Source organism: Hypanus sabinus, chromosome 22 (genome assembly GCF_030144855.1).
Source record: "Hypanus sabinus isolate sHypSab1 chromosome 22, sHypSab1.hap1, whole genome shotgun sequence".
Lineage (NCBI taxonomy): Eukaryota > Metazoa > Chordata > Chondrichthyes > Myliobatiformes > Dasyatidae > Hypanus > Hypanus sabinus.
This window is the reverse complement of record NC_082727.1, coordinates 38,327,097-38,903,812: the sequence shown is the minus strand read 5'-3', so window position 1 is coordinate 38,903,812 and position 576,716 is coordinate 38,327,097. Positions and strand designations below refer to the sequence as shown.

Here is a 576,716-nt window from a genome sequence, read left to right as displayed (position 1 = left end):
CACCACTTAATGTTATATTAATATTATACATTGTATTAGGTGATGTTCCACAGTGTTTTAGAAGGGATAATCAGAAAAGAAACAAACTTTGAGCCAATGGAGGAGATAGTAGGCTGAATCTTATTTGCCTCTAGTCAGTAGTTCCAGGCCTTCATGCTGAAACACAGAAGTCAGAGGCCAGCTGGAGATCAGATTCCAGCACATCCTCCGCTATCAAACTGTTGCTGAGTTGGGGATGGGGGCAAGTCCACTCCAAAGCCAGGCCCCAGATTTACACCATATATAACCATATAACAATTGCAGCACGGAAACAGGCCATCTCGGCCCTTCTAGTCTGTGCCAAACGTTTACTCTCACCAAGTCCCACCAACCTGTTCTCAGCCCATAACCCTCCATTCCTTTCCTGTCCATATACCTATCCAATTTTATTTTAAATGACAATATCGAACCTGCCTCTACCATTTCTACTGGAAGCTCGTTCCTCACAACTACCACTCTCTGAGTAAAGAAGTTTCCCCTCGTGTCACCCCTAAACTTTTGCCCCTTAACTCTCAACTCACGTCCTCTTATTTGAATCTCCCCTACTCTCAATGGAAAAAGCCTATCCATGCCAACTCTGTCTATCCCCCTCAGAATTTTAAATACCTCTATCAAGTCCCCCCTCAACCTTCTACGCTCCAAAGCATAAAGACCTAACTTGTTCAACCTTTCTCTGTAACTTAGGTGCTGAATCCTAGGTAGCATTCTAGTAAATCTCCTCTGTACTCTATTTTGTTGACATCTTTCCTATAATTCAGGACCAGAACTATACACAATACTCCAAATTTGGCCTCACCAATGCCTTGTACAATTTTAATATTACATCCCAACTCCTATACTCAAAGCTCTGATTTATAAAGGCCAGCATATCAAAAGCTTTCTTCACCACCCGATCCACATGAGATTCCAACCATACCAGCCATAAAGATGTTGGAAATACAGAGAACCACACAAAATGCTGAAGGAACTCTGCAGGTTTAGAGGTGTCAATGGAAAATGGTTAAATAGTCACCACTTTGGGATGGAAAGGAAGGAGAAAGAAGCCAGAACTAAGAAGGTGGGGGGGGGGGGGAGGGGAGCGTGTGTAAGCTGGAAGGTGAGAGGTGAGGGGCAAGATGGTTAGTGGGGGAGGTTGGATGAGTGAGAAGATTGGAGATGATGGGTAGAAAAGGTCAAGGGCTGAAGAAGAAGAAGAAATCTGATGAGAGAGGAGAGTGGACTATGGGAGAAAGAGAGGGAGGTGATAGGCAGATGATCACAATGGGGAATGGAAAAGTGGGCACGGGAGAAATTTCAAGAGGTTACATAAATCAATGTTCATGGTGACAGGTTGGAGGCCACCCAGAGGTGTTGTTCCTCCACCCTAAGAGTGACAGCATCATGGCAGTAGAGCACGCCACAGATCAGCAGGATCTCCTGTGTTCAGACCAACCATGGCTGGCATTATGTTCCCACTTTTTAAATGTGATTGCCAACCTTGCAAGAAAGTTACATCCATGTAGTTAATTTTTCTCCATTTAACTATCTTGAATTCTTCTACTCATTTATATTATTCATTGATATTTAAAAAGTCACTTAAGACTGTTTGAACTGCTCTTGGGTGGTGCAGATTACTGGTTCAAAAGACCCATGGAGCATTCAGTATTAAGAGGGACTGTCAAAGGGGTATTAGAGTGTTGTGGCGTCAGGACCTCAGCCTTCACTGCCTGAGGCTTAATTGCGGTTTATAACCTGTTCTGATTTACAGCAGGACTCCCAGTATAGATTAGCCAAGTCCTTTAGAAATCAATGTGGGAGGGTGCCAAACCAATCGAGTTTGATTCTGTCCTTTAGGCGTGGCAATTAAGGACTTAAGTAAAGCAAGACAACCTTTAGATGAATAAAATACAAGGAAAGAAGTGGAGTTGTTTATGTTTTCGAGTGATCCAGGCACTGCCAACAGAGGTGGGATAAAGGCAGAGAGGATATAGAAGAGGATGTTCCTCTGAAATGCTGTTTCAGGATTGGGGATGGAGTTCTAGAGATAGAAGGAGCTAATGATTGTAGAAAAAGGGGGGGGGGGAGTTTTAGACTTGTAGCACTATGGAACAGTGGCCAATATGGCACCCTGTGAAGTGTGCTTAAAATGAGCATGATTCATTGTAAGAGAGGATACAGGGTTTAGAATGAGCTTAATGCTTACAGAAGATGGACCAGGAGAGGCTGGCCAGGAAAACACAGAAGTAGTCATGAATATGGACAGGCAAAATATAGATGAGGATCTCAATAGTAGTAGATATGATCTATCTATGAGACAGAGTACAGATAGGAATAAAAGTAACACAGAGCCTCAAAGTTTGAGAGCTCCAGAAGTAATGACATGATCTGGGAAAAGAACTGAAGAAGACTAGGCCATGGTCAATAGGTAAAGGGAACAGTCAGAGTCCCACAGTTAAAGATTAAAGATAAAGATGAGCTGTATTTATCACACATACATTAAAACATAGAGTGAAATATGTTGTTTGCATCAAATCAAATCAGTGAGGATTCAGCTGGGGGCAGCCCACAAGTGTTGATGTAGCATGTCCACAGTTCACTTACCCTAACACTGAACATGCGGCCCTGGAATGTGGGAGGTAACCAGAGCAGTCCAAGGACCACACATTCATGGAGAGAGCGTACAAACTCCTTAGAGAGACAGCGTCAGGAATCAAGCCTGGATTGGTGACCACGGGCATTGTAAAGCAATTGTGCTAACTGCTGCACTACTGTGTTGACCATCTACAGTGCTGCCCATCAAGGTGCCTATGAATCAAAAAGCCCAGCCAGAAAGCCCATAGTCTTTGTCAAAGGTGGAAACCAAACACAGAGTCAGCCCAGATCAACACCAGGGTTGCTCACTATGGTGTCTGCCTGGCAATTGAAGGTCAATCTTGGCAAGCAGTTAAAGCTCCCTGACTTCATCGCATCATCATCTCTGAGGCCTGACATGGTCACTTTGATAAAAACCTTGAAGCAAGTGGTGATGATAGAGCTGACAGTGTCTTGGGAAGACCAGATTGAGGAGGTGTTCGAGAACAAGAAAGCCACATATCAGGAGCTGGTAGAGCAGTGCCAGAGAGAGGGGTGGATGGCATGATGGGAGCTTATAGGGGTGGGGTGTGGAGGTTTTGCTGGCTGTTCATTCTGCAGTACCTACTGTCCCCTCGGTATTATAGGGTCTGTAAAGAGAAGAGCCTTTAGGACTGTCACAGATGCTGCTGAGCAGACCTCCAGATCAAGAGGTGTGACCTGTGAACCAGGGCTGTTGGGACACAAGCCGGGGTCTGATCAACCCTGGATGGGTTGTCTGGGAGAGAGTCTTATTCTGAAAGAACTGAAGCACCTGATGACCCCAGATTACATCATCACTGATGACATGTCCCAGCGCATCCCAGGATGTACCTTAGCATAATTTGTGCATCAAAGCCTTTTTTACAAAATCAGTTAAAATAAAGAAAAATCCAATTTCCTTTCACAATTTTTTTGGCTGAACAGAGCTGCATTAAACATAACAGGATCAGGCACAATGGATGTTGACCCAGTCAAAGGTAACTTTCCCTGTGCATCTTCTTTACAAGCTCTGCTTAACATAGTCAACTCCAACACTTCAGTAGAGGCTCACATGAATGAAGGCTGCTGCAGAATGCACCTTGGTGTATGCAGGTGTGGATTCTTACTGAGCAGTATTTATTGCAGATCACACTTGCCTGTAAGATTACTGTATCTTGCTCTGACCACAGATCATTCTAATTCACCTGTAATACATTATGATGAAAAGGAGAATGTGCTTTGGTTTCTCGTTCAACTTGTGCCAGAATATTACTGATGAGTTGGCTTGTTTACCCATCTTCTCTTTTGTTCTGCGTTCTGCTGTCTCATTTGTATGCATTTACAAACTATACATGAATATGCATGCACTTATTTTAATACTCTATGATTTTAAACCTGTGGAATAGCTATAAATCGAAATAAAATGCAACATAATTATCAAGTTACTAAAAACAAGTCTCCAGTTTTGTCGATGGGAGTCCGGCTCTCTAGACCACAGCGTCCTCCTTCTTTGACACTCCTGTGTCTGCTTTCTGACACACCGCACAACATTGATAGGCAGGGTATTATCTTGGCTGGGTAACCAGGGCAACAATGATGGCTGAATGGATATAAAGAACTACTTTACCAAGTGTAAACCTGCTTAATAAATATTCATTTCAAGTGAGTTTGGCTGAGATGAGGAAATGTCTCCAGCCTCCCGTATATTGGCAGCAGCTTTGAACTTGATTTATTCTCCAAAGCTTCTCTTATTTACTTAGCATTTCTCCAGTGAGCACATTTGGATTTCCTGCCTGCTTCTTGTTTGTAGACTGGTGGAGTGGTGTCTCAGTATTCCTCACTGGAAACTATTGAAGTCCTTTCATTATTCCTCCGTTCTCCATATGTAAACATCCCTTTTACCTCTCAATTATCTGCTGGACCAGCAAATTAACTAATTTCTTTGAATTAACCTTGGAAGTTTAGGATTTCATTTTATTATTAATTTGGTTTAAAATTTTTGATAAGACCATAAGACATAAGACATAGGAGCAGAATTAGGCCGTGTGCCCCATCGAGTCTGCTCTGCCATTCAAGCATCAACTTTGAGGATGCTATTTTTTAAATGTAATAGATTTACTCTCAACATCACACGTTGTAACAATTTTTTTAAAAAATAAAAACTTTTTCAGTGTTTTCCCTTTTTCCCACTGGCTGTTGGAACTGCTTCGTGGTTATTGATTGATAGCTGGTCCCGTTTGGTTACCGTGTGAAAACCGTCCCAGTGACAACAATTACAAAGAAGGTATCTGTGCTCAGTTGTATGGGTCTGGTTTTTAACTGATGGACCTGGTCCCCACCACCCACTGCTGCTGAACTTTTTTGTTTGAGGTATTTGAAAAGCAGCTGGAAAATAAATATCTTTTGTGTCTTGTTATTCAGGCTTCAAACTAAGAGCTTAATTGACAACTTGGTGGTGGATTCAACTGATCAACACCTTATGTGTGCAAGGCTCATGTAGTTATGAAAAAGTATGGGAGAAACTTTTAATACTGTAATGAAATAATTCACTTAAAGGCTCTTAGATTAATACTGCTCAAAAATTTAAAGAAGAACACCTATACGGTTCTTTAGAAATAATTTGCAAAATCAAATTTAAAATCATTCAGATCTGTTGGAAATAACCCGAGTCTCTACCCATGCAGATCAAGAGGGGCACAAATTCGACTGGACATCAGTGAAAGTCATGGTGCAAGCAAACACGCAGCATACAAGAGAGTCCTGAGAAGCTTGTTTTTCTGCAAACAATTCTATGAACAGACATGGAGACCTTGATCCCATTTATAAGTCAATGCAGGCAGAATTCTAGACAACGTACAGAGTTCACCAGCAACCAGTCAGTGCCAAGACCCTCTCTCTACGTCACATTTAATTTTCCGTAATGATGACCAAACAACTGTTTGATAAGTATATAAAGGCCAAGCATTTGGAGGACACAGCACAAGTGAACAACACACTGATGATGTCTCCTCATATGGAGATGAAACGTTTGCAAATGGTTTGCCAAGATTGGAGAACAACTCAACCCATCCTTCAGATCTAGTTGCACACATTCATTTAAATATTGTTTGATTTATATCACAGAAAACCCAGCACTAAGGTGATTATTCTCACATTATTATTATTATTCCATTTTATTTTTCTATGGTAAAACAAATTATATTTTGAAAATTTTTGACAAACAAACCTATTGATGATTTTTTGGAAGTGGAAGATATATATAATAACAATCATTTAAAGTGACAGAGCAGATAATGGAGAGATAAAGAGAGGCATAAGGTGAGAGAGAGGGAAAGGAAGGGACAGAGCGAGAGTGGGGAATGCAGAGAAGGAGACAGCAGATAATGGGAAAATAATCAAGATGTGGTGAGGGTGAGAAAATCAGACAGGGAGAATAAAAGAGAAAACAAAGTGAGAAATAGAGAGGGGAAACTAGCCAGAGAGAAGACAAACAACTGCAAGAAGTTGTTAACGAGCCACATAAGGACGAAGGGACTCACTACAGAGATACAATATGCCCAATCAAAACTTTTCAATCTATTCTTCAAAGTGACACTGTCATAGATGGTGTGTCAGGCAACACTAGCTCATTAACATTGTAGCTGCTAACACTCAGTTTGCTAAACGTTTGTGACTGTTCACTAGAGTTATGGTCTATATATGGACCAGAATATTGTGTTGTATAAATTAGAATCAGATTTAATATCACTGGTATATGTCGTGGAATTTGTTGTTATGTTGCAGCAGTACATTGCAATACATAACAATAAAAACTGTAAATTACAGTAAGAAGTGTGTGTGTGTATATATAGATATAGATAGAGAGATATATGTTAAATAAATAGTACAATAAGAGAAAGAAAAAATAAGTAGTGAGGTAGAGTTCATGGGTTCAATATCCATTAAGAAATCTGTTGGTGGGGGGGGGGGGGGGGAAGCTAATCTTGAATCATTGAGTGTGTGCCTTCAGGCTCCTGTACCTCTGCCCTGATAGTAGCAATGAGAAGAGAGCAGATGGGAGTCCTTACTGATGGATGCTGCCTTTTTAAGGTATTACTCCTTGAAAGTGTCCTGGATGCAGAGGAGGCCAAAGCCCGTGATGGAGTTTACAAACTTCTGCAGCTTATTTCGATCCTGTGCAGTAACCATCCTCCCCATACCAGATGGTGATGCAGCCAGTTAAACTGCTCCTCATGGTATATCTATAGAAATTTGCAAGTGTCTTCAGTGACATACCAAATCTCCTCCAACTCCTAACTCCTAAGGCCACTTTTGTGCCTTCTCTGTAACTGCATTGATATGTTGGGCCCAGGATAGATCCTCAGAGATACTGACTCCCAGGAACTTGAATTTACTCACCCTTTCCACTTCTGATCCCTTGATGAGGACTGGTGTGTGTTCCCTTGTCTTACCCTTTCTGAAGTGTAGGTCTTACTGAGGTTAGGTGCAAGGTTGTTGCTGCGACACCTCTCAACTAGCTGATCTATCTTGCTCCTATACGCCCTTTTGTCACCATCTGAAATTCTGCTAACAATAGTTGTGTCATCCGCAAATTTATAGGTGGCGTTTGAGCTGCGCTTAGCCACACAGTCATGGGTGTAGACAAAACAGAGCACACATCCTTGAGGTATGCCAATGCTGATTATCAGCGAGGTGGAGATGTTATTTCCAATTAGCACAGACTGTTGTTTTCCAGGGAGGAACTTGAGGATCCAGTTGCGGAGGGAGGTACAGAGGCCAAGGTTTTGGAACTTCTTGATCAGAACTGTTAAATGCTGAGCTGGAGTCAATAAACAGCAGCCTGATGTACTGTAGGTATTAGTATAATCCAGATGATCCAAGGCTGTGTGAAGAGCCAATAAGATGGCATCTGTTGTAGATCTATTGTGGAGTTAAGCAAATTGCAGTGGGTTCACATCCTTGCTGAAGCAGGAGTTGATTCTAGCCATGAACAACCTCACAAAGTGTTTCATCTCCGAAGATGTGAGTACAACTGGACGATAGTTATTTAGGCAGCTCATCCTGCTCTTCTTAGGCACTGGTATGATTGTTGTCCCTTTGAAGTCAGTGGGCACTTCTGACTGTAGCAGTGAGAGGTTGAAAATGAAGAAGTAATCACAATTCATGTTTTGTGATAATTGCCCATGGCTCAACCCAAACTGTTAATTTTCCACACTGCACTCTTTCACCTCAGCTGTCCAGAACATCTGCTTCACAAACAGAACCAATTTAACTTCTGTTAAATTGGCTTGAAATGCAGTCTTGGATTGAGTTAAAATTTGATGATAAAATTTAAAACTTTGGCCTAGAATTAGTGGGATTTTCAGAACAGTGGAAAGGGGATGTTTCTCCCTGTCTGGGGGGAAGGTATGCCACTCCATAGGATATTGGGAATATGTGGTGAGAGTTCACCATTTTCCTGCTGTTGACAGGCCTTATTTAAGAGGGGATCCCAGGTATATCAGCAAATACAATGTTGACTAGTTAAATGAATTAATTACTGCAAATTGGAAACCAGAAAACATTTTAACTAACTTTTGAAACAAAGATCAAAAGTTACACTTCTTAAACAAGTTGAGATATCATTAATGATCCTCTTTAAAAATAGAGAATGCTATTTTATTGGAACTATAGGAGAGGTGCGTGCACACATCCCGTAGAGCCTTTGGTCAGTGTGCATGAGGTAGGCCAAAGAGAGAATGCTATTTTTTTTGGAAATATAGGGGAATTACGTGCACATATCTCATAGCGACTTTGGTCAGCATGCATGAGATGGGCTGAAGAACATGTTTCTCTACTGTATGACTTTATGACTTTTAAATTATTATTTTTAGGGCCAGATACATTTATAAGAAGTGAATCTTTATTAGAGCACAATTAAAAATCTCTAGGACTGAATGAATTGAGCTTAACAATTTCAGGATATTTCATAGCAAGATTAATTTGTAAATGCCTTGATTGACAGATTTTCAGGTTGATTAAGATGAAGACGCTGCAAACAGCAAAGCTTGTTAAAGGACGTTGGACCATGTTGGGATTTCCATGTTGGCAACTCCACTATTCCTGTCAGCTCTAATCACGATGTAGGACATTTCACTCTCATTTTGACCATAATTTTGGCCCTTTAAAAGAACTAACAAGAGTATATTATTAAAACAGCTTCAATTACATAGTAAGATAGAATGGATTCATCAATTAGTAGATTACCAGTAAGTCCCTGGGCATGATGTGCCAATCTATCTGAAGGATTTTATTACTTGTTGCCGTACAGGTCATGAAGAATGGTTGAGGGATATTAAATGCAGCCTGAATGAATATCTGAAACAGTTCATTTAAATACATGAAATATTTGATTTAAATGTCACAAATAATCAATATCCAAGTTGCTGTGTAATCAACCAATGGAATGGCTTGTAATTTGAATACATTTTCAATTGCTAATATTGAGACTGGCAGTCATGGGACCTGACATACGTATGTGTGGCTACATTCAAAAAGGAAATAGGAATTCCTAGTTGTCAATTAGATCACTGTTAACAATCTCAATTGTGATTGGCAGGCTGAGTAACCTTAATAAGCCTTGTCTTTGTTATTTTAATTAAGTATATTTGGAATATCTATTTTAGAATAATTGCTCTGATTATGCTTTTCTGTTGTAAATTTCAGTGATTATACATAATCTACACCCATTGGCACTATTATTGTTAGCTTCTGCATACGTTCACTTATGTCAGAATGCAGTTTCTGGATTTCAGTTCAGCTTTGAACACTACTGCCCCACAGACTTTGGTGAACAATCTCCTACTCCCTGGTCTAAATACACCACTGAGCAACTGGGGGTTTGACTTCCAGACAAGCAGGCTTCGGATCATCAGGATGCACAACTACTGCTCCCTCTCCACAGATGTCCCCCAGGACATGTGCCGAGCTCTCTGGCGTACAGTCTGCTCACACACAACTGCACAGCCAATCATCCAAGCAATCACATTGTCAAGTTCGCTGATGACATGAGGGCAGTAGGGCTCATCACCAACGACGATGAGACAGCCTACAGAGAGGCAGTGGAAGACCCAGAGGCCTGATGCCAGGCAAATAACTTCTTCCACGATGTCAACAAGACAAAGGAGATTTCAGGAAAACCCACACCAGTCACACCCCTCTTTACATTGGCAGCACAGCAGTGGAAACTGCAAGCAGTTTTAAATTCCCAATAGTATACAATCTCTCATGGCCTCAGCACGCATTCCACACGATCAGGAAAGCTCACCAACACTTCTGCTTTCTGAGGAGGCTGAAGAGAGATGGACTCTGCGCATCAATACTCACAAACTTCTACAGATGCGCATTTGAGAGCATCCCAGCATGCTACGTAACAGCAAATGCTAATACAGAAACTGCATGAAGGAAGACAGGAGGGTTCTACAGAGGGTAGTTAAAAGTGCCCAATCCGTCACCGGCACCAGAGGTAGTGGAAAGTGTGTAAAACCCAAAGTTCCTTGGAGTTATGCTGTCAAAGCAGCTGACATGGATCACCAACACCTCACTGACATGGACCACCAACACCTCACTGACATGGACCACCAACACCTCGCTGACATGGACCACCAACACCTCGCTGACATGGACCACCAACACCTTGCTGACATGGACCACCAACACCTCACTGACATGGACCAACAACACCTCCCTGCTTGTAAAAAAGGCACAACAAAGACTCTTCTGCCTCAGAAAGCTGAAACAGGCCAAACTCCCACAAAAGCTGTTGCTTAACTTCTACAGAAGCACAATTGAAACCATCCTGACCAACTGCGCCACGGTGTGGTGTGCCAGCTGCGCCACGGTGTGGTGTGCCAGCTACACAGCCACTGGGCGACAAGACCTGCATCGCATGCATGGTGAAGACGGCCCAGCGAACTGTCAGGATGGAGCTCCCAGGACTGGACAACATCTATTCCAGCAGACTTAGGAGGAAAGCAATCAGCATAACCAGAGACACGACACACCCCAGCCACTCCATTTGACCCGCTGCCGTCCAGCAAAAGGTTTAGGACACTAAAAGCCAGAACAAATAGACTGAGGAACAGCTTCTACCCCAGAGCTGTGGCCTCCATCACACCACTCCCACAGAGCAATGACTGAAACTGTGAGTACACACAAGGACTCAAATACTTGCACTAACAGCACTTTGTGCATTACTGTGATGTTCTGGTGCTGCTGCAACTTATTTTCTGCTACTTACCTATTTAATACTGTTTTTCTATTACTGTCTTGTTTTTATCTTCAACTTTGATTGCCTGAGAGGAAGCCAAACAGAGTTTCATTGTATCCATGTATAATGACAATAAAGTTCATTCATTCATTCATTCGACATACCCACCATCTGTCAGTCGCCCTATGTACAGATACTCCTGTACCTAAAGTAATTTATATACATACAATCAGTCTACATATGGAAGTTAATCTTTTATTTTTATATTTATTGTGCATTATTGTCATGTTCTTTATGCTTATTGTGTTTTTTCTGCTGCATTGGATCCGGTGTAACAATTAGCTTGTTTTCCTTTACACTTGTGTACTGATGAAAGACAGTGATCAATCTTGAATCTTCTGCATGCTTCTGTAATCCATAGAATGGACTGGCACTTTGAGTACCCAATTTTAAAATAGAATTCTATATTTTAAAATAAATTATGCATTAAGATAAACCTGGGGGAAATGTACAGTTGAAATTTATGTTATAATAAGCATAAGGTCTTCCAAGAGGACCACAACATTGTCATTGGGTTTGGAGGCTTGCGAGTCTCGGTGACGCAGAGAGCTGAGTTGGCTGGAGTCAGGGCGTTATGCTTTAGCTCTTGGTAGAGACGTCCATGCAAAGCATGTCAAAAGGTAAAGGCCAGACTGAGAGTTGTGGTCCACCCCAAGTTCAGGGGTTCAGCTCTGGGCTAACATCCCTGACTGGTCAAACCAAACTGTAATGGAAACAGCAATGTTCCATTCTACATCTGTGTGCATGTTCAGGGACAGAACACCAGAGGCATAATGGGCAATAAAGAAAGCATAGAGAGATCCTTAACATTACTTATGTGATAATATGATACAATATTTAACTTTATCTTAAATTATACAAATTGCTTAACTCAGTACCACAGTTTTAATCTCAGTGTCAAAAAAGCCCATTCCGATAGTATTAACACTTCAAAAAATAAATGCCACCTGGTCTGCTGCAGGATATTGGCAGACAAATTCATCAACTAGCCGGGCGGTGCTGTAGTGGTATCAGCACCGGGCTTTAAGGCAAGTGGTCCTGGATTTGAATCCGGCCAGCTCCTTGCTCGCTTTCCTCCTATGCTGAGTTGGGTGTTCATCTAGCAACTCGGCCTCGTGGAAAACAGACAAAATGCTACAGAAACGGTAAGGTGCAGAGAGGAATAACAACAAATAACAGTTCGTCAAATGCAGAAAATTATCGAAGTGAGTCAAGTATAGATAGATAGATAAATAATAGAGTCAAACTAGGATAAATAATGGCTATCATTTCCTGGAAGAATTCGTGACATTTTCACTACTTGGTTGTTTAACTGCGGGGGTTCAATTTTTCACTGTTAAAAGTAAAATTCTAAGTCTTATAAAATCACCATTTTATATTTCAGCAGGTTGCATCAGTGAGAATTATATTAGTTTTAGATCCTGTAAGGCTGAATGTTATTTTGAGATGCAAGAATAGGAAGATTTATATATTCATGTAGTGAAGCTGAAACTTTTTATTTCCCACAATAGATTTATGAAATAGAGGGAATTGCCTGATTGCTGTGGTGTATTTATAGCCAATGAGATTCTCTTCCCTCTCTCCTCCCAAATGCAAATTGACTATGAGCCCTCCAATCACACGAGCTGAAAATACTAACACAAAATCTGTAATTTTTGTTAATCAGAACAACCGCATTGAGTCCATTACTCTCACTATTATTTCACGTAATTAATGACATTGGCTAATGTCACTGTATGAATGTATTAATATTCTATATATTATTACAGCCCAGTAAGGATAAGCTAACTCTATTTGTGTCTGTATGTATCTGAGGGAGAGAGAGAAATGTGATAGTACTGTTGTGTTTACATGTACTGACTTTACCATGAATAGTATATTTTCCTTGAAAATGTGTAAAAACTTTTTGTCATGACAAATGCAGGAAGTGATTGGGAATAGCATGCAGATTAAACACATTTTGAATGCATGCAATTAATCCAAAATCAGCACTCAGAAGAACAAGTAAATATATTCAGTACATGACATGGCCTGAGAGAAATCAGCCACTTCATGTTTCTGAAGCTGTCTGCGCCTTTATTCACAGTCCGGTGCATTATCTCTAGTCTTTCATTTTTGTTCCAACTCATTCCTTTGTAGGTGTGGAGGAAAAGTTTTAGGTTTGTATTCAATACATAAAGGGATAACACTGAACGCTGACTAGCTTAGGTTGCTGCAGCTAATATGGTATGTACAGAAAATTCTGTTCTTGGTCATAAATGCAATGTAGCTGAAAGATATAAAAGGAACAACTTGATGCATAACTGATGGAGTTAGCATCCCACTGTTAGCGGAGCTACTCCCCAAGATATCACGAATAAAGGCCTTCTCTCTACTTCAAAGCCTGTCTCCAGTTGATTGAGTTAATTTACATCCCTGACAGATCTGGCATAGTCGGCAGGATCCATATTGAAGGGGATCGATTGGATTGTGGAGAACATTTGGCCAGAAATTGCTGTGAGTCTCTGGGGGAAATGAGACCAGTGGGGTAAGATCAGTGCAGAGAAGGGCCCCACCTGTCTGGGGATCATCCCAGAGCCCCACAGGACGAGGCAGTAGATGGAAGAAGGGGCCCCTGATAAATTAAAAGACTGACTGGGGCTTTGAAAATTGAGAATGAAGAGATCTCATTATAGTCCAAATGGGTAAGATATTGTTTCATAGGAAGATTGTCTGTGACTAAATTTGTTTATCCCACAGATACAGAAAAGTTAATAAGGTAGGCTATGGTTAACACAGGAAGTAAGAACTCCTGACTGAAGGAGCCAGATCAGACAGGAAATCAAAAAAAAGAGAGGGCACCTCTTGAACTCTTGGGAGCAATGAGAAAGAAAATCGAGAAGAAATTTGAACAGGAAAAAAAATTGGGTGAGCCATTGGTATAAATGAGCTCTCCCGCCAATAGGGTATGGTAAGAAACTGGAGATAGCAGGTATGTTATTACATTTACAAGTGATTTATATGGATGGTCTCAAAGTGTCTGGTTCTATGGGGACTTCTTTGATTAAAAAACAGATACAGTACTGGAAGAGTAAGAGGGAGGGAGGCAGGCGATGGTGATCCCGCCTGGGATTATAATTACTTGACCTGATGTTTTGATAAGTAGATGTAGGTGGTGTAAAGAAACCAGCCACCCAAAACAAAGCCTAATAAACAGGAAATTAAAACAATAAGAGGAGAAAATGGAAAACTAAAAAGAACTCCTCCTAACTGAAGAAGACTCTAAAGGAAAAAATACGGGCGTTCCTGTATCAATTATGTGATTGCACTCTAACACCAGTCAACACCTTATGATGGACCCCAGGACGTAACGTGTCCCCCTGTTGTAGCAGGACTTACAGCCCTTCCCTATGCAGCCTCCAACCCTGGTCAAGGGGTAATAGTCCTACCATAATATACAAGGGTCATATGGAGTCAAAAGGAACAACCAAAAGTTCAGGAAAGCCAGCGGAGATGAAGAGTCAGACAGTATTTAAATTACAGGCTCCCTGGATAATAATGGGAGATGTGCCAATCCTCAAGTTATAGACTCCAACTGAGGTTAGGATCAACGAAGCAATGAACCTGATTAGGAAGCCCACAACGTTCCATAATAGGCTGGTGCAGACTTGTGAAATCTTTAACCCCCTGCCAGAAGATGCACAGGCCCTCTTACGAGTGGCATATGGTTGTGCTTGGCCGACAGTGAGACAATTTGCAGTACGCAGGGAATGATTGGGTGCAAGACAATAATGAACGAGGTAGAGGTAACCCTAATTGGGGTACATGGTTGGGACTGGTTAGGGATGTAATCCGAGCCAGAGCTAGACAACATAATGACTATGGGGAGGTTACCAGATGCCAACAGAAAAAGGGTGAATCTGTAACAGACTTCATTTCCCAATTCTGAGACACCTGGGAGAGTTGTGCTGGGATAGGATTGGAACTGAATGGACCTTTGGCGTGCAGGCTTTTTTAAATTGCCCAAAGCTGGAGCCACGCACTGGTACTAACTGGCCAATTTACAGTGGCAAAATCAAATGTTGGTTATAACGGCTCTTGGTATTTTCTAGAAATACTGTTTGGGAGAACCGAGCGGACAGTATTGTGCAACAGGTTAGGGGAAAGTATGATACAGGAGGTTACCGAAAAGGAAACAACGGAAATAGTAGAGAAGGAAACCAGGGGGATAGGCGTACGATGTGGCAGAATATTACATTAGACAGGAGATTGCCGTGCAAGGATGGCAAATGTGGAAAGAATAGATATTAAGGTGGTGTCCAAGGAACATATTGCCCCCTTTACTATAAATAGTCCATTCCCTAGCCCACAATAGGTGGGCCACGGGGGACCAGTGATACAGGCATTTTGGTAGGTCAAATTTGAAGACAGAATATAATATTAATTGTAAGACATGACAGTGTGGAGGATCAGAGTGATTTTGGAGTCCGTATCATACCAATAGAACAGATGAGGTTTCCTGCAGCAAAGCCACTGCTGACGCAGCCCCTAGGACTGGCGCCATGTCTACTGAAAGCCAACAGACCATACACTTCCTTAACAACACTGTCAACTTGCGCATCAGCTTTGAGTGTCCTATGGTTACTGACCCCAAAAATCGCTGTGATCCTCCACACTGTCATGTCTTACAGTTTGTATTATACTCTGTCTTCAAATTTGACCTACCAAAATGAACCACTTTATACTTACTTGGTTGAACTCAATCTGCCACTTCTCAGCCCGATTCTGCATCCTGCTGATGTCCTGCTGTAGGCTCTGACAACCCTCCAGACTGTCCATAACATCCCCAACCTTTGCGTCATCAGCGAACTTACTAAGCCACCCTTCTACTTCCTCATCCCAGAACAGGTCCTCGCAGAACATTACCAGTCACCAACCTCCATGCAGAATACAAACAATCTACAACCACCCTTTGCCTTCTGTGGGCAAGCCAATTCTGGATCCACAAAGCAAGGTCTCATTGGATCACATGCCTCCTTACTTTCTGAATGAGCCTTGTATGGGGAATCTTATCAAGTGCCTTACTGAAGTCCAAATACACTACATTCAGGCTCGTAAGGTACGACCTACCCCTGACAAAGCCATGCTGACTATCCATAATCAGATTATGTCTCTCCAAATGCTCATAAATTCTGCCTCTCAGAATCTTCTCCAACATCTTGCCCAGCACTGAAGTAAGATTCTGTCAGTACCTCCAGTTGAACTGTCTTTTTGTGTGTTTTCCCCCAGCTGTCAGTCTGTGGTTTTGTATTGCCATGTGCTCCTGCTCCACTCCAGCCCCTGTATCACTGAGTACTCCGTCTCTCACCTGTTTCTCATTATTACCTGTATTGCTGCCACCTGTGTCTCATTGAGCTCCACCTATCATCTGCCTCTCTGTTTATTGCTCAGTGTATTTCAGTCCTGTGTTGTCACCTGTTTTTTTTTTTGCAGAGTGTGCCAGTGAATATTCATGAGCCTTTCCTGTATTTGTATCTATACTCTGCCCTTCTGAATATTGACTCTGCCTGTTTCCCAATTCTGATTTTTGGATTTCTCTGGATATTTTGATCTCTGCCTGAACTTTGACACTGACTTTGTTTGCACCTTGGGATTTGTTACTCAATTAATATAACTCTGTGCACAGTACTGGGTCTGCAATTGGATCCCTGCTCCAGTGTCCTGACAGACTCGCTGGTCTATAATTTCCTGGGTTATCTCTACTCCCTTTGAACAAGGGAACAACATTCGCAACCCTCCAATCCTCTGGTACTTCTCTTGTCCCTATTGATGATGTAAAGATCATTGCCAGAAGCTCCGCAATCTCCTCCCTCACTTCCCACAGTAGCCTGGGGTATATCTTGTCCAGTCCCAGTGACTTACCTAACTTAATGCTTTTCAAAAGCTCCAGCACTTCCTCTTTCTTAATGTCTATATGCTCAAGCATTAAAGTCCACTGTAAGTCATCCCCACAATTGCCTTTTTTCCTGGTGAAGCAAAGTATTCATAAAGTACCTCTGCTACCTCCTCTGATTCCATGCATGTTTCCACTATTGCACCTGATTGGTCCTATTCTCACACTGTTCATCCTCTTGCTCTTCAAATACTTGTAGAATGCCTTTGGGTTTTCTTTAATTGTGCTCACCAAGACCTTCTCGTGGCCCCTTCTAGCTCTCCTAATTTCATTCTTAGGGTCCTTCCTGGCAACCTTGTAATTTTCTAGAATTCCATCATCACCTAGTTTCTTGAACCTTTCGTAAGCTTTTCATTTCTTCTTAACTAGATTTTCCACATCCTTTGTACACCATGGTTCTTTTATGCTACCATCCATTCCCTGCCTCAACGGAACATACCTATGCAGAATGCCATGCAAATGTTCCCTGAACATTTGCCATACTTCTGCTGTGCATTCCCCTGAGAACATCTGTTCCCAATTTATGCTCCCAAGTTTCTGCCTAATAGCATAATATTTCCTCCTACCTCAATTAAATGTTTTCCCAAATTGTCTGCTCCTATCCCTCTCCAGTGCTATAGTGAAGGAGATAGAGTTGTGGTCACTACCTCCAAAATGCTCTCCCACCGAGAGTTCTGACATCTGACCAGGTTCATTTTCCAATACCAGATCAAGTACAGCCTCTCCTCTGGTTGGCTTATCTACATATTGAGTCAGGATATCTTCCTGAACAGCCTAACAAATTCCACCCCATTTAAACACCTTGCTCAAAGGAGATGCCAGTCAATATTAGGAAAGTTAAAATCTCCCATTACAACAACCCTTTTATTGCACCATTCCAGAATCTGCCTCTGTATCTGCTTCTCGGTCGCTGTTAGTGGTGGGGGTGGAGGTGGTGGGGGGGGGGGGGGGTCTCCAAAAACACCCAGTAGAGTTATTGCTCTTTGAGGAAATCTGCAGATGCTGGAAATTCAAACAACAACACACACAAAATGCTGGTGGAACGCAGCAGGCCAGGCAGCATCTATAGGGAGAAGCGCTGTCGACGTTTCGGGCCGAGACCCTTTGTCAGGACGAAGCATTTGTGTGTGTTGTTGAGTTATTGCCCTTTCCTGTTTCTGACTTCCACCTGCACTGACTCTGCAAAGTCCTCCTGACTTCTTCCTTTTCTGCAGCCGTGAGACTATCTCTGATCAGCAGTGCCACGCACCCACCTCTTTTGCCTCTCTCCCTGTCCTTTTTGAAATATCTAATTCCTGGCACACTCATCAGCCATTTCTGCCCAAGTCATTCGTGTCTCTGTAATGGCCACATCATAGTCCCATGTACTGATCCACACTCTAAGCTCATCCGCCTTGTTTATGACACTCCTTGCATTAAAATAGACTTATCTCGAACCAACAGGCTGAGTGCATCTTCGCTCTATCATCTGCCTGTCCTTCCTCACAAACACCCTACAAGCTGTCGCTACCTGTGCGCCAACCACCACATCCTCTGCCTCTTCACTTTGGTACCCAACACCCTGAAAATCTAGTTTAAAACCTCTCCAAAAGCATCAGCAAATCCCCGCCAGAATATTGGTGCCCCTCAGATTCAAGTGCAATCCATCCTTTTTGTACAGGCCACATCTGCCCTAGAAGAGCCCTCAATGATCCAGAAATCTGAATCCCTGCTCCTTGCTCCAATCCTTCAGCCATGCATTTATCTGCTACCTCATTTTATTCCTATGTTCACTGTTGCGTTGCATAGGCAGCAATCAGAATCAGGTTTAATATCACCGACATGTGATGTGAAATTTGTTAACCTAGCAGCAGCAGTTCAATGCAATATATAATATAGAAGAAAATAATAATAAATATGTAAATCAATTACAGTATATGTATATTGAATAGATTTAAAAACATGCAAAAACAGAAATACTGTATATTAAAAAATGTGAGGTAGTATTCATGGGTTCAATGTCCATTTAGGAATCGGATAGCAGAGGGAAAGAAGCTGTTCCTGAATTGATGAGCTGACTGTGTGCCTTCGGGCTACTGTACCTCATACCTGTTGGTAACAGTGAGAAAAGGGCATGCCCTGGGGGTCCTTAATAATGGACGCTGCCTTTCTGAGACACTGCTCCCTAAAGATGTCCTGTCCTGGGTACTTTGTAGGCTAGTGCCCAAGATGGAGCTGATGAGAATTACAACCTTCTGCAGCTTCTTTCGGTCCTGTGCAGTAGCTGCTCCAGTTACTACCCTTGAGGTCCTGCTTCTCAACTTCTTTCCTAACTACCTGCATTCTGCTTTCAGGACCACCTACCTTTTTCTGCCTATGTTGTTGGTACCAATATGTACCACGATCTCTGGCTGCTCACACTCCCATTTCAGGATATTGTGGATGCGATCAGAAACATCATGATCCCTGGCACCCGGGAGGCAAACTACCATTTGTGTTTCTTTATTGCATCCACAGAATCGTCTATTTGTCCCCCTAACTATAGAGTCCCTATTATTGCTGCCATCCTCTTCTGTTCCCTACCCTTCTGAGCCACAGGGCCAGACTCAGCACCAGAGACACGGCCATTATTGCTTCCCCCAGGTAGGTCATCTCCCGCAACAGTACTCAAAATGGAGTACTTATTGCTAAGGAGGATGGTCACAGGGGTGCTCTCCACTACCTGACGCTCTCCCTTCCCTCTCCTGACGGTCACCCATTTATCTGTCTCCGGTAGCCCCAGTGTGACTACCTGCCTATAGATCCTATGGATCACATCCTCATTTTCCCTAACAAGTCAAAGGTCACCCTATAAGAAACAAGGTTAGTGAACTTGTATCACAGATTAGTCCCAAGGCATATGATTTAGTGGCCATTACAGAAACCTGGTTGCGAGGTGGAGATGACTGGAAACTAAATATCCAAGGGCATCAGGTAATACGGAAAGATAGGCAGGAAGGCAGAGGAAGTAGGGTTGTGCTCTTGATTAGGGATGAGATCAGGGTGATTGTGCAAGATGATGTAAGATCTACGGAGCAGAATGTTGAGTCTGTCTGGGTAGAGATTAAGAATAGTAAAGGAAAAAAAATCACTGGTGGGTGTTGTCTATAGGTCACCTAATAAAATTATTGCAGTGGCAGAGGTGATTAACCAAGAAATAATTGAGGCTTGTAAGAACGAAACGGTGGTTGTCATGGGGGATTTTAACTTCCACATAAATTGGGTGAATCAGGTTGGTCAAGGAAGTCTCGAGGAGGACTTCATAGAATGCATCCGTGATGGCTTTCTTGAGCAGCATATTAATAAACCTACAAGGGAAAATACTATCTTAGATCTAGTCTTGTGCAATGAGACAGGTAAGATTAACGATCTTGTAGTCAGAGATACCCTTGGAAAGAGTGATCTTAGTATGATTGAATTTAGCATTCAGATGGAGGATAAAATAGTTAGATCTAAAACTAGTGTATCATGCTTGAACAAGGGAGACTACAACGGGATGAGGGAGGAGTTGGCTGATGTGGATTGGGAGCACAGGCCATTTGGTAGGACAGTTGAGGAACAATGGAATACTTTCAAAGAGATTTTTTACAGTGCTCAACAGAAGTATATTCCAGTCAAAAGTAAGGACAATGTGTGGGGAGGGCCAGCCTTGGATAACTAAGAAAATAAAAGATAGTATCAAATTAAAAGCCCATGTGTACAAAATTGCAAAGAGTAGTGGGAGACTGGAGGATTGGGAAAACTTTAAAAGCCACAGAGACAACAGAAACAAGAAACAAGGAAAGGGAAGATAGAGTATGAAATTAAATTAGCACAAAATATAAAAACAGATAGCAAAAGTTTTTATAAATATATAAAGCAAAAGAGGGTGGCTAAAGTCAAATTAGGTCCCTTGGAAGATGAGACGGGGAAATTGATATTGGGTGATAAGGAAATGACTGAGGGATTAAATGACTATTTTGTGTCAGTCTTCATGGTGGAGGACACGTCTAATATGCCAAAGAAGGATGTTATGGAGGAAATGGGAGATGAGGATCTCGAAAAAATCACTGTCACTAAAGAGATAGTGATGAGCTAACTAGAGGGCCTGAAGGTAGATAAACCCCCTGGTCCTGGTGGGATGCATCCTAGAGTGCTAAAGGAATTGGCGGAGGTTATAGTAGACACATTAGAAATTACTTATCAAAACTCTCTAGAGTCTGGACAGGTCCTGGCAGATTGGAAGACAGCAAATGTCACGCCACTTTTTTAAAAAGGATGTAGGCAAAAGACGGCAACTATAGGCCAGTTAGCTTAACATCTGTAGTCAGGAAATTGCTTGAAGCTGTCATTAAGGAAGAAATAGCGAAACATTTAGAAAGGAATGGTTCCATTAGACAGACGCAGCATGGATTCAGAAAGGGCAGGTCCTGTTTGACAAACTTACTGGAGTTCTTTGAGGACATAATGAGTGCAGTGGATAGAGGGGAACAGGTGGATGTCGTATACTTGGATTTCCAGAAGGCATTCAACAAGGTGCCGCACAAGAGACTTATACGTAAGATAAGGATGCATGGAGTCAGAGGAAGTGTATTGGCATGGATAGAGGATTGGTTAACCGATAGAAGGCAGAGAGTTGGTATAAATGGGTGTTTCTCTGGTTGGCAGTCAGTGGTGAGTGGGGTGTCACAGGGGTTGGTGCTGGGCCCGCAGCTATTTACCATTTATGTTGATGATTTGGAAGAGGGGACTGAGTGTAGAGTAGCAAAATTTGCTGATGACTCTAAACTGAATGGAAAAGCAAATTGTACAAAGGATGTGGAAATTCTGCAGAGGGATATAGATAGGTTAAGTGAGTGGGCCAAGGTCTGAAAGATGGAATACAACTTTGGTAAATGTGAGATCATCCACTTTGGAAGGAATAATAGAAAAGCAGATTATTATTTAAATGGTGAAAGATTGCAGCATTCTGTTGTGCAGAGGGACTTGGGAGTGCTTGTACATGGATCGCAAAAAGTTGGCCTGCAGGTACAACAGGTTATTAAGAAGGCAAATGGAACGTTGGCCTTCATTGCTAGAGGGATTGAATTCAAGAGCAGGGAGGTCATGCTGCAACTATACAGGGTACTGGTGAGGTCGCACCTGGAGTACTGTGTGCAGTTTTGGTCTCCTTACTTGAGGAAGGATATACTGGCTTTGGAGGCAGTGCAGAGGAGGTTCACCAGGTTGATTCCAGGGATGAAGGGGTTAACCTATTAGGAGAGATTGAGTCACCTGGGACTATACTCTCTGGAGTTCAGAAGAATGAGAGGGGATCTTATAGAAACATACAAAATGTCTTAAGGGATAGATAAGATAGAAGTCGGAAGTTGTTTCCATTGGTAGGTGAGACTAGAACTGGGGACATTGTCTTAAGATTCAGGGCAGAAGATTTAGGATGGAGATGAAGAGAAACTGTTTTTCCCAGAGAGTGGTGAATCTGTGGAATTCTCTGCCCAGGGAAGCAGTTGAGGCTTCTTCACTAAATATATTTAAGAAACAGGTAGATAGGTTTTTACATAGTAGGGGAATGAAGGGTTATGGGGAAAAGGCAGGTAGATGGAGCTGAGTTTACGGACAGATCAGCCATGATCTTATTAAATGGCGGGGCAGGCTTGATGGGCCGAATGGCCTAATCTTGCTCCTATTTCTTATATTCTTATCGAGCTACAGCTCCAGTTCCCTAACTCAGTCTCTAAGAAGCCCTAGCTCGATGCACCTGGAGCAGATGTGGCCATCAGGGAGGTTGGAATCTCGCAGATATCACACATCTGACATCCAGAGTGGAAAATTGGTCTTGCAGTCATACCCACTATTTTTAAGTTATAGGAAAAAAGAGATATGAAAGTAACTTACCTCCCTAACTTGCCTAGGCCCGTCCTTGCTGAAGCCCCAATGAGCCAAAGCCCTACTACTCTGACTCACGCTAATCCGATGACCACTTCGCTAGGCCTCCCTTTTATCCCGGAACCTCCTTAGCGGCCTTGCGCGATGATGAGCTACTGTGTCTGGACACTTCATCAATTGATCTCCTGCTGAAAGAAATTCCTTGGTTTTTAAATCTGCTTAGCAGCATTGTGTGATGACGAGCTACTGCATTTGTGCTCTTCTCCCAATTGAATCGAATTGAGGAAAAACACCTGCTGGATTTGATCATTTGCTCATCCCATCAGTCCCATTCGTGAACTTACAGATAGATTTTTGTCCATATGTCATCTTGAGAGGAGACTTTGTAGAGTTGTATAAAATGATGAATGATCTAGATAATTAGGAGATACTTATTCATGTAGAGAATCCAAGATCAGGTGACAATGAAAGTAAATTGATGTTTTTTTTTCCATCCATCCAGAAGTTGGGATCTAGACTCATTACCAGAAATGCTGGTGGAGCAAAATCCTGGATGTGCACTTGTAGAGCCATAACAGATAATGGCACTTCAAGAGCCAGGACAATGGAATGCTGGTGAGCCTTAATTGGCTTAAATATGATAAACCAAATGACTGCATGTATCAGAAATCACAGAGGATTCAATTCTATCTTTTATAATTCAATCTGTAACTTCCAGCAAAGATATAGTACTTCATTTTGGAGCACTTTGACAGCTTCTGCTCAGGACAACATGGTATGAATAAGTTATTTGCTGAAGATGGAGTTGACAGCAGTCATGTAGGCAAATGATAACATTCACAACAGGACGATTAAAAGATAATCAGTGAATATAGTAAGATACAGCTAATATATATTTACATTCAATAATACTAAAAGGTTTTTACGGGCAGATGAAAATTCATGGCATTAATAGAAATACATACAGGGAGACTGGTATCAAAGTTCAATGTAACTTTATTATCAAAGTACATATATTTCACCATTTACTACCCTGAGATTCACTTTCTTGTGGATATTCACAATGAATACAAAGAAACACAAAAGCATCAATGAAGAAAATGCATCCAAAGGTGGACAAATAACCTATGTGCAAAAGACAACAAATTGTGCTATTACTTAAAAAAACTAAACTCACTGACTAACTGCATAGAGAGATAGATAGATAAATATTGAGAACACAAGTTGTAGAGCTTTGAAAGTAAGTCCAAAAGTTGTGAATCAGTTTGGTGTCGGGTTGAGTGAAGTTATCCACTTTGGTTCAGGAATAATAACTGGTTGAGGGATAATAACTATTCCTGAACCTGGTGGCATGGGACCTAAGGCTTCTGAACCTCCTTCCTGATGACAGCAGTGAGGAGAGAGCATGGCCTGGATGGTGAGGGTCCTTGATGATAGATGCTACTTTCCTGTGAGTGCTCCAGTAAATGCGCTCAGTGGTGCAGAGGGTTTTACTTGTGATGGTCTGGGCTATATCTGTTACTTTTTAAAGGCTTTTCCATTCAAGGGAATTGGTGTTTGCATACCAGGCCATGATGCAACCAGTCAGTATACACTGCGCACCTATAAAGTTAGTCACAGTTTTTGATGATATACCAATCTTCACAAATTTCTAAGCAGCAGAGCAAACCTTTTGCAATGGCACTTAAGTGCTGGATCCAGGACAGAGCCTCTGAAATGATAACACCTAAGTATTTAAAGTTACTGACCCTCTCGACTTCTGATCCCCTGATCAGGAGTGGCTCATGGATCTCTGGTTTCCTCTTCCTGTAGTCAATAATCAGCACTTTGTTTCTGCTGTCATTGGGTGAGAGTTTGTTGTGGCACCATTCAGCCAGATTTTTCAGGGGACTAAGTATAAAGCAAGCAGAGCAGGGGGCCAAACATGCAGAGCTTTGTGGTTCTATTGGTGACTGGAGGCGATTTGTTGCCAGTCAAAACTGATTGGGGTCAAGGTATGATCTCCACAAAGTCATCTCACATATGAAATGGCAATTTTTTGCTTGCTTTGACCGACAGAACATGGAGGTACCTACACAATCTCCCACAGGCCTTGACAACCCTGGGGTATCAGTCTCTTAGGATAATGTGAGAGCATCCTTCAGGAGGGTGACACCATGGAAAGCACCTGGCCCAAACAGTGTACTGAGCCCTTAGGTCCTCTAGACAAGTCACCTGGACCAGGTGGACTACAGCCCAGGGTTCTGAAAGAGGAAGTGCAAGAGATTTTGGAGGCATAAGCAGTTAATTGTCAAGAATCACTAGATTCTGGAATGGTTCCAGCAGACTGGAAAATTGAATATTGCAAATGTCACTTCACTCTTAAAGAAGGAAGGCAGAAGAAAATTATAGGCCAGCTAGTCTGATTTCAGAGGATGAAAAGATGAAGGTGGACAAGGATTCCAGGTACTTGGAGGCATATGACAAAATAGGCCATAGTCAGCATGGTTTCTCAAGGGGAAATCTTGTCTGACAGATCTGTTGGATTTCTTGAAGGAAACAGCAGGCAGGATAGACAAAGGAGAGTCAGAGGATGTTGTTTACTTGGATTTTCAGAAGGCCTTTGACAAGGTACCATTTGAGGCTGCTTAACAGGTAAGAGCCCATAGTATTACAGGAAAGGTATTAGCATGGTTAAAAGATTGGCTGACTGGCAGGAGGCTAGGAGTGGGATTAAAGGGGGCCTTTTCTGGTTGGTTGCAGGTGTCAGTGTTGGGACCTCTTCTTTTCACATTATACATCAATGATTTGGATGAAAGAACTGATGCTTTTAGGTCCATTTGTGGATTATACAAAGATAGATGGAGGGGCAAGTAGTACTGGGGAAGCAGGGTGTCTGCAGGATTTGAACAGAATGGGGGAAATGGGAAAATAGTTGGCAGATGGAATATAGTATAAGGAAGTGCATGATTGTGCACTTAGTCCACACATTTATTTCTTTATTCTTCTAAGTGAGGAGAAAATTCAAAAACCAGAAGTGCAAGAAGACTTAATTGGGTATGTTTAAGAAGGTTGCTAGGTTCCTGATTAATCAAGGCATCAAAGGTCACAGGGAGAAGGCGGGAGAATGGGATTCAAAAGGGATAATAAATCAGCCATGATGGAATGGTGGAGCAGACTCAGACGTAACGAGACAAATGAGCTAATTCTGCTCAACATCTTATGGATTGTATTAGCTAACAAGATACCAAGAAGAGGCAATTTCATACTCCAGTGCTTTAAGCTTGAAATTATAGGATGCAGATTGGAATGACAGTAATGCGGAAGTATATTAAGTTTTATGAGCTGCCCACAAAACTTCACTGTGTATTGCCAACACAAATGCTCAAGGAGGCATTAGTACAAGAGTGACAAAGGAGAAACGTGTTGATATTTAAAGAGTTGTGAGACCCAGTTCTCTACGGCTTTCAGATTTCTTGCACCATGGGATACACAAGAGTAGATAATGGAAAACTTTTCCCCCCATGATGAAGCTATCTAAAAATTAAAAGGCACAGCTTTAACTAAGACAGAGGGGATCAGAATCAAAAATCATCTGTAGAGAAAGGCTGGAACACATTGCCTGAGAAGATGGTGGGGTTAGGTACTCTTGACAATTTTCAGTAAATATTTGAATGAGTATTTATATTTATTAAGGCACAGTTCAAATGCTGGTAAATGGGATTAGCATAAATGGCTTCTTAATGATTGGTATGCACCAAATGAACTGCGAGAAGACTGGATAGAATTGACACCTCAGAGGTGCCTTATCAAAAAAATGTAGAGAAGCTGTGCTCAGTACTGGAACTCAATATTTTTTTGGAACTACGTTACTTTTCAATTAATGGCAAGTTGATTTATTTAATTTTTAAGAGAGGCACATGGACAGATTGAGCTGTCTCAGATCTATTCTGATCTGAGGGCCCATGTCCTATTAAACAATGAGAAACTTGGAGAATTCTAAGGATTATTTGCACACACAGTAGTGGCTTGAAAAAAAAACAAATCACTGAAGCAGTATTGATTAGACTAAAAGAAAGGACAACCACTGGAAACTATAATAATTTGGTGATAACCAATTTGCGCATTTAAAAGAAACTGGGGAATCAAGATCTACCATTAAAAGAAGAAAATGAGAATTAGTATCTGACAATGTGCCAGCCACCTTGCAGATTAAAAACAGCAGAAAAATAATGTAGATATAAATTTCAGAAGCTGTCAGAATGACTGAAAAAGGCATTGTTGGCACATCTTCAACAAGATGGATGACATGGTTGCACAGCAGTTAGCATGGCGTTATTACAGTGCCAGTGATCTTGATTCAATTCCACAATTCTTTGTGAGGAGTTTGTACATTCTTGCTGAGACCGCATGGCTTTCCTTTGAGTGCTGAAGCTTCTTCCCACATTCCAAAGATGCACGGGTTGGTAGGTTAATTGGTCACATGTCTATAATTGGACAGTGTTGGCTCGTTGGACTGGGAGGGCCAGTTATCGTGTTGCATCTCTAAATAAAAAGACTTCTTGTACAAAGATGTCAGAAGCAATTCAGGCAGGCTTAGCTGAGTTACAGATCTTACAAGTATAATTAGTTTCCACTTAAGCACTTTTTTCAAGAAGCAGCCTCGGAAAATGTTCTGGTTTGAAGAACAATGCAGTTGTAACAATAAAACAATCGTAATGTCATATTAGATGCAAAATTTTTAATGAATAGGTTTCACTTGCAATACAATAACTTTGTAAAATTATTAGAAATATTACTTAAAATGCATTGCAAGTTACAAATACTGTAAAAGCACTGCAGATTTCTCAACACTACGGAGAGGACAATGACTTTCATGCATTTTAATCAACTCAAAAATATATAATATGTACACAGAATCCATGAAAAGACTTTACTTCAGCATGCCATTTAGAATACAAGTAGCCAGCTCAATATACAATTTTTAATATCAACCCTTGCATAGCATTTACACTTTTAATTTTGGTTTTCAATGGCTACTCATAAAACTTTGCTTCCTGCATGGTAAGATCTTCAACACAATAAATCTTAATGATAGGCACCACTGCCCTTGCAAGTCTGCATTGTGAGCATAGCACATGCATGTAATGCAAGCAGTGTAAATAAATTAATAAATCAATACAAAAAATCTTTCTTATTTACAATTGTTTTTACAATGAGAACATCTTATGGTGCTTTAATGTGAAGTGTGTAATTGTAAAATTTATGGAAAATCAAGATGGGTCACAGAAGTACAAAAAAAAGTTCTCAATTTTATCAGTACAATTACTTCAAGTAACTACAAAATTTCTCCAGGAGCAGATAGATTTTTTTGGAATGGTTCTATTAAAGTGCTGAAATATGGGAAGGCAAATACATAGAAAAGTTATTTTGTACAGTATTAAAGCCACTTGGATTTCACAATTAAAATGTTTTTGGTTTTAAAAATGCATTATTTTCACCTACAAAACTAATACATAAATAAAGTTGGAGTGCATTGGACGTGTTCTGTGGCTTCTTGTACATGTACCAAACCCCATCTGTATATGCACATCTATCAATCAGTTGCATTTTCTGGCTTCATAATTTGATAAGTTATCAAATACTCTGGGTAAGCCTGGTAAGAGAAAAGAACACTGAAATCAGGTGTGCCACAGATTTAACTGTAACTAAACACTTAGTGCCTCAACAGTTTGAAATTCCTGTTAAATTAACTTCACAAAAATCAAATTGATTCAGAAGCAAAATAAATGGTACTTTAAAAATCCACCTACAGCAGAAAAGTTCTGAATTTACATCAACACACAAAAAATGCTGGAGTAAATCAGCAGGTCAGGCAGCATTTATGGAAATGAATAAACAATCAACAAGCTGAGAACCTTCTTCAGAACTGGAAAGGAAGTGGGAAGGCACCAAAATAAAAAGGTGGGGGAGAGGAAGGATCCAGGGGTGTAGGAAAGACAAAGGGCTGAAGAGGAAGGAATTTGATAGGAGAGGAAAGTGGACCAGAGGAGAAAGGAAAAAGGGATCCAGGGGGAGGTGACAGGTGGGTGAGAAGAGTAAAAGGGTCAGAGTGGGGAAATCAATGTTCATGTCATCAGGTTGGAGGCTACCCAAATGGAATACAAGGTATTGAGGCCATGCCTCAGCTTGGTACAAGAGGATGCCATTGACCAAAATATCAGAATGGGAATCAGAACTAAAAAATTTAAAAATTCTAAATTTATAATTGAAATAAAGCATGTTAAAAATGTGGTTCAGATAATTCTGCCAAGTTTGAAATACACATTAATTTGGAGGAAAATATCTTAAATTGTATTGTGCTTACTTCTTAAAGATGCAATTTTTCTTTCATGTCAACTAAGTAGTAGCTTTAGTTTCATACACATTATCAAAGTATGTTTATGTACAGAGTGATGGGGAAGCAAAAGTGTAGATTGAATCTTGGGATCCGAGCCAAATTATGATACCCTATCATAAGCGTTATTTTAATTTCTTGGTGGTAGGCGAATGATTTAGTCATTTGAATTAATGTGTTTTTTTTAAAAACGATTTGTAAATGAAACATTTACAAAATGGATTTAATTTTTTTTTACAACTTCAATGCGAGAAAATACACTTCCTACAAGTACCTGTTCACCTCTATAAATGACATATTCCGCCAATGCCAATCCATTTACGCTAGGACGACCAGTGACGGAATGATGACCAGGGGGTGCGTGAGCCATTTTCATTGCACTGAATTGCAAAAAGGATTTGCCCAGTGTGACACGGCAGAACACCATTTGCCTGTTAAACAGAGAAAAGGGAGACTGAAAATAGAGATTATCAATAATGTCCAGTCATAAGGTGAAACAATCAATAGTTCAAGACCAAGTGGATTTGCTGAGTTTGCATGAAATTCACTTGTATCGCCCATTTTTATAATCAGTTCAAATAATAAATAATTAGGATACAAAGGACTAAGACCAAGCTTTGCTACTTTTAGTGCTTATGTGTTAAGTCATAATATTTCTAAAGCTACATTTCAGAAAGCTTGACTTTAGAAAGAATAATTTGCAAAAGTTTTACTAGCCAAGCTATTTCTAATCCCTCCATAAGCTGATTGCAAATATTTCCTTGATCATAAAACCAAGAAAGGAATTGCAAATGTGAATTGTATCTTAACAGAATGATGGCCAATTTGGTGCATACATTTTGTTACTGATATAGCATTATTTTCCAACAGTAGAAGTGCTTGGAATGTTGGTTACAAATCATGTCGTTTCAATATAAGAGCCAAAAGATCAAATTACTAATGGAAGCAGTATCAAAATAATATTATTTTTAAAAATGAATATCAATGTACTCAAGGGTTGTGCAGTGAACTAAAGGCATATTTAAGTACAACAGTAAACTTCCTGCTATGGAGAAAACACACAAGAATAGACATTACCTATGACAAATGTAACAGGACCTATCTTTATGTATTGGACACCCAGTGCCACCACCAATTCCATAGACATACTGGTTACTTTTGGATGAATTTTCAGCAAAATATATGCCGGCTCCAAACATTCCTCCAATATAAGCATGTCTTTCATCAAAACCCTTATGAATAATGGCATTTACAAAGGGAGAACCTGGAGGAGAAGATATATTTTCAATATAGGTCAAATTGATATAAACTCCACACAAATGAGGCAATTATGCTCTGCATTAGCACTTTTGAAAGCGAATTGAAGCCAAGGAAACCCTTATCACTTCAATTTTTGTTTATTGATAAATACAGTGCCTTGAAAAAGTATACAGCGCCCATAAGTATCTTTTGCATTTTACTGTCTCATTTTCTAAATTTAAAATATATTGAAGTGGTATTTTTGAGCCACTCCACGAACATAATGCATCATGCCAAATCAAAAAAAAATTCCAAAACCTGCCCAACGAAGCAGTGGAGAATACCCAAGTAAATATATTTAAGACAAGGCCGGATAGATTTTTGCTTAGTAGGGGAATTGAGGGTTATGGGGAAAAGGCAGGTAGGTGGAGATCAGTCCATGGTTTTTGCAGCCATGATCTTATTGAATGGCAGAGCAAACTCGATGGGCCAGATGATCTACTTCTGCACCCATTTCTTATGTTCTTTTAGACAAAACATGTGACACTGTAAAGTATTCATCCTCTTTGTAATTACAAGAACTTTCGTCAGATGCAATACTATATATTACCTTACCAACTCACCCAACTTGATATAGTAAACTGAAGCATCACCTATTTTTAATGAATTCATAAGAATAAATACCCCCTTTCTCTGTAAGGTGTCTTATAGATTTTCAACACACTAAACCAAAAGGAAGACAAAAGAAGGTTCAAGTCAGGGAAATAAGAAAAACACAAATCTGTTGAAGGATACAAGTTAATCTCAAAGAAACTGAACATACCTCTGATATCAGTGCAATCCTTCATGAAAAAGTGGAAAAAATATGAAACCATAGCCACACTGTCTAGATCAGGCCACCCATCTAAATTTAGTTGCCAGAGAAGCATGACACTTGTAAGAGAGGCTACTGTGACATCAACAGTCACTCTGAGTGAGCAGCAGGGTGCAACTGGAGATGAAATTCCTGGCTCCACAATCTCTAAGGCCTTGCACAAAAAAAGGTATTAATGAAAGAGTGGCAGGGAAGAAGTCCTGGGTTTAAAAGAAAACAATATCCTTGCCCATAAAGACTTTGCAAAGTGTCACTTAGAAGATATTGTAAAGATGTGGAAGAAGCTCATGGTTGGATGAGACTAAAGTAGAATCAAACAGTACATGTGGTGCCAATCTAATAGTGCTCATCAGCAAGGTAACACCATCCCACTGTAAAGTATGGCAGAGGTAGCAGCATGCTATGGGGATGCTTTTCAGCAGCAGGGATTGCGAATATGGTTAGGATTGATGGTAAGATGAATGCTGCTAAATACAGAGAGATCCTGGATAAAAACCTCCTAGCCTCTGTCAGAAAGCTTAAATCGAGGAGGAAGTTAGTCTTTCAACAGGACAACGACCCAAAGCACACTGTCAGAGCAATAATGGAATAGTTCAAAATGAAGAAAATTGATGTCTTTGAGTGGCCCAAACATCTCTGGCCAGACCTCAAGATTGCTGTCCACTGCCACTCCCCAACTAACCTGACACAGTTTAAGCAACTTTGCGAGGAGGAATGGGGCACATCTTGCTCCATCATGTTGTGCAAAGCTAATAGACTTATCCAAAAAGACTACTGGCTATAAAAGCTGTAAGAAATGGTTCAACTAAATACTGAGCAAAAGGGGAGATGAATACTTTTGAACTGCTGACATTTCAGTTTTTGAACTTTTAGTTTTTCATGCTTAACAATTTTCCTTGTTTATTCTCCTCTACTCTGAGAAAAGGAGCATGTAATTCACAAATATAAACTCTTGGTTATATCGATCAAAATCCCTGGATGTAATACTCAATTATGTGAATAAAAGGTTGAAGGCTGAATACTTTGACAAGGCACAGCACATTTTCATATCAATAATTTTAACTTAGATTTTAACATTATACTAGTAGGTAATGTGCAATGACTGAAGTAAACAAGTTGCCTGCAAATAAAGTTTATTACAGGGTATAACTTGTAGTCTACAAATTAAATGAGTAGCAGAAATTCCACACCCATATCCACTGAGAATAAAAGAGGTAAGTACAAGTTAATGTATTGTGGCCAAGGAGATAAAGTAAATACCCTAATGGTAAACTCTTTAAACCATCTCAAAACTGCTTGGCTTTTAAATTGGGGATGGAGTTCAGAGGATGCATGCAAAAAAAGTCATTGATGTCTGAAGTGTATGCAAGATCTACAGAGTTGGCTTTACAGAGAGATCTTTAAGGTTTAACAATTAAGTGGAGTGATATCAATAACTACATAACTACTATTATTTCTTAGCGAAAATCAAGCCCAAATAAAATCTGAGAATTGAAATTTGGAGAGAGAGTGCCATATATTTATAGAGAATATCACACACTGACTTTCATGTGGAGTAGAAAGACTAATGAGGTAGATGAGTTTTCAAAGGTTTATTTATTATCAAAATATACTCTGAAATTCTTCAGTTCTCTGAGTAGCCATGAAACCAAGAAAGCAAAGAAAGGCAGCACGATTATCAACCCCTGAATCCCACCTCCCCACACTAAAAAAAAACGGAACAGGCTCATTAACCCTCAAATCCCTCCTCCTGCACAAGCAAAATAGATCAGGCACATTGATCCCTAAATCCCTCCTGCACAGTAAACTGAGGAGGAGGAAGGAGAGCTCAAACAAACAAAAAAAAAATCAATGTAGGCTTTCAGTGCTTGATGCTTACCATGAAACAACATTCTCTCATTTGAGTGATTGTGATTTTCTTCAGAAACCTCTTTTCTTCGATGTGTATATCGCTCCCAAAGTCTTTTATTGCACACCCTTTGAATCTGAAATAATTTTATGGAGAGTTATTAACACTAATAGTAGTGGACAACTAATAGTGACAGAATATCAAAACTGATAATAACATACCTTCAAAAAGTTATATTTATTAAAGATTCCACCTGCATGGCCACCATCACGATGCTCTCTCACTGTACTCTGCATCTGTAAAGTGTTCAAAAGTAATTAAATGGCCAAAGACACAGCAAAATAAAGCATGCTGCATATATTAAGTACCACAAAAAATATGATCACCTCTTCCTCTACAGACTGGAACTCCTTGTCCTCTGGTAATAAATCAATCAGAATTGTACCACTGCTGGAAGTGTTTAAAGTTAGATATGGGTTGATGCCTATATTTCAAAGAAAAGGAATCAATTATTTTTAATGTTTTGTGACGTCAACTTTTGACTCCAAACTGCACTACCTTTAGCATTACAGTCTACTTTTCCAAACTCAACATTAACTATCCGAATTGGTTTTGTACCTTTCCTGCTTTGCCGAATTTATCACACTGTTCAAAGTACTGAATTATTTTCAGTTCCCTTGCATATCAGTGATGTGTGACCCATATTCAAATTAGATGGTGGTAAAAGGCAAGACTGCAAAGCCTAAACAAAGGAAAAGAGCATTGCCCAAACATTTAAAAATAAATCCAATTAAATATATCGATCATTGCCTGTCACCAGTTAAGCCAGTAGCTAATGGAGACTGGTGTACATGGAAGTCTTTCCTTTATCTAGGTCCTACCACCCAGGTCATCCCCTCTTCTCATTGTTACTGTCAGGAAGGAGATTCAGAAACCTGAAAGCACACACTCAGCAATTCAGGAACAGCTTCTTCCCCTCTGCTATATGATTTCTAAGCAGACACTGAACTCACAACCACCACCTCACTTGCATTTTTAAAAATGTATTTCTGTTTTTTGCACTACTTTTTTTAACATAACTAATTAATATACATAAATATATACTTACTGTAATTCAGTTTTTTCTATATTTATCATGTATTGATTTGTACTGCTGCCACAAGGTTAACACATTTCACGACATAGCTGGAGATATTAAACCTGATTCTTCATGGAAGTTAAGTCAGGACGAGGCTGGCAGATTGAGGAACCTGGGAAAGAATTAGCTCTCAGCTGCTGGGGAATATGAAGGCGGTGAGGGATTACTGCATGGGTTGGTGGTGAGGGAGGAATGGAGGGATCAGGGCAGTGCACTACACTACAGGGTGGTCAGCAGCCAGAAGCTTTAGGGTTTGGGCAAAGCCAAAATCTGGCAGAGGAGGGTGTGGGCACAGGGGAAAAAGCAGACAGGGATGTCATGTCACGCTTGAAGGAGAGCTGGCCAAGCACACAATTCAATGGACTCACCCAAACTGGTTTTGAGATGCCATACTCTGTACAATGGAACATATTGGAGACAGTCCCATTTATGTAACATTGAGGCAGGAATCAAATGCTCTGAAGGCTTGATTCCACAATAGTTGCCTATAAATGGTACAGGCCATGCATAGATAGACAGAATTTGGTTAGTAGCTGCACATTTCCTACCTTAGTACATCAGATGCATGGATGAACAAGAAAAACAAACTATTTAAAGCTGGGAGCAAAATTCCCATTTTCCACTATCTTTTGTCTCTATGAACTAGACTGCATTCCTCACTAACTGTAGCACAAAGTAATGCATTTTTTTTTCAGTTCTATATACAACTGTCATGTTCAGATACAGGAAGTACAATTAACATACATTTAAGCTTAATTAATGACCAAGTATTCACAGCTGGTCTATAAACAAATGGCTTACCTTGCTGTCCAGCTATAAGACGTTCAACACCTTTGATGATTTTATGTCTGTGTCCATAAGCATTTATTCCAATTTCTTTTAGTTCCTTATGCCCCATTTCAACCAATACATCCAACGTGATCTGGAGAATATGTTGGAATCACAAATAGTTAGCTCTGATCAGTATTAAACGTCAAGGCTATCCAAATTGGCATAATCTTCCACTGCAAGGAAGAGTATCAAGTTGACTGAGAAGTACAATTCTATCATTGCAAATATGTTTAAGGCTCCACCTTCTATGGCAAAAGGAAAATTAAAATAATAAGACATCCATGGGATACAGGAGCAGAATTAGGCCATTTGGCCCATCAAGTCTGCTCTGCCATTTCATCATGGCTGATCCAATTTTCCTCTCAGTCCCAATCTCCTGCCTTCTTCCAGTATCCCTTCATGCCCTGACCAATCAAGAATCTATCAACCCCTGCCTTAAATATAAATACAGATTTGGCCTCCAGAGCTGTCAACGACAACAAATTCCAGATTCACTCTCTGGCTAAAGAAATTCCTCATTTCCTTTCTAAAAGGTTGCCCCTCCATTCTAGGGCTGCCCCCTCTGGTCTTAGATTCTGCTACCATGGAAAACATCCTCTCGATATCCACTCTACCAAGACATTTCACCAATTGATGGGTTTCAATGAAATCACCCCTCATTCTTCTGAATTCCAGTGAATATAGGCCCAGAGCCATCAAATGCTCTTCATATGACAAGTTGTTCAAGCCTGGAATCATTTTCGTGAATCTCCTTTGAACACACCCCAGTTTCAGCACATACTTTCTAAGGGGCCCAAAACTGCTCACGATACTCCAAGTGAGGCCTCACCAGTCTCAACATTACATCCTTGCTTTTATATTCTAATCCCCTTGTAGGGCATGTTATAATCGTATCTGCCTTCCTCACTGCAGACTCAACCTGCAAATTAACCTTTAGCGAATCCTACACAAGCACCAAGTCCCTTTTTGCCCCACATTTTTGTATTTTCTCTCCATTTAAAAATAGTCACCCCTTTAATTTCTTCTACCAAAGTGCATGGCCATATACTTCCGGACACTGTATTTCATCTGCCACTTCTTTGCCCATTCTCCTAATTTGACCAAGTCCTTGTGTAGCTTCTCTACTTTCTCAAAAGTACCTGCTCTTCCACCCATCTTCATTCTAACACAGACCCCTGTGGAACACCTCTAGTCACAAGCATCCAACCAGAAAAGGCCCCCCCTTATTCCCACTCTTTACCTCCTGCCAGTTAGTGCTGCTTTATCCACACTAGAATCTTCCCCCTAATACTATGCGGTCATAGCTTGTTAAGCAGCCTCATGTATGGCACCTTATCAAAGGCCTTCTGGAAGTCCAAGTACACAACATCAACCAATTCTTTGTCCACACTGCTTGTTATTTCTTCAAAGAATTCCAACAGATTTGTCAGGCAAGATTTACCCCTCAGGAAATCATGCTGATTATGGCCTATTTTACCAAGTGCCTCCATGTACCCTGAAGCCACATTCTCAACATAGACTCCAACATCTTCCCAACTGCTGAGGTCAGACTAGCCTATAATTTCCTTTCTTCTGCCTCTCCCATCTTGAAGAGTGGAGTGACATTTGAATATTTCCAATCTTCAATTGATTCTTGAAAGATCATTACTAATGCCTCCATCTCTTCAGCCACCTCTTTCAGAACTCTAGGTGTACACCTTCAGGTCCAGGTGACTTATTTACCTTCAGACCTTTCAACTTCCAAAGAGCTTTCTCCCTAGTAATGGTAATTTCACACACTTTATGACCCTTGGCATCAGGAACTTGCACCATACTGTTAGTGTCTTCCACAGTGAAGACCGATGCAAAATACTTACTGTTTGAAGTCATTTCCTTGTTCCCCATTACTACCTCTCCAGCATTGTTTTCCAGCAGTCCGATATCCATTCTTGCATCTCTGACACACTATGTATCTGAAGAAACTTTTAGTATCCTCTTTAATATTTTTGGCTTGCTTATGCCCTCTTTGGTTTTTATGCTGACTTTGACTTCTCTTGTTAGCCAAGGCTGTATCATCCTGGCTTTGGAATACTTCTTTCTCTTTGGGATGTGTATATCCCATGCCTTCTGAATTGTTTCCAGAAATTCCAGCCATTGCTGCTCTGCTGTCATCCCTGCCAGTGGCCAACTTGTCTCTCATGCACCTGTAATTCCCTTTATTCCACTATAATACTGATCCATCTGACTTTGGCATCTCCTTCTCAAACTTCAGGGTGAATTCGATCATATTATGATCACTTGTCCCAAAGCATTTACCTTAAGCTCTCTAATCACTATCAGTTCATTACCAATCACATCCAATCCAGAATAGCTGATCCCCAAGTGGGCTTAACCACTAGCTGCTCCAAAAAGCCATCTCACAGTTTTCTCGAAATTCCACCTCTTGGAAACAAGCACCAACCTGATTTTCCCAATTTACCTGCATATTGAAATGCCCCATGACTATTGTATCACTGCCCTGATGACTTGCATTCTCTATCTTCCATTGTAATTTGTAGACCATGTCCTTACTACTGTTTGGGGGTTTGTATACAACTCCCACCAGTGTCTTTTACCCCTTGCAGTGCCTTTGCTTTATTCACAATGATTCAACACCTTTCAACCCCATGTCAACTCTTCCTAACCATATTGTGTTTTTTTAACAAGTAGAGCAATGCCACCCCCCCGCCTATCCTTTTGATACCAATGTGTATCCTTGGACATTAAGCTCCCAGCTATAAGCTTCTTTATAGACATGATTCAATGATGCCTATAACATATGTGCCAATCTGTAACTGTGCTACAAATTCATCTACCTTATTCCGTATGCTGCGTGTATTCAAATTTAATACCTGCAGTCCTGTATTTACCCTTTTTTGATTTTGTCCACCTTTTATGTTGCAACGCTCCTTGCTAGGAGTCTCACTACACACTGTCTGTTTGTAGAGCAATTACTTCATCCTCAGCACTATCACTCCCATTCCATCCCCCTGCTAAATTAGTTTAAACTATCCCAAACAACTCCAGCTAACCTACCCACAAAGATATTAGACCTCCTCGGGTTCAGGCATAACCTGTCCCTTTTGTACGGGTCACACCTGCCCCAGAAGAGATCCCAATGATTCATAGATCTCAGCCCCTGCCCCCTCCACCAGTTCCTCGGCCACATTCACTTGCCAAATCACTCTATCCGCATTCTCACTGACACAAGCAGTAATCCAGGGATTACTACCCCAGAGATCCTGTTTTTCAGCTTTCTACCTACCTCCCTAAAATCTCTCTTCTGGAGCTCCTCACCTTATCTATGTTATTGATGTCAATAGGCACCAGAACTTCTGGCTGCTCATCCTTGTCCTTCAGAATGCCATGGACCTGATCTGAGATAGCCCTGATCCTGGCACCAGGGAGGTAACATACCATCCAGATGTGTCCATTGCGCCCACAGAACCTCATCTCTTGTTCCTCTGACTAAAGAACCCCCATCAACACTGTAGTCCTCTTCACCTCTCTGCTCTTCTGAGCAACAGCACCAGACCCAGTCACTGTGGCTCCTCTAAGTGGTCATCCCACTCAATAGTGCAAAAAATTATATACTTACTATTGAGGGGAACAATCACAGGTGTACTCTGCACTGGTTGTGCATTTACCCTCCTCCTCCTGACAGTCACCCAGTTACCTGTCTCCTGCAATCTAGGGGTGAAAACGTCCCAGTAGCTCCTGTCTTTCACTTCTTCACCACCCCCACCTCCCTGTATGAGTCAAAAGTCATTGTGCTGCAGTTCCAGTTCCTTAATACATTCTCTCAGGAGCTGCAGTTTGGTGCACCTGGTGCAAATGTTTATGCACCAGACTTGCTGCATCCCAGAGTACAAAACATGCCACAAAAGCTATTGTCACTACGCCCTAACAGATGAGGAAGGATCAAATGACAGAGAGAAAGACTTAACTTACAAGACCATGTACCTCACCCAAACCTTATGTCACCCAAGTCTGATGAACCAAAGCCACTCTAAACACTGACACACTCCAAATGAATGGCCACTCTGCTTGCAGTGTTATTAATTGGCTCTTTCTAATGAATCCTGCTTGCTGATTGGTCACTCCTCAACTCTAGAGTTTTGAGGCTGTTTTCCTGCCTTCAAAATCTTGACTGCTGCTCTGATTAAAAAAAACAGTAGCTGTTTTAGAGCTTCCCTGGTGTGGACTGTCCTACTCAGAAAACTGGCTAGAAGCTGTTTAAAATCGTGAACGCAGATCAGACTAAAATGTAGCACTTTTTACACACTGCCGCTTGCTGACTGGTTGCTCCTCAACTGAGAAAAACTGCTGTGAAACTCTGCCTTCAAAATCTTGATCGTCACTCTGATTAAAAAATAACTCTAATCTACAGTTTAATTTCAGTTATCAGTAGAAATGGTGAAAAAATAGATCTTTGAAAAAAAATAACCAGCTTTAAATTGGCCTTGTTGCTCAAGTGGACCACCACTTAAGAAAAACAAGGCCAAAAGGTTCCTTGTTCCTGCTCTCTTTTGATATCTTGGTTGAATAGCTCCCTTGTTCCACCGTCCTACTGAATACCCCTAAGCCTCTATTTCTCACTAATCTAGAATTCAAGAAACCCATTCTAAAATTTACCAGAGAGCAACACTCATTCTATTTCTGGTGTTCCCACAACTGATGGTCTCACTTTAAGCACTCTTTACCTTATAATTTCATGCTCTTCTTATTTATTGCTATTTATCTATATTTGCATTTGCAGTTTGTTCATTGATCCTGTTTACAGTTACTGTTCTATAGATTTGCTAAGTATGCCATGTACTCTGACAATATATTTTACTCTGAACTTTGAAAATTGAACACCCACAGGCCTATGCAAAAAGTTCAAGGAATAGAGCAATTTCTTTCTTCTGTATTAAGTGGCTAAACTTTAATCAGTGACAAATCCCCTATCTGTAGATTCTTAAAACCTAAAGAAAGCTTCTTATCATCTATTCTGTCACTATATAAATGCACAAGATTTTGACAGAACATTTCTAAATACAAATAGGTCAGTACTACTCATTCTTTAAAGGACGCACCGCCCCTATCCCAGGGATCAATTCAGTGATTTTCTGTGAAAAATTGTACTCCTGTTTGTTTCCAAAATTGTGATTCCACAGCAATACAAATGTTTACTTTACACCACTTTGCTTTCACAAAAGACCTACATTAATAACATGTTTTTGCATTACAAAGAGGATTTTTGCTTTTATGAAGATTTTCCCCATATAGATTAATGGTTCTTTCCTTTACGCCATTTCGGCTTAAGAAAGAGCGTTCCTATGAAACCTATTATTTGAGCTATGTTTACTAGTCACCATCTACAAGAATGACAATTTCTTTTAACGCCTGCACGTTTGCTCTTAGAATTTTACAAACCAATAGATGAAATCCTGGTTCGAACTACCAAAGTTCTGATGCAACATGATCAATCATGAATATTAACTTTGCCAGAAGGATAAAATAAAAATGACTTATTTCTAAAAGTCTAAAATAAAATTAGAAAATAAAGTACTTAATACTGAAAACACACCTGTTCTTTTTCAAAAATGTCACATAGATGTTCCAGGCCCAAATTCCTCAAAAACTGATTAATAGTCATATGTATTCCAGGAACTTTAATATAAAGAAAAACACACAAAAAATTAATGAATTATTGAAGTAACACATTCATAAATATAACATGATTTATGAAATGACATGATGTAGATAATAATCATGAACATAAATGGAGCATTTCTCATTGCCATCCTTGGAAAGTCAGTTTGTATTTAATGTATATAACTTCTTACATTTATATTAAAAATATTTGCTCATTTTCAACTGATAATACTTAAATACATAAATTTAAGAATTAAATTTATTGATAATCATTTTAATGAAAGATTGAGTACACATTTTTAAAAAGCCGTAGTTTGCCTTAGATCTGTTTAAATCAATAATTTTCTTTTCAATAGATGCCCATTATTTCTCGTGTCACAAAATATTTTCTAGAGAAATATATTAAGTATTTTCCAATTCCAGTTGGCACATTTGCAGGATTCAAAGCTTTGTCAACATGAACCACAATAAGTCAAGGCAAAACGAAAATATAACGTGAATTATACTGATCATTTCATACACTAAAGTTTAAAATACAAAACAGATTAGGCATACTGCCTGTACAGAACTGGCAGCTTAAAGTTATTCAAACAATTATCCAATATGTTACAAAGTTGAATTCATTATTTACACAGATTAACATTAAAATCTCTTTACCTTTTTTCTCTAAGCTACTGATTCCTTCTGTACCACACAAGCTACCACTGGAAGTGAGCTCACAGAAACTAGTTGAAAGGTTCTCTAGACTACATGCAACAGATGGACTTCCTGTATTTGATGGAATAGAAGGCAGAGAAGAGGCTGTAGGTCCTGTTGTTTGTGAAGCATTGATGACAACAGCTTGGGGCTTATAGCAAGATGGCAATGCAGAAGGAGGCATTGCTGCAATTAGCAAAGCTCTGACATCATCTGCCTGTGTGAAAATTGTAATATTTATAAAATAACTTCAGACTATTACTCAATTAAAACTTTTGTTGTCTTAAACTAAAATCTCAGGGTTTAATTTTATTAGAAGGCACAGTACATTTTATTAATCTGATATTCACCAATACAAACTTCAGCACTATAGAAGTGCTACACTGTAGCTGTTTTAATGTCAAAAATATATTCCCAGGAATTGACCATATTTCTATCAGTATTTAGTGACAGCAATTCAAGACTTGTTTTATAAAAGTTTAAAGTTTCTTTTTTTGTTCAATGTACTAGTAAGACACTGCTTTTTAAATATTTGCTCAAGAGAAAACAATGAATATTTAAATCTTTTTAAAACCAATAAATTATTGATATAAAGGATTTCCTTAGGTTCTTCCCCCAAAATCTTGATACAAGATTAAGGGTTGTCAAAAGTAGCACTGGTAACTTGAATTACATTCAATCAGCCATTACATTGCAAAAATATATTCAACCTAATTTTGCAATGCAAAAAAGAAATGCTCTGCAATCACTACATTTTAAGCAATTTTTAAACTGAAACAAAGGTCACAATTCTAAAATGGGCAATATCTAGTAATCCATTTTGATAGGATACCTACATTGACTAGGTCTAATGGCGTTTGTCCTTCCTGGTTTCTCATAGTGGGGTCAGCTCCATGGGCTAACAATAACGCACATAACTGTGTCCTCCCTTTTTGTGCTGCTTCATGAAGGGGAGTGAAAGCCCATTTGTCGGTCGCATTTACACATGCATTATATCTTATCAACAATGCTGCTACATCCACATGCTAGAATAAAATACACAAATGTAAATTAGTGAACTGTTCAAAATTAAAATTCTGTACTTGGATGATATTCTTGGCAGGCAACAGTAAACAAAGAGCCTGGATTTTTAACACAACGCTATGCTATAATAAATTCAGTGCAATTAGTTTCCCTTCACTTCTATAGTTTTAATTAAAGTAAAATGCAGTATTTTTCATACAAAAAGGCTACTTAAAATATGTATTGTGTGGCTTATTAACAAAGATAGGTTAGTGATATTGGGGAACAGGAATAACTTGGAACTCAGTTTTAATAGTTACTGTACAGAAATTAATCTATATGCACTGTAAACATTTCAATGTCAGCCCAAGAATTTCAAACAACATTTATTGCTGTCAAATTTACCAAATAATAATTACCTGAGAATTCTGAAGTACCATAACTCAAAAGCTTCTCAAGCCAATGCTAAATGCTTGATTCCTGTCCTTTGAAAATGAAACCTGTTGCTATAAAATTCATTGGCTAAAGGAAACACCTTTTCCAGTTACCTTGTGATTTTTTCCCCCCATTTCAGTGAAATATTTTTACAGTTTAATGTCATGTAAGAATTACTGGAGCAGTTGTTCTGCCAGCCACTGATGCTTCTAAAGGACATAACCATATTTTGCCAATACCAACAAACAGTGCCTACTTAAGCTAGCTGGTACTGCCCTCGCTCACCTCTACAGAGTCTAAGGAGGAGACTCCAATTTAATTACATTTCTATAAGAAGTTAATGTTGGTTCATGTCATTTTAAATGTTTGATAATGTCAAGATTTGCTAGCTGGAATTTGAATTTCTGCACTTGAACAAGCTTGAACTTCCTTGCATTTATGGTGCTGAATACCTTCAATCTGCAGTTTTCTCATAACTATTTTTGCGAATTCCTCATCTATTTGACAATCAACCTCAGCCAATAGCAACAATTTTTGTAACCTTCTGATTTGGAACCTTGGGAATGCTAATTCTTTTCTTTCTACCTCGAACATCTTCTCCACCAGGCAATTATTATTGATTTCTATCGATCATTATTTGTTCAGTTCTTTGATTTAAAGCCAGCAATGTCATCACTGCTGATCATCCAGTTCAATACTGTACTTCTACTCCCCCCCCCCCCCACAAACACAAAACTCGGATACATTTTGTCTCCAGAAATCTTAAACATATTCAGTGTTTTGGCCTCCACAGTTATGTGGAAGACAATTCCATAGGATCAACACCCCCTGAATGAAAAAAAATCTATTTATTTTGACACTGATCCCTGGTTCTAGAATCTCTAGCCAGGGAAAGCATTTTCCATCTGGCCCTTCAGTCTCAATTTGATTGAAATCTACTAAATTCTATTACATTTTAGTGAATGTAGTCAACAATTCCTCTCAGATAACAGTACTGCCCTCCCCGTAGGGTAAAGTTCTGTTGAATTCCTATCTGTTCTTTCATAGGTAAGAATATGATCTAAAGCTGCATCTAAAACAGTAGCCCTTATTCAAAGTGATAACAAAGAGTCTGTTTAATCCAAATTTAATAAGCATTAGTAAGAGATCAATGGAACCAGAGGAGCCACGCTACAGATCTACTCATCATTTCTATTATAATCATTCTCCTCTTAAATCTAACATCTACAATTGTAAGATGGACCTGCACCCACTTTGCCTGTAACTGTAACACTTTCTTCTGCACTTTCATTCATTTCCCTTGTACTGCCTCAATGCACTTGATTTTTCATTCTAACTTGGTACATGTGACAATAATAAATCAATTTACCAATACTTACTGAAATCTGCCCAGAGTACCCCAGCTGTGGTCTTATTGACTCTATTTGATGCCCTATCCTATGAAGGAAAGCACACCAAATACCTTCTACACTACCCTATCCACCTTTGTTGCTCATTTCAGGAGTAATGGGCTTTTACCTCCAAGGTCCCTCTACACATCAAAGGACTGATTGATCCAAAGATACTGCCATGTACAGTATGTACGATCAGAATGACTTCCTAAAGGTGTATTACTTCACTCTTTCCTAGATTAAACTCCATCACTGCTCCACCTAACTTTCCAGCTGATCCATGTCCCATACTCTTAGACAACTTTCTTCACTACCTACAACTCTATAATGTTATTGTTATCTGCAATTTTACTAATAGGTTATCTTTAGCAGTGTTTCTATGCCTGTTCACCATCCCCCTAAGAAAAATAGCAACTTCAATAAAACAAAGGACAGATAAACCCATCATGGGTCTTATGACATAGGATATACATTGGAAACTACATAGTCCCACTTGAGTTAAACCACACTTCTGAAACACTTTTGGAAAAACCTGATCTAAATAGTATAGATAAAAATCAGAGATAATAAAAATGTGGATAATCCTACCTTATAAGTAACTTTACACCACACTAGCAGATATTCTGCTCCTTCTGAAGCACGGACAGCAATTTATTCAACAGAAACATTTTCTGCTATCTACTGGGTTTAGTACTGCATTATATTTCACCTTACCCCATATGAAGCTGCATTATGTAAAGGTATCAATCCTCCTTTGTCTTGAGCATTCACATCAGCACCATGTTGCAGCAGATATTCTGCAACTTCCAGATTGTTATAACCAGCTGTTAAGACAAGTCACAATGAAAAGATATATTCATCACAATAAAATTACATTACCCATTTGATATCTGCAAGTTAGGTTGAACAGCTTCAAATAAAAATCAGAAAATCCAGATATTCTGCAGCAGCTTTGATTGGCACAATTGATCTGTGACTAAACATAGGATTGATTTTTCTAAAATTTGCAACATTTGTATCTTCTGGGAGTAAAAATTTCACACTAGCATTTACATTCATTTGAATATGGAAGTAAACTAAATATATCATTAGCCTTGCTAAGAAAACAATACATTTGCTAGAAGCCAAATTTAGAAATAGCAGCATTTCAATCCAAGTTTAATTGCCAAATGAAAGAGTGTTACTCCGGGCCAAAGTGCAAAACACAGCACCAACAGCCATCAAAGAACAAGGCACATGTAGAACCATAGAACATTACAGCACAGAAACAGGCCTTTTGGCCCTTCTTGGCTGTGCTGAACCATTTTTCTGCCTAGTCCCACTGACCTGCACCTGGACCATATCCCTCCATACACCTGTCATCCATGTACCTGTCCAAGTTTTTCTTAAATGTTAAAAGTGAGCCCGCATTTACACATTTATAGTGCATACAAGACAGCTAGATCACACGGTATCAGGTATCAGTAAAATCCAGTCACAAACAAAAAAAAGTCCCAAGATCCCGAATCCATGAACATTGTAGCAGTCTGCAGTTGAACACAATACACTCTTCTGCCGAGCAAACATTGAACTCCAGCCTGGACGCTGTAGCACACCAGCCCGGCACTTAACAAATGCCCGATACTACAAATAAAGCTTAGAATTTTGAACGTGCACTCTAATTCATTAGGAATGTACTGCTGTTGGGCTTGGAACTACCTGAAAATTCTTATAGGAATAGCAACCTCTATCTACATGGCTTTGTTTTTATTTGACAATAATTCTACGTCAGGAAACAAGAGGGTGGACAGCGAAAGCTTGGCCAAAAATTCGGCTCCAAGGAACATCTTAAAGGTACGAGATGTAGAAAGGTTTCGAGCATGATTCCTTGCAGTTACAACCTTAGCAACTAAAGATATTGCTAGCAATTGCAGGTTAATTAAATTGTCAAAGATAAATATCACATTGAAATTCTGAAAGACAAAAATCTTGCATTGTAGTGGCTTGTATCTCAAAAAAAGATAAATCGGGGAAGGAGACAGAGCGCAGTGGTATGGTAACATGACAACCTTTCTTTGAATATCAGCAAAATAAAAGAGCGGGAGTGCACATAATCATGTTTACATCAATGGTGCTGAGGTCAAGAGGGTGTTTCAAGTTCCTAGGAGTGAATATTGCCATCCTGGTCTCAATAGACTTTATAAGACACTAGTCAGCCCACACTTGGAGCACTGTCAACAGTTGTGGGCCCCATATCTCAGAAAGGAATTTTTGCTGTTATTGGAGAGAGTTCAGAAGAGGTTCATGAGGATCATTCTGGGAATGAAGGGGTTAACATATGAGGAGTGTTTGGCAGCTTTGCCTGTACTCACTGGAATTTAGAAAAATGCGGGGGGGGGGGGGGGAGGGGGGGGGAGAGATCTCATTGAAGCCTACCAAATGTTGAAAGGGCTAGATAGTGGAGAGGATATGGTGAAGGTATCCAGAACTAGAGGGCACAACCTCAAAATTGAGGGGAGACCTTTCTGGAACAGAGGTAAGGAAGAATTTTTTTTTAAGCCAGTGAATCTGTGGAACACTTTGCCACAGACTGCGGTGGAAGCCAAGTCTGTGCGAATATTTAAGGCGCAAGTTGATCGGTTCGTGATTGGTCAGGACATCAAAGGATATGGCGAGAAGGTTGGTGTGTGAGGTTGAGTGGGATCCTGGATCAGCCATGATGGAATGGCAGAGCAGACCTGATGGGCTGAATGGCCTAATTCTGACCTTATGTCTTATGACAGAAGCAATCACTCACAGTATTATGGGAAACCCTACCCTCATAATCCAATTCCAAATGAAACATTTTAATTATTCACCAATAACATGCAAAAAGAACTCAGAAAATGCTGAAGGAACTCAGCAGGTTAGACAGCATCTATGGAAATGAATAAACAGTCGATGTTTTGGGCCAAGGCCCTTCTTCAGGACCAATCCTGAAGTAGGGTCTCCACCTGGGTCAACTGTTTATTCATTTCCATAGATGCTGCCTGATCCGCTCAAGTTCCTTCGGCATTTTGTAGGAGTTGCCGTGGCTTTCCAGCATCTGCAAAATTTCTCGTGTTTATGATTTGCAAGAAGAAATTAAGTCTTCATTTTCAAAACTTTTGTCTGAAGTTGTTCTAAAACACCTCAAAGGTCAATAAAAAGTTATGAGAAATGTGGTATGAGAAAAAAATTTAACAAACTCTAGAAAAGTTTAATGAGTTAATCCTTCTCCAAATTTAAACAAGATGCTCAGAAACTTAAATTTTAAAGTTACTGACACCTCATGTAAAAAAGGTATGAAATTTCAACGTCTAATCACTCAACTTACACAGCAGTTCTGTAATATTTAATATGCACACAGAACAAATTTAACAAAAGCAGACCTGCTAAATGCAAAGGTGTCGAATGTCTGCCTTGAGTATCTCTGCAGTTAACATTCTCTATTATGCACAACTTCTTCACTCTGGCCATGCAACCCTTTTTTGCAGCATCAAGCAAAGCAGCATCGCCACTCAAGAGATCTTGAATGTCTGTGTCTCCATCCTTAATTAAATCCAAAGCTGTATTTCCATCTCTGTTCTTCTTGGTTGGATCAGCACCATGCTAGAATTTAATGAGGATATACAATGAACACAAAGAAGAAAGTTTTATTCCCCCTCCCCTCGCCCCACTCTCACTGATTTTCTTTGTACATCACACCATGGTATTGAAATCCTGCTGGACTAAGGTTCTGGAGGTGCAAGCAGTTTTTCCTAGCATCTTGGCAAAGTAACTCTTTTTGGAGATGCTAACTGGCTATTTAGTTCCGAGGGAAACATCACAATAAAACACAATCTTGTAATATTAATGTGTATAGAATCTGGGCTGGCATTATCAATCTGGATCCTGGTACCAGACCCTGGTTTGCTTAGTAAGGTGAGTGATAAAACATCTGGTAACTTCACTGCAGTTCAGGCATTGAACCTGGGTGTTAGTTCAGTCCAGAACACTGTTCCAACACAGAAAATTCAATCCAGATTACAGTGAATGGGTGATATATTGGTTGAGATGGAACTTTTTGGATGAGTTGTTAAAATATTTTGCTTGCACAAATGCAAGAAACAACTTTGATTATGGCAGAGTTGCATGCTATCAATACCAGCTTATTTCATTAAGGGTACTTTAAAGTGTGTAGATTATTCTGCACTGTCTACAAAAGCCACCATCAACCAATTTGCTTGGAACTGCAATATTCAATGGAAGAGGTATAGATTTAAGATGAGGCTAAAGAGCTTTGGAGATTTGAAGGGAAATTTTTCTTTAGTACAAATAGTTGGTACTCACATAATGGTGGATTCAGATAAAAATCACTATATTTAAGGAACATTTATCCAGGCTGTTAAGTTGGCAAGGTAATACAGATATGATCTATTTTGGGCAAAAACCATTAGTGCAGATGGGCAAAAGGTTGACTTGAACATAGTGACCAAAATAGTCCATTTCTGGGCCATACAACTCTGTGACACTAAAAATTAATTGAAGTTTAAATGTTTTGCTTCTGATATGGTTATATTTTAAGTTTATACACAGCACCACAGATCATCATGCCTTCAATGTGTACAAACCAGAACTTCCTGCCAGCAGCTAGCATTTGTCCCTCTTGTACTCAAACACAAGCTTAATTTTTATCACCCTTAGACGCCAACTTGCAATCAAACCTTCACCACATATGGCAGGTGTAGTCCTGATTCTAAGTGATGAGACTCTGAGTTAGCACGATGTTATTACCGCTTGGGGGCTGTGGAGTGCAATTCTGGCACTGTAAGGAATTTGCATGTTTTCCCTGTGACTGTGTGGGTTTTTTTTTGGGTGCTCTGGTTTCCTCCCACAGTCCAAAGACGTACAGGTTAGTGGGTTAATTGGTCATTGCAAATTGTGGTTAGGGCAGGGTTGAATTGGTGGGTTGCTGAGCTGCGCTGCTCACTGGGCTGGAAGGACCTGTTCTGCACTATCTGTAAACAAGAAAATAAATATGATGGGCAAGAACAAATCCCACCACAAAATGACTCCGATTTAAACTGATAGCTGGCAAAGCCATATTCCAGATTTGGTTGATTTTCATGGATTTGATGCTGCTAAAATGTCTGACACAGAAACATTAAAAACAATTAAAACCAAATTTTAGTAATAAAAAACTTACAAGTTTTTGAACAGAAATTTATACTTTTAAGATCTGAAATAGTGCAGTACCCACAAAAAGGGTGCTGGAACCTGTGTGTGTAGCACAAGCAACTGAATATATTTACTGAAAGCACAATTTAAACAGTAAATGTTACTCAAACCATCTATGAAAAGATAAAGTAGATGTGAAGTACAATACACCCCAAAATCTCCAATATTCATTAAAACCTAAATGATTAAGACCCTGCATTTATCATTTAAAATAGTTTGAGTTCAAAAGGGAAATCTTACTTATTTCTCAATTTAGTGACTATATGACTGCAAGTACTTTAATCACTTAACTGAATCTCCAATTTCAGCAAGATATTGCTGTAGCCCATTAGCTGGAAGAGCAAGTGTTATCAGGCTGTAATTTCCTGTGCATGTAGAATTGGCAAAAGTTGTCAGACTTTATAACAAGATCTCAAGTGATATATCAGGCCACTTACAATTAATAAAAGTTTACAAATTTCATATTTTCCTTTTGCAGCAGCTTCATGTAAAGGAGTAAACTTCCACAGATCAGCAACATTAACCACTGCGCCATGTTTAACAAGCAGCTCTGCCACTTCATAATGTCCATAGGAACACGCATTATGCAATGGAACCAAACCACTGAAAGAAATAAAAAAACAAAACAGTGATGAGAAAAATAGTATCTGAATTTATAAAGAATTAGTATCACTCTCAGAGAAGTTAATACACCTTGAGCAACTTCAAACTAGCTGCAAACATTATGAATTCACAATATAGCTACTGTAGTGGTTCCTTCTTTAATTAAATTAACAGAAATTTAAAATGATTCTGAATAGAGGGGCATAATATCACTTCACAATTACACTTTAATATCTTACACGAAAATCATCCCCTTTGTCAATGATTACACATTTTCAAGTCCAACTAACCATCAAGACAGATTAATGAACAGTGCACAATTGTTAAGAGGAACCATTTGTTTTATAGGTATTAGAGCAAATCCCAAAAGCAATTACAATCATTACTGCTCATTTCAATTAATAATTAAAATTCCTTTCAACCTAAATGGCAAGCAATTTAATTAGAGTTCAGTGCTGATTACTTGGGAAACAATTTAGAACATAAAATAGAGCAGCACAGGGACATAATGTCTGTGTTAACCATATGTCAGCTGAAGCTGCACATAAGTATATAACTTGTCACATAAATCTAGAGAAAACTATCAAGAGTTTGTCCACTTCTAAAACAGAAAAGCCTTAGAAATATTACCCTTTGTCCTTGGCATGAACATCGGCACCATTTTCCAACAAATATTCCACCACAGACACTCTGTTGTAACCAGCTGCAAAGTGAAGTGGGGTAGACTGGCGGCCTTCTACATCTCTGCAGTTTACATTCTGAAGAGTGCAGAGCTTCTGTAATGAGAAGTTTCATTTATTTTTTCAGGGTTTTGGTTCCCCAATAATAGTGTGCAAAGGCAAGAAAACTCAAATGGCACTCTACAAATGCTAGAAGCCTATAATGTGGAGGGGACACTAATTGGAAGAGCACATTTGCATGCATTTATGGCTGTGAAACTTGTGCGATGGCAACTCAAGTCAATCCCAGTCTATCATCTTTCTACAAAATTGTAAAAAACTGCCTGAAAAATGGATGAAGTGATTTTACTATTGATGGTCTTTCCTCTTAAGCTTTCTGATTATTAACAGCAGTCAGAAAACATTCCAACACAGTACAGGCCCTTGGGCCCATGATGTTGTGGGTAATGATGATGCTGCAATATTGATAAAACAATAGGCCCTGCTATCTTAAATATTTCACAATTTACTTGATGGTGAGCAACTTTGTGAATGTGCTTCATAATTTTTTTTTAAAATCAGCTGCCTTATTTGGAAAAAAACTCCACATTCTCTGTAAACCTTTTAGTGATTAACACTTTTCTCTAGATGGCCAGCATTTCTGAACTACCACATTACATCAATGAATTTTAAACATTTCTCATATTCCTTACAATTTGCTTTCAGCGATGACAATGAAGGATTCAGTTTTGACCTTTGTACGTTTATAAACAGTAACCTCCAAATCTTTCTCTATGAATAAATTGAATCATTATCCAAAATAGAACATATTCATCTTTGTACTTCCTTTCTTTATTACATTTAATAAATTCATATTGAGAGGCATCTGCCACCAAGACTCCGGTCTTTTACTGCAGTAGCAATAAAGGGATTCGATTTTTTGAAATAATATTTGTTACCTTGACTACATCCAAGTCTCCAGTTTTAGCTGCTTCTAACAGCTGCCGGTCAGTATCACAATTTCCAACCACAGCACCTATTTACAATTGATTTGGAAAAACATGCAGAGAAAAGAATGGTGTAACAAAGCACTGAACAAAATACTGCCAATTGTTAATAGCCTTCTTCCCCCACCAGGCTATTAATTCATAGTGATAAATACGTGGAACATAGAATACTACAGCACAGTACAGGCCATTTGGACTATGATGCTATGCAACATTTTAATCCACTCCAAGATCAATATGACTCTCGCCCTCCCACTTAACCCACCATTTTTCTTTTATCAATGTGTGTATTACTAGTACCAATGATGGAGCTGGGCTGGGGTAAGGGAATGAAGTGTACAGTAGACTAGGGTTGATAATCCAGATTGTTGTACTAAGATATTTATGAAATCTAATATAAAGCAGGAGAAACCATTCACTTCTTGCTATCACCACCTCACCATCATCCCAGCATACATTAAAAAAGCTAATTGCACACTTAAAGATAACATTGTCTACATTAGAGTTAGATTGAACACGGAGCAACTACAAAAGGAATCCCCTTTCTGAAATCTGGGCATAAATTAAATGACAGATGAGAAAATCTGCAGATACTAAAAATTCAAGCAACACACACAAAATGCTGAAGGAATTCAGCTGGCTGGGCAGCATCTATGGCAATGAATAAGCAGTCGACATTTTGGGCCGAGACACTTAATTGTGACTGGAGAAAAAAAGATGAGAAGTCACTGTAAGAAGTTGTGGGGGAAGATGGAAGAAATACAAGGTAGTAGTGATAGGTGAAACCAGGAGGGGGTGGGGGAGGGGTGAAGTAAAGAACTAGGAAGTCGATGGTGAAAGAGATAAAGGGCTGGAGAAAGGGAAATCTGATAGGAGAGGGCAAAAGGCCTTGCAAGAAAGAAGGGGAAGAGCATCAGATGGAGGTGATGGGCAGGTAACAAGATAAAGTGAGAGAAGAAAATGGAAATGGAAAATGGTGAAAAAGGAGGAGGGGGCCACTACCGGAAGTTTAAAAAATCAATGCTCATGCCATCAGGTTGGAGGCTACCCATACATAATACAAGGTGTTGCTCCTCCAACCAGAGTATGGCCTCATCGTGGCACAGAGGGAATGACATGTCTGAATGGGAATGGGAATGGGAATTAGATTTAAAATGGGTGGCCACTGAGAGATCCCACTCTTTCTGCTGGATGGAGTGGTCCCCCAATCTACTTCAGGCCTCACTGAAGTACAGGAGGCCACATTCGGAACAATGGATACAGTAGATGACTCCAACAGAGTCTCTGGCGAAATGTCACCTCACCTGAAAGGATTGTTTGGGGTCTTGAATGGGAGTGAGGGAAGAGATATAGGGGCAGGTGTAGCACTTGCTCCACTTGCAAGGATAAGTGCCAGGAGGGAGATCAGTGGGGAGCGATGCATGGACAAGGGAGTCTGGTAGGGAGTGATCCCTGTGGAAAGCAAAAAGTGGGGGTGGGGGAGGGAAAGATGTGCTTGGTGGTGGGATCTTGTTGGAGATGACGGAAGTTAGAGAGAATTACGTGCTGTACATGGAGGCTGGTGGCGTAGTGGGTGAGGACAAGAGGAACTCTACCCTAGTTGGGTGGCGAGAGGATGCGGTGAGGGCAGGCATGTGAGAAATGAAAGAGATGTGGGTGAGGGCTGCATTGATGGTGGAGGAAGGCAAGCCCCTTTCTTCATAGGAAGCCATCTTATTAGATCTAGAATGAAAAGTCTCACCCTGAGAGCAGATGCAGCGTAGATGAGAGAAGGGAATACCATTTTTATTTTTACAAGTCACAGGGTAGGAAGAGGTATAACTTAGGTAGCTGTGAGAATCAGTGGGTTTATAAAAGATTTCAGTAGATAAGCTGTCTCCAGAGATAGAGACAGAGAGAGACTGAGAAAGGGAAGGGAGGCCCATACCAGGTAAATTTGAAGGCAGGGCGGAAGTTAGAGGCAAAGTTGATGAAGTCAATGAGCTCAGCATGGATGTAGGCAGCAGCACCAATGCAGTCATCAATGTAGCATAGGAAAAGTTGGGGAGCAATACTGGTGTAGGCTTGGAACATAGACAGTTCCACAATGCCAACAAATAGGTAGGCATAGCTGGGACCCGTGTGAGTGCCCATGGCTACACCTTTTGTTTGAAGGAGGTGGGAGGAGCCAAAGGAGAAACTATTGAGAGTGAGAACCAGCTCTGCCAGACGGTGGGGTGTGGTGGTGGAGGGGAGTCTGCTATCCAGAAAGCAGTGGAGAGCTTTGAGGCCTTTCTCATGTGGGATGGAGGTGTACATGGACAGGACATCCATAGTGAAAATATGATTGGGGCCAGGGAACTTGAAATCATTGAAAAGATCAAAAGTGTGTGAAGTATCACAGATGTAGGTTGAAAGAGAGAGGATAAAACTGAGTCGAGGTATGCAGATAAGTTTGGTAGGGCAGGGACAAGCAGGAACAATGGGTGAACGTGGACACGAAGGTTTGTAGACCTTAATAAATTAAACTGTATTTGACAAAACAGATAAACAAATCAATTAGGATATGGAACTGAGCCAATTAACTAAATCTGCATACCTTGTAGAACCTGCTGCACACTTTCATTGCCCATCTCTGATGCAGTGAAACCCTGAAGAGATACTATAGATGAATCAGTTCCGGAAGCCAGCAAAAGGCGACACGTGTGATGATGACCAGAACGTGCAGCCCTGTGTAAAGGTGTCTGACCAAGACTGTCCAAGGCATTCACCTATCAATCATAATGTGTTATAAGGTAATTCTGAACAATTTCTGACATTGTCTGCTTAGACTAAGTGGCAAATCATGTTATACTAAATACTGTTGGAGTAGGAGAAAGGACATACCTTTGCATCATTTTTTACAAGTACTTCAATCATATCATTATGGGCCTTTTCTGATGCCACATGCAGGGGTGTTAAGAGGCTAAATGATAAAAGGTCAGAAATAGGTTGAAGAACATCTAAATAAATAATCTTACAACATGTAAAATGTATCAAAATGACTATTTACAAATCATCTTACTCTTTTGTCTTTTCATCAACATTAGCTCCTTTTCTTAATAAAAGCTCAGCTACCTGTTTTCGTTTTGGATATGGAGAAGCAGCAGCAAAATGCTGTAAAATTAGAAGATTTTAGATGTTTTATTATATAGAATTGTGTATATTCTAAACAGGCAAAGTACAGAGCAGTACGTGAAGTTTTACTTGTAGATTTGACAAATATGGAGTACAAATTAATCAGCTACAATATGATTTACAAATAACTTTAATAATTAAATGCAGACATCATACCAAATAGTGAAAGTAAAAGAATTTAAAGATCAAACACCATGCAATAAGTAGCAATTAACATTTTTTCTCACTATAAATACTATTAAAATTCAAACAGAGTAGAGTTTGCAAATTTTTAATGGGCTCTAAGGTTTTGATTAAAAAAAAATGACACAAGCTTGTATTTGTATAGAAGTTTCAGGGGATTCAATTGCTCCAAACCTACAAGTTGAATACATATTAATTGAATTAAACAGTTGCTTCAAAGCAGGTTTAATTCTGCTAACCAGAAAAAACAGTATTCTTGAACATAAAGCTGCTTGGCTTACTTTTATGGTTTCATGGTTTTGTTGCGATCTCAGATTTGTTCATTAATTCGAAAGAAAGCAGCTTTAAGATATTGATGCTTTAAATAAAGCTTACAGATTAGCTTCCCAGTACACTTGTAGTAACCACTATTTCCTGGTTGCTACAAAAACACGTCTGAATCTTTATACTATGAAATTAGTTGAAAAGCTTTTAGTGATTTCATTTAAAACTAAAGAAAAATTAGGGCAGAGGAAGCCAACAATGAATTAGTACACAGCTTTCTTTTCTTACCAGAGCAGTTTCATGAGTTTGAAGATGTTTGAAATTCACATTCTCTAAAGAAAGATGTTTTTTCACACCAGCAACATCAGCTTCTTTAGCAGCTTGTAACAACGAATGTCCTTTGAACTCATCTAGAATAGTGGCAAATGGCAACTTGCTATGCTTAAGTTTTTAAACAGCGAAACACATGCATTTTAACTAAATTTAATTTCCCATGTTTCAAAGCAGTATTTGTAAAAGCATCACGTAAAAGGGAACAATCAAAGACCAGTTGGTTCAACATAAATTGCTGGCTGAAATACAGGATGTAATATGGAATATAGTAACAGGGCATTTAGTAATTCTTCAGCATGTTTGTACAGAATTAAATCACATTGATGAAAGACATTTTCCAGTTTGACTTTAATTCTGTTTTTCCTCACCATAACTGTTTGGCCGGCAAAGCATTTCCAGCGTTCTCTATTTTTAATTAGAGGGCCAATTCTGTTTCACAAATCAGAGTATCTAGAGTTCATACGACGGTAGGCATATTTTCTCCAAGTTTTACATCTTGCTTCCAATGTGTGCATAATCTGATTTCTTTTGATAGAGGCCTTTGTTGCTTTTCAACTGACTTACAGGTCCTGACTTCTTCTGGATCAGGGTGTGCCACAAAGTTCGAGACGTAAAACAAAAAGCATAGAAAAACCTATCAAGCAGCTCAAGGGGAAAATCAGACGACCAAATAAACACTGCCATTTGGTTGCAGAGATGCAAAAAAATAAAGTCTTCAGCAATTAGGAAGTGCAAAGCTGATCAAAAGAAATCAGATATGCACACCTTGGAAGCAAGATGTAAAACTTGGAGAAAATATGCTGGTCATAAACTCTGCACTGGACCAAAACTCCCAAACATTTCAAATTACTTTTAAGTTGATAATACAAATGAGAAAATGACTTACAAGCCAAGCGTTCTTTTAGCTGGGGTGTAGGGGCCAAATCAATAGCACTCTTGTAATGACAGTTCAGTAATGTTGGATCAGCACCATAGCTTAGCAAAAGGGAGCATACTTCTACTCTGTTCTTGGAGGCAGCTTCGTGCAAAGGAGTAAACTGCCAGAGGTCCATAGCATTCACACAGGCACCATGCTGCAAATAGTTATAACATTCAAAAATAAGGTAAAATATAAGAAATGATTTCATTATCATATTCATTGTCCAGTTAGCAACAAAAAGAGTCAAATTCAAATTCTAAAAGAATACCATCTAGAAATGAAGGAATGTCAATTTAAATATTTGCATTGGGTAACTTGCACTTGGACTCTGGGTTTAAGTTTCATGGCAGAGGAAGAAAAGCAAAAATAAGGTATTACATTTTAAAACAATTTGACAATTTTGAAGTATTCAAATGCTTATCAAATTATATACTTTTAAATACAAACCTTTTCATCTGCAGCTGACAAGGCTTATGGTTAAAAGCTAAACTGAGAGTTGTGTTTGAAGTTGAATCTGAACTCTCAGCTTCAGCTACTTCCGGAGCTTCAGTCCTTCACAATTTCCTACATAACAAAAGTGCGTATACAGTACTGAAATTCAGAGCGTCAATGATTAAGTATCAACTTTAATTAAATACTAACCTTAATTAAAAGCTCCGTTACTTCATAATGACCATAGGAACAGGCATTGTGAAGAGGTACTAAATCTCTAAAAATAAAAAAGGTAGCATTTATTGGAGTAATATACACAGTAATTCCAAACCCAACTTTAGTAAGACCTGCCAATGACTTGTTTGTAAACGTAATTCTTCATGAGATCTAATGCAGCACATTTGGTCTAAGCCAGTGGCCTAGCAGAGCAATCCCATTTACACTCATTTTATTCTATAGCTTTGCAACTTATTCTCTCATGTGCCCACAAACTTGCTCTTTTGATTCCTTTGACATCTTATACTGAGGGACAATTTTAAAGAAGCTCTGAGAGCTGATGGGATTGTTAGAGCCAGCACAGAGTCAACCACCAGGTTGAAATAGATTCTGCCTATACTACAGTACAAGGAAAGAGGGGGAAAAAACCAAAGCTCATGCTGTATTTTACTGTATAAATAGCTGAAAACATTCATATTTTGACGTAGCTTTCTACCACTTGCACTTAGCTTCTTTACATTTTACTGACACACTGTATGCACACAACTTCCTCCTGTTTTGTAGGAGCCAGAACATTAAAATGCTAATATTGATGACATATTTCCAAAATTCTTTTTTTCTTCATTTGCAGCTCATGGTATCATGTGATATGATTTATGGCTCATTCTAGCTATTGCAACCCTTGTATACGCTTCAGTAGGTAGTAGGAGTACCCACAAATCAAAGCTCAAGGACAGAGAGTATTCTAAAAATGAAACTAGGCATACTTAGAGAAACAAGATCTGGTTTCTAAAGAACAAACTTTTTCAAAATACATCGATATTGTATTTTAGCATTCAGTAAATTTAGTAATTTTCCTTTAATGTCCTTACAAGTGTTTGAGACGATTCATTTAAAAGATCATATTATGGCAGCTGGGAAGCAATGAAAGTAATTGGGCACGTGATCATTGCTTTGTTGCATTTTAGTAAATACAGAATTATGAATTAACAATTTCTTTTGTTTCAATAGCAAGTTTCCCTTATTCTGAACAAGATGATGTTGAATATCAGGAAGTGTTTCTCACTATATTCCGATTTCTGATCCCGTTTCTAATGCACTGAATGCTCTCGATCCAACAGCGACATTTAGATGGCAAATCTGCAGAATCACTTGCTACGTTATTCGCAGCAAAACAGAGGACACATTTTACAAGGACCAGTGTGCATGATATTATGTACTATTTAAAAACTAAGGTGCACAGAAATTACTATAATTTTGCTAAGGGTAGGTTATGCTGAACAAATCTAATGTAGGTGAAGTATACACACTTTACAAGGGATTTAATAAACACTCTTACAAAGAAGGGAGTTTACCAAATGCCCTGTAAAGTCTACACTTCACCTCCATTATAAGGAAGTTCACACTCATGGAATAGAAATAACTTAATGACCTGACTCAAAGGACAAGCTACAGAGGAGAGTGAGCAGGGATGTTGAAAGAGTTTAGCAGGATTTGCAGCAATTCAAGACTACAGAGGATAGGAGAGCTCTTTCCCGTCATGTCAAAGTTTACTCAAAGTAGGCAGCACAAGGCTGCATAGGTAGAAGAAATAAATTACAAAGATAATAATAAATTAAGCAAAGAACTGTGATGCAGATGAATGTGTACCTATTCACCTTTAACCCAAAAGGAAGACCAGAGTGGTTTGCTGCTGAAAAACCAAAGACTTTGTTTACAGGGCAGGGGAGAAGGGTTAACAGGTGTTGAAAATGATGTACGTTAGACCTGATCAACAGAATATAATCAAACTGGCTAATGAAATGTTGGCCAGTTTTATATCCAAAAGACTCAGTCTTCGCAAAGATATCAGAGATATGTAAACCCCGTAAAATCCACGTGGAATACCCAAGAGCACTTTTGCTCAACACGTCTTAGCCTTTGAAAGAATCCAACATGTACATAACAGGATGATACTGGAACTTCAAGGATTGCAGCGTTAGGAGAGATCCGAGAAATGGGAATCAGTTTCCCTGAAATTTAAAAGGTAGTGAGGTGATATTTCAAGATACTAAGAGAACTGGTATGATAAAATTGTTCCTGCTGGTGTTGGAATTTAAAGCTCTGGTTCAGCCAGGTCTTTGTGATGCTAGGAAATATTTCTGCATTAAAGGCAAGAAATCTGAAATTCCTCCAAAAATTATAATTGTGGGCATACTGTTACTTAACAAAAAATAATAATTATATATTTACTTATTTGTTAACCAAAGGAACACAGAAATAGATATGAAGTTAGGGATTGATTAATTACAATCTCATTGAACAAACAAGCTAAGGGCCCAACAATGGCCCCTTACTTCACATCCTTTTTTACCATGTGCTTCCATTAAATATCAGAATACACTAGTAATTAAGGCTAGGCATAAGCACAATGTCAAGCTGCCAGTATCTGGCTAGCATTATGCTGACCAATATATTTCACTCTATTGTCCCTCCCATCATGTCCAATCCTCCCCATCTCATGCTGTTTGTACTGTGTACACCAAAATAGTTACCCTTTATCCTTAGCATGAACATCTGCACCATGTTGCAATAATAGCTGTACGATATTAACACGGTTATATCCTGCTGCTAAATGCAATGGTGTGGACTGTGAAGAGAAAAAAAAGTTTTATTACATCCAAAAAGTGATAGTTTGATTCAAGACTATTACAATACTGCTCCAAATCATATTTCTATAGAGCAATGAAATACACTACTGACATTGTTCATTATTTGCTAAAATACAGTTTTAAAGTGTTAACATACCCTTTCCAACTAGTTTGGCTTGATCCAGCCTATTCCCTGCACTTTTCCCCATACGCACACATTTCTTTTGTAACTTCAGGTGATTAATCCATCTGGAGGCACAGCAAGCTTCAAGCAAAGGCAAGTCTACTCCACCACATCCTGATGCTCTAACCACCAAATTCTCTGCTGGCTTTTCGACAGCTCACCCAGTCAAAGTACTTGGTAGGTTATAAATGCCTTTTATTGTTAGAGATACTTAAAGAAAGTTAAACCGATTTAAAAATATTAAAAGTCTTAAAATTACCATAAACTAAAGAAATGTAGGAAAAATAAACTACCAATCTAAATTCATTATCTTAATGAAGAGCAGGGCTTGCATTAAGAAGCCAGATGTGAAGAGAGCATCTGGCCCTTAAAAGCAAGAAATTAATGGCATTGGTATTCAGTACCAACATGGGAAACCATAGCTGCATTTGACTTCCAGCTCATCCCGATTTCTATATTTCACTGGTAATGAGTGAAATGAGTAATGAGCAGCTTCTTTAACATTCTCTACAGAACTGGCTGAAGATCTGCATATCCATCATAGTTAGAAAAATTGCTGTAATACCAGCACGATTTGACTAATAAAAAAAGCACCTTCGTAACAACATCAGCAGGTTTGATGGTGCACGCAGAATTAGTGCGATAGTAGATATCCAAGGAAGAATGTGCTGCCATTGGAGAAGGTCCAGAGGTTTACAAGAATGATCCCAGCAATGAAAGATTTTATTTTTTTTTCATAATGAAGTGGAAGTATGCACATTTGGTGAAGAATAATGCAATCCTTACCTTTCTACCATCACTAGCATGGCAGTTTACATTCAATGGTGTAAGTAGGGACATCAGCTTTTCTTCATTTCCATTCCTATAAACAAAGACAAATTACACAATTCTCTATGCTAGTTAAGTGAATATATTTTAGTAAACACACAAGTTCAAAAATTACTGATTGGCTATTAATTATATTTGCAAAATTATAGCTATTTTTCTTCCGTTTAACTGGCTCACACACTGAAATTTATAAATCAGGGCTAAATTTTTTAGTCTGCTTGTAGAGACAACATGTAGAATGCTCAAGTCCAAATTGTAAATAAAGACCTCCAGAAAAGTATGCAACTTAAAATATTCGCTGTTCCTTCATATTATTGTGATCTGATGACACCATGTGGTGAAGTACCACATAACATTATTTTTAGGCAGAGATGTTTTTCACTTTAACAGAACTGGGTATTAAGCTAAAAGTGCGATGAAATTGCCACATTTATACAGAGGAAAATTATCTTCTTTTGGAATACTTTTATCAGTTTAACCCTCATAAAGAATGAGAAATGGATTAAAACATATGGAGCCTCCTAAGCAGAGGTGCTGGTGAGATTTCTTGGCCATGGCATCATTCATGTTATTGTGGGTGGACCAGGAAGGTTATTGGTGATGTTCACTCCGAGGAACTTGAAGTTGTCAACCCTCTCAGACTCACTGTTGATATAAACAAGAATGCATGCATCTCCCTCACTTCCTGAAGTCAATGACCAAGCTCCTTTGTTTTGCTGACATTGAGGAACAAGTTGTCTTCACACCACATCACTAGGCTCCCTATCGCCTTTCTGAATTCATATTCCACATTATTGGAGGTACAGCTCACTATGGTTGTATCACCTGCAAACTCTTAGATGCATTTAGAGCACAATCTGGCCACAAATTCAAGACTGTATAGGGAGCAGGGGCTGAGGGCATAGCCTGATGGGCACCTATTTTGAGAATAATTGCGGCAGAGATGTTGCTGCCTACATTACCTATTGCAGATCTGTTGGTCAGGCAGCCAAGGATACAGCTGCAAAGGGGGGTGTTCAGTTTGATCCAAGAGTTTGGCGATGAGTTTGCATAGAATTATTGTGCTAAGGCGAAGCAATAATCAACTAACAATAGTCTAATGTAAGTGTCCTTATTGTCCAGATGCTCCAAGAGATGAGCAGCAGGGAGATGGTGTCTCCCACAGACCTGTTTTGGTGGTAGGTGCATCACAATGGGTTGAGCTTGTCTGGGATACTGGAGTTAATCTGTGCCACGTCCAGTGTCTTGAAGCACTTCATGAGGGTGGATGACAGAGCCATGCCAGTGGGTAGCAGTCATTCAGGAATGTTACCAGGTTTCTCTTTAGGTACCACCATTACAGATTCAAGCAGGGAGAGAAAAAATACATAGAAACACAGGAAACCTACAGCACAATACAGGCCCTTTGGCCTACAAAGATGTACAAACATGTCCCTAGCTTAGAAATTACTAGTTACCCATGGCCCTCTATTTTTATAACCTCCATGTACCTATCCAAAAGTCTCTTAAAAGACCCTATCATATCTGCCTCCACCACCGTTGCCAGCAGCCCATTCCACGCACTCACCACTGAGTAAAAAACACCCCTGACATCTCCTCTGTACCTACTCCCACGCATCTTAAACCTGTACCCTTTTATGGCAACCGTTTCAGCCCTGGGAAAAAGCCTCTGACTATTCATACTATCAATGCCTCTCATCATCTCATACACCTCTATCAGGTCACCTCTCATCTTCCATTGCTCCCAGGAGAAAAGGCCAAGTTCACTCAACCTATTCTCCCCAATCCAGGCAACATTCTTGTAAATCTCCTCAGCACCCTATCTATGGCTTGCACATCCTTCCTGCAGTGAGGCAACCAGAACTGAGCACAGTACCTCAAGTGGGGTCTGACCAGGGTCCTAGATAGCTGCAACATCACCTCTCAGCGCCTAAATTGAATTCCATGATTGATGAAGGCCAATACCTTCATAATACCTTAAGAAGGCCATGCCTTCTTAACCACTGAGTCAACCTGCGCAGCTGCTTTGAGCGTCCTATGGACTTGGACCCCAAGATCCCTCTGATCCTCCACGCTGCCAAGAGTCTTACAATTAATACTATGTTCTGCCATCATATTTGACCAACCAAAATGAACCACTTCACACATTTGGGTTGAACTCCATCTGCCACTTCTCAGCCCAGTTTTGCATCCTATCAATGTCCCGCTGTAACCTCTAACAGCCCTCCACACTATCCACAACACACCCAACCTTTGTGTCATCAGCAAATTTACTAACCCATCCCTCCACTTCCTCATCCAGGTCATTTATAAAAATCACGAAGAGTAGGGATCCCAGAACAGATCTCTGAGGCACTCCACTGGTGACCGACCTCCATGCAGAATATGACCTGTCTACAACCACTCTTTGCCTTCTGTGGGCAAACCAGTTCTGGATCCACAAAGCAATGTCCCCTCGGATCCTATGCCTCCTTACTTTCTCAGTAAGCCTCGCATGGGGTACCTTATCAAATGGTTAAAAAAATGTCTGTAAAAACTCCCACCAGCTGATCTGTGCAGGATCCAAGGACACGGCCAGCAACACCATCTCAGCCAAATGCTTTTTGTGGATTCACTCTCTGAAAGACTGATCTTATACCTGCAACAGTGTTTGTGGGTTTAGATGTATTGGAGGCTGTTGTTGGGGGCAGGTGGTGACATTTCAATCACCTTCTGTTCAAAGCATGCACAGAATGTGTTATGCTCATTGGTAAGTCTTCCTGACTTCCTTTTGTAGCTCGTTGTGGTGAACTACATATACCTGTCTGGACATGCCCCCCCCCCCCCCCCCGCTGACTGCTCCTGTGGCTCCTCCCACAGACCCCGGTATAAAGGCGATTGGGGCCTGAGCCCTGCCTCTCAGTCTCCAGGATGTAGCATGGTGGTCAATTGCTGCTTGTTCTTTCTTCCAGTCAATAAAAGCTGATATCTCCCCTCACGTCTCAGAGAGATATTGATGGTGCATCACCCGTATACGCATGCAAAACCCTGCCACAATTGCCAGCTGGTCTGGGACTAGATTTTGGATGGGTATGATCTCTTAATATTTCTGATTACTTTACAGATTTGTATCTCAATTTCTTGTAAAGGTCAGGATTACTTGTTTTGAATGCCATAGAGCTAGACCTCAGTAGGGATTGCATCATATGGTTTTCGGTTTGGAAACATGTGGATCACCCTCTCTGGTGCACTATACTCACACTTGTTGATAAAGTCTGTGATGGTGATGACATACTCATTTAGTCCAGCTGACTTATCTTTGAACATGGACCAATTGACTGACTCAAAGCATTTGCATAGAAGCTTATCCATGCCTCACCTCCAGAGACATTTTCTGATCCAATTACTTTCTTGATCAACTTCTTAATTCAATTACAATTTGCACTGACCCATATTCACAAGAAATATAGTTGTGCTCGTAACTTATGCTGAAACCCAACTATCTTAAAACACAGTTAAGCATATTAGTATCTATATAAATTTCCATAATTTTCACCTATACATTTTCAATGTGTCTTTGTTGTTCAAGAAGGTTACATAATTCACTGATTAAATGCTGCACTCCTTCAATCTGTCACTACCAATTTAATCATTAATTATGGTTGCATGTATGATGTCAATGCTTTGTGATGCCAAATGCAACAATGACAGTTTAAACAGATGAATATTCTAGAAGGCTTCCGCAAAGAATGTAGCAGTCCCTTTCAATCGATGGAAGGTCACTAATTTAAATGTCATATTTTTAAAGTAATTATATTAATTTTATGATGTCCTTTTACATCTATTCAATACTCAGCTGTTCCAACATGGTCTAGATTTAAGCACATACTCCAAGTCTGATTTAATCAAAATTGAACATAAATTTAATTATTTCTGAGAACACAGGAGCAAATGAAACAAAATAGAACAAAAGCTGATCAATTGTCCACTGATTGAATGGGAAAGCACTATGCCCATACCTTGCAGTTTCTAGGAGCTCATCTTTTTTGTATTCACCTGTAAAAATTTAAGCAGTTAAACGTTTAACGAAGTTCACATCATGAGAATTCATCATTTCTAGTGCTTTACCAGTTCCTCCCCACCCTCCCCCCACCCATTTATAAATCTGGTAGTATCCCCTTTATTTCAAGTTGCACTGTAAACTGTTTTGCTATTTTCATTTATTTTCCATTTCAATCTATTATTATACAGCTTGGACTAAGTGAAGATGGCGGCGCGTGCAGTCACTCCAGGAATGAATATCTGTTATTTGTTAAGTAGGAGGCCGTGCACAATCCTGATTTGATGGGGACAGACGTGAGAAGCACGGAGGAACATCTGGTGAAACTTCTGACGTGCCTGTTTTGCGGCCGCTGCTACTGTGCGATCGAGAAATCTCCGGAGAGGAAGGGCCCGAATCCTCGGCTTTGCCTATTGCCTGGCGGTCGGGGCCGGGGTCAAAGCGCTTGGCAAAGATGGTGCTCGGTGTCGGAGGGCTGGTCGGAGGCTTGAAGTTTTCAGACGGACTCAGAGTTGGCTGTGGCCGGATGCTTCCAGAGGCTGCATTGGAAAGTTTTGTGGCGCTGGAGGTTCATGGCAGGAAGAGTTGTTCTTCCTTTTACCATCTGCGTGAGATGATGGGCCGTCGGGGACTTTGAGATTTTTTATTACCGTGTCCATGGTCTGCCCTTTTCAAATTACGGCAATGATTTGCACTGTTGTAACTATATGTTATAATTATGTGGTTTTTGTCATTTAGTCTTGGTCTGTCTTATGTTTTTGTGATATCATTCCAGAGGAACATTGTATCATTTCTTAATGCATGCATTACTAAATGACAATAAACGAGGACTGAGTGTCCTCATAATCTAATGCATTCCTTCTACTTTGGTGCCCATTACACCTCAGCTACAGCTTGTCTTCAGAAGTTCACCAGGAGTCATGCCAGAGCCAATTAGCAAAGTGTTTACCTCATGCATACAATTTCACTCAGGGTACTGAAATACCCCATCTCCTCCCCACCCCCCCACTTCAGTTCTATAGCTGCAGCAAATCCATTAGGGAGACCTAAAATTAACTCACCTGTCAAGAGCATTTTAGCAGATGGGTCTGCTAGGTCTAATGCTGTTCTTCCATCTGTATTACGAATGTGAAGGTCAGCTCCATGTTGGAGTAAAACTACAATCAAATTGATCGAGGCAAAAATGAGATGCACATGAAGTGGAAAACTGTCCTTCTGGTAATAACCTACTCCACTAAAAAAGGATCAAATACTGCATTTCAAAATTCAATGATTATGCCCAGAATAACAAAGACATATAGACATTATTTTGATGGGAAATTTTCAATATTAATCCTTGAAATGATATTGCAGACAGCAGCAATGCTCCAGAAATAAACATGTACTAGAATAGCACAGACAGATATCTCACATGTTGGCAAAATTAATTTTCTCTTCAAATTTCAAATAATGAACTTGCATCCCAACTCCACTATTCCAATTTCTGGAAAGTACAATTTTTCTATTGTTCTTACAATTACTCCATGATTTCAGCTAGGATATTTTTGTTTAGAAGATAAAGCTACTTATATTGACAGACCAAGCTTATAAATATTATTTTCATGATAAAACAATATTGGCTGCTTTAAGTAGCTCATTTATTGAAATCCTCCAAAGTACTTATTAATACATCAGCAATACTGCTTTCCAAAACACTTGATAATTATTGATTCTAACATAGAATCTAATGTGTATCACTAACCTCAGCACAACAATGCTTGAACTTTTAAAGCTCTTTCTTACTCACTATTCCCAAAACAAAATTACTTTAGGTGATCTTTAGTTGCAATTTTCAACATCAAGTTCATAATCTACAGTTCTAGCTAGGAAGACCAGTTGCTGATTTACACAAGCACCTCCCTGGCTTCAGGACGCAATAGTATAGCTGTGGCACTGAGACAATATATGTCAGAGTACCCTTAATGATGGGTGGTGTCATGGCCTGTTTACTGAAGCATAACAGATGCTGAAAGTTTTCCAGATCTCTAATGACATTACTGGTAAATGCACAGTACAAGACAACCACAAACATTATCAAAAGCAAATGAGAGAGATCTGAGCTGAGCTGATATAAGTAGATAGAATGCAGCTCCTCTCAAAATATTAATGTTTTACACAACATTTCACACTGCCACAAGGATTACATCAGATTAAAATAGCAATAAAATTTTCATCCAGATTTTAAATCATTCTGTATTGTTGAAATATTCATTTATTCCTCACCCATGGTTATTCTTTAAAAAGACAGTTATAACTGAATGATTTCCAGAATGAGAACATTAAAACAAACTGGTGTTGAACTGGAGCTAAGAAATGCAGATTACCTTCCTTAAAGAATATTAGTGAACCAATGTTTACACAAATTCAATAGTCTCATGACCACTACTACTTATCTGGAAATCTTCACAAGACTAGAAAAAGAAATTCAAATATCTGAATGCCATTGTAAAATGTGGATTTGTTAGACAATGTCTCTGGATTACCTGTCAAGTTAAAGCCATGACCCAACTGTATACTTCTTAAACTAACAGATGCTTTCAAACTTCCATCAGTATTAACACATGGAATATATGGGTAACAAAAATGTACTTCTGATAGATAAATATGAGAAAATAAACACTGGAGGAGGATAACCTTAATATAAGTGCTGTCATAGATGAGGTGAAGTGTCTTGGTGTTGCAAAAATGTAATTGGAAGGTTTCTTCCATGAAAAGCAGCAACTGCAGCTGTGTCAGGAATGAAATCTTGTTACTGTCAATCACAGACTCATTCCAATCCAGAGCACTATAACGCAAATCAAAAAAAAAAAATACTATTTTCAAAACTTATCCCCTTGCCAACAAAAAAAACTGATGAGAGATCTTTTCTGATAGCAGGCTAAGTTGGCAGAACCAGTGAGACAAAACGTGCTGATAATAAGGAATTTAATAATAGTTTGGGCAGGCTAGTAAATGTCCATGTAGAACAGAAAAACGATTTAGAGGAATACAAAAGAATAATAAAATACATTAATAACCTAAAAGCACTGTAATCGGGTTTAAAATAAGTAAACTTTATGCATAAATCATGTTTCCAAATTTTCTCAGGTTAGCTTAAAAATATTGTGTGAATTGATAAAATCCATCCATAGTATTAGAGCTTTTAGTAATTGTATTTGTTTACAGGCATTCAAAGAGGCTTTAGATATTGAGCTGGTTCCTAGCGATAAGATTCCTATAGGTATTGAGAGAAATGATTCTTAAGGAGTCCATTTAGAATGTGCTGACACAGAAAGAACGTGCAAAGCAACTTGCAGGGCAACGTATAAACCAATTTGCAAAATCAGGATGAAACAATAGCTTGCTGATTAAAGAAGCGATACGGGTAACGGGAAGACATGCTTAACGGTTGAACAATAACGGTGTTAATGCGCTGAGGCTGATAAGTGGGCCAAAGGGTTATCACATTTGTAATTTTGTAATGAGATTAAGGAAGAATGTCTGCACCTCACATGGGTGCAACTCACAAAGTCGTAAACAAGTAGGTATAAAAAACTGTGCAAAGTGTAATTCGGCACTCAATCTAGCAGGAGCTGGTTGGGTCCGACTCTGCAGACTCGAAAAATAAAGTTTACCGTTCTGCAAATTGCTGAGACTCAGTGTGTTTCTGACAACGTGGGGGCTCGTCCAGGATCCACACTCCGGCCGCGGTGGACACGAGGAAGGACATCGGAGACGGTGCACCCCGCCGAGTTTGGCGGTCCCTGACTCCTTGCTTGTCGCTCCAACGCGGCTTGAGCGAGTGATATCCGGACAGCGCAGAGCGGTAAACGGGGAGAAGGGGACAGTACCTGGTACTGGAAGTCCCCAGGACGCACCGGGTAAGTGCCTACTATTATAGTAGAAGGGTGCGGGAATAAGTAAGGACGGAGAAGACCGGGATCGCTACCCGGGGGTCCTCCTGATAAAAGTCCTTGGGACGCACCGGGTAAAGTGCCTACTGTTGCAGTAGAAGGGTGCGGGATTAAGTAAGAGCGGAATAAGATGGGAGGGGGTGGCTCTAAAAAGAAAGAGGAAACGGAAAGACCGGGACCATACCCGGGGGTTCCTCCTGATAGCCCCCTCGGTAGAATGTTTGAGAATTGGGGATGTGGAAGACTAAAAGGGAAACAAAAGAAAAAAAATGATACAGTACTGTTTAATTTGGTCGAAACAGCCAATAGAAAAACCTGCGGTCTGGTGGCCGCGGCTTGGGTCTGAGGAGGATTGGGTACGACAAGCCTTAAACATTTACGTTAATTCAAAACCAAATGTAAAACCGGAAGAAATTGCTTATGCTTTTTGTTGGGCTCCCTGGCCAGGAGTAACAACAAAGAGTTTTAAATTGGGCATTAAAGGGGAGCGGAAGTGGGACCCACTCGATCATTTACCCCCTCCCTATGTCCAGCCTTCTGCGCCCCTTGCGGGAGCAGAGGGAGGACGTGAAGAAAGTGAAAAAACAGAAGAAATAGACCCGGAGAGGGAAGAGAGGGATGTTAGGGAAAAAGCAAAAGCAAGGATCGAAACAAGGAGTGTGACAGGAGCAGATAAGAAAAAGAAAGACGAATTAAAAAAGGAAGAGGTACAGCTGTGTCCCCTTCGAGAGGTTCCAATGGGAGGAGAACGGGGAGGAACAGGATTTGTAAACGTCCCTCTGACAAGTACCGAAGTACGAGGATTTAAGAAAGATATGAAAACTTTATTAGAAGATCCAATGGGACTGGCAGAACAGTTGGATCAATTCTTAGGACCTAATGTTTACACTTGGGAAGAAATGCATGCGATTATGGGAACGCTATTTTCTGCACAAGAGAGGCAAATGATACGACAAGCTGCAATATCAATTTGGGGAAGGGAACAGCCAAATGAGTTACCGGGGGACCAGAAATTTCCAGCAAACGACCCACAGTGGGACAAACAAGCAGAAGAGAGGAGACGGCAATATCCAATGCCATGGAAGGGAGGAGGGGATTACAACCTGTAATTGAGACATTAGTATCAGATGGACTCCTGGAAGAATGTATGTCACCCTTTAATACCCCCATCCTACCGGTCCGAAAGCCCGACGGCACGTATCGAATGGTTCAAGATCTGAGAGGCTTAAATGCGGTAGTCCAAACACGATACCCGGTAGTGCCTAACCCCTATACATTAATGAGCAAAATACCTCCTGAACATGAATGGTTCAGTGTGATAGATCTAAAAGATGCCTTTTGGAGTTGCCCGTTGGAGGAAGGTAGCCGAGATATGTTCGCATTTGAATGGGAAAATCCCTTCACTGGGCGGAAGAAGCAACTCCGGTGGACCGTCTTGCCCCAAGGGTTCACGGAGTCCCCAAACCTATTCGAACAGGTACTGGAGCAAGTATTGGCTGGATTCCATTGTACCGAAAAGAACCAACTATTACAGTATGTCGATGACCTACTACTATCGGGACCAGCAGAGGAGGTAGTGCGAGACGATACTATAAGACTCCTGAATTACCTAGTAGAAAAAGGATTGCGGGTGTCCAAGAAGAAACTGCAATTTGTCGAGAAGGAAATAACATATCTCGGACACAGAGTCAGTAAAGGGCACCGCCAAATAACCCCAGAAAGAATAGCGGGAATAACTAAAAATACCGCTTCCCAGGACAAAGAAGGAAATAAGACAATTTCTGGGCTTAGTGGGCTATTGCCGGATTTGGATAGAGAATTATACCCCCCTGGTGAAGTTTATGTACGACAAATTGGCAAAGGAAGACCGGGGAATAATCAGCTGGACCGAAGAAGAAGAACAGAAGTTCAGGAAAATAAAAGGGCAACTAATTCGGGCCCCGGTATTAACACTGCCAGCACTGGAAAAGCCCTTTCAGCTGTATGCAACAAACAATGAAGGAACTGCGTTAGGAGTACTAACCCAAGAAAAAGGAGGAAAGCGGCAACCTGTGGCCTTTTTATCAAAAATGTTAGACCCGGTATCCCGGGGATGGCCGACGTGCATACAAGCCGTAGCGGCAGCAGCCGTACTAGTAGAAGAAGCACGGAAATTAACCTTTGGGGGAAGAATGACGGTGTATACCCAGCACTCCGTTAGCACCCTCTTAGCCCAAAAAGCTCAGCGGTGGTTGACGGACTCTCGCATACTGAAATACGAAACCATTCTGATGGTCGGGGATGATGTAAGCTTTGAAAGGAACAATAGTTGTAACCCGGCACAGTTCTTATACGGGGAATCAACAGGGGAGCCCGACAAACATCAGAAGGCGAGTGGAAGACCCCCGACGGACGGCAAGTACTGAATAAGGAAGTAACTCGTCATATACTGCAACAACTACACCAACAAAGCCATTGGGGAGTGCAAGCTATGTGCGACACTATCCTAAGGGACTATGTTTGTAAAGGGATATTCACACTAGCTCAACAGGAGGTGTGGGGCTGTTACCTGCCAAAAGGTAAACAAGAAAATGATGCGTGCCACCCATAAGGGGGGACAAACACTAGCCGTCCGACCGTTCCATCGGATCCAAATAGACTTTACGGAACTACCACAAGTTCAGAGATGGAAGTACCTGTTAGTAATTGTGGATCACTTCACTCGGTGGGTGGAAGCATTCCCAACCACTAAAGCGGACGCCCCTACAGTGGCACGGATCCTGTTAGAAAATATAGTCCCGAGATATGGAATAATGGGGTCTATTGATTCAGATAGGGGAACACACTTTGCCTCAAAAACACACCAGCTAATCTATGACGCCTTAGGAATCCAGTGGAAGCTGCACACCCCCTGGCACCCTCAGAGCTCAGGAAGAGTTGAGAGGATGAACAGTACTTTGAAGACGCAATTGACAAAACTAATGATGGAAACCAAGCTACCCTGGACCAAGTGTCTACCCCTGGCCCTACTAAGAATCCGCACGGCTCCTCGAAAAGATATAGGAGTATCCCCTTATGAAATGTTGTTTGGCCTTCCATATTGGAACAAGGTGGAGGGCTATCCTTCCCTGCAAGGGAGAGATGTCTTTGTAAGGGACTATTTACAGGCACTGTCTCGTTCTTTTGCAGAATTGCGCAGGAAGGGGTTACTCGCACAAACCCCACCTCTGGACTTCGCACTCCACCGAACTCAGCCCGGTGACTGGGTCCTGATTAAGACTTGGAAGCCAGAGAAGTTACAGCCGCAGTGGGAAGGCCCATTCCAGGTGCTACTGACCACCGAAGCCGCAGTAAGGACAAAAGAAAAAGGGTGGACCCACGCCGCGAGAATCAAGGGACCCGTAAAGCCCGAAGAAGGTGCAGAATGGACTTGCGTCCAGGGAGAAGACCCGATGGTGCTAAAGCTCAAAAGACGGACAGAATGAACTTTGGGACTGTAATGTATATACTGCTATTGTTGAGAAGCGCTGAAGAGGGATGTGATAAGTGCAGGACGATGGTAAGGGTGGGCATGACGGTTTTTTTCCAGGGTCCTTTGTGTCACACTCGCATGTAAATGAGAAATGTTATGACTACAACAAAAAGGAGGAGTATGTGGAAAGTTTAATCTAACCAACTGCTGCTTAAAGATAGATGACAACGGAAAGGTGGTTCAAAAAAAATATCAGATAAAATAAGGAAACTGGCCCACGTGCCGGTACAGACCTGGAAGCCGCTGGGGTATTGGGACTGGCTGGACGGATGGTTGAAAGGAGGCTGGTGGCGAACCGCTTTAGGGGTTATAGGAGGGGGATTGATGGTCCTCCTTCTGCTACCATGTCTGATCCCCTGCTTGCGGGAGCTAGTAGCTCGGGTGGCAAGACAAGTCATGCAACCAGGGGCCCCAGCTGATCCTGTTCAGGTACTCCTACAAAGGGAAATAGAGCTAGAGTAAGAAGCCTATGTAAACCCGTGGCAAAAGCCCAACTGATAGCACATTCTAAAAAGAAAAAGGGTGGATTGAGAGAAATGATTCTTAAGGAGTCCATTTAGAATGTGCTGACACAGAAAGAACGTGCAAAGCAACTTGCAGGGCAACGTATAAACCAATTTGCAAAATCAGGATGAAACAATAGCTTGCTGATTAAAGAAGCGATACGGGTAACGGGAAGACATGCTTAACGGTTGAACAATAACGGTGTTAATGCGCTGAGGCTGATAAGTGGGCCAAAGGGTTATCACATTTGTAATTTTGTAATGAGATTAAGGAAGAATGTCTGCACCTCACATGGGTGCAACTCACAAAGTCGTAAACAAGTAGGGTATAAAAAACTGTGCAAAGTGTAATTCGGCACTCAATCTAGCAGGAGCTGGTTGGGTCCGACTCTGCAGACTCGAAAAATAAAGTTTACCGTTCTGCAAATTGCTGAGACTCAGTGTGTTTCTGACAGGTATCTTTTAAAAGTTGTTAAGATTTTTTTTGAATTCACTTAAACTGGACTTAGGTTTCGTAACTAGTAAGTGGTTCCATTTACTTCTTGAAACCAAGTTTAAAAAAGTGGGTACATAATCCCACACTCTGCAAAAAGCCATTTAGTTCACCTCACACAGCAGCTCAACTCTCCACTAATTTTCCCTGTGATCTATTCTCCCCACTGTTCCATTCTATTAGGGGCAATTTACAATGATCAGTTAATCTACCAACCTTTGTGTTTAGCATGAGAATGAAAACCACAGCACACAATGGAATCAGAGGTGGTCAAAAGAAGAATATGCAAGTTCTACTTAACAGCATCAGAAGCTGGGTTGCTGGTGCTGCAAGGCAGCAGCTTCACCGGCTGCACCAATGTACTGACTGAAAATATTCTTCTGGCCTTTCCAGAATTGGCACTGGCAGCTTATCTTCCCTGCTTCCCTGACCACAGCACTCACATTACTGTCTCAGACAGTCTGGAGCCAAGTTCAAAGCTTTAAATGACAGCATGGCTTTAATGGACTTAACTGAAAAGACCAGAAAAGCCCAACCTACAAAACACACTGGGAACCCTCTGACAGCCAGCAAAGCCCCAGGACCTGTTTTGCCAGCTGACAAGCCTTTTCCTATGTAGTTATCACTGACAATAAAATTATGCAAAACACTTCAGACAACTTAAAGAAATATAACTTACCTCATGATTACTTTTCTTTCCTGAATCCCTAAAGCCCAGTCAAATGAAACCCCATTAGTGTAATAAACCCATTTTTAGCCATATTCATTTAAACTACACTTTGTTAACGTACCAAAATGCTTTAAAGCACAATTTCTTTAAAATTTTGCACATTACTTTGAACAAGAAAAAAGAAAAATAATGTTGCATGCCATTTGTGCTCCTCACCCAAACCTGGAAATGTCTGAAGCACATTAAATCTTTAACAAAAATTGAGCTGAACCACCAACCCAAGGACATTTGTACTTGTAATTGCATTCTCCTTCAAAGCTTTTAAATCACTGACTGGGGGGGGGGGGGTAGCAGGGGTAAGAATTTCTTCTTTACTAAAATGCACCATAAAATAGTTAAATAGTTTAGAGTCACTAATATATTACTATAGGTATAACTGGCATAAATTATGAAAATTAAACTGGAATGAATCAAGTATCTTACTTTCAGGGAAAACTAGCTAACATAACAATCACATTTTTTCCCTTTTGTTTTTACACACAGACACAGCATCATTGGTGTAATGAAAGCCAAAAAAAAAGCACAAGTTTTTTGTACAAAGCTAGCCTAATTGCAACTTTCTACAACTGTATATGCAGTTAAATGGGAAATCTGTTGTCCATGACAACTCTATTCTTTGCTGCTGCATATACAGAAGCAATCAACACTGAATCAGTGATTATACAGAATTTTCACACTATTCCTAGTGGAAAGATTGCTGAAAACATTAAAGCTTGCAGAATGAGATGGAAGCAAGCCTTTAAAGTCTATCATAATTATGACTAAACCACTTAATTGGGCTGACTGTGGACTGCCATTCCTTCTACACTACACTAATAACAATATTCAGTTTCAATTTCTTTTTAAACTGTTTGCTTATATTTTATCTTGTACCTTAATCCCACGTGAATGTCCCAATCTTTATTTCGCTTTCTGTAAGAGAGTAAAAAATTAATTAACAACCTGTGGGTTTTATTTCTTGGCTTGCCAATTGTGAAGATTTATCATTGTGATTGGCTGTTGAAACTTATCGAATATTGAAAGACCTAGATAGAGTGGATGTGGAAAGGATGTTTCCTATGGTAGGGGGAAGAGTCATTCTGAAGAGTGAATTCTAGAATTTAGCCCAGCAACTATGAAGAATGGCAATATAATGCCACATCAGGAAAGTCTGGTAGAAAGAAGGGAAACGAGAGGTGCTGATTTTTCTATTCAACAAAACTTTTGTTCTCTGGGTGGGAAAATGGATTAGTGAGGTGCTGTCAGAACAAGTCCAGTGCTTTTTGCATATGGAACATATCACATCAGTTAAAGAGAATGAACTTGTGGTGGAAGATGGAAGAAAAACAAATCAAGTGGACAATCAAATTTCAAGTGCAACTAGAGCTGCATTAATTCTAGTTAATGGACATATTGCATCAACTTATGACTTAGTGGAAGGCAGCATTGCAGCCAATGTATTTGTGTAATTAGTCTAACTACAGCTTCCAAGGATATAGGAGGAGATGTTAGGTTTGATCCTCATTAACTGTTCAACAAATATGTGCACTAATGTTACTTGTTGCTCATCAGTACATGACTAGGCCTTGTTGCATGTAGATGCAAACTATTTTATTTTCTGACTCATGATATACTGTTGTACTGTGCAATTATTTTTCACACTGGCTCACTCTACAGCTTCCAAAGTGCAAATCCAGTAGAATCTTTACACGACCAAACTGCTTGGTGACTGACGGACACTGAAATCCCTCATCCAGTGATATCCTGTGTCCTTGTGCTTCTTCCAAGCATTGTTCAACATAAGCCAGGTAATGAGAAAAGGTCCTTGCCTACAGTTGCCCAGATACCATGAGATCATGCGATGTAGAGTCTTGCCGGGGACCTGCCTGCCTGTACACTGGCAGCCATCTCTGATGGGCTGTCCTGTCAATGAACAGAGCAGGAAGGACTCTGGCATATTGCCCGATGACTCTCTGACCTTAACCATAATTGAAAAACCCCAGAGATGAATTCAATTCAGTGGGAGCTTTCCTATCCAAATCTGGTGCCCAAGTTAATGCCAAATGGACTATTTGTTTTTTTTTCAGTACTTCAAAGTAATGCTTGATAATCTGAGTAAACCAGAACTGTTAGTGAAGTGTTTTCCAGGACAATGTTTCAATAGCCCCCCACCCCCCCCCCCCCACCACTGAGTTGCAGATTATTAACTGGATACAAAAATGCATAGCTTCTATTGTTGGATTTGAACTCAGGTGGCTGAATTACTGATATGATAATGTAATTATTGCTTCACCACTGCACTCATATGTGGCTTTTGTGCCTCAGTGGCCCGGAGAGCTATGCCGGCTGCAATCAGGGCTTTATAGTAGGGTCATCTAGGCCAAACACAAAGAGTAGAGGCCAGATTAAGAGTGGTCTATCGGTCCTGCAGGTTCGGGGTTCAGCTCAGGGCTAACAACCCTGACTGGCCAAACAAAACTGCCTTGGAAACAGTAATGAAAATGCTGTCCTAGACATCAGCAGGCGTAACAGGCAGTAAGTACTGCACTTGCAAGTCATCACATTTGATGTGCAAGGCAGGAAAACATATTGCCCAGAGTTTTTCAGATGATTTCTTACTACAGACATAATCTTATAGGACAGCCCCGCTCCAAATACTCTTTGTAACTCATTTCTGTACTACTTCAAATTACCAAAATGTTTTAATTCTGAGCAATTGCTTCCCCAAAAATACAAGCTGTGCAAAGCATTGGAGGAAATATCACATACAGAACCTCGTGCTTTAAACATTAAATAAGCCACCCGTGTTGTGGCAAGGAGCCCCATATCAAATGCTTCAATGACCAATCTTTTGATTTAAAAGCATTCAGAAAGCAGACTCTTAAGATCACCCAAAACATTGGGAACCTCTTCTTTGACCTTCACACATCAGAAGTTATAACTCAACAGGTACAATGGTGGTGGTACAGGAGGCAAATTACCAGGCTGTAATCCAGAACTTCCCTGCACCTGCCAACGTCTCTGAATTTGCATCCCACCCTGACAATCAACATTCAGTTAATAATCGACATATTTTGCAAGCAACCTATAGGCACAAATGTTTTGTGCACGAGTACAATGCACGACAATGGTCCATCACAAAGCAGCTCATGGAACTGCACTGCAAGTTGAAGGATTTGAGTCTTATGCAGTACATTTGCTTCGGTTCTTAAACACATTGTGTGTGGTGTGGAGTGTACCTGTAGTCAAGCAGATACATGAAATCATCAACTGGGCTAATTTAATGGTGTCTTTCACATCTCAAAGACTGGGGTACAATGGAATAAAAGCTACTGCTACAAAACCATGGCAAAACCTCTTCTGAAGTGTTAAGAACTGTTTGAGCACTAAACCCTTTGAAGAATATTTGGCCTTGGAGGGGAGAAGTACTGTTGCCAGAATGACACTAAAAAACTTTGAGTTAAATTGCAAGGTGAAAGAATCAGATTAATACAGCACAGAAACAGGCCCTGAACACAACTGGTCCATGTGGACTGCAGCATCTACTATTTGAATCCCAGTTTCCCGTGTTCAGCCTACAACCTTCTAAGCCCCTCCCTTCCAAATGCCCATATTAAATGTTGCAATCATATCCACCTTGACCATTTCCTCTGGCAGCTGATTCCAGGTATTCACTACCCCGTGCAGAGAAATTAACTCTCGGATCTCTTAAATCTCTCCATCTTGTATTTGTGCCCTCTATATCTGGATCCCCCAACTCTGGGAAAAGACTATGACTGTATTTTTCAAGATTTTATAAAATTCCATGAGATCCCCTCCCATTCCGCTATGTTTCAAGGAATAACAATCCAGTGTGGCCAACCTCTCCCTATAATTTAGGCCCTGTAGTCCAAGCAGCATCTTTGTAAATCTCTTCTGCTCCCTCTCCAGTTGACTATGTCTCCTATAACAAAGTGAGCAAAACTATACATAATACTCCAACTGCGGTCTCACCAATGAGTTAAGTAACTGCGCATAACATCCCTACTCAACTTGATGCACTAATGAAGCCCAGCAGGTTAAATTCCTACTTCACCATCCTGCTAACTTACACATCCATTTTCAATGAACTATACATCTATTCTCCTGAGTCCCTCTCAGTGCCCTGCCATTCACTATATAGGTCCCAAACTGGTTTGAATGTCTAAAATACCTCACACTTACCCACATTTTCAAATAGGTTACAGAAGGAAAAAAAATTGTCAACCCTTCCCCCCCAAACATATCCCTATAGAAAAAAAGAGAAGAAAAAAAAGAAAGAAAGAATGCCTGGATATCAGAAGATCCCCAAATATGGAATTCATAATAGCTTTAATATGTATATTTAATTCTTTCCCCAGATAACCAATAATTTTATCTTTGGAGCTCCTATATATTTAATCCTATCTTTTGTAAATAAGGGTGCCAAATTTTCAGAAATATTTCATATTTATCTCTTAAATTATAAGTAATTTTTTTCAAGTGGAATGCAGCTAAAAATTTCATTCTTCCAACAATCCGAAATCTTAAGTATGAATCCGATTTCCAAGTAACTGCAATAACCTTTTTGACTACTGCCAATGCAATTTTTATGAATTCTTTGATATTTATTCAATTTGGATTTCGTTTTTATCCCTTCAATATTGCCTAGTAAAAATAATGTTGGATTATGTGGAAGTTGTACTCCAATAATTTGTTCCAGTAAAACTCTTAAATTTGTCCAAAAAGGTTGAATTTTAAAACAAGACCAAGTAGAGTGTAAAAAAGTACCAATTTCTTGATTACATCGAAAACATTGATCAGATAAATTTGACTTTAATCTATTTTTTGTGGTGTAATATATATTTGATGTAAAAAGTTATATTGTACTAATCTTAGTCAAACATTTATTGTATTTGTCATACTGTCAAGACATAACCTTGACAAACTTGTTTCATCAATTTTAATATTCAAATCAGTTTCCCATTTTTGTTTTGACTTATGAATTCCTTGTTTAATTGCCTGTTTTTGAATCAAATTATACATACCAGAAATAAATTTTAAATTTTTCCTTTATGAATTAAAGTTTCTATTTCATTAGGTTTCGGCAATAACATTGTTTGACCCAGTTTATCTCTTAAATCAGCCCTCAACTGGAAATAACAGAAGAGAGTGTTAATTGATATTTTATATTTATTCTTTAATTGGTCAAATGACATTAATATACCTCTTTCAAAACAGTCTCCAGTATATCTAATCCCTTTGTGAAACCAGTTATATAAAAGTTGATTATCCATTGTAAAAGGGTTAAGTTTATTTTGAATTAAAGGTCTCTTTGCTAATAAAGATTTCTTTATCTCATCATCAACATTCATCTTATTCCATAAGAGAGACACTGGGGCTTGTCAGTCATTGAACACTTATCCACATTGAAAAACATTTGACATTCCTCAGCCCATCCTTTTAATCATGATCTCTTTGTAATTCGTTGCAACCTACTGCATTCCCAACAGTAATTTAGAATCAGCAGTAAACTTGCTGATCATTTCACACAAATCATTTACGTCAATATTGAGCAGCAGCGGTCCTAATATTGACCCCTGGGGCACCCTTCTAGTCAAAGGCCTCTAGTCAGAGAATTGAACTTCAACCAGCACCATCTATTTCCTATCAAGTCCATTCGGTTTCCTTCTCGCTAGCCTCCCCACCCCCACCAAACTCCATGCAATCTAACCTTCCAGAATAGCCAGCCATGCTGTATTTTGGCAAAGGACTTGCTAAAGTTGATATAGCTTGACCTTCAACAATCCTATTTGCTTTTCTCTTTAGAAAACTTCCAAAATATATTAGACGTGACCTCCCATCAAAAAAAACCCATACCGACTATCTGAGTAGACCTTGTCATTAAGAATTCCCTCCAGCAATTCAACTACAACTGAAGTCAGGCTCACCAGCCTGCAATTCCATGGCCTGTTTTGTTACTCTTCTTGAACAATGGAACAACATTAGCCACTCTCCCGTTTTCTGCAACTTCACCAGTGGCTAACGGTGAAGCAAGTACCTCTAAAAGGGTCTCCACAATTTCTTCCCTGAGGTCCAGGGGTGTACTTGACAGGCCCTGGGGATTTACCCACCTTAATGTGCTTCAAGGCTGCAAATATGTCCTTCCTGGTGATAGCCACACACTCTAAGACCTTATTATATATTAATACAGACTCTGCTCCCCAATTCCTGTTCAGTATTGGGTGGTCTATAACATTGCCCTCTGAAAGTGACAATCCTCTTATTTCTAAGATCTACTAGAATGGCCTTGTTAAATGATCCCTCAAGAATAACATCAAGTAGCACAGCGTGCAGCTAATAGTGCCACTGTCTCACAGCATCAGAGACCTGGCTGCAATTCAGTGTTTGAGTGCTGCCTATATGCAGCTTACATATTCTTCCTATGACCATGTCGGTTGCTCCTAGTGGGGATAGAGTCAGAGGGAAGTACAGCACAGAAATAGGCCCTTTGGCCCATCTAGTCTATGCCAAAGCCATATCAGCTGCTTACTCCCATCAACCTGCACTGAGACCATAACCTGTTGAAATTGAGCTCGCATTCAGCACTTGTGCTGGCAGCTCTCATGAAATATGCTTTATACTCAGATGATTTAGAATTCCCTCTCCCACCAACACTCCCACATAAACTGGTTTAATTTTATTTATCATGTTTCCTTTTTGATTAAAGGCGCTATGCTTCAACTTATTAGACAGCAAAAAAAAATTAAACTGTATTACACAGCTTAATGACAGCTACACCTGCCTTTTCGTTAGCTATGTGAGACAGTCCTTGTTCCAAACCTACACTGTTGACGCTCCACAACTCTATGTTGTATTAATGACTGCATTGGTTCTGCTTCCTACACCCATGCTGAGCATATCGATTTCATTAACTTCCACCCTGCCCTCAAATTTACTTGGACTGTTGATATTCTCCCTTGCTCCATCTTTGAAAAAGACCATCCTCATTTATCTTTTATAAACCAACTGACTCTCACAGCTATCTGGACTATACCTTTTCTTGGCTCCTCTGTCTTTGCCACATATATTCTCAGGATGAGGCTTTCCACTACAGAACATCAGAGCTGTACTCGTTCTTCAAAGGATGAATTTCCATTCCACTACCAATGCTGGCCTCACTTGTGTTTCCTGCACATCGACCCTCACCCATCCTCCCACCTCCATAACATGGATGTCTTTATCTACCATCTCATGAGTCTCCACAAATTTTATAATTTTTCCACAAGTTCCATTATCTACAATGGGATCCCACTACAAAGTACATCTTTCCCTCATCTCTCCCACTCTGCTTTCAGCAAGGGTTGCTCTCTACGTGACTCCCTTGTCCACTCGTCTCTCCCCACTGACCTCCCTCTCTCACCGCCTCTGAGTGAGACTGTCTGGGTCATCTATTATATCCAGTGCTCCCAGAGCTGTCTCCTCTACATTGGAGAGACCCGAGATTGATTAGTGGACTGCTTCATCAGGCAGCTTCATTCCATCCACCAGCAGTCACCCATTTCAATTCGACTTCACATTCCCATTCTGGCACGTCGATTATGGCCTCCTATATTACCACAAGGCCACATTCAGGTTGGAGCAGCAACACTTCATATTCCATCTGGGTAGCCTCCTACCTGATGGCATTAACACTCCTTTCTCTAACTTCCAGAAATGTTCCCCTCCTCCTCTTCCCTCCCACCCCATTCTGTCCCCTCCTTAAACCCCTTCTCCTCATTTAGCCCCCCCCCCCATGGTCCACTCTCCTCTCCCATCAGATTACTTCTTCAGCTTTTTATTTCTTCCACCTATCATCTTCCAGCTTCTTACTTCATTCCTCCTGTTCTGCACACCCACTTTACCCTCACCTGGTTTCACCTATCATCTACCAGCTTTTAGTCCTCTCTCTCTTCCCCTACTTTATTCTGACTCTTTCCCCCTTCCTTGCCTGTCCTGTTGAAGGGTCTCAGCCTGAAATATTGACTGTTTATTCCTCACCATAGTTGCTGCCTGGCCTGCTGAGTCCTCCAGCATTTTTGTGCGCGTTGCTCTTTCAAGTGGTCTTTGTAGTCCAGCATTCAACAACTTAAATTTAATGCTTTAATCAGTTTATAAAAAATACCTCTTCAAGCACGCTTTTAAAAAAAGCCTGTACATGCAAAAAGGTGTTTCCTCAACATCAAATAATAATTTAAAAGTGAAGAATACTTCAAATTTAAATTTCTGACATTAATAGAGACAACTACTCAGCAAAAAAAATACATGGTATTAACTTAATGCTAATAACCAAAAATCCAAGTTTTAAAAAATATATTTTGTTGAGGTTGCAAATTATAATTATCACTTAACAGAGAATTAACATTGCTAAAGATTGTGTTAAGATTAACTACAACTGTCCTATATTGCTGATAATGAATATTATTATACTTTCAAATTTACGAAGGGGAAAAAGCAATACAGATAGTCTCATTTAACCAAATCACAGAAAAGCCTACCTATGCATACGTCAATTTTGCCTTTGATGGCAGCTTCATGGAGAGGCGTGTAGTTCCAGTTATCACGAGCATTAGAATCAGCACCATGACACAGCAGCAGATTAACAACTTCTGCATGACCAAATGAACAGGCATTATGAAGAGGAATAAGGCCTCCATCGTCTCTTGCATGGACATTAGCACCACTCTGAAGCAAAAATTCAACTACATCCTTCCGTCCAAAGCCTAGAGGGATTGATGTAGAACCGTAAGTTATCGCAGAAATCATACATCATCTCCAAATAACCATCTTCAGTCATGTTGAAGTTTTTCGTTTAAGTAATACCCATTTATCCTTCTGCTTATCTTACATTCCAAAATAAATTTCTCACCATATTGTGCAAGTAATTTCAGAAACTAAAACATTTGCCAAAATTCACACATTCACAAATGTAATAATAAATGGTAGTGAATTGGGTTTCTTGCAATATTTTTAACTTCAAATTGCTATCAAAGTAAAATTAAATACCAAAATTGCAGGCATGATAAACTTGGTTAAAGGAAGCAGGAAAGCTTACAGACTACTCTCAGAAGCAGGACACTTTTCTTGTTCATTAGTGGAACCTGGGCATCATTATCTCAGCAAGCACCCAAGCAGTTATTCACTATCGCCATACTTTCAAAGTAAATTTCATATCGCAGTACATATTCTTCACCATATACTACCTCAAGATTCATTTTCTTGCAGGCATTCAGAATAGAAGAAATACAGTGAATTCTAGTTAATTGGGGCACACTGGAACCAGTACATTTTGGCCCAATTGAGCGGTTGTCCCAATTAGTTAAAGTGTCATGGAAATAGATAAAAGGTATATTAAAAAAAAGGACAAAATTGGGATGATTCACCATCAGGACATTGTATGAGGTACACAAATTGACATTTTCATCTAGGTCTATTGATTTCATTGTTAACCCATGTTCTCAAATGTTGCTATAGCTCAGGAGCAGTACAATGTTGTATTAAGGTCTTGCTGCAAAAATATATCAGTGGTCAAATTACTGGTAAGGGAATGCTGGATGATAACAATGATAATAATTACACTAGATTGATAAGAGTGGTAAATGGCCTGAGTGCATGTATTGTGTAAATAGGACATCCTGTATATATATAGGCAATTTCTCATGTTATTGGATATATATCAGGGTTGTGACTGGATCAGCATGACTAGCTAATCTATAATCCATCAGCCATTACTGCCTGGTTTAGTGCAGCACCCTCTCACAAGAAACCAACTACAGCAAACTGTCAGCTCAGGAGAAAAGGTCACTGGCCACAGTCTACTATCACTGCAGGACTTGTATGTGTCCAGGACAAAAAAGCAGGTAGGAAAAATTATTGCAGACACTAACCCTACAAAATGCCTTTTCCAAAAGCTTCCTTCTGGTATTCTCGTTAGCTACCTCTATTATCCCCATCACAGCTCTATAAATACGTTAAACCTTTATTTTTATAATGCTGTTTACATTGTAAATACATGCCGGCATTTGTGTATTTATGCACATTTTAAATCACAACCACACTTTTAACTTCTAACTTTATTTTTATATAATTCTTTCTAATTGCTGTGTTTTATACTTACATGAGCCCTGACCAACACATCACAGCAAATTCCTAATATATGGCAAAGCATAAGGCAAATAAAGCCGATCTTTGATCCTAGAGGCAAGTACACATTTTCAGTATTGCAGCTGGGATGAAGTGAATCAAATTCACGTTGACTGATACAATCTCTGGTGGAGACCTCAGTTGGAAAATAATCAAGAATGGTTGGGTAAAAAAAAAGAAAGAAAGAAAGAATGAATGAATGGATGGTTGGGTAGTACAAATATTGATGAAGCCGAAGGACTAATTGAATCAGCACAAACAATATCTTTTCTTGACTTCATGTTTTCCCATCCATCTGTTGCACATGATCCATTCTAGTAACTACCACTTGGAGCGTTAACAACCCTTGCAGGGACAAAGCCCCATCTTAACAACGAAGATACATAACAGTCTCTCAAGCTCGTTCCTATCATAAGGTCAGTGTATTTGGACCTCAAGTCCACTTTCCTGCCTCAGTTCTGGGTTTCCCCACAACCAGAATCATCCTCGGAGCCTTTATTCATTTCATTTTTTTTTAAACTTCAATGACTGTTAAGCCCAAACCTCTCAACCTTCCTTCATTTCGAGAGACAACTCAGAACTGCCTCCGATGCAAGAATGGCCTCTCGTAAGGAGATCAAAATGGTGCAGTGTTCCATTAACACTTGGCTTCTCTACTTTTATACTCCAGTTGCAAAGACCAACATCTCATTTGCTTTCCCAATTTCTCACCACACCTGCTTACTAATTTTGTATTTCATGTAGCGACACCTTCAACTGAACACCAACATTTATTGATCATTATACAGTACATTTCAACAATTCACTTTCTATTCTTCCTACTAAAAGGTAGGAAATCTCATTTCCTCACATTATACTCCACCTGTCAAATTTCTGTCCACTCCTGCAACCCATCTATGTCGATTCACAAAGCATGTAGGCCATAGGTCCAGGGGACTGCCAACCTTGAGCTGAATCAGTTTACCTAGGAATTCTTCCTCTTGATAATGACTGTTCTCTATTTTTACTTTCAGTCTTTCATAATGTGAAACCATACTCAAATCTCTGCAATTTACATACCTATTAGCCAGTTTTATCCTCTAGAGACCAACATTAACTTTCAATACTTGCTTTCCTTTCTGTAAAAACTTTTAAAAGTCCTTGATATTTGTGCTTCTAGTTCCCATTAGCTTAATTCCAAACTATTTTACTCTTGAAAGTCACCCTTGGCTAGATTCTGAAGCTTTCTGTAATCCTGTTCTGCAATTAAGCATAAAAATACAAAATACTTCAATTTGAAACAATCCTTAATGTCCTTAGTTATAGATGTCCCATCCTCCTTCTCAATCCTTTACTATTTTTCAATGGAATACACATTTTCTACTGGCATGGTAGCGAAACACATTACAGTGCCAGTGACTGAAAGATCAAGATTCAATTCCCACCATTGTCTGCAAGGACCTCCTCCCCATGACCTCATGATTGTTCTCACTTTCCAAAGACATACAAATAAGTTGTAGGCATGCTACACTGGTGCTAGAAACATGGTGACACTTGCAGGCTGCCCTCAAACTGTGTTGGTCCTTGGTGCATTTCACTGTGCGCTTCAGTGGACACATGACAAATTAAGATAATTTTTATTTTGACAAGAATTATGAAATGGCTTTTAAAATGTCTGTGACTGCTGATGTACGGCCTCTTATCTAGTTTCCTAGACAACTCTAAGCCAACCAGGCTCAAGCTGCAGGCTTGCCTGCTGCTACATTGTAGGAGAGGAGCCAGAGAAGCGAGGCACCCATGCTCGGTTGGAGGTTGCATCTCCTGTTGGTGCTGCTCTCCAGCGTTCGAGCGGTGAAATAACAGACTGGAGTGCAGTGGCTGCCCACTGCCGAGAACTGAGCCATCAATCTGCAGGACATGTCGCTCAGGGACTTGGGCAATGTGTTTTTTGCGTGACTTTTTTGCTTGCTATTTTGATCATGTGCTGTGTATGTTTTGCACCTTGGCCCCAGAGGAATGCTGTTTCGTTTGGCTGTATTCATGTACAGTTGAATAATTAAACTGGAATTTGATTTGATTCTTTTGTAATTGTCTTTAATTAAATTGAAGTCACTAGTTTCAGGCAAGCTATGTACTGACAGCATACTAAATTATACAGATCCATATTAGAATTCACAAACTACCATTCACAGGACAGTACTGAGCTATCAGCAAAACTGATGCACAAGCACACAGACCTAGCCAAATGCACTGTGCAACAACAATACAGCCATCTGGTAAACAATCTGAAATACTTCCAATGTGCAAATTGTGCAAAGTGCAGGACAATTCAATGTGAGACATGACTGGGCGATAATTAGCCAGTCAACCTGATCACAGTGCCAGTACTGTAACACTTCTCCACTAATAACCTATTCCTTAATGTTCAATTTTACACCATCATAGTGTACTGGTAGAGTTGCTGCCTGACATAACGAGGTTCCTGCTTGACCTCCAGTTCTGTGTGTGGAGTTTTCTGGCATGTGCTACTTTTCTGCCCCTTGCTAAGGTTAAATGGCTGGTCACTATAAAATGCCCCAAGAATTCAAGGAGGAAAGCTGATGGAATGTGGGGAAAACAGGTTACATGGAAATTACCATGAGCCACCTTGGACTCAAGGAACAAAATGGCTCTCTATGTCAAATGGAAACATATGGAAAATTGTGACTAATCAGAACCACTGGACTCAGACCATTTTAGAACCATGGACAAAATAGCCTAACTTCAGATAAGAGATTCGACTTCTGAGAACTAAAGTAGCATTTGACTAAATGTGACATGGAGGCCTAATAAAATTAAGGTCAGTGGGGCTGGAGTCATATCTATGACAAAGAGTATTGTTAATTGGACTCCAATGCTAGCCCAAGATATCAATGTACAAACTCAAGAAATTTCTGGAACTGTTTCCAACTCCATGACATGATCTTTTCTTTATAATACCAGAAATAGGGATGGCAATTACTGATTGAATAGTTTATTCAATTTGCAATTCAAAATAGTGAAGGAGACTGATTGAATAGACACCAATTACTTCCTCCAAGATTATAACCACATTTTCGTTATGTACAATGACTGCCACTACAGTAGAAACATTCTGGAGATCCCTTTTTAAGGAAGAAATAGTAAGACATCTGGATAGAAGTGGTCCCATCAGACAAAGCATGGACTCATGAAGGGAAGGTCCTGCTTGACAATCTTACCGGAGTTCTTCAAGGATATTAGTGGATGTTGTAAACTTGGATTTCCAGAAGGTATTCAATAAGGTGCAGCATTAAAGACTTATCCATAAGGATACATGGATTTGGGGGTAATATATTAGAATGGATAGAGAATTGGTTTTTCAAGAAGGCTGAGAGCTGGAGAAAAAAAATGTTTCTCTGGTTGGCAGTCAGTAGTGAGCAGAGTGCTGTCGGAGTCTGTGCCCACAACTATTCATGTTATATATAATGATTTGGAAGAACAGAACCATAGTGTATCTGTTTGCTGATGAGACTAAGTTGGGTGGAAAAGCAAATCGTTTAGGGAATGCAGGGAATTCGTAGAAAGGTATAGATAGGTTAAGCGAGTGGGCAAGGGTTTGGCAGAGTGTTGGTAATTGATGTCATCCACTTTGGAAGGAAAAAAATTAAAGATCATACTATTATTTAAATGCTGAAAGATTGCAGCATGCTGTTGCCTCACAGGAACCAGGAAGTCTTTATACATGAATCGCAAAAGGTTGGTTTGCTGGTGCAACTCGTTATCATGAAGGCAAATGGAATGTTGGCGTTCATTGCTCAAGGAACTGAACTTCAGAACAGGGAAGTTATAGTGGTATTGGGTGCTGCTGAAGCCACACCTGGAATTCCATGTGCCCTTCCAGTCCCCTTGCTCATGGAAAAATATACTGGCTTTAGAGGTGGTGCAGAAGAGGTTCACCAGGTTGATGAAGTTGTAGCCTGTAAGAAGAGATTGAGTTGGCTTAGACTATCTCGCTGGAATTCAGAAGAACGGGAGGGGATTTTATAGAAACTGATAAAATTATCGTTAAGACAGAGGCAGGGAAGTTGTTTTCCCCAGTGCCAAGTGAGAGTTGAACTAAGGAATGTAGCCTCAAGATTTGGGGGAATATACTTGCATGGAGAGGAGGATAAACTGCTTTTCCCAGATAGCAGCGAATGTGTGGGAAGAAAAGTTACTTCATTAAATAGACTTAACACTGTTAGATAGATTTTTGCGTAGCAGGGGAATTAAGGACTATGGAGAAATGCAGGTAGGTAGAGCTGAGTCTGTGGGCAGGTCAGCCATGATTGTAATAAATGGTGGAGCAGGTTCGACGGGCCACATGGACTACTGCTCCTATTTCTTACGTTAATCAGAAATAGCCGAGTCAACATATAATGGCCAAATTGAACCAATCCAAGCCTACACCTTGCAGTCATCACCCACACAATCCTGACAGTTAGATTAAGTATTTTGACAAGAGCACCTCTCACAATGCACTGACAGTGTCGTTACTGCACTCATTCCTCACAAGTCACAAAAAAGTGACACTTGGGATCTTGACAGCTCATTCTTACAAGGCTATTTCAGTTTCCAAATATCATGGTAGCAGATCAGTTACTGTTCTTCCTCTCCGAGTCTTCTGTCCATTGCCGTTTCCTTAGCACTCTTTTTTTTAAAGAAAAGGCCGAGTTGCTAGCTCCACACTCAACTCAGCACAGATGGAAAGCATACAAGGATTCAAACCTGGGCAAGGAGCTGGCTGGAGTAAACCCCAGGACCATTCGCCTCAAAGTCCAGTGTGTATGCCACTACACCGCTGACTGGCAGTGGATCGTTAGCATAATGCTATTACAATGCCAGTGACTTGGCATTAATTCCACTGTCTGTAAGGAGTGTGCATGTTCTCTCCATTACCACGTGGGCTTCCTCTGGGTGCTCCAGTTATCTCGCATATTCCCAAGACATAAAAGTTAGTGGGTTAATTGGTTACATGGGTATAATTGGCAGTGGGTGGTGCAGGCTTGTTGGACCAGAAGAGTGGGTTCCCATGCTAAATCTCTAGATAAATCATCAGAATCAGTATATGATTAAAAATCTTGACACTTAGGTGAACATACAGAAAATTAGTAACTCGGGTGGCCAGGAGTTCAAGGAAATTCTAGTGAAGATTTTTTTTGAACAAGTGAGAATAAACTGTCCTTGGCAAAGGTTAGATGATCAATCAGTACAATATCAAAGTAAAGAACTAGAACAATTGTGTGGCAAGCTATTTACTTAGAAATATAGGCAATTTTCAACAATATTGGAAAGCTGAGGTTTGCAGGAAAGAACAGATATTTAATAACAAATAATGTGAATATGACCTGCTCAACATCTGTTTTTATAACATCTGTTCTGAGTAGCTTCCAACCTGATAGCATGAACATCAATTTCTCCTTCCTGTAATGCCCCCCTCATTTTCCATTCTGGCCTCTCTTCTTTTACTCACTTGCCTATCACCTTGCCCTGGAGCTCCTCCTCCTTCCCTTTCTCCCATAGTCCACTCTCCTATCAAGATTCCTTCTTCTCCAGTCCCTTGCCTTTTCTACCTATCAACTTCTATCCAAGTACTTCAAACCCACCCCTACTCAGCTGCCTCCACTTACCACCTTCTAGCTTGTTCTCCTTCCCCCACCCACCCCACCCCCTTCCCCCAAAACCTTTTCATTCTGGCATTTTCCTCCTTCCTTTCCAAACTTGATGAAGGGTCAGTCCAAAACATCAGCAGTTTATTCATTTTCATAGACCCTGCCTGACCTGCTGTGTGTATTGCTCCTGCACTTTCAGTGTAGGTTTCATAGAAAACAGACACCAGACTGCTATTTTTGCATTTCTCACTATTTTTGCTTCTTTTCAATCCTGTTGTTCCAATATCATTTACTGTTTTTCAAGACCCTACAACTTCCACAGCCATCCTAAACTTAGAACCAACTCGGTGATCTACTTCATATTCCCTGCAATTTGTCATTCATATAATCCCTCTTCCCTTTTATTGACATCCAACCAAGTTGCAAACTGATAACCAACAAACCCTGCCCTGGATCTGCAGCTCTCCTGCCTTTCCACTTCCAGACAAGTTTAAACCAAATTGAGAAAATAACACTGCCCCTTTGACATACAAAATTATATTTGTTGCTCAAGTGCTCTCCACAACAAAAACTAATTTTAAATCATGACTTTTATGATTAAAAGTTTTTCAATTTTCATTCAGGAATTAATCTACTTCATATGATCTATTTAAGCATGAAGGCTAATTGGGTTGGTGATCCTTTAAACATTATTACACAAATGATTCAAAAGATATACCCGGTACTACATAGGAGCTGATATTTGCAATCTGGTATTAGAGACTACTATCCATTTAAATAACAACATCTACAGACTTAATCTATAAGTAATTTGCAGAATGGTAGTCTTTTGCTATTGAAGAATGCTGAGGGTAGCAAATCTAACTGTGATTGAATCGGGTAAATCTGCCAGTACGAAATTTTCTCTAGCTAGCAAGTTTCAATTAATCAACATCGATTTAAAAGGACTATTTCATTAAAATGTCATGCAAACTAATCACGGTGAATAGCTATCCATAACTTTTGAGTTCCAGGAGGGAAGAGACTTTGACAGTGGCAGAGGTTCAACTGCAAATGTGCAAAACTCTATTGTTAATACAACAAGCTTTCGGCAACTTTTACTGACTGCTATAGGACTGGCTTAGAGTCAGTTCATTATAGTCAACTGCCTTCTCTCTCTTCAATTTCTAGACATACAGCTACCATCCAAATACAAAAGGCTGAAAATAAATCAGACACACTTTAATCAACTTTTCCTTGTTAATAACAGCTCTGGTTTCACCCATTTAGAGGTAACCGTCTGGGGGCTTAATCTCAATGACCTCTTGAATGCTTACTCAGCAAATCACATTTTTTTGCTGAATAAAATGATTGACTGTTCATTAGTGGATTGTTATGTCTATTATGTTGGCCTTCACTAAAATGTTTGTACTAAAATAATTGGTTCATATTGTAAAATGCTGATCCTATTCTGTGCAGACTGTAATTCTGAAGCATATTCTTTGTAAATAATGTAAATGCCAAGTTCAATACTATTCATTTATGACCAAACAGTACATTCACATGATAAATAGAGGCTCAAGGACAAGAAATTTAAACATTGTTTCAAGAAATGCCCTTTTCTTCATCCCTTCAGTTTTTCCACTGGCTCGACTTGGCGTATGAGTTAATTGTTAATCTTTTCTGTTTTTTAGTATCTCATTAAGGTCTTATACCATTTAAAAATAAACTAGTAAAATATACCCTTTCTATACTGGTTCCCTCATCAACTACAGAAGTGTTCAGTAACTCTTGTTAATTATAGGCTACAAGTTCCAGAAGACACTCCATTCCCCTTTCCTGATCTATTATTCCCTAGGGTTTTTTTTCCTCCTATAGTAGAATGACCTGCACAGCCTTTTCAATTTAAAGTTCTTCAATCAAGAGATTTGGCAGATTAACAAGTCAGGTCAAGTGCATTTTTTAAACCCTATATATGAAACCAAATGGCTCCAGAGATTTGCCACTATTCCATTCCATTAGTTCCCATATTTCCTTATGGCTCATTTCCTCTAGGACACTGGCTGGTGTAACTGTCCTACAATTTCAGGGGCCCAAACTTGATCTCAATTCTGGGCCGGGGAGGGGTACGGAGGAAACTGAAGGCAAGAGAGGAAAATGAGACTGCTGGTAATCTGAGAGTCATTATAGGCTCAATTAATTGAATGGTCCATGCGCTGTTGTGAGCAAATATACAAGTCTGAGTCATTTCAGCATGCTCCCATTCCCAGTTTCTTAGTAACCTGTCCTAGAATATCGCCCATTATCACCTACACTTGGGTGGTGGTGGTGGGGGGGGGGGGGGGGGGGAGAGAATGGAATGATAATATACAGTAACCAACCCTCAACAATCTGCAGGACTTTTAGAAGAGGAAGATTACTTCCATTTGAGATTAAACTTCTCAAGAACATTTCATTATAGATTTCATACACAATGAAGGTATTGGTATAACATTTATAAAGAAACAATAGCACCCAAACCTCCCAGAGGACCACATCCTTGTAATGGTTTGAGGCTCGTGACCCTCAACAACCCAGAGAGGGTGACTGGAATCAGGGCTTTATGCTTTGGGTTTTGGTAGTCACCCATGTCAAACAGGTCAAATGGTAAAGGTCAGACTAAAACTGTTCCATCGGTTCTCTATGTTGGAGAGTTCAGCCCAGGAATAACAATCCTGACTGGTGAAAACAAAACTGCTTTATAAACACCAAAAAAGAACTTCTGCATCTGTGTGTGAGGGTATTCCCGAGTCTCCACCCGGAACCTGCAGGGCCAACAGCAGTGAAAAACGAGCTCCTGATACAATGAAGGAAGCCCTGAACACCACAGTGATGCCCTAAATGTCAGTGGTGTACTGGACAGCAGTAGCAGTAATAGCACCCAGAGGAGTTGATCTTAAATTTCTTCCAAAATCTGAAAGCAGTCATATGTGGAATATGTTGTCAGAAATTTTAAGAGCAAATCTTAAATTCAGAACCTGAACCAAAAAGTATATTTTATGTCAAAGATGTCACACTGATCTGCACTTTGAATTGTCATTGACCAGAATCCAGCACAGAAGCTTTGTTTGGAATGCTGATCAAGGCCCTGAGCACAAATAGCTTGTCGTCCATTAAAATGAACGCTAATAGCTGTTTTTGTTTTCCTTTACACGTTTTTTTTAAAAAAAGTTCACTTCAAGTTTAGTTGCCTTTAAAGTATTTCTGAATGTCAACAAACAAATTAAAACCAAAGCTTCAGAAAATGAAACCCCACCCTTCTTTCAGAGACCGTCAGTACATTCTGGGGAAATTCCTTCTGTAGTGAATGTCTCGTGTTCAAAAGCATTACAAATTAAACAATTTTAAGTGCTCAAAAGTAACAGCGAAACCCATTAAAATGAACAAAAAATTTGATCTTTTAAATGGCCATTCTCCTTTCGCCTACATGCAAATAAATGGAACCGATAGTTGAGTGCCCGGTACATGCGCAATAGGCACATTTCCCAGCGTAACTACGAGTTTACATGAAGTCAGGACTCCGCGCAGTGAACCCGTCAGCAGCTCTGAGAAAAGTCGAAACATTCACGTTTGTCTCGCTCGTACGACATCCATTAAAGTTCATAGAGATAATTGTTAACACTAACTCTAGAAACCACCTGTTTTATAAATGGAAGATTCAGGTAACAAGTTACAGAAACATCGACACCTTATGCACATTGCCCTTTTAAGCTCCCGCCTACCCGAAGCATTTCCCAGGCAACATGGAAAAGACTGCAACTGGTGCAGTGAGCTCACTAGATCATGTCGACATAGAATCAGCCGCATAGACTGACAACCTATTTAAACAAATCATACTGGTTTTTTTTTCCAAACTCAAAGTTACAGTATTCTTGTTGCATTGGCAAGGCACAGCAGGTGCATTCCTTCCTTCCAAAACACCCTGCCCTTTCTTACATTGCACATCGCAGCCTTCGTGACTTAAGATCTAAATCCACGAATCTTTGCCAAAGCACTCCGCAACATGCCTCTTCTCTCGAAAAACTCCAAGCAAAAAGAGCCTATCTCTGTAGCAATAAATGCCAACCCGCATATATTAAAGCGAAATAAAAAGCGCTCCCTTTTAGCAGCTGTAACGAGAAGGCACAGGGACGGTGCAATTCTTGCTGGGCGTGCCCAGCAGGAAGAATTCAATTTGCGAAGGAAATCAGCGCGGTAGGGAAGGGGAAGCGGACAGTGTCTGGGAACGGCGGCGGCCGCGTTTGTTTTCCTCTTACCTGCGGCGAAGTGCAACGGGGTGGATTTGCGACCCGCCGTGTCTCTAGCGTTGACGTTGTCCGCCTTCAGCAGCTTCTTCACCCGGGCCACGTCCCCGTTGCGGCAGCCCTCGAAGAGCTCCCTGGCCGGGTCTGGGTGCGCAGGCGGGGGGACTGGCGAGTGCTCGCCCGCACTCGAGCCTGCCGCCCCGGGACACCGCCGAGACGCCATCGGCCCCCCTCGGATACCCCGTCGCGCGGCGCGGCGCGGCGAGACGGGTCGAGCTCGTGCACGCGCCCCACGCCCCAGCCGCCGAACAAAGCCAGCCAGCCCCGGGCGCCACGTGACCCGGGCGCGTGGGCGCGCCTGCGCCGGACCTGCTGCTGTCCAACTTGCCTCGGCGCGGGGCAGCCCAGACCCCGGCGTGTTTCCGCTCGGGGGCACCACTTACTGTGCGCACGTAGACTATTTGGGGATGTTTTATTAAAATAGAGCAAATGTGCATTACTGTCAACACCAAGCAAATCATTACGTAGTGCATCTAGATAGTACAAGGTAACAAAAAAAAACAGCAACAAAGTGCCGTGCACGCAGACAATGGGGTGCAAGGTCATACGAAGTAGATTATGAGGTCGAGTTCATCTTACCCACCAGGGAACCATTCGATAGTGTTACAGCAATGGGTTACAAGCTGTCCTTGACTTGTGCCTGATGGAAGAGAGGAGATGAGAGAATGTCTAGAATAGGTGGGCACTTGGATTATGCTGGTAACTTTACTGAGGCTGCGAGAAGAGTAGACAGTCCACGGAGTGAAGTCTGGATTCCATGGTGTCCACAACTCTGCAGTTTTTTGCAGTCATATGCAGAGCAGCTTGCCATGCTAAGCTGTGATAGATCCGGATAAAATGCTTTTCATAGTAAAAATTGGTAAGGGTCGACAGGCACATGCCAAATGTCTTCCGCCTTCTGAGGAATTAGAGGTGTTGTTTAACTTTCTTGGCTGGGGTGTCAGCCTGGTTGGACCTGAACAAGCAACTGGTGATGTTCATTCCTAGGAACTTGAAACTCTCAACCCTCTGAAGTCAATGGCCAACTCTTGTTTTGCTGATATTGAGGGAAATATTGTGGTCATAACATCATGTTTAGCAATTTTGCCATCTCCTTTGTATACTCTGACTCATCATCATTTGAGTTACAGCACATTATGGTGAAAATATCTTCTTTTGTGAAGTAGAATGAGCATTAAATGCAAACCATACTGCATCCAAAGACTCAACACGAGGCATAAATCAATAATATTTTAAGAGCCTCAAGTTATTTAGAGATATATTAAGTTGCTACCAATACATACTGTACATAAAAGCTACGGATGTCAGAACAGCTGCATGCCTGGATAGTGACAGGAAGGAAGGTGTAAAATGAATTAAAGTTTTAAATGGATGACTGTCCATTGATTAACATGAAAGGTTAGCTGTTTCTTGTCTTGGCAAATACTCTCTGGCTAGTAATAATTTTGAAAATTTTCTGTTTTACTATAGATTTCCTGATGCAGTGTTTTGCGTTTTGAAGCAAAAGGATTATTAAACAAAATTGGGGCACATGGTGTGGATGTAATATACTAGAATTATTAATGAACAGAAATAGAGAGTAGGGATAAACAGATTATTTTCAGGATGCCAGCTAATGGGAGCTGCCAGTATGGATGGTGGAGCCCCAAACATCCACAATTTATACGAATATTTCAAACATGGAACAGTACAACACAGGAACATGTCCTTCAGACCATAATGCTGTGCTGAGCTAATTAACCCAGTAACACCCAACTAAACTAGTCCCTTCTGTCTGCACATGGTCCATATCCCTCCATTGTCCGCATGCTCATTAGATGGGGGAAATTAGTTGCAACATATTCAGTTTTGCTAATGTTACAATGTTAAGTGGCCGACAAGAATAAATGATTATGGCTCAAGTGCAGAGAGAGATACTGAAGCAGATCAACAGTCCACTTAACTTTTAATGTGAACTGTACAGAAATAAAGGAAAAACAGCAAACAGTAGGCCAACAGGGCCATTAATTAGAACTTTCAAACTAAACCTAGCATTGATACAGCAGCAGTAGTTTAATACGAAACAAATATAGTACTGCTCCTGAACAGCATTAGTCTGAATGGTAGTCTTCTTCCCCTGGAACCAAGACGAGGGAGTGTTGATATTGGTGTGCTTTTGGTCAAGTCTTGACAAGACTGGAGCAAGGAGCTAAATACCACCACAGTGAAACACTAAGTGGGTGGAACATGCATACTCATGAGTGTGATTTCTAAAGCTTGCCTGCGAGGGAGCGCAGACCCCAGGGTCTGTGGTTTTGACAGTAGCCATGTAGGAGGTGAATCGAGTGCAGAGTGGGTTCAGAGACACAAGTTAGTAAATGGAATACATTTTGGAAAAATGGTAAGATCATCCTCTTAGATGGGAAAAATATGAGGATGTATAGTGTATTTTATATAGTGAGATTTGAAAATAATGTGCAAGTCTTGTGTTCTGCAGGGGCGGTGTTAGGACTGCTTCTTTTAATGTTGCATGACAATGATATGGATGATGGATTTGCTGGCTTTATGGCCACATTTGTGGACATAATGATGATAGATGGAGGAAAAGGTAGTCTTGAGGAAGCATAGGGGCTACAGAAGGTCTGGACATAATGATGATAGATGGAGGAGAAGGTAGTCTTGAGGAAGCATAGGGGCTACAGAAGGTCTGGACATAATGATGATAGATGGAGGAGAAGGTAGTCTTGAAGAAGCATAGGGGCTACAGAAGGTCTGGACATAATGATGATAGATGGAGGAGAAGGTAGTCTTGAAGAAGCATAGGGGCTACAGAAGGTCTGGACATGATAGATGGAGGAGAAGGTAGTCTTGAGGAAGCATAGGGGCTACAGAAGGTCTGGACATAATGATGATAAATGGAGGAGAAGGTAGTCTTGAGGAAGCATAGGGGCTACAGGTCTGGACATAATGATGATAAATGGAGGAGAAGGCAGTCTTGAGGAAGCATAGGGGCTACAGAAGGTCTTAGACAGATTTGGAGAATGGGCAAAGAAGTGGCAGATGGAATACAGTATTGGGAAGTGAATGTTCATGCACTTTGGTAGAAGGAATGAAAGCAAAGACTATTTTCTAAATGGGGAGAAAATTCAAAAATCAAAGGTGCAGAGGGACTTAAGAGTTCTCATGCAGGTTTCCCTAAAGGTTAACTTGCAGGTTGAATAGGCATTGAGGTAGGCAAATGCAGTGTTAGCATTCACTTTGAGAGGACTAGAATATAAAAACTAGGATATAATACTGAGGCTTTATAAGGAACTGATGAGGCCTCACCTGGAGTATTGTCAGCAGTTTTGGGCTCCATATCTAAGAAAATATGTGCTGACATTGGAGAGGGCTCAAAGGATGTTCACAAAAATGATTCTGGGTATGATAGGCTTGTCATATGAGGAGCATTTGATGGCTCTGGGCCTGTATTCACTGAATTTAGAATAATGAGTGGGGATCTCATTGAAACCTATCGAATATCGAAAGGCCTAGGTAGAGTGGATGCAGAGAGGATGCTTTCTACACTGGGTGAATCTAAGACCAGAGGCACAACCTCAGAATAGAGGGGCATCCATTTGGAATGGAGATGAGGAGAAATTTCATTAGCTAGAGGGTGGTGAATCCATGGAATTCTTTGCCACAGGTGGGTGTGGAGGTCAGGTCTTTGGGTGTATTTAAGGAGGAGGTTGATAGATTTTTGAAAACTCAGGACGTGAAAGGTTATGGGAAGACAGCCTGAGGCAGGTTGAGAGGGAAGTGGATTAGCCATGATCAGATAGCAGAGCAGAACTCGATGGGCCGAATTGCCTAATTCTTCTCCTGTGTTTTATGATCTAACCTGGGTGACATTGTATGTCGTTGGCTGAACATTTACATACAGTTGTAAAAAGCTTTTTGGAAGCCAAATTTTGGCATTTGTTGAAAGAGGATTTTAGCAAAAATAGCAGAGGATGAACTCTGGGCTCTGTTGAGACTGGAATATTGTTTTTGAATCTGGTTACCATACTTAATGAAGAATACACTTGTAATAGACAAAGTGTGATGAAGATAAACTATGCTGATCTTCGGGTTTTTGAGTTTTATATTGTTTGAGGAGAAAAATAACATCACAGAAACAGGCCCTACATCCCACTGCTTCAGGACTGACCATCAGCCACCAGTTTACAATAATTCAGCATTAATCCCAATTTGTTTTATTCTCCCCAAATTCCCTCCCAGACTCTAACACTCGCCTACACACAAGTGGCAATTTACAGGGGGCAATTAATCTACCAGTTCACGTGTCTTTGGGATGTGGGAGGAAATTGGAGCACTTAGAGGAAACCCATGTAATCCAGGGACAATATGCACATTCTGCCTAGATGCACCCAGAGCTCAGGATTGTACTTGGGCATTGTGAGGCAGTGGTTCACCAAACTGCTCCACAATGCTGCCCCGGATTAATCATAACTCGCTACACTTTAAAAGAATGAGGGATATTCTCACTGAAGCATAAACACGCAATATAACTAGTATTACAGACTTGTGCTCCTGAATACCCAAGCCTCCAGTCAAGATCTTTCAAGACTGGCTCAATACACCTGACAACGTGGTAAGATGGTCAACTATGTACTGTCTATAAAAAGCAGATCTAAGTCATCAGCACAAATACCACCCCCTCCCCAATTTACTTAATCAGAATCACCAGCATTGTGATGATGGATTTAATTGACTGTGCATTCGAGAGTCATCTTCCCATCAAAAACCTGCAAGCAAAAGCCCCATTGTAGGTTTTGCCAGGACCTCATAGTTCCAGACCTCTTTGCAGCCTGGGTATAAAAATGGACCAAAAAAACTGAAATCTGGAGAAAAAGAAAGTGATATCAAGAATTTGAATGTGTCAAGAAGTGAAGTTAATGGCGGGAAACACTTCTGAAGTTACAAATGGATTTGACATATGCTACGGATTAAGGATTTATGCAGATTCCCTGAATGTGTAGAATCTCTTACCTACGCATGAGCTGTACTTCAAGGATGAGATAGCGTACAGTGATATGGAGCTATAGGTTCTAAATGAGCTAAAACATGTCTTGGTTGCAGTCAATCTTTCCTAGATCATTCAAGCTTTAATGACCTGGCTCATAGAAAAGTTATCAAATTTTTCCTTTGAATTTGACCAATTCTGTAAAGCATCTGTCAACAGGATCTTTAGATATGTCCATCTTTCATTCCTCCCTTAGGGATCCCCTATATAGCAGTACTGCCTCTGACCCACTATCCTGTAGCTCCAGCTCGTGCAGCATGCCCAGGAGAACCACTTGTGAGATACTTTGACCTGTATCAAATAACTATTAGGTGTAGTTTGTAGTCTTCTGCTACCGTAGCCCATCCACTCCAAGATTTGACATGCTGTGCTTTCAGAGATGCTCTTCTACACACCATCATTGTAATGTGTGGTTATTTGAGTTGGTGTTGTCTTCCTGTTAGCTTGTATCATTCTCCTCTGACCTCCCTCATTAACAATGTGGGCAGAGCTAAAATGGTGCCCGAGGGTGACTTCTCCCAGCTTATCAGCAAACCAGTTAAATTCTTCCTATTCTAATGTCTCTATTTTCATTTTCAGGGTGGCTGGGATCCTATTGGGATTTTTGATCTATAGCAACACTGAAAAATAGCGATTCTGCATAACGGTGTGTTCTTGTGCTTGGAGCTTGCCGATCAGCTGCGATTTGACATGTCCAGGTTTGGCCTGAGCCTGCGTGGCCCTGTGGACACAAATTCTTGCCGGGGTCATGTACTGAAGCACAGTGGGAGCCGGAACATCAAAGACAGCAAGGGTGGCTGTCCGAGTGCTCTGCATTCGGAAATCGATTTGCTGATTCTCGAGTTGGGGAATTCAAAATAAAAAATCAATGCTTCAGACTGACTGTAACATTGAAATAACAACTGTAGAAGGAGCGATATTTGACAATCCCTTGTGTGTGTCAGAGAGAGAGAGAGAGAGAGAGAGAGAGTGAGACTGGGGTGTTGAAATATTGGAGTGAACAGTTAGTTTATGATGGACTGTAGACTATGGTCTCTCTTTGGGGGCTTTGCTGTAGCTTGCATGGTGGGTGGAGGGAATGATGATGCTTTATGATTGAATAATTTTGGGGAGGGGAGGGGGATACTGCTTGTGCGTGAGAGGGGCAGGGTGCTTTGGGGTTCTTATGTCTTTTTTCAGTTTCGAGGATGACTGTGGAGAGTGAGAATTTCAGGTTGCATATTGTATACATTCTCTGATATTAAATGGAACTATTGAACCGAGCAGTTTCTCTCACAGAACTGCCGCGCACTTGATACTTTTGTTTTTTTCATCATCATTCTCTGTCAGCCCTATAGGCTGTTGTGCATGAAAATCCCAGGAGATCAGCACTTTCTGAGACACTCAGACCACCAACAATCATTTCACCGTCCACAGAGATACACTCTGTGGCCACTTTATTAGGTACCTCCAATCTCAGTCAAGACCAATGTCAAATAAGGCTTCTTCATTTCTTCAGTTTCCTTGTTTTTCTTGCCATATTGTTTCACATCACTTCCAACAAGTTTCCCATAAATTAGAGCTAATTTTCAAACTTGATGAGAAACTGTTCATTCTGTAAAAAGTACATTCCTAAACCGTAGTCAAACTGGAGTATTCAGCCAACCCTTGCATTTGCTCACATTCAGAAGTCATTCCCAGACATTGTTAATGTATTTATCTAAGCACATGAGAGGATGTATCTCACGCTGAGCATCCACAACATCAAAGTGCTTCAACAAACTGTCTCTGCTGCACCACACTGGTCTTCAGCAACAAAGGTTCACAATGAGGTTTTGAAGATCATGACCTATTGCCCAAAGAGAGTTTCAGAGCACAGAAACAAGTCCTTTTCCCAATGTATCCATGCCAAACAAGATGCCAACTAGGCTAGTCCTGTTTGCCCATATTTGTCCTATATCCCTCTTCATTCATCTTTATCAATCATTTTATTAATTAAAGAAGTGCATATATATAAACAAGAGGACAATTATCTCAAATATCTATATCCATAACAATTCATATAAAAGGTAAAATAAACAAGATCATACATAGTATTAATCTAATAGTATATAATAAAAAATAAGATAATCTTATCATTCCATGAAATGAAGAAAAAAGATAAAGAAACTTTTACAATTTTTAATATACATTTAAAAAAAACCCACTAAACAAAAAAAAAACACAAAAAAGTGACTGGGCAGCCCATACTGAGAGTAAAAGCAAAAAAAAGAGAAACTTTCTGATCAAATCCAAAGTTTCGAGAAAGTAACTGGAAGAGCAATAAACCATTTCAGCATATGTGGCTGAATTGAAGAAGTTGTCCGAGCATTATCAGTTTAGTAACGGGCTTAATGATACATTGAAATATCATTTAGTTTGTGAAATCTTAAAAAGAAAGTATTCAAAAATGGCTCCTAATTGTAGCATAGCTTACATTTAAAAGATTGGTGGAAATCGCTGTTTCAATGGAAACTGCAGAGACGCATCTGAGTTACAGTCAGGAATGAAAGTGAGTATGAATGAAATTGCAGCGGCTAATCAGAAACCAGTCTGGCAAAACAAATTGTGTTATCCTTGTGGCAGGGGCTCACATATGCCAAATAAAAGCAGATTTAAGGGCAAAACTTGCAGAAAGTGCACCAAAGTAGGACACATACAAAGAACATGTCGGCAGATGAAAATAAGTGGCCTGCACAGGGAGGAGAAAACACTAAAAAGTCAAGTTGCAGTTTCAAAAAGAGCACTAATATGCATGCTGTTGATGAAAAGTCTGATAATGATGAGAGTTTCCCAGGAGTGGGTAGCCTTGAGACTTACAACGTAAACACTAAAAGGGGACAAGCAGTATGGCCTACACAAGAAGAAAAATTACAAATTAATTAAACTGGAATTGGGCAGTGGTTCGGCTGTTTTAGTCATTCCACAAAATGAGTTTGAATGGCATTTCAAAGATACGAAACTGAAAACTGCAAATATTCAACTAAGAACTTACACTGGAGAAAAGTTAACTTCTGTGAGAAGGACATTCATAACAGTGAAATACACAGCCACCAAGCCACATTGAGCTTATATGTGGTAAAAACAGAAGGAACAGCACTACGTGGGTGTGATTGACTGAAACAGCTGCAACTTTGATTAGAGATTCATCCACTATTTGCATACCACATCCTCTACAATAAAGTCAACTGAAAGCGAAGTAAGAAAGGTTCTGGATGATGCCATAACCGTCTCCATGCCAAACACTATGAATTGCTGCCCAACAGCCATTGATGCCAACCTCTGTGCCTCTGGTTGGAAAGCATATTGGACCAAAGAAAGACCATGCTGCTCAGAGAAATTGTGAAAGTAATGAAAGCAGTGGTCTGCCTACAACAGCTTTTGTGGGTGACATATCTGAGAAAGCTTCTAATATGTTAATCAGGCAGCTGCTTTCACAATGTGGCTTGATGTTAAGCTGGAAGAGAATTTAAGGAGCTTAAGGAAAGTTGCATGCATTCGGCTTTTGGAAGTATAAAGAACCAAAATCTATTCTGTATGCATTAAGCTTATTGCATACATATTGCATATATTCAAGCGGGAGACCACAAGCTGCTTGTAAAAGTAGATGCAAAGGCCCAAGCCCAGCTTGATGAATGGAAGGCCAAAAAGAAAGGAGTCAATGGAGACACGCAAAAAGAGGATTCGTCAGAAGATGTTCTGATAAGGAAACCAAGAGGAGAGATCAGATCATAAAGGGAGCAACAGAAGAATTAATAAGAAAATACTCCAATGAACTAAATGCACCTTCCAAACATCAAGAAGCACAAACTAGAAGAAGGAAAAGGAAGAAAGTGACCACTGCTATCAGAACCACTTCCTGCAGTCTCAGGTTCAACTTCTGCAATCAGGACCTGAGATTGTTTTCACAACCACACGTTTCATCTGCCAAGCAGAGTGATCCCTCTTGTCAGGAAAGATGTTATCCCGTAACAGAAAGAAACTCTCAACAGTGATTAAGTCTTTAATCCTGAATGGGATAATTTAAAATTGACTGTGCTGTGGATGTTTGTATATAGTGGTAGCATTATATAATATACTGTGTATACAGTTATATGCATTCTCTTTTCAGTTGGAGTTTATAGCTAAGCATGGAGGAGTTCTGTATTTCATAGTTTAGTAATATTTGAGTAATCTTGTACATGTATTGTTTAATTAAGCATTCTTATTTATTTAAATAATTAATTCTGGGTTATATGTAAAATATGTTAATTGTTGTGTCATCACACTACTCATGAATAGTATATGCCTCTCTTAAAGCAAATTCAAAATACAGACCCACATTTCGGACTCCCAGTGTTTTTCTTTGAATTACTTTAATGTTTTGAAGTTACAAAACATAACAGTAAATATCAATGAAGGTCACCATTGCTGTTATGCCCTAGCAGAGCCTTTGGTCCATTGAGGAAAAGGGTATTTCAAAATTAACACCCTGGATCCAACACAAAACTCATGGCTAACCTGGCCGTGGTGATCCCTCCCTTCTTGTATGTTTTAGAGACCCGCATTACCTGCATTAGACACCTCAAGACACTGGAAGTACATCACCAAAACTCTCTCTGCCAAATCTTGTAAATTCTCTGGAACCAGTGGGACTTTCCTTAAAAAACCTGAGCTATTTATCTGCCAAAACTTCAGCTGAGATTGGTGCAATAAATAATGTCCTTGCAGTGCACATCTTACATACTAAAATCATGTAAAATTTTGCAAACTGCACAATTTGTAAATAATAACAGTGTTTCTGCGGTTTATGCATAAAATATTGAAATTCAGTCAGGCAGCTCACAAACGCATTGCCAGCAATTCAATTTCTGGGGATTTTTATTGCTACACTAACTGCTTCCAATGGAGGAAGTCCTTGTGTTATGAATTGTGCTCTATAAACAAATATAGAAACAGTAGAAGTTGATGTTACATCGACATTTCCCAAAAGAGAGCAAGGGGGCAGCAGTAGGTATAGAAGCTGTATTCTGTGTATGTGCTCCCAAGCAAGAGTTTCATTTGCTGAAAACTCATTAAAATTTTGTACATCATATGATTTTTCTGATCACTTAATATTCTGGATTGTGTTTGCTGATTGTTCATTGTTGCTTTTTAAACATATGAACTTTGTTTTAGAAAAAGTCAAAGTTGAACATAATTTTAACACCCACTCTGATAGTGTTAAAAATCCAGTCTCGAGCCCTGACAAAATACAGTATATGACAGAAAAGAGTTTATTACATCTGACCCCATTTCCTCATGCCTGTTTCCTCTTTTCACCAGGGAGGACCAGACTTGCCTGTCATCCAGTAAGCTTGTGAATCTTGGCTGATTATTGGATGGGAAATCTGTTGAGATACTTTAGCATAGCTTCTCTAAGTAAGGGTTCCAGGACTCAGATCTCCCGTCTACAAATCCAGTCCAGATGAAAGGTCTTGACCTGAAACATCAGCCTGTCCATTTCCTTCAATGGACACCTCCTGACCTGTGAGTTCCTCTAGCTTTTTGCTGCAATCTACAAATCCACATAATGACTTTCCACTCAGCTCCAAGTTATTTGGCATTTTTATTAGGTTGTTACATAGTGGATGTCACACTTCAGCATTTTTGATTGGTTCTACTTTTAGGAAAATTTGCATTAAGTGTACTTTTGTTTAATTAAGAAGCAAAATGATTTTTAAACTTTAATCACCTTAACGATGTCTTTCAAATTTTCTTCTGGAATAACTTGTAATTTTCTCATTGACCACTTGGGTGCAGTTTTGTACTGGACATTTGTGTTTCTGGAATCAAAACTGACTACAGCCAGTGTTAACTTGCATAAGTGATCTCTATCATTATCAGCTGAAATATTATTTCTTCCAAAAGACATTTTCTTTGCATTCTGGGTTTGCTTCAACTGTCTTACCTTTGTGTTAAGCTCTTTTAGAGAGGTTTGTCTTATTTTAAGCTAATTTGGAGAAGTCAAACTAACCAAGCAAGCAGCTTTTTAGGCGTAATTCCGTATGATATTTCAATTACTAAAATAAACAAAGAGAAAATTATTTTCTGTACTAATTTCCAATATGCACTTAAGGTGTGCAAAACTCCCACCAAAAGCAAGAATTTGGAAGAAACTCTTGTGATGGCAGACAAGGTAGACTTTAAAAACTGCAGGCAATCAGCATAAAATGTTCAATAATACTCTGTTCAAACAATACAAAATGGTAGAGGTTACAAATAATGGACATTTTTCCTGATGTTCAGACTTGGTTTCTTGCACAAAGCTCCTAGTCTGCGAGTTCCAAATACCAAGGAATTCAACTGTATAGTAACCTTTGTACAGATTGTGATGCAAACATTATATGATATTTACCAAGCTGAATTGAGGAGTAATTCAATCTTTGTGCAAAATTGACTTTTCCTTGCTCTACAAATTTAGATCATCATTTGGAGTCAACATAATACATGATTTTGCATAAAAACCCCAGTCTGAACAGAAAGAAGAATCTCCATCATTTACACTATTTAAGGTGGTTCTTAAATGGTTACAGGGTAAAAAATGAAGAAGAAATCTTCTATTGAATGGGGCAAAACATTATTAATGGACACCTTAGAGCAACTAAGATGGAAGTTCCCTTTTGTTATTTGAAATATAGGAGTCTTAACAGTGCTGAATCTCCTCCGTAGCAAGAAGGAAGAGAAAGGACAAAATCAAGGTCTCCATGCCCAAGGGGACAAAAAGGCAGAGGCATGGGTGGTGTTGTTATGATCTGGTGAATGACCTTTGAGTTCTAAAATACAAACTTCAATTCAAGGATAAATTCACAAAACTCTCTCTGGACAAAGAACCCAGAACAGTTACCAAGCCCGTTTCTTCAGGAGACCTTCTCTCCAAGCGTTCCAGCCTTGTTGCCTCCCAACCCCACTGAACTCTTCACTCTCCTGCCCAAGATGCACAAACAGGGCTAAGCTGACAGACTCATTGTTTCAACCTGATCTTGTCCCACCAAAATTACTTCTTCTAACCTCGTCTCTATCCTTTCTTCCCTGATTCAACCTTTCTCACTTACAGCCATGACAGCTCAGATGCCCTCCACCACTTTGGCAGTTTCCAATTCCCTGGTGCCACCTACGGATGTACAATCCCTCTACCCCATCATCTCACCAGGATAGACTGAGAAAAGCTATCTGCTTTTCTTTAAACAGAGGGCCAACTCCATCGACATACTCATTCTCTTGTTCTCATATGAAGCAACTTTGTAAATTCCACTCGCATTTTCCAGATGAAATACTGTATGTAGTCATGACTAGTTCCATAGTCTCAAGCTACACATCTGCCTTTTTTCTGACATGTGGCACAGACTTTATTCTAGTCGTACTCCGAAACCTTCCTTAAAATCGTTTTTCCAGTTGGTGTTGCTTTCTCTGCTCATACAGTTTCCACCGTGTTCTCAACTTCACATTGGTAATCGCTGACTCCTTCCTTCCTTTTCTGGGTCTCTCTGCCTCTATCTCAGGAGACAGGATAAATACAAAGATCAACTACAGACTCCCACAGCTATTTCAACGATGTTTTATCTTACCACGTCTTCCGTTAGGACTCCATTCCATTTTCTCACCTTTTACTTCTTCTCTTCCCACCATCCAGGCACCCAAAGAGTCCTTCCAGATAAAGTAGCTATTAACTCACACTTCTTTTACTTCATCATACTCCATTTAGTGTTCATGTAGTCTGCAAATTGAAGAAACCAAACCCAGATTGGATGACTGATTTGTGGAGCATCTACATTCAGTCTGTAGGTATGACGTAGAGCTCCAATGGAACAAAAAGTACCTGAGGAGCAACCACTCATCATCCAGCTGGGCAGATTGTAGCCTTTTTGACTCAGTAAGGGATTTTATAACTTTAAATAACATGCTTTCTCTGTTTGTAGCATCCTGGCCATTTCTCCTATCAATTATCCTTCTGTGATATTGACTCATCTTGTTAGCACTATTTGTCTGTAGGACATATGCAACTTATGTTTTATTGTTTTTGAAAAATTTCTGACTGTCCTCATCGCATTACTTTGGTTCATATTCTCTAGTTCCCTCTCTCACTGTCTCTATTAGCTCATCGATGGCATAACTTTTACAACTTGTTTCCAAGGCTCATCCAATCAATTTACATTCCCTTGGCACTTTCCATTCTCCTCCACTTTCTTTATAAATTAAAACTAAGTTATTTTCTCCCTTTTCCTCATCCGAAGGATGGTTTTTGAGTTAAAACATTAACCTTATTTCCCTTACCTTGGAAGCTGCCTGACCTATTATTTTCATTATCAGAATCAGAAACAGGTTTATGATCACTAATGTATATCATGAAATTTGTTGTTCTGCAGTGCAACGCATAAAATGTACTATAAACATGTTTTCATTTATCTTATATGATATGAAAAAAAGGTGCTCTCTCTAGCTGTGTGTTACATCTAAATGACTTCCAAGAGCAGGGCTTCTATCTATCTCTCTATGTGGAGGAATATATTTGGAAGCTAATACTTTCACAAGAAGTGGCCACTGCAAGTTGAGTTCCATTGATGACCCTGGATATGGACCACTGTTTAGTTACAGATACAGCAGGCCAAAAGTATTTAATACCTTGATTTTTATATTTGGTGGTATTTAATATTTACCATGTTCTGTGCTTCACAGCTGTATTTGTCACATCACAATGGCTCTCTGCTCAAGAATTCCTCACTGTCTGCTTGAGTGGAGAGCACCATACCCATTGATTTGCTCAGATATGAACGTGCAAAAGACTCAGCTATTGATAGATGACACATTCTCTCTGAGCATGCAAATAGAATGCAAAATTCTTCTTAGTGTTAATGTTATGCACTGTGGAGCTTGTATATTCATTTTGTAAAGCTCATTCATGAACCCACCGTATCCAATCCATTATGCAAAATCAATGGATAACTGTTCTTGGACCTTCTGAAACTATGGCTCATCAATGTGCTGTAAGCTCTGAATGTGCCATCAAGTTTTCTGAAAACGAGAGGCATGAGATCATCATGGAAGTAGTATTCTGGGTCCTCAAACAGGGATTTAGATGGCTTGGGGTGTCCTGCAGTTTATTCTGGAGCATTCTTTTTATTTTCTTAGGATGTGTGTCTTATCAAAACCAATATTTGCTCAAAGCAGGATGGTATTTCTGAGCCACAGCGACGTGTTGTGGGCTGTTTACAAAACTTATAAATATTCCTCTTCTGCAGACTGCAGCCCATAATTTCCCTTTAAGCAATCTACTGATTTCATGATCTTCTGAAGGACTCGGCAAACTTGGCTCTCAAGTATGCAGGTACAACACCTTTAAGTGGATGGAGGTACTTTGCCATAGCCAGAAGAGAGGGAGGAAGGGAGGACTCCAAGACAGGCTGAGATGCAGAGGAAGAACAGTCCCTCTACCCAACATCTTGATAGCAAATGTACAGTCGCCGGAGAACAGGACTGAGAACTTAAGGGCAAGGTAGCTGCATTGGAGGGAAATGAGGAATTGCAGTGTTTTGTGTTGCATGGAGACATGGCTTACTCCAGACTCACCATATATATTGGTAGGACCCAAAGGCTTCTCGGTACACAGAACTGCTGATTTGGAGAAGTCAAGACGTGGGGATTTCTGTTTCATAAGAAGTTTCTTGTGATGCTGGGACATAGTGGTTTTGTCATACTGATGTTCCCCTGACCTGGAACATCTAATGATTAAAGTGCTGACCATTCTACTTACCAACAAAGTGATCCTGACTGTAGTTTACATACCACCAAAAACCAACATTAATCAGGCACTTGACATATTGAATGCTGCCATTTTTAAACAAGAAACAGCCCACATTGATGCATCTCATAGTTGAGGACTTCAGTTAGGCTTGTTTGAAGAAATCTCTGCCCAATTATCATCAGCATATAATCTGCAGCACCAAGAGTCCCAAGTCACTGGACCACTGCTATACTATGAAAAGTAATGTCTACTGTTCCATGTCTGGATCACATTTCAGGAAATATGATCACTCGGCTGTCCTTCTCCTACCTGCATATAGGTAGAGGCTAAAGAGAAGGGCTCCAAAGATAAAGGCAACAAAGACATGGTCATGGGAGCTGAGGAGTAGCTACAAGATTGCTTCAAGTCGGTGACCTGGGCTGCATTCAAGGACTCACCAGAGGATCTCCTCACGATAGTATAAAACTATTGAGAGGCGTTGATCGTGTGGATAGTCAGAGGCTTTTTCCCAGGGCTGAAATGGTTGCCACAAGAGGATGCAGGTTTAAGATGCTGGGGAGTAGATACAGAAGAGATGTCAGGGAAAACTTTTTTACTCAGAAAATGGAGAGTGCGTAGAATGGGTTACTGGCAAAGATGGTGGAGGCGGATACGATAAGGTCTTTTAAGAGACTTTTAGATAGGTACATGGAGCTTAGTAAAATAAGAGGCCTATAGGTAAGCCTAGTAATTTCTAAGGTAGGGACATGTTCGGCACAGCCTTGTGGGTCAAAGGGCCTGTATTGTGCTGTAGGTTTTCTAAAACCGTTGTAGATTAGAGTGTCCCCACAAAATCATTCAGAGTCTTCCCCAATCATATTCCCTTGATGAACCATAAGATCTGCAGTCTGTTGTGGGACAGATCAATGCAGCATTGAGGTTTGAGCAAGACCTCTGGAATGCCATTTCACTTGCAAAATGGTATTTCTGAACCAAACCTGAATCACTGAAGGATACTCAACAGCTGTGTTAGGGCTTGAATGCTATTACTTCTTACAAAGTGAAGCTAAGCAACACAGGTAGCAACAAGGCTTAGCTCCCAGATGAGCTCAATATGCTCACTTTGTCCACCTAATCAACAAGGATCCTTCAGGAACTCTTACAGCCCCAATGACCATGTGGTTTCAGTCTCTGAAGCCGACTTGAGAACATCTCTCAAAAGGGTGAACCCAGGGAAAGCGTCCACTGAGATGAATTGCTTTGAGAGGTCGATGATGAAACACATCAACTCCTGTCTGAGAAGCTCCAGTTTGACTGCCAGCACAACAGGTCCACAGTAGATGCCATCTCATTGCCTCCTCACTTACCCCTGAAACATCTGGACAGCAAAGGTGTATACACCAGAATGCCCTTACCAACTGCAGCTCAGCATTCAATACCATCATCCCCTAAAAGTAATCAAAAAGCTTCAAAATTGTGACACAATACCTTCTTGTGCAATTGGATCCTGATTTCTTCATTTACAGAGCCCATCATTTTGGATTGACAACAACATTTCCTCCACAGTCTCCATCAGCTTGTTTCCAGGGCTCACCCCATCAATTTACGTTCCCTTGGCAGTATGGAAACACAAATGCTCTTGAACGGAAAATCCTACAAAAATTAGTCCATCACTGGTAAAGCCTTCCCCATCATTGAGCAAATTTGCATGGAGTGCTGTTGCAAGAAAGCAACATCCATTATCAAGGACCTCCAGAACTCAGGCCATGCTCTCTTCTCGCTGCTGCCATAAGGAGGAAAGTACAGAGGCACACCACCAGGTTCAGGAACATTTATTACCCTCAGGCTCTTGAAACAGAGGGGATAACCTTACTCAGCTTCATTTGCCACATTGCTGAACTGTTCTTAAAACTTATGGACTCACTTTCAAGGACACTTTCAACTCTTGCTCTCAATATTTATTGCTTATTTATTTAATAATCATTAAAAGATTATTAAATAAATTTATTATTAAAAGTCTCAAAAAAAAGATTTTCCCCCTTTCCTGCCTCAGAGAATACAATTCCAACCACATTGAAAATAATTTCCTGTTTGATAAACACAAAATTACATTGAATAAACTTTGATGCAACCTGATTGGCCACAATGTTCCCTAAAGAAACAATAAGCACTTCATTTTAAGACGCAGGTCCTGCCCAGATTATTACAGAGTTCCATTCCTGTGAATGATTTGTAACTTGAGCAGTTTGCAAATCGTTATCAGGGCTATGGACCGAGTTTCCACATGGCAGAAGCAGCCTGTAGCTTCATAGCGGATGGCAAATCCATTCTGTCAGTCTCCCAAATGTTCATTTGTATGCGTGGGTTCATTTGTAGGTACACTGGGGAGTGGGTGTGTGTGTGTGTGTGTGTGTGTGTGTGTGTGTGTGTGTGTGTGTGTGTGTGTGTATTTCTATTCCAAATAATTTTATAATTTCTTACAGCATTATTTTGCAAGAATCAGTGTAAAAAAAATTTTATGCCTTGTAAATTAAACTGCATGGGATTTTGAATTACACCAGTTTAAACAGTTTACACCAGTTAGATACATAATCTTTGCATTTGGTAAACTGGTTTATTATTGCCACACATCCTGCTGTACCATAAACTGCTTTGCATGCCATTCATACAGTTAATTTCATCACATCAGTATGTAGAAGAAAAGTAATAATGAATATAGAATCAAGTGTTATGCTTACAGGGAAAGTGCAGTGCTGTCAGACAAGGCCATGGCATTGCACATTGTGAGGTCAAGAGTCGATCTTATCTTAAAAGCGAAAAGACCATTCAATAGCCTTATATTATCAAGTTAGAAGCTGTTCCTGAGACTGGTAGTATGTCTTTTCAGGCTTTTGTATCTTCTGTCTGATGAGAGTGGGGGGGTAGATGAGAAAATTTCCATAAATCCAGAAGGCTGTTTCTTACAGTGATTGTCACAACCACGGACTACTCCACGGAGTCGGGGCACCTTCAGAGGCGGGCAGCTGAAGGGAGTAGGCAATCACACTTGTGAGAATGCACATTCCAGCCAATTAGGGATTCTTTGTGGTTGTTGTTAACTCCTTTCCTTTTGTTTCAGTCTTCCGAGTCTTGTCCAAAGCACAACAAAGACAACACTCCCTGCTTACCTTAGTCCATGTTCCAGGAAAGAAGACTGTGTAGGAGTGTTGACAAAAATTGACTCGAGTTTAATTACTTCTAATGTACACTTTATTGAACCCGCCAACAAATGGTGATATTGTGCATATAAAAGAAAAAAACCCACCCCAAAATGTAACAAAGTAACATCCATAGGTGAACTTAACCCATAACAAACTGGGTGAATTAAGGAGTCCCTACACATGCCCCTCAGATTTCACCATGGCAGACAAAGTCAAATGAGCAAGGGCCCTCAAAACTCGGTCGAACCTATTCCTGCTTTCATGGGCAGGTGCCGGGGAGAAAGAACAGTCAATGTCAGAAGGTCTGGAAGTGGGAGGCTGGTCCCTCCACGGGGACTATGCCACTTCCACTGGAGAGTCTAGGTCCAAATGGGCAGGCTTGAGATGATCCATAGAAACACTGTCCGGGATACCTCCAAAGTCCAGCGTAAAAAAATGTCCCCCGCTTCCAACACGCAGAACGGGCCGTCACAAGGACCCCGACATCCATCATGACACACGAACACATACTTCGTCTCAGGCAGACCCGACAGCAGGTGCGACCGTGGCAGGCCAAGCTGTGTAGTGGAAGTTTTGGCGCTGTCCATAAAGGCCAACCACTGCTGTGAAGCTGACCATGGGATTGTGGATGCTGGGGGAAGCTCACCAGTCACCTGCAACGATTGCCTGAAGGTCCGCCTTAGGGCCTGTCTTCAGGCCCAACATGACTCACAGCAGTCTGTCCGCCCACCAACCTTCACTGAGGTATGCATGGAGAGCGGCTCTCATTGAATAGTGGAACCACTCACACAGACCAAAGGCCTGAGGGTGATAAGCTGTGGTCCAATGCTGTTTAACCCCCAGATCATGGGCAACCACACACCAAAGCTTGGGTGTAAACTGTGTTCCTCAGTATGAAAGGTTATCCGACAGGATGCTGAACCAAGCGATTCATGAGTCAACAAATGCTCGCAGCATCTCCAAGGCTGAAATGGACGACAGCGACACTGCTTCTGGCCAACGTGTGGTCCCATCAACGATGGTGAGGAGGTGAGTAAGTCCGTGGGACAGGGCAACGGGCCGACCAAATCCTCATTCATGTGGTCCAAATGCAGCTCAGGGACTGCAAAAAGAGCCAAAAGAGCGTGTTGATGCACCTTCACGCATTGATATGCCAAACAAGCTCTAGCCTGGTCCCTGATGTCCTTCTTAAGCCCGTGCCACACAAACTTTTCTGTCACCAGTTTCTGCAATGCCCTCAGGCCCGGGTGAGAAAGCCCGTGGACCACATTGAAAACGTGCCTCCACCAGCTCGCTGGCATAACTGGCCCTGGGTCGTCCGTTGACACATCACACAGAAGTGAAACGCTGCTGTCATCGAAAGCAAGGCCACCAATTTCAGCCCTGTGTCTGCCGAACACAGTGCCTGCATGCTTGGGTCTGGAACCTGGCCTGCCGCCAACTAAGTGTAGGACACACCCAAATGGACAGCACCACTGAAGGGCCAGGAATAGCAGCCAGCCATGAGGTTACACTTCTCCTGCGATATGCTGTATGTTCGGAGTGATCTCTGAAATAAAAGAAAGATGGTGCTGCTGTCGAGCAGACCAATGTTCAGAAACCTTAGCCACAGTGAATGTTAGCGGCTTATGATCAATACAAGCCGTAAGTGGACAGACCTCCAGGAGAAAATGAAAATGCTGCACTGCCAAGTACAGGCCGAGAAGCTCACAGTCGAGTGTGCTGTACTTACGTTCACAGGGGAAGCTGACAGCTAACAAAGGTGAAAGGCTGCCAAACACCGTTGACCAACTGCTCATGCTGTGCAATCTGACGCATCCATGGTGAGAGCAATCGGCACATCTGCAAGGGGGTGCGCCAGCAGCATTGCATTATACAATGGCTTCTTAGTGTCCGAGAGTGTCTTGGGCATTTCCTCTGTCCAGTCCACAATGTGCTTGGCCGCTTTGCCCTGAAGGGCCGCGTAGAAGGGGTGCATGAACTGAGCTGCTTTCAGGACAAAACGGTGATAAAAGTTGACCATGCCCAAAAACTCTTGAAGGGCCTTAACGGTGAATGGCCAAGGGAAACTCTTAATGGCCTCAACTTTAGCTGGCAGGGGAACTGCGCCCGCTGTATTGATGCAGTGTCCGAGGAAATTGACCACGGACAGTCCAAACTGGCACTTCGCCGGGTTGACGATAAGACTGTGCTGACTAAGGTGTTAAAAAAAAGTTTCTCAAGTGTAAGAGATGTTCGTCCCTAGAAGTGCTGGCTACCAAAATGTCATCTAGGTAAACAAACAGGAATGGCTTGAGAATGCGAAAAGGGCTGGGCCATGTTCTTTAGCCCCAATGGCTTTCAAAGGAACTCAACCAAACCAAAGTTGTAATAACAGCGATTTTAGGAATGTCACTTGGGTTGACAGGGACCTGATGATAACCGCAAATGAAGTCCACCTTTGAGAAAATAATTTTCTGCCAAGCTGTCAGACAGATCTTGGATGTGTGGGATCAGGTATCCGTCAGGGTTTGTGGTGTCATTGAGAGGGTGGTAATCGCCACATGGACCCCACCCGCCCTCTTGGTTTTCGCACGATGTGGAGAAGGGAAGTCCATGGACTGCTGGACGGCCTGACAATGCCCTGGTGCTCCAAACATCAAACAGCCTTGGCAACGGCTAGCTTCTCCGGGTCGAGGCGCTCAGTGTGACCGGTGGTGCGGATGTGGTGTTTCACCTCATCTTTAGCAGTGGAGGAGGAGAAGGTGGGCTCGGTCTGGGCCTGAAACTCAATGAGGAGGCAGGCGAAGTCGTCGGAGGCGGATAGGGTGCTGGACAACTTTGAAGTGCCGGAGAGGGAGGTGTTGATGAGCCACCCGTTCTGGACATTAACGAGAAGGCTACTGGCACAGAGGAAGTTGGCTCTCAGCCGGGGTGCAGACGCCGTCGCCAACACAAAATTCCAGTAGAGCTGCTGCCTGCTGAAGCACAATGCCATCTCACGTTTACCAAAAGTCCGGATGGCACTGCCATTCGCTGCCTCAAGAGACGGTCCACATTCCCCAGTTTGTACGCTCACCTGAGTGCCCATGTCACAGGGGAAATGACGCCGGGAAGCAGAGTCTGCAATGAATAACAAACCGCCTGAGCTGCAGATAGTGGGCGCCGGCAGTTCTGTTTCCCGACTTCTTGAACCCACAGGGTAGGTGGCACTTCTTAGCTCTTTACCCAGACCTCGCGTGATAGAAACACAGGGTAGGAGACTGCCATTGAGCCCCGGCGATTGTCTCATGTTCAGGTGGCGGCAAGGCAGCGAAGATGTCCAGCCGCGTGGTCACACGGGCCCTCTTGGTGATGGAAAACACCTTTCAGGGGAGAGCCAGCCAGAACTGATAGCGCCCCGTCTGGTAGTTATTGCAGAAAAAGCTCACTGAAGATGAAGCACAGCTGATGTCACCAAGGAGGGACAACGTGTGGCCCATCAACTCCGGCGGCTTGGAGTCGCCTAAGCCGGGCAGTGAGAGGAGCCGACAGGCGCGCTTAGATTTGGAAAGCTCAAAAATCACTAGAATGAGTTGCTTAAGAGTCCCGTACCTGCCGACTTCTGGGGGATGCTGTACGATGCTCATCACGCTGGCTGTCTAACGCTGTGACAACGAGGTAATATTTCGTGTCGGCTTGTGAGATTCCCTGCACTGTGAACTGAGCCTCTGCTTCAGCGAACCAAATGGCGGAATGTTCCTGCCAGAATCCAGGGAGCTTGGGAGCAACGGCATTTGTAGTCATGATCGTAGAACAAGTGAAATCACTCCGGAATCATTCGGAGAAGGTCAGGATAACCAGTATAGGAGTGTCGACAAAAGTCAGCACGAGTGTAATTACTTCTAACATACACTTTATTGAGCCCGCCAACAAATGACGATGTCGTATATATGTAAGAGGAAAAACCTGCCCCCAAAACATAATAGTGTACAATGTAACACATAACATACACAGAGAAGTTAGCCCTTAACAGCTGGGTGAATTCTGCCTAATGAAATTAAGGAGTCCCGCCAACTACAATTTACATTGACACCGGAAAGGTGCAGTTTTAATTTAGTATTAAGTTACTGCTTCTGAGCTGCAGTGTTGGCTTTATATTTTTCACTGTTGGTCTAGAGTTGAGTATTTTCCTTTTGCTCTGTGCAGTTCTTATTAAAATTCAGTGAGCTGTTCATTCTGCTTCAGTGTCTCTCCCCCTGCACTTGGGCCATCACCACCCACCGTGTCAGTCTCAGGCCATAGCAGATAGTGGTGCATCCAGATAGGGTACTTTTCTGTACCGCATCTATAAAAATTGGTGAGAGTCAAAGGGACGTGTAGAATTTCTTTAGCTTCTGGAGGTGTTGGCCATAGTATGCTTATGTGGTTGGACCAAGGCAGGTTGCTGGTGATGTTCACACCTAGGAATTTGAAGCTCTCAACACTATCGACCTCAACACCGCTGATGCAAAAGGACCAAGTTTTCCGTCCCCCTCCTGAAGTGAATGAACAGTTCTTTTATTTTGCTGACATTGAGGGGAATGTTGTTGTTATGACATCAGACTACAGTACTCGGCTCTCTATCTCTTTCCTGGACTGCAAATCATTACGTAAGATACAGTACTACAGTGGTGTCATCTGCAAACTAGTGGTTGGAGTAGAATCCGGCCTCACAGTCATGAGTGTACAGGGAGTAGAGTAGGGAACCAATGGTACTGCCTTGAGGGACCCCAGTGTTGAAGAAAGACCTGGTGTAGGTGTTGCTTCCTCTCCTTACCGATTGCAATCTATTGGGAGGAAGTCAAAGACCTGGTTGTAAGGAGAGGTGTTGAGTCCCGGCTTTAAGAGTTTGGGACGGAATTTGCTTGGAATTATAGTATTGAAGGCATAGCTGTTGTCAATAAACAATGGTCTAACATGGGTGTCTTTACTGTTCAGATGCTCCAGACATTAATGTAGGTCCAGGGAGAATTTGTCCACCGTAGATTTGTTTTGGCCAAGTTTGTCTGGGAGGCTGGAGTTAATCTGAGCCATGACTGGCCTCTCGAAGCATTTCAAGATGGGGGATGTTAGACCCACTAGGTTATTAAGGCATGTTAACTTATTTCAGTGGCCTTCTTAAAACAGATGTGAAGAGGTTAAAAATATCAGCAAATATCCTGCCAGCTGATCTTCACAGGATCTAAGGACACAGCATTTTTGTAACTAGCTCAGAATTCCTAATTCACTTTTGTAAACTATGTTATAAAAGAAATTTCAGCCATTTTAGTAACTATGGAAATAATGCTTTCTTAAAATTAGATCTTTAGAAGTACTGAGAAACCATTGCAGCCCCTTACACAGCTGTCACACAGTAAAATGAAGCAAAATGGCAAAATATAATTGAATTGCAAAGACAAAATCAAAAAATGAAAAATCATTTTATAGCTAAATATTATTATGTAGTAGAGGAAAACAAGGCTGTTGACAACCAAAGATTTGACTAAAAAAAAATCACAAAAAAACTGAATTACGTAAAAAATAGGGGCTCAACAAAAATTCATTGAATTGCAAAAGTAATTGAAAGTAAAAAAGTTTGTATGAATTATTTCGCACTCATCTGATGCAGAAACAGCTTTGGCATCTTAAATAGAACCAACCCTTCACAGTGGCCTATGAACAACAATTGTGAATATTGAGATAGAGTGGACATGTAGAGAATATTCCCTATACTGGGAGATTATAGCACCAGAGGGCAAATCCTGACTGCAGAAGGACATGCTTTTAGAACAGAGATGAGAAGGAATTTCTTAAGCCAGAGGGTGGTGAATCTATGGAATTTATTGCCACAGGTGGCTGTGAAGGCCAAATCAATGGGTATATTTAAAGCAGAGGTTGATAGGTTCTTTGTTAGTAAGGACATCAAAGGTTATGGGCAGAAACAGGAGAGTGAGATTGAAAGGGATAATAAATCAGCCAAGATGACATGGCAGAGCAGGCTTGATGAACTGAATGGCCTAATTCTGCTCTATGTCTTTTGGTCTTATGGGAATGGTAAAAGACAGAAGGAAGACCCAGAATGATAGCTGTGGGCAAAATGGCCTCTGCCGAATGCCAGGGTGCATATGTAGGAATATTTTGCGTGGTATTACAAATGGTGTCAAGATGCATCTATTAAGACAAAAATGCTGAATCACTTTTTCATGATGATGCCATTTAAAATGTATAATGAGGACCAGATGGGGGAATGAAGGGCGTGTAGTACGTGAGGAGAAAGCTCAGCTGGATTCAATTCAAGTAAGTTTTATCCGTTCCAGGAAAGAAAAAGTATTTTATCAGGCAGCAGCAGACCAGAATTACTGGTAATTACTTGAACCGCCTGTGATTGCCTTGTCTGCGTACTTTCAGAAAATATATTATTAGAACTTTAGCTGTTCAAATTGTTTTCCATATATAGAATCCAATAAGTACACAGCTAGCTACCATATATAGACTGCACCATTCACACAACTATTTACTATTTTTCTTAGTGATGTTTTAACAATTGTTCAAAGTGCTAATTAGTAAAATAAAAACAGCCCAGGATGGTAACTCATATATATCAATAATTGGTCATTGTCCAAGATGTTCTTTATTTATTAATTTAGTCACACCAGAAACTGAAGCATTAATACAGGAACACACACAAAATGCTGGAGGAACTCAGCAGGACCAGCAGCTATGGAAGAGAGTATAGTTGCCGCTTTGGGGAAAAAGCAGGAACTCTCAGTGGCCACCCATTTTTATTCCATTTCTCATTCCCATTCTGACATGTTAGCCCATGGCCTCCTCTATTGTCGTGATGAGGACACACTCAGGTTGGAGGAACAACATCTTGTATTCTGCCTCCAAACTGATGTCATGAACATTGATTCCTCAAACTTTTGGTAATGCCCCATTTTACCATTCCCTTTTCCCTCTCATCTTCTTACCTCCCGATCACCTCCCTCTGGTGTTTCTCCTCATTTTCTTTCTTCCATGGCCTTCTGTCCTCTCCTATCAGCTTCCCCCTTCTCCAGGCTGTATATCTTTCACCAATCAGCTTCCCAGCTCTTTACTTTACCCTCCCCGACCCCCAGTTTCACCCATCACCTTGTGTTTCTTCTTCCCCTCCCCCACCTCCTAACTCTGCCTCCTCATCTTTTTTACCTCCAGTCCTGATGAAGGGTCTTGGTCTGAAATGCCAACTTACTATTTTCCATAGATGCTGCCTGGCCTGCTGAGTTCCTCCAGCATTTTGTGTGTGTTGCTTGGATTTCCAGCATCCCCAGATTGTTTATTAATATGGGACGTTGTTTGATCTAGCCCCCAACCATGTAGTTGTCGAAGTATTATTTCTAAAGTATATAATTTATAATTGCTTAACTTAATACCAATCAAAAGTCCTTTTTACATGGAAATGTGTTAAAGTTGCTCATCCTCACTATCTCTGATCCTCCAGTGAGGACTGTCTCGTGGACTTCTGGTTTCCTTCTCCTGAAGTCAATAATCAGCTCCTTGTTTTGACTGACATTGAGTAAGAGGTCATTGTTGTGGCACTGCTCAGCTAGATTTTCGATCTCTCTCTTATACGTTGATTCATCACCATCTTTGATTCAGCCTACGTTAGTGGTGTTGTCTGCAAACTTGAATATGGCATTGGAGCTGTGCTTGGCCACATAGTCGTAATTATCAAGCAAGTAGAGCAGGGGTCTAAGCACACAGCCTTGTAGTGCATCAATGCTGATGGAGATCATGGGGGCAATGAAGTCAGGAACTCAAATTTTGTTCTGAGTGATTCCCAACAGAAAATGTTAATGTGTTATAATTGAAAAGCAAGAAACTGCAGGTGTTGAAATAAAGCAGAAAATGCTAGAAATATTTGGCAGGTTGGCAATATCTGTAGGTAGAGAAATGGAGTTAATGCTTCAGATTGAAAACGTGTAACAGAATTTCATGTTACCTTTCTTCCCAGCCAGGAACTATGTGTTGTGCAGCATCTGTAGAATCCCTTGTGTCTTAACCTTACCTTTAACTTAAAATCTGTGCCAGGGTTCTTTCTTGCTTCTGCATCAGTGAAATACTCAATTGTTCTCCCAAGGGAGCATCATCCTGTTTAAATTTTTAACCATTACCATACCAAAATGTTTTGATGAGACATTTTCCAGGTTTATCATGATTTTTAAAGGGTAAAAAGTAGATTTCATTCCAGTTATGTTTTGTACACTTTCAAGGACACTTCCACACTGGATCAGGTCATAGTGGGACCCATGCTTTTTATTTTTCTGTGTACTTGCCTTATGCTAACCAGTTCCCATGTGGTATCAACGTAGCCAGCAATGCCACATTAGTATCTTCCAGGCAAAGGAAATGTAATGGGATCTTCCATGTGAGGCACACTATAAAGTTGTGCTACCTGTTGTGTTTTTGCACTTAATGTCATATATTAAGACATTTTGTTGAATACAGGCTCATTGGTATACATTATATTGATAATTCCTCCAAGATGACCACAACTTTGTTGTGGATTGGAGACTTGCGTGCCTCAATGACCCAGAGAGCTATGCTGGCTGTAGTTGGGGCTTTATGCTTTGGCTGTTGGCAGGGTCACTCAAACAGGTCAAAGGGTAGAGGACAGATTAAGCGTGGTCCACCAGTCCTCCAGGTTGCAGGGTTCAGCTCAGGGCTGACTGTTAAAACGAAACTGTTACAGAAACAGCAATGAAGAACTGAGTATGATGGAGTGTCCACCTGGAACTTGCATGACTGTCAGTAGTGGAAACGAAGAGGAAGCTACTGACACGATGAAGGAAGCTCTAAATCGGGGGTCGGCAACCCGCGGCTCCGGAGCCACATGTGGCTCTTTTACGTCTGTGCTGCGGCTCCCTGTTGCTTTGGGAAATAATTGGTTGTGGCGACCCTTTTCCTGGCACATCCGAACCGACTCACAATAAGATAGCCTACGGGGGTTTGCGAGCACAGAGCTTTGGAGCCTCTGCGCCATGGGGGGGGGGGGGGCAGGTTGAGGGAGGCTTAAAAGTGAGGCTGAAGATTTCGAATAAAGTTTTTTTCCTTCGACTGCAGTTACCGACTCCGTGTCGTAATTTTAGCGCTGCGTGTAGTACACCGCTACATGGTCAGTATTTAATTAATATGTAATTTATGTTAGTTTGTTAGTTTTTGAAATGTAAATCTAAATTTGAAGATTATGGTGATCTTGTACAATCTAAATAAGACGTTGTGGCGACGCATTTCCTGACACATCCGAACCGGCTCACAATTAGCCAGCGTTCAGGCTAAGGGAGATAGCCTACGGGGGTTTGTGAGTACGTGTCTTTTGCAGCATCCGCGCCCATGGGGGGCGGGTTGAGGGAGGCTTAAAAGCAAGGCTGTTTAGTTCGAATAAAGCTATCTTTGACTGCAGTTTACTGACTGCGTGTAGCAACCGCTACAACGTGTTTTTATCGCTGGCTGTCCAGAGGGGAGGTGCTGAAACGCTTTGTCGCGCGTCTGGAAGAAGTGAAAACTTTCCTGGGCAGCAAAGGGCTCAACTTTCCTGAGCTGGAACAGCCAGAGTGGCTGGAAAAGCTACACTTCATGGTAGACATGACAGCGCACCTGAACACGCTGAACACAGCTCTTCAGGGGAAAGGACGTACAGCCCTGCACATGTTGGAGGATGTTTTGCATTCGAGCGCAAGTTGACGTTGCTTGCCAGAGATTTACAGAAAGGCACATTGTCTCACTTGCCCAATTTGAGAGAGTTCAAACAATGTCACGACATGATAAATTCGGAGTATTTACATTCTGCAATCATCGCAATGCAAACATCGTTTGGGAAACGCTTCTGTGAGTTCAGAGAGGAAAAAAACACATTATCCTTCCCGGTCACTCCCCTAAGCATCGATCCATCCCTACTGAATACGACTGCATTGTCAGGTGTGAGTCAACCTGAAGAAGTATGATAAATATTTTAATTGCGTATTATTTTACGTATATTCATATGTTTTCATTGTTCAGTGAAATAGTCCTTTTATTTTTCAGGTTGACAGCTGGCTGACGTTATTTTTGGTTTGCTGCTGGCGGCAAATTTAAGTTTGGCGTTTTTCATAAATACAAGAAGGACTCAAATAGACGTTGAGTATTTTACTTAAAAGTAACCTTCAACCCAACGTCTTTTTTTCGGAGTTCAAAATGTTTTTGTTGCATGCAGAAATGTAATTTCGTTTTCTCTGCAGGAGTTCATCAATTTCATAAATGCAACACATTATAGTTTATTTATACATAGCATAAAGGCAAAACAAAACGTTGTATGCAGTGTTATTTCATTTTAAATGTCAAACGGGTTTTGCGGCTCCCAGTGTTTTCTTTTCTGTGGGAAACGGGTCCAAGTGGCTCTTTCAGTGGTAAAGGTTGCTGACCCCTGCTCTAAATACTGCCAGAGATGGGGGACCTCCATTGCTACCATAAATGCCAGCAGCGTAACAGGCGGCACACACCCACACACATCGATAATTGCAGTATCAACTGCAGCAAACTATTGTTTAGTCAAACTTTAGGAAGATAACATCAGCAGCAACTTTTGAGTTCACGCCACCCATAAATTAATTACCTCTGATATTTAAGGTTTGCAGAGTCACTGTGTTTGTATTTTGGCTGCACCAGTCCACTGGATGTGTATACAAAAAAACTACTTGGTGAACAAATATAATCTTTTCTGCATTGTTTCTGTGGTTTGAAATGTCCTGCTTTTTAAGGTATGTTATCTTTCATACCAATAACAACCAAAAAAATCTTATATGCTGGCATAACTATTCTCTTTTATTTGCTGTCACATCATTTCCAACATACTTATAGATACATACTCCTTCCCCACTAATCTCCCACATTTATATTTCTAATAAAATTGTCTCAACCAACAAGTTACAATGTGGCATCATTATAGATCCCAGGTTTTTAATTCCCAAGCACTCAAGTTTAGTGGTAGAAAATGTGTCTTCATTTCTACATTTCCCTATGCTTTCTTAACTGATAACAACAAATAATAGTGGGTCAAAGTTTGCAGTCATCAGCCAGCTGCTGGCACCCAGACTACCGATTTACAAGCGATGCTTCAATTTGATTGCGTGATTTGGCTACTCAAGTTGAAGAGTCAGTTCAACATCTTATTGCTTTGCTTGCTAAATTACAGATTGGTGAGGGCCCAAAGCAATGCGTGCTTACAAAAAAATAGTGACACCGTTTGGAACTCGTTATCATGAGAAAATGCCAAAATTTCTCACAGTTTAATTAGTAATTTAATTGGTTTATTATACCACATTTACTGGGATACGGTGAAGAACGTTGTTTTACATGCCATAGAAGGCATGTAAACATTAACATGTCGACATTAAGAATGCAGAAGTGCTGGAACATTTGAAAAATATTAAGGTAAATACACTAAGTTCCTGAGAGTATCCCTCCAGATCACCAGCCAGAGCCCCAGTTCTGTTCCCAGATCCACATCAAGCTGTAGGACCTTCAGCGGCAATGCCTCAAGAGCCCATGAAGTTAGGGAGAGCTCTCGCGGAGAAACAACTTGTGAACTTACTGTGGAGCAGCTGATCACCCGCGCATTAAATACTGTGTCTGGGCAAGAGGCACCACCAGAGTCGGGAGGCCTTCTACCTGGCAAGCAGTGATTGGCCCCTCTTTCCAACACTGTAGCCTGACTCACTCTCTCTGTCCTCCTCCCCATCCCGTAGGCCCTAAGCACTCTGGAGGCTCTGGTGGATTACAAAGCAGCAGGCAAGTTTCTGGACTGGATTTTGTGTGTGTAGCTTGGGCTTCCCACTGAACCCAACTCTCACCCTTTCTGCATGGCAGCCATTGACAGATGTCCCTTGGGGCCTGGGATAGCCAAAGCATGCACACAGCCTGTGCACATGAGCATCAGAGAGCACCACGAGTCCATCCAGTTCCTCCTGATTGACCACACAACACTCCTCTCATCTTGGCTCTCCACTCATGACCCTCAGGGCAACTGGTCATCCTGTTCACGCCAAGTCGGGGACCCACCCGTCTGTAACCTCTGTTAACTACATATCTTTTAAACTGATTTTATTGATAATACTATAATATTGACATAATATACATATTGTACAGATTCAAACTACCAGAGCGGGTTATGTCCCCACCAGCTTTATGATCAATATCTGGGGGAGTGCACCACTTTCAGCTGTTCTGATCTTATGGCCTGGTCCACAGTCATGTCCCCATTGGTGATCTTTGTCAGAAGTTTCTCCACCTTCATAGCGCAGGCCTTGTCCTCCTGTGGATAACCCTGGGTGCTTATGCTGCAATCCAAATCTGGTGCCATGTGATGCTGAATCATCTTTATGGAATCCCTGGAGGCAGGAGTAGATGTCATTGCGTGGAGTGCCCATCTGCCTCCTGATTAAGAGGGGAATACCAGACTGACGTTTGGGTGGTCATGGTCGCCTTGCAGAGTCCTCCTCTGCATCTTGCTGCAAGCATTCCTGGCAGATCTTGTTGTCCTCCAGGTGAGCGGGCGTCTCCACTACTGCTGGCTTCAGGTGCAGAGGGTCCTCATCATTACCACAGGTCGGCCACACTTGAGTGACAGTCTGCTCCACCCAGAGCTGAGCAGTTCCATCCCATGGATGGCCCACCACCCTGAGTCACTTCCGGAGTCCTACTTTATTCTGAAGGAGACTTGCTTATCCAGAGAGTCCCATTGCAGAGGGACAGGTGTGTCACCTTGAAGCTGGGGAACATGTTTGGAGACTACTTCATCCGGAGAGGCCCGTGTGAGGTAGTAGTACAGGCTTGGAATTAACTCAGTGTTCTTGCTAATAGCCCATAGGCCCAGACTCTTGCAAAGCCTCTTCATCCATGTCAGATCATCACAGTTACCAGCCACATCAGCACAGCTCACACCCCAAACACTGACCACCTGCCTCTGGTTTGGGCGAAGCCATGAGGCAATCAATCTGACTCAAACCACACCAACTTCACCCAATAAGTCCACGGAGATGGCGGAAACCCTTGACCTCACCAAACTCCCACTACAGTAGCATGACTTAGACATTGCTTTCAGTAAAAGGGAAGCTAGCACCCTGCCACCTCATATCCCACATGACTGTGCGATCGACCTCCTCCAAAGCTCCACCCCTCCCTGAGAGCATCTGTTCTCTCACTCCTCTCCTAAGACCCAAGCCGTGAGTAACTGCATTGCCGAAGCATTACATCTGACCTTCCCAGTCTCAGCTGGTGCAGGATTCTACTTTGTCAGGAAGAAAGGCGGAGATTTCTGTCCCTGTATCGACCACTGTTGGTTCAACAAAATCACCATCATGAACCAGTACCCTGTCCCCTTCGTGGATAGTGCATTTGAAACAATCTGTGGAGAGCATGCAACTTGATCAACATCCGCCACGGGCATAAGTGGTTAGTGTTCAAAACACTGGCCTCAACAAGTACTTGCTGATGGCTTTCAGATGATCCGACAATCCAGCCATTTTCCAAGCCTTCATTCATGAGATCCTCCAAGACATACTAAACAAGTACTGTATGTCTTCCTCCACCCTAACAACATCTTCTCCAAGGACCCGCAAGACCACATCCGTGACGTCCTTTCAGTCCTTTAGCGTTTTCTGAAAAATCAATTGTACTGCAAGTTAGAGAAATGTCAGTTCCACATCCCAGTCATTTCCTTCTTGGGTTATGTCCTTTCGCTACCAAGGCAAGACTGTGGACCCAGAAAAATTGTGTGCTGTCATTGAATGGACTTGACCGTGCTTTCTCAAACAGTTCCTTGTTTCCTGGGCTTCTCTCCAACTTCGACCACCATTTCATTAGGAAATACAGCCAAATCGCTGCTCCTCTCATCTCCCTCACCAAATCACCTTCCTTCCAGACGACCTGGTTTGTTGCCGCTGACTACACTTTCAATGAACTAAAGAGATGATTCACCACCACTCTGATTCTCCGTCACCTGAACCCCTCTGGACTTTTTGTGGTGGAGGTGAACACATCTGATGTGGGTGTTGGGGCCATCAGCTCCCAGCGAGGACCAGACGGAAAGACATATCCTTGTGCCTTCTTCTGACTCAAGTTCAAGTCTACACAGTGTCATTAAGGAGTAGGTGACAGGGAGCTACTTGCCATTAAATGAGCCTTGGAGGAATGGATACATTGGCTGAAGGGGAACACTGGGTCCTTCCTGATCTGGACTGACCACCAGAACCTCATTTCCATTCAGTAGTCCAGCCAACTCATCCCATGTCAGACTTGCTGGGTCCTCTTCTTTGAGCAATTCAAGTTCACTATCTCCTACTGACCTGTCTCCAAGAAAACTAAGGAAAATGCCCCATCATGAGAGTTTGAGCTAGCTGAAATGGAGAACATCCCTCAGCCCATCATTCCATCCTCGCAGATCATCGCCCTGATTGTCTGAGATCTCGAGAACCAGATCCTCAGCACAAGCCTGCTCTGGACAACACACATGACAACCTCACATACGTGTCAGTGGCCGTGCACTTTGTGGCAGTCAGTGGGCCCACTCCTCACCCTTCTCCAGCCAACCATAAACGTGACGGATGCGGTATTTTCTGCGACACTGCTTCTGGTGGCCAACTATGATTGCAGACGTACATCAGTTCATCGCTGCTTGCCCAGTCCAACTTGCCCAACCAGCATCCCTGGATTTCTGAGGTCGAGAGAGTGGAACTTCACCAGTGCAATGGCTTTTCTACTGTAAGCGCTCTCCCACACTGGTTTCCTGTCATCGTTGGACACTATGGACAACTGCCATTCATTCCATTCAGTATTGACTTTGTACTGTAATTTGAAAGCACAAGATATAAAGACGATGGACAGGGTAGAGGAGAATCTGGTAAAATATAAATATTTAAAGGAATGGAGCTACAAGTGTGCATGAAAGATCTATGCCAGGCAGCCTGAAAGCAGATGCAGGGATTATGATAACTGATTATCTCATATCTGTTGATTGTAGTGCTGGCAGCACACCTGTGTCAGGCTGATTGCCAGCATCAACCTCATTGTCTGGGTAAGCCCCAGTTAATAGTTAGCCCAGTTAGTGCTGGTCTGCATCACTTCAAAGGAAAATGACCTGTTGGAGGAGCATTTTCTGGCAGCTGAACATCTCCCTGGAGGCTTTGAGAATGGACAGAAAGGAATCAAAGAGATGTTCCATACCAGCAGAAGGTCCTTGAGACATCCACTCAAAAGACACTAGGAGTATTCTATAGCCTTGCCTTCCAGATTTGGAGATACATGAGATCATCCTCCAAGAGCATCTATAATCTCCCCAATGAGAGTTGGTACCCTATCTTCAACTATTCTGTAGCAAAAAGGATAAGAGTGCAATGGAATACCAGATTAGACATATGCACAAATGGTCTGTTCAAAGATTCTAAGTTGGCTATGGAATCTGGTGTGGGAGGATTTCATTAGTAAAGTTGTAAGTACAGTATTTGTTCTCTGGCATTTTTTATTTTGCTGTGCGGCCAAGCCAACATAATGATGGTCATGGACAGAGAGAACATGACTTTTGGAACGATTGGGAAAAGGAAACTTGGGGTTCTGGTTACTGATTTCACATTTTGGAAAATTGTTCATGAATAGTGAGGGCAGAAATATTTAAGTTGCCTGACCCTTCTTCGTGCTGCTGTCTGTCAGAGAGCTTGTGGCAAGGGTATGCAAAATTTAACAGGAAACAATACAGCACTGGACAGGCTATTCAGTTTATCTTGTCAATTCAGACTATATGTCCCCTTCCTGAGTATCATCCATATCCCTCCATTCCCTTTACATTCATGCGTCTATCCAAAAGCCTCTCAAACTCCACAAACTGTCGATGTACACTGCTACATCTGGAAACCCTTTCCAGGCAGCTACTGCTCTGCTTAAAATAAAACTTGGTCGTCACATTCCATTTAAACAATCCCCATTTAAATTTAAAAGCATGACCCCTGGTTTTTAACATTTCTACACTGGGGAAAAGATTCTGACTATGCCTCACATAATTTAAAAAAAAACACTGTCATGTCTCCCATCATTCTCCAACACTCTAGGGAGAACAACCCAAGTTTGTTCAATATTTCTTATAGCTCAGATCTTCTAATCCAAACAGCATACTGCCAAACCTCTTCTGCATCCTTTCCACAGCCTCCACATTCTTTTGATAGTGGGACGATCAGAAGTACACACTATTATTCAAGCGTGGTCTCTCAGATGTTTTGTATATTTGCAGCATGACTTGCTTAATTTTGTACATAATATTCCTAGCAATTAAGGTAAGCTTGCCGTTCACCTTCTTCACCTCCTTTCATTGAAGGACCTTGATGTCCAAGTCTATGATTCACTGAAGCTAGCTATGCTTATCCATCTGCATAGCCAGCTTCAGTGAATCATAGACTTGGACATCAAGGTCCTTCAATGTGATTAGGCCCTACCATTAACTGTAGGCTTTCTCCTTCCATTTGACCTCCCAAAATATGACACCTTATTCTTGTCTAGATTAAATTCCATCTGCTACTTCCCTGTCCATATCTGTAGCTGATCTATGTCCTACTATATTCTTTGATAGTCCTTCATACATTTCATAAATCCACCAATCTTGGTATCATCCACAAACTTGCTAATCCACTCATCTGCATTTTCATCCAAATAATTGATATATATCTCAGACAACAGAGATCCCAGCAGTTGTCTTTGCTACTAGAAAGATAAGAGCAACTGGAACCATCATTGTGAGAATAGGCCAGTAAAGGAGCCCATTCTGAGTGCTTTGGCTCAAGAGACTACAGCAAGGAGTTGCACATGAAGAGTGGGTAAGGATTTTATTTTCCTGTTAACTGTGATCTTTGACAAAATGGCAGTCAGGGTAATGGACTGCTCCTCCTGCAACATGAGGGTAATCAGGGAATGTCATAGTCTCCCTGCTGACTACATCTGTGGGAAGTGCACCCTACTGAAAATCTTCACTGACTGGATACCAGAACTGGAGATGCGACTGAATGTTCTCAGGATCATTTAGGATGCATAAGACATCATAGTTGAGAGCTTTACTGAAGTGGTCACACCTAAGGTGCAGCTGGCCGACTACCTGGAGAAGTAAGGGGAATAAAGAAACAGTGCAGAGTTCCCCTACAGCCATTCCCTTTACTAACAGGTATAACAGTAAGGATACTGTTTGGGGGAAAGCCTTGCAAAGGTCATCATCAGTAGCTGTGTCAGTGTCACCGTGCCCAGCTCTGAGGCAAAGAAGGAAAGGGGGAAATAACGGAGAGTGTTAGTGATAGGGTATTTGATCGTAAGGGGCACAGAAAGGTGTTTCTGTGGCCACAATCCACACTCCAGAATGGTGTGTTGGCTCCCTAGTGCCAGGGTCAAGGATGTCTCATAACAGGTACTGAACATTTTGAGAGGGAAATTCGAGAAGACAGCTGTCATGTTTGAGATGGTATTAGATGGGACCCAGACCCTCAATGTCTAGTGACGGCAGCCCAAGACTATGGTCCTTCATCACAAAGCTGTTAATTGGTTGCTCTGAGCACTTCCTTTGCTGAAAGTTCAAAGTCCATTTATTATCAAAGTACATATACAGTGTGCCTTGATAAAGTATTCAGGCCTCGCAATTTTTTTTGCATTTTTACGGTCTTATTTTCTAGACTTTAAAATGTATTGAAGTAGGATTTTTTGAGCTTATCTACAAAACATTGGTGCGTCATGTCGATTCAAAAGAAAAACCCTGAAACCTGTCAACAAAGTACTAAAAGATGAAAACCAAAATTTTGAGGCTGAAGAAGTGGTTTCAGTAGGTACATTTAATGTCAGTGAAATGTACACAATATACGTCCTGAAATTCTTTTTATTCACAGACATCCACAAAAACAGAGGAGTACCCCAAAGAATGACTGACAGTTAAATATTAGAACCCCAAAGCCCCCCCCAGCTCCCACTCCCACGCACAAGCAGCAGCAAGGCAATGACCCCCCCCCCCACCCCACCAGCAAAAAAAAGTATCATGCCCCCCCACCAAACACTCGAGTGTTCAGCAAAGCATCAATAAAGACACAGACTTGTAGTACCCCAAATATGACACTACATTGATTGGCCTAATCTCAAATAATAATGAGGCAGCCTACTGAGAAGAAGTCATCACCCTGACACAGTGGTGTCCAGAAAACAAGCTCTCCCTCAATGTCACAAACACAAAGGAGCTGACCGTGGACTACAGAAGGAATGGAGACAGGCTAACACTATTGACATCAATGAATCTGGGGTTGGGAGGGTGAACAACTTTAATTTTCTCAGCATACACATCACTGAGGATCTCACGTGGTGTGTACATATTGGCTGTGTGGTGAAAAAAGCACAACAGCGTCTCTTTCACCTCAGGCGGTTGAAAAAGTTTGGTATGAGTCCCCAAATCCTAAGAACTTTCTACAGGGGCACAATTGAGAGCATCCTGATTGGCTGCATCACTGCCTGGTATGGGAATTGTACTTCCCTCAATCACAGGACTCTGCAGAGAGTGGTGCAAACAGCCCAGCAAATCTGTGGATATGAACTTCATGCTATTCAGGACATTTACAAAGACAGGTGTGTAAAAAGGGCCCGAAGGATCATTGGAGACACGAGTCACCCCAAACACAAACTGCTCCAGCTGCTACTATCCAGAAAGTGGTACCACAGCATAAAAACCAGGACCAACAGGCTCCGGGACAGCTTCTTCCACTAGGCCAACAAACTGATTAATTCATGCTGGTACAATTGTATTTCTATATTATATTGACTGGTACATACTATTTATTACAAATTACTATAAATTTCACATTGCACATTTAGATGGAGATGAAATGTGAAGATTTTTACTCCTCATGTATATCAAGGATGTAAATAATAAAGTCAGTTCAATTCAATACTCATTCACCCAGTAATTTGACATACCACAGGCTCTCTCTGTCCCTAATAAGGGAAAATGAAGTGTCTCCATTTCACAGCGAGAGGAGAGACATAACAACTCACTGATTTACGATGTTAAAAGTCTGTTGCGTCACTTTTTCCGAGCTCTCCGCCCAGAGAGTTGGCCCAGTGCTCGGATCTCTGGACACAAAACCCCTGGCAGCTAACCTGCTGCTCCTGATGTTCCATGTTCTCCCTCGATGCTATATAAAAAAACATATACTTGCCCATAAAGACCTCGCAAAGTGTGGCTCAGGAGATACTGTAAAGATGTGGAAGAAGGTCTTGTGGTCAGCTGAGACTAAAGTGGAACTTTCTGGTCTCAGCACCAAGCGGTGTGTGTGGCGTAAACCTACTGCTGCACATCAGCCAGGTGACACCAACCTTACTGTAAAGTATGTTGATGAGAGGATGAATGCTGCTAAATACAGACAGATCTTGGATAAGAACCTAATGTCTTCTGGAAGAAAGCTTAAAATGGGGAGGAAGTAGACCTTTCAGCAGAACAATGACCCGAAGCACACTGCCAGAGCAACCATGGAGTGGCTTCAAATGAAAAAAAATTAATGTCCTTGAGTGGCCCAGTCAGAGTCCTGAACTTAACCCAATCAAACATCTCTGGCAAGGCCTCAAGATTCCTGAACACTGCTGCCCGCCAACTAATCTGGCACAGCTTGAGCAATTTTGCAAAGAGAAATGGGCAATTCTTGCTCCATCATGTTGTGCAAAGCTAACAGATACGTATCCAAAAAGATTACTGGTTGTAATAGCTGTGAGAGGAGGTTCAACTAAGTACAGAGCAAAGGAGGATCATTACCTTCATACTGCTGACATTTCAGTTTTTGAATCTTTAGTTTTTCATGGTTTACAATTTTCCCCTTTTTTTGGCTCTACTGTAGAAAAAGGAGCATGTGATTCATAGATAAAAATTTTCAGTTAGATTGACCAAAGTCCCTGGTTATAATACTCATCTATGCGAACAAAGTGTTGGAGGCTGAATATTTTACAAGGCACTGTATGTCACCATAAACAACCCTAAGATTCATTTCCTTGCGGACATACACAGTAAGTCCAAGAAACATGATAGACAACATCTAACAGGACAAACAACTAATGTGCAAAACACAACAAACTGCAAATACAATAATAATAATAATAATAATAATAATAATAATAATAATAATAATACTGAATCAATAAGCAATAAATATTGAGAACATAAGATAAAGAGTCCTGAAAGTGAGTCCATACATTGTGGGAAGAGTTCAGTGATGAGGTGAATGGAGTTGAGTGAAATTAACCCCTCTGTTTCAAGAGCCTAATGGTTGAGGGGTAATATCTGTTCCTGAGTCTGGTGGAGTGCATCCTGAGGCTCCTGTGAATTGGTAGCTGCAAGAAGAGACTATGGCCTAGATCAGGGGTTCCCAACCCAGTGTCCACAGGCTCTCAGTTAATGGTAGGAGTTGATGGCATAAAAATGGTTGGGAACCTCTGGCCAAGGGGGTGAAGGCCTTGGTAATAGATGCTGTTTTCCTGCTACAGCACTCCGTGTAGATGTATTCAGTGGTGGGGAGGGCATTACTCATGATGGACTGGGCTGTTTCCTCTACTTCCCTTAGGATTTTCCATTCTAGGACATTGGTGTTTTTATATCAGGATATGATGCAACCAGTCAGTATACTTTCCATCACACAACTGTTGAAGTTCATCAAAGATTTAGATATCATGCCTAATCTTTGCAAACTTCTAAGGAAATAGAGGCGCTGCCATGCTTTCTTCGTAATGGCACTTACATGCTGGACTCAGGACATATCCTCTGAAATGTTAACACCAAGGAATTTAAAGTTGCTGATCCTCTCCATCACTCATCCCTCAATGAGCATTGGCTCATAGACCTCTGGGTTCCACCTCCTGAAATTAATAATCAGCTTCTTGGTCTTTATGACATTGAGTGAGACATTGTTATGGCACCACTCAGTCAGGTTTTCAATCTTCCTCCCATTTGCTGATTCATCACCCATTTTGATTCAGACAATGATAGTGGGGTCATCAGCGATTTTATATATGGCATTGGAGCTGCACTTACCCTTACAGTCATACGTAGGGCAGGGGCACCTGAGTAACACCTGTGCTGATAGTAATATGAGGAAATGTTGTTGCCAATACAAACTGACTGGTGTAAGCAATTGAGGAAGTCCAGGATCCTATTGCACAAGGAGGTGCTGAGGCCAAGGACATGAAGCTTATTGATTATTGGTATTGGATGCCGAGCTGTAGCTGATAAAGAACAGCCTGAAGCATGCATCTTTACTGTCCAGATGTTCTAGTGTTAAGTGAGGAGCCAATGAAATGGCATCTACTGTGGACCTGTTGTGCTGGCAGGCAAACTGGCGCAGATTCATGTTGCTTCTCAGACAGGAGTTGATGTGTTTCGTCACCAACCTCTCAAAGCACTTCATCACCATGGATGTAAGTTGATCAGCACAGATCTTTAGTACCTGGCCAGGGCTTGATGCTTTTCGTGGTTGCACCCTCTTGAAGGATGCCCTCACATCAGCCTCAAGGACTGAAATCATAGGGTCATTGAGAGCTGTGAGAGTTTGTGAAGGTTTCTCCTTGTTTTTATCGTTAAAGTAAGCATAGAAGGTGCTGAGCTAATTTGGGAGCAAAGCTTTCTTGTCACCTATGTCATTTGATTTCACTTTGCATGTAAGTGCTACTTGACACCAGTCATTGAAGCAGGTTACCATGTTCTTCTCAGGCAATGGCATAACTAAAGCCTGCTTGAAGTAGATGGGTACCTCAGACTGCCAAAGCGAGAGGTTAAAGATATTGATGAACAATCCAGCCAGTTGATCATTGAGCTTAATGGAAACATTAACGCCTTCCATTTAATGGAATTTCTTTGGATCTTGGCCATAAAATTTGACTATTGTGAAAACTAGTTTCCACTTTTGAAATCACTATCATTTTTTCTTGCTAATCTCGGGATTCTTATCTGAGAAATTACATGCTGGCATTGGCGAGAGTCCAGAGCAGGTTTATGAGAATGGTTCCAGAAGTGAAAGGACTTCATATGAGAAGCATTTGATGGCTCTGGGCCTGTACTCGCAGGAGTTTAGAAGAATGAAGGCGAATCTAATTGAAGCCGGTTAATTAGTGAAAGGCCTAGAAAGACCTAGATAGAGTGGATGTGGAGAGAATGTTTCCTATAGTAGGAGAATCTTAAGACCAGAGAACATTGTTACATACCCCGTGGGTATCTTGTGACTATCTCATGACAATGATGTAATTGAGTATCTGGTGAGTGTGATGTAATGGTCTTGCAATGGTGGGGTGATGTATTTTCCCACCAGTGTGAGGTCACATGATGTAATTTTCCTCCCAGTGTTCCCAGTGTGAGGTCATGTGATGGCTGGTTCTCAGCAGGTGTATAACGGGGACAGCCTGCTGTGACGCAGGAGTTTTTGTTGGGATGTCATTTAAGTCATACGTTACTCTGTTATACTGTGTATTTGGTTTCATGACGTAGTTTTGTTTTAAAGTGGAGTTTTAATTCTTACTGTAAGGTACATTGTCGCTGTGCCGGCAGTTTTGAAAAACAATGCCAGTTATGTTTGATGTAGCTTCGATTTAATTTTAAAGTCTAAGTCTAAGATTTACCGAAGTACAGAAACCCGAAGGATCGAGTAAAGTTGGTGTCGTCGGCGGTAATATAAGATCGACCTATTGGCTCTTCGTTCCAGAAATAGTAACCTGCATCCGAGATAGCCCTGCATTGTAAAAGCAGAAAAGGTTGGGCGCAGCGTTATTCACCAAGGAAAAGGTCAGTTCCTTCAAATTATTTTTATTTCCTTCATCGTGAATCCTTCAGGCGAGACGTATTTCAGCTGGTATCAGCAGTAATGTCACGTCGTCGAGGAATTTGTTACTTCAGGAAAGTCTCTCCTAATTGACTATATAAATCATTTGGACTTTTGCATTTATCACTTTAAGAACTGCGTTCGCATTTATCACTTTAAGAACTGTTCGAGTTGCCATATAGCAGTTAACTTCTGGTTCAGTTAGTCATTTATTTACTTTTTATTTTTATTGAGCAGAGTTTAAATAAATGTATATTTGTTTAAAAAAAAACCTGTCTCCATTCTATAAAAACACAAAATGCTGGCAGAACTCGGCAGCCAAATAGCATCTATGGGAGGAGGGGTTTGGGCCCGAAACATTATCACTACCTCCTCCCATAGATGCTGTCTGTCCTGCTGAGTTCTGCCAGCATTTTGTGTTTTTATTTATTTCCAGCATCTGCAGATTCACTCGTGTTGTATCCATTCTATATTCATTGCTGCCGTATCGTAACAGCATAAAATCAGAATAGAGGCTTGTCTATTTAGAGCAGAGGAGTGGAGGAATTTCTTCAACCAGATTGTAGCGAATCTGTAGAATTCATTGCTACAGATGGCTGTGGAGCCCAAATCATTGAATATATTTAAAGCAGAGGTTGATAAGTTCTTTATTATTCAGGGCATCTATGGTTACAGGGAGAAGGCAGGAAAATGGAGTTGAGAGGGATAATAAATCCTCCTTGATGGAATGGCAGAGCAGACTTAATGGTCCAAATGGCCTAATTCTGCTCCAATGTCTTATAGTCTTAAATAATTTATAACATCTGATAAAACTGAAGCAGTTAATGAGTATCCTGGCACTTCGACCTTCTCAGCTTTACAATTCTATTCTTTTTGCTTTGTACATAAGAATAAGCACATTCGAATATTACCATTAATAAATTATTGAAATTGATTAACTACTTACAATACTCTTCTTAAAATATTGATGAAAGATTTTTCTGCCTTTCATTACTGAAGCACAAATGGATAAAGCGCTGCTGTGCATTAGGAATTATGCCGATATGGATACACATTGTAGTTTAGTCTGAGCACAGTTGGTAGAATTTTTCACTACAAAGTAAAAATGTTAACGCACATTTATGCAATACACAGGGAATAATCTGTCACAGGAATGGAATATCTATCCAGCAATTATTAATCAGCAAGCAAATCAAGCTTTATCATAGTTTACCCACATTACTATTGTGTGGTATAATTGGTAGAGTGGGTCATAGAGGAAGAGACCTGGAAACTGGTTACTCCCTGCGCAAGATAGAACTTGATATATTTCAGGTTATTATAAATGATTTATGATAGCTGGGCTAGAGTTATAACTTCTTACCTTTTTATATTTATTATTTTTAGAAAACAAAAGGAAACTGCTGTTCTAGTCACATACATAATTAAGTGGTTGGAAATATGAAACATGAACAGAAAACGCAAACACGAGAGAGTCAGCAGATGCTGCAAATTCAAAGCAAAACACAAAAATTGCTGGAGTAACTCAGCAGGACAGGCAGCATCAATGGAAATGAATGAACAGTGGACGTTTCAGGCCAAGGCCCTTCTTTAGGACTGAGAAGGAAGGAGGAAGATGCCAGAATGGGGGAAGGGGAAGGAGGCTAGGTGGAAGTTGGTGGGTGAAGCCAGGTGGGTGGGCAAAGTGAAGGGCTGCAAAACAAAGCATCTGATATGAGAGAAGAGTGGATAATGGAAGAAAGGGAAGGAGGAAGAGACTCAGGGGAAAGTAATATGCTGGTGAAAAGTGCAAGGTCAGAGTTGTGAATAGATGGTGGGTACTTCTGTCCACCGGAAGAAGAGGCCATGGATCAGCACGTCAATATGGAAATGGGAATCAGAATTAACATGTTTGGTCACCAGGAAGTCACACTTGTGGTGGTTGGTGAGGAGGTGCTCAATGAAGTGGTCCCCAATTTTCGACCTGTCTTACCAATGTAGAGGAGGTTTCACCAGGAGCACTGGCCACAATAAATGACCACAGCAGATTCACCAGTGAAGTATTGCCTCAATTGGAAGAACTGTTTGGGGCCCAAATATCAAAATGAGGAGCAATACAATCAAAATGACTTTGGCTGTGGAATAATTGTTGCTGCCAGGCGGAGTAATGTGGGTATCTCAGAAACTGCTGATCTGGGATTTTCACACCCAACAGTCTCTAGAGCAGGATTCCCAATCTGGGGTCCACAGACCCCTCAGATAATGCTAAGGGTCCATGGCATAAATATTGTTGGGAACCCCTGCTCTAAAATTTACAGAGAATGGTACTTACAGTGAGTGGCAGTTCTGTGAGCAAACATGTATTGTTAATAAGAGAGGTCAGTGGAGAATGGCCAGACTGGTTCAAGCTGACAGGAAGGTGACAATAACTCAAATAACCATGTGTTACAACAGTGGTAAAACAAAATTGTTACGGAAGCAGCAATGAAGAACCCTTCTACATCTGAGTGTGACAGTGTTCCTGAATCTCCATTGGAACTTGCATGATTGACAGCTGAGTAAACTGATCTACTGACATGATGAAGGAAATCCAGGACACACCAGAGATGGAGAGCCTTCATTGCTGCCCTAAATGCCAGAGATGTAATGAGCAATAGAGAGACAACAGTGGCATGCAGAGGAAGATCTCTAAACACACAACACGTCAAATCTCGAAGTGGATGGGCTACAGCAGCAATGACCACAAAGATGATCAGTGGCTACTTTAATGGGTAAAGGAAGTACCTAATAAAGAGACAATTGAGTGTATCATTTACAATTTATTTTTCAAGCGAGATTATTCCACTTTGTTGTTACTGTTTGCTCTGTCCTTTAAATAAAGGTCATTTGGTAAATTTGGCTCATTCCTGGCTAAGAAGAGACAAGCAGGGTAGGCAAAGGAGATGTAATAGGCATGGTGTACTTGGATTTTCAGAAGGCCTTTGACAAGGTTCCGCACATGAGGCTGCTTAGCAAGTTAAGAGCCCATGGAATTACAGGAGAGTTAATAGCATGGGTGGAGCATTGGCTGATCGGCAGAAAACAGAGAGTGGGAATAAAATGATCCTATTCTGGCTGGCTACCAGTTACCGGTGGAGTTCCACAGGGGTTGGTGTTGGGACCACTGCTTTTTACAATGTATGGCAATGATTTGGACTATGGGATTAATGGATTTGTGGCTAAATTTGCCAATGATATAAAGGTAGGCGGAGGAGTGGGTAGTGCTGAGGAAACAGAGAGCCTGCAGAGAGATTTAGAGAGCTTAGAGCAATGGCAAAGAAGTGGCAAATTAAATATAATGCTGGAAAGTGTATGGTTATGCACTTTGGTGGAAGAAATAAACAGGCAGACTATTATTTAGATGCAAAGGGACTTGGGAGACCTTGTGTAGGATACCCTAAATCTTATCCTCCAGGTTGAGTCAATGGTGCAGATGGCAAATGCATTGTTGGCATTCATTTCTAGAGGTATAGAATATAAGAGCAGGAATGAGAAGCTCTATAAGGCACTCATAAGACCACACGGAGTATTGTGTGCAGTTTTGGGCTCCTTATTTTAGAAAGGATATAGTGACATTGGAGAGGGTTCAGAGAAGACTCACTAGAATGAAAGGATTACCATATGAGGAACATCTGTCAGCTCTTGCGCTGTATTCCCTGGAGTTCAGGAGAATGAGGAGGAATCTCATTGAAACATTCTGAATGTTGAAAGGCCTGAACAGATTAGATATGGCAAAGTTATTTCCCATGGTAGGGGAGTCTAGGACAAGAGGGCACAACTTCAGGTTTTAAGGATGTCCATTTAGAACAGAAATGCAAAGAAATTCCTTTAATCAGAGGGTGGTTAATCTGTAGAATTTGTTGGATGCATCAGCAAGGGAGATGAGGCTGAGTACAGGGTGTGAGCAGAATCATCTGCAGCTTAATGTGAAAAAGACTAAGGAGCTGGTGGTAGACCTGAGGAGGGCTAAGGCACCAGTGACCCCTGTCTCCATCCAAGGGGTCAGTGTGGACATGGTGGAGGATTACAAGTACCTGGGGTTACAAATTAACAATAAACTGGACTGGTCAAAGAACACAGAGGCTGTCTACAAGAAGGGTCAGAGCCTTCTCTTTTTCCTGAGGAGACTGAGATCCTTTAACATCTGCCAGACAATGCTGAGGATGTTCTACGAATCTGTGGTGGCCAGTGCTATCATGTTTGCTGTTGTGTGCTGGGGCAGCAGGCTGAGGGTAACAGACACCAACAGAATCAACAAACTCATTCGTAAGGCCAGTGATGTTGTGGGGGTGGAACTGGACTCTCTGACGGTGGTGTCTGAAAAGAGGATGCTGTCCAAGTTGCATACCATCTTGCACAATGTCTCCCATCCACTCCATAAGGTTAAGCAGAGGAGTACGCTCATCCAGAGACTCATTCCACAATGATGTAACACTGAGCGTCATAGGAAGTCATTCCTGCCTGTGGCCATCAAACTTTACAACTCCTCCCTCGGAGTGTCAGATATCCTGAGCCAATAGGCTGGTCCTGGACTAATTTCCACTTGGCATTGTTTACTTATTATTATTTAATTATTTATGGTTTTATATTGCTATATTTCTAGACTATTCTTTGTTGGTGCGACTGTAACGAAACCCAATTTCCCTCGGGATCAATAAAGTATGTCTGTCTGTCTGTCTGCCATATTAAATGATGTGAGAAATAACATTAGGAATTGGGCAAAGGTAAAGCACTGTTTGTTGAGCCAAAATTAATTTTCCTCTATTAATCCTAAATTTTCCTGTCTTCCCAACATCTGTGTTTTGTAGCCAGTAATTCTGGGAGTTTTCTGTTACACTTACTTCATCTTTGCATCTTAAAATCTGCCAAATTATTGTACAAAGAATATAATTATTTAGAAGTATTACATAGAGTTTTGTATGCAATAATGTCTGGGTTTCACATAAGCCTTCGTCCACTCCATCGAAAACACACTACCATTCCTTTATCTGTCATATATTTATTTAATTTTTCCTTAAACACATCCAAGTCAGTTGTCCGAACAAATCCATGTGTATAAGTGATTAATTTTGTTGCTGCCTCTCTAATATACTGTATATTTAGGTGAAAAGCTCAGAAAGGGACCAATACTATATTTCTGGAAGGAAGTCTTTATCAAATCCCATCCTGATTCTTACAGGATATGATCTTTTACCAAAGGGGCCATAAAATAAAAATGCAAATACCATGCAGCAATTTAAAGGAACAAATCCATCACAACTGAAGGTCAATTGATATACTTTAAGGTAAGAATTCCTGATTTCTTTGCCACCAGTGTCCCAAGTTTGTTGGTTGTTGATCATATCCATCAATGACAGAAGACTTGTGCTGGAAAGTTGTTGAAGTGGAAAAGTTTTTGCACTGGGGCAGTTCCATTCTCTTGACCTTGGAAGTCTGGGTCCAGTGATACGAGTAGTCATCACAAACTGGGGTCTTACTTTGTTGGATCAGCTGACCATGACCTCTCCTGGCACAAACAAGAGTATATCTGCAGATGCTGGAAATCCTGGCAGAACACACAAAATGCAGGAGGAACTCAGCAGGCCAGGCAGCGTCTATGAAAAAGAGTATAGTTGATGTTTCGGGCCGAGACCCTTCACCAGGACTAGGGAAAAAGATATCATCTTGTGGCTCTTCCTCCTGCCACCTACTTTCTTACTCTGACTCTTCATCTTTTTTTCCCAGTCGTGATGAAGGGTCTCAGCCAGAAACATCAACTGAACTCTTTTCCATGGATGCTGCCTGACCTGCTGAGGTCTTCTAGCATTTTGTATGCATTACTATGACTTCCTCTGTGACTTGTTATGCCATTCACTCCCAATGAAGTGTTGCAGAGCCACCTTCCTAGCCATTGAATCTTACTGTTGATCTCATCTGCTGCAGCTGACTTCACATGCTAGGACCAGCATGTCTCTATCTCACTGGAGTATGAGCCCTACTGGCTACCCTCACCTCACCTTGGGAAAGAGTAGGGATCCATGGCATAAAAAAGTTTCAGAGCCCCTGCATTAGAAGCAATGGTTTGATGACAGAACCATTATATGTATAATTACAGAGGGAACCTCTCTGTACTTAGCACAACTGGAAACATTTTGCTGCATATAAAAGGCATAAGGATGCAAGTCCATAATACACCCTTTCCTTGATAGCCAGAAACCAACAACACACATAACGGATACCATGGCAGTGTGAAGAGCTATGAGAGACAGGGTGAGAAACCTCCAGGGACATGAAAGTGCTGGTCAGAGATAGAAGCCCAGGCAGAGGCACGGGGGGCAGGAGACCTGCCAGATCTGCCGTTCAGAGAGCAGAAAAAGAGGAGGCTATTGTGACTGAACCGAGGACTGAGAATCCCCATATAATGAAATAAGACTGGAAGGTATTTTGTGCTCTCACAAGATAAGTCCAGTTGAACGTTAACCAGTAAAAAATGTCTTTGTTCATTTGAACACAACTACACAGACATCTCCAATCAAGTCAAGTGAATTGTTGTGTACATAGCAGTGTGATTCCGGTATAGATAACACACAAAATATAAATTGTACAGCAATTGTACAAGACCGTGAAGAGAAAGAGGAATATAAGACTGTGTGAAAACAAGGCTTTAATGCAACAGAGACTCAGTCAATCAAAGCCAAGACTATGGCTGTGCAAGAGGTGGCTTGTATTGCTCCATTGTGGAGGCCAGTTCAAGAATCTGATGATTATAGGAAAGTAGCTATTGCTGAGCATGGTGATGTAGGATTTCAGGCTTCTATACATCTCACCTGATGGTGGCAGCAAGAGGGCATCACCTAGATGGTGTGGACCCCTGATGATGGATTCTACTGTTGTTGAAGAAGTGCCTCGTGTTCGTGCTTCCCATGGCGGGGTGTCTGCTTCTGTGACGGACCAAGCTCTGCCACTGCCCTCTGAAGCCTCTTGCATTCCTGTGCATTGGTAATGTCATGGTAGGCTACCATGCAACTAGTCAGGATTCTTTCAACAGTACATCTGTAGAGGTTTGTAAAAGTACTTGAAGACATGCCAAATCTCCTGAAAGTTTTAAGAAATCAAAGGCACTGGCACACCTTCTTTATGCTTGCATCCGTGTGCTGGCACAGGACACATCATCTGAGATGTTAATACCCAGGAATTTAAAACTGCAAACGTTCTCCAACTTTTACCCCACAATGAAAAATAGTTGATAGTCTCCTGGCTTCCTCTGTCAGAAGTTAATGATGATCTCTTTGGTTTTCATGAGCCTGCATGGGAGGATATTATTGTAGCGCCACTCAGCCAAATGCCCTACCTCACTCCTTATGCCTATTGTTCAACCAACAACAATGGTATCATTTGACAGATTTATAGATTAGGTGAAGTTGTGCTTAGCCATATGGTTTTGAGTGTAAAGTGAGTAGAGCAGAGGGCAAAGCATGTAGCTTTGTGATGAGAAAGAGATGTTGTTGTTACCTACTGATTGAGGTATGCCAAATAGGAAGTCAAGTATCCAATTGCAAAGGGTGATACAGAGGCCCACTTGAAGCTTTGTGATAGGTTATGAGGCGATGATAGTGTTGAATGCCTAGCTGTCATCCACAGACAGTACTCTGATGTATGTGTTCTCATTGTCCAGATGGCCAAGAGCAGAGTGAAGAGCCATCTCTTCTGGTAAGATGGCAGCACATACAAACGCAGCGGCCTCTCGGGGGACCAACCAAATGTGCACTTCTTTTTTTCTGAATTTTTTTTATGACTGTAAGACTTTCCTGGACTCCAAGAACTACATGTCTACTGCATCAGTGAGCTACTTGTTGTTTGGACCAGCCGGCTGGGGTGTCAATGGAGCCAACAAACGGATTGGAGAACAAGATGTCAGTGGTCTGGTCAAAGAAGGAGAAGCTGGCAGATGGCCGGGAGAAGGAGAAACCAGTGGACTGGCTGGAGAAGGTTTGGAGGAGCAAACCAGGGTGCAGACCTTGCTGCTGCCAGCTACTTGAAGGCATCGGAGTTGGTGCACAAAAGCAGAAAGCAGCGTAATGTTTCTCTTGTTGTCACAAGACCCTGTTGGACATTGATAATGTAAAATGCTTCAGGCCTGTTTCCCTTGTTTGGTGGTGTGACAGGCAACGAGGCAGAAGCATGGCCTCAGTTGTAGTGAGGATTAGGCCTCAAGCTGTGGGCTTTCCTGTTTCTGCAGTCCAGGTAAGGAGACACCAGAGGTGGTGTAGTGTGGTGTCTGTGCTCAGTCAGAGACTGGCCTGTCCTGTCAGTGTTGCCCTCCATTGTTTGACCAGTGAAATGACAGATTGCTGGAAACTGTACTATCAATTTCCATGTCGCTCAGAGTCTTGGACTATCCATTTTTTTTATTTGTAATGAAGTTTGTGCTTTTTCTTGCCATTTTGAATGTATGTTATGCACCTTGACCTTAGAAGAATGCTGTCTCATTTGACTATATCCATGTATGGTCTGAATGATAATTAAACTTGATTTGATCTGAAGTAACAACTTCAGTTTACCTATTGTTGTGATAAGCAAATTTAATAGGATCCAGATCTTATCTGAAGTTGGAGATGATTTGTGTCATAACCTCTCAAAGTGTTTCATTGTGGTGTGATTGGATGGTAGTGATTGATGGCAGGTTACACAGATCTTCTTAGGCACTGGTATTGGAGATGCTCTTTTGAAGAAGGTGGAACCTCAGCATGAAGAAGTGAGCGATTGAGAGTGCCCTTAATACACCTGCCATTTGGTCTACACAGTTCTTCGGCACTCAGTACATTGTGTGGGCCCAATGCTTTTCATGGGTTCACCCACTTGAAGGATGTCTGCAGACTGTCTCAGAGACTAAGATTATAGGAACAACAGGAGCAGTGTGGGCTCATGTGGGAGTGTCATTATTCTCCCTTTCAAAACAAGCATAAAAGATGTTGAGCTCATCCAGAAATGCATCATTTCTACTTATGCTACCTGTTCATGTCTTGTAGGAAGTGGAAGTGTATCATCTGTGCCATTGCTGTAAATTACTGCAGATTAGTTTGGAATTGTCGCTTTGCACTTCCATTAGCTTCCAGAGGTTGAACCTGGACCTCTTGTATTACTCTAGATTGTCTGCCCTAAATGCCACATATCTATCCTTCAGCAGATTGTGAATTTCCTGACACATATGTACTCACACTGCTACACCTATATGACACGATACCCCATTCATCACTACAAACAGAGATTATGCCTCTGAATGCAGGATAATGAAAAGACTTCCATTTAGGCAAAAATAGCCAGGAACAGGTAAGAGGCCACCCACAATAGGAGGGTAAGCTGTCATGAGCATAATGCTTCACCCAATTGGAGGAGATTGTCTATTTTATATTATCTTCTATGTTATTAGTGATTCCAAACACTAGCACTGTTGAAACATGTCTTCATCTTTATTAATTAACCTATTTATTTAGAGCAGTGTTTCTCAAAGCAGGTGATGTCGTTCCCCTGGGGGCAGTGCATGTTTCTAAGCAGTTGATAAAGGAGATGGTGGAGAGGGGACGCTTGGTAGCAAGGGGGCAGCTGAAGGCTTAATTTAAGAAATGAATTACTTGTTATAAGCATTTTATCCTCAGTGTTGGCCCTGCCCATGAATTATTGCCATTCAGCTCTGTAGCACGGAGTCAGCTAGTATGATTCCCATACTTCAATCATTCAGCTACACAATTCCTGTGAACTAGGCTATGGTATTCAGTGGGATAAAGTTTAGAATATGCCCTTTTGAATGGTCCTGGCAGCATTTGAAGCCTCTTTGAACATTTGAAGAGAATACATTTGGATAAAATAAACAAAAACCTAGCATGTTTTCAGTCACTTCGTAAAAACCTTCAGAAATGGAAAAACCTTCAAAACATATTTGCCCACAATTCACAATAAAATAGTAACATTTTGGGTGCTTCATACACCATTTGATTGCTCATTGCTAAGTCTGAGAAGCCCATTGGAGAAGAACTGATTCTGCTAGCAGTAAGGGAGATTCCGAGTATTGTTTTTCATAAGTCATCAGACCAAATAATTAAAGCGATTCCACTCAACGGCAACTCTGTTTAAAGATAAATAGATGAAATTTCTGACGATGCGGAAGGCACATTGTGCAAGTTAGAGGAACAGAATTTGCTCTGCAGTTGGATGAGTCAATTTTGATAGGCAGCAAATCTTTGCTTCTTCATTATGTTCACTGCATAAAAGGTAAAAGCATGGTTGAAGAGGACTAGAAACAGTTAAGAAAGGGGAATCCATATTTTGGATTCTTGAGAAACTTTTTGAAGAGAAGGACATTCTGCTCACCAGCATTCTTATTTGTGCAACAGATGGGGCACCAACATTGACAAAACACCACTGTGAGGTAATTACTTTCTTGAAAAAGGCTGTGCCTAATGTATTTACCATTCACTGTGTAATTCACAGCAAACATCTTGACGCAAAACACCTAAATGATCTGCTAACAAATCATTAAATACTATTATCACAGCGGTAAATAAATTCTCTACTATTTTGAGAGCTTTGTATTGAGAAAGATGAACAGTTTAAATGCATGCTATTGTACTGAGAAGTCAGATGGGTCTCAAAAGGAAATTGCATGAGAAGCTTTAATGCACTTTTTGAAACAGTGATAAAATTCTTTGAAGATTCAAATGCTTCATTCAGAAATCATCTCAAAAATATTAAACGTGACATTGCTTATTTGTCAAAATTATTTGCAAAGTTTAATGAAATCAAAATTCAGTTGCAAGGGAATGATGTAAATCTTATCAACGTCAAGTCAGTTGTCTCTACATCTCTGTCCAAGTTAATCCTATTTAAGTGCAACACTGGCCATTATGACCTTTTCCAATTTCCAAGCCCTTTTGAGTTGGAAGAGAATAGAAAGAATATCGGATGATGATCTTCAAGTATACTGCGCCCACCTGGGTCAACTGAATAAAGCCAAGTCAAAGAGATTTCAGGATTTTCTCTTGATCTAAATTTCATATTGGGCAATAAATCCATTCCTGAACATTTGTAATGAGGAAGTAACAGGAAGGATGAGGGAAGAATGATCTCACTACAAAATGACTGACCTGGAGCCAAGGTTCAAAAAATTCGTATCAAGGTTTTTGAATGCAGAAAGAAGTTTGTGAATACTATCTTGCACTGTGGGAAAAAAGTCAAGATGTTCTTTATTGCCTTGCCAACATCATATTTAGTCCTGATGAAGGGTCTCGACCCGATATGTCGAATGTACTTTTTTCCATAGATGCTGCCTGGCCTGCCGAGCTCTTCCAGCATTTTGTCTGTGTTGCTTGGATTCCAGCATCTGCAGATTTTCTCTTGTTCATATTTAGTAGAGTACAGTTTCAACACAGTTCCCCAACTTCTTTCAAAGCAACAAAACAGATTGTGAATTACTGAACGTGGGGATCTGAGACTCCTTCTGATTGACATTCAGCCTGATGTTGAGAAACTGATATCACGGCACCAAGCCCATCCGTCTCGTTGAAGGGTGAAAAAGCAATGAAGTAGTTACTAGTTGGACTGCTAACGTTCACTCTAAAATTGCTAATGAAAATTATTGTTACTGTAATTAAGTAAAGGAATTATTTTATTTGTAGCTTTAAATAGATATGAATTTTTTTTGCAATTATTTATCTCTACTTTGAATTTACATTTCCTATTTTTTCACTGTACATTGTAAATCAAAATTCTTTATAATTTTTTTTGCAATGACCAGAAAGGGAAAGGGGTGTGCTTGGGATGTGGTCTGAGAGCCAAGGGTACAAACTCTAGCAACCACTGATTTGGAGATGCAGTGTGAAACAGGCCCTTCTGACTTAACAAGCTGCATCTCCCAGCAACCCACCCGTTTAACCCTAGCCTAATCACAGGCCAATTTACAATGAGCAATTCATCTACTAAGCTGTACGTCTTCAGACTGTGAGAGGAAACCAGAGCATCAGGAGGAAACCCATGTGCTCACAGGAAGAACGAACAAACTTCTTACAGAGGACGCTGGAATTGAACTCCAAACTCCGAAACCTCAAACTGTAATAGCGTCATGCTAATCACTACAGTACTGTGGCACCCCAACATCTGCCTTTGTACAGAAAGATTTGACATTAGTGTTACAGCCACTGGCAGTGCTGACAATCCTACCATGCTTTAGCTACAAAGCTGCTATTGAAACACAGCTGGAATGAGTATGTTTGCAACTAAGTGCTAAAACAAATCCATCCCTACTTCTAACAAATAATCCCTGTACCTTGCCTTGAAATGTAATACTTTGCATTTAATATGTTTGACAAATGAGTGCATCTTTTTTTTATTTCAGTGGTGAGCACTCCGGACTAACATTTTTATGCAGCAAAGTTTAGTTTGGCTTTCTTTCAACACAAACTTGGACTCGCTCCATAATGCTCTATTAATGTGAGTCAGCTGTGTGATTTTCCCACTGCTTTAGACAACAAACCATTCACTCACCAACAAACTAATTCTCCTATACCCAGTGAAGGTACCTAACCATCCAAAAGGATGCCTGAGAAGGCAGGCACTCAAAAGGGACACATTGCTTGACACTGAAGCCGGGGAACCAGGACCAAAGTCACCTTTCACAATCTCACGTGTTGCCTGGTCCTCAGCATCCTGTTCTTCCTCTTCATCATCGATACTATGCTTGAAGGCGATGAATATTTATACCCTGCTGTTCCCCCAATTTATTAATTTTTCCTTTCCTTGCCCTATTTTTGCTTTTGAGAATATTAACAAATTACCTTTTTAGGACCCACAGGATGGACAGTGGAATGGATGGTGATGGTTACACCTTTTTCACAGAGTTACTAGTGTTTTTTTATATATAGTTTCCATTGATATAACTCTGATAAAATAGTGCCAAGTTTCATGAAAATGGCAGAAAATCCATGACCATCTCCTTATAAACCTGTTAATAGTTGAGGATGTAGACATTTCTTCCATTATCCTGTTTCTGATAAGCATTTTGCACATTTCCTTTACAATGTAACTGAGAAAGCTAGATGAAATTCAGTGTGGAACTTATACCATGTGATATTAGATGCTGGAATAAGATATGCTAGATATCAACGCGTTACTGTCGATCTGAGAGTTTTCTATTCAAAGATGTGCTGCAAAAGGATTTAAATGATCATGCTATTAAATGGAGTAACATGGTAATGTAGTGGTTACCATGACACAATTACAGCTCTGGAGACCTGTCTGTAAGGAGTTTGTTCATTCTCCCTGTAACTGCATGTGTTTCCTCCTGGTGCACCAGTTTCCTGCAATATTCCAAGGACATATGGGTTAGTAGGTTAATTGATCATATAGATGAAATTGGGTGGCATGGGCTTATGGGCCTGTTACTGTGCTGTATCTCTAAATAAAAATAAAATTAATTTGATGGTGTGGATAGTCAGAGGTCTTTTCCCAGGGCTGAAATGGTTGCCACAAGAGGACACAGGTTTAAGGTGCTGGGGAGTAGGTACAGAGGAGATGGCAGGGGTAAGTTTTTTACGCAGAGAGGGGTGAGTGCATGTAACAGGCTGCCGGCAACAGTGGTGGAGATGGATACAATAGGGTCTTTTAAGAGGCTTTTGGATAGGTACATGGAGCTTAGTAAAATAGATGGCTATAGGTAAGCCTAGTAATTTCTAAGGTAGAGACATGTTTGGCACAACCTTGTGGGCTGAAAGGCCTGTATTGTGCTGTAGGTTTTCTATGTTTCTATGTTTAATAAATAAAACTGTGTGGCCACTTCAATAAGGGCATATGTTACAAGGTCATTTTTACAGCTGCTACCTCTGAGGGATGAAGAGAATATTGATGCCCAAGCTGCTTTAGAAAAAGAGGATTGGCTGATTTCAAAGTTCTAAGTAAATATACTTTCAAAAAATTCATAAATGTTACCATATTCAACCCTGAGATTAATTTTCTCACAGGCATACTCAATAAATGCATAACAGAATGATAACCATAATGGAGTCAATGTAAGTCCGCATCGACTTGTCTATTCAAACGGTGTGCTGAAGATAACAAACACTGCAAATACAAAAGATGAGAGAAATAATAATAAGCAATAAATGTTGAGAACATCAGATGAAAGTGAGTCCATAGGTTGTGGGAGCATTTCAATGATGGGGCAAGTGAAGTTTATTACCTGATTTGTTGGAATCAAGTCTTGTGAGCATTTTATGCTCCTTTGTAGAAGTGTCTAGTACAGGAGAACCAAACAAGTAGAAAATAAGATAAAGAAGAAAATGCCAAAATTCCACTGTTTAAGCTCTGTACTCACCCTGATAAGGTAGAGCAAAGGAGAACTTGCTTCTTGTTGTAGCAAGAAACCTACCAAGAGGGTCACTCTGACCATGTAAGTGGTGATTTTGCAACCACCCCTCCTTCCTGTTGCTGTAGATCACTGCCACAGAAGAAACACTGTCTATGCTTGGTTCTTCTGCACTGTACATTTTTTGTAAGTGATCAATAAAAATGTTGACAAGTCAGCCAGTTAAGCCAGCTGGCAATTGACCAATTGAACTGTTTCCCCTTACCATCTGCTGTAACATTTACTGAGGTTTATGGTAGTGTGGGACCACTTTCATTCTCTTCTAGATCTTAAGGAAATACAAAAAGCAAAGGTGCAGGAAATCTGAAATAGAAGCAGCAATTGTGGGAAATGCTCGGCAGGTTAGGGAGCAGCAATATGTCTGTTTTCAGAATTTACTGTTTTTATTTATGATCATTATGGTGCATTTTTCAGATGGGATTTGTTTATCATAAATAAACATATTAAAAAATATTCCCACTGTACGTGTGGGAACGACTTTAGGCACCACATGAACCAAGGATTCTCTGTTCATAGTTTTCTCTTAGGAATTGTTTTCAGTTACATGTGTGCCACTTAAGATACAGAAATATATTACTGCAATTATCTTCCCATTTCCTCACTCGGTTCAGGCAGTTTACAGCAATAAAGGCCAGACAGGCTCTGTTCCCATTATTTAAATGCTGATACTTGAAGTTCAGGTCAATGTGAAATCTCATAGCACTAATGCAATTTTCAATTACTCTGAGTTTCACAACTTCCATGAACATGATTATCAATGTGCATTCTTAATATTTGGGTCATATCTCAATTTTTAATCAGTACATTGCAGGATAAACTTACCACAGTGTTCTTTTGACTCCTGGCTGGGACACACAAAGGAAATTGTGCCCACCAAGTCTGTGATTTTCTTTTCATGAATACTAAAGCACAGAAATTCATTGGTGTTGATCAGGTATGTCAGGCCAGTGCCAAGACCCATTGGTAGGGAGTAGGGAATTACCATTATGGCTGATTGTACGTCAGTTTATATTGTATGACGTACAATTTAAAACACAGGTAGCTTGCTTAGTACTGAGTGCATGCTTTGAAATGAGAGTGCTGGCAGAATCAAGTTTGAAAGGGACCATTTATAGCATTGTGTGTATGAAGGTGCCTGTGCGCGCGCACACACACACACACACACACACACCAACATCTATGTAAAGTAATTAAGAGATGATATTTCTGGCCAAGACCTTGCTGAACTGCTGAGTTCTTCCATCATTTTGTATGCGTTACTCTGGATTTCCCGCATCTGCAGAATCTTGTGTTTATATACGGAGATGATGCACTCCTATGTTGTGAATATGATGGGAACCCCAATCCTCCACTTGTTGTCCCGACAACATGTTGGGTGGTTCAACCCTCCATCGGTGCTCCCACAGCAATGAGGTGGTTAAAGTTGTCTCTTCATCTCGACGCAGTGTGGGGTGCAGAGCTGTACCCTGGCTGGAGCAGAGGGTACAAGGATCTAGCTGCTGTTGCCCCATGCGCCAGCAGACTGCCTAACTCCAATGCTCCCTCTCACCATCTCTTTGGTGTGGTGGAAGCTACTGTCTCCCTGTCTCTTTGCTGGGTTTGTTCTGCCAGCTAAAGGTACATATAGGAAAAAGCAGCTTCCATCACAGGAGGTAATGGAGAGAAAAATCTGAGCAATAGAACAGTAAATGATTAAGGGATGACAGACCCAGGCAATGGCCCACCCTCATTGTACCTGCCAAGGTGCAAGACTTGGCCTGGAATCTCAACACAGATTTGCTGTACCACACACCCCAATCTACTCATCAAACACTTAAATGCATCGTTTTTGTGGGTTACAAGACAAATGACCATGAAATCAATGTTTCATTACTGTCATGTTCTGTCTTTAACATATCTATGCCTATGTATCTTGCTCTTGTATATCTTCTCATTGCCATCTGACATTTTACCAACAGGAGTGTCATCTGTAAGTTTATAGATGGTGTTTGAGCTGTACTAAGCCTCGCAGTCATGAGTGTAGAGAGCAGAGCAGTGGGCTAAGAATACATCTTTGATGTGGCTCTGCATTCATGGTCAGCAATGATGAGATGTTATTACTGACTGTAGTCTCCTGATAAGCTAGTCAAGGATCCAGTTGCAGAGAGAGCTGGAGAGGCCCATGTTCTGAAGCTGGATGATCAATACTGAGGGGATTATGGAATTGAACACTAAGCTGTAATCAATAAAATAGCAGCCTGTCTAGTTGCTCCAGAGCAGGTGGGAGTGACAGTGAAACTCTATCGCTGTTGCAGCGACAGGCGAACTGCAGTGAGTCCAGGTCCTTGTTCAGGCAGCAGTTAATTCTAGCTATAGCCAACCTCCTGAAGTACTTGATTATGGTGGTTGTGAATGCTACTCGGTGATAAATGTTGAGGCATAGGTGCTGGCATGACTGCGGCTTTTTATAGCAGGTAGCAACCTCAAACCACAGTAGTGAGAGGTTGAAAATGTATTCCTAAATATTGCACAGCAAGGTTATTAATAAGGTAATTGACTATAATTTTTTTGACTGGTATTTTATTGATATGCATTGGATATAATGCATATCAAATTTCAAAGTAACCCTGTTATCAAAGTACATATATGTCACCATATACAACCCTGAGATTCATTTTCTTTCAGGCAATTTCAATAAAAGCAAGCAACACAATAGAATCAATGAAAGACCACACCCAACAGGACAGATAACAATAAATGGAAGAAACCAATACACTGTGCAAATGCACAAAGATAGAGATGAAAAAAGTAATAATAAAAAAAAAACAATAAGCGCTAAATATCGAGAGCATGAGATGAAAAGTTCTTGAAGGTGAGTCCATTGGTTGTTGGAACAGTTCAGTAATGGGGCAAGTGAAGTTATCCCCTCTGGTTCAAGGCCCTGATTTTTGAGGGGTAATTAATAGCTGTTTATGAACCTGGTGGTGTGGGTCCTGAGGCTCCTGTATCTTCTTCCTGATGCAGTGAGAAGATTGTCTGGCCTGGATGGTGGGGGTCCTTGATGATGGATGTTGCTTTCCTGAAATAGCACTCTGGATGTGCTCATTGGTGGGGAGAGCTTTACCTATGATAGACTGGGCTTTATCCACTACTTTTTGTAGGCTTTTCCATACAAGCGGATTGGTGTTTCTATACCAGGCTGTGATGCAAGCAGTCAATATACTCTCCATCACACATCTATAGAAGTCTGTCAAACTTTTCAATGACACGCCAAATCTTTGCAAACTTCTAAGAAAGTAGGGGTACTGCCACGCTGCCTTCCTGATCAGTAAAATATTGATGTTGTCAAAATGCTGATTCATTGTTGTTTTACCTGTAACCTTACTTTCAAAGACGTGCAACTGCTATTCAGACATCATTATGTTCTTCCAATGTTTTGAGAGATTTACTGATCTAAGTGATTTCAAGTTAGAACGTTTGGCTTCACAAAATTGAAATCTGGGTCCATATATCTGAAGGCATAGACATTAAAGTATAACTTAAGAATATACTAGCAGTGCTCCTGGGGCTCACTTATCCTCTTGTGTAAGCTTCAGTGACTGCCAAGGCCATGAACCGCAATCTTGCTCCTCAACTGCCCCACCACTGTTGAAATTACAGTGCACTTTCTCTCCAATGACATTGCCAGTTCTAAGTTAGGCAATAGATGCCACATCCATGGTACAATAGTGCAGGACACCTACTTTTCATATGGTGTAAACTGATTTAACCACCTAAAGCTATTGATTGGATTGCTCTATAAAGAAAATAGTGAAAACCAATAAATAATAATTTTGAAAAGAAAGTGGATAAATAGTTGAATAGTTTAAAATAGTATAAAGAAAGGGAAAGTGAACTCTTTTTAGAGATACAGTGAGTAATAGGCCCTTCAGCTATGCTACCAGCAAACCACCAATTTATCCCTAGCCTAATTACGGGACAATTAACCTACTAACAGGTACATCTTTGGACTGTGGGAGGAAACTGGACCACCCAGAGGAAATCCACGTATTTGCAGGGAGGACGTACAAACTCCTTTAAGGTGATGTCAGAATTGAACTCTGAACCATGATGCCCTGAACTCTAAAAGCATTGTGCTAACCACTGCGCTACCATAGAACTGATGAAGGAGGTGTTTGTACGGGGTTCAATGACTGAACGTTTCTTATCTATAAGATTCTATTCTTCAACAAATTCACATTCAAGTTTTATCACTGTTAAAGCTCATGCTTGTTTCTAGTTTCCTCAGTCCAGTTTTTTTGTCAGGTCCTTGTTAATACATTTAAAGTAAACAATTAACAGCTGTCCAAAATACTGCATGAACAAATATAGCAGACAAACATTTATATGTAAACTTTACAGATGAGAAAATGTTCTGAGAAAAGTGCTATTCTTAGTGTTACTATGTTCCACCGACAGCAAGTGCATCCAGGAAAGTTTATTGCTTATAACTTTTATTTTGGAAATTACCATTATCATAAGCTTTTAAGTTATTGAACCATTGAAAGAAGGATTGCTGAAATATGAACTGTTGCTCAGTGAACTAATGCAGTGAACCAGTACTTCCAACTCCTGGAAACTTGGTACAACAAATGGGGCAACAGTTACTTACTCTTGAGCCAAGTGAATGGTGGCATCTTCTGCGTTATCAAGTGGGCGGCCTCTTTCTTCAGTGTTTCGCTGATAGGCCCACGACACCTCCAGAGGGTTCAGCAGTGAATCCCGGCATCCTGGGCTCACCTCCTAGGTGCCATTCACTAGATGGAAACCTTTCTCTTCATCCAGAGCCACTGACTACCCTTTTCAGCAGCTCTGGAGAGGTCTTTGACTGCTTGTCGGTGTGTCTCCCTTCGCACTCCCAACTCCCGGAGTAGCCTTGATGTTGATGTGGCTACAAATCCTCTGCAGCCTACTTCGACTGGTCGCACCCTTGCTTTCCAGCCATGTTGCTGCACATCAGCTGCAAGTTCAGCGTACCTCAGCTTCTTGCACTCGTAAGCCTCTGCCACTGCAACATCCCAGGGCACTGTCAGCTCGATGATGTAAACGAGATTGAGTGAGGCCGACCATAGCACAAGGTCTGATCTGAGATTGGATTCTGCGATTTCAGTTGGGAAGCAGAGCCTCTGGCCTAAGTCTGCTACCATCTTCCAATCACGTGCCTGCCTAGCCGCCCGGTGTCTGGTCTCGATGTATCAAGTCTGGCTTGATCCTCACCTTCCCGGACAAATGCTGTTAGCGGCCACCGGGATGAACAGGGAGGAAGAGCGTTGACGCTCATCTGCCGACTTTCCAGCACTACTGCAAGACACCGTAGCACCTGGTTGTGCCGCCAGGTGTATCGGCCTTGAGTGAGGCAGGTCTTGCAGCCCAGCAGAATGTGTTTTAGTGTTGCTGAAGTTGGGCAGAGAGAGCATGTGGGATCCTCTCCATACCACTGGCTGAGATTCATGGGAGACGGCAAGCCATCGTAGGCAGCCCTGATGGTGAATCTCGCTCTGAATGTCTCCATGTCCCACAGCTCTGAAAGAATATGATAACAATGTCTTCTACAGTGCACAGCATTTCCATTTTACATTTGTGTGCATTTATGCCATATCAGAGATACAATGGATTTCTGGTAATTAAGTTTTTATTAATTATATAGTCATCCAAAAGAATATTAAACTGCTAATAATTCTCATTAGGATGCATTTTTATTTCAAAAAGAGTTTATTTTGTTTGCTGTATCAGACTAATCCTCAGTGATCAGGAACTCTTCACAATCTAACCTAAGTAAAGCGTTCAGACTTTGTCCAGAGTGAAGTAATGATTTCGCCTTCAGCCTGGTTTTGCACTCTAGAAAATGGTTTCAATGGAAATAATCTGCTGTTACTTGTATGTAATTGAAAATTTATCTTTATTAATAATTTATGCTTTATACATGAAGAAAACATGGTTTGGGTTTTGATCCCTGTAGTGTTCTCGCTCGGCATGTAAGATAACGCTGAGCTAAACACCGAGTTAAACCTTTGTCAATGACAACAGGATCCCAGTAAGATTAACCATTTACTGTTCACTCTTCCACATTAACGTATGGTGAAAACTGTTGAAAACAATACAAGATTTGTACAGCAGTTGTTTCCTTCTTAATATTACATTTACATCATAAGTACTTGCAAAAGTAAAACGACAACAACTACGTTACATTAAAGTGCAGCATACAGTCAGAATCTACCTACGCCATTGACTGCTTTAAATACACTTCAACGCAAACTATCCGCAACTCTTTAACTAACGAAAACATAAACATTATCGACCATCGTTACTTTTAACAGGATCGGCGTTAACATTTTAATTCAACATATCGATTATCTCATAACTCACAGCATTGCTTTCACAATGTTTCTGGTGCGTAGAGAGAAAACGTTGCTGCTGCTTGCGCTCGCACATGTCTCGACCCCCACCTTCCCGTTTCTCCAAACCGGTATTTTCCCACAGGACGCGGTGAAACCGGATGTGATGTAATCGCATGCCGCAATATCTCACAGACAACTTTAAACAATCCTAACTTTAACTAGAACACTAACAAACAAATTACTAAGCGAAAATATTATAAACTAAATAACTGCCATAAAGGCAACACACTCCCCGCTTGACCTTCGTAAGGTCACAATGAATAGAATACAAAACTTAGTCTCTAAATCAGTCCTTAGGTACAAGTAGAATGACTTCTGTAACAGGCCTTTGGTAAATTTTCACATTGCCTTGGTCAGTAGTTTTCAACTCAACCTTCCTGACATGTCCGTCCCTGCTAGGGAATGTAGTGAGACCAGAACCGATTTGCCAGAGCCTGGACCTGTCTCCATTGCTTTGTGTACAAATCCTTGTCTGAGAAGTCTCCTGGTGGAGGGGGAGCTCCTGCCTTCTGCGTAAGGAGCATTGATGGCGAGAGTATGAAGGGGTTTTCCAGGTCAGAAGACACGGGTAGGAGTGGTTGTGCATTTATAATGGCTGTGACCTCTGCCATTAGCGCGCACAGTACCTCGTGGGTCAATCGGGTGCGTTGCTGCATCTCAGGTTTCGCTTTCAGGGTTTTTTGCAAGAGCGTGAACCGCTTGACTGCCTGCCCTTTGTTGTTTGGCAAGCACTGGTGTGGTTCTCTGAAAGGCAGTGGGGCGACCCCATTATTTGCTTCATCTCTGAAGACCTTGGTGTCCTTTGTTTTTAAGAAAATGGCATCTTGAGCCGATTGAGCAAGTTTATTATCATGCTCAGTTTGAACGAAGACTGACTGACCCAGCGTCTCGTCAGTTACTTTACGTTTGTTAAAGCTTTGTCGTGCTTCCTTAATACACGTGACACTTGTGCGGGGTTGAAAAATTGAATGGCGGCCACTCTCTAGCACATTGGTCTTGAGTGTGCTAACCGTTGGTTTGTGTACCTTGCCAAGGCACACCTCTTCTATCACCACCCAACCTAGATCCAGGCGTTGCGCAAAGGGGGCGTCATGTGGTCCATTGACCTGCTGCCTAACCTTGTGCACCCGGAGAACATCTCTTCCTAATAGCAGGAGTATTTCTGCTGTTGGATCCAGTTCTGGGATGTGTCTGGCGATGTGGCAGAGATGTGACTGGTGTAGCACCGCGCTTGGCGTCAGGATCTCAGTGCGGTTATTCAAAATTTCATTGCACTCTAAGAGTGGAGGGAGACAGATGACGACTTTACCATCCAGGGACTCGAGCTGGAAGCCTTCTGCCTTCCTTCCATGAGTTTCCGCGTTGCCTGAGCAAGTTCTAAGGTAGTATGGGAACTGCTCACTCTTAATGTTGAACAATTTAAGGAACTCTGGACTGACTAGTGAGCGACTGCTCTGATCATCCAGAATTACATAGGCTTTGATGGCCTTGTCTTTGGCTCCTTTAGGGTACACCTTAGTGAGGCAGATCTTTGAACAAGAACGGTTTGACTGAGCTTGACCGCAAACTTCTGTACAGCTCGAGCTGACAACAGTTGTCCTGGAGAGAGCCTCTCCCTCCCCGCTGTCCTGTTGTGGGGGTGAAGGAGCGTTGTCGGTTTGCAGTAACGGGCCGGGATGCATGGCCCCATTATGATTAGTGCTATCACATTCCAGACACTTCACGGCGATCGTACACTCTCTAGCAAGGTGAGAGGTAGAGGAACAGCATTTAAAACATATTCTTTTCTCCTTGAGAAGTGCCATCCTCTCTTCAAAGGATTTTTCCCTAAACGTTCTGCATTTTCTGAGGGGGTGGGGTTTGTTATGCAATGTGCAATTCTTGCTAGGGTCATGGTTAGTTGTAAAGACTTCAGTCTTAAGCACTGAGACGGGTTTATCAATGTTGAAATTATTCAAAGAGGATTTATCTGGCTCGGTGTAAACTGTTCTGCTTCCTTGACCCATGAGGCTAGAGTTGTTTCACTTCTTCGCCTCCCTGCACACAAGCCTAGTGAAATACTCAAAGGGAGGAAATCGACCATTGTGGTCTTCTTTGTACTCTGAGGCAACAGACACCCACCTGTCCTGCAGCCCAAATGGAAGTTTGTCCACGATTTGTCTAATCCCGGATGGAGTATCTAGGAATACTAGACCAGTTGAGTAGCCATCTTCTCTGCCGCCTTGAATCTCCATGAGTAAATCTCCGAGCTCCCTTAACTTAATGCGATCTTTGGCTGACACCTTAGGAAAGTTTTCCAGACATCGGTATAGCGCTGCAGGATAAAACAATACAAGATTTGTACAACAGTTGTTTCCTTCTTAATATTACATTTACATCATAAATACTTGCAAGGTAAAACGACAACAACTACGTTACATTAAAGTGCAGCATACAGTCAGAATCTACCTACGCCATTGACTGCTTTAAATACACTTCAACGCAAACTATCCGCAACTCTTTAACTAACGAAAACATAAACATTATCGACCATCGTTACTTTTAACAGGATCGGCGTTAACATTTTAATTCAACGTATCAATTATCTCATAACTCACAGCGTTGCCTTCACAATGTTTCTGGTGCGTAGAGAGAAAACGTTGCTGCTGCTACTCTCGCACATGTCTCGACCCCACCTTCCCATTTCTCCAAACCGGTATTTTCCCACAGGACGCGGCGAAACCGGATGTGATGTCATCGCATGCCACGATATCTCACAGACAACTTTAAACAATCCTAACTTTAACTAGAACGCTAACAAACGAATTACTAAGCGAAAATATTATAAACTAAATAACTGCCATAAAGGCAACACATCCCTCATTCAATATTTATGGTGTTACTTTTATTAAGTGACGTAAGCTATGTCATAATTAATGCATCCATGCAAGGCCCTATCTACCACCTACTCTTTGGTCTCTAAAAGTTACTGTAATGCAAAGGCATGCACCGAAGTGTGGGCAGAACTGCTCAGACATTTGGAAGGAGCCAAGTGCTCAATAACACCCCAACAAACTTCTGTTCCAGATACTGGACTGATATTCATAATGGAGATGGTTAGAGATGAAATGTTTCATCTGTTTAAAGAGGATTTGTCCATTGCATTTGTCTGATCTCTCTTAAGATGGTAGTGGTGGTGAGGAGGTGAGTGTTTTGAGATAGGGTTTATGTGGTCTGGAACAAAACCAGAATGCTGGAAACATCCAGTGGATTATCAATGGAACCAGGAGATATAAGTCAATGCTTTGGGTCAGGTCTCTTTTATCTGCAACCTTCTCACCGGGCTCATATACAAACTTGGCTTGTCAGGTAGGTCTGTTAACAGCCAAGTGACACAATGGAGAGAAGGCTACTTTCATTGATGATATACATCTAATGTCTGTGTGATTTGGGGTTCAATCAAACCGGAACATTGTGATGTTCCAATGAAAGAAACCTTGATTTGAGTGAATGCTATGTAAATGTTATCCATACTGAATTGTCGGTTGGTCAGAAATAACAGATTGTACAACGCATAAAATTATGAAGAAAGTATATTTACCAATTTCAGCTTTATCAAACAGTTAATAGGAAAAAGAAAAAAAGAAGAAAATAAAAGGTCCCATTGCAGTTAAACAGTCTGATGGAGTATTGGCCCTTCCTCCTTGGAGCCATTCATCTGCACTTTGTGCATTGGGGACTCTCCTTCCAATGGCATTCTGCGGCAACTTCCCTTCTGTTCAGTGCCACAGCTCCCGCCAAAAGCCCCCGAACCAGCCTACTGTCCTTCTGAAAACTCTTCCCCACAATCCTGATTAGCTGACTCACATTCCTAAGTTCAACACCAAGGCGTCTTATCTTAACCGAAACCAACACGTTCTGCCAACGGGACACATTGCCTTAGCAGACAACTGCTGAAATGAAATACCTAAAGCATAACAGTAGAAATGTTAGCAAGGACATTACATGTCTTTGTACTACTGCTTCTGTTATGAATTATCTTCAATCCATGCTGGTTGTGAAGACGTTTTCCTTGCCAGCATCTGTAGTCTCTTATGTCTTATTATTTACTGCTCATTACACCACTGGCATTTAGGCAGCAATGAAGGTCCTACATTTCTGACTGTATAGAAGGATTCTTCGTTGCTCTTTCCATAACAGTTGTGTTTTGACCAGTCAGGGTTGTTAGCCCTGAGATGAACGTCTGAACCTGGATGACCAGTGCAGCACCCTTAGTCTGGCTTCTACCCTTTCACCTGTTTGGCCTGGGTGACCCTACAAAGAACAAGGCTCTGACTCCAGCCAACATGGCTCTCTGGGTCATTGAGGCATGCAAGCCTCCAAACCCTACAACAAGTTTGTGGTCTTCTCAGAGGTCTTGTGTCTCACATGTCCTGGCTTTTACACTGTGCGAATAAATACATTGTGTTAATTTGAATTATACTGTATTTGAAGTATTGTAACATGATGCAAGTACCTCTTAACAAGTAACTTCATCAGTCCAGTCTGAAATGTTCATCTTGTATTTCAATACTACCTTAGAAAACCACATGTCCGTAATGAATACCTAGGTCACATCTCATACAGTGGGGTGGTCTGTATAATGAACACAGTTTTCTTGTGCTAAACCTAGAGAGGGTAACTGCTGATATTTTATTCTGACTGATGGGCCCAGTGCACTTCCTTTATTGATCTTATTCTGCAACGAGGATATTAAAGATATTTGGGTCTCAATGGTGAAGAGATAGTATTTCTTGCCTCATGGTTTTGCTTTTCTCCTCCTGAGTCTCCTTTGCCTCGTGAAATCCTGAAAGGATGTTGCTGCACATCACTACTGGTGCCCGTGCTGATGTCATGTTAGTGTGCCACTGGGATAGGGTCATTCAGAGAACAGCCTGCCTTGAGGAGCAGGTCTATTGACAATGCCTGCTTCATGGCCAGCTGAATGAGGCATTCTGTGTCAAAAGGCTGGGGTCTGCCAAAGGGGTATTTGACCAGCTCACAGAGATCCTGAGAGAAGACCTCCAGCCAGGCTCAAAGTACTGACCTCCACCATGAAAGTTATAATTCTAATGTATTTCTATGTATTGGCTCCTTCCAGGCAACAACTGCTGATATACATCTCACAGAGTCCAGACGTCAATGGTCTTCTCTATAGGGCTTATGCTTTCTTCCCCGTGGATATTCTTACAGTCTACATGAAGGTTTCTGGATATTTCCTCAGCTATTGGACGGCACACAAGGGTCATTGAAAACTCCAGTCAGTGATCTTCTGAGATTTGAAATTCATTCTATTCCCAAATGTTGTGCGGGGTGATTGAATGTATCCTGTTTATGAATGCAGGTCACCGGGAAGCATACAAAATGCCTTAATGCTCTTCAGCAGTAACAAACCCAGCGTGATGCAGGAAGTATTGGATAGATCCTGGGTGATAAGGCTTAGCTGCTCAAGTCCTGCCTGCTAACACAGTTTCAGCTGATAATCATTCAGAGTTATGCAATACTGCCCAAGCCCAAGTGCAGCAGGTGCTGGAGAAAGCAATTGGGATCCTGAAGTCACTTTTCCTTTGCCTGAATAGGATCTGGTAGGGCATTGCATTAGAACTCTCCAACCATAGCGTGATTGTTATTGGTAGAGGTGTGCGTCATTACTGGAGTACTGAGCCAACAGATGAACAACATGGGGAGTCAATGTGTTTCCAGCAGCAATGTACGTGGATACCAAATGAAGAAATGGTAACAGCTTCAAGGGCAGTCAAGGGGAACACCTGTGGTGGTTGGGGAAAGGGCATTTCTTCAGTGCTGTGCTATCTGAGCGGGTGTTCCCAGTGACTGAGCAATGAAGTCATACGATGGTGGCAGATAATGTGGCTGTAAGTGGTCCTGGTATCATTAAGACTCCATGGTCACAGCCAGTCTGTACACTGATACTGGGTGAAATCCTGCTTTCGGCCATAAAGAAAACCTCATCTAATTCAGCATTCAAGAGCTTCCCGACTCCTGCACTGCACTGGGTTAGAGTGCATATACCACCTGGGTTGGGCCTCCCAGACACATCACAATCGTTCACAGTATCCAAGCCTAGTATTGTCCCCGGAGAGGTGTCCCAGCATGTATGGGTCCTGGGCTGTCACATTTCAGGAACTGAATAGCCATGGGACTGCTATCCTTCAGCATGCGCTCGCTGGCCTGAATTAGCCTGCTGCATGAACTTCATAGAACCATAGAACATTATAGCACAGAAACAGGCCTTTTGGCCCTTCTTGGCTGTGCCGAACCATTTTTCTGCCTAGTCCCACTGACCTGCACCTGTAGAACCATAGAACATTACAGCATAGAAACAGGCCTTTTGGCCCTCCTGTTCATGATGGCTATGCTTTGTCCTTGTCCACAGTAATGCTAATCTCATCATATGCATCCTCCCCATAACTGCAAATCTGCATGGACTCCCTGCTTTCATACTCAAATGCAGAAAGTTGGAGCCTTCTGCCTCCACAGCTCCCTCTCACTGTGCATCACTCACATGTAGACTAGTACCTAGTTGCTCCTCATGGTTCAGGCATGGCTCATTGCACACAAAGAGGTCACTGCTCAGCTTTGAGAACATCACGGAAAATTGCAAGGTTAATAAGAGGACGAACAGAAGTCCTCTTAGCACCATGCATACTCAGAGTATGCAGCCACGCATAACAAGCACAGGGAGTTGTACTCAAATGCCTTACCGGCACAATCATCACATGGCTGATGGCACACATGCCTTCTCATACCCCTATGTCACTGTGCCCTCCATTAGCAGTGCCAGTGTTGACACCAGCAAGATCAGGAACTATGTCCTCAACTGCCATGAGCACTTGAAAGTTTGTTACACCATGATAAAGGATCTAGTGCTTTCTTGGCATATATGATACATAAACTGTGCCCGGGACTTCCAGCCAAGTACAGGTTTCAATTCTAACCAGCGTTTTGGTGACAAACTCTGCCATCTTCATCAGGGATGATGCCTGGGCATGTCTAAATAACACTAGACTAAACATGCCCAGACATCATCCCTAATTAAGGCGGCAGAGCTTGTCATCGAAATGCTGGTTAACATCTACATCTGTACCTGGCTGGAAACCTCAAGAAGAGTTTATTCATCTGTTGCACCACCTTTCCCTGCACATCTGTGTACACAGTATGCCAATTTCACTTGATATATACTTCTAAAAATGCTAGATTCTTGAAGAGAACCCAGTACACAATGTTAAACTAAGCTTAAAGTGCATGGAAATATTTGACAATGCATTGCAAATGGTTATGTTATATCATGAATAACCCTGAACCACTGCAAACAGCCTGAAATGAAGATCTCACTTGCCATTTTTAGAAAGAGGATGTTAATGGATTCTGATCCTGGGACATATACACAAACGATCACATAGTGTTGCAACAGCCTGTGGCATGAGTATCTATTAGCAAGGAGTGCCACTGTAGCAAAGAGTGTTCGAACTAAGACAGCAGATGGGCAGTTATTAGGATGACAGTGCTTTATTCGAGCACCTTCTGCATTCCCAACATGGATAGAAGATTGGCTGACTGGCAGGAGGCAAAGAGTAGGAATAAAGTGGGCCTTTTCTGGTTGGCAGCTGGTGATCAATGACATACTGCAGGGGTTCTGTGATGGAACCGCTTCTTTTCATGTTATATGTCAATAATTTAGATGATGAATTTGATGGCTTTGTAGCCAAATTTCTGGATGATAAGAAGATAAGTGAAAGGGCAGGTAGTGTGAAGGAAGCAGGGAGTTTGCATATTGAGAGAATGAACAAAAAAAATGGAAGATGGAATATAATATAAGGAAGTGTATGGCCATGAACTTTGATAGAAGGCATACAAGTGTAGACTATTTTCTAAATGGGCAGAAAATTCAGATATCAAAGGTGCAGAGGGACTTGGATATTCCCATGCAGGTTCCCTCGAGGTTAACTTGCAGGTTGAGTCAATAGTAAGAAAGCAAAAAGCAAAGTTAGAATTTATTTCAAGGGGACTAGAATATAAAAGCAAGGGTGTAATGCTAAGGCTTTTGAAGGTATTGGTCAGACCACACTTGGAGTATTGTGAGCAATTTTGGGCCTCTTATCTAAGAAAGAATGTGCTGGAGTTGGAGAGGGTCTGAGATCCAATTGACTAGAATAATCCTAGCAATGAATGGGTTAATACATGAGGAACTTTTGATGGCCCTGCGCCCGAACTTACTGGAGTTTAGAACAATGAGGGAGAGCTCATTAAAACCAATCTAATATTGAAAAGCCTAGATAGAGTGGATGTGGAGATGATGTTTCCTATAGTGGGGAAGTCGAGGTCCAGAAGGCACAGCCTCAGAATTGAGGGATACACATTTAGAGAGATGAAGAGGATGGTGAATCTGTGGATATCATTGCAACAGACAGCTGTGAAGGCTATTTTTTTGGGTATATTTAAAACAGAGATTAATAGGCTCTTGATTAATAAGGGTGTCAAAATTTATGGGGAGAAAGCAGGAGAATGGAGTTGAGAGGGAAAATAAATCAGCCATGATTGAATGGTGGAGCAGACTCGAGAGGCCAAATGGCTTAATTCTGCTCCTCTGTCTTATGGTCTTATTATTGATATTAGAGCAACTGCTTTGAAACCTAATGTTTTTATTACCCTGTATCCTTAACTGTTTTAATTTATTAAGAGGATTCCAATCTGGAATCTAGATAACTGGTAAAATAATAACCTATGCATCCACTATATAGTGGACTGCAGAGGTGACTGACACCAACAAATATGGGTTAAGGGATAAGGGAGCAAGATCTAATGTTGAGCCCAAGATTGCATCAGCTATGATCTTACTGAATGGGGCAGCAGGCTGCAGAAGGCCATTTGACCTACTCCTGCTCTTGCTTCTTTTGTTTTTAACTACCCTCCTGTGAGTTAAGTACAACTTTCTCCTTCATTTCAGTTTACTTAGGGTCTTTGATGTGACAGTCGATTAGTTGCTGACTTGATGTCAAAAACATTCTCTCTAATGCTCACCAGCTCTGGAATTCAGACCATTTGTTGGTGCCTGGACCAAACTTCATTACTGAGAGGTTTTGGCAAAATCCAAACCAAACATCACCAAGCAGGTGAATGAGAGCAATGTCAACTACATCTTTCACAGCTTTGTTGATGATTGCAATTATACTGAAGTCATCTGACTGAATCTGCCCTTGTTCTGGTGAGGACATACTTGGGCAATTTTCCAAACTGTTGGATATTTGCCTGTGTTATATCTGTATTGGAACATTTTGTTATGGTCATGGTAAGTCTATAAATCTCCAGAAATAAGCGAGAACATTATCACATTTAGGGTGGTGGTATGGAGATACATCATTACCAAAGAAAGTATAAGGTACTCTTACCCTCTGCTAACTTGCAGGTCCCCCTTGGGCAAGGTTTAGCACCTGCTTAGTAAACTTTCCCCAATCCGATCAGGGTCACGTGAAGCCATGGGAGCAGGTGGTGGATTGTCGTATGTACTGCTGGTGCATATCACAAGTCCTGGTTATGTGATCACTGATGCCAGACAGACAATCTCTGAAGAGTATTGATAATAGCTGGTGTCACATGTCTTGTTAAGACTCTGCCCAGATGAAGGCAATGGCAAGCCACTTATAACCATATAACCATATAACAATTACAGCACGGAAACAGGCCATCTCGGCCCTTCTAGTCCCACCGACCTGCACTCAGCCCATAACCCTCCATTCCTTTCCTGTTCATATACCTATCCAATTTTTTTTTTAAATTACAATATCGAACCTGCCTCTACCACTTCTACTGGAAACTCGTTCCACACAGCTACCACTCTCTGAGTAAAGAAATTCCCTCTTGTGTCACCCCTAAACTTCTGCCCCCTAACTCTCAACTCATGTCTTGTTTGAATCTCCCCTACTCTGAATGGAAAAACCTATCCACGTTAACTCTATCTATCCCCCTCATTATTTTAAATGCCTCTATCAAGTCCCCCCTCAACCTTCTATGCTCCAAAGAATAAAGACCTAACTTGTTCAACCTTCCCCTGTAACTTAGGTGCTGAAACCCAGGTAACATTCTAGTAAATCTCCTCTGCACTCTCTCTATTTTGTTGACATCCTTCCTATAATTCGGTGACCAGAACTGTACACAATACTCCAAATGTGGCCTCACCAATGCCTTGTACAATTTCAACATTGCATCCCAACTCCTATACTCAATGCTCTGATTTATAAAGGCCAGTGTACCAAAAGCTTTCTTCACCACCCTATCCACATGAGATTCCACCTTCAGGGAACTGTGCACCATTATTCCTAGATCACTCTGTTCTACTGCATTCCTCGATGCCCTACCATTTACTATGTACGTCCTATTTTGATTATTCCTACCAAAATGTAGCACCTCACACTTATCAGCATTAAACTCCATCTGCTATCTTTCAGCCCACTCTTCTAACTGGCCTGAATCTCTCTGCAAACTTTGAAAACCTACTTCATTATCCACAACGCCACCTATCTTAGTATACTTCTATAGAGAATTTTGCCAAGAACAATCAAGGTCATGGGAAGACCATGATTGCTTACATCCGTACAACATGGCACATAATGAATGAATGAAAATCACATTCCATTGTTGTATTCATTGCTCCCAGTCACTTCATTATCTCACACAGAGTGCATTAAAATTGGTGAAGTTTGGTTTATGTGACCTCAGGAAAGGCACAAGATTGCTCAACCAATCAGCTGTTCTGGCTAAGGACATTCTGTGTGTTGGAGGATGGAGGCATTCACCTCCCATTATCATACTCAGCTGGATAAGTCAGAGTTACAATACTTTTCTCTGTCAATGACATGCTGTTGTCTATTGCTCAGCACAACTGCTGTCCTGTCAATAGCTTCAGCAGTTATATACTTTATTCTAGGCATACTAGGTGCTGATCCTTCAGTGCTCTTGCATGAATTGAACCAGGGTTAATCCACTATTTTGTTGACTGTGATAGAGTGAGGGTAACTCGGGGTCATGAATTAAAGATGATGATGCTGATTACCTCATGTACTTCATAGTTGTCCAGTTTTGACATGGTACATTTGTTCTAAACTAATCAGAATGGTGGTCGTTCTGCACAACCTAATAGAACGTCCTCATTGTGAAATTGTTGATGACAATGTTAAATAAGCTATTGTGTTGGCTCTCTTATCATTTGGTCTTATCAGTGAGTGCTCAAAACCAAGATGTATCAGGTACTCCAGGAATAATGGTAGATGAACCTATGACATTAACTCTCAATTTTGGCAAATCCCCCAGCCAGTGAGGAAGACTTTGGAGTGTCATACAGACCATGCGTGACTCTTTCATGTCTGCAATTGTCAAGTAGCTTACCCATGTACTCCTGATCATAGCATGGACATTCACAATACACTATGAAGTAAATCTTCCACCAATTGATAGTCCGCAGATTCAGTCCCACTTATGTATCTACAAACAATCACAGCTCTAATAGTTCACACCACAGGACATTAAGATTAAGCAAATGTCTCAGTGTTAACAAAATGCTTGGGATTTTGTTAACATTGAGCCTGACTTAATGAGAAGAAAATATAACCACTTAAAATCAAATATAGTTTTAATTATTAACAATATTAAAACTGTTCTTATTGAATGAACCAAAATTAGATTTCCACAACTGAGGATTTTTCTTTTATAGAGAGGAAATGCATTCCTTCTGCCTATTAGTATCAGATTAGATGGCTTTGTGCAACCAGTCATTTGGGCTGGCTTTGGTAGAAGCAACACATTATGGACACCATGCAGGAATGATTAAAGCAAACTGAAGGAGCAGTGGGCTGGAACGATGACTGCTGGGGTTAGAGTCAATGTTTAGCACTGTGATTAGAGAGTGAGGGGCATTGGTGTTTAAATCATTTTCTGAGAATGAAGGGACTACCCACACACTATTGTCAGGTGTGTTGATAGTACCATAGGCTTGCTACAGAAAACAGTTTAACAGGCAAATAGTGGCTGTGCAGAATAGTATAGAGGAAGGAATAGGTGTCAGATCCTGATGTAAAACAGATGAAACAAAGGCTCACTGTAAGCACTAAGTACAAATTTATAGACATTATCATGACCTGAAAGTACATATATGCACATCAGTACTTCCATTCAGATTGTTTTTGCATGAACAGTTAGAATATCAAATATCCAGAAACATTGAGTTAAGAATTGTTTCTAATGGTAATAATGCAACATTATCTATTGTTGGATCTTCAGGTAGCTGTAGGGGCAGCTCAGGGATCCACATATTAATCCACGATGTTAGGGTGGATTCCCTTAACAGAGAACACCTGTGCAAGACTTTGTTTAACATGGACAGCCAATCTGATATTGCTGGCAATACATCAAGAAAAACAGGAGGTGAATTGGGATACATTTTGAAGGATGATGTTGAAATCTTGCAAATGTATTGAATAAAATGCTCAGCAATTATCAATTCAGTATATTTCCATATCCTATTATTGGTGAATCAGTTGGCATGGCAGTGAAGGATATTCTTTACACTTGAATGAAATCTTGCTTTTCTCAGTGGTCCTTTGGGGTCCAGGTGTATTGATTTCACTCCAGGTTTGTGGATTTTGAAGTGACCAACGAGACTAGTTTTGGAACCAGAGACTCTTCCATAGATGGGGTAGGTTGGGTGAGCAGGTAGTTTGTGAGGTAGAGTGCTCTTTCTGCTTCTGTGTGTTCAAAATACTGTTGTATACCATTCTGAATGCTTCCCATCCATTTTGAAAAATCATGGGTTCCATGTATTTTAGCAATGCCAAAAGGAAATTTGTGAAGTAAATTAGCATTTGTTGGTTTGTTATGTGCCGGGTCTTATAACGTGGGTGGTCATGTCCATGTCCACGATTGCTTAGCAAATTTTTCTAAAGAAGTGATTTGCCATTGCCTTCTTCTGGGCAGCGCCTTTACAAGACGGGGAAAGGTGGGTTGAGGTGACCCCAGACATTGTAAATGCTCTTTAGAGATTGCCTGGTGTCAGGCGTCAGTGGTCACGTAACCAGGGTTTGAGATATGCGCCAGCTCCTCATAGAACCATCCAACACCTGTGATCATGATCAGCCGGCTAGCACACCTTGCCCAAGCCCGCAGAGGGAACCTCTTACACCGACGTAACTCCACCCCGCCGCCATTACTTCTCAAATTGCTTCTGATACAATCCGATCCTTCTGAACTGTTTAGAAGATAATATCCTGAACATTGCTAATTGTCAGGTTCTACAGGCAGAGTAAAGAAAGTATGGCAAGATTCAACTGTCTGCAGGATTTTGAGTGATAAGCAGCTTTTTCGACAAACTCATAATAGTATAGGATTTGTTTTTATAAATTTATGGTAAAACTAAAATCAGGGATTGATAGAGATCGGCAGCTAAAACTACAAATTTCAGGTCAAGAATACGTCTTCGGAAGTCGAGGAGTGAGGAAAAACAAGCGCGTTTTGAATTCCGGAGATGGGTGGACCCAGCGCAGCTTGTGACAGATAACAAGCCGCGGAACAACGTTGTTAAGGTAACGATTATTTTAAAAGCCCGCAGGTGAAGACAATATAGTTTTGTTTTATAAAATTGCAATGTTCCTCTATCTCAGTGTGATCCAAATTGAAGTCTTCTCATTCACCTTGTGGGGTGGGGAGAGAATCAGATTCAGGTGTATTATCGCCGGCATGTGACGCGAAATTTGTTAACTGAGCAGCAGCAACTCAATGCAATATATAACTTAGAAGAGAAAAAATAAATAAGTAAATCAATTAGAGTGTACGTATATTGAATAGATTAAAATCGTGCAAAACATAAATATATATTAAAAAAAGTGAGGTAGTGCCCAAGAATTCAGTGTCCATTTAGGAATCATATGACAGAGGGGAAGAAGCTGTTCCTGAATTGCTGAGTGTGTGCCTTCAGGCTTCTGTACCTCCTACCTGAGGGTAACATTGAGAAAAGGGCATGCTCTGGGTGCTGGAGGTTCTTAATAATAGACGCTGTCTTTGAGCCACTGCTCCTTGAAGATGTCCTGGGGACTTCGTAGGTTAGTGCCCAAGATGGAGCCGACTAAATTTACGACCCTCTGCAGCTTCTTTCAGTTCTGTGCAGTAGCCCCTCCATACCAGACAAGTGATGCAGCCTGTCAGAATGCTCTCCACGATACAACTATATAAGTTTTTGAGAGAAGAGGGCGGATATGATCCTATTTTCTATCACACCACGCCGAAATTAACTGTGCTAAATCTTGTGCGCTTCAACATGTTCAACATTATAGGTTACTGCATGTTTGGCTTCCCGTCATTCTCGCTTTAGGATTTTCCGTTGCTTCTGATATCACTGTATGTCTGTCACCTGGCTTTAGCTCGGCGCTACGCGAACTCAGTGCCACCTCTGCATCCTCCCAGTGGCACTTGAAAGCTGTCATAAAGCCAAGGCAAAGCGGCAATTTGATTGGTAACAGCTGATCAGGACCCGCCCTGCTATTGGCTATAATTTTCCACGTGACATCACGAAGGTGGAGCCGTAGTATAAGGGTCCCTGAACAACGGTTGTTTTGCTGAGTGACAGTGAAGACACGTGCTGGGAGGATTCGTACTTGACGTTAATAACTTTGCTATGATCTCGTTGTTAGTGAATATCTTTGAATCACGCTGATGAGCTGCACAAGGTAATAATAACGTTCATAGATTCTCGGGATTGTTGTCTTTACTCACACAAAAGGAGTGTTATTCCAACAGAATTCCACAGTAAATCATAAACTCAAAGAGATTCTGCAGATGCTGGAAATCCAAAACAACGCACGCAAAATGCTGGAGGAACTTAACGGGTCGGGCAGCTTTGGAGAGGAATAAGCAGTCGACCTTTCAGGCAGAGATCCTTCATCAGATCAGATAAGGGGTCTCGGCCCGAAATGCCCCTGTCCAGAGATGCTGTCTGGCCCGCCGGCTTCCTCCAATATTTTGCTCAGGATTTCGCTGTAACGGATCTAGGGAGTACAGATTCATTTGCTTGTTTTCTCCCCCGTAAGTTCTGGTAACTTCGGGCAGTGGGAAGCTGTTCATCAGGCTAGTCATGCTGTGCGCTGCTGTTAACTACATGCTATAAAAATTCAACTTCCACATATAGTTTGCGTGATATTTGGGTATCTTGTACACATGCATGAATAACTAAAATAAGTATCGTTTCCCAAGAATTCGACTCACATAACGTTTAAGAGTTTTTAAAGGGAACTTTTGACATTGTGTCTCTCCAAGGGCACAGTCAATCTCCGTAATGAACATAAACGTCCTTGTTCAAATAGCCGATATGTTACTCTAAATACCTTTTGAATATTTTTAATGCATCAGTTAATATCGTGCATGATACAGATTTGGCGTGTAGAGTGCCATATACTAGAAGCTCTCAAGCGATGTATGTTAATTATTTACTCCGGCTGTTAAGACTCAATAGTTTTATGAAGCAATCAACAAATTCTGACCATGTTGAACTTGGTGTTTCAGGGTTTATCATACTTTCGACAACAGATCGCTCCCAGACCTGTCTATTATGCCAGTCGATTTAGCCATGAGACTCTGCCTGGCACACTCCCCACCGATGAGGAATTTCCTCGGCCCCTACGAAGCCTGCAGAGGGTTAAACGCCGCCGGCAGGCTCAAGCCGCTGCGGCCCTGCATCAATGTGCGGACAGGCGCCGATCCTTGCAAAGGCGCATGGGGCCACCACGACCGAGGCAAGAGGAAGAAAACGGTGGCGTTTGCGGACGACAAGGGCTTCGCGCTTACTGCAGTTCACATTTTCTCCGAATTTGACGACTGTCTCACTGAACTACAATTTGAACTGACGGATCTCGACAACGAAGCCAGCGGACTGAACCACGAAGAAAGGAAGCCGCTGGTGCTGGACTTCCCGCAGCCATCCGCCGATTACCTGGAGTTCCGAAATCGCCTGCTTAAGAATTTTGTCTGTCTGGAGAACTGTATTCTTCAGGATAAATTAATCTCGGGCACCGTCGCTGTGAGGAATCTTAGTTATCATAAAGTCGTTCAAATCCGAATTACGTTCGACACTTGGAAGAGTTATAAGGATGTGGACTGTTCGTTTGCAAACAATGTTTATGGCTGTTCTGAAACGGACATCTTTTCTTTCGCTATTGAGCTGCCACCCTCCATGCTGCCACACGAGAGAATCGAGTTTTGCGTCTCCTTTAAGAGCGGAGACCGAACCTATTGGGACAACAACGATGGCAAGAATTACGGGATTGTTCACGCCGAATGGAAGTCGGATGGGATTCGGGTCCCGCTCGTCTTCGAAGACAAAGTGATAGCGAAGACCTCCGAGAAGATGCAGACTCTAGAATGCGACCAGTATGGAAGCCCCCGAGCATCGAGTGGCTCGGTTCCCGAATGGCACAACTGGAGCAAGATCGAGTCGGCGCTTCCGTACTGGTGACCGATTATAGCGATGCTGTAGTGTTTGCTGGAGAGTTGTCTCAATTTCCATATTAAAGTTATGAAAACCATGATGTGGATCTGTAAAATCCCTCTCCCCAATGAATAGCTTCCATCTGTTAATGTTTTTAATTTGCTTCCACGTACTGCAGGAATATTCTCAAAATAGATTAGTGGCTGATCACACTTTGCACTTAATGTATCTAGAGCACCAAATATGAGTAATGAGTGCATAAGATGAGAATTTCTATTGGATCCTGTGGTGATGGACTGTAATTCTGGTGTTCTCTCGCTCTTAATGTTTGATCGATTTGAAAACTGAACAATTCATCAAAGTGCAAATACAAATCGCAAAGGGGTGTGTGTAGCCCTTAAATAATGAATCGAGATAGACTGGGGACTGTCAAGCTAGTCCATGTTAGTGATGTAGGGAACTTGCCAGCAATGTTAGTAATCATATTTGTGTGATGAGCTATAGGCATTAACTAGAAACTCAATGCACTTTATAGAAAATTTGAGTGCCTTTTGTTCAGTGAGTAGCATTGCTAAATACAGAGATGCTTTTACCAAGTCAGATTTAAAGCAGAGATGGAAAAAAATGAGGGTTTTGGTCAAATCAACTGTCTTGGTTGAGTAGAGAAAATGGGCAGTAAGTTAATCCTTACAATGTTTAGGACTTGCTTTAAGTTTTTGCAATGGCAATCTCTTTAAAGTAAAATTTAAATTCTTTTTTCTCCATACCAAAAGACGATTTTACATTTGGCTCTCTAGATGATTGAAAGAAGCTCTACTAGGAGGAGGTCTGTGATATAGCAAAAATATTCTAACACATCTTTTGCTAGTTAACACAGAAGTATTGCTTCTCATGAACATTCAGGTTTTTTTGCTCTGCTCTGTGACCTCCCTCAAATTTAACCTAGGTTTTAGACGAGCGTTGCTTTGTGCTGGGAATCTGACAATTGGAGGTCTATTTCTAAATAACAATCTGCCCTTAGTAGCAATGCTTTTAAATAACCAAGATTGTAATCTTTTGCACTGTTTTCAAAATCCTGATGTGGCACTGTATATTTTTCTAATTGTATGTACACAAAGCTGTGGTCCTCTTGGAAGAAATGCTCCTTCATATTGAAGGTTAAAAGTTAAACTTGGTTACAAATGGGTGGATAACGAGAATAAGATGTTTTCTGGAGGCAGCAATCCTATTTTGATTTGTTCAGAATACTAACCCAAGGCATACTTCTTTCCCCCTATATCTTTTCCTCTTACTGGCATTAGTATTGCCAGTGTGTGGGGAAATGTCATTTAATGCCTGTAAACTTGTAGATTTAAAGTTTATTCTTTAAAGTTTAAGTCATTTCACCTTTTGATCAGTAATGTAACATGATACCATCTTGGATAAGGAAAAACTTTTGCCTCACCTTATCTAGATTATTTAGAAAAAGCTTGTAATTTCCTTCGTGAAAAGGGCATGAAGCACTCTTAAATATCCATGGTTTTTTTTTACTACTTTAATGGGGAGTATATTCTAACTGGTACTTGTTTTCTTCAGGCAAACTGAAATCTTACAGTACAAATTTTGTCGATTTGAATGCAGATCCTGTTTCCACAATTTTCACAATATTTACCTGAACAAATGCATCTTCCTAAATATTTGGTTGCGCCTGTAATACCTTTCAAGATCATTGCCTTCATATTTTGCAAGTGTTAAGCATTTTTGCTCAGTAGAATTATTTTTTTGCTGTCTCAGAGGCATGCATATATTCCTGAGTGGCTCTCTGTTCCTTGGCAATTGTGAGGTCCAATCTGTTTAGGTGCAGCGTTCTTTGTACTACCATGTGTGGTCAGGCATGTCAGTAATACCGGAAACTAATAATCCATGCACCAAATTGCATGCCATCTTGGTATATTCATCGCAATATAAATTCATCCACTGTCTGTTAAATGTACCAAATAGTTCTTTGTGCATGCTGACCTCCACTTCTGATAGTGGAACCAAATTTTTTGAAGGCAGATTTCAATGCTATGAGAATTCAGCTTTCCAATATCAAACTCCAGGCAATAAATTTAATTTAAGTTTACAAACTGTCATAATGGATTTTGAACCCTTGCCTCTCAATTTTAAGTACTACTTGGAAAGTTGTGTTCAGCCCCCAACCTTGTAAGTTGGAAACTTGTAAAACAAGCACCGAGGATAATGTTTTTTTATTTGCCTTGCGCATGTTTTCTCTTCATATTTTTCATGTACTTCTAACTTTATTTCATATCTTTTAGCCTTTGTCTTTCTGGATCAGATCCTTCATAATATATTCCTTTGATCAAATATCTTCATTGTTCACATTTACAACCTTGTAGAGACCGAAGTATTCTGATTAATGTCAGATTATAACCCATTTTGCTGTTTTGCACTTTATCCAACTAATATGCCCTTTGTATTCCTTGGTGACATCATTTCAATAATACTTGTACACAGTAATAGCTTGGGCTTTGTTTGAATCCAGTACCAGGCCTTTGAATTTAGTTGCCTATAGAAATTTCTCCCCAAATTCCTTTCTAGACCATGATGAGTGCTGATGACTGACCTGATACCATCAATACTTAAGTTGCATTTGACAAGAAGCACTTCAATATCTTTGGTTGCAGCCTTTGTCTCAATTATTTACTACTTTGCTAGTCAACGCGATTATGATATAATTTAAAATGTGAATGTAAACTGTCCCTGCTGAATTCTGTAGATTATCAGACGTGATGAAGTGACATGTGAAACTGTCTAGAGTGGTTGAAACGGGCTCTAGAGTTGTTGAAATATTTTTCTACTGGGGGTTTTGTTGGTGAAAAGTAAGATTATTTAATGGCAAGGGACAATTTGACAGGAATGTATATTTTTACTTGGTGCCCACTACTTTCCTGCACTATTTCGCCCCCCAGTGATGCTGCAGTCGATAGGTTAGAAGTTTAAACACACTGGTTTTCCATGGTATTTGATTAAATTTTCAAGATTAATCCCATAAAAGTGAATTTTTTGAGTAAAACATACACCCTTCAGACTATCCCTTTTAAGAAAATGTTGTATAAAGAAAAATAAATGCTTTATATTGTTCAACAACTTTGTCTCGGTGACATTTTGTGGGTAAAATATAATTCAGTGATTTTTATGGTATTTTAAAATCTGGCAGCTGCTCATTTCCTGTGATTTGGTTTGAAATTGGGACAGGGGAGAACTAATTTCACCAACTTTGGACTCAGATTGGCAAAATAGTTCATTGTTCAAAGCGCTGGAGCTGAAGTTCATTTGCAGAACATTATCCAGTAGCAGTCTTCGTATGCATGACTTAACAAAAGATACTGAGTTTCTGAAAAGTGTCAACAGTTTGGCCATATAAATAGATTTTTATTTTTATAACACTTGCTAAATGTAAAAAAAAGTGCAGGGTTCTGGAATTTGACTACACATTGACATGATTATTGGCCACACATGTATGGAGGTGATGGGTCTTGTATATGATTCAGTGTAGTGCATTTTTGGCAGTATCGGCAGTAATCTTTCAGATGGATTTGATTACAGAGTGAAAGGCAGCCCATGTCCAGTATACCATTGGGGAGGGGGTGGTGGAAGGAAAAGGAAACCATAGTTAATACTATGCATTTTGAAATCATAAGAGGGGTGCATATGCAAAACCTTAAAAGGACAGCAGCTTAAAGCTCTGTAAATATTACAAGAAATGGGAGCAAGAGTAGGCCATCTGGCCCATTGAGCCTGTTCTGCCATTTAATAAGATCATGGCTGATCTGGCTGTGGACTCATCTCCACCTACCTGCCTTTTTTCCCATTGCCCTCAATTCCCCCATTACACAAAAATCTATCCAACCTGAGGTTTGTCTGTAGAGAAGTGATTGAAAGCTGAACAATCTGATCTTGTTGCTATAGCTTGTTGGTCTGAGATTTTTAGTACATCTTGATGCTTCCCCCCCCCCCCCCCCCATTACATTTTCTGCTCGGACAGTTTCCTGTGAATAACTATGACTTGTAGTGTGCAATAGATTCATCCATGTGCACAAATGAGTCTGCACTTTCCCCAGATCAGTGCACAAAGTTGCCTAGTTTGTTTTCAAAATCAATTCCTGTTTGCATTTACAACTTTTAAATGTACTCTAGTCCAAATTCTATTCTTCTTGGTACAGTGGCCAGAGATTTTAAGAAGTACTCCATCTATTTAGAGATTTAATTTCTTAAGTTTCATCCTAATTTTTCCACTATTTTAGTTTGAATAAATTTGGCACTGAAGTATGTATTCCAGTTTACACTGGTATATAATTTGCATTTATGGACTTGTTTGTTAGTCTGTTTCCACCTCTTTTTTAACCTTGTAATATTATTCCTTTTGTCACTTTAAGTGTTGCTTTTTATTTTCCAGTCCCTTGCTTTTGTTAGCCTTTTAACTTATTAAATTGAAGAATTTAGAGAATCTACAGTTCCTTTCTGTGTTTGCACAAACTTCTGATTCCCCTTTAAATTGGAATGATGCTGAAATTGATTTCAAATTCCAGTACAGATTTACTAAAGTTCAAAGACCATAGCCAAGTGAAGTTATAGAACAACTCTTTGGGAATCTAGGATACTGAGGAAGATGGCCTTTTCTGGTAAGGTATGTAGTTTTTTCCTGGAATAAATGCTTAAGCTCATAAATATTGCACATTAGCTCATATAGCTTCTCTAACCAATTTTCTGCATGTTACTGATTGAGAACTTAAAATGCCTGACTGAATTGCTGTCTGACTTTCTGGTATTGAGCAGTTTCGCTTTGGAGACAGGAAAAGAGTAGAGAAGATAAGACATAGCATGTATACTCAAATTGCATCCCATCATGGCCAAAGAAGACCATTCACCTTTGGAGTTTGGGAAGAGAATTGACCAAATAAATTTGTCCCACTTTCTCTCCTTTCTCCCCCCCCCCCCCCCATAGCTCTTAAATCTGCAGGAAGAATTAAGGACATAATACACTGCATTATAGCAGAAACAACTGTTGGAATTGTGTACTTTATGCAATTGCTGGACAATCTGGGCACTGCCAAACATAATTTTATTAGAATTTCAGATTTTCTAGAAACAGCAATTACTAATCCAAATGAATGCCTGAAAATATGCAGTTTTTGAAGTAAAGGGAATGTAATGTTGAGTGAGGTCGAAGGGACATTAGTTAGTTCTATGAGAAAGTAACAGTAAAAAGTTGAATTGTTTTTTTTTTATTAATGCTGCTGTAAAAGCTACTCTCAAAACCAGGTTATGCAAATTCAGAAGTGTACATTTTACTGACTTAGCAATTAGATTTTAATTTCTGACCTGATTTATGCAGTACCAGCCAGTACTAATGCACATATTCAGCTGAAAGGTTGTGATCAACACAAGGGCTCTTTTACAAGTGGAAGGTAATGATCACAGAGCTCAAGGTTAGGAAATATCTTTGTGCACTAAAACAGCACAGATGGTTGGGGAATGTTGAATGAGACATTGACCTCTGTATGATATGCAAAATAATGCAGCTGCTAGAAATCTGTAAGGGTCTGGAAACATTAATCTATTTCTGTTTACAAAAATATTGGCTGACATGGTGTGTGATTCTAGAATCTTGACTTTCTTTGAGTGCTTTTTTGCCTTTTTTAATGAGCCTATTTATTCCTGCGCATGAGATTTGTATATTTACTGATGTACTAACTAATTTTACACCTGGTCTAAAGGAGAGAATTAATTTTAAGCGAGAAAAAGATTGTCAGATTTTCCCCTCTCTATCGTTGAGGAGGACTAATGCTGTTGACTTAATGTTTGCGTTCCATCATGTTTATAACATTTCAAATTGTTAGTTCTCGTGATTTGTTGTAGAGGTGCAAATGATTTATTAATGGTCATTGTGTTATTGTAAAACAGCACAATTTTTCAGTTAACCAAGGGATAATTTAAACATTGCTGTTTTCCCCCCACAGAACTGGGAGCTATGCCAATTACTGCAGGTAATTAGAATCGTATTGATGACAGCACCTTATTTACATTTGATAAGCAATTTTTTGTATATTTCCAGTGTTGATATGTTACTTCAAATAAATAGTCAATGGCCCATCTATTGACCTGATAATCTGATTTACTTAAACTATGACACATGAGGAGATTGGAAAAATTGAAGGTGAATAAAGAGAAAAGAGCTTTGGAAGACACAAAATGTTGCTTAATTGCCATTTACTTTATTAATAATGTTTGAAACTAGTAATTTGAAGTTGCTTGTTTAAGTCATTAATTCGGAGCCTTGTAGAGGGAATGAGGGATTGCAAAACTCAGGATTGCAAAACTCTATTGCAGAAAGGGAAATAATGGATTGATGTGGCTTGTTTTCATAACAAAATGCTATCGCAATATCTTAATCTGCACTGGGCAGAACTGTCTGGCAGATAGTTAAGTCTCTCTGACAGCTCAATGGCTTGCTAATGTTTAACAAAAAATAACCAAGTTATATTGCTTCAGTAACAATCCCTTCATTCTGCTATGTATGGGTGGAAAAGAAAAAAATTGGTGGTAAGGATTTAAGGTGATATTGTTCAACGTTTGCTATTCATTTCAACTGGAAGTACTTTAGACAGCAGGGAAATATTCTGGCATACAAAACTTGGTTGCAAATGTACCTGGGGACACTGGGTGCTTGTTTTCGTTCTGAAGTTTCAGGTTTAAAAAAAATATTATAACTAATAAGCTAATTTGTAACTTGAGCTTTTGGGACACTATTTTTGGAGCTTGAGAGAAGGAATGTCCAGCTAATTCAGCAGCAGCTACCAATAAAAGCAAAGTAGTCCCAAGTGGAGTGATCCAGTATAAGATTGAGACGTTACTTGGACCCTTAACCTTTACTCTTTAAACTACTCTGATTAAATTGCTTAGAAGGCTTGTAGTTAAAATTATTGACAACATAATTTTCTATCTTAAAAATTATGATTAACTAGGGTAGGGATGCAGGGTCATGTGATGTGTTGTGGCTGAATGATGTGTGAGTTGGTGGATGTCATTGTGGTTCCTGGTGATCAGATCTATAGCAAGCTGTTAGTTGTTAAAGAAACTTGGCTTCAAATTTGATGACCTGGAATCTGACATTTAAACACTAACATATCGGTGGGGGTGGGGGGGAAATTACTTGGATATATGCTTCTGGGGGCAGTCATACCTATGAAATGAATTGCCTCAAATTTGGCCTGTAGTCAGGGAGAAGTGGGTGTGATAGCAAATGAAGCTGTTGGGGGATCAAAGAGATCGTGCTGGAGGAGCCTCAGACATTGAACTTGTCCAACATGTCTGAGATTGGAATTTCCCGGGTGAATGTGAGTGGGGGGCCGCAGAAAAGATGTGCAGATTAACTGGCTGCTCATCTTTCCTGCAGCAATGGTTTAGGGACTTTTTTCAAAGGGGGGGTGAGACAGAAATGATGTAATTGGGGATGGAATAGTCAACAGACTAGACAATTCTCTACAATGATATCGAGAGTCGTGAAGGCAGTGTCACCTGCCTGGTACCTCAGTTTAGAATATCTAATTTAATCTGCAGAAGCTTATTGAGTGTGGGGGGGGGGGGGAATATCTGGTTGTCCACGTGGATACCAGTGATCTAAGCAGAACAAGGAATGAGGGCCTGCTGAGGGAATTTGAAAATCAAAAATGTAAAACCTGAGCCCCATGCATATTGGTGCAGGATCAATATGTTTAGGGGGTTATCACAAAGGTTAGTGTGGAGGAAGTGGGTTTTAATTAATGGGACATGGCATTAGTATTGTGGAAGGAGGGAGCTGTTCTGATGGGACAGGCTCTAATTAACCCCATGCTAAGACCAGGGTTCTGACGAATAGCATAACCAAGGCTGTGGATAGAACTTTAAATGGTAGCGGGTGAGGGGTGTGGGTACTCATTGGATAAGAATAAATAAAGGGAAGGAGAGCACAGGGGAGGTTAATGAAATCTACAAATATTTTAAAAAGTCAATTTAGAAAAGGTTATGAATTTATCTTAATGGGTAACATAGAGACAAACTTAAGAAGAGGGTGGTGAATGCAGGACTGAATGCCTACAGCAATGAAGGTAGATATGGCTTGGGACACATTTAAAAGATCAATGGCATTGGTTGTGGCTGAAAGATCACAGCTGGGAACTAAATATGCAAGTGTATATACCAATCAATAAAGCAGTTATGTGACAGAAGGGGTTTCTTTTTAAAAAAAAAAGAAATCAAATCCTTGGTGGGGGGGAAGAAAGTGACATCGGATCAGAAGATGTAGAATCCTTGTGGTTCAAGTTAACCTGTAGGGGTCTAAAGACCCTGATGGGAGTTGTACTCTGGCCTCCAAACAGTCACCAGGGGTGGGGGTACACATTACAGTAAGAGATTGCCTGTTACAAGCCCTTGCTATGGTATAACAGCCATAGGAGACTTCAATATGCAGGTCCACTAAACATCCAGTTGGCACTAGATCACAAGAGAAGGAATTTATAGATTTCCTATCAGATTTTTTAAAATATAAAAACAGTTTGTGGTCGAGCCCAGTAGGGTAACGGCATTTCTGGATTTGATGTTGTGCAATAAAATAAATTTGATTAGGGACCTTAAGGTAAATGACCCCCCCCCCCCACCCCAGAGGCAGTGATCCATATTATGATAAGAGTTGACCCTGCGATTTGAGAGGAGAAGCCAAAATTACATGAGGCTGCTAAACAAGATGTGAGCCCATAGTCTTACAGGAAAGGCACTAGCATGGATAGATGATTGGTTAATTGGGAATTACGCCTCATTGTATAGTCATAGATCGACTATAATGTTAAAACTCTCTAGGGCTTTGGAGGATCAAACACCATGCCGAGAGCATCAGATACTGCAGGAAATTGAGACAGGAAGGCAAGGTCACCTTTCAGGATGTTTCCCCCGCCTACCCTACCAGACTAGAGTCCACAGTATGCACCTGCTCTCTTAGACCCTGAGGCATCCTGAAACTATTAGTCAGCAAACTGCATTCCTTCAATGCAAGTTGACAGAGAGAGATGTTGCAACTGGGAGTTTGGGGCAGAGAGATTACATGTCTGCTTCACTAATTTTGCTTCTGATTCACAGTAAGCATCCAGGTGTGTGGTTTGAGGCCCCCAGGCAAATTTTAATTGCATGAAGCATTTATTCCACTGAAAACTTAAACAATTGGTGTCTTGTTGATTTAACACCACATTGTACCTCTTGCATTCCTTCCCATCTATTGCATAATTACAATTTCATTAGCTCTTTCATGAACCTGTTTGACCCAGCATTGTCCTGTGGCTGTGGAATAGGCGGGAAATCCAAATTGGGTAGATGCTTCCTTCTTTCCCTTTGCTTTGTATCTTATTTAAGCAAAGATTATTCACCTTTTGTACTTAACCTCTTGCTTGGGTTATTGGCATTTTGGGACTTGAATGCTTAAGTGAGAAGTTGGATCTTAATATATCAGTGCTTGAATTGCATTTTTTCTTCTGCTCTAAAATGCTGACTAATTGAGCAAGTGATTCAAAATGATCATTAAATAATCATTAAATATTTTCTCATGAGAAATGTATTGACTGAAATAAAATACACCAAGCATTGATTGCAGTATTTTTGCTGTTAAGTAACTTAAATATAAAACATTAGTTTGTTATAATTTTGATCATTCAATGCATGCAATTGTAGCGGTGTGCTACACGCAGCGCTAAAATTACGACACGGAGTCGGTAACTGCAGTCGAAGGAAAAACTTTATTCGAAAACTTCAGCCTCACTTTTAAGCCTCTGTCAACCGGCCCCCCATGGCGAAGAGGCTCCAAAGCTCTGTGCTCGCAAACCCCCGTAGGCTATCTAATTGTGAGTCGGTTCGGATACGCTAGGAAATGAGGCGCTACATAACCCCCCCCCCAGAACCGGCGATACACCCCCCAATGTCCACAGCCTGGGCCAGAACCTGCTTGGGAGGTCGGCCTCTGCGCCGAGGCGCCGGAAACTCGGCCGGTTGCGCCAGGTCCACATGGGCCGGCTTGAGGCGGTCCACCGTGAAAACCTCCTCCTTCCCCCCAACGTCCAGCACGAACGTGGACCCGTTGTTCCGGAGCACCGTAAACGGCCCCTCGTATGGCCGCTGCAGCGGTGGCCGATGCCCGCCCCTTCGTACAAACACAAACTTACAGTTCCGTAGGTCTTTGGGTACGCAGGTCGGGTGCCGCCCATGCTGTGAAGTGGGTATGGGGGCCAGGTTACCGAGCTTCTCGCGAAGTCTGCCCAGGACTGCAGCGGGTTCTTCCTCTTGCCCCCTCGGGGCTGGTAGGAACTCCCCGGGGACGGCCAGGGGCGCGCCGTATACCAACTCGGCCGACGAGGCGTGCAGGTCGTCCTTGGGCGCTGTGCGGATGCCGAGAAGGACCCAGGGAAGCTCGTCTGCCCAGTTGGCTCCTCGCAGGCGGGCCATGAGGGCCGACTTCAGGTGACGGTGGAAACGCTCCACTAGCCCGTTCGACTGTGGGTGGTAGGCAGTGGTGTGGTGCAGCTGAGTCCCCAAAAGGCTGGCCATAGCTGACCACAGGCTGGAGGTGAACTGGGCGCCTCTGTCGGAGGTAATGTGGGCTGGTACACCAAAGCGGGATATCCAGGTGGCGAGCAGGGCTCGGGCGCAAGATTCGGAGGTGGTGTCGGTGAGCGGGACCGCCTCTGGCCATCTTGTGAACCGGTCCACGATAGTCAGGAGGTAACGCGCTCCGCGCGACACTGGCAGGGGGCCTACGATATCCACATGAATGTGGTCGAAACGCCGGTGGGCGGGATGGAACTGCTGCGGTGGGGCTTTGGTGTGCCGCTGAACCTTGGCCGTCTGGCAGTGCATGCACGTTCTGGCCCATTCACTGACCTGTTTGCGGAGACCGTGCCAAACGAACCTGCTGGAAACCAGCCGGACAGTTGTCCGGATGGAGGGATGCGCCAAGTTATGAATGGAGTCGAAAACACGTCGCCGCCAGGCTGCGGGGACGACCGGACGGGGCTGGCCGGTGGCGACGTCACAGAGTAGGGTCCTCTCACCTGGGCCCACGGGGAGGTCCTGGAGCTGCAAACCAGAGACTGCAGTCCTGTAACTCGGAATCTCCTCATCTACCTGCTGTGCCTCTGCCAGTGCCTCAAAGTCTACCCCTTGGGAAAGGGCATGAACGGTAGGGCGAGAGAGCGCATCCGCCACGACATTGTCCTTACCCGAGACGTGCCGGACATCCGTTGTGTATTCAGAGATGTAGGACAGGTGGCGTTGCTGGCGGGATGACCAGGGGTCGGATGCTTTCGTAAACGCAAAGGTAAGCGGTTTGTGGTCCGTGAACGCGGTGAAGGGCCGACCTTCTAGGAAGTACCTGAAATGCCGGATTGCCAGGTAGAGCACCAACAGTTCCCGGTCAAAAGCACTGTACTTGAGCTCGGGTGGCCGCAGGTGTTTGCTGAAAAACGCCAGGGGTTGCCAGCGACCTGCGATGAGCTGCTCCAGCACCCCACCGACTGCCGTGTTTGATGCGTCCACTGTGAGGGCGGTAGGGGTGTCCATTCTGGGATGTACTAGCATTGCGGCGTCAGCCAAAGCTTCCTTTGTTTGAACGAAAGCGGCGGCGGACTCCTCGTCCCAGGTAATGTCCTTGCTCGGACCCGACATCAGGGCGAACAGGGGGCGCATGATCCGGGCAGCTGAAGGGAGGAAGCGGCGGTAGAAATTGACCATACCTACGAATTCCTGAAGGCCTTTGATCGTGGTGGGTCGGGGGAAGTGGCGGACCGCATCTACCTTAGCGGGCAGAGGGGTTGCCCCGTCTTTAGTAATCCTGTGGCCCAGGAAGTCAATGGTATCAAGTCCGAACTGGCATTTGGCAGGGTTGATTGTAAGACCGTACTCACTCAGTCGGGCGCAGAGTTGACGGAGGTGGGACAGATGCTCCTGACGACTGCCGCTGGCTATGAGGATGTCATCCAAATAGATGAACGCGAAGTCCAGGTCCCGTCCCACCGCGTCCATTAACCGCTGGAACGTCTGTGCGGCATTCTTCAGGCCGAACGGCATGCGGAGGAACTCGAAGAGGCCAAACGGGGTGATGAGAGCCGTTTTGGGGACGTCGTCAGGATGCATCGGGATTTGATGGTACCCTCGGACAAGGTCGACCTTGGAGAAGATCCGGGCGCCGTGCAGGTTTGCCGCAAAGTCCTGAATGTGCGGCACAGGGTAGCGGTCCGGTGTGGTAGCCTCGTTCAGCCTGCGGTAGTCGCCGCACGGTCTCCAGCCCCCCGTCGCTTTGGGCACCACGTGCAGGGGGGAAGCCCAGGGGCTGTCGGACCGCCGGATGATCCCCAATTCCTCCATTCTCTGGAACTCCTCCTTCGCCAGTTGGAGCTTGTCCGGGGGAAGCCGCCGAGCACGGGCATGGAGGGGTGGTCCCTGTGTCGGGATGTGGTGCTGTACGTCGTGCCTGGGCATGGCTGCTGTGAACTGCGGTGCCAGAACCGATGGGAACTCCGCCAGGACCCTGGTGAAGTCGTTGTCGGACAGCGTGATGGAGCCGAGGTGAGGGGCTGGCAACTGGGCCGCGCCCAGGGAGAACGTCTGAAAGGTCTCGGCGTGTACCAGTCTCTTCCTGGGCAGGTCAACCAGCAGGCTGTGAGCTCGCAAAAAATCCGCACCCAGAAGCGGTTGGGCTACGGCGGCCAGTGTGAAGTCCCACGTGAACTGGCTGGGGCCGAACAGTAGCTGCACCCGACGGGTGCCATAGGTCCTTACTGTGCTGCCATTCATGGCCCTCAGGGGGGGACCCGGTGCCCTGCTGCGGGTGTCGTAACTCGTCGGAGGTAAAACGCTGATCTCAGCCCCAGTATCGACCAAAAACCGGCGTCCCGACCTTCTATCCCACACATACAGGAGGCTATCCCGATGGCCAGCCGCCGTAGCCATCAGCGGCGTCTGGCCCTGGCGTTTCCCGGGAACTTGCAGGGCGGGCGGCAACGGCGGGCTTCTGCGCCCCACCGCTGGTGGTAGAAGCACCAGTGGTCATTGGGCCGGGGGTTAGTGGGCTCTGCGGCCGGGCCTGGACTGGTTTGCTGCCGGGAGCGTGGCTGGGAGATCTGTGCGATGGACGCCCCGCTCACCTTTTTGGCGTTCCACAGCAAGTCCGCCCGGGCTGCCACCTTCCGGGGGTCACTGAAATCCGCGTCGGACAGCAGCAGGCGTATGTCCTCGGGCAGCTGCTCCAGGAATGCCTGCTCAAACATGAGGCCTGTGTGTCCCTCGGCCAGAGACAACATCTCATTCATTAAAGCCGATGGAGGTCTGTCGCCCAAGCCATCCAGGTGCAGTAAACGGGCAGCCCGCTCGCGCCGTGAGAGTCCGAAAGTCCTGAGGAGCAGGGCTTTGAATTCCGTGTACTTGCCGTCTGCCGGGGGCGACTGTACGAACTCCGCGACCTGGGCAGCTGTGTCCTGGTCGAGGGAGCCCACCACGTAGTAGTAGCGGGTGTCTTCTGAGGTGATCCGGCGAACGTGGAATTGGGCTTCGGCTTGCTGGAACCATAGGTCCGGGCGCTGTGTCCAGAAACCCGGCAGTTTCAACGAAACCGCATGAACAGAGGCGGCGTCGGTCATTTCTGGTCCAAAAATCGTTTGGACCGTCGGGGTCACCAATTGTAGCGGTGTGCTACACGCAGCGCTAAAATTACGACACGGAGTCGGTAACTGCAGTCGAAGGAAAAACTTTATTCGAAAACTTCAGCCTCACTTTTAAGCCTCTGTCAACCGGTCCCCCATGGCGAAGAGGCTCCAAAGCTCTGTGCTCGCAAACCCCCGTAGGCTATCTAATTGTGAGTCGGTTCGGATACGCTAGGAAATGAGGCGCTACACAATGATATTTAAACATTTGGTCTGTATTGCAACTAATTCTCCTATGTTTTAACAAGTTTTGTTTAGATTTTGACATTTCAAACTATAAATAGCAGTTGTTTCCATTTCTCCAGATGCCATGAAGAGCCATTCCACAAATAGATTTTTAAAAATTCTACGTACAGGTTTAAAGAAACTAGTTTGTTAAATAATTTAATTATATATTCTTTACCATATATTTTATTTTCTATGTACCTGCCAGTGAAACTTTTAAACACATCTATCCAATCACATTAGGTCTACAGTGGATGAAATCTCACTGGTTCTCCACTTGACCTTGGATCACCTGGACAATGGTAACGTCTATGTCAGGCTGTTGTTTATTGATTACAACTGAGTGTTGAACACAATACCACCCTCGGTTTTAATCTACTATCTCCCTTTATCTCCTTCTGCAACTGGATCCTTGACTTCCTAACTGGGAGACTACAGTCTCTGCATATCAGAATATCATCTCTTCCTCAGTGACAATCCACATTGGTGCACCTCAAGTATGCATGCTTTGCCCACTGCTCTACTCTCTCTACACCCATGACAGTGTGGCTAGACACAGCTCAAAGAGTATCTATAAATTTGTGAACAACACAACTTCTAGCATCATTTCAGATGGTGACAAGGAGGCCTACAGAAGTGTAGTCAACATCAATATGACTGAGGAATTGATTGTGTAGTTGAGGGAACACAGACTAATCTTCAAAGGATCAGCAGTGGAAAGAGTGAGCAGTTTCAAGTTCCTGGGTGTCGACATCTCTGAAGATTTATCTTAGGCCCAACATATTGATGCAATTACAAAATGACAATATTTCATTAGGAGTTTGAGGAGGCTTGGTATGCCATCAAAGACGCTTGCAAATTTGTACAGATGCAGTGGAGAGCATTCTAACTGGTTGCATCACTGACTGATCTGGAGGGACACTGCACTGGATTGGAAAAAGCTGCAGGAAGTTGTAAACTCATAAGCACTGGTCTGCCCAGGATAGGGTACACCGTCAAAAGGCAATGCCTCTAAAAGGTAGCAAAACCCATCACCAGCATTTTGGACTTGCTGTTTTCTCATTGCTACCATCAAGCAGGAGGTACAAGAGCCTGGAGGCATACACTCAGTGTTTCAGGCAAAGCTTCTTCGCTATCAGAATTCTGAATGGACGATGAATCCATGAACACTATCTCAGTTTCTCCCCTCTTTTTGTACTTTTTTAAGTATATTTTTTATATACTTTAATGTTGTTTTGGGGCAGCAGGGCAGGCAATGCTAGTTTCACGACATATGCCAATGGTATGAAACCTGATTCTTATTGTGGAAACAATCAAAAGAAATACTGACACACACAAAATGCTGGTAGAACACAGCATGTTAGGTAGCATCTATAGGGAGAAGCACTGTCGACGTTTCAGGCCGAGACCCTTCGTCAGGACTAACCGAAAGGAAAGATGGTAAGAGATTTGAAAGTAGTGGGGGGAGGGGGAAATGCGAAATGATAGGAGAAGATCGGAGGGGGTGGGATGAAGCTGAGAGCTGGAAAGGTGATTGGCGAAAGTGATACAGAGCTGGAGAAGGGAAAGGATCATGGGACGGGAGGCCTCAGGAGAAAGAGAGGGGTGGGGGGGAGCACCAGAGGGAGATGGAGAACAGACAAACAACTAAATATGTCAGGGATGGGGTAAGAAGCGGAGGAAGGGCATTAACGGAAGTTGGAGAAGTCAATGTTCATGCCATCAGGTTGGAGGATACCCAGCCGGTATATAAGGTGTTGTTCCTCCAAACTGAGTTTGGATTCATTTTGACAATAGAGGAGGCCAAGGATACATTTTGACAATAGAGGATATGGTAAATCCAAACTCGGGTTGGAGGAGCAACACCTTATATACCGGCTGGGTAGCCTCCAACCTGATGGCATGAGCATTGACTTCCCTAACTTCTGTTAATGCCCCTCCTCCCCTTCTTACCCCATCCCTGACATATTTAGTTGTTTGCCTGTTCTCCATCTCCCTCTGGTGCTCCTCCCCTCCCTTACTTTCTCCCGAGGCCTCCCGTCCCATGATCCTTTCCCTTCTCCAGCTCTGTATCACTTTCGCCAATCACCTTTCCAGCTCTTAGCTTCAGCCCACCCCCTCTGGTCTTCTCTCATTTCGCATTTCCTCCTCCACTCCCCCCCCCCCACTACTTTCAAATCTCTTACTACCTTTCTGTTAGTCCTGATGAAGGGTCTCGGCCCGAAACGTCAACAGTGCTTCTCCCTATAGATGTTGCCTAGCCTGCTGTGTTCCACCAGCATCTTGTGTGTGTTGTTGTTTGAATTTCCAGCATCTGCAGATTTCCTTGAGTTTGCGCAGAAGAAATACTGTACATGTCTACCCATTCCCCTTCCAACATAGGTTTCCGGTTATTGAAGACCTGAGACTGCGTATGCCGCGATCTAGAGCAAACAAAATGGCTGGAGGAACTTGGCAGATTGCACAGCATTTGGTGAAGCAGACAGATGCCTGACATTTTTTTTTTGCATCATGACTCTGCATCTATAGACTAATTGAAGTACATTAAAATTTATGAATCTGCATATATAATAGGATACCTGTAATTAAATCTTCCCAAAGTGATTAATTTCTGCTTGTTGATCTTGACAGTCTTGTAGCATTTTCAACAGATTAAGTTCCCTCTGTAAAGGAAGTTAACGATAAACGTATAAATCAAATAATGGACATCAAAACCAAGAGTTAACAATTTCTGTGCAGAATGAGTGTTGTGTTTAAAGCTCTGTATTTGAACGTCCTTAGAGATGCCTTTTTGAAAAAATATTCTTCACATCAGCATAAACCTTGTTGAAAGCTTGCATTCTGTGGACTCAAATTTTGAAATAACTTGGATTAAAATCAATTTATCACCTATCATTGGTTTCCTTTCAAGGGCTGGTAATGAACCACCATCTTGTGCCACTGCATTCTTCTGTTGAAAGTACTCCCTCAGTTCAGAATTAGAATTTTGCAACATGGAGAGCTGATGACACTTCTGAGATTAGGATGATGCATGATGGTGGTTCATCAGTAATGTGAACTTAACCAAGTGGTTGAAATAGTTGGTAGGTTAGCCCGCTTTTTTGTAATTCTAGATGTTGCTGAGTGTTTACGGCATTTTGTTTTTAATTTGACTTTCTGGTAGTAGCAGTGTTTTGCTTTTGCATTTTAATTTCAATTCTGGGAATGGAAATAGCCAAATTCCGTTCAATTCTTCCTGTAAATCAAGACATTTCAAATATTTTTAATTCAACCAACTTTAATCTTTTACCTGTGAATCCTGGTGCCATTTGTAATCAAAAAGGATTGCCAAAAGTTGAAATTGTTTTAAAGCTATAGTAGTTTTGAGCTGCAATGTATTTTTTTTCAAGAAATACTTCGCTGTCCATTAAGTATTTTTTTACACTGAGTTATTGATTTGGTATCAGATTTCAGGAGAAGAGGAAACAAAAGTAGAAGGAAACCAGGAATACATTTAAAGTTTCACTCAATTGTAGGTCTAAATTTCAAAGTTTTAAAACTTGATTATTTTAAGAATTTTATTGTTTACTTTGTATCTATCATTGAGGAGCATGCATCATGAAAGTAACATGAGTACGTTTTATAGTTCAGGCAAGAGCATGATTGAAATCTGAGTGATGTTAGCAACACTTTAATGATTTTGAAGATATGGGAAATGTAACAAATTGAGTTTAAGGGAATTGGATCGCATTAAGTTAAATATTAAACTCCAGCTGAGGATAAAACATAATTTAATATCCCTAAACTACAGTAAACATTTCTGTATTTGGGACTTGAGCTGCATCAATACCAACTTTATGAAGCTTGCATAGGATGTGAACAGGTAAGGCCTGGTATTCCTCACTTCTAATTGATATCAGGCAGGTGGCAATGGGTTGAATTTTTAGCTGTATTGCTGCAAACACCCTGTGAATGTTGGCAATGTCAATACATTTCTTGTACATTATGAAACTCTTGTTGAATATTTGATTATGATAAGAGGTTGCCTTGTGTCAATGATCAAAGTTCTGTGCTAAATCAGATGGTATAAACTTGAGAGCAAGCATGAAGGGATGGCACTAGTTTATGAAAAGGAGGAGGAAATAAGTAACCATTGTTTCTCATCTCTAACTCCTACATGCTTAAATTTGCTATGAAGTTGACAGGAGAGAAAGGTTGTCTTGTGTACAGTGAAATAGCAAGGCTGAGCAAAGCAGGAAAGAGGAGTGTTTTCCCACAGTCTGGAAGAAATGGACTAGAATAATTTCAAATGACATTCAGAGATTTGCACTTGTTTATTAATTATAAGGAGGCTTCCAATTAAAATTCCTTCCTTTATTCATGGTGATATAATTTTGACCAATCAGTGCTATTACTGATTTAATCAGCTTTAGCACTGCTATTATTCTCTTAGTTGGTAAATATTTTCAACTTCTATTAAATGTATAAAATGTACTGAGTCCCCAAAGAGTACATTTACTGCCCAGTAAAGAATGGGTGCATTAGAATGCTGAGGACAATAGATGGATTAAGTGATGGGAAGATTCTTGAGATTCAGCATAGAATAGCCCTTTAGAGCCATGTCATTCAGTAATCCCTAATTTAGTCCTAGCCTAATCACAAAACAATTTACAATGCCCAATGAACCTACCAACCAGTATGTTTTTGAACTTGGGAGGAAAACGAAGCACCTGGAAGAACCCCACACAGCCACAGGGAGACCAAAACCCCTTACAGGCATCAACGGGAATTGAACCAGGGTTTCTGGCATTGTAAAGCATTGTGTTGACCACTACGCTGCTGTGCCAGTGAAGGGGATCGAGTGGAATTGGTAATTGGGGTCTGGGGAGGTGGTGCATGAGAATGAGATCAGCAAAATCATTCTGTCTGACCTCCATGCTAGCGCACATGTCATACCCACTACCAATAGATTTGTCCACAAGGGTTGATCATTATCATGTAATGGAATTGTCGTTAGATTATGTAATCAGGCATTCACTATTTATGTTGAAAGCAATTACGCTGCAAATTTCATGATTCAATTTAAAGTGGTATAACCTTCATTTTCTGGTTTTGCCCTGACATGGGTATACAGGATAGTTTCATCCCTGGAGCAACTAAGAAGTTTCCATTTAAAATAGAAATATTATTCAGTTGAAGGATTTTTTAAAAACTCATGCTGCATATTTTAGTATGAAGTTAATTTCATTTGTCTTTATGGTGTAACTTTGTCACATATGTCCTTGTTGCTCCCTCTGACACTCATGAGAATCCCTTGGAAAATTTGAAGATTGATGTTTTAAAGTTATCTCTGCATTTAGCAAGCTGCTGTTCAGATAATGTGGATTGTTTCTGAAACATTGCAAGTGCAGGTTATGCTGAAATGGCAGAGGAGGAAATAAAGAATGTAATGCAATCAGTCTGCACCCATCATGCTGTGAAATTAGCACAGGCAAGCATACCAGCTGATAGTACAAATCTAGTGACAAGTCATCATGGGCTTGTTTAGAAATGTGCTTCATCTGGTGCACTACTTGTACCACAGGCTCCATACTTTCTAGATTAGTCAAATTCCACACTTTTATTTGCCCATGCCTCCCTTGCATGTTGCGGAAGGTTATCTCCAATAATTGTTAAATATGCAGATTATACTTTTATCTAAGAAACAGCTGATATACAATTAAGCTTTTGCATTTTTGAAAATAGCCACAACAGTCTGAAATGTTATCAGATTTTATGCAATTGACTCATTTCTGAAGTATAGGAATTGTTACTTATCTCTGGCTTTGTCAGTATGTCTGTATAGAGATACAATGGTTTTCAGTAGAGGCTTTTTATGATGCAGGTCTGCCACTGATGTTGGCTGTACTTTCCCCAAGTGGAATATCGGTGTGCATACTCAATGAAAGAACTGCAAAGTAGTTTGAATGCATAGGACAGCATGTTGCATTGCAGTGCAGTTGCAATCTGGAATGTAAACAAAAAGCATGATAAATTTACTTTTAAGTTGAGCATTTGGGCAAGGTGGAACCCATGTGTACGTTTTGCCAGATCTTCTGTGTAGTAATAGATGATAATTATTAAGTTAACCCTTTAATTTCTTAATCAGCTCCTTCAATTTAACCGATTAGTTCATTTAATAAAATGTCTTTTTCAATGAAATGAAGTGAGTTGCAGGAGTTTAGGAAGGGACAGTAAGAGTCTTAACACTTCCACATCAACATTACTAGTAATCTGCAAGATGTGACTTGAGATTATTAAAATATATAGATTTGATTTCACTAAAAGCATTGGTCTCCATGCATATAATGTAACTGCAAACTTCTTGCTTGTCTGCCTTTACAACTTCAGTATTTTCTAATACCTGCAATGCAAACTCATGCCATCATAAACTTAAAATTGATGGTGGTACTTTCAGTTGGGCAGAATCTAGAGATGTGCACTAAATGTACTATACTCGACTAGAATTGCTATTTGCTGTTTGTGAAAGATATTGTAAAGCTGTTTGTATAATTTGATAAGACACATGCAGTGTGGAATCTATTGTAAAGATTATATTAGCTATTTTAAATATAATTTTGCACCTGTAGGTTACAATTTACAATTTGTTTTTTTTTGCCAAGATTATTGAACCTAATCCATTCTGGCTGGATTAAATTTATTCCGGAGTTGTATTTCATTATTAAGGTGCTGTATTAAGTTTCAGACTTGGGGAACTTAAATATAATATGCACTTCTTTGCGAGCTGCCTGTGTCCTTGGATTTAATTCTTCTACCATTACCCTATGATTGATTACGTCTACACATTCCTGAATATTTCCTTCCTTGTATTGTTTTGACTCTGTATGAATCAATCTGAGGTTGTGCTTTCAGTTGTGTACATACCAGGGAAGGTGAAACTGCATTGCCTCAGTGAAGTTTTGGATTAATATTTGAAATAGATTGTTAGGCAATTTCTGCTGTGGCAAATAGATACCAAGTTGAAGGGATGCTTAATTTGCTTATTCATTGACATGGGAACAGTTGGTAAAATTTGCCTATTAAGTCCATGCTGTGTTTAATTCAAGTTTACATTTCACCATTAACAAAGTTGAAAGCAGAGTTGTGGAGAGCTGAATACAGGCACTTGGTGTCAAGTGTATTTATAATTCAAAAACAATATTGCTGATTTTATACTTGAGTAACTTTGATCTGATTAGTAAATTCTCTTTGTATTTCAGGGTTTAAATTTTGTTTCAGGATTCTTTTCCTCTTTTTAGACTTTTTAACCAATATTCTTGTTGTGGCTCCTGTCTCATTTTGGTCTTGTTTATTATGCCTCTTGAAAATGGAAGAGGTTTAGAAAAGTACCCAGTTTGTTTTAATTCATTCAGTTAAAAATTTAATACTGAAATCTGAAGTTTACTCTCTTGCCCTTAACAGTTTATTTTGGCTATTGTGGGAATAATTGAATTTTCAAATTTGAAACTGTTTGCATTTTACATCCAAAGTAGTATTTTTAACATCAGTTTTGGAGCTGCTGCATTATTTCAATTATCCACCTTGAATACTATAAAGTTCAAATAAGACACATTTTTAAGTCTTTCCCCAAAAAAGTACCCCATCGCTACTGTACCAGTTTTAAATATTCCCAAGGCATGGTTTGGGGAAATCCCAGGGCTGTGTTTTTATTAAATTTTAACACTTTAATTCCCAAATATATATTGAATACTGTAAAACTTTTTCCTGTGTGAAACTAGTGGAAGAGATGTCATTTGTGTGAGTTAAGAATGATGGTGCTGGTTTGCTGGAAAATGGAAGGGTGTGTGTGGTGGCATTGAGAGGTGGGAGGGGCGAAATTCCCAGTTTGTGCTGGGAAATCCAAGAATTGAAAATGTATCCCGATTGTTAAATTGTGTTGCACTACAACTTTTGAACTTTAAGTCCAAGCCCAGAATTTTGATTGTCATGCTACTGGCAAGAACAAAAATGAGAATAGATAATAAAATTAAATTTTAACTTGTGCCCGAGGTAGTGAATAGAATTGAGTACTTGGTTCAATGGAATAAGACTCTGATGCCAAAAAGAGGATGAAAGCAATTGCGAAGTCCATTTCCTACTGCTTCTTAAATTTACTTGAATCTTATTTGCTATATAATTTAACTTTTATTTCATTTTAAATCATAGTGAGGCTTGCAGAAAAATAATGTGTGGAAATAGGGTGGTTTATGAAGAGAAATGTTAACACTACTGAAATCTGTTTTTTGCTGAAAGCATTGATCTGAAACGTTAACTGTGTCTCTGACATGCCAAGAATTTCTGGCATTTTTGCTCGTCCTTTCAGATACCCTGCATCTGCATCTTGTTTGTTCCATATTGTTTGTATTTACCTGTGCTTTACATCTAATTTTCTGTCTCATGAAATAACTTATGAAAAATTGTGTGCATACTTGGCAGCACCAGTCACATATTTAAGATACATATTTAAAAAATAACTTTCCTTGCTGGGGTGTGCCTCCATTTTGTGATTTAGCTCTTTAATAACTCAATACATTCCAAATCGATCGGCCTAGTTTTGCAGTTAGCGGTGAGTTGGCTTTGCTACCAATCGTTCGGAATGGCCGACTTGCTTTCAGCAATGCTATGTGTCGACTTAAACAGAATTTGTGTGCTTTCCCCTTCCAAGTCCTTTTGGCTACCAAAGTGATATCACATTGGGTGGTTGAGTCTTGAACTGTTAATAAGATTAGAAAGCAATTTGCTTTTAAGTTTTGCTAAAATGCTTACTGTTAAAGGTGTTACGAAACTTATTTTAGTATCTCCAATGGGTTCTATTTTTAGCTTCTATTTACAGTAGATTTTTTGTTGATTTGGACATATCAGGACCAGTACATTATGGCCCAATTTAGCAGCTGTCTGAATTAGCTGGTTTCATGGAAATATTCAAAAATGTAGCTATTTGGGCAAAATCTAAAATCTAGATTAGATATTTTTTAGAGTCATAGGAAAGTACAGCACAGTAACAGGTCCTTCAGCCCATTTCCTTATAATTTGTAATCTTTCATACTGACTCAGCTTCTCTGTTCCTGGCTCCGCCCTTGCAAATTTTCTCTGTATTTTTTCAACCTTATTTACATGTTTTGTGTAGGTGGGTGACCAAAACTGTACACAATACTCCAAATTAGGCCACACCAATGTCTTGTACAACTTCAATCTAACACCACATTTCCAGTACTCAGTACTTTGATTTTTGGCCAATGTCCCAAAAGCTTTCTTTGTGACCCCATCTACCTGTGCTGCCACTTTCAATGAATTCTGGACCTGTATTCCCAATTCCTTTGTTCTACTGTACTCTTCAGCACCCTACCATTCATTGTATAAGACCTAAACTAGTTGATCCTACTGAAGTGCAACAATTTACACTTTTCAGCATTAAATTCCATCTGCCATTTTTTCAGCTGGTCCAGGTCCAGCTGCAAGCTCAGAAAGAAAGGCTATCAGTCCACTACATCCCCAAATTTGGTGCCATCTGCAAATTTGCTGATCCAGTTAACTAGATGTCATCCAGATTGATTATAGATAGCAAACACCAATATTCTTAGCACCGATCCCTACTGTACTCCACTAGTCACAGGCCACCAGTTAGTAGACAGTTGCCTCTACTACTCTCTGGCTTCTTCCACAGAGCCAATGTCAATTCAATTTACTACCTCCTCTTCAATGCCAAACAACCAAACCTTCCTGACCAACCTCCCATGTGGGACTTTATCAAATGCTTTGCAAAAGATCATGTAGACAACATCCAACTTCTTGCCTTCAACAACTTTCCTGGTAACTTCCTCAAAGCTCTAAAATAGCTTTGATACGACCTACTCCACACAAAGCCATTCTGACTATCCCTAACAAGTCGCAGTCAATCCAAGTATTCATATCTGGCCCCTTAGGATATATTCCAATAACCCTCCCACTACTGCTATCAGGCCCACTGGTTTATAATTTCCTGAATTAATTTTAGAGCCTTTCTTAGACAACAGAAAAACATTAGCTCTCCTCCAATTCTGATACTTCAACTGTTGCTGCTAGGGCCACTGCCATTTCTGCACCTGCCTCTTACAGTGCCTATGGGAACACCTTGTCAGGCCATGGGTATATATCCACCATAATTTACCTCAAGATTACAAACTCCTCCTCCTCTGTAGTCTGTATAGGATCCATGCCCTCACTGCTGCTTTGCCTCATTTCTATAGAATTTCTGTGTGTCTTCTGAGTAAATACGGATACAGAAAATTCATTAAGAGCTCATCATCTCTTTGGCTCCACCTGTAGATTACCATTCTGATCTTCCAGAGGACCAATTTTGTTCCTTGTAGATTCCCTAAACCTGTTATCTTTACCTTTTTATTCTGTACTCTCAAAATTTCACTTTTAAAGGTCTCCCACTTACTAAGAACACATTTGCCAGAAAACAGCCTGTGCCAATTAGCACTTGCCAGATTCTTTCTGATACCATCAAATTTGGCTTTTCTTCAATTTTGAATCTCAACCTGTGAACCAGATCTATACTTTTCCATATTTACTTTGAAACTAATGACATTATGATTACTAAATGTAAAGTGTTTCCCTACACAAACTTGTATCACCTGCTCTGTCTCATTCCCTAAGAGCAGATCCAGCATCACACTCTCTTCCTTTGGAACTTCAATGTACCGATGAAGGAAACTTTCCTGAACACATTTGACAAACTCTATCTCATCTGCTCCTTTTATCATATGGAAGTCCCAGTCAATATGTAGAAAGTTTAAAATCACCTACTGTAACAATGTTGTGTTGCTTGCAGCTGTCTGTGATTTCTCTTAAATTTATTCCTTTTAAATCCCATGGACTGTTGGATGATCTATAATAATTAACATGGTAATGCCTTTCTTATTTCACCCATAATAACTCACTAGACGAGTTCTCCAGGCGGTCCTGGCTGAGCACAGCTATGACTTTTTCCCTGACTTTTAATACCAACCCTCCCCCTTTGATCTCTCTGTCACATCTAAAACAACAGAGCCCCAGAATACTGAGCTGCCAGTCCTGCCCGTCCTGCAACAAAGTCTCACTAATGGCTGCAATGTCACTATTCCATGTGTTGATCCATATCCTGAGCTCATCTGCCTTCCTACAATACTTCTTGCATTGAAATATATGTAGCTCAGAATATTAGTTGCATCATGCTCAACCTTTTTCAATCCTGACTTTGAGGTCTTAACAACATCCGTATTCACAACCTCTCCACAATCTGTTCTGGTACTCTGCAGCTCTGGTTTAAACACCCCTGTTGAGCACTAGCAAACTTTCCCACTAGGGCATTAGTCGCTCTCCAGTTCGGGTGCAAACACTCTCTTCTGTGCAAGTTCCACCTTCCCTGGAAGAGAGCCCAATCATCCGAAAATCTGAAGCCCTCCCTCCTAAACTATCTCCTTAGCTTCTTGTTGAACTGCATGATCTTTCTATTACTGGCCTCATTAGCACGCTGCATGGGCAACGCTTCTGATACCACAAACCTGGAGCACCAAACTCCCTGAGCTCACTTTGCGGAACCTATTTATGTCATTGGTACCGTTGTGCTGTCTTTACGACAGTTATTTAGTTTATAATATTTTCGCTTAGTAATTCATTCAATAGTATTTTCTAGTTAGAATTAGAAGTGTTTAAAGTATATTCATTGCATGTAAAATATATCGGCATGCGATGACGTCACATCCGGTTTCGCCGCGTCTTGTGGGAAAACACCGGTTTGAAATTAGCGCGAGGGTGGGGGCTCACCACGAGGCTCACCTGAGCACAAGCAGTTTTGCAGGCATGAGAAATCACAGTGAGAGCAACGCTGTAAGTTAATAGATAATCGATATATTGAACTAAGATGTTAATGCTGATCCTGTTAGAGGTAACGTCGGTAGATAATGTTTATGCTTTCGTTAGTTAAAGAGTCGCGGATAGTTTGCATGGAAGTGTATTTAAAGTAGTCAATGGAGCAGGTAAACTCTCCCTGTATACTGCACCTTAGTGTAATGTAGTTATAGTCACCTTTGCAAGTATTTACACTTGAAATGTGATATTAAGGAAGGAACAAATACTGTATCAATCTTGTATTGTTTTATCAACAGTTTTCACCATATGTTAATGTGAAGAGTGAACAGTAAATGGTTAATCTTACTGCGATCTGGTTCTTATTAACTGTGGTTTATCCGGACGTTAAATTCGGCGTTTCGTTACACCCGAAGGAGAACGTGACAACCGTAATATATTGTAATCTCAAACAGCAGCTATTTGGAAGTTGTGCGTAAATTTGTCCTGTGAAGTGATTTTTCCATTTCTCTAATTAAAGTGGTTATGATAATATGGCCAAAATTGGGCCTCATAATTGAAATGCCAATGCTGAGAGGAAGCAACATGTCTTGTTTCTGCTTGTTTGCAGCATTCAGAGGTATTGGAGAGCTTGACAGGCAAAGCCAAAGGAATTGCAAAATTTGGATTGAGGTACGGGTGGAATCTTGCCCACTTGTCTATTGCCGTTAATGTTGTGACTAATGTTGTCAAACATGATTTTAATTAAAAATGTGAATTATACAATGAGCTTAATTTTTTTTAAAACCTTGGAGTGATTCTGTAATGTTGGTGCACAGTACAATTGGATAATTGTGTAGTTTGCTGTAACTTGTAAGTACATCAAACCATCTTATTTTATTTAACATGGGCTTGTTTATAGGTTAGCCCCGGCTATTACAGCTCAGGGTGACAGTTCAATCCTGATTTCATCCTTACGAGGTCTGCACATCCTCCCTGTGGATTGTGTGGGATTTCTCAGTGCTCTGGTTTCCTTCCACGGTCCAAAGGTGTACCGGTTAGTAGGTTAATTGGTGGTTGTAAATTGTCCCCTAATTAGGCTAGGGTTAAGTTGTGAGTTGCCGGGGCACGTAGCTCAAAGGGCCTTTTCAGCCTTGTATCTCTAAATAAAAACTCCCACTGGATGCATCTACTTGCAGACATTTAGGCCTGGTTCACTTCTGCCAACGGTAATAGTAAAGTAGTAGATTAAGCACTTCAATGCTCTCATTTTAAAAAAAATCTCCATGCTCCTAGTACAGTTAATGCCCTTGCATTGATGCAGAAAAGGCCTAGCCACCTATGAGTACAACATCAATAAATCCCTTTTGAAGCACTGCATAGTTCAAAAGCTATTTCTGCATTTGTTGATCATACAGGTTTTGAACTGTTTTTAATTTTAAAACTTACATACAATGTGAAAGGAGGAGGCTGTTCAGGCTGGCTCTTCGCACCAGAGGTCAGAGTTGAACTGGTGGTGACCAGCAGTAGCATCACTAGCTGATGCACCACTGTAACTCTGTATTGAGGAAGTGGTCTGTTAGTAAGCGAGATTGGATGGACCCAAAACAGATAAAGCCTGGGAAAAGGCAATGGTGCCTGATGGATATCTCATTTTGTGAGGAAGCCAGTTCCTTACACCTGTGCATAATGAGGTCAATCTTTTGTGCTGTTTAGCCAGCTTAGCCACATTATCATGATCTTGGAAGAAAGAGCTCAGAAATTGAAAAGCATGGATATTGACAGTGAAATAAGCATTTTGTGTAGCCCAGTGTGCTTGAAGGAATAGTACTAATGTCATTCAAAATGCAATGCTTTTCTGAAATCATTTAAAGTGAATGTTCTGGGCGGATCCTTGGTTAAATAGACAATATTTCTCTTGATTAACTCAAGAAGAAAAGAGGACCAAGTAGAGTACTACGTTGAGCTATCTTATTTCTTTTATTCAAATTGAATTTATTATCAATGTGCATCTTACCATACACTATCTTGAGATTCACTTTTGTTCATTTACAGAAAAAGAAATGTAATAGAACTTGATAGCTTTGTGTTAGAGCATATTCTGGACTTGAGGTGTACAGCAGAACATTGACTTCAGCAACTAATTTCTGTCACCAAACTTCAGATCTGAATATGACTGAAGGTTAAATTTAAAACGCTGCTCTGGACAATGGGTTCCTAAGGGCTGTGAACCAGTTAATTGGAAGATCAGATGAAGCTGATTTAACAATCATTTGGATGTCTGTCATGTGGGTTTGAAGGAGGTGTGCAAGTTGTATATAGTTTAAAGGAAGCACTATAAATGCATTGTCAATATAGAATCCTCCTTTGATATTTAGCTTATCAAATGTCTTATAATGTTAGGTTGTGCAGGCCTCCACCTCCAAAAGGGCTTCAATATGCTGTGTCTCTTGTGAGTAAGAGTCTATTTCGTATCTACCACCTATTTCTCTCTGGTGACTTTGTTCACACAACAACCTGGACATGTATTTGCTGGAGTTTAGAAAATGGGGTGGGGGGGGGGTGAGGGGAATGGAATCTCACTAAAATCTAGCTATTTGCTTTTGAAAGGCTCAGTGAGAGCGGATGTGGAGAGAATGTTTCCAGTTGTGGGAGGGTCTAGTACCAGAGGACATTCTTTCATTAGGACATCTGTTTTGGAATAGGGATGAGGAGGTTTTTTTTTAGCTAGAGGGTGGTGCATCTGTGGAATTCACTGTCTCATGGCTGAGAACAACTATTTGGGTATATTTAAAGTGGAGTTTGAGTTCTGATTAGTAAGGCCATCAAAGGTCAGAGAGGAGGAGAATGGGTTTGTGTAGAAAAAATATTATCCAAGTGCTAGTGCAAACTTAATGGGCTGAATGGCTTGCTGATCCTCCTATGTCTTATGTTAAGTTTTTCATAAATTAGACCATAAGGACTGAAAAACAACCCATGTGCAAAAGGCAAACTGAAATTATAAAATAATACTGGGAACAGGAGTGGTAAAGAGTCTTTGAAAGTGAGTTGCAGAATCAGTTCAGAGTTTTGATTGAAGTTATCTGCACTGGTTCAGGATTATGTTTGATGCAGGTTTTCTTTTATTGTACTTGTATTCTTGTATTTAGGCTAACTATAATTTTTTTAAAAAAGGAATGATAAACCTCTCCTATACCTAATGAATAATCTGCCTTCGGGAAAATTTGATTTTTGCAATGCTGAGTAATCAACTTATGGTACTCTATGTTCGGGAACTTTTTTCTCTGAACTAAAGACCTTTATGTACAGCAACACAAATATCCATCTTGTATGGTGTTTTAAAGCTGGTTCCACCTGCTCATATTTGTAATACTTATTAGACAGGTGAGTCATGTATTGTGCTTTATGATAAGGTAACGTCAAATGTTCTGGATAGCGTAACAGTTCGTACCAACAGTTTAAAGAAACCTAAGTGTTCTGTCTAATTTTGGATATGCTCTGTCTTATTGTATTCAGGGGACATTAGAGCCAACTCTTGAGAAATACTACTGGAATACTTGTTGTGGTAACAGCCTAATAAGCAGGACAGTCAAATAGTAGAACTATCTGAGCACAGAGGAATGATGTTTCGTTTAGTTGTATACATGTGTATGGTTGAATGATAAACTTGAAAAACATAAATGCTATGATTTAAGCTGTACCACAAATTGTTGATCTTGACATTTTTCCTTGACAAATCCTGCTGTGTTTTGGCAATTCAACACTGAAGTGATGCGTGCGAAATTCAGCATTAAAGTCCACACCCCTCAATTAAAGTTGATGCACTGGGCCTCGTAACTGAGACAATTGTGGTTTTAACAATGATGTAAGTAATTACATTATTAGTAATAATGTTGTAATTAATTACAACAGGGACTTGTAAGGAAAATAAAGAAAATCCCTTGTAATTTGCAAACCGCTACCTCTTTTCCACTCTTTTTCCAAACCTCCCATTGTGATGCTACTCATTACTTCAAGGCATTTGTCTGAGGATGAGGCACACAAAGATGAAAGCAGAAAATGCCGGAAGCATTCAGTGCATCAGCCAGCACCTATTACGGGAATCAGATCTAATATCTTTTGGTAAAAGATTCAACATCTGAACTTGCAGATCTTGATCCCAGCAACATAATTTTGCCATGAAATGAGAATTACTTAACTTCGCAAAACACAAAAACTTTTAATCTTTATGTCTATTTGGATTTCTGGTGATGTAATTTTTAACAATCATAGTGTACCAAGTAAATTGAACATCAGTTTTTGCAGTGACTTCTTGTCATACTTACTCTTGTTAATGAATAGGGAATAGGAGGAAAAAAATCATAGCTCCAGGCTAGCTTCTTCAGCCAACCATACATAGAAATCCACTGGGGTACACTGAATAAACATCCTAATGCTTTCAATGGATTAAAATGACAACTGGGAGTATAACAGTATTGGCCTTAGAGGAATTGTAATGCCATTGTTTGTACAATACAAATTGGTGTAAATTCTATGTGGGGTGCTGGGGGAAAATGTGTCTTTGCATGTATTGTTGCATAAATTGTGATGAGAGAAACTTGTAGTTAGTACTGAATAATTGCCTATATTTTGTATCCTCTGGTGACAGTGCAGAGACCATGAGGTTATGTCAGGGTTTGTGGACAATTCTGTGCACTTTAGCATAGAGAAATAGTTTATTAGTTATCATGGAGCATGGAGTAGGGCCTAACGGCCCTTCAAGCCATGCCATCCAGCAATACTATCCTAGTTGCTGGACAATTTACAATGACCAATCAACCTACTGACCAGAAACAGGAGAAAATCTGTAGATGCTGGAAATCCGAGCAAAATACTGGGGGAACTCAGCAGTCCAGGCAGCATCTAGGAAGGGTTTAGGCATGAAACATCGTCTGTTGATTTCCTCCAGCATTGCTCAAACCTACTGACAGTCTTTGGTCTGTGAAGGAAACAGGAGCATTCGGAGGAAACAGGCACGGTCAAGGGGACAGTGTGCAATTTCCTTGCAGGCAGAGGGGTGGGAAATTGAACCCGGGTCACTTGTAATGTCAAGTGTTGTGCTGACACTATGCTACTGTGCCACCCCTGCATATGTTTATACAGGGTATACTTGCGTATGGATTCACTCTTCTCTGCCACATGTATTTATATATTTTTACTAACAAACTTAAAGTAAATGTTGATTCTCATAAAGTATGCAAAGTGAAAACATGTAGTTGTGGCAGAAGCACAGGGCATGTATAGACTGTTTGGACTGATTATGATAACTTGCGAAACAAAAACTGGTAAAGAGAACACTTCATTTATTACAGGCTGGAGGTTGCTTGTACCTTTTTCACTCAATTATAATTTGTGGAGGTTGTTATTTAAGCTTTTCTCTTTCATCAGATATTAAACAATTTCATTTTTAATGCTTTGCCCTCAGCGTTTCAGATGCCCTTTTGGTGCACAAGGTGAGATGTTGTGAAGAGATGCAGAAGCCTCAAGATATGCACTCAATGTTTCAGGAACAGTTCCTTCCCCTCTGCCATCAGATTTCTGAGTGGACAATGAATCCATGAACACTTGCTCACTATTATCCCACTTTTTGCATGACTTTTTATATATAAGATCATAATACATAGGAGCAGAATTAGGCCATCTGGTCCATTAAGTCCAGTCCTCCATTCAATCATGGCTAATCCTTTTATTTTCCTATTTCCTCCTCAATCCCAGTTCTCGGCCTTCTCCCTGTAAGCTTTGATGCTATGTCCAATCAAGAGCCTATCAATCTTTGCCTTAATATACCCAATGACCTGGCCTCCAGAGCTGCATGTGGCAACAAATCCCACAAATTCATCACCATTTGGCTAAAGAAATGAACCTCATCTTTATCCTGATGTTGTGCCCCTGTGTCTTAGACTCTCCCACTGTGGGGAAACGTCCTCTCCATATCTACTCTGTTATAGGCCTTTCAACATTCGAAAGGTTTCAATGAGGTTCTAGACACACACACACAGCACCCCCCCCCCCCCCCGAATTCTAGTAAGTACAGACCCAGAGCCATCAAATGTTCCTTGTTTTGATAATCCTTTCATTCCTGGAATCATCCTTGTGAACCTCCTCTGGACCCTCTCCAATGCCAGTGCATCTTTTCTAAGATGAGGGACCCAAAACTGTTCACAATACTCAAGGTGAGGCCTCAGCAGTGCCTTATAAAGCCTCAGCATCACATCCTACTCTCGTATTCTAAACCTCTTGAAATGAACGCTAACATGGCATTTGCCTTCCTCACCACTGACTCAACCTGCAAATTAACCTTCAGGGTGTTCTGTACAAGGACTCCCAAGTCCATTTGCATCTCAGATTTTTTGGATTTTCCCCCCGTTTAGAAAATAGTCCGCATGTTTATTTCTACTACCAAAGTGCATGACCATGCATTTTCCAATATTGTATTTAATTTGCCATTTTCTTGCCCATTCTAATCTGGCCAAGACCTTCTCCATCCTATCAGTTTCCTCAACTCTACCTGTCCCTCTACCAATCTTTGTATCATCTGCAAACTTGGCAACAAAGCCATCTATTCAATCATCTAAATCATTTTTATACAGCATAAAAAGAAATGTCCCAACACTGACACCTGTGGAACACCACTAGTCACTGGCAGCCAACCAGAGAAGGATCCTTTTATTCCCACTCGCTGCCTCCTACCAACCAGCCAATACTCTAGCCATGTTAGTAACTTTCCTGTAATACCACGGGCTCTTAACTTGGTAACGAGCCTCGTGTGGCACCTTGTCAAAGGCCTTCTGAAAGTCCACATATACAATATCCACTGCATCCCCTTTATCCGACTTAGTCTCTTCAAAGAACTCCGATAGGTTCATCAGGCAGGATTTTCCTTGAAGGAAACCATACTGACTTTGTACTGTCTTGTCCTGTGTCACCATCACCTCATCCTTAACAATTGACTGTAACATCTTCCCGACCACTGAGATCGGGCTGGCTAGTCTATAATTTCCTTTCTGCTGCCTTCCTCCTGTCTTAGAGTGGAGTAACATTTGCAATTTTCCAGTCCTCTGGCACTCTACCAGAGTCCAATGATTTTTGAAAGATCATTTCTAATGCCACCACAATTCCTTGCGTTATCTCTTTCAGAACCCTAGGGTGCAGTTCCTGTAGTCCGGGTGACTTATGTACCTTTAGGTCTTCCGGCTTTTTGAGCACCTTCTCCCTTGTAATAGTAACTGCACCCACTCCTCTTCCTTCACACACCACAACATCAGGCATATTGCAAGTGTCCTCCACAGTGAAGACTGATGCAAAATACTCATTTTACATCAGCAGCCATCTCCTTGTCCTTGGTTATTAATTCTGCCTGATTTTCCAGTGGTCCTATATCCAGTTTCATTTCTTTTATGTTTAACATGCTTGAAAAAACTTTTACTATCCACTTTGATATTATTTGCTAGTTTGCTCTCATTTTTCCTTAATGATTTTTTTTAGCTGCTCTCTGTAGCTTTTATAACAATATACTTACTGTAATTTAGTTTCGACTATTATGTGTTTTAATGCACTGCTGCCATAAAACAATAAATTTCATGAAATATGCCAAAGATATTAAACCTGACTCTGATTCTGAAATCCTTCATCTTTTTCCCCGAGGCTATTGGCAAGTGTTGACAGAAACTAAATTGAAAAATAACAATCTAGCAATTCTTTGGCATATAAATGTGATCGTACAGCCCAGAAATGGGTCCTTATGATCCATGTTGATCTCATTTACCCACATTGGGTCCTTATCATCCTGCTTTGCCTATTCAAGTGCTTGCCTAAATGTTTCAAAAAGTCTTTGTATCCGATTCCAATCACTTCTGGCAGTGAGTTTCAGATGTCAGCTACCCTCTTTAAACACTTGCCTCATTGCCTGTTTGGAATTCCTTCCTCTCACCTTTGTCTTTGATGCCTCTATCAAGGGTAGAGAGATTCTGTCTATCTACCCTACTTGTATATCCTATTTCACATGTCTCATCTCTGCCTCCTTTTGTTCCAAGATAAACAAGTGCATCCTATTTTCTCCCCATATCTAAAATCCATTCTAGAGAACATTGTAACTAATCTCCTTCGGCATTAGTGCTGACACATCTGACTGCATATCTCAGTCTTGTTGGATTTCTGCCACACTTTCATCAATGGATGTTTATGCATTTTAAATGTATAGTACCTCCTCGATGTTTCTTACTGCTTCAATATCAAATAGAAATCTCTCACTATGGTTTGAAGTACCACTGGTTCCTAAACTTGTGTCCTGGAAACTTGCGTTTGCAATAGATGGTCAGCTGCCCAGTGGGCCACACTCCCCTGGACTTTGGGGAGTGAGGGGGGAGGGGAAGGAGAACGGGTCTTTTTAGGTGAAGTGTAGATAATGTTTTACATCAGAGATGCAGCCTCCTACAGATGGCACAAATGAAGTCATATCAATTGCCATTGATATTTGCTATCCTCACAGCTGACCGAATCATCCTACCATCTTTCTGCTACCTTGTGCTCCTAGCATTCCCCACAGCTGTACTACTTACAGCTTCGTGCATGGTTTCCCTTCCATCCCCCCCCCCCCCCGCCCCCATAACCCTGGTTGACAAACTAGACTTGGGCAAGGAAGAAGAGGGCAACCATTTGCTTTGGCTTCTCCATGGACTAGTTTGGATTCAGTTTGTGGAATATACTGATGTTTTGCCCTGTCATGAGTTCTAAGACTCGAATGATGACACAAGCAAATGGGAACAAGGGTAGACCACTTGGCTCCTTTAGACCTGCCCCACCATTCAACATGATCATAGCTCACCTGCCCCAGTTCTTGAGCTTTTCCTGTGCCAGTTCCCAATAGCCTCATTTCATTAAATATTTGAGATTTTGTCTTTCTTTACCTCTAGCAATCTACCTTCTACAGCCCTGTCAGGTAGAGTACTCCAACACTTAGCTACACTGAAGACATTCTTAAGCATGTTGGTTTTAAGTGACCACCCCTTGCGACCATCCCCTTGTCTGATTTTCCTCTCTCACTGCTGCAATCACTTATCAGTAATGTAAGCATCTCATCATCTAGCCTTTCATTCTCATTGAACGCGTATTTCATTAAGATCACGTCATTCGTCTAAATGCCACAGAAAACTATAATTTCTTTTAGCCTTTTGTGAAAGACGACCCTTTCAACACTGGAGCTGGTGTTTTGAATCTTTCTGGAAACTTCTAAGAGCTTCCATTTAAGTTCTGCTCCAGAATGCTGGAGTACAACAGAATCAGAATCAGGTTATTATCACCGGCATGTAATGTGAAATTTGTTAACTTAGCAGCAGCAGTTCAATGCAGTGCATAATCTAGCGGAGAGAAAAGAATAATAATAAAATAAAACATAATGAATAAACAAGTAAATCAATTATGTATATAGAATAGATTATTAAAAGCAGCAATACTGTATATTAAAAAAAGTGGGGTAGTGTCCAAAGCTTCACTGTCCATTTAGAAATTGGACGGCAGAGGGGAAGAAGCTGTTCCTGAATCGCTGAGTGTGTGTCTTCAGGCTTCTGTATCTCATACCTGATGGTAACAGTGAGAAAAGGGCATGCCCAGAGTGCTGGAGGTCTTTAATAATGGACACTGCTCCCTAAAGATGTCCTGGGTACTTTGTAGGCAAATGCCCAAGATGGAGCTGACTAGATTTACAACCATCTGCAGCTTCTTTCGGTCCTGTGCAGTAGCCCCTCCATACCAGGCAGTGATGCAGCCTGTCAGAATGCTCTCCACGGTACAACTATAGATGTTTTTGAGCGTATTTGTTGACATGCCAAATCACCTCAAACTCCAAATTAAGTATAGCCACTGTCTTGCTTTCTTTATGACTACATCAGACCAGGTTAGATCCTCCGAGATCTTGACACCCAAGGTAATGTTAACAGAAAGGATAATGTTAATAGATTCAAAGTTGAGCATGCAGAACCTTGAATCTGGTTGGGAATTTGTGGGCATCTCCAAGCCAGCAAGCTCTTGTACAACAGTTAATGGTTGAAATTTCTGCTTCCAAGACACGCTGTTCAAGGCCACGCAAACCCATGTGTTGCAGTGGAAGCATCACATGTCTGCTTCACCCCAGTAGTTGCTAGTTGCTGCAATGGTGTTGCTGGTTTGGATTGACTGTAGTGTCAGTGGTATGATCTGGTTTCTGGGAATGTTGGTGAGCATGTAGTTCTCTGTCTGTGTCTCTGGTTCCAAGCTGGTTCTCCCGGGCACTTTAAAGAACAGGCATGATTGAGTGAAGGACTCTGCAAGATTGGATAATGTGAATGCATATGGAGAAGCAGGTTAAATGTTTTCATGAAAGTTTGTGCTGTAGTTTCTGATTGGCATATTTGGTGGAATTTTATTCAATGTCCAATTTAATGTCAGAGAAATGTATACGACATACGTCCTGAAATGCTTTTTCTTCACAAACATCCATGGAAACAGAGAAGAGCCCCCAAAGAATGAATGACAGATGAACATAAGGACCCCAAAGTCCCTCCCCCCGCATTTCCCCTCCCTCCCACGCGTAAACAACAGCGAGCAGCAATCCTCCTTCCCTCGCTGGCAAAATAAAGCAAGCATCAGTACCACCCCCGATATTCCGGTTGCTTTTCCAAAAATGTAGTGATCACATTGTTGTAACCAAAATTTTCGGATCAACTTTGAATCACGATAGGTTTTCAAATTCCATTTAACAATATTGTAGCTTAATGCATAAAACTTGTACTGAACATCTTGTATTTATTTAGTTTAATAAACTAGAAAAAGAGCTGCCAATACCCATTTGACTGTTATTAAAACAAGCTTTTAGTTTATTGCTGAATTTCCTGGCTTCCTCTTAAAATTCATCTCTTGCCTAAGAGTAGTGTCTGCATCAAATGCAATGCTTGTTTTTCAAAGAGTGAAAGACTGCTAAGATTCTGATACTTTTATCAACCACATTCTGATCTATGTAACAGTACAACACGTAAGAATTGAAATGAATGACTTCTCATGTTCAGTTTTGATGTAGATGCCCAGAGAATCTGCATCTGCTGTAGGGGAAGCTGCCTGCCTAGAGTAGACAACAGCTACACTAGACGAGCTACACTTTCCCCCCTCCACTATTCAGGGCCCCAAACAGGTGAGGCAACACTTCATGTGTGAGTCTGTTGGAATCATCTACCGTATTTGATACTCCTACATTGGTGAGACCTATTGTAGATTGGAAGGGCGGGTTCATTGAGGACCTTGAGTCTGTCCACCACAACAGGTGGAATTTTCAGGTGGTCTGTTACAATTTGACTTCCCTTTCCCATTCCAACATGTCGGGCCATGGCTGTTCTATTGCCACAATGAGGCCGCATGTGGGTCAGAGCAATATCTCGTAATCCATTGGGGTAGCCTCCAACCCACAGGCTTGAACATCAATTTCTCTAATGTCTGGTAATTTCTCCCCTCCCCCCTTTTTTCCATTCCCCCCTTCTGGTTTTCCTCTCACCCCTTATCTTCACCTGTTCATCATCTCCCTCAGGTGCCTCTTCACCCTTCTCTTTCTTCCATGGTCCACTGTCCTCTTCAATCAGATTCCTCCTTCAACACTTTACCTCTTCCACCTATCACCTTCCAGCTGCCTTCTTCACCCCCCTGCCTCTCACCTGCCAGCTTGTATGCCTTCTCCTTCCCTTTCCCCTCCACTTCTCATTCTTGCTTCTAGCCTCTTCCTTCCCAGTTCTGATGAAGAGTCTCAGTCTGAAACATTGATAGTTTATTTCTTTCCATAGATGCTGCCTGGCCTGCTGAGTTCCTCCTGCATTTTGTGTATGTCACTGCCTAGAGCAGAAATGCTGCCCTTTGTAATCCAGGTAAGAATAAAATAACTTTGCATGTTAATTACCTTCCCAGTATCTTGCAATGAATGAGAAACGTTTCCAGCCAGTTTTTGCACACGCTTACGTCAATTTTATGGAGAAGGGAGTTACTTTCCTGTTTTTAGCTTTTCTAGAAGGTACTCTTTTCTGTTTGAATACAGTAGTGAATAGAATTTACTGTGGTGTCAAGGAGGGTAAATGGGACTGGTTGAATTTCTTGAACACAACTTCTTTAAGGGTCCTTTGTATACACCCTCAGGAAAATACAGATACATGTGCTGTTAGTTTGCCCATTAAAGAAAGTAGCTGTCAAAATGAGGTTTTTTTTCTGTGCCAAAAATGTGAAATAATTAATTTTGTTTAAACTTTTAATAGCTTGACTGATGAAGCGACATTCCACACAACACAGATAAGAGCAAATTATTCCTTTGGAACAGAATATTTTTCTTCACCTTGGCTCTTAATAAAATGGATGACTTAAGTCTTGAATATTCTGCAGTAAAATTGTATATTCCTAAGGCTGCATACTAAACATTGCTTCAGACATTTATTCAAAAAGTGAAAATAAAGCCTCTTTCTTCTGTAAAAAGGCTGCTAATACCCAAAACTCGCCTTTTTCAAGTTAACCTGAAAACAGATCTAATACTTTTTGTTATGAAGTTTAATTGAATGTATGGTCAAGAAAGGAAATGTTAACATTGCTGGGAGAGAAGTAATTGAATGGTTCATTGTTTTCTTTTGCTGTGATTGATGTGGGTCAGGGTGCATGTTGTTGCCTGCACATCTCTTGCCAATAAACAATTCCTCCTTGTTCTCAACAATGTAAAATGGTAATGTTGATTATATAACCATGTTAATTGGGCACCCATTAAGTGCGGGGAAATGTTTTTAGTTTATGCATCTGTACTGTAACAATTGGCTACCCATCAATACTTTGAGCTATCATTGCAGAAATAGGGTCAGTTTTAATATGATCCAAGTAGAATGTCTGTTCCATCTGCTCAAAGCAATTGGAAGAAAGCCCAGTTGGAGGCTGTATCCCTGTCTAGTATTGGGGGGGGGGGGCGGGATGGGTGTGCTTCTGCACAGGATCAAAAGAAGCTATAGAAACTTGTAGAACTAGTTGGCTCCATCTTGAGTACTAGCCTTTGTAGTATTCAGGACACCTTCAAGGAGTGGTGCCTCAGAAAGGGGGTGTCTATTATTGAGGACCCTCATCGCCCAGTTCACTCCCTCTTCTCATTGTTACTGTTAGGAAGGAGGTACAAGAGCCTGAAGGCACACACTCAGTGATTCAGGAACAGCTTCTTCCCTCTACCATCCGATTTCTAAATGAACCCTTGAATGCTACTTCATTTTTAAAATTATTTTTGCACAATTTCTGCTTTTTCTATTTAGTATTCATATATATACTTTTTTCTATATTTATCATGTATTGCATTGTACTGCTGCCACAAAGTTGACCAATTTCACAATGTATGCTGGTGACTGGGGAGAAATAACTATTTGAAGTTGCATCATTGGTTAATCCAAGGTCTCTAAAATGTGAAGAATAGTGGTAGGTCAGGCTGAAGTGGGTGAGTCGCAGAAGGAACAAAGTGATTGTCCTCCAGTGGGTGAATTCATTGGCAACCACTGAATAAATTTGGGGAGGGGGTGTGGGGAAATAGAAGAATTATGGACATTGTTGGCTGCATAGGGGATTGACATTAATAGTTTCACCAGAATTTTATTGCAGTAGAGTCGTATTTTTAATCTCTTTTGCACTCTAAACAGTCAATGCTATACTATTCTGGCTCAGACCTTGGGCACTAATTCTCATCTCCCACTTATTATGCTGTTCTCAATAGGTGTGGCCGCTTCAGTGCATTGCTTTCTGTCACGGTGAAGACTTGATATTTGCCTCAATCATTTGCTGTATCCCAGCATGCCAATTTCTGTTGCTCCCCTATATCTTCCAAAACCTTCAAAAGGCCCCATGTGCAAACTCTTACTCTTGATGGAAAACCTGGTACATGATTGAAGAGGGATCCTAAATTGTGGTTTCCTTAGGAGAGGTGGTTGTCTACAGCACGAGCCATGGATATATGCACATACATGGAATTGTCCAGGTGTAACACTATGCTTAAAACTGGTTCTGTTTCATCTGTTATAATCCTGTGGAATAAAGATGATGAGTCACAGTCAAAGACTGTGGCTATGCTCTCAGCTTTAATTATAACTGTAGCCTAGTGAATGTAGTTCAGGAGCCCTATTCTTGTTTGATTGGATAAAATGGGTGTGAGAAAGTGTATCTGGAGACCAAGTGAGGGTTGCAATCTCTTCCCAATTGTTTCGGCTGTCCGAATGCTTCTATCTACCCTGTCCTCTTGTCCAGGTGCCAAGGCATGTCTACCAGAGCCAAGCAGAGATCAAGTCCCTGGTATTTCTAATACCCTGTCTTCACTCTCTTGACAGAAATATAAAGGAAATTGATCTCAAAGGTGAGCATTCCTACCTTGAGGAGCATGGATTTTTCAGTAGTTAAAAACAAAAGCCTAACAAATTAGCTCAGTGACCTTTCTGTGTCATATTGATTCACTCTATTTGTGGGGTGGAGGACATAATAAGCAATAATTAGTCTATCATTATTATAACTGTGTGTTGATACTTGGGTTGTGTTGGTTCTTAGTGCAAATGACACATTTCACTTCACTGCATGTTTCGTTGTACATGTGGTAAAATGAGCTGAATCAGGTTTTGGTTGCATTGAGTAGTGAGCAAAAGTTGTGCTGTTGTCACCACGAGTGAATCTGCAGATGCTGGAAATAAATAAAAACACAAAATGCTGGCAGAACTCAGCAGGCCAGACAGCATCTATGGTAGGAGGTAATAACGACGTTTTGGGCCGAAACCCTTCATCAGGAGTGAAGTAACATGGGTTGGTCAAGGGGGGGATAAGAAGTGGGGGGGAGGAATGAAGTAGAGAGCTGGGAAGTGATAGGCTGAAGGGAAATGGGCTAGGGGGAAGTTGGAGAATTATGGGAAATAAAGGAGCAAGAAAGATGGGGCTGAGGGGAGATTATCGTGAGGGGGGGAAAGACAGAAAGAGAACCAGACTAAAATTATAGATAGGGATAGGGTAAGGGGGGGGGGGGCAGGAGTATTTTCTGTAGTTTCTCTGCATATTCCCATGAGATTTATCACACCTTTCTTGGAACATTGTCTCCATATCTCTAAGGAGTGTCTTTTTTGTTCAGAATTCACTGGAAATCTGCCTGTAGTCATGCAAGAATTTGTTTGGACAATCAAGTTTTCTAAGTCATTCAAAATTTTTGCACCATGCAGGGACAAACACAAACACCTTTGTAACTTGTTTTAGCTCCTTTTTTTGTATTATTCTACTGGGTGGAGTATTCCACTGACTGAGTGAATGTTCCAAGTTCAAAGTACATTTGTTATCAAAGTATGTACACTATACACAACATTGAGATTTGTCGTCTTACAGGCAGCCACAAAACAAGAAACCCAATAGATCCCACTATTTTAAAACAAAACTGTAAAGTTTTCAGAACCATGAAAACCATGAAAACAAAGTAAACAAATAACGTTCAGAATTAAAAGTTCACAAAGGTGAATCCACAGCCACAAAATCAGTTTATTATTACATTTGATCCGGGAGCCCGTTGTTTGCAGGCTTTAGCCTCAGTTCAGCGTAGAGACAAGTAAACCTTACGGAGCAGTGAGCTGAACACCAGCCTGTCCCTTGCCTTTGACCTCAATATCCCGACCTTTACAATCTGGCCAGGCATTTAAATTGGCCAAACATTGGCTCATTCCTCACTCTCAGGCTACCTCAATTTGGCCTGTATATGCCACGTGGCAACCTTACTGCACCTTAGATATCGGTTCACACCACAAAAATGACAGGTCATACAGGCGGTTCAAAACAACAACTCTGAAAGAGAAGTTGCCAGCTATTGACTGAAATGATCATTATCCTGAAAAAGTGTGACTGATGGAGTAGTTAGTAGATTTGTTTGCTGCTAGAAAGATGTCACTGTCTCTCACCAGCACTACCTTAAACGTTTAGATAGTGCTTCTGAGGAAGCCAAACTACAATGGTGATCTTCAGTTCCTATTTCAATATATCTGATATATACTCTTAATTCTTTCACTTTGGAGAGTGGTATCGTGAGTAAAATCTGGCAATGTAAAATCTGCAGATCTGTCATGGCCAGTTTCTGCTACTTTGGAGATCAATTGCATCCTATCTCCTTGTGTCGGATTTGAAATGATTCATATTACATTGAAAGTTGCATTTCTGTATCAATTTAAACTACTATCAATGCAGATACTTGTGTTTGTAAAATGGACACTGATGTTTTAATGTTATCCTGATGTAAATTTCCTCTTCGGAGAATTGTGAAAGTGACCAGGAAGAATACAGTTGTTTAAGAAAAAAAGAGCTAGCCATGGTTAAAAATTACAGGAGCAAGGGTGGTTCCTTTGTTAGTCTGTCATCTGTCATCCTTTCTGCATCCAACTACCTAGTCTCCTTTTCCTTATTCTCATGACGAGAGAGCGAGAGAGAGAATGAACACCTATCTATCATTCTTTTAAGAACACAAATAGGAGCAGAGGTAATTGTTCTGGCCCATTTGAGCTTGCTCTGACACTCAATAAAATGATGGGTGATCTGGTTGACTCTGCTTCCCCGACCCTGCCTTTTCCCCATGGCCTTTATTCTCTTGCTGTCCAAAAATCCATCCCATTGTGTCTTAAATAAATTTGTTTTGATTCCCAGGGCAGAGAATTCTACAGGGTCACTACACTTCAGGAAAAAGTTTCCTCTCATCTCTGTCCTAAATCTATTTCCTTGAATATTGAGGGTAATGTTCCCCAGTTTTGGTCTCACTTACCATTAGAAACAGTCTCTACCTCATCTTTTTTCCTCCATGCTCCATTGTAATTTGCCTGACCATTAATACTTAAATTTATCTCAAGGAAATTGCCAAGAGACCTTAAATTCACTTCAGTGTTTTTCTCCTTTTCCACCTTTTGCGTTATAACTTGAAAGATGTTTGAATAAGACAATGGAGCAGAATTAGGCCATTTGGCCCATTGAGTCTGGTCCACTATTCCATCTTGATTGACTTATTATACCTCTCAATTCCGTTCTCCTGCCTTCTCCTTGTAACCTTTGCCCTTGCTAATCAACCTCTGCTTTAAATATGCCCAAATAATTTATCTCCTCAGCTGCCTGTGGCAGTGAACTCCACAGGTTCGTGACTCTCTGGTTCTGGAAGTTCCTCTTTATTTTTATTCTAGAGTGCCCTCTGGTCCTAGACTCCCCCTCTATAGGAAACAGACTCTCCACATCCACAGTATCTTGGCCTTTCGATATTTGATAGATTTCAATGAAACCCTCCCTCATTCTTCTAACAAGTGCACATTCAGAGCCATCAAATGCTCCTTGCGCTTTAACCCTTTCCTTCTTGGAAATATTCTCATGAATATCCTCTGGACCCTCTCCAATGGCATCATATCATTTCTTAGATGAGGGCCAAAAACTGCTCACATCACTTCAGGTGCGGTCTGACTAATGCCTGATAAAGCCTCAGCATGACATCTTTGCTTTTGTATTCCAGTTCTCTTGAAATGAATACTAACAATGCATTTGCATTCTTTACCACTGACTCAACCTACAAATTAAAATTTAAGGGAATCCTGGATGAGGGCACTCAAGCTCCTATGCAAGTCTGATTTCTTAATTATCTCCCCTTTTAAAAATACTTTAAGTCTTTATTTCTTTTACCAAAGTGCATGACCGTACATTTCCCTATACTTCTGTTTGCCACTTTGTGCATTCTTCTAATCTGTCCAAGAGCTTTTGCAGATTTGCTGCCTCCTCAACACTACCAGCCCTTCCACCTATCTTCACGTCATCTGGAACTTGGTGAGAAAGCCATCGATTCTGTCATCCAAGTCATTGATATGTAAGGAGAAGTGGTCCTAATACTGACAACTGTGGAGCACCACTAGTGTTTACTTAGTATTTCAGTAATACTTGAGAAATTTTGTAAATGTCTGATTAAGCATCCTTTGTTTAAATAATTCATTATGGGTTCTATATAAAAGTACGTGAATCACATACATCATTGTGCCATCAAGCCATACATGCTCACCTCACTTAAGGTAAAAATGAAGTTGACACACATCTCATCGATCCTTGATTTTTCTCTCAATTAGTTTTATATTTTGGAGTTACTACTTACCTTTTGAAGTGCAGTGGGATGTTCAGCTTTTTAAAAAAGTGTAGCAAGACATTCAAGTTTAAAAAAAATGCAGCACAGTTCATGTTTCTTCAGAAGGTGGAGAGGGGAGCTGTCAATTTTTTTTTAAAAAGGGCAGAAAATGTACAAATTCACATGTTTGTAAATAGTTCAAAAACAATTTTCCAGTGTTTCAGAAACATTTCAAGATCTAATGATTATGCTGTTTAATTGCAGGAAAGAGTCACACTTATAGCATGCCTTTCTTACCTGCAGTTTGCTTCCCAGCGTGTTTAACGGCTATTTTTATGGTTACTTTTGTAATTGGGGAAACAGTCTGCATACAGCATGCGGTAGAACTTAAGTAATCAATTGCAGTGTTGATTCAGAGAGAGAGATGTTGCTGTATATAACTGCACTGCCTTTTATTTCCTGAATAGTACCAAACAGTTTTTTTCATTTGCATGAAAGATTTAAGTGCTCCATGCTCCTTTGGCCCAGCAAGTCTATGAATTCCAAATTCTTTCACTCTCCTAAACAGTAGGCATTACTTCCAATGATCAATGATCCACAACAAGCATGTGAATACAGGAGGAAATCTGTGTAATCGCAGAGTAAATGTGGAAACTCCACACAGTATCACAGATCAAATTATACCTAATGTGCTGTATTGGTGAGGCAGCTTGGCTAACTGCACGATGGGGGTCAACTGTGTGAGTACTAGAATAAAGACTAAAACAGTAACATCTATGTTCTGTCGGAAGTGTAGAATAGATGATGTATCTGCACTTCTGAGATTGCCATTGTCATGACGCAGGCTTTATCTATTTTGTTTTAATTTACCACATGTATCGGACCTTAGATCCTGTAACATCTTAGCTAATTATTTCAGTACAGTAGCAAAATCGGCACTAATCTAGCAATGTGGAAAATTTCTTGACCTGTTCACAAGCAGGATCAACTGAATCTTGCTAATTGGCAATCAGTGCACTCGGTCACCAGGAAAATGATGGAAGCTATTGTTGACAATGCTATTAAATGGTACTTGTCAATAGCCTGCTTACTGATGTCCAGTTTGTGTTCTGCCAAAATAATTTGGTTATAAACCGCTACTTGAGCTGCATTCCATGGTTATGGTGACCAGTTTCCCTTGAGATGAAGGCAGCATATGACCTTGTGTGGCAGCAACACTTTGGTAAAACTGAAGTAAATGGATGTCCAGCAGAAAATACTCCAGTGGCTGAAGTTGTATGTTGCACAAAAGGTGGAAATCACTGCAGGACATAATCCTAAGCACAAATACTTCAGTTGCTTCAGCAATGGTCTTTCTTCCTTTGTGTGGTCAGAATCAGAAATTTTGTCTTTTTTTCAAATTGTGCAATGTTAATCCTAATAGCAAATGAAGCAGCCCCTACTTGCATGCAGTAAGACCTGGACAACATTCAGTCATGCAGTAAGTGGGAAGTTGGTTTCATGTCACCAAAACTGCCAAGCAATGGCTGTAAACATGAGGAAATTTACAGATGCTGGAAATTCAAGCAACGCACACACAAAATGCTGGTGGAACGCAGCAGGCCAGGCAGCACCTATAGGGAGAAGTACAGTCAAAGTTTTGGGCTGAGATGTTGACTGTATTTCTTCTTATAAATGCTGCCTGGCCTACTGTGTTCCACCAGCATTTTGTTTGAGGCAATGACTGTAATGTATTTTCATGTTTCAGTAATATTTGAGTAATATTGTAGATGCATTGTTTGACTATGGATTCCTTGGTTATATAATTCATTACCAGATATATGTAAAAGTACGTGAATAGCTAAGGTCATTACACCACCAAGTCATGTGTGAGTGCCTCACTAAAGTGAAACTAAGTACATGAGTATTCTTGGGCCACCATGTTTTACTTTTGATTAGTTGCAAGAGTTACAAAACATAGCAATGGTGATGAGATAATTTTAAACTGAACTGTGGTGAACTACATATAACTGTCTGGACACACCCGCGCCCCCCCCCCCCCCCCCCCCCACTGACTGCGCCTGTGGCTCCTCCCACAGACCCCTGTATAAAGGCGATTGGAGGCACTGCTCCTTACTCAGTCTCCAGGATGTTGTGTGGTGGGGTCTTGCTGCTGACGGTGCTTTCTTCCAGCTAATAAAAGCCTATCTCGACTCGCGTCTCCGAGAGTTATTGATGGTGGATCATGAACCCAGGATGACTACCTGTTGAATCACATCACTTTTTTCACAGCATGTGCTCCTTCGGAAGGGGACAGATGGTTGAGTCTTTTTTTTTTAAAAAAAAGGCTGAAAACAGACAAAATTCATGGGTTCATAAACAGTACTAGGTGATAATCATAAACAACAAAAAATAGCTGGCTACGTCAGGAAGATAGACATGTTTGTACGAAAGATAACTGGATGATGTATACTGAGCAAATTGAGCAGTATTTTGAAGCAAGTGAAAAGCCATTGAAAAACAAGTGCTAGTGTTACTGATGCAATAGGTGGAAAAGCATACAGTTTGCTTCGAAGTCTGACTGCTAAAACCAAGCCAGCTCAAATTAGTTTTGCTTGTATCATGAAAGTAATATAGGAATATTTAGAACTGAAAATATTGACTGATTCGTAAATGAAATCAAAGGAAGGGTAGTTCAGTTCAGCTTGCATGGCTCATTTGAAGAAATTGTCAGTACAATGATGGGCTTACTAATGCTCTGAGCGATCATTTAGTTTGTAGCATCTTATAAGACTCCATCAAAAAAGGCTTCTAATTGAAGCACAACTCATGCTTAAAAAGAACAGTTGATATCACAGTATCGATGGAAACAGCAGCCAGAAATGCAAGTGGATTGCAATCATGGATGAAAGTGAGTGTGAACAAATTTGCAAAAACTAAACAGAAACCTGCCTGAACAAACTTAATTACTATTGTGCCAGGGGCTCACATACTGTATACCATCGCAATGCAGGTTTTAAGACAATAAGATATAGGTGCCAAATTAAGCCATTTTGCCCATTGAGTCTGCTCTGCCATTTCATCATAGTTGATCCAATTTTCCTCTTTGACCCAATCTTCTACCTTCTCCCTGTATCCCAACATGCCCTGACCAATCAAGAATCTATCAACTTTTGCCTTAAGTGTACATAAAGTCTTGGCCTCCACAGCTGCCTCTCTCTGCCTTCAATACTCTGGCTAAAGAAATCCCTCCTCATCTCTGTTCTAAAAGGATGCCCCTCTATTCTGAGGCTATGTCCTCTGGTCATAGACTCTCCCATCATATGAAACCTCCTCTCCACATCTACTCCATCAAGGCCTTTCACCATTAGATAGGTTTCAATGAGGTCACCGCTCATTATGTATTCTAAATTCCAGTGAATACAGGCCCAGAGCTTTCAAACACTCTTCATGTATCAAGCCATTCAATCCTGGAGTTATTTTCGTGAGCCTCCTTTAAATCCTCTCTAGTTTCAGTGCATCCTTTTTTAAAATAAAAAGGGGCCAGACCTAATCAGAATCAGACTTTAATAACCATATAACAATCACAGCACGGAAACAGGCCACCTCGGCCCTCCTAGTCCGTGCCAAACTCTTAATCTCACCTAGTCCCACCTACCCGCACTCAGCCCATAACCCTCCACTCCTTTCCTGTCCATATACCTATCCAATTTTACCTTAAATGACACAACTGAACTGGCCTCTACTACTTCTACAGGAAGCTCATTCCACACAGCTATCACTCTCTGAGTAAAGAAATACCCCCTCGTGTTTCCCTTAAACTTCTGCCCCCTAACTCTCAAATCATGTCCTCTCGTTTGAATCTCCCCTACTCTCAATGGAAACAGCCTATTCACGTCAACTCTATCTATCCCTCTCAAAATTTTAAATATCAAATTCCCCCTCAACCTTCTACGCTCCAATGAATAGAGACCTAACTTGTTCAATCTTTCTCTGGAACTTAAGTGCTGAAACCCAGGTAACATCCTAGTAAATCGTCTCTGCACTCTCTCTAATTTATTGATATCTTTCCTATAATTCGGTGACCAGAACTGCACACAATATTCCAAATTTGGCCTTACCAATGCCTTGTACAATTTTAACATTACATTCCAACTTCTGTACTCAATGCTTTGATTTATAAAGGCCAGCGTTCCAAAAGCCTTCTTCACCACCCTATCTACATGAGACTCCACCTTCAGGGAACTATGCACTATTATTCCTAGATCTCTCTGTTCCTCTGCATTCCTCAATGCCCTACCATTTACCCTGTATGTTCTATTTGGATTATTCCTGCCAAAATGTAGAACCTCACACTTCACAGAACTCCATCTGCCAATGTTCAGCCCATTCTTCTAACCAGCATAAATCTCCCTGCAAGCTTTGAAAACCCACCTCATTATCCACAACACCTCCTACCTTAGTATCATCGGCATACTTACTAATCCAATTTACCACCCCATCATCCAGATCATTTATGTATATTACAAACAACATTGGGCCCAAAACAGATCCCTGAGGCACCCTGCTAGTCACCGGCCTCCATCCTGATAAACAATTATCCACCACTACACTCTGGCATCTCCCATCTAGCCACTATTGAATCCATTTTATTACTCCAGCATTAATACCTAAAGCCTGAAACTTCTTAACTAACCTTCCATGTGGAACTTTGTCAAAGGCTTTGCTGAAGTCTGTATAGACTACATCCACTGCCTTATCCTCGTCAACATTCCTCGTATCTTCTTCAAAGAATTCAATAAGGTTTGTCAAACATGACCTTCCACGCACAAATCCATGCTGGCTACTCCTAATCAGATCTAATCGCCAAGTACCTGTGCACATACAAGGAATTTACTTCCGGCAGATGTTGTCTCTCTGCTCATAACAATGATAATGATAAATATAAATGAAAATATAGATTATACATACAAGTAGTGCAATCCAAGTAATAGTTAGCCGACAGTTAACTGGCTTGAAGAGAGGCCTCGCTAATGCTTCATAAAGTTTCAACATTATATCCTTGCTTTTATATTCTAGTCCTCTTAAAATGAATGCTAACACTGCATTTGAGCCTTCACCACAGACTTTACCTACAATCGAATCTTTGGGAAATCCTGCACAAGGACTCCCAAGTCTCTATGTCCCTCAGTCCTTTGTATCTTCTCTCCATTTAGAGAAGATACAATCTTTTCATTTCATCGACCACAGTGCATGATCATATACTTCCAACGCTGAATTCCATCTACCATTTCTTGGCCCATTTTCCTAATCTAAGTCCTTCTTTAGCCTCTACTTCCTCAAAGCTACCTGGCCCTCCATCTATCTTCATATTATCTGCAAACTTTGTCAAGTCAAGTTGTCACTCTTATTGTCATTTCGACCATAACTGCTGGTACAGTACATAGTAAAAATGAAACAATGTTTTTCAGGACCATGATGTTACATGACACAGTACAAAAACTAGACTGAACTACGTAAAAAAAAAATCAGAAAGCTACACTAGACTACAGACCTACACAGGACTGCATAAAGTGCACAAAAACAGTGCAGGCATTACAATAAATAATAAACAGGACAATAGGGTATGGTGTCAGTACAGACTTTGTGTATTGAGGAGTCTGATAGCTTGGGGAAAGAAACTTTTACATAGTCTGGTCCTGAGAGCCCAAATGCTTTGGAGCCTTTTCCCAGACGGCAGGAGGGAGAAGAGATTGTATGAGGGGTGCATGGGGTCCTTCATAATGCTGTTTCCTTTGTGGATGCAGTGTGTAGTGTGTCATCAAAGCCATCAATTCTATCATCTAAAGCATTGACGTATAATATAAAAAGTATCAGTCCAAACACAGACCCTTGTGGAACACCACTAGTCACTGGCAGCCAACCAGAAAAGGTTCCCTTTATTTCCACTCTTTCATTGTGTTATCCATGTTAGAATTGTTTATGTAATACCATGGACTCATAGCTTGTTAAGCAGCCTCATGTGTGGCACCTTGTCAGAGGACTTCTGAAGATCCAAGTACACAACATCAATCAATTCTCCTTTGTCTATCCTTGTTATTTATTCAAAGAATTCCAACAGATTTTTAGGCAAGATTTTCCCTTCAGGAAACCATGTTGTCTATGGCCTATTTTGATCATGTGCCTGCAGGTACCCTGAAACCTCAACCTTAGTAATCAATTCCAACATCTTCCCTAGTACTGAGGTCATACTAAATGGCCTATAGTTTCCTTTCTTCTGCCTCTCTTCCTTCTTGAAGAGTGGAGTGACATTTACAACTTTCCCGTCTTCAGAAACCATTCCAGCATCCAGTGATTCCTGAAAGATCATTACTAATGTCTTCATGATCTCTTCAGCCACCTTTTCAGAAATCTGTAGTGAACACCATCTGGTTCAGGTGACATGTCTGCTTCAGACCTTTCAGCTTCACAAGAACCTTCTCTCTAGTTATGGTAACTTCACTCACTTCATGGCCCCTGACACCTGCAATTTCCACCATACTGCTCGTGTCTTCCACAGAAAAGACAGATGCCAAATACTTATTCAGTTCACCTGCCATTTCATTTTCTCCAGTGTCATTTTTCAACAGATTATCCACTCTCGCCTCTCTTTTACAGTTCATGTGTCTGAAAAACTTTCGGTGTCCTCTTTATGTTGAAGATGAAATTTGCAGAAAATGCAACAAAATAGGACACATGTAAAGAGTATGCTGGGCAGACAACAATAAATGGAACTGCACAGGGAAGAAAAAAATGATTTTAAAAAGCCAAGTTTCAGTTTCAAAAAGAGCACTAATCTGCATGTTGTTGAAAAGTCTGATAATGATGAGATGGCACTGGACTGGGTAGCCTTGAGATTTAAAATGTGAAAACTAACAATAGACCAGCAATATGACTTACACCAGAAGTGAACAGCAAATTAATTAAAATGGAATTGGACACTGGCACTGCTGTTTAAGTTATTCCACAAATGGCATTTTAAAGATACTGAACTGAAGCCCTGCAGATGTCCAGTTAAGAACTTGTACTGGAGAAAACTCATGTGGGAATGACATTTGTAACGGTGAAATACAACAAGCCACATTGAGGTTGCATGTAGTAAAAACAGAAGGGGCAGCATGTGGGGATGTGATTGGCTGAGACAACTGTAACTTGATTGGAGATCCACCCACTATTTGCATACCACATCCCCTGCAAGGGTCGTGCTGAAAGCAAATTAAGAAAAGTACAGGATGATCACACAGCAGTGTTCAAGGACAGCACTGGAAAACTCTAATGCATCAAAGGTAAAATAGTGTTAAATGAAAATGCCACATCCAAGTTTTACAAAGACTGTGTGATTCCTTATACTATCTATGATAAAGTGGGCAATGAGCTAGATCACATTTAGGCTGAAGGAATTTTTTCTAAGGTTGAGTGGAGCCCATGGGCAATGTCAGTAAACCCAGTAGCCAAGAAGAATGGGTCTATCAGGGTCTGTGGTGATTTTAAGGTCACCATCAACTCGGTACTAAAAGTAGATCAATATCCTCTGCCCAGGATAGAGGATATCTTTGCAAACCTTTCTGGAGACCTGCAGAAGGAGATTGAAGTTGAGTCCAAGGGCTTCTCATGAAGGGCTTTATCACTATTATAGATTAATTTTTGGAGTAGAATCAGCATCTGTACTCCAGCAGAAAGCTATGTTCCAGGTGCTGCAAGACTTAACACATATTCAGGTTACTTGGATGACATCTTTGTTACAGTATTTAAAAAAAATTAGGTTATGGGCTCAGAGCATGGTGCAACAAATGTGAATTATTTAAACCAAGCATCCATCACTTACTGTGGTTGCACCATTGACGCACAATGATTACACAAGTGTGTTGAGTAAATTGAAGCAGTGATGGATGCCCAAGGCCAAAGGGTGTGTCACTGTTGTGCTTTGTGAGATTTCTCAATTAGTATTAAAGGTTCCAGCCAAACCTGGCTACTGTGCTCTGCCTGTTGAACTCATTCCAACAGATCAGAAGAATTGGCAATGAACAACGTAGTGTGAGATGGCTTTCAAAAAGTGAAAGGAAATTATGCCAGACACTGTACTTGCATATTATAATCCACGTTGTACAGGGAAGGTTGCCTGTGATGCCACAGTTCATGGTATTGGTGCAGTCATGTCACAGGTTATGAAGGATGGAAGTGAACACCCCAGAGCCTATGCATCACGTTCTCTTACAGCTGCAGAGAAAAATTACGGATAGATTGACAGAGTGGCCTTGTGCCTGCTTAGGGATGTAAAACTTTTCAACCGATACCTGTGTGGGAAAGAGTTTGCACTCATTTCTGATCATTAGCTAGTGTTCAGTTTCAATCCGCAGGAGGGCATTCCACTAGCAGCAGCACGAGTGCAGAGATGGGCTCTCTGTTTCTTGGAGGACACAGTCACAGGATTGAATTCAAGAGCACAACTAATCATGGAACTACTGATTTGATTGTCCCATTTACCCTTGGGAAGGTACATATCTGAAAAACTTGCATGAGAGAACAATGCTCTTGACATATTTTCCAAAATGCAAATTGAAAGTCTCCCTATTACAACAAAGGAAAACTAGAAAAGACCCCATGCTGTCTTGGGTCTACAAGACAACCCAAAATAGCTGGAATGTGCAGCAGAAATACCAGTTTCCCACATTTTTACCAGTATTGGGATGAATTTGCCTTTGAAAGAGGTTGCTTTGTATGGGGATTGAGAATTGTTGTATCGTCCAAGCTGAGAGCTGAAGTGTTCGGGGAGCTATGTGTCAGTCATCTAGGTGTGATCAAAATGAAAGCATTGGCTCAAAGTTTTGTCTGGTGGCCTGTGACAGATCATCAGATTGAGCATCTTGCCATGCATTGTTTGGGATGCCAACACATCCAGAAGATGCAGGAGCAGCACCTCTCTATCTCTGTGAATGGCCTGCATTGCCCTGGCATATGATTCATGTGGATTTTGCTGGACCATTCATAGGTACAAATTAGTAGTGGATTTAGGTGCAAAGTGGCCAATATCCTCCACTACAGCCTTGCACACTGTTAATGTGTTGAGTAACCCCTTCTCAAGGACAAGTGTTCCAGAACACGTAGTCAGTGACAATGGACTGCAGTTTGGTTCATCCTTTGTGCTTGTGCTTTGATGTCCTCAAACCCAATCTTGAAAGGAGTTTACAGGATAAACAGCTGAGACAAATTGAAGGCTCCTCAAACAAGGAGGTTTGATGTTTCACTCCTGGACAAGCAGTTCTGAGGGACTGCAGAAGTGATCAAAAGTGGCTACCTGGAAAGATTAAGGACAGAACTTTCCTGCACAAGGGAGATTGTGTCATCTCCAGATGACATCAGATACATCGGTCAGTTGAGGAGAGCAGTCTCAATTGTTAGAGATGAAGGGTGTCCAGAGCTGTCAGAACCACTTCCAGCAGTCCCAAAGTCAACTCCTACAATTGTGTCCCTCTTGTCAGGAAAGACGTCATCCCCCAAGAGTGAGAAATCCTCAAGTGAATAAATGTTTAGGTCTGAATGGGACAATTCAAAATTTACTATGCTGTGCTTGTCTATATAGTAGTTGTATTTATATAGCGTACTGTGTATATCAGATGACTAGAGAGCAATATGATACATATTTGAACATAGAAATTTACAGCACATTACAGGCCCTTCGACGCACAATGTTGTGCCGATCATGTAACCTGCTCTAGAACCTGCCTAGAATTTCCCTACCACATAGCCCTCTATTTTTCCAAGCTCCATGTATCTATCTAAGAGGTTCTTAGAAGACCTTATTGTATCCTCTTCCACCACCGCCACCAGCAGTGTATTCCATGCACCCACCATTTTCTGTGCGGGAAAAACTTGCCCTTGACGTCCCCTCGGTATCTATTCCCAAGCACCTTAAAACTATGTCCCCTCATGTTAACCATTTCAGTCCTGGGAAAAAGCCTCTGATCATGTGGATAGACAATGTCCCTTATCATCCTATACACTTCGATCAGGTCATCTCTCATCCTCCGTTGCTTCAAGTAGAAAAGGCCAAGGACATAAAACCTATTCTCATAAGGTATGCCCTCTAATCCAGGCAACATCCCTGTAGATCTCCTCTTCACTCTCTCTATAGCATCCACATCCTTCCTGTACTGAGGTGACCAGAACTGAACACAGTGGGGTTTGACCATGGTCTTTATAGCTGTAGTATTACCTCATGGCTCTTGAACTCAATCCCACGGTTGATGAATGCCAACACATCATACGCCTTCATAACAACACTGTCAACCTGTGCAGCAGCTCTGAGTGTCCTATTGACACGGACCCCAAGATGTATCAGATCCTCCACACTGCCAAGAGTCTTTCTATTTATATTATATTCTGTCATCAAATTGGACCAACCAAAATGTACTATTTCACTATGTACTATTTAAGGGTTGAAGTCCATCTGCTACCTCTCGGCCCAGTTCTGCATCCTATCTATGTCCCACTGTAACCTCTGACAACCCTCTACACTATCCCCAACCTTTGTGACATCAGCAAACTTACTAACCACCCTTCTACTTCTTCATTAGGTCATTTATAAAAACCACAAAGAGGAGGGGTCCCTGCGGAATACCACCGGTCACTGACCTCCATGCTGAATGCGAACCATCTGCAACCACCTTCGTTTATTGCCTTCTGTGGGCAAGCCAATTCTGGATCCAGAACGCAAGGCCTCCTTGGATCCCATGCCTCCTTACTTCCTGAAGGAGCCTTGCATGGGGAACCTTATCAAAAACCTTACCGAAATCCATATACTCTACATCCACTGCTCTACCTTGATCAATGTGTTTTGTTACGGCCTCAAACAATTCAGTCAGGCTCTTAAGGCATGACCTGCCCTTGATAAAGCCATGCTGCCTATCCCTAATCAGATTGAGTCTGTCCAAATACTCATTAATCCTGCCCACCACTGAAGTTAGACTCATTGGTCTGTAATTTCCTGGGTTATCTCTAATTGTCAGTTGAGATACATACTTTATTGAATTTCACTGTGTACCTAAGCAGGGAGGAGTGTAGTGTATTTAATATATCAATATATTGTTTGATTAAGCATTCTTTGTTTATAATTCATTATGGGCTATGTGTAAATGTACATGAATTGTGAACATCATTATGCCACCATGTCAGTTTTGAGCACTTCACTGAAGTTCCTGGGCTCCCATGTTTCTCTTTCAAGTTTCTGGAGTTGTAAAGCATAATAGCAGTCTAACCACCTTCTCTTGATATTCGGTAGCATTACTAAGGTTGAGTTGCTTCACCCACCCTCCCCACCAGAATATTGACAAGAAACTCATCTGGATCAACTAGATAACTATTGCAATGGTAACATCAGTTCAGAGGCTGGGTATCCTGCTCCTCACTGCCATCCCAAAGCCTTTCCACATCTGGAGCCACTATTTGGGAATAATCTGGAAAGGTATCCCCTCACTTGGATGAGTACAGCTCTAACAAAGCAGCCTGGTGAATTAGAGTAAAAAATATAAGAGATTCTGCAGGTGCCAGAAATCGAAAGCAATGCACAATAATGCTGGAGGGACTCAGCAGGTCAGGCACCATCTACGGAAATTAATAAACAGTCATATACCTGTCTGAAAACGCCCCCCCTCCCCCCGCTGACTGCTCCTGTGGCTCCTTCCACTGACCGTGGCTCCTCCCACAGACCCCGGTATAAAGGCGATTGAGGCCTGAGCCCTGCCTCTCAGTCTCCAGGATGGAGCATGGTGGTCAATTGCTGCTTGTTCTTTCTTCCAGTCAATAAAAGCCAATATCTCGCCTCCCGACTCAGAGAGTTATTGATGGTGCATCAGACCCTTCATCAGGGACTCTTTTTCCCCTGCGCCCCCACTTCCATAGATGTTGCTTGACCTGTTGAGTTCCTCCCGCATTTTGTATATTACTCTGGCAGATTTGAGTGCCACCAGCTATTATAACTGAGCAACTTAATAAACTCTTTATTCTGTACTGAACTATCATATTTTAGTAAACAACAATTTCATTTTTAAGAGAGAAAATTACCTTTATCCCCATCTCCCCTCAAACCTATTATTAGCAGCTTAACTAACTTCCTGTTTCAATGTCTGTTATGAGCCAGAAGTTTAAAACAATTCAAGTACTGTTACATCAGTTAGCATTATAAAGCGAAAGAGATTGTCGACCACGTTTTGCTGATCGGCTTGATTTAACAGATTAATGACTTGTTTCACACTCCCTTTTTTCTCCCCACGATGAAGGCCACAATTTTGTAGGATGTATGGCAACAGATGGCAGTGTTATTGTGCAGAAGTCATTGAAGGTGATAGGCCAAGTTGAGTGAATGGCTAGTAAAATACATGGGATTTATAGAATAAGGCAGAGTACAAAAGCAGGAAAATTATGTTGAATGTTTATAAAACACTGGTTGGACTGCAACAGGAATGTTGTGCTCCACTATTTGTGACAAATTCTCATTCTTTCAGCACCATGTTGGGAGTAGACACCCTTCCCCTATAGATGTAGCTATCCGGCACAGGGCAGTGAGGGGGTAGGCCCACTCTATAGGGGGATTAGGTGTCCATTTAGTGAAGTAAGAGCATGATCAGAGAGAAATAGTGGGTGGGCGGGGGGGGGGAGTACAGTTCCTTCCGGACATTTTCTGAATGTAAATTTCACCTAAAACTGGTGCGAGTTGGAACTTCTGTCCAGGCATCATTGAAATGTCTTGCATGTAAAATCATTTGATTTAGTTGTCAGTTTGGATCAAGACTCAGTAAATGCATTCTGTTCCTCTCTGGAATTAATAATGATGTCAAAATTTCAGGTTGCACTTCCCAGATCGAACTTGTCACAAAATATTGTGTAGCCTTTTGTTGCATGCTTGTTCCTGTGAGTAACTGAAGTTCATTGAGCATAATCTGGTTGAGCAGTCAGTTGAAAAGAATGAAGTGACCTTGAACTCTCAAATGAGAGCCAGATGACAGACACTACTTGCCAACAGGCAAAGCTCATCTCTTTTTTTAAAAAAAAGGTCTCCAGAAGCACAGTCACTTTCCAATTTCTAACCCTTTGTTAGTTATTCACAAACACTGATGCTTATGTACTCATGCAAAAATAGTGCAGTGTTTAAAAGGTATTACTCTAATGAATATTGATGTAATTCCAGTCAACGGAATTTTAAAAAGTCTCGTGTGCTGATTTGGTGGTTTGTTCACTGCACAATACTGTTTATGGGTAGCAATACAGAGTTCTCATTCTCTTTTCCTGCTTGGGAGAAGCTGGTGATTGTGGGTTAGAAGTGAAGAAGCATTGGAGCTGGGCACTTGGAAGGGTGGGGCCGGACAGGGAATTGAGGGGTCATATTATAGGCTGGGGTTTTAGTAGCTGTGACTTGTCTCCTGAATTTATCCACTTACATCACTTAAAAATTCAGAATGATGAAATATTAATTATCTGTATGAGTAACCCTTGACACCTTCTGAAGCTCCGCAGTCACGTAGATTTGTATCCAGTTCTTCCCTTTTAAACGATTCACTTTCTGTCTTTGTACATAATAAGCACCAAACACAAAATTGCTACTCATCGAGGCTACTCCATTAGTATACTTCCCAAGTCCTCAAACTATAAACTGCAGAGAAGGGTAAAGACAGCAAGTACGTAGGAACACCAATTCCCTGTGAGTTCTCTACAGCATTCCCACCTGTGGATGAATCCTTCAGTAGTAAAAGGTCAAGATATTGAAACAACACACAAAAAGCTAGAGGAACTCAGCAGGCCAAGCAGCATCTATAGAAGAGAGTATAGTCAATGTTTTAGGCTGAGATCCTTCATCGGGATATTGAAACTCCTTCTCTAACAGCAACGTGGCACAAAGTCTTCAGCAGTTCAAGAAAGGAGCTGAACCTCGCTTTGTGGGTTTTTAGAGATGGCCAATGACATTCTATATTGCAAATGAGCAAAAAAAAGCAATGCTATTTATATTTGAACTTAGTTACATGAATCATTTTTTTGCAAAATAAGTGTGGGCACTCTTGTAAAATCATGTTAAATGTTTAATTTATGCTTGTGAATGTTGTATATCTGTTGCGATGTTCCTGTGATGCTGCCGAAGTAAGTTTTTCATTACATCTGTGTACAGATGCTCATGACAATAAATGTTGCTTACTAAGTGTACATTAAGTGTTATAACTATATAACCATATAACAATTACAGCATGGAAACAGGCCATCTTAGCCCTTCTAGTCCGTACCGAATGCTTACTCTCACCTAGTCCCACCCACCTACACTCAGCCCATAACCCTCCATTCCTTTTCTGTCTATATACCTATCCAAATTTTTTTTTAATGACAAAATCAAACCTGCCTCTACCACTTCTTCTGGAGCTTGTTCCACACAGCTACCACTCGCTCAGTAAAGAAGTTCCCCCTCATGTTACCCCTAAACTTTTGCCGCTTAACTCTCAACACATGCCCTCTTGTTTGAATCTCCCCTACTCTCAGTGGAAAAAGTCTATCCACATCAACTCTATCTATCCCCCGCATAATTTAAAAATTTTCTATCAAGTTCCCCCTCAACCTTCTACACTCCAAAGAATAAAGACCTAATTTGTTATGTTAATGTTATAACTTATTTTGAAAAATGTGATTGAGTCAGAGGCATCTGTCACCAGGTAATTGACTGATTTTGGCCTGAACGTTATTATGTTGATAACAGAAACTAGTCAAGACTAACCTGTTCACAAAATTTAAGATAAATCAAAACTGGTCAATGTTACCATGCCAGGCTACCCTCTCACCAGCACAGTCACTGCTCGTGCTATCAAGCAGCTCTTGCTCACCAATAATGGATTCATTGATGCCCAGTTTGGACTTTGGCAGGACCACCTGACCATCAGTCTGGATCCAAACATTGACTAAAGAATGGAACTGTTTAGTGATACCAATGAAGTGAGAGTGACGGCCTATGATTAAAACAGTAGAAATTGGCCCAATTTGATACCAGAGTAGTCTGATCACATTGGAAGTCCAAAAGTGAAAAAAAACACTCAAGGAGTTGGAGTTGTACCTGACGCAAAAAGAGATGATTGAAGTTGTCAGTGGTCAAACATTCCAACCTCATCCCCTGGAAAACTTTTCTTGTTTCAACCATTTGCAGTTCCTTCTTTGATACCCTTTATCATAAGGTCCAAGGTGAGAGTGTTTGCTGATGACTGCATCATGTTTATTCTCATTGGTGACTCACTGGTAAATGAATCAGCCAATCCCTGCTTGCAGATATTCTGAAACTACACCGAGAGGCATGGGATGACAAGTGGAAGGTAATATTTATACCAATGGTCTGCTGGGTAATAATTAACTTCAGTGAGAAAGAGTCTATGCCATTCCTACATTTTTTTGCTTTTATTTCAGATTTTCAGAAACTCTACTTTCTGTGATCTCAATTTGACCATATTCTCCTGATATTGAGGGGTTAGTGATGGCTATTTCCACCATCAATATTTTGGAGAGGGGGTCATTACTGACCAGAGACTCAATGAGCCTCATTAACATTGTGGTAACAAAATCAAGTGAGCAGCTAGGCATCCTGAAGTGAGTATTTCACCTCCTGGCACCCTTTTTTTCCATGTAGTGCAAGAATGTACGATTACATGATGTAGGAATACGCTGGAATATTCTGTTTCTGAAGATGACTGCTATACTAATAAAATCTTGAGGTTAGATGCCACAGTGAAAAGCAAGTCACTTAAATAGCTGTGTACCTACCACCTTAAACAGTTATTCCTTCCACCACCGGCACAACGTTTGTGCCATTTTACAGAACGCACTGGATTTACTTGCCCGGGAGACTCTGAAGTCTTTGCAGCTTTATGTCGGGGGAGCGGTGTCAGTGCCGGTGATGCAAAAAAAGACTAAATAAACTCATCAAAATGGCTGGCTCTGTCCTTGGCTACAACCTGGACTCTTGAGTTAATGGTGGAGAGGAGGTCGCTAAACCTGGCACATCCTCTCCATGACCAGCGGAGGACCCTTTTGAACAAGGATCGTTACAGCAAATCTTCCCTACCAAATGCAATAAGCATATACAACAGTTCATCTCTGTGTGACAGCAGAATAACATAAAATTGTACAATAGTCTGTTTTAATATTTCATACATTATTATTGCACATTGGTAAATCATTGTATATTATTCTGTACTTTATTAGTCAAGTCTACACACTGCTAACGTTGCTGCTGTAATTGAAGAATTTCCTATTCAGGATCAATAAAGTATTATTATTATTAAACCCACAGCTATTTATACCAAGAAAGACTAAGGCAGTAAGTGGTGGGAAACATTACTGCTCTGGGTTGAAAATTCGTCACTGGTTCTTCATTGTCATTTGGTTTAAACCCTGGAACACCACCCCAACAAAATTGTGAGAATGCTTTCAAAAGAGGGACTGATGCAGTTCAAGAAGGTTGTACACCAGTGCTAAAAGTGCTTGTTTTGTTAGGGGCATCCTCTTCCTTAAAACAAATCATATTATTCACTGCACTGATTTAGTGCACCGGATAGGTAGTTGGGAATACATACTGGGGCTGGTTGGAAGTTCTGCAGATAAAGAAGAGCATGATTTATTTAATATGCCTCTTAGTTTGCAAACCCTAAAAAGTTTGATGCACTCTTAATGATCTTAAATCAGCTAATCCATAAATCAATTAAGCAGTGTGGAGTTTTGTATATGCAATCATTTTGGTGATTTTTCTCTGGTGGATACATGAAAATATTTTCAAAAATATTTTGAAAGAACTTGGATACATTTTTCTATGTCTTGCCGTGAGTCCCACACACCTAATGCGCCATGTAAACATTCCTCATATTGTGGTGATAAGGACTGTACTTTGAAATTAATTTTTTTCTGGAGATATGAGAAAAGGCAATGCTGTAACCTCTCCAAGATTCTCTTCAGATGAGAAAGGCTGCTGCCAGAATTCTTCCAACATAAGCTTGACTATAGATTTTCAGAACAAACTAATGAAATTCAGAAAGGATCTCATGTAGTTACAGAACTAACAATGCTGCCTAGTTGTTACATTGGCAAATGCATGGCCCCATAATGATTGTCTTCTTCCATTGGCATTTTGCCATCGTGATATTGGGATTCATTTATTAAATAAGATGCATTCTTTCATAACAATGAACTCTTTTTACACACATCTTTTAGCACATAATCTAGGTCACAAAAACATTATTGCTGTGTTTGGACAAACAAGACAGAATCTTCTTTCAGTCCTAAATTAGTACATGTCTGTTTAAAGGGAAGGAAAGTTAAGGTCGAGGGCAAAAATGATATCATGAACATTACTGGATTTTTGTCCAAGAATGTTTTCAACTATTCAATGGTGTGAAATAGAAATCCAGAGGAAAGATTTATGTACTGTAGATTAAACATGATTCAGCTTTTTAACTAGACTGTGTCTGACTAAATGCCCTAAAGACATTCCAAATGAGCACAGAAGTTCTGTATCCTGCCATGTACAAGCTCAGCCGTGAACTAGTCTTTAATTTTGATCAATGCACATAGTCCTGTGATTACAGGGATTGAGCATAACACATGCCCTTTGGAGTAATCAATCTCCTAAGAGGCTTGTCAAAACACATTTGTTTAGCTTTTAACCAAAACCAATAATAATTTAAAACACAAATGCAAGGTCAATGGCTGCAACACTGCACACGTTGCACAATACCCTTGTGTCAGAGACCGCATTTGGTAAATTAAAACATTCTCGTGCTCTACTATTATGGTTATGAGGACCACCTACTGAAATAGAAACCAATTACATGCTAATATTCATCATTTGCATGAAGTCCGTCAAGCAACCCAATAAACAAAGCTCACGTTTTATCTTATGCCTTTGTAGTTTTCTTTAATACACGTGCAAGGTCAGCGTTATTACCCATTCCTAGCTGCCCTTGAAGATGGTGGTGATGGGTCATTGCAGTCCTTCTTGTGAGGCTACTCCTGATATGCGTCTGGGTAGAGAGTTGCACGATTTAGATTGAGTATTGATGAAGGATCAGTATTTTCCTTTGAAGTGATGTGTTCCATGGAAGTATGCTTGAAGGTGGTGTCATTCTGATGTGCCTGTAGATTCTTGTCTTTTTTAGTAGTTTAGCTCACACTTTGGAAAGTTCTGCTTGAGTGCACACTACGGATGCTGTGCAGCGTTGTTAGGGTAAATGAATGGTTAGGTCACAGCGTTGTCTAGCAATACAAGCAATATGTGATTATAAATGGCAGAGGCAGTCACCTGTTTGGCCCTTCAAGTGAGGATGCCTGTCCTGGGGCTGGCGGCCTGTATGTGTGTGTGAGAGTGTGCTGGGGGGGAGGATGGGAAAGGGGGCTTGTTTTACTGTTGTGTCTTGTTTTGGTTTGTTGTTGTTGCTTCTTGTATTGTCTTGCTGAATATTGTGGATATACTATGTTGACCCCGAAATGTGTGCCAACTCTTGCAGGCTGCCCCCAGCACATCCTCGGCTGTGTTGATTGTTAACACAGACGGTGTATATCACCCTATGTTTTGATGTACATGTGCTAAATCTGAAGCCTGCTCTATTCTCCAGTGAGCGCTCGGCTAATCGGATTGTAGAAGTGCCTTCTGGAAATCCAAGTATAGGTTGGTTTCCCACATCATGTTTTATTTCTTTGAAGGAATGCAATAAATTGATTAAACCTTGATTTCCCTTTCATTAAACCTTGTGGCTTCCTTGAATCATGCTGGATGGTGCCAAGGTGCAGTGAGCATTGCTGGCATTAGAAGGGGAGAGTAACCTATCGGAGTCCTGAAGTTTGCCTGAAAATTGGGGAAAAGCTTTCAGGTGTCAGGAGATAAATCATTTGCTGCAGGATAACCTTTGATTGTTTTTGTTCCCAGAGTATTCATGTGGCTTTCCAGCTAATTTTCTCATCTGTGGTGTTGATTGTGGGGATCTAGTTACTGTAACACCATTGAGTGTCAAAGGAATGTTGTTTATTCCAAATACAGTCAGCCTTCCTTATTTGCGGGTTCCGCAAGCGCAGATCGGGAAAACGCAGAAGTTGAGCATTGTTTGCCTCACGTCTTGTTCATTCGCTACTTGTCTTGTGAGCGAGAGAAAGGAGTTTAAGGCTAGTAAGGGATGGCTGGCTTGCTATGTAAAGCGCTACAGCCTCAAGAGCTTAAAGGTCACGGAAATATCAGGTGGCATCACCATTCCCAGAAGAGCTACGATGTTTGCATCTGTACTGAACATGTCATTATTTCCTAGTCAATACAGTATAACATCTATTTACATAGCATTTACATTGAATTAGGTATTATAAGTAATCTAGAGATGATTTAAAGTATATGGGAGGATGTGCGTAGATTATATGCAAATACTACGCCATTTTATATAAGGGACTTGAGCATCCACGTTTTTTGGTATCCGTGGGGGGTCCCGGAACCAGTCCCCCCGTGGATAAGGAGAGCGGACTGTATGTGAAAGTCTGCAGATGATGGGTATCCAAAACAAAACATACAAAATACTGGAAGAACTCAGCAGGTCAGGTAGCATCTATGGAAAAGAGTAAACAGTCAACGTTTTGGTCGAGACACTTCATCAGGAATGAAAAAAACGATGAGAAGTCAGGGTAAGAAGTTGGCGTGAAGAAAGGAAGAAGTACAAGGTGGTAGGTGATAGGTGAAACCCGGAGAGACAGAGGTGGTAAAGTAGAGCTAGGAAGTTGATTGATGAAAGAGATAAAGGGCTGGAGAAGATGGAATCTGAATCAAGAGGATAGAAGACATGGAAGGAGGAGAGCATTAGAGGGAGGTGATGGGTACAGAAGGAGATGAGATGAGAGACCTTGTTCTGTTTTATTGGGGATCATCATTGACTGGAACTTGTGTGACTTATTTTTCCTTTCTGATTTCTATCCAGGTCCAGGAATGAACTGCTTCATTGCTTGTTGTTAATGGAGATGAATATTCAAATATGAGGGAGCATCTCAACTTCTTGTACAAGGTGTAATTTAAACCTTTGAAATATATTTTCCATGATTCTCATTGTTTTAGTTTTATCAGGGCTCCTTGGTGACAGCCTCAGTCAAAAGCTTGCAGAGAGGAGGTGCAGCAGCTAACAGACTGGTGCAGAGCCAACAACCTGTCTCTGAATGTGAACAAAACAAAAGAGATGGTTGTTGACTTCAGGAGGGCACGGAGCGACCACTCCCCTCTGAACATCGACGGCTCCTCAGTAGAGATTGTTAAGAGCACCAGATTTCTTGGTGTTCACATGGCGGAGAATCTCACCTGGTCCCTCAACACCAGCTTCATAGCAAAGAAAGCCCAGCAGCATCTCTACTTTCTGCAAAGGCTGAGTAAAGTCCATCTCCCACCCTCCATCCTCATCACATTCTACAGGGGTTGTATTGAGAGCATTCTGACCAGCTGCATCACTGCCTGGTTTGGAAATTGCACTGTCTTGGATCAAAAGACCCTGCAGCAGATAGTGAGGTCAGCTGAGAAGGTCATTGGGGTCTCTCTTCCCGCCATCACGGACATTTACACTACATGCTGCATCTGCAAGGCAAACAGCATTATGAAGGACCCCACGCACCCCTCATACAAACTCTTCTCCCTCCTGCTGTCTTGGGAAAAGGCACCAAAGCATTGGAGCTCTCACAACCAAACTATGTAACAGTTCCTTCCCCTAAGCTATCAGACTCCTCAATACCCAGAGCCTGGACTGACTTTACTGCCCAATTGTCTTGTTTATTATTTATTGTAATGCCGGCACTGTTTTGTGAGCTTTATGCAGTCCTGGGTAGGTCCGTAGTCTAGTGTAGTATTTTTTCTGTGTTGTTTTTTTTACATAGTTCAGTCTAATTTTTGGAACACCATGCTCCTGAAAAACATTGTCTCATTGTTACTATGTATTGTACCAGCAGTTATGGTCAAAATGACAATAAAAAGTGACTTGACTTGACTTACTGTCAAGGGCAGACACTTCCATCACCACCCTCTGCTCTTTGGTCCATGTTTTGACAAGGCTGTAAAGAGGTTTGGAGTTGTTGACGTGGTCCTGGTGGAATCTAAGTTGAGCCCTGGCAACCGGATTTCCAACACAAAGCACAGCTTGACTGATTGTCAGCGATACCCAGCGTTGTTGATGATTGAGAATTGACTACTCAGTCATATTCTTTAGTGGGTGGCAAATAACATTACACCACAGTACGGGCCCTTCAGCCCGTGATGTCCTGCTGACTTTTTACATCTTGATAAATCAAACCTTTGCCTCCTACGTTCCCTTCTGGATGATAATGTGGTTAACTGGATCAGCAAACTTGCAGATGACGCCCAGAATGGGGCGTAGTAGACAGCAAGGAAGGCTATCATGGCTTATAGTGGGATCTGGACCACCTACAAAGATGGGCTGAAAAATAGTAGTTGGAATTTAATGTAGACGAGTGAGATGCATTGCACTTTGATAGGACCAACCAGGATAAGTCTTATCCAGTGAACAGTAGGGCAGTAGAACAAAGTGATCTGGGAATACAGGTCCATAATTCTTTGAAAGTGGCTTCACAGGTAGATGGGGTTGTAAAGAAAGCTTTTGGCATTTTAGCCTTCATAAATTAAGTTATTGAGTACAGGAGATGTTGTGTTATGTTGAAGTTGTATAAGACATTGATCATGCCTAATTTGGAGTATTGTGTGCAGTTTTGGTCACCTACCTACAGGAAAGGTGTAAATATGGTTGAAAGAATACAGAAGAAAGTTTACAAAGATGATTCTGAGACCGGAGGACCTGAGTTGTAAGGGTAGATTAAATAGGTTAGGATTTTATTCTTTGGGACATAAAAGATTGAGAGGAGATATGATAGAGGAATGCAAAATTCTAAGTGGTACAGATAGGGTAAATGCAAGCAGGCTTTTCCCACTGGGTTTGGGTGGGACTATAGCTAGAGATGATTGGTTATGGGTGAAAGGTGAAAAGTTTAATGGGAACATGTGGGGCTACTTCTTCACTCAGAGGGTCATGAGAATGTGGAATGAGTTACCAGTGCAAGTGGTGCATGCAAGCTCGATTTCAACGTACAAGAGAAGTTTGGATGGGCGCATGGATGGTAGGGATATGGAGGCTATCGTCCTGGTGCAGGTCAATGGGAGAAGGCAGTTTAAACGATTCAGCACAGACTAGATGGGCCAAAGGCCTTTTTCTGTGCTGTACTTTTTCATGACTCTATAACTCTCCATTTTTCTATCATCCAAGTCAAATCAAGTCACTTTTATTGTCATTTCGACCATAACTGCTGGTACAGTACACAGTAAAAATTAGGCAATGTTTTTCAGGACCGTGGTGTTACATGACACAGTACAAAAACTAGACTGAACTACCCGTGGAAAAAAAAACAACACAGAGAAAAGCTACATTAGACTACAGACCTACACAGGACTGCATAAAGTGCACAAAAACAGTGCAGGCATTACAATAAATAATAAACAGGACAATAGGGCAAGCTGTCAGTCCAGGCTCTGGGTATTGAGGAGTCTGATAGCTTGGAGGAAGAAACTGTTACATAGTCTGGTTGTGAGAACCCGAATGCTTCGGAGACTTTTCTCAGACAGCAGGAGGGAGAAAAGATTGTATGAGGGGTGCATGGGGTCTTTCATAATGCTGTTTCTTTTGTGGGTGCAGCATGTAGTGTAAATGTCCGTGATGGTGGGAAGAGAGACCCTGATGATCTTCTCAGCTGACCTCACTATCTGCTGCAGGGTCTTGTGATCCGAGATGGTGCAATTTCTGAACCAGACAGTGATGCAGCTGCTCAGGATGCTCTCAATACAACCCCTGTAGAATGTGATGAGGATGGGGGTGGGAGATGGACTTTCCTCAGCCTTCGCAGAAAGTAGAGACGCTGCTGGGTTTTCTTTGCTATGGAGCTGGTGTTGAGGGACCAGGTGAGATTCTCCGCCAAGTGAACACCAAGAAATCTGGTGCTCTTAACAATCTCTACGAGGAGCCGTCAATGTTCAGCGGGGAGTGGTCGCTCTGTGCCCTCCTGAAGTCAACAACTGTCTCTTTTGTTTTGTTCACATTCAGAGACAGGTTGTTGGCTCTGCACCAGTCTGTTAGCTGCTGCACCTCCTCTCTGTAAGCTGACTTGTCATTCTTGCTGATGAGACCCACCATGGTCGTGTCATCGAGGTGGGTCAGCAGAGTGAACAGCAGTGGACTGAGCACACAGCCCTGGGGGACCCCTGTGCTCAGTGTGATGGTATCGGAGATGCTGCTCCCGATCCAGACTGACTGAAGTCTCCCAGTCAGGAAGTCTAGGATTCAGTTGCAGAGGGAGCTGTTCAGGCCCAGTAGGCTCAGCTTTCCGTTCAGTTTCTGAGGGATGAATGTGTTGAATGCTGAACTGAAGTCTATGAACAGCGTCTGAATGTACGTGTCTTTTTTGTTCAGGTGAGATAGGGCCAGGTGGAGGGTGGTGGCAATGGCGTCATCTGTTGAGCGGTTGGGACAGTACGCAAACTGCAGGGGGTCCAGTGAGGGGGGCAGCAGGGTCTTGATATGCCCCATGACGAGCCTCTCGAAACACTTCATGATGATGGATGTGAGTGCAACTGGACGGTAGTCATTTAGGCAGGACACTAAAGACTTCTTCAGCATGGGGCCAATGGTCCTTATGCCTATCTAAGAGTTTCTGGCAGGTCAATCCTTGCACCCACCATTATCTGTGTAAAGGACTCACCTTTGACATTCTCTTATACTTTCTTCCAATCATCTTACAATTATACTCCCTTATATTAGCCTTTCCTGCCAAATTACCTGGGCAGGTTTCTGCTGAGTGTGTACTTGTAATGCACTAAAATATCATGACTAGAGAGGCTAGAAGTTCTGGAGCACTGTTACCATTGCCAGTTTGTTGTCTACTCTTAACCCTATGTCAGTATGTCTCATGAAGTAAATGTCTGTAAGCTGGCGTCTGTGAAGGGGGATATTTTGTTAGTAAGACATGATTCATCTGCTGGATATTTCTGGTTGAAAACAGTGGTGAATGCCTTTGGCACTCCTAAATGAGATTGCTCATCTTTAGTGGCATAACTTGGTGCATTAGTTCCCTAAAATTTGTACACGGTAAATTATGGAAGTACATAAAATATAAGGACCAGGAACACTTGGCTTCTCAATCCTGCCCCACTATGATCATCACTGATCTGTCCAAGAGTAACATGCACGAAATGCTGGAGAAACTCAACAGGTCAGGGAGCATTTACGGAGTGGAATGAAGAGTTACCATTTTGGGCTGAGACCCTCAATTTAGCCTCCACAATTCTACAGAAATTCACCACTCTGTGCGAGAAGATGCTCCTGTGCAATTCATCTTTAAGACCACCTTCCATTCCTGTAACTGCATGAAAATTCTCCCACTCAGTCCTGGGATTTCAATACAAAGTTTCTTTGCACAATTGAATGCTTTGGAGTGAACACCTCTTATGCTCAAATTAATATATCCCTTATCTGTAATCTTTCTTTCTCCTCAGCAGGAAAGGTGTTTCAACAATTGAGAGAAATGTTTAAGATATTGAACTGTTAAGAGTTATGTTACAAAACTGCAAACAACCCCGTGCTGTATAATTGTAAAGACAACTGGAAAAACAAGTCTTTCTGTTATCTGTTTCATTTGATTAGACCACTAATACTTTTATAAGCGAGTAGGAAACCTGGATATTACTTGAAGTGACCTTGAATGATGACTGAAACTTGATACATACGAGAAATTCTATTGCAGGCATCGTTAAGCTGGCCGCAATTTCAAGGAGATTATTTCAGTAAAATGTTTCACTTTGTAGAGCCAACAAAAATGAATGTGGTTTTTTTGACAGTCAAATTGATATGCTGCTAAGAAACTAATCTAATTATATCTTTGGCTTTCTACTGGTAGGATTCTTTCCTATGTTGGGACCTGACCTCAGTGTGGACAGAAAGTAAATGCAGTCCTGCTAGAATAGTTATGTATCAAGGACGACTAACAAAAACATCTTTTTAGCTTATCTGTTCCTATAATTGCAATTCATTTTTCACTTTGAGGTCTCTGATGTCAATCAGTAAATATTCACAGCAATACAAGTCATTTAGTCTTTAAAAGCATTAGATCTTACACTTGGTAGCATGCAAACAAAATTAGATAGACATAAGCTATGTTAATAAATCAGATTTCTCATACAGAACATGATCCATTTCATTCCTAACACAGTTATACATCACTCTATGCTGACAAATTCTGAAAAACCAGATCTTTTAGAAGCAACTTTAAGATTTTGTGGAATAGACAAAACCTTGGCGTTAAAAGCATCTCATGAGAATGATGTTTAAAGGTGTCACAGATCTTAATAATTTTATTCAAAGCTGAGGCTATTGTCATACACACAGATACATATATGCATAAGTATAACGAAAAGCTTACTTACAACAGTAGCAGAAGCATGGAGCCACAACATTCACAACAAAAGCATAAGTTATACACAATTTTTATAAGAAAGAACACAATTAAGGCAAAGTCATAGTATGCTATACTTAAGCAATGAATAGCATCATGTGGGTCAGTTCAAGAACTGAATGATTGATGGGAAGTAGCTATTCTTCAACCCGGTGGCGTGCAACTACAAGCTTCTGTACCTCCTGCCCGATGGTGGCTGTGGGACAATTGCATAGTCAGGATGGTCGGGATCTTTAATAACAGACATGACCTTTAACAGGCAGCACTTCTTTGTAGATACTGCCAACAGCAGGCAGGGAGCACTGAAGAGATACTGTTATTCATATGTACTGGACCTGTCCTAATCTAGAGAAATTTTGGAGAGATGTTTTCCTAACCTTATCCCATATTCTGAATTGCCACTTAGAACCCAACCCTCTGATTGCTCTTTTTGGTTCCTTGGGTGAGATGGACATACATTTGAGTCCGACTAAACGTCAAATATTATCTTTTGCTTCTCTTCTGACCAGACGTTTAATTCTTCTTAGGTGGAGAGACATTGCTTCACCCACGCATGCTCAATGGCTTAATGATATTATGTCCTGTTTAGACCTTGAAAAAAAATCACTACTCACTTCTCAATTATGAAAGTACATAAAAATTATGAGTGAACATAAAAGTTTCATAAGGTGTGGGGACCTTTTCTTGAATATTTTCATAACTTTTCTTTAGATTGTTTTTTTTTCAGTCCCTTACAGCTTTTTTTTGGTAGTAGCCATTATTATCTTTTGTTCTTATTTTCATGTACAGGTTTGGGGGTCTGAATGTTCTGATTTATATTTCCTACATTTTGCTGTGGTTGGTCTGGAGTTTTTTTTCTTGCGGGGGGGGGGGGTGGGTACTAACTTTACACGACTTTAGTTTGGGTGCTTTTTTATCATTATTTTGAAACATTATTATCATTGGATGTTTATCTTGCACTGTATTTATATCTTAATTTGGTCTTGGGGTTTTTTGTTGTTGTAGTGTTGTAGAAATGCATAAAAAACAATTAAAAAAAAAGATACTGTCTGTTAGACTCCACTACTCACTGCAACTACTTTTGTTCCTGTACATTCAAATTGCTGTACCTGGCAGTGATGCAACCAGCCAGTATACCGACTATTGAACCAGTCACTCCAAATACCTAGGTGGCTTCCATGCAAAATTGAGAGAGGCATGAACACTAGTAGTATGCCTGCTGTTGCAGTGTGTGAAGGAAGAGAAGTGGGTACAATTACTATGACAAGACAGAAGGTGCTCAAAAAGCAGAAAGACCTAAAGGTACATAAGTCACCCAGACCAGTTGAACTGTACCCTAGGGTTCTGAAAGAGATTATGGTGGCATTAAAAATGATCTTTCAAAAATCGTTGGACTCTGGCATGGTGCCAGAGGACTGAAAAATTGCGTATGTCACTCCAATCTTTAAGAAAGGAGGAAGGCAGCAGAAAGGAAATTATAGACTAGTTAGCCTGACCTCAGTGGTTGTGAAAATATTAGAGTCAATTGTTAAAGACGAGGTGATGGAGTACTGGGTGACACAGGACAAGATAGTTCAAAGTCAACATGGTTCCCTTCAGGAAAAATCCTGCCTGACGAACCTGTTGGAATTCTTTGAGGAGATTACTAGTAGGATAGATAAAGGGATGCAGTGGATGTTGTATATTTGGACTTTAAGAAGTCCTTTTACAAGGTGCCACACATGAGGCTGCTTACTAAGTTAAAAGCCCAAGGTATTACAGGAAAGGTAGAGCATTGGCTGATTGACAGGAAGCAGTGAGTGGGAATAAAAGGATCCTTTTCTGGTTGGCTGCCAGTGACTAGTGGTGTTCCACAGGGGTCGGTTTTGGGACCACTTCTTTTTATGTTGTATATAAATGATTTGGATGATGGTATAGATGGCTTTGTTGCCAAGTTTGCAGAAGATACGAAGATTGGTGGAGGGGCATTTAGCATGCAAAAGGACTTAGTTTAGGAGAATGAGCAAGAAAGTGGCAAATGAAATACAATGTTGGAAAATGCATATTCATGCACTTTGGTAGTAGAAATAAATGTGTGGACTATTTTCTAAACGGGAAATCCAAAAATCTGAGATTCAAGGGGACTTGGATCCTTGTGCAGAACTCCCTAAAGGTTAATTTTCAGGTCAAGTCAGTGGTGAGGAAGACAAATGCCATGTTAGCATTCATTTCAAGAGGTCTAGAGTACAAGGGCAAGGATGTGATGCTGAAGCTTTATAAGGAACTGGTGAGGCCTCACCTTGAGAATTGTGAACAGCTTTGCACCCCTCATCTTAGAAGAGCTGCGCTGGCATTGGAGAGGGTCCAGAGGAGGTTCACAAGCATGATTCCAGGAATGAAAGGGTTATCATACGAGGAACTGTACTCACTTGAATTCAGAAAGATGAAGGGGGATCTCATTTAAATCTTCTGAACGTTGAAAGGCCCAGACAGAATAGATGCGGAAAGGATATTTCTCATGGTGGGTAAGTCCAGGGCAAGAGGACACAGCCTCAGGATAGAGGGCGCCCTCTATCTGAACTCTCACTACTTGACAAAAAACCTGCACAGAACCAATCTGGTAATGAGATAAGAAGCTATTTTTCATTAGGTGTGCTTGATGTGTACCCACTCTGGTAGGACTGCATTTGTTGCCTACCTCATTGGGGTAGCATTCCAACATGGGAGGACAGCTGACTAAGGGAAAACTAAAGTTATAATTAGTTTTACTTCTTCGCAGCAGACTGTCACAAAGATCATCACATTGACTTGGGGGAATTTCTAACACTTTGGATTGTAGTTGTTTCCTTAGTGCAGTAATGCTTTTTCATGGAGCATATGCTGATGCTGTTTGTGGCATAAATGCTGACTGCAGTGCAGGTACAGTTGTCTAGATATATCCTCATGATTGTAGGTTTTCAAGTTGTATTCCTTACAAAAATCTTTATCTTTAATTTCATCTGAGACCTCTGTGGCAGCAGGGGAAGAGCCCTTGTACATTCCTTCCATCCTGTCCTAGATGGCTCCACGTGGGCCTGATTCTAAGGATTGCACAGTTTTTTTATCTGAGCTGGTGGCTGTAAGTGTGGACTCAAATAGCAATGCCCTAGACTTTATCATCTTTTCTTTTTTTTTGCCTTTGGCCAATGGCCTCAGCCCAGTTCCAGGTTGCCTTACAGGAAAAGGTAGGAGGTGGTTATTAAGGGAATTGCGGGACACAGGAGCTATTTCAGGAGAGTGACATTACAGTAAAAAATTGACTGTGATCTTAGTGAATAGCAGAGCAGCCATCAAGAGCAGAATGGACTCCTCCTGTTTCTATTTTGTATTTACTTATTTAGAAATACAGCACAGTAACAGACCCAAGGAGCCCACATCACCCCATTAGACCAACGTGAGCAACTAGCCTACTACCCTGTACGTCTTTGGAATGTGGACAGAAACCAGAGCTCCCAGAGAACACCCACATGGTCAGAGGGAAAACATACAAACTCCTTACCGACAGCAGCATGAATTGAACCAGAATCACTGTGCTATAATAGTGTCAAGCCAACTGCTATTCTACCATGCATAATGGCTCGTGTAATGCCATTGTGTTTGGATGGAGAAGGTTGTGTGAAACAGGATCAGTCAGGAAAGAACTTTTTCCTTTGTCGGTTTTAGGGTTGAGCTTGTCAGTGAATGTTCTGTTTATCTCCTTCAATTACTGTAAGAATGGACTTCTTCCACTATGGACACCCTCTGCCACTGGTGGTTTCAAACTGCCTTGTTTTGCAACATGAACAGAAGCTTGTCAGTACAATCATGCACTCTTTTTGGTGTTGGTCACATTATGATGTATAACTCCCACACTGCCTAAGCTGTAGACTGTAAGAGGACTGCGACAGTCTACAATGCATGGAGCAGGGGAACGTTAAGGGTGAGTGTCAGCTGATGCTGATTGTTTGTGGGGAGTCGCAGACGTGTGTAGTACTGGTGAAACTCAGGTGGGATTTAAGAGATCGGGGCATTTGCTAATGCTTTCACTGACTTTGATGACTGCTATGAAGTCACTGGTCTAACTATTGTATTTAGTTTATCAAGGTTATGCTGCTTCAAGTCTCTGCTCATACCAACAACTGGGCACCCTGGCCCCATGTAGAAACCAGACATCCCTTCTACTTCCCATCTCTCTGTCAACAGCCAGTGCAGTACTCGTATCCTCAATACCTACTTCCTCACCAGTGCTGAGCTTTAGTTTCAACAATAAGATTTATCCTTGGTTAAATGTAAATAGAAATGAGTAAATACAGCACAACCCTCTTTATGTTCTCAGTATCATTTGGTCAATGCATTCAGTAGAGTTAGCACATTTTTGTATGTAACACCATTGTCATTTCATCTCGTTATTTGAGTTGCTTCCCCACCAAATTCTGTCATGTAAATGTTCAATAGTGGAAGAACGTTGGACTGTGACCCTTCCCCACAGAGCATCAGCCTTCAATGCGTCCCGAGGCATGTACTCCTGAGGTCCAAATGTGTTAGACTGCAGCTTTCCCCTGCAGTGTTTCCCAACCTTTTTTATACCATGGACCCTTACTATTAACCGAGGGGTCCATGGAGGTACTTCACTGTGCTGGATGACTCACAGGATTCAGGCATCTTTCAGCGAGTTGATAATCTTCCAACGGCACTTGAAGTCCGTCTCTGCGTTTTTCCTGGGAATGAGTCATAGATAAGAATTTTCTCTATTATGCAGCTGCTTGGGATGAACCTTAACAAGGACCTTTGTATCATACGTCCACACCAGTATTGCACCTTGTTGCTGTTTGCTTGGCCAGGTTTGCTAGATCTGGTAGCATCTGCTCTAGTTAAAGCGCACCGCCCCTTTGAGAAATACAGAATAACATTAGCTAATGCAAGCTATTTTTAATTGGTCCCAGCCACTTCTGTAGTCGTCCTCCACTGCTGCTTCTTGCAACTTTCATAACGGCTTGTGTTGGCTGTATACTGGCATTGCTATAATGAGCAGGAGACAAAAAGTTGGCAGGCTATCTGCACATGATCAACAATGTGGGTTAACTGGACTTGAATACCCTATATCCATTTTTGTACACTTTTCAATTTAGTCCCTTTGAATTTTCAATCTGTTCCTGCATTAGTTTAACATAACACCATCCCACCATATCCTGATGAAGATTTTTGAGCCAAAACTTTGATTGTTTATTCCTTTCCATGGGTGTTGCTTGATGAAAGTTCCTTCAGCATTTTGCTCAGGATTTCCAGCGCCTGCAGAATCTCTTGTCTTTATGACGTTTGGTTGCCTGCAGAGTTGGATAAAAGTAATAAGGCTCAAGACTTAAAATATCTCAGGACCCTGTTCCAAGAATCCGTTCACTCGCCCGCAAGTATGTCATCACTTACAATACTGTACAAAAAGCCTTTGGCACATGTTAAAAACAAACATGAGGAAGTCTGCAGATGATGAAAGTCCAAAGCAACACAGAAAATGCTGGAGGAACTCAGCAGGTCAGGCAGCGTCTACGGAAATTAATAAATAGTCGACATTTCAGACCGGGACCCTTCTGGAAAGGAGAGGGGAAGACGTCAGAGTGAAAAGGTGATAGGAGAGGAGAGTGGACCATAGGAGAAAGGGAAGGAGTGTGAGACACAAGGGGAGGTGATAGACAGGTGTGAAGAAGTAAGAGGCCAGAATAGAAGAAGGGAGGGGAGAGGGAATTTTTTTTACCACAAGGAGAAATCGATATTCATGCCATCAGGTTGGAGGCTACCCAGAAGAAATATAAAGCGTTGTAAAAAAATTCTGTAAAATGAAGATGCTTTCAAAAATAATGAAACAACATTTTACAGAATTTTTTTACATGTGCCTAAGACTGTTTACACATACAGTATCCCAGCTGGTTCTGACTCTTGTTCCTTCCTGTCCCCCGCATCCCCCACCCCCACACTAGAGTTCAACTCATAGCTCTAAATTGCTAGGGCAAAGCTCTTGAGAGTAGTGAAATAATTGTTCTGCTCAAATTCTCCCATGATCCTCAACAAACTTACCATATCTGAACTGAAAAAACATTTAAAAATTCTTTAATATTCATCTTGAATAATGAATCTTTACTAACCATCTGTCAATAAGGACTGTTTTTCTCTTTAACTGCTCTGCTCTTTATTCAGAATGCCTGACCTTTTATATGGTAGTGCCTTTCGAAAATGGAATGTTTTCAAAGATGTTTGAACTACACTGGCTTCAAGCAAGTCTGTAGAGCTGTGGCAAAGTAGCCAGATACAGATGAGCTGTCAGAGTGGCAGAAATTCCCTTTAATTTTCTTCTCTAATATGTAAAATATGTAAAAATAAAAAGGTTGAAAATTGAAGTTCACTTCAGATGTACAGACACTCATAATATTGGCTCTTAGCAGAGTGCTTACTGAAGGGTCTGAAAATGTTTCAACACACCACTTTGACTCCATGGAGTAAAGAAGAATATTTTTATTCCTATTTTTGGTGGCAGTCAGTTTCTGTTATTTTTCTTAAAGTGAGCAGTACTTACACATCTAAATGGGTGAAAAAAACTCAAATGGTGAATAGGGAGATATTATCTGAGGTAAAACCAATGCATTTTCAAATTTTAAGGCAACACGAGTGAATCTGCAGATGCTGAAAATAAATAAAAACACAAAATGCTGGCAGAACTCAGCAGGCCAGACAGCATCTATGGGAGGAGGTAGTAACGACGTTTCGGGCCGAAACCCTTCATCAGGACAGAAGTAACATGGGATGGTCGAGGGGGGATAAGAAGTGGGGGGAGGGATGAAGTAGAGAGCTGGGAAGTGATATGCTGAAGGGAAATGGGCTAGGGGGAAGGTGGAGAATTATGGGAAATAAAGGAGAAAGAAAGGTAGGGCTGGGAGGAGATTATAGTGGGGGGGGAAAAAGAGAGAAAAAGAGAACCAGACTAAAATTATAGATAGGGATGAGGTAACGGGGGTCAGGGGTATCAACGTAGGTCAGTGAGTTGAATGTTCATGCTGCCACGTAGGAGGCTGCCTAGGCGGGAGATAAGGTATTGCTCCATCGACCTGCGTGTGGCCTCATCTTGACGGTAGAGGAGGCCACGGACAGACATGTTGGAGTGGGAGTGGTCTGTGGAATTGAAGTGTGTGGCCACAGGGAGATCCCGCCACTGCTGGAGGACCGAGTGCCGGTGTTCGGCAAAACGGTCTCCCAGTCTGCGGGGGGTCTGTGGAGCAATCTATGTTCCAAGCCTACATCGGTATCTGTCCTCTTTTCTTACGTTATATCGACGACTGCATCGGCGCTGCTTCCTGCACGCATGCTGAGCTCATCGACTTCATTAACTTCGCCTCCAACAACTTTCACCCTGCCCTCAAATTCACCTGGTCTATTTCCAAAACCTCACTCCGCTTTCTAGATTTTTCTGTTTCTATCTCTGGAAACAGCCTATCCACTGATGTCTACTACAAACCTACAGACTCTCACAGCTACCTAGACTATTCCTCCTCCCACCCTGTCTTCTGCAAAAATGCTCTCCCTTTCTCTCAATTCCTCCGCCTCTGCCGCATCTGCTCTCAGGATGAGGCTTTTCATTCCAGGACAAAGGAGATGTCTTCCTTTTTTAAAGAAAGGGGCTTCCCTTCGTCCACTATCAACTCTGCCCTCCATCGCATCTCCTGTATTTCACGCACCTCTGCCCCCACCCCATCCCCCCGCCAGGGATAGAGTCCCCCTGGTCCTCACCTATCACCCTACCAGGCTACAGATCCAACGCATAATCCTCCATAACTTCTGCCACTTCCTATGTAATCCCACCACCAACCACATCTTCCCCTCCCCCTCACTCTCGGCTTTCCGCAGGGATCGCTCCTTACGCGACTCCCTTGTCCATTCATCCCCCCCCATCCCTCCCCACGGACCTCCTTCCGGGCACTCATCCCTGCAAATGGAAGAAGTGCTACACCTGCCCCCACACTTCTTCCCTCACCACCATCCTAGGCCCCAGACAGTCCTTTCAGGTGAGGCACCACTTCACCTGCGAGTCAACTGGGGTAATATACTGTGAGTTTGCCAGTTGTTTCACCTTCCCCTTTTTCTGCATCTTAAACTCCGTTAATCTTTAATTTTCCCATATCTGATGACAGGTGATTGACTCGAAATGTTAATTCTACTTCCTTCTCCACAGATGCAGCCTGGTCTGCAGGGTATTTCCAGCAGCTTTTGCTCATCTTGTTTCACGCCAGTACATGTGAGCATGACTAAATAATAAGTCACAAACTCAAGAAAATCGGCAGATGCTGTAAATCCAGAATGCTGGAGGAACTCAGCAGGTCAGGCAGCATCTATGGAAAAGGGTAAACGGCCAACGCTCTGGTCTGAAACTCTTCATCAGGACTGGAAAGGAAGGGGAGAAGTCAGCTTATGAAGGTTGGGGGGAAGGGGAGAAAGAAGTACAAGGTGGCAGGTGATGGGTGAAACCGGTAGAAGGGGAGGGGTGAAGTAAAGAGCTGAGAAGTTGATTGATGAAAGAGGTAAAGGACTAGAGAAGGAGGGATCTGTTAGAAGAGGACATGGAAGAAAGGGAAGGGAGAGGAGCACTGGAGGAAGGTGACTGGAAGGTAAGAAGAGAAGGTGTGATAGGTAAATAAGAATGGGGAATGATGAAGGGGAGGAGAATGGCAATTATTGGAGGTTTGAGAAGTTGATATTCATGCCATCAGGCTACCCAGAAGCTCCTCCAACCTGGGAACAAAGGAGGCCATCGGCTGACATCTTAGAATGGGAATGGGAGGTAGAATTGAAATAGGCAGCTATGAAGTAGTCTCCCAATCTATGTCGGGCATTGTCAATATACAGGGGTCTCACTGGGAACACCCGTTACAGTAGATGACCCCAAAAGGCTCACAGGTGAAGTGTTGCCGTACTTGGAAGATGTTGTGAAGAATAATTTTTGTTTCAAAGCTGGCTTGAAAGTAGTATATGTGTCTCTTGCAATGGTGATTATGTAAAGAGCATCTCAAATGGTAGTCTTGTATATCAGAATACATTGGATGCTCCTGGATCACGAGTTGAGACGTTAAGGTTTCCAAAAGTTTGCTTTGAGGTTAGTATAACATTACCCAGTCTTCTAGTGCTGTCTTGTTTGCTTTTCTGTACCAAGTGGCAGCCAATAAACAGAAAAAAAAAACATTTGGAGGCTACTAGATCAATTTTAACAAGGATCAAAGATTTTATACAGTATTGCAATCTTGCAAAATCAATCCTGATCTTATGAGGACTTAAATCCAAGGGCTGGAATCAATGCCAATTTCACAGTGAACATGTCTATATAGAGATGAAACAGAATGATATCCAGCAGAAGCTCTCAGTGGTAATAAATCAGAAAGTGGAAGTCTGTTTCTAGGGCTCTGACTCAGCTGGTTATCTGGTTGTGCTGGACTGCACTGTGTGCTCACCATCAATCAACTAATATTGACAGCATACTGTATTACCTTTGGGAACAGTACAAAATTATCAACACAAGCGGCGCATTGACAATCCTTCTTTGGGAGTCTGTTATTTAAGGCACTTAAAATGTGTTTCTGTTTTTTCTCGACAAGACCAAGTATAATGCAGTCTGAAAGGGAGCTTTTCTTCTTTCCAGTGAGTGTATTATTGATGTTGAAGCGCTGCCAATGTTTCTCAATAAAGCTGTAGTCTATGCTTGTGTGCATTGTTTTGTAATAAATATGACAAGTTGCTGCTTTTACACATTGGGCAGCCTCCCAAACCAACACCTTTGATTTGTATCCACAGCAAAATGGGCAGGTCTAATAAGCAACTGACTGAACACAAATGTGTGCTCTTATACCTCCTTCTCCATAACTTGCTCCTTAACTATAATGCAGAGCATTGGACATTATGCAGGGTGTTCCTGAACCCCAAATAATTAGATATTACACCATTCGTTCAATGCACACAGTTTAAAACTAATTCATTCATTTACACAGGAGGGTATGCTGAAGAAAAATTGAACTCCAAAATAAAATCAACATATTAAGTATGTGCAATTTTTGTTTCAAAATGTACAAATAGATAGTGTGAAGCCATTGTAGTTCTTTTCAACAGTCTATGATGAAGAGTTTGTGCGGTGTCAGAATCAGAATCAGGTTTAATATCACTGACATATGTCATGAAATCTGTTAACTTTGTGGCAGCAGTATGAGAGGTAATGTTGCAGCTATATAGGACCCTGGTCAGACCTCACTTGGAGTACTGTGCTCAGTTCTGGTCGCCTCACTACAGGAAGGATGCAGAAGCCATAGAAAGGGTGCAGAGGAGATTTACAAGGATGTTGCCTGGATTGGGGAGAATGCCTTATGAGAATAGGTGGAGTGAACTTGGCCTTTCCTCCTATCGTGTTGATAGTCAGAGGCTTTTTCCCAGGGCTGAAGTGGTTGCCACAAGAAGACACAGGTTTAAGGTGCTGGGGAGTAGGTACAGAGGAGATGTCAGGGGTAAGTTTTTTACTCAGAGAGTGGTGAGTGCGTGGAATGGGCTGCCGGCAACAGTGGTGGAGGCGGATATGATAGGGTCTTTTAGGAGACTTTTAGATGGCACATGGAGCTTAGTAAAATAGAGGGCTATAGGTAAGCCTAGTAATTTCTAAGGTAGGGGCATGTTTGGCACAACTTTGTGGGCCCAAGGGCCTGTATTGTGCTGTAGGTTTTCTATTTTATCTTTATTTCAGTAAAATGTAATCCATGATAAATATCAAAAAAGCTAAATTACAGTAATTATATATGTATATTAAATAGTTAAGTTAAAATAAGTAGTGCAAAAAACAGAAATAAATATAAAAAGAAGCAGTGAGGTAGTATTCATGAGTTTGGTGTCTATTTAGAAATCAGATGTGACTTCTCTTTCTTTCTTTTTCAATCTTTTTATTATTATTAATAATATGAACAAAATACAATTGATATATAGGTAATGGGATTACAAACATACACATTTCTATTGCACATGAAAGAATACATAAGCAATGATTACAGTATAAATGAGTATTCCCAAATCATGAACGATACAGTATATATATATGAACAAGGTAAATCTAGATATATCATAATATATAATGTAAAAAAAACAGAAAAAAGAAAAAAAATATTATGCAAAAAAAACTAAACTAATAATCTAATAGCTAATAAAGAAAAAAAGCAAAAAAAGAAAAAGAGAGAAAGAAAAACTGGAAAAAGAAAAAAAAGGGCAGTTTATAATATCTCACAAGAATACATAAACATCAGTGTCGTCAACTCCGATCCTCTCAACATATATAAAATTAAAGCTGGAAAATCAAATAGGCTTTCTGACTATGTGACTTCTCTGTTAGTACTTCCAAGTGACTGAGGGAGGATGAGGGAAGGAACCATGTCTATTCATTTATGATATGACCATCTTTGCAATGATGGTAAAGGGTATTTTTTTCTGTTCAGTAATTTCGGCCACTGAAGAGATGAATTCCATCTGGCACATCAGGTAAGCTGAGCTTTTCACAGCTCAGAAATACTGAGATCAATTCAATTGATTGTCACATCTCTGGTGGTTTGTCCAGTTGCCACAGCCAGAGGAGCAGATGGGCGGAACCAGCACCTTTTTGAAAGTTGTTTTTCAGCTAAGAGCTTCTTTGTTTTTTTTCAGCATGTATAAAAAGGGAAGCAGAGTCTGATGGAGTGGCCATTTTGCAGTGACAATTTTTGGGAGTGACTGTGTTTGAGGTGCAAGTGCCAGGGTTGAGTGTAAAAGCTGAGGCTTTGATTCAGGAAGGTTTCGTGAATGGAGGCTGACCAGTTTGGTGCCTAGTGAGGATTTATTTTAGAACCTTGTTCCTATTAGAACAGGTGCAGTGCAAGTTAGGGCAGTGATATGCTCCTCTTGCAGGAATCAGAATCAGAATTAGGTTTATTGTCATTGACATACAGGGGGTGATTGATAAGTTTGTGGCCTAAGGTAGAAGGAATCAATTTTATAAAACCTAGCACATTTATTTTTCAGCATAGTCCCCTCCTACATTTACACACTTAGTCCAGCGGTCGTGGAGCATATGGATCTTGGACCTCCAGAAAGTGTCCACAGATGGGTGATTGATAAGTTTGTGGCCTAAGGTAGAAGGAGATGAATTATACAGCTCTCGTTACATGCAAATACAGTTCAACTCTTTGAGTGATTATGCAGAAAGTTTGAAGTTAATAACTCATCTCCTTCTACCTTAGGCCATGAACTTATCAGTCACCACTGATGAGTTATTAACTTCAAACTTTCTGCATAATCACTCAAAGAGTTGACCTGAGTGTGCATGTAACGAGAGCTGTATAACTCATCTCCTTCTACCTTCAGCCACAAACTTATCAGTCACCCCTCGTATGTTGACACATGTGTTGTTTTGTGGCAGCAGTTCAATGCAATATACAAACCACATTATAAATTACAATAAGAAATATTTATAAAACTTAAATAAGTAGTGTAAAAAGAGAGCAAAAGTAGTGAGGTAGTGATCATGGGTTCATTGTCCATTGAGAAATCTGGTGGCAGAGGGGAAGAAGCTGTTCCTGAAATATTGAGTGTAAATTTTCGGGCTCCTGCACCTTCTCTCTGATGGTAGTAATGACAGTAATGGTAGTATGTCCTGGGTGGACAAGGTCCTTAATGCTGAATGCTCTCTTTTAGAGGCATCACCTTTAGAAGGTGCCCTTGATGGTGAGAAGGCTCATGCCTATGATGTGGCTGGCTGAGTTTACAACCATTATCATTTATTTTTCTGATCCTGTTGAGTGGCCCCTCCATGCCAACCAGTGATGTGGGAGATCAGGGAGACTGTCTCTGATTTCACCTGTGGGGAATGCAGCAAGCTGAACTCCTGACTAATCGTATAAAGGAACTGGAGCTGCAGTTGGATGTCCCTAGGATGTTGAGATCATCATGGACAAGAGTTTTAGTGAGGTGGCTTGCACTTAAGGTACAGGATTCTGATAGTTAGGTGACCACCAGAAGATGTAAGAAGAAATCTGCAAGTGTAGGATTCCCCTGTAGCCATTCCTCTCAGAAACACTGATATGTTTGGTAACTCCAGAAACTTATCAGAAAGGAAAAAGCACGAGAGCCATGAAAACCTGTCTACTTAGTTTTACTTTTCCTTTTCTTCAGTAAGGTGTTCTCATATGATGTGGTGATGTAATGATGTCTACCATTCAGGTACTTCTTACATATAACCCATAAAGAATTAAGTACTGTAAACAAAGAATGCATCATATAATGAAATATTTACAATATTACTCAAATGTTACAGAAATATCAATTACACTCCTCCCTGCTTAGGTATAAACTCCAACTCAACATAGAATATGTCTCAACTCAAAAATGTAACATATTGCTCTCTAGTGATCTACATACAGTATATATACACAGTATACTATATAATAGAACTACTATATAGACATTGTCAGCCTGGTAAATTTTAAATGTTTCCATTCGGTTATAAAGATTTAATCACTGTGCAGGATTTCTTACTCTTGTGGGATAACTTCTTTCCTGATGGGGGGCGGGTCACTCTGCTTGACAGATGAGATGTCACTGTGAAACAATCTCAGCATCTGGGGCCTTCTTTGAGGTGGTTTTGGGAGTTGACTCTGCGACTGCAAGAAGTGGTTCTGACAGCTTTGGACACCTTTCTTCTCTGGTAATTGACTCTACTCTCCTCAACGGATCAATGTGCCATCTCCAGATGATATCAGGTGCAATTTCCATTGTAGCTGGTTTCTGGCTTAAGTTGGCACTACCAAAGATGTATGATGGCTTACTGGTAAATCATAAGGCAAGAGACTTGACTAAATACATTACATGTAACATCTTTCCTGAAGTAAATTGTGGTGAGCTGTTGCTGCAGACAGTGAGGAGTCAGGCAGAGACGAGGCTGGTTCGGGGGGTGGGGGGTGGTGGGATGAGCTGTGCTGGAGCAGTGCGAGAAGCAAAGTGTTTGAGCCAGGGTAGCAGACAAAGTTCGTATGCTGGCGCAGATGGGGTGATTGATTTGCTGAGGAGTCGATGAGGAAGAGTTTAGATGTCCATCTACCTAACCCAGCTGAGCTGATTGGTGAGCTCCAGAACAACATCAAGCTAGGCAGCCCAAGTGTATCAGGGCACCGGGATAGAGGTCTTAGAATGTGGCACTACCCAGTGCTAGGACAATTTACATGTTGGCAGATAGACTGGGAGCCCAAATATCGGGCAGATTTCATTTGCTCTCTCGTGAATGTTTATTCCTTTCTCTGCAGTACTGAGGCTGTGACTGATCCGGCTGCCATCCCTTTCTACCCCACTGGTGTGATGAACTGGGGACCAAGGCTTGGGCCTACTCCAGACCTGGGACTCAATCTGGTTTGGGATGTAATCGGCTTACTTCTTTCATTAGCATGATGTGTGTGTGTGCTTTTTTTCTCTCTCTTTCTCTGTGCAGCGGTTTTTGTTATGTTTATAATTGGGTTATTCAGGTTTCTTGCTTTGTGGCTGCCTATAAGCAGAGAAATTTCAAAGTGTATAATTTATACATTCTTTTATTATAAATGTGCTTTGAATCGTTAAAGTTTTGATGTGTAGGGGAGCGGTCCAGTTCTGTCCTTAAACTTCCCAGTACTCACTTCTGGTCATTTCCATAGTGTCTCGCCAGATCTGCTTGTCCAGGAGTGAAACAGCAAACCTTCTTGTTCGAGGAGCCTTCAATGTGTCTCAGCTGTTTGTCCTGCCTACTCCTTCTGAGATTGGGTTCAAGGAGATCCAAGTGTGAGCATCAGGGACAACCCAGGTACAGCAGAGCTGGTGAGTTGTTGGCCGTGGTGTGTGCTGCATTGCAATATGCAAAGAGGAAATTGATAAGCTTCTGATTCAGTGACAGTGTAGTGTGTTCTGCTGACATTGCTCGCAATGCATTCTTTAGACTCTGGACAAACCTTTCCACCAAGCCGTTTGTAGCTGGGTGACATGGTGCAGATGTAATACGTTTCTTCAGGAATGACTGAAACTGTTCTGTGGCCCATTGTCACTAAGTGGTCTGCAATGCCAGTCTTTGAGAAAAGGCTTCACAGTGTGTGAGGCTGTCGTGGAGGCTATTGGGAACACTTTTGGCCACTTTGTAGCTGCATCCACTGCTACCAAGAAACTTGTGCCCAAAATCCACACAAATCTTCTCCCAGGGCAATAGATAGATAGATAGATACTTTATTCATCCCCAAGGGGAAATTCAACATTTTTCCAGAGTCCCATACACTTATTGTAGCAAAACTAATTACATACAGTATTTAACTCAGTATAATATGATATGCATCTAAAATCACCCTCCCAAAAAGCATTAATAAATAGCTTTTAAAAAATTCTTAAATAGTTTACTAAAGTGCATTGAGTGGTAACTTAAGCTCAGTCCTAACCCCGGCACTTTAACATGTCTTGCCCCTGGTGGTTGAATTGTAGAGCCGAATGGCGTTGGGGAGTAATGATCTCTTCATCCTGTCTGAGGAGCATTGCATTGACAGCAACCTGCCGCTGAAGCTGCTTCTCTGTCTCTGGATGGTGCTGTGCAGAGGATGTTCAGGGTTTTCCATGATTGACCGTAGCCTACTCAGCGCCCTCCTCTCTGCCACCGATGTCATACTCTCCAGTTCTGTGCCCACAACAGAGCCCACCTTCCTTACCAGCTTATTAAGACGTGAGGCGTCCCTCTTCTTAATGCTGCCTCCCCAGCACGCCACCAGGGCATCTGTGTTGGCAGTCCAGTCTAGCTTCTCATCTAACTGCACTCCCAGATACTTGTAGGTCTTAACCTGCTCCACACATTCTCCATTAATGATCACTGGCTCCATATGAGGCCTAGGTCTCCTAAAGTCCACCACCATCTCCTTGGTCTTGGTGATATTGAGACGCAGGTAGTTTGAGTTGCACCATATCACAAAGTCCTGTATCAGTTTCCTATACTCTTCCTCCTGACCATTCCTGACACCCCCACTATGGCCGTGTCATCAGCGAACTTATGCATATGGCAGGACTCCCAGTTATATTGGAAGTCTGATGTGTACAGGGTGAACAGGACCAGAGAGAGCACGGTCCCCTGCGGCGCTCCTGTGCTGCTGACCACCGTGTCAGACCTACAGTCTCCCAACCGCACATACTGAGGTCTGTCTGTCAAGTAGTCCGTTATCCAAGCCACCATGTGTGAGTCTACTCCCATCTCCGTTAGTTTGTGCCTTAAGATCCTGGGCTGGATGGTGTTAAAGGCACTAGAGAAGTCCAGGAATGTAATCCTCACAGCACTACTGACCCTGTCCAGGTGAGAGAGGTCATTCCCAGAGATGGAAAGACACTGCTCTTGGCATCTTCTGGGCGTGTTGGCATCCTGAACAGTGCATGGCGAGCTGCTCAATCTGCTGATCTATCCAAAGCCACCAGTCAAAGCTTCAAGCCAACACTTTCATTTTGGCCATGCCTAGATGACCGGCATGTAAGTCCTCCAACACTTTAGCTCTCATCTTGGACAATACAATAATTCTCTGTCCCCACAGATAACCCATGTCAAGGACAAGTTTAAGTTCTATCTAGCACTGGTAAAAGTTGAGGAATTTCTGTTGCATATTCCATCCATTTTGTGTGGGCATGTAGATCTGAGTGTAGGGTCTTGCTTGGTTTCCCTTTGGATCATCTCCACCATAATAGTGAGACTTTGGATTTGCCTTAGGGGAGAAAAAGTCAAGTAGAGTGTCCTCTTTTGTAAATCTTTAAGGTATTTCTTTTACCAAGGGTAAATGGGATAATCCATCAGCATTTCAGTGATAAATTGTCCTTTTGAATTTGATCTTGTAATTGCGTCCTCAAAGAAGCAGAGCGCATCTCTGCCTTTGTTCTGCCGCTGTTAGTGGAACACCCGTCTGTAGATTAAAATGGACACCAGTGGTTGATGATCATTAATGAGGGTAAGCTCTCACTCACACAACTACTGTTTGAAATGTTTTATACCCCAAACCAAATTCAAGGCCTCTCTTTCGATCTCTGCATATTTTATCTGTGCAGCAGTAAGGGAACGTGATGCAATGATAATTGGGTGTTCATTCCATCACTCATAATATATGACAGGACTGCACCTATACCATAAGGCAATGTGTCACAAGCAAGCTTCACTGGATGATGTGACTCATAGTGTGTGAGTACAGTGTTTGATGTCACCATTTCCTTTGTTTCTTGGGGAGGCACCTCACACTGCTTTGTCCATTGCTATTTCTTCCTGATGAGTTCAAAGGGTAGAGCACAATAGCCAGGTTTAGCAGGAACCTGTTATAGTACTGACAAATTCTAAAAAGGACTGCACTGTGACACATTCTTTAGCCTTGGGGCATCTACCACTGCTTCAATTTTCTCAGCACACTTGTGTAAAATCTTGTGCATCAATCGTGTGACCGCAGTAAGTAACGCTTGGTTTAAAGAATTCACACTCATTGTATTGTGCTCTGAACCCATGATCTGCTAATCATTTTAACACTGCCTTGGGATTTTGGAGATGTTCCTTGCCATCCTCACTGGTAACAATGATGTTATCCAGTAACAGTGAATGCCTGGCCAGCCTTAAGGCACCTGGTCCTTAGCTTTCTGCCAGACTGCAGGTGCAGATGCTACTTTAAAAGTAAACCTATTATAATGATAAAGCCTTCGTGAGTGTTTATGGTGAGAAACACTTTGGACTTTTCTTTCATCTCCGTCTTTAGGTAGGCCTCAGTTAAGTCCACTTGGCTGAAGTGTTTCACTCTAGAAAGGTTTGCAAAGATATCTTCTATCCTGGGCAGAGGGCAGATCTACTTTCATTTCCAGGTTGATGGTAACATTAAAATCACCACCGATCTTGACAGACCTATTCTTCTTGGATACGAGACCACTGGCATTGCCCGTGGGCTCCATTGAACCTTGGAAGGCATTGGCTACTTTATCATGGATGGTATAAGTAACCGGACGGGCTTTGCAAAACTTGGGTGAGAAATTTTCATGTGGCCTGTCTCTTGTTAGTTTTCATTTTGTAAATCTCAAGGCTACTCATTCCTGTGTCACTCTCAACATGATCACATTTTTCATCAACACCATGCAGATCGGTGCTCTTTTTGAAACTGCAACTTGACTTTTCATCTTCTTCTCTTTTCTGTGCAGTCCATTTAATTTTGTCTCCCCAATATGCTCTTTGCACGTGTCCAACTTTGTTCCATTTTCTGCAAGTTTTGACTTTAAACCTGCATTGGTCTGATGCATGTGAGCCCCTGCTGCAATGGTAACACAATTTGTTCAGCAAGCAGGGTTTTGTTTGGACGTCGCAACTTCATTCACGTTCAGTTTCATTCCTGATTGCAACTTACTCGTATCTCCAGCTGCTGTTTCCTTTGATACAGAAATTTCAACTGTTCTTTTAAATCCGAGTTGTGCATCAGTTAGGAGCCATTTTTCAATGCTTCTTGTAAGATTCGACAAGCTACATGAACTCTCAGTACATCATTAAGCCCAATACTGAACTGACAATGTTCAGGCAATTTCTTGCATTCAGCCACGTTAATCTGAAATGTGCTCTCCTTCCTTTTGCTTTTGCTTATGAAACCTAGAGCATTCTGCAATCAATAATGCTTTCAATTCTAAATGTACCTGCAATACGTTAACGATATCTGCAAAGCTAATTTTGTTTGGAGCATTTGAACTTCTGATCAAACTGTATGCTTTTCCACCCATTGCACTCATTAACACTAACACTCACTTTTCATTGGCTGTTTCCCTTGCTTCAAAATACTGCCCAATTTGTTGTACACATCATCCAGATATCTGTTGTACAGTCGAACACATCTATCTTACCTTTGTAGCCAGCTATTTCTGCTTTTTATTTATTTATTATTATCACCCAGTACTCATTGTATATGAACCCATGAATTTGGTCCATTTTTTGAGTTTCTTTTTTCAAATTAAACTTCTCCTCTGCCAAAGAAAAAAACGTCCTGCACTTTAAGAGGTTGGTATTCTTCTCAGTTTCATTTTAATGCTACCTTGTTGCCATTATATTGATTTTAACTCAGAAAGTAATTGAAAATAAAAACATGACACTTGAGAAACCGTGTTTACTAAGTTGTACTTTTTCTTTTCTTTTGTAAGGTGCTCATATATGCCCTGGTGGTATAATAACACATGCCATTCACATACTTCCTACATTTCACTGTAATGAATTATGTAAACAAAGAATGCTTAATCAAACAATATATCTGCAATATTAAATTCAATACAAACACGTATAGCACTTTGGATGCTGTTTGGTATATGACATATCACGTCACAGCAGCAACAGCCATTTCAGTAACACTGTGGCCAACTCTGAAGCTCAGTAGGGAAGGGTAAAGACATGAAGAGCAATAGTGCTAGGGGGAAGAGATAGGAGATTCTGTGGCCATGAAAGAGGTGCCAGGTTGCTATGTTGCCTTCTGAATATCCAGGTCGAGATTGTGTCAGAGTAGCTGCAGAACATTCTCAAGGAGTAGGGTGAGCTGACAAAAGTCATGGTGTACATTGGCGTAGGTAGAAAGGGGAAAGAGGTCTTGAGCACTGAGAATAGAGAGTTGGGAAAAAGCCAGAAGAGCGGGAACTCAAAGGTAGTAATCTCTGGATTACTCCCAGTGCCAAGTGTTATTGAAGGTAGAAATAGAAAGATAGAATGTGTGGCTGAGGAAGTTGGAGGGGAGTGCTCAGTAGCAGGGGGAGGGGCGGTGGAGGGGGGAAGCTGAGGGATTACAGCCTTTAAATAGATTTGAATAATTTTTTCAATTATTTGTCACTGCTTTGAATTTACAGTTCCTATTTTCTTTCACTGTGCATCATAAATCAAAATTCTTCATAGTTCTTATGTAATGGCCAGAAAGGGATAAGGAGGCACTGGGATGTGGGCTGTGAGCCCAAGGGGCAGTAAGCCAAAAAAGTTTGGGAACCACTGGTTTAACCAAACCAAACGCAAAATATTCCGGTTGGGAGATCAATTGAAATGAACAGTGCATCAGTTATAGCAAGACCCTTAACAGTGATGACCTGATATTGGAGATCTAGTCCATAGCTCCCTGAAACTAGCTATACTGTTTGATAGTGGTAAAAAGACATGTGGCATGCTTGCCTTTATTAGTCAGGAAATTAAATTCAAATGTCGGGATATTATGTTGTAGCTTTATAAGCATAGTTAGGCTGTATCTAATATATTGCATTCAGTTCTGATTGCCCCATTATAGGAAGAATGATGAGGCTTTGGAAAGGATGCAGAAGAGGTTTACCAGGATACTGCCAGGATTAAAGGGCGTAGCCTATAAGGAGAGAGTGGACAAACTTAGATTGTTTTCTATGAAGTGATGCAGGCTGAGGGGGAGATCTGATAGCAGTTTATATGATTATGAGAGAGATAGGTAGAGTAGACAGCCAGTATCTTATTCCCAGGATTGAAATGTGTAATACCAGAGGGCATGCATGTAAGGTGAGAAGGGGTAAGTTCAAAGGAGCTGCGAGGAACTTTTTTTATATACAGAGAGTAGTGGATGCCTGGAATGTGCTGCCAGAAATGGTGGTGGGGGCAAATATGATTGAGGCTTTCAAGAGAATCTCAGGTAGGCACCATTATCAAGTTAGTGACAAATAAACTCCTGTCATTCAGCCCTCACTCAACCAAACAGGTTTCTGTTGTCCCACCTTGTTTGCAATCGAATTCCAGTTCTTACTTAGAGTGAGACCTCCATCTTTGTTAAAATTCTTGTTCTCTAGTCTTATTTCAATGGCTTCCTTCACCAGGAAGTCCCAAAAGCAGTAGTTTTGTGTCAATCCTATGGCCATTGCAAATGTAATGTTCTGCTACCGCCGATTTCTCTGGGTAACCCAAATGGATGCACCTCCTATACTCCTTAATGCAGTTTTCCACCGTGCCCCCTGTCTGGCCAATATACGCTGCTCCACATTCACAGGGAATCCTGTAAATAGCTGCCGTCCTGAGTCCCAGGTCATCTTTGACCTGCCTAAGCTGGGGTTTGAGCTTGCTTACGGGCTTGTGGATGGCATTAATCTGGTATTTTGTTGGGATTCTGGCAATCCTCCCAGAAACCATGGAAATAGAGGGAAGACAGCCTGATTGGTTGAGGAGTAACCAATCAGGAAGGACAGATGATTTGGTATATATACTACCAGACTAGACTTGCCTAGGCATCATCCCCGATGAAGACAGCAGAGTTTGCCATCAAAACGTCAGTTAAAATCAATACCTGTACCAGGCTGGGAGCCTGAGAAGAGCTTATTCATCATTAATGCCGAGAAAGTTCTAGGTCCTTTTTAAAATGAGTGAAAATGATTATGGACTTTTAAAAAGAAAAGTGATGAGTTTTGTAGCTTACTTACATGTATTCATTGTTTAACTAATAATTAAACTATTACAGAGACAGATTGAAATAAAGCATTTTAGAAAACCTGTTCAAAAATTATTAATATAACTGTAATTTTAATTAGACAACTGGTAAACAAAATCATTTTGAAATATTATTGTTATTGTAACAATTTACTATCCCATTACTGATGTGTACACCAGGTTCTGCGAGGATTTCAAGCTGTATCATTCAACATTGTGTTCTTCCAACTGGCACCAAGCTATTGTGAGACATTTCTTGTGAAAATATCTCACTGCTCTTAGATTGTAATAAATAAAAGCATTCACTGCTTTATTTTGCTGTAAAGATGGTTAGGTATCTTGTTATTATATTTGGGGTTTCAAGAATTGAGAGCTGGCACTGGATGCTGTGTGCAAAGAAAACTTTTGTACGTGCTATTTTGGGCATGTGGGCCATAGGTTTGCCACTTCTGAAAAGAATCACTTTTTCTTTACACTGTATTTCTTACTGTTATCATGACCTTGCCATTTTCTCTATTCAGATGCTCACAAATCCTATTGTCTAATATCTCACAAAGTGTGGTCTCCATGTCTGTCAACTGCAACTGCCTACAATAGTGGACCACATTGCAAAAAAAAAAGTTCAAAGTAAATTTTATTTTCAGAGTATATATATATATATATATTGCCACATACAACCATGAGATTATTTTTTTTTCTTAAGGCATACTCAGCAAATCTATAGAATAGCAATTATAACAGGATAAATGAAAGATCAACCAGAAGACAACAAACTGTGCAAATGTGAATATAAGTAAATAGCAATAAATAATGAGAGCATAATATAACAAGCCAAAGAGTCCTTAAAATGAGATTATTGGTTTGGCAAGTGAGGTGGTTATTCTCTTTTGCTCAAGAGCCTGATGGTTGAGAAGTAGTAACTGTTCCTGAACCTGGTGGTGCAAGGCCTGAGGCTCTTGTACTTCCTACCTGATGGCAGTAGTGAGAAAAGAGCATGGCCTGGGTGGTGGAGATTTCTGATGACGGATGCTATGACAGTGTTTCATGTAGGTGTGCTCAATGATTGGGTGGGCTTTACCTGTGATGTACTGGGCCAAGCCTACTACCTTTTGTGGGAATTTCCACTACAAGGGATTGGTGTTTCAATATCAGACCAGTCAATGCGGCCAGTCAATATACTCTCCATTACACGTCAACAGAAGTTTGTCAGAGTTTGTTGATGACATGCCAAGTTTCCACAGACTCTGAAGGAAGTAGAGGCACTGCCGTGCTTTCTTCTCAATCATGTTTACATGCTGGATCCAGGACAGGTCCTCTGAAGCAGTAACACCCAGGAATTTAAAGTTGCTAATTGTCTCTACCTCTGATCTTCCAATGAGGTCTGGCTCATGGACCACTGGTCTCCCTCTCCTGAAGTCTACAATCAGTTTCTTGGTCTTGCTGACATTGAGTGACACTACTTAACCAAATTTCCAATCTCCCTCCTGTATGCCGATTCGTCACCACCTTTGATACAACCCGCAACAATGGTGTTATCAGCAAACTTGAATATGTTGTTGGAGTAGTGCTTAGCTACACAGTCATAGGTGTAGAGCGAGTAGAGCAGGGGGCTGGGGCTAAGCACTTAGCCCTCTGGTGCATTTCTGCTGATGGATATCGTGGAAGAGATGTTTTTGCCAATCTGACCTTGCTGGGGTCTACAAGTGTGGAAATCACTATCCAATTGCACAAGGAGGGATTGAGGCTAAGAACTTGGAGCTTATTAATTAGTTTTGAGGGGATGATGGTAGTCAATGTTGAGCTGTAATAAATAAAGAGGAAGATGTTTTAGTTATTGTACAATGTCATTAATTGATAGTTAAATAGCTTATGGCATATAAACCATGACATTTGGCAGGTGACTTGCAGAAATGCTGAGTATGTGATTTCAGTGAAGCTTATGAATTAAATGTTCTTGTTCTGTTTGGAAAAGTTTGGTAGTATTCTCAGTTTGGGTAGTAAATTGAGCCTATATCTTGTGCAGATGGTAGGCTGTGACATTTGAAGATGTTGAACTGAACTTGACCATATGTGGAGTTACTGAATTTTCTGATACATTGCGTGTAGGTTGTCAGGACATGATGGCATTTACACAAAGCTATCTCCTAAATAAACCTTTGTTACGTGAGCCTGGAGAGTGTCGTGGCCTTGATGGCACAGATGATATATTCTTTAACTACTAAGGCTACATTTTTACTTTTTGTCCAGGCAGCTTCAATTGTTGAATGCCAACCAGCATTTATCGGAATGTGTTGATTCATTAAAAAAGATCCAATCATTTTGTCTTTTAAATCTGATTACTTTTCATATTGGATGGTGTAAATATAAAAATGTCAGCATTAAATTAATATTTGTAAACACTGCAGTGAAATACCAGCATATAAGGATCATGAATGGAATAGTGCTGAAAGAAGCTGCAACTCGAAAGTGGCAATGCTGTCTACAAATACAGTTGAAAGGCTGACGCTTTATATCCCCCTATTCAACTGAAGGATGGTTTCGAAGGGGAACAAGTTTCTTTATAAGATCATAAGTCAGAATTAGGAATGCTCTGCCCATCGTCTGCTTGGCTATTCAATCATGGCTGATTTATTTTCCCTAGCAACCCCTTTCTCCTGTTTTCTCCTTGTAATCTTTGATACCCTTACCTATCAACTTCTGCTTTAATTAGACCCAGTGAATTTGCTCCACAGCCATCTATGACATTGAATTCCATGGATTCACTGCCCTCTGGTTAAAGAAATTTCCCTTCATCTCTTTTCTAAAGTGGTGTCCTTCTATTCTGAGGCTATGCCTTCTGGGCTTAGACTCTCCCACTATTGGAATCAGCTTCTCCATGTCTACTCTTCCTAGGCTTTTCAATATTTGGTAGTTTTCAATAAGCTTCTCGCTCATTTTTCTAAACTCCAGTGAGTACAGGCCCAGAGCCATCCAATATTCCTCAAATGTTAGTTCTTTCCTTCCTTGAATCATTCTCATAAACCGCCACTAGACCTTCTCTAATGCTAGCACCTCCTTTCTTAAATATTGGGCCCAAAACTGCTCACGATACTCCAAATTTAGTCTGAAAATTGCCTTACAAATTCTCAGTATTACATTCTTGCTTTCATATTCTAGTCCTTTGGAAATGTGTGCTAACATTGCATTTGCCTTTCTTAGTACTGAGAGAACTCGCAAGTTAACAGTTAGGGAATCCTGCACGAGGACCTCCAAGTCCCTTTGCACTTCCAATTTCTGAATTCTCTCTTTATTTAGAAAATAGTCTACACCTTATCTTTTCCTTCTAATAAAGTGCAGGACCATGCACTTTAGTAAACTATGTTCCTTCTACCACCTTTTCCCCCATTTTCCTAATTTGTCCAATTCCTTCTGCAGACTCCCTGCTTCCTCAGCACTAGCTTCCTGATTCACCTGTCTTTGCAAAATCCCCAAACTTGGCCACAGATCCGTCATCCAGATCATTAGTATATAATGTGGAAAACCCCAGTGGGGCACAACTAGTCACTGACAGGCAACCAAAAGAGGTCCCCTTTAACTTCCACTCTTTGCATCTGCCAGTCAACCAATCATCTGTCCATGCCAGTATCTTCTCCTGCAATAGCATGGGCCATTATTTTGTTCATCAGCCTCATGTGCAGAACCCTCTCAAAAGCCAACTGAAAATCTAAGGAAACAACATCCTTTGACTCTCCTTTGCCTTTTCTGCCTCTTACGCTTTTTTTTTGCGTTCAGGTATTATTCACTCACCATTCAGAACAATTACAGAGTAATTCTAAAACTGATTCTGATTGTGTTGCATTTTTACGGTGCTGCAGTACTAAGCGAATTGCTGCAATAGTGAAGGCCACAGATTCACACAGCTTTCTGGCATGCAGGCAACCATTTGGCTCAACACTATCCTTGTGTTGGCTTTACTGAAAGAGCTATTCACTCAGTGCTATTCCATGTCTTTTCTGCAGGAGACATTTTGTTTTCCCTTTCACATATTTCTTTGTCATTTTTATGTGTTATTATGAAAAAACTATATTACACTGTTCTACTGTGACATTCTAACAAACCTCCATAAATCCATTTTCCCATTTCTTTTCTTGCATCAATTGTGAATATTGCATTAAATTCTGGTTGCTTACTATTCAGTCCTAGTAATTTTCCTCAAAATCACTGATAATTATGAAATTTTCTAAAAGATCAGTTCTGAAACTTCCTTCTTCCAATGCAAAAGCCCAGTTTATGAGCCAGAACAAAAGAATCTCATTCCTGATTTCAGTTTTTCTGGAGGATGTTAGCTTTCTTGGTTTTAACATGTTTTCCAGAGTGAAACATCCAAATCTCAACACAATAATTTCTCTAGTGCATCACTTTGGTGCGTTTTCAATGACATCTCTTCCCTGGTTATAAAATAAATATCCTATTTATTTTTTTAGAGATTTGTCACCTGAGCACTTGATCTCCTAATCTATCTCACTGAGGCTCTCACATTTTACTTGTTGACCTGCACTGTACTTCTTCTGCAACAACACTATATTATGTTTTATTTTTACTACCTCAATTTAATTATGTATAGCATCATTACATTAAGACAATGAGATTGCAGTGCTGCTCAAGTCCATGTAAATGTCTGTTTTGCACGGACTGGAGTAGCACCCCAGTCTCGTTGTTTTGTGCAACAACAATAAATTTCTCTTCTATTCTATTCTATTCTATGGAATGACCTGTCTGGATGGCATGCGAAACAAAACCTTTTCACTGTATCTTAATACATAAACCAATACCAACATCAACCTGCTTTATTATGGAAGAGAAAAAAAAACTTAAGCAGTAGGACAGTTATTGACATACTTGATTGATAATATGTGGAACTTGTCTATGTTGTTATTTAATAAATAAGTTGTGACAATTTTGCCTATTGGAATGACTTACTGCTTTGTTTTTGACTTGAATATGTTGGTTCTTGGAGTAGTGTGTGCAGTTTTGGGCTCCTTATTTAAGAAAGGATGTGCTGATGTTGGAGAGGGTTTAGAGAAGATTCACTAGAATGATTCTGGGAATGAGAGGGTTAATGTATGAGGAATGTTTGACCACTCTTGGACTGTATTCCTTGGAGTTTAGAAGAATGAGGGGGCACCTCATAGAAACATTTCGAATGTTGAAAGGCATGGACAGAGTGGATGTGGCAAAGTTGTTTCCCATGGTGGGGGAGTCTAGTACAAGAGGGCATGACTTGACGATTGAAGGGTGCCCACTCAGAACAGAGATGTGAAGAAATTTTTTTAGCTAGAGGGTGGTGAATCTGTGGAATTTGTTGCCACGGGTGGCAGTGGAGGCCAAGTCATTGGGTGTATTTCAGGCAGAGATTGATAGGTATCTGAGTAGCCAGGGCATCAAAGGTTATGGTGAGAAGGCTGGGTAGTGGGACAAAATGGGAGGATGGATCAGCTCATGATAAAATGGCGGAGTAGACTCGATGGGCTGAATGGCCGAATTCTGCTCCTTTTTCTTGTCTTGTCTTATGAATACCCCTGGAAGTGTGCTCTGGCATCAAATGGAAATGATTTTCATGATGAGATATTTTACTGTTTTTTAAAAATTTCAGACCTGTGTTCAAATCTAGGCCAGCTTTTAACAAATATTTATTTCACTGCTCTAGGGAGCCAATAATGAACGGGCATCATCCCATTCAGCTCAGTTCCCTTTCCTTCAGCTCACAGCAAAAAGGTGCCATTTATTGACTATTAACTTGAGAGAATGGATCAAAGAGTTCTCGACTGGATGGAGTTTCTCAAAATATGATAAAAGAGGGAAGTAGAAAAAACTGACTGAATTTATGATTTGCCAATGTACAGAGGAAAGCTTTTCTAGGGAGACTGATTTAGGAGAATGAAATATCACACAGGAACATTGATTACAATGCTGTGTTTGATCTTGGATTTAGCCTCATATGTTTACTTCTGTTGCCCATTTGCTCCTCTCCATAGGGGTGATTGTGCTCCATGTAGGGTACTGTGTTCTGTTGTTACTGTTATTGTTATATTAAGAGATTGAAAGAAAACAAGCAGATGCAGATTATTACAAAAATATGAAGAACACATTGAACCAATGAGAAGAGAAGGAAAGATTTTAGGTCAACTTTTTTTCATTCAATTTATTGGTGATTGTAAATATAACTATCATAAACTAAACATCCCAAGGAGAAAGAAAACATGATTCTGTACAAAGCCTCAATCTTTGTGCAGTCTGGTAACTTATATACAATAAAAGTAATGAGAAATATAAAGAAACCAAGATGTGTAGGTTAAAGTTATGACTTAAAATCATTCATAATTGATGTTTCACACCAAGTTGTGAAATTCAGCAAAGTACCTGATAAATATTGGAAGGGTTAATAGACAGTACTTTATAATACCTTTTCAGGGAATGACAGGAATGAACTGAGAATTTCTTTGGGTGTTTTTATGATTGACTTCATAATTTACTGTAAAGGGTGCTTTGGGTGCTCTTGATCTTACCTGAACAGATTACTACAATATACCAATCTCAGACTGCTTACATTCTATGACTGTCATACATGGTTCACTGTCTTCTTAAGTGATAGTGTAGGTTGTAAGAGTGCATGTTGCTTCAGCAACTGGTAGCTCAAACTGATACTCCTTGATTGCGCCAGTGCTCCGTTTGCCACAAAAGGTGGGCTTTCCTGGTGGCCACCTATTTTAATTCTACTTCCTCTTCCCATTCCGATGAGTCAGTCCATGGTCTTCTCTACTACTTTGATGAGGCTTTTCTCACGTTGGAGGAGTAACACCTCATATTCTGTCCGAGTTGCCTCCAATCTGATGGTTACGAACATGAACTTCTCTAACTTGAGGTACTTTTTTCTCTCTCCCTTCACTCTTTATCCATTCCCCATGCTGCTTCCCCTCTTAGTCCTTCTGTTCTCCTCACCTGCTCATCACCTTCTTCTGGTGCTCCACCTCCTTCCCTTTCTCCCATGGCCCACTGTTCTCTCCTATCAGATTCCTTCTTCTTCAGCCTTTTATTTCTTCCACCTATCTCCTCCCAGCTTCTCAGTTCACAGCGCTCCCCCACCCACCTATTTTCCCCTAACCTGGATTCACTTATGACTTGCCAGCTTGTTCTTCCTGGCCTCCCCCATCTTCTTATTCTGGCTTTGTCCTTCTTCCTTTTCGGTCCTGACGAAGGGTTTCGGTACGAAACAAAACTGTTTATTCCTTTCCATAGATGTTGCCTGACCTGCTGAGTGCCTCCAGTAGTTTGTGTTTGTTGCTCCTTTTTAATTTCTATGTTCTATGCATATGGCCATGCTGAATGCTTCTCCCCAGGATAGTCTCTCTAAGTATTACATAATGTTCTCCCTAATCAATATAGCACCTCTCCCTCCTCTCTTCCCTCCACCTCTGTCAAACCAGAAGCTTTAGTACTCAGGCAAGCTGAGCTGCCAGTTGTATCTCTCCTTCATCCATGCTTCAGTAAAAGCTATAACATTACAATCATTACCTGTAGTTTAGCCGTACCTTATTCCCTGTTCTGCCCCCGCTTGCCCTGCCTAATGAACTTTATTGTTTTAATCTTTCTATCTGTTCCAGCATTTTATCTGGTACACTCCTGTTGCTAAACTTGTTTAACCCCTTCTGAGTCACACAAGCAAACCTGCCTGTTCAAGACTATTCCAGTACTGCCACAACCCATCCCCTCTGTCCAGGTTAACTCTGTCTGGAAGAGTCCTGTGGTCCAAGTAGCTGAAATCCTTCCACCAACACCAGCACTACAATCACACATCAGTTTGCCTTACCCTCAACAGCACACAACACAGGGAGAAATGCTGAGATTATAGATCCTACATTTGAACCTTGTGCCCCTATTCACTTTCAATGATAAACAAAAACTGTTGCTGAAATACTTGCTGCAATGGTATGGAAGCGATGACCGCACAGATGTGCATGTGGAAAATCTAATACATCATGGTAGCATGGTGGTTAGCACAATGCCTCACAATCCCAGCAACCTGGGTTAATTTCCTACTGCTATCTGCAAGTACTGATGTTCTTCCCGTGACCACGTGGGTTTCTTCTGGGTGCTCCGATTTCCTCCTGCATTCCAAAGACATACCAATTGTTCATTGTAAATTGTCCCGTGATTAGGCTTGGATTAAATCAGGTGTTGCTGGTCAGCCCAGCTTGAAGGACTGTAAGGGTCTATTCCGTGCTGTATCACCATAAATAAATCAATATTTTTTGTAGCCTGCTGAACGTGTCCTGCTGCCATTTTGATTATGGGCTGCCTGCCAACTTGTTTGTCAACCTATACAGTTAAAAGTTTCTGAAGAGTGCTCACAAATTGCTGGGGGAGCTCTGTAGGTCGTGCAGCATCTATGGAAAGGAAAAGAGAGTTGATGTTTTGGGCTGTGACCCTTCTTCGGCACTGGAAAGGAAGGATGAAGAAGCCAGAATAAGAAGGTGGGAGGAGGGGAAGGAATGCAAGCTAGAAGGTGATAGGTGAAGCCGGGTGGGGGGACATGGGGGAGGTAAAGTGGTTGGGAGCGGGGTGGGATGAAGTGAGAAGCCAGGAGGTAGTGGGTGGAACAGCTAAAAGTCTTAAGAAGAAGGAAGCTAATAGGAGAGGGAAGCGGACAATGAGAGAAAGGGAAGGATGAAGTCACCAGAAGAAGGTGATAGGCAGGTGAGGAGTTAAGAAAAGATAAGAGGAGAGCTGGAATGGAAAGAGAAGGGGGGTGTTGAAAGTTTCTGTAATTGTTTTATTAGTAAAGTAAAGCTCCTCCCTTCCATCAGCTGTTTCATACTGTGTACCATTCCATGCCAGACAACTAAAGGATCTGCCATGAAATTAATACAAACAGATATTTCTTTTGCTCTCCATTCTTCCTGTATGTATTAGAGCTTGAACTGTTCTGCATTCATACTTTTATATAAGTCTGTGGAGTCTGCAGATTGAAGATACACTTTCAGATGCGTAGATAAAGATTTGCGTGTAATTTTTCAGCTAACTTCTCTGTGTGGTGTGGTGGTGCAGCAGCTGGTTCTGTTACCTCAGCACCAAGAACCCAGGTTCAAACCTGGTCTCTGGTGCAACCTGTGTGGAGTGACTCATTCCAAAGTACTAATAGGTTAGTTGGCTACTGTAATTTAGCCCTTAGTGAAGGCATGAGGCATAATAAGCAAAAGGGAGTTGATATGCCCATGAGAGAAAGTCAGGCACAGAGTGTGGCAGGGGAAAGGGGAATGGGCCTGAGGGGGCCAGCAGAGACCTGATGGACAGAATGGGCTGCTTCTCTGTTGCAATAAGGAAGCAAGTAAACACAACTGTTTGATAGAATCCAAAAAAAGCATCCCTTGGCACTTCTTGTTTGAAGATTTAGTTTTCTCTGGATATTGATTACTGTTCAACTCAATTACGACTAATAAACGCAATTTAATTCATTATATCTCTTGTATTTTGATGATCTTTCTTTGGAAAGTTGAATGACTACCTAAAAATGACTGTTCCTTCCTGTGTCAAATTAAGTCTTGATTGCACTCAATTGTCACTTTATTAAGTACAGGAGGTGTCTAATAAAGTGACCACTGATTATATTTCTGTAGGTTTGTGGTCTTCTGCTGCCTATCCATTTCAGGGTTCGATGTGATACACATTCAGAGATGCTCTTCTGCCCATCACTGTGGTAATGTCTGGTTATGAGTTACTGTCACCTTTCTGCTAGCTTGAACTAGTCTGGCCATTCTCCTCTGACCTTGCTCATTAAAAAGGTGTTTATTTGGCACAGAACTGCCATTCACTGGATGTATTTATTTTGGACCATTCTCTGTAAACTCTAGAGACAGCTGTGCATGAAAATCCCGTGAGATCAGCAAACCACTTCAACTGACACTAACACTCACTCAACTGTCAAAGTCAGTCAGATCACACTTCTTCCCTATCACGATGTTTGGTCTGAACGATAACTGAACCTCTTGACCACATCTGCATGGTTTTATTCATTGAGTTTCTGCTACATGATTGGCTGATTAGATACTTACATTAACAAGCAGGTGTACCTAATGAAGTGACCACTGAGTGTATATTTAGGGTCTCATATTGGTAAATGACTGACAGGAATTGGTTGAAAGTCATTGCCCTGAAATACTAACTCTATATCTCTTGCCACATATGTCACTACATTGATGAGATTTTCCGGGTTTTTCTTATTTTATTTCAAAGTTCCAGTCTCATTCGTGCTTGTATTTTTCCGATAGTATTTTGGTGTTTTGCTGAATTTGTCAGGAATAATTTAACAAATCTTCCACCCAATCACCCCTCTTTAACAAATCAAATTATGATTTTAATCAAACAGTTTCATAATTAATGAGTATTTTAAAATGCGAGAGAAAATAAGAAGCAACCTTCTCAACATTGATTTTTAATATACTGAAACAGTTCGTTGTCTACATAACTGTAAGCTTGCATTTCCAGTAGTGACCAAGGTCTTTTTTTAGCACATTGCAGCCCTGCCAGTTGTTACTCTGAGAGACGTGCGCTTTTCACTCTGAGTTATGGAAGATCAGTTTCTAATTGTATGAGTCATGGAAAACAAATAAGGCGTCTCAGCTCTCTAGCTCTGCTAGGTTCTGAGTTGAGGAAATGGACTGAATGTTTTATATTTTAAATGATCCTAAACAATGTTCAGGCAACATTTGGCAACAATGAAAAACATAAATAGCAGTTGACCTTAATATTCGTTGTTAGTTGTGGTGAGAGAAATGTACGTTTGAATCCTTGGGGAAAAAGCCTGCTTAATTCTCTCTTATTTTATCATTGTCAGTTGAGGTTCGCATCTGCAGTTCTCTCTAAATGAAACAATATCTGAATCTGAGTGGAGAGGTTTAATTGGGTTCAAACTGCCCATTGCTCATTAACTGATGTGCACACAAGTATATGTAAATAATTTATGATCTGTAAACTGTGAAATTTCGGTCTGTGAAATTTCCCACTGTCACTGAAGCTGAACGTTACATTAAATTATATCAGTTCTGAGACAGTATTGTTCTTGCAGGAAAATAACTTTTCTGAAGTTTAGTAAACTTACATCCAGTATACCATACCCTAGAAAACCCCGAGTGGCTGCCATCTTCTGACCCTTCAAAGTTTATAATTCAAATGATAAAAACTGCAACACAGGCATATATTGTGGAGTGTATCTAAAGTTACAAGAGCAAAGAATAGCTAATGCTAGAAATCAGGAATTTTAAAAAATGCTGGAAATACTTATCAAGTTTTGCTTTTATGAAAAGAAACAAATAAGTTGTGCTACAGGTTAATGATTGTTGATTGGTGCTGATGACATTTGCATTTCATTAAGAGAAAGGCACAAAATAGTCATAGAAAAGTACAGCACAGAAATGGGCCTTTTGGCCCATCTAGTCCATGCTGGTCTATTCAAACTGCCTACTCCCATTGACCTGCACCAAGACCATAGCCCTCCAAACCCCTACCATCCATGTGCCTATCCAAACTTCTCTTAAAGGTTGAAATCGAGCTTGTACCACTTGTGCTGGCAGCTCATTCCACACCCTCACATCCCTCTGAAGAAGTCTCCCCTCATGTTCTGCTTAAACTTTTCAGCTTTCACCCTTAACCCATGACATCTAGTTGTAGTCCCATCCAACCTCAGAGGGTAAATGCAAGCAGGCTTTTTCTAATCTATGTCTCTCATAAATTTGCATGTGTCAAATCTCCTCTCAATCTTTTATGTTCCAAGGAGTAAAGCCTTAACCTATTCAATATTTTCATTTAACTCAGATCCTCCAGAACTGGCAACATCCTTGTAAATTACCTCTGTATTATTTCTACCTTATTTGTATCTGTAGGTAGGTGACCATAACTGCACACAATACTCCAAATTAGGTCTCACCAATCTCTTATACACTTCAACAGAAGATAAAAACACTGCAGATACTGGAAATCTGGAGCTGATGTAGGGTCTCAAACTGGAAGGATGATTATTAATTTCTCTCCATAGATGCTGCCTGATTCACTAAGTTCCTCCGGCTCCTTAGTGTGGTATTCTTAGCTACTGATTTGGAAAAAGGAAGAAAAAGCAAAGTAAAAATATTACTGAGGATAGAAGGCAAGAGATGCAAGTGGAAAAAGCCTAATCAAATGTGTAATCATAAGGTGCTGTTTGTTAATTTTACGTTGAGCTCCAGTGGAACAGTGTAGGAGTCTGAGAACGGAAATGTTTGAGTCAGTTTGAAAATTTATGGAGAAGCATTGGTTTTGCACATAAGGAATAGACTGTGTTACTTTTGCGTCACTGCATATAAAACAGGCCAATCATTAACAATGAATCAGCATACTAAATGAGTAAATGTCTATTTTTATCAGGAAGGACTCCTTTTTGATGATTGAGCTTACTTTCTTTATATTTCATAATTTTTCTTACTACTGAGGAATCATGCAGCCCATTTTGTTTCTGGTGATAATTGAACACATTATATTCACATATGATATCTGAAAATAAGAAATTACTAAGAGGCTAGAGAGCAATTTGTATTTATCACACCTTTGGCTATATTCAATATTGCACTATTTGTAAAGTGGGTAACTTAGGAAAGTTGCATTTATTTTTGTGGGTTGGACTGGAGTAATGCTGCACAGAAAATAATTCAAGACACCCTGCATAATTTTCCAGCAACATAAAGTATAAAAACTTACAGAAGTGTTGAGATCACATAAATTAATAAATAAAAATGTGACTTAGCATCTGAATCAAAACAATAATCTGGAACAATCACAGATATAGGTACCATAGCTGAAGTAGATCATGTTCAGTAGTGATGGTCTGCAGGCCAGCTTATTTAAAGCACAAACTTTTAACATAGTATAAAGATATTTATAAGAAGGTAATTGATAACTTGTATCTCTGACACACTATATATGCACAACGTCTCCTTGAACTAAATTAAGGTAAAATGTGATGATTAGTCAATAAATTATAGCACTAAATGGTAAATAATTTTTTAAATGATTTAAGCCACTCAGCCCTTTCTAAGCTCTCTTTATGCTAAATAGCCTGCAGACTCAGATCCAAAAGATGCCGCACCCATTCAAATCTTGCCTGACACAAAAGTACTGAACACAGTATTAATGGTAAGTACATGGTTGATGGGGAAAGAAAATAGGCAAGGAACCAACAAGTCCAATGCAGAGTCCGTTGATCTATCATTGCAAAATTGAAAAGGGATCTATATGATATAACCATACAACAATTACAGCACGGAAACAGGCCATCTCGGCCCTTCTAATCCGTGCCAATGCTTACACTCACCTAGTCCCACTAGCCCGCACTCAGCCCATAACCCTCCATTCCTTTCCTGTCCATATACCTGTCCAATTTTACTTTAAATGACAATATCGAACTTGCCTCTACCACTTCTACTGGAAGCTCATTCCACACAGCTACAACTCTCTGAGTAAAGAAATTCCCCCTCGTGTTACCCTTAAACTTTTGCCCCCTAACTCTCAAATCATGTCCTCTTGTTTGAATCTCCCCTACTCTCAATGGAAAAAGCCTATCCACGTCAACTCGATCTATCCCCCTCATTATTTTAAATACCTCTATCAAGTCCCCCCTCAACCTTCTACGCTCCAAAGAATAAAGACCTAACTCGTTCAACCTTTCCCTATAACTTAGGTGCTGAAACCCAGGTAACATTCTAATAAATCTTCTCTGTACTCTCTCTATTTTGTTGATATCTTTCCTATAACTCGGGACAAGAACTGTACACAATATTCCAAATTCGGCCTTACCAATGCCTTGTACAATTTTAACATTACATCCCAACTCCTATACTCAATGCTCTGATTTATAAAGGCCAGCATACCAAAAGCTTTCTTCACCACCCTATCCACATGAGATTCCACCTTCAGGGAACTATGCACCATTATTCCTAGATCACTCTGTTCTACTGCATTCCTCACTGCCCTACCATTTACCATGTATGTCCTATTAGGATTATTCCTACCAAAATGTAGCACCTCACACTTAACAGCATTAAACTCCATCTGCCATCGCTCAGCCCACTCTTCTAACTGGCCTAAATCTCTCTGCAAACTTTGAAAACCTACTTCATTATCCACAACACCACCTACCTTAGTATCATCAGCATACCTACTAATCCAATTTACCACCCCATCATCCAGATCATTTATGTATATGACAAACAACATTGGACCCAGTACAGATCCCTGAGGCACACCATTAGTCACTGGCCTCCAACCTGACAAACAGTTATCCACCACTACTCTCTGGCATCTCCCATCCAGTCACTGTTGAATCCATTTACTACTTCAATATTAATACTAACGATTGAATCTTCCTAACTAACCTTCTGTGCAGAACCTTGTTAAAGATTTCAGATTTCAGATGCAAGTGTACTATTATGTCTAGCACTCATTCCTGTGCAGAAAAAGCATGTTGTATCACTTGGCACATGGTATACAGTCATAGAGTTGTGTTGCACAGAAACAGGTCCTTCAGCTCGACTTGTTCATGCTGATCAAGGTTCCTGTCTCAGCTTGTTCCATTTACTTATGTTTGGCCCACAACCCTCTAAACCTTTCCCATCCGTGAACCTGTCCAAATGTCTTTTATACATAATTGTTCTGTGAAGAGATGGCTTCTCAGATCCCCTTTAACTCTTTCCCTCTTTGCTTAAATGTAAGTCTAGTGTTCGATTCCCTTACCTTGGGAAAAATACTGTGACCATCCTCCTTTATTTTTGCCTCTCATGATTTTACTGACTGTCAAAATGTCATCCCTAAGCCTCCCTTGCTTTAAGGAAACCAGTGCCAACCTATCAGTCTCTCATAACTCAAAGCCTCCAGTCCCAGCAAAACCCTTGTGAATCTTTTCTGCACTCTCTCTAGTTTAATCATATCCTCCCCATGGGGTGGCTGCCAGAACTGACACAATATTCCAGATTCAATCTCAGCAGCATGCCATGCAGCTCAAACAGGACATCCCAACTCCATCTTCATCACATGCCTTCTTCATCGCATTGTCTACCTGTGCCGCCATTTTCACTGAACCATGTACTTGAACCTCTAGGTCTTAATGTTTAATAAAATTCCCCAGTGCCCTGTCATTTACCATGCAATGCATGCACAGGTTTAACTTCCCAAAACACATTACTTTACACTTGTCTGTGTTACTGTACACCTGACATTCCTTTGCTTACTTTCCTAGTTGATATCATCCAAATCATCATTATAGACAATGGACCTAGCACTGATTCCCCTAGCACACACTTCTGGTCACAGACATCCAGTTTAGAGAAACAGCCCTCTAATACCTTCATCTGACTCCTTCTACCACACCAATCTGGCAAGCTTGCCTTTGTTCCCATTTGATCTAACCTTCCAGGACCTATCTACCATGCAAGACCTTTCAAAAGTTTTGCTAGGTCCATACAGAATATGTCTACCGCTTTGTCCTTGTTATTTTTGGTCATTTTTTCAAAAGAAATTGAACTAAATCTGAGGCATAATTTTCCACACACAAAGTCATGCAGACTACTCCTAATCAGAACTGCCTTTCCAAATGCAGATATATCCTGTCTGTAAGAATTTCCTTCAGTAGCTTACCCACCACTGATGTTAAGTTCACCAATCTGAAGTTCCCTGGCTTATACTTATAGCCCTTCATAAATAAAAGCATAACATTAGCCACTTTCCAGTCTTCCAGTACTCACTTGTGGCTAATCTCTGCCAGGGCCCCAAAAATTTCTTCCCTTGCATCCCACACCATTCTCTGTCATAAATAGGCAAGTCTGTAGATTTATCCATCTCTATGCCTCTCAAGATCACTAGAACTTTCCCTTTTAAAAAAAAAGATGCATTTCATGACCTGTTTTCACCCCTGAATTCTTTAGGCTCTATGAGCTTTTTTCCCTGTGTTAAATTACAGACAGAAAGTATTTATTTAAGATCTTTCCCATCTCCCAAATCTCCATAAATGGAAGAAAAGAAACATCAACATTTCAGATTGAAGACCTGCATCAGGCTAAGAAGTGGAGGGAAATGTAAGGATATGCATTTTGTTAAGAAGGAAAGAGATGTTGGGTATTTTCTAAATGGGAAGAAAAATTGAATATTCTTTCCCTAGTTATATGTTTGATCTTAATATACTTACAGAACTTAGAGTAGATTACAAGCAAAACGGAAAACTATAACAAAAATAATGACCATGTGTGACATAGATAGGACTTTTGGACAATAGTTGAGAAATAGAGCTTTGGGCGATAAAAGTAATATTGTAGCAATGGATATGTGAATAAAATTCCAAAATAAAAGATGTGGAAGCTCAGTTTGATTCTTTAAAAAAAAAGAAATGCTAGATAGTGGTGATTGTGTGGATCTCTGAGTATGTCAAATATGACTGCTGGCATAGCTCCATTCCATGATGCTACTGGACAATTTCTTAGCCTCTATGTCCACCCTAAATAACAAAACACTTACCAACTTAATTGCAAAAGAAACCACACCACTGCAACCCCTTTGCAGAAAAATTGGCTTCAATATTTATGGGAAGAATGCGGAGGCTGGATGACTAAGGAAATAGGAGACCAATGACGTTGTAGAAAATTTAAGCAAAACATCAAGCAGTTTCTGAAATCTACCGATGCTGAAGCAAAGACCAACTAAATCTTCTTTTGGAATGGAGAGAAAAGACTAGATCTTTTACTTATCTCTTCACTAAATTCTTGAACTACAAGATTAATTTCCTTTGTGAATCGGAGGAATGCTTTTTGGACCTATTATATTCTGCCTTCACACATAGATTGCACATATTGTTCCTAATGGGCGCCACTGTTTCCCTGGTTATACGTTTATTCTTACAGACTTAGAAAATGCCTTCAAATTAACCTTAGTGCCATCTGGCAGTGATATTTTGGAACTATGCTTTAGTTTCCTAATTTCCTTTTTCAGTACTTTGTTTCACATTTCATACTTATTGCAGGCCTCCCTTCATCATTAGCTCCTTACATCTGTCATATACTTCATTAATTCTCTATATATAACCTTACATTTGGGATCCCTGGCTTTTACCATCAAAATAATATGCTGGGCCTGAACTCTTGCTGTTTTTCCTTCGATTGCTTCCCACTGCGCAGAGTACCGACAAGGTAATGTTTCCAATCTCTTTTCCAGGTATTCTCTTATATTGATGAAATAAGCCAGGCTCCCAACTTAGTACCTTTGGGTATACAGTTGGTGCTCCTTATCCGTGGGGGATTGGTTCCGGAACCCCCCGCAGATACCAAAAAATGCAGATACTCAAGTCCCTTATATAAAATGGAGTAGTATTTGCATATAACTTACGCACATCCTCCTGTATACAGTACTTTAAATCATTTCTAGATTACTTATAATACCTAATAAAATATAAATGCTATGTAAATAGTTGTTATACTGTATTGTTTAGGGAATAATGACAAGAAACAAAAGTCTGTACATGAGACGCGAGGTGAACGAGTGCTGGAGGAAGAACTTCCAGGTTTTCCTGATCCGCGATTGGTTGAATCCGCGCATGTGAAACCCGCTGGTAAGGAGGGTTGACTGTATGAGCTGCTGCATGTACCTTCTACAGCACCTCCCGACCAGGAACCCCTAGCACCAAGAGAAACAAGAGCAAGAGGTACGCAGAAACGACGGCTGCATACACCCTACCAATTCTCACATCACATCCTTACTTGGTTCTTCAACATTGCTGGGTCAGCTTCCAGAAACTTTGTGCCCAACAGCATGTCTTAAAGAATGACACTAAATGTAAAGAGTTGAGCCCCGGGAAAGGAGACCAGATTGGCACATCTGGGCAACAGAAGCACAAAAACCAGATTGAAAGAAAGCACTGTTGGAGCCAAGGATGATGATACGTGTCTGCATTGGACTTCTGATCATGCAGCAAGCTGAATCATTGGGATAATAGGTTCAAGTCAAAAGGATAACACATGGAAGGAATGCAGGATGATCTAGCCTCCACAGGCCACTGGAGCAGAGATTTCCACAGCTGAGCAAACAAGATCTTATATACCTCAGTGTTAAGTGATTTACCCACTACTTTTGTAAATGTGTCCCCCCCCATTTGAGATTCTCCCATGAGAGCAAACATCTGCTTATTACCATACCATTCTTACAAAGGGTTTTCCATATCTCAATAACATGACCTCTCATTCTTATAAACTCCAGAAAGTATAGATCTAATATCAAGGATTTCAAGAACTCTAAATGCATGTTCTCATTATCTATTTATTTATTTATTTATTATTTATCTAGCTATCTATCTATTTATTTATTTAATCATTTGATCATTTGCTCAGTTTGTCTTCTTTTGCCCATTGGTTGGTTGTATAGTTTTATTATGAATTCTATTGTACTTATTTTTCTGTAAATGCTTACACGGAAACTAATCTCAAGATTTTATATGGTAACATTTACATACTTTGATATGTAAATTGTACATATGTATATTGACCTTGCCTTTTGTGTGGAACCAAGAGGGGAAAGAGCACACATGAATTCTTTAATTCTTTACCAGTCAGAACATGAGGAGTTGAGTAGATCAGTCATAAAATTGCTGGATTTGCAGCCAGAGCTCTGAACCATTGATCCATGGACCCATCATTTTAGGCAAGGAAGTTAGCTCAAATAATTAATTAAATTGAAATTTTAGAACAATCTTTGTAAGGATAACTTTCAAACTGTTGATTGTCAAAACACTGCTTGTAGAAAAGAGTTACACAAGGAAAGGAAGAGGTACCTTCTAGGCCATGGTATATCTTGGCAGCTGATTTGTCCATACTCGGACGAGAATGTTTGAGCATAACTGAGAACAGTTGCCACAGTTGTATAAATCCCATTAACTTAACAGAGGATTACTGAGTATTTTTTCACCTAATTCACCTCTGACAAATTCAGAGTTTGCATAGCAATACAATGTTATCCCTACTTTATGAGAAGATACAGTTCAGAGAAACATATCTAACCAGTTAAAAAAGTTAAGTGCGGAGAGACAGAGAAAGAATCAACCCTAGTTGTAATCTCCTACGGCTGAATGGTGTACAAAATATATACGACATGTCCTACTCAAGACCAGGAAGAACTACGGCAGCCATTGGATGATAAAAGGAATTCAACTCGTGTATTTGATACCTATTAAATTTGAAAAGATATGGAGACCATTTATTCAATATTTTCATATGATGTAATATGACCCTGTTCCAAGCCTATTTGATTTTCCAGCTTTAATCTTATTTATGTTGAGAGGATCGGAGTTGACGACACTGATGATTATGTATTCTTGTGAGATATTATAAACAGCCCTTTTTTTCCTTTTCCTAGTTTTTCTTTCTTTTTTTCTTTTTTTGCTTTTTTTTCTTTATTAGCTATTAGATTAGTAGTTTAGTTATTTTTGCATAACATTTTTTTTCTTTTTTCTTTTTTTTATATTATATATTATGAAATACCTAGATTTACCTTGTTCATATATATACTGTATTGTTCATGTTTTGGGAATACTCATTTATACTGTAATTATTGCTTATGTATTCTTTCATGTGCAATGGGAATGTGTATGTTTGTAATCCCTTTATTAATATATCAATTGTATTTTGTTCATATTATTAATAATAATAAAAATATTGAAAAAGAAAGGAATTCAACTCTATAAATATCATTAACACTACTACGAACACTTTCCATGACGGTACTGGTGAACTGTGGTACTGGTGTTGCAGGCTGCTTATAAAACTTATGTGTATAATTCTTCTGAATTACTCTCACTGCAATCTCCAGCCTGTAATTCTTCCTTAAGCAATATACTTTTGAACAGTCTTAATAAATGAGTGATTTCACAATCTTCTGAAGGACTCAATGGACTTAACACTCAAGCATATGGGTACGGCACTTTTAAGTGGGTGAAGGCACATCGCCATGGCCAGGAAGAAGGGGAGGATTCTGAGCCTGACTGAAACACAGAGGAATGAAACTCCCTCTACCTAGCATCTTGTTAGCAGATGTACAGTCGTTGAAGAATAAGATGGAGGACCCAATGCCAATGGCAAGATGGCTGTATTGGAGGGAAATGAGGAATTGGTGCATTCTGTGTTTAATGGAGATGTGGCTCACTCAGGACATGCCGAATACATTGGTAAGACCTGAGTGTTTCTCAATATACAGGACCGGACTGCTGATTTGGAGAGAGCAAAAGGTGGGGGTCTGTGTTTAATGATACGCTTTTTGTGGTTTTTGGATGCAGCTGTCTTGTCACACTCTTGTGCACCCACCATGAAACATCTGATGGTTAAGTGTCAACCACTCTATTTCCAAAGAAAGTTCTCCTCTGTGATCTTGACTGCAATTTACATACCATCAAATGCAGACATTGAAAAAGCACTCGATGTATTGTATACTACAATCAGCAAACAAGAAACAGCCTACTCTGACGCCTTTCAAATCATTGTCAGGGACTTCAATCAGGCTTGTTTGAAGAAAACTCCACCCAGCCCAGTTATTATCAACATATCAACTGCAGTACCAGGGGTCCCAACACACTCGACCACTGTTATACCATGGTTATGGATGTCTATCGTTCCATGCTTGGACTGCATTTCAGGAAATCTGATCACTTGGCTATCATACTATTAACTGCAAACAGGCAGAGGCTAAAGAGCAAGGCTCCAGAGATATGGTCAACAAAGAGGTGGTTATGGAAGGCTGAGGAGTAGGTATGGAATTGCTTCAATTCAGTCGATTAAGCTGTACTCTCTGTACTCTCTGTCTGCCAGAGAAAGCAGGATCTCCCAGTGGCCACACATTTTAATTCCACGTCCCTTTCCCATTCTGATATGTCTATCTATGGCCTCCTCTACTGTCAAGATGAAGCCACACACAGGTTGGAGGAACAACACCTTAAATACCGGCTGGGTAGCCTCCAACCTTATGGCATGAACATTGACTTTTCTAACTTCTGTTAATGCCCCTCCTCCCCTTCTTACCCCATCCCTGATATATTTAGTTTTTTTTTTCTTTCTCTCTCTGCCCATCACTCTGCCTGTTCTCCATCTCCCTCTGGTGCTCCCCTCCCCCTTTCTTTCTCCCTAGGCCTCCCATCCCATGATCCTTTCCCTTCTCCAGCTCTGTATCCCTTTTGCCAATCACGTTTCTGGCTCTTAGCTTCACCCCACCCCCTCCGGTCTTCTCCTATCATTTCGCATTTTCCCCAGCCCCTCCTACTTTCAAATCTCTTACTATCTTTCCTTTCAGTTAGCCCTGACTGAAACATCGACAGCGCTTCTCCCTATAGATGCTGCCTGGCCTGCTGTGTTCCACCAGCATTTTGTGTGTGTTGCTTGAATTTCCAGCATCTGCAGATTTCCTCGTGTTTGTGCCACCAACCAATATTATTGGCACCACCAATATTATTGTGCCACCAACCGGGACAACTTCCTCGAAAAAACTCTTATAATATTAGTTAGACATGACCTACCATGCATGAAGCCATGCTGACTATCCGTAATCAGTCCATATCTATCCAAATGCCAAAATATACAGCCACTTAGAATGCCTTCCAATAACTTTCCCACTACTGATGTCAGGCTCACCGGCCTATAATTTCCTGGTTTAGTTTTAGAGCCTTTCTTTAACAGCAAAACAACAGTGGTTCTTCTCCAATCCTCCAGTACCTCACCTGTTACTAAGGATGATTTAAATATCTTTGTTAGGGCCCTGACAGCTTCTGCAGTTGCCTTCCACATGGTCCAAGGGACCACTTTGTCAGGCCCTGGGGATTTATCCACCCCAATTTGCCTCAAGGCAGCGAACACCTCCTCCTTTGTAATCTGTGTAGTGTCCATGAAGTTGATGCCGCCTTTGTCTCACTTGTATAGACTCTGTGCCCATCTCCTGAGTAAATACTGATGCAAAAAAATCATTTAAGATCTCCCCCCATTTCTTTTGGCTTCATGCATTGATTACCATTCTGATCTTCCAGAGGACCAATTTTCTCCCTTGCAATCAGTTTACTCTTAATTTATCTGTAGATCCCCTTAGGATTTTCCTTCACCCTGTTCTGTTAGGGCAGCCTCATGCCTTCTTTTAACCTTCATGATTTCTTTCTTAAGTGTTCCCTTGCATTTCTTATATACCATAAGCACCCCATTTGTACATACTTTGCTACATACCTCCTTTTTTCCTTAACCAGGGCCTCAATATCTCTTGAAAACCAAGGTTCCCTAAGCCTGTTATATTTACCTTTTATTCTGACAGGCACATCCAAGGTTTGTACTCCCAAAATTTCACTTTTGAAGGCCTTCCACTTAGCAAGTACACCTTTGTCAGAAAAAAACCTGTCTCAACCCACACTTGCCAGATCCTTTCTGTTACCATCAAAATTGGCCTTTCTCCAATTTAGAATCTCTGCTCATGGACCAGACCTATCTTTTTACATATTTACTTTGAAACCGGTGGCATTATGATCACCAGATGCAAAGTGTTCCCTCACACAAACTTCTGTCACCTGCCCTGCCTCATTCCTTAATAGCAGATCAAGTATTGCACTCTTTCTCATTGGGACTTCTACTTACTGATTAAAGAAGCCTTCCTGAACACACCTGACAAACTCTATCGCACCTAGTCCTTTTTCAGCATGGGAGTCCCAGCCAATATGTAGGAAGTTAAAATCACCCACAATAGCAACCTTACGTTTCTTGCAACATTCTGTGCTCTCTCTACAAATTAGTTCCTCTTCATCCCTTGACTGACAGGTGGTCTGTAATACGTAGTCATATATTTCTTGTTTCTCAGTTCCACCCATAGCAGCTCACTAGACAAGTCCTCCAGTCTGTCCTGCTAAGCACTTCCGTGGTATTTTCCCTAACTAAAATGCCACCCATCCTCCTTTAATCCCATGTACTTGTGCATGTGAGAATAAACTCAGTTTTGACATTGTTTGTATTCCTGCTGAATCATATCATAAGGTAAAAAGTGATCTAGTGCTTCGAGAAGATCACAGAGTTGTCTTTGAAATATTGGTTATAATCAATACATGTACCCGGCAAGTTTATTTGTTATATCATGAGTCGCTGAGAGAAAGTAGTGGATGTTTAGAATCTAATGATAACATTTTGAAATCTTGTTAAAATTATCGTAAACTTGATGTGCACAATGCAAAACATCGAAACTAAGAGAAGCCAGGAAATGGGATGGAATAAAATCCACCACTGATCCAAACACTCCAATTCTTAGTCTGTCCTCTATCCTTTGACCTGCTTGGCATGGGCAACCCCACCAAGAGTCAAAGCATAAATTCCTGACCCCAGCCAATGTCGCTGTCTGGGTCATTGAGGTACACAACCCTACAAAGCACAACAAGGTTGTGGTCCTTTTGAAGGATGCTATTAGAGCTTATTATAAAGCATCACTCATTAGCACATTATACACTTTGTAAAAAATGCATATAGGATCAGATATTTCGGGTATTTTCATGATTCATAACAACTGTCCACATCAGTTCAACAATTGCACTTAACTTTTATGTTCAGGGAGTTTCCAATGTCTTATCACTGTACTTGCTTTGGGTATTTTGTAACCTACAGGATGCCACACAAGTGTGATAGAACATACTTTTATAGCGTTTCATTGGCTTTCTGCTAGTTTGTAGTGTTAGAAAACCTTTATACTGATTCTAAGGTCGCTGATAATTTGGAGGCATCAATGAATTGCTCAAATATATATTAAATGAGTAAAAATGGATTAACAAAAAATTACCAAAGTTTTTGAATGGATGGACCTTTGTTAGGGTCACCAGCTCTGCATGTCTTGGTATCTTGAACTAGCAGCTTATGGAACAAGTTTGGGGTCAAAGATTAGTCACAATGAGAGGTTAGATACATTTACAAAGTGTGTTCCTAATTACACATTGCAGTATGCATTTCCAGATGTCTGGAACACACTGTACACTTGCCTTGTTTCTATAATTCTTCATACTCTTGGTCAACTAAAACCTGTTCGATGTTGTCCTGAAATTTTCAATTGATGTTCTAAATCAATATTTGTAAGAGGAAGTTCAATGGTTAGCTTGGTACAACAATGACAGAGTTTTAAGGTGGAGTTATGAACAATTTCTATTGTGGATTGATTTTGACAAAGGTTATTGGTTATGGCCAATATTTATTTTTAAGCTTGTATTTAGGACAGTGATGTGAATTTCCATGAGCTTATGTGGCTTCTTATCTAACTTTGCCTTTTCCTCCAAAATACACAAAATGACAATGTTTTCTGCCTTCCGTGCTTCTCATTTTGTTCCTTATCATTTTCATCTAACTCATTTATTAATAAATAATATGGTTTTGTAAATTCCAAAAACATGATAATTTTATATTCAAAGCATAAATGATTCTGTCTGGATACCAGTTTGCATACGTCATCTTGAAAACTGTGTTGCTGTAACAAATAGTGGCTAGACTGCAAAGTGGATCTGAAAACCTGTTCCTCAATCATGTGTTGCTAGGCAACAAGGGAGCTTCATCACAATCAGAGAAAGATTATGATCCAGAACGATTACTGAATCCAGGAATAGCTTTTTAAAGCAATTGGATATATTGAAGGAGAGGCAAAAAGCTGCGGGGAAAGCAGCTGAGGAGTCAGATGAATTTAATTTTTCTTGCAAAGATATGGTGCAGGAAGAAGCACCCAAAGGCCTACTTCTGCACTGTAATTGCAGAAGAGGATAAATAGTTAAGCAGCAAGAAGACACAACAACGGCTATATTTCATTAGGAGTTTGAGGAGATTTAGTATTTATCAAAAACTAGCAAATTTCTACAGAGGTACAGGAAATTGTAAACTTAGTCAACTCCATTATGGGCACAAGCATCCATAGCATCCAGGACATCTTCAAGGAGTGATTCCTCAAAAAGGCAGTGCCCATCATTAAGGACCCCCATCACCTGTGTCATGCCATGTTGTCATTGCTATAGTACCTTTAAAATGTATTCCCCCTCCCCTGGAAGCTTTCATGTTTTTTTTGTTTTACAACACTTGGCCTTTTTTTTGATACCCATCAACAGGGAAAGATTCTTTTGGGTCAAAGTGAAAACAGATCTCTACAAAGTGATCTAAATTAATTACAAATATAAAACATAAAATAATTGATTACATAAGTATTCACCCCATTCAAGTCAGTATTTAGTAGCTGCACCTTTGGCAGGAATTACAGTCTTGAGTCTGTGTAGATAGGTCTTTGTCAGCTTTGCACATCTGTACACTGCAAATTTTCACTATTTTTCTTTATAAAATTGCTCAGGCTCTGTCAGACTGCATGGAGATCATGCGTGAACAGCCCTTTTCAAGTCCAGTCACAAAATCTTAAATGGGTTGAGGTCTGGACTTCGACTTGGCTGCTCTAGGACATTAACTTGGTTGTTTTTGAGCCATTCCTGTATAGTTTTGGCTTTATATTTGGAGTCATTGTTTTGCTGGAAAACAAATCTTCTCCCAAGTTACAGTTCTCTTGCAGACTGCATCAAGTTTTCCTCCAGGATTTCCCTGTATTTTGCTGCATTCATTTTACCCTCTACCTTCACAAGACTTCCAGGGCCTGCTGCAGTGAAGCATCCCCGAGTATGATGTAGCCACCACCATGCTTCATGGTACGGTTGGTTTGTTTTTGATTAAGTGCGGTGTTTGGGTAACACCAGATGTAGTATTTAGTATAATGGTGAAAATGCTTGATTTTGGATTCATGAGACCATAGAATCTTCTTCCAGCTGACCTCAGAGTCTCCCACATGCCTTCTGGCAAACTAAGAGTTCATATGAGTTTTTTTTCAACCGTGGTTTTCGCTTTGCCACTCTCCCATAAAGCTGTGACTGGTGAAGCAACAGTTGTTGAATGCACAGTCTCTCCCATCTCAGCCACTGAGGTTTGTAACTGCTTCAGAGCGGTCGTAGGTCTCTTGGTGTCCACCCATCTCGTGACATGTGCTTTTCGATAACCTTTCTGCAGAGTTGCTTGGAGTGTTCTTTTGTCTTCATGGTGTAGTATTTGCCAGGATTCTGGCTCACCAGCAGTTGGACCTTCCAGATACAGGTGTATTTTTACGACAATCAATTGAAACACCTTAACTGCACACAAGTCTCCAAAAACGAATCTGTATTTACCTAATGATATGAATTCTAAAACCAATTGGCTGCACCAGTGATGACTTGATATGTCATATTAAAGGGTGGGGGTGAATACTTAGCAATCAATTATTTTGTGTTTTGTGTTTGTAATTAATTTAGATCACATTGTAGAGATCTATTTTCTCCTTGACACAAGAGTCGTTTTTTGTTGATCAGTGTCAAGAAGTCAAGATAAATCCACTGAGATTCAGTGTTGTAAAACTATAAAACATGAAAACTTCCAAGGGGGATGAATACTTTTTTATAGGCATTGTACTATCAGGAAGGAGGTACAGAAGCCTAAAGGCACACACTCAACTTTTCAAAAACAGTTCCCCTCGCCATCTGATTTCTGAATGGACATTGAACCCATGAACACTACCTCACTACTTTTTAATTTCTATTTTTGCACAACGTATATATTAAATAGTTCAGTTAAATATATACACTGTAATTTACAGTTCTTTTCTATTATTATGTATTGCATTATACTGCTGTTGCAAAAACAGTAAATTTCACAACATGTGGTGATTCTGATTCTTCTGTGAGAAAATTGAAAAAACAATATCTTTGAGGAGAAATTAATAAATGTTAACATACAGATGAAACTGATAGACAGCTTTATGTACAGAAGGAAATGAGAGGTATATTATAAGGAGACTATATATTAGTGCATATAAATTCTTACAAAAGGCGTTGATGAATTCATTCCTGGAATAGCATGTACAGTTTTTAACTTTCACATTTCCTCATTATTTAATTCCTTTAATCACAATATTATCCAGGTTAGTTTGCAGGGCACTCTCAGTCTCCCCAATAGAAATTTAGCCTTTGTTAAGTACAGTGCCCAGAACTGAATACATTATTTCCAATAGGGCCTACACACAACTAGACCATAACTTCTAAATCTTCACTTCAGGGCTCCAAAAGCAAAGGCTAGGGTTTCAGTTTCCCCTTAATTCCTTCTTTTGGACTAATCTATTAGCTGTTGCTGTCAGGAAAACAAAATCGAATTCATCCTGAAATTACTTATGTGATGATGAAGTCAGAGACTTACAGGTATTTTTTGACCCTGGTTGCAAACAAGGCCATCCTTGCTTCTGTATATGGATATAAGAGATTGCAGAAGCTAGATTCTGTGGGGTATTTTTGCCTTATGTATATGGCTGAATTTCACATTTCGGGTGTGTTTTCAAGGAGACTTCATCCGTTGGGTAGCAGAGTTAGTTATTGTTTACTTAAAGGGAAATTGCTGCATGGTGGAAGTGTCACAACCTGGGTATAGTAATCTTTTATTTAACTTTCTTAATGAAACAAATATTAGTGCTTTTTTTTTGCAATTCTCATTGGTGGTTATAATGCTAGCTTTCGAGAGTAAATATTTTTATTGGAACAAATACGACTTGCAGATTTGTGGTTCTCTGCTGCTGTAGCTCATCCACTGCAATGTTCGAAGTATTGTGTGTTTGGAAATTCTCTTCTGCACACCACTGTTGTAACGTGGTTATTTGAGTTACCGTCTCCTCTTGCAGCTTGAAACAGTCTGGCTATTCTCCACATTAACAAAGGTGTTTTTGAACACAGAACTGCTGCCTACTGAATGTCTTTTGTTCATCTCAGCATTCTCTGTAAACTCCAGAGACTGCTGTGTGTGAAAATCCCAGGAGATCCACAGTTTCTGGAATACTGAAACCACCCCATCTAGCGCCAACAATCATTCCACAGTCAAGGTCACCTTCTTCCCCATTCTGGTGGTTGGTCTGAACAACAACTGAACCTTTTGATAATGTCTTTTATCATTTATACATTATACATTGAGTTGCTGCCACAAGATTGGCTGATTAGCTATTTGCCTTAAATGAATTGGTGCACCTGTGTACCTAATAAAGTGGACACTGAATATATATTATATGTAGATTAAGAAGACATTTCTCAATTGGGTTGTTTTGTATTTATCATTATCACTGTAGCTGTCTATTTTGAATGTACAGTTTGTATTGTTTTGGTGTGAGTAAAAAAAGGTAAAGCAACAACAGTGGAGTTTTATGCCTGATTTAATCTCCTTATTTTCCTAGTATCATCACAGTCGCCCACATGAAATGTTAAACATAGCAATTAATTATATTGAGGTTTAAGCTAACTGACCTTTAATATCAAAAGCTCACATTAATCTGCTTTTATCGCCACATTGTCTCTTAGTTTGTACTGTCATCATACTGCAAATATCCTACACAATATCAGTTTGTAATGCAGCACTGTTTGATAGATTGTTAAAGCTAAGAAGGTATACGGATTTGTTGACTGGTTTGTGGATGAATGGGAGCCAGCTATATTAGCAGCAGCTTTTTCACTCACTCACTTTCCTATGTGTCTAACAAGTCTTTTCAACAGAGCCAGCAAATCACATTGCCTTCATATGGTGTTTAGAATGAATTGTTTCATTGTTAAGTGGTCCAGTCTAATCCACAATTTGCCTTTCATTGCTGCTTTTCCAGCCTGCAGAGCCTTTTGCTCCACTTATCTAATGACTTTACAGATTACAGTCACACTCTAGCAAAGGTTTTGCAAAATTTAGAGTATTTATAAAAAGTTACATTCACTAAGCCTTTGTTGGATGTATTAACTCAAATTACAGTCAAAATCAAAGTCAAGTTTATCCCCATTGCCCAGGTACATGTACACGTACTGTAGCTACAGTGAAAAACCTGCTCGCAGCAACATTCAAGATTCAGACTGATTGATCATGCATACAGTGAAATGTCTCATTTGTGTTAACAAGCAACACAACCTAGGGTGTGCCAGGGACAGCCTGTGTGTCGCCATGTATTCCAGCATCAACATTACACACTTACAATGGTCAATAGATCAACACAGAACACAACAAGCAGCAAAACGACAGCTGAACAAGCACCATCCTACCCACATACATACACAGTCCTCTAACCCCACGACAGGCTGTTTTCCTTTGGCTTCTAGCCTCCCCCGGACTCGGATTTGCAAACTACCCCCAACTGACTTGCAGAGATATGCAGATCTGGGGCTCCAGCCAAAGGACCTCAACTTCTGGAATTTTGATTAGAGACACAGCATTCATCGAACATAAATTACACAATATAGAACACAATTGGAACAAAGAGAAATATAGCCCATTTTAGTGCAAAGCGATCATTGTGTTGCATAAACACAAGAATAGTCCAGATGGGGAACAGTTTTTTCCCTCAGGCCATTAGGTTTCCGAACTGCCTGCCATTTGAAGTGTTGCTGGTTAATTTGTTTTGTACCTGACAATATTTAATTCATGTACTTTTTACCTTGTTTATTTGTGCAAAATTAGTTTTATTTTTACTTTTCTAAGTTATTGTGTGTTATGTCTACTACTGTGCTTGACATCCTGGTGTGGAGAAACATTGTCTTGTTTGGTGGTATACGTGTATATAGTTAAATGACAATAAACTTGACTTAATTTGACTTTGCTGAGGCAGTGTTTAAGGCTGTGCACGTTTGTCAAGAACTGAATGTCTGTAGGGAAGTAGTTGTTCTTGAACCTTCAAGATATGCAGCTTTAGGTTTTTAACAGTAAAGGCAATTCAGTAAAAAAGTAAGTAAAGTAGTTGAGAGGACAATAGTTTAGTTGGTTGGACTTTTGTTCAGTTACCACTGAAAGCAAGGTCTATATTGATTTGGTTAATCACAATCCAGGGCTTAATCATAGAACAAATCTCTGAAATATAAACCATTAACTATTTGACCTTAAAACAGAAACATCACTGATAAAGATCATGTAGTTTATTGGAATCAACTGGAAAAATACAACTTACATACAGATAAATTAGATGAACAAGCTGTATTCCACAGTTAAAGAATTGTCTAGTGGATTGGATGAGATTTGTGTTGTGCAAGACAATCTTGGAGCTTCATCAAATGCTATTATATAATGTTTGACAGTTAATATTTGGGAAGCAGAATAAGTAAAGTTTAGGTCCCATGCTTGTTGAAGGGCATTTCTTGAATAGACACCAGTGACCAGAGATGTGCTGCAATGGTCAGTGTTGGGAGCTTTGTTATTCGTTATTTATATAAATGATTTAGATGTGAATCCACAGTCAGTGGGTTTATGGATGGCAAAAAATTATTCAGTGTTATTGATAGTGAAGAAGGTTATTGTAGATTACAAGCTTATTGATAAAGTTTGTTTGATTCAACAAATCAGCATTCAAGTCAGTAATGTGAATTTTGGAAGAAGTTGCTCTTTCCTGATGTCCCTTGCAAGTAATGGTTGCCTTTGTTAATGTCAAATCAGTGTTCTGAAGGACACTCTTGGGAATAATTGAAATAAGCTTACATGCCAACAAATGCAGTGGGATGGACTAACCTTTTGCAATACATAGTTCCCATCTGTCTGTTCTGATGAGTGATGCTCTTGGTGGCGAATGTTCCAGTGTACAAGTGTGTCCGGAAACAGTAACTTGAGTTGCAACTGTGAAGAGCCTTGTTCCAAAAACTGATTCCTGGCTGGAGTCAGAAAACACGCAAGGTAAAGTAACTTTATTAAGAATAAACTGTCTTGTATTTAACCTCTGGATGAAAGTCTTGATGAAAGACTACAAAAATTGAACTTCCCATAAGACAATAAGGCAGTAAGACATAGGAGCAGAATTAGGCCATCTGGCCCATCGAGTCTGCTCCACCATTCAATCATGGTGAATCCTTTCTATTTCTCCAGTTCCTGGCCTTCTCCCTGTAACCTTTGATGCCATGTCCAATCAAGAACCTATCAATCTCTGCCTTAAATACACCCAACGACCTACTTTCCACAGCTACACGTGGCAACAAATACCACAAATTCACCCCTCTTTGGCTAAAGAAATTTCTCTGCATCTTTGTTTTGAAAGGGCGCCTCTCTATCCTGAGACTGTGCCCTCCTGTCCTAGACTCTCCCACCATGGGAAATACCCTTTTCACATCTATTCTGTCAAGGCCTTTCAACATTCGAAAGGTTTCAATGAAATCCCTCTTTATCCTTCTGAATTCCAATGAGTATATACCCAGGGCCATCAAACTTTCCTCATATGATAACCCTTTCATTCCTGGAATCATCCTTGTGAACCTCCTCTGGACCCTCTCCAATACCAGCACATCTTTTCTAAAATGAGGGGCTCAAAACTGTTCACAATACTTAATGTGAGACCTCACCAGCATCACATCCTTGCCCTTGTATTCTAGACCTCTTGAAATGAATGCTAACATGGCATTTACCTTCCTCAATATTGACTCAACCTGCAAGTTAACCTTCAGGGGGTTCTGCACAAGGAATCTCAAGTCCCTTTTATCTCAGATTCCTGGATTTTCTCCCCGTTTAGAAAGTAGTCTGCACATTTATTTCTACTATCAAAGTGTATGACCATGCATTTTCCAACATTGTATTTCATTTGCCACTTTCTTGCCCATTCTCCTAATCTGTCTAAGTCCTTCTGCATCCTACCTGTTTCCTTAACACTACCTGCCCCTTTGCAATTTTCCAGTCCTCTAGCACCATGTCAGAGTCCAATGATTTCTGAAGATCATTTCTAATGCCATCACAATCTCTGACACTACTTCTTTCAGAACCCTTGGATGCAGTTCATCTGGTTCGGATGACTTATGTAACTTTAGGTCTTTCAGCTTTTTGAGCATCTTCTCTTTTGTGATAGTAACTGCACCCACTTCTCTCCTTTCACACACTATAACATCAAGCATATTGCTAGTGTCCTCCACAGTGAAGGCTGATGCAAAATACTCATTTAGTTCATTTGCCATCTCCTTGTCCCCTATTATTATTTCTCCTGCCTCATTTTCTAGCGGTCCTATATCCACTCTCATTTCTCTTTTATTTTTAGCATACTTGAAAAAACTTTTACTATTCACTTTGATATTGTTTGCCAGCTTGCTTTTATATTTAATCTTTTCCCTTCTAATGATTTTTTTTAGTTGCTCTCTGTCGGTTTATAAAACTTTCCCAATCCTCTACCTTCCAATTAATTTTGCTTTTTTATATGTCCTTTCATTTGCTTTTACAATGGCTTTGACTTCCCTTGTCAGCCATGGTTGTATTATTTTACCATTTGTGTATACCTTCATTTTTTGGAATACATGTGTCCTGAACCTTCCTCATTTTTTTCTCAGAAATTCACACCATTACTGCTCTGCTGACATCCGTGCCAGCAGCTCCTTCCAATTTACCTTGGTCAACTCCTCTCTCATACCACTGTAATTTCCCTTACTCCACTGAAATACTGCTACATCAGACTTTACTTTCTCCCTATCAAATTTCAAGCTGGACTCAGTCATTTTGTAATCACTGGTTCTTAAGGGTTCTTTTACCTTAAGCTCCCTAATCACCTCCGGTTCATTACATAACACCCAATCCAGTATAGCTGATCCCCTAGTAGGCTCAATTACAAACTGCTAGAAAAAGCCATCTCTTCGGCATTCAATGAACTCACTCTCTTGAGATCTATTACTAACCTGATTTTCCCAATCAACGTGCATGATAAAATCTCCCATGAGTAGCATGACATTACCCTTTTGACTCGCCTTTTCTATTTCCTGTTGTAACCTGTGGTCCACCTCCCAGCCACTGTTGGGAGGCCTGTATATAACTGCCAACAACGTCCTTTTACCCTTGCAGTTTCTTAACTTAACCCACAAGGATTCAACATCTTCTGATCCTGTGTCACATCCTTCTACTGATTTGATGCTATTCTTTACCACATTACCCCCTCTGCCTACCTTCCTATCCCTCCGATAACCTTGGACATTCAGCTCCCAACTACAACCATCCTTCAGTTATGATTCAGTGATGGCCACAACACCATACCTGGCAATCTGTAATATTGCAACAAGATCATCCACCTTATCTCTTATACTACGTGCATTGAGATACAACACCCTGAGTACCGAATTTGATTTGCTGTGTTTTCTGACTCTGCATCCTTAATGATTTGATACTCAGCCTGTTGGCTGCAACTATGTCCCATCACCTGCTTGCTCGTTCTGACGGTCTGATTGCACACTATCTTTACTTTTTTACCATCCTGAGTCCCTTCACGCCGGTTCCCCCCACCCCCCCCCACCCCACCCCTGCTGCCAAGTTAGTTTAAACCTTCCCTTCTAACAAACCTGCCCATAAAAATATTGGTCCCCTCAGGTTCAGGCAACCCATCACTTTCATGTAAAAAATTAACCAGATCTACAGAGAGGCAGCTGGCTCAGTGATAAGAGCCTGACTATGCTGTCTCAATCTGTAAAATTGAGAGTATAGCCTTCTGTATCCTAATTTCCTCCGGGAAATAGTGAAGACTGAAAAACTGTGAGCAAGATTCTTCCAGGATCCTTCCGTAGGTTATGAGTTTCATGTTTTCAGGGACTCAAGTTTCTGGGTTTCAAGGTATTTTCCGGGTCTAAGTGTCCCAGCCTAGGCGTTCAAGGTTCTCAAGGGCGGCAAGTTTTTTCAACTCTCCCAATTCTTCTCGACGTTCCCACTGACTCAAGGACTCCCACTTCAGTCTCTTGGGGTTCCCAGGCCCTGCTTGAGATTTCCCTTAAGGTGCCCAGGCCCCGCTTGAGGTTTTTTGGCCCCACTTTAAGTTTCCCAGTATTTCAGTTTCTCAAGGTCCTCTGCTTTCTCTGTCTCTCAAGGTTTCCAAATCTCTCTCGACGTTCCCAAGTTTCTCTGCGTCTCAAGATCCCCAGTTCTCCCAGCCTCTTGAGGTCCCTTTCAAGGTTTCACAGGACTCCCTCTTAAGGTTCCCCATGCCTCCCTCTTGAGTCATTCCTGGATCTGGAGTTTTCAGATCTCCTGGGGCCGTCAGGTACCAGCCATAGGGAAGGGGCAACTGTGATGAGCTCTTCAGGCCTACGCAGAGCACCACAGAGCATTAGGTTCCGAGGTTTTTAGAGCACCTCAATTGCTTGATTGTTTAACGAGAGTCATTGTGTTTTTCCTGTGTGACTGGCTCTTTATGATGCAGTCTTCTGGTACTTTGTGCTGAGGTTTGTTAAGTTTATTTTGATAGGCTTAGGTATTCCCTGTTGCTTGTATTATTTACATGGATGCCTGATTAGCGCTAATCAGGTGGTCCTAGTTTTGAGAATGTTTTCTCTCGCTGTGTTGCTCGGTGAGCCATCAGCGTTCTTTTGGAATTATTATGAATAAATTCTTGTCACTGTCTCTACATCGGAGTCTGATTTTCTTCTGCACTTGGTTTCTGATATTGTCAGTGCACGTCATGACAAACACTAGCAAACGGGACTAGCTTGGATGGGACATCCTGCTCAGCATGGGCCAGATAGGCTGAAGGATCTTCTCCCATGTTGTATAACTCTACGACTCCATGACTGCATAAAAATGTAAAGTTCAGTAGTCCCAGTGAGATTCTGTAAGGAGCATTAACAGGGAAAAGCAAGGTTAGAGATGAACACAATGAATACTGCTGATGTTTATGTAGCTATCAGCATGTAGACAAGAAAAATGGGCTGGCAGTTCACTAAGAATGATCATCCATCTGAATGCTCTCTCAGTTGCTGCAAATTCTTTGCTGCCATTTTCTTGAACCAGCTCTCACAAAAGGCTCAAGTTTACACCAAGCTCAACTACACTGGACCTCAGATTTCTGGAGGTCAGCTCAATGTTCCTATACACCAGCACCAACTATGCTCAGCATTATGAGCTATACATTTTCATACTGTATTTCTGCTTTGACAGCCTGCGATCAGAATGCCCATTACCTCACACTGAAACTTTGACTAAATCTATTTTAAAGCTGATTGATTTTGGATAAATGAATACCTATAACAAAAATCTTGCACTCAATGTCAGTCAGTAAGACCAAGGAATTGATTGTGAATTTCAGAGTTATAGGGTGAGATTTGACAGGATAGGATTTTATTCCTTAGAGTGTAGGAGACTGAGAGGTGATTTTATAGTGGTGTATAAAATTATGTTTAAAATATGAATATCATAAACAAACATTATTTATATATTTATATTTCCTTTTGTAATTTAATTGCAATTTATGGTTTTAAAAATTATGTATTGCACTGTTCTGCTGCCACAAAACAAATTTCACAAAATATGTCAGCAATATTAAACCTGATTCTGGCTCTGATTCTAAAATATACTTATCATTAAAATGTTTGCTATTTTTTAAAGCATTTACAAGTTGTCGTGGAAGCTTGTCCTGCTCGAATATTATGCATTATGACTGGGAGAAGGTTGTGGGAGGGGATGGCTGGCATTAGGAGGAGGAAGGGTTGACAGAAGAATGTGGTGGGTGGGAAAACATGGAAGGAAGAATGACTGGAGAATGTGATTGGGAGAAGTGGAAGGCATGGTGGTTGAGTGAACTGAGATCTGGTAGAAATATTTGGTATCTATATTTAGCAGCTTTGCTTGTAGAATGTAAAAGTCACACTGGTAACTTTCACATCCCACCAGAAAATAAAGTTCATATTTAAGTTTGCTTTATAAGGATGGATAGTTTTATGTAGGAAACTTGTAGAAAGTTATTGGCCATTTTCTGATTGTGTCTTTTCCTTAAGCAACTGACTGAGCAATTGAATTAAATGCAAGTTGTTTGGTGACCAGAAGATGCTTATAAGCTTCCAGCTCAAAGAAATAAGTGCTGCTTTTTCTTCTCACTTTCCTCTATGATTTTGCATTTTTGAAATATCGTCAGGAGTGTAATAACTTCTCTCTTTTTAATATATAATTACACTATTCTATATACGTAAATATGTATCATTCCATTATGTATATACGAAAATTTCAGAGAAGTTACTATAGTTCTACCTTGTAGACATGGAGCATTTATACTTGGAAGCCAGTAGATGATGCTTTGCTCTTGTCTGATTTGGGAGTTTACTTCTTATAGTTGCCATGTTATAGAAAGGTTTAACAGATTAGATTTCCTGATCGGATTTTTTAAAGAATGAAAGATAACATTATCAAAATGCTGAGATAACGTTTTCTGCCAATTGTGAGTCCAGAACCAGAAGGTTCACAATAAGACAGAGATGAAGAAAACTGTCTTCTCTCAGATGGTTGTGATCTTGCCAAAGAGAGAGGGGTGGAGGTGGGGATTCTTTGCCATAGAGACCGAATCCCTGAGATAGGTAGATGAATGTTAGCATTCATTTCATGTGGACAACAATATAGAATATAGGTGATGGCAAACTGTGAGGGAATCGATTGTTCTGGGGAAATGGTGAGCAAGTGGACTGTAGACATGTTGGATCAGTGATAATCCTATTGAATGGCAGATCAGACTTAAAGGGCTGAATTACACAAACCTGTTCCCACCTTGTATGTTTTATCAGTAAATATCTGACCTTATAATGGGAAGAGGTTATTACAGAATTTAGTTGGACCTTGGACAGTTCGTCTGAGGGACACCTACAGTGATGTTCTGGGACTGGGATATTTGATCTCCATAATTACAACCAATTTCATTATTGCACTGTATGATTCCAGTCACTGGAAAGTTTTCTCTTTGATTCGGTTTTACTATGGCTACTTGTTGCTGCTTTGATATGAATAGTAGTCATTCTCACCTCATCTCTGAAAGTCAGGTCTTTATCCAAGTTTAGACCAAGGCTGTGATGAAGTCTGGAGCTAATGTTTTTGGAAAAACACAAACTGGGTATCTCTGAGCCAATTATTGATGAGTAAGTACTGCTTGTCAACAGCATCTTCTGCCTCTTTGCTAACGATTGAGAGCAGACAGACTGCGTGGTTGTCAGCCAATCAGACTGAGTCAGATTGGAGTTCGCCCTCTTTTTGTGAACAAGGCATATCTGGGCAATTTTCCACATTGTTAGGTTGATGTCAGTGTTGAATTTGTACTGGAGCAGCTTGTTTAAATGCATAATTAATTCTGGAGGACAGATATTCACAACTACAGAGGATCTTCTATGATCCCATAGACTTTGATATATCCATTTGCTCGAAGCTGCTTTTTGATATCATGTGGCTTGAATCACAATCGATGATGACTGGTTCCCATGATGCCTGGGACTAGCAGTGTTCAGCCAGGGCTCTGTGTTCACATCAGATGTTAATGATGCAACATGAGAAGTAGCAGATACAGCACTACAATGATTCTGATGGCTTGAAATGATGGCTTTGTGGCCAGGTTTGCAGATGATACGAAGATAGGTAGTACTGAGGAAGCAGGGAGTCTGCAGGAGAGCTTGGATAGGTTAAAAGAATGGCCAATGAAGTGGCAGATGGAATATACTGTATGGTCATGCCCTTTGATATAAGGAATAAAAGCATAGTCAATTTTCTAAATGGGTATCAAATTCCAAAACAAGAGGTAAAAAGTCCTAGAGCAGAATCCTCTAGATTAAATTGCAGGTTCAACTAGTAATAAGGAAGGAGAATGCAATGTTGGCATTCATTTCAAGTGGATTAGAATATAAAAGCAAGTAATGCTGAGGCTCTGTAAGGCTTTGGTCAGGCCATATTTGCAATATTTGCAGTATTGTGAGCAGTTTTTGGATCAATATTGAAGAAAGAATGTGATGCCATTGGAAATTGTCCAGAGGAGGTTTGCAATAATGATCCCAGGAATGAACGAGTCGATGTGTGACAAATTTTTGATGGCTTTGGGCCTATACTATCTGGAATTTAGATAAATGAGTGTGGATCCCATTGAATCCAACCAAATATTGAAAGACCTAGGTAGGATGTGGAATGGATCTTTCCAGTAGTGGTAGAGTCTAGGATCAAAGTGCACAGTTCAAAATGAAAGGATTTTCCTTTAGAACAGGGATGAGGAGGAATTCCTTTAGCCAGAGATGGTGAATCTGTGGAATTCATTGCCACAGATGGCTGTAAAGGCCACATAATCAGATATTTTTAAAGCAGAGGTTGCTAGGTTCTTGATTGGTAAGGATTTCAAAGGTTTTATGGAGATGGCAGGAGTATAGAGTTGAGAGGGAAAATATATCAGCCATGATCAATTGGCAGGACAGATTCAATAGGCTGAGTGGCCTAATTCTGCTCTTATCTCTTATGGTCTTAAGATTTCAGAAGGAAGCCAAGATGGATTTTTCTCTCAGCACTTGCAACTGAACATAATTGTGAATGTGTTAGCCTTGTCTTTAGCTCTCACATGCTCTCCCAAAAATAAGCTTAAAGATATTCTTGGGTCCTCTTGCTACAGCTGTTCAATTGTCCTTCACCTTTCACAACTAGAAGTGATGAGATTGCAAAGATTTGATTTGACTCGCTAGCTGTGAGATGACCTATCTCTGTTACACACATGTAATCCTGTGTGCACCTTCACCACGTAAGCAACTTAATTTTCAATACAACACGTACAGAAGCTGGATGAACTCAGCAGGTTGGGCAGCATCCATTGATTGCTCATTTCAACGGATGCTGCCCAACCTGCTGAGTTCATCCAGCTTCTGTACATGTTGATTTGACCACAACATCTGCAGTGTACTTTGTGTTTAATTTTCAATACACTGGGATCTTCTGTTGGCATGTACCCCCACCTCCCCCCGGATGATGCCTGAGCTCGATAATAATGGGTGAATGAGCGATATTCTGAGCCATGAGGTTACCCATTTTAATGGTGTACATATTTGCTTCTGGTGATGTCCTTGTGGTTGCACATCTTTGAGCTTCCTCATCTGTTCTGTTGCAATCTGCACAATTTTAGAGTTGTACATGATAGACGATATCCTTGGTGAGGATTTTATTTCTATGAGGATTGTGTGGTGGTCACTCCTACCAATGAATCCTTCGCATATAATGTGGTGAGCATGTGGTCTAGTAAAACTATCCCTCAGTTTGGTTTGAATGCCAGTTCCACAGACCCAAACCAAGCCCTTCAAGACTCAAGCAGTTCAGTTAGTAGCAATGTTAAAAAGCTTCCAAGTAATCTTTAGTCGATGGGTTTATAAGTTCCTCACCCAGAATACATTGTGTGCCCATGCACCTTTGCATTGTGTATTAAAGAATTATCCACTGCCTGCCATTATGTCTGCTAACATTGGAGGTGTGTGCAGTTAAAGTGCACTGGCTTCCTGCTTCCAATGCTTTTAGTTTTAATTAGGGCAGGTTTTTCACACAGTGGCTGCTATATAGAATGAGCTGCCAGAGAATTCAGTGAAGACAGACACCCTAACCCCAATGCAACTTTAAAATGCATTTGAATAGCTACTCACACAGGAAAGAAGTTCATGCAAAATCTGATCAGTGTAGTATTGTGGTCAGCATATCTGAGTTGGGCCAAAGGGCCTGCATAACTCAATGACTATAACCATGGGATCCAGCCCCAATCCACTTCTATTATGATTCATCCTGTTCATTCTGTTGTATGATTGTGCTACAGCTCATGCAAGGAAGAGCAGGTGATGGTTTAAAATGTTTCCAGAGCTAATCTCATGAAGCATTTTTGATCAATGACATTCTGATGATTGAAGTTAAAAAGCCAAGGGAGTTAATAAAGGCTATGTGACATTTCTCTCCTTTGCCAATTATAATACAGTGGGCTCTGATATATATACACGTGGAACTAGTTAACACTAAATGAACTGTGTCCTCAATAATAAACAATACAATCAGTTGGGAAGATCTGGCACTTCAAGGTCATCTTGGCTTTGTTTCCAAAATGTGTGTTCTTTGTATATTGAACAGTTAATTTTAGTGCTGGTTCTTGGGACCTGGTATAAATAAAACAGTACAATGGTCAGGGTCTCCTAAAGAACTATGAAATAGTTTTGACATTGGAGAACACAGCTAGTTTTTATTAGAAAATATTGAATTAGAGTTCAATTAAGCAAACTATAAAGTGGAGAGTACTTTGAGCTCAAGAGAGATATAACATTAACAGACATCTTGTATTGTGATTAAATCAAATGACCACAAACTTTTCCATTTCAGAATAGCTTTTAAATTGTCAAAGCTAATTACAGTTTCAGCAGCCAACACCATGCAGCTCATGTCACTTTCACAATGTTTAGTTTTGTTTATTAAGTGCAATAGTGAACAATAGCCAGATCGGAAATGCTGATCTGGTCAACCAGTTCCCAAAGAGAACTCTGATAGGCCAGTCAGATGGTTCACTGCTGCTTAGCGATAGAACATTGAAAAAATCATGTGTACAATTAAGAAACATTATAAAATAGTAGAAATACTGGAGTCATGATGAAGTCTGCTGGAGAGAGACATTTATACACACGCTGTCCTCCATAATTCACAGAGATTGAAGGATAAGGTTACAGCGTGATAAAATGTGACAGGCGCACTTGGAACTAATCCCTACCGGGAGAAAACAGCACCTGATCTTCTGCACTGTTCTCCAGCAGTTTAAGGACTAAGTCCAGGAGGAACATAACTCACAAGTGCTCTTGAAAGTCAGATATTAACCCTGCCGGCCAACAACCAAGCATTGCCATCCTGGTCCCCTTCATGATAGCTTATGAAGAAGCATGTGACTTCCCTCCCCGAGATGATAGGTGTTTGTGCACTCGACTCCTGAAGCATCGTCGCAGACGTTTCCAACCACAGCATCTGGAAGGCTGTTCCAAATTCTGATAGCACAGTGGAGGAAGCTCCTACCCAGTGTGTGGGTTCTCACATCAGGCATAGAAACAGCATGAGCAGGCATGGATAAACTTGATCGTGTGTTGCGCCGTCTCTGATAAGATGAAGGCAGCATGGCGCAAAGATCTGCAGCTGTGGCTGGTGTGCATTTTGTACAGCACAGTAGCTGCAGCAACCTGTCGTCTGTGGTGTAAGCTACTGATGGCTAGCTTCTCACGAGCTGAGGCTTCATCGACACCTATAATCCTGAGAGCCTTTCTCTGAGTGGAATCAAGCTGGCTGAGGACACTCTGTGAGGCATTCACCCATGATAAGCAGGCATACTCCATGACACCTCCTACCTGTGCTTTGTAAACCGTGGCTCTGCCCTCTTTGTCTAGTTTCGACACTACTTTCCGCAGAGCTCCAAGCCTTTGTCCAGCCTTGTTTGAAATAGTGGAAGGTGTTTATCCCACACCAACCTGCTGTCAATATTAACACCGAGGATTACTAGCTCCTTCTTTAAATCCAGTTTGCAGTTCCAAAATACAGGCCGGGGTAGATGGATTCCTCTTCCTAGACATCACTGTCGCCTTGCACTGAGTAGGATCAAAGGTGACATTCCAGTTGTCTGCCCAGGCTTTCATCCTGCCAAGATCCCTGCTCAGGCCTGCTGTCACTGCATTACCCTCTCCTGCTCTAATTGGTGCAAATAGTGTGGAATTACAAAACACACTCAGGAACAGCTTCTTTACCTCTGCCATATGGTTCCTGAATGGACATTGAAATTATGAACACTACCCCGTTGTTTAAAAAATCCACTATTTCAGTTTTTAAACTATTTTTAATCTATTCAATGTATATTAGATTTAGATTAGATTAATTCAACTTTATTGTCATTGTGCCGAGTACAGATACAAAGCCAATGAAATGCAGTTAGCATCTAACCAGAAATGCAAAGAACAGTGTTATTTACAAAATAGCTGTGAATAAAAAGTAAGTGCTACAGCATACAGATATAAAAGTTCTGAGACAGTACAATATGGGGGCAATACTGCTTAGCGCTGTGATGTGAGGCTCAGCAGGGTCACAGCCTCAGGGAAGAAGCTCTTCCTGAGCCTGCTGGTGCAGAAGCGGAGGCTCCTGTAGCACCTACCGGATGGAAGGAGTGTAAAAAGTCCATGGTTAGGGTGAGATGCATCCTTGATAATGCTTTTCACCCTGCCCGGGCAGCGTTTGTGGTAGATGTACTCAATGGTGGGCAATTGGGTGCTGATAATCCACTGGGCAGTTTTCACCACACGCTGGAGTGCTTTGCGGTCCAATACGGGTTAGGGTAAGTATATGTATGTGTGTGTATATATATGTATATATATATACTTACTGTAATTGATTTACTTATGTATTTTTTCTTTCTATATTGTCATGAATTGCATTGTACTGCTGTAAAATTAACAAACTTCATGATGCATGCTGGTGACAATGAACCTGATTCTGTTTCCGTTTCTGACAATGTTGAAAAACATATTAGTTTAAAAGATTTTTAATGTCTTCATTACAAAATATTTTGCACATTATCTGCAATCTACTTATCTCAGTGCTCCAAAGTTTAATCTTGTCAGTTAACAAGCTGAAAATCTCGTTTGTATGCTCCACGAAGATTGCAAGTGGGAAATAAAGCATTTTAATTTTTAGTTTTCTCCTCTTTTTTTTTGGAAATTTTGAAGGTGGTGAGTTATGCTGGATAAAGCTTCTTAAATGTAAGAAAACCTGATCATCATTAATATTATCAATGATGAGCCTGACCCTAACATCAATTGATATCCTTGCTCATCTACAATGGAATAAATGCACTGATTTCATTTTCCTGTGTAGTCCTGTGTAAGAATGTTATAATTTTTGTTACTCCATTGAAGGTCATTTGGTTAATCAGGTTTGTTCTTTCTATAAAAGTTACAGAGTCCTCAGAAATGTCGGACCATAATCCTACACTAATTTACTATCTGAACAACAGATGGCCTTTGAAATGGAGGTGTTTCTATGTAAGGAGAAGGATAGGGAAATTAAAGCTAGAATTGCACAAATGACCAAAAAGATGGAGTAAGGTAGAACAGAAAATAAAAGCACTTGATAGGTGGTAGGTTGATAACACAAGTATGAAGTACAAAGAAAGCTCAGAGTTAAAGTGATAAAGAAATTAGTTGAAAATGTTAACAGGGATGGGGGAAGATGATTTTGGGGTGATAAATGTGGACATCTAAATGATATTTGATGAAGTGTCACACCATTGGCTTGTGATCAAGTTTGACACTCAAGGAAACATGAAGGTTGTAGAAAATTGACTAAAGGAGAGAAAACAAAAACAGGAGTGAATGAGTGGGGAAGAGTGAAGTGAACTTCTCCCGGGTTGCCACTAGTACTTCGCTTTCCTTCACGGATTAGTAATGATTTTTGCTTGAGTGTACAAGACACAATTTTCAAACCTGTTGAATACACAAAACTGAGAGGTGAAGTAAAATGTGAAGATAGTTGTAACCAATTTTAGAGAGGTATAGTTGGGCTGGTGAAATGGGCAAGGAGGTGGCCAATAAAATTTAGTTCCAGAAGTTTGTAAAGTCCTTCTGCTTCTGCTTGGTACTACGCAAGCACTGCCAGATGGCTGTTACAACGCGCAGTCGGTGTGAACGGCGTGAAAGTTAAATTGTAAAGTGAGCTTTTTTGAATAGATCCCCTAAGTTGATTTGATTGAGTCTATCTTTAAAAATATTAATGTCAGAAATAGTGCGGAGGTCTGGCGGCAGAAGATTCCACTCTCTTGTTGATCTTGGGTAGAGGGAGTACTGGTAGCAAATCTTGTTGAATGTAGGGGTTTCCAATATGTAATGTTCAGTTTGCTGTTGAGTTGAACTGACCCTGTGACGAATTTGGATGTTTGATGGAGAGATGTTGTGAACTTCTTTGAAAATGGAGATTAACCGTAGTTTAGTACATTGGTTTTCAAGTGGTTCCCATTGATGGTTAGGGAGCATGTTGGTGACACTGGATTTCCTGCTGTAATCCTTCAGCACAAAGCAAGCAGCATGGCGTTGGATTTTTTCGATGGACTTATTGTTAGCTTGATGGGGATCCCATATAGCCGCACATTACTCAAGCTTTGGACAGACGAATGTATTGAATGCCATGACCTTGACTACGACTGGAGGTTTCTTCTCAGGATACCCAGCATTTTGTTTGCTTTGGCTGTCATCTGATTGATGTGGCATGCCCAGTTAAGATCCTTGCTAATTTCAACACCAAGATATAGGTGGTGGGTGGTGGGTGACTGGTTCAAGGATCTTTCATGTTATATGTCGTGTTGATGGTTTAACTTTGTGATTGACATGCATAGCATAACATTTAGGTGAGTTGAAGGACATTTGCCATTGAGACTCCCATTGACATAATGAATCAATGTCATTTTGCAGCAGCTGAGCGTCTTGGTCATCTTTTATCTCATGGTAGATTATACAGTCATCTGCAAAGAGTCTGACCTTGGACTTGACTATATTTGGCAAGTTGTTGATGTAAATGAGAAAAAGTAAGGGTCCCAACACGGTCCCCTGGGGCACTTGGGATGTTACTGGAGATTCAGGGGACTCTGCCCCTCGAGAAGCACACGTTACTGTCTGTTGGTAAGGAACGTGTTTAACTAATGTAGAAGGCTGTTGTTAATGCCCACATGTTTGAGCTTACATAGCAATCTCTGGTGGGGGACAGTGTCAAATGCCTTGCGGAAGTTGAGTATGATCAAATCTGCTTGGCTTCTGTTGTCAAGGGTCTTTGCTAAGTCGTTGATCAGCCCTGCAAGTTGCGTGTCACAAGATCTGCCTGTCAGAATCCATGTTGGTGGTGAGTAAGAAGATTGTGTCCATAATGTGATGGTGAGTAATATGCTCAAGAATTTTACAAGGGATGGAAGTGAGTGAAATCGGTCTGTAATTTCTCTTCTTATAAATTGGGATGACATTCGCTTTCAACCAATCATCCAGTAATGTCCCAGTATCAATAGACTTCTGTAAAATGGGAGTTAGACTAGAAGCTCAACTCTTCAGAATCATGGCTGATGTTTGATCAGGTCCTGGTGCTTTCTTAGGCTTGTAATTCCTCAAGAAGCTTCTCAACCCCTGTTAGAGTTATAATGAGATCTGGCAAGTCTGGGATATTGCTGGGGTCTAAAGTGGGAAGTTCATTCAAGTTTTCCCTTGTAAACAAAGAGCAAAACTGCTGGTTAAGTGCTTGTGCTTTGCAGCAAGAGATACAACGTGGCCCCCGGATGAGAGAGAAGAAATTCCAAAAACTTCTTGCCTTGAAGGGTTTGGTGTTGTCACTCTTTAAGCTCTCACCTATTACCTCATTAACATACTGATGGTGAGCTTTCCTGATGTTTCTATCAGTAAGTCAGTGCAAGGATTTGAACTTCTGCCAGTCTTCACTATGACCGGATTCCCTAGCTTTATTATAGAGTCCTTGTTTTCCGGGTGGACTGGTTTACCCATGGTAAGCTGGACGTGGTAGAGCTCGTTTTAGAGGGGACACGCTTGTCAATTGCTGCTTGAAGGACCTCTTGGAAGTTAGACCAAAGAATATTAATACTGACTGATGCTAGATATTCCTAGTGTTATGCTTTGATAGGAGAAATCAGAAAGTACAATGTAAACTTGAAATGATTCTAAAATGGGGTAAAGGTACAGAGATGCACAAGGATTTAAGTGCAGAGATTGTTGAAAGTAGCCAGCTGATAATGAAAGTGGTTAGCAAACCATGCGGGGTTCTTGCCTTTATATAAAGGCAAAATATATATGAGCAGGGAAGTTATCATAAACCTATATAAAAGACTGCTTCAACCACTACTGAAGAGGCATAAAGGCCTTAGAGAGGGTGCAGAAGAAATTTACCAAATGAATCGCTATAACGAGAGATTGGACAAGATTGAAGTTGTTTTTCCTGCAGCGGTGGAGACTGAGGAGAGATCTGATAGATGTTTATAGGATTGAGAGGCATGGACAGAGTAGACAGACAATATCATTTTGTCAAGGTCAAAATGTCTGCTACCAGAAGGTATGCACTTAAGGTGAGAGGGGGTAAGTTAAAAGGAGATGTGAGGGGCAAGTTTTTTTACACAGAGGGTGGTGAGTTCCTGGAATGTGCTGCCTGGGGTGGTGGTGGAGGAATAAATGTTTAGATAGACAAATGAATGGGAGGAAAATTGCAGAATATGGATATTGTATAGGCATAAGGGCTTAGTTTGGTCAGTTATTTGATTCAGCACAATATTGTGGTCCGAAGAGCCTGTTCTATGTTCCATGAATCTACAGATGAGTAATTTTAAGATTGTATGTAGAGTGGAGAAGCTTGGGTGTTCTTATTAGAACAGAAAAAAAGTGTGAGGGGAAGTACTTCAATATCACAAAGGGTATATATAGAAAACGTAGAAAGCATCTGCTGCCATTGTCTGAAGGTCAAGAACTAGGAAGCATAAAATGAAGGTGATTGGCAAAAGGATCAGAAGTGGTATGAGGAGTTATTCCTTTGCAGAGTAAGTGGTCAGAGATAGTAGAAGAAGAGTCCACTGTAGTGTTCGAAGGGGACACTGGATCAATAACTGGGCAGAATGAATTTGCAGGGCTATGGGGAAAGGTGAAGAAATAAAATGGATTGGATTTCTCTCTATGTAGAGTTTGTGTGGATTCAATGGGCAGAATAGTTTTCTTCCATGTTGTAACCATCCTATAATCCTGAGATCCAGTTCCAAGATAGCTCTTCAATTGTCAATTACAATCCGAGGAGCACAATGCATTTCCATTTTGGGCTGGAAACTCCAATATCCTACGAAGAGTGAATAAGTTTAATAAAATGACCCATTTGGCCTCTCGTTGTCAGAGATTTCTCACACTTACATCAGATAACTAAATATCAGTATGTTAGTTTCAAACTTGCCATAAGTTTTCCAAATTAAGCGTACCTTTGTTATGTTATCAATCACAGCTGATTGCACAACTAAGTACAGAATAATGATAACAGACATGCTTTATATATGAGAGATAGATATCACTGCAGAATTGGACTGATTTTAATTGGTCATCTTCAGGCTGCACAAGATCCTATATTACAGTCTTTACTCCAAATTAATGTTTTGCAACTGTGCAACTGAGTTGAGCTAAAGTTAAGTATCAGCTATTGGTTTGAATTTACATTCTAGTGGCTTCAGAACAAAACAATGACATTATTTTGCAAGTCAAAAATCAACTTCTTATGATGAGCCGCCCTAACAAATTACTCTGTTGACCTTCCTATTTCATTTGAAGAATGAGTAGGCACATTGTTCCGAAATACGTTTTTCTAGTTAGCTGGATAACCAGAGCCCACTTCTGCAGCAAACTTTACATTTTGCTAAGTCACACCCATTTGCTCCCATTAAATAATATTTGCTTCAGATTTGGCTCCTTCCTCGCTTGTCTGGTTTCTCCCTGTTAATGTTCTGATGAATAATTTAAGCTGTTCAATTTCATTGCGCAGACTCATCAGTTTTCAAATTTAGGACAGCTCATCAAAGATCTCATCTGAATCCACTGCAGCAGACCTCACTGGTGCTGACCATGGGCATTTTACTGCCCTTTTCTCTTTGGACACTGAGAACGGGAGAAAACCTGCTGGAAGATGGCGTGAAGTGTTCTCAGCAGGCATCTAGTTCACCAAGGGCAAGATGGCGTGAAGTGTTCTCAGCAGGTATCTAGTTCACCAAGGGCAATTTGTGAATGATTTTCCTACCTGCACTCTCACTATCCACCACTCAAACTCATGTAATACATTGGCAGAGGCTTGCAAGGTAGTTACAAAGGTCACCACATTCATCAGTTTCCTATTCCACGATGGGATGGTCACATAGTGGTAAGTGCAGTGCTTTGGGAGATTGGGCTTCACTTCCCACTGCTGTCTGTAAGGAGTTTGTATCTGTGTGATTCCTCTGGGTGCTTTGATTTCCTAACATTCCAAAGACATACAGTTTAGGGTTAGGAAGTTATTTTTTATTATTATTTATTGAGATACAGTGTGGAATAAGTCTTTCAAGCCCTTCAAGCTGCGACTTAATGCTAGCCTAATCACGGGACAATTTCCAATGACCAATTAATCTACCAACCAGTATATCTTTGGACTGTGGGTGGAAACCGGAGTACCTGGAGGAAACTCACATGGTCATGGGGAGAACGTACAAACTCATTACAGAGAGCGGCGGCCATTGTGGGCATGTTACATTGGCCTGGAAGCATGTTGATGCTGTGGGTTGGTCCCCAGCACCTTCTCAGACTGTTAGCCATTGATGCAAATGCTGTATTTCACTCTAATATGTTTCAATGTACATTTGACAGAATAAAGCTAATCTTTAATCCTTAAGATGGAATTGGAAGGAAACGCAATATAAACTCAGTTTTCACCGTAAGGGAGGCTGCAGGCATTCTCTGCAAGAAGAGGACCAAGGCCAGATTCACAGTGTAATGCCAGAGCGCAAAGTAGTGGTTAGCACAACGCTTTACAGTACCAGTGAACCAAGTTCAATTCCTGCCGCTGTCTGTAAGGAGTTTGTATGTTCTCCCCATAACTGCGTGGGTTTCCTCCCACGGTCCAAGGACCGGTTAGAAGGTTAATTTATCATTGTAAATTGTGCCATGGTTAGACTAGGTTTAAAATGGGGGTTGCTGGGCAACAGGTCTCGAAGGGCAGGAAGGACCTACTGGGTGCTGTATCTCAATAATACATAAATAAAAGCAGATGAACTGACAGCATTGCTAGCGCTGGAGGCTGTCGCGACTGAGGAGATTATCACTGATGGTGCTCCTTTTATTTTGCAGGGGACCTTATCTCAATTCAGAGATGTGTGGCTGCTGGAAGGGATTCCACTCCCTTTTCCATAATCGGTGCATCTTGTGCCATTCTTACTGTAGTTACAATGCTTCACTCTGTCCAAGAGAATTATGCCACCTTGATGTGAATCCCCTTGACAAATGAACAGGGGCATCTGGAAGACAAGAATTACTCACTAATCATATGGTTTTGAAAGGAAGTGCAGTTGACAGTGTCAGGAGTTCACCTGCAGCCACAGGTGTGTTCACACAATGATCCCATGGATTGGATTGATCCGGAGGAGCCTGTTTTACCCAGAAGAGTGCACCTCGAGGCTTGTGTTGGCTTGCTGTACTCCCAGACACTTTACTCAGCCTTTGATGTCCTGTGTAATTGTGGGGGAGGAGCAGGAAGGAAGGAGGTTATTTATGTCTCATCTGAGTCTATCACAGCAATCTGCCCTGGGGGCAGTAAACACCTAATATGTTCTTTCCTCTTGCCTTGGCTGCAAACTGCTCATAGCTGTCACCTCTTTTTGTATATATTAATTTGTTGAAAGGGCAACAAGTTTATATTTTGAGCAGCAGCTGCAATTGTGAAATCTAAAGAGGGAATGCCTAAATTTTCTATTACATTGTTTTTCAGATTGTAATTTTGGAGTTCTTATTATCTTCCATTCATCCATATCCATCTATGTCTTACAGAAATCCACAAACACTGCTGTTCAACATGGTACAGATTTGAGCTGGTGAAACAGGCAGTGTCTGGTGCCCTCTAGCAGCAATGGATAGATAACATAATTGTACACTATCCAGTATAAGCAGCTCTTCAATTTTCAGTTTTCAGATCATACAAGTTTCAAGCTAACTTAAAAGTTTAGTGTGATTTCTAAAGTTAATGATTGAATAACATTTCGAGTAATGAAATGGCAGATTTTTAACCATTAAACAATCTCTCTGATTTGCTACATTCCGTGGTAATCTATTTGTGGAGCCTGAGGACGTGAGTGAGGTCTTAAATTATTATGGTTCATATCTAATCACAAGAGAGAACGACATTATTGGGCACATTTTTGTAGGTTGGGGTAGATATTCAAGAGTATGTTGACATTAAAATAAATGATTATTATCATTATATAATTAATGATTATTAGTGGTATAAAAATGAATACATTTCTTGGGCCTGGTGAACCTTAGGCCTCTTTGAGAAGACAAGGAGTGGGGGAGGGGGAGATTGCTGGGAAGATTGCTGGGCTGAGATAGTTAAATCTTTGTTGGCCACAAATGAAGTGTGTGATGATGGTAAGACTACAAATATGGTGCCTTTATCGAGACAGGAAACCAAGATAAACTAGATAACTACATACCTGTCAGTAGAATGGAATTATTGGAAAGACAGGGATTGTTTAGGACTAGACAAATTTGTTGGTGCGTCATCCTGTCTGACTAACTTAATGGAGTTTTGTTCGACATTGATGTGGAGTACGGTTGTTGTGGATTTCTGGACTTGACAATAGCAAGTGGAATTTAATCTTGATAAGTATGAGTTAATGCATTTTGGGAGGTCTAATAAAGATAGAACATACATTGTAAACAGTGGACTTATTGATGGGCATAGACATATTGGACCAAAAGGCTTGTTTCTGATTTTTATGACTATAACTTTACAATTAGTATAACTTTATAAATTCATCATCAAAATGGATATTTATACAACTTAATCTGACGCTGTGGCTACGGTCTTGTAGCCAGTGATAACAAAGACAATAAACTAATCCAAATGCTAATTGATTCTCTTTTTTGAAGAAAGCAAATCCTTATAATAATTTAACATATCATAACAGATTACAAATCAACATTCAATTAACGAAATAGTTAATACTAGTCTCTAATCATAAAATCTATAACAATGATAGGCTATCACAAAATCCTAAAATGTCATGAACAATACTCCAGAGTGCAATATACAATTGTTGCTAACTCTCAGTTAATAGATTTCTTGATTATAACAGACTAGAATCACAGAAGACTCAGTTGAAAAAGGTGGTTACCTAAAAGCAACAGAAACAAGACTTTCCAAAAAACAGACTTTGAGAATCCCACCAACATTAAACACACCGCAGAAAGACTGTTTTCATTTATAAAATATGCAATATAAGATGTACTGCATAAATCATCTTTGACAGTTTGGATCACAATTTACAAAAGTGTATAAGAAAGAAAAGGGAAGATTAGAAACACCCATCTTATTTATGTTTATTACAAATCCTTTGGAGAGTAAGTTAATGTACAAAATTTAAAACCAGGGTTATTAACATCAGTGAAATTAAAATGGCTGGCCTGATTGACTCAGTCCAGGGCTATTTCTGTCAACTTCTGCCGAGCTTTGTCAACCAGCCAAAGTATTTAGTGAACAAGTTCTGTAATCTGCTGTACAGATTCCTGAATTTCTGATAAGGCTTGGTTATTTCACATAGTTTTTCCTGAGAGCAACAGGAAGTATGCTGGTACTGCATTGATCAACCCAGTGGTTTGCAAAGTGGGCGATTATCTCTCCCCCTCCTTGGGGGCAATGGAAGTTCCTAACGGGGTGGTGGGCGTCATTCAGTAGCAAGGGAGGGAAGCTGAGGGATCACAGGCTTAATTTAAGAAATGAATTACTTATAATCATTTGATCATCAGCACCTCATAATTGATCACAATGATCAAGTAATCACTTCATCACTTGTTAATCCATTGGAGGTTTTGAGAGGAGGGGATTTCACTGAGGTCCACTGCCCAAGTAGAAAAGGGAGCAGTGGGTCGCCATGGCGAAAAAGGGCTTTGACCAGCGACCAATCGGCATTTGAGGAAGGCAGGGCCAGGCACGGCGGCCATCGTTGCAGGGGCTTTCGTCTGAGTGGACATAGTCAGAGTGGTGAGCTTGAGGCTTCAGTCAAAAGATGCTTCAGTTGGAGAAAGCAAAAGAAAAGAAAAGCTCATGTTAAGTATTTTTTTCTCCTTGCTTTTGTTATAGCTGCTCAGCTAGGACAATGGCGATGACAGACAGGATGATTGAATGCTGCTCTGGTGGGATATGGGAAGGCAGGGATGACTACACTTGTAAGAAGTGCATTCAGCTGCAGCTTCCAATAATCCACATTAAGGAGTTGGAGCTGGAATTCGATGAACTCCGGATCATTCGGGAAGCTGAAATGTGATACAAAGGACTCATAGAGAGGAAGTTACACCTAAGGGGTGGGGCACAGGAAATTGGGTGACAGTCATGAAGGAGAAAGGGTTAAGGAGCCAGTGCAGAGAACCCCTGTGGCCACCCCCTCAACAACAGGTATATCACTTTGGATACCGTCGGTGGTGGGGGCAGGGTTGACTGAACAGAGGAAAGTTACAGTGATGGGTCTCTGGCATTGAGCCTCAGAAGGGAAGGGGCACACTGTCATGATAAGGGATTCATTAGTTAGAGGGATGGACAGGAAGTTCTGTGGGTGAGAAAGACATTCCCAGCTGGTGTGTTATCTCCTGGGTGCCAGGGTCTAGGACGTCTTGGATCGAGTCATCAGCATTCTTAAGTGTGAAGGCAAATAGTCATAAGCAGTGGTCCATGTCGGTATGAAAGGCATGTGTAGGATGAGTGACAAGGTTCTGCATAAGGAGTTCAGGGAGTTAGGTGCTAAGTTAAAGAGCAGGAACTCCAGGGTTGTGATCTCAGGATTGCTACCCGTGCCATGTGCCAGTGAGGTCAGAACTATGAAGATTTTACAATTAAATACGTGGCTAAGGGTTTGGTGTAGGAGGGAGGGCATCAGATTTTTGGATCATTAAGGAAGGTCGGACCTGAACAGATGGGATGGTTTGGATCTGACCTGGAGGGGGACTAATATCCTAGTGGGAAGGTTTGTTAATGCTGAACGGGGGGGGGGGGGGGTGTTTAAACTAGAGTTGCAGGGGGATGGGAACCAGAGTGTCAGAACAGTTAGTGGAGAGGTCATGCAGGCAGATGTTGGTCAGACCTCAGACAAAGTTAAGAACCAAATGTTTGAGCCTGGTGTGACGAGTGCCTTGAGCTGCATATATTTCAATGCAAAAAATTTCATAGGAAAGGCAGATGATAGTGCTGAAGATGAGGTAGCTGGTTTACAAATGGAGACGATGTGTAGTGAGGAGAGGCTTTGAGCAAAATCGCAGTCAACAGGATGAGTTGCAATGTAAATAGTTTACAAAATTGAGAAGGGTGAATACAGGACTGAAGGTGTTATACTTGAATACCATCAGGTAGGAGGTACAGAAGCTTGAAGGCACACACACAGCGATTCAGGAACATCTTCTTCCCCTCTGCCATCTGATTCCTAACTGGACGTTGAATCTTCCAACACGAACTCACTTTCTTTTAATGGTCTCGGTCCAAAACGTCGACAGCGCTTCTCCCTATAGATGCTGCCTGGCCTGCTGTGTTCCACCAGCATTTTGTGTGTGTTGTTCAATATATAGTATTTCTGTTTTGCACTTTTTAAAATCTATTCAATATATGTAATTGCTTTACTTGTTTATTGCTGTATTATTACTTTTTTGTTTTTTTCTTCTAGATTATGAATTGCATTGAACTGCTGCTACTAAATTAATAAATTTCACATCACATGTCAGTGATAATAAACCTGATTCTGAACGTGCGCAGTATATGAAATAAAGTAGATAAACTTGTAGTACAGTTGCAGATTGGCATGTATGATATTCAAGGCATCACTGAATCATGTCTGAAAGAAGATTATAGTTGGGAGCTTATAGTTGTGTGTCCATGGATACACATTGTATCGAAAGATCAGGCAGGAAGGCAAAGGGGTGATGTTTCTCTCTTGGTATAAAATGAAATCAAATAATCAGAAAGAGGTGACATAGGGTCAGAAGGTGTTGAGTTACTGTGGATAGGGCTAAGGAACTGCAAGGGTAAAAAATCCCTGACGGGAGTTATAAACAAACCCCAAACAGTAGTATGGACGTAGTCTACACATTACAATGGGAGATAGAAAATGCATGCTAAAAGGGCAATGTTACAATCATCATGGGCATTTCAATATGCAGGTAGATTGGGAAAATCAGGTAGGTGCCGGATTCCAGGAGGGTGAATTTCTAGAGTGCCCATGAGATGGCTTTAAAGAGCAGCTCGTGGTTGAGCCCACTGGGGGATCAGCTATTCTGGATTGGCTGTTGTACAGTGAACCAGAATTGATTAGAGAGCTTAAGGTAAAAGAGCCCTTAGGGGCAAGTGATCATAATATCATTGAATTCACCTGAAACTTGAGAAGGAGAAGCAAAAGACAGGCGCATCAGTATTACAGTGGAGAAAAGGGAAGTACAGAGGCATGAGAGAGGAGTTGGCCATAATTGATTGGAAATGAACACTGGATGGTGGCAGAGCAGCAATGGCTGGGATTTCTGGAAGCCACTCTGAAAGCACAGGATTTATACATCCCAAAGAGGAAGAAGTACTCTAAAGGCAAGGTGACACAACCGTGGCTAAAAAGAGAAGTCAAAGCCAACATAAAAGACAGAGAAAGGGCATGTACTGAGCAAAAATTAATGGGAAGTTAGAAGATTGGACAGCTTTTAATGGGAGGCAACTAAAAAGTCATTAAGAAGGCAAAAATGGAATACAAAATTAAGCTAGTCAGGAATATTAAAGAGAATACTAAAAAGTTTCTTTAGATATGTAAAGTGTAAAAGAGAGGCGGAAGGTGATATTGGTCCACTGGAAAACGATGCAAGAGAGGTAGCAATGGGGGAAAAGGAAATGGCGGGAAAACTGAATAAGTACCTTGCATCAGTCTTCACTGTGGAAGACACTAGCAGTATGGTGGAAGTTCCAGGTGTCAGGGGTCAAGAAGTGTGTGAAGTTACTGTTATTAGAGAGGCATTTATTGGAAAACTGAAAGGTCTGGAAGTAGATAAGTCACTTGGACCAGATGGTGTACACCCCAGGATTCTGAAAGAGGTGGCTGAAGAGATTGTGAAGGCATTAGAAAGATCTTTCAAGAATGACTAAATTCTGGAGTAGTTTCAGAAGACTAGAAAATTGCCAATATCACTCCACTTTTCAAGAAGGGACCGGGGCAGAAGAAAGGAAACTACAGGCCAGTTAGTCTGACTTCAGTGGTTGGGAAGATATTGAAGTCAATTATTAAGGATGAGGTCTCATGGTACTTGGAGGCACATGATAAAATAAGCTGTAGTCAGCATGGTTTCCTCAGGGGAAAATCTTGCCTAACAGATCTGTTGGAATTATTTGAAGAAACAACAAGCAGAATAGACAGAGAATGGGTTGATGTTGAACACTTGAATTTTCAGAAAGCCTTTGACAAGGTGTCACACATGAGGCTGCTTAACAAGTCACAAGCCTATGATATTGCAGGAAACTTTCTAGCATGGATAAATCAGTGGCTGATTGGCAGGAGATACGGAGTGTGAATAAAGAGAGCCTTTACTGGTTGGTTACCAGCAACTAGTGGTTTTTCACAGGGGCCTGGGTGAGGACCTATTCTTTTTATATGTCAATCATTTGGATGATGATTTGATAGCTTTCTGGCAAACTTTGCAGGTGATATGGATAGGTGAAGGGACAGATAGTTTTGAGGAAGTAGAGAGGCTACAGAAAGACAGAAAGATTAGGAGAGTGGGCAAAGAAATGGCAGATGCAATACAGTATTAGGAAGTGTATGGTCATGCAATTTGGTTAAAAAATGGAAGGGTTGTCTATTTTCTAAATGAAGAGAAAATGCAAAAAACCATGGTGCAAAGGGCTACTTAAAGATTAATTTGCAGGTTGAGTCTGTGGTGAGGAAGGCAAATGTGATGTTAGCATTCATTTCAAGAAGACTGGAATATAAAAAGCATAGATGTAATATTGAGACTTAATAAGCACCGTTGAGGCCTCACTTGGAGAATTGTGAGCAGTTTTGAGCCCCTTTTCTTAGAAAAGATGTTATGAAACTGAAGAGGGTTCAAAGGAGGTCATGAAAATGATTCCAGGATTGAATAGCTTGTCATATGAAGAGCATTTGATGGCTCTGGGCCTGTATTCACTAGAATGCAGAAGAATGACATTGAAATCTATCAAATAGTCAAAGGCCTTGATAGAGTGGATTGGAGAGGACACTTCCTGTGGTGGGAGAGTCAAAGACCAGAGCACACAGACTGAGAATAGAGTGGTGTCCTTTTAGAATGGAGATGAGGAGGAATTTCTTTAGCCAGAGAGTGGTGTGTCTGTGGAATTCTTTGCAAGAGGCAGCTGTGGAGGCCAAGTCTTTGTGTATGTTTAAGGCAGAAGTTGCTAGATTCTTGATTGATCTGGGCATGAAGGGATATGGGGAGAAAGCAGGAAATTGGGGCTGAGAGAAAAATTGGATCAGCCATGATGAAATGGCAGAGCAGATTTGAATGGCTATATCACCTAATTCTGCTCCTATATCTTATGTTCTTACGGTTCTCTTAAATTTTACTCAAAGCGTGTTATAGTTATTGAAAAGCAATGTGACACCTATATTTGGCATATCATGAGAAATCTGGACTGAAGTAATATTATTATTTACAGGCTGGCCTGTGTATTATTGCCATTCACTACTGTAGTACAGTGTTAACTAGTACAATTCCCAAAGTCTAACCAGACAGTGATGCAACTCCTGTGAATCAGGGTATGGCATTCAATGGGGTAAAGTTCAGAATCTGCCCTTTCAAATGCAATTTGAGTGCAATTCTCTTTCCCACAGCTGAACTGAGTTATTGCTGCCTAGTTTATGTACCTTCAGGCAGAGAGCCAGGTTTTGCCTGAGCTATGCTGATGCCATAACTTTCCCCTTTATTGATTGCAGCACTTGAAGTTAGACTTAAACAACAGGAGATTGACTGTGGTTATGAATCCATAATGAAAACAGCAGAAGCAGACCAAACAAAAAAGAAGTGTAGCCAGTATAGTGTGGAGTATCTGAAATATGGATTTATACCAGCGTCAAGCAACCCACACCAGCCAAAGTGTCTGTTGTGTGAAAACGTTTTTTCAAATGAGGCAATGAAACCATCCATTCCTGAACACTTGTAATGCAGAATTAACAGGAAGGATAGAGGAAGAATAGAACTCGTTACAAATGATTTTTGAGCTGAAGCCAAGGTTCAAAAAATCATATCAAGACTTTTGGTTGAGAAAAAAATCTCTATACACTCTAAAATTATTGATGAAAATTGTTTCCACAGTAATTAAGTAAAGATGTCATTTTATTTGTAGCTTTAAATAGATTTGAATCATTTTTGCAATTATTTGTCACTGCTTTAAATTTGGAGTTCCTATTTTCCTTCACTGTGCATCGAAAATCAAACTTCCTTATCATTTTATGTAATGGTCAGAAAGTGAGATGGGGGCACTGGGGATGTGGTCAAGGAGCCAAGGGAGTGGTAATCCAAAGATGTTTGAGAGCCACTGGATTAAATCCGTATCAGTCAATAGCTGGAAGTATCAGTTGAGTACTCCTTCTTCTAAAGTTCCAAAATCCAAAAACCTCCAAAATCTGAATTGTTGTTAGTGCACTGACAAGAAGACACAAATGGAAAATTCCACAAGACGCTGGGAAGTTTCCCGGGAGATGTGCAGGTCACTGTGTATGATAGACAATTCTGAGAAGTGACCGGACATACATATGTGAAGAACAGAATTCAAATAAAAATAGAAAAACACCACATAAAGTGGAAAATGAAAATCTCAATTATGTATCAGAGTGAACACATGCCGCTTAACAGTATGCTGATCATGAAAAAAGTGAACATCTATCATGTTGAAATGAAAATTGAAGGTAATTGTGAATTTTCAGTATGCTGGTTGCAGAAACTTAAGTAAAGGCATGGCGTTAAATTTTTAAAGCATCTGCTGATCATGAAAATCTAGCATTATAACAAATCTACAATGCTGTTCATTTTTATAAACACGAGCAAATGTGCCGATCCAAAGCAACACACGTAAAATGTTGGAGGAACTCAGCTGGTCAGGCAGCAGCTATGGAAATGAATAAACAGTTGATGTTTTGGGCTGAGATCCTTCTTCAGGACTGGAAAGGAAGGGAGAAGACACCGGAATAAAAAGGTGGAGGAAGGGGAAGGAGGATAGGTAGGAGGTGAGTCAGGTGGAATGGAAGGATCAAGGACTGAAGAAGGAAGAATCTGATCAGAGAGCAGAGTGGACCAGAGGAGAAAGGGAAGGAGGCGGGCACCCAGGGGGAGGTGATAGGCAGATCAGAAGAGGTAAAAGGTCAGAGTGGGGAATAGAAGAAGAAGGGAGGGGAAGTGATTTTTTTTACCAGAAGGAGAAATCAATATTCATGTCATCAGGTTGGAGGCTACCCAGATGGAATATGAGGTGTTGCTCCTCCACCCTGAGGGTGGCTTCATTATGGCACAAAAGGAGGCCATGGACTGACATGTTGGAATAGGAGTATACCCTACATAATGGCATTAAATTTTTAAAGTATCACTGATAAAAATATAAAAACGGAACAAGTTTATGTTGCTGATTGTTTTTATACCTTACATAAACCTAAAAAAAAGTAAAATACAAATAGTGTATTGTAATCTTTTATTCAAAACATAGCATTGTAAGTGGAAACTGAAAGCCTGCCATTGTTTGCTGCTGTTTAACATCTGATTCACACATTCACTTGATGCTGCTGTGCTGGTTTTGTTACCCTGCACATGTTATATTTTCATTATATTAATGGTGCATCATCATTTTCTCTGCTTATTACATGTGTGAGATGAACAAGGGTAAGACAAACAACACAGACAAAGTGCCAGAGGAACTCAGCAGGCCAGGCAGCGTCTATGGAAAAGAGTACTGTCGACGTTTCGGGCCGAGACCCTTCAGCAGGATGCTGCCTGGCCCGTGGAGTTCCTCCAGCATTTTGTGTGTGCTGTTTGGATTTCCAGCATCTGCAGATTTTCTCTTGAACGTGTAAGACAAAGACTGCTTACCAATAGCACATAAATTCAGAGTTGGAAGTGACGGCAATTGCAAGCTATCTCATAATATATTCCAAATTCCAAAACACTTCTGGCCCCAAGCATATCAGATGAAGGGTAATCATCCTGTATAAGGAAAATCTGCTGCACATTTAATATTTGAAATCTAAGTCTGTTCAGTAAGTGTCTTTGAAAAATAAAACACAATAGGAATCTTGATTGAGAATGTTTTCATCATCCCAGTAGCTCTAAACATTTTACAGTGGATATCTAATACATCAATAACTAAGTATTAATTACAAGCAGAGTCTCCTATTTAATCTACTGGAAAATATATCAATATCTCAAATCTTTTTTCTTACCAATAGTTACTCAATCCCATGAATATTCACAGCAGATCTTGCTTTTATCCAGCACAGCAGTCAAACTGGAACTAAGTCCTCTTGTAAGTAGTGTAAAATATTCCAGTTTAGTCATTTGCTCTCAATCTTACTTCCTAGTTTATTAGACTTTTTTTTGGATTATTTGGTCTGTTTTCATTCAAATGTTGTATCCCAAGAACCTAACTGCCAAGATGGTCATACAAAATCAAAGGTCAGCTCAAAATTGGGGTGTTCTGCACTGTTTTGGTCACTTGGTATGGAAGTGCTCATATACTGAAATACTAACAGAGCCATGGGGAAGAGCTACAACTAGCCAGTTAATATCAGTAATATGCGACCGCCAGAATTACCGTTTGGAACATCAGAGATTAATGGTAAAAGGATCTATTGGAAGTACTCAAAATTGTAGAATAATTTCAGATGGCAAATAATGAAAAAATTGTTTAGCTGCTCAATGAGCTCAGAATTAGGACAAAAACAGAATGGAGGATTAGAGAACTTCCTTTATCATGAGAATTGTTTTCGTGAAATGCATACCAGAAGTGATGATTGATGGCATCACTTCCAAGAGATGACAAAATGAAGAACTTTTATGAAATACTGAAAAAAAAGGACTTTTTTTCATTTTGGTGGTGGAGGTTGGGGGAGAAACTAGCATTGGCTTGGTGGTCTGAATAAAACTGAAAATTCTAACAAAAATGTCTTTTTGTCTCATCATACAAGTCACTAAACTGATAAATTATATACAATAAAATACCAGCATGGTTAGTGCGCAAAATTTCAGATTCACAGTTTTCTTACATTGCAGGTCAACCAAATTTCTGATGTAAAATAAAACAGTATTATCTAAACCAATGCTTTGAAATTCATATGATTAAAAGGAGTTGTTGTTTTTTCAATAAATGGCTCAGATTACATTTTCCACCAGAAGCAAAATACATTATAAGTTATACACATTAGACCATTCCTATGCAAAGTGGCAGACTCAATTAGAACCTTTCTTCATATTCGTTCATAGGATGGATGAAGGGAAACAATTATAACCCAACTCTAAATTGCCCTTGAATTCTGTGGCTATTTTTAGTGCAGTTAAGAATCAACCCTATTTCTTGTAGATAAGAATCATACATGTATGAATGGTTGATTTCCTTCCCTAAAGAATATACCAAAGTATGAACACATACCTCTTAAGATCCTATTCCTGAACTTTCAGTGGAAATCCATTACACCAAGTTATAGAAACAGAAGAACACAATTCAATTTCTGTCTTGCATTTTAATTAGACTATATTGAATGTATATTAATTCAATTTACCCATCTTGGTTCATAACCCTTGATACACTTGAAATATGCTCAGTGGCTACTTTATTGGGTACACCTGTTCATTAATGCAAGTATCTAGTCAGCCAATAATGTGGCAGTAACTCAATGCATGAAAGCATACAGACATGGTCAAGAGGTTCAGTTGTTGTTCAGACCAGACATCAGAATGAGGAAGAAATGTGATCAAAGTGACTTTGACCATGGAACGATTGTTGGTGTCAGACAGGGTCGTTTGATTATCTCCGAAACTGCTGATCTCCTGGGATTTTCACATACAACAGTCTCCAGTGTTTACAGAGAATAGTGCAAAAAGCAAAATTAAACAGTGAGTGGCAGTTCTGTGAGTGAAAATGCCTTGTTAATCAGAGAACGGCCAGAGTGGTTCAAGCTGACAGGAAGACGACAGTAACTCAAATAACCATGATTCACAACAGTGATTTGCAGGAGAGCATCTCTGGATGTGCAAAAAACACCTTGTTAATGAGAGAAGTTAGAGGAGAAAGGCCAGACTGATTAACAAGCTAACAGGAAGGCAACAGTAACTCAAGTAACCACATGTTACAACAGTGGTGTGCAGTAGAGCATCTCCAAACACACAGGTCAAAAAATGAAATGGATGGGCCTCAGCAGCAGAACGTCACAAATATATACTCTGTGAATGTATGTATATTAAGCTAAAAATTTGAATTTTTCAAAATAACTTTTTCGACAATGGCTGAACAGCTGAACTACCACTCTCATCATTGCGACATTAAAGAATTAACCTCATTGTAGCAGCAAGAAATAAATTAATATTGTCACTCTGTTAGGTTGTCACACCTGGTAAAAGAATCTCCAAGAAAATGTCAAGCCCTATGTAGAATGGGGCATTTACCAATTTATTACAACTGTTGTTTCATATGTGTGAAACTTTGATGGTATATCATCACCTATGTTATGTTCTATTTCTTCAAAGGCTTCTCTGGGTGTTAAATGATTATGAAGTGCATTATATTGTAAGAACTGTTGGGTGAAAATTAAAGTAGCACATTACTGAGTTGTCAACAAGAAATTTCAATATTCTGTCATCAGCTTTGTAAATACAATCTATAGAAAGAATTTCAGTTTGCTGTCTCCCTCTTAGGGGATTGCTTTGAGGGAATTGGTTGTTATTGCAATTAATTTCAGTTGTTTTACATATCCACCCAGTTGTTCATAGAAAGGAGAAATAGATATAGTTGCAGGGCCAGGCAAGGACAAACATTCAGCACCATCACAGTGCAATTAAATATTCCTGCTCCTTGTCTGGCTTCTTGTTTCTTTAGTTATTATTAGTTTACTAGTGCATTTCTGTTTCAGGTCAGCTAGCAGGATTTTGGTTTTTATACGTAGTTTGGTTTGCATTTTGAACGCGAGAGATCACCGTCATTGGGTTGAAATGGAGAAATTACTCAGTGGTCACTTCATTAGACACCTCCGGTACATTCGTAGTCTTCTGCTGCTGTAGCATTTGATGTCATGCATTTAGAAACGCTTTTCTGCACACCACTGTTGTAACGTGTGGTTATTTGAGTTACTGTCACCTCCCTGTCGGCATGAATCAGTCTGGCCATTCTCCTGTGACCTCTCTCATTAACAAGGTGATTTTGTCCACAGAACTGCCTTTCACTGAACGTTTTTTAGTTTTCTCACATCATTTTCTGTAAACTCTAGAGATGGTTCTTGTATGAAAATCCCAAGAGATCCACAGTTTCTGAGCTACTCAAACCACCCCATCTGGTACCAACAATCAATCCACAGTCAGAGTAACTTAGGTCACATTTCTTCACCATTCTGAAGTTTGGTTTGAATAACGACTGGACCTCTCAACCATGTCTGCATGCTTTTATACAATGAGTTGCTGCCATATGATTGGCTGATTAGATATTTGCATTAAAGAACAGGTGTACAAGTGTACCCAATAAAGTGGCTATTAAGTGTATAGTTGGGGATATGAACAACAGCAGTTCAGCAGAGGGTATGTGCACCAAACATATTATCTGCACTGCTGGTGACTGACAGCTGAACTATACAATTTCTCTCTTCCATCTTGCAAGGATCAAAGACAGGATGGAGAAATAAGTGTTACTTTTGAATGAAAAAGTGTTCTTAAGGCAGTATTAGAGCATTGGAAATAGAAGATACTTGCCTCATATTAAGGACTATTATTTTCACTGGTCTTAAAGATCTTATGAGAGAGTAAAAAACAGTTTTGTAACATCTGGTCTCAGGCTCCATTATGTTGAAATAACTTCCACTATTTCATTACACCAAATTGTAAAACACCATAAGAAGCCTACCTTTGGATGCCTGGAATCAGAACTTGACATGTTACTTCCCATCTTACCTGGAGTTTAGTTGCTGGATTTAATAGTTTATAAATCCAATGGGTGAGCAGCCATCATAGATGGACCAATGTGATCCCAATTAAGATTGCACACAAATATATCAAAGGCATGGTTTGTTCCAACTATGGAGCTAATAAGACACAATGGCCTAGAAATTCTACAGTGCATACTGTGAAAGAGAACTTAACTAGAAAGTTAATTGCTATTGTACTTTAAGAAACTACTCGAAACTGAGTTCATGGAACTTTATGAGTTCATGAAACTTCTCAAAATACTTCTGGGCCTTCTCTGCACATGGTGTATGCACTGGGGGCCCATAAACACACAAAGGTGTTATTTATTTATTTATTGATTGATTGAGATACAGCATGGACCAGGCCCTTCCATCCCATCAAGCTGAGACACCCAGAAACCCTGGCTTAACCCCAGCCAAATCACGGGACAATTTACAATGACCAATTAACCTACTAACCGGTTTGCCCTTGGACTCCGGAAGGAAGCTGGAGCACCCGGAGAAAACCCTTGTGGCCACGGGGAGGGTGTACAGCCTCCTTACAGATGATGTCAGAATTGAACTCCGATGTCCCGAGCTATAATAGATCTCGCTAACCAATGCACTACTGTGGTGCTACCATGTGACATGCGTTGCAGGTTTAGGTGCCTACTTTGTTTAAATTATTGTACTGCGGGTGACCCTTGGGCAAGGTGTTGCACCTGATTAGCCTCCTGAGTAGGGTCATGTGAAGCCATGGGAACAGGTGATGCAGAGTTTGTACTGTATATGCTGGAGGTGGTGCGGCCATGTACACAGAAGCAGATTCTCTGCATGAATCAATTGCACCGACCATTCATGTACATCATAAAATATCACACTTCCTTCCAGATTAAAAACATGCCATCTCTTTGATTTCCTGCAGCCCATTATAACGGATGGGTGGAGGCATAGAGGTGTAAAGCACTCCTTCCCCCCCGCTGGCCTGCGGGTCACCCTTGGGCAAGGTGTAGCAATTGCTCAGCCCCCTCGATCAGAGTCACGTGAAGCCGTGGGAGCGGTTGGTGCATATCGCGAGTCCTGGTTACGCAACCACTGATACCAGGTGGATGATCTCTGAAGAGTATTGATAATGGCTGGGGTCATCCATCTCGTAAAGTCATTACCCTGAAGGCAATGGCAAACCACTTCTGTAGAAAAATTTTCCAAGAATAATCACGGTCATGGGAAGACCATGATTGCCCATTTCATATAATGATCGTGTAAGACTATAATGAAACTAAAAGGGGTACAACTTGGGTCCACTTTAAGTGAGAGTCCATTTTCAACAAGTAATACTTAGATGATAATTCTGTATTAAAAGCTCCACATAAAAATGAGTTGTTATTCCAGTCCAAACCCCTCTGCATTTGAAATAGCAATTATTAGCTTCTGCTTCAGTTCTTTCTTACTCTTGTATGGAGGCAGGCAGAGCTGATTGAAACAGGTGTGGGCGATTGGTAACCTGTAGAACCAGTGATAGGAATTTTAGAAATGCTTTTTCAAGTGGACACATATAATTATTACACGAGAACTTGTTCTGTGCTTAGCATGGTTTATGTAATCAGGCACAAAACAAACATATTCCAAAGTACATTGTCATACACAATAAACCTCATTTCATGGGACTGTAAATATTGCAGGTTTTGTTAAGGTGTGGCTCTGAGGCTGTTGGACATATGTAATGATATCCAAAAGTAAGATACTGCAGATGCTGGAAACATGAAGTAAAATAAATTGATATTTAAATAAATTTAAATAGAGAGATACAGCATGGCCCAATGAGCCTGCACCATTCAATTACACCCATGTGACCAATTAACCTACTAACCTTTGGAATGTGGGATGAAATCGGAGCACCCGGAGGGAAACCCATGGAGTCATGGGGAGAACATATGAACTCCTTACAGACAATGGCAGACATTGGACTCAGGTCGCTGGTACTGTAATGGTGTTATGCAGACAGCTACGTTACCATGCCACCCCAAGTTAGAAAATTAAAACACTCAGCAGGCCAGGTAGCAGCAGTGGAGAAAGATGCAATTAATGTTTCAAACAGATGACCTTTCATCAGTATGCAATGTGGCGGGATATGGTGGAGGAAGTTCCACTTGACACAATGCCTCAGCCAATATGAGGAAATCATATGCTTTGGCAATCTTGATGCAAACAATGTTGTATGTAAATGTTTCTTTGCTGAGATTAATTGCAACCGCTTAAAAAAAGAGACATCTTACCAGTCAGTGGGCACATCAAACTTTGTGATTTTAAAACTAAGATCAGCAAGCCCTCCCACCGGAACTCGATCACTTCCTGTAGTAAAATGTAGAAATTGTTTCTGGAGCTGGAGACTGAATCCCAAAACCACGTCCCAGAAGCACCTACCAAAGAATAATCGAGGCACGGAAGTGACAACAAAATTTATACTGGAGCATGTATTCATAATGTCTTAGTCAACGCATGCAATCATTATACAATTGTTTCAACAATGAGGTTATGTGTTTATATTGACAATGTAGTTACATTGTCAGTACAAACTCAGCACGGAGCCAGGGCTAATCCATGGATCAGTAAAGTGAATAACTACAATACCGATATGTAGGGGTGCTGTCTGGGAGCACGTTATCTGTAGCCAAGACCATTCTGCGAGTTTTCATGCCAGCACTGGAGGACCCATTTGTCGATTGGATCTGTAGCCCACAGTAGAGTGCAGAGTAAGGAGAGACTGTTCTGCTCCAGTGACAGAAATTTTGCTCATTTATCTTTTTTTTGAACACTTACTTGGCTAATATGAATGCTTGAGGATTGGAAAACTATGCAAGAGTCATTCCTGTTAGATTTATTACCACGCTAAAGGGAAGCCTAATAGTAAGAGCTCGGTTTGGGCATAAATAGATGTGACTACTACCTCTCTGCTTAATACCAGATCTGACAGCTCAAGGCTGGACAGCCCTAGCAGCACTGAGTATTGCTATCTCGCTGTAGATCGATGCCTAGCCTCCATGAAACTCAAAAACAAGCCGGTTCAGCATCTCGTGTTGCTTTGGAACACCAGTTATATTTTAGCTTATGTTTAGAGACACACAGGAAGTATAAGGGTGAAGCATTCACCATATTTACCACATTAATAGGCTGCATTGTGTTCAGTCCAACGTGCTGCACATCGGTGTCCCACAGCCACACTACACCTTTGCAGGTATATGCTGTCAAAAACCTCAGTTCTGAGTGTGGGGATCAGCCCTCTCGAGGTTCCAAGTTGGCCTTTGAGAGCTTGTGTGCCAAAAGTCGCTTCTTTTTTTTTGAAAGAAGTTTGAATGTTGATTTCTTTTTAAAAACAGTTAAAATTGATCTGAATAATTAAAATTACCTAAATTAACTTGAATAATACATTGTTACTTACCCAAAGCAAATCAAGATTAAAAATATAGACATTTAAAAAGGGCCGTAAGTATCAAGACCTTTGACATTTTTAAAGAACTAAACTTAGCTTTTAAATTTTGAACTATGTCTGGATTTTGCTGAAGGGTCGGTAAGTAAGTGAACTTGGCTCCTCTGCTCAATGATGTCATGAACTTACTCTGGATTCACCACTGACTGTGCTGGCATGAGACCCAGAGAACACTGTGTATTCCCATGCGGCAGTGTATCAACAGAGAAGTCTATCACGCGCACTACATGTGGCTGCTAGAAAATCCGTAAGACCTGACTCGATATTTCAGGTTGATTTATCATCGGTTTTGGTAGAAGGCATTCAACTTGCTTCTTTTTTCCCGAAATACTTCTGGTCCTGCTGAGTATTCTGCTTTTTTTCCCTGTTCCCTTCAGATTGCCGGTAAATGCAGAACTTTGTTTTGGATTAACTATCTGAATGTTGTCCTGGCCATCAACTTTATAGGCGAGTCCTTTCCTATGAAGACTTCATAGAATTTAATAGCTATGAAGGGTGTGTATGGTCACAGTACTCGTTACTTCTCTGTGGAAGAAGGCTTTAGTCTTGGGTAATAATGATCAGTGATACATTTCATACACATTGTAGTTGTTCACTATTACTGCGGCTGTTAGAAATGATTTTATGCTTGAAAGTACAAGACTGCAGTGACATGGGATACTTCTGAAACAGATGCTGCTGCAGCGGGAACAGTCTGCTGGTCAGATTCCAGCAGATGTAATAACTTCTTCTCTGATTCTTGGGTTGACAGGAATAGGAAGATAAATGCCTCAGAAATCCCCTGGTAAATGTACCTATTTCTGCAGACAGAGTGGCTGGTGCAAACAAGCCTTTTTTTGCAACATATTTGGTCCACAAATCATAACTAGATTACTTGGTGAGAAACACTTTCGCAGCAAATGTTCATGAGTAGTAGTGATTTATTTACACAGAACTTTACAGCTGCCTAGAGTGACTTCCAACCACGTTGTCTGACCTGTATTGGAACTTAAATCCCAGAGGCAAAATAATGGATTACAATGGTGGAACATCTATTCATAGTTGTGCCTGGAAACTTCCTGTAAATAACAGTTCTTTAATGTTAACTCTCCAGCTCTCGTCCCCTAGCAACCACTTTCTAGTTTAAAAGTTTGTTTTTTCCTTTTTGACCTAATTATGTCTCCAAATTCTTCTGGTGTTGTATTTCATCCATTTCACCCTTGAAATGGTGTACATGATGCAGTCACAGAGAAAATGCAAGCCACGTGGCACTGCATTACTGGGCCAGATTGCATTTGCCCAATTTGGCCCGGTCTGGCCATCATCTTTGTCCCTAATTCACAGCCACATTAAACTTTTTAAATTCCCCCTTTCTTACTTTTGTCTGGTTATTCTCACTGCCACGATTCCAAATATAACATGTTGTCTCCGGTGCAATTGATGATTTATGTTAATCATATGGAAGGACACAGAGACTGAGTGGGAAAATGGAGTTGAGGTTGCAGATCGGCATTGATCTTATCAAGGTGTAGTCAAGGCTCAAATCCTACTCATGTCCCTATTTCCCAGAACTAACATTGAGGGTCAACAAACTCTTAGGGAGATGGAAATACTGAGTTACGAACTATCTAGGGTATAAATAAAGACACCTATAATACTCATTGGAACCGCAAGTCTCCACAATGCACAATTGATTAAGAGATTTTGAATTATGGAAATCAGTAAACTGAAATGATGAGATCATCTTTTCTGGTGAAGTTGGTAGAGGAAGTTCGTCAGCTAACAGCCAGGTCACCATGAGAATCTCTTGCTCACTACATCAAAGTTGAATCCTAAAGTCTCAGAAAAAGTATATAACTCTGATTATGTGGTACTCCCTCAGGAGTGCATAGGTGTCTGTGCCTGATTGCATCTGGAATTCACTAATCTGTCTCTGTGGACAGAATGCTATCGATGATCATAAAATTGCTATATGCCGATCATAATTATTATATATTTCAGCAACATACTTAAACATATTTACATGTATTAGAGAAGCAATATTGAAAAAAGAAGAAAATCAGCCCAGTTTTACATACATAATGGATACCATTATGAAACTGAGCTCCTTAAAGACAACAGAAGCATGGACTTATTCACCGTATTGTGGGGTGCATCTTCGAATAACCCTCATACTGTGTGATCTTCTGTAGTGCACATATGTCCAGCTCAGGGTTCCCACACACGAGCATTTCCACTTCTTCTGGGAGAAGCAACTGTGGAAGAATGAACAAAATATTTCTATTTGATCTATATACTCAAACTAAAATTAAACTTTCATTCTCGATTTGGAATGCAAGTCAATCTGATTCATTCTAGCAGAAGAATTTCACTATATTTCTGACAGCTTCAACAGAAACAGGTCTATATTAAAGCAAAAAAAAAAGTGCTGGAAGATCTCAGCTGGTCGGGCAGTATCTGTGGAAAGAGAAGCAATTAATGCTTTAGATATTAGACTCTTTAAGAAGATTACTTTCTTGGCTAAATTAGTTAATTAATCTGATACATCTTTTTCCATAGATGCTGCCTGGCCTGCTGAAAACTTCCAGCATTTTGTATGCATTGCTTTGGATTTCCAGCATCTGCAGATTCTCTCATGTTTGTAGAAATAATGACAGTTTGCTGCAATTAATATTTCTTTTGGAATTAAGGCACTTTTAAAAGGTGCAATATTTGAGCAGAGATAAAGCAGGGTAGGAACTTCAGAGCAATGAATAGGCAAAAGAGACAGAAGGGTGTGATTTGTGCAAAATTCGGAGGTTAAATTTTTCGAGTGCTCTTTGCCTGTTTGAATTAGTGTCAGGGGTAGGGAATCCCGGTTGAAAAGTTGTTGCTGGGTCTGGTAAAAGATGAATGTATCATTTGTCAGAACACCATTAATGAAATCCTTAGAAAATGCATCCATTTACATTTATATTATGCTTATATTGTGTGATGAAGGGTGCTTTATATGAATGACATCATAACAGTGATCTATTCCACCAAGATTAACATCCGTTCTGGTCACCTCACTACAGGAAGGATGTGGAAGCCATAGAAAGGGTGCAGAGGAGATTTACAAGGATGTTGTCTGGATTGGGGAGAATGCCTTATGAGAATAGGTTGAGTGAATTCAGCCTTTTCTCCTTGGAGCGACGGAGGATGAGAGGTGACCTGATAGAGGTGTATCAGATGATGAGAGGCATTGATCATGTGGATAGTCAGAGGCTTTTTCCCAGGGCTGAAATGGCTATCATAAGAGGGCACAGTGTTAAGGTGCTTGAAAGTAGGTATAGAGGAGATGTCAGGGAAAATTTTTTTACACAGAGAATGGTGAGTGCGTGGAATGGGCTGCCGACGGTGGTGGAGGCAGAAATGACAGGGTCTTTTAAGAGACTCCTGGATACGTACATGGAGCTTAGAAAACTAGAGGGCTGTGGGTAACCCTAAGTAATATCTAAAGTAAGTACATGTTCGGCACATGGTTGTGAACCAAAGGGCCTGAATTATGCTGTAGGTTTTCTATGTTTCTATCTCCTGGGAAACTGGCTTGGATATCTTCACACCAGCTTTCCGAGTATTGCTATTTTTTTGTTTGACATCAGTTACGCAGCTAATGATATTGTGCTGTGCATTTCCAGGAACACCAAACTAAAGTGACACATTAAGCTGATAATCCTGATGAAGGGCCTTGGCCAAAATTGTTGACAATTTATTCCCCTCCATAGATGCTGCCTGGCCTGCCAAGTTCCTCCAGCATTTTGTGTGTTTCTCTGATGTGTTAAGCTGCAATTTAAAACTATTGGTCAAGTATACAATATTTGAACTAAAACCTGTAACAGAATAGCAAAGAGATGCAATTAAAAGGGCCCCCAAAGTGATATTGATATTTCACTCCTGACTCAACTTATCTTAAATTGGGCACATGCATCATGATGTATTCACTCGACAATCACAGAGTTCTGTGTTAAGCACTTCAATGTGAGATGCTGCAATATCTGCCAGGAGTTAAGGTAGAGGAGCACTTGATGGCTCTGTGCCTGTCTTCGCTGGCGTTTAGAAAAAATGAGGATCTTGTTGAAACCTATTGAATATTGAAAGGCCTACATAGAGTGGACAAGGAGAGATGTTTCTGATGATGGGGGAGCCTAGGACCAGAGAGCACAGGCTCAGAATAGAGGGACATCCATTTAGAAACAGAGATAAGTCTGAATTTCTTGAACTAAAGGGCAGTGAATCTGTGTACTTTTTTGCCACCAACAGCTCTAGAAGCAAAGTCATTGGGTATACTTGAAGCAGAGGTTGGTAGGTTCTTGATTATTGAGGGTGTCAGATGTTATGGGGAGAAGATAGGAGAATGGGGTTAAGAGGGATGATAAATCAGCCATGATGGAATAGCAAAGCAAACTTGGTGAGACAAAGGACCCAATTCTGCTCCTATGTTGTATGGTCTCACGAGACAAGCAGTCCAGTTCATTGCACTGGAGATTTCTATGTATCCCTTCCCAGCTTACTCTGACTCTGATGACAGCTTTTACCATGGTAGCCACAGAGAGAAATCCCTTAATGGCTGTGCCACTCTGCTGCCTTTTACTCTAATTTCATGTGACTGGAATATTAAAGTAGGGAAATCTCACTTCACTGGAATATTAAAGTAGGGAAATCTCACTTCACTGGAATATTAAAGTAGGGAAATCTCACTTCATTTGTGCAAGGCACCAGTGAGGAAACATCTAGAGTACTGCGAACAATTATGATTCCCTCATATAAGAAATTATATTTCAAATGGAGGGGATGACAGAAAGTTGACGAGGATGATCTTGGTTATAGCATGGTCATCCTTTTGAGGATAGATTCAATAAATTTAAATTATTTTAGTGAAAAGGGTAGGCTTCGGCTGCAGGATGATATTAGTTAATTGGTAAGTTGGCAAATGACATTTATTCATCGTAAGTGTACAATGATGTACTTTGTGTGGGTAATAAGTGTAGGCTCTACACAATAAATTGTAGGTCAGAGGAAGTATTGAGGAACAGATGGGCATAGACAGAATAAGTATTTCTGAAGGTGGCAGCACATGTAGATAAAGTGGTAAAGAAGACACACAGGAAACATGCCTTTATTAGTAAGGCATGGAATATAAAAGTAGGGAAGGAGTAGTACAATGTTTTAATACATTGACTAGTCCACAGTGAGAGTATTGTGGGCCGTTCCAGTGGCCATCCTGTAGAATATGATGGAGAAGCTTGATTTGTTTCCCATCAAATGGAGGAGCTGAGAGACACCTGGCAAAGCATGCAAAGTTATGAGAAGAACTGAAAAAGTGGATACGAGGAAATGTCTCCCCATAATCCAGGCATCAATAACAGAGGAGATGGGCTTAGGGAAAGTGGTATGAGATTTACAGGGGACTTGAGGTGGAAATTTTTCATTCGGACGTATTAAGGTTTGTGAAGGCTAGTAATCGTAGAATATGCAAATATCTAGATGACTACTTAAATCTCCATGTGGAGATGATGGGGTTTCCATGCACCCTTTACCCTTCCTGGGAAGCTGTGTCCTGGGTAAGATACAAGCATCACTGAGTGAGCAGCAGAGCCTTGCAAAGAGGAGACAAGAAAAGTAAAGACTGCAACTAAATTACAGTGGTAAGGCTTGACTATTTGATGCATTGTTTAATTTCCTTCAAAACAATAAACTGGTATTTGTGGTGATTTAATCGGTGCATAAGGGAAGATGAGGCATTGCCAACGGTAAACATCGAACTTGTCTCCGACACTGATTTCAGCGAAAGACAACAGTTTCAATGATAAAGAAATGTTAAATGTATTAAAACCTGCACCCCAGGGACACAGGAAAATGGGCAGGCAAGTAAAGTGGATAAAATCAGATGTCAAGGAGCTATTTTTAGCTGCAGCTGATCAATGTCAGATGACAAGCGGGGTAGAAGACAAAGCACAAGTGCATATAACAGGAACAACATCATATGATGATGAATATACCTCACTGTTACCCAGCACAAAATATTTCAATTCCATGATTCCCCAGATTCACTTTGCTAAATTTATATTTTGCTTAAAGTTCAATTTTGGATTAGAAAATGCAACTATATTTCAGCCTATAAAATCTTCTGCACCACTAACATACAATTTGGAAGGCTGGAATTTCATGAGAATATAAGAAATAGGTACAAAAACAGCTATTTGGTCTTCTTAAGCTTGCTTCGCTATTCATCTAGATCAATGCTAATTTTGTGCAACTGTCTAGCGTTACATCAATACTCAGAAAGCTAAGAATTTTTGATCTAAAAGTCCTCAGTAACTGCCTTTCAAAAATGTTCCAAGTTAGAGAATTCCAAAGATTCATCACCCAGAGTGTGAAATTCTTCATCATCCCAATCACTTATTTTGAGACTGTGAGCCTGTGTTTTAATGTCCTCAGACAGGGGAAAGATTCTCCCTGCATCCAACCTGTTTAGTCTTTAAGTATTCTGTAGATTTCAAAGAGATCTCACATTCTTCTACGTTTGAAAGAATACAGATCCAGTTTTGTTGAATGGAGACACAGGAGAACCTGTAATCTCAAGCATAAAACAAACTGCCGGAGGTACTCAGTGTTTTCTCAGCAGCTTTCCATTGCAGGGTCTTGACCCAAAACATTGTTTTGAGTCGAGATTTTACCTTCACAGATGCTGCCTGACTTGCTGAGTTCCTCCAGCAATTTGTTTATTGTTCTGATATAACTGATTTTTCCTCATATGCAGACTTTCCATCTGTGGTACCAATTTAGAGAACCTTCGCTATACTCTCATTAAGACAAATATACCTTTTGTAGGTAATGAGAATAAAAGTGTTCATATCGCTCCAGGTACAGTATATCCAAGGTCCCATGTAACTGTAGTAAGGCATCATTACTCCTGTAATTCACTCTACAGCAAAATAAGCCGACATACCAATTGCTTGTTGGACCTGCCTCATGGTTTTCAGTACTTGTTTACCTAACACTTAGGCCCCATTGAGCAAAAACACTAAGCTATGTCTCACCATTTCACTATACTGTACTACGCTTTTCAGTTTTGTGCACTGAAGTGAATAGATAAGATAGTGGCAAGAAAGTTGTTTCTACTGATAGGTGAGACTAGAACTATGGTACAGAGACCCAAGACTTGGGAGAATAGATTTAGGATGGAGGTGAGGAGGAACTGCTTTTCCCAGAGAGTGGTGAATCTGTGGAATTCTCTGCCCAATGAAGCAGTGGAGGGTACCCCAGTAAATATATTTAAGACAAAGTTGGATAGATCTTTACATAGTAGGGGAATTAAGGGTTATGGGGAAAATGCAGCTGGGTGGAGATAAGTCCACAGCCAGATCAGCCATGATCTTATTGAATGGTGGAGCAGGCTCGATGGGCCAGATGGCCTACTCCTGCTCCTATTTCTTATGTAAAACTTCAGCTTTTTTATATAATATTGTCTCTGTCATCTTCTTACTCAGTTACTCAACTACTCAAATCCCACTGGTGGTTCTTTACATCCTTGCCCCTATTCACAAGGCCATCGTTATCATCACTAAATTTGCAATTAGGACATTTAATCCCCTTAGCCAAGTATTTGCTGCTGATTGTGAATGGCTGGGATCCAAGTACTGATCGCTGTCTTTCAAACTGAGAAGGACTTGTTTATCCCCAGCTTTTGCTTTGTGTCCAATAAGCAATTTCCAAACCAACTAATGCTTTACATCAGTCCAGTGCAAGCTTTCTGATGGGAAAACACCCTGATACTCACAATATCTTTAATGATGATAGCCAAGCAATCCATTACAGATTATTTTTCAATAGAGCAAACAACCAACAGAATCGAATGCACCATTTGTATTTCTTAATGTAAATGCTCACAAAATGTAGACATTGCTGGCAAGATTGCTGTTTATTGTCCATTCTCAATTGTCTCCCGAAGTGAATGGTTACCAGGCCATTTCAGAGGTAAGAACCAATAATTCTGTTGCATCTGGAGCTGTGATTTGGTCCCATCAGGGAAGCATGGCAAATTGCCTTCCCTACAGAGCCTTAGTGAAACAGATCGATCTTTTAATATGTCTATGCATGAAATAACAATGCAGGAATAGGCAAACTTAGGAAAGTAAAACCACTTTGTAGATGCAGACACGTGTATTAACTCTTATTTGGACTGAAACACTTGGGCTTAGACATTCAACATTAAACACCCAGTCAGATGAAACAGGTCAATATGTTTTTGGTATAGAGACATCAAAACACAGAAAGCCTACAGCACAATACAGGCCCTTCAGCCAACAAAGCTGAGCTGAATATGTTCTTACTCAAGAAATTACCTAGAGTTACCCATAGCCCTCTATTTCTAACCTCCATGTACCCATCCAGGAATCTCTTAAAAGACCCTATCGTATCCACCTCCAACACTGTCGGCAGCCCATTCTATGCACCCACCACTCTCTGCGTAAAAAACTTAACCCTCTGTAACCATCTCTTCTGTACCTACTTCCAAGCACCTTAAGACTGTGCCCTCTCGTGCTAGCTATTTCAGCCCTAGGAAAAAGCCTCTGATCATCCACATGATCTATGCCTCTCATCATCTTGTACATCCCTATCAGGTCACTCCTCATCCTCCGTCGCTCCAAGGAGAAAAGGCAGAATTCAGTCAACCTATTCTCATAAGGCATGCTCCCCAATCCAGGCAACATCCTTGTAAATCTTCTCTGCACCCTTTCTACAGTTTCCAAATCCTTCCTGTAGTGAGGCAAACAGAACTGAGCACAGTACACCGTGGGGTCTGACCAGGTCCTATAAAGCTTTAACATTACCTCTCGATTCTTAAATTCAATGCACCGTATGTCTTCTTAACCACAGAGTCAACCTGCGTAATAGCTTTGAGTGTCCTATGGACTTGGACCCCATGATCCCTCTGATCCTCCACACTGCCAAAAGTCCTACAATTAATATTACATTCTGCCATCATATTTGACCTACCAAAATGAACCACTTCACACTTAATTGGGTTGAACTCCATCTGCCATTTCTCAGCCCAGTTTTGTATCCTATTGACGTCCTGTTGTAATCTGATAGGCCTCCACAACACCCCCAACCTTAGTGACATCAGCAAATTTACTAACCTATCCCTCATCCAGATCATTTATAAAAATGACGAAGAGTAGGGGTCCTGGAACAGATTCCTGAGGCACACCACCGGTCACAGATCTCCATGCAGAATATAACCCGTCTACAACCGCTCTTTGCCTTCTGTGGGCAAACCAATTCTGGATCCACAAAGCATTGTCCCCTTGGATCCCATGCCTCCTTACTTTCTCAGTATCCCTTGCATGAGGTACCCATCAAATGCCTTGCTGAAATCCATACACACTACACCTACTGCTCTACCTTCATCAACGTGTTTAGTCACATCTTCAAAAAATTCAATCAGGCTCATAAGGCACGATCTGCCTTTCACAAAGCCATGCTGATAATTCCTAATAATATTATGCCTCTCCAAATGTCCATAAAACCTGCTTCTTAGGATCTTCTCCATCAACTTACTGAAGTAAGACTCACCGGTCTATAATTTCCCAGGCTATCTCTACTCCCTTTCTTGAATAAAGGAAGAACATCTGCAACCCTCCAATCCTCCAGAACCTCTCCCGTCCACATTGATGATGCAAAGATCATCGCCAGAGGCTCAGCAATCTCCTCACCCACCTCCCACAGTAGCCTGGGGTACATCTTGATGCTTTCCAAAATCTCCAGCACATCCTTTCTTAATGTCTATATGTTCAAGCTTCTCAGTCCGCTGTAAGCCATCCCTACAATCACCAAGATCTTTTTCTGTAGTGAATAAGTACCTCTGCTATCTCCACTGGTTCCATACACACTTTTCCAATGTCACATTTGATTGGTCCTATTCTCTCATGTCTTATCCTCTTGCTCTTCATGTACTTGTAAGAAGCCTTGGGGTTTTCCTTAATCCTGTTCACCAAGGCCTTCTCATGGTCCCTTCTGACTCTCCTAATTTTATTCTTAAGCTCCTTCCTGCTAGCCTTATAATCTTCTAGATCTCTATCGTTACCTAGTTTTTTTGAACCTTTGGAAAGCTTTTCTTTTCTTCTTGAATAGATTTACTACAGCCTTTGTACACCACGGTTCTTGTACCCTACCACCCTTTCCCTGTCTCATTGGAACATTCCTATACAGAACTCCACAAAAATATCCCCTGTACATTTTCCACATTTCTGCCAAACATTTCCCTGAGAATATCCATTCCGAATCTATGCTTCCAAGTTCCTGCCTGATAGCCTCGTATTTCCCCTTACTCCAATTAAAAGCTTTCCTAACTTGTCTGTTCCTATCCTTCTCCAATGCTCTGGTAAAGGAGATAGAATTATGATCACTATCTCCAAAATGTTCTTACACCGAGAGATATGACACCTGACCAGGTTTATTTCCCAATACCAGATCAAGTACAGCCTCTTCTCTTGCAGGCTTATCTACATATTGTGTCAAGAAACCTTCCTCAACACACGAAACAAACTCAACCCCATCTAAACCCCTTACTCTAAGGAGATACCAATCAATATTTGGGAAATTAAAATCTCCCACGACAGCTCTGTTATTATTACACCTTTACAGAATCTGTCTTCCTATTTGCTCCTCGAAGTTCCTGTTACTATTGGGTGGTCTATAAAAAACACCCAGTAGAGTTATTGACCCCTTCCTATTCCTAACTTCCACCCACAGAGACTCCATTGACAATCCCTTCACGACCTCCTCCTTCTCTGCAGCCGTGACACTATCTCTGATCAACAGCGTCACGCTCTTTTGCCTCCCTCCCTGTCCTTTCTGAAACATCTAAAGCCTGGCACTCTAAGTAACCATTCCTGCCCCTGAGCCATCCAATTCTCTGTAATGGCTACAACATCATTTTTCTAAGTACTGATCCACACTCTAAGCTCATCTGCCTTGTTCATAATACTCCTTGCATTAAAATAGACACATCTCAAATCATCGGTCTGAATATATCACTTCTCTATCACCTCTTTCCTAACTCCCTGTAGTCTGTTTTCAGGACCTTCTCCCTTTTCCTGCCCATGACGTTGGTGCCAATATGTACCACAACCTCCGGCTGTTTACCTTCCCACTTCAGGATATCGTGGACGCGATCAGAAACATCCCGGCACTTGGGAGGCAAACTATCATCCCTGTTTCTTTCCTGCGTCCACAGAATCTCCTGTCCGACCCCCTGACTATAGAGTCCCCTATCACTGCTGCCATCCTCTTCCTTTTCCTTCCCTTCTGAGCCACAGGGTGTCGCGTCCCTCAGGTAGCCCCCCCCCCCAACAGTACTCAAACAGGAGTGCTTATTGTTAAGGGGGACAGCCACAGGGGTCCTCTCTAGTATCGGACTCTTGCCGTTCCCTCTCCTGACTCTTACCCACTTCTATGTCTCCTGAGGCCCCAGTGTAACCACCTGCCTATAACTCCTTTCTATCACCTCCTCACTCTCCCTAACCAGACGAAGGTCATTGAGCTGCATCTCCAGTTCCCTAATCCAGTTCTTAAGGAGCTGCAGCTCGATGCACCTGGTGCAGATGTGGCCGTCTGGGAGGCTGGGAGTCTCCAGGACTTCCCACATCTGACACCAAGCACAGAACACCAGCCACACACACATACTTCCGGTCTCTATGTTCACAGTCAACCTACTTTGCCTCGACCTGTTATTGCCTCAGCTCCGTTGAGCCAAAGCCCTCCTACTCTGTCTACTTCTGCTCCGTCGCCCGCTCCTCCAGTGCTTGCTCTATAAAGCTGTCTTCTTTTTAAACTCTTCTTGCTGTTCTAACTGGCTGACATCCACACACTTGCACAGTTGTGCCTCGATCAATAGTAGGCCCCTTTCTCTATTAGACAGAAAATCAGATACCTCTGGAAACCTTTCCAAATTTCAATTTTGAAGTAAATTTATTATCAAAATACATATATGTCTACTCTGAGGTTAATTTTCTTGCAGACATTCATTATAGAAGAAATAAAATAGAATCAATTAAAACTAAACACGAAGTCCAACAAACAACCAATGTGCAAAAGAAGACACACCACAAATAGGGAAAAAAAGTTAAATAAATAAACAAATAAATAATCAATCGCTCAATGAATCAATTAATTGAAACTGAGAGCTTGAGTTGTAGAGTTCTTGAAAGTCAGTCCATAGACTCTGGAATCAGATCAGTGTTGAGGTGAGTGAAGTTATCCATGCTGGTTCAGGAGCCTGATGGCTGAAGGGTAGTAACTGTTCCTGAACCTGGTGGTGTGGGACCTAAGGCTTCTGTACCTCCTGCCTGATGGTATTAGTGAGAAGAGAGCATTGCCTGGATGGCGGGGGCCCTTGATATTGGATGATGCTTTCTTGTGACAGCACTCCATGTATAACTGGTAACCAATTAGAATACAGCCTCCATTTGCCCATACACAGTCTCCTCACTAGTGGCTGTGCAGTGGCTGTGACCTTGAATTCCAGATTACAGCTTTCATGTTACTGCTTTTAAAGAAACTCCTGTTTCATGAGAAATTTTTACTGCATAGCACCACCTTGATCATTCTTGTCTCTTTGTACTACAATGTATTTTTTGTTCTAATTGTGTTTTTCTTGTAAAAATAAATGTGATTAAATGTTTAAATTGTTTTTGTGAATGCTGCTTATGTGTCTGTAGTGAAGCTTTAAGTAAGTTTTCATGATACCCTGCCCATACATGTACTTATGAGAATTAACTCAGCCTTGACACTGAGTGTACATATGAGGGGTGATTGATAAGTTTGTGGCCTAAGGCAGGAGTCAATTTAGAAAACCTAGCACACTTATTTTTCAACATTGTCCCCTCCTACATTTACACACTTAGTACAGTGGTCGTGGAGCATGTGGATCCCTTCTTTGTAGAAGTCTGTATCTTGGACCTTCAGAAAGTAGTCCACAGCAGGGGTGATTGATAAGTTCGTGGTCTAAGGTGGAAGGAGACGAGTTATACAGCTCTCGCTACATGCACGTGCAGTTCAACTCTGAGTGATTATACAGAAATAACTTTTGTGGTATTTTCTGTCTCAGTTAATTGAAAATTGCAAATAAGCACTGCCTGAGAAAATGGACAACATCGGCCTTCGTGCAGTCATCCACTACCTCGGTCTCAAGGGCTTATCACCCAAGGAGGTCCACGAGGACATGGTGGCAACACTAGGGGAGGGTGAAAAATAAATGTGCTAGCTTTTCTAAAATTGACTCCTTCTACCTTAGGCCACAAACTTATCAATCACCCCATATACAATGATGTAATAAATAAATGTTCTTAAAGCTTTCTTTTGCATAGAGCTTGCATTTAACAAAACAAATACATTAACATTTAAAATTGTCTTAAAATTAGCATCTGCAGAAAATTGGTTTGATTTTATGTATATTCTTGATTTGAAATTCATCTAGCACCAAGAAATATTAATAAATAGATGGCATTGAAAAATGGGATTGAAACAGAAATAGGGAACAATTTATGCTTTGACAGGAATATAATGCTTAATGCAAAGGAAGGCATTAAGATGCATCCCAGTTAAGACTGCCTGTCTCATGAAACCAATGCCCACGCTACCTTAAACTAAGTTAATCAAACAAAGCCCAAACAATAAAAAAGACTTTTACTTTTAACAAAAATCTGTTTGGAAAGTCATTACTTACCATTAAGGCATTAGAGGCACACACACGGTGAAAACCATAATAAAATGCTGCAAACTGCTGGTATATGGACTTGTTGAGAAGGAAATCTACATAAAGATGTACATATTCTGTAAAATATAAATTAGTATTACACACAAAACAGAGTTTAATACTCTTTTTAACCTTTTACCAACTTTGCATTAGGAAGTTTCTCTAAATGTATTGCCACTCAATTGCAAATTCTATATTTAATTGCACAGCCAAAGCCTTTATTAAAATAACCATATTTCACTCACTATCAGTAGTAGAATATTCTGACTGAAAGCAAAAAAAACACCAACAACTCAGATAAATAATGTTCTTGCAAAGATAGTTGAAAACTACTTATAAGAAAAGCTTAATTAAACTAAATTGAGTAAATCAGTATAAAAACTTCCCAATACTTTAAGCTATACAGTGTTAGTGCATAAGCTCATCAATTATTTACAAGATAATGTAAAACATAACTGTAGAACAAGAACTCACTTGCCTTGCCTGTTCTGATTCGTTACAAGGATTTTGTCTCCACCTGGTTTTAGGTTGCATGATTTAACTGTTCCAAACTCTTCCTGAAATACCTGAAATCAATAAAGGATGAAACAATGAACCAGATGTGTACAAATAAACTGTTTTAATTCAGGGGTCTTATCTTGTTAAGCAGCCTCACGTGTGGTACTTTGTCAAATGCCTTCTGAAAATCCAAATAAACAACATCCACGGACTCTCCTTTGTCTATCCTGTTTGCTATTTCCTCAAAGAATTCCAACAGATTTGCTAGGTAAGATCTCCTCTCAAGAAAACCATTCTTACTGTGGCTACCTTGTCATGTGTTTCCAAATACCCTGAAACCTTATCCTTAATAATGGACTCTGGTGCCTTCCCAACCACTGAGGTCAGACTAACTGGCCTATAATTTCCTTCCTTCTGCCTCCCTCCCTTCTTAAAGAGTGGAGTGACATTTGAAATTTTCCAGTCCTCTGGAACCATTCCAGAATTTAGTGATTCTTGAAAGATCATTACTAATGCCTCTACAATCTCTTCAGCTACCTCTTTAGGACCCTGGGCTGTAGTCCATCTGGACCAGGTGACTTACCTACCTTCAGACCTATCAGCTTCCCAAGTACCTTCTCCGTAGTAATAGCAACTAGCTCAGCAATGACTTCTGCCTGTGACACTCTGGAATTCCCGGCATTCTGCTAGCATCCTCCACAGTGAAGACACATGCAAAGTACTTGTTAATTGTCTGCCATTTCCTTGCAGTCATTTTCCAGCGATCCAATATCCACTTTCACCTCTCATATATCTGAAAAATGAACAATGTGGTGACTGTTCTCTGGGATGGAGGGGTGTGTAGCTCTGGCCTGATTGGGAGAACTGGGGGTGAAAATGCAACCATTGTGTGAAAGTATGAAGGTAACAAATAAGGATTAGTGTGAAAGTGAGTGGTAGGTAGAGAACAGACTGATTGTATGAAATGAATTTGAAAATCACATTATTATGGTAATCTGAGGGGAGTGGGGGAATTGCGGACCAGGTCTGGTGTGTGGTCAACCGAGCCAAGTAGAGGCAGGATCAGAACTTTCAGTGAGGTTGGGGTGAAGGAAATCATGGGGTCAGGGGTAACAAACCATGGAAATGGTCGGGGTCAGAAGAGAAGAAATGTGGAGAAGTATCCAAAGACAATAATAAATAATTTACTTATTGAGCACATATCCTAGCCCAATGACGTCCTGAGAGAGACCCAATAACAAGTGCACCAGATCAATAAGGATCAGTTTCCCTAGATGGCTAGGGAGCAATGTCACCTTGTGTACCCCAGCATGGAGAAAGTCAGAATGGAGTTACTAAAATGACAGTCAGTGCCACAGTTGAATTTCCAAAGTAGTGCAAAACTAGCAATAGATATTACTTTGAAAATTCAAATGTGCATTGACTATCAATTAATAAACATTAATTTTCTGTTGTACAACATTGAAAAAGGATTATGTGATCTAAATTCAGAGCAGTTCACGATGACAAACTCCTGCTTGCTATTGCACTCAGAATGAAGTCCCAGTTTGTTCCACATGTAACATCAACACATTATGAGTACTAGCAGGATCAATAAAAATGCTGATAACAGAACATAGCTTTTCAAATGCAATTAATATTTCTTCAATATCCTCTCATTAGGATTGTGAATCATGAATTCATAAATTCAGAATTTTCTTCAGAATTACCGAATGATTTTGTAATGAAGGTAGAATTTGATCAAATCAGAAACCTACTTGAAATGTGGAGCCAAAGTCTTCCTCAACATTGCCTTCATAATTGATAAGTGCCAGAAGTCCATCGGCTAAAGCCTTAAAATAATATATTAAAGTGTTAATTCATTTCAGAATGATTAAACTATACTATTCACTGTAACACTGGAACCCTTTACTCAGAGGAGGTTCCCTCTGGATTGCCAAGTTATTCTGATTTTCAATGTCAATGTCAGTCTATTCCCTAGCTCCTCACTTTCACACAAAGCTTTTTTTTTAACTTTAAAAAAAACTACAAAGTTACTTCATAATGAGCCAATAAGATACTTTGCCACTTCATTCTGGATCTGAATTACTGTGAAATTACCCACTTGCATTCACCAGATCTAAATTGAGCCATCTGGCATAAGAGATTTCCTATGAATTGGTCAGACTGTTAGCGTCAACTAGGCCTCAAAGGTCATGTCCTGTGACCCCAACCATGAAAAGGTGTTTGAGCTGTTTTTAAACACCTCTGATGATTAAAAACATTATAAAATGCAGTAACACATTTTTGTTTAATGAAAAAAATAATGATTTAAATAAAATTAATAAATAAATACATTTAATGTGTTATAAATAAAGATGATCAAGCTGATGTAACATTTAAAGAACTAGGTTTGCTAGTTAGTCACACTAGCCATTTCACTGAAGATCAGCAACCCTTCACCAAATGCAAAATGACAGTGGGCCCCTCATCTCTGTATACCAGTATCCTGCTGTTGGAACCACTGGTATGTCAACAGTGGAGTCAGATGCACTGCCTTCCTCTGTATTTCCAGCTTTTCCATTTCAGTGTAAAGTCATGGAAGTCAGAGACAAGGACAAGGTGAGTGGTTGTCACAATATCTGTAAGAAGTGAGGGTTTTCTGTTTTTTCCACGATATATGTTCCCATAATAAGTCCATCTGGTGACTGCAGGAGTCATTCCCTTTCAAGTATCAGCCTAACTGGTCGTTCAATTTGAAACCCGGTGTTTAATGCGCCATTTCTTGGTTCACAGAAATGCTTTTGTTCACATTTGCACTGAATTCACTCATCAACTTTCCATCTCCTTTTGCCTCTGCAATTTCATTTACATTGAGAAGGTCTTTTTATTGGTTATTGTCTGTACAAGATGCTGTTATACATATATATAAATCATCAAACCAAATTGACCTAGGGTGTACCTAGTGTGTGATTATAAGTTCTGAAATGAGACAAGGAACAAAGAAACTTTGATATATAGTAATCACTGGGTGGAGAGAGGAGGCTCCTGCTATCCAGATAACATTTGCTTATAGAAAGAAAATGAGGAAAGTATTGACAGTGTCTAGCACCTCAGAATTTGAGTCCAAGTGAATAGTTTGCAATTTAAAGAGATGAGAAGAAGAATAGGTCTTGGGGTAGAGAGAATCGAAGAGGAGAAAGAAATTTGATCAAGGGCAAATAATTACTTTTTCCAGAATTTGTTTCCAATATGCACTTTGCATAAATAGTGCAATGCAGGTAGCAGGTAATATACTATATATCTCCACTGTCAGTTTAAATTAAATGTCTGATTTGCAAAGAAAATGAAAACCCAAAAACACAAATGCTGGATATTTGAAGTAGAAGCAAGAGATGTTGGAAAGGTTACTGCAAGTCAGGCAGCATCATGAAACTGAGTTTCCTTAACACAGATTCTGCAGATGCTGTAAATCCAGAGGAACAAACACGAAATGCTGGAGGAACTCAGCAGGTCAGGCAGCATGTGTGGAGGGAATAAACATCAACATTTCAGGCTGAGACCCTTCTCCTGCATTTCTTCCAGCATCTTCCGCGTGTTGTTTATGCTTCCTTGAAATGTTACTGAAACCTTTACTCTGCCTCTTTCTACAGAGGATGAGGTTTTGCAACATTCTCTGTTATGAAGTTTACAAAATTGTTTCTATGACAAAATGCTCCCATAATGGGTGGTTATTTTATCACATTATCTTCTTGTTGGCAAAGGTTGATAATGAGGCAAACAATGATGTAATAGTGGCCAAAGAAACTAGGGTAAAGGATGAACTGAAAGAAATTTATATTAGGCAAGAAACGGTGTTGATAGACTGTTGAGTCTGAAGGCTGATAAGTCCCCGGGACCTGATGGTCTGCATCCCAGGGTACTTAAAGAGGTGGCTCTAGAAATCGTGGACGCATTGGTAATCATTTTCCAATGTTCTATAGATTCAGGAACAGTTCCTGCTGATTGGAGGGTGGCTAATGTTGTCCTACTTTTCAAGAAAGGAAGGAGAGAGAAAACAGGGAATTATAGATCGGTTAGCCTGACGTCAGTGGTGGGAAAGATGCTGGAGTCAATTATAAAATAGGAAATTACGACACATTTGGAAAGCAGTAGAAGGATCGGTTCGAGTCAGCATGGATTTATGAAGGCAAAATCATGCTTGGCTAATCTTCTGGAGTTTTTTGAGGACGTAACTATGAAAATGGACAAGGGAGATTCAGTGGATATAGTGTACCTGGACTTCCAGAAAGCTTTTGATAAAGTCCCACATAGGAGATTAGTGGGCAAAATTAGGGCACATGGTATTGGGGGCAGAGTACTGACATGGATTGAAAATTGGCTGGCTGACAGGAAACAAAGAGTAGCGATTAACGGGTCCCTTTCGGAATAGCAGGCTGTGACCAGTGGGGTACCGCAAGGTTCGGTGCTGGGACCGCAGCTGTTTACAATATACATTAATGATTTAGATGAAGGGATTAAAAGTAACATTAGCAAATTTGCTGATGACACAAAGCTGGGTGGCAGTGTGAAATGTCAGGAGGATGTTATGAGAATGCAGGGTGACTTGGACAGGTTGGGTGAGTGGGCAAATGTATGGCAGATGCAGTTTAATGTGGATAAATGTGAGGTTATTCACTTTGGTGGCAAGAACAGGAAGGCAGATTACTATCTAAATGGAGTCAAGTTAGGAAAAGGGGAAGTACAATGAGATCTAGGTGTTCTTGTACATCAGTCAATGAAAACAAGCATGCAGGTACAGCAGGCAGTGAAGAAAGCTGGCTTTTTACCAAGAGGAATTGAGTATAGGAGTAAAGAGGTCCTTCTGCAGCTTTACAGGGCCCTGGTGAGACCCCACCTGGACTACTTTGTGCAGTTTTGGTCTCCAAATTTGAGGAAGGACATTCTTGCTATTGAGGGAGTGCAGCGTAGGTTCACAAGGTTAATTCCTGGAATGGCGGGACTGTCATATGTTGAAAGATTGGAGCGACTGGGTTTGTATACACTGGAATTTAGAAGGATGAGAGGGGATCTGACTGAAACATAAGATTATTAAGGGATTGGACACACTGGAGGCAGGAAGCATGTTTCCGCTGATGGGTGAGTCCAGAACTAGAGGCCACAGTTTAAGAATAAGGGGTAGGCCATTTAGAACAGAGATGCAGAAAAACTTTTTCACCCAGAGAGTGGTGGATATGTAGAATGCTCTGCTCCAGAAGGCAGTGGAGGCCAAGTCTCTGGATGCATTCAAGAGAGAGTTAGATAGAGCTCTTATAGATAGCGGGGTCAAGGGATATGGGGAGAGGGCAGGAACGGGGTACAGATTGTGTACGATCAGCCATGATCACAGTGAATGGTGGTGCTGGCTAGAAGGGCCGAATGGCCTACTCCTGCACCTACTATCTATTGTCTATAATTTATCTAAAATCCTTGTTCCAATTATGCTCCAAGAAAGCAATCAATTAAATAATTAAAGAATTTCTGTATAGCAGCAGTTCCCAAGTTAATGGTGGGGTCCATGGCATAAAAAAGTTTGGGAACTCCTGTTCTATGGTAATGAGAGAAGGCACAACTTCTTACAATTGTAGAAATGATCATACCTGTTACTGTTTTAATTACCGCAGAACTACATGGCTTTGACACAGACACTTATAGGAAAAACAGACTTCCTTTCTCTGACTGATAAGTCTTCTCTGTTCATTTGGAGAACTCGTGACCCAAAACAGCTCATTATAAAGGATGATATAGTGAGATAATCAGACATTTAGCAGTATCTTATGTGAGTATTTGACAAAAATAATCTTGAACTTTATGATGCAGTGAGGTAAACTTGATCTGTGGATTCCTCAGGGGCACTTACAGGCATAAGCTGGTGCAGGTCATCAAGTGTAAGTGTTGCTATGCCAACGGCAGTACTCTGATCACATGGAGCAACAGGAGGACTCAGCAGTTTTTTATAGCAGCACGGTGGAAACCGAACATCCAACGTAATGCTGTTATACAGAGCCAGACCCATCAACTACAGAAATGTTAAGGTAAAGGAAAAAAGTTTTCTCCAAAAGAAGTTAACAAATAAAAAAATTCTAAGAACTATTTATTATCTGAAGGAATGGCACCTTATAATTTTAATCTCTCCCTTTCTGGATTTATTGCAGTTGAATGACTTTGCAAGAATGTAAATCCCATTGTTAAAAAAAGTCCTCAGGTCCTCATATTGTTGAAAATCAGACCCAATTATCTATAGCAAGTCTAAATGGTTTCAGCGAGGAAAATTATAACTTATTGCAACTATGTCATATTCTTCTGCTTTTGGGACAGCAAAGAAAAAAGTGAAGAGAAGTCGACGTCAGAGGCTTGGGTGAATCACAGCTCATGCTGCAGCTCTTTGCCACCAGTTATTTTTTTACTGATACACTCTAACACAGAAATGATGTGTGATGAACTCAGAATATTTTTCAGAAAACCTCTGAACCATTGCACTGAAAAACTAGAACTTGTATTTCACAGTTAACCCCTCCGCAGCTGTGTGTTTAATGATAGGGAGGTCGTCAACCACTCTGCTGCAGAGAGATTAGTTAACAAAGGTCCTTAGTTAGTTATAATTAATTCATTATTAGTTAATTAATTAGTCATATTGTTAGAGTGGTTTCTTCCTTCTTCAGTTCACAGACATTGACACACATGTTAATAACAGCAGGGGAAACAAGGGCATTTGGTACACTGTAAGCAACTGGACAAACAGGGTAATTCATCTGCCAATTAGATTAAAGGATTTCGAAGTAACTGGAGGAAAGTGGAAGAGGGAGTGAAAGAATGGATAAAAGGCGGTCATCATCATTAAGTGCTGTGTCATAAGACGTGGGCGATCGTGGCCTTGATAAAAGTAGGTGGACAAGAAGGCAAAGATGAAAATGAAGAAACAAATATTAATATTTTATACACAGTCGAACTATTTATAACACTATAAAGAAGGTGATTGGACAATTGATTACTTGATGTCACTTCTTATCGCAAGTTTAATAGAACGATAATGAGAAACTGCATCTAATTCACAAGAAGGGTAATGCAAGAAGATAATGACTAAGTAATGAGTCAGACACTCGTAGAGGTTCACAAGTAGTAGGCTTTGCTTTCCTGCCACGTGAATTAGCTTTAGTTACAGGATGCATCTCTTATCCATTGTTAATTTTCAGAAAATTATGTAACCAGGCTCAAAGTCGATCTGCAGTAATAGGAAAACTACGGAATGAAGTACCACTCCTGAAGAAAGGAAGATTTGAAAACTGTGGCACAGAGGAACAGCTAAACAATGGCACCAAGAAGCTTCGTCCTGATTCTCTCCAACTTCAACTAGTTGCATTTGTTCAGGGAAAAATATGCTTTTCACATTAAGCTGCAAATATTTTCTGCAATGCAGAATGTCTCCACCCACAATTCATTTGTGGAATCTGTCCTCTTCCTAATCTATCACCCATACCATCACCTTCCTTGCAGTGTCCTCTCCCCATGCTGTCCTCCAATCTGCCCCAGACTCCATCTCCCTTTATACACTGTCCCAATAAAACTTCACCCCCTCTGCAATCTGTCCCAGAACTCTATCCCCTTTCCATTCTGTTCCCTCCACAATCCGTCTCCCACTCTTTCCCATCCATCACTCATTTCTGGCCTTTCTCCAAGCCCTGCAACTGCCCATTTAAGCTCTCCTCTCAGTTCCATTCCCCATCCTATTCTGTCGGCCACCCTATCTTCCCTTCCCACTCTGCCCCTCTCCTTACATAGGTGCCACTCCAGCTCCTTGCCCACCCTTTCCCCTCCCCACTTCCATCCCATGGTTCATCTGTTCTGTTCATCTGTTCTTAGCACATAACTCATTTATCCTCATGGTCCGCACCATCCTATTTTGATTGTGACTCTCACTCTCCTATAGCCAGTTACGGTTTCCTCACATTCTAACCCTCTAGATTAGAGAGATCCCAATTTCATCCACACTGATACACCATCTCTTCCCCTACCTGTTAAAACCCAACCTTCCTTCTCCCACTCCTCTCCTTGGACCCCCCCTTCTCTCTCTCTCTCTCTCATGACTTGCCATCTATGAACTGGGCCTGGATCCTAACTGTTCTCTAAAGCACTGCAATGGAAGAGAACAGTGTGGAGAAGAGCACAGCACGTGGCGTGTCATGAGCAGCAGGCTTGTGCAATGGTGGACCCCAGAGAAAGACAGGATCTTCAGGCTGACCTTCCAGACAACAAAGATTACACTTCCTGCATGCACATGACTGAACTTTCAGAGGTTAAAATAGGAATATTTGAAAAAGATTAGATGCATATTACTAGATACACAGATGTTTCTGGAAGTAATGAAAGGATCTTCAGGAAGATGTCAGGGCAAACTGCCAGTAAACTCCTTCAATGAGAACAACATTTATAGTTAGCTCCTGGCCTGCAGAGGGTTGTGATACCACATTCTGACCACAACAGAATTCTATTGCTCTGTTCTTTTGGATAATTTCTATAGCTTTCTGTTCATTTTCAGGTGGTTGTGTACTGTGAATTTCAAACTGGAATAAAATTGTGTGCTTCAAGTTCTTTCATAAGAGATTTCTCCCACTTCTCTAAATCTATTTTTTGATAACCCGATAATCTCATTTTAAGGTCCATTGTTCAAAATGTTTCCTTAACACTGTCAATAGATTTAATTGAAGTAAATCTGCAAAGGATACAGCTCCAACTAATCGAAATTCAGAGTAGTTTTCACGTTTAAAGTTGCTGAACCAATAAAACCCTGAATCCTGCTGATACTGAAACATACCTGTAAAATAAAGATATACAGACAGATGGTCAAATATCAGTCCAAATATATTTTAAAGGTTGTAATTGTACTTACCAACACCAACCTCAGGTTCCCTTTAAATATTCCTCCTCTCAATTTAAACCGATGTCCTATAGTTTTAGACGCCCCTTATCATCAGAAAAACACCGTGACCATCCATCTTATCTTTTCTTGTCAGATTTTATAAACCTTTATAAGTTCCCCCCCCCCCCCAACCCTGTTCTTCACCTCAGAGAAAAGTCCTGAGGTAGTTTTCAGAAATCACAGCGAATAATGCAAAGGCTTTGCAAAGTCTGACATTACTCTCCAACCAACTGTTACCACGTATGGTGTTAATAATTGCAAAGAAGTGCACAGTCTTCATTTTCCTTTCTATATGAAATGATCAGCATTAAATTGTAGATTAGGAAGTAGTGAATGGCGGTGAGTTGCATGAGAGATACAGGATTTAAGCACCAGTACTCCATGTGAAAAAACAATCCAAGCATCTAAATACACAAACTTTTAACTAATCTTCCACCCCCACCAGCTTAAGGACCACACTAACCAAAATCTACAGAGTAATCCCACTAAAAATCTCCATGGAGTTTTCTGGCTATTTTTAAAATTATCATAAGATGTAGGAGCAGAATTAGGCCACTTGGCCCGTCAAGTCTGCTCTGCCATTTCATCGTGGCTGATCCAATTTTCCTCTCAGCCCCAATCTCCTGCCTTTTCCCAGTACCCCTTCATGCCTTGACCAATCAAGAATCTATCAAGCTCTGCCTTAAATGTACAGAAAGACTTGGCCTCCACAAATGCCTGTGGCAACGAATTTTCACAGATTTACCACTCTCTAGCTCAGGGATGGGCAAACTTTTTGACTTGTGGGCCACAAAGGGTTCTAAAATTTGACAGGGGGGCCAGACCAGGAGCAGATGGACAGAGTGTTTTGGTAATACACCTCATAAGAGAAAATAAAATATCATGGGATATGTAGAAAACATGCGCTTTAATTTCAATTGAAAATGAACAAATGCATTACAACAAAATATCTGTCTTTGAAGTCCCATGGTATTTAGCTATTTATTGAAATGACTTTAAAAACACTGAAAATTAAATGAATAAAATACAGCTGTTTTAATAGTAACAGTTATTATTTTAAAGCACTGAACATTCTGTTATCCTTCAAGATATTATCATCATCACTCTCCTCCTGACTGTCTTTATTTCAAAAACGGTAGGAGATGCAGGTCTACTTGTCCTGCTCCTTCTTATTCAATTGTCCCCTGTGCCAAAACTCAACAACGACCAGCACAAGGACAGAACAGTGACAGCGCGCCAGTATGCGGAGCGCGTTATTTGATCTGGAGCGCATTTTTTATTTTGAGAACGTACGTGCACCTGCGCACTACTCATGTCCATCACTTAACAGAAATGACATGTAACATGTAAGGCTTATTGAAAAAATATTTTCAAATGCATTTTTTACATAACACAACGAAGAAACTTATTTTTAATTTCAGTGGGAACAGTGTTGTTGGTCTCCCTTTTTAGCCAGCGCATCAAAGTCTGGATTTAGTTTTGTTGTGGCGATTCTCAGGATGGATCTGAGGTGTTGGTCAGTTAACCTGGATCTGTGGCTGGCTTTGTTGATGTTCATGACGCTGAACGCCTGTTCACATAAATAGGTCGAGCCGAACAAAGAGTAAAGCGCAAATGTGGAGTAATACGCTGCACCTCAACAAAGGTCAATGTATATAGAGTGCGTCATCTCTTGGGAAAACGCCAGAATTGCGGGGAAAAAATGTTAACAAGGTTTATTAGTATAATTTCATCAAGTTCTGCGGGCCGGATTAAAAAGCTTAACGGGCCGCATATGGCCCGCGGGCCGTAGTTTGCCCATGCCTGCTCTAGCTAAAGAATTTCCTCCTAATTTCCATTCTAAAAGGATGCCCCTCTATTCTGAGTCTGTGTCCTCAGGTTTTATACTCTCCCACCACAGGAAACATCCTCTTCACATCCACTCTTTCAAGCCTTTCACCATTCAATAGATTTCAATGAGTTCCCCCCTCATTCCTTTGAATCCTAGTAAATACAGGATCAGAGCCGTCAAACTCTCTTCATATGACAATCCATTTAATCCTGGAATTATTTTTGTGAAACCCCTTTGAACGCTCTCCAATTTTAGCACATCCTTTCTAAGATAAGGGTCCAAAATTGCTCACAATACTCCAAGTGAAGTCTCACCAGTGCTTTATAAAGTCTCAACATTACACCTTTGCTTTTATATTCTGATCCTCTTGAGATGAACGCTATTATTGCAATTGCCTTCCTTGGCAGAGTTAACCTGCAAATTAATCTTTAGGGAGCCCTTTACACCTCAGTTCTTTGTATTTTCTCTCCCTTTAGAAAATAGTCTACCCTTTAATTTCTTCTACCAAAATGTATGACCAGACACTTTCCAACACTATATTCCATTTGACACTTCTTTGCTATTCTCCTAATCTGTCTAAGTCCTTCTGTAGCCTCTCTGCTTACTTAAAACTACCTGCTCCATCACCTATCTTCATATTGTCTGCAAACTTTACAACAAAGCCATAAATTCCATCATCCAAATCATTGCTATAAAACGTATAATGAATCGGTCCCAACACAACCATCAATGCAACACTACTAGTTACCGGCAGCCAAACAGAAAAGGCTCCGTTTAATCCACTCTTTGCCTCCTGCCAATCAGTCACTGCTTCATCCATTCCAGAAACTTTCCTGTAATACCATGGGTTTGTAGCTTGTTAAGCAGCCTCTTGTGTGGCACTTTGTCAAAGGCCTTCTGAAAATCCAAGTACACAATATTAACCATTTCCCTTTGTCTATCCTGCTGGTTATTTCTTCAAAGAATTCCAACAGATCTGTCTGGCAAAATTTTCCCTTGAAACCATGCTGATTATAGCCTATTTTATCATATGCCTCCTTGTACCCTGAGATCTCAACCTTAATAATCGACTCCAACATCTTTCTAACAACTGAGATCAGGCTAACTGGCCCATAATTTCCTTTCTTCTGCCTCTTTCCCTTTATGAAGAGTGGAGTGACTGATGCACCATCAATAACTCTAGGAGACTGGAAGTGAACGATAGGTTTTTATTAACAGCGAAAAAGGGACCACGCCCATGTCGAGACTGAGGGAGGAGCAGTGCCCCCAATCACCTTTATACAGGGGTCTGTGGGAGGAGCCACAGGAGCAGTCAGCAAAGGGGGGGGGGCATGTCCAGACAGGTATATATAGTTTACCACAGTGACATTTGCAATTTCCCAGTCTTCCGGATCCATTCCAGAATCTAGTAGTCATTACTAATGCCTCCACGATCTCTTCAGCCACCGCTTTCAGAACCCTGGAGTGTACACCATCTGGTCCAGGTAACTTATCTACCTTCAGACCTTTCAGTTTCCCAAGAACCTTCTCTTTAGTAATAGTAACTTCATGTTCCTCATGACTCCTGAAACTTCACCAAACTGCTAGTGTCTTCCACAGTGAAGATGCAAAATACCTAGTCAGTTCATCCGCCATTTCCTTGTTACCCCATTATTACCTCTCCAGCATCGCTTTCCAGCTGTCCGATATCCACTCTTGCCTCTCTAATACACTTAACGTATCTGAATAAACTTTTAGTATCCTCTTTAATATTATTGGCTAGCTCACTTTTTTATTCCATCTTTACCTTCTTAATGACTTTCTTAGTTGCTTTCTGTTAAAAGCTGCCAAATCCTTTATCTTCCCACTAATTTTTGCTCTATTATATGCCCTCTCATTGTCTTTTATGTTGGTTTTAATTTCTCTTGTTAGCCACAGTTGTGTCATCTTGCCTTTAGAATATTTCTTCATCTTTGGGATAGGTATATATATCCTTTGCCTTTCACATTGTTTCTAGAAATTCCAGCCATTCCTGCTGTGTTATCATCCCTGCCATATATATCCTTTGCCTTTCGGATTGCTTCTAGAAATTCCAGCCATTCCTACTCTGTTATCATCCCTGCCAGTGTACTTTTCCAATTAATTCTGGCCACCTTTTCTCTCATGCCTCTGTAATTCCCTTTACTTCACTGTAATATTGATACATCTGACTTTAGTTTCTCCTCAAATTTCAGGGTGAATTTGATCATATTATGATCACTTTCTCCTAAGGTTCCTAATTGTTCTGTAATCAATTCTATTCCATCGCACAACACCCAATCCAGAACGGCCAATCCCGTAGTGGACTCAACTACGAGCTGTTCTAAAAAGCCACTTCATAGGCACATTGAAATGCACTCTCCTCGAATCCAGCACCAACCTGATTTTCCCAAACCTTTAAACATAATTTCTATAACCACATACATTTGATGCAGCGACTGTTCACCATTTCATAATACACTGAATATTGTGTAAGGGCAGTCAGGTGGTGCATCTTGTAGAACTGCTTCATCACAGCTCCAGTGATGTCTGGTGCTGTCTCTGGAGTTTGCACAGTATTCCTCCGACCACATGATTTCACCCAGGTTTTCTCCCACATTACAAAGACATGTGGATTGGTGGGTTAACTGGCCATGGTAAATTAGCCCTATTGTGTGTGTGTGTGTGTGAGTGGTAGAATCTGGAGGAACTGTCAGGATTTGTGGAAAATAGGATACTAGGAAAATTAGTGGAAAATGGGATCACTATGAACGGCTAGGTCTCACAGGATAAAGTAACTCCTTCCTACATCACAAGGAAATATGCCTCATTTGAGTGGCATAAATAGGCTTTTTCCAATGAGATTGGGTGAGACTAGAACTGGAGGTCACAGGTTAAGGGTGAAATGTCTCAAGGAAACGGGTGGGGGGCAACTTCTTCACTCAGAGGGTGGTGTAAGTGTGGAACAAGCTGCCAGAGGAAGTAGTGGATACAGGTTCAATTTCAACACTTAAGTGAAGTTTGGATATATACACAGTGGGAGGACTATGATCCAGATGTGGGTCGATGGGACTAACTAGGCAGAATAACAGTCCAGAAAGGACTAGATCAGCCAAAGGGCCTTTCTCTTTGCTGTAGTGCTCTATGACTCTATAACTAAACTAAACTAGTATTATACAACTAGTTGGAAATAGTCGGTTTGCAATTATTATTTATGTTAGGCTCACTCCTTATATTTTGGTCAAAGGAATATATATTAACCTAGCAAAAAGAAGTTACACTATTCATGCTTACTGACCTAATTGAGGCACTCTGTTCAAATTTAATCAATCTATTTGCATTATTCTAGTTCAGAGGAGCTTAGCTGATCAGCCCAGCACTGATGTTTCCTAACAGACATTGATGTTTTGAAATTAGGTGCCCTGTAATGCAACACTAAAGGGTTACACTCACTGCATAGCAGCTCAGAAGCATCAATACTAAAACATTTCTCTTTGTTTTGTACACGCACTTTAAATGAGCAAAATCACTTGCCAGTCATTCAAAGCTCCAGTTTATTATGTTAATTTGAACCTGCGCTCAGTAGGTTTCTGAACAGTGGTGGGATGGAGGGGTGCAGGGATGGTGGTTGGGAATGGTACTGAGGAAGAAGATTGGTCATGATCTTGACAAATGGTAGAACAGACTCCATTGGCCAGAGTTTGCCTCTTGTTTCTGTTTCTCATTTTCTTAGAAAGAAACAAAAGAGGATAATAGGACAATAGGACTCCTGACCTCACTGTCTATCTTGTTATGGACTTGTAACTTCTTGCTTACCGCACTGTAGCTGCTACACTTCATTCTGCATTGTTATTTGTTTGCTTACCTTGTTCAATTCAATGTACTGTCTACCGATCTGATCTGTATGCAAATTACAAGCTTCTCACTCAATCTCGGAACAGGTGACAAGAACAAAGCAATTCCAATCAAATCTACCGGCAGTGAAATAGGAGAAAGCAGTGGACAGGTGATATGGAAGGGGATGCAACTGAAGGCAGAACTTCTGGATTAGAAGAATGCCATCTTTAATTGGGTAAACCTGCCAGGGTAAAGTGAAACCAATGACTGACTGGTAAATCTGTAAACAGAAGACTTTTTTTTGAGGTATTTCAAGATTAGGTTCCTTCAAAGAAGACTGGAGAGGACTGAAAGCTAGGGCTCCCTGGAGGATGAAGAAAATGATTTTGTGATTAAAAGAACCAAAAGAGGGAAGCATGAACTCAGAAATGGAAAGCAAGGCAAGCACAGAAGGAACATGAAAACTGAATTGTAGTTAATTTATGGGAAGCCTGGACATTTTCTGTGGATTTGTGAATGGCAAGCAGGAACAGAGGAAGGCTGGGGCTAACGAGGGACTGATAGTTAATCAATGCAGAGTGCCAGTGGGCAAGGATACCGTAAATACTGAGTGAGTTGTTTCTAATGGCCTGTGCATTCATGTATTAACTTTATTGTTTTTGCCTCACCATAATCCGATTGGAAGATCTGTCGAATAAGTAGGAGAAACCACTCTTCTGTCAGGCCACCCATGTCTAATCCAGCTTCTCCAACAAATGTGACTTTCAATTTTTTTTTCAACTCTGCCCTTTTTCTTGTTAACTGAAAATGTAAAGAGATGGTCATAAAGCAGGTCACACAGAGAATACCAGTGCATTTTAAATTTTAAAATAGGATTATGCAAAATGGAAAAAGTAACATGGACTATATAAAGAGCAACATTGTAAAAGTCTATATATTTTATATTAAAATAGAAATAAAATTTACTACCTGCACTATTTTAAAGGCAATTTTGACGGCTGAGTAATTACATACAATTACAAGCCGACATTAAAACAAGTTATTACTTGACAGAGTACTCAACACAGTCTGACAGGACATTGCTTGTACTTTCTTTGTATGAACCTTAGAAATTCTTTTTGTAAAAATGTTTGCACCTGTTATATGTAAACCACAAATTTAAAATCATTTTGTGCCTGTTTGGCAAAGCCGGTGCGCATCTCTGGTGAGGTCTTGCCCACCAGGAAGTTGCAGTAGAAACTTTCCCTCATGATTCACCTTCATGCAGGTTTGATTTGCCTGTGTATAGATAATGATGTTATCATGGTGCTGTGCTTCTGACTGACAACGGGTCAAAACGCTGCAACCTGTGGTTGATGTTGTTCACATATCAGAGAGTGACCATTGCTAAGTCTTTGAATCCACTGGGAAAGTTGAATCCCAATCTCTACAAACCCACAAGTAAACTGGAGTCTTTAGACTAGAGACAGCCTGTTCTGGGGGGTGAGTTGGAGGGAGGAACGGGGCCTGTTTTACGGTTCTTGTTTTGTTGCTTGGTGTATTCTGTTTTGTTGTGTTCCGCTGAGCATTGTGTAGCGCTCTGTCTGCAGTGGAACGCATGGCAACACTAGCGAGCTGCCCCAGCGCATCATGTTGGTTGTTAATGCAAACCAAGTTCAAAGTTCAAAGTAAATTTTATTATCAGAGTACATACATGTCATCATAAACAACCCTGAGATTCTTTGTTCTTGCAAGCATACTCAGCAATTCTATTGAAGAGTAACTACAACAGGATCAATAAAAGATCAACCAGAGTGTAGAAGACAACAAACTGCAAATGCAAATATAAATAAATAGCAATAAATAATGAGAGCATGAAGTAACAAGTTAAAGAGTTGTTAAAGTGAGATCACTGGTTGTGGGAATATCTCACTGGAAGGGCAAGTGAGTGTACTTATCCTCCTTGTTCAAGAATCTGATGGTTGAGGGTAGTAACTGTTCTTGAACCTGGTGGTGCGAGTCCTGAGGCTCTTGCACCTTCTACCTGATGGCAGCAGTGGGAAAAGAGCATGGCCTGGGTGGTGAGGATCTTTGATGATGGATGCTGCTTTCCTGCGACAGCGTTTCATGTAGATGTGCTCAATGGTTGGAAGAGATTTACTGGGCCAAATCCACTACCTTTTGTAAGATTTTCCATTCAGAGGTATTGGTGTTCCATACCAGGCCATGGTGCAGCCAATCAATATACTCTCCACTACACATCTATTGAAGTTTTGTCAAAGTTTTTGATGTTATGCCAATTCTCCCGCAGACACCTAAGGGAGTAGGGGTGTTGCCGTGCTTTCTTCGCAATTGCATTTATATGTTGAGTCCAGGACAGGTCCACTGAAAATGGTAACACCCAGGAATTTAAAATTGCTAAACTTCACCTCTGATCCTCTGATGAGGACAGGCTCATGGACCTTTGGTTCTGTCCTCTTGAACTTTACAATCAGTTCTTTGGTCTTGCTGACATTGAGTAAGAGGTTGTTGTTATGGCACCACTCAGCCAAGTTTTCAATCTCCCTCCTCTATGCTGATTCTTCCCCACCAACAGTGGTGATGTCAGCAAAGTTGACTACGGTGTTGGAGCTATGCTTAGCCACACAGTAATAGGTGTAAAGTGAGTAGAGTAGGGGGCAAGGCACACAGCCCCATGGAGATTGTGGAGGAGGTGCTTTTGCCAGTCCAAACTGACTGGGGTCTACAAATGACGAAATCCAGGATTAAGTTGTACAAGGATGTATTGAGGCCAAGGTCTTGGAGCTTATTGATTAGTTTTGATGGGATTATGCTATTAAATGCCAAGCTGTAATCAATAAAGAGCATAGCAATGTATGCATCTTTTCTGTCCAGATGTTCCAGGGCTGTGTGAAGAGCCAATGAGATGGCCCTGTTGTTCCAGTAGGCAAATTGGAGCAGATCCAAGTTGCCTGTCAGACAAGAGCTGATATACTGTATTTCATTACCAACATCTCAAAACACTTCATCACTGTGGATGTAAACGCAACCAGGAGATAATCACTGAGGCAGTTCCCCATGCTCATCCTGGGCACCGGTATAATTGAAGTCTGCTTGAAGCAGGTATGTATCACATCCTGTTGAAGTGAGAGGTTAAAGATATCAGTGAACCCACCAGCCAGATGGCCAAAACAGGTTTTTAGTACATGGCAGGTACACTGTCTGGTCCATATGTTTTCCTTGGATTCACAGTCCTTGGATTTCACCGTATGTTTTGAAGTACATGTGCTAAATGAATAAACATAAATCTGAAGGAGAAGACCATGCAGAAGATCAGAAATCATAGAGAATTAAAATACACAATTGAACCTCGACTTCCTTTTCATTGACTCCCACAATTGATCTCATGTGTTGCTTTTCTTTGATGGACACCACATATAAAGCTTTCAGCACCTGTGAAACAGGTGCTGTGATCTCTGGACCCAACAGAAGCCGGTAAACCATAAGACATATAGAAGTCCTCCAACAGTAGCACAGGCAGTGCAAGAGATTATGTCTGTCAAATGCAAGTCAGCTCAAGGCTTCCAAACACAGAGAAAATGATGACCATGTTGCAGTTTGTATAGTGGCACCCAGTGTGGCATTAGGGCAAAACCTCGCATCCAACAAACGTACCAAAAATAGGTCAAATCCAAATTTTTACAATCAGCAAGAATTTTTTTTTGTTCCTTTCATGTATCTTTTAAGGCAGACAAGCAAACCAACTGGTTCAGACTGTGTTTACGATGTGGTTGTGTGTTATTTACAGCTCTCTTCCTATCTCCTTCTTAATCATCTCTGCTTTGTACTCGCCTTGCACATGAAGACTTTGGTTGCAGCTGTTAATATTCTCATTCAAGTTGTAACCTTTTCATTCTGAAAACAGATAATGTACCTTTGGATCACATATAAAATGTGCAACAGATTATTTATTTGCTGCACAATGTCTTCAGTCAAACTGGCCAAGGACTGATATAATCAGGTTATGGTATCATAATTATGTTCTGTAATAGTATTCGTTTACCTAGAGATAGGTTCTGTGCAGAACAGTTAAGTTGCACAGTCATGACTTGATTCCAAGATTTTCCCATCAAAGTTTGAATCTATAAATTAATTCTATATATTGACAAGTTTTCTGTGAAATTCTATTTGCTGTTAGGACTAAATTTCCCTTCTCATCATTTGAAGCCGTGTTCTGTTGTTCATTTGTCATGCATAATATCTCAATTAGCCTAAATCTACTTGAATATCACATCAGGGCATGTTCTACTGAAGTTACGAGCATGTTCTGTTTTCCTTACAAATCTACTTTTCCAGAAATATAAAACCTTTTTGTAGGTTACTATTCTCTCCATCTCCATTATCCGTTCACCTTGTGAGAGCCACATCATGACAATTTATTGGATATAATGTGTCCTCAACAACCTCTGCTACTATAATTAGACAGTGTTATTGTAATCATGAAAGCCTTAGGAATCTTAACTTCAATTTTTGTGATATCCCATTAATAATTAACTGGCTGAATCAACAGCATTGGATCTTTAAAAAACACAAAATGCTGGCAGAACTCAGCAGGCCAGACAGCATCTATGGGAGGAGGTAATAACGACGTTTCGGGCCGAAACCCTTCATCAGGAGTGAAGTAACATGGGATGGTCGAGGGTGGATAAGAAGTGGGGGGAGGGATGAAGTAGAGAGCTGGGAAGTGATATGCTGGAGGGAAATGGGCTAGGAGGAAGGTGGAGAATTATGGGAAATAAAAGAGAAAGAAAGGTGGGGCTGGGGGGGAGAGATTATAGTGGGGGGGGGGGGAAGAGAGAGAAAGAGAACCAGACTAAAATTATAGATAGGGATGAGGGTAAGGGTGGGGGGCAGGGGTATCAACGGAGGTCAGTGAGTTGGATGTTCATGCTGGCAGGAAGGAGGCTACCTAGGTGGGAGCTAAGGTATTGTTCCATTGACCTGCGTGTGGCCTCACTGGCGAACACTGAACACCGAACACCGGCGCTCGGTCCTCCAGCAGTGGTGGGATCTCCCTGTGGCCACACACTTCAATTCCACAGACCACTCCCACTCCAACATGTCTGTCCATGGCGTTCTCTACCGTCAAGATGAGGCCACACGCAGGTCAATGGAGCAATACCTTATCTCCCGCCTAGGTAGCCTCCTACCTGCCGGCATGAACATCCAACTCACTGACCTCCATTGATACCCTTACCCCCATCCCTATCTATTATTTTAGTCTGGTTCTCCTTTTCCCTCCTCACTATAACCTCCTCCCAGCCCTACCTTTCTTTCTCTTTTATTTCCCATAATTCTCCACCTTCCCCCTAGCCCATTTCCCTTCAGCCTATCACTTCCCAGCTCTCTACTTCATCCCTCCAGCCACTTCTTATTCCCCCCCCCCAACCATCCCATGTTACTTCACTCCTGATGAAGGGTTTCGGCCCGAAACGTCGTTATTACCTCCTCCCATAGATGCTGTCTGGCCTGCTGAGTTCTGCCAGCATTTTGTGTTTTTTATTTATTTCCAGCATCTGCAGATTCACTCGTGTTACCATTGGATCTTTAGCTATTTTATTCTCCTTCTTCATATTTGAATCTGGTTGCCCAACATATCGAGCTTAAGGCATTTCTCAAAATAACCAAAAGAATTAAGCTTGGAGCAAGTAAACTAGAATATGAGCAGAAGTACTTAGATTTGTGAGTACCCATTCCATAGGAAAGTTATCTTCTCCCAAATAAATATTAGATTTCATTTTGTGACACAATTGGAACAGTTTTCTCATTCCTTCAGGCATTTGTTTCTTTCAGGCAATTTAATTCTAAAGTTACTTTAAACATAATGGATTATTCTTAAAAGTGAACATGATAGACCTTATAATAACAAAAGTCTCATTGTTTACATTGCCATTCCTCCCATGAGGTTTGTTTGTGTGCATATGCACTTATTCACACCCTTAATAATAAATCACTGTTTAACACTGACAAATAAATGGACAGCATATTTGACATAGTACCTTCCACTGAACCTGATCATCAAAACCTATTCCTGAGGGTGGCTGTGTGACTAATGATGTCTACTAATCTGCTCAATCACTCCCTACAGTATGTTGACTGTTATCTATTTAGTACTATTGGATAATTTCCCACCTATCTTCCTCAAAAATTAGTATTTTTGAACCCTATTTTAATGATTAAGTTGGCAAAATGTATTCTACAACAAGGAGTAAAACCAATTATAACTAAAACCATTGCAGCTGCTCATGGTTGATACATCTTTAGACAACAGTATTTATTTTAAAAAGTGCACTGTACCTTCGTATGCCTGTCTTATTAAAGACATTTAAGTATTGGCATATGAAAATAAGTACCATGTTCCTGTGGAGCAATTTATAATTATTTCAATTCAAATTAACTGCACCATCACATGACATTTATGATTCAGAAAGAGCTACATTTTGTCATATTCTGAGTTATAAAAAGCAGATCAAAGATGTGAAAGGTCTACATCTTGCTCAGTGGAGAGTAAGGTGCATGCATCATATCAGTAGGGCAGAGCAAATCAGTGAATGTTTGGTTGAAGGGTGGTTCCTGCAAACTTCTACAGTGTATGAAACATAAGGAATAGAATACAGGCCTTTCAATTCAATGTGGAAGCAGTCTCTCCTTTGTATGTTCATCATTGCGGAGTGCAGGTAGAATTTTGGTTTTAGGTGGCAGTGTTACCTTGTGGGACAGGTACCCTGTTGTTGAAATGTTGGATGGGGAACGGGTAGGAAATCAGAACTGTGAGTATTCCTTGGAGTCTTAGGAGAGGACATCATGATGGACCGTTGGCAGGGAAGGGAATATGACAATAGACAATAGGTGCAGAAGTAGACCATTCGGCCCCTCGAGTCTGCACCGCCATTCTGAGATCATGGCTGATCATTCACTATCAATCCCCAGTCCCTGCCTTGTCCCCATATCCCTTGATTCCCCTATCCATCAGATATCTATCTAGCTCCTTCTTGAAAGCATCCCGAGAATTGGCCTCCACCGTCTTCCGAGGCAGTGCATTCCACCCCTCCACAACTCTCCGGGAGAAGAAGTTTTTCCTCAACTCTGTTTTAAATAACTGACCTCTTATTCTCAATCCATGCCCTCTGGTACTGGTCTCTCAACATCTGGAACATATTTCCTGCCTCAATCCTATCAAATCCTTTAATTATCTTAAATGTTTCAATCAGATCCCCTCTCAATCTCCTCAATTCCAGTGTGTACAAGCCCAATCTCTCCAATCTCTCTGCGTAAGACAGCCCTGCCTTGCGCAGATTAGAATATGATTGGGTATGATTGGGTCTGGGCAAAGAACAGGCTGGGAAACAGGTGTGGGATGTTGAATTTCCCCTTGGGGATGAATAAAGTATCTATCTATCTATCTGAATCCCAATAGAGGGCTATTACAGGGATATTTTGTTTTTATTTATAGCGGACATACCTGAAACTGGTAATGGTGCTGAGTCCTATGATAAGTTTTCAGTGTACTTTTTGCTGAAATTGACAGGGAGGAGGAAAGGCTCAGGATACAGGAAAATGTGGATCAGCTGGTTAATGGGGTAGAGCAATGGCAGATGAAATTTAATCCTGATACTCCAAAGCATCTTTAGAATTATAGTAGATATGGGTAGAATATACTGTACACAATGAATGATCTGGCTCCAAGGTGTATTAAAGAAGAGAGATCTTGGTGTACAAGACTAAAGATACCTGAAGCTGGTAGCACATGTAGATAGAAGTGCATACAGGTCGCTAGTTTTCGTTAGCTGGGGCACAAAGTACAAGAACAGGGAAGTTACGGTTCAGCCAGCAGTCTGGGAAAGCAGATGATATGTAGTTGACATTAAGTCTGGATTAGACCTTCCACATGGGTTGAATTCTACAGGGATAAGCTTGTTGGCCTTGTAGAAATATTGCTATTAATTCAATGCTATTGTACCACACCTTCACACAAATTCATTGTTTACAGTATTTTAAAATAATCTTAATTCACCTATTATAGTCCCAATAAAGAGGGACTAATAATAATTATTAACAAGAATTTTGCAGTTACTTTTGCTATTGCAGTTACTTGGAAATCGGATACACATTTAAGTATAGATTCTTGGAAGAAAGAAATCTATGGTTGTATTCCATTAGAAAAAATTACTTATAATTTAAGAGATAAATATGAAACATTTCTGAAAATTTGGAGCCCTTATTTACAAAAGACAGGATTAAATATATAGATGCTCTGAAGATGAAACAATTGGTTATTAGGGGAAAGAAATAAATATACATATTAAAGTTATTATGAATTCCATGGAGCATGTGGAGATCTTCCAACAACCAGGCATTCTTTCTTTCTTTCTTTTTTTTTCTATAGGGCAGTTAGGGGGGAGGGGTTAAGGGGAGGGGGTAAGGGTTATATACATTGTTTTTTCATACTTTGTAACCATTTAAAAATGTAATAAAAAAAGTTTAAAAAAAAAGAATTAAAAATCCACCTTACCTCATCCAGAGAATCATTAACTAGATGCAATCGCCTCACTTTAATGTTTAGGAAAAGCATGTTCATGTCTGGCCTCTGTTTGCGGGAAACTTTATCAAGTAAGCTTTGCTACATGGAAAGAAAAGACAACTACTAACTACTAAGGTTTTTAACATTTGCGAACAATGGAAACTATCTCTGATTGTTTATGAGATGAGAAAGATGAGGCCAGGAAAAAGAACTTTATCACTTTTTTTCCCACGCAATGTCATACAGAGGCTTTCAAAGTGCCTTTATTCATTCTGGTCAACCTCTTATTCTATAATGACCAAAAATCAAATTAGATATTGGTGCTTCTCCCTTGAACCTTCAAAGATCAAAGCTCAAAGGTACACTGGAGTCCAATAGTTGAAGCCTCACGGCCAATGACTGGAGACTGGAGGCCTGTCCTGGAGATGGAGGAACGTCCGTGTGTGTGGTGGGGAGAGGGAGTACCGCAACTTGTTTTGCTGCTGTTGTTTTGTTGCTTGTTGTGTTCTGTGTTGTTCTGCCAAGCAGTGTGGAAATGTTACGTTGGCACTGGGCTGCCTCCAGCACGTCCCTAAGCCTGCTGATTGTCAGCGCAAATAATGCATTTCGCTCAATGTTTCTGGGAACTTGTGATGAATAAATATGAATCTGGATATATGGCAGTACTTGGTGTTTAAACTGATAACAGTGCATTCATTTTTACCAGTTGTTATGGAATTAGAATATTGTGTATTGTGTAGTAATATCTGAGTAATATCATAAATACATTGTTTGATTAAGCATTGTTTGTTTGTTTAAATAATTCATTATGGACTATATGTAAAATTACAGGAATGGCATACGTCATTATGTTACCATGTTGTAAGTGTGTGCATCACTTAAAGTAAAGGAATAAAGTTTATGAGTTCTCCTGGCTCCAATACTCCAAATTAGGCCTCACCAATCTCTTATCTATTTTCAACATAACTTTCCGTCTCCTGTACTCAATACTTTGATTTATGAAAGTCAATGTGTGGAAAGCTTTCTTTACAACCCTATCTCATGTGACACTACTTTCAGTGAATTATGGACCTGTATTCCCAGATTCCTTTGTTCTACCACACTCCTCAATGCCCCACTATTCACTGTGTAACAGCTACCCTGGTTAGTCTTTCCGAAGTGCAACACCTCACAAGACTGCATTACATTGCATGTGACACTTTTCAGCCAGTCCGGATCCCACTGCAAACCATGATAGCCTTCCCACTGTCTACTATTCTTGGTGTCATCTGCAAATTTGCTGATCCAGTTAACCACATAGTTAACCAGATAGTTAATCCAGATAGTTTGTTATAGATGAGAAACAACAACAGACCCAGCACTGATTCCTGCCGCTCCCCACTAGTCACAGACCTTCAGATATTCAGCCATCTACTACCACCCTCTAGCTTCTCCACAAAGCCAGTGCTTAACCTAGTTCACTACCTCATCGTGAATGCTGAATAACAGAAGTTTTTGACCCGCATCCAATGCAGGACCTTGTCAAATGCCTTTCTAAAGCCAATGTTTTATAGTTACAAAATACAGCATTGAGCAGTGTTTGTATCTACTTCGTGACACCATTTCAACTTAAATGCAAGCTCATTGGAAAGAGTTGTAAGGATTCTTTGCATGAGAGTCCAATAATTCCATGGAATGTTGAACAGCAAGTCCTGTCATTAAAGTTTGAAAACTGAATCTTCAACAAGGTAAAATCCAAAAAGTAGTTGAAACTATAATTTGAATTTCACCTCACACATGACAGTCCCGGAATATAAAATATATACTGCTATATTCCCAGAATATAAAAAAATACACTAAAACATGTCCTTGCAGATATAAAGGGTCTATTGACAACTCTCAGTCAGGTTTGATTCCACAAAATCTACTTACCCTGGCTACCGTGATCATCTGCTGTTCAGAATCTCTCTGGATAATAACTTTTTTAGCTGCCAGTGAGAGAATGAAAGGGAACTGGCAAAAGGTAAACCTACAGTGTAATGAAAAAAAGGCAAAGTTATCATAGTCTTCTGTACCTGCAACCATTATATTTAAAATATCTTCAGTGAGTTCATATTTAACTGCTGCTGCAAGGTTTATATTACAGGGCAGTACATATCCAGCTGCTTACCATTTCAACATACATTCCACTCAAAGGTAAAGCCAAGTCAGAGAAGACCTTGTGGAACCATGCGCACAAGAGGTTCTGCAGATGCTGAAAATCCAGAGTATCACACACAAAATGATGGAACCCTCAGCAGGTCAGGCCACATGCATGAAAAGGAATAAAGAGTTGAGGTTTCGGGCTGAGGCCCTTCATCAGGAGATGTGATTCAGTGCTGATAACCATTCAGACCAAAAAGTACTCAGAAGCCAGTCACATAGCTGGGCCGCAAACACTTCAAAAGCAGGTGATAGGCTTTGAAAGCTGGCAAGCTGGAAGACAATGGGGTCTGAGCTAATACAGTCATGGCTGATGGACCTGCAGGTATTTGAAATGCATGAAATGCAAGTACAAGTCAGATCGATAAATGAAGATGCAGCGTGGACAATAGTTGAATGAGCGGCAACCCTTTAGAATTGACTACTCATTTATGTACTGAAAATTAGGGATTTTCAATAAAACTTGCTTGGCAAAGTTCATTCCCTGTAGAAAGATTACTTAAATAGACCACATTTATCTTGTCTGCATATTTATTTTTGAATACAGATTAACTATACTGACAAATATTACAAATACTGATATCATTATCAACCAGCAATGTAATCAAAAATGTCCTCAGATTAAAGCCTCCAAACATAATTTTTAGATGTAAATGTTAGAAACACAAGATTTAATGCATTAACTTATATTTATGTTCACAATATGATGTCCTGCTGGTCATGCTGAATATATTTTGTTTAAATAAAGATATCTCAAGTTTTAATAGAAAGAGCAGTGAGTTTATAAGGTTTAAAATGACCCATTTGATACATTGGAAATGAGATTTTAAATTTTGGGACATCTCCTGTGAAAACGTGTTGACACCATGGTGCTGCCGAAGTGTGTTGTAATGTGCCCATTGTGCTTATGAGGGCACTATTGTACTGTATTTGCAAATCGATAGAATTTTATTCTGCTTTGCATTAAACACACACAAGAAAAGGGAAAAAGTAATTTGTACTTCCTATCAGTGATGCTTTCAAGTGATTGCAAAAACTGCTGATTATATAACAGTCTAAAAATACAAAATACAGAATTTAATTTACAAGCTACCAGTTATAGTTTCTCTGCATTTCAAATAAAGTGGAACAAAAGAGATGACACTTGTTTTGATGTACGTGACCTAGAAGAACCAGAAGACAGAAAAACGAAGACAAACAGAATCATTAGTCACGTGTCAATGTTTAGGTGACTGAAGGTGAACATAGCTGCTCTAGCTACAGTGCCATAAAACGTTAAACTGGCAATCGGGTGCGGTATCAGGTGTGTGTTGCTCTGTTGAAGGTGCCATTTCCTGTAGATCATTGAGGCTCAGTCTGCTCCCTTGAATGAGTGCCAAGAAATGCAATGGCACTATATTGACGGTCATGGAGTTATCCCCAATCTCATGAACAGGGTCATTCAATACACCATGTAAGCAGGTCCTTATCCAACTATAGTCAATTAGGTCTTGCTCAGTACTATAAGCTGCACTTTTCCAATATAATGACATTTAAGAAGCAAAACAATAAGTTAGAGATATCCTGAACGGGATGTAACATGTGCTGTATAATTTCAAGTCCTACTCTATTTTGACCAACATGTTATTTTATTTCAACCAATAACCAGACCAGACCTGTGAATATGAGGTAGCTCTTGTGAACATAGAGCATGGGTCCTTTAACCCACAATGTGGTGCCGACATCAACTCAGTGGTCACTTTTTTGGGTACTGGAGTGGAACCTGGTGTGGTATTCGGCTGCTGAAACCCATCCACTTCTAGATTTGATGTGTTGTCCCTTCATTTATGCTTTTCTGCACACCACTGTAGAAACACGGTGCTATTTGAGTCAGTCACCTTCCTAACAGTTTGAACCCATCTGGCCATTCTCCCCTGACCTCTCTCATCAACGAGGCCCTTCTACACACAGGACTGCCGCTCACTGGATGTTTTTTCCCATTCATCTTGCCATTCCCTGTAAACTCTAGAGACTGCTGCGTGTGAGAATCCCAGAAGAACTGCAGTTTGTGTGATATTCAAACCACTCGATCTGTCACCAACAATGATTCCACAGTCAAAGTCACTTAGATCACATTTCCTCCCCATTCTGATGTTTGGTCTGAACAACAACTGAGCCTCTTGACCTTGTCTGCATGCTTTTCTGCAATGAGTTGCTGCACATAATTGGCTAATTAGGTATTTGCATTAATGAGTAGGTGTACCTAATAAGGTGGCCACTGGGTGTATATACACCCACTGCATGCACATTACCCTCTGTTTTTCTTTCATCTATTTCCTATCTAAGCTTGTATCTGCCTCTACCAACACTCTCAGCAGTGCATTCCAGGCATCTATCAGTGTGTAGAGAATTCCCAGGATTATCCCTATTACCTTTTTTGAGTAATGAAACAATGTTTGCCATCTTCCAGTCCTTTGGTAGTACTCTTGTGGCCTGGGAGGATGCCAAGATAATTGTTAAAGCTGTAGCAATCTCTTCCACCATTTTCCATAGTAACCTGGGGTATATCCTGTCTAGCCTTGGGGATTTATCTATCTTAAAGTTTTTCTGAAGCCCCAATACTGCCTCTTTCTTAACCTTGACATGTTCCAGCACATTAGCCTGTTCTACACTGACCTCACATTCGCCACTGTGCCTGGTCTATAAACTGATAACAGTGGGTTTGCTGGTGAAAGTTTTGCCTCATGCATTCTAAAACAGCAAAGGCTCCGGAGAGGTTTTTCTGGATGAGCCTGCAGACTGAGCTCAGACTAAAGAGGGCAACAATTCTGATGACCTCAATTTCAACCGGTGAAATGCAGCCATTATGAAATGGAATCACTTTCATCTTGGGCCTTTGAAATGGACAATTAAGATCAAGTAGAAGCCCGAGCGTTCTGAAAAAAGTTCTTAAATTAAAAACAGACCTGTCAACATTTGTACTTGAATCATGAAAGCACAGCTCTGTGTTGTGTGAGAAGCAGAACGATGAGTCCTCGGAAAGATCTTTAAAGGTGAATCACTAATTGTGAAGTAATTACATGGATAGAGAAAAGGATATTAAGCAAACACTTTAAACATCTAACGGTAGGGAGTGTGTAGTAACAATCCATTAAGAAAGGTACCTCCTTCAATGAGCTCAGTGTGTTATTGATGCTGAGCCCAAATTGCACATAAGCAGAGGTCCCTTGCAATAATAACTCAACAAAAGCAGGAAAACTGGGATTTTTTTTTGTCCATAAGGGGCACAAAACTGCTCTCAACACTCCCAGTGAGGCCTCACTAATGATATGAAGTCTCAGCATCTCATCCTTGCTTTTATATTCTAGTCCTCTCAAAATGAATACTAACATTGGGGCACTGAACTCATGACTACACAGATTTACAGAAATTTGCTAGAAATCTACTGGCCACTCCCTGTTTGACCCGCTGCCGTCCAGCAAAAGGTTCAGGACACTAAAAGCCAGAACAAATAGACTGAGGAACAGCTTCTACCCCAGAGCTGTGGCCTCCATCACACCACTCCCACAGAACAATGACTGAAACTGTGAGCACACACAAGGAATCAAATACTTGCAATAACAGCACTTTGTGCATTACTGTGATGTTCTGGTGCTGCTGCAACTTATTTTCTGCTACTTATCTATTAATACTGTTTTTCTATTACTGTCTTGTTTTTATCTACCGCTTTATTTAACTGCCTGAGAGGAAGCCAAACAGAGTTTCATTGTATCTATGTATAATAGACAATAGACAATAGGTGCAGAATTAGACCGTTCGGCCCTTCGAGCCTGCACCGCCATTTTGAGATCATGGCTGATCATCTACTGTCAATACCCGGTTCCTGCCTTGTCCCCATATCCCTTGATTCCCCTATCCATACAATACCTATCTAGCTCCTTCTTGAAAGCATCCAGAGAATTGGCCTCCACTGCCTTCCGAGGCAGTGCATTCCAGACCCCCACAACACTCTGGGAGAAGAAGATTTTCCTTAACTCTGTCCTAAATGACCTACCCCTTATTCTCAAACCATGCCCAGCATCTGGAACATATTTCCTGCCTCTATCTTGTCCAATCACTTAATAATCTTATATGTTGCAATCAGATCCCCTCTCAATCTCCTTAATTCCAGCATGTACAAGCCCAGTCTCTCTAAACTCTCTGCGTAAGACAATCCAGACATCCCAGGAATTAACCTTGTGAATCTACGCTGCACTTCCTCTACAGCCAGGATGTCCTTCCTTAACCCTGGAGACCAAAACTGTACACAATACTCCAGGTGTGGTCTCACCAGGGCCCTGTACAAATGCAAGAGGATTTCCTTGCTCTTGTACTCATTTCCCTTTGTAATAAAAGCCAACATTCCATTAGCCTTCTTCACTGCCTGCTGCACTTGCTCATTCACCTTCAGTGTCTGATGAACAAGGACTCCTAGATCTCTTTGTATTTCTCCCTTACCTAACTCTACACCATTCAGATAATAATCTGCCTTCCTGTTCTTACTCCCAAAGTGGATAACCTCACACTTATTCACATTAAATGTCACCTGCCAAGTATCTGCCCACTCATTCAGCCTATCCAAGTCACCCTGAATTCTCCTAACATCCTCATCACATGTCACATTGCCACCCAGCTTAGTATCATCAGCAAACTTGCTGATGTTATTCTCAATGCCTTCATCTAAATCATTGACGTAAATCGTAAACAGCTGTGGTCCCAATACCGAGCCCTGTGGCACCCCACTAGTCACCACCTGTCAATCCGAGAAACACCCATTCACCGCTACTCTTTGTTTTCTATCTGCCAACCAGTTTTCTATCCATGTCAATGTCTTCCCCCCAATGCCATGAGCTTTGATTTTACCCACCAATCTCCTATGCGGGACCTTATCAAATGACAATAAAGATCATTCATTCGAAAGAAACCTTAAACTAGCAACACAGATAAAATGCAGGTTCAACCACCAATATTAAATTTCTGTGTAAGGAGAGACTTACTTTCCACAGAGCCATCCTTGCCCTTACACAAGCATGTAAAATATGATTTGTTGGATCAAGTTTCTGCCTGATTATGCTGAGTTTCTTGCAGAATTTGCCTAAAATTGGCACAACTAATACAATTTTTGCATGGTTTTAAGTTCAGCAGAACTTGAGCATTCACAGTAATTTTCTCTGGATCCATGTAATGATGGAGGATGGGGGGCATGCTAACCAGGGTGACCTAATCACCATTGAGAGTTTCCAGCAAGTTTGGTCACTTGGGAAAACTTTTAAGAAGATTCTAAAGAATTAACGTTTGATGAAGGAGCACCAACAGGCCCAGTTTAAAGACTTCTAAATGTACTTCATTGCTACTACCATAATAGATAAAACATATTCTGCTTATTTGCAATGTCATTTTCAGTATTTATAAATTAAGTTAATGGTGGTGGATTCACACCATAAAATTCAAGTATTCTTTGCAACTTTTCTTCATAGGCAGTCACTGGTGTACAATAATAATTTGCTTCTACATCAATTTGGTGGGTTCGGAGAAGGCTGACTAAGCCAATGTAGGAAACACAGGCTCTTCCACTGATAGGGCAAGAGTTGGATGGAGGAGGTAGGTGAGTGTTTTGTGAGTAGCTTCCTTCCATCACTTACACAGGGCCTCCATACAAGCTTGAGATTATCGATAGCCTCCCAAATTCCCTTCTCCACTTTTAGTAGTAAAGGACCAGAAATTATCCAAAGATGACATGGATGCTGCAGATTTGAGCCCATTTGAGCCATTCAGACTAAACTCCAAGTCATCACTGTGTTGTAAAGATAGAGATATCACATGTTAGATAACCAATTACAGCCCATAGCTGGAAAGCCCAGTTGTCCAATGAGCTGAACAATTTTGCCTGAAAAGCACTGCCTCAAGCTAGCCAAATTTACCTACCTCCCTGCCCATCAGCCACCAGCCTGTGGTAAATAAGAACCCAAGAAATCAGTAGCAGCGGTTGGAGTCTTACACAGTGAAAATCTTCTTTTCATAGGTTATGACTTAAGATTGAGATTGACTTGCACCCATTTCAGTTCTAAGGGTTCTAAGCTGGCTTTTAAAACTAAGCTGAGCTCTGCAGGCTCCACTGCAAGTGGGGTAGAGGGTTGGGACAGGATGGGCAGTTCGGGAGACAATGTACCACTTCCAGACTTTATAGCAGGCTCCCCCAGCATTGGATTAGAAGGCTTTCAGTTCCATTCTGAATACTCCTCCTTCACTTTGAGAAGTTGTGGGCCAGCAACTCCACAGATCAGTGGGGTTGCTGCACTTCTCCATGGAAGCTTTGAGAACATCCTTGTATTGTTTCTTCTCTCCTTCACTAATGCTTGCTTGTGACATAGCTCAGGAGTGTCTTTCGGAAGTTTGGTGTTGGACATTAGCTTACTTTTTACCTGCGTTCAACCCAGTGACTGTGCAGAATATTCCTCTCTAATGGGAAGCTGATTTTTAGCTGAAATTTCAGAAGCAGAAGAGCTAAGGAACATAACAGGAGTGAGCCATGTATATTCTTAATGCTGCTCCATCATTTAATAGGTTCATTGTTACAAATTGGTCCATTCTTTTATGTTTGTTACATAGGTTAATCTTTATCTCAGTACAATTTTACTGTACTAAATTCATATCCCTTGATTACCATTCATTGGTCTATTAAATAGTTAAGAAATTTTCCAAAGATTCATTATCACTGGATGAAGAAATTTCTTCTCACAGGAATCCTGAATGACCGTGTTATAAGGCTTCGGTCTAGTGATCTGAAGGTCACTGGTTCGAGCCTCACCTGAGGCAGCGTGTTTGTGTCCTTGATCACTGGTACCAAGCTGCTTGGGTCCTAGTGCCCTTCCCTTGGACAACGTCGGTGACATGGAGAGGGGAAGGCTTGCAGCTTAGGCAACTGCTGGTCTCTCATACAACCCTGCCCAGGCCTACACCCTAGAAACCTTCCAAGGTGCAAATTCATGATCTCACAAGACTAACGGATGCCTGAATAACCCCTTACTTTACAACTGTGTTCCAGATATCCAAGTCAGGAAAAAATATCTCCTGGTGTACTGAAAACAAGACAATATTGCTATAATAGAATGCATTGATGGCTAACAACCAGGGGCAGGTTTCAAGGTAAGCTAGAGTAGGTGAAGAAAGCATGAGTAACTAAGAACCAGTATTATAGAAAATAAAATTAATGTTAAGTCACAATATTCAACAATTCTCCTTCACAATTACCAGAGTGAATTAACTAAATTCGGAATCAATTTGAAGAACTAATCATAGAATTTTTTTTACCTCACTAGTTTATCCTAGACTTGAGGAGATGGTATAAGTCATATGCTGTTACTGATACTTTATTATCAGCCTAGAAAATGTTAAGTAACATCAAACTTAAGAATCATTAAAATACATTGATAAAGAAATTATGCAAATCAATAATTTGTTCATTATATAAGAATACATAGGTTTGTACTAACTTCCTTCTAACTTCAGATGTGGATTCCCCCTTTCATTCTCACCTGTGAGAATTTCCACAACACTGCCAGGTATGATAGTCCTCCATGAGATCAATATGGTCCAAGGTGGAGTTGTAGAAATCCATGAAGGGAAGAATTGGAGGATTTGCCAGACTATTTGCTGCATCTGTATTAATGGTACCGATTAAAACATCACTAAAATTTAACAACTGCCATTACGTTCATCATTGAAACTCCATGGGAATTTACCGCATTGAGTAATAATCATTAAAGCAACACTAAAATTTATTATCTCTAATAACAGCAACCATTACAACACTAGAATTTAACTACTGAATAATGGTACCTATTATAACACCACTAATGTAACCATTGAAATATCACTAAAGTTTAACAAATAAAATGTGTTCTCCATATAAATTATAGCCAAAAAATTGCATACATGACTAATTCACTTCATGGAAGAAGTCTCCCAGCTCATTGAGAGAGTGTTGGGTAATTTGCAATACCAATCCAAAATCTAATCCACTACTTTGACCTTTTCAATTTGCATTACTCATTTCCTCGCTTATGTAATGTTAAGAGATGCAGTTCTTCTTGCTTCAGTCACCAATCCCACATACGATAGTTCCACAAGCCTGCTGCACCTAAAAAAAATTCCTAATTTTTTTTCCCTCATTGCCTTAGTGTCTACACTGTAACAATCCTTTCATACTGCTTCCCCAACTACTCACAACACGAATTAAAAAGATTTTAAAAGCACAAATAAATTTTCTCCTAGTTTTCTCTGATTGAGCAGAAGCAGCTCAAACACTTCTACTAGCATTCGTTTCTCTTTCATGGTCATTTTAGTGAACCTACAGGAAATATATTATTTTTTTAACATATTGGTACACCAATATTTATTAGTGTTCTAAAATGCCATATAAATGAACCATTGCTTTTTACCTAGTAAAACCTGCTTTTGTTAATAAAGTCCAAAAATGCTATTAGATATTTTCATTTTTTCATGGATTCATTCTTTAGAGAATGGGATCTAAGAACATTTAGCCTGCTTTGACTATGTGCATGAATAAATACCACATCACTTCGCCTTATCAATGCCTTTCATTCTCCACACTGCTTTAACTGCTCTGACCACTCATAAACTGCACACAACTTTTAATGTAACATCAATCCATGCTCTAATTTTATACATCTTAATTCTTCGATGTATCTATGGCTCACTTGGTAGCACACTTAGACAAAGGCTCCTCATTCAATAGCACAAGTACAAAAATCTAGGCTGATGCCCTGATGCAGCACTGAGGAAATATTGCAGTTTTGGAGGCTTTCAGAAGAGATATTAAACAGTGACACTCTATCTCACCATGCTTTTGCTGATAAGTCAAATATCCCACGACAATAATTGAAAGAGAATCCCAATCTTCCCCAGCCAACATTTACCTTTTAGTTTCTATTGTCTGATTTGACAATAGTGAAATGGCTCAGTTCTTTATAGAAACCTGTTGTGTACTAATTCACTGTAATAAACTGTGTATAAATTGACTACAATGCAAAAATTATTACATTTGCAGGAACTTATTTGGCTGAGAAGCCTTTTGTGAAATCCTGAAAGAGATTCTACAGATGTAAGATAAATGCAATTTTATCTGTAACAACTGATTTTTAATCATTCCCTGTCCAGTCTCCAAGATGATGTTTCCTCAACATATATTTTATATCCATGACTATTTTTATAAGCTTAGCAAGAACCCTAATCCCAATTCAGCTTGGGTATAGCCTGCTGCTTTTTATTATTATAAAATCTGCTGACATTTATGAATAGTTAAAACAATAAAAATTACAAAAATTAATGCACCTGAAAAAGAAAAAGATAACAGGTTTAATGCTAAAACAATGAAGATAAGTGTAAATTATCTGGAAGTTACCTGGCGGCCTCAGATCCTTTCTCTCTATTGAAATGAATGGAATTTCACAACTGCTGAATAACTGTAGAGAGTCAGGGTTCTGTCATTGAACTTGATGAGGAGTACACAGTTGGACTACACTTGAGAAATGTTTGGGGCATCACGCAGGAAGTTCTTGGACTCCGATATTTTTATATGCTTGTCTATGGATCCCTGACCTCTTAGGCAGTTACAGAGAGAACCACTAACATTTCTCAGAAATATCTGGGTTATTATTCTCCTGGGATGTTGGAGAAAATAATTTTTATGGAGGTCTTAAGTACAAATGTAACAGCTTTTTCCACAAAAATAAGTTAAAGGCTTTCGATACTTACTGAGGAGGATTACAAAATATTGCATGTGATGGATTTGGACAACTTAGAATTCAAAATATTTTTCCACTCTACTGTTTCATGAAAATTACAAACCAATGTCACTTTCCTAGTTTTCAGAGGGTGTAAAAAGTGCATTTAAATCCTACATCAGACTCAATTTAGCATTTTGAATTATCAGTAAATTTAAAAAATGGCAAATGTTGTAAATACTTAGCAGGTCAGGCTTTATCTGTGGGGAGAGAAACCATTTATGTTTCAGTTTGATGAAGTTTGATCAGAATATAGGAGTTCTGATGATATATCGTCAACCTGAAATATTGCATTAGAGTCATAGAAAAGCACAGCACAGAAACAGTCCATTCATCCCATTTAGGTAATGCCAAACTATTTAAGCTACCCACTTCATCCAAACTTCACCCGGACCAGAGCCCTCCATAACCCTCCCAGCCTGTACCTATCCAAGCTTCTCTTAAGCACTGAAATCGAGCTTGCATGCCTCACTTACACTGGAAACTCATTCCACACTCTCACAACCTTCATGTTCCCCTTAAACATTTCACCTTTCACCCTTAACCCATGAACTCTAGTTGTGGTCCCACCAAAGCTCAGTGGAAACAGCCTGCTTGTATTTACCCTATTTATACCCCTCCTAATTTTGTATATATCTATCAAATCTCCGCTCGATCTTCTACATTCCAATTCTGATGGAATGTCATTGATCTGAAACTCTAACTCAGTTTCTCTATTCTCAGATGCTGCATAACCTATTGAGTATTTCCTATATTTTCTATTTTTATTTCAGATTTCCAGTGTTTGGATTTATTTTTTGCATTTTGATTATTTGATTATTGTCTTTAGCAAAGATAAAATTGCCAGAAAATCTTATTATTAGTAATGTAAATAGGAATAATTTTTTTCTAGAGGGGCTTCACTAAAAGTGGCATATTTCAGCTTTTTGTCATCACCTATATTTGAAGAACACGAAGAGACAGAAAGCCACTGGTACTCACTAAGCAGAGCGAGGACCTTGGTTGCTGAAGGAATCCACCACGTACATTTTGCCAGGGGCGGCAAGTCATCTGGCTTTGCTGGGAACAGACGTAGAGATATAAACTGCAGCAATCTTTCGACAAGTTGCTTAAATCTCTTCAAAGGCAATCTGGAGAAAGCACATATCAATTTTTGGAAGGATTCAATAATTATTTTGATTTTATTTTATGAAAAACAGAATTACTGTATGAAGGCTAAAAACGTCCCATATTTATTTCCCATTCGGTGCTTATGTTAGCCACTGTAGCTGGATGAGATGTTATTTATGTTTATTCAAAAACTTGGTTGCAGATGGAATAGTAACTAGACTTTTTGCTACTTTCTGGTAATGAGACTATTCTGTTTTAAATTTGTCCATGATTTTAAAGTTATGATGAAATAAAATATAATTTAACTAACAATATTTTGCAGGGAGATTCACAGGATCATTGCTTTAAATATACAGTGTAGTACCTTAAGAATACTCATCTTTTTTTAAAGAATTTGGTACAAATATAAATATATATGATTTAGAAATCCTGACCGACAGTCCAGTTCAGAAAGTGGTGGTAATGCATCTTAAAGTTGTTTGCCAACTGCCATTAACCTGCAGAACAAGAAATTTATCCTCTTGAATACAGGTTTGGACATATTAGCAAATAAACACCTGGTAATCCATTGGAAAGATGTACCCACAATAATGAACTATTCAGGTGAAATTAAAGGGTCTGATCAACTATCTCATAGCATGAAGCTGAGATGAATAGGGCAAAAGAAATTCAGGACTTCAAGAAATGTAATACTTCTGAAGAGTGTTTGATAGCATTAGTGAATATTATTGAGGTCTAAAGTTCTCAAAATAATTTCACCAGCTGGGAATCCAATACAAAGCTAGTATCGATATCAGTAATCATAGCTCTAGGTATGTATCCTGAGACTGTCTGGGTGGCTTTTAACAATGTAGGGGCCACATTAGAATTATATATTATATCTTAACAGGAGGAAAACCTCATAGTTTCTACCAGCTGTACGTAGAAAGAGTTCTCCTGGACAAATGAGTATGTAAAAATTATCAATGAAAATCATAATCAGACATTGATGAGCAAAGGGAAATATTACAAACAGTTCATGACTTTAAATTATCATCTCAACTGAGACATAAGCTTGGGTTAATTGCACATTATTAGTCTCATGACTGATTGGCAAGAATCATAGAACTATTTTGGCATGGAAGCAGTGACTGAAATCATAGAATCATTAGAGTGCAAAAGGAGGATATTCAGCTGATTGAGTCTGTGCCAGTTCTTTGCAGAGGCTAGTCACAGGCCTTTCTCCCAGGGCTGAGATGGCTAGCATGGGAGGGCACAGTTTTAAGGTGCTTGGAAGTAGGTACTGTGGAGATGTTAGGGGTAAGTTTTTTTACACAGAGAGTGGTGAGTGCATGGAATGGGCTGCCGGCGACGGTGGTAAAGGTGGATACAACAGGGTCTTTTAAGATATTCCGGGATAGGTGCATGGAGCTTAGAAAAATAGAGGGCTATGGGTAAACCTAGGTAATTTCCAAGGTAAGGACATGTTCGGCACAGCTTTGTGGGCCAAAGGGCCTGTACTGTGCTGTAGGTTTTCTATATTTCTATGATTTCTACAGAACATACTAGTTAGCCCCCTTCTCTTTCTTCACACACCTGCAGATCTTTTCTTGGAGGTCCATCCAGCTCCCTGTTAAAGACTGAAACTGCACCTCCCTCTCAAGCAGTGAAATACTGATCACAACCACCTGCTGCCTCAGAAGTCATTTCTCTACATCACACCTCGCTCCTTTGTCAATCATTTTTCACTGATGTCTCCTTCCGTATTGGGAACAAATTTGCTTTATTCACACTGTGGAAAGCAACTAGTAATATTGATGATTGATAGAGATACCTGGAAAAATTCTGATGTGCCAATTGTGAAATGGTTGATAAAGGATCTAGTACTTTCCTGGCATATACAATGAAAGAACTCTTCTCAGGCTTCCTGCCAGGTACAGGTATCAATTTTAACCAACGTTTTGATAACAAACTCTGCCACCTTCATCAGAGATGAAGCCCGGGTATGTCTAGTCCAGTGGTATTTACACCCCTGTCGTCCATCCTTCCCGATTAATTAGTCCTCATTTAATCATGTTTCTGCTGTCCCACGTTGTTTACAAGCAAATTACAGCTCTTCCATAGGCGAGACCTTCGGCTTTGTTAAAATTCTTTTCCTTTAGTTTTATTTCAATGGCTTCCTTCACCAATTGGTCACAAAAGCCACTGGCACAGCACCATAGTTTTGTGCTATCAAAGTCAATCTTATGGCCACTGCAATTAAAATGTTCTGCTACTGCCAATTTCTCTAGATAACCCAAACAGATACACTTACTGTGCTCCCTGATTTGTATTTCCACAGTGTGTCCTGTCTGGCTGATATACACTGCTCTGCATGTACACTGGAAACCCACATCAAGGAAGTATAAATACCACCAGACTAGACATTGCCAGACATCATCCCTGATGAAGGCAGAGTTTGTCACCGAAACATCGATTAAAATCGATACCCGGACCCGGCTGTAAGCCTGAGAAGGGTTTATTTGTGAAATAGATATTAAGAAATTGACAATCTTTTTGATATCATTCCCTTTATTTTACAAAGATGTGAGAAATGGAAGAAAAGTGATAAATGTTTTTGGAAAACCAACTGTTCAAAACCTTTATAAACTACTTCCCTAGATAAATTAAGTTGAAATGGCCAACACAAGTTCAGCTGCCCTGAAACTCCCCACAGTAAACTGCACTTCCAACAGTCCCACAAAAATACACCAAAGCTATTGTAAATGTGCTAAAAATAAGCCACACCCTTCAGTTTCTAGGTGCAGAAAAGAAAAAAAAATGTTTTACTTTTGAAACCAGTGAACCAGAAAGTGATGATCCGCCTCAGACAGACTGGCCATCTGCCGTAACAAGTGGGCATAGATAACGTACGTTGATGTGCTCGCAAATTGAGGATTCTGCAGGAAAGTAAAACAGCTCATGTTGAATATCTGATTAGAAACCCAGGACACAAACAAATTGTACGTTCAGTGGCTTCTTCATTAGGTACCCCTGTATACCTGCTCGTTACTACAAGTATCTAATCAGCCAATCATGTGGCAGCAACTCAAATCAGAAATACATGCAAACATGGTCAAGAGGTTTGGTTGTTCAGACCAAACATCAGAACGGGGAGGAATTGTGATCTAAGTGAATTTGACCATGGAATGATTGTTGATGCCAGATGGGGTGGTTTGTGTCTCTCAGAAACTGCAGACCTCCTGGAATTTTCACGCACAACAATCTCTAGTGTTTACAGAGAATGGCGTGACAAAAAAATCCAGTGAGAGGCAGCTCCGCGAGCGAAAACACCTTGTTAATCAGAAAGGTCAGAGGAGATTGCCCAGACTGGTTCATGCTCACAAGTAGCTAACAGTAACTGAAATAGCCAACAGTGATGTGCAGAAGAGCACTTCTGAACGCACAACACATCAAACCTTGAAGTGGATGAGGTACAGCAGCAGAAGATCACAAACATACACTCCGTGGCCACTTTATTAGGTACAGTAGATACCGAATAACGTGAACAATGAGTATATTCAACTGCTTCAGCTTGAAACCCGACAACAGATTGTGAAGCAACATATGGCAATCAGATCACATACAAATCATGTGCCCCATTTGGTCTCAGTTGCTATCTGTGCTCCATTCAAACTACTTAAAGGCAGCATGCTTAATAATAGATACAAGATGAATATTTTGTGAGATTTTAGGAACTTTTGATTATATCCAATAATCAGAAACTATAAGATTAATAGACCCATACCTGCACAAGTAACAAATAAGCTCGGAGATCATCCTTTGTCTGTGGCCTAGAAAAATTGAAAAATAAATTCAGTATTAATCGGTATCAAAGGAGAAGGATGAAGTTTCTGTATGCAATTCCAGTTACAGGTTGATACATCAATAACAATAGATGCCAAGTCCAAATGAAGACACAATTCAACCAAATAATTATTGTGAATGCCTAATGAAAACCATGTTGTCACACAGTAACACTTAGTTAGCAATTTTCACTCTCCTGGGGCCTTCACTATTAATTGCCTGATACAGCTTCTGAGTGATCATTTTGTAACTGATACACCAACCATGTGTATGACTGCAGTTTGAAAGGGAGAAGCTAAAATCTAACATCTTAGTATTTTAGTGGAGTGAAGGGTAATGCCGGGGATGAGAGAGGAGCTGGTCGACGTTGATTGGAAGGGGACACCAGCATGGATGATGGCAAAACGGCAATGACTGGAGTTTCTGGGAGCAACTCAGAAGATGCAGGATAGATTCATCTCAAAGAAGAAGCATTCTAAAGAGCGGTTCAGACAACTGTGGCTGACAAAGCAATCAAAGCAGCATAAAAGCAAGACAGAGGGTAAGTGATACAGCAAAATTTAATGGGAAACTAGAAAATTGAAAAGCTTTTAAAGACCAACAGAAGGCAACTAAAAAAGCAACAAGGAAAGAAAAGATGAAATATGAAGGTAAGCTTCCAGATAATATAAAAGAGGCCCATTCTATTCTGATAAGTTATGGTCTTATCACACACATTCCAGCAGATATTGTCGATAGTAAATGAAAAATGAATACATGTTTGTTTTTTTTCCGCTCTCCATTTATTCTGAAGCCACTGCAAGAGCCCTCCTGTTACACTAGGTGGAGTTAGTTAGCACAAAACCAAATTGTAATTGAAGCTGGTGGATAATAATAATAACAAAGTGGGATATATTTAAAAAACCCTCAAATTAATGTAGGATTAGTCTTATTGGGTCATTGACTGTCATAACTAGTGGGATGAAGGTCCTATTTCTCTTTGTGATTCTAACCTGGAACCCCGTAAAGAAGTAGGTTTTGGCAATTCCTCCAGAAGCAACTAATCCTCTGAGAAGCAGTGATTCTCTCAGTCTGGTGTAACCACTGATAAACAGGATATTTCTGACCCAGCTAAGTTGTCTATAAGCAAACCGGAGCTTTGGTTTCTATTGCAGTCTTAAATGTACATCTTTCTCAGTCATCAAGTGAGATAACACTAAAATAAAGTCACTCGAAGTGGTTTCTGTTCTGACGATGTGAAATCCATTGAAATCAAACTGAGAAGCTTTTGTGCTGGAAGAGCCTTGCTCATCTCATTCAGGAAGATCTCATGAAAAACATTAATTTTAGAATGATATCAATTCTGTTCACTTAGGGGAGTTAATTCCACTTACAAAAACATAAGAGTTTTCAAGAAAGCGCCAAAAGCAGCCCAATAAAGAAGAACAGGTCCTCTCTTCTCAACATATACTGCCACACTTAACAACGTCGGTAGCTCTGAGTTGGCGACAACAGTGTAAGTCAGTGTGGCAGCAGTACACTGCCTCCAGAGGCAATAAATCAGATAGGTAAAGCCTCTTTCATATCAACATTTTCATTGTCATAGAATCATAGAAAAGTACAGCACAGAAACAGGCCCTTTGGCCCATCTAGTCCATGCCGAACCATTTAGGCTGCCTACTCCCGTCGACCTGCACCGGGACCACAGCACTCCATAAGCCTACCATCCAAGTACCTATCCAAACTTCTCTTAAACATTGAAATCACGCTTGCATGCACCACTGGGGCTGACAGTTTGTTCTACACTCTTGTTCTACCCTCTGAGTGAAGAAGTTTCCCCTCATGTTCCCCTTAAAACCTTTCACCTTTCACCCTTAACCCATGACCTCTGGTTGTAGTCCCACCAACCTCAGTGGAAAATATCTGTTTGCATTTACCCTATCTATACCCGTCATAATTTTACATACCTCTATTAAATCTCTTTTCAATTTTCTATGTTCCAAGGAATAGAGTCCTAACCTATTCAATCTTTCTTTATAACTCAGATCCTCCAGGCCTAGTAACATCCTTGTAAATTTTATCTGCACTCTTCCAACTGTATTTACATCTTTCCTGTAGGTAGGTGACCAAAACTCCACATAATACTCCAAATTAGGCCTCACCAACATCTTGTTCAGCCCCAACCTATCTTCTGTACAATTCCTTTATAATTTTATATAAATTAGTAAAATTTTCAAACGTACTAGCAGCAAAAGCAAATGTGCTTGAAATTAAAGGCATAAAGTAAATTGCTTTGATAAAGGCTTTAAACATCTCCTTTCCATATCTGTGGAATGAATTACAATGATCATACACAGTAAAATTGTGTTAGGCTAGCACTGAAAGGAATCCACCTGCTAAGTCTATGGGATGTATTCTGTAAATGTAACCACACTACATTGGGGCAGTTTGTAAATCTGACTCAGTTAATCTTGAAGATTAATCACTTTCTAAATTCCACCTAGTAACTGTCATTTTGAACAGCTGTCCACTGTCCCATTTTCTGGCATAATTAGGGTGATACGTTGCTCTATACACTGCCTTCAAATAAGTGCTGGGCTTTAGAGGCTGGATTGAGGGCTGATTGTTTATAAAGTCACATGGCATGTAGTACCTTTAACAAAGCATTCAAACAAGCAGCTCTATTTTTACTTTTCTTTGCGAGTGCTATCCGTTAATACAGCGCGGTGATCAGTTCATATCCTGAGTGGTGCTGGGCTCCTCTCTGCTCAAATGCAGTTCTTGGTCTCTGTGTTTGCAAACTTCAGGAGCACACTGGTCATTAAAGTGGGCTCTGTGGCCTTTATGTTTACAGCACTGCGGTGGTTAGTTTGGATTAACTCTCTGCTTGAATGGTGCGATGCACTGTTTGTGTGGTGCTGTAGGATCTATTCACTATGCACGATGAGTAAGCAGAGTGTGGTATGCAGCTCAATGTCAAAACTTATTATCACCAGATAAATCCAGCTGAGTTTCACTTGAGCTAATCTACTTCAAGTAACATAAGGTTCTTTCACAGCTAAAACTCGAGATGTTGAAAGTAAGAAAGACAGGACAGCAAGGTAATCTGTCAGGAAGTGAGAGGGAGATTGGCTTAAAGCAAGTGATTCTGTTTAAATTGGTAAAATGGTTTATTATTGTCACGTACTGAATTATAGGGAAGATCTTGTCTTGTGAACTGTTCATACAGATCAATGTGCATGAGGTAATACGAGGTAAGACAATCACAGAATAATGTATTCTCCTCCGGCATCCTGACAGCAACTTACATACCATCCGCGCTGACTATAATCAATCACTTGAGATACTGCATGATGCCATCACCAGGTAAGAAACAGTCCGCCCCAGTGCATCATAGTTGGGGATTTCATTCAGGCTTATTTGAAGAAAATCCTACCCAATTACCATTCGCACCAGAGGTCCCAACACACTATACCACTGCTATACTAGAACAAGGAAAGCTTGCTGTTTTATGCCCAGACTGCATTTTGGGAAGTCTGATCACTTGGCTGCCCTCCTACCTGCATTTTAGCAGAGGCTAAAGAGTAAGGTTCCAGAGATTCGGACAACTGAGACGTGGTCATGGGGGTCAGAGGAGTGGATATACGATTGTTTTGAGTCGGTGGGCTGGGCTGTGTTCAAGGACGATTGTCATAGACTTTATAAGGATGGCTGTAGACAAAATTACTCAAGTTGTTCCCCAGTCAGAAGCCCTGGGTAAACCACAATCTGCTGTGGGCCCGAGCAGAGGCATGGAATTCTGGTGAGCACGAACATTGCAAGTGGTCCAGGTACACTCTTTGGAAACAAATCTCACAGGTGAAGTGGCAATCCTGTACTAAACTGGAATCAATGAAGGATGCTCGACACCTGTAGTAGGGCTTGAATACCATCACCTCTTACAAAGTGACAGCAGGGCTTCCAGATGAGCTCAATGTTTTCAATGCTCGTTTGACTGTCAAAACACGGAGGAGCCATCACAAACTCTCACAGCCCCTGATGACCCTGTAGTTTGATCCTCTGAGGCCTACGTAAGAGTATCCTTCAGGAGGGTGAAAGCATCCAGCCCAGATGAGTTACCTGTGCAAGTACTAAAGACCTGTGCTGATCAACTGGCTGAAGCATTCATTGAGATCTTACACTTCTTGCTTTGGCCACCTAAGGTATCCCCCCGCTTCAAGCAGGCTTCAATTATACCTGTGCCTGAGATGGTAACCTGTCTCAATGACTATCATCCAGCAGCAATAATATCCACAGTGATGAAGCGTTTTGAGAAACATATCAACTCCTGCCTGAAAGTGACTTGGATCCATTACAATTTGCCAACCAGAGCAACAGGTCAACAGCAGATGCTAATTCATTGGCTCTTCACTCAACCCTGGAACATCTGGACTGCAAAGATGCCTACATCAGGATGCTCTTTATTGACTACAGCTTAGTATATAATACTATCATTCTATCAAAGGAGATCAATAAGCTTCAACACTTTGGCCTCAATACCCCCTTGTGCTATTGAATCCTCAACTTCCTCACTTTCAGACCCCAGTCAGTTTGGATTGGCAACAATATCTCCTCCACAATCTGAATCAGCTCAGGTGCATCACAGGCTGTGTGTTTATTCCCCCTGTTCTACTCGATTTTTATTTATGACTATGTGGCTAAGCACAGCTCCAATGTCATACTCAAGTTTGCTGACAATACCACTGCCAAAGGTAAAGGTGGTGATGAATCAGCATATAGGAGAGAGATTGAAAATCTGGCTGAGTGGTGCCACAACAACCACCTCTTACTCAACATCAGCAAGACCAAGGAGCTGATTAATGACTTCAGGAGGAGAAAACTGGAGATCCAAGAACCAGTCCTTATCAAGGGATTAAAGGGGGAGAGGGTCAGCAACTTTACACTCCTCACTGTTATCACTTCAAACGACCTGTCCTGGGCCCTGCACTTACGTGCAATTACAAAGAAAGCACAACACCTCTACTTCCTTAGAAAATTGCAAAGATTCTGCATGACATCTACAACTTTGCCAAACAACTATAGATGTGTGATGGAGAGTATTTTGACTGGCTGCATTACAGCCTATATGGAAACACCAATGCCCTTGAATGGAAAGTCTTACAAAGAGTAGTGGACACAGGCCAGTTCACCATGGGTAAAGCTCTCCCCACCATTGAGCACATCTACACAGAGCATTCTCACAGAAAAGCAGTATCCATCATCAGGGACCACCACAACCCAGGTCATGTACTCATCTCACTATTGCCATCAGAAAGAAAGCACAGGAACCTTAGGACTCACACCAACAGGTTCCTGAACCAGAGGGGATGACTTTACTGAATTTCACTTGCCCATCACTGACCTGTTTTCACAACCTATAGACTCATTTTCAAGGACTCTTCATCTCATGTTCTCAATATTTATTGTTTATTTATTATTATGATTTTTTTTCTTTTTGCATTTGCACAATTTGTTGTCTTTTGCAGATTGGTTGTCCGCCCTGTCGGTGTGGTCTTTCATTGATTCCATTATGGTTATTGGATTTATTGAGTATGCCTGCAAGAAAATGAATCTCGAGTTGTATATGGTGATGTGTGTGTGTGTGTGTGTGTGTGTGTGTGTGTGTGTGTTTATTTATTTGTTTGTTTGTTTGTGTACTTTGATAATAAGCTTATTTTGAACTTTGAAGTGTGACAGTTGGAGAATGTGCTGAACAGGTACATGATAAGTTGCAAGGTTATAACAAGATAGACTGGAAGGTAACGAGTCCATATTATTGTAATAAGGGGCAGTTCAGTATTCTTATAACAGTGGGACAGGAGCTCAGTTTGAACCTAGTGGTATGTGCTTTCAGGCTTTTGTATATTTAGCCTGATGGGAGGGAAGAGAAGAGGGAATATCCAGAGCTTTCTTGGATCACTTTTCCTACAAAATTTGACCAGGATCAGATGTTTGCCAAAGCTTCTGTTGCTCCTTGGATTGCTGTACATACAGCCTCACCATCAGGTACACCACTGGGCCACTTTTGCAACACTTGACCTTTAAATCAGCAGTCACAATGAATTTCCTTGGTTCCATTTCTTGTCAGGGCGGCACCAATGATGCAAATCATATTTCCCACAATGCAAGAGGGTCCTTTGCCCTAAAAGTAATGTGTTCACCTCTTCTTTAAGAATATAGTATTAGGCCAAGGGGAACAGTTGTTTTCTACACTGGTGGGAATAACAGTGATGAAATTGCAAGATTGACTTTACTCATATTACACTGATAGCTTGCAAAGATGTTCTTGGAAAGGCCTCGTGTAAAGCTGTTTCACAAACATGCCCAGATGACACTGAGGAAAAATGCACAACAGTTGAGGAGTTACCATGACAACTGTATCCTATGACAATTTACTGTGCCCTTCCTTTCTAGACACTGTGTCCGTTAGTTAGACATGGCACTCCAAAACCTGGCTCCACACAACCCAGGCCCAAGTAGAGAAAGGGAATGTAGTGAGAGCCATTCCCACATTATAATGTAGATGAGCAGAAAATCAGAGCCTTAAGCAATAGCTCTGCTGCTTAAATTGCTTGGGTGTTGTCCTGCACAAACCATATATTGGGTCCTACACAACATGCCGACTATGTGGCCTTGGCTTAAGTAAGTTTAGATGATCAAGAGATGGTGGAACAGGAGGAAAAGGAGGGTGGATGAGAGGAAGAATGCAGAACCTCTTGATCCTGTCAGGGAAAGGCTGATGGAATTAAGCTTTTGGTGAGATGGAAATGGAATGGGATCCTTTTTTACCTCTGAGAGTGTAGCGATTCATACCAATTCATTCACAGCGAGACCTGGACATAATTTGGAAATAGACCAATAAGTGATAGGTAACATCAGTCCTACACAGTGGATGGAAGCTATCATCATTTGCACAATTTCTTTTCGCGCCATGGTGGAGTGGAGTTTGATGTTTGAACAGGTTGGTTCTGTGGTTCTTTGTTTTGTGACAGTCTGTGGGGAAGACGTATTTCAGGGTTGTATACTGTGATAATAAATGTACTTTGAATCTTAAATCATTGAACTTCCAAGTCATAAACCTACCTCTTAATATTCATTACCACTGCCTTCATTGAATACCTGCTGTCGGGATCTTAGAATCTGGGGAGGGATTGGGTGGTGTTGGAGAGAGGACAGATCTGGGGGCATAGCATGAGGGAGATTTATACTGACCAGAAATTTCAGCTACATAGCTGAAAGAGTGAGGCAGAGCTTAGATAATGAATGGAAAGTGACTCACCTCCTCACTTTTCAAAGGCTTTCTATCATCAACAAGCCTGCATGAATGCATCTCCAGCAACATTCAACAGGCTCAACACCATCTAGTGCATGACAAAACAGTCTAATTTGCAGCACAAGCATGTCCCTAAAAGTTCAGTCCTTTTCTGACCAACACACAACTTAGTACGAGTGCTTTGCAGTAAATTGCCAAGACATCTCAGCACCAGCTTCAAACCTGTGACCCTTATTCAGAAGCAAAAGGGCAGCATTTACACGGGAACATTACTATGCTTTCGCCAATTAACTGCACTCATACCTCAATTGTACTTTATTTAACTTAGACTATAAGACATAGGAGCAAAATTAGGCCATTCGTCTCATCGAGTCTGCTCCGCCCTTCAATCGTGGTTGATCCTTTTATCCCCTTCTCAACCCCACTCCCTGGCCTTCTCTCTGTAACCTTTGATGCCGAGTCCAATCAAAAACCTATCAATCTCTGCCTTAAATGCACTGAACAACCTGGCTTCCACAGCTGCCTGTGGTAACAAATTCCACAAATTCACCACCCTCTGGCTGAAGAAATTTTTGCCGCATCTCTGTTTTAAAAAGGAGACCCTCTATCCTGAGGTTGTTCCCTCTTGTCCTACACTGTCCCACCACGGGAAACATCCTTTCCACATCTACTCTGTCTTGGCCTTTCAACATTCGAAAGGCTTCAATGAGATCTCCCCTCATCCTTCTAATTTCCAGCGAGTGCAGTTCCAGAGCTATCAAGTGTTCCTCATATGATAACCTTTTTATTCCCTGAATCATCCTTTTGAACCACCTCTAGACCATCTCCAATGCCAGTACATCTTTTCTTAGATGAGGGGCCCAAAACTGTTCACAATATTCAAGGTGCGGCCTCATCGGTGCCTTATAAAGCCTCAGCATCACATCCTACTCTTGTATTCTAGACCTCTTGAAATGAATGCTAATATTACATTTGCATTCCTCACCCTAACTCAACCTCAAGTTAAATTTTAGGGTGTTCTGCACAAGAACTCCCAAGTCCCTTTTCGTCTCAGATTTTTGGGTTTTCTCCCCATTTAGAAAATAGTCTGCACATTTATTTCTACTCCCAAAGTACACAATCATGCATTTTCCAACATTGTATTTCATTTGCGACTTTCTTGCCCATTCTCCTAATCTGTCTGAGTCCTTCTGCATCCTACCTGGTTCCTCAACACTACCTGCCTCTCGACCAATCTTCGTAACATTTGTAAACTTGGCAACAAAGCCAACTATTCCATCATCTAAATCAGTTACATACAGCATAAAGAGAAGTGGTCTCAACATCCACCTCTGCAAAAAACAACTTGTCACTGTCAGACAACCAGATAAGGATCCTTTTATTCCCACTTGCTCCCTCCTACCAATCAGCCATTTCTCCAACCATATTAGTAACTTTCCTATAATACCATGGGCTCTTAACTTGGTAAGCAGCCTCATGAGTGGCACCTTGTCAAAGGCCTACTGAAAGTCCAAATATACACCATCCACTGCATCCCCTTTATCTATCCTACTTGCAATCTCCTCAAAGAATTCCAATAGGTTTGTCAGGCAAAATTTCCCCTGAAGGAAACCATGCTGACTTTGTTGTATCTTGTCCTGTGTCACCAGTACTCCATAACCTCATCCTTAACATTTGACTCTAACATTTTCCCAACCACTGAGTCAAGCTAACTGGTCTATAATTTCTTTTATGTTGCCTTTCTCTTTCTTAAAGAGCGGAGAGACATTTACAATTTTCCAGTTTCTCCAGCACCAGGCCAGATCATTTTGAAAGATCATTGCTAACGTCTCCATAATCTCTACCACTACCTCTTTCAGAACCCTAGGGTGCAGTTTGGGTCCGGTGACTTTGTACCCTTAGGTCTTACAGCTTTTTGAGCACCTTCCCTCTTGTAATAGTAACTGCACTCACTTCTGCTTCACACACTACAATATCTGGCACACTGCTACTATCTTCCACAGCGAAGGCTGATGCAAAATACTCATTTAGTTCATCTGCCATCTCCTTGTCATTATTCCTCTAGCCTCATTCTCTAATGGTCCTATATCCAATCTCATCTCTCCTTTATTTTTTACATATTTGAATAAGCTTTTACTATCCGCTTTGATATTATTTGCTAGCTTGCTCTCATATTTCATCTTTTCCCTACTAATGATTCTTTTAGTTGTGCAAAAGGAGAACAGAATGGCCCCAGCCACCACACTCTTCTGAAGCCAGGTCAGAAAAATGCTATTGTCACACGGAATTGGCTTATCATTTAGGATATTGTCCATTTGGTAAACTGTGCATGTTTGAATTCCTAAGTTGCAAGATCAATTGCCATTCACAATAGGGGTGTTAAAAGTCAATAAAAATTACATGCTAACGACAGACATTAAATGCGGCCTCAAATTCTGCCCTTGCCTCATCAATGTACAGCTTTTTGCTTGGTACAGGAATTTTGTCGCCCAAGTATTTAGTCTATGCTTTAAATATTGCCCTAACTACTGTATACACACATTTTAATATTAAAATGTTTCTGATTCATAATTCAGAATTCAAAGGTTAATTTTATTGTCAAAGTACACATGTACAATACAACTCAGACACTCATCTTCTCCAGATAGCCATGAAACGCAGAGAAACCATGGGAGTTGTTATTGACAAAAAAGACCTCACTCCCCCCCTAACATGAAAAAGAAACAAAACTCACAAACCCCAAAACTCTCCACCCCCCAGCAGGAAAGAACTACCAGATCATCCACACCCCCCGAAACCCCAAACCCTCAACCCCCTCCCTCGCAGAAAAAACTGCACAATAGCATCAAAACCCCCAACCCCTTTCACACATACAGAAACTAATAGATTCACCCACACCAAATAACACCAATAAACACCAACATCAGACCCCGTCCCCAACTCCTCCCTCATTGTCCACCCACCAATCAGCAACAAGAAAGAAAACACCAAAAACAGAAGGAGACCAATAGAAAGTACAGTTCAATAACCACAAAAATCTCAGAATATCTAAAACATCCTTCTGTCAGCTTTCAAGGAGAATGGCTGCATAACCTCATTCCTTCTGTGAGGTGTGACTGCCACATTGTGTCCGGACGCAAATGCCACCGCCCTGGCTACTGATCCCATGGCCTCCACTGAGGGCGATTGCTGACCTCCTCCATAGTCACCTTCATGCTTCAAGCTTCCTTACCATTTCCAGATGGATTTGTTCATGAACCTGCGCCCCATCTCGGGTCTTTTCCACAAAGCGGTTCATGTCCTCGGTCCTTCTCAGGACTTCGTCTCTGGTCCTCGTTGGATATAGCAGAGCGCAAGATCATTTAACCAAAATCAAAACTGCACATCACAGGCTCCAACACAATCAAGACAAAAAGAACAAGCAGAAAACATAGACAAAGTGAAATAATTGAAAAGATTGTCTAACTGGAAGATACAAACTCGAGGAAATCTGCAGTTGCTGGAAATTCAAGCAACACACACAAAATGCTGGTGGAACGCAGCAGGCCAGGCAACACCTGTCCCGACAAAGTGTCTCGGCCCAAAACATTGTCTGTACTTCTCCCTATAGATGCCGCCTGGCCTGCTGTGTTCCACCAGCATTTTGTGTGGGTTGCCACCTGGAAGGTGTTGCCCGAGGAATGGTTGTTAGCTGGTGTCAGCATTAGCCTGAATCATTGAATCAGAATTATTATTCTGATTATTAATCTGATTCAATGATTCAGAATTTTAGTTCTGAATATTAGTGCATATCTATCACAGGATATTCAGAATATCAGCACAGGAGCATCATGGGGATGTGTTCTTAGCCCTCTCCTCTACTCGCTTTACTTCCGGTGACTGTGTGGCTAAGCACAGCTCCAACACCATATACAGGTTTGTTGTTGTGGGCTGTATCAAAGGGAGTGATGAATCAGCATTCAGGAGCAAGACTAAAACCTTGGCTGAGTGAGCTAATAACAACAACCTCTCACTCATTGCCAATAACCGAGCACTCATGGAGATAACACACTTGACCACTGCTACACCTCCTTCCGCAAGGAAGTTTACATTGCTGGCAATCAGCAGGAGCTCGAGAAGCAGCTGTGATCGGCGCAAAGCTATCAAGGCTGCGAAACAACAATATAGGGAGAAGACTGAGTCAAGATTCACAATGAATAGCACACAAGACTTGGGGCGAGGGCTGCAAACCATCGCAGACTTCAAAGCCAAACATAGTGGTGCCGCCAACATCACGGCCTCTCTCCCCAGATGAGCTCAATCACTTTTACACTCAGTTTGATGTCGCTAACTCCGAGCCTCCGAGGAAAGCCACTGCTACAACCTGCAATGTGGTCATCACCGAGGCTGAGGTACGCAGATGTTTACAATGAGTGGACAGTCGCAAGGCTGCGTGACCGGATGGCATTCCAGGGCGAGTACTCAGTATGCAGCACAACTGGCAGGTGTGTTTACAGACATTTTTAATCTCTTCCTCTCCCAGTGCCCTCCTGCTTCAAATTATCCACCATTGTTCCTGTACCAAAGAAGACCAAGGTAACATGCCTGAACAACTGGCGTCGTATCACACTCACCTCAATAATAAGCAAATGTTTTGAGGGGCTGGCAAGGATTACACCTGCAGCTTGCTATCACCCAAACTGGACCCCCCTACAATTCACCTACTGACATAACCTATTGACAGATGACACAATAGCCACTGCTCTACGTACCGTCCTTACACATCTGGAGAAGAAAGATGTTTATGTGAGAATGCTGTTCCTGGCCTGCAGTTCAGCATTCAACACCATAATTCCATCCAGGCTTAACAGGAAGCTCAGACATCTCGGCCTTGACCCTGCCTTGTGCAGCTGGATCCTGGACATCCTGTCAGATCACTGGCAGGTGGAAAGAGTGAGTTCCCTCACCTCTGCCCCTCTGACTCAAAACACAGGAGCCCCTCAGGGCTGTGTACTAAGTCCCCTCCTTTACTCTCTGTATACCCATGACTGTGTTGCCACCCACAGCTCTAAGTTGCTAATTAAATTTGGCGACGACACTACATTGATTGGCCTAATCTCAAACAATAATGAGGTGGCCTACAGGGAAGAAGTCATCACCCTGGCACAGTGGTGTCAAGAAAACAACCTCTCCCTCAATGTCACAAAAACAAAGGAGCTGGTTGTGGACTACAGGAGGAATGGAGATGGGCTAACCCCTATTGTCATCAATGGATCTGGGGTTGAGAGGGTAAACAGCTTTAAGTTCCTCAGCATCCACATCACTGAGGACCTCACGTGGTCTGTACACACCAGCTATGTGGTGAAAAAGGCGAAACAGTAACTCTTTCACCTCAGACAGCTGAGAAAGTTTGGTATGGGCCCCCAAATCCTAGGAACTTTCTACAGGGGCACAACTTAGAGCATGCTGACTAGCTGCATCACTGCCTGGTATGGGAACTGTACCTCCCTTAATCACAGGACTCTGCAGAGAGTGGTGTGGACAGCCCAGCACATCTGTAGTTGTGAACTTCCCATGATTCAGGACATTTACAAAGACAGGTGTGAGAAGAGGATCATTGGGGATCAAAGTCACCCCAACCACAATCTATTCCAGCTGCTACCATCTGGGAAATGGTACTGCAACATGAGAGCCAGGACCAACAGGCTCCGGGGCAGCTTCTTCCACCAGGCCATCAGACTGATTAATTCATGCTGATACAACCGTATTTGTATGTTACACTGACTGTTCTATTTATTATAAATTACTATGATTACATATTGCACATTTAGACAGATACGTAACATATAGATTCTTACTCCTCGTGTATGTAAGAAATAGTCAATTCAATTCTAAGACCAAGGAACCGATTGTAGACCAGGAGAGGGAAACCAGAGGTCCACGAGCCAGTAATAATCTGAGGATCAGAAGTGGAGAGGGTCAGTAACTTTAAATTCCTGGGTGTCACTATCTCAGAGGACCTGTCCTGATCCATCATATAAGCACAATTGCGAAGAAATCATAACAGTGCCTCTACTTCCTCTGGAGTCTCCAGATATTCGGCATGTCATCAAAAACCTTGGCAAACTTCTATAGATGTGTGGTGGAAAGTGTTCTGACTGACTACATTACGATTTGGCATGGGAAAACCAATGGCTCTGAATGGAAAATCATTCCAAAGGTAGTGGGTTTGGCCCGGTCCATCACGGGTAATGCTCTCCCAACTACTGAGCACATCTACATGAAATGTTGCTGGAGGAAAGCAGGATCCATTATCAATGATCCTCACCACTCAGGCCATATGCTTCTCGCTGCTGCCACCAGGTAGAAGGTAAAAATGCCTCAGGAGTCACACCACCAGTTTCAAGAACAGTTACTACCCCTCAACCTTGAACAAGAGGTGAGAACTACATTCATTCTATTTATAGTGTTCCCACAACCGATGGACTCACTTTAAAGACTCTTTATCTTGTTAGTTCATACGCGTTACTTATTACTATTTCTTTATAGTTGCATTTGCACAGCTTGTTGTTCATTGATCCTGTTTAACAGTTACTGTTCTATTGATTTGCTGAGTATGCACGCAGGAGAAAGAATCTCATGGTTGTATCTGGTAACATGTATGTACTCTGATAATAAATTTTATTTTGAATGTTGGTGGAGAAATTCAATATCCCTCATCGGTATTTAGGTAGGTGAGTGGTTAAATTGCTGAACCAGCAACCAGGCCTCTCACAACTCAGAGATATGAGTCTGAATTCCCAAATGGCAGCTGGTGAATTTCAATTCAACTAATGGAGTAAATTCTGAATTATTAAAAAATCTAATTTAGTACTGACGACAATAAAACCACTGGGTTGCTGTGGAAACATTTGCAACTCAATAATGTCCCTCAAAGAAGAAAGGCTACAACCTTTAACTAGTCCGGCCTGCATGTAACTCCTGCCCCACCAATATGGCTCCTTCAATAGCCTTCACAGTACAGGGATAATTAAGAATGAGCACTGAATGTTCACATTTCCAGCCACATCACATTCTGTGAATGAAGACATTCTTAAGATGTTTGTTTTTCTTATTCTCTGACTGGAAACATTTCCTCTTTGGTGAATGCTTATGTAAAATCGGGCATAGGTCATCGAACAGTACAGCACAGGAACAGGCCCTTCAGCCCACTATGTTGAAGCTGTAGAATGTTGTCATTAAATGATAGGAAAATACACTGCTCTTCCTTGTACATCGGAAATCAAAATAGAATCTCTTGCTTTAACTTTGAAATTACCAATATGATCTGTCAACGGGACATCAAAGCAAGCTCATTTAAAAAATACATGTAACACTTACCCTTTCCATTCTTTCAGGAGACTGTTAATAATGCCTTTCAGTACTGCTTTCTGGATGTCCTGGGGCTAACAATATCAGTTGTGTGAGGTTATTATATATATATATAACCAATTCATTTCAATTACACATACTAGAGCAGCAGATCATTCTTTATATATTTTATCAGAATACATAATCTGTTAATGCTGTATATGGCTACTGAATGTTTCACAAAGACTGGTAAATTCTAAATGCTATAAAGCATAAGCATTCAATTTCAATAGGGCTGCGTTTGGCGAATTGATGGATCAGTATTACTTGTAGGAGGAGGACAGGAACACCTACATAATCTGCATTGGATTGTTTAGCTGCTGGAGTACAGTTGTGTGTCACCTGGTATGGTTTAAGGTAACCATATAGTTGTACCATCCATCATAATCATTTGATAGTACATTAATGAAAGCAATGGTGACAGTGTACTGTAAGTTAATATTTTGCAGTACTCCAAATAATTATAAATAATTCAAAATTACAATACAGCTTCATGGCAAATCTGCTGTATACACCCACAACTACCAATCCCCTGGACAATCAGTGGTTTGCAAGAGGCAACATGAGTCGCATCTTCATGCAGCTACCAATCTCAAATTGCATATTACAATACTGTCTTTTAGCTTTGTGCTGTCTCTGCGGATGCTGCATAACCTGTTGAGAATTTCTAACATTTCTCACTTTGCATTTCCAACTATTTAGATTTACTATGGCAAAGAAGGAGGCTATATCAATAACATACTGGGCTGTCTGTGAGGTTACCCTGTTATAATTCAAGTTTGTAAATAATTTTCCTTCCAATACATACTCAAGTCCCATTTGAAAGGCCAGATTGAATTTGTCTCTACCACCCAGCCAAAACTCAAGAACAAGCTTATGCTCACTGCACAGAAAAAGCATTCTCTTACATTCTCCTTGAATTCCCAGTATCACATTGTATCTGTGATCATGCTCTTTGAACTATCTGCTATTGGGAATGTTTTCCCACTATCTAGACTGCCAAAAGGTATAATAATCTTGAACACCTTTATTAAAATTTTCCTTAATCCATGTTTGATCCAAGGAGTTTAATCCAAGCTTCTGTAGGTTAATTCTGCAGATGAAATTCCCTGAATCTTTCAGCTGTTCAAGCAAAGCTTTACAATACCTTGTTAACGACATTCATATCCTTTCCTACAATGAACGCTGTTAAAGATTCTGTTAAAGATTCAACATAACCGCTGTGTTCTTATACCCTGCACTTTTATTTATTTCACTTTGATGTCATGCATTTCACTTAACGTATCCATTCAGCTTCAAAGAAGAATGTGCTCTGCTCTTGTACACTTGTTAGAATTCTGCCAAATGGTCCACATTGTGTGTTCACCTTCATTTTGCCAAAAAGCATCACATCACACATCTTTTGATTAAATTTTATTTATCCCTTTTCCTTAAGACTGAATTAGGCCATTTGGCCCATTGAGTCTGCTCTACCATTCCACCATGGCTGATTTATTCCTCCTAACCTCATTGCCTTGCCTTCTCCCCCATAACATACTTACTAATCAAGAACCTATCAACATTTTAAATATACCTGATGAATTCCAGCTTATTCTACTGGCTCATTTTTTTACTAAGCTCCTCACTTTCTACCACAATTGTGGTATTTTCTGCAATTCCTAAAATTCTGCAGCTCATTAACATTTATCAGTTAGGTTTTAAATATTTTTCTTTTGTAAGAGTGCTTTTGTATCGGGTACACTAAAGAATGTTTAAGCATCATTATTAAGCAATAAATCTATAAACTTAATTGCTAAGATTTTGTTAAAAGATGCTAATAACATACTCACTGTGCTCAGCAATGCATCATAGACACTGTTGGTAAATTTAACATTAATGCCTGGATCCTCAATTGTATTAAAAGGTGCACTGACATCTCGCTAAGAATTCATGGAAGATAAAATCCAAACACAGTTAAGGCAAAAATAAAGAAGGCATTAATGCAAAATTAATGTTAATTTCCTTTACATGGTAAAAAGAAACTCAAGTATTGGAAATGAGCCAACGTATCTCCCATTTACTCTAATGAACATTGACATAAACTGCACAAATAATGCAAACCTTCAGTACAAGTGAATTTTATAAGATAGAGAACCAATTTTACTTTCATTATCATAAACAACTGACTCATTGTAGAACTTGAATAGTCCCTATACATGGCCAATCATCAGCTTGTCTTCAACCTAACATAATGATAATTCTGAACATACCAGAATTCTTATTAGTCAACGGAAGTACAAGAAGTGAAAATTGAAAGGGTGCACGTTTAGATTGTGTATGAAAAACCTCCCCAATCTATCTGTATAAAATTAGAATCATTATATGAAGGGGCAGTACAGTAACGTAGTGGTTAGCACAATACTTTGCAGTTCCAGCGACCCGGGTTCAATTCCTGCTGCTGCCTGTAAGGAGTTGTCAGTTCTCCCTGTGACCATGGGCTTCCTCCAGATGCTCCAGCTTTCTTCCATGTTCCAAAGATATACCGGCTGGTAGATTAATTGGTCATTGTAAATTGTTCAGTAATTAGGCTAGGATTAAATCGAGGGATTGTTGGATTGCACAGCTCGAAGGACGAGAAGGGCCTATTCCACGTGGTAACTCACTAAATTAAACAAATAAAAGAACTGAAGTTACAGAACACTTGCAAAGCAGAACAGAAGTCCAAGAAATGGATTTCAATTCTTTCACACACATAACTTCATTAATTTGCACAAAAATTCCTGAAATTGCTCAAAAATACATTAAAAACAGTGTTGTGGCATTTGGTACAGAAATAGGACCTGTGTCATTTCCATCAGGACTTATTTGAAGGTCTCCTGGCTTCCATTTACTACTAAGCTGAAGTCAGAGCTTAACGAATTCTGCCCGTGGCAGTGGTGCAGGTTAAATTGGTGCCGTAAAAAGAGGGGTCACATGACAGAGGGGCACAAGATGATCTCTGAATGTTTGACAAAATCCCATGATGATCAACTTCCATTAAGCCCCAAGCCTCAAGAGGTCCCATGCCACTGGGACGAGATGGTAACCAAGAAATCAAAAATTGCTTTTTGTAGCTCAAAAGTGATATGATTTACAGAGTCTGTGAACTGTGAAGGGAATTCCTTGGATACAATTTCCATTATCCTGGACACTAACAGTTGTTCAAGGCATCAATATTTTAGAGAAGAATATTTAAGTGTCATAATGCTGATCCCAGCTAAGATCCCAATTTACTTGTGGCTCGACAGTGAAGCTTGTACTTAACAGTTCTAATTGTTGTTAGCAATGAAGGAAACACACTGCAGTATCTTTAGGTACATAGAGTCAAAAAAAGCACAGTACAGAAACAAGCCCTTCAGCCCATCTAGTCCATGCCCAAAACCATTTAAACTAGCTACTCCCATCGACCTGCACTGGGACCATAGCCCTCCATACCTCTTCCAGCTATGTACCTATCCAAACTTCTCTTAAATGTTGAAATCAAGCTCACATGCCCCACTTGTAGCTGGCAGCTCATTCAACACTCTTGTGACCCTCTGAATGAAGAAGTTTCCCCTTATGTTAATGACTAATATTGGGAAAACATCAGCATGTGCCAAGGTGAATTGTGTATGCAAGTGTCCAGGCCAATTTTCCAGAGTTCTGGATTTCACCTGGAAGTAAGTGCTTTTGATCTACAATCAGTGAAAATACTTTACTGCATGATTTACACTTCAATAGGCCAAAGTAATTTTAGAAGCACTAATTGACTGAAACCAGGTATGAGCATCTGACAGCTGGCAGGAAAAATATATTAGAAATAAAAGTTCAAAGAGTTTTGTGTCCTGGAAAAAGAGCAAGCCAAAGAAGGAGTCTTGGCTCAGTTTAATAAATTTGGGAAGAGAAAAGATGTATTTAGAAATTAGAAATAAAACCTGGACAGGGTTACAGCCAGGATTTCAATGTATCATAACAATTAAAGATCAATTTTCAAATGTGTGTAAAATATTAAGTTGATCCCCAAATAAGTAAGCCCCATGTATTCCAGAGAAATCTGGATGAATCGATCATCAAGGCATAAAGTTGTAGAGTCGTGCAGACAGAAGCAGGCCCCATGGACTTTCACATCCACACTGAGCATCACATACTTGTCTCTACTAATCTCATTTATTAACACTTAATCTATGGCTTTCTGTGGCTTGGTGATTCAAATGATGATCATCTAGATGTTTGTTAATAGCTGTGAGAGTATGTGTCTCTGTTATCCCTACAGATAGTGTGTTACACATTCCAACAGTAATCCAGGTGAAAAAGCTCCTCTGCAGATCTCCTCCAAACATCTCACCTTTTCCATTAAACCTGGGTCCTCTACTTTTAGACACTTCAGCTATATGGAAAAGTTTCCAACCATTTACACTATTTACCCTCACAATTATGAGGCTCCTCATAATTGTGTACATCTCTATCAAATCGAGTTTATTGTCATGTGGTGAAGTTCAGTACATCGAAAAGCCTGCTGCTCACAGGCTCATAGGAACAGGCAACACATTGGATATAAACTATTCATAAAATTTAAACGGGGATCTTGCTCCTCATCCCTCCCTCCAACCACACCCCTCCAGATCCTCCACTACAAGGAAGACAAATCCAGACAAATCTCTGTCCCTGTAAATGAAACGTTCCCTCCTAGGCAACATCTCCTTCATCCTCTCCAATGAACCACCACTTTCCACACTGGAATGATCAGAGGTAGGTGAATTGTGGCCCAATTGTGGCCCATAACCCTGTGTTTTATAACTTTGTACCATGGCCATTCTCTGCCCTGGCTAAATGTGGCCAAGACCCCATATGCATTCTTCAGCATCTCATCTACCTGTACTGTTGTCTTCAGGGACCCTGGGACTTGCACACTGAGGCCCCTCTGTTTCTCAATACTGCCTGGGTCCCCACCATTCATTGTGAATCATCTCACACTTATCAAGATTAAATTCTTTGTCCATTGCTCTACCTATCACCAACTGATTGATAAATTAAGTTTCATTGTATCTGCAAACTTACTAATTGTACCTTCTACGCATATCCAAATGTTTAACATATCCAAGAATCCAGAACTGGCTTGCCCACACAAGGCAAAGAGTAGCTGTTGATGGGACATACACTGCATGGAGGCTGGTGACCAGTGGTGCGCCTCAGGGATCTGTTCTGGGACCGTTACTCTTCGTGATTTTTAGAAATGACCTGGATGAGGAAGTGGAGGGTTGATTTAGTAAATTTGCTGATGACACAAAGGTTGGGGGTATTATGGATAGTGTGGGGGGCTGTTAGAGTTTACAGCAGGACATTGATAGGATGCAAAACTGGGATGAGAAGTGGCAGATAGAATTCAACCCAGATAAGTGTGGGGTGGTTCACTTTGATAGAACAAATATGATGGCAGAATATAGCTTTAATGGTAAGACTCTTGGCAGTGTGGAGGATCAGAGGGACCTTGAGGTCTGAGTCCATAGAATACTCAAAGCTGCTGTGCAGATAGACCCTGTGGTTAAGAAGGCATACGGTGTTTTGGCCTTCATCAACTGTGAGATTGGGAGTTTAAGAGCTGAGAGGAAATGTTACAGCTGTATAGGACCCTGGTCAGACCCAACTTGGAATACTGTGCTTAGTTCTGGTCGCCTCACCACAGGATGTGGAAACCACAGAAAGGGTGCAGAGGAGATCTACGAGAATGTTGCCTGGAGCGACGGAGGTTGAGAGTTGACTTAATAGAGGTGTACAAGATGATGAGAGGCATTGATTGTGTGGATAGTCAGAGGCTTTTTCCCAGGGCTGAAATGACTAACATGAGAGGGCTCAGTTTTAAGGTGCTTGGAAGTAGGTACAGAGGAGATGTCAGGGGTAGGTTTTTTATGCAGAGTTTTGAGTGCTTGGAATAGGCTGCTGGCGATGGTGGTGGAGGTGGACACGATAGCGTCTTTTAAGAGGCTCCTGGATATGTACCTGGAGTTCAGAAAGATATAAAGCTATGGTAACCCTAGGTAATTTTTAAGGTTAGGACATGTTTGGCACAACTTGTTTCTATGTTTCTATATGTCATCATCAGTAAAAGTTTCACACCAATTCCTATGGAACAATACTGGTCACTTCCAATCACAAAAACAATCTTCCATTTTTACCCTATGTCTTCTATTACCATCACAATTTTTGGATCCAGTTTGCTAACTTCTGAACTCCATGGATTCTAACCTTTTGACCAATCTCCCATGTGAGACCTTGTCAAAGCTTTACCAAAGTCCACACAGATTGCATCAACTGCCCTGAACTCACCAAGGTCTTTTGTTAATATTTTGAAAAATTCAGTCAATTGGCTAAACAGGATCTCCCCAAAACTGGACATGCTGATGATCTTAGATGAATACATACTTTACTAACTATACAAAAATCTTGTCCCTAGAACTTCCCTACTATTGACATTAGGAGGAGAATTAAGGGGAGGAATATGGTGCCTACAAGCATGTTATTATGATTGATAAATAGATAGCTAGATGTTTTATTGATCCCAAAGGAAATTACAGTGTCACTGTAGCATTACAAGTGCACAGATATACCAATATACAAATATTAGAAGAGAAGTAAGAAAGAATAAAATATAATTTACCTCAAACAGTCTAATAGAAGGGGGTCATCACTTCCCCAGCTATAGGTTGACTCATTATGGAGCGTAGTGGCCTAGGGTAAGAATGACTTCATATAGCGCTCTTTGGAACAATGCACTTGTCTTTGTTTTTGTCTATTACTAAAGGTGCTCCTCTGTTGAGCCAAGGTGGCATGCAGAGGATGAGAAACATTGTCCAGAATTGCCCGGATTTTCCACAGGGTCCTTTGTTCTACCATAGTCTCCAGTGTGTCCAGTTTGACTCTTGTAACAGAGCCAGCCTTTCTATTCAGTTTATTGAGTCCGTTGGCATCAATTGTGTTGATGCCATTGCCCCAGTGCACCACCACATAGAAGATGGTACTGGCAACAATAGACTGGTAGAAAGCACGAAGGGAGGCCTGCATACTCCAAAGGACCTCAGCCTCCTCAGGAAGTACAGGCAACTCTGCCCTTCTTATCCACGGCCTCTATGTTGCTGCTCCACTTTGGAGGATTAAAGATATGGTGAAACCTTATCTTTGGAGTCTGCAGACACATTGCAGAGGGTGATGTAAGAGCTTTTGACTGATGTGGTTAACAGTAGTTAACATTTTGAGAATATGGCAGGTCTGAAAGCACTCACACATAGAATAAAGAGCAGGACAATATTCTGATTTTTAGGGTAGGGAGACAGATTTGTCATGCTTGAACTGCCACTCAGTAGTTGTGTCCTGATCCAAAATAATGTGTACCTTAAATCAAGGAGAAAATGCTGGAGATTCCCAGCTAGAACATGTGTTTCAGTATTCAAGTCAATAGCACTTCAAAATGCTGTGCAGATGTTACAACTTCTTTCCAGGAGTTGAGATTTCCAATTCCCTTTCAGGTTTCCAGCATCTGCTGCATGGATAGTGTAGAGCTTGCTAATCAATCAAACAAGTTTTTCAAAGCATAAAAATACACTCCTCAAGAAAATACACAATTAAAAAGTAATTTCGCAAGATATTCCGAGCTCTAGATTAATCAGAACAATCTATAATCTACCCTGACAAGGGCAGTCTGAGCTACCCTGAGACCTGTTTATAAATAAAAAATCTTACAACTGATTCTGATAAGAATTCTCTCAGTTTTCACTGGATTAACCACTCTATAATCAGTCCTGATGAAGATATTGAGTACTATAATTTACACTGATTAGAACTTCCAGTGCTCTGTGATAATGAAAACATCTTATGTTCTATGTTGATCAGGACAATCTATAATCTATCTTGATATATGACAGCTCGATGGTGATTACAACATGTTGCTTTCTGTCCTTCCCTGATCAACATCTCCAATCTAATACGACTTATGGCTAGTTGAATTGGAAATGAAGAACACGGTGCCAGTGAACAATATGACCAAAGACAACATCCTTCAGCCAATTCACAAAACTACTTTTACTTCTTCTTCCAATGATCATTTTGCTACTAATGATTTACATTTTGATGGTCTGTTTTTGGGCTGATTGAGAGATCTGGCACTTTGCTGCCTCCAAATGAGGTTGGTGAGGTTTCGAGTGGAGTGTGTGGCCTGAAGGCCAAAAAGCCTGGAGACAGAGTGCGAGCCCATGATCGACTCCATTTCTTGCTGCTTAAAGTGTCAAGCAAGATTGAAATCAAAGAGGACAAGAAAGGAAGGTGAGAGGGTGTTCAGCACCATCTGCCTGCATCTGTCTGGTCTCTCTTCCCTCTCACTCGCACCTACTGCAGGAACATGCCTGATTGTAACCAGCCTTTCTTTCACTCTTGCTTACTGCTCCCAGAGAAAGGAGCCTGCATCTGACTTCTCTCTCTCTCTCTCTCCCTCTCGCTTGACGCTGTGGGGGGATTATGTTGGCAGCTTGGGTTTATTCGACGCAGTTTATGGCTGGACTCTGCAGTTCAGGTTATATGTGTTTCTGGCTGCTCCTTTTTTAATTGCAATTTTGATCAGGCTGGATTGGTTCTGTGGCCTGCAGTCAATGAGCGACAGAGTGCTAAATTAAACTGAATTGAGTTAAACATAACATTCCTAGACTGTTTCAATGACTTTGTGGTTTGATGCTTTATATTCTGTATTTTTGTTTGGTTTTGCCGTCAGCATTGTTCTTTTTTGCATGTTGAGTGTGGCATGTTTTCTTTGTACAGGTTCCATGGTGTTTCTTTGTTTCATGGCTGTCTGTGGAAAGTTAAGTCTCAGGGTTGTATACTGCATCCATACTTTAATAATAAATGTACTTTGAATCTTTGAAATAGGACCGAGATATCACTTATGGTTAGTTGCATTGGAAATAGGACTGATTATTATGCGCATGTCATAACTTTAAAAAAATCTCCCACTGTTTTTCTTGTCTGTTACAGATATTATTTCTATTTTGCTGAATTTTCACTTTTCCTACAGAGATCAAAGTACATTTTATTATCAAGGTACATATATGTCACCATATACAACATTGAGATCTAAATCAATTACTTCTTCAACATCTGAAAGTCACAAATGATGCAGATTTAAAAGCAGACTGTAGAACAGATAAACAATATAGTTTATATTTTATCTGGAAGAGGTGGAATCCAAATTATATCAGGAAGCTGGAAGTCATAATAGGAGACTAGCAGAAAACAAGTAAGTGATACTGCTGGTGTACTGTTTATTGTAATTTGTATCTCAGTTGGATCACTCCATTTTATGGGAACGTGAAATGAACACTATGCTCTTAAGAACAGTTACGGAAAATCGTTAAAATCAATTAAAGGTTATTAGATATGCATGCAATGAATAGGTGCAACACAAGCCCCATTTTCCTAAAACAAGATGAAAGATCTCTATACCTTGAATGCTGCGTTAATTTCCAGAAAAGAATCAAAAGTTGTTGAATAAAAATCATGCACTATTTTCCAGTCTCCTGAAGTCTTGGCCTGTTCTATATCTTCCCTGTAATCAAAACAAAGATGTATTTGTTTATATCTACGTTAATTGAATTAATAATGTTTATCCTCATTAACATTCTGCCTTGGTGAATGCTGAATATCACTGCACTCATTAATTATAGTTTAACTGTTCAAATATAGATATGAAGGTTATACACTCCAGTGAATAGTTGGATCCATTTACTTACAAGAGTCATATAACACAGAAACAGGATCTTCAGCCTAGCAAGTCCTTTTAAACCACCAAGCATCATGTAAACGACCAACCATCAAACACACTAATCCCATTTTATTCCCTGCACATTCCCCTCACATTTTATCACTCAGCTCTACACTTGAGACAATTCAGAATGGCCATTTGACCTACCAACCTGCACATCTTTGGGATGCGTGAGTGTAACGGCATTGGCTTTGCTGACCATGAAGTCCTAATCTCAAAACCAAGACCTTAAGACCTATCGGGTATACTGTAAGTAGCCATGATTACCCTCACTAAAGGGTGATTATAGTGTAACTATCCAATCCTCAAAGACTAGTTCACTTCACTGTTTATGTTCTGCGACAAGTTTAGCAGCCGATACCAACTATTTGAGTGGTGGGACCCCCTCCCTACAAGGAGGAGATACTTCCAGCCAACAAAATAGCTTCAGCACAGTTTGTTTCTTTTTAGTGAAACACTTTAAAATCCAGACAGAATTAAAACACATTTATAGCTCAGAAAGCATTTTCTATCATAAAAAATATTTCCAAATTGCAGACCATTTCTAAAACACAGGTACAAACTCCTCTACGCTAAGAAGACATACCAACAATGCAGGTGAACCAGTCATCCATCACAGAAATCAAAGGTAGAGGAACTAACTCTAGTTCATCCCATATTCTCATGCTTCTTTATGTTCTTTACTCCATTCCTAATGAGCCTGAACTGCCCTCTACATTTATATCCCTTCTCAGCCACTTGAGTGACATCACACGTATATGATATGCTTTCAGATGCCTTTTAAAACAAAAGGTCTAAAAGCTTCTTGGAGACACAGATCCCAGGTTACGTACAATTTATTCTGTGAAGCTGATTCCTTGAGTACACAAACCTTCCAATTTACTACTAGATCAGTTATTGATGTGTTAAGTGACTGTCTCCATTTCACTTGCAAGCTTCCTTGATCTAAGCAACTTAGCCAGCATTGTTTATTTTGAAACAAGCCCAATTAAATAATCCACTAACTTACAGTGCGTCTCTTGAGCAACAATAAGCTCATTGCACTGACCTACATCCTGTTTTTTTAGACAATGCATCTGTGTGCAAAGCTGCCCTTCGGACTTCAAACTGATTATTGCTTTCCACTTACATTTAAAACAGAAGACCGGCTCCGATTTACAATCAGAAGCTAAACAAAGAGCATGGTTGGAAGTTTAACTTAATACTGCTTAATTTTTTAAAAGTGACAATGGATATGTATAGGAAGGCTGGCTTGGCAAAAAGAAGAGGCTCCTCGGCCCAGGAAGTGAATATCCATTACATGAGAAAACCAGAGGACTCAGAGAAAGCCCATTCAGTCACAGGGAACATGAAAATTCCATATAGACCCAGAACTTTATAGGAACAGGCCTTTTGGCTCGTTCTAATGTACGTGCCAACTCTAATGTCAAATGAAATAAATCCCATCTTCCTGCACATAATCTATATCCCTCCATTACCTTCATTTTCATGTGTCTGTCTAAATGCCTCTTTAAAGTCATGATAATGTTCAGTTCCTCCTCCAACCCTGGTACTACAATCCAAGCACCTACTACTGTGTAAAATATTTGCCCTATATATCTCCCTTAAAATTTCTTTATCTTAGCTCAAAGCTATCTCCTCTGTTATGTGACTCTATTTACCCTATCCATGCCTCCCAAAATTTTATTAGCTTTTATCATCCCCCCCCCTCAGCCTCCTACACCCCAGAGAAAATAATTCAAGTTTATCCAGCTTCTCCTTACACCTTAATCCAGGTGGCACCCTGGTAAACCTCCTCTGAGGCAGCATGTTTCCCACACCCCATCTCCACTCCCTGACCTCCCAAATCAAATCAATGACAAGATATTAGTCCACATAATTTCTAACTTTTGAGCGATATTAATGACAGCCCTTTACAGATAACTGAAATCCTCAAATGCCCTACAAGAATACACAATTTCACATAACTATGATTTTCGGATCTTACCCCCTTGAGTGCTTAGAACCAGCACATCAGCTCAAATGATTTTCACCAACGTTATTACTAAAACACCAGCTGGCCCATTGAGGATGGTTACTATCGATTTTGGTGTGTGAAGAATGATATTATTAAAAAATGATGAATACCTGATAAAGTAGATAATTTTCCTTCTACAGTACTATCATTTGGGAATCTCTTGTGTACTCTACACACCTCATTAAAAGAATAAAATTTTGGTGCAGGGAAAGGCTTAACTAGAATATCCTGTGACTAACACAAATCCCAGGTATCCACGCTACTCTAGCTACCGAGGTGAGATCTTTCCTCAAACCACTCAGACATTGTTAAATCACTATGTAAAAACCTGGCTTACTTAACTTCACAATAGCTAATAATTCAAACTTCAAAAGAAATATATGACACCTGAAATACAGTCTTTACATGTTGCGCAAAAAGAGAGCTGACTTGGAATTTTTTTGGGAAATTGGAATCTTGGGAATGTTCTCAGTGTTCACATACCCACTTGCCTCAGTAAGCGGAGATTACAGTGGTGCTCAGCTGGCGAGGAGAAAGCACCTAAAGTTAAGTGGCATAGTACTCATGTTGCTGCACTAACGTCAGAATTGATTAAGGGTAATTTAAAATCCTACAAAACACAAGTTCATTTCCCATGGTATACGTTTAAGAAATTAATTCACTTGATGCATTGAATATTGGGCATCCATTGTAATAATCCAGTTGGTTCACCAACGAGTTTTCACTAATGACCTGCCAATCATTTATAGGTATATATATTCACTCCAGAACCACATCACAACTATCTCCTAAATGCTCTTTCTCACCTGCCAGGTAATTTAGTTAAATAAAAAGCACTGCATCTACGTGATTTAAGGAGGCTGCCGGCATCAACTCCTCATATCCAGTCAAGGATTGCCAATCTTGTCAGCTTAGTTCACGTTCTTAAAAACATTTTTAAAAGTTCAAGCAGAATTTCTATTTTTGTGTGCCAGGTTTTGAGCTTGTGGGGAATGGAAACTGTTTTAATAAAACATAAGGGGTAGAGCAGTAGCATAGCGTTACACTGAACACTACTCCTGCTGTTGCCTGTAAGGAGTTTGTACGTTCTGCCCATGACTGTGTGGGTTTCCTCCAGCTGTTCCAGTTTCCTCCCACAGTCTAAAGATGTAGGTTAATTGGTCACTGTAAATTGTCCCGTGATTAGGCTAAAATTAAATCAGGGGATTCGCTGGGCAGTGCAGCTCAAAGGACCAAAAGGGCCTGTTCCACACTGTATCTCAATTAGTAAAGTCCAGTACCATAGATGTGGGTTCAATTCCCACTGCTTTCTGTAAAGAGTTTGTACAATCTCCCCATAAAGCTTGGGTTTCCTCTGGGTGCTCCAGCTTCCTCCCACATTTCAAAGACTTATGGGTTAGTAGTTAATTGGTCACATGGGTGTAATTGAGCATTATTGGCTTGTTGCGGCAGAAGGACCTGTTACCATGCCGTACCTCAAAAACCGCTGCTAAAAATGTGACTGATCCAAGTAATGAATGGTCCAAGCATTCAGTGAAAGTTAACAATAGAAGAACTGGATCCTTAAACAGCAGCTCAAATCTTGAAAGTTAGCAACACACACACACACAGATACAATGCTGGAGGAACTCAGCAGGCCAGGCAGCATCTATGGAAAAAAGTACAGTCGATGTTTTGGGTTAATAACTTCGGCATGACTGGAGAAGAAACGATGAGGAGTAGAATTAAAAGGAGGGGGAGGGCACAGAGAAATAAAGGGACAGGTGAAACTGGGAGGAGGAAGGATAAAAATCTGGGAAGGTGATTGGTGAAGAGATACAGGGCTGGAGAAGGGGGGGGGGGTCTGACAGGAGAGAGCACAAGGCTATGGAAGAAAGGGGGGAGAAGCACCAGAGGGAGGTGATGGGCAAGCAAGGAGATAAGGTGAGAGAGGGAAAAGCGGGTGGGGAATGGTGAAGGAGGGCAGGTGCATTGACAGAAGTTTGAGAAATCAATGTTCATGCCATCAGGTTGGAGGCTACCCAGATGGAATATGAGGTGTTGTTCCTCCAGCCTGAGTGTGGCATCATTGCGACAGTAGGGGAGCCCATGGACTGACATGTCAGAATGGGAATGGGAAGTGGAATTAAAATGGGTAAATGGGTGGTCACTGGGAGATCCTGCTTCTTCTGGCAGACAGAGCATAGGTGCTTGGTGAAGTGGTCTCCCAACCTATGTCAGGTCTCATCGACATACAGGAGGTCACACCCGGAGCACTGGACGCAGTATATGACCCCAACAAACTCACCTGGAAGGACTGTTTGGGACCCTGAATGGTAGTGAGGGAGGAGGTGTAGGGGCAGGTGTAGGACTTGTTCCGCTTGCAAGGATAAGTGCCAGGAGGGAAATCAGTGCAGAGGGGCGAACAGACAAGAGAGTCACGTAGGGAGTGATCCCTGCATAAAGCAGAAAGTGGGAGGGAGGAAAGTTCAGCCTAGTTTAATCCATTAGGTGTCTTCTGGGCATGAATCTGAAAACCTTCGTGCTCATGGAAGGTTTTACGATCCTACATGTAACCTATTAAAATAATATAGACAAGCACTTCAATGTAAAATACTTCTTCTGTCATATCTTTAACTTTCCCGATTTTACACTGGATTTATGGATTGTAGGTGAAATGTTCCAGCAGTGCTTTCATTTCTCAATGGGAAATATCTTTATCAGCATAAAATCCGTTGGTATCATAGAATAAGTATTCAGTCCCTAATCACTGCAAAATAATATACATTTGATAGAGCCATAGATTCATTGTTTGTTACTTCAGCACTGTAGTTTACATCTGATTCAGGAACAATAAATGCTCGCTAACATAAACAAGAGAAAATCTGCAGATGTTGGAAATCCAAGCAACTGGAGGAGCTCAGCATGTGACATTTTGGGCTGAAACCCTTTGGGCAGGACTGGAGAAAAAAAGCTGAGGAGCAGATTTAAAAGGTGGGGTTGACAGAGGAGAGAGAAACACAAGGTGATAGGTGAAACCTAGAGGGGGAGGGATGAAGTAAAGAGCTGGGAAAAGAGACAGAAGGCTATGGAAGAAAGAAAAAGGGGGAAGGAGCACCAGAGGGAGGAGATGGACAGGCAAGGAGATGAGGTGAGAGAGGGAAAAGGGGCAGGGGTTGGGGGTATTACTGGAAGCTTGAGAAATCAATGTTTGTGCCATCAGGCACTAACATAAAACCTGGTTAAAACTAATCACTGACCACAACCTATTTGCTCTGTCCAAAGTTCTTGTTAACATGCCAGTTAAGCCATGGACACCCACACATTCCAACCATTATTTAAGTGACCCAGAATGATTAATTCCACCAGGCTGGTTCAAGGAAAGCGCAGGCCAAGATTCACAGCAGGAAAGAAATGAGCCTCTGCAACAATCATAAGGAAAATGAATCAGATGGAAACCAGAGAAAGTAGAGCAGGGGTCCCCAACCCTTTTTATGCCATGGATCCCTACCATTAACCGAGGGGTACGAGGATTTCAGGCCAGAAACCCTCGATGTAGATGAAAAATTAATTTAGACATTCAAAAGAGTACTTCACCCTTCTAGTTTGTAAGAAGACTAAAGAGACTGCATCTGAAATTTGAATGATATTGATGATGGGAGAGAGGGATCTTCTTTAAAATTTGTTCAATCAAACAAATGAACCACTGCCAGGTATTCAGCCTTGGCAAACTCTCAGGAAGATGAGTCAGAGGAAATTTCTTTGAAATTCTCAGGATCAAACAATTTTTCATCTTGTGTCAGAAAGGAACTAATGTGCATTTTATGGTGTTTTTCTGCATTTTATTTTGTTGCTGGACTAGTTGACCACTATTACCATAAATTAATGGATAATGGTGTAATCAGGGAAAGTCTAGTTGCAAGCAAATCTTTCTGACCCCACTACCACCTCTTCTGGAAAGAGAAAAACAAAGCTTGTGAAATATCCTTCCCTTCATTATAAAGTTCAAACATAAGTGAACATGACCTTGACCACCCGAAATTGAGGTCATAGAAGGTCAGAGTCCACCCTTTAAATACACAGTTTCAGAGGAAAGGTCTTTGCTCTGTACAATGGTTAAGAAGGTGGATGCTGTGTTGGCCTTCATTAATTGTGGGATTGATTTCAAGAACCATATGGTTAAGCTGCAGCTCTATAAAACTCTTGGTTAGATAGAAAGTTAGACCACACTTGAAGTACTGTGTTCAGTTCTGGTTGCATTATTATAGGATGGAGGTAGAAGCATTAGATAAGGTACAGGATAGATTACAAGGATGCTACCTGTATGAGAGAACATGTCTTATGAGGAAAGGCTGAGTGAGCTGGAGCTTTTCTGGTAGAAAGTATGGGGGGGAGGGGAGACGTCAACAGTATTTTTTTAAACATAAAACGAGTTAAGTGCATTGAATGCACTGCCAGGGGTAATGGTAGGGGCAGATACATATAAGATACTTAGGAGACTCTTAGATAGACACATGGATGAAAGGCAAATAGAAGGCTATGTGGGGGTGAATGGTTAGATTGTTCTTGGAGTAGTTTAAAAGGTCAGCACAACATTGTGGACCAAAGGGTCTGTATTGTTCTGTGGTTCTATGTTCTAAGTTGGTTATTATCTCACTCCTGGTAAAGATTCTTATTGGACTCATTTGGGAACTTTCCACAATGAAAAAGGTGCTAGATGATTGAAGATCCTGCTGCAAAATGAGGAGACTATTTTTCAAAACATGCACGGAATTGCTTTAGTTCAGGTTAAGCTGCTTTTTTTTTACAACATCTTTGTCTATGGAGCTGTGTGAACCTACTTCCAATCAATCTATTTAGTTATAAAGCTTGTGAGAAATATTATTAGTTCCCTTTCCATGGTTTCCACATCCTTCCTGTAGTAAGGTGACCAGAACTGAGCACAGTACTCCAAGTGGAGCCTGACCAGGGTCCTATGTAGCTGCAACATCACCTCTCAGCTCCTAAATTCAATTCCACGATTGATGAAGGCCAATACACCATATGCCTTCTTAACCACAGAGTCAACCTGTGCAGCTGCTTTGAGTGTTCTATGGACTGGGACCCCAAGATCCCTAAATCTGATTAATTATAAAGAGATTTACGCAGCTCCAAGTAAAAACCTCAATTCACTGTGCAAATTTTTGCAAAGTATCTGCTTTAAAATTAGGATAATTGACTAAAATTCAAACAATGTCGACAGCTGCTTACAAAAATTGTTAGGTTGATGATAACTCAAACTGAAATTATTCAGCTTTATTGTACTGTAGTCCACCAAAGACAAGAATATCATCCTGGTGGAGCTCACAGTGCCATAGGAGGAAGGATGTGAAGAGGCTCATAAGAGGAGGGCCCTGAAGTACCAGTCCTTAGTCCAGGAGTGCAGGGACAAAGGATGGCAGACATGACTATTCCATATGGAGATCGGCTGTAGAGGGTTCCCGGCAAGGTGGCATGGGGGTTCATGGAGGCTTCACTGGGCCTTGATGAAAAGAGCAAGAAACAAGCAGCTCGCAGGATGGGGGAGGAATCAGGAAGGGCCGCTTGCTGGATATGGAGCAGGTGACTGGAGTTGAGCTGGAAGTCAGGAGCAAATGGGCAGCGACTTGGCCACCACTACTGACCCACCAGTTGGAGTATAGAGGTTGACATACTCTGTGAAGGTTGGGCACTACCTGATGACATCTGCCCCTAGCCAAATGCCTCAGTTACCTCTTCAGGTAACGGAAGGGGACACCCCAGTGTAGGATGCAAGTGTCACCTGGTTCATCAATGACTTCCAGAAAAGACTGGATGACAAACAAAAAGGTCAGAGACACCGGAAAGACTGCTGAGTTCCAGGAAAGGCTATCAACCTTGTGTGTAGCTCTCGCAAGAGGGCACGATACAAGCTATGGATGAACTGAATATGCAATACCCCCAGAGTCTCCCAAGAGGGGTGGAGGATGAGAGGCTCAATAGGACAAATATAACTGCAGTAACCAGGACTGGGAATATGATAATGAGAAGGTTCAAGCAAGCAACACTGTCTGGGGAGACATTCGTTGCAAAGTGCTATTGCAGCAAAATCCGCAAGAACACCAAAGGGCTCAGGATGCAGCCAAACAGGTCCAGTTGTGGAATGATGGTGACTCAAGTGTAATGCACAGACTTGACATCTGCTGAGAGAATGGAGAAGTCCAGCCAGGAAGCACCCCACAGAACTGAAGATCTCTCCGCAACCTGAGCCACCCTAGTGCCAATGAACAGTCCAAGTGTGTGCCCCCTCTGATACCCTAATCCATTCATCAAGGAAAGAGAGGGGAGGGTCAGATGGCCTAAATCGTCAGACAATGTATCTCGGAAGCCATTTGATGACAATCTGGATTGCATCTTGGAAGCTACATTGGCAGAATCTGTCTACAGGAAACTCAACTCCCTCACAGCCACTGTGTTCAACTTTGCTAAAGAATGAATTGGCCCAAGGGGATCTTAAACCATCATCGCAACAAAACAGGAGGGAAAGGGAGATTTGCCACCTGAGATGTGAGATAAGATCCTGAACAAACGATTCAGAAACAGTTCACCTGGCAAAAAAGAAGGCGTCAAAGATCTAACCGGCAAACTGCAGGAACAGCAGCAGAAGCTCAGAAGGTGGAGTAGCTGCAGAATCAAAGAAGGGAGAAAATGAGAAGGAGAGCGTACTTCATTAAAAATCCATTCAGGTTCACCAGAGCTCTTCCCAGCCAGCAAAAAATCTGGCACCATAACCGGCTCAAAGTAGGAGGTGGAAGAATTTCTGAGGGAATCACGCAGCGAGCCCTGTAAGAATCAGGGACTAGAGTTCAATCCAAAGGTCCCCCAACCAAGATCCCTGCAACTGAGCTAAACATGGCAGATCTCACTTGGCAGGAAACCAGACAGAAGGAAGGCAACCTAACAGTGGTCTGGTTAGACCCAGCCAATGCCAACAGATCATTTCCACACGTCCTCACCCAGGTTGACCTGGACCACTACCATATCTCACCAGTAACACAAGACATGATCACCAGCCACCTAGGAGGATTCAAGCGACGCTTCACATCAGCCCACTTTAAAACCAGACAGCAAGACCTCCAAAAAGGGATTCTGATCGGCTGTACCATCTCCTCCATCTTGTTTGTCATGGGTAACAACCTCCTCATATCAGCAGCAGCACAGTAACCCGAGGCCCATTGTCGGGGCCTGGGATCCGACAGCCTGCAAAACAGAGGTTCATGGACGACATCACAGTAACCACTGTAACCCATGCCTAAGCAAGATGGGTATTGGAAACCCTGCACTATGTAGCTACCTGGACTAGGACGACCTTCAAGGCCAACAAGTCCAGATGCATGGTGATCAAAAAAGGCAAGGTTACCAGCAATTTCAGTCTTCAAGTGCAGGAAGAAGTCATTTCATCCACAGAGGAAATTGGTTTAATGCAGCAATGACAGCACCAATATCATCAACACTGTAAAGCAGACTGAAGAGTGGCTCAACAAAACCAGACTCCCTGGTAAACTTAAGGCATGGTTGTAGCAATACGGTCTTCTACCAAGGCTGCTCTGGCTTTTCACAGTGTACACGATCCCCATGACCACTGTAGAGAGGAAAGTTAACAAGTACCTGTAGAGGTGGCTGGGGATCAGCCCAAGTTTTTCTTCAGTGAGGGTCTACATAAGATCAGGTCTTCCCTTGGACAACATAGGTGGCATGGAGAGGGGAGACTTGCAGCTTGGGCAACTGCCGGTCTTCTATAAAAAAAAACCTTACCCGAGCTTGACCCTGGAAACTTTCCAAGGTGAAAATCCATGGCCTATCGAGACTAACGGAGGCCTACACACACACATAAGATCAGGCTAGTTACATCTCCCATTGTCATTGGTAGTGGAGGAGTTCAAGGTGGCAAAGTATAGAGTTGTGTTAACACTGAGGGGCTCCGGTGACAAACTAATAAATCAGGTAGGAGTCACAATAAAATTGGGCTGAAAGTGGGCTGCCAATTCAGCCATAGTGAGCTCCCTGCAACGGAGAGACATCATAAACAGCCCATGCCTGGGATGGCAAGACTTCCGCTTTGCACACTTCCAGTAATGGGAGAGTGCGAGTGGAAGGGATAGAGGTCGCATGTTCCAGAACTGTGAGGATGGAAGCTGATTATCAAAGGCAGTGGAATTGGGGTCAGAGGGTACCTGGACAAAATGGGATCTTCCCATTTGCAAGATCCCTTGGGCAGAGCTTTGGTAACTGGAGCCCCTCCACATTTCTTTCCTTCTGCAATCTGTGTATGACACTCTCCCTACACCATCACAGTGCACTCATGGGGGCTGAGCGAGGACCCTAACTGCAAGCTTTGTGGTCAGCGGGGTTCACTGGCACACATACTGTCAGGATGCAAAACTACTTTAACACAAGGATGGTGTAGGGTCCACCATTCCTTGCTGACACAGTGGAGCAGAGGAAATGTTAAAAAAGACCATCTGGCAGAGAGGCAAACAGGGCAGTCATTTTAATCAAGGAGAGGGCCAAGCCAGTCATATAAAAGAGGCCTAAATCCAATCTGCTGCAAACTGCCAAATCATGGGAGATGAGGGTTGACGTGGGGAGGAAGCTGCCATTCCTGAAGGTGGTGCAAACCACACTTCAACCAGATACCTTAATATGTGCCACCAAGGACACAAAAATGGTGGAGCTCACAGTACCATGGGAGAAAGGATGTGAGGAGGCTCATGAGAGGAAGGCCAATCCTTAGTCCAGGAGTGCAGGGACAAAGGATGGAAAACATGACTATTCCCAGCAGAGATTGGCTGTAAAGGATTCCCAACAAGTCAGCATGGAGGTTGCTGTCTATGCTGGGCCTGATGAAATGAACAAGAACCAAGTAGCTCCAGGGTGGGGAGGAATCAGGAAGAGCCTCTTGCTGGATATGGAGCAGGTGACAGGACTTGAGCTGTAAGTCAGGAGCAGATGGACAGTGACTTGGCCACCACTGCTGACCCACCAGCTGGAGAGTGTGGTTAAGGGTTGAAACACTCTCTGAAGGTTGGGCACCACGTGATGACTTCTGCCCCAGGCCAAAGGCTACGGTTACCTCATCTGGTAACTGAAGAGAGCACCCCAGTGTATCATGGAAGCAACACACACAAAATGCTGGTGGAACACAGCAGGCCAGGCAGCATCTATAAGGAGAAGCACTGTCGACGTTTTGGGCCGAGACCCTTCATCATGGAAGCAAGTTGTTAGATTTCATTGTTAAACCTTGACTTCAAAAACAATCCCTCTATTTTGTCATGAAATAGATGAACTGCAGTTTAGGTGAGGAACAACAACTTTCCTTCCACCATGACCAGACTTAGCAGGTTATCACACACTTTTGCAACAATTTCACTTCACATTAATGTCCAGTGAGAATCAGTGACTAATTAAATTGATAAATTATGATCCCCATAGTTAAATATAACTGAAGTTACAGTAACAACAGGTAATACGAGGAAGTTATTGCCAGAGTAACAGTGAGGAGCAGTAGTTTGAGGAATGATCGCTGTAGTTACAGTTAGTATATTAATGCTGGTAAGATACAAAAAAGAGTTACAGTATTGGCAGTAATATTGGTGGTCTGGAGCTGGAGCAAGTTACGCAAGACTATAGTTGAATTTGCAGTGATAATTATAACGGTGGTATAGCAAGAAGAGCAGTGAGCGCAATAACAACAGGAGGCTCACACGCAAAATGCTAGAGGAACCCAGCAGGTCAGGCAGCATCTATGGAAAAAAGTACAGTCGATGTTTCAGGCTGAAACCCTTTGGCAGGACAGGTTTCGGCTTGAAATGTCGAACATACTTTTTTCCATAGATGCTGCCAGGCCTGCTGAGCTCCTCCAGCACTTTGTGTGCACTGCTCAGATTTCCAGCATCCGCAGATTTTCTCTTTGTTTGTGAATACCGGGAGGCTCTTGTTGATAGTATAGGGAGGCAGTAACAGTGGTAGGACACAGCTGGAGTTACTGTAAAGACATTGAACTATAGATGAAATTACCATAATAGCAGGAATACTAGTGGACTATCGCTGGGGAAGTAATACTGGGCAAAAAAAAATGTAAGCAGGCAAATAAAATGTACTTCAAGCTGTTTTCAATACTTACTGAAATTCCTTCACGGTTTTGGTTCGGGTGGGAAATACTGGATCAGGAGGGAAAGGAGCTTTCATTTCGGGAGGCAAGATCTCTATTGAGATGCGTTGCTTCTGACGTACATCTTGGTTAATAGGTGGTAGTTCTCGTACTGGAAGAGGAGGGGAGGAAAGAAGATCATATAGCAGCCAATTAACGGTATATTCATTTGACTTAAAAATATGCACAAACTCCACTGTCGTTAAGTTACTCCCATTATCTTTGAGTTTAAGTGTTCCCGCTCGTGGAAAGGACCCAGTCTTAATTATGCTCTCCTTATGGTGATATTGTGATCGGGAAACCAACATCTACGTCTCTGCAAGCTCCAACAAGTTGTATCTGTATCACTAAATTTACCAGTACCCCAAATCTGTAAAGTCTTCAGATGAGTTCCTGCACCTTTATTTCCAAGATCACTATTGGTGATTCACATTGCATGCTTAGTGAACCAGGGCTGGGCTGTGACAGTAACAGGCAGTCTGACTAACAAGTCAAATACAATGTATACTCACAGTGGGGCAAATGGACAAGAATTGACTTGCAGATTTCACACCTAGAGATATATTGCTCATAGATGGAAGACAAACAAAAAAGCAATGCGTAGCTCTAAGGTGCTTCTAAATTTAGAGGCGTAAGATATGGGAGCAGAATTAGTCTATTTGGTCCATTGAGTCTGCTCTGCCATTTCATCATGGATGATCCGATTTTCCTCTCAGCCCATATCCCTTCATGCCCTGACTAATCAAGAATCTATCAACCTCTGCCTTAAATATACTTGGCCTTCACAGCTGCAAGAATTTCATTAATAGTGGGCTGGAAATTCAGCAGGGAGAAAAATCCACACACACACACACACACACACACACACACACACACACACACACACACACACACACACACACACACACACACACACACACACACACACACACACAGTGACATGCCATTCTTTGGTCCCCTGTGAACCATGGTGACTTAAGGCAATGTCCAAAAAATATTACTGGGCATAAACTGCTGAGAATATTGTTCCCTTGTATACCAAAAAGTTTATTAAACTTTAGGTGACGGAGACAAGGAACCTTAACTAGATTACCTCCTTACAAGCCATTGCGCACATGCAAGTGCAATTAAGTCCTGCAATAAGTTAACTACTTTCACAATGCTCAATGCATCACCCATCACCTGGATATTGCCTCTTCCTCAAATCAACTGTTTTTGCTGTTAGCATCACCACATTCCCCACTCAGTCTCCTCCTTTCCTTCTCAATGTGTGCAGCATTGTGACATTATAACTGGAAGGAGATTCAATCCATAAATTTAATTGGTAACGAAAGAACTGAATTGTGTCAAATAAATGAAGATCTTTATCACTTAACATTATCACATGAGAAGTACATTGGGCACAGAGACAAATACATTGAAGCTAATGATAAGTAACAACAAATGAGACTCTGGCATTGATCTTTTTGAAAAGCTAAATAAAACATATAAATATCTTTAAGACACTTTCTGAATGTCTTGATGACAGATAATATATCTACCAAAGGAAAAGCAGAGTACTTGGTAGCTGCAGATGCCCAAATTGTATAAATAAAACATAAAACTCAGAACATATACCCGACCAGTAAAAGGGAAATCAAAGTTTGAAGCAGCCTCTTATGGGAGCATATTCAAATGGCTGGCCTGAAATTAATTCAAAACATATTGCTTAAATACATCAGCTGCTTCAGGTTCAGCTCGATTTGTAACAGTTTAAATAAATAAATCACAACACTCTCAGGGCAAAAAGAAATGTTCTCAATTTCAACTCAAACAAAAATATACCATTCACGGTAACTATAAATTAAAATGCAATCTGAGTTTTCAACATTATAAACACAGTTTGAATTTTGCAGCATAATCCTGAAGTACTGTTTTGACACATCACCATAAGTTGCTAAGCAAAGGTAAATACAATAAGACTGGATATGTTCCTTCGCTGGAGCTGGCTTTAATATTCTGAGATTCTTGTTGCTCTGGTAACAGAGTCATGGATTTTCTGTGGCTTGGTTGCTAAGGGCAGGTTTCAAAACTGAAATATTTTGCAAATGTATTTATAATGAGAATGGCCAAACCTGTGGAAAGAAAGTGTAGTATTAAAAAAAAATGAAGATTGGCATTCATCTCTTGGAAAAAACATCACTGTTACCAGGCAACCGATTCAAATGTATTCAAAATATACAGTGGCTGTTTGACACAAATGTGACCAGAAAGTAGTTGAAGCTTGTGAATGATGGGATAGTCATTAATTTAATTTCTTGGGCTGCCATTTTTAAGTGGCATTTCATAATTCGTAAATATGTTAAATGTACAATTTAGAGGTTTTAAAAATGGTTACTGCAACATTATCTATACGTGCAGAAAGGCTTGTTTCTGCAGTCTTACCATGATTTTTTAAACAATTCCCATTTTAGAAAAGATAACAAGATGTCAGTTTAGTGTGGGCACAGGTACCTTTTGCATAATCATGCTTTGAACCCAGCATTACAAAGCTGACAGAGGACCCAGCTCACGTGCAATCGTTACACAATGCATGATAGGGCTGTGTGCATACAGCTCCCAATGACACAAACATTGCCCAGAAAAATAATCCTTTAGCATATTACGCAGTTCCAACTTACTATCATTTACAATCAGGGTAACTGAATTTAATGGAGTAGGAAGTTCAAAACATTTGGAAAAAAAGAGTTATAGACAAGTTACAGCTGGAAAGCAATTAACTTGCATTCATCCTACACTAGTAACAAATGCGAGTGAAGGTGCTGCAAATAACTGGAATAGTTAAGCACTATGAAATTGATAAAACTAATTTTGGGAAGGAAAAAGCTCTAAGTTAGTTCTAATTCAGTTAAAAAAATACTTCAGTCATTAATTATGGTGTTACAGAGAACAAAAAAGTTATTTTCTTGTTCCTCTCTCTCTGATCATACTCCTGATACTTGCTAGCTTGATCACCCTGTTTGCCTTCCCCTCTCCCAATTTCTCTTGTTGCAGTATCCTTACCCACTCTACATCTGAGGAGCTCTGAATTGGGGGAGGAAAGGAAACAGAAACCTGCAAAGGAACAGGAAGCCATGTGCTTTGGGTGAAGTTGTTAGTCTGGTTCAGAAAACAGGGACAGGTAAACACAAGCATGAGAACAGTCACTTCTGGCAAGTATGGAGAGTTAGGAGAAAGGGCCTTTATTCATGCAGATGCCAGACAAATTCCATTTTGTAATTACATAACACTGCATTATCAATTAATAATTTGAACCACTATAAGTGCAGTTCTAGAAGAGAATGGAATAAAACAAGTATAAAAATCGGGAATTGGAATGAAGGTGTACTTCAGCTTGTATAGCACATCAAGCTCTATACACAAGCCTACAGCGTGAAGTTTAAGTTCAAATATACAGTATTCAGATGACAAAATAAGCCAGTATGGTTTGGCAGTAGGAAAATGGTCAACGCCATTGGTACAGTGTTGCCATTATTATCACACAGGATAGAAATCCTTGGCCCGAAATATTGACTGTTTATTTCTCTCCATCAATTCTACCTGACCTGCTGAGTTCCTCCAACATTCTGCATGTGTTAGTCTGCATTTCCAGCAACTGCAGAATCTCTGGTGTTTAGAAATTTAAGTTGCTGCTTGTGAACAGGATGATATCTAGATGGAAGTCTCACAGGGGAATGAGAACAAAGTAGTCGGGTTTCGGTCTTGCCAGTTTGAAGTTGCTCTGGGCACAAATGTCTAACTAGGTCAGGAAAACTGAAAAGCAGATTCAACTGATGAAGAACTTTTACGATATAAGGAATTATGATAGGCAGGATTATTTTGAGAGCTGTGCTGAATAGTCTTTTATGTTCTAAAGAAATATGAAAAGAAGAAAGTTGAAAAGGAAATAAAGTGAGAAGAATATATATGATAACAAAGGAAGTGAGTAAATATAAACAAATAGAATCACAGAGTAATACAGCATCGGAAATGCCCTTCAGCCCAACTAGTCCATGCCAACCAATATGTCTATTTATTTAGTTGTGGCCCATATTCCTCTAAAATAAAATTCTTTTGGGATTAGGCATTAAATGAGATTACAAAGCTGATTTGGGTATCATATGGTTATCGATCAGCAAGTTTGGGGGCCCATCCTATTACAGATAGACTTTTTTCTATATGCATAGCGGAAATAGATTTGAATCATGTTTATTTTAATAGACTATACTTGGACTAAAAATGGGAAGTTAGAAATGGACCGAGAAGAAAGTATGGGAGGCCAGCGTTTGTTCATGATAGCTGTGGGAATATTCCAGTGGGGTGGTCTGCTCTTTAAACAACATTGAACTGTCCAAGTGTATTAGCTTTAACCAACAGAGGAATATTTCCCAACTACTCCCATGCATATTATAAATTAACTTTAGTTCCCCCTAATATTATAACGATGTGCTTAGTTGTGACAGCTGCACAAAATACCTCCCTCAGCTCTCCACGAGTCTGCCTAACAAATGTCACATAAAATATCTTGGACCTGAAACAGATTTCAGAGCATGAAGCAAAAATAAAACTCACTTTGTTATGATGCAAATAAAATGCTATGTATTAACTTCACTGCAGATTACAAGAACTAATAGAGGAGTATAAAGAAATTCATAGAAATCCAAGCAACATCACATAAAGAAAACTGGGATTTAGTCTTTACAGTATAGCTAAAAGGTTATTCCCAGAGCACAAGGGTATATCAACAATAACAACATTCAAACTGTTAAGTATCTTGATTAACTAGTCCTCATGTTAAACTGCAAGAAGGACCTCAGAAAAGTGATAATTTTGGAAAGCCAAGAAGTTAAACGAGCAGGTCAGAATCTTCAAACACAACAGACCTGAAGCAGTAAATTTCCCGATGTCCAAGCTGTGCAGTCGGTATAACACACATCTGCTACCACATTCTCAGCTGTACTTGAAAGGACAATTTACAGATGGAGCATGCAGAGGAAGGGTTCATAACGGACATTAAACATTGAACAAAAGCAGTAACTAGATTTGATTCAGTATGACTCTCATTATTACAGGGTGCAGTCAGTGGCAAAATAAGGTGCCTCTCCCTTGGCAGTTCACCTAGGCATCTTCACAAGAGGTAGAGATAGAGATAGAGAGATAGTGAGAGAGAGAGAGAGAGAGAGTGAGAGAAGGAAATCAATAGAATAGTTATGCAATCTCTCAGATACCATGCAGTTAGCATTCTAATAGATCAAGTCAGAGCAGGAAATACAAAGTTCACTTACTGTTTATGTAGAGAAGTGGATTCAATACAGGTGTCCCTCCCTTTACAAAGGTAGAGTGTTCCTATGAAACCTTTCTTAAGCTGAAATGACGTAAAGCGATGAACTTATACTGGAAAAATTTTCACAACAGCGAAAATCCTCTTTGTAATGCAAAAACAGATTACTAACATAGGTCTTTTGTAAAACGAAGTGGCGTAAAGAGAACATTCGTAAAGTGGGGGACACTTGTATGCCACCAAGGACTCTAGCAAATTTCTATAGACGTACCATTGAGAGCATTCTGAACAGTTGCATCTGATATGGAGGATTGGAAAATGCTGCAGAGGGTTGTTAGCTCAGCCAGCTCCATCATGGGCGCTGGCCTCCCCACCATCAAGGTGATCCTCAAAAAGGCAGCATCTATCATGATGTCCCCACCATCCAATTCGGGCCCTCTTCTCAGGTACAGAAGCTCTAAGACACGTGCATGGTGTTTTAGAAACAGCTTCTTTCCCTCTGCCATCAGATTTCCAAACAGATCATGAATCCATAAATATTACCTCACGATTTTGTTCTCTTTTTGCACTACTTATTTATTTTGTTAATACATTTCTTATTGTAACTTAGTTTTTTAAATGAATTGCACCGTGCGACTGCCACAAAACAACAGATTTCAGGACATAGGTCAGTGATAATAAACCTGATTCTGAACTTTCCTGCAATATCACAGGATGTACAGCCATACAAATAAACATTTTTGCTGTTCACTTTTATTAAGCCCAGATACCTCTGAATCAGATACATTTATACTATAATATACTATGACTGGCCTGATGGTGGGTTTCCCAGTATCATCTTCCTCAAAGATTCTCTCGTGTGAAAAAAATGATGGGCCCCTTCATCCCCCTCCACTAGAAACCCTTCTCGCTGTGCAAAGTTGCATGAGACACACCATACCACTACATTCTTCTGCTGGTACTTAAAGCACATCAAAAACATCCTTGCTGCTTTTGCTTTGACAGATCTGGTAGTTACGTGCCGTCACTCATACCAGACCAGTGGCTTCTCAGTCGAATTGTGATCTTGCCAAGTTTGAAGCCTCCAAGGGGCCAGACCTTAAAGCTGTTTCTTGAAATGAAAAAGTAGGGATCGTTGGACCTCCAACATCATGAAACTTCTTACACATCAATTGCACAGTGCCAGAAAAATACCTTTGGTTCACAAAGATATTTGGCTACTAGGCCAATTCTTGAATTTTCATTGCACTTGATGGCACCTTATACTTGGGGGAATCCAGCAACAGGGGTGAATCTGCGTGCTCACCCATACAGAGTGATATCACTAGCCAGAATAGGAAGGCTATTTATTTATTTGACAAATATTCCATCATGTTCATTGTGCATTTATGGTCATCTAACTGGTAGGCCTTCTAAGAGAGACATACAAGTGCAGTCTTGGAACAATAGTTGGATAGGTTATCAGAGGGCTAAACAGAATAAAATGAAAGCAACTATGTTACTTAGCAAAGTACTCAGCAAATATGAGCACAGATTTAAGTTAATTACTAAAAGGAAAAGAGGGCAGCTGTGAATGAATTATTTCACTCAGTGAATTTATTGCCTAGAAGAGCGCATTTATAATAGACGAACACATAAAGAACACTGGTCCTTAGAGCTTTAGATTAGTAACTAGAAAGGAGATTTAATCTAAAGTCCATTTCAGGTTGGAATGGCTGGATTGGCTCTTTTTGTCCCGTATATGCTGGGAGATTGGATGATATGCTTCAATAGCCACTGGAATGGGAGACACTCGGCCCAAAAGGTTTCCTTTGGAGGCTGCAGTTGTCAGCCAACACCTTCTTTACCAACATCAGCCAAAGGTGATGTAGCCAAGTTCCTGTCTGCAAACCCCGTGATACAAGCATTGCTGCTGTGATCTCAGGCCTTCTGGTGCACTACCACCCCAGTGCATGAGCTGGTCTCACCATGGCTGTTGCAGACATAGATAGCCTTTCTCTTCCAACACGTTAAGTGTATCCAAAATATCCTTCTCCAAGTTTTTACGGCTTCAGATCTCTAGCACTGCAAAATGTAGCCAACAGCACAGGAGCTCACTGCTAAACATTTGTTCCCAGAAGGGGGAAGATATTAATCATAATGCGAGTTGTTGTTCAAATGGGGGTGGTCACGATTGTCAGCTCAGATTAACTGCTCCTGTCTTTTGAGCCCCAGTCAACTGTTTCATAGAAAGCTGGGCAAAATATTTCTGAGAAAGATCTCAGCAGGACCTCTTGAAACTTATAGAAGCCTATTAAAATTATTGATTTCTCTAATAATTCACTTCTCATTAAAGCCCACTATCAATGAATGAGCTAATTGCAGGCATTTAAACGTACCTCCCTTAATCTTCAAGAATGCCCACTGAAGACTTTGCTTATTTGGTCACTTTGCTTATTTTACCAGATCAACCATCTTCAAAAAATTCTCTTGGCACAGTTAAAACTGTTCCAGTCTCTTTCTTCATGCTCAACACTCAGTTGTTCACACATTTTGCATTCTATGTTCCAATTGTCATTCACTAACATTGGCTCCCAATTAAAAAAATACTCTACTGAAATCCAAGTACTTTCTGAAATTTACTTCAGCTTCACATCGCTTCTTGTGGCTTTACAGATCCTCAGAGGTTGGCCTCTGAAGTAGACCCTTCCCTCTCCGACAGTCTTCATGGTTCTCCCACCCCCAGTCACTATCTCTGATCCAATGTCACTATCTTCAACTCCTTTCAATTTACAACATGGAAATTACCCTACTTCGCCGCTATCCACAACCATTTGAAAACTCACCTTTATCAAACTATGACTCACTTTGCACAAAATGATTCATTTCCACTCAGCTTTATATTATTTTCTTACCCTTCACAAAAAAACTTCTGGATATTTTCTGATGATAAGGTACCTTCCAACAGCCAGCTATAGTTACTGAGTGGTTTTGTGGAGGACTGTAGCTATATGAGGAACACCATAATTTGAACACTTTATTACAGCAATTGGTAGTTTTGAACACTACCAGCCTCAGTTTTTCTACAAAGTCATTTGCTCAATTCTTGAAAAAGCATTTTGCACCTATATGTTGACACCATAAAATGTTCATTCAGTAAAGGGATTACAGAGGTCTGAGAAACTCCAGGTTTTTGAATGATAGGGTGCAGAATTGTGAGAGTTCAAGACTCTCACATTTTCTTCTGATCAGAAAAATATTATTTTTTACATGAAAATTCTTCAAGATTCAAAGTAAATTTTATTTTCAAAATGCATACATGTCTCCATATAAAACCCTGAGATTCATATTCCTGCTGGTATACTCAGCAGATCTATAGGATAGTAAGTATAACAGCATCAATGAAAGATCAACCAAAGTACAGAAGACAACAAACTGTGCAAATGCAAATATAAATAAACAGTAACAAATAATGAGAGCATGAGAAAGCAAGATAAAAAGTCCTTACAGTGAGATCATTGTTTGTGGGAACCTCTCAATAGAAGGGCAAGTGAGTGTAGTTATACCCTTTTGTTCAAGAGCCTGATGGTTGTGGGAAGTAACCTGGTGGTGTGAGTCTTGAGGCTCATGCACTTTCTACCTGATGGCAGTAGCGAGGAGAGAGCGTGGCCTGGGTAATGGGGATCTCTGATGATGGAGGCTGTTTTTCTATGGCAATGTTTCATGTAGATGTGCTCAGTGATTGGGAGGGTTTTACCTGTGATGTACTGGGCCGAATCCACTGCCTGCCCTCCTTACAGGTTGTTTCTCTAATTCCGGCAATGGAGTAATAAATAGGAAAGATTTCACTTAGGGTTACATTTCCTGCAAATCTCTGCTGCTCACCCACACACTTAAATGTGCCCTTTGCATTCTTCCTGAGCTATGCGGAAAATTGACTTTTGAATTCCTACACCCACCTAAACTAGAAACCATTTAAGTTGGCGTGCACTGCTGTCAGAGACACAAGAACATAAGAAATAGAAGCAGTGGGCCATGTTGCCCTTCAAGCCTGTCCCACAATTCAATATCATAACTGATCTGCCTGAAACTCATCTCCTCTTATGTGCCAGCTCCCCATTGTCCTCTCTGCTCTAATCTTTCAAAAAATTACCTACTTCTTCTTTAAACCTGGATAATACAAACACCTATGTCAAGATGCTGCTCATTGACTGTAGCTCAACGTTTAACACCATCATTCATTCCTACAGTCCTGATTAAAAAGCTACTGTACCTTCTCTCTGCAATTGGAGCCTCAACTTCCTAACCAGAGGACAATAATCTGTGTGGATTGGTGATAATATCTCCACCTCATTAACGATCAACACTGTCATAGCTTGGGGTGTGTCCTTAGCCCACTGCTCTACTCTCTCTACACCCACAACTGTGGGACTAGGATTAACTCAAATGCCATCTATGAATTTGCTGATGATGCATCCATTGTTGGCACAATCTCAGATGGGGACGAGAAAGTGTACAGGAGCGAGATATGCTAGTTAGCTGAGTAGTGTTGCAGTAAAACCTTGCACTCAACGTCAGCAAGAAAAAGAGAGTTGATTGTGGACTTCAGGAAGGGTAAGTCAAGGGAACTCAAACCAATCCTCATAGAGGGATCAGAAGAGAAGAGAGTGAGCAATTTCGAGTTCCTGGGTGTCAAGATCTCTGAGGACCTAACCTGGATGCAGCATGTCAGTGCAGCTACAAAGGAGGTAGGACAGCGGCATTATTTCAATAGGAGTTTGAGGAGATTTGGTTTGTCGCCTAAAACACTCAAAAACCTCTACAGATGTATTGTGGAGAGAATTCTGATGGGCTTCATCACTGTCTGGTACAGGGGGTGGGGTGGATCGAAAGAAGCTATGGAAAGTTGTAAGATTAGTCAGCTCCATCATGGGTACTAGCCTCCCAGGTATCCATGACATCCTCAAGGAGTGGTGCCTCTGAAAGGCAGAGTTCATTATTAAAGACCCCATCACCCAGGTCATGCCCTCTTCTCATTGTTACCATCAGGAAAAAGGTACGGAAGCCAGAAGTTACACCCTTAGGAACAGCTTCTTCCCCCTGCCGTATGATTCCCAAGTTGACATTAAACGCAAGAACACTACCTCACTGTTTTTTATCAGTTCTGCAATAAGTTTAATGTAATTATTTAATATACATAATTTATTTTCTTACTGTAATTGATTTAATTATTTTTTATATAATTTATTGAAGTGTACTGCTGCAACTAGGCTAACAAATTTTGTGATATATGCCAGTGATATTAAACTGATTCTGAAATTCCACAACTGATCTAGCCTCCAAAACTCTTCAGAATTGGTAATTCCAGGGATTCATCACACTCTGCATATATTTCCTGTGCACTTCAGTTATAAATGACAGTTTCCTAACCTTACAACTATGTTGTTGCATTTGGAATTCTCACACTGGCGTAAACATCTCAACATCTCGCTATGTAACACACACAAAATGCTGGAGGAGCTCGGCAGCTCGGGCAGCACCTACAGAGAGGAATAAATGGTCCATGTTTTGTGCCGTGACTCTCCATCAGGACCATTCGTCACTGTCGAGTTCCTCCTGCATTTTGTGTGTCAATCGGCATTTGTAGCAGCTGCAGACTCTCTTCCGCTCGTCATCTAATACTCTGATATGCTTCAATAAGACACAGCCTAAGTACTTCATTTTTAAATGTCTGCCTGAACTCCTTTCTCTGCATTGCTGAAAATAATTCTATGTTCCCTAGGATTCTACTTTGCCAATCACTGTAGATTTTTAAATTAGTGATAAACAGATCAAAAATACTAATATACAGAAACAATATACCAGCTGCTGAGAGCTGTGGATAAGGTGGAAGGATGGTTAATAAAAATAGAAAACACTTAATAGGTCAGGAAAATCTGTGGAGAAATGCTGCCTAACCTGCAGAGAGAAGAGCCCTGATAAAAGAGTACCAGACCTGAAATGTTAGCTATTTTATCTTTCCACAGATGCTGCTTGACCTCCTGAATGCTTCCAGCACTTCCTTTCAATTTCTTCCTTTATTATAAAGCTCTTGCCCATATTTAGAGTGAACAATATGCACACTTGATGCCCTTCAAATAGACAGTAAGTTTATTCTTTGGGCTGTCAGTGAAACCTAACAACATTAAAACATATTAAGTAATTGTAGCTTAAAGGAATATTAATTCTGATCCATCACAATTTCAATGACTTCTAGAAATATAGGTTTGAAAGTGGGCCATTTAGTCCCTCAAAATCTGTATGTCTATTTAATTAGATCATGAGCAATAAGAACTTATTCACTTTTCTGCTTTGGTTCCACAATGCTTAAAACTGTTTTTTTTTTGAATGACACAGATAGAGGTCAATATGTCCAGCCTGACTCCCATGGGAGTAATCCCTTTAGTTTCATTTTCCTTCAATCTCTCAGGTAGTTATTATCTCATCTAAGTCTGCAAATCCCCTTTGATTCTTTCTTGCCATTAACTTGCACGGAGGTGTAACTTATGGTGGCCTATAAACCCACCTTTGGGATGTGGAGAATACCTGCAGCACACAGAGGAAATGGACAATCCCAGAGAGAATGCGATACTCCACACCAACAGCGCCCAAGGTCAAGGTTGAACCTGGGATTCTGGTGCACCACTTTAAAGTCGTACCTGGCAAAAATCCCAGTTCTGTAATGTTTACAGTCCTCAATAGAACTTTAGGAAAAAGAGCACTGAACCTTCCTTAATGCTAAAAACCACCGTCAGGTATTGCTGCTGAAAATCTCTTATTTTAATGTACTCAATCCAGCCGGCTCCCAACTCTCATTCCCTACACTGTTCCCATGGCTACACACTCTTTTGGTCCTCCCAGGTCCAGAGGTTGTGGTCACTCACCAGCATTGCTACCATCCTCAAGATCTTGAGGTCCTGTTTCCAAACTGCCAGTGTGTCATTCTACAGCTCACTCGTGTCTAAGCTCTTTGAGCTGCTTTCAAATGTCCATGATCATCAGATACATTTAAACTCATATCAAAAGGGTCTATTTTTATTTAATATTGATTTTAACTCCCTTCAAGTTCGGCAGCACCTATGTTTAAAATTGAGAATGGTGACCTCATTTAACTGAATGGGATTATTCTATTTTTGCGGACCAAGGGTCAAGGAAACAGGTGTGAAGTACATCTTGTCCATTAGCCAGAGATGCTTGTGCTTCGCCTCAGGACTCAGCAGCAGAGTGGTTGCCAGTTGTGCTGGATTGTTGCTGATTCTGACCAGCAAAAGGCAAGTAGAATTCAGGCCAGTACTCCTGCTGGCAACTTCAAGACTGATGTATGCAGATGACGGAGTTCATTATCAACTGAACTACCTCTTTGGGAGAGCGAGATGAAAGATAAAAGTAGGTGCCAAATAAGAGGCACAAAAACTATTGAAAACATTTAAGATCATTGCAAAGCATAGCTAATGTATAAAATGGTGCTGACCAGATTGAAACATCGCAGTAGCATTAATCATTGACAACAGATATTAGATTACCATATTTAGCATTATGTAAAACAGGCTTTGTGGCCGTACTGGTGGCACCGATGGCTTCTTGTTTCGGGTTGATGTTAGAGCCGTTAAAAGCAGGAAACTGAACTTTAGGTCCTCTTTCACCTCCCTGCAACAAGACAAGCAGAAACAGACTGATTAAACCTAGTTTGAAGGAGCTTTTACAGTGTTTCATTAATCATTGATTACCTCTGTAGCACACAAAAATTTCTTCTGAGTTACTTGATCAACAACATAAGTTCAAATGTTTTAGATTTTAATCATCTGACAACTGAAGTAAATGAAAGTTAAACTGGAGCGGTTGGATATGTAACGAAAAAGATTAAGGGAAGTATTGGAGTATGGATAAAACTTTGCTTGACCCAATTTACACATGAAATGAAATTTATCTAGTTCAAATTACAATATTACTGTTTAATTGGTATACAGTATCGCCAAATGCCAACTCAATGCACTTTTCTTGGAGACACATAACTAAGATTTCAAATATTATATCAAATAATATTCACCCGAGTGACATTACAAGTAACAATACTAAGGGTTCAAAGATGCATCTAAAATTGCAAGAGGTTTGGCCTTTCTGAACCTGCTCCAACCTCAAGTGTGTTATCTTCCATGAAACTTCTTGAACTTCTATTAAGATGAGTAAATACTTCAATGAAAAGAGAAATAATTCAATTAGAAGCATCTCATGTTCTCAGATTATTTTTTATTTATACAGTCTGTCTTTTCTACAGTGATTGTCAGTCTTTATTTATGGAGTTTAATGCTGAGAAGTGTGAGGTTCTACATTTTGGCAGGAATAATCCAAATAGAACATACAGGGTAAATGGTAGGGCATTGAGGAATGCAGAGGAAAAGAGAGATCTAGGAATAACAGTACATAGTTCCCTGAAGGTGGAGTCTCATGTAGATAGGGTGGTGAAGAAGGCTTTTGGTACGCTGGCCTTTATAAATCAAAGCATTGAATACAGAAGTTGGGATGTAATGTTAAAATTGTACAAGGCATTGGTAAGGCCAAATTTGGAACATTGTGTGCAGTTCTGGTCACCGAATTATAGGAAAGATATCAATAAATTAGAGAGAGTGCAGAGACGATTTACTAGGATGTTACCTAGGTTTCAGCACTTAAGTTACAGAGAAAGGTTGAACAAGTTAGGTCTCTATTCATTGGAGTGTAGAAGGTTGAGGGTGGATTTGATCGAGGTATTTAAAATTTTGAGAGGGATAGATAGAGTTGACATGAACAGGCTGTTTCCATTGAGAGTAGGGGAGATTCAAATGAGAGGACATGATTTGAGAGTTAGGGGGCAGAAGTTTAAGGGAAACACGAGGGGGTATTTCTTTACTCAGAGAGTGATAGCTGTGTGGAATGAGCTTCCTGTAGAAGTAGTAGAGGCCAGTTCAGTTGTGTCATTTAAGGTAAAATTGGATAGGTATATGGAGAGGAAAGGAGTGGAGGGTTATGGGCTGAGTGCGGGTAGGTGGGACTAGGTGAGATTAAGAGTTCGACACGGACTAGGAGGGCCGAGATGGCCTGTTTCCGTGCTGTGATTGTTATATGGTTATGGTTATGTATAGCTTTTCATAAATTCTGTTGTATTTCTTTATTTTCCTAAAATGCCTGCAAGAAAATGAATTTCAAGGCAGCATATGGTGTCATATATGTACTTATATAGTAAATTTACTTTGATTTTATGTAATATACAATAATAGTGGATAATGCTGTCATAGAATTGCCAAAGCTCTTGGAGAGTGTGGATGTCCTACAAGGGGTTAATGAATCTCCGAAGTGTTGCTAGTGGTGACATGGGAAACAAATAATTCCGTGTTCCATGTATAGATTCTGCTGATTGAACGATTGTGGATTCAAAATGTAAGGTGGTTTCTCTGGATGTCATAAATCAAGGCTCAATGTTTTTTGTGGATGTTTAGCACAACTGTTGTTTAATTTACCTTTGAAATTTTCACTTATTTTAGCATCAATTAATCAGACAATACATTAGATCTTTTAAAATATCTTGATCCCTTGCATTCTTAATCATAGTTGGATTGGCAGCTACTGGCCAGAATGAATCTTAATGGTCTTTTGTCAGCCTAACTGTGGTATAAACAGCCATACACCAGAAGAGATTTACTCATGTTTAAAACACAGATTCAACTCCCACAAGTACACTAGGAAATGCTGTCATTATTGCAAGCACCATGACATAATAAATAGATGTCTCTCCATGATCATACTGTACTGTGCTTGGACAGTACCCAGTTAGTCATAAGTATAAAAACACCGGGCCAATTCAAAGTGGTCAATGGTTAATTAAGTGATATGATACTTGAAGAGCAATCTTGTTGCATTAGAGTCAAATTATACACAGAAAGCTCCCACGAAATGCAAATGTGACAATGAGGCCTTCAGCCCCCTGAACCAGCATGAATAACTTCACTCACTTCAATACTGAACTGATTCCACAACCTATGGGCTCACTTTCAAATACTCTAAACATCAAAGCACTGCTTGGTGTATTAAGTCTATCTAATGAGCAGATGGCATCTCGCTTTAAGGTCTCAGAGAGGTCACTTGAGCATTTACTATCCCTCATAAGAGATTTTTCTATCAGTCTCCATGTGTTTTATAAATAACACAGATTAGCCATTCACCATGAAATAAACAAAATTTCATTTGAAGAGTTCAATAAACTCTTCAAGTATGTGGAAGAATTTCAAGCCAAAGTCAAACCTCAAGTACAGATGGCATTCCAGGTTATGCATAGACACAAGAGATCCTGCAGAGACTTTACTGTCCATTACATTATTGGCAATTAGGGCACCAATGAAGGTCCTCCGTATCTGATGGTGTCCGTGGCTTCCTTCATCGTGTCAGTAGCTTCCTTTTGGATTTCATTACTGTCAGTAATGCAAGTCCTGGGAAGAGACTCAGGAATACCATCACACTCAGATTTTTCATTGCTGTTTCCGGAACGATTTTGTTTTACCAGTCATTGTTGCCAGCCCTGAACTGAACCCCTGAACCTGGAGGACTAGTGGACTGCTCTGTCTTCCTCTACTTTTTGTCCTATTTTGCATGGATGACCTGACCAGAGTAATCTAAAGAAACACACTCAAAATGCTGGGGGAACTCAGCAGGGACCATCTATGGAAATGAATAAACAGCCGATGTTTCAGGCCGAGACCCTTGGACCCGAGTCCTGATGAAAAGTCTCAGCCCAAATTGTTGACTGGTTATTCATTCCCATAAATGTTGCCTGACCTGTTGGATTCCTCCAGCATTTTGTATTTGTTAATCCAAATTGATACTATTTACATATAATCATTGGAATTAAATATTGAATACATATTGTCACAATATTAAAGGAACACTTTCAGTAATTGTACATTTTTTCCACAAGCTGTGAGAATTATGAGAGCTTAGGAGAGTTGTCCATTAGGAACAAGCAAAATTGGAAAGTGATTTTAGAAGCAGACAGAAAACCTCTCCCCAGGAAGCTAATTTCCCTTTGCTTCGATAATCAAATCCTGTTTTTCTTAATTATATGATTTAGAAGATTTGAGTATTACTTTCATATTTGTATTCAAGTAAATCTCCAAAGATGTAAGTACTCCATTAGCTACTCAGATCAATATTAATTCTGAGTGAACAGTAGATTGTTATTGCCTTCCATGAACGTGATCCTTTTGACTCCAGCACATCTGTGCCATATACGAGATTTAAAATGTAATGGCAGTCTTGCTGGCTTTTATTTAGCCTACTCAACCTGCCATTGACTGTAATAGGGCTGTGTTATGATAATTGGCTGTCAAACACATTACAAAGAAAACAAGTGACACAAAACCCAAGAAAAAGTGCAGAGGTACAACTAATGAACATACTTATTCCTATCAACACACACAAAATGCTGGTGGAACGCAGCAGGCCAGGCAGCATCTATAGGGAGAAGTACAGTCGACGTTTTGGGCTGAGACACTTTGGCAGGACAGATGCTGCCTGGCCTGCTGCGATCCACCAGCATTTTGTGTGCGTTGCTTGAATTTCCAGCAGCTGCAGATTTCCTCTTGTTTGCATACTTGTTCCTATGATAATTTTGAGCATCGTAGACACTAAATCGACTTTACAACATTGATCTCCCTATTATAATGGCACAAGTATTCTTTACATTGTCACACATTTTCTGCTTTAGTATGATCTAAGATGAATGCAGATGTTGTGGTTGTCTTGGATTCCATTTCATTCTATTGTTTTAAAAAAAAATCCTTAACAGACATGGGTGGCCTAGGAAGCATTTTATCTTTCAGATGCAGCCAAGAACAATCTTGCCACTCTTGAACGACTTCTTAAATGGTAAAAGGATATAGGTGAGGAGGCATCGTAATGAGGGAGATTGATTTTAGAAGGATTCTAGAAAATTAAATCAACACATTGTGTCATAGCTACGAAGTATATTTATCGAACGGTTCACAAAAGCGACAATGGTAATGACGCAAGCTACAGTACTTAATGCTGCCAGCTTCTCATATCCCTAAGACAACAGTGGATGAGGTATCTTATTAATGAAGCCATATCTCACTTTCAGACAGTCTGACAAAAATATCCCTGCTCTATGTTGTCAGTGCATGCTGTGAGATAGGATGTTTGGAGAGTGCCGCATTTTACTCAGCATTGGTTTAACCCAGTCGTATTTATTTTCAAATAAATCTGAAAAAAAGATACACGTAACAGATAAAACGCTCGAGATTAGGTTGCCTCCTTCTCACTTTTTTTTTATACATGCCAGGGGTGACTAAGAACCCATTATGAAGGGCAGTAGAAGTGTAATGGTTACCATTTTGAGTCAGGATCCCCCACAGGAATCCAGATTTCACACTGAATCAACACACTCATCAGCTGGCCGTGGGGTTCTCTTGTGCGACGGGCTGGGTCGCGCTTGAGACCGAAGATAAGCGTACCTTGAAACATAGATGCTAAAATTAAATGTTGACTAGATAGCATTTCCCTTTCATAGAAGAGCAGAAAAAATTAATGTGAAAATAATCTCTTGAGCCTTCCCTTCAACTCCATCACAGCAAATGGCCCGTCCTTCAAACTTTCCACACATCAAATTGTCTTGCAGTAGGGCAACCTTAGGATGCATCCAGAACCAGAGGCCACAGTTTAAGAATAAGGGGTAGAACGGAGTTCAGGAAAAACTTTTTCACCCAGAGAATTGTGGATCTATGGAATGCTCTGCCTCAGAAGGCAGTGGAGGCCAATTCTCTGGATGCTTTCAGGAAAGAGTTAGATAGAGCTCTTAAAGATAGCGGAGTCAGGAACGGGGTACAGATTGTGGATGATCAGCCATAATCACATTGAATGACGGTGCTGGCTCACAGGGCCGAATGGCCTACTCCTGCACCTACTGTCTATTGTCTTCCTCAAATATCAACAAAGACTAAATCCAGAAAAGAAACCTTCACCAAACGACTCAATTTTTATTTGCAGAACTCCAGTTAACTTGCACAATTATGAAAGGCCCTCTGTAATACAAAGTTCAAAATTCAAAGTACATTTATTATCAAAGTATGTATACTGTATATAACCTTGAGATTTGTCTTCTTGCAGGCAGCCACAGAACAAAGAAACCAATAGAATCAGTTCAAAGGAAAACCCCACCTAATATGCAAAACGAAAGAACAAATCGTGCAAGCAATGAAAAGAGATCAAATAGCATTAATTGTGAGGCCTCAGTGTTGTGCTGATGGTTGCAGGCCACAGCTGCGGAGTTAGTTCAGCACTGAACCATCCCAATCAAATTGCAAAATTGTGAAAAAGAGAAGTAAACAGAAAAAACACGAGGACCGTTGACAGCAGAGCCCCCGAAGTGAGTCCACAGCTGAGGAGTGCATCCAGAAGCCTGAAGCCTGCCCAGCAGCGACTGCTCCTGAACTCAGCGACATGGGACCTGTGACTCCTGCTCCTTCCGCCCACTCTCAGCAGTGGCAGAAACCGGTCAAATGCAGGCAGACTACACCCAACAACTGTTTATTTTCCACTCTCGCCCTCGACAGTTTTAATTTTGCTCTACATTTGAATCAGTGTGTGGAATTGCAGCCGACCACAGGTTTGAGTTACAGCATTAGGAAATGACACAAGATCTCATCCATGCTGAATCCCTCAGGAGATCGCAGAAGTGCCAGATCGTTCAGTCAGCCCAAAAATACATTCTTAAAAGTGAAGTTATCGGCTGAAATTGACCACAGCTCATAAGTATATCTAACAGAAGAAGATTATTCCAGAGTTTTGTAAGCTGCCTGCAAGATGTTGCTGTAGGTCACTGCCGCCATTTTGTCAGAAATATTTCAATTCTGGACTGATTTACCTTAATGGCCTCTTTAATGTCCATCCTTAATGGGTACAGCCTGGGAGGAGGACAATTGTTTCTTTTCCCATTATTGCCACTTCAGATGACCAGGGTGCAGAGTTTAGTTGGAATTTGATCAAAAATACGCATCCAGGTGGTTAAGGGTGTAAGTAAAGCAGATGGTGATGGTACTGATATGCTTCAGCCATCCTCAATGAGAGCACCAGAAACTAAACCCATTCAACATGCATGAGAGGAGCAGAGGGTGAACACTGCAAGCTCCTGACAATCCTGAACCTCGCAGACCAGGTTGCAGTAGTGAGATCAACCAGCAACGCAGTTCCCTTTACCAGGGAGAGAGACAATGCCCACTGTGGTGTGAATAGTAGGGATGTGGTAGTGAGGATGAAGGGTGAATCATGTAGGAGTAGGAGGTGTGTAATAACATAGTCAAATAGTTGTTGGGTAAGAGAGTATTGTGAAGGGGCCTTATTAAGCAGTCCTTGAGGCCAGCTCCATTCTGCTGGTTCCAAGGTGATGATGAGACCAGTGTGGGATTAATAGACTCTGTCACAAATGAGGAGATGGTGCACACTAGGGTCTTGTGTTCTCAAATCGGGCTGTCCACAGAAAATCCGCCCCCATTTTGCATTTGTTTCTTTTTGGCCCAGGGTCCTTCTCCATTTTGAACATTGATGGAGCAGGGATCCCCATGCAGCAGTGGGGATGTTACACTTGTTTCAAGGAAGCTTCTGAGAAAATCCTCAAAACGTTTCTTCTGTTCTCCTGGAGTGGTGAACTACATATACCTGTCTGGACACGCCCCCCCCCCCCTTGCTGACTGCTCCTGTGGCTCCTCCCACAGACCCCTGTATAAAGGCAATTGAGGCCTGAGCCCGGCCCTCAGTCTCCAGGATGTAGTATGGTGGTCAACCACTGCTTGTTCTTTCTTCCAGTCAATAAAAGCCGATATCTCGCCTTCACGTCTCAGAGTGAGTTATTGATGGTGCATCAATTTTATTGACTGGAAGTTTTAAAACATGGAAAGCGTTTTACATCCAGAAAGATTGGATTTGGACTCCCAAGACACTGAAGCAGCTCTTGCCTTTGAACTCTGGCTTGCATGCTTCCAATCATACTTGGAACAGGTTAGTGCAACTGAACCCGCTGTTATGCACCGAATTCTCCTCTAGAGGGTCACCCCGAAAAGGGACATAGGACTAGCTGCCTGTTTGACACGGGTAGCGCTGAGAGTTTTATTGAACCGGACACAGTGTAACGCTGCGGACTCGTGACACGACCAGTAACCCAGAGGGTCACCATGGCTTCTGGGTCGTATTCCACAGACATCCAGGTGGGTTGTGTAGCAACTTTGGTGGTGCAGGGCACAGAATATCGGAACTTTGAGCTACTGGTCATGCCTCAACTGTGCGCACCTGTGCTATTGGGGCTGGACTTCCAGAGCCACCTCGAAAGTGTGACTATGGCATATGACGAGCCCCTCCCACCACTCACTGTCAGGAATCCTAAGTTTTGTGGGACCGCTATATACCCCGCTACTGTCCACACACACACACTCACACACACACACTCACACACACACACACACTGAACCACACATCCCACCCAGCACTATGCCGACAGCTGCGCTACTGACACCACTTGCAGCCTCTCCACCCTCAAGGTCCCTCCCCCACCGCTGTTCGCCAACCTGACCCCTGACTGTAAACCTGTAGCAACTAAAAGCAGGAGGTACAGCGCGGGGGACAGGGCCTTCATTCAGTCAGAGGTGCAGCAGCTGCTCAGGGAGGGGATGATTGAGCCAAGCACAAGCCCTTGGAGGGCCCAGGTAGTTGTTGTTCAGACCGGGCAGAAAAATAGGATGGTCGTGGACTATAGTCAAACCATCAATAGGTTCATGAAGCTTGACGCGTACCCCCTACCCTGCATCACGGATATGGTCAACCAGATAGCTCAGTACAAGGTGTACTCGACAATAGATCTGAAATCCGTTGATCACCAGCTCCCCATCTGCCCAGAGGACCGCCCCTACAGCGCCTTCGAGGCGGGCGGCAGGCTCTATCACTTCCTGCGCATCCCATTTGGTGTCACAAATGGTGTCTCTGTCTTCCAGAGGGAAATGACCGGATGGTGGACCAGTGCCAACTGAAGGCCACATTTCCCTATCTGGGTATCATCACCATCTGTGGTCACGACTGGCCGGATCACAACGCCAACCTCCAACGATTTTTACCTGAACTTTACTTATAACAGGGACAAGTATGTGTTCGGAACCACCCGAATCGCTATCCTTGGGTATGTTGTGGAGAACGGAGTCATTGGTCCTGATCCCGACCGTATGCGTCCCCTGTTAGAACTCCCTCTTCCCATCACCCTCAAAGCCCTCAGACAGTGCCTGGGCTTCTTTTCCTATTACGCCCAATGGGTCCCTCATTACGCAGACAAGGCCCGCCCCCTGGTCAAGTCTACCACTTTTCCCCTCTCTGCCGAGGCCCGCGTGGCCTTCAGCCGCATTAAAGGGAACATTGCCAAAGCAACAATGCATGCGGTGGACGAGACTATTCCCTTCCAAGTAGAGAGTGACGCCTCCAATTTCGCTCTGGCTGCTACCCTCAATCAGGAAGGCAAGCCAGTAGCATTCTTTTCTCATACCCTTCAAGGCTCTGAAATCCGGCACTCCACGGGGGAGAAAGAAGCCCAGGCCATAGTGGAAGCTATTATGCACTGGAGGCACTATCTCGCCGGCAAAAGGTTCACCTTGCTGACCGACCAGCACTCAGTTGCGTTCATGTTCAGCAACCAACAGCAGGGCAAAATCAAAAATGATAAAATTTTGCGGTGAAGAATAGAACTCTCCACCTACAACTATGATATCCTGTACCAGCCTGGAAGGCTCAATGAGCCCCCTGATGCCCTATCCTGGGGAGCCAGCCAGCCAGCCCACAGCTCGACCAGCTATACACCCTCCTTGTACATCTTTGCCATCCGGGGGTCACCCGATTTTACCATTTTGTGAAAGCCCGGAACCTGCCGTACTCCCTTGAGGACATCAGGATGATGACCAGGGACTGCCAAGTCTGCGCTGAGTACAAACCGCACTTCTACTGTCCTGACAAGGCGCAACTTATCAAGGCCACCCGCCCCTTTGAGCGACTGAGTGTTGACTTTAAGGGCCCCCTTCCCTCCACCGACCGCAATATCTACTTTCTCAATATTATCGACGAGTACTCGCGGCTCCCCTTTGCCATCCCCCGCCCCGACACCACTACCACGTCCATCATAAAAGCCCTGAACCAGCTCTTCACTCTGTTAGGGTATCCCTGCTATATCCACAGTGATAGAGGGTCCTCCTTTATGAGTGACGAGCTGCGCCAGTACCTGCTGGCTAGGGGCATTGCTACTAGTCGGACCACGAGTTATAATCCCCGGGGGAATGGACAGGTGGAGAGGGAGAATGCCACAGTGTGGAAAGCCACACTTTTAGCCCTTAAGTCAAAAGGGTTGCCGGTCCCTCAATGGCAGGAGGTCCTCCCCGAGGCATTCCACTCTATCCGCTCCCTGTTATGTACGTCCACCAATGCCACCCCTCACGAGCGCCTATTCTCTTTTCCCAGGAAGTCTGCCACTGGGACCACCCTACCAGCTTGGCTGACTTCCTCAGGGCCAGTGCTGCCCCGGAAATATGTGAGGAGCAATAAATACTCCCCGCTGGTCGAGAGGGATCACCTTCTACATGCGAACCCCCAGTATGCCTATGTGGTCTTACCTGATGGGTGGGAGGACACGGTCTCCGTCCGCAACCTTGCGTCCGCAGGAGCAGCAGACCACTACCCCGAACACTCCACGGTAACTATGAACCCTGTACCCGAGGTGACACCGCGCACACCGAGCCCTACACAGACTCCTCACGACACTACTATACCGGGCGTCTCGCACGCGCATATACCAGGTTCCTCGCACACGCATGAGGGATCACTGACGCCTAGTGGACTGACACCTCCAGTTACGCCGGAACCAGCACAACCACTGTCTCCGGTGGAATCACCACCGGCACCTGTGCAATCACAGCCGGTGCTACGTAGATTGCAGTGACAGATTCGACCACCTGATAGACTTAACCTGTAAATATACTTGTAAGAAACTTCGCCCCATGGGGACTCTCTTTTAAAACAAAGGGGGTGGGGTGAATGTGGTGAACTACATATACCTGTCTGGACACAGCCCCTGCTGACTGCTCCTGTGGCTCCTCCCACAGACCCCGGTATAAAGGCGACTGAGGCCTGAGCCCAGCCTCAGTCTCTAGGATGTAGTATGGTGGTCAACTACTGCTTGTTCTTTCTTCCAGTTAATAAAAGCCAATATCTCGACTTCATGTCTCAGAGAGAGTTATTGATGATGCATCACCTGGTCACGTTTTGCCATGATGCTGCTCTCTCCATTTCTCTTGGAGTTCTTGTACAGTGAAGCCCATACCCATTGTGGCTCAGGAAGGGATACACCGTGATCTGAGCAGTTGTTTAGCCACTGGGAAAAGACAGTTGAAAAATGGTGAAAGTGCTCCCCATGACAGAGAGCAGAAAGACCCCACCCAGTCAGCACAATCATGTCATTTCTCAAAGTTGGCCAGAATCACAGTGTCTCTCGTGTCCACAGCATCTCCCCTTTCTTCTAGATCTTGGAGATGAAATTATGAATTTGCTTAAGAATGTTTTCCTCCATTCTAACTTCATCAGGGACAGCCCTGCTCCCAAGGCCCTGATGTTTCAGATAGTTTATGGTCTTTTAATTTCATGCTAATTGAGCGAGGAAGCAGTCCGTACAGCACAGTCTGTCACAGAATGGAGTTACTGACTTCAAAGGATAGGAACATGGTTGTGGGATTCTTTGAAATGTCCCTTCCAGCAGGCACAGGCGGGCGCTCTGTCCCTGATAATTGTTTAACAATTTAATGGCCAACCTGTGGCCATTCTGAAGTTCTCTGACTGTGGATAGGCATATTAAGATGTCATTTTGGGATACTTAATTCTGAAGAGGTTAGAGCTGTGATTGGAGAAGAGATTAAAGGTCGTGAGGACGGGTGGGACAGCTGAGTGGGCCAAGAGGAGCCCTGTAATGGCAGACGTATTGTGCAAGAGTCGCAAATCCCAAGTGCAACGGCTAGGTCAGAAGGTGGTGCATTTTAGTTAATAATTGGAACGAATAGAATATACTTAACAACTTTACTGGGATCATCGTAGCCATGACAGGTGTATTTACCCTCCTTAACTGCCTTTCAGGGAGTTGCATTGAAAGCTGGCAGTCTGTGAGGTATGGAGCTAGCAGCATCTCCTCCTTCCATCAACTGCCAGTAACACTGCACCAGAAAATCACAGCTTACATGCTTTTTTACCGTCTGAAGCCACAAGCCACCTCCCCTTTCACTGACACTGATCACTTCTAACTGAGGTCATAAATGTTTACTAACCAACAAAATAGTGCACACCTTGAAATTATTCATGACTGTGGTCCTGTCTCATCAGAAAGATGTTTCATTTTTGGGCTGTGTTTCAGCTGTGATGTTTAGTTATTTTGGCTATTTGACTAAGTACATTTATATTTCTATAATTTTAAATTCTAACCACATTAATTTACTTTAAATGAAAAAATATAACTGTATATTCAAAAAACATACAGCCTCAAGGTGATGAATATTAAAGAAAAATACATTAAGCACAGAGTTTTTAAAAAATTTAAAAATGTTAACTGCAGTAGAAAGACAATAGGAACACTGCGATTGTGATACTGTCCTTCTGTTTAATCTTCTTAGTGAAATACCTGCATTTTCTTCCTTGGGGAACAACTGGTGAATATCTTCAAGGGCAGTGTTTTGTGCTCCAAGGCAGTTCTAAAGTGATGATTCATGGAATCAAGGGAACACTTTTTGTTTTTTGAAGCAGCTCTGATCTCCAATCTGAGGAAGCACATGTTGCTCACACAGCGTATCTGAGAATTATTCCCAGGCTGTGATGTAGTTTATTAATGCATGACTATCAGTCACTCCTAGTGGAAATTCATTCTTTAATATTGGTATCATAGCCTGTTGTTTTTTTTCCCTCATTGTGATTCATTGATGATCTCAGTCCAATATTTTCCAGAGAATTCCTTAGCAAGAATCATTACATCAGTAGAATTCTAAGGAGAATGATTATTTTCCTTTTATTAAATCCAAAGGATCTGGTCATTGAAAGTAGGATTGTATTTTCTGTACCTAATATCTTAGTGCTATGCCATTGCTGAATGAGGACTCCACTGGCAACATTTTACTTCAATTAATTCAGGAACAATACTTGATTATTTGAATCTGTGAGATAAGTATCATTTAATCTGTTTTCCTGCACAACCAATCTTCCCCTTCAAGCTGATTATGGACTTTATAAAGGATAAGACGAACAAACACGAACCAATCCTCATAGAGGGATCAGAAGTGGAGAGAGTGAGCAATTTCAAGTTCCTGAGTATCAATATCTCTAAGAATCTAAACTGGTCCCAACGTATCGATGCAGCTATAAGGAAGACAACGCTGCGGCTATATTTCATTTGGAGTTTGTCACCTAAAACACCTGAAAACTTCTACAGTTGTACCATGGAGAGCATTCTGACAGTCCGCATCACTGTCTGGAATGGGGGTGGGGGCTACTACACAGGATCGAAGAAGCTACAGGAAGTGGTAAAATTAGTCTGCTCCATCATGGGTACTAGCCTCCGTAGCATCCAAGACATCTTCAAGAAGCTGTGCCTTGGAAAGGCGGCGTCCATTATTAAGGACCCCCATCACCCAGTACATGCCCTCTTCTCATTGCTACCGACAGGAAGGAGATACAGAAGCCTGAGGCTCATTCTCAGTCATTCAGGAACAGATTCCTCCCCTCTGCCATCCAATTTCTAAGGGGATATTGAACCCATGAACACTGCCTCATATTTTATTATTTGTTTTTGCAATATTATCCTTAAATTTAACAATTGAATACACATATATACTTACTGTAATTCAGTTTTTTTCTATATTTTATCATGTATTGCATTGTACTGCTGTGACAACATATACTGCTGATATTAAATCTGATTCTGGTTCTAGTTCATAAGTTACAATGTGATTTGGGTCAATGGTTCCAGATGGTGGTTTCTTTCTCCAGAGTAAGAAACTCTAAGGGCATCGGCTGCCTACTTTCATGAGTAGTTTAAATTACCTATTATTTCCGGTATTTTGGAGAATAAATAATGGCGATACTGGGACATGGAGAAAAAACTGCAGAACGATGAAGTAAAAAGAATAGCATCTGAATCTAAATACCAAATGTGACAGGAGATCTCTCCCAATTACAATAATGCAGAAACATACATCACGAGACACCATGCTGTACAATTCAACTGAGATGGTACACAGAGGAACTAGAACAATGCAGAAGCTGGTAGATTTTCAGGGAAGCATCCTGCCAAAAGAACAGAAGCAAAGGAAGGAATGTTTACTGGCACATTGAGCTGGATTGTTGAAGATGAATTTCAGCAAGATTAAACTAAAGATGCAAAGGTATCCACTCCATAAAGCCTTCAAAGTACAACTCTGGAGAATGCATCAGATACATTACAAACCACCCGGAAGTGGAGCAATTAAGTACTGCTGGTTCTTTACTTAACAAGGAACAGAGAGGGTCTTTGGATACTTCAAAAAAGTAGTTAAGACTCTAAGCAGATCTTTGCAGTTCTGCAGATTCAGTGTTTTGCTCCTCAGAAAATCAATTCCATTTTGGAATCAGGCCTTCTTGTCAAAGACAATGGCTGCTGCATAAGGCAAAGTATCTTTAGAAAAGTGCACCGAGGTATGCAAAGTTATCAAAGTCAGGCTAGATGTGTTTGATGGTCAGAAGCAAGTGGTGAAGAGTAAACTGCAGAAAAGGGAAAGTACTGCCACCAGTACTTAGATGTTATTTCTTTTGTAGACAGCAATGTCAGTGGCTGTAAGACACATGCACAGGACAGAGTGTGGATTATAGATCTGAAAATCACTTCTACAAATATAGCATGATTAAGAGGCAATCAATTTGTCCCACCCATGGACATTTGATCAATTCAGAGTAGGGCAAAAACTTTCAGTACATTAGATACCAGGAATTCATTTCCATGCATAGAGGATTGTCTGGAGAGTCTTTGCCTGCTTCAATATGAAATTGATAAATATTATTGGAGAAGAGTACTATTTGAAATCAACAATGAAGACTGATGCAGAGTACTTCAGACCCAGAAGATCTAAAGTTGACAATTACCAATCCCTTCTTCTAATTCCTCTATCCTGTAGTTTGATTTGTATCATCCTCAGTACTACAAATCTCTAAGGGTGCTTGGATTTTTCCTATTCTGCACCCATTTTTTTCTGTCCTAACGTTGTTCTTCTGGACACAAGCCCCTCTCCAAGATTTATCTTGATTGGAACACCAGCCATCTTAAACATTCAGTCCATGGCCAGTGCACCAAACTACAGTTTGTAACATCAACGAGGTGCACTGCAGCAGCCTCTCAAGCAGCAACTCTGAACCCCAGTCTTCCATTCTTCACACAAAGCAGACTAGAAGGTCTATAGGGACCTTCCAAGTCACATACCACCCTCAACTGGAAATTTATTGGTGTTCCTTCATCATTGTTGGGATTATGGAACCCCCAAAACCAACATCAGTGAGAACATACCTTCAGCACATGGCCTGCAGCAGTTGAATAGGACAGTCCACTAGTATGTTAACAAGGCAAGAAAGGGTAGCCGAATGGCAACAAAGAGTCCAGGAACAAACATACTCATAAATAAACATTTATTTTCCTGCAAATATTTTCTTTAAGCTTTTGGCTCCGTGTGCTAACAGCACTTCCTTTGGCTTTTGCCTGATTAACCTTTTAACATGTTAAAATTGGTGTAAAACACAACTTTTGTAAAGGTGCAGCAGGTAATGACAAAAAAACATTACAGCATGCAGTAACACCTTTAACGTGATGGTAATGCACAAACTAAAAGGTACTCTACCTATTGGAGATCAGTAAAAATATTCGCGTTGTTTCTGCAGGTCATTTGGTCCACTTTACAGTCTTGTAATGGAAATGCAGAGGTATGGCTCTTCATTGCCTGATGCAGTGTCATGTCATTATAGCAAGAACTAACATTTTCTGTACATAATTGTAGATTATTATCTTAATTTGCTAGATACTGGTTTATTAATTCCAACTGTGTTACAGATATATTCGGAGTCGGTTAAAAGGAGACAAATCATAATTGAAACATCAAACTATAATCAAATGAACTGTCTGTGTGCAAAGCATTAAAAACGGAATAACGAAAAAACTTAGAGCTACACGAACTATTTCTAAACCATCTCACAGCTAACAATTTGAAGGTGACAGTTTAAAAGGTTTTATTCTTTCGTTTTGAAAGTGCTAAGTTATTGACGTTCGACTACAGGAGCGAATGATAACTTCAGTTTATATTTAAGGTGCTAAATCCTTAACTTTGTTTTAGTATAACAAGTTATATTTAATTGTGACATTTTAAGAAAAAATGTATGTGGGGTCCAGTTTTCTTCCCCCTTTGGAAGGTTGCTGTCATTCATGTTTAGCAGTTCTACACCATCTCTTTACTCCTGTGACAAATTTTACAGAGACTACTGATTGCTCTAATCGCGGGCAGGGACAGTTGCTGCCTAGAGTCACATACCGCAGGCGCCGCGGAGAACGACTGTGTGTTTGCAGAGGCTGTCGCTATGGCTGGAAGTCGCTCCCTCTCTCTCCCCCTGCCTTCAGCACAGCCCGTGCAAGTCCTGCGCTCTTCGTTCATGCTTTCCGGTGAGCAGCGAAGGGCCGCAGCCTCCCGGGCTCGGGGTACGAGGCAGCCGCCGCACCGCTCCAGTGAAGCTGGCAAAAGTCAGTGGCGCCTGAAATCCCGCAGGTCTCCAGCTCCCTGGGAACGGGGGTGGGAGGGAGGCAAACTCACCACTCCGGTCGCACAGACCTAGGTGCAATTTATCAGAAGCAATGGGGAAAAGAAGACCGCACGTAGCTCTCCAGCAGAGACAATCTTTGCAACGCAGCAATACATGTTAATGTTTCAAAGAGCAAACACGAGGAAATCTGCAGATGCTGGAAATTCAAACAACAACACCACACACAAAATGCTGGTGAAATACAGCAGGCCAGGCAGCATCTATAGGGAGAAGCTCTCTATATTCTCCCTATAGATGCTGCCTGGCCTGCTGGGTTCCACCAGCATTTTGTGTGTGTTGTTAATGTTTTAAAGTTGCTCATAAACTGCAGCTGCATCAGCAATGGCAGGCGTAGAGGAAAATTGTGAGCGACTAGATTGATGAGCCTAACAGCTCAGGCAATATGCGAATATCACATAGGTATCTGAATTTCCCTTCTGGAAGGACAGATACATAAGGGGAAAAATAGATGGCACTTGCAGATCGAAGTGATAACCAACTGGATTACATTGAACTCTCTGGTAAGCTGGAAGGTTGGCTGTGACTCAATTCTAAAATATCCAAAATTCTATCGTTCCTAAGCAACCTGCTCATAACTTCACCCTTGTTTGGTGTTATATTTCATCGTAGGAATAAAATCTGATGAAAATGTTAGTTCGTAAACTTAAAGCTAACCCTTTCTTAATTGTCATCAGCAAGGAAACAAGCCCCCTTCCTACAGTGTCTGTCACACACCAGACACCCATTTACACTAAACCCATTCGTTATATGCTCCCCACATGTCCATAAATTTTCCCAAGTTCTAACACTCACCCAAGAGTCATGGGGAGGGAGGCAGGAGAATGGGGTTGAGAGGGATAATAAATCAGCTATGATGGAGCAGACTAAATGGGCTGAATGGCCTAATTCTATTCCTGTGCCTTGGGGCACTTGGGGCTATTTTTGCAGTGGCCAATTAACCTGCCAAGTTCTAGGATGAGAGAGAAAACCAGAACACCTGGAGGAAATGCACACAGCCACAAACAGAACGTGGAAGCTCCATATATATGGTGCCTTAGGTGAGGACAGTGGCTCTACCAGCCGTGTTATTGTGCCACACCGTGCTGCCCTGTGCCACCAAGCGTGTACCTGTGACAACAGTTTACACTCTCTTAACTAATGTTGGCAATAAATAAAGACAATTTTGGTCACTGACAAGCAGAACAACTTCCTTTTATTTACCACCTTCAATAAGCAGGTAAGAAATGAAAGTGTAGCCCACTTGGTCCTTGCAGCCTGCTCTGCCATTCTGGCAGACCATGGCTGATCTGCCTCTATGCCACATTGAGCCTATTGCCTCCTCAGCCAAGCATGAACATCTGAACCTCTGGTATGGAGCTTGATTACTGTTCTCCCATCCACAGCCACCAAACTTATAGTTCCCACACTCCACACTTCCCGTTTCTACCTCCTACCTAAGATTCACAAACCTGCCTGTCCAGGCAGACCCATTGTCTCTGCTTGCTCCTGCCCCACTGAACTCATTTCTGCCTAACTTGACTCTGTTTTATCTCCCCTTGTTCAGTCCCTTCCCACCTATGTCCATGATACTTCCTATGCTTTACATCTCTTCAAAGATTTCAAGTTCCCTGGTCCCCACCACCTCATTTTCACCATGGACGTCCCACTCTATCCCCCACCAGAAAGGCCTCCAAGCTCTCCGTTTCTTCCTGGATTCCAGACCCAGCCAGTGACCTTCTACCACCACTCTTCTCTGCCTCGCAGAATTAGTCCTCACCCTTAACAATTTCTCCTTTGGCTCCTCCCACTTCCTCCAAACTAAAGGTGTAGCCATGGGCACCCGCATGGGTCCTAGCTATGCCTGCCTTTTTGTCGGCCATGTGGAGCAATCTATGTTCCAAGCCTACATTGGTATCTGTCCTCCTCTTTTCTTACGCTATATCGACGACTGCATCGGCGCTGCTTCCTGCACGCATGCTGAGCTCATCGACTTCATTAACTTCACCTCCAACTTTCACCCCGCACTCAAATTCACCTGGTCTATTTCTGACACCTCCCTCCCTTTCTAGATCTTTCTGTTTCTATCTCTGGAGACACCCTATCCACTGACATCTACTACAAACCTACTAACTCCCACAGCTACCTAGACTATTCCTCCTCCCACCCTGTCTCCTGCAAAAATGCTATCCCTTTCTCTCAATTCCTCCGCCTCCGCCGCATCTGCTCTCAGGATGAGGCCTTTCACTCTAGGACAAAGGAGATGTCTTCCTTTTATAAAGAAAGGGGCTTCCTTTCGTCCACTATCAACTCTGCCCTCCATCGCGTCTCCCGTATTTCACGCACCTCTGCCCTCACCCCATCCCCCCGCCAGCCCACCAGGGATAGAGTCCCCCTGGTCCTCACCTATCACCCTACCAGCCTACAGAGCCAACGCATAATCCTCCGTAACTTCTGCCACCTCCTACATAATCCCACCACCAACCACATCTTCCCCTCCCCCCCCACTCTCGGCTTTCCGCAGGGATCGCTCCTTACGCGACTCCCTTGTCCATTCATCCCCCCCATCCCTCCCCATGGACCTCCCTCCGGGCACTTATCCCTGCAAACGGAAGAAGTGCTACACCTGCCCCCACACTTCTTCCCTCACCACCATCCCAGGCCCCAGACAGTCCTTTCAGGTGAGGCACCACTTCACCTGTGAGTCAACTGGGGTGATATACTGTATCCGGTGCTCCCGATGTGGCCATTTATACATTGGGGAGACCCGCCGCAGACTGGGAGACCGTTTTGCCGAACACCGGCGCTCGGTCCTCCAGCAGTGGCGGGATCTCCCTGTGGCCACACACTTCAATTCCACAGACCACTCCCACTCCAACATGTCTGACCATGGCCTCCTCTACCGTCAAGATGAGGCTGCACGCAGGTCGATGGAGCAATACCTTATCTCCTGCCTAGGTAGCCTCCCACCTGCCGGCATGAACATCCAACTCACTGACCTCCATTGATACCCCTGCCCCCCACCCTTACCCCCATCCCTATCTATTATTTTAGTCTGGTTCTCTTTCTCTCTCTTTTTCCCCCCGCACTATAATCCCTCCCCCCAGCCCTACCTTCCTTTCTCTTTTATTTCCCATAATTCTCCACCTTCCCCCTAGCCCATTTCCCTCCAACCTATCTCTACTTTATCCCTCCCCCCTACTTCTTATCCCCCCTCGACCATCCCATGTTACTTCACTCCTGATGAAGGGTTTCGGCCTGAAACGTCGTTATTACGTCCTCCCATAGATGCTGTCTGGCCTGCTGAGTTCTGCCAGCATTTCATATTTTTTTTATTGATTACTGTTGATTGTTTTTGGGTAGTCTCAGGTTTTGTAAAAGATGTATTTTCTCTTTAGTCATTCTTAGCTCTCCCTTTGTGAATATGCAAAGTTCCAGAGACGCCAGTGGAATAGCCTTGGTAGTGAGTGCTGGAAGATTATTGAAAGGGGGGAGAAAACCTTTTTAATTGGACCAAAAATTTTTCTGCCTTCTAAAACTAAAGAAAGAACTAACTTGATGGATAAAGAGCTTTGCAATTATGTTAGTAATAAAATGTCTATATTTGGGTTATTGCTTGTCCAAATATCCTTTAGTATATTTTAAAAGACGAAGCATGAAGTTAGTCAATAGTTCAAAGGTTCCACTTAATATCAGAGAATGCATACAATGTACAACCTGAATTTCTTACTCTCCACACGAAACAGAAGAACCCTCCCCCCAAGAATGAATGACTGGAAAATGATAGAACCCCAAAGTCCCCCCCTCCCCCTTCCACATACAAGCATCAGCAAAGTCTCTCTCTCTCCCCTTTCTCCCTCCCTCCCTCCTGCTCCACCTTCCTCTCCCCCTCTCTCAAGGGACAGAGTGGTATTATTCCTGCTACTGTGAGAGAGGGGAGACCAATAGTCCACTGTTTCAATGTTACAGTCTGCAGTCTTACTTTTGTTTCAAGTTCCCCAACTCAAGAATGGACAGCAAACTCTCTCTCACAATTGAGAGGGAGCAAGAGAGAGAGAGAAATCGCTTGAGTGCAGAGACCTCTGACAGCTGCATCCATTGTCTTGATGTTCTGATCTCCTGCGATGCTTCAGTTGGTGACACCAGAGAAGTATCAGGTCTACAGGCTGAAGGAGTAGATCATCCAGGCCCCTCCTGGGAACATGAAAACCAGCTGCTCTCAAGCTCCGAGAGTAGGAACCCACCACCATGAAGAACTGCAGTTTGATTGCAGCTGTAGATCACAGACTCCAACAAGACCCCAACCACGAAAAGGAAGGAAGAGACGTCGAAGAAAAGAAGAATTTAATCTGTTTTGAAGCTAGACTGGGAGAAGTTGCCCTTTGGTGCTATCTTTAGCTCCTGTTTTACTAGTCAGTATATGTTTAAAAAGACAAATGTCATTCATGATAAGGAGAACAGTGGAACGAAGTATTGTGTAGCCTAAAACAAAATCTTAGTGAAGAGTTAGAAAATTTTGATGAGTTTAACACTGAGAAGTTATGCAATATTGTCTAAAGAAGGACAATTTGCTAATATTAAGAGATCAGAACTCATTCAACAAAATGATTTATTCAAAAATAATCAGTTGATGAGAATGTTTACAGTTTGGGTCTTATCAGTTATGCACTCATCCCTAATTATAGCAAAGTTTAAAGTAAATTTATTATCAAAGTACGTACATGTCACTCTATATTACCGCGATTCATTTTTTTGTGGGCATTCACAGTAGATACAAAGAAATACAATGGAATCAATGAAAAACTATGCACAGACTAAACTGTACTGTGCAAACGATGACAAATTATGCAAATAAAACAAGAAAAACAAACACAAACAAAGAAATAAATAACATTGAGAACATGAGTAGTGGAGTCCATGAAAGTGAGTCTTTGGGTTGTGGAATCAGTTCAGTGTTGAGGTGAGTGAAGTTATCCATGCTGGTTCAGGAGCCTGATGGTTGAAGAGCAATAACTGCTCCTGAACCTGGCAGAGTGGGATCTAAGGCTCCAGTACCTCCTTCCCAGTTGTCAGCAGCAAGTAGAAAGCATGGCCTGGGTGGTGGGGTTAGGGTCCTTGATGATGGATGCTGCTTTCCTGCAACAATGCTTCTTGTAGATATGCTCAGTGTTGGGGAGGGCTTTACCTGTGATGGACCGGGCTGTATCCATATCTTTTTATCCATTTCTCAGATTATACATCAGCATGTTGACCTGACTAATGAGAGATTACTTGGAATAGATTAGACAATAGCAGAACTGATTAAGAAACTCTGATGGAATTAGTTAACTTCACATCAAAAATTGATCAATATGACAAAATGTGGATAAATAGAGATCAAATCCTGGGTTCATCTTCATGAAATCAATCACCTTGCTGGGAAAACATGCACAGTATTTTAACAAGCATTTACAGATGAAACATTAAATTGCTTTCACAAGGATCTCAGAATTGCAAAAAAGTCAATATTATATGAATAAATAATCTGGTCGTTATCCCATTGTGTGTTCTTGTTATGTGTAAGTTATTGGGTTTTGCTTTTTAAATACAGATGCATATAAAAAAAATCACTTTCAAGGTGCTCCATGGCCCTTGCAGAATTATGAAGTGCCTTGCCATCACTAAATAGAGTTGAGCCATAAACCAGCCTCCCCTCCATGGACTCTGTCTGCCTACATTTCTTGTTGTCTTGGTAAAGCAGCCAACATAATCAAAGACTGTATCCATTCCACACATTCTCTCTTCTCCCTCCTCCCACTGGGCAGAAGATACAACAGACTGCAGGCTCAAGAACAGCTTCTATCCTGCTTGTGTCATATGATGGACTCTTGACTTGATAATTCACTTTCTCTGTAACTGTAAAACTCTATTCTGAACTCAGTTATTGGTTTCCATTGAAATACTTCGATGAAAGGATCCAGATGAATGGCAAACAAAAAGTTTTCACTATCCTAATTTACTAATTCTTCACTCCAGTATAAACCTCTATTAAATGGTGATATTGATCTCTTTAGAGGAAGAAATACCAATGAATTGTGCTGATGCATACCATATTAAAGTGGCTGGAATAACAGCAGAAGGTTGCCCAGACTCAGAAAATAAACAATCTCAGTTTTCTAAAATAATTCATGCAGTTCTATAATTCTTTTCATGACTTGGGTAAAAAAAAACTCTTTTCTACCGTGAGAAATTTTAGTGACCAATAGATTGTTCATCTGGGCCAGTTTACTGCATCAGAGAGATCTGTTCCTGTTCTCAGTCAAGAGGCATTCTGGGAATAACTGGACCAAGCCCAGGGAAATACTTCAGACCAGAAGAATTGTCTCCAACATTCTGCACTAATTCAAGAAATAGACTTAGGAATCCAGCAGTTCACAAATCATATTTACTGCCTTTGGAACCTTTTCACAAGCTGTTGGTTAATGTTACTAGTAATTTTGCCCCATACATATAACACTACAAGTACAGTGAGAATCACTCAGTGGAGTTCCTGCCTCACAGCTTCAGCAGTCCATATTCAATCCCAGCCTCCGGTGCTTTCTGTGCGGACTGTGCCCGATCTCCCTTTGACCATGCGATTAATTTGACATTGTATATTACCCCAAGTGTGTACATTAGCAGTACAATCTGGGGGCATTTTCTGTGAATGTGGAGAGATAAAATGCAGTTAGGGTAAGATTGGGGTAAAACCGTTTGGTGGTCCACATGAGCAAAGTGGAGCAGGTACTTGTTTTTGTTTTGTATCATTCTGTGGTTCAATGAGAATCACTTCTGCTGAATTCATTGCAGTGAAGATACCAGGGACATTGATGGGAATTTGATTGTACAGAGCAATGTGGGTTTTTGAATGGTTGAAAGCAGAAGATAATTACAGGGAAGTTGGCAGGGTATTGGAAAGCAAACTCCAACTCACTAACATAGGTTTGTTGAAGACAGCAAACTCACTCCTCATGAGACCAGAAGTCTCTTATTTAAAATAAACATGCAGCAAGTCTGGCAGCATCTATGGAAAAGCAAACAAGATTAACTTTTCAGACTGATGGCCTTTAATCACAACTGAGCAAAGTTGGAGGAAGTTGCAGAGAAGGGGAAGGGATTGGAGGGAACAAAGAAACTAGGTGGAGAGCAGGAAGCTAGATTATAGGCTTCTCATCTTTTTTCTCCCCCAGCCCTATTGAAGGGTCTCAGTCTGAAACGTCAACTGTTTACCCTTTTCCATAGATGCTGCCTTGCCTGCTGAGTTCCTCCAGCATTTTGTGTGTGTTACAGCTAGGTTATTGGGGTCAGTTGTGAGAGGGTGGTGACAATGTGTTAATGGAAAATAATGTGGAAGAGACATAAAAAGAGTGAGAGAAGTGAGAATGGGGTGGGGGGGGTAGAGGTAATTAAAACATCAGCTGAGATACACAACCCTAGTGTGGCTAGAAATCTGAAATAACTTGCATGTTGGTCAGCATCTGTGTAAAGAGTAGAAATGAGTTCATGTTAAACCTCTCTACAAATGTTGCTTGACTTGCTAAGTACCCAACATTTCTTAGTTTTATTATGGATTTCCAGGGACTATACTTTTTGTTTTTCAAGTGTTTTATTTAGCCTACTCTGCAGATGTGGGATCCTCAGTTCTTGGGACGCTCAGCTGCTACAGTGAGGGTTGGGAGTTTTTGGACCTGCTTTGCTTCAGGGATGGCCTGGATAAGCCAGGATGCTTTTCCTATGCATCCCAGATTCTTTCACCAGGAAATACCATTCATGCAGGTGTAAAGGACCTAACCTCAGTCATGGGATGGGATACACCTGAAATGTGAGGTTGGACATTGTGATTTCCTACTACTACTAGGTTTGGACCATCCTGCGTCAGAGCCTGATCTCCCCTTGGGAACAGACCGCACTTCTCTACCTCAGCCCGCTCCATCTAATTGGCAGCCAAGCCTATCAATTGGGTTGAATGCTGTCTGGGAAAGTGTTTGGCGGGAAATCGAGTAAGGACAGTAGAAAGGCATATGTACATATAAGGCTCAACAGTCCGAAGGGAACCAAAAAACAATCTGCTTGAGGAACTCAATGGTTGTATGTAGCCCACGGGGGGGGGGGGGGAGGTGGAAATGTAGATGTTTCAGTTTGATTTTTGCTCCAAATTCTAACATCTGCCGTCCCTCAAGTCTCCAGCCTGCAAAGAACTCTGCTTTTAGGTTTTCCACATTACATTCTGCCTCTCAGCCTGTGTTATTCTCCCTGTGACTATTGCGATGAACATGTGAGGCATGGGTTCTCATTTCATGTGCATCTACCACTCTATTGTTTGACCCCCTCAAACTGATACTCACAAACAAAGCTTAACTGCCCAGTGCACCACCAGAACCAGGCTACCCGCCTTCGAGGATATACATGCAGAAAGGTGCTGGAAAGAGGCCAGCAATATCATGAAGGATGCTTCCCACCCTGCTCATGGACTGTTTGTTCCACTTCCAGCAGGGAAGAGGCTACAACGCATCCATGCCAGGGCAGCAAGACTCATAGACAGTTGCTTCCTCCAAGCTGTTAGGCTGACCAACACCTCCACCCACCACCCCTCATTACCAATACATATACGTCACCCAGCACCACTTTACCTATATACAATCAGTCTATGTATATAACAGTTACTTGTACATTGTGTTTTACAGGATTATTTGTATATTTATATTTTTTTATTGTATTCTTTATACTTATTGTGTTTTTTATACTGCACCAGATCAGGACTAACAATCATTATGTTCTCATTGACATTTGCGTACTGAAGCAACCTTGAATGTGGAATCTTACAGGCCGAAGTGTTTCTCAAATAACCACATCAATCCCAAGGCTTTTCAGATATATAATGTAGCTCAAGACCACAAAAGTGAAGGGTGGACAATCTCTGAAATACTCGTTTTCTTGCTCCTTGTATTGAATCTTGCACCTTGGATTTGTGTTAAGAAAAGATCATTCTTAATCCTATCAGAATGACCTTCCCCTACCAACAATCTAAAGTGCAAGACTAGAAAACACATTTTCAAAAAATTACACATTTGAGGAAAACAATCAACAAATAATTTTCAATTTCACACTAATACTACTGAATAATTCACAGTATTCGCACTGCTACTATTCTAGTTATTTTATTTGAGGTTATGTTGCCCTCCGATGTAGGCTGCATATCCTCAATTTTACCACTCTGTACCCTGTTCATCTAGCATGTTGGAATTTAGGTGATGCTGGAATAGCAGAATTTCCAGGCTATTGAATGTAATTCAAAGTCAAAGTAAATTTATCATCAAAGTATGATTCCGTCACCATATACTGCTTGAAAATTCATTTTCATGTATTTATAGAAAAATAAAGAAATATAATAAAAATTATGAAAAGCTGGACATAAACAAAGCTAACATTCAATGTGCAAAAGACAAATTGTGCAAATAAAGAAAAACATAACCGAAAACAACAGTTTTAGAATCTTTGAAAGTGAGTCTGTAGATAGTGAAATCAGTTCAGAGTTGAGGTGAGTGAAGTTATCCATGCCAATTCAGGAGCCTGATGATTGTGAGGAAATAACTATTCTTGAATCCAAGCTGTTCCTTGAGCACTCCAATGCACTTTTATTCACCATTTTGGATATATTACACAACAGAATGATCTAATACTCCAGTAAATCTAGGTAGTTTAAAGGGTATTTAGACACAATAAAGCCCCAATAATTTTAAAGAGAGCATGGGAACCAGGGCCCTAGTGTGTAAAATGGAGCACAGAACTGGATACTTAGTACATAACAGTGGGTAAACGAACTGGGGCTTCAAATGTGAAAGGGTGCAGAGGAAAAGGGGCTGTAGCATGTGAAAGGAAGCACAGGAACTATGACAATGATGTGTGAAATAGATCTCAGCAACCAGGGCCTTGCTGTGTGAGTGGAAGTGCAGGAATAAAGGTCTGTAACTTAATTAGGGTAATTACACAAAGCTATCCCCTCTTTGCAATTTACTCAGCCTACTGTATCTCCACCATCTGCTTATTTTCTACCTTGCAATGTATTTACCACTTTTCCTTGCCATATATTATGTTGCCTTCAATGGAGATGCAATTAGTCTTTGGGCAGCCATTCACCATTTCTGTCTAATCCTTTTTGAGTCTGAGATTTAAAGCACTATACAAAATTGTGCAGAGCCCTTCAATCCTTGAAGTCACCATCTGCCCATTCTGGGGATTGGAACTCATTTTCTTATGACACAATGAAGCAGCTAGCAGTGCACAGTCTCTGAAATGCTCATTTTCTTGCTCCTGAATTGAATCTTGCACCTTGGATTAGTGTTAAGGTAAGATCATCCTTATCCCTGACTGAATGATTATCCACTAACAGCAATCTAAAAGTACAAGATTGCAGACTAGAAAGCACATTTTAAAAAATTACACATCTGAGGAAAACAATCAACAAGTGAATGTAATTTCACACTATGTCCGCTGACAGCGACTCATGTTCAACCTGGACTGCAGCTGATGTCTGTGTGGAGTTTGCACTTCTCCTTGTGACTGGATAGGTTTCCTCCAGCTTTCCAAAGACATGGCGACTAGTGGACTAATTGGACACTATAAATTTCCTCTCATGTGCACGCAAATGTTTGAAACTAGAAGAATAAAATGTAACTAGTGTAAGATTGGAGTAAATAGGTGCTGATGATTTGTCAGGATTAATGGGCCGAAGGACCTGTTTCAGTGCAGTATGACTTGGATTTTAACAGTGGAAGTGTATAGGAAGACTGATTTTCACTTGATGTAATGACAATAGCAATCAGAATCAGTTTTGATATCATTGGCAGATGTTGTGAAATTTGTTGACTTTTTGTCAGCAGCACAATGTGATGGATAATAATAGTGGAAAAATTGTGAATTACACATATATTTAAATAGTTAAGTTAAATAAATAGTGCAAAAATAGAAATAAAAAATTAGTAGTGAGTTGATTAAGAATATGTGAACAAATCGGAATTTGAGTATTTCTTTCCACAATAACAAGCTATTACTACCATCAGGGAGGAGGTACAACGGCCAGAAGACACATACTCAATATTTTAGGATAACTTCTTCCTTTCTCTGCCATCGGATTGCTGAACCATCCATGAAAACACGAACACTACCTCATTAATCTTGCTCTCTTTTTGCTCTGCTTAGTTACATACAACTATAAATAAGTAAGACCAATATTTATATTTCTTAGTGAAACTTATATTTTATGTTTGCAAAACAATACATTTCTGGGTAAACATTAGTGGTGATATAATAAACCTAGTTCTAATTCTGAAGCAACACAAACAGCCTTTTAAAAGCCCAAAGGATGCTGAAGGTGAAAGATATGGAATTAATATACAGTATAAGAGAGCAAATGCCTATGAAAGAGAAGTGAGAGGAATTAGAAATAAGAAAATGTCCAAGGTTGTGTCTGCTGTAACATACATCAGGAAAAAACTTAAAAGCAAAGATATAAAAATGAAGATGCGGGCAGAAATTTTAACATTAACACCCCAGAGATTCAAAAGAGCTTGAGAGGGGCGAGTAGAAAGGATGGAGATGTGAGTCCCAGTGTGGATGATAATGCACATAAGGATTTTACCTACAGACATTAAACAATAGGGAGAGAGGACAGATCATACTTTTCGGTCCTAGCATTTCCCTTGTACTGATACCTTTGTGTAAATGAAATTGTTAATGTGACCAAATTAAGAAGCATTGCAGCTATAGATTAAATGGTCTGGTCACTCTTCAATGTATTAAAATTACTTCAAATTAATAGAGGGCTCCAGTTTAGTTTAGATAACTTGTTTTCAAGTTGTTAAATTAATTCTAGTTCTTCTATAAATAAAGATGATTATTAGCTAAGCAATTTTATCTAAGGAATGAACAGTTAAAGTTCAAGACAGTGATCCTAACTTAGATAATAAAAAACAGGCAGAAGGACACACTGTGATGAGAGTATTATGACCACGCAGTGGGATATAGATAAACTGAGTGATTAGACAAAAGCTTGGCAAATGGAATTTAGTATGTGAAGTCATGAACTTCGACAAGAGGAATCAAAAGGTGAATTATTATATAATTGAAAAAAGACTGTAAATGAGTAGTTCTGAGGATTTAAGTGTTCGATTGCATGACGATCTAAAAGTTAGAGACAGATCTTAATTGCAAAGGCTTTGGAGTTTAAAAACATGAAGGTTGGCAAGGAGCATTGAACACTGTTTTGGTCCCTGTACCTAAAAGTGATATGCCAGTACTGGACACAGTCCAAGGGAGATTTATTAGGGTAATTCCTGGGATGGAAGGAATTAAGGGGGGTGAAACAGTTTGGGTTGGAGTTCTTTGTACTTCACTAGAATGAAGGATCACTTTATGGAGACTGATGGGGTTTGGCAGGCTGAATATCAAGATGATTTCTCCGGTAAATGAGTCTCAAATGAAGAGACATGGTTACAAGATAAATTGCTGGAAATTTGGAACTGAGATGCAGAGAAATTTTGCAGGGGTGGTGAATTTCTGAAATTCTCTACCCCAGAATATTGTGAAGGCTGGATCATTAGAAAATTTTAAGGTGAAGATAGATACCTTTCTGAAAGTTTCAGGAATTGAGAACCTTTGGGAACTGGTGCAAAAGGAGAGTTGAACCTGACATAAATCAGCAGTAATTATATTGAATAGCAGTCCAGATATTAGAGACCTGTGGGCAAATCCTGCTCCTGTTTTCTTATATTCTAGATCAGGACCATGGTCCTTGAGAACCTTTGCCACTGAACGCAGTAGTTCTTTAGGTTTAGGATGTTTTTTTTTCTAGATTGTTTGCTGAATGGGGGTGGGAGAGAAATGCGTTACTTGACACAATCTCCCCACACACTTGAAGTTCTCTTTTACAAAGGTGGCTTCACTGAAGAATATTAAATCTTGGCTCTTTTAGGGAAGTTCATTGGGTCAAAGTTGAAAGTCAAAATGGGGTTTATTGTCAAGTGTGCAGGTACACGTACACACAGGTGCAATGGAAAACTAACCTGCTGTGTGCCTGTCATGCTGTTGCAACATATAAGCAGCATTCACTAGAAAAAAATCATATATTAAACTGAAGTTGTGTTTGATGCATTGAAATATTTGCCAAGTGTAAAACTGTAATTGTTTCAACTTAGAGCCATCAAGTTATAACTATCCAATTTACTAGCTCATATCTTTATTTATCTTTAAAATTACCAGATCCAAGAACCCTTAGCAGAATAAATTTGGATCTCATTATGAGCAAAACCAGACCTCTTATCACAACTACAATCTGCTGCATGTGAGTTTGCACATTTCAGCTATTTAGTATTTCATTATGGTGGTATTTAACTCCCTTCTGTTTGTTCTAGTCTTGTTGAGACTTGAGCAAAAGCACAGCAACATTTGTGCTCCCTGCTTACCATCAACCTTGCCTGGGAAAGAAGACTTCCATTTTGATAGCATCTGTTAAGGCGCAGTACTCATTTAGTATTAGTTATCGCTTCCAGTCACTGTGTTGGCATTAGCTTTCGGTTTGAGAGTTTAAATTAACAGCCCTGTTGGCCTAGTGTTTATTGTTTTTCTTTTCCTTTAAATTCTGCAACAGTTCTCATTAAAGTCAATGAACTGTTGACCGGTTTGAGTGTTTCTTTCTCCACACTCCTTATCCAAACGTTTTGACACCTCATTGTACCTCTAAAGACACAACAAATACTCCCATTATTACAAACGAAGCACTAACGATTAGACTTCAATTTACACCAGCCTTATTTTACCATGAAACACAAAATTCATGAAGTACTCAGCAGGTCGGGCAGCATCTGTGGAAAGGGAACACTTCAGGTGGTAGGGTCTTTGACATGAACTGGTGTTCTGATTTCAGATGTATATTACCTGCAGCATTTTGATTTTTTTTTTAACCTTACATTGAACGTTGATACTCTTGCTATTTTTAATTTTAAAATGTATTTTTAGTTGTATTTGGAACCTTAGTCAAATAATAGTTGAGTTATTGGGAATTGATAAATGGTACATTTCCAAACAATAGTCCACTTAGCAACTATATTTTGTGTCAGGAAAAACATGAGGAAATCTGCAGATGCTGGAAATTCAAACAACACACACAAAATGCTGGTGGAACACAGCAGGCCAGGCAGCATCTATAAGGGGAAGCACTGTCAACGTTTTGGGCCGAGACCCTTCATCAGGACTAACTGAAAGGAAAGATAGTAAGAGATTTGAAAGTAGTGGGGGGAGGGGGAAATGTGAAATGATAGGAGAAGACCGGAGGGGGTGGGATGAAGCTAAGAGCTGGAAAGGTGATTGGCGAAAGTGATACCGAGTTGGAGAAGGAAAAGAATCATGGGACGGGAGGCCTCAGGAGAGTTTGGATTCATTTTGACAGTAGAGGAGGCCATGGATAGACATATCAGAATGGGAATGGGACGTGGAATTAAAATGTGTGGCCACTGGGAGATCCTGCTTTCTCTGGCGGACTGAGCGTAGGTGTTCAGCGAAACGATCTCCCAGTCTGCATCGGGTCTCACCAATATATAAAAGGCCACACCGGGAGCACCGGACCCAGTATACCACACCAGCCGACTCACAGGTGAAGTGTCGCCTCAGCTGGAAAGACTGTCTGGGGCCCTGAATGGTGGTGAGGGAGGAAGTGTAAGGGCAGGTGTAACACTTGTTCCACTTACAAGGATAAGTACCAGGAGGGAGTTTGGTGGGAAGGGATGGATGGAATGAGTGGACAAGGGAGTCATGTAGGGAGCGATCCCTGCAGAAAGCAGAAAGAGGGGGGGGGGAGGGAAAGATGTGCTTGGTAGTGGGATCCCTTTGGAAGTGGCAGAAGTTACGGAGAATTATACGTTGGACCTGGAGGCTGGTGGGGTGGTAGGTAAGGACAAGGGGAACCCTATCCTGAGTGGAGTGGCGGGCGGATGGGGTGAGGGCAGATGTGCGGGAAATGGGAGAGATGCATTTGAGAGTAGAGTTGATGGTGGAAGAAGGGAAGCCCCTTTGTTTAAAAAAGGAAGACATCTCCTTCATCCTGGAATGAAAAGCCTCATCCTGAGAGCAGATGCGGCAGAGACGGAGGAATTGTGAGAAGGGGATAGCATTTTTGCAAGAGACAGTGTGGAGAGGGAAACAGTCCAGGTAGCTGTGAGAGTCTGTAGGCTTATAGTAGATATCAGTAGATATCGTCTCTAGAGATGGAGACAGAAAGATCAAGAAAGGGGAGGGAGGTGTCGGAAATGAACCAGGTAACTTTGAGAGCAGGGTGAAAATTGGAGGCAAAGTTAATGAAGTCAACGAGCTCAGCATGTGTGCAGGAGGCAGCGCCAATGCAGTTGTCGATGCAGCGAAGGAAAAGAGGGGGAATGGATACCCATATAGACTTGAAACATGGACTGTTCCACAAAACCAACAAAAAGGCAGGCATAACTGGGACCCATACGGGTGCCCATCGCTACACCCTTGGTTTGGAGGAAGTGGGAGGAGCCAAAGGAGAAATTATTGACAGTAAGAACTAATTCCGCTAGACGGAGGAGAGTGGTGGTTGAGGGGAATTGGTTAGGATATTGAAAGTAAGAACTAATTCCGCTATTGAGAGTAAGAACTAATTCCTAACCAATTCCCTCCTGGTACTTATCCTTGTAAGCAGAACAAGTACAAGTCCTTACACTTCCTCCCTCACCACCATTCAGGGCCTCAGACAGTCCTTCCAAATGAGGTGACACTTCACCCGTGAGTCAGCTGGTGTGGTATACTGCGTCCGGTGCTCCCCGTGTGGCCTTTTATATATTGGTGAGACCCGACGCAGAGTGGGAGACCGTTTTGCTGAACAACTACGCTCGGTCTGCCAGAGAAAGCAGGAACTCCCAGTGGCCACACGCTTTAATTCCACATCCCATTCCCATTCTGATATATCTATCCATGGCCTCCTCTACTGTCAAAATGAATCCAAACTCAGGTTGGAGGAACAACACCTTATATACTGGGTGGGTAACCTCCAACCTGATGGCATGAACATTGACTTCTCTAACTTCTGCTAATGCCCCTCCTCCCCTACTTACCTCATCCCTGACATATTTAGTTGTTTCCCTGTTCTCCATCTTCCTCTGGTGCTTCCCCCCCACTTTCTTTCTCCAGTGGCCTCCCGTCCCATGATCCTTTCCCTTTCTCCAGCTCAGTATCACTTTCGCCAATCACCTTGCCAGCTCTTAGATTCATCCCACCCCCTCCGGTCTTCTCCTATCAATTCGCATTTCCCCCTCCCCCACTACTTTCAAATCTCTTACTATTTTTCCTTTCAGTTAGACCTGATGAAGGGTCTCGGCCTGAAACTTCGACAGTGCTTCTCCTTATAGATGCTGCCTGGTCTGCTGTGTTCCACCAGCATTTTGTGTTTGATTCAGGACAATCTGTTTTATCTTTATCTGAAATTGGGACCTATACTTCTGATTGGGAGAGATATCCTCACAGTACATAAGCTCGGGTTCTGGTAATACATCCTGCACACAGAATCTGGATCTAGGATGGGTCCCTGTTGCTGATATGTGCTTAAGGAGCATCCACAGGCCTGCTGTTCACAGCTTTAAAACCAGCATTTTGGAAAATGGGATGCCCTCAGTGTTTAGTCATAGCATGAGACATGTTAACTGTAATGAAAAGGTAAAATCCAGTTCACAGCCTCACAAATTATCAGTATCAGCAGAATGGATGATCGGGAAATGGCTTCCGTTTTTGCTGGAAGTACTTCACCAGATCTATCAAATGAAAATGCTTTGACCAAGCAAATGAGGTGTACGAAACAGCTTCTAAAAAGTCGTGACATTATTAAGAGATGAGATAGAGGGAGCAGAACATCCCAGAACACTCTGTCTCCTGGGGTAGATGTGGCAGACGCTGGACTTGGGCAGAGAAAAGAATTGGTTAAATGCGGCTACTCCAGCCAACACCCAATTGCTAGGCAAAATTGCAGGGCAAATCCAGGGTAAGATGGAAAATCTCAAAGAACTAATGGAACTGGTCCCAGAAGTGAAGAGATATCTGAGCAGCCATCAAGACACGAAAGGTATATAGAAGAACGACTGAATGGTCAGATAACAGTGAATGGAGGGAGTGTCAACACAATGCTGGATGAACTACGGATCATTCGGGAGGCAGAGGCAGAGATAGATAGGAGTTATCAGGAGGTAGTCACACCAAAAAACCAAGAAGTAGGCAGATGGGTGACGGTCCAGAGAGGCAGGGGGAGCAGGCAGAGGGAGCAGAGCACCCCTGCGGCCATTCCCATTAACAATAAGTATACCGTACTGGATACTGTTGATGGGGATGACCTACCAGGAATGAGTTGTAGTGGTCCTGCCTCTGGCACTGAGGTTGAACCCTCAACTAGAAAGGGGAGGAGGGAAGAGAAGAGAGCGATAGTTTTAGGGGATTCTATAGTTAGGGGGGCAGATAGGAGATTTTGTGGGGCAGATCGGATGGTATGTTGCCTCCCTGGTGCCAGGGTCCGGGACATCTCAGATCGGGTGCAGGCTATTCTTGAGAACGAGGGCATGAACCCAGATGTAGTGGTCCATGTAGGGACCAACGATGTAGGTAAGGTGAGTGAGGGGGTCCTGCTTAGAGAGTTCAGGGAGTTAGGAGTGAAGCTGAAAGGCAGGACCTCCAGGGTAACAATCTCGGGATTGCTACCTGTGCCACGTGCGAGTGAGGCGAAGAATAGAATGATTATGCACATTAATACGAGGCTGAGAGCATGGTGCAGGAAGGAAGGGTTCAGGTTTTTGGATAATTGGTCTTTGTTCCAGGGACATTGGGATCTGTTTCGAAGGGACGGTCTACATCTGAACCGGAGGGGTACTAACATTCTTGCAGGAGTGTTTGCCAGTGCTGCTCGGGGGGGTTTAAACTAGATGTGCAGGGGACAGGGATCCAGATCCAGAGGGTTGGTCAGAAGGAGCATGGGGTTAAATGTGTAGAAGGTTTGGGTGATCTTGAGAAGGTCATCAAAATTCAGGGTGCAATTAGCCCGATGGAAGTTCAAGGAGCTGGGTTAGGTACAGTAGACAGTGTTTTAAGCAAAGAGAGGAGGAATGGGCTAAGAATTCTATATTTGAATGCGCGTAGTGTCAGAAATAAGACAGATGAGCTTGAAGCTCAGATGAAAATGGGGAACAACGATATTGTTGGGATAACGGAGACATGGCTGCAAGGGGATCAGGCCTGGGAATTGAGTGTACCAGGGTATACGTGCTACATCATAGAGACAGAAATATGGGAAGGGGGTGGGGTGGCCCTGTTGGTGAGGAATGAGATTCAGTCCTTAGCAAGAGGTGACTTGGGAACAGGGGAATTAGAGTCTGTGTGGATTGAGCTGAGGAACAGTAAGGGTAAAAAGACCCTAATGGGTGTTGTGTACAGGCCCCCAAACAGTAGCGTGGATATTGGGTACAAGTTGATTAGGGAGTTAACATTGGCATGTGCTAAAGGTAATGCAGTCGTTATGGGAGATTTCAACATGCAGGTGAACTGGGAGAATCAGGTAGGTGCTGGACCCCAGGATAGGGAGTTTGTGGAGTGTCTAAGGGATGTATTTTTGGAACAGCTTGTGCTTGAGCCAACCAGGAACGAGGCTATTTTGGACTTGGTGATGTGTAATGAACAGGAATTGATAAGTGATCTTGAAGTAAAGGAGCCATTTGTGGTTGACAAAGGAAGTCAGAGATTGTATAGCATTAAAGAAAAAGAAGTATGACAGGGCTAAGATGAGTGGGAATACAGATGATTGGGAAAGTTTTAAGGAACAGCAGATCTTAACTAAAAAAGCAACACGGAGAGAAAAAATCAGGTATGAGCTCAGTCTAGCCAGGAATATAAAAGGGGATAGCAAAAGCTTTTTTAGCTATGTGAAGAGAAAGAAGATAGTTAAGAACAATGTTGGCCCCTTGAAGAATGAATTGGGAGAAATTGTTATGGGAAACAGGGAAATGGCAACAGAATTTAATGCGTACTTTAGATCTGTCTTCACCAGGGAGGACACAAGCAATCTCCCAGATGTATGGATGGGCCAGGGTCATAAGATATCAGAGGAATTGAGACAGATTGACATTAGGAAAGAAACTGTGATGAGTAGACTGGTAGGACTGAAGGCTAATAAATCCCCGGGTCCAGATGGTCTGCATCCAAGGGTTCTAAAAGAGGTGGCTCAGGAAATTGCGGATGCATTGGTAATCATTTTCCAATGTTCCTTAGATTCAGGATCAGTTCCTGAAGATTGGAGAGTGGCTAATGTTGTCCCACTTTTCAAGAAGGGAGGGAAGGAGAAAACGATCGCCCTGTTAGCCTAACGTCAGTCGTGGGGAAGATGCTTGAGTCCATTATTAAGGACGAAATAGTGGCACATCTTGATGGCAGAAATAGGATTAGGCCAAGCCAGCATGGATTTACCAAGGGCAAATCATGCTTGACTAATCTGTTGGAGTTTTTTGAGGGTGTAACAAGGATGTTAGACGAGGGTAAGCCAGTGGATGTTGTGTACCTAGATTTTCAGAAGGCATTCGATAAGGTGCCACATAGGAGATTGGTGAGTAAAATCAGAGCTCATGGCATTGGGGGCAGGGTTTCAACATGGATAGAAAACTGGTTGGCAGATAGAAAGCAAAGGGTAGCAGTGAATGGGTGTTTCTCGGACTGGCTGGAGGTGACTAGTGGGGTACCACAGGGCTCTGTATTGGGACCACAGCTCTTTACGATTTATGTCAATGATTTAGATGAGGGCATTGAAAACTATATCAGCAAGTTTGCTGACGATACTAAACTGGGTGGCAGTGTGACATGCGAAGAGGACGTTAGGAGAATACAGGGAGACTTGGATAGGCTAGGTGAGTGGGCAGATACTTGGCAGATGTCATTCAATGTGAATAAATGTGAAGTTATCCACTTTGGAAGCAGGAACAAGAGGGCAGAGTATTGTCTGAACGGTGTAGAGTTAGGTAAGGGAGAAATGCAAAGAGACCTAGGAGTCCTAGTTCACCAGTCAATGAAGGTGAATGAGCAAGTGCAACAGGCAGTGAAGAGGGCAAATGGAATGTTGGCCTTTGTTACAAGGGGAATTGAGTACAAGAGCAAGGATGTCCTTTTGCATTTGTACAGGGCCCTGGTGAGACCACACCTGGAATATTGTGTACAGTTTTGGTCTCCAGGTTTAAGGAAGGACATTCTGGCAATTGAGGAAGTGCAGCGTAGATTCACTAGGTTGATTCCTGGGATGGCAGGGCTGTCTTACGCAGAGAGATTGGAGAGATTGGGCTTGTACACGCTGGAATTGAGGAGATTGAGAGGGGATCTGATTGAAACGTTTAAGATAATTAAAGGATTTGATAGGATTGAGGCAGGAAATATGTTCCAGATGTTGGGAGAGTCCAGTACCAGAGGGCATGGATTGAGAATAAGAGGTCAGTTATTTAAAACAGAGTTGAGGAAGAGCTTCTTCTCCCAGAGAGTTGTGGAGGTGTGGAATGCACTGCCTCAGAAGACGGTGGAGGCCAATTCTCTGGATGCTTTCAAGAAGGAGCTAGATAGATATCTGATGGATAGGGGAATCAAGGGATATGGGGACAAGGCAGGGACTGGGTATTGATAGTGAATGATCAGCCATGATCTCAGAATGGCGGTGCAGACTCGAGGGGCCGAATGGTCTACTTCTGCACCTATTGTCTATTGTCTATTGTCTAATGTATTGAGTAGAGTGTGTGGTTCCCAATGACCTAGCAGCCTTGCAAAATACAGTGAAGGATCTATCAAATGAAAAGAAGGAAAGGGATATAAAACCTGATGTGAGAAAAATCAAGGGGAATCAGAATCAGATTTAATATCACCAGCCCATGTCGTGAAATTTGTTAACTTTGCGACAGCAGTACAATGCAATACGTAATAATACAGAAAAGAACCTGAATTACAGTAAGTATATATAGGTATATTAAATAGTTAATTTAAAATAAGTAGTGCAAAAACAGAAATAGATAAAAAAAGGTAGTGAGGTGGTGTTCATAGGTTCAATGTCCATTTAGAAATAAGATAGCAGAGAGGAAGAAGCTGAATCATTGAAATGCAAAGCAGAAGACCGGTGCTTTGACCCAATTTGACTTTTTATGAGATCATTTCCATTGTCGTCATTATTGATGATCACTCAGCTGTAGCTGTGGAGGAGCAACAGACGATGCCAACTGTGAATGATGGTTTTACTGAAGTTATCTCAAAAAGCAATCATCGTTTGCTTGAAGAGAAGAGCAAGTTTAAAAAAAAGCAAACCTTACTGGCACCTGGGAAAGCGCAGAATGAGAAGAACTGGATATTTCATCCAAGATTCCTCCTAATTTTGTTAAAAAGCATGCCGTTTAGAGCAGCTCAGAGAGGAACCACATTATTTTAACATCACATCTCCATGTTGCATGCACGCCACTATCATGAACAGGTGAAGCATCAATATGCACATTCGCAGAAGGAGCCTTTAGAGTTGCTGGTATTTGGCTGATAGGTAGCAAGCAATGCATAAGTGGCATCTTACATGTCTGTGGCACCTGTTGTAAGCTTTGGAGTAAAATAGAGAGGCAAACGATGTCAGACTTGCCAAAGGAGTGACTATGCACTGTCCACCCTTCACATACACTGGTCTGGATGCCTTCTGTCCTTAGACTGTGGTTAATAAACATACTCCACTGCAAGCAACGGGGTCTGCAGAGGTCTACCCCACTTGCAGAAGTCTACCCCACTGCAAGCAATGGGTGGTGCTTATTCACTGTCTGAGTACTCAAGCTGTTCACATAGATACATCTAGCAGCATCAAGCACTGAGATAGTTCTTTGCCATCCATGGTCTTTCTAAGAAGTCTGACTGTGGTATGAGTTTTGTTTGTGCTTGCCATGCAGGTGATGAAGGTGCAGAGTTATATCAACAGCCAAGGCTGTACTTGGGATTTTAATCCACCACACTCCTCACATTTGGGTGGTGCATTGGAGCACATGATCAGACTATCCAGGAGAATCTTGGACTCTATGCTGATGAGCACAACATCTTCCAGCTTGAGTCATGAAGTTTTGTGCACTCTCATGGCAGAAGTAATCACAATCATCAACTCAAGTTCCAGTTCTATCATTAGACTCATCTTTGATTCTCACCCCTGCAATGCTTCTCACGCAGAAACACTGTCCAGCTGGAAACAACAGAAAAGGACTTCTGTGAAGAGCAATGGGGTTGTGCAGAATTTAGCTGATTAATTCTGGAGGTGTTGGAAAGAGGAATATCTGCAGACACTGAAAGTTCACCAGAAGTCATGCTCTAACATAGAAGAAAGTGATGTCCAGCTTCTGAAGGACAGCAGAGTAGTCCAAAATGACTGGCCCATGGCATTAATAACACACACTGTTCCAAGTAAAGATGGAAGAGTTCACAAAGTAGAGTTCATGGTGACAAAGCAAGGGGTGGCAAGAAGTTCTTCAGGCCTGTGCCCGAGATTGTTCTCCTTCTGAAAAAGTGAGACTGAAATTTATAACCGGTTTCATTAACTATTTGACATGTCTTTATAGATGCCAGGTGGGGAGTGTTCAGGCTTTTATTTTGAAATATTGCTCTGCTGACTTTTATTTTAACAGTGCTGCTGGACCATGTAATGCCACTGGACCATGTTGGGAGTAGTGGGGAGGAAAGTGGGAAGCCATACTGATTTTTGATGGAGTTTTTCGGTTGGACTGAAGTAATATGCAGAATCCTGTGTTGCCTTTCTTTTGTTTGCGTCACTGAAATCATCTTTTTTAAAAATTCAAGTCGAAGTTTAATTATCATTTGTCCATACATGAATATCCATGAATGATCCTCATGAAACCACATTCCTCTGGGGTCAAGGTGCAAGGCACAGTATCAACAGCATACGAGATAGCAGTAAAATACAGTCACACAAAAAAATATTACAGCCCAAGTCCATGAGTGATGGGTCCTGTAAATTAATGGTGCATGGGGATTGCCAGCAAGACAAGCAATTCTCAACAGTCCGAACATACACACGCTCATAAACCAGCTTGTCATTCTACCATCGTACAAACTAGATGGGCCAACCAACAATCATACATGGAACCGTGCCACACTTGCATCTCATCTCCTGCACTACTATAACAGGCAAGCCCATGGATTGAGGCCTAGAACTCGCTACAACTTGGGCCACACGGCTCCCCTGCAGTCTGTCTCTCTAATAAACAGTGGGCTTGCAGCACTTTACATTGTCAATGTCCACCAGGGTCTTGCGATCACAAGGGTAACATCCAAGACAATCACTCGCAGTTCGACCGCACACCGCCTTCGTGCACCGACTCCAATGCCTTCCGTCAGCAGGCAGTAACGTGATCAGCACCAAGTTCAGCTCCTCTGCCAAAGAGCAGCTCATTGATGCAGTAGACCTGCAGTACCTGAAGATCCTAATGTCCAGCATTGTTCTGCAATTGTAAAAAAATTTAAAAACGACACAAACAACTTTGCTTGGACTCCTCGAGGCCACTGAGTCTGAATGCACCAACATCTTACCAAAAGACTTAATCTTACTGAATTGTGTGAGCGCTGCCCAAATAAAGCATCCAGAGCTTGGACACTATATCCTGACCCCTGTGTTCAGCTGAGTGGCATTTGGCTTATGGCTAAATTGTGTACTTCCGACCTTACACATAAGGAGAGTAGTACAGTTGCCTGAGTAGGATCTGAAATAATGGCTATTCCACATCTCCCACAAAACAAAACTCACAGCTTGGGTTTCTATAGAAACATCTTTGACTTGGTGATGCTGAGTGCAGTTAAAGGAAACATTTCTCATTGTGTACCATGTTGCATGTTTCACACAAAATATGCACATTTGGGACAGTTGCTCTGACTTTTAAATTTTCCTGGTGATCATGCTAACATTTTTACATGAACGGTATAGTGGGACAGTTAGGAACATTGACAAAGAGTCAGTGGTATTTACAGAAACCCAATTCTTAGCCGAATCCATCCTCTGTTGGAGAATTCACAACTTCAACAGAAAATTGGTATAGTAGTGTTTGCAGGATAAGTAGCTTGCAAAGGAATAGATGGAACATAAAATGAAAGAATTTGAAAAAGAATAGCAAACGCGAGGAAATCTGCAGATGCTGGAAATTCAAGCAACGCACACAAAATGCTGGTGGAACACAGCAAGCCAGGCAGCACCTATAAGGAGAAGCACTGTCGACGTTTCGGGCCGAGACCCTTTGTCAGGACTAACTGAAAGAAAAGATAGTAAGAGATTTGAAAGTAGGAGGGGGAGGGGAAATCCGAAATGATAGGAGAAGACAGGAGGGGGTGGGGTGAAGCTGAGACCTGGAAAGGTGATTGGCAAAAGGAATGCAGAGCTGGAAAGGTTCATAGGATGGGAGGCCTAGGGAGAAAGAAAGGGGGAGGGGAGCACCAGAGGGAGATGTAGAACAGGCAAAGAGTGATGGGCAGAGAGAGAGAAAAAAAAAGGAAGGGAGGGAAAAATAAATATATCAGGGATGGGGTACCAAGGGGAGGATAGGCATTAGCGGAAGTTAGAGAAATCAATGTTCATGCCATCAGGTTGGAGGCTACCCAGACGGAATATAAGGTGTTGTTCCTCCAGCCTGAGTGTGGTTTCATCTTGACAGTAGAGGAGGCCGTGGATAGACATATCAGAATGGGAATGGGGCGTGGAATTAAAATGTGTGGCCACTGAGAGATCCTGCTTTCTCCGGTGGACAGAGCGTAGGTGTTCAGCAAAACGGTCTCCCAGTCTGTGTAGGGTCTCACCAATATATAAAAGGCCACACCGGGAGAACCGGACACAGTATACCACACCAGCCGACTCACAGGTGAAATGTCACCTCACCTGAAAGGACTGTCTGGGGCCCTGAATGGTGGTGAGGGAGGAAGTGTAAGGGCAGGTGTAGCACTCGTTCTGCTTGCAAGGATAAGTACCAGGAGGGAGATCGGTGTGAAGGGATGGGGGGTACGAGTGGACAAGGGAGTCGCGCAGGGAGCGATCCCTGCGGAAAGCGGAAAGGGGGGAGGGGAAGACGTGCTTAGTAGTGGGATCCTGTTGGAGGCGGTGGAAGTTACGGAAGATTATATGTTGGACCCAGAGGCGGGTGGGGTGGTAGGTGAGGACAAGGGGAACCCTATCCCGAGTGAGGTGGCGGGTGGATGGGGTGAGAGGAGATGTGCGTGAAATGGGTGAGGTACGTTTGAGAGCAGAGTTGATGGTGGAGGAAGGGAAGCCCCTTTGTTTAAAAAAGGAAGACATCTCCTTCGTCCTGCAATGAAAAAGAATTGGTTTAATTGTCACAGTGTCATGCATTGTTTGTGGCAAATCAGATCAGCGAGGACTGTGCTGGGCAGCCAGTAAGTGTCATTATGCTTTTGTGCCTAAAAGTGCATGCTCACAACTTTACTAACCCTAACTGTACACCTTTGTAATGTAGGAGGATACAAGCGTATCCAGAGAAAACCATGTTTTCACGGGGAGAATGCACAAGCTCCTTACAGCCTGCATCGGGAATTGAACCCCAATCTTGCATTTGGCTGCTGTAAGGCATTGAACTGCCACTGTACTACCACGTCACCATGGTATCTTTGTCATGCTACTTTGCATACTCTGTAGGAAGTGCACACATCCAGAACATTTGCATTGGTTAATAAGTGATCCTGGTGTTTTATATCTTCTTCATCTCAAAACACTTACTACCTAGCTTTCAATTTGATGTGAAAATACTAATTGGAACAGCAAGATGCTGATGAAATGACATGTTAAAGATAAGATTGGATGCAATCATTTTTCCTTCTTGTTGCTGTTTCTTCTACCATCTGGGCCTTCTCTCTAAAATCCCACTGGAAAAATATGTGCTTTTAAAAAGAAGTAATTTCTCCCGAGCATATGTATCTACTGATTCACTTGGCTGGTGGACTCTTCTTCAGTGCATTGAGCTACCACTGAAGTTTTTGGCTCCTGCCATGTCAGTTCATCTGCAAAAGACATAATGTTCTCCAAAAAGCTGTTCAAATCACCACAGGTAAGCTGCGCTGAAGAGGGAAACTAGAAAATTCAACATGCATGCAGTCAGGTTGTAGTCAAGGTAAACACAAGAGATTGACCAACATCACCAATAGCCTATTCTGGTCCAACCACATTGATGTCACAGCCAAGAATTTCACCAACTCCTTACTTCCTCAGGAGGCTAAAGAAAATGGCATGTCCCCATTGACTCTTACCAGTTTTAGTGATGTACCTTAAAATTCTGTCCAAGTGCCTCACAGCTTGGTGTAGCAGCTGCTCTGCACATGACTACAAAAAACTGCAGGGAGTTGTGGACACAGCTCAGCACATAACAGGAATCAGCCTTCCCTCAATGGATTCAGTCTAGACCTCGACAGACAGTTTGTCACAGAAGTGGACCAGTTCTGCCAAATGGAGGAGAGTGATGGTGGAGGGAAGTGGGTCAGGTCTGTTGTTGAGAAAGAAGCAAAGAGCTTTAAGGCCTTCTTGATGGGGGAATAGATGTGTATTGGACATCCATGGTGACAATAAGGAGATTAGGGCCAGGTTGTTGAGAAGATGGAGAACTTGAGAAGCGCCATGGATGTAGGTGGGAAGAGACTGTACCAAAGGAGATAAAATAGAGATCAGTGGGGCAGGAGCATACAGGAACAGTAGGCCTATCTGGATTGTCAGGTTTGTGGATCTTGAGTAGGAGGTAGAAACTAGCAGTGTGGGGAAGGGAACTATGAGATGTTGTTCTTCTAGTTTGCTTATATCTATTGATGAAGTGGAGAAGGTTGAGGACAAACAAGTCAATGTGGGGATGGGAGACAGTGGAAATGGGATAGGGAGTTGAAGTGACATGCAACTGGAAACTCAAGATAGCCATTTCAGCAGAGTGTAGTTGGTGTAGAGGAGATCAAATTGAGACATTGGTTCAATTACTAACTTCTCTTAGTTTCTGTTTTGCTGTCTGATCTGCTGATTTTTTTTCTGTTTTATATTTTCAATTTTCCAAATTACATTCAGCAATGGAAAGGGTGAGCAGTTTCAAGTTCCTGGGCGTCATCATCTCTGAAGGTCTATTTGGGGCCCAACACTTTAATGCAATTATGAAGAAGGCATGCCAGTGGCTATACTTCATTAGGAATTTGAGGAGATATGGAACGTCACCAAAGACATGAGAAAATTTATGTAGATGTACCATAGAGAGCGTTTCAACTGGTTGTATCACTGTCTGATATGGAAGGGCCACTGCATAGGATTAGAAAAAGCTGCAGAGGGTTGTAAACTCAGCCAGTTCCATCATGACTACCTCCTCCCCACTATCGAGGACATCTCCAACAGGTGATGCCTCAAAAGGCTGCATCTAGCAAGGTTTCTCACCACCCAGGGCTTGCCCAGTTTTCATTACTACCATCAGAGAGGAGGCAATGAAGCCTGAAGACACACACTCAACATTTTTGGAACAGTTCCTTCCCCTCCATCATCAGAGATTTTGAATGGACAATTAATATTACCTAACTATTTTGCTCTCTTTTTACACTACTTATCTACATATTAATATATATTTTCTATTGTAATTTATATTATATTTCTTTGCATTGCTCTGTTTTGTTTCAGCTAAACAAATTTCATGACATACGTCAGTGAAACTAAATCTGATTCTAATTCTGAGGATGGATTGCCAATTTGGGAGTCAGGTTTCAGACAACTGCCAATTGTTCCAATTACTATATCAGAATAAAATTGTTAGTAATACTTGAAAATGATGAAAATATAATTATTTAATAGCAAAACAAATGCCCGCATGCAAACTCCATTCAGAGCATGCACAGAGATTACATACAAATTCTAACTTGTATTTACATTTTAAAGATATATTCCATCTTCTATTTTTGCAAGCTTCTTTTCCTGCCAACTCCACATACAATTTTTCCACAGAATATATGATTCTTCCACCAGAAAGAGTGGGTTGAAAATTCTATCCACTAGAATGAGATAACTTTGAGAAGAGGTCTGTTTAACTCATTACCTGATTTATTTTATTTTCCATCCATGCTCCATGGATACTTTGAACAAATTCCAGTCTCTTTCTTTAGGAAGTAATGCTAGAAAATGCATCAGTTCAGTAGTACAACAGAGACAGTTGAACCTACTGTAGTGTCATCCTAATGCGAATGATGCAGATGATCAAGGCAATGGATTATCTACAAACATGAGAAAATCTGCAGAAGCTGGAAATCCAAGCAACACACACAAAATGCTGGAGGAATGCAGCAGGCCAGTCAGCATCTATGGAAAAGGGTAAACTGTCGATATTTCAGGCTGAGACCCTTCATCAGGACTGGGGAAGGGTCTCAGACAGAAACGTCGATTACTCTTTTCCATAGATGCTGCCTGGCCTGCTGAGTGGGTTATCTGGCCTGGATGAGATGCTCATCAGATGAATCTCAAAACGTTTGTTCTGATTAATTCTTTAAGTCTGTGATAATCAATGAGAAATATATTCAGGAATTACCCGAGAGATGTTCGTAGAAGACAGTTAGAATGAACAAGCTCTGAGGAGTGAACATCAGGAATAGCCTGTACTGGTCCAATCACAGCCAAGAAAGCTCACCAATGCCTCTTCCAATGCTCACCAATTTGGCATGCCCCTGTTGACCCTTAACAATTTTTATCAAAACACCATGGAAAACATTATATCTGAATGTAGCATGGCTCAGTATGACTTACTGCTCTACCTGTGACAGCAAGAAATTGCAGAACGTAGTGAACACAACTCAACACATCACAGAGGCCATCCTTCCTTCCATGGACTCTGACTATACTTCTCACTGCCTCAGTAAAGCATCTCAAATAATAATAAATCATAGTGCAGGAAAGAGATAGGGAGCTTAGTGACAACATTCTTTCCCTCAGTCTCGACAAAACAAAACAGCTGGTCAGTTACTTCAGGAAGAGGGTCAGTGCACATGCTCCTGTCTAGATCAATGGTGTTGATAGCATCAAGTTTGCAGGTGTCAACATCACCAATAGCCTATTCTGGTCCAACCACATTGATGTCACAGCCAAGAAATTCACCAACTCCTTACTTCCTCAGGAGGCTAAAGAAAATGGCATGTCCCCATTGACTCTTACCAGTTTTAGTGATGTACCTTAAAATTCTGTCCGAGTGCCTCACAGCTTGGTGTAGCAGCTGCTCTGCACATGACTACAAAAAACTGCAGGGAGTTGTGGACGCAGCTCAGCACATAACAGGAATCAGCCTTCCCTCCATGGTTTTAGTCTAGACTTCTCGCTGCCTCAGAAAAGCAGGCAGCCTAACCAAAGACCCCACCCACCCCAGACGTTCGCTATTCTCCCTGCTCCCATCATGCAAAATATACAGAAGCCTGAAAGCACATTCCACCAGACTCAAGAACAGCTTCTACATTGTTGTTAGATTCCTGAATGCACCTGTTAGAAGATAAGATGGACTCTTGGCTTCACAATCTACCTTGTCATAATCCCGCACTTCGCTTTTTGGCAATTTTTATACTTCATTTTGCATTGATATTGTTTTAGCTCAATGCACTGTGTAATGATTTGATCTGTATAAACAGTATGCAAGATAAGCTTTTCACTGCCTCAGTACACATGACAATAATAAACTAATACCAACATAATCCCATAATCCCTTCTCCCCTCTTCCACTGGTCAGAAGCTACAAAAGCCTGAAAGCACATACCACCTGACTCGAGAACTAATTCTACTCTGCTGTTATAGGACAGAGTAACAGCCAGGTATCCTGATAACAGCAGGCTAGACCTGTTGTATGATAAGATGGGCTCTTGGCCTCATGAGCTGCCTCATTAAGACCTTGCATCTTATTGTTTTGCTGAACTGCATTTTCTTTGTAGCTGTTGCACATAATTTTGTATTCTTTTGTTACTTTAACTCATGCTGAATTCATTCACCATGTAATGATTTGATCTGTACTTTCAGTATACATGACAAGCTTTTCACTGTAACCCAGTTCATGTGGCAATGATAAACCTATACCAAGGTCTAACAAAGGAGAAACTATTTCAATAGATTTTACACTTTATTCAGCATTGTTATCATTTTACTTTGTTCTACCACAATGGACTGTGTAATGATTTGATCTGCAGGGACAATATGCAAGGTAAGCTTTTCACGTGGTACATGAAAAGTAGCTATACTTCATTAGGAGTTTGAGGAGATTTGGTGTGTCATGAATGACATGAGAAAATTTCTGCAGATGCACTGTGGACAGCATTTCAACTGGTTGCAAACTGTCTGATATGGAAGGACCACTATATGGGATGGGAAAAAGCTGCAGAGAGTAGTAAACTCATCCAGCTCCAATATGGGTACTAGCCTCCCCACAACCAAGGGCATCCCCAAAAGGTGATGCCTCAAAAAGGCAGCATCCATCATTAAGGACTCTCACCGCCCAGGGCTTGCCCAGTTTTCATTACTACCATCAGAGATGAGGCGATGAAGCTGAAGACATACATTCAATGATTTAGGAGTAGTTTCATTCCCTTTCTGAAAGGACAATGATACAATACTAATTCCAATATTTTTAATGCATGTGTTTCTTCCAGGACAATGGTAAGCATTTCCCCTTTGCCAATTGCCAAGAAATCCAGATCAATTTTTTGAATGTTTGAGAAGTAAACAGGCACAATGTTTGAATTGTATATCACATGGAATCTCTTAAAATGAATGTTAACCATATTTCCACATCCTCCTGTGGCCATAAAATGCATTACAGACTAATAACATCTATTACACATTTAATTTGCTTCAGAGTTTTAATTGTAGGACTCAATTGCAGATTCTTAAAACTGACAAGAGACCAGGCAAGATCCCTTTATTTTATGTAAGTTCTTTAGGATTATATATAAATTGAGTGCAATTTGCCATGTTTTTTATACATGCTTTATGCGTAGTTCACTCCAATAAAGAACTGAATGCTAGCTTTGTCACAAGTCAGGTTTTGACCAATCACCTTGAGAACATTCCCAATATCAGTCAATTCAGATTTCACCCATGAAGCTGTTTACTGACATATAGCTACCCAAGGGAACTAATGCTGGAGCAAGAGTCCACCAGCATGACCTGGGAAACGTCTGTAGACAACTAGCTTCATACGTCCACTAGGGAAGGGACAATGGAGTTGTTTCATCTCCCGGTATGTAATTTGGGGGTAACCTTTAAAACAGTGGAAATCACTATAAAAGGACAATTAGAAACTGACATTTTTAAAGAACAGTGTGCTAGTAAAGACGTCCACCTAATTAATTTGGCCACAATGTATAAATCCATGGGTTTCAGTATTAATAAGGGCTTGTATTACATCACTGATCAGTATATCAACAGAAAGAGATGATAGGTTCCTTCCTATAGTACAATTTAGAGCTATGTCCTTAAAGGCTAAGCCTAACAAATGTTCCAAACACCTTCCAAGAAACTACCCAAGAATCATGTGAGTAGTATCATAAACATAGGCTTTTGATGGTGTGAATTCCTCACCACAGGGAGGATGTGGATAATATAGAGAGAGTGCAGAGGAGACTTGCAAGGATGTTGCCTGGATTGGGGAGCATGAGAATATGAGAATACGTTGAGTGAACTTGTCCTTTTCTCCTTGTAAGGATGAGAGGTGACCTGATAGATGTATAAGATGATGAGATGCATTGATTGTGTGGATAGCCAGAAATGGCTAACATGAGGGGGCATAGTTTTAATGTGCTTGGAAATAGGTGCAGAGGGGATGTCAGGGGCAAGAGAGTGATGGGTGCATGGAATACACTGCCAGCAATAGTGGTGGAGGCGGATACGATAGGGTCTTTTAAGAGACACTTAGATAGGTACATGGAGCTTAGAAATATAGAGGACTGTACGGTAAGGAAATTCTAGGCAGTTTCTCAAGTAGGTTACATGGTCGGCACAATATTGTGGGCCAAAGGGCCTGTAATGTGCTGTAGATTTCTATGTTCTATGTTCCTTCAATTAACGTTGCTGCATACTCATAAGAGAATCAAGTATGCACCATTTCCCACAATATCTTGCAGCAGCACACCACATGATGAGGCTTTACCAACAGCAGAAGTAGTGACCTATGCAGGAGCCAAGAATGTCTAAAAGTTGACATTTGAAATGTTGAAGGAGCAAAATATTCCCAATTATCCACCATAAATTTATTTTGTGTTAAATGAACATCATTCCCTGAAACAAAAGAAAGGAAAGCATGCCTGCCTTGCCTCAGGATAGTAGATTTGCCACAGACTTAGTTCATAAAACGGAATAATATTTTACACAGGAAATAATATGTGGCACAAAAAAATAAGTCAATCGATTTGCCACAGACTTAGTTCATCGAGCTGAATAATAGCCTACACTGGGAAACTACATGTCACAAAACTGAAGTCAATAATACCTGCTATTTGGTTGCTATAGGAGATGTTAATAAAACAGCTTATGATGTACATAGATACACTCTTGCCATGAATTAAGTCAGGTGCCATTTTGATCAAGGCATTAGCACACACAGTGACAATGTCTGCCAGACCCATCCAATGTAGGAAAAATGGAAAATCAATCTGCATGCAATTTGGAGCTCTTCTCTCCAACTTATTACTTCTCTTAATCATATTCAGCTTACATATGCTGAACAATAGGAAAAGCAGCTCGCCACTGTCTTTTAAAGAATGACTATTTACAGATTTGTTTCTTATTGGTGTTTGTTCTCGATGTACTGTAATTCTGCAAGTGCTTGATGGTTTTCACTTGGAAAACTTAACAACAAGTAGAGAAGCCAGTATTGAAGATCTCTTGGCTGACTTTGGGCTTCTGCACAATTGATCCCAGATATGGGTGGATTAATAGACGGCCTCTTTAGCAAATATCGTGCCTGGGAAATTAATCAGAGGTTAAACTGCCACAGAAGGAAAGAGGAAGACCAGAGTTTCAACAGGAGAATGTGGCTTTGATGGAACAACTTCCTCCCTGAATATCAGCAAGGTATAAAGTATTTGCCATCTGTTCCCACAATCAGGGCAAGAAATCTGATGATCATGGTCATTGCCTTTAATGCTTCCTTCAGGTTGAAGGTGAAAGTATTTACAACATCCTATGGTTTGCTGCCATTTTGTCATTGACAGTCTACAGTCAAAGAGAGCTATCTACCAACCTTCCCAGAGACCAGCAGGTAGTAAGCATGCATAGCCTGTCTGGGATTATTATGTTCCCAGTATTGTGGAAACTGAAATTGATTCATTATGGTCACAAGGACCAAGGTAAAATGAAAAGATATTCTTACATACTGTTCATACAGATCAGATTATTATACTGTGCATTTAGGCAGTACAAGGCAAAACAATAACAGCATGCACATTAAAGTGAAACAGCTAGTTGCAGTGCAGATAAACAGTAGGGGGCAAGATCATAATGAGGTGGATTGTGAGATCACGAGTCCTCTTCATCATACTAGGGAGCCATTCTTATAGCAGCAGGGTAGAAGCTGTCTTTGTCTGTACAATACGTGCTTTCAGGCTTTTGTATCTTCTGCCTGGTTGGAGAGAGGAGAGGAGAGAATTTCTGGGGTGCTTCCATTGATAAAACTGGCTGCTTTACCAAAGAAGCAAGTTTGGTACACAGAGGGGAGGCTGATTGAGTCCACCACTTTACAGCTTCTTGTACTTGGAGACTGAGCAGTTATCATACTAAGCCAAGGTGCATTTAGGTAAGGTGCTTTCTATGATGCATCAATAAAAATTGGTAGGGTCCATGGGGAAATTGCAAATGTCTTTATCCCTTTGAGGAAGTAGAGGCATTGGCGTGCTTCCTTGATCATAAACTCAACCTGGATAGATGTTCTTAATGTAGTTTTCAGGCAGAAATCAGTTTGAAAATCGAAGGACAACTTTGTAAGCCAACAGTTGTCTACAGAATCGTCTACAGTTGTTTTGCTCTGTCTACAGAGCACAGGCTACTGAATCATAGTGAAAGTCTGGCTTCTGGTGAACTATGGTTTGTAAAGTGAGATGTTAATGTACATCTCAGTCAAATGTATGAAATTGGAGCTATGTTAATTGACTGACGCCAAACCAAGTAACACTGACTGAGTGATTGTGCTCAAGGAAACTATTTTATCACATAGCACATAAAATCTGGTCATAGACATATATACATTATCACTAATTGGGATATTTGTGTAATTAAGCTCAGCCCTCACAGCATTCCTCCAAGAGGACCACAACCTTGTTGTAGGGTTTGGAGGCTTGTGTGCTTCAATGACACGGAGAACTATGTTGGCTGGAGTCAGGGCCTTGTGCTTTCATTCCTGGTCAGGTCACCCATGCTAAAGAGGTCAAAGTGTAGAGGCCAGACTAAGAGTGGCCCACCAGTGCTCCAGGTTTGGTGGTTCAGCTCAGGGCTAACAACCCTGACTGGTCAAAAAAATTTGTTATGGAAACAGCAATGAGGAACCTTTCTACATCTGTGTGCGACAATATTTCTGAATCTACACCTGGAACTTACATAACTGACAGTAGTGAAAATCGAGAGGAAGCTACTGGCTTGATGAAGGAAGTCCGGAACAATCCCAAGATCAAGACCAAAGTTGTTTTTTGGAATGTACAAACCATGCACAGCTCTGGCAGTTAGGACAAAGGACTGTTTAAGTGCATTGTTACAACCTTCATATCATGGGCATCAGTGAAAGCTGATAGACAGAGTCTGACCGGCTGTAGACAGCAAATGGTGAAACAGTTCCTTATCCACAAAGGGAAGATGGTCATCGTCATGATGGTGTAGCTGCCCCTTTGAAGAAAGACATTGAGAAGTGTTTGCTGTAGTGGAACCCATCTGACTGGAGTCAGATTGAAAGGGAAACAAATGAATATGACTGTGATCCAGTGCTGTGCTCCAACTACTGACAGTGACATTGAAGAAAAGGACGTTTTGTACGCACAGCTGCAAGTGGAAGTAGAGTTAACAGCATGGCATGGCCTAATCATCGTCATGGGAGATCTAGACACCAAAGTGGGAAATAGCAACTCACTAACTCAATAACACTAGGACCATGGGCACACTTGGATGTGGAATGATGAATAACAATGGTGAAAGACAGGTGGAATTCTGTGCCATGAACAATCTTTCCATAATGTGAAATTAACAAACTGACATGGTGCTCACCCAATGGACATGACAAGAAACAGATTGACCATTTGATGGTCAATGGTACTGGGAGATGATCCTTGCAGGTGAAGAGAGAAGCAGATACAGGAAGTGATCAACACCTTGTTGACTGAGAGTCCTAATGAAGTGTCTCAGCCCAAAATGTCGACTGCACCCTTTTCCATGGATGCTGCCTGGCTTGCTGAGTTCCACCAGCATTTTGTGTGTGTTGCCTGAATTTCCAGCATCTGCTGATTTCCTCTTGTTTGTGATTGGAGCACTTTGTTGTAGTAGTGATGGAACTCAAGCTGAGAAGCGCTAGGACCAGAACACATGGTCAAAGGCATTTTGATGTTGAAAAGCTCAAGGACACCAGTGTGAGATTTGCTTTCACCATTCAGCTTAAGAATAGATTCCGGACCTTGACAAGGAGGTTTCAGTAGATAGGATCAATACAATGTGGAAATGCATTGCCTCAGTCTTCAAGGAGAGCAGCAAGCCTTGTCTAGGATACAGAGATGGAAAGAACAATAAGGAACAGATACAGCACGAAACATGTTCAGACTTAGAAGAAAAATGCAAAATTAAGAAGAAAGTGTTAGATGCAAAGTCACCAAGAGTTGAGGAGAAACTTCAAATAGTATGGGAAGAGCAAGAGGATACGACATGAGAGAATAGGGCCAATCAAGTGTGACAGTGGAAAAGTGTGTATGGAACCAGAGGAGATTACAGAGGTAGTTAATGAATACTTTGCTTCAGTATTCACAATGGAATAGGATCTTGGCGATTGTAGGGTAGAGCACTGAAAAGCTTGAGGATATAGATATTAAGAAAGATGGTGTGCTGGAGCTTTTGGAAAGCATCAAGTTGGATAAGTCACTGGGAACAGACAAGATGTACCCCAGGCTACTGTGGGAGGTGAAAGAGGAGATTGCTGAGCCTCTGGCAATGATCTGTGCATTATCAATGGGGATGGGAGAGGTTCTGGAGGATTGGAGGGTTGCAGATGTTGTTCCCTTATTCAAGAAACTGAATAGAGATAGCTTAAGAAATTGTAGAGCAGTGAGTCTTACTTCAGTGATTGGTAAGTTGATGGAGAAGATCTTGAGAGTCAGCATTTATGAAGATTTGGAGAGGCATATTATGATTAGGAATAGTCTGCATACTTTCTCAAAGGAAGGTCGTGCCTTATGAGCCTGATTGAATTCTTTGAGGATGTGACTAAACACATTGATGAAGGTAGAGCAGTAGCTTTAGTGTATATGGATTTCAGCAAGGCATGTGATAAAGTACCCCATGTAAGGCTTATTGAGAAAGTAAGGAGGCATGGGATCCAATGGGAGATTGCTTTGTGGATCCAGAACTGGCTTCCCCACAGAAGAGAAAGAGTGGTTGTAGACAGGTCTTATTCTGCATGGAGGTCGGTGGCTAGTGGAGTGCCTCAGCGACACTCACTCTTAGTGATTTTTATAAATGTCCTGGATGAGGAAGTGGATGGATGGGTTAATAAATTTGCTGATGACACAAAGGTTGGGTGTGTTGTGGATAGTGTGGAGGGCTGTCGGAAGTTACAACAGGACATTGATAGGATGCAAAACTGGACTGAGAAGTGGCGGATGAAGTTCAACCCAGGTAAGCGTGAGGTGGTTCATTTTGGTCGGTAAAATATGATGGCAGAATATAGTAGTAATGGTAAGTCTCTGGACAGTGTGGAGGATCAGATGGGGTCCGAGTCCACAGGACACTCAAAGCTGCTACGCAGGTTGACTTTGTGGTTAAGAAGACATACAGTACATTGACCTTCATCAATTGTGGGATTGCGTTTAGGAACCAAGAGGTAATGTTGCAGCTCTATAGGACCCTGATCAGACCCCACTTGGAGTATTGTGCTCAGTTCTGTTTGCCTCACTATAGGAAGGATGTGGAAACTGTAGAAAGGGTGCAGAGAAGATTTACAAGGATGTTGCCTGGATTGGGGAGCATGCTTTATGAGAATAGGTTGAGTGAATCCGGCCTTTTCTCATTGGAGCGACTGAGGATGAGAGGTGACCTGATGGAGGTGTATAAAATGATGAGACGCATTGATCGTATGGATAGTCAGAGGCTGAACTGGTTAACACGAGAAGGCACAGTTTTAAGGTGCTTGAAAGTAGGTACAGAGGAGATGTCAGGGGTAAGTATTTTTTACACAGAGAGTGTTGAGTGAGTGGAATGGGCTGCTGGCAATAGTGGTGGAGTCAGATACAATAGGGTCTATTAAGAGACTCTTGGATAGATACATGGAGCTTAGAAAATAGAGAGCTATGGGTAACCTAGGTGATGTCTATAGTAAGTACATGTTTCCATGTTTCTAGTATATATTGAAGCCAACAGGACTTGTAAAAAAGTTTGGAGAGTCTAAATGGAAGAATTGGCAAAAGAGGTCAAAGCAGCAGTCAGTTGAGGTGGTCAGGAAAATATACACATGATTTCAAAATTGGTATGCAGGAAGTTCAAGGTCAGGCCCAGTGGTCCCGTGAGAGATACGAACAGTTTGCTTCTGACAATCAGCAGATTCAGCTAACTGGGCAGCATCATTTGGCAGGATGGTGGGACTAAGGGTGCCATCTAGTAGAGACATGGCAAAGCTAGAAACACCTTCAGATCAATGAGTACACATGGGGATCAACCAAGTACAGCATCCACACTAAAGAGAAACCGTACCAAATCTGTATTCTGTCCACACTCTAGTATGGATCAGAATGCTGGCGCATTGCAGAGAACAACCTTGCCAAACTGCCGCCATTCCATGCCATGAGTCTCCAGAAGATCCTCCGTATTTTCTGGCCAAGGAAGATCTTCAAACATGCCCTTCTCCTTCAGTGTCACCAAGTGGACATGGCCGCAATGATCATGAGGAAATGTTGGAGATGGATTGGCCATGTGATGAGAAGCGAGACCAACTCCATCATCAAGACAGCACTTCACTAGCCCCTGAAGGGTGGAGGTAACATGAGAGACACAAAGAAAACTTGGCACCATACCATAGAAATGAAGCACCTGAACTGTACCTGGGGCACAATAGAGCAGAGCACCAAGGACAGGCTGAGATGGAGGACCAAACATATAGCAATGAAGGTCCTCTAGGTGGCATACCAGGCAGTAGCGAAACTCACAGCATTAGTTTTGGGTGCCTGGGCTCTCTCCACTCAGAAGCTTTTGGATCATCCTCGTGAATATCCCAACTAAGGTGTCTGAACATTCAAAGGTGTCTTGTCAGTTACAGTTTGATCCCGTTGTAAATATGTAATTCAATGCAACTATTTGTCAGAGTCAAAGTATCGAAGTAAACATTTTAGCTTTTGAAATTTTATCAAATAACTTGGTGTAACTTTGGCTTTTAAGAGTATAAAAACTTGACAAGGGTTTGGAGAGACTCTACTGAAAAGGTTTCCAAGGGAATGCCTACTTGTTGTGATGAAGAAAACCTTTATGTCAGGCAGCTTCAATGGCTTTCAAGTAACTTAATTCAGTCACAAAATGTGCAAGAGAATACGTAACTCTGTGTGTGTGTGTGTGTGTGTGTGTGTGTGTGTGTGTGTGTGTGTTTTGATGGGAATCCCCACCATCCCATCAACTCTTCCTCATGTTCTAATGTTCTAGATCTCAACTAGACGCAAATTAAAATAGCTATTTAACCTACCAACCCAAATGGCCCCGGGAAGAGTGAATAAAATGAAATAAGAACATTAAATTATTGGAGCAGGAGTAGGCCACTCAGAGCTTCAAGACTGCCCCACCATTCAATAGCCAATCTGTCCCAGATACATCTTCCCTTCTGTGCCATTTTCCATATTCCTTAATTGCTAGATCTATCAAAAATGTATATACTTCTTTAAAAAACCATGGTCAAGCCTCCACAATCCTCCGGGGTGGAGAATTTCAGCAATCTGTGCTGCTGGTGAGAAGTCTCTGCACACCTGATGCACCATCAATAACTCTCGGAGACGGGAGGCAACAGATAGACTTTTACTAGCTGCAAACATGACCACGACATCTTGGAGACTGAAGGAGGAGCAGTGCCTCCAATCACCTTTATACAGGCATCTGTGGGAGGAGCCACAGGAGCAGTCAGCAGAGGGGCGTGTCCAGACAGGTATACACATAGTTTGCCACATTACCTTAAATCGGGGGTCGGCAACCCGCGGCTCCGGAGCCACATGTGGCTCTTTTACGTCTGTGCTGTGGCTCCCTGTTGCTTTGGGAAATAATTGGTTGTGGCGACCCTTTTCCTGGCACATCCGAACCGACTCACAATTAGATAGCCTACGGGGGTTTGCGAGCACAGAGCTTTGGAGCCTCTGCGCCATGGGAGGCAGGTTGAGGGAGGCTTAAAAGTGAGGCTGAAGATTTCGAATAAAGTTTTTTCCTTCGACTGCAGTTACCGACTCCGTGTCGTAATTTTAGCGCTGCGTGTAGCACACCGCTACATGGTCAGTATTTAATTAAAATGTATTTTATGTTAGTTTGTTAGTTTTTGAAATGTAAATCTAAATTTGAAGATTATTGTGATCTTGTACAATCTAAATAAGACGTTGTGGCGGGCGACCCATTTCCTGACACATCCGAACCGGCTCACAATTAGCCAGCGTTCAGGCTAAGGGAGATAGCCTACGGGGGTTTGTGAGTACGTGTCTTTTGCAGCATCCGCGCCCATGGGGGGCGGGTTGAGGGAGGCTTAAAAGCAAGGCTGTTTAGTTCAAATAAAGCTATCTTTGACTGCAGTTTACTGACTGCTTGTAGCACACCGCTACAACGTGTTTTTATCGCTGGCTGTCCAGAGCGGAGGTGCTGAAACGCTTTGTCGCGTGTCTGGAAGAAGTGAAAACATTCCTGGGCAGCAAAGGGCTCACCTTTCCTGAGCTGGAACAGCCAGAGTGGCTGGAAAAGCTACACTTCATGGTAGACATGACAGCGCACCTGAACATGCTGAACACAGCTCTTCAACGGGGTAAGGACGTACAGCCCTGCACATGTTGGAGGATGTTTTGGCATTCGAGCGCAAGTTGACAGTGCTTGCCAGAGATTTACAGAAAGGCACATTGTCTCACTTCCCCAATTTGAGAGAGTTCAAACAAGGTCACGACATGATAAATTCGGAGTATTTACATTCTGCAATCATCGCAATGCAAACATCGTTTGGGAAACGCTTCTGTGAGTTCAGAGAGTTCATTATCCTTCCCTAAGCATCGATCCATCCCTACTGAATACGACTGCATTGTCAGGTGTGAGTCAACCTGAACAAGGATGATAAATATTTTAATTGCCTATTATTTAACGTATATTCATATGTTTTCATTGTTCAGTGAAATAGTCCTTTTATTTTTCAGGTTGACAGCTGGCTGACGTTATTTTTGGTTTGCTGCTGGCGGCAAATTTAAGTTTGGCGTTTTTCATAAATACAAGAAGGACTCAAATAGACGTCGAGTATTTTACTTAAAAGTAACCTTCAACCCAACGTCTTTTTTTCGGAGGTCAAAATGTTTTTGTTGCATGCAGAAATGTAATTTCGTTTTCTCTGCAGGAGTTCATCAATTTCATAAATGCAACACATTATAGTTTGTTTATACATAGCATAAAGGCAAAACAAAACGTTGTATGCAGTGTTATTTCATTTTAAATGTCAAACGGGTTTTGCGGCTCCCAGTGTTTTCTTTTCTGTGGGAAACGGGTCCAAGTGGCTCTTTCAGTGGTAAAGGTTGCTGACCCCTGCCTTAAATGACTACCTGTAAAATTCTGTAAAACTGTACTCCCCTTCATGATTCTTCTATTAGTGGAAACATCGTGACATGGACCTTGTCAAAGTTGGAAATGTTTTCAGTAGTGGGAGAACCTAAAGTTCTTCCATGTTTCTAAAAGATTGCCCCTTTCTTTTTCTTTCTTTTTACAATATTTTTATTCAGAAGAACAAGATTTACAGAGTGCAACACATAGATACATCTCAACATAACTTGTGTACATTCATATATTGTAATAAAATTGATCAAAATGTTATAGCATAACACATAAAGGTATACCACTCTGTAATCAAAAATTTAAAGATAAGTCATATGTCATGAAAGAAATTTTTTATGTAAAAAAAAGTCAACCCCCTACCAACTACCAAAGAAAAAAGCTGATGGATGATAATGGATAATTAGAAAAAAAAAGACATATTCGCTTAAGAAGAGAAGATGAAAATATACATAAAAGTCTGTGCACTGTTAAACTTTATAAATTGGAAAAGTAATTTAGGAAAGGTCCCCAGATATCATAAAAAGATTGTTTCGAATTTAAGACTGAGCAACGGATCTTTTCTAAATTTAAATAAGACATAATATCACGTAGCCATTGAAGATCTGTAGGAGGGGTAGACTCCTTCCATTTAAGCAAGATTGTTCTTCTTGCTAAAAGGGAGGTAAAAACTAAAACTTGTATGTTAGGAGTATTTAAAGTTATATCTTCATTTGCAATAATACCAAACAAGGCAGTAAGGGGATTTGGGTGAAATTGGACCCTAAAAAGTTGTGAGAAGGTATGAAATATTTCCCGCCAAAACTTGCCCCTTAATGTTTTAAATATCCCTGGCCACAGGAGATAGGACGTCCTGCCATCTAAGGAATTCCATAAATTGTAAATAATTAAAGGTCAAACACTAGCCTGAAAAGGGACCTGCTTATGTTGATTTCTATAAGATAAGCAGTCTAAATCCATTCTATTCCCATCCACAAAGCAAGCCATCAGGAAGGAACTCACATGGTCAAAGGGAGAAGGTGCAATCTCTATACAAATAGCATCCGAGGTCAGGATTGAACCTAGGTCACTGCAATAGTGAGACAATTCCCTACACTATCCCTCTTGTGACTTCTCACCAGTCTCATTTCATTTCACTGCCCTACTGAGACCATGGGAACAAGACTTTCCTCTTAGCCTCAGCCACAAGGCTGCCCAGGTCTATATCCGTAACTCTGTCCAGTTGAACCATCCTTGCAATCATTCCAGAAGCATGGTTGGGAAGCACTCCCAATAGGTGTATGCTTGCTGGTCTAGTGCACCATCAGAGCCCGGGAATTAGTTCCACAGATGTGCGAGATTTAAATATTAACAGGTGCTTCAAGGTAATCGACTAAAGGCACTAAACAATGCACTAGGCACCTAAAGAGCACCCATGAATTTGCATGAGGATTAGCATTAGAAATTTGATGCTAGTGACTCTGGGATAAACATGACAGCACAACAGATTAGCAAAGCTATTTTGTTGAGCCGTAAGACAGAGGAGCAGAATTAGGCCATTTGACCAATTGTGTCTGCCCCTCCTTTCCATCATAGCTGATTTATTATACCTCTTAACCCCCATTCTCCTGCTTTTATTTGACACCCTTACATATCGAGTTATGATGAGGAATCTGTAGATCCAAATAGGATTTTGCATTTCTGTGGGAGCTGTCGGGGGAAATGTTATATGCGAACAAAATCCAGCATTCAGTGTCTAAGCAAACTTGTACAGTGTACAACCTTGCAATTGAATTTTGAGCATCCACAGATCTTGAATATTAATGGGAGAAAATCATATTTTAAGGAGAGTTTATTAAGCCCAGTAGTAATTTGAGCCATGTGATTGAAACTAATTATGGTTGTTAATTGTTCATTAATAGGATTTGCAGAAACTTTATGAGAACTCCCACTGCTCTGGGAATCACAGGGTCCATACAAAAATCTCTCATGCTAAATATTGGCAGTACAGTAACTCTCTGGTGCTGGCTGACTGATTTTATGAGGCATTTTGGCTTTTCACTGATTTGGATGGATCATTCATTTTCCTCACTTAATATTGCTAGCTTTGGTTTTTACTGTTAATTTATATTCATAGAATTATAAAGCTATCAGTAAAGAAACAGGTGCTTCAGCCCACCTTGTCCATGTTGTCCAAGATGCTTTCCTGAGCTATTTCCCATTTGGTCCATGCTCACCTGATTTTCCTTGCCATGAGCCTACCCAAATATCTTTTCAATGTTGTGATTGTACTACTAACATTTGGGAAAACCAGCCCACAGGACCCCTTCAAACCTTTCCCTCCTCACCTTAAACCTGTGGACTCTAGTTTTAGACTCCTTGATCATTGAGCAAGTTACGGTCCAGTCTATGCTTGCGGGCACGGACTGGTGGGCCAGTTGTGGGAATGTGGTTCCCAGACCCCATGTTTTATGACTGTAGTGGAGAATGTGGGCTTGGTGGGGTTTGGAAATTCACCCAGCAGTTGAGTAAAATCATGCGCATGTACTTGACAAAGTCATTGGCGCAGGATAATGACCCAAAGTCCTTGATGTCCACCAACTGGCAGTTCTTAAGATCATCTAGTAGTTCTTGGGCACACAGGATATCTGTACTGAGCAGAGGTCTAGCCACTTTAACCAGGGCAAAGTCCTATGTCTATCATCTCTGACTAAAACAGAGCATCATCTGTCATGCCCCATAAGTCTGGATCTTGCTAACATTGGTGGTCTCCAGCAAGGCTTCATTGCTCTTTACCTTTTCAACCATAGGCAATGCTGGCAGCACACTCACTTGAGCACCGGCGTCAAACAGGAAGCATGATCCTGAAAGGGTGTCCATAATGAACTGTAGATGACTGTTACAGTTAGAAACCAAGGTGTTCACAAATTTCTGATGCCCCAATGTTCTGGCACTGTCAAAACGGCAAAGGGGTGATCACTTGCTAATGTTCATACCAAAGTGAGCGGGGTAAAAGCACTGACCCAACATCGAATGTTTCGCAGCTGTGGGCATTCTTATATTGGGGGGCTTACTGACCAGGCTCATTGAGGTAGAGACAGGAGGAGGAATGATGCACCACTGCCCAGCTGAGTATAGATGTTCAGCCATTTTAGCAAGCTTTCTATAGTCCTTCATGGGTGCATTAAGGAGAGCTATGTGAACTTGATCGGGCATTTGCTGCATGAAGAGTTGTTTAAAAGTAAAACAAGGATGGTAATTTCCCAGGGGAGCCTGCATGTGGGCCATTAGCTCCAAAGGCCTAGTGCCTCTGAGGCAGAGCAAGAAGAGGAACTGTTTAGCATGCTCAGACTCCAGCAGTCCTAAAGTCTGTAAAAAGTGAGTTTTCAGCGATTGGTATTCATTATGTTCAAACAGTGTTCTAGTAGACTCACCACTCTCACAGTTGTGGAGATTCCGAGCAACACTACAACATAGTATAATTTGGTGTTGTTGACGGAGACCTCACAGCACGAATTGGGCCTCGGCTTACACAAACCAAGGAACTGCATTTTTCTCCCAAAACTCGGGCAGTCTCAAAGCAGCTGCGGTGGCCGACATGTTCAATAACTCTGGAATCGTCCTAGAGCATCAGGATCACCAATGTAGGGTTTTGCAAATAAAATGACATGAGGCATTTTATGTTTAAGAAAAAAATGCTCAACTCAAAGAGTAGATGTTGGACAGAGTAGATGTGGAAAGGCTGTTTCCCTTGGTGGGTGAGTCCAGGACAAGAGGTCACAGTCTTAGAATTAGAGGGTACCCATTTAAAACAGAGATGAGGAGAAATTTTTTTAGCCTGAGGGTCGTGGATTTATGGAATTCATTGCCACATACAACTGTGGAGGCCCAATCATTGAGGGTTTTTAAGGAGGAGATTGACAGGTATCTAATTAGTCAGGGTATCAAGGGATATGGGAAAAAATCTGAAAATTGGAACCAGACGAGAGAATAGTTTAGCTCATGGTGGGGTGGCAGAGTAGACTCAATGGGTCGAATGGCCTACTTATGCTTCTTTGTCTTGTGATCTAGTGTCTTGTGATCTCATTTAATGAACTCCAAAAAACTGAACACAAAGCACGGCAAAAGCCCTTTATGTAATTATGTCATCACATCAGACCACCTCTTAAAGTGAAATCCCAACTCAATGTTGGGGATTGTGAATTCTGTGTATTTCCACCGATTACGTTACCTTACAATGGATTAAAAATCTACAAATTCTGGTATTTCTGAAATAAAGAGAAAATTAGAAGGAGGATGAGAGGTGACTTGACAGTGATGTAGAAGTTGCAGAGACAGAATGGACAGCCTGTGCCTTTTTCCCAGGGTGGTAATGGCCAATATTCTTTAAAGGTGAGTGGAGGAAGTTATAGGGGAGATATCAGACTCTGTGTAAAGTGTTAGGTGTCTGGAATACACTGTTGTGAGTGCAGAGGCTGGCACAATAAGGACATTTAAGAGACTTTTAGTAGGTTATCTATATATATTTTTTTCCTTTGATGTGTTTCAGTTGATATTTGTGGAGAGTTAAATCTCTCCACTTGATTTCTGATCAAAGGATGCACCAACCTAACCGGAATCTGGTGCTGGAAGGTGGGTGGTGTTCAGAGGAAGTTAGGCTCCGTGGAAGTTGCTAACAATCTACATTTGACATTCATCCTCTGAGCAGATGTCAGAGCTGCCTTGAGATGTTACAGTCAGTAAGTGCCATCTTTCTTTTCCCTGCTTTTGATTCTATGGCAGCTGCAGCGATGCTGAACTACCATCTTGTCCTTAGATTTTAAAGCTGCTGTTTTCATCTGTAGTCCAACAGGTCAGAGGGCAATCCAAAGATGTGTCACATCTGTTCCTGACTGATGTGTTCCAGCCGCAGAAAACAGTGATCACTCCTACCAGATCAGAATCAGGTTTATAATCACCGGCATTTGTTAACTTAGCAGCAGCAGCAATCCATAATATAGAAGAAAACAAACAAGTAAGTAATAGTATGTGTATATTGAATAGATTAAAAATCATGCAGAAAACAGAAATAATGTATATTTAAAAAGTGAGGTAGTGTTCAAGGGTTCAATGTCCATTTAGGAATCGGATGGCAGATGGGAAGAAGCTGTTCCTGAATTGCTGAGTGTGTGCCTTCAGACTTCTGTACCTCCTACCTGATGGTAACAGTGAGAAAAGAGCGTGTCCTGGATGCTGGAGGTCCTTAATAATGAAAGCTGCCTTTCTGAGACACCACATCAGGATCCTGTGTAGATTCAGGAAAATACTAACTCTACTGCATAAAAATGTGAAAGGTGCCTGTGAAATGCAAGAGATTTAATTCCCACAAGCTGATAACTGCGAATAACTTCACAGATTTCACTCCCCAGTTCCCTGGCTGCTCTCCCTTTATCTTTCAACAGCCCAGAGAACTTGCTCAGTAAAATGGCAGAGTGGCCCCTGGGGAAATTGGTTACAATGCATGATATTAGCATAGGGGAACTCTTATACTAAAGTAAAAAAGCGTCATCCAGTGAGATTCAACTTAGAAGAGGGTTCCCATCAAGCTAGATTTAAGAGCGTTGCTTTAAAATAGGCTGTGTTTTCTTTCCCAGTGATTGCCTCTGGGCTACGTGGTTTCTTCCAGTGTAATCTCATGCACAGTCCTTCACTGGGAGCTTGGCTCCCAACACATAGTATTGCCTACTGCAGTGCAACACCAAGGCTGCCCAAGCTAAATCCCAGCATGAGGGCTGGTGCTGGAAGTTCAAATTCAAAGCGCAAAGTTCAAATTGAATTTAATATTAAAGTACATAATGCTACCGTATACTACCCTGAGATTCATTTTCTTGCAGGCATTTCCACAGCAAACTGCAAAAGAAATTTACAAAAAAAAACACACTTCAGCAGACGGAGTCTGACAAACAACCAATGTGCAAAAGAAGACAAACTGTACAAGTAAATATAATGTGGAGAGCATGAGTTGCAAAGAGCCCTTGAAAGTGAGTCTGTAAGTCAGGGAATCAGTTAGAGTGGGTAGGAGTGCAGTTACCCACGCTGCTTTAGGAGCATGATGGTTGTAGGGTAATAACTTTGGTGTGGGACCTATTGGTACTCCTGCCCAATGGTAGCAGAGAGGAGAGGACATTGTCTTGATGGTGGTGGGGCTTTGCTTTCTTGTGGTAGTGTTCCATGTAAATGTACTCAGTAGTGGGAGGGTTTTTCTGTGATGGACTGGGCTGTATTCACCACATTTTGTAGCCTTTTTCATCTTGGGCTTTGGTGTTTCCACCAGTTAGGACACTCTCCACTGTGCGACTATAGAAGTCTGTCAGGGTTTTAGATTGCATGCTGAATCTATGCAAACTTCGAAGAAAATAGAGCTGCTGTTGTGCCTTCTTTGTGAGTCCACTTACCAGCTGGTCTCAGGACCAATCCTTTGATATATTAACACCAAGGAATCTAAATCCAGTCAGCCTCCTCACCTCTGATCCCCTTATATGGACTGACTCTTGGTCCTCCTGCTTCTTCCTCCTGTGGTTGATAATCAGCTCCTTGGTTTTGCTGACGGTGAGTGAGCGATTGTTGTTGTGGCACCAGTTTTTCTATCTCCCACTCGCTGTATATGCCGATTTATCACCATTTTTGTTTTCTCAGCGGAAGTGATGTCTCTATGCGGTGCCCAACATATCACTGAGGACTGCTGGCTTTTGCTGGGAGACTACGTAACAGTGTGAAGGATGGAGCAAATATTTCTGAATGAATATGACAACCAAACCAGAAAATAAATAAGGAGGACAATGAGAATCATCAAGAAGCAGTAACTTGTGGATACTGGGGGCTAATTTCTTTCTCAATTTTGAGCAAAGCACAGCAGCTATTTACAATTTTATAAAATATCTTCTCCAGATTATGCTTTTATAAAATATCTCCTCCTGCAGAAGTTGCTAGGAAATATTGGCAGCTCCAGAAATTCCTGCTCTTTCTCACCACGTGCCATCAAGCTCATGATTCTAATTCAAACACAATTTATGAGGTTGATGGCCAAACTTTATGGGTGATTGCCTGGTTTTCAAATCTGGACCCCTGACAGAGTCAAAAGACAAAGTGCAAACTGTTGTAATACCCCAGTGGGAATCCTAATCATTGAACCTGCACTGGAGCACAGGAGCAGTAAATCAGTCACACAAATACAGAAGAGTAGTTGTGATAGCAAAGGATAATTAAAAGATAATTTATTTTCCATCTTAATCAACCATGTTGGATCTTATATAAATTGTATAAAGGATTTTGTAGTATTTTTAAGTGATTGCTCTTTTTAAATTTTTTTGTATATTTTTTAAAATAGAATTTAGGATGGTACAGTACAGTAACGGAGCTTGTACCAACCCTTTAACCTACTCTAAAATCAATCCCACCCTTCTCTCCCACATAGACCTCCATTTTTCTTTCATCCACGTGCCTATCTAAGAGTCTCTTAAATGATGCTACTGCATCTGCCACCACCACCACCAGTATCTTTGGCAGTGTGTTCCACAAACCTACCTCTGATATCCCTCTTTCCTCCAAACATCTTAAAATCATGTCTCCCTGTATCACTTATCTTCACCACCAGGAATATGTCTCTGGAAGTCCACTCCATCTATGCCTCTTATCATCTGGTACCACCTCCATCAAGTCACCTCTCATCCTCCTTCACTCCAAAGGAAAAATCCTAGCTCGCTCGGCCTATCCTCACAAAGCATGCTCTCTAATCCACACACCATCGTCTCTAAAGCTTCCACACCCTTCCAAGTTAACTGGTGCGATTTATAAACTTTAACATTGTGCCAAATTAAGTATAATGCAGGGATGATCAGAACTGAACACAATACTCCAAGTGCGGTCTATCCAGAGTTTCATAGAGCTGCAACATTACTTTGTGGCTCTTGAGCTCAATCCCCTGACTATTGAAGGCCAACACACCACCCTCTTAACTTGCGTGGTGCCATTTATTCAATACTTTCATAGAATGTATTTGACATTCTCCGATTCCTTTATATTATTTATTAATTTAAGTAGAGGAGTGGAGTTAATGACATTAATGACTTTATTCAATATAATAGAATAGCCCAGCTTTGTTTAGTTTAGTTTTGGTTTTGCTTAGTTTATTTTACTTTGTTTTTGATTTTTCATTTGAGGTTTTTTTTCCATCTTTTTATTTCTTTGTATCTTGTCTATACTAAGAGTTTGGGAGGTCAATTATATTGGTGTTACCTATAGTTTCTACTTGTGTGTTAATTACCAATAACATACTCCCACTCCCTTTGTATTATTATGACCATTATGTATTTGTTTTTGAAAATTTAATAAAAAGATTGAAAAAGAAAGGAAGAACTTGCGTGGCAACTTTGAGGGATGTATGAATGTGGACTCCAAGAGTCCTCTGTTCCTTCATACAATTAAGAGTCCTATCATCAACCCTGTATTCTGTCTTCAGTTTAATCTTCCAAAGTATGGCTTCATACTTTTCTGGATTGATCTCTATCTGCCACTTCTCCACCCAGCTCTACATCCTACCAATGTCCCCTTGTAACCTACGGCAACATTCTACCCTCTTCACAGCACCAGCAGCCTTCATGTCATTTGCAGATTTACAAAACCTCCTCACTTCCTTATCCAAATCATTTACAAAGAGTAAGGGTCCCAGAACAGATCCATCACTGGTCACCGACCTCCAGGCAGAACATACTCCATCTGCAAATCACCCTCTGTCCTCTGTGGACAACCCAATTCTGAATCCACACAGTTAAGTTCCCATTCTTCTGATCTGCATATTTTTGTATGTTGCTAAAATATCAGGAATGCAATTTATCTTCTGACAAAAATGTCTTGGGTCATTTTGCATAGATGCACTGGCAGCAGGTTGATATTGAGAGGGCTGGGAAGGTGAGGCCGGACGATGGCATTATGTCCATCGGTGGAATGTGCTGGACCAACATTCCTTCCAAAACATCCTGACTTCCACAACTTACACATCAATCATAGTTTTGAATGTTTTTTTTTTGTTTTCATTCCAAACAACCATTAAAGAAGGGCATTTTTGTCAGTTACAAGCAACTATTCCCAACCTAAGTTATATTGCTAACATTCAGCTATTAGACAATCTTCTTCTCCCTCCAATTCAAACATTGGGCTCCATGATAAAAAGAAATACCTGATGGACGTAGAATGAAGGTGATTGTTCCATATAGTCCCAGAGAGTGACTTCTTTATATTTAGGGTGGCACTGTAGCACAGTGGTCAGTGCAGTGCCAGTTGTAGGATCAGGGTTCAATTCCCACCACTGTGTGTAAGGACTTTGTACATTTTCCCCGTGACCACGTGGATTTCTTTCAAGTGTTTTGGTTCTTTACCTTACCTCCGTGGGTGGAGGTAATTTTTAATGAAATTTTTGGTAGAAACATGACCTGCTGACTTCATTCTCTTGAATCCATTGAAGTGTTCTATGATTGATTGTTACCTTTATACATGAAACTTAATGGATCCCTCTGATTTTCACACAAGGGATTAATTGTAGTTAAGCCCACCTGCTTGGTATTATTATAATCATTTAATTTCGTACATTATCAGTTACATCTAATAGTGAGGCACTGAGAGCAGAAGATTAGTCATGCTTTCTCCTCTTGGCGGTTGAAAACTGTTCCCTTTGTAACAGGAGAGGTGTTGTTCAAGGAACAACAAGAGACTTTGATAATTGAATTTTGTAATTTAACCAAGACAATCATGCAAACACATCAGGATGTCCAATAAATAATATGAATTATACTTCACACCTGATTACCCAACTAGCACCTTAGTAATATTTGCATCATGCAAAATGAACTGAAGCTTACCATTAGTTATGATGAAATTTTGTTTCTCTTCTCTATTTTAACATTGATTGGGATAGAAATGTCATATGTAGCCACAAGCAAACATAAAACCATATATTGTCAATTATTATGATAGGAAGGCCTGTCCAAATTAAATATACATTCAGGACTCCATTAAGCTCAAAAAACTAAAACGATCTAGTCTTTTATGCATCTTGTTGACAGAAACTTCCATACTTAATAACCACAGGTGTTGCACGTGACTTTCTGCAGCCACCCAATGGAAGATCTTTCTCACCAATAATGTTTATCGGGAAATGTTCCTGTGTTGCAGATATTCTCCACTCTGTCCACCACGCTAATTATTTCCCCACTACTCTTCATCATATTCATGACCAGTCCAGAAAAACTATAATTCTATGTACTAATAGTTCGCCCCAGCATCATGCCTAATTTTTGTTCAGTGTTAAACTTTAATTACATAATTGTGAATCGCACCAATTAATTAATTTGTGGCAGTCTTACTTGTCACATTAACTATGTACTTTTTTCAGGTTAACTCTAATTAAATTTAATGTTAATTTAGAAAAAAATCTGAAGACTTGAGTAGAAGCAGAACCGATCCTGAGAGGATCAGAGGCAAGTGCAAAATCTAGGTGTAGTTAGTGGTAGCTTGGTGATATTTGGTAAGTCCCAGGGCCATGGAGCCACAGAGAGTTGTACAGCACAGAAACATGTCAACTGCTGATTTCACCTCTGGTGATTTGGTTGGTTGAAACCATGTTTCATGCCGATCTACAATAATTCCACCTGCCTACATTAAGTTCATAGACTGCTACATTTTGCCTGTCTAAGTGTCTCTTAAACTTAAAGATTGTACCTGATTCCACCACCTCATCTAGCAACTCCCAACAGATATCAATCACCAGCTGTGAGGAAACTTGCTACTTGAATCCCTTTCAAAATTCCTTCCTTCTCCTTAAAACTGATGCTCTCCTATTTTTGATACCTCTGCCAAGGGAAAAACAATATGACTATCTACCTCATATGTGCTTCTTACGTTATAAATAAGTACTTTGGGTTAACTCTAATTAAATTTAATGTTAATTTAGAAAAGAAATCTGAAGACTTGAGTAGAAGCCTTCAGATTATCCTAAGAGGACCAGAGGCACATACAATATATAGGCATAGTTAATGGTAGCTTGGTGATGCTTGGAAAGTCCCAGAATCTATCAATATGGCCTTCAACCTCCTACAATCTAAGGGACACAACCCCAGCCTCTCTAGTGCAGGCAACAAACAATGAATCCCCTCTGAACTTTTTCCAGCACAATCATATCCTTCTTATATTGTGATGATGAAAACTGCATGAAATAATCCAAGAGTCTTCTTACCAGGATTTTGTAAAGTTGCAACATACTGTAACATTCCAACTTTTATATTCTATGTCCCAAGCTTTGAAGGCAAGGAAGCCCTATGACTTCTTCAACACAATATCAACCATGTTGCCAACTTTCAGGGATCTGTGGATTTCAACCTGAATCTCCCCCTGTTCATTAATAACCCTTAGCACCATTCAATATACAGTATATTGCATTACTTTATAAAGTTTATATTGTATATATTGACCATGATGAGGGTCTCAGCTCAAAACATCAACTCTTTATTCCTCTCCATAGATGTTGCCTGGTCTGCTGACTCCCTCCAACATTTTGTGTGTGTTAGTGTACCACTATTTGACTTCTCAAAAGAGCATAATCTTGTACCGGTCAGGATTATCGTCCATTTCCCAATGCTTTGCCCAACTTTTCATCTTATTTATATCCTGCTGTAGCCTTACACAACTTTTTTCCATATCCACAACACAGCCGAATTAATAATAAAACTTACTACATTCACTTCCATTGTGTTAATTTACTGCATATCATAAGCAACAGGTGATCCGCAAAGGTCCCAGTATTGATTTGTATGGTATACCAAATATCAAAGGTCCAAACACTGATCCTTGCTGAACACTAAAGGAAAGATGGAGAATGTTCTCCATTCTGAAAGAATGATGGAGATGGAAGAATGATGGAGATCATTCTGAAAGAATGATGGAATGAAGAAAGATGGAGAATGTTCTCCAAATCTGAAGAAGCCTGCTGTATTCGTATTGCCTAGACATATAACGTGGCAACCAGACTGAACACAATACAACAAGAGTACAACCAGAGTTCTATAGAAACATTACCTGATAGGTCATGAACTCAGTCCCCTGACTAATGAAGACCAACACATCATGCACCTTCTTAATCACCCTGTCAGCTTGCATGGCAACTTTGAGGATCTATGGATGTGGATTCCAAAATCCCTGTTTTTTCAAATTGTTGAGAATTTTGCCATTAACCCTGGATTAGGCCTTCATGTTCAACCTTTCCTGGATTGAACTTCAACTGCCTCTTCTCAGCCCAGCTCTGCATCCTATCGATCTCCCATTGCAACTTATGACAACCTTCTACACTATTCACAACACCACCTACCTTTGTGTCATCTGGAAGCGTACTGACCCACCCTTCCGCTTCCCCATCCAAGTCAATCACAAAAGTCAGAAGCAGCAGGGGTCCCAGAACAGATTCCTGCAGAACACCATTGGTCACTGACATCCAGGTAAAATATGCTCCATCTACTACCAGTTTCTCCCTTCTGTGTGCAAGCCAGTTTTGAATCCACACAGCCATGTTCCCTGGATCCCATGCTACATGCATGAGCCTACCATTAGGAACCTTACTAAAATCCATATAGACTACATCCACTGCTCTGCCTTCATCAATATGCTTTGTCACTTCCTCAAATAATTCAATCAAGCTGGTGAGGCATGGCCCGCCCTTCACAAAGGTGTGCTGCATATCCCTAATGAGACTATGCTTCCCCAAATGCTTGTTTGCAGTAATCCTCTCCAATCCTCTTCCGGTGGCTACCAATTTAAATTTTACATCCCTTTCCTATTCTGTCATGTCAGTCCATGACCTCCTCTACTGCCAGGATGAGCCCAGACTCAGGCTAGAGGAGCAACACCTTACATTCCATCTGGTTAGCCTTCAACCTGATGGCATGGACATTGATGGTTTGAACTTCCGATAATTACCTCTTCACCATTCCCTGTTTCCATTTCCCTCTCCTTCCCTGCCCATCACCTCCCTCTGTGCTCCTCCCCTTTCCCTTTCTTCCATGGTCTTCTGTGCTCTCCTGTCAGATTCCCCCTTCTCCAGTCCCTTATCTCTTTCACCAATCAACTTCCCAGCTCTTTACTTCACCTCCTCCCCCTCCCCCAGTTTAGCCTCTCACCTGTCACCTTGTACTTCTCCCACCTTCTTACTCCGACCTTCCCTTCCAGCCCTGATGTAGGGTCTCAGCCCAAAATGTCGACTGTTTACTCTTTCCCTTACTTGGTGCCTGGCCTGCTGAGTTCCTCCAGCATTTTGTGTGTGTTGCTTTGGATTTCCAGCATCTGCAGATTTTCTTGCGTTTGAAAATAAAAATGCCTTAAAGATTTCCTCTCAGTCTTCTTGAAAGCATGTAGCACATTCTTCACCCAAGGGAAACCTAAGTCCAGAAGTCCTTAAAGTGGAGAAGGAGTATTTGGAAAAGCACTAACAATTCAGGTCTCCAAAGGAGAGTGGAAAAAACAGAGCACACAAAACTGCCCATCCACTCCCCTGTGTCTGAGTTTCAGTACACCTCATCAGTCACTTCCGAATCCACAGGAGTGGTGTGGAAAGAAGTCTTTCTTTACCCCCTAGAGATGGTCAAAGTTCAAATTTCAGTAATACGTATATACATGTCAGCTTATACTTCCTGGAAGATCATTTTCTTCCAGGTATTTAAAGAAGTAGCAAAAAGAGATTGAATTTGAACTTATTTAAATCCTACATCCATCCTACAATGTGAGGAAGTAAAAGTCTTTGTACTATGACTCTGTCGCAATGTGAATTTAAAAGTCTGATGACGTAGAAAGAAGCTCCCCCGTAGCCTGTTGGTCCTGGCTTTAATGCTGGAACACTGATCGCCAGACGAATCAGCTGAAACAGTTTATGGTTGGGGTGAGTGGTGTCCCAGTGATCTTCCAGGGCTTCTTATGCACCTGCTGCTGTAAATGTGGGGGGAAGTTTCTGCTAAGTTTATGTCAGGGAGTGGGATAAGGCTAAAGGAAATCGCCTCAGAGTTTGACTGTGCCTTAATAAATTCAGCCAGTAGAGGGAGCAATACTGTTGCAGTTGTGATGGCTGTTGGTCCTTAGGATAGACACTGAAATGAGACTGCAGAAGAATGTGCTGAATTTTATGCATCAATCAGCTGTGCAAATGGTACAGACGGCATAAATATGAATCATAACATTATATTTGTATATGATGTCATATTGTGGTTGCTGACAGCAGATTTATTACCGTTAGATATAACCAAGCAAATTTCAATCTCAGCAATGACATTTGTTTTACCATATCAGGGCCTCGACTTGCATAGTATCACTTGCTGAAGCCTCTAGTGTGTGGTGTTAGAATGGGAGAAATGTTCTTTCAAACCATTAAGGGAAATATTTCAGTGCCAATGACTAATTTCAGATTGATTCTGTAACTCTGAGACATAGTACACCATTTTTACAAAATAAGTTTCTATCTAGACATGATTAATATGTCACAATGTATCCAAGATATGTTATGTCCTTGTTCTTTCTGAAAATAATATCTCCACGGTCCACACTAGAATCCACAGATTATTTTCAGTAATTCTGCATTTCAGACTCCAGCTTCTGGACCCCATTATGTCATGCATCAGTTATCCTTCATTACCTCTTCACCTGTGCAGTCAGCTCATCCAAGGCTGCCAATAAATGAAAGTGATTTGCAATATAAGATGAAATGGGCGTGGAATGGACAGTGGTTATTGGTCCAGAGACAAATTAGAGACACGAATCGGATCATGGGTTCTTCATTGCTGACCATTTATGGTGTTCTGAACTCTGTTGCTAAACAACTCGCAAAATGTTCAATACTATGATGCAACAATCTGAAGAGACGGCTCACTTACCTTTTCAAGCAGTCAGCTGTAGGTCACTTTCGCTTGGATAACAGAATATGTGGCTTATTCTTAAAGAAGAGAAAGAGGTTAAGAAATATGCATGAAAAAAAAATGAGGACCTGAAATGTCTCCTGTGGTTTACCATTCATATTGTTTCTGTCCGTGTAGACAGGCATTTATCCTGTAAATATTGTCAGCAAGACTCAGTCTCGGAGCTTCCAAAGTGAGATTTAAACTAAATCAAGTCCTGTGTCAGTGAGTTGAGAGTAAACTATGGACCGTCGTTTCAGTGTTAGCATGCTGCAATGCTAGAAGTGCGGCCTTTGAGATGAGATGTTGAACTCCTGCAAGTGGTGTTACAAGATCCCTTCCAAAGATATGAATGACAGAAAACAGCTGCAATTGGGTGGTAGACATTAAGGCACGTTACATTGTTTTTCTTAGGTACCGGGGATGATAGTGGTCTTTTTGAAGCAAGTTGAAACTCAGATTGAAGGATGGAGAGGTTGAAAATGTCAGCAAAAACCCCTGCCAGCTGATCTGAGGCAGGTTCAATATTGTCACTTAAAGTAAAATTGGATAGGTAAATGAACAGGAAAGGAATGGAGGGTTATGGGCTAAGTGCAGGTTGGTGGGACTAGGTGAGTGTAAGCGTTCAGCATGGACTAGAAGGGCCGAGATGGCCTGTTTCCATGCTGTAATTGTTATATGATTATATGGTTATATAATTATCACTATCGTAATATATACTCAGTGGCCACTTTATTAGGTACACCCGTACACTATTTTCTCATTTATTTTCTAGTAACCTAGTCTTTCAACCAGACATCAGTTGGAATGGGGGAGTAAACAAGAGCAACTGGGAGACATATACGTGGTCACACATAAGTTCCACATAGGTTTCACGCAAGATCACGGCACTTCCAAATTTGTTCTGTGTTACACTTTTACATGAGTGGCGGTCCCTCACCTCCATTTCACTATGCCAAAGCATGTGAATCTGAAGAGAAAGAAGAAGCTGTCATCTCTTTCAATACCAGGCAAGGTCCTCACGTGGAATATCTTGTCTCAGAGACTGTGCAGTCTAACGCATCGAGAAGAACAATCTTGTCATCACAATAGTGTGCCTATTGTCTCTTAGCACTTCTGAATTTCTGCATGATAAGGCTTTCTCCTGATCAGCGGGCCTTGACTCTGTATTTGACAATCTCCTCCATTAGCATCTGATTGTGCGCACAGACTTTGTAAGTTTGAAAATTTTTTAAGGTGCTTGTTTGACATCGCAGAGTCTTAGGGAGTCATGGAGTCAAGCAGCACAGAGGTGGACTCTTTCGCCAACACACGCATGATGATCTTTTAGTCCACCCACACAAACTTCACTTGCCTGCGTTAGAATGGTATCCTTCAATGCCTCTCCTATTTCAATACCTCTTTAAATGCATCAGTAATGGTAACTATACTGTATTTAATATTTTGGTCATATTTGAGTGATATTTTAAGTATGTTGTTTGATTAAGCATTCTATGTTTGTTTAATTAATTCATTACAGGTTGTATGTAAGAATTATGTGAAAGGCTTATGCCATCATGCCAACACGTCGTATGCATGCGCCTCACTAAGTAGATATGTTATCCTGGCTCCCATGTTTTTCTTCAGAGTAGTTTCTGAAGCTACCAAACATGACAGTAACTGATTCCGGCACATCCTCTGGCAGACCCTTCCAGATGCGAAACATTGACAGTGCAAAAAGAAACATACTTTTCAGGCCTCCTTGAAAACTCCTTCCTCTCACTTTAAGTGCATGCTTTCTTGCTTTTGACATCCCTAACATGGATATGATTCTAACTATCACTACTTCTTCTAATTGTATATACTTCTGTCACTATTCAGCCTCTTTCATTGAGGGTAAAGAAGCCTAAGCTATGCAAGAAAAAGCCTCCAATTCAGACATTACCCTGGTGAATCTCCAATGCGTTTCCCCCAAGGGAAGCAATTCCTTCCCATAATGTGGTGGCCAGAATCACAGACAATACTCCAGGTATGTTGTAAGCAGTATACTGTAAAGTTGTAACAAAACATCCCAAGTCTTGACCTTCTTCAAACATGCCATGGATCATCTTCAACTCCTATCGACTTGTGTTACCGCATTCCTGGAACAAAGGACTTAGACCCCAGCGCCTTTCTGTTCATTAACATTCACTATATATGTATATACTATAAATACCCTATCCCTTTTTGATTTCCCAAAATGAATGATATGCGACTTTCATCTTTTGACAGCTGCACGAAATGGCACATTAACAGCACAGTCTGATGCCAACAAGAACCTGAGCCCACTAAAAAAACTGGCTTTGTTTCGCTCCTGGATTACTTCTCACTGCTGCCTTCAGGATGAAGGTACAGGAGCATCAGGATTCTCATCAACAGGTTTGTGTATAGTTACGCATTACCCTTCAACCATCAGTCTTTTGAACCCCAGGGGATAACTTCACTCAGTTCCAATTACCTCATCACTGAACTGTTCCCACAACCTATGCACTTATTTTCAAGGGCTCTTCCTCTCATGTTCTCAAGATTTATAGCTTATCTATTTATTATTATTATTTAGTTTTTTCTTGTGTATTTGCGCAGTTTGTCATCTTTTGCACATTGATTGTTTGTCCACCTTGTAGGTGCAGTTTTTCATTGATTCTGATATGATTATCCGACTTATAAAGTTTGCCCACAAGAAAATGAATCTCAGGGTTGTAGATGGTGACATACACGTACTTTGATAATAAATTTACTTTGAACTTTAAACTTTGGTTTTCAAGGTAAATGCTAAATCTCTCTAGAATTCTGTGGCTGATTTTTTGGATGTATAAGGTCTGTGCAGTTTCTTCTATCTTATTATCTTAGACCCATTTGGAAGAATTACGTCTTGCATGAGCACTGAGGCGTTCAACTTTTGGTATCACTGCCTTTTCTTTTTTTTTGCAGAAGTTACGGGCTCTCCAGTCTGACTTTAACAATACAGATTTTCCCAGTAGTTAGCTTTAAAGGGACAGTTGTATTTAACAACTAAGATGTACGACCTTTAACCCACTTAACAATGTCACAATGTATTTTCTTCATTATAAATAACTACACTTCAGAATTACTTAGTGGCTGGAAAGTGCCTAGAGCACATATTCTTCTTTTTAGATCTGGCTTGTTTTGCAGTTATGTTCAATCACCTCCTCTTGCTTCTCAGTGCAATAACTTGCTGTTTAAATATGTTGAAACTTAAGATTTCGATCCATTCTTTCCAGCCAGACTTTTTTTTCTAATGAAACAAATTAATTACTAGAAACAGCTCATTAGAAAAGCCCATATTACACAATATTACAATTTAAATTCTTCTTAGCATCTAACGATTATGAGACCAAAAGAATAACCTCAGAGCCATCACAAAAGTAACCTCTGTACAATAATTCTGAACAAAACAATAGTAGACATAACACCTTTCCACCAATATTACTGGTCATAGTAATCCTGTTGCTACCAACAACAACGTTTCTGTTGCTGAGAAATAGGCAACTCCTACCAATAAATGCTTCATTTACCTTGCAACACACTTCCAGTTTCAAGCCTTAATGAAACATTGCTTAGGACTGTATCACAAATGTTTTTCTCCTGTCTTAAAGCCAAATAAATGAATAAATATTTGCTTTTTTGTCGTAAGTACATTGAAACATGCGCCATTTTGCCTCAGAAACCAACACAGTCTGAGAATGTTCTGGGGGTCACCATGATTCCAGTACCAACATAGCATGCCCACAGCTTACCGACCCTAGCCCGTATGTCTTTGGAATGTGAGAGGAAGCTGGAGCACTCAGAGGAAACCCACGAGGACATAGTGAGAACAGATGGCGGCAGGAATTGAACCCCGGCCACTGGCACTGTAATAACATTAAGCTAACTGCTATGCTACCATCCCAACCCAAATAAAAGTGTCCATTTATGTAATAGCGTTCACACCCTTTCCATATTTACCAAAAGGTGTTACAGATAATAGTATACTTTCCTCATACTTAACAGCCACCATTCCTGGCATATTTTGTGTAATTATTGCCTCCTTACCTAAGAAAAGTTAGACTTGTTCTGAAGGGATTAAAGTAAGGACTCAGCAAATGAATTTTGGGATGATAGTGATGTTGCGCAAGGTGACAGCTATCAACCAGATCTATAGTTGCTAGCATAGTGAAGAAAGGTAATGTAGAAGATTTTGACAGGGCTGAACAGACCGGATGTAGGAAGAATGCTTTCCTTGACTGAGCTACAGGCCATTGTGTCCCAGTCTTGAGATATGGGGTGAACATTTAGGACCAAAGTTAGGAGAAATATTTTCAATGAGAGGGTAGTGAAGCTGTAGGATTCTTGATCACAAAGTCTGGTGGAGGCAAAGTGCTAGATGTGTTTGAGATGGAAATAGGTGAATTTCTGAACACAAAAATGCATGAGAAGATGTGGGGAGATGACTGGAATATGATAATGGAAAATAAAGGATTCAGCCATGCCCGCTTTGATTTGCTCAAAGGGCCTATTTTCTGAATTCCTTTAGTCTGTAATCTCTACTGGATGTCCAAGTAGCAAAAAGAACAAAGTTAGACCAATATCAATGAAGATCAAAATGAGTGTAGCTGCATCCAGTACAAATTGAATAACTGCCAATTGGAGATCTTTTCACCACTGTGTCTCTGCCTCCGATATCTTTGATTTGTAATCTCTGGGGTCTTTCAAGAAGACTGGATTCAACCTTAGAATATCACAGAAGGACTCAAATGATGGGACCTACAGTACACGTTCCCTTTCTCACTTTGTCGTGTTTTTGCATGGCAGCTCGTAGAAGGCAAGGCTACAACCATGCATGGAACTGAGAATGCACCTTCCATCCAGACCCGAACCGAGAAGCTCCAGCCACCCCCTTCCCGCTGGTCCAAGCTTGGCCTTCCCCGCCCATACCAAAACAAAGAAAAAAAGGTCACAAATGCTCCAGGTTTCTGCACTCCTGCTGTTGCAGTCAGGAAGCTTGCAGCTGGTGTTTGCTGTGCCGACACCAATGGGTGCAAGTGTGCAGCCTGCACTGCAGGAGTGGTGTGGTATTGGTAAGAATTGCACAGGCAGTTGGGCTTCCACTCCACATCATGTTTATTTCATTATGCTCCAGTCAGCAGAGGCAGAAAAACAAAAAAAAAGTTGGCCTTCAGTCTTTGAATTCTGATGTTCAAACATCAGCAAATTATTTTTGGCATTGTATTAGTTCAGCTGCAGTTGACGCCAAATTGAGGAGGAATTCCAAGAACAAGAGAAAGGTCTTTCAGGCAAATGTACTGTGTTTTTAAAATAATGCAGTAGTGGTTTAAGTTTTCTAGGTAATAAATAATTCAGTAGAACAAAAACAATCATTTCTAATATCTATTGAATTGCAGAGTAGTCTGGCAGCCTTCACTTTCAGGGGAGACTGTTGTAATTTTAAAGAAAGTGTGTTTTCATGCAAGGAAGAAGTGTGGAGGTGCATGGCAATGGAAAGCGTTGGGAGCGCTGGGTTGAGAGTGGTGATGTGGGAACTGGATGAGTATTTGTCCAGTCCATATGTCACTCAATACATCAGGGCATTTCTCACTTGAGCTTTGAGCTGCTGATCCGAAAGTAACAACCACTGTCCAGTCTTCAGTCACAATGATTGTAACAGAATCAAAATCAAAATTACGATCGGCTTTAATATCACTGGCAAATGCTGTGAAATTTGCTTCTTTTGCGTCAGCAATGCTTAATAATAAAAACCTATGAAAATTACAATAAGAATGTATATATAAGAATGAGTCTTCAGGCTTCATGCTCCTGTTCCTCCTCCCTGATGGTAGCAATGAGAAGAGGGCATGTGGTGGGTGATGGGGGTCCTTAATAACAGTTGCAGCCCTTTAGAGCCATCGCCTTTAGGAGATGTCCTCGATGCTGGGGAGGCTAGTGCCTATGACGGAGCTGGTGAGTCTGCAACTTTCTGCAGATTTTTCTGATCCTGTGCAGTGGTCCCTCCACACCAGGTGATGTAACCAGTTAGTAGACACCCCATGGTACATTTGTAGAAATTTGATAGAGTCAATTGTGACCTACCGAGTCTACTCAAACACCTAATGAAATACAGCTGCTGTTGTGCCTTCTTTGTAATTGCATCAGTATGGCTGGGCCATACTGATAGATCTTCAGAGATGTTGACACTCAGGAACTTGAAACTGCTCACCCTTTCTACTGCTGATCCCTCAAAAGGGGACTGGTGTGCGTTCCCTTGAATTCCGCATCCAGAAGTTGGTTGTTGTGAACACCACTCAACCAGCTGATCATGCTGAAGCACTAGCCAGTGGTGACTCTAGGAAAGTGGGAAGGTGCTAGGGAAAAGGCTTAGGTTTATTACCTGTAGGAGACAGCCTTTAGCTGCTCTGAATGTCTTTCTGCCCTACCAGGGCTAAAAGTTTTCCAAGCCTTTGCCTTGTATGATTATTTGAAAAGTGAATGGAGCTGAAGTCTATTAAGTCATCAGTGACAACTCTTTTTGCAAAATCATTATTGCTGTTGTGAATGTCTGTCATGGATGAGTTATGGTAGAAGTTAAATTTGTGCCCTGCTCTGGAGACTTGAGCAGGTAATCCAATCTTCCACAAATAGGCTGTAAGTTCCCCTATTTTGGCATTTTAAAAGCATTTTAATGTTGCAAAGTACATGAAGCATAAGCGCTTATTAAAGGTCAAAATGCAAATATTTTTGATGATGTAGCTGAAGATGTTACTCTGAAAAAGTTCTGCAGTAATGATTGACCTCTATCCATGACTATCTTTCTTTGCATCAGTCCGGGTCCAGCTACTGAAGGAATTGATTTGTGCCATCCTGAACTGAATCCTGCCTTATTGTTTAGCTCAACAACTCCTCTTGGCCTGGCATTTAACCTTTGATGTGTCTGAATTAACATCTGGAACATTTTGTTTCCAGCAGAAACTGAACGAGAAGATGATTAACTAGCATGTATCTCTTGACGGAAGAATGGAACCTAGCCAACTTCTTTCAATACCTTAACCATGACTGGGAGTAACTAAAGCAGCCCAGGACTCCATTTCTCAAATAGGAAGCCTTCTTTTCTATGGAAAAGGTATACCAAGATGAAGTTTTACACTCAAAAGCAGTCAGTGTTTCTTACAGGCAGTGGTGAGAGAGGATTGGGTTGGGAAGGTGGAATGGTGGAAGGGGTGAGAGGAGCTTTCGCAGTTCTAATGCATAATACATAACAGTGGTGAGAAAGCTGGGAAGGTGAAGAGAAAGGGTAATGGTTGAAGGAGGTTGCAAGGGAGTTAGTATGGGAGCCTGAGGTGACAGTAAAATGGGAGCAAACAGGACTCCCATGATTATAAGGAATACTTTAATGAAGTTGTGGAACTGGATTGGGAGTTTCTGTTGAGTTTGAGATTGTAGGAGCTGTTACTTGTGGTGAGTAAATGGGACCTATCGGGACTTTCTGCTGAGCTCCAATACAAGGAAGTCAGGTTTAAGCAAGTGAACATCATGGGAGCAGACGTAGTGTGAGAGAGGATGAAGTTATAATAGAGGACTGAGACTCTGAGTCACAGACCTTTGGTGAGAAGAGGCTGAGATTCCTGTCAAATTTCTCATTACTTCTGTATTATTGCCTAGCACGGGCAGCAAAAATGAAACCCAGGGCAGCGGTGTGTTCCTCCTATAGATGTCAGAGATCGGGGAGACTTTCAACGGTCCTCATTGCTACATTTGTGAAGAGTGCACCTGAATGCAGTTCCTTACAGACTATGTGAGGGAAATGGAGCTGGAGATAGATAACCTACGGCTTAGCGAAGAGAATGAGGAGTTGGCAGATAGGAGTGACAGGGAGGCAGTCACAACCAAGTTGCAGGAGGCAGGTGGCTGGGTGACTGTCAGGACAGAGAAAGAGATTAGGCAGATAGTGTTGAGTATGCCTGCGGCCATTCCCCCAATAACAAGTATATTGCTTTGGACACTGATGGAAGGGTCGATCTACTGGGGGAAAGCCCCAGTGACCAGGTCTCTGGCACTGAGTCCAGTTCTGTGGCTCAGAAAGGGACAAGGAGAGTAGGAGAGTGGTAGTGATAGGCGTGGAGTGATGCATTTTGGAAGGATGAATCTGAATGCAGAGCACAGGTTTAATGACGCGACTCTGAGCAGCGAGGATCAGGGCTATGGGATCCATGTCAAAGATCCTTCAAAGCTGTTGCACAGGTCATTAAGAAGATGTATAGTATTTTCACCTCCATTAGTCCAGGGATTGAGCTCAAGAGCCACAAGATGGCGTTGCATTCCGATAAAACTGGTTAGACCACACATGGAGTATTGTGTTCAGGTTTCGTCGCACCACTATACAGAGGATGTAGAAACTTTAGAGAGGGTGCAGAAGAGATTTATCAGAATGTTGTTTGGATTAGAGAGCATGTCTTATTGAGTAGGTTAAGGCTTTCTCTTTGGGGCAAAAGAGGGTGAGAGGTGACTTGATAGAGATGTACAAGGTCATAACCAACATTGATTGAGTGGTCAGCCTTTTTCCCAGGACGAAAATGGCGAGTATGAGGATTAATGTGATTGGAGGAAAGTATAGGGGGGTTTTCTGAGGTAGGTTTTTATACAGAGTGGGAGGTGCGTGAACTGTGCTGTCAGGGCTGGTGGTGCAAGTAGATATATAGGAACACAAGAGATCCTTAGATAGGAACATGGAGGAATGAAAAATGGACAACTATGTGGGAGGAAAGCAATAGATTGATCATGGAGAATGTTAAAAGGTCAGCACATGATCCTGGCCAAAGTGCCTGCACTGTGTTGTACTGTTAAATATTTTATGTTCTGACTAGATTCCTTAGGCACCCCATCAACAGTCTAGATCAGGTCAGGGATTTGAAAGATTGCAGGGCACGTTTGGGAAAACAGCAGAAATATGGTGTCTGATGAGTCTAAATGGAATAACTCGTTCGTCTTCACTTGACTGGATATCACAGCTCCTCTCTTCCGGGCTATGTCATGGCTGAAGCATTAATTGAATCTCCACACAAATTAGTTACTTCCTAGGAAGCAATCATCCTCGTGAGTACAGCAAAATTTACTGTATTTTTTATGGTTTGCTTGTGGGACTACTAGTTCTGCCCATAAATGGTTGGATTTGGTGTTAGCAATGTAGATAGCTCTGTGCTGTAGATTCATTCTGCTGGTGTACCACGATAAGCTGGACTTTACGCTCTCCCTGCGTAACTTTCTGCAAGACGGATATCCTTATTAATGAACTTCAATATTTCGTACACAATACTAAAGTCTTATTTGTTCTTTCAGACTGCCACATCAAAACAGAGAAGCTATCTTGTCTTTTCTATTTACTTCCAAAGCTACAACACATCTGAATATCCACTAATTTTCATTTCGTGATTTGTGGGAGCTCACTGCCATGTTTTCTATTTTACAACAACATCTATTTCTTCCCCCCGCCCTCCCCCCCATCCCTTCCCACCGATCTCCCTCCTGGCACTTATCCTTGTAAACGGAACAAGTGCTACACCTGCACTTACACTTCCTCCCTCACCACCATTCAGGGCCCCAGACAGTCCTTCCAGGTGAGGCGGCACTTCACCTGTGAGTCGGCTGGTGTGGTATACTGCGTCCGGTGCTCCTGCCCTGTCTGCCAGAGAAAGCAGGATTTCCCAGTGGCCACACATTTTAATTCCACGTCCCAGTCCTATTCTGATATGTCTATCCATGGCCTCCTCTATTGTCGAAATGAATCCAAACTCAGGTTGTTCACTCCGCCTGTTCTCCATCTCCCTCTGGTGTTTCCCTCCCCCTTTCTTTCTCCCTAGGCCTCCTGTTCTTTCCCTTCTCCAGCTCTGTATCCCTTCTGCCTTTCCGGCTCTTAGCTTCACCCCAGCCCCTCAGGTCTTCTCCCATGACTTCGCATTTCCCCCTCCCCCTCCTACTTTCAAATCTCTTACTATCTTTTCTTTCAGTTAGTCCTGACAAAGGGTCTAGGCCCGAAACGTCGACTGTGCTTCTTCCTATAGATGCTGCCTGGCCTGTTGTGTTCCACCAGCATTTTGTGTGTGTTGCTTGAATTTCCAGGATCTACAGATTTCCTCGTGTTTATCTATTTCTAAAAGCCAGTTGTATTGATAGTAGAGTTGTACTTAGTGGCTTCCTTAGGTTGTGCATACTTGTAACTTGACCGTCATGCACTTGCGGGTTAGACTATGTGCGAAGCCAGAAAGACAATCATGTATTTCAAAGTTTTGATGAGCTACATGGAGGATATTTTTATAAAATCTCAAGTAATATATGTGATCAGATATTTAGCATGCTGAGAGTATGGTTGGGTTCATTAGAAATGGATTTTTGATGCATATGATGTTCATTCACATAGTGACAGCATGCCCGGATAAGACCTCAAGGTTGAGGCAAGCTTCAGTATTTTTTAAGGTCTCACTCACTTTTCAGCTGCTGCTGGAGATTTTGAAGTCTTAACAAGATGTTTTTTTCTGTAATAAATGGGACCCTCTTATCTTTTCCCGCCTCACTGTCACAAAATCACTCACTAACCCTTCAATAATCTCAATGAACCACTCTCCTTCCACAGCATTTCTTTAAGTAATTGCAAGATGCACAACATTTGCTGCTTTAACAGATTCACAGTATTTCTCACATGTACATCGAAACACACGGTAAAATCTGTCATTTGAAGGCTAACAACATCTGAGGATGTTCTGGGGGCAGCCTGCATGTGTCGCTATGCTTCCAGTGCCAATATAGCAAACTCACAATACACTAATCTTCCCGTTTGTCTTTAGGATGTGAGAAGAAATCAGAACTTCCACGAGCTCACTGGGAGAACACCTTACAGACAGTGGTAGGAATTCAATCCCGTTCACTGGGCTGTAAAGTCTTTTACCTCTGTAAGAGAAAATGCTGGCAGCATCCAACAGTTTGGACAAAATCTGTGGAGAGTGAAACACATTCAATACTTCACATCAAATATTCTTGACAATATTTGCATCTTTTTGGATTTAACTTACTGTCCTTTTACCTGCTCCCCCCTAGTATTGAATGACTAAAACCATCCTTGCAGATGAAGCATCAGTTCCCTTACATTTGCTTTTATCCAGCATTCCCATGATGTGATTCCCTCTACATTGTAGAATCTAATTGTAGCTTGGCTTATTGTTTGGCTTAGCTTGGAGCTGTGATGTTGTGGCCATTACAGAATCTTGGATGACTCCGGGGCAGGAATGGTTACTTCAAGTGCCCAGCTTTAGATGTTTCAGAAAGGACAGAGAGGGAGGCAAAAGAGGTGGGGGCGTGGCAGTGTTGGTCAGAGATAGTGTCACGGCTGCAGAAAAGGAGGAAGTCATGAAGGGATTGTCTACGGAGTCTCTGTGGATGGAAGTTAGGAAAAGGAGAGTGTCCATAACTCTACTGGGTGTTTTTCATAGACCACACAATAGTAACAGGGACATTGAGGAGCAGATAGGGAGACAGATTCTGGAAAGGTGTAATAATAACAGGGTTGTTGTGGTGGGAAATTTTAATTTCCCAAATATCGATGGGCATGTCCCTATAGCAAAGGGTTTAGATGGGGTGGAGTTTGTTAGGTGTGTTCAAGTAGGTTTCTTGACACAATATGTAGATAAGCCTACAAGAGAAGAGGCTGTACTTAGAGATAATGATCACAATTCTATCTCCTTTACCATAGAATTGGAGAGGGATAGGAACATGATTAATTGGAGTAAGGGGAAATATGAGGTTATCAGGCAGGAACTTGGAAGCATAAATTGGGAATAGATGTTCTCAGGGGAATGTACAGAAGAAATGTGACAAATATGCATGGAGTTCTGCATTGGTACATTCCAATGAGACAGGGAAAAGATGACAGGGTACAGGAACTGTGGTGTACAAAGGCTGTTGTAAGTCTAGTCAAGAAGAAAGGAAGGGTTTACAAAAGTTTCAACAACCAGCTAATGATAGAGATCTAGAAGATTATAAGGCTAGCAGAAAGGAGCTTAAGAAAGAAATTAGGAGAGCAAGAAGGGGCCCTGAGAAGGCCTTGGCAGACAGGATTCAGGAAAATCCCAAGGCATTCTACAAATATGTGAAGAGCAAGAGGATAAGACGTGAGAGAATAGGGCCAATCAAGTGTGACAGTGGGAAAGTGTATATGGAACAGGAGGAGATAGCAGAGGGACCTAATGAGTACTTCGCTTCAATATTCAGTACTGAAAATGATCTTGGCAATTGTAAGGATGACTTACAGGGAAACGAAAAGCTTGAGCATATAGATATTGAAAAAAGATGTGCTGGAGCTTTTGGAAAGCATCAAGTTGGATAAGTCACTGGGACCAGATGGGATGTCACTGTGGGAGGAAAGGGAGGAGATTGCTGAGCCTCTAGCAATTATCTTTACGTCATCAATGGGAATGGGGGAGGTTCTAGAGGATTGGAGGGCTGTGGGTGTAGAGGTAGCCCAGGAAATTATAGACCAGTGAGTCTTACTTCAGTGGTTGGTAAGTTGATGGAGAAAATCTTGAGAGGCAATATTTATGAACATTTGGAGAGGCATAATATGATTAGGAATAGTCAGCATGGCTTTGTCAAAGGCAGGTCATGCCTTACAATCTTGATTGAATTTTTTGAGGATGTGACTAAACACATTGATGAAGGTAGAGCAGTAGATCTGAGTATATGGATTTCAGCAAGGCATTTGACAAAATACCCCATGCAAGGCTTATTGAGAAAGTAAAGAGACATGGGATTCAAGGGAACATTGCTTTGTGGATCCAGAATTGGCTTCCCCATAGAAGGCAAAGTGTGGTTGTAGATGGGTCATATTGTGCATGGAGGTCGGTGATCAGCGGTGTGCCTCAGGGCTCTGATCTGGGACCCCTGCTCTTCATGATTTTTACAAATGACCTGAATGAAGAAGTCATTTTACAAATGACCTGAATGAAGAAGTGGAGGGATGGGTTAGTAAATTTGCTGATGACGCAAAGGATAGTGTGGAGGGCTGTCAGAGGATACAGCAGGACATTGATAGGATGCAAAACTGGGCTGAGCAGTGGCAGATGGAGTTCAACCCAGATAAGTGTGTGGTGGTTCATTTTGGTGGGTTAAATAAGATGGCAGAATATAATATTAATGGTAAGACTCTTGGCAGTGTGGAGGATCAGAGGGATCTTGGGGTCCAAGTCTATAGGACACTCAAAGCTGCCACGCAGGTTGACTCTTTGGTTAAGAAGTCATACAGTGCATTTTCCTTCATCAATCATGGGATTGATTTTAGGAGCTGAGAGTTAATGTTACAGTTATATAGGACCCTGGTCAGACCCCACTGGAGTACTGTGCTCAGTTCTGGTTGCCTCACTACAGGAAGGATGTGGAAACCATAGAAAGGTTGCAGAGGAGATTTACAAGGATGTAGCCTGGATTGGGAGCATGCCTTATGAGAATAGCTTGAGTGAACCTGGCCTTTTTTCCCTTGGAGCATCAGAGGATAAGAGGTGACCTGATAGAGGAGTACAAGATGATGAGAGGCATTGATCGTGTGGATAGTCAGAGGCTTTTTCCCAGGGCTGAAATTACTAACATGAGAGGACACAGTTTTAAAATGCTTGGAACTAAGTACAGAGGAGACGTCAGGGTTAATTTTTTTATGCAGAGTGGTGAGTGCGGGGAATGGGCTGCTGACCACAGTGGTGGAGGCGGATACGATAGGGTCTTTTAAGAAACTTCTGGACAGATATATGGAGCTCAGAAAAGTAGAGGGCTATGGGTAACCCTAGGTCAGGGGTCAGCAACCTTTACCACTGAAAGAGCCACTTGGACCCGTTTCCCACAGTAAAGAAAACACTGGGAGCCGCAAAACCCGTTTGACATTTAAAATGAAATAACACTGCATACAACGTTTTTTTTGCCTTTATGCTATGTATAAACAAACTATAATGTGTTGCATTTATGAAATTGATGAACTCCTGCAGAGAAAACGAAATTACATTTCTGCATGCAACAAAAACATTTTGAACTCCGAAAAAAAGATGTTGGGTTGAAAGTTACTTTTAAGTAAAATACTCAATGTCTATTTGAGTCCTTCTTGTATTTATGAAAAACGCCGAACTTAAATTTTCTGCCAGCAGCAAACCAAAAATAACATCAGCCAGCTGTCAGCCTGAAAAATAAAAGGACTATTTCACTGAACAATGAAAAAATATGAATATAAGTAAAATAATAGGCAATTAAAATATTTATCATACTTGGTTAATGGGATTTCTGCTCCTGGACCTCAGCGCACAGCGTCTGCACATCAGGGCTGTATGACGTCACCTTCATCTTTACACAGGATCGCAAGCTGTCATCTGTGAGGCGTGCGCGATGTTTGTTTTTAATAAAGTTCATGTTGGAGAACACCTGCTCACTTACATATGTGGATCCAAAGATCGACAGGACTCAAAGCGCATACTTTTTAATGTTTACATAAATGTCGGGCATAGCATTCCATGTTTCGAACACAAGTTTGTCCGGTTTTGGAAGGTTTTCAATATCACTCCATTTGTGATTCTGAGCAAGAACGGCCTTCTGATGGGCAACATCTTCAAGGTCTGCTGTCAAGCGTCTAAACTTGGACACCCATATGTCTTTGTCGGCTATGTCGGCCAGTTCCATCTCAAGATCAGGTTGACTCACACCTGCCAATGCAGTCGTATTCAGTAGGGAAGGATCGATGCTTAAGGGAGTGACCGGGAAGGATAATGTGTTTTTTTCCTCTCTGAACTCACAGAAGCGTTTCCCAAACGATGTTTGCATTGCGATGATTGCAGATTGTAAATACTCCGAATTTATCATGTCGTGACCTTGTTTGAACTCTCTCAAATTGGGGAAGTGAGACAAAGTGCCTTTCTGTAAATCTCTGGCAAGCACTGTCAACTTGCGCTCGAATGCCAAAATATCCTCCAACACGTGCAGGGCTGTGCGTCCTTTCCCCTGAAGAGCTGTGTTCAGCGTGTTCAGGTGCGCTGTCATGTCTACCATGAAGTGTAGCTTTTCCAGCCACTCTGGCTGTTCCAGCTCAGGAAAGGTGAGCCCTTTGCTGCCCAGGAAAGTTTTCACTTCTTCCAGACACGCGACAAAGCGTTTCAGCACCTTCCATCTGGACAGCCAGCGATAAAAACACGTTGTAGCGGTGTCAGTAAACTGCAGTCAAAGATAGCTTTATTCGAACTAAACAGCCTTGCTTTTAAGCCTCCTTCAACCCAGCCCCCATGGACGCAGATGCTGCAAAAGACGCGTACTCACAAACCCCCGTAGGCTATCTCCCTTAGCCGGAATGCTGGCTAATTGTGAGCCGTTTCGGATGTGCCAGGAAATGTGTCGCCACACTTAGATTGTACAAGATCACCATAATCTTCAAATTTAGAATTACATTTCAAAAGCTAACAAACTAACATAAAATACATTTTAATTAAATACTGACCAATTATTTCCCAAAGCCACAGGGAGCCGCAGCACAGAGGTGAAAGAGCCACAAATGGCTCGGGAGCCGCAGGTTGCCGACCCCCGCCCTAGGTCATTTCTAAGGTAAGGACATGTCCAGCACAGCTTTGTGGGCCAAAGGGCCTGTATTGGGATGTAGGTTTTCTATGTGTCTGTGTTTCTAACACTTCTCCTCAGTATGCAAAGACAAGCCTGAGCTTTAATTCTCTATTTAATCCCCACTTACACCTCTCTGTTTCTGGAGAGGTTTGAATGAGGTCAGTGTAAGATTGAGGAACAACGCTTTGTCTTCCCTTTGTGTAGGTTACAGCTATCAGAACTGTTGCCTTCAACAATTTCACTTAAGCCATCCCCATTATTTGCCTGGATATGGCTGCAATTTTCTCTGCTTCAGTCTGTTACATCTCAGAGAGCTTCCATGTCATTTTCTTCCCACTAACAGTTTTTTTTCGGCAATTGTTACCTTAACCACTTCAGTCTGCACCATTTTGCAAACACTCTCTCTATTTCCTCCGTCTCCCTCTCCTGCAACTTAAAACATGCTTCTCTCCTTGTTTTTCCAGTTCTGAAAGAGGATTCATAATCCAAATATAAAACCTGTTTCTCTCCACGTTAGTGCTGTTTGACCTGCTGAGCAATTGCCGTGTTTTGTTTTTTTTTTAGCCCCCATAATCTCCCTGTCCTTTCTTAAATATCCTTCTTGACATACCCACCCCATCCATCTCAGCAACTGACATCCACCTCGCTCGACTCATCCCAAGGGCAGGATCGTCTGCCAGGAAATATGCAAAGATATGAAGCTGACCCTTTCAGCTTGGACTGCTTATTATGGAGCTGAGCGGCAGAGTGGTCTGATGGGAAGAAAGTCGCCTCATTGCTACTTGGTGACAGGTTTGGATATCAGCTCGCCACATTTCATTGAACACTTGCTCATGTAGACTTGAAGTTGGCAGAGAGTGAAAAAGAGCATGAGATGCCACGACAGACCAAGACCTGCTCAAGTGTTTGTCCTTGGGGATTGTCAACAAGCAGGGTATTTTTGGAACAGTACTAAATTACAATAGATGCCCTGACAGCTGTCTCAATTGCATTGGGCTTACCAGAGATTTGGAAAAGCGTATCTTGACAATCAGAATGTTGCACAATTTGAGGGTGTTAAGACTTCTATTAAGTCAACCCAGATCAAAATTATTTGCTGACATGATTTTCCGTTCTGGAGCGCTGCTGATGGATACCGTCTGCCAAATGTCCTTTCAAATTGTTTGAGAAGGTAAGAGGTGAAATAAAACTCATGCAGATCCTCTTGCCAGCCAGTCCATTTTGCACAAAGTTAACTTGGGGTTAATAATTGAGGGATCTTCTCCACTCTGTCCTGACAGTTTCATCACACTGATCTGGCCAGCAATACGTGCCACATCTCTTGTTCTGTTGCTTCAGCCTTCTCACCCCTCCTCCGCCTCCTTCTCCCTCTCCTCCTCCTCCTCCTCCTCCACCTTCTTCTTTTCCCCCTTCCTCAGCCTCCCTTTTCTCCTCCTGTCCTCTTTCTAGATCTCAGAATCAGAATCAGGTTTATTATCCCCGACGTTTAATGTGAAATTTGTTATCTTACCAGCAACAGTTCAATGTGATGCATAATATAGAACAGGAAAAATAAATAAATAAATAAACATATACTGAATAGGTTAAAAAGCGTGCAAAAAGCAGAAATACTGTATATTTTAAAAAAGTGAGGTCGTGTCCATGGGTTCAATCTCTTCATTACTTCTCCTGCCACTTTACCTTTTTGGTTTTTTAAAATGTCTATGTTCTAACATCCATGCTTGGTATATTTCCACTGTAACTCTCCATTCCCATTTTGGAGACTTTAGCTCACGCATATTAAGAACACCTTCTAATCCATTGACATACACAAAGACCATCTGCAGAATTCCAGTAACACGTTTGATGGTCTATAGGTTCTAATCCCGACAATTTTAGCTGCATTCTTCATAAGTTAGTCTTCGTCATATCTTTTCTCTAAGCAGCCAGCCTCTTATCACACAAACACATTGTGAGGGATAATAAGGCAAAGAAATCATAGTGGCTGACAAGGAACGTTGTGCACACCAACATAAATATTTTTTCACGACTTCTCATTGACCGTACATTTATAGATTGGAAGCCTGCCCAGTTCGTGAACTCTCCAAATGGTCAGGGAGTTCTTGACTGCCACCCTTAAGCAGATGGTGACTCCTTGCACCTGTGGGAAGCCAGCCAGAACAGCAAAGCTAAGCCCTTGTTCATTCCATCTGGTCTCTTTGCTCCTCCCGGCAAGCAAACCATCAGGTGTCTGCCCGTTCCATTAGTGTGCAGTCACCTGTAAGATCCTGCAAGTATCTCCAGCATAGCCCTGGCACAGGCTGCCTGTTCCAAGCATTCATAGTTTCAAATGGCCATATTTACATACTTTTGTTTTAACTGTCATCTCTTCACCATTCCTTCAAACTTGCTTATAGCAAATTCAAATGCATTCATTGTTAATGATGCATGAGCAACTCTATTGGAATGAAACAACTGCAGTAGAAAGTGTCATTGTGCAATATTTCATAAAATAGCAGGCCAGCCAAGCATTTCTTGTCAAACTGAAATAACCTGACGAAGCTTACTGCTTCAAGACTTCATTCAAAATATTTATAGACCTTCAGAGAGCACTGTTAGAGCCAGGCTGTTATAAGTGAATGTTTAATACCTTACATCGGATGAATCATAGAAAAAGTTGCTTTAGCTCATCACATCTAAGACATCACTATTATGATATGTGGGTTATGGCTGAAGAAAGGTGTGGTTGGAGTCTCTTAGCATTTCATGCAAGGGTGTTTCAGGTGTGTCAAAAATCAAGCTTACAAAAATTAACGAAAAGAAAACTGCTAATATAAACAAAAAAGGTATCTACCAGAAAACATATTAAACGGCTCCATACTATTTTGTTCAGTGTGAAATCCTGGCAACTCAATTTCTCTCTCTCTCTCTACTGAGAGTGAACTGCACCCTTTTTTAATCACCAGTGGATACCGTTTTTAATTACCCTCAAAGTTAATACATGAATCAGAATGTAATACACCCCACAATGCAGTTACAATCACAAAATAAACAGAAGTATCGATCTTAAATACAGTATAGAAATGATATATACATATTTACACATTCCATTACTTAAACAATGGAATATCCCACCATGTATGGTGGAAAAGCACAACAAAGCCATCCTGGCCTAGCTCGGTTTAGGACCCATTATGAAAATATACTGAGGGAAAACATTGAAGTGTGCACACCCAGCACAACAACAGCAAAGTGACAAGGCAGTGTGTGTGTATGTATAAATGCACATGTGTAGAGTGTGTTTACCAAGTGCTCTCCGCCACAGTCACCATATCATGCTTATCCATACTAATCAAAGTTGCCCGCAATAATTCCACATCCCTCGATGCCCTGTTCATTCAAGTACCTTTCCAAATATCGCCTGAGTATCACTGTTCCTGCCTTCACCACCTTGCCTAGCAGCTCATTAAAAATACTAATGATATCTTCTGTGAGAATTCTAGATTTGGTCACCCTTACTGTGGGAAGTAAACTATTTACCCTATCTAGGCCACTCATTATTTTATAGAACTTTATCATGTCACATCTCAGCCTCCTTTGCTCCAGGCAAAGCACATCTAACCTATCCAATCTCTACTTATAACTCAAGCCCTTCAATCCAGGAACCATCCTTGTGAATCCTCTCTGTAACCTCTCTAGCTTGGTCATGCTGTTCCTGTAGTTCCATATCATTCTGGAACTCAGACTAGCCAAAGCTTTGCACAACTGTAAAATGATATCCCAACTCTGGTAGTGAATGCATCAGCCAATGAAGCTAGCCTGCCATGTGTCTTCTTCAATGCCCTGTGTAACTGCCTTGGCACCTTTAGGGAACCAGTGGCTTGGTGTCTCTGCAATAACATTACATTACCTAGACAAAGGAGCTCAATTGTTGTACTGTTTGATCCTGTTACATATATTACTTTATCACACTCATTGCCCTCCCAATCTTCTTTGCTGCCTAGACTAAACTGCTTTCTCTCTTTCTTAATCCTGAAGGGTCTCACCCTGAAACATCGACTGTTTATTCTTTTCCATAGATGCTGTCTGACCTACTGGGTCCCTCCAGCATTTTGTGTGTTGCCAGCATCTGCAGTTACTTCGATTGTAACAAAGATCCATCTTACCCCTTCAGTTGCGCCTTCCACTGAGGCACTGATACCCACATATCAATCCATTTTGACGGTGCAGTCTTTGAGTATAAGAAGGCTGTTTGTATGTGATAAAGGTCATTGTGAATTCTCTAAAGTGATCAGATCCACTTTTTCCTTATGTGTAATAAGATCTATACCTGTGTTTGCTGTGACTACCTACTCTCCTGGCAGACTCTATCAGCTGACATAAGTTTATACAAATTTTTATCAATACCTAGCCTATGATCGTCATGGTCTGGTCTGATGTCCACATTCTGGTTCACGTTCCAGTCCGTGGACTCCGGACTCCGGGTCCTCCGACAGTCCCTTGTTTTTGGTTGGACTCAAGCATTTGTACCTGATGCTCATCTTGTTGGCTGGGAATATAAGTGGCTCTGGGATTGAGTGTGGTTGCGGGGTTGTTTTGTCAGTCCCTGTTTGGAGTAACCCACTGGTGGAAGGCTTGTTCAGTCTGTGAGTAATGGATCTGGCTGTTCTGTAGCCTGCTGACGTTACCGGCTGCCTCGAGTCTTGGAGCTACCCCAGACTGAGCTCCCTTCCTGTCCCTTGCCTCTGTTGGGTAAGCCAGGCCGGTTGCTGTTACCCTGTGGTTGGTTCTGTCCCTTCCCATTCCTTGCCTCTGCCGGGTTGTGCCCTGCGCCCTGCCCAGGAGGCTATCTCCTCAGAACTCCACAAACTCCACGCCTCCAAGAACTCCAGGAACCCAAGTCTCCAACTCCTGGAATCCAGGCCTTGTCACGTCTTCGCTTGGTTCGGGGGTCTGAGCCCGAGTCAAGGCCCAGGCTCTGGGTTCGTGTCCAGGATTCTCGGAGTCCACCCCAAGCTCCTCGTTCCCAGTCCCTCGTCCCGGTCCTGCTTCCCCAGCCCTGTTTGTGACCTGTCCTGTCCTTTAGTTTTGTCCTGTCTGGTTACTAGTACTTCAGTGTCTGTGCCCTGCACTTGCGTCCAGTCTCAATGCCCCCCCCCCCCCCGTATGACAATGGTGGTATTGAGTTCACTGTATGCAAAGCTCTAAACTCAAAGGAGATTTTAAGCCCAATGCAATATAGTTATCTATGGGTACCCTCAACAATAGGGAGGTAATACTGTATCAACTAACTCTTTGGAGACTTGCTTAACTCCCTCTCTAGTTTCTGTGCCAGGGTCTAGTTACCAATACGAACTATTTGAATGGTAGACTCCCCCTCCATAACTAGGAGAAGATACTTGCTGAAAAAGTAGTTTAAACACAGTTTATTTTATTTTTAATGATACACATTTAAATGTAGACAATTAGTTTTTAACATACATTTGAAAATCACAGATGATTTCTAGTTTATAAATTGATTTCTGAATTGATTTATGAACTACAAGGATTTCCAAGCACAAGTAAAATTCTTAAGAGCTAAAAAACACATACTAATGAATTACAGATGAATGAGTCAGTCATCACAGAAACAGAATGTTGAGGAATTAATTCTGTTTCTTCTTTCTGTCATGCCATCATTTTGTCATTCTCGTTGTCATTCCTAGCAATTCTCAATGTTTTCTAATATTTCGCAGGTTCGAAAGTCCAATTCAATGTCAGAGAAATGTATACAATACACTTCCTGAAGTGCTTTTTCTTCACAAACATCCACAAGAAGTGCAGAAGAATGAATGACAGTTAAATAAGAGAACCCCAAAATCCCTCCCCAGTCCCCCCCCACATGTAAGCAGCAGCAAGCAACGATCCCCCCTCCCCCCACCAGGGAAAAAAAGTGTTGGTACTGTCACCAAGCCCAAGCGTGTGCTAAGCAATAGCAAAGACACAGACCAAAGTTACCCCAAAGGCTTCGCATTTCATCTGACATTCAACAAACCACAGGTTCTCTCTCTCCCTCATAAGGGAGAGCAAGGTGTCACCCCATTTTCACAGCGAGTGGGAGACATAACAACAACCCACTGATTTATGATGTTAAAAATCAGTTCCGCTGCTTTTTTCGAGCACTGGGTCCGAAGGTCGCAAAGACCTCAGGTCTTCAGGACCGCAGCAAAAGATTTTCCGGCCTCCCCGACAACACACAAGTCTCCAGCTGTGATGTTGACCCTCGATCCGCCCGTCTCCAGAGCCCGAGATCTTAGGCTTCCAAACACAATCGAGACTCTCAGGCCAAACCCTTGGCATGTCAAATAGCGGCCAGACGTGGAACCCCAAGGACAGGTCCCATTCCCACAAAGAACCGAAGTCAGTGTGTAACTCCAGGTCAGGGTCTTCAAAAGAACCCTGAAAGGGAAAAGTAAAGATATTAGTGGTGGAAATAGAGCTGCTTCTAAAGATGCAAGCAAAGGAGTTGCCATTTTGCTATTAGTTGACATTATTTTCCTGTAATGTTTTTCAGATATCTTTGCTGGGACAAAGTAATTCACACAAATTGTCTAAATGCTTTTGGGGACAGAGATCCCAGACACTCAAAATTATTGCTGTGAGGGTTGGTTCCTTGAGTACAGAAATATCCCAACTATTGATTGATCAGGTATACCCATGACCATGTTTGATGTGCTAAGTGACAAAATCAGTCTGCTCTGCCAGCTTCCTTGAACTCAGTCACAATGGTACAAATATCTTAACCAGTGTTGCCTGTTTAGAAACAGTCCAATCAACATACCACCATTGCCTTATGTTGATTAAACATGAGCCGACAGGATCTCATTATCTACTTGTTTACCACAAGAAGCTGAACAAGTAAGAGTGGTTGGAAGTTTAACTCTGACCCTGTGGAAAGGTCATGCTGTTGCACTAGAAAGCTGAGGTTAGCAATAAGCCTCCTGGGCCCTAGAAAGTGAACACCCATCACGAGCTAATATGCAAAGGGTATAACAATATCTTGCATATTTGAAATACCGGTGCATTTTCATATAATAGCTATATAACATACCTCCTCAGCAACATTCCTTTTAATTTTTTTACAGCTGCACAAACCCACCATTGCTCTGAGCAAGAAAAATTTAACACAATTGAAAACTGCACAGCACTTTATATTAGTACTATATAAAAGAAAATCCCAGCTCTGTGGCAAAGAAGGCTGTGTGCACGGAAGCATTTCAGTTACTACGCGTGCCACGCTCCCTATGCAACTTAGAGGAAGCAGTGCTTCCCTGAACACAAGCAATAACTTTGAGTCATTAGTTATCCAACGAGTTGAAACGTCTGTTCTGCAATGGTTGCAAGTGTCCATTCAGACACTATTCAAGCTAATCTTTGAATGTACCCTCATAGAGTCATTTCAGTAGCTTGTTATGTTGCCTGATAGTTTTGCAGCAGCTCTGGCTGGTAATTAGTCATCTGCTAGCTGTAATGTAACATCAGGCTTTCACTACCCACATCAGAACATTTTTGGGCACTCTGGATAAAGCATCAGCATAAGCAGCCCAAATAGACTGGTCTACCTAAGCAGGCCAGGCATAATAATGTTGATTGTTGAGTGTGATTAACTAGCTGCCAGCCTATACAGCATACAGTGCTGAACATTTGCCCTTCTGTCTTCAGTATTGAGTGAGCCACAGAGGCAAAGAATATTGAGGAAAACAGAACAAGGACACCCTTTCTATCACATTTGTGCCTTTCAAAAAAAGAGCAATCCAGGCTAATCTCATTTTCCAGCACAATATTCCAGCTATTGCTTCAGGTACACATCCATCTTCATGTTTTGAATACAATGAAGCTTTTTGCCTCTACCACCCTTCCAATCAGTGAGTTCCAAGCCCAATTTAGCATCTTGGTAAAAGAATTTTTTTTACATCTTCCTTATCCTTCTACTGACTGCTTAAAATCTCGATTATCTGGCTTTGGTGACTTCAGATGAGAGATGTAGGTTCTGTATACATTCACTCTCTATGCCTTTCATAATTTTATACATTTTCAGTTTTCATTCTTCAACCCTGTCCTACAGAAAATAACTTGAGTTAATCTAGTCTTCCCTTGTAGTTAAGATCTGCCAGTCTAGGCAAATGCCCTCTGCAACCTCTCTAAGGCAATCACATCTTTCTTGTAATGTAGCAAGAGTAACTGTGTACAATACTCAAGGCAGAAGCACAGTATTTATTAAGAGCTCAACAACCTTCTTCAACTTCCAAACATAGGTAATCTCTTCGGTCCCTCATAGTCTCCACTTTTTCTCTAGTTATCCCCATGTCCTTATATACAGTACTCATAAAATAGGTTTGGATTTCCTTTGATTTTATGACCTTCTACTTCAATGCTTTTGTTAGCCATATATTTACATTCACTGTTTGCAGTCTCCAATGGCTTTATGCTGCTTAAGATGATTGTCTGTGTTGTTCCTTTGCCCTGTTTACAACTTAAAGAGTGAAGCTGCTATTCCTGTATCTTGAAATCCCTTCATATCAGTCATTCTCTCTAGTCCACACTAACATAGTCTATTCTTCTCTTTGTTTGTAGAAACTGCCTCCACCTTTTATCCCATCTGTTGATCTTAGCTGTCCGAATAAAAGAACTCAGTGTATGTTTTGAGTATATAGAATCCTGAAGAGTTCTTAAGTTCATACACTTTCAGGGTACTATGGTTGAGTGTCAGCAATAAGTGATGTTCTGAAGGTGTTACAGAAATCGTTTCTAACCACCACTTCATTCAGCTCAGTGTCATTCTGTGTCACTAGCCTAGATGTAATCCTTGTCACCAGATGTAATCTGTTTGGAGGTAATCTAGGAACTAGTCTTGAATTGAAGAACTTCCAGGCATCATCCTGCATACAAATCATCAGGATCTTTCAGGACAGATTATTCATGTACACATGTGGTTGTTCCACATGTGTGCTGATGTCATTATACAACAGACTGACATGGCATATTTCTGTACTGGGTAGATGGCCGAAAGGAGGGTGACGGGTGTTTTAAACATACAGTTCGCAGAAGAGAAAAGCACAGATACATATGTCGATGAGCAACGCTTCCCAAAATTCCCATGTGTATAAATAGCTGGAAACCTGTTAACTTCTGGCAGTGCAATTCAATATGTCATAAAATAATAATACCTCTGTGCCTAAATTAGATATTAAGTTTGCTGAAATATAGCCTTTGTGTGTTGACAAAATGAGCTTATATCTGTTCCAGTATTTCTTTTCTGTATGTTATGTAAATCATGATAAATAGCAGCTCTGACAGTTCGATAAGTTTGTAGCTGGTTACTTTTCATTGTGACATCATCTATATTCCTTAATGACAGCTGGAGTTTCACAAAGCGTCCTTATAATATCAGCCAGTCAGCGGTGGCTACAGTATTCAGTTGCAGCATTTACTAAACCCTTGTTCAGTAACCCAGGATCATCAATGACTACTGAATGCATTGGAATTTCTTTTATATATAACCGGGATTTGTTTCTGGATTTGATATAATAAATATCAATTCGTCACATGTGTTATTGATGTGAACTCATTTCCAAGAACGATTTAAGATGGCTGAAGGGTCTGTGTTTTTTTTCCACCATACGATGTCACAGTACTTGCCCATGCTACAAATCACTTTGTAAAAGCATAGATCAAACATGACAATAGGCTTGATAAGAGTTGCATCTGTTTGTTCATGCATACTGCATGGAGTCCACACAGTGCATCAAAAATAATGCATTTAAAGGAACAAAACACTCTGCATGAGGCAATATACGAGCTGTTCATGAATGAACGCAGAGGTAGGGTGACGAAGAGGTCAGCTCAATCCTGTTCCCAATCAGCAAGTTATTCGTCAGAGTGAAACTAGAATCTGGATGAGAGGCACTATGCAGAGGAAGGGATCTCTTAAGGCCTATACTAAGGAAACAGCAGATGTCATTCCAAACCTCCAGCACAATATTTGGTAGATCTCAAGCAAAACAGTTCCACCGGACAAGGAGCTCAGTGTAATGAGAAACAAATGATAAATGACTCAACTCAGGCTTGATTTCCCTCCAATTCAAGATGGAACAGTGATACTTATTGGAAAATCTTTATTCCTTCAGAACATATTAAATTCATAGGCTAAATACTGACAGTCTCCATCCTGCACTAAGAGCAGAGAAGTGATCAAATTGACTCACATTTACAAATTTCCTCAGAAAAGCCCATCAAAGATACAACGACCATCTATCCTGATAACGTCATCAACTTCCAGAGATCTAATTCAAGTCAGGCGCAGAGTCTCTACACGTTTCTCACTTTCACAAATGGTTTTGTGAAAGGAAAATCACGTCTGACGAATCTTATAGAATTTTTTGAAGATGTAACTAGTAGAGTGGATAAGGGAGAGCCAGTGGATGTGGTATATTTAGATTTTCAAAAGGCTTTTGACAAGGTCCCACACAGGAGATTAGTGTGCAAACTTAAAGCACACGGTATTGGGGGTATGGTATTGATGTGGATAGAGAATTGGTTGGCAGACAGGAAGCAAAGAGTGGGAGTAAACAGGACCTTTTCAGAATGGCAGGCAGTGACTAGTGGGGTACTGCAAGGCTCAGTGCTGGGACCCCAGTTGTTTGCAATATATATTAATGATTTAGACGAGGGAATTAAATGCAGCATCTCCAAGTTTGCGGATGACATGAAGCTGGGAGGCACTGTTAGCTGTGAGGAGGATGCTAAGAGGATGCAGGGTGATGTGGATAGGTTAGGTGAGTGGGCAAATTCATGGCAGATGCAATTTAATGTAGATAAATGTGAGGTTATTCACTTTGGTTGCAAGAACAGGAAAACAGATTATAATCTGAATGGTGGCAGATTAGGAAAAGGGGAGATGCAATGAGACCTGGGTGTCATTGTACACCAGTCATTGAAGGTGGGCATGCAGGTACAGCAGGCGGTGAAAAAGGCAAATGGTATGTTGGCATTCATAGCAAAAGGATTTGAGTACAGGAGCAGGAAGGTTCTACTGCAGTTGTACAAGGCCTTGGTGAGACCGCACCTAGAATATTGTGTACAGTTTTGGCCCCCTAATCTGAGGAAAGATTCTTGCCATAAAGGGAGTATGGAGAAGGTTCACCAAATTGATTCCTGGGATGGCAGGACTTTCATATGAAGCAAGACTGGATCGACTAGGCTTATACTCACTGGAATTTAGAAGATTGAGGGGGGATCTTAATGAAATGTATAAAATTCTAAAGGGATTGGACAGGCTAGATGCAGGAAGATTGTTTCCGATGTTGGGCAAGTCCAGAACGAGGGGTCACAGTTTAAGGATAAAGGGGAAGAATTTTAGGACCAAGATGAGGAAAAACCTCTTCACACAGAGAGTGGTGAATCTGTGGAATTCTCTGCCACAGGAAACAGTTGAGGCTGGTTCATTGGCTATATTTAAGAGGGAGTTAGATATGGCCCTTGTGGCTAAAGGGATCAGGGGGTATGGAGAGAAAGCAGGTACAGGGTTCTGAGTTGGATGATCAGCCATGATCATACTGAATGGCGGTGCAGGCTCGAAGTGCCGAATAGCCTACTCCTGCACCTATTTTCTATGTTTCTATACTCCACACAAGGCAAATGGCTTGCTAGAAATAATCTCAGTAGTACCTTTTCAGTCTGATCTAACTCAGATCCATGGATTGAATCGTCCACTCTGTCCGGATCTACTTCTCAACAGTTTACCTGGAATGCCACAATAATATGCACACAATTCATGTCCGAAGTACAGAGAATTAAACCTTTTCTGCTTGTGTGCTTTTATGGTGAATTGTTTTGATTCTAGTGTAATATATGCTGACCGGCCACTTTATTAGGTATACATGTACAGCTATTCATTAATGCAAAATCTAATTAACTAATCATGTGGCAGCAAATCAATGCATTAATGCATGAAGACATGGACAAGAGGTTTTACTGTTGTTCAGACCAAATCTCAGAATGGGGAAGAAATGTGATCTATGTTACTTTAACCATAGAATCATTGTTGGTGCCAGATAGAGTGGTTGGAATGTCTCAGAAACTGCTGATCTCCTGTGATTTTCACACACAACAGACTCTAGAGATAACAGAGAAATGATGGGAAAAGCAAACAAAATAAAACATCCAGTGAGTAGAAATGCTGTGGGCAAAAATGCATTGTTTATGAGAGAGGTCAGATTGGTTCGAGCTAACAGGAGGGCAACAGTAACTCAAGTACTCATTACAATAGTGGTGTGTAGAAGAACATCTCTGAATGCATAACATGTTGAACTTAGAAATGGATGGGCTATGGCAGCAGAGGACATTGAAAATATACTGAGTTGCCACTTCATAAGTACAGGAGGTACGTAATAAAGTGGCCACTGAGTATAGCTGCAGATATAAACAATTGAGACAAAGATTTGAATAAAAGTAGCTTAAAGCAAGGAAGACATCTCTTTGGGATGGACAAAGGAAAAAGATTCTTCATGTTTCTTGTTTTCATTTATTATTTAGACTGTCGATGAATCACTTTGGAAAAATGATTAGTGGTAAACCTTAACTAAAGTGACTATTCAGCATTTTTGATTTTGTGGTAAAATACATTTAAATTCCTTTATCCGTCAGAATTTCTTCAAGTCCCATGTAGCATATTCCTTAATATTCCCTCACCTTGCTGTGTATCTCACCGCCGTTTCTGGACAATTTGTCTACATGGGAAACTGGCATCTACTGCCACTGAACATAGGAATTGCTCTGGCTGTGGTGCCTTGCAGATTGGCTCAAAGCAAGAACGAAGGGATACACAGAATCTTGAAGGCAGTTTTAGATGTCCTGCTGCCAAGTATGCAGTGATGGTAAGGCATCCTGAGCCTTGTTGAGGAATAATACGAGCTAACGCCTTCAGCTCTTCACTCTTGTAGAAAGTGACATTACTGTGCCTGACCACATCTCCTCCTTCAGACCAAGGAACACTTGCAACAAGTGGGCAATGAACAGACATTCCCGTTCTCCTGGTGATAACTAGACGGTGTCCAATAATTTTGATAGTACAATTTAATTCCTTCAAGATTTTCCAGAATCATTTTAAATAGAGCTTTGCTGAAGTACAGACAAGTGCTTTAACAAATCCCCTAATTTGTTTTAAATATTCTCCAGACCTTCAACAGCATTTGAATGATTTAAATGGTGTTCAAAACCTTCAGTAATATCATAGTTACCCATTTGTAGTTCTCAACCAGCCGCTGGAGCATCAGGATGAGTAGTGGCCACCAAGATGCCATACAACCATAACAATAAATGTTAGGAATTAAGTTGCATGTTTAGCAGCTCCAAGGAGTTATTTTTGGTTAAAGTTTATGAGGCACCTGGGAGACATAGTAACTGAAGCACATCATCATCTGAGTTATCAAAGCTGTAAAGCTTTAGATGATAAAATGTATGTGTGTGTGTGTGTATATATATATCAAGGAATGGAACTAGGAGTAGGTAATCCAGCCTTTCTTGTCTGCTTCACCATTCAATATGATCATGACTGCCATTTTATCTCAGGGCCACAGATCTGCACTAATCCCTTATTTAACCAAACTACATTTGCCTTTGTCATGAACCTACAGAATAAACAAATCTCCACAGTTCTTTCGGCTAATGAAGACCAAACATTAATTTTCCTGGATGATGTTTTTTTTTCTTACCTGAGTCTGAATGACTTCTGAAACTGAATCCTGAATCCTGAATCCTGGTTTTAAACCACCACCTACTCTGTCAAATCCAGTAAATATCCCAATGAGGTTATCCCTTAATCTTTTAAATTTCAGAGGACATAAAGCCAAGTGTGCTTAATCCATATAACAAACCTCTGAACTTCATTACAATCCTTTCATGGCATCAATTTTATTTCCTTAGCCAATGAGACTAGACCTTTGCAATATTCCACATAAAGTAAGATGTCTGTACTTCTGTGCTAAATCCTCTTACAAGTCCAACACATCATCACTTTTCCTTATGGTTTGCTGTGCGAGTTTCTACTGTCAATACCCAAGCCTCTTGTCTCAGAAACAGGCGTTCCTGTGAGAAATTACAGCCATAGGCCACCCACTAACACTGCCTGTTCCTCCCGGTAACAAATACTGAAATCAGCTGTGGAGGGTGAATTGTGGTAATATGTCTATTGGAATGAAATGCAGCCCACTAAAACATCAAAGTCAGATTGATTTAATACAGAAACAGAGTGAGGCAAGAAGTTCCGTTGCACTGCGGGTTTTCTGCTAATCATTAAAATATTAGCTGTTGACCCTTTACTGAGGAAGCCGTAAAGCCAGCAGTTTTAGATCTAAGAATCCGGACTGAATGGCCCATCAACCTTCATGTACTATAGTTGAGTTTTATCATCAACACTGAGGTGACTTTGAGGACTGAGAAAGAGACAGTAAGAAAAAATCCATTGAGTCTATTAGGAGCTATTTCACTGTTTTTCATGGAAGTGTATACAGTGGCTCTAGGCCCAAACTTTCCTCAAATATAAAGGTTAACTGTGGATACTGTTTGCATTGTTAATATCTGCACAACATTTGTGTTTCCAACATGCAGGCAGTTTAATGGTTGATACATTCAGCTGGTATATGCAGATCACAGTCTTCTTGTTGATGTACCGATGGTCAATCGCTCCTAATCACCCACGGTTTAGTAGTGCGTTTGCAGCCAGCTAGCTTTTAAAATGATATACTGAGCCTCTTAAGCTGCAGTCAAATTCCTGTCAAATTTCATACATTTTTTTCTCTTTCATCATTTTCTTGTGCAAACACTGGAGAGAACTCAACTTTCCATTTACGACTTGAAAAATCATTTTGAAGCCAAATAATTCTAAATAGCAGCTGTTTGGCTTTGTAAAAATGCTGCAGGCAAAGGTCTTTTGTTTTAAACAAGATGGTGTTACCTTCACTCTTCACAAGCTTGTGAATGGTCCCATGGATAGAGCGAAAAGCCAACAATGCTTTCTGAGGAGAATGGGTAACATTATTTACATAATCAGAGCCAATTAATTATATTTCTTACGCAGCTGCATTATCTGGTAAATATGAGATTCTGAAGCTCTTAAAGGAACTTGAAGAAAGATGTTCTGGGATCATTGCAGTGGTCAGAAGTGCCTTGAGATCTTACATGTGTAGGCTGTGCACCAGTAGAGGTGGGCCACGATTTACACTGCTGTAATGCAATATGATGCAAGTTCTTCAGAGGGGACCACGTGAGATAGTTGAGATGAGTGGGAATTGGAAATTCCTCGGACATCGAAGTTTATTGCTTGGTGCTAGGAAGTTGTAATTCACTTGGGTTGACTTTCTGACTGAGTTGCAAACAGCTTCTATGCTGCCTAGAAATTTAATAGCATTACTTTGAAGTAGAAAATTGAGTTTTCCTCTTGACTGTACAATCTGTTTCTTGGGAATTATTACATAGTCTCTGCCAGCAATAATTAATTCATGGTAGCCTCAGCTACTATAGCAACAGTAAACACTGGGAACCAATGAGCACCCGCTGATCAAAGATGAAAATAGTGATAAATTCATCAGAGCAACAGTTCTCGTTCATGCACATCTGCTCTGACCTGGACCCACCCATCAATGGGTGGGTGTATCTTACTACTGTCCAGGCCTGAGCAGAAGGAAATGGGGAAGAGGGTGTACAGTAAGACTTTGAGAATGAGCAAGTCCCCGAGAACTTCCCTCCCTCTCCCCAAGCATCTGCAAAAGAATCATGTCAAACTCAAGACAAGACCAAATCTGCAATATGATCACTGTAGTTGTTTATTAGTGATCTTCCTATAGAAAACTGTAAAATATCAGCTTAATAATTAATAATAATAATAATGACTGTAGTCATTAATAATCTTAACAAGGCAAGTCCTCAAACAGAAATGTGAGAAATTGGAAGTTATGTTTGTAAACAGGTGAGGAAAGCAAATTAATGTGCAATACTCTTTGCGAAAATCATTCTACTTTCAGCCAATTAACCTTCAGTCTTTTACTCCATTTTATTAAAAAGTTAATTGCTTTTTCATATTTAAATTATAACCAACACCCATTCCTCCTTTTATTATTGTTATAGGTATTCAGTAAGAATTCACTTTGGTCATCAGACCGATATATGAGTCCTTTTAAATAAAGGCAACGTTAAGCCAACGTACCAAAACTGAGAAACATGTCTCTGAATTAATATTAAGGAAGCGTCTTTATCAGAGAACCATAGTCCGTTTGATCTGATTTCTACCAGATTGATACAAGAGGTGTTGTAAGAGCAAGTGCTCTGTTCTCTCATGCATAACTCACCCATCACATTCAACCAAGACTGACTGACATTCAGAACAATGTCCCAGCTTTCTTGAGTCATCAAGTGCATATTTTTATCATTTCTATTTGTTATGGTACCCATTAATTCTTTAACACTATATTTATGATGCAATCTCAGTATCTTGTCAAGTAAAGATGCTTGTAAAAAAAAGCATACACAAGCATCTGGTCTTTACCATCTAGGCAGCTGTGTTTTCTCATTGCAGAATAGACTAAATATTTTTCTGCTTAAAATGAAACAAAAATAACATATAAAAATCAGACTAGTTCCATAAAATGTGGTTGCACTAAAGCATCAGAAAATCACCTTGCTATTGATATTTGTTCCAGAGCATTAAGTTCAATTTGACATCCATTCCCAATCCCAGCAAACCATCAAGGTTCTCTTTGTCTGCTGAAGATGTAGATGCTTGATGACACAATATCCTTATGTAGGAAAACTGCATATCATTGTCCTTCATGGTTAGTGAGCCCAATCCAGGAACTCTCTGCACAACATTACTGTGGGAGAACTTTTACCAGAAGTACTATAGAGATTCAAGGTAGCAATTCACCATTATCGTCCCTGATGCTGATTAAGGATCAGCAATACATTTTTTAGATACTGTAAACATTTTCTGTTTACATTGGAAACAACCTGTTTATGGCCTTGGAAACTTGTTCACTTCTTACAAAACTTCAGGTTATAGATAACCACTGCCCATCTGTAAAACAAACATTCAGATTGACAGAGTGGCCAGTCTAGTTCCAAACTACTGGTTCGCAGTTATGAGAAGAATTGTTTTGTGCAGATTTTGGGTAAAGATCCTTATTCACTAAATCTTCCTTTACAGAAATGAATCTTGAAAAGTTTCGCTCAAAAACCTGTGGAAAAGTCCCATCTGCATTCCCGGTACATTTAAGCAAACATGAAAAATTGAGCAGAGGACTTTCAGCAGTTGAGTATGCTTGCTTTTAATCCAAGTGTCACTATGAATAGTTGCTCTAATGCAGCTGAAAGTAATTTCTGCTGCAGCACAGCATAGCCTGATTTTTATTCAAAGCAAGTCACCCATCGTGAGGGACTGAGCCAGATTTGAGAAATAATGCTTATGTGCCTTTTGGTGATAGATAAAATTGTCTCTCTCCAAACAGCACTCTGACTACTGAATGTGTTGGAAATGGACTTCTCGCCATCATTTATGAATTCCTATCTGTAGCATAAAACTCTTTCCATTTATGACTATTATTCATTATTTCCAAATATTGATATCAATAAAGAATCTTCAGTAGATAAGGCAGATGACTCTCCCATGATGACCAGGACTCTGCAAATCTTTCTGAAATGTTGCAGTTTATCAACCAATTCTGATATTATATATATATTGGATTATAATCAATTACAACAAATGCTTCTCGAAGCAGTTCAGACTAATGGATCAAGGATCAAATTTATTCATCACTTACATTTATATGTGTTAAGAATAAAGTGCTTAAAACTTTCCAGATCTTTTCATTGGATACTTGAACTTGTAAGGACATTTCTGTACTTAAAGTTGGATCTCATTGGAATCAGGAATGTTGTTATTCCATATATTTTTTAGGAGAAGTTTTGTTCAAAATTGATTTGTACTTTTAAAAAAATTAAATTTGACTCCAGTGACAAGTAAATTAAGGGAGGAATTGGTGACTATGGTAGTTCAAGAAACAAAAAAAAATGTAAGAGCAGGAGGAAGTGATTTGTAAAGTTGAGACTCGTCTATTATTCATTAAAATCATGGCTGATCTCCTACATCAATGCTGTTTTTGTGATATCCCATTATTCATTAATATGCAGAATCTTATGAGACACACCCAAACATTCTTCATCCATTGAATGAAGAACTGTTCTCTTCTTTCATTTCTAAATAGTTTACCCTGTGAACAAACAAGACAGGTGTGTCAAACATAACGTAATGGTTACAACTATTTGCCTCAACCTTGTGAATAGAAATGGGAATGTTTCTGTTTATCGAAAAATGAATGTACATAAACATTGAGAAATCTACAAAAGAATGAAACATTTGGAGAGTTAAGAAGAATATCATGGAGCACTTCATCTCATCAGGGCTATCTATCAACCACACGAGTGCCCAGATGAAACCTGATTTACCAAATGCCTCACTAGCCATCTTAAGCCCCTCATAATTTTATACACCTCTTTTAGGTCCCTCCTTAGTCTCCTCTGCTCCAAGGAAAACATACTCAATCTATCCAAACTCTCATCATCACAGAAGCATTTCATCTCACTCAGCATTCTGATAAGTCACCACTACACCCACTCCAATTACACACCCTTCGTTCTGATAGGGTGCTGACCAGAATAGCACACTGTACTCTAGTTACGGTAGAGGTGGCAAACCGATTTGAGGGCATGTGCCCAAACTGGCAATAATCTTCTAAAAAAAACTCTCTTGTATATTATAGTAATCCGTTATTTTTCTGGAAAGCCACCAAAAGTGAGGGAAAGGCAATATAACCATGATTCTTTAACATATTCCTTATTACTGCCTCATTGGCTGCTTCATTTGACAGTAGGGATAATAATTATGTATCTTTTTATTATGGTAGAGGTTAAAGAATTGAGGGGCACTACACTGCCACATGCCAACAAAATTTTTGCAAGTGAGAATGCATTGCATGCATTAACTATGCCTGAGCTGTGGCCTAACCGAAGTTTGGAGTTGTGCCCTGGCTTCAGTACTCCTCTATTCTATGGCCTGGCTAATGAAGAAAACACCTTGAATGTCTTTTGCGCTGCATTATTGGTCTCCGCTGGCACCTTTTGAGATCTGTGGGCTTGTACACCGATGTAGCTCAATACTCTTTTGGGTCCTACCATCTTTGGTGTTCGTTCTACCATTATTCATCATCATCATTATTTGCTATGTTGTATGAAGTAAGCAATCACTGTCTCACGGCCATGACTGTTCTCAGCAAATTTTTCTAGAGAAGTAATTTGCCAGTGCCTTCTTCTGGGCAGTATCTTTAAAAGACAGATGATCCCAGCCATCATCAAGATTCTGAGATCATCTGCCTGCATAACCAGGAGTTGTGATATGGACCAGTTACTCATACGACCATCCACCACCTGCTCCCAAGGCTTCACGTGACCCTGATCGGGGGAGGGGCTAAGCAGGTACTGCACCTTGACCTGCAGGCTAGTGGAGGGAAGGAGCGCCTTACACTTTCTTTGGTAGAGATGTATCTTCTTTTCGACACCCAACAACCATTTTTAGACTGCCCAGAAAATATTAATTTACATTTATTGAGATTAATGTCCGTCCATCATTGTTTTGTCCAATTTACTAACTGATCAATATCTTTATGAAATGTGAAGCTACTCTCCTCACTATCAATGACACCCTCAATTTTCAAGTCATCTGCAAACTTACTCATGGCACCTTCTACATTCATATTCAATTACTTAAAATTAATGACAAACAGTAATGGTAACAGTACTAATCTCAGAGGTACAGTCCTAGTTGCAGGCTTCCAATCAAAATCAACCATCTACCATCAATATCAGTCTTCTGTTACCAAGCCAATGTTGGATTCAATAAGCCAATTTTCTTTGGCTCCCTGGCCAATCTAGCCTGTTCCACAATTATGATCCTTCTGAACCCCATTCTTCTGTCTTTTCCCCGTAACTTACTAATTGAAAACCTACTACCCTCCACTTTCAAGATACCCAGTACAGTAATTTGACTTCCATAGCCATCTGTGGCAATGAATTCCACAGATTCACTACCCTCTGGCTAAAAAAATCCTCCTTTTCTCTGTTCTAAAGGGAAGTCCTTATATTCTGAGGTGTGCTCTTTGGTCTTAAACTCTCCTCTATAGGAAATATCCACTCTGTCTAAACCTTAACATATTCAATAGGGTTCAATGAGATCTCGCCTCATTTTTATAATTCTTCTTTCCTTTTCCTTACATTTCTCTCACTCCCTTGCTTCACCCTGTCCACCTTTTTGGTCTGTTTCTGTTTCTCCTATTTCACCTTTCTCTTCCATCTATTTTAATTCAGACTATTTAAATGAATGAACAAGATGGTGACATATGGTGTCTGATGTGAAGGAATGTGATATGTAAATGTGAAAATATGTGATACTATTTAGTTTGGCAGAAAGCATAGAATAATATTTTGCAATTGTAAGAAATTTCTTAAAGTAGTAGTCAGAGCTGAATGCTCTGTTTTGAAATACAAATTAATATGCTTGAACACTCAACGGTAACAAAGATCCGCTGCAACTTCACATAGCTTTGGTGAGTTTGTGCCTTAAATATTGTGTGTTGAAATAAGCCCACTTGAAAAAACTTCTTAATTTTTCACTGTCTGTGTTTTATTTGTCAGTTTATTTACAGAGGCTTATTGCTCCAGGTCTCTGGGAGCAACATTTTCTATTAAAGCACTGAAAATTTGAATGTGGGGATTCATCTACATTTGTATTTTTGAAGGAAAATGAAAGATATGAGAGAATCTTGACTACACCAGAGATGAACTGGCCACCTTTGCATCATTCAGTATCCAAAGAGTTATCCTAGTGTCTCCCATCTTGTACAATTCTAAGTGCTGAACAATTGCTGGGTCAGATGTTTGAGTAAATACCCAAGCCAGTTATTGGGTCAAGAAACAACTGATTTGACAAGCTTCGACTAATAGACACTAGACCAAACAGAAATGCCAATATTTGGGCATATCTCTGCTTCCGTCAGATGTTGAAGTGGTGAAAAGCAGGTTAGATGAGGAAGACACAAGAAATAAATGTGTGTGCGTGTGTGTGTGTGTGTGGGGGCGGGGGGTGGATTTGGAGTTTCTCAAAGATTGTGGCATATAAAAAAGGAAAAGAGGAGACATCAAATCTTAAATATAAGGATGAATATGAAGAGGTGAACGTGCAAAAAGTTGGAAAAATGTTGCAAGAGGAAATCAGAAGCAAAGGATAAGAGAAACAGAGCTAAGTTAATGATTGATGGATTTTTAAAAAACAAACTAGCCCACACAATTGGCCTTAGCTAAGAGAGCTAAAAGAGTGAAAATATTAAGGGAGTTTTGTGGACATAAGAAGTGGGAGTGTAGGTGCTTCAAGTCATTCAAGAAGATTATGAATAATCCTTGTTTTAAACTCACTGTCCAGCCTGTTTCCTAATCCCTTGTTTCAGAATCAAAGTTAGCCTTAATACTGAGACACAAGAAAATGCTGATGCTGAAATGTCAGCCTTTAATATGTTTAAAGAATACATTTTCACAGCTCTCTGGAGAAGAAGAATGCAAGAAAAAATTCCTCTCCTTATTTCAATAGTATTTATCCTAAGATTGACTACTTTCACCAAAATTAATTACTCCAGACAGAAGATGCAGTTTCTCATGTTCACTCTGAAAGCCATCTGGGAATCATTTATATCTCAATGAGATTACCTCTTGTATTTCTAAATTCCAGAGGTGATAAACCTAATCTGCTCAATTCCTCTATTAGTTTAAACACCTCAACTTTCAAATCAATTGAATGTGCACTTGCTGCATTTCCTCTGTGGAATCTCATACCTCTTCTCCCCACAAAAAGCTGATTCAGTTAATAATCTTGCATCTGAGACTCATACACAAGTAAGATTATATGAGAAGATTTGGAGCCAAGGCAAGTGGATGAAGTTAGGATGCAAATAATGAATGAATTGGGATATGGAACAGGATTAGAAACCCAAATGGCTTACTCATGCTCCTTGTTACTAAAGCTTACATGTGTCCTTCAGCAAAGTTTTGTAACCAACTTCCAAGGGTAAAAATGTCACTTAAAAGGCATCAACTTTATATCTTCCCGCCAAATGTGGAAGAGCAGTTTCCTGATGAGCCACAGTCATGGTTTACCAGGGTAAAAGGAAACACCATTGTCTGGACAATATGAAGTTTTAGAGTCCTTTACAATCTCAGACTTTTCAGAGAACTTTTCAGACAATTTCAGAGAACTAAAGTACAAATGTTTGTGCTTCAGAGTACTGATTGTGCTAATTATATCAAAGTAGAATTCTTGTCACTCTTACATTTCACAGTTATTGATAAATAGAAGGGGGAAAGCATAGAGTTGCCATAAAAAGACCAAGTTCACGTTTATCGCCACTTAACTGTATCTATGTATACCGCCAAATGAAACAATGTTTCTCCGAACCAAGGTGCAGAACACAGTGTATATAACTCACACACAACACATAAAGTAGTACGAGCACAAATCAATTAGCAAATAATAACACACACAAAATGCTGGTGGAAAACAGCAGGCCAGGCAGCATCTATAAGGAGAAGCACTGTCAACGTTTCGGGCCAAGACACTATAATAATATATAACGAATAATAAGGTGCATTTGTGACAGAAGTTAAAAAGTAAACAGTGTAACACTACTGGTGCTTCATATGCGATGAAACCTGGGTGGTGGCAGCAAGTTCAATAGTCTCATGGCCTGGGGAAAGAAGTTGTTTCCCATCAAAGCTTCCTGCATAATGCTCTTCAAGGAGAAAACTTGCATATTACAAGCAATTATTAAAATACTCTATGATCAATAAACCTCACAGTAATTTGTTGTAATTATACCCTCTGGTTTATATAATATTGAATTGAACTAGAGGATTAAAATACTATTTGTTTAATTACTGGTGACACGCATCTTCAACTGTTGCTAATATTAAACAATTTCGATGCAATCAATAATTCTGAATCACCATGTATACAAAATTTGCTTTTGTTCTTTCTGCATGAAAAGTCAATACAGTCACACCAGGCAACAGAATTCCTTTAACTTTCACTTGGAACTGAGCCAGCCACTGTTTTATTCCTTGCTGGAACAGCATGCCCAAGAATGCAGCACAATAACAGGACAGTGGATTCCTTGAAAATATAGTGGCTGATGAAATGCCACAAAATGAAATCAGTAAGACCAGATATCTATCATTCAGATTGCAAAACACTTACCACAAGTCCTATTTTAACTAGGCATCTGACATCAGAAAAAATAAGCTAAAAAAAGGAATAAAGAAAATGATACCCCACGTGTTTAGAATAAGAATGTAAAAACACAGCAATGACTTAAATGGTTTAACGAGGACTCAATTTATTCCCTTCTTTAAATCCTGTGAGAATAATGAGAACAACTGTAATTTCAAATTCCAAGAAAAGGAGGTCAGTCACACAAATGTCAATACATAGCAAGGTAAATTAATGCTGAGGTTTGGCAGGTATACATCATCTGATAATAAGTGTTTTTCCCACACAATGCTGAATGCTGATTTATCAAACTGAGCTGCAGCTGTAAGTGATAAATCACAGCAGAGCTTCGAAGCTGGGCATACTTACACTTTTGACCAATACTGATCACTAAGTGAAGAACTTTTTAGGAATAACACAAAAAAGCATGTAACTAAAAATGAGTCGCAAAGTCAAAGGGCAATGAAATAATGCCATCAAAAAACTGTTTTGACCCTGAGGCCCTTCGCTGGTCGGGGTCGGGGGTCGACTGTGGATATTGTGTCACAGCAGGCTCAGTGCTGGGACCCCAGTTGTTTACAATATGTATTAATGATTTAGACAAGGGAATTAAATGTAGCATCTCCATGTTTGTGGATGACACGAAGCTGGGTGGCGGTGCTAGCTGTGAGGAGGATGCTAAGAGGATGCAGGGTGACTTGGATAGGTTAGGTGAGTGGGCAAATTCATGGCAGATGCAATTTGATGTGGATAAATGTGAGGTTATCCACTTTGGTTGCAAGAACAGGAAAACAGATTATTATCTGAACGGTGTCTGATTAGGAAAAGGGGAGATGCAACGTGACCTGGGTGTCATTGTACACCAGTCATTGAATGTGGGCATGCAGGTACAGCAGGCAGTGAAAAAGGCAAATGGTATGTTGGCATTCATAACAAAAGGATTTGAGTACAGGAGCAGGGAGGTTCTACTGCAGTTGTACAAGGCCTTGGTGAGACCGCACCTAGAATATTGTGTGCAGTTTTGGCCCCCTAATCTGAGGAAAGACATTCTTGCCATAGAGGGAGTACAGAGAAGGTTCACCAAATTGACTCCTGGGATGGCAGGACTTTCATATGAAGAAAGACTGGATCGACTAGGCTTATACTCACTGGAATTTAGAAGATTGAGGGGGGATCTTATTGAAATGTATAAAATTCTAAAGGGATTGGACAGGCTAGATGCAGGAAGATTGTTTCAGATGTTGGGGACGTCCAGAATGAGGGGTCACAGTTTCAGGATAAAGGGGAAGCCTTTTAGGACCGAGATGAGGAAAAACTTCTTCACACAGAGTGGTGAATCTGTGGAATTCTCTACCACAGGAAACAGTTGAGGCTGGTTCACTGGCTATATATAAGAGGAAGTTAGATATGGCCCTTGTGGCTAAAGGGATCAGGGGGTATGGAGAGAAAGCAGGTACAGGGTTCTGAGTTGGATGATCAGCCATGATCATACTGAATGGCGGTGCAGGCTTGAAGGGCCGAATGGCCTACTCCTGCACCTGTTTTCTATGTTTCTATCTGTCTATGTGATATGCAGGCCAGTACACAAACCAGGACAGTTGGACATGGAGAGCAAGCTGTTGCCCTTGAAGCAGGCTCCCCCTCTCCTCACAGCTGATGAACCCAAAGGAACGGCAGAGGCTGATACAGCGGTGTCACAGGAGATGCCATTCCATGTTGAACTCAACGTGGGACTGCAGCTCTGGATTTTTCCCTTTGGGTTTACTCTCGAAGCCCTCCCATGAGTGGATACAGCCGCAGGAAGTTTGATATCAGAATTTTCCTTCTCCTAGATGAGCTGCCAAGCACAGCTGATGAGCCCCACCTTTAAGGTGCCAGTAACCCACCTTTGCCCCTTCTCCTGTCAGCAGAAACCATTCTGCCAGACTTAGTAGCTAAGCCACACGTGAAGGCTAGGACCTGGAATTGGTTGTCCAAGGCTACTTGAAGCATTTAATAGGTAGTGGGAGCTTATCCCCACTACCTCCCCTAACTATGACAACCTTAAGTAACCAATCTGTACCTATTCATGCAATTGCCCTACAGCAGGGTTTCATATCCGGGGTTCCATGAGAGGTCACTGGGGGTTTCACGCGAGATTGTGATTAAAAAAAAAACATTTTTTGAACCTTGCATGATCCGCGGTACTAGCACACAGAGTGGTGGGCAGTGACCGAGCAGCCCCGTTAGCAATCTTGTTAATGTGGGGTGGGTAGGCCGATAGTGAGTGGTGTGTTGCACAGAGGGGAGGACAGTAGGTTGATAATTGGTGAGCACTGTATTGTACGGAAGCGAGGATGGTAGGCTGATAAAGAGCATGAAGTGTGTTTTCGGAGTATTGAATAGTCTTGCCCAACTTGGCCTTTGATGTCAGCCTCTCCCTCCCAAGTTACCTCCCCTATCTTCCTATTATGCACTGCCGACTGTCTTACAGAAGTGAACAAACACGACAAGTTTAGTAGAAAACTGGAGAGAAATCTTCATTCTTCAGGGATTTTTACGTGCCAAGGTTCAGCTGCTGGCTTGCCACTTTGCTATTGTTGTAAACATTGCAAAAGGTGGATTGTGTAAGTTAGAAGTGAATTGCATTGTGAAGTTTTAGTACTTTTTGTGGATTACTCGTTTAGTTATTTATGATGCCATTCTTTCTTTATAAATTATTAACCTCCGTGTTTACAGACATGTCTAAATGGCCAATGTCTGATAGTAAAATCTTCTGAGTCATTTCACTGCTAGTGCAACACGGGACATAAAGAAGTCCGTCTTTACAATGAAAGTTACTTATCACTGGGTTTTACATGAACTGTTGATCCAAGTTGTCCTATTCCTTTGTGACCAGTCTGTGGCAGACAACTTATAGATGCAACAATGGCTCCATCAAATTTGAAAAGACTCTTAACTACAAATCACAGCTATGTGGCATGTAAAGGTGCTGATTATTTTAAGCGGCTGTTGGAATCACAAAAGAAACGGAGGAAAGCTTTTGTTAATGGAGTCACAGTCAGTCAAACAGATTCAGGAAGCAAATTGTTTAATAGCAGAACCTATTACCCAGAAAAGGAAAAGTCACACAGTTGGTGAGAACCTAATAGTGGCAGCACGTAAAATTATAGTGAGTAAAATGTGCGGACACGATGCGGTACAAGAAATTGAAAAGGTTTCACACTCAAACACATACAGTACAGTAAGTTGACGTATGGATGACATGTCACATGATACTGAAGAGGTTTTGTGCGATAACTGAAAAACAACAGCTTCTCTATCCAGGTTAATGAGTCAACCGATTTCACCAATAAATGTCATGCTGTAGCATTTGTAAAATTTGTAAATGATGGTGAAATTCAGGAAAACTTCCGTGGCAAACAGCTACCCAAAACAAGCAAAGGCCAAGATATTTTTAATGTTTTGTCTTCATACCTGGATAAAAAATGGTCAGTCTTGAAGGAACTATACTGGCAACTGTGTTGCTTTGGCTTATGGTTTTTAGTAACTTGACTATTCAACATTGCACATAAATTTTCATGTTGTAAATACCATTAATTAAAATCAATTTACAACCTTTATTTAAATTAAATCTACTGAATCTACCTTTAGAAAAATTAAATCCCATTTTGGCTTAAGACAGTTATTTAACAGATATTTATTATGTTCGCTTATCAGTTTTTAAAATTTATGAAAGAGAAAGAAAGATGTTAATTTCAAGAAAGGTAAGCTAAGCTTAACTTTCTGTTTCTTTTTTCAGGAAAGGTTGGCTAAAAATTCATTCTCTACTCAAAGGAGCATTGATAATTATTTTTTGATTATTATGTATACAATTTACTGATCACGCTAACATAGTGTGAGCTGTAGATATAATAATTTTTACACTAGGGTTCCCTGAGACCTGAACATTATTCCCTGAGACCTCCAGTGCAAAAAGATTGAGAAAGGCTGGCCGACAGGGTACATCATTCTGAAACTGGGAACAGCAAAATGTTTGAAGAATAAAAAGTTTGAAAACTACACCCAAGGAAGCTTATGATCAAGGGGAAACTATTGAAATTCACAGGATTCACAATATTGGTGGCACAGAAGATTGCAGATTTTAGGATCGGGAGCTGTTGCAGATACTCACAAGATTCTGCGCATGCTGGAAATCCAGTGTAAAACACACAAAGTGCTAGAGGAACTCAGCATGTCAGGCAGCATCTATAAAGAGGAATAAAGAGCCAGAGTTTCAGGCCAAGACCCTTCATCAGGCCCAGAATGTTGGCTCTGTATTCTATGTTGTAGATACTGTCTGAGCTGGTGAATTCCTCCAGAACTTTGTGCTGTAGATACATGTTGCATCTGTGGAGGCAAAGAGATAGACAACCTTTTGGCTTGAGACCCTGTGAGTACAGTGGGTAGATGAGGTGAGGGGAAAGGTGAAGCAGAAACTGGAAAGTGAAAGGTGGATCTGCATGAGGAGGAGCTGAAGGGCAGAGGGAAGGAATAATGGAGAAAATGACAGGGACCAGGAAGTAACAACAAAGGGGTCTGAAGTTGTGGCAGGTTAACTGCCAAAGAGAACCATAAGACCATAAGACACAGGAGCAGAATTAGGCCATTCAGTACATAGAGTGTACTCCGTCATTCCATTATGGCTGATCCTGGAACCCACACAAACTGTTCTCATCATATCCTCTGATGCCCCAACCAATCAGGAAACTATAACCTTCCACCTTAAATATACCCATGGACTTGACCTCAACCTCAGTCTGTAGCGGAGCATCCCACAGATTTATTACTCTCTAGCTTAAAAAAAAGTCCTCCTTACCTCTGTTCTAAAAGGTCATCCCTCAGTTTTGAGGCTTTCTGAGATATGGGCCCATATCTGTTGACAATACGCCAAGTGTGGCCTGACTAGTGTCATAAAGCCTCAGCCTTATTTCCTTGCTTTTATATTCTATTCCCCTTGAAATAAATGCAAGCATTGCATTTCCTTTCTTTATTACGGACTCAACTTGTAAATTAACCTGGGAGTCTTGCACGAGGATTCCTAAGTCCCTCTGTACCTCTGATGTTTGAACCTTCTCCCAATTTAGATAATAGTCTGCACTATTGTTCCTTTTACCAAAATGCATTATCATACATTTCCCAACTCTTTATTCCATCTGCCACTTTTATGTCCATTCTTCCAATCTGCCTATCTACTGCTGCAATTGCATCACTTCCTCATCACTACTACCCCTTCACTTATCTTCATATCATCCGCAAACTTTGCCACAAAACCATTATCCAAATCATTGACCAACAATGTGAAAAGTAGCAGTCCCAATACTTCCTCTCGAGGAACATCACTAGTCATTGGCAACCAGCCAGAAAAGGTACCCTTTATTCCCACTCACTGCCTCCTGCCTGTCAGTCATTCTGCTATCCATGCTAGTATCTTTCCTGTAACACCAAGGGATTTTATCTTGTTAAGCAGCCTCATCCGAGCCACCTCATCAAATGGCTTCTGAAAATCCAAGTAAATGACATCCACTCCTCTCCTTTGTCCACCCTGCTTGTTACTTTCTCGAAAACTCTAAACTTCACAAAAACTATGCTGACTTTGACTTATTTTATCATTAGTCTCCAAGTATCACAAAACCTTGTGCTTAATAATAGACTCAAACACTTTCCCAACCACTAAGGCTAACTGGCCTATAATTTCCTTTCTTTTGTCTTCCTCCCTTCTTAAAGAGTGGAGTGACATTTGCAATCTTCCAGGCCTCTGGGACCATGCCAGAATTATATAATTCTTGAAAGATCATGACCAATGCATCCATTTTCTCTTCAGCAATCTCTCTCAGGACTGTGGGACTCAGGTCGTCCATCTGGTCCAGGTGACTTATCCACTTTAAGACCTTTCAGTTTGCCTGGCACTTTTTCCTTTGTAATAGTAATGGAAATCACTCCTGCTCCCTAACAATCATGGAGCTCTGGCACACTGCTGGTGTCTTCCACAGAGAAGACTGATACAAAGTACCCATTAAGTTCATCTGCCACATAAAATGCTGGAGGAACTCAGCAGGCCAGGCAGCTTCTATGGAAAAAAGTACAGTGGACGTTTCAGGCTGAAACCCTTCAGCAGGACTGGAAAAAATGCTGAGGAGTAGATTTAAAAGAGAGAGAAACACCAAGTGATAGGTGAAACCTGGAGGGGAGGAGATCATGTCTTCAGGTTGGAGGCCATCCAAACAGAATATAAGGTGTTATTCCTCCAATTAAGTGTGCCTTATCTCAACTTTGGAGGAGGCCATGTATGGACATATTGGAATGGGAATGGAAAGTGGAATTAAAATGGGTAGCTACTGGGAGATCCCACTTGTTCTGGCAGATGGAGCATAGGTGGTCTGTGAAGCAGCCGTCCAATCTACGTCGGGTCTCACCAATATACAAGAGGCCACACTGGGAGCACTCCCCACTTTTCTCCCTCCTAGCACTTAAACTTAGAAGCAGAACCAGTGCTACACCTGCCCCTACACCTCCTCTCTGTTTAGGGCCCTAAACAGTCCTTCCAGCTGAGGCGACACTTCACCTGTGAGTCTGTTGGGGTCATATGCTGAGTTTGGTGCTCCCAGTGTGGCTTCCGGTATATCAGTGAAACCTGACATAGGCTGGGAGACTGCTTCGCTAAGCATCTATACTCCATCCTCCAGAACAAGCTGGATCTCCCAGTGGCCTCACATTTTAATTCCACTTCCCATTTTCATTCTGATATGTCCATCCATGGCCTCCTCTACTGTCACGATGAGGCCACACTCAGATTGGAGGAACACCTTATATTCTGTCTGGGTAGCTCCATCCTGATGGCATGAACATTAATTTCTCAAACTTCTAGTAATGCCCTCTCACCCCATTCCCTTCACCATTTCCCATCTCCTTTTCCCTGCCTCACCTTATCTCCTTACCCGCCCATCACCTCCCTCTGGTGCTCCTCCCTCTTCTTCTTTCTTCCTTGACCTTCTGTCTCTTTCACCAATCAACTTCCCACCTCATTACTTCATCTGTCCTCCTCCAGGTTTCACCAGTCACCTGGTATTTCTCTCTCCCTTCCTCACACTTTTTAAATCTACTCCTCAGCTTTTTTTTCCCCAGTCCTACCAAAAGGTTTTGGCCTGAAATGTTAACTGTACTTTTTTCCTTAGATGCTGTCTGGCCTGCTGAGTTCCTCCAGCATTTTATGTGTGTTGCTCAGATTTCCAGCATCTGTAGATTTTCTGTTGTTTGTAAGTTCATTTGTCATTTCTTTGTCTCCCATTACAACCTTGCTAGCATGATTTTCCAGTGCTTCAATATCAACCCTCACCTCCCTTTTACTCCTTATATGATTAAAAAACTTTCAGTATCTTGTTTTATATTGTTGTCTTGTTTGCCCTCATATTTCATCTTTTCCCTTCTTATGGCTTCTTTAGTTGTGTTTTGTTGTATTTTAAAAGATTCCCAATCATCCAACCTCCCATTCATTTTTGTTACCTTATATGCCCTATCCTTGGCTTTTATGCAGTCCTTAAATTCCCTTGTCAGCCATGGTTGCCTACCACTGCTAGTTGAGAACTTCCTCTTCTGTGCAACATATCTAACCTGTGCTTTGTGAACTATTCGCAGAAACTTCAGTCATCTCTGCTGTCATCCCCACCAGTATCCTCCTCGAATCAAAATGGGCAAGTTCCTCTCTCATGCTTCTGTAATTCCCTTTATTCCATTGCGATACCAATACATATGACTTATGCTACTCCCTCTCAAATTTCAGTACGAATTCAATCATATTATGATCACTGTCTCTTAAGAGTTCCTTTACATTAAGCTCCCTAATAAGACCTGGGTTATTGCACAACACCCATTCTAAGATAACCTTTCCCCAAGTAGACACAAGCACAAGCTGCTCTAAAAAGCCATCTCTTAGGCATTCAACCAATTCCCTCCCTTGCGATCTAACACCAACCTAATTTTCCCAATCGCCTTGTATATTGAAGTCCTCCTTCAATTACCGTTATTACATTACATTTCCAGCTCCCTTTGCAATCTCAACCCCACATTTTGGCTACTATTTGGAGGCCTATATATGATTCCCATAATGTTTTTTTTCACCCTGGCAGTTTCTTAACTCAATCCACAGAGATCCAACATTCTCTGACTTCATGTCATTGCTTTCTAAAGATGTAATTCCATCTCTTCCCAACAGAGCCACAGCATTGCCAGTGCCTTCCAGCCTGTTCCTTTGCTACAAAATATATCCTTTGATGTTAAGCTCCCACCTATGACCTTCTTTCAGCCATGACTCAGTGATGCCTATATTGTCATAATTGTGCCATGAGTTTGTCCACTTTATTCCAAATGCTATGCATATTTAAATACAACACCTTCAGTCCTACATTCTTTGCCTTTTTGAATTTTGCCTCTATGGTCTTCATTTATACCCAGTCATTGGCTTGTCCTTCCTTACATTCATGTTACATCCATTATCTACTTGCAAACCCGCTGGCTCATCCTGGTTCTCACCACCCTGCCATGTTAGTTTAAACCATTCCCAACCATGAGAATGACATCTTGAAACAAAAAAATGGTTAACTGGAGTCAACAATTTCCTACGTAAAGTTGTGAAGTAAGCTGATAGTGGAAAAATAATACGGGATATAAGTGATCCTGATTCTGACTCTGTTCTTCTTTGAAGTCATCAGAACATAAGAACTTAATAGATGCAAGATTGACCACTTGGTCCCTTCAGCCTACTCCAACATTCCATAAGTTCATGCCTGATCTGATCTTACCCTTATCTCTATTTACCTTTATGTTCTTCTAAACTCACCCATAATCCAAAAAATTGTTCTTTCTTGGCTTTTACTCCATTCTATGACTGAGCCCTTGCAGCTCCCTGGAGTAAAGAATTCCAAAGATTTATGACATATCGAGAAAAGGAAGATTTCCTCAGCTTTATTTGAATGAATGACTGCTTCTTCTGATGGCTCAGGATATGTCATTAAAATAACAATATACTCCTGTTTACAGAAAACCCAGTCAGATGGAAGTCGTGATCATGTCATCATGAAGAGCAAAGATCTTTTCCCTTCACTATCAATCCTGTGAGTGTTATCACAGAAAAATATGGGCCTCTTATTCACATCATTTCATCATATCAAGTGCGAGTCAGCAGTCTATTAACTATCTCTGATAAAAAAATAACTTGAACATCATAATGCTTAGGACAGGATTGTGGCAGTGACACCATAGATTGAGCCTGCCAGAGTCCTGCTGTCCTGGAATCTGTGCAGTCAGAGGGAAGGCATCTCCTTTGCTTGCAGTAATTGACTGCTGCTATGAGATCATCTTGGATGCTAGCCTGCTCTGTGCTAATGAGAAAACTTTCCTTTAAAGGCAGGTGAACCATAAACTTTGACAAAGTAAAATCTACCCAACTACAGGAGTGCCGAACTTTCTTTGATCTTTAGCATACAAAATGTCATGTAATATTCGGTCAAGTATTCCTCCAAAAGGGCCTCAATGTGATGTCTGCTCTGCACCTTTTTGTTGAACAAAAAAGTTCTATATCCTCTAGCTTCCATATAGCTCCAGCATCTTTATTCACAGGTACCATTTACGGTATTACATGTATTATTTTCTACCCCCCCCCCCTCTCTCTCTCTCTGTCTTTCTCGATCTCCAGCAAAGTGTGAAGTAATCCTTTTTGGAAGTTTGATCTTGAAGATAGAATACAAAGTTAATGGCAGGATCCTTAACAGTCTGGAGGAACAGAGAGATCTCTAGGACCAACAGCCAAAGATCTCTCAAAGTTGCAGTGTAAGGTGATAGAATGGTTAAGAAGATGTGTGTTGGCCTTCATTTGTAAGGGGATTGAGATCAAGTGCTGTGAGGTAATGTTGCAACTTTATAAAACTCTGGTTAGACCACACTTGGAGTATTGTGTTCAGTTCTGGTCGCCCAATTATAGGAAGTATGTGGAAGTTTAAGGGAGGGTGCAAGGAAGTTTACCAGGATGCTGGCTAGATTAGAGAGCATGTCTTATGAGGATAGATTATGTGAGATGGAGCTTTTCTTTTTGGAGTAAAGAAGGATGAGAAATGACTTCAGAATCAGAATCAGGTTTAATATCACTGGCGTATGTCATGAAAATTGTTATCTACAGCAGCAGTACAATGCAATACATAATAATAGAGAAAAACATGAATTACAGTAAGTATATATATAATAGTTAAGTTAAATAAGTAGTGCAAAATTAAAAATAAAAAAGTAATGAGGTAGTATCTACGGGTTCGATGTCCATTCAAAAATCGGATGGTTTACAAGATGATAAGAGACATAGAATGAGAGGACAGCCAGAGTCATTTTTTTGCCCAGAGTAGAACAGCTATTATGAGGAAGCATAGCTTTAAGGAGTTTCAGGGAAAGTATAGTGTGGATGTCAGAGGTAGTATTTTTTTACACGAGGAGTGGTAGTTAGATGGAATATACTACCACAGGCGGTAGCCAAGGCAAATATATTAGGAATAGATAGGCACATAGTTGAAAGAAAAGTTGAGGACTATGTAAGAAGAAAGGGTTAGATTGATCTTAGAGTAGGTTAAAGGGTCAGTACATCATCATGGGCCAAAGGGCCTTTCTTGTGCGGTACTGTCCTGTGTTCTGTCCACATCTCCAAAACTCTCTTTCTTTCTATCTGCAGAATTCTGTAGAGGAAAGTGAAAATCTAGAATAATAAGCATGATCTCATTTTCTAGGAGTTGCTCTCAATTGGCATACAGATTGTTAACTTGTAAACCAGTTCTTGATTGAAGAGCTGTAGCATATTTCATTATTTTTGATGCTATAAGCAGTTGTGTGTGAAGTAGGAAGTCAATGAATTTCTCTAAAATACACCTTTTATTTACCTAGATTGTGTAAAATATGCTAGTTTTCCTATTTACAGATGTTACAGAGACAAGTATGAGATCACAGTAAATGAAGAGGTATATTATTTTCATAATGTCAAGATCACATTGTCTGCAATCTGAATACTGAACAGCAACATTAGTTTTCCAATCAAGTCCCATTAATCGGAGTGCCCAACAAAGCTGAGCCATAGGAAATATGTACTGAAAATATCTACCATTAGTTCATGTAAGTAACTTGGGTCAGTAACATGACTGATTTTAATAATTCTCAGTTGTATTTGAAACCAGTGGACCATAGGGCATTGGTGTAGAATTAGGCCATTTGGCCCATCGAATCTGCTTTGGTATTCCATCATGGTTGATTTATTATCCCTCAAATCCATTCACCTGCCTTCTCCCCATTAACTTTGACACCCTGAATTATCAAAAAGCTATTGACCTTCACTTTAAATATACCCAATCACTTGGCCTGCACAGCCATCTGTGTCAATGAATTCCACAGATTCACTATCCTCTGGCTAAAGAAATTCATCCTCATCTGTGTTCTAAATCAATGTCCCTCCATTCTGTGGTTGTGCCCTCTGTTCCTGGACTCCCCCACTATAGGAAATATACTCTATCTAGGCCTTTCAATATTCAATAGGTTTCATTCCCAGAAGCATTCTTACCAACCTCCTCTGGACTATCTCTAATGCCAGAAAATCCTTTCTTAGATAAGGGGCCCAAAAATGCTCACAATATTCCAAATGTGGTTTGACCAATGACTTATAAATTCTCAGCATTACATTCTAGTCCTCTCAAAATGAATGCTAACATTGAATTTGCCCTCCTTATCACTGACTCAACCTGGAAGAAAACCTTTATGGAATCCTGCATGAGGACTCCCAAGTCCCTTTGTACTTTGGATCTCTGAATTTTCTCCACATTTAGAAAATATTCTATGCCTTTATTCCTTCTGCTAATGTCATGACCATACACTTCTCTATGCAATATTCCATCTGCCCCTTCTGTGCCCATTCTCCAAATCTGTCTAGGTCCTTCACAAACCTCCTGCTTCCTCAACATTACCTGCCCCTCCACCTACATTGCTATCTTCCACAAATCTGTCCACAATGTCATTAATTCCATTGTCCAAATCATTGACATATAACATGAAAAAATGTGGTCCCAACACCAACCACTGGGGACCACCAACTAGAATAGTGCCCCTTTATTCCCACTTTGCCTCCTGCCATTCAGCCAATGCTCTACCCATCTTTCCTGTAATACCATGGGCTCTTATCTTGCTTAGCCGCTACACTTGGGGCATCTTATCAAAAGCCTTCTGAAAATTCAAGTAAAACAACATCCACTGACTCTCCTTCATCTATCCTACCTGTTATTTCCTTAAAGAATTCCAGCAGATTTGTCAGACAAGATTTCCCCTCTAAGGAATCCATGCTGACAATGCTCTGTTTTATCAGATACCTGCTAGTACCCTGAAACCTCATCCTTAATAATGGATTCCAACATCTTCCTGTCTCCCTCAGAGAGGAGTGACATTTGAAATTTTCCAGTCCTCTGGAACTATTCCAAAATCTAGTGATTCTTGAAAGATCATGACTCATACCTCCACAATCTCTTCAGTTACCTTTCTCAGAACCATAGCGTGTAGTCTATCTGGTCCAGGTGAATACTCTACCTTCAGACCTTGCAGTTTCCCAAACACCTTCTCCTTAGTAGCAACAACTACACTCACATCTGCCCCCGATACACTTAGATTTATTTCATACTGCTAGTGTCATAACAGTGAAGACTGACTCAAAACACTTAATACATTTGCACAAAGCTTCATTGTACCCCCATTACTACCTCTCCAATGTAATTTTCCAGTGATCCAATATCCACTCTCACCTCTCTTCTGCTCTTTATACAGTATGTCTGAAAAAATACTTCTGATGTACTCTTTTATATTATTGGCTAGCTCACCTTCATATTTCTTTCCTTATGGCTTTTTAGTTGTCTTTAGTTTGTAAAAGCTTCCCTATCATCTTATTTACAACTAATTTTTGTTGTAATTTATGTCCCTCTCTTTTGCTTTTATGCTTTCTCTGACTTCTCTCATCAGCCATGGTTGCATGATCCTCCCTTTAGAAAATACTTTCATCTTCTGGATGCACTGCATTCCAGCCATCACTGGTCTGCCATCATCACTGCTAGTGTCCCCTTCCAATTAACTTTGGCTAGCTCCTTTCTCATGCCTCTATAATTCTCTTTCCTCCACTGTAATACTGATACATCTGACTTTAGCCTCTCCCTCTCAAACTGAGCAGTTATTCTATTATATCATGATTGAAGCTTGCTTTACCTTAAGCACCTGTATCAAATCTGATTCATTACCCAGCACCCAGTCCAGAATTGCCTTTCCCCTAGTGGGCTCAACCACAAGCTGCTCTAAAAATCCATCTTGGAGACATTCTACAAATTCCCTGTCTTGGGATCCAGCACCAACCTGATTTTCCCAATCTACCGGTATATTGAAATGTCCCATGACTATCGTAACACTGCTGATTTAACGTGCCTTTTCCATCTCCCGTTGTAATTTGTGTCCCATGTCCTGGCTGCTGTTCAGAGGCCTGTATATACAATAATTCCCCTCAGGGTCCTTTTACCCTTGTAGTTTCTTAACTTTACTCACAAGGATTCTACTCCTTCTGATCTTATGTCACCTTTTTCTAAGGACTTCATTTCAATTTTACCAACAGAGCCACCTCACCCCCTCTGCCCTTTCGATACAATGTGTATCCTTGGATGCTGATGTCCCCAACTATGCTCTTCTTTCAGCCACGATTCAGTGATGCCCACAATGTCATACGTGTCAATCTCTAACTGCGTGACAGGATCGTCCACCTTATTCTGTATATTGTGTCAATTCCTATATAATACATTCAGTCCTGTATTCAATAGGCTTCAATAGGGACACTTAATGCCAGAGAAATGTAAAGACCAATGCCAAAGAATGCATTGTCATATCAGAGGATCTGTCCTGGGACCAGCATTTAAGGCCATCACAAAGAAGGAATGACAGTCCTCCTACTTCCTTAGAAATTTGTGTAGATTCAGCATGTCATTGAAAATTTGACGAACCTCTATAGATGTTAGGTTACTTTGGTGAGTAACCTAACTGGTTGCATCATTGGCTGGTGTGGAAACACCAATGTCCAGGAATGGAGAAGTCTACACAGAGTATTGGATATAGCCCAGTCCTTCACAGACAAAGTGCTCTCCACCATTGAGTAGCATTGTCTTAGGAAGGCAGCCAACCATCATCAAGCACTCCACCATGTAGGCCATGCTTTCTTCTTGATACTACCATCAAGCAGGAAGTAAAGGAGCCTTACATCCCACACGACCAGATTCAGGAACAGTTATTACCCTCCAGCCATCAGGGTCCTGAACCAGGATAACCTGGACAACCTCACTCACCTCAACTCTGTACTGATTCCACAATGTACTTTCCAGGACTCTACAACTTATGTTCTCAGTATTATTTATTTATTTGCACAACATTTCTTCTTTTGCACATTGGTTGTTTGTCAATCTTTGTTTACGTGATTTTTTTTAATATAAATTCTGTTGTAGTTATTTATATTCCTATAAATGCCTGAGAGAAAATGTCTCCCAAGGTAGTATATGATGACATATACTGTATGTATTTTGATAATAAATTTACTTTGACCTTGACTTTGACTTGTGATACCACGCTCTCATGTTTAACATTCAGGTCAGCAAGTATATTAATGCCTTTTCGGTGATGAAATTGGCTCCCCTGGTGGTTGGCACTCAGCAGAGAGATGACTGTCATGAATGCTTTCATTATCTGTTGTGAGAAGGTTAGAATCTCATTCTGACTCACTCCTCTGGGAAGGGAATATTTATTAACTTTTATGTCACACACAAAATGCTGGAGGAACCTTAACAAGTCTGGAAGCGTCTACAGAGAGGAGTACAGTCATATGAGGAGCAACACCTCATATTCTGCCCAGGTAGCTTCTAACGTGTAACATCAATTTCTGTAACTTCTGGTAATGTCTCCCCCTCCCTTCTTTCTTTTTCAATTCCCCATTCTGTCTGTCCTCTCACCTCTTCTCATCTTTTCACCTGCTCATCACCTCCTTCTGGTGCCCCTCCTTCACCTTCTTCCATGAAGCACTGACTCCTATCAGATTCCTTCTTCTTCAGTCCTTTACCTCTTCCACTTCTCCATTCCCAGCTCCTTCAACCCCTGCCTGTCCACTTCCTCCTCACCTGTCTCACCCGTCACCACTCGCCTATCCCTACCTTCTGCCTCCCTCCTTTCTTTCCAGTCCTGGTAAAGGCTCTCAGCCTGAAACATTGACTGTTTATACCTCCCTATGTCTGTTGCCTGACTTGCTGCATTCTTCCAGCTTTTTATCTTCCAGCATCTGCAAAATCTTGTTTGTTTATAACTATTATGTCAGTTTGGACTCTCTTAACTACCATGTCAATTCAGTACAGAATAATGAAACAGATATACTGTACCAGTCTTACAAATCCTAGCAATCAATCAGGCTGATTCTGATCAATCATGTTAAATGAGTTTGTACAAAGTACTTTTTAGTCGATTTCACTCTTAATAAATTGGCATTCATTATCCTACAAGAAAAGACATTTTACTCAACAATGTGGTGACCTGAGTCAGCGTACTTACCCTGGTAAATTGGTTACACGTCATAAGTATATATAACCATCACAAGAAGCTTCCCTTTTTCACAAGACCTTCTATCTCTGATCACAATGGCTGGCTGCTTTTACAGATGCACACTGGCCTGATTGATTCTCCAAATGAGTGTCATGAATCTGAGATCCTTAGCAATGAAACTTGGCCTATTATTGTAATGTGTAAAAAGTTCGAAGTACATTTATTCTCCAAGTAAACAACCCTGACATTCGTCTTCCCAACAGTCAGTCATGAAACAAAGAAAAACCAAGAAACCAGCCCTTTCATAGAAAACTGGCAAATATCAATCCACCTCTGTCAATCTCCACATGCAAAAAAATTGCACAAATGGCAACAAAGAACAACACAGAACATAAAATACAGAAGTCCAATCTTAGTATGGTTCAGCTCAATGTTCATTATCTACGGGCTGACTTGATTCAAAAACCATCCAATATTAGTAACAAAAAACGAACAACCAGTCTAGAACGAAAACTAGAGCACATTCTAAAATCTGAATTAGAGTCCAACTCTACAATCTGCATCAATTGAACCTGCTCCAGCCCCATCCGCTGACACCATTGAGGGAGAGAGATCACACAAATGTAAGGAACTTCCCTCAGGAGCAGTGAGTGAGAGACATCCACAGCAGACACCCTCTCCAGCAGCAGCGAGCGAGAGGCTGATAGACAGCACCGAACGCTCTCTCGTCTTCCGCACTTGCCGCAATGACTTCAATCTGCCTCGGCGCTGTTATTGGTGAAATCAGCGAGAGATGGAGTTGGTCCTGGGCCCACACCCCTTCTTTGGTTGCAGCCTGGTGGGACCCTCTTGGAGACAGAAAAGAACCAGATTGCCTGACTGGCCCTATATCACACAGAATGTAGATTATAAACTCTAACAGTAGTAGATCCATGTCTGAAATTTTAAAAAGCTGTAAAAGAAGTGAGAGCAATTGCTTTGTGACCTGTCTTCTTCCTGATCACAGTGATATAGAGTGAAAACCATAGCTCCCCAGCCATCCATAGAGATTATTTCAAAACGTAAGTACATTGATGTAGCACGAGGAAAAATTAATAACAGAAAATCAGAATATATAATTTTACAGTTATATTTACAGAGGAAGTGTAGTGCAGGTAAACAATAAAGTCAAGAGCCATAGGAGGTAAAATATGAGGATAAGAGTTCATTGTTAATGCACAAGAACTCTGTTCATGAAAAAAAAGTCTTACAATTTAGTTTTAGAAGTGTAGAATGATTCTAATGGATGTAATTATTAGATCTGCAGGGAACAGCTGGGAAGAGTTATCAAGTTCCGAAGCCTAGCAGACAGGCAGGCAGATCCGAACCACATGGAAAACTTTAATGGAAATTCTGGCAGATTTTGATGCGGTTTATTGTGAGGCAAGAGGGAAGTTGTTGCAGATTTATTGTGCAGCGGACTTGTAGCAAGTTTATCGTGAGGACGTTTTCTTACAGTAGGTGAGCCCCCACCTCGAGAACTTGCCCCGCACAATCCTCGCTGATTTAACACAGATGACACATCTCACTCTGTGTTCTGGTGTTTCGACGTACATGTGACAAATAAAGTTAATCTTCTACCTGCATATGGTTTTGTCACTTCACATAACAAAATTAGTAGTATTGGTGACAATCCTAAAGAGCTTCACCAGAATAATTCCAAACCCACAACCACTGCCTACTAATAATTACTACCTCACCTGATGCAATATCATCACCTGATTCAGCAGGAAATCTCCAGGACCATATTAATATCATGTCATGGGAGCATTAGGCGGAAATGGTTAACATATAGACCACACAAAGTCTCACTGGAGAAGACAAATCAAAGCAACAGTTTATTAAGTAAAAACCATCCTAAAGGCAGCAAACGTTATCCAGATAGCAGGTTTACACTTCCTGGCAAGTATTTCTCTACAGAAATCACACCTCAAAGAGCTACAATGAGGTATTGGGTAACAGCAAGTCAGGACTTCCCCAGCTCCTTCGCAGAACTAGAAAAGGTCGCTGAAAAACTCCTCCAAGGACTTCACGACTGCATGATAGCAGGTTTGCATAAAGAGATGGGGTTCCTGATATTACTGTGCAAAAAAGCAAAATAAACATGCACTCACCTAATTGTGCTCCCCAAGCCAACGGAAAGGTTCTGACAACCCTGTTATCAGTGGATTAATCTCTTTACTGTTAGTGGCCCTTACACTGGTAGAAAGAATGATCCTCATTTATGGCTTTGCAAACATAATTCATTGCTGACCTAGTACTATGTCTTATACAAAACATTTAGTGGCAGGGAAAAGTAGTACGGTTCCAGCATATACAGGTGATGCCAGTTGTCCGACAGGTCTATCTGCTTCACTTTAGCTTTCCGGCCCTTTACAAAGCAAATTCTACTCACCACTAAGAAGGCACCCCTTCTCTTTGGTCGACTGACACACATGCTTTCCAAACTGAAGCCCCCTTTCAATGATATCATAAACGCAATTGCCCGCAAATCAGAATGGAATCAAACCGAGATGGAATCAGAATCAGGTTTAATATCGCAAGTGTATGTTGAGAAACTTGTTGACTTTGCAAGAGCAGTGCTATGAAATACAAAATAATAGATGGAACTCTTGAAATCAGCAGCAATTGTGGTTTATTCTCCAAATCGACTTATCAGTGTCAGCACTGGGAATGCTGGGAATGAACTACCTGTTTTGATGAAAATCGGAATGCTTTATTTTATTCCCAGTATGGACATATTATCATACAACTTTGATGCAACTTTGATGGAGTTTTATTTTTAGTGCACTATTTTGTGAAAAATAGAATGAATAATTCAAAATGTTTTTGCTAAGGAAGAAACTCCAGGAAATCCCTGTTCAAAAACATGATCACTTAGATACAAACTGCCCAACATGACAAGCCTGCTTCACTAACATTTAGCTTTAAATATTAGGAATATGGAAGAGGATTCTTTGTTCCCAAAAATTTACAAAGACTCAATCTAAAATTTAGAATTCTTCCACTGGATACAATACATACCACAGAGACACAGAGTATAAAAGGACTAACAGTACATTAGTTTGAAGTCCTGGAGAAAGGTCTTGGCCCAATACATCGACTGTTTATTCATTTCCATAGATGCTGCCTGACCTAAGTTCCTCCAGTATTCAGTTAGTCCTTTTATATTTCTGTGTCTCTGGGGTAAGTATTGTATCCAGTGCAAAATTTATAAATTTTAGATTGAGTCTCTGCAGCACATTACATTGCTTCACATTGGGCCTTTACTGTGCAAAATTAAGATTCCATTCCTTCAATACACTGCCAATCTTATGGTAAGCAAAGTTCATCAAAGTTGGCAGCCCTTAGTAAGCACGTGAGGCTAGTTTTCTGTGGGACTCTACTGTTCACCTGTGCACACTGGGCATAATTTACAGTGGTGACCAACCTGCAAGAGGAAATTGCAAGAGGAAACCACACAGAATGTGCCTGAGGCTAGGATTGAACATGGGTCACTGCAGTTGTGAGGCAGTAGCTCTATTAGTGCCAATGTGCTCCTCCTGAGCTATAAGACTTTCAGTCCATATGAGTACCTAGACCTTTGAGCTAGTTCTTAAGATGGTATTTAATAAAAAATACAGATCATTACATTTATTTCACTAACTGTTGAGAATTGGGCATCATTGGTAAGGCCTGCATCTGTTATCAATCTCAAAGTGCCTTCAGGAGGTGCTTGTGGAGAAATTGCTCCCGTGATGTTGTCGGGTAGGGAGTGACAGAAATTGAGATTTAGTCAGGATGAAGAATTTCCAAATCAGACAATGGGCGCCTTGAAGAAGAACTTGTAAGTCAAAGTCAGTTTATTATCAAAGTACATCTACATCACCATTTACTTGTGTCAATGCACCTGCAGTCTTTGTCCATGGCACAAGAGCTTGTTAGTTTTGGAAGTGCTGGTGAAGGAGAGTTGCCACACTGATGTAGTGTGAGTTGTTGATATTAAACATTGCAATGGGGTGAAGCAATGATTATTTACGGAGGGAAATGTGACTTAATAATCTGGCTTGCTTTCTCAAGGATTACATTGAGCCTTTTGAGAGCTGTTGATTTTCACGCAACCAGGAAGGTGATCATTATATCATTATTACACCAGATCTTTGCTTTCTAGGTGGTTGGGGATCTTCGGGAAATCAGGAGATGAACTTCCCCCTGCCAAATGCACAGCCTCTGATTTGTTCTTGCAGCCAGGGTTTGTGTAATGAACTAAGTTAAGTTTCTAGACATATGAGTCATTAAAAATAATTTCCTGCTTCCAAAGAAGAATAACCATAAATAGAGTCAGCAGTAAAATTAGGTTTTTCCCTCTCTGACAGCTCTGTAACAAAGAAATTTTGTCACAAGAAGAAGATATCAAAACTATGAAATGAAATATTTTTTCTCTAATCTACTCCTCAGCACTTTTTCTCCAGTCCAGCCAAAGTGTCTTGGCCCGAAATGTCGACTGTCCTCTTTTCCATCAATGCTGCCTGGCCTGCTGAGTTTCTCTAGCATTTTGTTTATGTTTTTCTCTAATTGTAGCTTTGTCCTTTAAATCCAGTCAAACAAAACATTCCCTGGGGGCTGCATGGTAGCATAGCGTTTAGCACAATGCTTTGAAGAGCCAACTGTAAAATCGGTTGGGGTTTGATTCCCGCTACTGTAAGCAGTTTGTTTGTTCTGCCTGTGAGTGTGTGAGTTTCCTTTTCATACTCAAATGCCCTCCCACATTCCAAAGTGTCGTTTAGGGTTAGTGACCAGAACCGTGATCACACTTGTGGGCTGCCCAGCGCGATCCTCGCTAATTTGATTTGATGCAAATGAAGCATTTCACTGTATGCTTCAATGCACTGTACATGGAACATACAGAACATAGAAATCTGCAGCACATTACAGACCCTTCGGCCTACTATGTTGAGCTGACCATGTAACCTACTCTAGAATTTCCCTAACACACAGACCTCTATTTTTCTAAGCTCCATGTAAGATATCTAAGAGGCTCTTAAAGACACTTGTATCCACCTCCACTGCCGCCACCGCCAGTGCATTCCACACACCCACCACTCTCTGTGTGAAAAACTTACCCCAGACATCCCTAGTACCTACATCCAAGCACCTTAAAACTATGCCACTCATATTAGCCATTTCAGCCCTGGGAAAAAGCCTCTGACTATCCACACAATCAATGTCCCTCATCGTCTTATACATCTATCTGGTCACCTCTAATCCTCTGTCGCTCCAAGGAGAAAAGGCCAGGTTCACTCAACCTATTCTCATAAGATACGTCCTCCAATCCAGGCAACATCCTTGTAAATCTCCTCTGCACTCTCATTGTAAGAGTTTTCTTATAACCAGGAACAGTCATACTTGTCAAGCAATGTTGCAACATCTTCAAAGGTTACAAGGGATATTCTCAAATATAATAGACTTCATGTCACGTCTTCTTAATGTTATAAGTTTGGAACCCACATGAGGAGACTTCCATGTCAGTGTGCAGCATAGAATGTGCGGACCTCTGTTGCTCATGGATGTTGCGTTCTAGTCGTCTAGATACACAGGCCTGAGCGGTACAATATGGAGAGCAAACTGTTGCCCATGTAACAATCTGATGAACCCAAAGGAACGGCAAAGACCGATACAGTTTGGTACCAGCAGCATCGCAGGACTTGCCAAACAGGCATACCTTAGGGACTCCGGTTTTGGATTTTTTCCCTCAGGGCTTACTCCTGAAGCCTTTCTATGAGTGGGTACAGCCACAAGGCAGCGGAGGTTTGACATTAAAGTTGTCCTTCTCCCAGATGAGCTCCCAACCACAGCAGACGAGCCCCAACTGCTTGAGGTGACTGTTTTTAAGGTGCCAGTAACCCGCTGTTGCACCTTCTCCTGTCAGTAGAAACTGTTCTGCCATGCTTAGTAGTTAAGCCACGCAGGTGCTGGACCTGGCTGCCAGAGGCCATTTGAGAGACACGCCATTGAGAGCACTTAATAGGTTGTGAGAACATTACCATCCCCGGCTAAAACAACCTTAAGGAATTCATGTGAGATATAAAGCTAATCTCTATATTTTTTTAATGCTGTTTAAATTCTTGTATCAAGCGTCCCTTATTAAGATGTATACAGTTATTATTGGACAGTTAGCTGACAAATTCTGGGGAAGTAGGAGATATGATCTGATGAAATTCCAAACTTTAATTGGTTTACCCCAAGCTAACATTCACTACATTCTAATGTTACCTCACCTTAAGACTATTCCATGCTATCAAGAACCTGAAAATTAAAAAGGTACAGCTGCTATAAATCTCAAAATAAAAACAGAAAATGCTGGGAAATTTCCGCAGATTAGGCAGCATCAGTGGGAAGACAAACAATCCAGTAGCCTCATCAGAAAAACCAAGTTGCTCGAGGTAATGAGGGCAGTATAACGGGAATTTCACTAATAGGGTAAAGTGATGGGGCAATCAAGATAAGATTAAACGTTTTTGTTTTGGTTTCCATATTAATTGGACATTAAAATGACAGAATATTTTTGGCAACTATAGACTATATATTTTTGGTCCTTTTCTCTCTGTCCAATCTTGCCTTCTCGTTTTCTATTTATAAATGATTTGACTCAAGTTCATCCTTTTTTTTGATTACTTCTGACTTTATTGCAGCATGTGAAATGGGTTTGAATTTGTGGAACATTGGCACTGTATTGGGGAAGGAGGGAGCTGTTCTAATGGAACAGGCCCCAGATGGACCATGCTGGGATCCAGATTCCAGTGAATCACATAACTAAGGCTCTGGGGAGGGCTTTAAACTAAATTGTCAGCATGTGGGTTCAAATGCCTGGAAAAGTATGGATAAAGTAAAAAGGAAGAGGTGCGTAAGAGAAGCTACGAAGAATTCAAAGGATTAAAAGTACATTTATTTTCAAAGTATGTATGTAATATATAAGCCTGAGTTTTGTCTCCCCACAGACAGCCATGAAACAAAGAAAGCCATGGACCTCCCAGGCGCAAAAGACAATAAAATGAACAAGTGAAAATACAGAATATAAATCACAAAAAATAATGAGTTCATATTCAGTCCAGCTCAGTGTTCATTATCTGCGGGCTGTCCTGATTCAAAGCCAAAAAACACATCAGAATGTGAACTACAGTCCAATCTACAAACCACATAATTAAACTTTGCTCCCATACCATCCTCCAACAGCATCGAGGGAGAAAGAGATCATTCAAGTACAGGGACCTTCCTTTGGGAGCAGTGAGTGAGAGGGAGAGAGAGATCGAAACATGCAGACGCCTTCTCTGGCAGCAGTGAGTGAGGGGCTGGAGGATAGCGCTGGACACTCGCTCGGCTTCCGCACTCTCCTGGATGTTTTCCATCTTCCTCGACACTTTCATCAGAAAGATCAGCGAGAAAGGGATTCGGCCATGGCCTCACACCCTGTCTCCAAGCTTCTTGGCCTCAAGGGGGCCGCTCACCTCCTGGAGCCCTCTCGGAGACAGAAAAACATCAGATCGATCTATCAGCTGAAAACAAGCCTTTAAACTATAGATCACAGGGTCCATCAGTAGCAGAACTACATTTAAAAGAAAAAGAAGATGTAAAAGAAGTGAAAGAAGCCGTTTTGTGGACTATCTAAAGGATGTCACCCATGGTAGCATTGTTCACTGGTGTCATCTCCAGAAGGTTCCAGAATAAAAAAGACAGAAAGCTTAGAAAGAGATAACTTCAGGTGGCATGGAAACAAAATTGAAAAGCGCGATGAACACTGGAGTGAAGGTGTTACATTTGAATGCACACAGTATACATAATAAGGAAGGTCACATGGTTAGAAATTGGCAGGTCTGACTTTGCAGGCATCATGAGTCGTGGCTGAAAGAAGATTACAGCTGGGAGCTTAACATCCAAGGTTGCACATTGTATTGAAAGGATAGACAAGCAGGCAGAGGGGGCGAGGTGGCTCTGTTGGTAAAAAATTAAATCAATTCCTTATAAAAAAATGATGCAGGATCAGAAGATGCAGAATCGTTGCGAGTCGGGTTATGTAATTGAAAGGGTAAAAAGACACTGAAGGGAGTTATATACAGGCCTGTAGCCAGGATGTGGGGTACAAATTACAACGGGACAGAGAGAAGGCCTGTAAAAAGGGTAATGTTGTGATGACCATGGAAGATTTCAATATACAGCTGGAATGGAAAATCAGGTTGGTGCTGGATCCCAAGAAAAGGAATATGTACAAATGAAACCTTGAAGTTGATGGACTACCACAAACACACACCTAGTGTATAGTAAAGGTATATAGACCAATAGGATATGGATTAGTAAAGTCAACCAATAATTCTGACTAATTGAGAAATTGACTTAAAGAAACAAAACCATTACAAAAGCCAATGACTTCTAATACTTCTAATTTCCATCACTATCATCTTGCTTTCACCAGATGAGCAATCTTACGAGTTATAAATCTGCTTAAATTTCTTGCATTATGTCTGTATGATTCAAACAATGGGCCTGGCTGCTCCTCAGTGAATTGTGGGTTGCTATGGCAGCTTTCAGTCTGACTGACTGAGCATTCTCTTCAGAAATGACAAGTTGACATTGACACATTCTTTTGATTCTTTTAATCCATCGGTAGATTTCAAGACTGTAGTTGCTATATACCAACCTAGATGTGCCTTATTGAGGTTTCCTGAGAACGTAGAACAATACAAGCCTTTGGCTCACAATGTTGTGCCAACTCTTTGAGTTACTCTAAGATCAATCTAGCCCTTCCCTCCCACACAGCCCTCCATTTTTCTTTCATCCTTGTGCTTACCCATGAGTCTCTTAAGTGTCCCTAATGTACAGTTTTTGCCTCTACCACCATACTTTACAGAGCTTTCCAGGCAGCTACTGCTCTCTGTGTTAAAAAAAAACTATCTCTGACGTCCCCCACTATACTTCCCGAGAAACGCTTTAAAGTCATGTCCTCACTTATCAGCCATTTCCGTCCTGGGAATATGTCCCTGGCTGTCCACTCTATCTATGCCTCATATCATCTTGTAGGCATTTCTCAAGTCACTTTGTGTCCACCCTCTCTCCAAAGAGAAAAGTCATAACTTGTTCAACCTTTCCTCATAAAGCATGCACTCTAATCCAGGCAACATCCTGGTAAATCTCCTCTGCACCCTCGCTAAAACTTCCATATCCTTCTTATAATGAGACCAGAACTGAACACAATATCCCATCTGTAATCTAACCAAAGATTTATAGAACAAAAACATATAAAAATAAAGTATAAAATTAAAATCCAATGTGACCATGGCCAATATGGAAGTTACATGAGCCCAGGTTTTCAATAACTTTGGTAGTTTGTCTATTGTTGTATATGTAGTAACAAACATACTAGTCAAACTATAGTAACATTAAATGCATCATCCTGACCTCGATAAAGGACTGATTTAGACTGAAATGGCCTGGCCAGAGAAGTTGAAGTCTTAGTTTAATGAGAGTATGCTCTGACCTAAATCTGAAAGGTCAGCAGGTTCCATTGTGCTTAACTCGGGTAGTCAGACCCCTGTCTCTGCTCCATGTGTTCAGTGATGGGATAGAGGGTGTGCTGACAAGAACATAGAACAGTACAGCACAGAAACAGGACCTTTGGCCCAAATGTTGCGGCAATCAATTAAATTAGTAATCAAATGGACATCTAATCTCTTCTGCCTACTCTATGTCCATATCCTTCCATTTCCTCACATTCACGTGACTAAATGCCTCTTAAAAGTCCCTAATGTATCTTTCTCTACCATCATCCCAGCCAGTGTATTACAGGTTCCTACCACTCTCTGGGTAAGAAACCCCTCACATCTCCTTTGAAATGATCTCTTTCATCTTAAATACTTGCCCTTTGGTATTAGACATTGCAATCTTGAGAAAATATACTCTATCTATGCCTCTCATAATCTTATAAGCCTCTATCAATTATCCCTTCAGACACCGCCACTCTAGAATAAACAACCCAATTTTGTCCAACCTCTCATTATAGCACATGCTCTCTAATCCGTGCAGCATCCTGGTAAACTCTTCTGCACCCTCTCCACAGCCTCAGCACCCTTCTTATAATGGGGCAAGCAGAACTGTATTCATTAACCAGATGCAGCCTAACTAGAGTTTTATAAAGCTGCAACATAACTTTTTGACTTTTGAACTCAATGCCTCGACTAATAAAAACAAGTGTGCTGTCTTTACGACAGTTATTTAGTTTATAATATTTTTGCTTAGTAATTCATTCGATAGTATTTTCTAGTTAGAATTAGAAGTGTTTAAAGTATATTCATTGCATGTAAAATATATCGGCATGCGATGACGTCACATCCGGTTTCGCCGCGTCTTGTGGGAAAGTACCAGTTTGAAATTAGCGCGAGGGTGGGGGCTCACCACGAGGCACACCTGAGCAGAAGTTGTTTTGCAGGCATGAGAAATCACAGTGAGAGCAACGCTGTAAGTTAATAGATAATCGATATATTGAACTAAGATGTTAATGCCGATCCTGTTAGAAGTAACGACGGTCGATAATGTTTATGCTTTCGTTAGTTAAAGAGTTGCGGATAGTTTGCATGGAAGTGTATTTAAAGTAGTCAATGGAGCAGGTAAACTCTCCCTGTATACTGCACCTTAGTGTAAGGTAGTTATAGTCACCTTTGCAAGTATTTACAATTGAAATGTGATATTAAGGAAGGAACAAATACTGTATCAATCTTGTATTGTTTTATCAACAGTTTTCACCATATGTTAATGTGAAGAGTGAACAGTAAATGGTTAATCTTACTGCGATCTGGTTCGTATTGACTGTGGTTTATCTCGACGTTTAATTCAGCGTTTCGTTACACGCGAAGGAGAACGTTACAACAAGCATGCCACATGCCTTCATAACCATCCTATTAACCTATGCTGCCACTTTCATTGAGCTATGAACTTTGAACCACAGATCCCTCTGCTCATCAACACTCTCTTGCCCTTAGCAGTGCACTGTCTCTTTACATTTGACCTAACAAAGTGCAACACTTCATATCTGGCCCAGTTAGGCTTAATTTGCCATTTCTCTACTCACATCTGCAACTGATCTATACACTGCTGTATACTTTACCCATCTTCTACACTATCCATAATGCTACCAATCTTTGTATCACCTGCAAACTTACTAACCCGCCCATCTACATTTTCCTCCAGGTCATTTATATACATCTAGTACAGATCCCTGCGGAATATTAGTGATCACAGACTTCCAGCTAGAATAAGTCCCATCGACCTCTATCCTTTGTCTTTTACAAGCAAGCTGGTTCTAAATCCAAATGGTCAATGGATCCCATACATCATAGTCTTCTGAATGAGCCTCCCACGAGAGACTCCGTCAATTGCCTTTATGTACATAATATCCACAGCTCTGTCTTTATGAATTACCCTTGTCACGTCATCAAAAAGTTAGTAAGACACACCTTGCCCCACACAAAGCCATGCTAGAGCTCTCTAATTAGGTCATGGTTTTCCAAATGCTCTTAAATCCTATCGCTAAAAATTCTCTCCAGTAACACTGATGTGAGACACACCAAACTATGATTTCCAGGATTATCACTTGTTCTTTTCTGAACAATGGAACAACATTATCCACTCAGCATATTGGCTGAGACCTCAGCAATCGTTATTGGCCATGACCTCAGCAATCTCTTCTCTTGCAGTTCTCAATAACCTGGGGTATATCCCATCAGGCCCTGGGGACTTATCCATCCTAATACTCCCCAAGAAACCCAACACTGCATCCTCCTTTACCTCAAAGTGCCCTAGCATATCAATACACTCAGCACTGATCTCCCTATCCCCATGTACTTCTTATTGGTAAATACTGATATAAAGTACTCATTAAGTACCTCACCCATATCCTTCATGTCCAACCAGATGTTTCCCTCTTAATCACTGAATGGTCCTACCTTCTCCCTAGTTATCCTCCTTCTCTTGATGTGTGTTTAGAATGTCTTGGGATACTCTTTAATTCTACTTGCCAAAGACTTTTCATGTTCTTAATTCTCTTCTTGAGTTCTTTTCTGGTTTCTTTATAAACCTCAAAGGCTCTGTTTGATTCCAGCTTCCTAAACTTTACATACTTTACCTTTTTCCTCTTGACTAAATTCATCACCTCTCTCAAAATCCAAGGTTCTTTTACCCTGCCATCTCTGTCCTTCCATCTGAATGGAATATACCTGTCCTTTATGCTATGCCATTGGTATTTAAACTGCTTCCTCAGGTCAGATGTGGACTTGCCCAAAAAGCAGCTGTTCCTAATTATTTCTGCATAATTCCTGCCTAATACTCTTGCAATTTACTATGCTCCAATTTAATAGCCTCCCAGAAGGTCCGTACTTATCCTTTTCTATAGCTATCTTAAAACTTAAGGACTTGTGGTTACTACACTGTTTCCTAATTTCTCACCCACTGAAAGGTTAGTCACTTGGCCAAGCTGATTACCCAACACTAGGTTCAATACAGCGCCTCATCTTGTTGGACTACCCTCATACTCTATGGACTTAGGAACCCCTCCTGAACGTACCTGGCAAATTCTGCCCCATCTAAACCTCCTGCACTAAGAAGGTCCCAGTTTATATTAGGGAAGTTGAAGTTCCTCAGCCACTCATTCTCCTGCACTAACATCCTATTTCTGCCCCAACTAGCACATGGCACTGGGAGTAATCAAGAGATTACTACCTTGGAGATCCTGCTCTTCAGCATCTTTCCTAAGTGCCTATACTCACTGCACTCCCTATTCCTCCTTTCTACCAATATCATTGGTACCAATGTGCACCATGTCCTCTGGCTGCTCAACCTCTCCCTTAAGAATATTCTGCAGCCACTCTGAAACATCTAGCACCTGGGAGACAACACGTCATCCTGGCATCTCTTCTGTAGCCACAGAAACCCTATCCATTCCCTCTATCAACTCCCCTGTCACTATCGCACTGCCTGAGTGTACCCTTCCCTGCTGAGCCTCAGAGCCAGCCACAGTGTCTCTGGTCTGGCTGCTGCTGCTGTGCCCTGATGGGTCATTCACACCCCACCCCCACCCCGGCAGTATGCAGAGTATACTGAGGGGAATGGCCATGAGGGAACCCTGAACTGACTGCTTACTCCCTTATTTCCCCTGGTGGTCACCCGTCTACTATCTGAAGCCTGCACTCTGGGTATGACCACCTCAGTAAGAGTTTCATCTCTGATATTTTCATCTCCCCCCCACCCCCCACCCCATGGTCTCGAGTACTTCCAGCCCCCACTTTAATTCCTTCACCTGATCTGTTATGGGCTGAAGTTAGGTGTAATTCCACAGAAGCAGTCATCAGGGAGAGTGTTGGGCACCTTGACATCCCAGATCTCACAGGAGGAGTATTCCAACACCTTAACGACCAGCTTGTATGCACTGATTTAAGGACTAAAGATTTACAGACTACAACATAAAAAGCTTATCTGTTCTTACCTGTGACAAGGCTGGCATTTGCTGTCATTTTCTGATCTCTTTCATCTGCTGGCAATCACTCAGTTGGAAAATGTAATAAATTAGCTGATTGCAATGCTATCTCTGTGTATGAAGGCCAAATGAGGTTTGGTCATTGTTGTAAAGAGGACTGATTCCTGTACACTTAGACTGCATCTCAGCCTGGTTTGGAGCCTCCAATGCACAGGATCGCGAGAGGCTGCAGGGGGTTGCGGACTCAGCCAGGTCCATCAGGGCCACAACCCTCCTCACCATCCAGGACATCTTCAAGAGATAACTCCTCAAGAAAGCAGCGTCCATCATGAAAGAACCCCCCCCCCCCTCCAACTATACAGGACATCCCCCTTTCATGATAGTACTTTCAAGGTACAGGAGCCTGAAGACATATTCAATGTTTGAAGGATAGTTTCTTCCTCTCTGCCATCAGATTCCTAGACGGTTTATGAACGCTAACTTGATACTCATCTTTTGTGCTATTTACTTATTTTTGGATTTTAGAAGTCCATAAAACATAGGAGCAGAAATTAAGCCATTTGGACCATCATGTCCTCTCCACCATTTTATCAAGGCTGATTTATTTCCTCCTCTCAACACCATTCTTCTGCCTTCTCTCTACAAGCTTTGATGTCCTTACTAGTCAAGGACCTATCAACCTCCACTTTAAATATACCCAATAACTTGTATAAATTTTTATGGCTCGCACTACACTGCTGCTGCAAAGCAACAAATATCACAACATATATCAGTGATAGTAAACCTAATTATGATTAATTTCTCACCCATTTAAGGTGCGAATCGTGTTATACCAATATTTTGGTCTGTATTTTTTTTTATCTTGTCCCTTTCCACTTTCCAGAGTTCCTAAAAGTACTTTCAGATGAAAGTCATTTACTTTAAATTTAGTACATTACATTCAGTGTTCATGAAGTGATCTCTTCTACAGTGGAAAAATCAAATGTTAATTGAGTGACTACCTTTCAGTTCAATGCACATGTTTTTGATAAAAAGTTATTGATCTGAAACATGAGCTCTATTTCTGTCTCCACAGACGCTACCTGACCTGTTGAGGAGGAGCCAGTGAAACAATCCATTCACTCCCATTTACACTTGTGTACTGAAGAATGATAACAAAGAATTTTGAATCTTGAGTATTTATAGCACTTTGTGTTTTATTTAAGTTTCTTTTTCTCTGCTTTCAATAAGTTGGTCATTTATAAGGGAATTTATCAATTAGCTCTTCATAACATCAGGAAAATCATTGCAATTTCATGCTTGGGCTGCATCTTCGTAGGTCAGACCCAATCCATTAAAATCTCAAGGATTTTTCCAGATGTTATTAAGGGATAATTAAAGAATTAGGTCTTTGCACCATCCTGCATCAGACCCACAGCCAGCTTGTGTGTGTGTATGTGCATGCATATAGATGGGATGAAAATGGTTGATAGAGCTGAGTCTCTGGGAATCTGTATTGAAAATGTTGAAGCCTCTGATCTAATGCCAGATCTGACTTTTACCACACACCCAATAAGAAGGCCCAGTCAGGTATATTAGCCGTCTCTAATGAAGGGAATCCCTTCAAGACTAGAATCTGCATCGGATAAGACATTGAGTAATGACCACGGTGGAATTAATTGGCGCTCAGCAAGTCTCAGATTTTGAAAATGTTCATACAAGTCCCAGATTTGCTACCATTGGATTGGCAGAATTACACAACACAGTCAGAAAAAATTGTCCAAACAAAATTCCTAATTTGCCCATTTCTGCCAAACTGGTAACACGTTAACATGGCACAACATATTAACATAACTGGAATCTGTAACCTATAACTTGCTCATAATTTATCTCTGAGTAACAATAACAGCAGAACTGTAAAGAATGAATGCAAAATATGTGTTTGCAACCAGTTGTCTCTGAGAATTGCAACCTTCTATCAATCTGAGCTAAATATTGCCTGAAACATTCTGGCTGTTCCAGACTTCGGATTTAGCCGTTGGAGCCTGAGCTGGCTGCAATTCAGTAAACGGCCACTGAAAGGCATGTCAAGGCCAATCTGAGAAGGTGACAGAGCTGTCAGAAGCAGAAGATAAATGAGCTCAGTCAGGGAACACGAGAGAAAAGATTAGAGTTTCAGTGAGGAGACTTTCAGTTTAAGGTTTCATGGCTGTCTCCCACTGCAGCGTTAAGCTGCCACTAGAAAATATAAAAGTTGGCATATTAACAGGACAGAAAAGACACAAATGGTGTTGCCATTTTGAATTGTCAGCAGAATCCCTTACATTGAGGGGGAAGAAATAACATACAGTATTTAGCTCCTGATGAAGGGTCTCAGTCCAAAACAATGACATTTCACTTTTCCACAGATGCTGCCAGACCTGCTGAGTTCCTCCAGCATTTTGTGTGCGTTACTCTGGATTTCCAGCATCTGCATATTTCTAGCTTGCTTGCAAGAAGAGTCCAGAAGAAGGAGATGTGTTCATTAAATTAAGTCTTGGCTACTTAATGTTGATAGGAGGGAGGACATCTTACATACAGTAAAAGGTAACCTTAATTTAAAACTTCTACCACAGCCACACATAGCAATGAAATCTATTCTATGTAGCTTGATTG

The 576,716-nt window shown here is 41.0% G+C and overlaps 4 protein-coding genes and 1 long non-coding RNA gene across 36 annotated transcripts; 2 read left to right on the top strand and 3 right to left on the bottom strand.

The window, feature by feature from the left end:
* Window positions 1–23,711: 23,711 nt before the first annotated feature.
* LOC132379541 (poly [ADP-ribose] polymerase tankyrase-2) lies at window positions 23,712–94,440 on the bottom strand. Of its 11 annotated transcripts, none has more exons than XM_059947564.1 (29): window positions 94,124–94,245; window positions 74,935–74,973; window positions 74,011–74,038; window positions 65,954–66,049; window positions 64,852–64,888; window positions 60,812–60,887; window positions 59,746–59,840; window positions 57,206–57,272; window positions 56,531–56,717; window positions 55,600–55,721; window positions 54,752–54,843; window positions 54,574–54,652; window positions 54,287–54,458; window positions 51,661–51,737; window positions 50,673–50,818; window positions 49,877–50,042; window positions 47,612–47,831; window positions 44,937–45,046; window positions 42,231–42,419; window positions 41,356–41,611; window positions 40,631–40,713; window positions 35,011–35,131; window positions 34,578–34,694; window positions 33,458–33,555; window positions 33,293–33,367; window positions 33,102–33,207; window positions 30,187–30,373; window positions 29,384–29,540; window positions 23,712–28,368 (listed from the first exon to the last, which is right to left on the bottom strand). In XM_059947564.1, exons 4-29 carry the CDS (start codon window positions 65,964–65,966, stop codon window positions 28,309–28,311), a joined length of 3,108 nt encoding a protein of 1,035 aa, XP_059803547.1. In that variant the 5' UTR covers window positions 65,967–66,049; window positions 74,011–74,038; window positions 74,935–74,973; window positions 94,124–94,245; the 3' UTR covers window positions 23,712–28,308. The 11 variants fall into 11 exon arrangements, 10 of the variants coding, with proteins under 10 accessions (XP_059803547.1, XP_059803546.1, XP_059803540.1 ...); XM_059947563.1 differs by lacking the exon at window positions 94,124–94,245 and adding an exon at window positions 82,575–82,710; XM_059947557.1 differs by lacking the exons at window positions 74,011–74,038; window positions 74,935–74,973 and adding an exon at window positions 82,575–82,799 and having other exon boundaries at window positions 29,392–29,540; window positions 94,124–94,439.
* A 60,933-nt stretch (window positions 94,441–155,373) lies between these two features.
* LOC132379538 (uncharacterized) lies at window positions 155,374–169,913 on the bottom strand. Its single transcript, XM_059947533.1, has 3 exons — window positions 169,868–169,913; window positions 157,973–158,165; window positions 155,374–157,591 (listed from the first exon to the last, which is right to left on the bottom strand). The coding sequence occupies exons 1-3, from the start codon at window positions 169,878–169,880 to the stop codon at window positions 156,247–156,249; spliced, it is 1,551 nt and encodes a 516-aa protein (XP_059803516.1). The 5' UTR covers window positions 169,881–169,913; the 3' UTR covers window positions 155,374–156,246.
* A 542-nt stretch (window positions 169,914–170,455) lies between these two features.
* ppp1r3cb (protein phosphatase 1, regulatory subunit 3Cb) lies at window positions 170,456–444,230 on the top strand. Of its 22 annotated transcripts, XM_059947550.1 has the most exons (10): window positions 170,502–170,598; window positions 176,924–177,021; window positions 178,355–178,381; window positions 210,004–210,084; window positions 212,468–212,573; window positions 253,361–253,403; window positions 256,196–256,307; window positions 256,577–256,736; window positions 310,749–310,958; window positions 312,080–323,855. In XM_059947550.1, exons 2-10 carry the CDS (start codon window positions 177,004–177,006, stop codon window positions 312,217–312,219), a joined length of 897 nt encoding a protein of 298 aa, XP_059803533.1. In that variant the 5' UTR covers window positions 170,502–170,598; window positions 176,924–177,003; the 3' UTR covers window positions 312,220–323,855. The 22 variants fall into 22 exon arrangements, with proteins under 22 accessions (XP_059803531.1, XP_059803521.1, XP_059803518.1 ...); XM_059947552.1 differs by lacking the exon at window positions 178,355–178,381; XM_059947549.1 differs by lacking the exon at window positions 170,502–170,598 and having other exon boundaries at window positions 176,924–177,823.
* On the bottom strand, window positions 327,309–422,621 carry hectd2 (HECT domain containing 2). The gene is made up of 20 exons (XM_059947532.1): window positions 422,608–422,621; window positions 420,627–420,765; window positions 408,132–408,234; window positions 400,481–400,570; window positions 398,622–398,686; window positions 383,913–383,958; window positions 382,955–383,064; window positions 380,018–380,166; window positions 376,766–376,889; window positions 368,943–369,039; window positions 367,023–367,130; window positions 359,140–359,272; window positions 352,613–352,701; window positions 349,750–349,908; window positions 345,629–345,703; window positions 343,852–343,939; window positions 343,344–343,450; window positions 331,730–331,845; window positions 328,401–328,544; window positions 327,309–327,628 (listed from the first exon to the last, which is right to left on the bottom strand). Exons 2-20 carry the CDS (start codon window positions 420,689–420,691, stop codon window positions 327,508–327,510), a joined length of 1,989 nt encoding a protein of 662 aa, XP_059803515.1. The 5' UTR covers window positions 420,692–420,765; window positions 422,608–422,621; the 3' UTR covers window positions 327,309–327,507.
* Window positions 444,231–542,146: 97,916 nt separating the features above from the next.
* Window positions 542,147–567,619, top strand: LOC132379761 (uncharacterized). Its single transcript, XR_009507527.1, has 3 exons — window positions 542,147–542,204; window positions 553,967–554,040; window positions 567,565–567,619. It is a non-coding gene; the product is annotated as an uncharacterized LOC132379761 (long non-coding RNA).
* The last annotated feature ends 9,097 nt before the right edge of the window (window positions 567,620–576,716 follow it).

Bases quoted from the DNA above. Each gene is read 5' to 3' on its own strand.
- LOC132379541 (XM_059947556.1), bottom strand. From the start codon at position 94,334: ATGGCGTCTCGGCGGTGTCCCGGGGCGGCAGGCTCGAGTGCGGGCGAG. The intron at 54,653-54,751 runs GTAAGATGATTT...TTTATCATTTAG, and splicing joins GTTGATGAAAAGACAAAAGA to CCTCTTAACACCCCTGCATG. The intron at 28,369-29,383 runs GTACTTGTAGGA...TTCTCTTACCAG, and splicing joins TCATTTATAGAGGTGAACAG to GCTTACCCAGAGTATTTGAT.
- LOC132379538 (XM_059947533.1), bottom strand. The intron at 157,592-157,972 runs GTGGGTGTCTGT...TCACCTTGCTAG, and splicing joins CCATTTGGGCTGCAGGACAG to AGAGTGTACGATCGCCGTGA.
- hectd2 (XM_059947532.1), bottom strand. From the start codon at position 420,691: ATGAAAGCTCCTTTCCCTCCTGATCCAGTATTTCCCACCCGAACCAAA. The intron at 400,571-408,131 runs GTATAGAGATCT...ATGAATTCTTAG, and splicing joins AAATTAACGCAGCATTCAAG to CGAGATGTCAGTGCACCTTT. The intron at 328,545-331,729 runs GTGAATAAGTCC...ATTCTTTGGTAG, and splicing joins AAGATGCACCCCACAATACG to GTGCTTCTGGGACGTGGTTT.
- ppp1r3cb (XM_059947535.1), top strand. From the start codon at position 442,937: ATGATGACCAGGGACTGCCAAGTCTGCGCTGAGTACAAACCGCACTTC.